Source organism: Pleurodeles waltl, chromosome 8, assembly GCF_031143425.1.
Source record: "Pleurodeles waltl isolate 20211129_DDA chromosome 8, aPleWal1.hap1.20221129, whole genome shotgun sequence".
Classification (NCBI taxonomy): Eukaryota; Metazoa; Chordata; class Amphibia; order Caudata; family Salamandridae; genus Pleurodeles; species Pleurodeles waltl.
Genome location: NC_090447.1, coordinates 1480130945 through 1480707660, shown reverse-complemented (window position 1 = coordinate 1480707660; position 576716 = coordinate 1480130945). Strand labels below are relative to the sequence as shown.

At 46.1% G+C, this 576716-nt stretch overlaps 1 protein-coding gene, 5 non-coding genes and 2 pseudogenes across 8 annotated transcripts; 7 read left to right on the top strand and 1 right to left on the bottom strand.

The window, feature by feature from the left end:
- The first annotated feature begins 40 nt into the window (after positions 1–40).
- LOC138252776 (5S ribosomal RNA) lies at positions 41–163 on the top strand. The gene has a single exon (XR_011195497.1). It is a non-coding gene; the product is annotated as a 5S ribosomal RNA (ribosomal RNA).
- Positions 164–1838: 1675 nt separating this feature from the next.
- LOC138252773 (5S ribosomal RNA) lies at positions 1839–1961 on the top strand. Its single transcript, XR_011195495.1, has one exon. It is a non-coding gene; the product is annotated as a 5S ribosomal RNA (ribosomal RNA).
- Positions 1962–3636: 1675 nt separating this feature from the next.
- On the top strand, positions 3637–3755 carry LOC138250569 (5S ribosomal RNA). Its single transcript, XR_011194989.1, has one exon. It is a non-coding gene; the product is annotated as a 5S ribosomal RNA (ribosomal RNA).
- A 1685-nt stretch (positions 3756–5440) lies between these two features.
- Positions 5441–5549, top strand: LOC138254370 (5S ribosomal RNA; annotated as a pseudogene).
- A 1675-nt stretch (positions 5550–7224) lies between these two features.
- On the top strand, positions 7225–7347 carry LOC138254076 (5S ribosomal RNA). Its single transcript, XR_011196752.1, has one exon. It is a non-coding gene; the product is annotated as a 5S ribosomal RNA (ribosomal RNA).
- A 1675-nt stretch (positions 7348–9022) lies between these two features.
- On the top strand, positions 9023–9145 carry LOC138252772 (5S ribosomal RNA). Its single transcript, XR_011195494.1, has one exon. It is a non-coding gene; the product is annotated as a 5S ribosomal RNA (ribosomal RNA).
- Positions 9146–10820: 1675 nt separating this feature from the next.
- Positions 10821–10929, top strand: LOC138254369 (5S ribosomal RNA; annotated as a pseudogene).
- A 100156-nt stretch (positions 10930–111085) lies between these two features.
- TEX55 (testis expressed 55) lies at positions 111086–515355 on the bottom strand. 3 transcript variants are annotated; one of them, XM_069202663.1, is made up of 16 exons: positions 515172–515355; positions 499123–499755; positions 412719–412781; positions 405143–405202; positions 396034–396096; positions 391021–391083; positions 383348–383410; positions 380923–380979; positions 369049–369105; positions 337844–337906; positions 319403–319462; positions 316310–316372; positions 224122–224172; positions 125962–126096; positions 119935–119997; positions 111086–114437 (listed from the first exon to the last, which is right to left on the bottom strand). In XM_069202663.1, exons 2-16 carry the CDS (start codon positions 499741–499743, stop codon positions 114405–114407), a joined length of 1515 nt encoding a protein of 504 aa, XP_069058764.1. In that variant the 5' UTR covers positions 499744–499755; positions 515172–515355; the 3' UTR covers positions 111086–114404. The 3 variants fall into 3 exon arrangements, with proteins under 3 accessions (XP_069058764.1, XP_069058765.1, XP_069058766.1); XM_069202664.1 differs by lacking the exon at positions 337844–337906; XM_069202665.1 differs by lacking the exons at positions 337844–337906; positions 369049–369105.
- Between the last annotated feature and the right edge of the window lie 61361 nt (positions 515356–576716).

Below are 576716 nucleotides of genomic sequence, written 5' to 3'. Positions count from 1 at the left end.
GCCGGGTGAGCAGAAGAGAGCTGAAAGTGCAGCCTTTCCTGCCTACGGCCATACCACCCTGAATGCGCCCGATCTCTCTCGTCCGATCTCGGAAGCTAAGCAGGGTCGGGCCTAGTTAGTACTTGGATGGGAGACCGCCTGGGAATACCAGGTGCTGTAGGCATTTTGCCTCTCGCACACACTAGGTGGCGCACGTCTAACCTCCATTACACAGCTTCCTCGCTAATTTCATTTTACACTTTTTATTTACTACACTCTTTTTTTACTCTCTTAAAAAAAGAAAGGAAAAAGAACAGCATTAACACGAAAATACACACTTTCCCAAGGAAAACTTACAATTATTATGCACTTTACACTCGGCCCAAAGTCAAGACAGCATTTGCTCCACGACGGACAAAGGCTCCCCTAGCTAAGGCTTTGCTTTCTTGCGGTAAGCATATGTGTCAGGTCTTCAGATCAGATCTCACTTCTTGGCATCTCATTTCCTGGCAGGTCATGGGTTGTGATGCCACTTCCTGTTTTTCCAGGTGCGATTTCACACGGCCTGATGTCATGTGCCGTGATGTCATGTGCCGTGATGTCACTTGCATAGTGTCTAACTTGGTTAGTCCCCCGACTTATTTTCTTTAAGACTTGTACCATGAATAATCCTTAGCCCCCAAGAAATAGTGCTCGAGCCTACAATTGGCAACCAAATGCAAAAAATCAGCTCAGCGTGTGGGAAATCTGATAAAAGGACGATGATCTATTCGGTGTGGAAGAATGAAGTGAGTTGCAGACGCAAGTGTAATAGAGTCCAAAAGCAGAGCATTCCAGAAACAGGGAATAAAAAGAGGAAAGGTGCGTACAATTTGAGCTGTTTTAAAAGCATTCGGCAGCATTTTCCGGCATTTCCTGGCGCTGTAAGAGGTGTCCTTAACTCAACGATCCATTTATCGACCACAGAAAGAATGGGTGAGCAGGGCCTGTGCAGAATAAACCCTCTTCAACATAGGAAAACATCCCAGCAGAGAGCACGTGATCCACTGTTGCGTCCTAAGCATTAAACAACACACCTCTGACCCTTTCACTTTCACTGGGATTGTGAGAAGGGGCGTTATTTTACATCTTGTTTCAGAAAGGAGTCCATGATGACAGATCCGATTTTTCCGACAACTCCTACGTACTTTCAGTGGGACCCTGGTTTGCCAAAAGGAAAGGAAAGACTGGCCACCCTCTGCCTGCAAGGCATGGCGAATGTGTTGCAGATGGCAGAGTCTGAGTGACAGAGCCTCTCCAGTAAGTGAAAAAAGTGCAAGAAGAGGTAAGTGATTGGCGTGCCTTCCCGTTTCTTTCTGGAGTTGTTAAGGTAGTGTAGAAGAGCTATTTCTCCTGGCCAGAGTGAATGGAGGTGTCGCCACCCAGTGGGATGAGGAAAAGAGAACTGCATAGCAGCAACTATTGGTCCTTGGGAGGGGGGAATGAAGGCTGCTGTTGAGAAGCAGCGTCTCCCCTGGTGACTCCTCGGTGTCATGCCCTAAGGAGGGGTCCAAGGAGGCGCAGCACATGCTGTGTGAGGTGAGGGTTGTCCATTGCACTTGAGAGTGTGACAGGCGCCGCCTGCTGGTCGTGCTAGGTTTGGTGGGGGCTGCTGCAGCCTGTGAAGACGAGAGAAGCGGGAGTAGCGGCGAGCATGGTAAATGGAGGAGTAAAAAATGTTGTTCCGTGTGGGTTGGGGCATTGTGCCTGGGGCAGTGTGGGAGTTCCCAGTGGGAGGGTGTTCCGCTGCAATTAAGAGCAGTCGGCTCCAGGCCGGTGGGCCGGGTGAGCAGAAGAGAGCTGAAAGTGCAGCCTTTCCTGCCTACGGCCATACCACCCTGAATGCGCCCGATCTCTCTCGTCCGATCTCGGAAGCTAAGCAGGGTCGGGCCTAGTTAGTACTTGGATGGGAGACCGCCTGGGAATACCAGGTGCTGTAGGCATTTTGCCTCTCGCACACACTAGGTGGCGCACGTCTAACCTCCATTACACAGCTTCCTCGCTAATTTCATTTTACACTTTTTATTTACTACACTCTTTTTTTACTCTCTTAAAAAAAGAAAGGAAAAAGAACAGCATTAACACGAAAATACACACTTTCCCAAGGAAAACTTACAATTATTATGCACTTTACACTCGGCCCAAAGTCAAGACAGCATTTGCTCCACGACGGACAAAGGCTCCCCTAGCTAAGGCTTTGCTTTCTTGCGGTAAGCATATGTGTCAGGTCTTCAGATCAGATCTCACTTCTTGGCATCTCATTTCCTGGCAGGTCATGGGTTGTGATGCCACTTCCTGTTTTTCCAGGTGCGATTTCACACGGCCTGATGTCATGTGCCGTGATGTCATGTGCCGTGATGTCACTTGCATAGTGTCTAACTTGGTTAGTCCCCCGACTTATTTTCTTTAAGACTTGTACCATGAATAATCCTTAGCCCCCAAGAAATAGTGCTCGAGCCTACAATTGGCAACCAAATGCAAAAAATCAGCACAGCGTGTGGGAAATCTGATAAAAGGACGATGATCTATTCGGTGTGGAAGAATGAAGTGAGTTGCAGACGCAAGTGTAATAGAGTCCAAAAGCAGAGCATTCCAGAAACAGGGAATAAAAAGAGGAAAGGTGCGTACAATTTGAGCTGTTTTAAAAGCATTCGGCAGCATTTTCCGGCATTTCCTGGCGCTGTAAGAGGTGTCCTTAACTCAACGATCCATTTATCGACCACAGAAAGAATGGGTGAGCAGGGCCTGTGCAGAATAAACCCTCTTCAACATAGGAAAACATCCCAGCAGAGAGCACGTGATCCACTGTTGCGTCCTAAGCATTAAACAACACACCTCTGACCCTTTCACTTTCACTGGGATTGTGAGAAGGGGCGTTATTTTACATCTTGTTTCAGAAAGGAGTCCATGATGACAGATCCGATTTTTCCGACAACTCCTACGTACTTTCAGTGGGACCCTGGTTTGCCAAAAGGAAAGGAAAGACTGGCCACCCTCTGCCTGCAAGGCATGGCGAATGTGTTGCAGATGGCAGAGTCTGAGTGACAGAGCCTCTCCAGTAAGTGAAAAAAGTGCAAGAAGAGGTAAGTGATTGGCGTGCCTTCCCGTTTCTTTCTGGAGTTGTTAAGGTAGTGTAGAAGAGCTATTTCTCCTGGCCAGAGTGAATGGAGGTGTCGCCACCCAGTGGGATGAGGAAAAGAGAACTGCATAGCAGCAACTATTGGTCCTTGGGAGGGGGGAATGAAGGCTGCTGTTGAGAAGCAGCGTCTCCCCTGGTGACTCCTCGGTGTCATGCCCTAAGGAGGGGTCCAAGGAGGCGCAGCACATGCTGTGTGAGGTGAGGGTTGTCCATTGCACTTGAGAGTGTGACAGGCGCCGCCTGCTGGTCGTGCTAGGTTTGGTGGGGGCTGCTGCAGCCTGTGAAGACGAGAGAAGCGGGAGTAGCGCCGAGCATGGCAAATGGAGGAGTAAAAAATGTTGTTCCGTGTGGGTTGGGGCATTGTGCCTGGGGCAGTGTGGGAGTTCCCAGTGGGAGGGTGTTCCGCTGCAATTAAGAGCAGTCGGCTCCAGGCCGGTGGGCCGGGTGAGCAGAAGAGAGCTGAAAGTGCAGCCTTTCCTGCCTACGGCCATACCACCCTGAATGCGCCCGATCTCGTCCGATCTCGGAAGCTAAGCAGGGTCGGGCCTGGTTAGTACTTGGATGGGAGACCGCCTGGGAATACCAGGTGCTGTAGGCATTTTGCCTCTCGCACACACTAGGTGGCGCACGTCTAACCTCCATTACACAGCTTCCTCGCTAATTTCATTTTACACTTTTTATTTACTACACTCTTTTTTTACTCTCTTAAAAAAAGAAAGGAAAAAGAACAGCATTAACACGAAAATACACACTTTCCCAAGGAAAACTTACAATTATTATGCACTTTACACTCGGCCCAAAGTCAAGACAGCATTTGCTCCACGACGGACAAAGGCTCCCCTAGCTAAGGCTTTGCTTTCTTGCGGTAAGCATATGTGTCAGGTCTTCAGATCTCACTTCTTGGCATCTCATTTCCTGGCAGGTCATGGGTTGTGATGCCACTTCCTGTTTTTCCAGGTGCGATTTCACACGGCCTGATGTCATGTGCCGTGATGTCATGTGCCGTGATGTCATGTGCCGTGATGTCACTTGCATAGTGTCTAACTTGGTTAGTCCCCCGACTTATTTTCTTTAAGACTTGTACCATGATTAATCCTTAGCCCCCAAGAAATAGTGCTCGAGCCTACAATTGGCAACCAAATGCAAAAAATCAGCACAGCGTGTGGGAAATCTGATAAAAGGACGATGATCTATTAGGTGTGGAAGAATGAAGTGAGTTGCAGACGCAAGTGTAATAGAGTCCAAAAGCAGAGCATTCCAGAAACAGGGAATAAAAAGAGGAAAGGTGCGTACAATTTGAGCTGTTTTAAAAGCATTCGGCAGCATTTTCCGGCATTTCCTGGCGCTGTAACAGGTGTCATTAACTCAACGATCCATTTATCGACCACAGAAAGAATGGGTGAGCAGGGCCTGTGCAGAATAAACCCTCTTCAACATAGGAAAACATCCCAGCAGAGAGCACGTGATCCACTGTTGCGTCCTAAGCATTAAACAACACACCTCTGACCCTTTCACTTTCACTGGGGTTGTGAGAAGGGGCGTTATTTTGCATCTTGTTTCAGAAAGGAGTCCATGATGACAGATCCGATTTTTCCGACAACTCCTACGTACTTTCAGTGGGACCCTGGTTTGCCAAAAGGAAAGGAAAGACTGGCCACCCTCTGCCTGCAAGGCATGGCGAATGTGTTGCAGATGGCAGAGTCTGAGTGACAGAGCCTCTCCAGTAAGTGAAAAAAGTGCAAGAAGAGGTAAGTGATTGGCGTGCCTTCCCGTTTCTTTCTGGAGTTGTTAAGGTAGTGTAGAAGAGCTATTTCTCCTGGCCAGAGTGAATGGAGGTGTCGCCACCCAGTGGGATGAGGAAAAGAGAACTGCATAGCAGCAACTATTGGTCCTTGGGAGGGGGGAATGAAGGCTGCTGTTGAGAAGCAGCGTCTCCCCTGGTGACTCCTCGGTGTCATGCCCTAAGGAGGGGTCCAAGGAGGCGCAGCACATGCTGTGTGAGGTGAGGGTTGTCCATTGCACTTGAGAGTGTGACAGGCGCCGCCTGCTGGTCGTGCTAGGTTTGGTGGGGGCTGCTGCAGCCTGTGAAGACGAGAGAAGCGGGAGTAGCGCCGAGCATGGTAAATGGAGGAGTAAAAAATGTTGTTCCGTGTGGGTTGGGGCATTGTGCCTGGGGCAGTGTGGGAGTTCCCAGAGGGAGGGTGTTCCGCTGCAATTAAGAGCAGTCGGCTCCAGGCCGGTGGGCCGGGTGAGCAGAAGAGAGCTGAAAGTGCAGCCTTTCCTGCCTACGGCCATACCACCCTGAATGCGCCCGATCTCGGAAGCTAAGCAGGGTCGGGCCTGGTTAGTACTTGGATGGGAGACCGCCTGGGAATACCAGGTGCTGTAGGCATTTTGCCTCTCGCACACACTAGGTGGCGCACGTCTAACCTCCATTACACAGCTTCCTCGCTAATTTCATTTTACACTTTTTATTTACTACACTCTTTTTTTACTCTCTTAAAAAAAGAAAGGAAAAAGAACAGCATTAACACGAAAATACACACTTTCCCAAGGAAAACTTACAATTATTATGCACTTTACACTCGGCCCAAAGTCAAGACAGCATTTGCTCCACGACGGACAAAGGCTCCCCTAGCTAAGGCTTTGCTTTCTTGCGGTAAGCATATGTGTCAGGTCTTCAGATCAGATCTCACTTCTTGGCATCTCATTTCCTGGCAGGTCATGGGTTGTGATGCCACTTCCTGTTTTTCCAGGTGCGATTTCACACGGCCTGATGTCATGTGCCGTGATGTCATGTGCCGTGATGTCACTTGCATAGTGTCTAACTTGGTTAGTCCCCCGACTTATTTTCTTTAAGACTTGTACCATGAATAATCCTTAGCCCCCAAGAAATAGTGCTCGAGCCTACAATTGGCAACCAAATGCAAAAAATCAGCACAGCGTGTGGGAAATCTGATAAAAGGACGATGATCTATTAGGTGTGGAAGAATGAAGTGAGTTGCAGACGCAAGTGTAATAGAGTCCAAAAGCAGAGCATTCCAGAAACAGGGAATAAAAAGAGGAAAGGTGCGTACAATTTGAGCTGTTTTAAAAGCATTCGGCAGCATTTTCCGGCATTTCCTGGCGCTGTAAGAGGTGTCCTTAACTCAACGATCCATTTATCGACCACAGAAAGAATGGGTGAGCAGGGCCTGTGCAGAATAAACCCTCTTCAACATAGGAAAACATCCCAGCAGAGAGCACGTGATCCACTGTTGCGTCCTAAGCATTAAACAACACACCTCTGACCCTTTCACTTTCACTGGGATTGTGAGAAGGGGCGTTATTTTGCATCTTGTTTCAGAAAGGAGTCCATGATGACAGATCCGATTTTTCCGACAACTCCTACGTACTTTCAGTGGGACCCTGGTTTGCCAAAAGGAAAGGAAAGACTGGCCACCCTCTGCCTGCAAGGCATGGCGAATGTGTTGCAGATGGCAGAGTCTGAGTGACAGAGCCTCTCCAGTAAGTGAAAAAAGTGCAAGAAGAGGTAAGTGATTGGCGTGCCTTCCCGTTTCTTTCTGGAGTTGTTAAGGTAGTGTAGAAGAGCTATTTCTCCTGGCCAGAGTGAATGGAGGTGTCGCCACCCAGTGGGATGAGGAAAAGAGAACTGCATAGCAGCAACTATTGGTCCTTGGGAGGGGGGAATGAAGGCTGCTGTTGAGAAGCAGCGTCTCCCCTGGTGACTCCTCGGTGTCATGCCCTAAGGAGGGGTCCAAGGAGGCGCAGCACATGCTGTGTGAGGTGAGGGTTGTCCATTGCACTTGAGAGTGTGACAGGCGCCGCCTGCTGGTCGTGCTAGGTTTGGTGGGGGCTGCTGCAGCCTGTGAAGACGAGAGAAGCGGGAGTAGCGGCGAGCATGGTAAATGGAGGAGTAAAAAATGTTGTTCCGTGTGGGTTGGGGCATTGTGCCTGGGGCAGTGTGGGAGTTCCCAGTGGGAGGGTGTTCCGCTGCAATTAAGAGCAGTCGGCTCCAGGCCGGTGGGCCGGGTGAGCAGAAGAGAGCTGAAAGTGCAGCCTTTCCTGCCTACGGCCATACCACCCTGAATGCGCCCGATCTCTCTCGTCCGATCTCGGAAGCTAAGCAGGGTCGGGCCTGGTTAGTACTTGGATGGGAGACCGCCTGGGAATACCAGGTGCTGTAGGCATTTTGCCTCTCGCACACACTAGGTGGCGCACGTCTAACCTCCATTACACAGCTTCCTCGCTAATTTCATTTTACACTTTTTATTTACTACACTCTTTTTTTACTCTCTTAAAAAAAGAAAGGAAAAAGAACAGCATTAACACGAAAATACACACTTTCCCAAGGAAAACTTACAATTATTATGCACTTTACACTCGGCCCAAAGTCAAGACAGCATTTGCTCCACGACGGACAAAGGCTCCCCTAGCTAAGGCTTTGCTTTCTTGCGGTAAGCATATGTGTCAGGTCTTCAGATCAGATCTCACTTCTTGGCATCTCATTTCCTGGCAGGTCATGGGTTGTGATGCCACTTCCTGTTTTTCCAGGTGCGATTTCACACGGCCTGATGTCATGTGCCGTGATGTCATGTGCCGTGATGTCACTTGCATAGTGTCTAACTTGGTTAGTCCCCCGACTTATTTTCTTTAAGACTTGTACCATGAATAATCCTTAGCCCCCAAGAAATAGTGCTCGAGCCTACAATTGGCAACCAAATGCAAAAAATCAGCACAGCGTGTGGGAAATCTGATAAAAGGACGATGATCTATTAGGTGTGGAAGAATGAAGTGAGTTGCAGACGCAAGTGTAATAGAGTCCAAAAGCAGAGCATTCCAGAAACAGGGAATAAAAAGAGGAAAGGTGCGTACAATTTGAGCTGTTTTAAAAGCATTCGGCAGCATTTTCCGGCATTTCCTGGCGCTGTAAGAGGTGTCCTTAACTCAACGATCCATTTATCGACCACAGAAAGAATGGGTGAGCAGGGCCTGTGCAGAATAAACCCTCTTCAACATAGGAAAACATCCCAGCAGAGAGCACGTGATCCACTGTTGCGTCCTAAGCATTAAACAACACACCTCTGACCCTTTCACTTTCACTGGGATTGTGAGAAGGGGCGTTATTTTGCATCTTGTTTCAGAAAGGAGTCCATGATGACAGATCCGATTTTTCCGACAACTCCTACGTACTTTCAGTGGGACCCTGGTTTGCCAAAAGGAAAGGAAAGACTGGCCACCCTCTGCCTGCAAGGCATGGCGAATGTGTTGCAGATGGCAGAGTCTGAGTGACAGAGCCTCTCCAGTAAGTGAAAAAAGTGCAAGAAGAGGTAAGTGATTGGCGTGCCTTCCCGTTTCTTTCTGGAGTTGTTAAGGTAGTGTAGAAGAGCTATTTCTCCTGGCCAGAGTGAATGGAGGTGTCGCCACCCAGTGGGATGAGGAAAAGAGAACTGCATAGCAGCAACTATTGGTCCTTGGGAGGGGGGAATGAAGGCTGCTGTTGAGAAGCAGCGTCTCCCCTGGTGACTCCTCGGTGTCATGCCCTAAGGAGGGGTCCAAGGAGGCGCAGCACATGCTGTGTGAGGTGAGGGTTGTCCATTGCACTTGAGAGTGTGACAGGCGCCGCCTGCTGGTCGTGCTAGGTTTGGTGGGGGCTGCTGCAGCCTGTGAAGACGAGAGAAGCGGGAGTAGCGGCGAGCATGGTAAATGGAGGAGTAAAAAATGTTGTTCCGTGTGGGTTGGGGCATTGTGCCTGGGGCAGTGTGGGAGTTCCCAGTGGGAGGGTGTTCCGCTGCAATTAAGAGCAGTCGGCTCCAGGCCGGTGGGCCGGGTGAGCAGAAGAGAGCTGAAAGTGCAGCCTTTCCTGCCTACGGCCATACCACCCTGAATGCGCCCGATCTCTCTCGTCCGATCTCGGAAGCTAAGCAGGGTCGGGCCTAGTTAGTACTTGGATGGGAGACCGCCTGGGAATACCAGGTGCTGTAGGCATTTTGCCTCTCGCACACACTAGGTGGCGCACGTCTAACCTCCATTACACAGCTTCCTCGCTAATTTCATTTTACACTTTTTATTTACTACACTCTTTTTTTACTCTCTTAAAAAAAGAAAGGAAAAAGAACAGCATTAACACGAAAATACACACTTTCCCAAGGAAAACTTACAATTATTATGCACTTTACACTCGGCCCAAAGTCAAGACAGCATTTGCTCCACGACGGACAAAGGCTCCCCTAGCTAAGGCTTTGCTTTCTTGCGGTAAGCATATGTGTCAGGTCTTCAGATCAGATCTCACTTCTTGGCATCTCATTTCCTGGCAGGTCATGGGTTGTGATGCCACTTCCTGTTTTTCCAGGTGCGATTTCACACGGCCTGATGTCATGTGCCGTGATGTCATGTGCCGTGATGTCACTTGCATAGTGTCTAACTTGGTTAGTCCCCCGACTTATTTTCTTTAAGACTTGTACCATGAATAATCCTTAGCCCCCAAGAAATAGTGCTCGAGCCTACAATTGGCAACCAAATGCAAAAAATCAGCACAGCGTGTGGGAAATCTGATAAAAGGACGATGATCTATTCGGTGTGGAAGAATGAAGTGAGTTGCAGACGCAAGTGTAATAGAGTCCAAAAGCAGAGCATTCCAGAAACAGGGAATAAAAAGAGGAAAGGTGCGTACAATTTGAGCTGTTTTAAAAGCATTCGGCAGCATTTTCCGGCATTTCCTGGCGCTGTAAGAGGTGTCCTTAACTCAACGATCCATTTATCGACCACAGAAAGAATGGGTGAGCAGGGCCTGTGCAGAATAAACCCTCTTCAACATAGGAAAACATCCCAGCAGAGAGCACGTGATCCACTGTTGCGTCCTAAGCATTAAACAACACACCTCTGACCCTTTCACTTTCACTGGGATTGTGAGAAGGGGCGTTATTTTACATCTTGTTTCAGAAAGGAGTCCATGATGACAGATCCGATTTTTCCGACAACTCCTACGTACTTTCAGTGGGACCCTGGTTTGCCAAAAGGAAAGGAAAGACTGGCCACCCTCTGCCTGCAAGGCATGGCGAATGTGTTGCAGATGGCAGAGTCTGAGTGACAGAGCCTCTCCAGTAAGTGAAAAAAGTGCAAGAAGAGGTAAGTGATTGGCGTGCCTTCCCGTTTCTTTCTGGAGTTGTTAAGGTAGTGTAGAAGAGCTATTTCTCCTGGCCAGAGTGAATGGAGGTGTCGCCACCCAGTGGGATGAGGAAAAGAGAACTGCATAGCAGCAACTATTGGTCCTTGGGAGGGGGGAATGAAGGCTGCTGTTGAGAAGCAGCGTCTCCCCTGGTGACTCCTCGGTGTCATGCCCTAAGGAGGGGTCCAAGGAGGCGCAGCACATGCTGTGTGAGGTGAGGGTTGTCCATTGCACTTGAGAGTGTGACAGGCGCCGCCTGCTGGTCGTGCTAGGTTTGGTGGGGGCTGCTGCAGCCTGTGAAGACGAGAGAAGCGGGAGTAGCGGCGAGCATGGTAAATGGAGGAGTAAAAAATGTTGTTCCGTGTGGGTTGGGGCATTGTGCCTGGGGCAGTGTGGGAGTTCCCAGTGGGAGGGTGTTCCGCTGCAATTAAGAGCAGTCGGCTCCAGGCCGGTGGGCCGGGTGAGCAGAAGAGAGCTGAAAGTGCAGCCTTTCCTGCCTACGGCCATACCACCCTGAATGCGCCCGATCTCGGAAGCTAAGCAGGGTCGGGCCTGGTTAGTACTTGGATGGGAGACCGCCTGGGAATACCAGGTGCTGTAGGCATTTTGCCTCTCGCACACACTAGGTGGCGCACGTCTAACCTCCATTACACAGCTTCCTCGCTAATTTCATTTTACACTTTTTATTTACTACACTCTTTTTTTACTCTCTTAAAAAAAGAAAGGAAAAAGAACAGCATTAACACGAAAATACACACTTTCCCAAGGAAAACTTACAATTATTATGCACTTTACACTCGGCCCAAAGTCAAGACAGCATTTGCTCCACAACGGACAAAGGCTCCCCTAGCTAAGGCTTTGCTTTCTTGCGGTAAGCATATGTGTCAGGTCTTCAGATCAGATCTCACTTCTTGGCATCTCATTTCCTGGCAGGTCATGGGTTGTGATGCCACTTCCTGTTTTTCCAGGTGCGATTTCACACGGCCTGATGTCATGTGCCGTGATGTCATGTGCCGTGATGTCATGTGCCGTGATGTCACTTGCATAGTGTCTAACTTGGTTAGTCCCCCGACTTATTTTCTTTAAGACTTGTACCATGAATAATCCTTAGCCCCCAAGAAATAGTGCTCGAGCCTACAATTGGCAACCAAATGCAAAAAATCAGCACAGCGTGTGGGAAATCTGATAAAAGGACGATGATCTATTAGGTGTGGAAGAATGAAGTGAGTTGCAGACGCAAGTGTAATAGAGTCCAAAAGCAGAGCATTCCAGAAACAGGGAATAAAAAGAGGAAAGGTGCGTACAATTTGAGCTGTTTTAAAAGCATTCGGCAGCATTTTCCGGCATTTCCTGGCGCTGTAAGAGGTGTCATTAACTCAACGATCCATTTATCGACCACAGAAAGAATGGGTGAGCAGGGCCTGTGCAGAATAAACCCTCTTCAACATAGGAAAACATCCCAGCAGAGAGCACGTGATCCACTGTTGCGTCCTAAGCATTAAACAACACACCTCTGACCCTTTCACTTTCACTGGGGTTGTGAGAAGGGGCGTTATTTTGCATCTTGTTTCAGAAAGGAGTCCATGATGACAGATCCGATTTTTCCGACAACTCCTACGTACTTTCAGTGGGACCCTGGTTTGCCAAAAGGAAAGGAAAGACTGGCCACCCTCTGCCTGCAAGGCATGGCGAATGTGTTGCAGATGGCAGAGTCTGAGTGACAGAGCCTCTCCAGTAAGTGAAAAAAGTGCAAGAAGAGGTAAGTGATTGGCGTGCCTTCCCGTTTCTTTCTGGAGTTGTTAAGGTAGTGTAGAAGAGCTATTTCTCCTGGCCAGAGTGAATGGAGGTGTCGCCACCCAGTGGGATGAGGAAAAGAGAACTGCATAGCAGCAACTATTGGTCCTTGGGAGGGGGGAATGAAGGCTGCTGTTGAGAAGCAGCGTCTCCCCTGGTGACTCCTCGGTGTCATGCCCTAAGGAGGGGTCCAAGGAGGCGCAGCACATGCTGTGTGAGGTGAGGGTTGTCCATTGCACTTGAGAGTGTGACAGGCGCCGCCTGCTGGTCGTGCTAGGTTTGGTGGGGGCTGCTGCAGCCTGTGAAGACGAGAGAAGCGGGAGTAGCGGCGAGCATGGTAAATGGAGGAGTAAAAAATGTTGTTCCGTGTGGGTTGGGGCATTGTGCCTGGGGCAGTGTGGGAGTTCCCAGTGGGAGGGTGTTCCGCTGCAATTAAGAGCAGTCGGCTCCAGGCCGGTGGGCCGGGTGAGCAGAAGAGAGCTGAAAGTGCAGCCTTTCCTGCCTACGGCCATACCACCCTGAATGCGCCCGATCTAGGGTCGGGCCTGGTTAGTACTTGGATGGGAGACCGCCTGGGAATACCAGGTGCTGTAGGCATTTTGCCTCTCGCACACACTAGGTGGCGCACGTCTAACCTCCATTACACAGCTTCCTCGCTAATTTCATTTTACACTTTTTATTTACTACACTCTTTTTTTACTCTCTTAAAAAAAGAAAGGAAAAAGAACAGCATTAACACGAAAATACACACTTTCCCAAGGAAAACTTACAATTATTATGCACTTTACACTCGGCCCAAAGTCAAGACAGCATTTGCTCCACGACGGACAAAGGCTCCCCTAGCTAAGGCTTTGCTTTCTTGCGGTAAGCATATGTGTCAGGTCTTCAGATCAGATCTCACTTCTTGGCATCTCATTTCCTGGCAGGTCATGGGTTGTGATGCCACTTCCTGTTTTTCCAGGTGCGATTTCACACGGCCTGATGTCATGTGCCGTGATGTCATGTGCCGTGATGTCACTTGCATAGTGTCTAACTTGGTTAGTCCCCCGACTTATTTTCTTTAAGACTTGTACCATGAATAATCCTTAGCCCCCAAGAAATAGTGCTCGAGCCTACAATTGGCAACCAAATGCAAAAAATCAGCACAGCGTGTGGGAAATCTGATAAAAGGACGATGATCTATTAGGTGTGGAAGAATGAAGTGAGTTGCAGACGCAAGTGTAATAGAGTCCAAAAGCAGAGCATTCCAGAAACAGGGAATAAAAAGAGGAAAGGTGCGTACAATTTGAGCTGTTTTAAAAGCATTCGGCAGCATTTTCCGGCATTTCCTGGCGCTGTAAGAGGTGTCCTTAACTCAACGATCCATTTATCGACCACAGAAAGAATGGGTGAGCAGGGCCTGTGCAGAATAAACCCTCTTCAACATAGGAAAACATCCCAGCAGAGAGCACGTGATCCACTGTTGCGTCCTAAGCATTAAACAACACACCTCTGACCCTTTCACTTTCACTGGGGTTGTGAGAAGGGGCGTTATTTTGCATCTTGTTTCAGAAAGGAGTCCATGATGACAGATCCGATTTTTCCGACAACTCCTACGTACTTTCAGTGGGACCCTGGTTTGCCAAAAGGAAAGGAAAGACTGGCCACCCTCTGCCTGCAAGGCATGGCGAATGTGTTGCAGATGGCAGAGTCTGAGTGACAGAGCCTCTCCAGTAAGTGAAAAAAGTGCAAGAAGAGGTAAGTGATTGGCGTGCCTTCCCGTTTCTTTCTGGAGTTGTTAAGGTAGTGTAGAAGAGCTATTTCTCCTGGCCAGAGTGAATGGAGGTGTCGCCACCCAGTGGGATGAGGAAAAGAGAACTGCATAGCAGCAACTATTGGTCCTTGGGAGGGGGGAATGAAGGCTGCTGTTGAGAAGCAGCGTCTCCCCTGGTGACTCCTCGGTGTCATGCCCTAAGGAGGGGTCCAAGGAGGCGCAGCACATGCTGTGTGAGGTGAGGGTTGTCCATTGCACTTGAGAGTGTGACAGGCGCCGCCTGCTGGTCGTGCTAGGTTTGGTGGGGGCTGCTGCAGCCTGTGAAGACGAGAGAAGCGGGAGTAGCGCCGAGCATGGTAAATGGAGGAGTAAAAAATGTTGTTCCGTGTGGGTTGGGGCATTGTGCCTGGGGCAGTGTGGGAGTTCCCAGTGGGAGGGTGTTCCGCTGCAATTAAGAGCAGTCGGCTCCAGGCCGGTGGGCCGGGTGAGCAGAAGAGAGCTGAAAGTGCAGCCTTTCCTGCCTACGGCCATACCACCCTGAATGCGCCCGATCTAGGGTCGGGCCTGGTTAGTACTTGGATGGGAGACCGCCTGGGAATACCAGGTGCTGTAGGCATTTTGCCTCTCGCGCACACTAGGTGGCGCACGTCTAACCTCCATTACACAGCTTCCTCGCTAATTTCATTTTACACTTTTTATTTACTACACTCTTTTTTTACTCTCTTAAAAAAAGAAAGGAAAAAGAACAGCATTAACACGAAAATACACACTTTCCCAAGGAAAACTTACAATTATTATGCACTTTACACTCGGCCCAAAGTCAAGACAGCATTTGCTCCACGACGGACAAAGGCTCCCCTAGCTAAGGCTTTGCTTTCTTGCGGTAAGCATATGTGTCAGGTCTTCAGATCAAATCTCACTTCTTGGCATCTCATTTCCTGGCAGGTCATGGGTTGTGATGCCACTTCCTGTTTTTCCAGGTGCGATTTCACACGGCCTGATGTCATGTGCCGTGATGTCATGTGCCGTGATGTCATGTGCCGTGATGTCACTTGCATAGTGTCTAACTTGGTTAGTCCCCCGACTTATTTTCTTTAAGACTTGTACCATGAATAATCCTTAGCCCCCAAGAAATAGTGCTCGAGCATACAATTGGCAACCAAATGCAAAAAATCAGCACAGCGTGTGGGAAATCTGATAAAAGGACGATGATCTATTCGGTGTGGAAGAATGAAGTGAGTTGCAGACGCAAGTGTAATAGAGTCCAAAAGCAGAGCATTCCAGAAACAGGGAATAAAAAGAGGAAAGGTGCGTACAATTTGAGCTGTTTTAAAAGCATTCGGCAGCATTTTCCGGCATTTCCTGGCGCTGTAACAGGTGTCATTAACTCAACGATCCATTTATCGACCACAGAAAGAATGGGTGAGCAGGGCCTGTGCAGAATAAACCCTCTTCAACATAGGAAAACATCCCAGCAGAGAGCACGTGATCCACTGTTGCGTCCTAAGCATTAAACAACACACCTCTGACCCTTTCACTTTCACTGGGGTTGTGAGAAGGGGCGTTATTTTGCATCTTGTTTCAGAAAGGAGTCCATGATGACAGATCCGATTTTTCCGACAACTCCTACGTACTTTCAGTGGGACCCTGGTTTGCCAAAAGGAAAGGAAAGACTGGCCACCCTCTGCCTGCAAGGCATGGCGAATGTGTTGCAGATGGCAGAGTCTGAGTGACAGAGCCTCTCCAGTAAGTGAAAAAAGTGCAAGAAGAGGTAAGTGATTGGCGTGCCTTCCCGTTTCTTTCTGGAGTTGTTAAGGTAGTGTAGAAGAGCTATTTCTCCTGGTCAGAGAGGATGGAGGTGTCGCCACCCAGTGGGATGAGGAAAAGAGAACTCCTGAACAGCAGCAAGGGGGGTGGGGGAGGGGGAGGAAGGAAGGCTGCTGTTGAGAAGCAGCATCTCCCCGGTGACTCCTCGGTGTCATGCCCTAAACCCCTCCAGAAGGCCATTCCCGTGATATATAATTAGTTCATGACTCTGTTTTTGGCTTTGGGTAATATTGGCCGCAGTTTATTAAGGTTGATTACAGCATGTTTGCCCTGCTTTTATGAGGGCCATAAATCATTACGTCATCTCAGATGTACATGCAAATGGGTCATGAGTTGTCATAAATCACTTTATCATCCATGAGGTTGAAGGCCCATGGTTTTACTGTTACCTTGTTGAGCTTTGTTATAAACACTTTGCATCTTAACAATCCCCATAATTTTTTTATATCCGCATGACACCTGTCCATCAATCACTTTGCCATAAATCACTCTCGCGTTTCGTCCCTTGTGTATCTTGCCCCTTGGAGTTGGCGTTATATCTTTTCTATGGAGGATGGTACTCATTTCCATTTAGGCTTATCTCGCTACCTTGTTTAGTCCTTGTGTCCAGCCCTCCGGAGGACCTGGGCTGCGAGTGCCGTGTTTCGTGTACCTCCCCCGATTGCCTTACCCTGCCGTGAGGCATCCCAAGGTAAGTAGCCCTGCCTCCCCGCTGCGTTGAGAGTGGCCTTAGTTGTTCTTTCTCTCTCCTTCTCCGCCACGCCGCCTTTGGGTTACCGTCCAATAGGCGGCTCCCCCGTCAACAAATCGTCTAGTCGCAGCCTGACAGCTGCAATGCTGCCCATAAGTTTTTCCAAAACACTTCCGTTCCTAGGGAAGACAGGTATATCCCATCTTCTGCAAAATATTCTGGTCTCTGCAAGTTGATTAGCCTGTTTCTGATGCTTTCCTAGCCATTTTGTACGCACATTTTGTTCGCTGACAAGTTTAGTTTTTTTTCTTGATTTGTCTAAGGCCCCTGCCAAAACTGCCCCTCTCCACTTCCGTCTGGGGATAATTTCTGACCAGATCAGCATTGTGCTGTGTAGCCACCTTTCACCCATCATGAGGTTTCCCCTGATGCTTTCTAGTAGGCCTCTCCTCCCTAGCTGGGCTAGGTTGTTGCCCCCCAGATGTATTATTACCACATCTGGCCCCTTGTGCTGCGCGGCTATGAGTTCACTTAGTCTGTCCTGGAAGTGCTCCCATTTCATGCCCGGGAAACCAAACCATTCCACCCTTGTCTGCTTCGGGCGATGCTCTTTCGGGGGACCTCTTGAAACCCACCATTCTCAGACTCTCTGCACAAAAGAGTGTCCGATCACCCAGGCCGTTCTGTGTTCTGCACCTGCATGTGGAAGGGCACAGTGAGGTACTCGCTTGGTCGACTGCTATTCCTACTTGTTTGTCTGTTGTCTTCTTATGTAGCCTTTGTAGGCATTTGAGTTCCACCCACCTATTGCTTTTATACCTGCTGCTGACATGCCGTGTTGAGCTGCTGATGTTGCCGCCCCTATCCGGAATGAATGCTTTCCAAATTTGCATGCCGCAAGCCCTGCCCTGGTCAGCGCCCCTTTGAGCACTGCTTTGAACTGGAATGTGCTCAGGCATTCCTCATTCTCATGTTTAAACAGTGCCCGTGCCCTTCTGGCCTCAGCTCTAAGTACCTTTGTACACTGCATACTGGGCATACTTCGTTGTCTTCCAGGCATCTCAGTTCCACATTTGCCCCTTTCCCGAATTGGTCGGTTTTAGACCTCCTTAGTAATATCTGCATGCGCCTTTGGCCTATCTGCACATCTTGTCTTTGTATGAATGTGTTGGCGTTCCCTGTTTTATAAGGGGTGACCAGCTCGCTTATCCTAAATGCCCCAAAAAATGCCAGCATGAAAGCTGCTTTGAAGAGTGTGCTTTCAAAGTTGTTCCTGCAGAGGCTGTTTAGTACCCCCACCAGCTGTTTTAATGCGCCAAATTCGATCAGGCGCCGCCGGTCCTTAGTGGGCCCTTCCAGCCTGCGCCACCCCTTCATTGCTGCCCTTATGTAGTGGGAGTTGGTGGGATCTCTGCCTGTTATTATCTTGCTAAAATGCATGACTGCGGTCAAATGTTCTTGAGCCCATGACTTTGATTTTTTCTGAGTGAATGCCCAATGTATGAATTTTTTCACGGCTATTTGCGCTTCGTAGTGGCTCACGTAGTCCTTCAGACCTGTGACCTCCAGTACTGTTGTCGCTTGCACTGCATACCTTTTTGCTGTCTTTGGCGCAAGGGCGTGGGCTACTAGTATAGACAAGTCCCCTCCACCAGCCCCCACAGGCTTGGGGGGAAAGGAGTAATTTCCCGTTCTGCTCCTGGGGCTATGCTCCTGAATTTCCCCATCTGGAATCGAGAGAGTGCATCTGCTTTAGTATTGCTAGTGCCTTGCATGTGCCTTGCTCTAATGTCTAGGTTGCTTGCCAGTTGCATTTTAACCATGTATCTCAATAATTTTAACACTAGTGTGCGATGTGACGCCCATTTATTGATCACCTGCACGACTGCTTGGTTATCCGACCAGTGTGAGCTTTATGTCTTTCAGCTGTTCTTGCCAGATAGTTAATGCCACTACAATGGGAAATAATTCCAAGAGTGTGATGTTTCTCATGAGCCCCAAAGCTGCCCACGTTTTGGCCATTTTTTGGCGCACCATTTGTCTTTTAATATGGCCCGAAACCTATGCTGCCTGCTGCATCGGTGCATAGTTCAATCTGCTTCGCGGACACCCAGCCCTCTCTCCATATTAACGTGCCATTAAGTTCCACTAAGAACTTCAACCAGGTCAACAGATCTTGCTTCACGCCCCGTTTAGCTGGATGTGGTGGCGTTTTTTCTCTAGCCCCCTGGTAAGGTGTGAAATTCACCTGGCGAAACCCTTTTCTGCTGGGATGACCCTTGCTGCAAAATTTAGCTTCCCAATCAGCTCCTGTAGCTCACCTAGCATTGCCTTCTGTTTGCCCAGTAATCCTGTGATGTCCTTTACCAGATCCTGCACTTTATCTTGGGGGATGCAGGATGTGCCTGCTATTGAGTCCAGCTCTATTCCCAGAAAAACTAACTTGGTTGTGGGGCCTGTGGTTTTGTCCTTGGCCAGTGGAACCCCTAGCTTAGCTGTTAGGGATTGGAAAGCCTCCAGAACGTCCTGACATTCTGATCCGCTAGGCTGCCCTACAAATAAAAAGTCGTCTAAGTAGTGTAGCTTCTCCCTACTTGGGTGTTGTCTGTGCAGGGCCTATTCAAATAGTGTGCTGAATTTTTCAAAGTATGCACAAGATATGGAGCACCCATGGGCAGTGCCTTGTCGAAGTATGTTTTTCCCTCAAACTTGAAACCTAGGAAGTGGTAGCTTTCGGGGTGTAATGGGAGTAGCCTGAAAGCTCACTCTATGTGTGCTTTTGCCATTAAGGCGCTGTGCCCCTTCGAGCGCAATATGTCAACCGCATCCTCAACTGATGCGTACCCCACTCTGCAGTCATCTGGGTCAATGCCATTGTTCACTGATTTGCCCTTGGGGTAGGACAGGTGGTGAATCAGCCTAAATTTACCTTGTTCTTTCTTAGGGACCACCCCCAAAGGTGAGATGACCAAGCCTGGCAGCTGTGGGCCTGGTAGAGGTCCTTCCACCCTCCCCAGTTTTAACTCCTTGTTAATTTTCTCTTTTACTATTGAGGGGTGTTCGTCTGCCGAGCGCAAGTTCCTTGGTTCTGCTTTTTGGCTTCTACACTTCGAGGGGATTCTAAAACCTTGTTCAAAACCTTCACATATTAGGGCTGCGACTTGTTTGTTGTCATATTCGTTGGCTAGCTATCTCAATGTGCCTGTGTTTATGGGGGATATAGCCAATTCTACCATTCTCCCCAGCCAGGCTACCATGTTGCCCTGACTATTTTTCTTTTTCCTTCTTGTAGCTACCTCCTCTCCCTCTTTTGCATTCCACTGCGGGATGTCCCCCACCGCATGTGGAACACACGTGTCTGAATTTGCAAGCTGCCCCCCTTGTGCACTCGTCCTTCTCATGCTTAAAGCATACTGCTGCTGCTCCCTTCCCTGTCTGTGGCCCCCTCCACTGTGTGCACTGTGGCTTTTTGTAGAAAGTCTTAGATTTCTCCTGCCTTCCTTTGTGGTAGCTCCCTCGAAAGGGCTGCTCACCCTTGCTTGCCCAGCTCCTGGCCTCCCTCGCTATCATCATTTTATGCATGTAGCCTGCTACATCCTCTTCATCCCATTCCATGTCTGGGTAGGCCTGCATTTTTAGCCTGAAACCTTTGTCATAGTCTAGCCATGCGTCCCCTGTGAATTGCCTTTGCACCTCATGTATTTTAGACTCATAGAGCCATAAATCTTTTGCACAGTGTGGGAATTTTTCCACTATGATACACACCATGATTCTAAAAGCATCCAGCCAATTATCAAAGCTCTTCTCTTTCCTCACCCTGTTTCTCTCTCTCCTCTCTTTTTCTTTCTCATCCACTGTAGTCAAGCCTAGACCTTCGACCTGAATCTCTAGGAGTGAGAATATGTCAATAAACTCCCTGCGCCAAATACGCTTTTTCACAGCCAGTGGGATCAAGCTTGCCAGGCCTGGTGCTCTTGCCACCATGTATGGTCTCCCTAGGCTCCCCGTTTTGTATGCCTCTGGGGCCAGCCCCCCCACTGATGGGCTGAGCCACCTGTGCCCGTTCTTTTCAGTGTCACTGCCCCATGCTTGGGTTGGGGGTGCCCTGGTGCCTGCGGATGTTGCCTCTTCCTCCCCCCGCTTGGTTGAGGAGCATTGCTCACGTGGCATATCCACTCTAGCTGCTGTGGCCCCCTGTTTTTGATTGTCCCTGGGGCCCATGTCCCTTTTGGGTTCTGTCCCTCCAGACCCTTCTGTGTTGCACGCAACCCCTGGCTTCACAAATAGCAGCAGCGCCATTGATTTTAAACATTCTTGTACAATCGCGCTTATTTGCTCACGATTATTTACTTTTGCTCGCTTGCTTGGACCTGGTGTCCCTGATTCTGTGAGTTTGCCTGCTTCTTTCTTGTCACCTTTTTTGAGCCCTCTGCTTGCGTTCCTCTGCCGCTTCTTTGCCTCGCTCTGTGGCTCCACCTCGTCCCTGGCTGCGCCGCTTGGTCTGTCGCCAGTTTGCCCCTCTTGTGTTGGCACCTCGCTTGCTCCATCTCCCCAAATCTGCTTCACGATCCATTCTTTGCTGTGTGTCGTTGCTGCTTCCCTTGCTGCCTTAATGTTTTCATCTATGTCGATTTCTTGGTTGTCGCCTTGGTTCTCCATGCCGAGCTCTGTTGTTGCCAGTCTGTGGATTGCTGGTGTCAGGGTCGCGTTGCCCCAATTGGGCTGTCCCCTGTCACTGATTTGTTTCTCTACGCGGGTCGTGTCGCCCACTGGGCTGTCCCCGGTTGAGTCTGTGCTTGTGGTTGCAGCCAGGTCGCGTCGCTCTGCTGCCCCCTGTGTTGGTTTTGTGCTTGCGGCTGTGCCCAGTTCGCGTCGCCCTTTTGCACTTTTTATTTACTACACTCTTTTTTTCCTGTCTTAAAAAAAAGAAATACAAAAGAACAGCAATAACACTAAAATACACACTTTCTGAAGGAAAACTTACAATTCTTCTGCACTTTACATTAGGCCCAAACTCAAGACAGCATTTGCTCCACGACGGACAAAGGGACCCCTCGCTAAGGCTTTGCTTTCTTGCGGTAAGCATATGCGTGAGGTCTTCAGATCAGATCTCACTTCTTGTGATGTCATTTCCTGTCAGGTCATGGGTTGTGATGCCACTTCCTGTGATTCCAGGTGCGATTTCACACGACGTGATGTCATGTCCTGTGATGTCACTTGCATAGTTTCTAATAAACAATGCAACAACAAATGGTTTTAAAGTACGCTTTAAACCACTGCTTTTTTCATTGTTTACATCAAAGCCCTAGAAGTAGAACGTGTCTGGCAGATCTCCAGCAACAAAACTCGCCCCATGGCAGTGAAACCGGGTCCCACCTTGCAAGCCAACAGCGTTGGAACCTCGATTTCAGAACTAGTCATACTTTCAAGTGGCTTATGACTGCCTCCCTTGCTCTACTTTCCTCCACAAGAGGTAAAAACAAAGCATTAATATTTGAGGTAAAACAGATATACAAATAGATACCCATTTAGCGGTTGGTTTGTACAAAGTGAATCTAGAAACTCTGGATTATTCGCTGCTTCCCCACTTCACCCAAATGTGTGATCTTAGGCAAATACTTTATTTCACTGGTCCTCCTTTTTCTTCATTATCGCTTGTGAAAGTGCTTTCAAATACATGAGTTCAGAATACCAGCTGTACAAAAACCTATTGTTAGAAATGAGGTCTTTGGTTGGCAGTCAGGTTACCCCCTGTCCAAGCAAAGACCCTCACTCTAGACATTGTAAAGAAAAATAACGCTCAGTTAAACCCCTGCTTACCCCCTTGGTTGCTTGGCACGAGCAGGCAGGCTTATCTTCAGAGATAATGTGTTAAGTATTTGTACAAACACACACAGTAATACAGTGAACCACTCCAAAATGATACAACACAGGTTTAGAAAAATAGTTATTATTTTATCTAATAAACAAGACCAAATAAATAAAAATTCACAATACAAAGTTAAAAATATGAATTTAGCACTTAAAAGCAAAAAAATAGTGCCTAGAGGCACGAATGCTGCAAGTTGGTATTAAGCGTCGTTGTGGCGGAGTCGTTTCCTACAATGCGACGCCAATGGCTCTGTTTACGGAGTCGTTTGACCCGAAGTACAATACCTTTGCAAACAAGTAGAAAACAGGCTGGTGCATGGAGTCGGTGCTACGGGCAGAAGGGCAGAAGCGTCGTGCAGCAGCATCATGTCCTCACTGCAGTGCAGTGGAGGTGAAGCAGAGTCGGCTGTGAAGTCGGTCTTGGTTCCGGCAGGCACGAAGTCCGGCAAAGTCACAATGCTGCGGGGTGACCTCACGGGGACGCAATGATGTCATAGGGCCGCAGGCGCTGCAATGATGTTGGATGTCACGGGCGTTGGACTTGCGACACTCAGAATTCAGCGAAGTCGGGCAGGATGAGAGGCTGCAGCGATGCAAAAGCTACAGGATCGTTGGGGTCATCGCACTTCTACAAGGTCCATGGCCTCAGGGCAGGCAGCGTCACTTTTCCGGGCAGCGATGTCCTTTACGAAGTCGCACTGTGTCATCCGGCATCGTTAGACAGGTTTTCTCCAGAAATTCACTCCAAGGGGCTCGGGAACTGAAATGGCACCCTCTGGGAAGCTAGAGTCCACAACAAGCAGCCTCAGAACTGGATGGTGTAGCCTTTGCTGTCCCTGAGGCTTCAAAACAGGAGGCAAGCTCTACTCCAAGCCCTTGGAGATACCTCTCAAGAAGGAATGCACACCAAAGTCCAGTCTCTGTCCCCTTGCACAGGCAGAAGAAGCAACTGCAGGATAGCCCAACACAGCAGAGTCACAGGCCAGGGCACCACTTCTCCTCCACTCTTCTCCAGGCAGAGGTTCATCTTGAATCATTGAAGTAATCTGATGCAGGGGTTTTGAGTCCAATACTTATACCCCCTTTCCGCCTCTGAAGTTGGTAAACTTCAAAGAAAAGTCTCTCTTGTTTTCAAGATCCTACCTTGCCTGGGCCAGGCCCCAGACACACACCAGGGGGTTGGAGCCGGCATTGTGTAAGGGCAGGCACAACCCTTTCAGGTGTGAGTGTCCACTCCTCCCTCCTCTCCTACCACAGATGGCTCTTAAGGATATGCAGGCTACACCCCAGCTCCCTTTGTGTCACTGTCTAGAGGAGATGTGCAACAGCCCAACTGTCAAACCGACCCAGACAGGGAATCCACAAACAGACAGATTCACAGAATGGTTTAAGCAAGAAAATGCCCACTTATTAAAAAGTGGCATTTTCAACCTCAAAATCCAAAAACAAACTTCACTAAAAGATGTATTTTTAAATTGTGAACTCAGAGACCCCAAACTCCATATTTCTATCTGCTCTCAAAGGAAATCTGCAGTTTAATAGTATTTAAAATCAGACCCTGTGTTAACCTAACAGAGAGATAGGCCTTGCAACATTGAAAAACGAATTTGGCAGTATTTCACTGTTAGGACATGTAAAACACATCAGTACATGTCCCATCTTTAACCCCTTCGCTGCCAGGCCTTTTCCCCCTCCTGTGCCAGGCCTTTTTTTGCCTATTCGGGGCAGTTCGCGCTTAGGCCCTCATAACTTTTTGTCCACATAAGCTAACCAAGCCAAATTTGCGTCCTTTTTTTCCAACATCCTAGGGATTCTAAAGGTACCCAGACTTTGTGGGTTCCCCTGAAGGAGGCCAAGAAATTGGCCAAAATACAGTGAAATTTTCGTTTTTTTCAAAAAAATTGGAAAAAGTGGCTGCAGAAGGAGGCTTGTGGTTTTTCCCCTGAAAATGGCATCAACAAAGGGTTTGTGGTGCTAAACTCAGCAGCTTCCCAGCTTTCAGGAACAGGCAGACTTGAATCAGAAAACCCAATTTTTCAACACAATTGTGGCATTTTACTGGGGCATACCCCATTTGTGCAATTTTTTGTGCTTTCAGCCTCCTTCCAGTCAGTGACAGGAATGGTCATGAAACCAATGCTGGATCCCAGAAACCTAAACATTTCTGAAAAGTAGACAAAATTCTGAATTCAGCAAGGGGTCATTTGTGTAGATCCTACAAGGGTTTCCTACAGAAAATAACAGCTGAAAAAGAAAAATATTGAAATTGAGGTGAAAAAAACATCAATTTTTCTCTACGTTTTACTCTGTAACTTTTCCCTGCAATGTCAGATTATCGAAAGCAATATACCGTTACGTCTGCTGGACTCCTCTGGTTGCGGGGATATATAGGGTTTGTAGGTTCATCAAGAACCCGAGGAACCCAGAGCCAATAAATGAGCTGCACCCTGCAGTGCGTTTTCATTCTATACCGGGTATACAGCAATTCATTTGCTGAAATATAAGGAGTAAAAAATTGCTATCAAGAAAACCTTTGCATTTCCAAAAAGGGCACAAGATAAGGTGTTGAGGAGCAGTGGTTATTTGCACATCTCTGAATTCCGGGGTGACCATAGTAGCACGTGAATTACAGGGAATTTCTCAAATAGATGTCTTTTTTACACACACTCCTATATTTGGAAGGAAAAAATGTAGAGAAAGACAAGGGGCAATAGTACTTGTTTTGCTAATCTATGTTCCCCCAAGTCTCCCGATAAAAATGGTACCTCACTTGTGTGGGTAGGCCTAGCGCCCGCGACAGGATATGCCCCAAAACACAACGTGGACACATCACAGAAAACAGAGCTGTTTTTAGCAAAGTGACTACCTGTAGATTTTGGCCTCTAGCTCAGCCGCCACCTAGGGAAACCTACCAAACCTGTGCATTTCTGAAAACTAGAGACCTAGGGGAATCCAAGGAGGGGTGACTTGTGTAGCTCGGACCAGGTTCTGTTACCCAGAATCCTTTGCAAACCTCAAAATTTAGCTAAAAAAACACATGTTCCACACATTTCTGTGGCAGAAAGTTCTGGAATCTGAGAGGAGCCACAAATTTCCTTCCACCCAGCGTTCCCCCACGTCTCCCGATAAAAACGATACCTCACTTGTGTGGGTAGGCCTAGCGCCCGCGACAGGATATGCCCCAAAACACAACGTGGACATATCACAGAAAACAGAGCTGTTTTTAGCAAAGTGACTACCTGTAGATTTTGGCCTCTAGCTCAGCCGCCACCTAGGGAAACCTACCAAACCTGTACATTTCTGAAAACTAGAGACCTAGGGGAATCCAAGGAGGGGTGACTGGCGGGGCTCGGACCTGGTTCTGTTACCCAGAATCCTTTGCAAACCTAAAAAATTGGCTAAAAAAACACATGTTCCTCACATTTCTGTGGCAGAAAGTTCTGGAATCTGAGAGGAGCCACAAATTTCCTTCCACCCAGCGTTCCCCCACGTCTCCCGATAAAAATGATACCTCACTTGCGTGGGTAGGCCTAGCGCCCGCGACAGGATATGCCCCAAAACACAACGTGGACATATCACAGAAAACAGAGCTGTTTTTAGCAAAGTGACTACCTGTAGATTTTGGCCTCTAGCTCAGCCGCCACCTAGGGAAACCTACCAAACCTGTACATTTCTGAAAACTAGAGACCTAGGGGAATCCAAGGTGGGGTGACTGGCGGGGCTCGGACCTGGTTCTGTTACCCAGAATCCTTTGCAAACCTAAAAAATTGGCTAAAAAAACACATGTTCCTCACATTTCTGTGGCAGAAAGTTCTGGAATCTGAGAGGAGCCACAAATTTCCTTCCACCCAGCGTTCCCCCACGTCTCCCGATAAAAATGATACCTCACTTGCGTGGGTAGGCCTAGCGCCCGCGACAGGATATGCCCCAAAACACAACGTGGACATATCACAGAAAACAGAGCTGTTTTTAGCAAAGTGACTACCTGTAGATTTTGGCCTCTAGCTCAGCCGCCACCTAGGGAAACCTACCAAACCTGTACATTTCTGAAAACTAGAGACCTAGGGGAATCCAAGGTGGGGTGACTGGCGGGGCTCGGACCTGGTTCTGTTACCCAGAATCCTTTGCAAACCTAAAAAATTGGCTAAAAAAACACATGTTCCTCACATTTCTGTTGCAGAAAGTTCTGGAATCTGAGAGGAGCCACAAATTTCCTTCCACCCAGCGTTCCCCCACGTCTCCCGATAAAAATGATACCTCACTTGCGTGGGTAGGCCTAGCGCCCGCGACAAGATATGCCCCAAAACACAACGTGGACATATCACAGAAAACAGAGCTGTTTTTAGCAAAGTGACTACCTGTAGATTTTGGCCTCTAGCTCAGCCGCCACCTAGGGAAACCTACCAAACCTGTACATTTCTGAAAACTAGAGACCTAGGGGAATCCAAGGAGGGGTGACTGGCGGGGCTCGGACCTGGTTCTGTTACCCAGAATCCTTTGCAAACCTAAAAAATTGGCTAAAAAAACACATGTTCCTCACATTTCTGTGGCAGAAAGTTCTGGAATCTGAGAGGAGCCACAAATTTCCTTCCACCCAGCGTTCCCCCACGTCTCCCGATAAAAATGATACCTCACTTGCGTGGGTAGGCCTAGCGCCCGCGACAGGATATGCCCCAAAACACAACGTGGACATATCACAGAAAACAGAGCTGTTTTTAGCAAAGTGACTACCTGTAGATTTTGGCCTCTAGCTCAGCCGCCACCTAGGGAAACCTACCAAACCTGTACATTTCTGAAAACTAGAGACCTAGGGGAATCCAAGGAGGGGTGACTGGCGGGGCTCGGACCTGGTTCTGTTACCCAGAATCCTTTGCAAACCTCAAAAATTGGCTAAAAAAACACATGTTCCTCACATTTCTGTGGCAGAAAGTTCTGGAATCTGAGAGGAGCCACAAATTTCCTTCCACCCAGCGTTCCCCCACGTCTCCCGATAAAAATGATACCTCACTTGCGTGGGTAGGCCTAGCGCCCGCGACAGGATATGCCCCAAAACACAACGTGGACATATCACAGAAAACAGAGCTGTTTTTAGCAAAGTGACTACCTGTAGATTTTGGCCTCTAGCTCAGCCGCCACCTAGGGAAACCTACCAAACCTGTACATTTCTGAAAACTAGAGACCTAGGGGAATCCAAGGAGGGGTGACTGGCGGGGCTCGGACCTGGTTCTGTTACCCAGAATCCTTTGCAAACCTCAAAAATTGGCTAAAAAAACACATGTTCCTCACATTTCTGTGGCAGAAAGTTCTGGAATCTGAGAGGAGCCACAAATTTCCTTCCACCCAGCGTTCCCCCACGTCTCCCGATAAAAATGATACCTCACTTGCGTGGGTAGGCCTAGCGCCCGCGACAGGATATGCCCCAAAACACAACGTGGACATATCACAGAAAACAGAGCTGTTTTTAGCAAAGTGACTACCTGTAGATTTTGGCCTCTAGCTCAGCCGCCACCTAGGGAAACCTACCAAACCTGTACATTTCTGAAAACTAGAGACCTAGGGGAATCCAAGGAGGGGTGACTGGCGGGGCTCGGACCTGGTTCTGTTACCCAGAATCCTTTGCAAACCTAAAAAATTGGCTAAAAAAACACATGTTCCTCACATTTCTGTTGCAGAAAGTTCTGGAATCTGAGAGGAGCCACAAATTTCCTTCCACCCAGCGTTCCCCCACGTCTCCCGATAAAAATGATACCTCACTTGCGTGGGTAGGCCTAGCGCCCGCGACAAGATATGCCCCAAAACACAACGTGGACATATCACAGAAAACAGAGCTGTTTTTAGCAAAGTGACTACCTGTAGATTTTGGCCTCTAGCTCAGCCGCCACCTAGGGAAACCTACCAAACCTGTACATTTCTGAAAACTAGAGACCTAGGGGAATCCAAGGAGGGGTGACTGGCGGGGCTCGGACCTGGTTCTGTTACCCAGAATCCTTTGCAAACCTCAAAAATTGGCTAAAAAAACACATGTTCCTCACATTTCTGTGGCAGAAAGTTCTGGAATCTGAGAGGAGCCACAAATTTCCTTCCACCCAGCGTTCCCCCACGTCTCCCGATAAAAATGATACCTCACTTGCGTGGGTAGGCCTAGCGCCCGCGACAGGATATGCCCCAAAACACAACGTGGACATATCACAGAAAACAGAGCTGTTTTTAGCAAAGTGACTACCTGTAGATTTTGGCCTCTAGCTCAGCCGCCACCTAGGGAAACCTACCAAACCTGTACATTTCTGAAAACTAGAGACCTAGGGGAATCCAAGGAGGGGTGACTGGCGGGGCTCGGACCTGGTTCTGTTACCCAGAATCCTTTGCAAACCTAAAAAATTGGCTAAAAAAACACATGTTCCTCACATTTCTGTTGCAGAAAGTTCTGGAATCTGAGAGGAGCCACAAATTTCCTTCCACCCAGCGTTCCCCCACGTCTCCCGATAAAAATGATACCTCACTTGCGTGGGTAGGCCTAGCGCCCGCGACAAGATATGCCCCAAAACACAACGTGGACATATCACAGAAAACAGAGCTGTTTTTAGCAAAGTGACTACCTGTAGATTTTGGCCTCTAGCTCAGCCGCCACCTAGGGAAACCTACCAAACCTGTACATTTCTGAAAACTAGAGACCTAGGGGAATCCAAGGAGGGGTGACTGGCGGGGCTCGGACCTGGTTCTGTTACCCAGAATCCTTTGCAAACCTAAAAAATTGGCTAAAAAAACACATGTTCCTCACATTTCTGTGGCAGAAAGTTCTGGAATCTGAGAGGAGCCACAAATTTCCTTCCACCCAGCGTTCCCCCACGTCTCCCGATAAAAATGATACCTCACTTGCGTGGGTAGGCCTAGCGCCCGCGACAGGATATGCCCCAAAACACAACGTGGACATATCACAGAAAACAGAGCTGTTTTTAGCAAAGTGACTACCTGTAGATTTTGGCCTCTAGCTCAGCCGCCACCTAGGGAAACCTACCAAACCTGTACATTTCTGAAAACTAGAGACCTAGGGGAATCCATGGAGGGGTGACTGGCGGGGCTCGGACCTGGTTCTGTTACCCAGAATCCTTTGCAAACCTCAAAAATTGGCTAAAAAAACACATGTTCCTCACATTTCTGTGGCAGAAAGTTCTGGAATCTGAGAGGAGCCACAAATTTCCTTCCACCCAGCGTTCCCCCACGTCTCCCGATAAAAATGATACCTCACTTGCGTGGGTAGGCCTAGCGCCCGCGACAGGAAACGCCCCAAAGCGCAACGTGGACACAACCAAAATTTTTGAAGAAAACAGTGCCTACCTGTGGATTTTGGCCTGTAGCTCAGCCGGCACCTAGGGAAACCTACCAAACCTGTGCATTTCTGAAAACTAGAGACCTAGGGGAATCCAAGGAGGGGTGACTTGCGGGGCTCGGACCAGGTTTTGTTACCCAGAATCCTTTGCAAACCTCAAAATTTGGCCAAAAAAACACTTTTTCCTCTCATTTCTGTGGCAGAAAGTTCTGGAATCTGAGAGGAGCCACAAATTTCCTTCCACCCACCATTCCCCCAAGTCTCCCGATAAAAATGATACCTCACTTGTGTGGGTGGGCCAGGTGCCTGCAACAGAATAAGGCCCAAAACCTGAAGAGATAGAAGGGAGAGGTATTTTTGCAATATATCATTTTGATGTGTGCACATACGTCCGTGATGTGCCAAACACTAAAATAGTGAAAAGAAACACACTTAGGTTATGTGAAGAAGACCCCTCACCCACCAACCAAGTTGGTGGCATGCTTCATCATCGGGGTCCCACCCGAGGCACCTAGCGTGTCACAGGTGTGCTGCGACGCCTGATTACAGCGGAGCAGGTTTTGTCATTTTTTACAACACATACTGGTTGGATTTGGCACGAGGGTGAGTGATGGTTCAGTGGATAAAATTTTATTAACAAGAGATTTCACAAAAATGAAATGCACTGCTAATAACTGAAAGGCAAAAAAGTGAACCAATGACTCACAGCTCGTGAGCTGTAAAGCCGCGACAAGGCACCAACCGCTTTACAGTCCATTCACACACCTTTCATACATGACACGCACAAGACCATTCACACCGCCAGCCACGGGCCCAGCACATTACAACACTCACATCGACAGACCGCGCCACTCAAGGGCCCATCACTTACATACGCCCACATGCCTGATACAAGAATCACACCAGCTGATGGGAGAGTGGACTGCCGTTTGGCTGGCACCGCCAGCCAAGCGCCACCCCACGCACACCGCCAGCCAAGCGCCACCCCACGCACACCGCCAGCCAAGCGCCACCCCACGCACACCGCAATCACTTTTTTTAATTTATAAACAACAAATAAACTACTAATTATAAAATAGGCACTAAACTACAAACACAAAACCTCAAACTAAATACACGACAGATGCCAACCGTGAAACATATGAAAATATAAAACAGACAGCTTACGCTCACGGTATTTCCCAAAAGTTTTTCCTTGTGTGGTAACTTCTAAAACAGCTGGGCACACACAGCCCAGGCTTTGAAGGGCATTCGGGGCAGTACATCCGGCTCTCCCTCCGGATTGATCTCCGGGCACATACTCTACATTTCTTTGTGGGCATGTCTTTTTTGGGAGTGGGAGGAATGTGATCTGGAAAGTGCCGATCTTTCAATCTAGCCACATCCTCCACCACTTCTACTCTAGGAACTCTTGCCGGTTCCACCACAATAAGGCTTTCTATCACCGACTCCTGAAATTTAACAAAAGTCATCCTTGACTCAGGTGAACAATCCTTGTATACAATAAAGGCATTAAAAGTTGCCAAATGAAATAAATGTAGGGCCAACTTTTTATACCACACATACGACTTACGAAGAGCAGTGTAAGGTTCCAACCTCTGATCTACTCTATCAACACCACCCATGTGCCTATTGTAGTCCAAAATGCACGCAGGTTTGCGCACTTCCGCAACCTGACCCCAAACAGCCACAGGGGAAGTACTCTCATCGTGGATGGTCGATAGCATGTACACATCCCTCCTGTCTGAAAATTTCATAGCTAACAGCTCATTATTCCGCAAGGCACTGCACTGTCCCCTCTCAAGTTTTTTACAGACAAGCTCCCTTGGATAGCCTTTGCGGTTAGAACGGATTGTGCCACAAGCAACAGTGTCCACCCTAAACAACTCCTTGAACAACTGCACTCCAGTGTAGAAATTATCTACGTACAAATGGTGACCTTTGTTAAACAGCCGTCTAGCAAGTTCCCACACAATTTTTCCGCTAACTCCAAAAGTGGCCGGACAACCAGGAGGGTCAATACTGGAATCCCTACCAGTGTAGACCCGGAAATTATAAACATATCCTGTACTGCTTTCTGACAGCAGATACAATTTAATCCCATACCGTGCCCTCTTACTAGGGATGTACTGCTTAAAAACTAAACGCCCCTTGAAAAGGACCAAAGACTCGTCCACACTTATCTCTTTGCCTGGAACATAGACCTCTGAAAACCGATCCACAAAATGATCAAGGACAGGCCTAATCTTAAAAAGGCGGTCACAATCAGGGTGATCTCGTGGCAAGGCTAAAGCATTGTCTACAAAATGCAGCATACGAAGAAGAAGCAAATACCGATTACGTGTCATAGTTGCAGGAAATATAGCAGTTGCCATCAAGGGACTAGTAGACCAATAAGAAGCCAGTGACGGCTTCCTGATCAACCCCATCAAAAAAGTCAAACCTAAAAACCTTTTCATCTCTTCCAGATATGTGGGAACCCAATGAGTAGCTCTAGACTGAGGCTTAAGTCTGGCAGCGTTGTCCCGCAAATATTGCTCTGCATACACATTTGTCTGCTCCACAATCTCTTCCAAAAATACATCGTCCATAAACAAGTGAAAGAATTGGACAGGCAGAAAGTTTTCCGTATTAACTCTACACCCTGGGAGACCAGTAAATGCAGGTAACTGTGGCTGCTCCATGTTTGGGGCAATCCAGGTGTCAGGTCTTCCAATGGGAAACCCTGCAGCCCCAGGCTGCTGCACTCTTGGCACATCAATGTCCTCCTCTAACACAGGCCCTTCATCTGCACTGAGAGTAGCTTCCTCATCAGAAGAATGCTCTTGGACAGAAAACTCACTTCCAGAATCTCCTGCTTCCTCCTCTGCCTCAGATGCAGAGTCAGTGTCGTAATCATGGTCTGAAGACGACTCAAAGAGCATGCGAACAACCTGCTGAGCGGTCACTTTGCGGCTAGCCATGATCCTAACAACAAATGGATTGCCAACAACAACTAGCACTAAAATAAGTAATGAACAAAGTGTAGCTTTATCACAAAGAGTTATGTACTACAAAAAACTATACCACACAGTTGCCTGAAATAGCTACTCACCAAGCAACTACTCTGCAATCACCAATGATATCCCACTAAAAAGAAAAAAGAAAAAAGCAATTTAGACATATGACAACACAAACACCACTGTGCTCAAATCTAAGGACAATGTCAAACACACAATACTGCATTTAGTACACCACCTACAAACATGTCAACAATACTCCTTTGGAGTAAATTGCGTTCACTTACCTAAAACATGCAACTATGCAAACCACTGGACAACTACTGCCAAAACCTCAAAGATCCACAGCAAAGGAAGCAAAAGCGTTGAACTAGAAGAAAAAGAAGAAATAAATTGTTATAATCACAAATACAAATACTTTGCCAGTTGACAAACACCCCACCACCAAGAACTTAGAAGTTGTCCCTGGTACCTAAGTGGATCCTGCCCCCCTCGGGGTAGATGGGCGTAAAAGAATTGGCCAATCGGACCCCAAGGGGGGCAGAAATGGGCAACACCTCTGTGCCCCCTTTCAGGGGGCGACCCTTCCCCAAGGGGTCGCCCCCAAAAACACACACAAAAAACGATATCCCTGGTGTCTAGTGGTTTTCGCCCCCCCCTGGGGGCAGATCCGCCGAAAAAACGGCCGATCTGCCCCCAGGGGGGGGCGAAATACAAATAAAAATTGCCCCGGGGGGGGGGGGCGACCCTTGCCCAAGGGGTCGCCCCCAAAAACAAACATAAAAAAATATATCCCTGGTGTCTAGTGGTTTTCGCCCCCCCCTGGGGGCAGATCCGCCGAAAAATCGGCGAATCTGCCCCCAGGGGGGGGCGAAATACAAATAAAAATTGCCCCCGGGGGGGGGGGCGACCCTTGCCCAAGGGGTCGCCCCCAAAAACACACACAAAAAACGATATCCCTGGTGTCTAGTGGTTTTCGCCCCCCCCTGGGGGCAGATCCGCCGAAAAAACGGCCGATCTGCCCCCAGGGGGGGGCGAAATACAAATAAAAATTGCCCCCGGGGGGGGCGACCCTTGCCCAAGGGGTCGCCCCCAAAAACAAACATAAAACAATACATCCCTGGTGTCTAGTGGTTTTCGCCCCCCCCCCTGGGAGCAGATCCGCCGAAAAAACGGCCGATCTGCCCCCAGGGGGGGGGGCGAAATCCAAATAAAAATTGCCCCCGGGGGGGGCGACCCTTGCCCAAGGGGTCGCCCCCAAATTTAGTAAAACAGAAAATCCCTGGTGGCTAGTGGAGATTCCTGCTCCACGATCGCGGGCCCTGCCCGCGATCGTGGAGCAGGAATCTTGAGAAAACAGACACAGGGGGAAAGGAAAAACCCTTTCCTTTCCCCCCATGTCTGTTTTCTCAAACCCCCCGCCCCCCAAAAACGGAGAGGACTCACCTTAGAGCTCCTGCTCCGAAGACGCGCTGGAAGCAAATGGCTTCCAGCGCGCCGGCAACACTCGATGACGTCAGCGCGCTGAGCGCGCGCTGACGTCATCGGATTGCCGTGGGGGGGGGCGGGGGTGGAAGGGGAAGGTCTTCCCCTTCCATCCCCGCCTGGGGGGGAAGGGGGGTGCACGGGGGGCGCGCTAGCGCGCCCCCAAGTTCCCCTGTGCCATGGACGAGATGATCTCGTCCAAGGCACAGGGGAACTGTAGCCTTGGACGAGATCATCTCGTCCAAGGCACAGAACAGGTTAACATGCACTCCACATGGGGCTACCTATGGCCTACCTTAAGGGTGCCGTACATGTACACAAAGGGAAGGTTTAGGGCAAATGGGTACACTTGCCAAGACGAATTGGCAGTTTAAAACTGCACACACAGACACTGCAGTGGCAGGTTTGAGCCATGTTTACAGGGCTACTAGTGTGGATGGCACAACCATTGCTACAGGCATACTAGTAGCATTTAAATTACAGGCCCTGGGCACCGCTAGTGCACTCTACTAGGGACTTACTAGTAAATCAAATACGTCAATCATGGATAGCCAATTATACATACATTTTACACAGTGGCACCAGAACTTTAGCACTGGTTAGCAGTGGTAAAGTACCCAGAGTATCAAAAACAGTAAAAACAGAGTCCAGCACACATCAACAACTTGGGAAACAGAGGCAAAAAGTTAGGAGAAAACAAGCCAAAGATGTCAAGTTTAACACCTATTGTGTTTAATTTAATAGACTAAAATGTTGCTCTTTCTATAAATATCTGGGCCACATAAAGGGCTGACATGACAACTATCATGCTTCTTAGTTCACTAATGACTCTGTCACCAAGATTGGGGCAGTGACAACAAAGGTTCGAAGTTCATGTTTAAAAAAATATCACTTTTGATAAGTACTTCTAGTGCAGGGTTGTAATGTGATGTATTAATGTCAAACTTCTACATGTTACAGATATGCGCTTTTCGAATTTTGAAGACCCTGTCATATTTCATGCAATGTTTGTTGTATGATTTCCACGCCAAACGTTTTCAAGGCTTGCTCGCTCATGGGCTCTAAGAGCCAAGAAGGACCCTTTGCTCGGCTCTGGCTTGGCTCTCCCTGTTACTTTCTTGGCTTACCCACCACTAGTGGAAAAGGGTTAGAGAAAGCATTGAGCTGAAATCAATTAGAAGGCTGACATGCATGGAATAATCAAATAAGTACAAAGACAGGGATGTCTGCCTGATAATTTAGAGCTCTCGAGTTTCCCTGGTGCATGCATGAGAAGCTCATTCAGCCCTTAATTTTGCTCTGGTTTCTTGAGATTGTAGTCCTGGTTTTATAGCAGGCTAATCAGGACTACAAGTGCCAGCATGCAATGAAAACATCTGGACTGGAAGAGCTACTCGTTGTGGATGTGAAAAACTGATAATTGCTAGTTAATAGTAGATTACTATCAAATCCATAGGCCCGTAGGAAAGCGCAGATTTCTAGTTAATAGTAGGTTACTAGCAAATGCCTAGGCATGTGAGAAAGTGCAGATTTAGACAGGCCAATATATTCTTAACAATCTTTTTCTGTACTGTGGACTATGTCCCCATAGGACCTTTCCTAGCTGTGAAGTGCAACTAGTAGGGAAGATGTCCATCAGACTCACAGGTTCTAGTGTTCTACTAATGGTCCTCATGGCACGAGGTCACATTCTGTGTGTCCTGGTTTGTGTCCCAGCATGCAGAGCGCTGTAGACTTACAAATAAGTCTTGCAGAAGTCTTAATTAAATGGGCAGCACTTCAAGTTTCCCAGGTCCATGCTAGAGTAGTTCATGCAGTCAAGGTTGTTGTTTGCATTCTGGTATTTGTAGTCCTGATTACTTAATGACATAAACAGGACTACAAATCCCAGAATGCCAAATCACAGGTAAAATAGGGAAACGTGAGAGCTCTTCACGCTGCTTGTCACCAAATATGCAGCATTGCCTCTTCCTTTGTAACATAACCGTGTAGTTGTGGGTGTGATGATTTGAAAAAAGCTTCTCTTATTTTTGCCCAGGTGATTGCTGACCAATGGCTTACCAGTTACAAAGTTCTGTTTTTTGGAGCTTTGTTTATGGTGAATCTGGCCTGGGAGCATTTTACATGAACACAAGAATTTGTTACACATTTTTTTCGGCGCTATGAGTTTAAGGACCTCATCAGCATTAGGGCGGGCGGCCCACCATACCGCTATGGGGACAGAGTATTATATTCCCTACTCATGGTGGAGAGGCCCTCCCCCCGCCTCATTTATAAATAATTGCCAAGCAGGCTGTCATTTATAAAAGCATTGCCTGGAACTGCCGTCACTGCGGTTCCTGTCAATACGCACCCCTGTAGCACAGAGTAACTATTACTATTTGTTTTTTGTTTTTTACAAAAAAGAAGATTCCAAAAAGGGATTTTCTTTTTGTAAAGCAGAAATATAATGCTCCCCTCAACATGGGAGTCTTGTCCCATGGCGGGGTGAGCATTATAATAGTTTTACTGTTCGTTTGGTGGAGGGACCACGATACTGGCGGGAAGGACCTCAGTTTAGGTTGCGACAGAGTGCCCTCTCTGCCAGTATATAAATCAGGCCCCAAGCGATTTTTCCCAGAATCACAGGATGTTGAGCCAAGGCTGGGATTCCGACCTGGTTCCTCAATCCACTGGCCACACCTGCTCCACAGGTTCTTAAAAAAATACATCTTTAATTGACAGTTCCCACGCCTGAAGGAATGTGGTTGGTCACTGTGTTGTAGAAAAGGAACCAGATGAATAATACAGAAAATTGCTCTTTTTAATTGACAGAAACGTGTTTAGCTCTCCAACAATAATCAAATCCAGGTGTGACTGACTCAGTAGTTCATCTTTCAAAACCTACTAACAGGAATACTACTGAGGTTGGTGACAGTATCCTCTACTATTCAAGTGCCCAGAAACAATTCTGTTTGTACTCAGTTATTGTCATAATGCCTCAGTGAGAGCAAGGCCTGGGTCGGAGATGGGACAGGAGAAGAGATCCCAGCCATGGGACGGGGACAGCTTTGTGACTGAAAGCAGCAGGTGGGTTCGGGGTACCATTCTGTGTCCCCTGCTCTGCACTGGTGGCTGACAGGAGTCTCCTCTGTATGTCTTGGGGGAGGACAGAGTGTGATACAGGTGCCCTGCACGTCCTTCCCTCTCAAGGCCCCTGTGAAACATCTGCACCCACAGGCAGAACATGAATGCATTCAAGGGGGCTTGAGGGGAGCGGACTTCGCAGGTGTCCCCCTGCATCCCCCAGCCTGGCTGTTTGGGCCCAGTTGTGCAGTCTAGAGGACTTAGAGGTCCTCTTCGTGCGGAGCCCTAAGGGGAGGAGCAAAGGGGTTAAGATGGACGCCCTAGGAGTGATAGGTGACATTTTAGTTAAGGTTGGGGTGTAGGCAGTTAGTTTTGTCCCAAGTTTCAGGAGTTTAAGCATCGTTGTGTTTGAGAGATTTGTTGGGTTGGTTATTTAACTGTGGACGGAATGAAGTGGTGATATTACAATGTTTAGCGGGGCATGTTTAGTCTGTAAGGCTAACGCCTTGGGTAATGATTTGTAATGTGTACCTGCTTCATGAAATCAACCTTTTCCACACACATAGGAATGGAGTGGTTCGGAAATGCTCCATTTCATCCATATCCGACTCGGTGACTGGGATAAAGTGCTTGTGAGATTTTCTAACAACACATCCAAAGTACTTGGCTAAAATGGAGAAGTGTGGCACAATTGTTAGAGAGGCAGACCCTGATGCAGAGATCTAGCCTGGGACCAGGGTTCAATTCCCGCTTCGGCGGTTCTTGGGCTCAATTTCCCTGGACAGGAGATTTCTCGCCTCGGTGCCTAATCTAATTCATGGGTCTCACTCTGCAACTCTGGGCAATAGCTTGCTTAATCTCCACAACGGCCCCAACAGCGCTGGGATGCCTGGCTTCACCTTGGGGTTGTCCAGGAGTGGGCACCTCACAAGGAAAAGCCAGGAGGGGTTCCACAGCGGTATGCGTTCAGCGCCTCAATACCTCAGGGTCGGAGTGCGCTTTACAAGTACGAATTTACATTTACATTTACATTTACATAGTGGAGCCAGCGGAGAGACGAGGAGGGGAGGCGCAGAGAGAGAGAATGGGTTGGGTTAGGAGTGAGCGGAGATGGCTGAGAGAGCAGTTCTGTTGAGGTGCTTAGAGGGTGCCTAGGAAAGGAGGCACTATGGAATAAAGCCAACACTTTTGGTAACACCAGAGCTCTCACGTTTCCTAAGTCCATGTGTGATTAGCTTATTGAGTCCGTTTTTTTTTCTTTCCATTCCGGGACTTGTAGTCCTTATTAAACAATGGAGTAAACATTACTGCAAGTCCCAGAATGCAAAGCAAAAAACCTGGACCAACTAAGCTAATAACATATGGACCCAGAAAACTTGAGAGCTCTGTAGCATTAAGAAATATAGGACTTATTTTTATATTGTTTAATTTGCAATGTAAAAGTGCAGTGTAATCAGCACCAAAAGTTTTTTTTTTTTTTTTTCACTTTAAAATTGTACCAAGATCTCAAGAGTTCCAGGTGTATGTGTGAGTAACTCATCTAGTCCAGATTTATTTTTCTGTTGCATGCTGGGATTTGTATTCCCGTTTATCCCATTAAGAAATCAGCACCACAAGCCCACAATATTGGAATTTATTTGCTACAATATCTCTGTAGTAAAACTGCGCTAACCCTTACAACTCATTGGCACTGCCACGTGCCACACGGTATCAACACTCAGCACACTGAAACCTAGTGACAACACTCTATCACACTGTCAACACTAAATTGAGATGGATCCCCTCGTGTGTGGTGGAGACCCTGCACAGTCTGAATACATTACAAGTTTTGCAGCCCTCACCTTACACAGGAAGCCTCCTCAGAGGCCTTTGTGCTTTAGGAGAGGACAGGTGTGGCTGCTCAGCTACTCATGCACAGGCATCAAATCAAATCAAATCAAAAACATTTATAAAGCACGCTACTCACCCATGAGGGGAGGGGGTTACTGCTGCACGAAGAGCCAGGTCTTGAGTTGCCTCCGGAATGCGAGGTGGTCCTGGGTGGTCCTGAGGTTGGTGGGGAGGGAATTCCATGTCTTGGCCGCCAGGTAGGAGAAGGATTTCCCACCTGCCGTGGTGCGGCGGATGCGAGGGACGGCGGCGAGTGGGAGGTTGGCGGAGCGAAGTTGACGGGTGGGCGTGTAGAAACTGAGGCGACGGTTGAGGTATTCGGGTCCCTTGTTGTGGAGGGCTTTGTGTGCGTGGGTGAGGAGCCGGAAGGTGATCCTTTTGTTGACGGGAAACCAGTGCAGGTGTCTCAGGTGGGCGGAGATGTGGCTGTTGCGGGGTATGTCGAGGACGAGGCGGGCGGAGGCGTTTTGTATTCGCTGCAGACGTTTCTGTAGTTTAGCGGTGGTTCCTGCGTATATGGTGTTACCGTAGTCCAGGCGGCTCGTGACGAGGGCGTGGGTCACAGTCTTTCTGGTGTTGGCGGGGATCCAACGGAAGATCTTTCGGAGCAGGCGGAGGGTGAGGAAGCAGGAGGATGATACAGCATTGACTTGTTTGGTCATGGTGAGAAATGGGTCCAGGATGAATCCGAGGTTGCATGCGTGGTCTGAGGGAGTTGGTGCGGTGCCAAGGGCCGTGGGCCACCAGGAGTCGTCCCAGGCGGACGGGGTGGTTCCAAGGATGAGGACTTCCGTTTTGTCTGAGTTCAGTTTCAGACTGCTGAGTTTCATCCATTCTGCGACGTCTTTCATTCCGTCTTGCAGGTTGGTCTTGGCGCTGGTGGGGTCCTGGGTGAGGGAAAGTATCAGCTGAGTGTCGTCGGCGTAGGAGGTGATGTTGATGTTGTGTTTGCGTACAATATCGGCGAGGGGGCTCATGTAGACATTGAAGAGAGTCGGGCTGAGCGAGGAGCCTTGTGGGACGCCGCAGATGATCTCGGTGGGGTCTGAGCGGAACGGTGGGAGGTAGACTCTTTGGGAGCAGTTGGAGAGGAAGGAGGTGATCCAGTCCAGGGCCTGTCCTTGGATACCGGTGGAGCGGAGGCGGGATATTAGGGTTCGGTGGCAGACGGTGTCGAAGGTAGCCGAGAGGTCGAGGAGGATGAGGGCGACTGTTTCTCCGTTGTCCATCAGAGTTCTGATGTCGTCTGTGACTGAGATGAGGGCGGTTTCTGTGCTGTGATTGGCTCGGAATCCGGACTGAGAGGGGTCGAGTAGGTTGTTGTCTTCAAGGAAGTTGGTAAGTTGCTTGTTGACGGTCTTCTCTATGACTTTGGCAGGGAAGGGGAGGAGCGAGATGGAGGCGGAAGTTCTTCAGGTCGCTGGGGTCCGCCGTAGGTTTCTTCAGTAGGGCGTTGACTTCTGCGTGTTTCCAGCTCTCGGGGAAGGTGGCAGAAGCAAATGAGCTGTTGATGATGGTCTGGAGATGTGGGGCGATGATGTCGTCGGCTTCGTTGAAGATGAAGTGTGGGCAGGGGTCTGAGGGGGCACCGGAGTGGATGGAGTTCATGGTAGCTTTGGTCTCTTCCGTGCTGATGTGAGTCCAGGCGTTGAGGGTGATGGCTGGGGTTGTAGGCTCTGTGGTGGTTGGCTGGGTCTGGTGTCCAAAGCTGTCGTGTAGGTCGGTGATCTTACGATGGAAGAAGGTGGCGAGGGAGTTGCAGAGGTCTTGTGAGGGCGTGATGGCGTTGGCGTTGGGATTGGAGAGTTCTTTGCTGTTGTGAGTGTTCTTGTCCAGTCTGTCTGTGCAGGAAGTTCTTTTGGTGGCGCGGATCAGTTGGTGGTGTTCGCGGGTGGCGTTTTTGAGGGCAGACATGTTTTCTGCAGTGTGGTCCTTGCGCCAGGCTTTCTCGAGGGTGCAGCAGTTTTTTTTATATTCCTTGAGGGTGTCTGTGAACCAAAGAGGTTTCCTGGTGTTGGTCTGTCTTGGGAGGCGTCTGAGGGGTGCGAGGTTGTCTGCGCAGTTGGTGATCCAATGCGTGAGGCGGAGGGCTGCGTCGAGAAGGTGGGTTGGTTGTCGCTGAGAGTGGAGAGAAGCTGTTCCGCTGGGATTTTGTTCCAATGTCTGCGTGGGATGGATTGTGTGCGGAGGTGGCGAGTCTCATGTCGGAAGGTGAAGTGGACACATCTGTGGTCGGTCCAATGTATTTCGGAGGAGTGGCTGAAGGATACGTGGTTGCTGGCGGAGAAGATGGGGTCGAGCGTGTGTCCGGCAATGTGGGTGGGGGAGTTCACCAGTTGCTTGAGACCGAGGTTGGCGAGGTTGTCGAGCAGGGCGGTGGTGTTGGGGTCGTTGTTCTGTTCCAGGTGGAAGTTGAGGTCACCGAGGAGGATGTAGTCCGGCGAGGCAAGGGCGTGCGGGGAGATGAAGTCAGTGATAGAGTCGCTGAAGAGGGCACATGGTCCAGGGGGTCTGTAGATGAGAGTTCCTCTGAGGGTGGTCCTGGGGTCGGTGTGGATCTGGAAGTGCAGGTGTTCGGCGGCGAGGGGGGTGTCTTCGGTGGAGGTGGTGACGTTGATGGAGTCCTTGAAGACGATGGTGATTCCTCCACCGACTTGGTTGGTGCGGTCTCTCCTGGAGATCTTGTAGCCGTCGGGGATGGCTATGGCGATGTCGGGGGCTGAAGAGGCGTTCATCCAGGTCTCAGTGATGAAGGCGACGTCCGGTGCGGTGGAGTCCAGGAGGTCCAATAGTTCAATGGCGTGCTTGTGGACGGAGCGTGCATTGATCAGGATGCATTTGAGGTGGTTGTTGGCGCGTGGGCTGGCGGTCGGGGTGGTTTCACGGTGGAAGGTGAGTTTGCAGGTGAGGCATGCGAAGGGTCCATGGGTGCGTTTAGGGTTGGCTTGGAGGTACTGGAGCGCCCCAGGTTGAGGGCGTGGAGGGTGTTGGGGTTGTAGCGGTGCTGAGGGGTTTGGGAGTGCTGGAGGCCAGGGGTCGTGGCGCTGGGCGCGGTCCAGGCGCGGACGGGCGCAGACGGGCTTGCCTTTGGTGCGCCTTCGGTGCGCCAGCGGCACAGCCGCGCAGCGGCCGCCATAAGAGGGAGGAGGGGGGGAGGAGGGCTCAGCTGGGGGCGGGAGGGGGGTGACGAATGGGAGCAGGGAGGGCGGGGCCGAGCAGGAGGGGGCGGAGGGTGGGGGGGTCAGGTAGAGTGGAGGGGAGAAAAGATAGGGGAGGGGGGATTACAGAGGAGGAGGGGAGTCAGGAAGAACAGAAGAGAGAAGAGTTAAGAAGAAGAGTAAAGAAGAAGAGGAGAGAAGTGTCAAGAGAGAAGAGAGAAGAGTCAAGAGAGAAGAGAGAAGAGTCAAGAAGAAGAGGAGAAGAGTCAAGAAGAAGAGTAAAGAAGAAGAGGAGAGAAGAGTCAAGAGAGAAGAGTCAAGAAGAAGAGTCAGGCAGAAGAGGAGAGACCTGAGAAGCAGAGGGGAAGCATCCAGAAGATGAGGAGAGGCCACAGAGGAAGAAAATGAACACGCAGAGAAAAGTATAGAAGAGGAGAAGAACACGCAGGTTGGGGTGCAGAGGAGAAAGAAGAACACAGATGAAGAGGAAAAGCAGGAAGAGAACGCGGTGAGGAAGAGGAGATAGAAGAACACAGATGAAGAGCAAAGCAGGAAGAGAACGCGGTGAGGAAGAGGAGAAATGAAGAACACAGAAGAAGAACACAGAAGAAGAAAGAACACGCAGGACGGGGTGCAGAGGAGAAAGAAGAACACAGATGAAGAGAGAAGAAAGAACACGCAGGTCGGGGTGCAGAGGAGAAAGAAGAACACAGATGAAGAAAGAAGAAGGAATACGCAGCAAGTGGGCTGCAGAAGAGGAGCAGAGAGCGAAGGGAAATGGACAGCAGAGGTGCGGAGAGAGGTTGGAGGAGAGAGCAGAAGGCAGAAGACAGAAGTACAGGAAAAGAGAGGTGAGTAGCGTGGGGCTGGGCGAGGGGCTGGGCGGGGGGAGTACTTACTGTTTTAGCAGGTCTTGCTGGGAGGTGTCAGGAGCCTGGGCTGGTGGAGCTGCAGCGGCAGGGGGAGCGACCTACCCTCGGGTCAAGGGTCACTCAGGCATAAAGCCAGAGTTTACCAAAAGGTGTCAGAGATGGCACGTGGCCATTTGGTAGGGTGACCAGATTTTGAAAAGAAAAAACCGGGACAGGTCAGACATAGAAGTAGGACTAAAGTATTTAGTCTCACTTTTATATCTGAGCTTTCCTGTAAATGTACGTCAGACGCGCTTGCGCGTAGGCAGCAGCAGCGGGCAGAAACCTATAAACTACTTCTTCAATTATTTAAGATTCTAGAGCTGCATATGAAAGGAGTGCATACCTTTTACTTCTGAGTCGCAGGTTGACCTGATCTGTGCCCCAAAAACCGGGACATTTCTTTAAAATGGACAAAAGCGTCGGGACACTGGGACAGTCCTCTAAAAACCGGGACTGTCCGGGGAAATCCGGGACGTTTGGTCACCCTATCCCATTGAATAGAATATTACACAGTTTTATATTGACTTCACGTGTGACCTAGAAATGATGTCTATTTCAGGTGTACCATGGAGTGCTTCTATTAACCACTAGACAAACAGAGCTAAAAAAAAAAGAGGCCCGTCAAGCCTTCCTAAGCAGTGAGTATCTCAGTGTTTTGTATAAAACGATACATCAGTGAGTTGGAGACGTGCTACAGAACACACTAATCTACACGTTTACAGTTCTGACCTCCATCATCTCAGAGGGCTGAGCGCCTCCTACCGTGATCTCTGTCTCCACTCTGTGGTTCAGATGCTTCATTACAAGAGAGAGAGTTTATGAGCAGAGGTGCTGCTTGGTCATTAGGAGTGGGAGAGGGGTGTAAACTTCAGATTTTTCAACAGTCACTCTGGGATATCTTGTTAAAATTCATTAGATGAGATGCAGGAAATAAGGGGCAGTGGAGAGAGGAGGGCGGATCTTTGAACATTTTTTAAACTCATCAGTTTTAAAGGCCTTCAAAATAGGGATCAGAAAGAAAGAGTATGTGTGTGTTTGTTTTTGTGTGTGCGTGTAATCCCAGGTGGAATCCGACTGACAGTTCGTCAAATCCGACTGCAAGCCCTTCTACCCAACTATTTCCTACAGAATATTTTTTAGGGGGCTGTAACACACCAAGCACACCGCTAAAGGGGGGAGGAGATATATATATATATTTTTTTTTTTCTAGGTCTCAAATTCTTAAAGGGTGATAATTTGCTTCAGGCTGGTAAAGGGGTCTTTCAGTGAATGGTGTCACCTTGTGACTGCTTTATAAAATCTGGACTACAAGTGAAAGAATACACCGATAATCCTGGACTGGATGAGCTGCTCTTCAGTGGACCCGGCATGAGCTATGGTTTCTGGATCCAAGCAGAGGGGTCAAACAAAAGTTCATTTTATAATCCATAATATTGGTAAGTAGCGTTAGTGCGGCGGTAGCTAAATAGAACTGATGATGGTTCTTTTCACTTGAGGACTCCTTAAACATGTCCACTGTAAAATCAGTTTCCCCCTGCAAGCCAAAAGGCGTAGATCCCCCTAAAATGTCTGGGTGGTTTAGTTTGCTGGAAACATTTGTTGGTACGGTGATGTTGGCAGATTCAAATCCTCGTAGGATAAATTTAACAGATGACTTCATGTCATACCGGGTATCAGCTTTCAGACCCGGCCCTGCCTGATACAAATCCTTGTTTGCAGGCCTTGTAGTGCAGTTGATTCCGTTGAACTGATGCAAGACTACATTACCCAGAGTACAGCAGTTTCTCAAAGGAAGGCCTGGGACTCGCAAATCATCTCTGCGATGACAAAGACTCACCTAGTGGTGTTAGTGCAGGGCCACCTCAACGTTTCATCCTTCTCAAATGACAGATTCCCCTCACCCTCAAACAATAGAAAGAGGCGGCTTCCATCATTACGCAAAATACGTTTTTAAGATGAAAAAACAGGCAATTTATATGTCGGATCTGGAAGTGCCTTCAAAAGAGGTAAGCCAGGATGTATGAACCCTGTAACAGATGTGTGAAATCCAGAGACCGGGACCTGGGGTGTAAACCAGACCACTGCAGACCCCCCCCACCCCCACCACCAACCCTTCAGGGAGGCCCCTGCAGCCCCAGGCCGAGGAGTATTCGAGAGCTATGGAGACTCAGGGGGTCCGCATCACATTCTGCAGGGGGTCACATCATTTTGTGTTCTGCCACAGACTGGGACATTCAACAAACACAGAGGTAGGACCACAACTTTGCAGTGACTGGGGGGGTCATAAAATGTCTTAACTGACAGCACACACCACAAAACATCTAAAACACTGAACATTGGAAACACACGACCTTGAGGCGTTAGGGGAAATTAAGTGTCACTTTCACATGCAAAGTTACCTGTGTTAGTTAAACTGTTAAACGCTTCTAAGTTGTCCTGCACCGGTTACACGAAGACTTCCTGTCATCTGTGTTTGTTTGGCCTTCTCTGAAAATCGGGACACGTACAAAATGTAGACAAAGCTGAAAGCTGGGACAGATGTTAAACAAGCATTTGCAATGTAATGGGTCTCGCATTACATTGAGTTAGAGCTATTAGCGTTGTCAACGCCTAATCGGACTTTTCTTGCCACATTAAATTAAAAACAAAAAAACCGAGAGTGATAGCGCTGTGTAAAACACAGCGCGATCCACTGCGGAGTAAAGAGTAAAAGTAGTCCAGAAACCGTACGGAAAACATAGAGCCTCGTAGGTTTCCTGTAGTTTACCGGTGCTCTCGAGGAGGGCTAAACACTGGAAAAGACATGACATATGCATGCCTTTCACGAATGAAAACAAGCAGATTTTAAAAGGCAAGCCCACGACCCAATGAAATTGACTGACGTAACATGGGTGTGGTTAAAATCCCCCTAAAGGGAGATTAGAAGAGGGACGGAGCGCATTGCGCTTGCCCCTAAAAACAGGATAGCTTCGGCAAATCCGTGACATCTTGGCACCCTATTTTTGGAGGGTTCTAAGCACATCTATTACTAACATCTACAACAAAAAAATAAATTTAAAACATTACATTTCAAAAGCGGTTGATCTGTACATTTGTCATGCTCTCTCTCACTTTACCCTCTCCAAAAACTCGGAAGAGTCACAGAATTCCCTGGAACGGCCAGGGCCACTGGAATTATGGGACCGGGAGCGCAAAATTAAGCACCAGCGTTGACTGAATTATGCGGCAAGAAAATGCAAATTATGCAGCACATTCAGTGATAGTATTTCTTCCTTATTTTCCAATTCTTACTCAGGTTAATACTGTCAGGGAAAAGGTTTCACAACATTAGTACCAGTTTAATACCCAACAACAGGGATAAACCACATAAAGTGGACCAGTCAACGTGTCAAAGTGCCTTCATCTGAGCTGCAAGACGTGTAACCGCGTTTTCAGTAACCTTTGATCCGATGGAGCTAGATTCATGTCTTTGTTAAAATCTGCAGAGTATGCAGCAGGTGATAGATTATGTGGCAAATCCATAATTATATGAGAAATGCAGCAGCTGCAAAATTGCATAATTCCAGTGGTACTGGGAGTACCGCACACCTCCTAATCTCATAAAAACATTTTGCCATTATTGTCTGTCAACCTCTGATCACAGAAGAGTAATCTCATCACAGGGTCATCATTGTGAAGGGTTCACAAGTTAAAAAAAAAAAGAATCTTCGTTACGCCTCTTGGTCATAAGAGGTATCAAATCAATTAGAGCGGCGCAGCCCGCTCGAGGGGCACTATCAACTTTGATTAAACTAGTTTTTCGCACAGTTTAAAAAAAAAACATTTATGTATGTGTTATTGGGCCAGAGGTTTGCGGGTTCAAAATTAAGTAGTCCCTGGATACGCATGTCCGCTTCGGTTGCATATTGCACTTTATTTTGATATATTGGTATCGGACGCAGGATGCTAAGGAGTCGCTGGATATGTATGTCTGTTTTTTTTAATTTATGAACTCTTATGATATACTGATTGTGAGGAATAAATGAGTTATGTGCTTGTTTTAATGTACTTATGTACTTTTATGGTTGCTCCGCAGCCGAATAAAGTTTTTTGATTCTTGAGAAGCATTGGTGCATGTTGGATACTGTGTTCCAAGACCCAGCATCTTGGGACAAGAAAAGGGGCATCAGCCGTATTCATTTCCTGTTCCCAAATTATAATGAAGGAAGCCCGGTGGTAAAACTGGCCCTGCTAGAATCTGGAACCCTACCAAGACTGACTCCTATTTTCAGAAAATTACATACGTGATTCTATTGTATTGTATTTCTACATTTATATAGTGCTTAGTACTCCTAAGTGGGGCACTAAAATGCTTGCCTGCATGGGCAGCAAACTATGCTGTTGTAATTATTTTTTATCTATGTGGGAAGTGTTTCCATGTCATGCGTGATGATCACTGAGGCCTGGTTATCGTGTTCTGTGACGTAGCGCATTGTAGTGTGGTGGATGAAGAGTTGTGAGAGACAGATGCTCAGTTTGATGGTTTCAGTACACTGGTAGCTTTGAACAGCTCCACAGGTCCCTTTCTGGTCCCTCTTAAGAACATGGTCTACATAGCTGGTTACTGCACTGAGTTGTCCAATCTGGCAATATTGTTTAAACGTTTATGGTCCTGAGCAGGCCTGGTTGGAGAGAGAAATGGTAGGAACATCTTCTGGGATGAATCTGGTTACTATCATCCCATATCTGTTTGTGAGAGGTAAAGAAGCATTCATAGTAAGTAGCTAGCTGGGACTTCCAGCGGTGGACTCGATTAGAATACTCAAGTTGTATGTGGCAGATCTCATTAGCTATTCCATGCCTGTTCAGTTGGTGAAAGCTGGTTTATGGGCAGCTACAGTACCGGTACAGTACTGGGTGATGGACCAGACCTGTAGCAGATATATCTTATGTGAGTGTAAGAGGATTAAGCAGAACAAAGAGGCTATTTTGAAGCCACCATGAACTATAATAGGCTGCCGACCACTGAGTGTTATGGTGCAAGTGTGGGCCAGAAGGTACTAGAACTAGACGGTAGGATTAATAATGTATCACGCAACACAGCAAGGCAAGTTGCTGTGCTGCACGAAGGGGAGAGAGCTGAACTGGCCATATTTACAAATATATGGCACTTTTCAGCTCTTTCCCAGTGCTGGTGGATGTACAACTATGTTGGAGTCAGGCACCCTTTCATTACAGTGCACAGGAGCCTGCGCTTTTGGCAGGATTGTATTTATGCAGGACAGAGTACCTTCCTGCACAAAAACACTTCATAGAGGTTTATTCCACTTTGTTAGAAATGGGGTAGTTGGTTGACAGTCAGACTACCCCCACCCTCACTCTAGTCAGGGTAAAAGAGAATCACCTTCAGCTAACCTCTGCTTACCCCCTTGGTATCTTGGCAGAGCAGTAGGCTTAACTTCAGAGTGCTAGGTGTAAAGTATTTGTACCAACACACACAGTAACTTCATGAAAACACTACAAAATGACAACACAGGTTTAGAAAAATAGGAAATATTTATCTAAACAAAACAAGACCAAAACGACAAAACTCCACAATACACGTCAAGTTATCAATAAAAATGCAAAAAGAGTCTTTAAGTAGTTTTAAACACACACTAACGCTGTCAGCGTGTAGAAGTACCTTGGGTGCGTCAAAAATAACCCCGCACGGGCGCGTGCATGTCAAAAAGGGCTTGCGATGCGTTGATTCCACTTACGAGCATGACCATGCGTCGTTTCTCCTTTCACTGGGTCGGGGCACGTCGTTTCTTCTCTCCTCAGGAGAGCGGTGCATCGATCAGGTCAGCGCTCTCGGGACCGGGCGGGCCTTGCGCTGTTTTTCCACGCACAACGGTACTTGAGTCGGAAATCCAGTCGCACGATGATCCGAAAACCCCGCAGCGCGGGTGGTGATCCCTAGCCTCCGTTAGCGATGCTGCGCGTCATTTATCCTGCTCCGTGCATCGATTCTCCGGTCACGTTTCCTGCGAGCGTCGTTTCTCAGCTGCGGAGCCGGCGGGCGTCGTTTCTTCAGCCACAGATCGGAGTCGCGTCGATCTTTTCCCCGCACAGCGCTCTGTGATTGGATTTCCTTGTCTTTAGGCTGCCAGCTTCTCCTTTCAGGGTCCCAGGAACTGGATGGGCACCGCAAGGCAGAGTAGGAGTCTCTCCAGAGACTCCAGGTGCTGGCAGAGAGAAGTCTTTGCTGTCCCTGAGACTTCAAACAACAGGAGTCAAGCTCTAAATCAAGCCCTTGGAGATTTCTTCTCAAGATGGAAGGCACACAAAGTCCAGTCTTTGCCCTCCTACTCTGGCAGAAGCAGCAACTGCAGGATAGCTCCACAAAGCACAGACAGGGCAGCTCTTCTTCCTCAGCTCTTCAGGTCTTCTCCAGGCAGAGGTTCCTCTTGTTCCAAAAGGGTTTCTAAAGTCTGTGGTTTTGGGTGCCCTTCTTATACCCAATTTCTCCTTTGAAGTAGGCCTACTTCAAAGTAAAGTCTCTTTTGAATGTGAAATCCTGCCTTGCCCAGGCCAGGCCCCAGACACTCACAAGGGGGGTTGGAGACTATGTTGTGTGAGGGCAGGCACAGCCCTTTCAGGTGTGAGTGACCACTCCTCCCCTCCCTCCTAGAACAGATGGCTCATCAGGATATGCAGGCTACACCCAGCCCCCTTTGTCTCACTGTCTAGTGTGAGCTGCAACCAGCCCAACTGTCAAACTGACCCAGACAGGGAATCCACAAACAGGCAGAGTCACAGAAATGGTATAAGCAAAAAAATGCCCACGTTCTAAAAGTGGCATTTTCAAACACACAATCTTAAAATCAACTTTACTAAAAGATGTATTTTTAAATTGTGAGCTAAGAGACCCCAAACTCCATATGTCCATCCACTCCCAAAGGGAATCTGCACTGTAATCAGATTTAAAGGTAGCCCCCATGTTAACATATGAGAGGGACAGGCCTTGCAACAGTGAAAAACAAATTTAGCAATATTTCACTGTCCGGACATATAAAACACATTACTATATGTCCTACCTTGACCATACACTGCACCCTGCCCTTGGGGCTACATAGGGCCTACCTTAGGGGTGTCTGACATGTAAGAAAAGGGAAGGTTTAGGCCTGGCAAGTGGGTACACTTTCCAAATCGAATTTACAGTTAAAACTGCACACACAGACACTGCAGTGGCAGGTCTGAGACATGATTACCGAGCTACTTATGTGGGTGGCACAACCAGTGCTGCAGGCCCACCAGTAGCATTTGATTTACAGGCCCTGGCACCTCCAGTGCACTGTACTAGGGGCTTACTAATAAATCAAATATGCCAATCATGGATAAGACAATTACATACACATTTTGTAAAGGAACACTTGCACTTTAGCAGTGGTAAAGTGCCCAGAGTAACAAAAACAGTAAAATCAGAGTCCAGCACACATCAACAACCTGGGGAACAGGGGCAAAAAGTTAAGGGAGACCACGCCAAGGATGAAAAGTCTAACACGTGTCCCCCCCCTCAGCTGAAAGTGGGGAGCAACTACCCAACCTCATGGGAGTTCTCATCACTAAGGCGGAAGAACCTGGACAGACCATCAGCATTGGCGTGCTCTGTACCAGGACGGTGTTCCACCGTAAAGTCCAACCCCTGTAGGGAAATGGACCACCTCAGCAGTTTTGGATTCTCACCCCTCATATGCATTAACCATCTGAGGGGCCTGTGGCCGATCTGAACTCAGAAGTAGGGTCTTAGCTTCTTCAGTGCCCAGACCACAGCAAACGCTTCACATTCTATGGCACTCCACCTACGTTCCCTAGGTAGTAAGCTCCTGCTAATGAAGGCTACAGGTTGATCTAGGCCCTCTTCATTAATATGTGAGAGTACTGCTCCAATACCATGCTCTGAGGTGTCTGTTTGCACAACAAACTCCTTGGAGTAGTCAGGTGCATTCAGCACAGGTGCTGTGCACATGGCAGCCTTCAGGGCATCAAAAGCATTCTGGCAAGCCTCTTTCCAGATCACTTTCCTGGGTTGCTTCTTAGAAGGCAACTCAGTTAAGGGGGTAACAATGGTACCATATCCCTTAACAAACCTCCTGTGATGTCCTGTGAGACCTAAAAGGCTCTCACTTCAGTCTGTGTTTTGGGAGGCTCCCAAGCCAGAATCGTGTCAATCTTAGGCTGTAGGGGTGCCACCTGGCCACTCCCCACCTGGTGTCCTTAGTATACCACAGAACCCTGCCCTATTTGGCACTTGCTCACCTTAATAGTGATGCCTGCCTTCTGCAGGGCCTCTAACACTCTCCAGAGGTGTTGCAGGTGTTCCTCCAATGTGGAACTAAACACAGCAATGTCATCCAGGTAGGCGGCATTGAACTCATCCAGCCCAGCCAATACCTGGTTGACCAACCTCTGAAAGGTGGCAGGGGCATTCTTCATCCCAAATGGCATCACTTTAAATTGAAAGTGGCCATCTGGTGTAGAAAATGCTGACCTCTCCTTTGCCCCCTCGGTTAAGGCAATCTGCCAGTACCCAGATGTTAAATCAAACGTACTGAGGTACTTGGCAGATCTCAACCGGTCAATGAGTTCATCAGCTCGGGGGATGGGGTGTGCGTCAGTCTTGCTGACCGCATTGAGTCCCCGGTAGTCCACACAGAACCTGAGTTCCGGAGTGGCACCAGGTGCAGCAGCCTTTGGGACCAAGACCACTGGGCTGGCCCAAGGACTGCTGGAGTGCTCAATAACCCAGAGGGTAAGCATTTTGGATACCTCATCCTTAATGCATGCCCTGACCCTGTCAATCACCCTGTAAACCTTCTGTTTAATGGGGGTACTGTCCCCAGTGTCCACATCATGTGTGCACAAGTGTGTGACTCCTGGGATCAGGGAAAACAGTGAGAAAAACTGTCCCAACACGTGGCGACAGTCACCTTGCTGCTCCTCAGTCAGGGGGGGGAGAGGATCACTCTCCTCTTCTACCCCATCATCTGTCGCAAGGAGCATGGACAGTTCAGTCCGCTCAAAGTGAGGTTTGAGGCGGTTGACATGCAGGACCCATAAAGGGTTCCTTGGAGACCGCAAGTCCACCAGGTAGGTGACTTCGCTCTTGCGCTCCACCACCTCAAATGGCCCAGTCCACTTATCCTGGAGCACCTTAGGCTCCACTGGTGCCATCACCCACACTTTTTGTCCAGGTTGAAACTCGAACAGAGTGGCATTCTGGTCATACCAGCATTTCATGTCCTCCTTGCTTGCTTCTATGTTCTCCTGAACGAGACTCCTGAAGTGGCCAGTCTGGTTTCTTAGAGCCAGCATGTAACTGAATACGTCCTGGGGGGGTTTACTAGGAGCTTTCTCCAAAGCTTCCTTAACTAGACTCAAAGGTCCCCTCACAGAGTGGCCATAAATCAGCTCAAAGGGACTAAACCCAAGTCCCTTTTGAGGCACCTCCGTGTAGGCGAACAGAAGGCATGGCAAGAGGATGTCCCACTTTCGCCTCAAGAGTTCTGACAGGCCCATGATCATGCCTTTTAAGGTGCGGTTGAATCTCTCAACCAGACCATTACTTTGGGGGTGGTAAGGGGTGGCGAACTTGTAGGTTACCCCACGCTCCTTCCACAGAGACTACATATACGTGGATATGAAGATGGCACCCCTATCAAAATACCACTTCCTTGGGGAACCCCATGCGGGTAAAAACCCCCATCAATGCACGACCCACCACAGGGGAAGTGATTGATCTCAAAGGAATGGCTTCTGGGTACCGGGTGGCGTGGTCCACAAGACCAGGATAAACCTGTTGCCCATGGCTGTCTTGGGATACAGAGGCCCCACAATGTCAATGCCTACTCTCTCAAAGGGAGTACTGACAACAGGCAAAGACTGGAGGGGAGCTTTACATTTCCTCCCACTCTTGCCACTTGCCTGACAAGTCCTACAAGACCTGCAATGTGCATCTGAGTGTCTGCGCATTAGGGGCTCTCAAAGGTCTTGTCCTGCCCCAAATGTCCAGCTAAAGGCACATCATGAGTCAACCCCAGTAGGAAGGCCCTGAAGCACTGGGGTACCACCAGCACACGGGCTGACCCAGACTCAGGAACCTTAGGCTCGCTATACAGGAGGTCATCCTCCCAATATATCAGGTGTGATCCTGGCACCTTGCCAGCTGCCTGGTCTGCAGCCTGCTGCCGCAAACCCTCCAAAGTAGGGCATGACTTCTGTGCTGCACAGAATGCTTCCCTGGTGGGCCCCTCTTCCTGCTGCCACTGCGACAGCTCAGGGACCTCCCCCAGTTCAGCCACCTGTTCCCCTGTAGGGTCCGGGGCGTCACCCTCAGGCTCCACCTCTTCCTGGACCATGGGAACTTCTGGGGCCGGTTTCCCACGCCCCCTGCCCTTCCTCTTCTTGGCGGTCCCCTGGGCCACTGTTTCAGGCTCCAGGGGCTCTTGATTACCCTGACGGGCTGCCATTGACCGGGTGGATGCGCATACCCACCCAGGCAGACCCAACATCTGTGAGACCTGTGTTCCACCTCCTTCCAAGGGGAATCTTCCAGGACATTGCCTAGCAAACAATCAACAGGCATGGTTGGACTCACAGCTACCATCGAGGAACCTGAGACCCCCCCCCCCATTCAAAGGGAACCTGCGCCACTCTGCACAGGTGCTCTGAGTTGTCCACTGCAACTACTTGGTGAAGTACCCGGGGATCTATCTGCTCTTCAGTCACCAGCTGACTCCTCACTGTAGTCACACTGGCTCCTGTGTCTCTCAGAGCCTCCACCCTCTGTCCATTAATGGTCACCCACTGCCTGTACTTCTTAGTGGTTTCAGGCACTAGGGTTCTCTGTACCATCTCACTGTCCCCTAGTGAGACAAGGGTCATCTCAGCTGGTTCCCACCCACCTGAAACCAACTCCTCCCCAAGCGCTACACTGGCCAAACCCTGGGACGGTGCACTTTTGGGGCATTTGGGGTCCCCCCTCACATGACCCACCTGGTCACATGCATAGCACTTACGTGGGGGACCACCTGCCACTGGCTTCCCTTTGGAGAACCATGGCTTCTTTTCACTGGGGGGTTGAGAATCTTTACCCTGGGACCCTTTAGAGAATTCCCCCTGTTTACCCTTACCCCCTCCTTTCTTCTGAGAGGGACCCTGACCACCCTTGGCCTGGTCTCCCCCATACCTCTTCTGGACCCTGGCGCTCTCCCAGCGGTCCGCTTCCTGCGCAAGCTTCCTGGGGTCAGTCAGTTTGCTGTCAATCAGGTGCTGGCGCAGCTCTGGAAAACATAAACTGTACAAGTGTTCCCAAGCAATCAGATTGTAAAGTCCCTCATACATAGTTACCTTACTGCCCTTCACCCAACCATCCAGCGACCTGCAAGAAGAATCAACACATTCCAACCATGTTTGGGATTTCTTCTTCTTGTAGGACCTAAACTTTTCCTTGTACTGCTCAGGGGTAAGACCATACCTTGTAAGAAAGGCATCCTTCATGCTATAGTAGGTGAGATTCTGCACATCCCCTAAGGCTGTCAGTGTATCCCTCCCCTCTACCTCAAAGTGCTTCCACAGACCCGCCCCCCAATGAGCTTCAGGGACCAGGTTCATGTGGAGAGCAGACTCATACCCCTTGAACCACAAGTATACGTCATCATCCCTCTTGTAATCTTTCACAAGATCTTTAGGAATGTGCACCCTCCTCTCAGGCTGCACTGTAGGGTTGCTGCCACCATCTCTACTGGACTGGCTTCATGAGCCATCGCTAACTTCCTCTCCTCAAGGGCTAGCCTTCTTTGCTCCAATTGGTACTCCCTTTCTGCCTGTCTATCCTGTAGCTCTTCGGGTGTCAGACCCCTAGATGAGACACTGCTACCTGCTCTGGAGACCTTCTCCCTGGACATAACAGGCCCACCCACAATACCATTGTGTACTGAACACTCTTACTCCTCCTCCTCATCGCCCTCATCCTCTGTGTGCCCTTCAGTGCTCTTGGCTGTCACACAGGCCCTCAGCGTCTTTTGCAGCTCCTCCTTCCTGGATGAGCTCTTAATGGGACAGTCAAAACTTTTACAGAACTGCTTCAACTGAGCCTTGGTGTAACTCTCCAATTTCTTAAGGTCAAAGTCAACTCCAACTTATGCATCTCCAGCTTGGGACATGATGAAGATTCAAAAACAAGTGCACAGTTCCAAAGGCAGAATTCCCAAATGAAGTTCCAAAGAAAGTAAATCAAGGAATCAGCGAAAAAATGGAAGTAGAACAAAAACAGTCCCAAAGAGAAAAAAACTAAAGATCACCAAACAAGTAGTATGTGGTCACGTAGTGGTCTGAACTCAAACAGTAGTGTACACTTAATCACTGTATGTCAAGTACAAATACAAGTCCAAATCCCACTGCTGCCACCAATGTTAGAAATTGGGTCTTTGGTTGACAGTCAGGTTACCCCCTGTTCAAGCAAGGACCCTCACTCTAGTCAGGGTAAAAGAGAATCACCCTCAGCTAACCCCTGCTTACCCCCTTGGTAGCTTGGCAGAGCAGTAGGCTTAACTTCAGAGTGCTAGATGTAAAGTATTTGTACCAACACACACAGTAACTTAATGAAAACACTACAAAATGACACAACACCAGTTTAGAAAAATAGGAAATATTCATCTGAACAAAACAAGACCAAAACGACAAAAATCCACAATACACAAGTCAAGTTATCAATAAAAATGCAAAAAGAGTCTTTAAGTAATTTTAAACACACACTAACACTGTCAGCATGTAAAAGTACTTTGTGTGCGTCAAAAATAACCCCGCACGGGCGAGTGCGCATCAAAAAGTGCTTGCTATGCGTTGATTCCACTTACGAGTGGGACCGTGCGTCGTTTCTCCTTTCACCGGGTCGGGGTGCGTTGTTTCTTCTCTCTGCAGGAGAACGGTGCGTCGATTCCGGTCAGCGCTCTTGGGTCCGGGCGGGCCTTGCGTTACTTTTCCATCCACAACGGTACCTGAGTCGGAAATCCAGCCGCACGATGATCCGAAAACCCCGCATCGCGGGTGGTGATCCCCAGCCTCCATCAGCGATGCTGCACGTCGTTTCTCCTGCTCCATGCGTCAATTCTCTGGTCGTGTTTCCTGCGAGCGTCGTTTCTCAGCTGCGGAGCCGGCGGCGCATCATTTCTTCAGCCGCAGATCGGAGTCGCATTGATCTTTTCCCCACACAGCGCTCTGTTCGTGGATTTCCTTCTCTTTAGGCTGCCAGCTTCTCCTTTCAGGGTCCCAGGAACTGGATGGGCACCACAGGGCAGAGTAGGAGTCTCTACAGAGACTCCAGGTGCTGGCGGAGAGAAGTCTTTGCTGTCCCTGAGACTTCAAACAACAGGAGTCAAGCTCTAAATCAAGCCCTTCGAGATTTCTCCTCAAGATGGAAGGCACACAAAGTCCAGTCTTTGCCCTCTTACTCTGGCAGAAGCAGCACTGCAGGATAGCTCCACAAAGCACAGTCACAGGCAGGGCAGCTCTTCTTTCTCAGCTCTTCAGCTCTTCTACAGGCAGAGGTTCCTCTTGTTCCAGAAGGGTTTCTAAAGTCTGTGGTTTGGGTGCCCTTCTTATACCCAATTTCTCCTTTGAAGTAGGCCTACTTCAAAGTAAAGTCTCTTTTGAATGTGAAATCCTGCCTTGCCCAGGCCAGTCCCCAGACACTCACAAGGGGGGCTGGAGACTGCATTGTGCAAGGGCAGGCACAGCCCTTTCAGGTGTGAGTGACCACTCCTCCCCTCCCTCCTAGCACAGATGGCTCATCAGGATATGCAGGCTACACCCCAGCTCCCTTTGTGTCACTGTCTAATATGAGGTGCAACCAGCCCTACTGTCAAACTGACCCAGACAGGGAATCCACAAACAGGCAGAGTCACAGAAATGGTTTAAGCAAGAAAATGCCCACTTTCTAAAAATGGCATTTTCAAACACACAATCTTAAAATCAACTTTACTAAAAGATGTATTTTTAAATTGTGAGCTCAGAGACCCCAAACGACACATGTCGATCCACTCAAAAAAGGGAATCTACACTTTAATCAGATTTAAAGGTAGCCCCCATGTTAACCGATGAGAGGGAGAGGCCTTGAAACAGTGAAAAACGAATTTAGCAATATTTCACTGTCAGGACACATAAAACACATAACTATATGCCCTACTTTGACCATACACTGCACCCTGCCCTTGGGGCTACCTAGGACCTACCGAAGGGGTGTCTGACATGTAAGAAAAGGGAAAGTTTAGGCCTGGCAAGTGGGTACACTTGCCAAGTCAAATTTACAGTTAAAACTGCACACACAGACACTTCAGTGGCAGGTCTGAGACATGATTACAGAGCTACTTATGTGGGTGGCACAACCAGTGCTGCAGGCCCACTAGTAGCATTTGATTTACAGACCCTGGCACCTCTAGTGCACTTTACTAGGGACTTACTAGTAAACCAAATATGCCAATCATGGATAAACCAATTACAGACACATTTTGTAAAGGAGCATGTGCACTTTAGCACTGGTTGCAGAATGCAGCACACATGCAAAGATGAAGTAACAAAGGAGAAATATCGATATTTCTCCTCTTTATGCCAGCCTCGGGTAGGCACACCGTTTTGGAGTAAACCCTTATGTAGTGACTGTAGTAAATCTGAGATTGCATCAAAAACCATGAGTGGATGCATGGGTGTGCCCAGGCTCCACCTATAGAATGTGTTCCCGATGCACAGTAATGCAATGCGCTGCATTTTTTTTTTTTTTACCAAGCTACATAAATCAGGCTTCGCATGGCTTGGTAAATCCCAAACTACGTTTTGTGTCACAGCTGCACAACCTTTTTGATGCAGCCGCAACACAAAATTTTGTAAATCTGGCCTTAGTTCGGAAAGAAGTACAGATGTATTATCCTTTTTAAATAGTCCAGCCTTCTTTAGATTTGTGAAAAATGAAGATGGTATCTAGCCAGTGAGGTCCCTGCTCCTTGAACATCCTTTACTGAGGGACCACTAACCAAGTCCTGTGCCATACCAGTCACTGTTGTCATTTAACCCAACCTGTGACAACTACAAAACAGTCAACAACTACACATTTAGCAGAAAAAGGCTGAATACATATAAAGTGCTGGGTGGTCGTGTGATTCTCTTGCTCATCCACAATGCCAAGGAAGCATGTTCCAAATCTGCTGCCCACCTCCACCGCACAGTTACAGAAGAAGTGACCCTATTAAGGCACAATACACTGCAGAGACTTCATAGTCAGAGAGGGGGAGAGTTATTGGAAGAGACATTCCTTGAACCACTTTTCTTTTGTAAATGAGATCAGTTCTCCTGAAGACTTCCCGCATTCGAGGAGTGTTGAGGTGTTTTCATTGTGTCACCTTCCAAGCAAAGAAGACACTCTTGTTGGAGTTCTTTATTTTCCTTAACCCTACAAAAGGGTGGTGGCTCAAAACAGATCAAGTAGTGAAAACTGCTATAAACAACTGGGGAAAGGGCTTGGGAGGTTGCTAAGTCAAGAGAGAATGCAGATCACTTCACTTAAACTCCGCTCTTGACAGACAGGAAACACTGGAGGTGGGTTTCTTCCCACTTGTGCGAACAAAAAGAAGAAACAGAAATAAGTCTCTATGCAGTGGCGGCCACTTGTCAATGGGGGTGGCGAGGCGGCGGGAGGTATTAAAAAAAAAAAAAAAAAAAAAAAAAGAAATGTACCTTTATGTTGGAAGAGACGGTTTGGAAGCACAAGGCTTCCAGACTCCTCTGCATGATAGCAGTGTCGTGATTGGTCTGAGCGCCCTGCTTCGGCACTCAGACAGGGAGTAGGGCCCTGTGCACTTTCTCCTCCAGACTGTTCAATACAGCCGGGTGGAGAAATGCAAAGTGCGCATGACTGTTTGGCCGGCTCAACAGGGCCGGCCAAAGCATCATGCGCACTTATGTGCACATAGCCCTCCTCCAGCCCAGCCCCGCCGCACACCTGCTCCAAAGGAAAAATAAAAAGATAATATCATTATGTTAGTATCATTTTATTTTGCCCTTTCGTCCACTGCATAAAGCAGTGGGGCGACGCTCCTCTGCCTTGGCGGAGGAGCCGCCGCTGTGTCTATGTATACGGCGGTGTCTGTTGTGCTGTGGTTGAAATGTCCCCCTGGATAGGGAAGTGTGCACTGTGCTGTGGTGAACATGTTTCCACCATAGGGCAGTGTCCTCTGTGACGTGGTGCATGTGTCCCTGTGTATAGGACAGTGTCCGCTGCGTTGGATTGAATATGTCCCTGTGTGTAGGGCAGTGTTTGCTGCGTCATGGTGAATATGTCCCTATGTATAGGGCAGTGGTCGCTGTGTTGTGGTGAATATGTCCCTATGTATAGGGCAGTGGTCGCTGCGCCATGGTGAATATGTCCCTATGTATAGGACAGTGTCCGCTGTGCTGTGGTGAATTTGTCCTGAGTATAGGGCAGTGTCCACTGTGTTGTGGTGAATATGTCCCTGTGTGTAGGGCAGTGTCTGCTGTGGCGCAGTGAATATGTCCCTATGTATAGGGCAGTGTTTGCTGCAACATGGTGAATATGTCCCTATGTATAAGCCATGTCACGATGAATATGTCCCTATGTATAGGACAGTGTCTGCTGCGCTGTGGTGAATTTGTCCCTACGTATAGGGCAGTGCCCACTGTGCCATGGTGAATATGTCCTTATGTATAGGACAGTGTCTGCTGCGCTGTGGTGAATTTGTCCCTACGTATAGGGCAGTGCCCACTGTGCCATGGTGAATATGTCCTTATGTATGGGGCAGTGTCCGATGCGTTGTGGTGAATATGCTCCTGTTTATAGGGCAGTGTACACTGTGCTGAACTGGAAACACAACTTCACACTTCACTACAACTAGAAACATACGCAGAGGTCTACACCAGCACCATTTACAGAGAGCGCCCTTGGAACTCAGTGAAAATGAGGATGGTGCAAGTACTGATCAGACACCCGTTGCATCCTAAAATGACCACATTTGCACGGATTCTGCCCCTGCAAACGGCACTATTTGCACTGTCAGATCACTGGCTTTGCATCTTTCCCTCGTACATAGTGGGATCATTGCCCAGTGTACTGAGAGGAGAGGCAATGAGATCACTTAATCACAACACTTCTGTAGCGCTAACTACCAATGGGTGGACAGGCGTGTTTATTAGCTTCCTGTGCCCATTTAGATAAACAGGCATAGGCAACACCAATTGGTCTGGACCTGGCAAGACTGGGTTTATTTGTAACACTATCAATAGGCATTTGTAAGTGTCAAAGCAATTATAAAACTAAAAACGAAGGTGTACATATGTTTGCAAGAAAAAGAAATAATAAAAATGACCTATTACAAAATAAATTAAAAACAATGTGAAATTAAAGCAGAAATTAAAGCAGAATTTTCCCTACAAATCCTTATTAAAAAAGATTACTTTTAGGAGGGATGTGCACTTGTGCACAAGCATAGTGCTGCAACTCACTTGAAGAAAGCCAATGCTGATTTAGATTCACCCGCTGCCCCTTGCTGTGGGGGCGGAAACAAGATGCGAATTGTACCTAAATAAACCAACGGAGGAAGAAGGGTGGATTTTTATTATGACTCTTCTTGAAAACATGAGGCTGGTGATGACTAAAGCCGTTTCTAGCCAGATCTAAAAAGCGGATCTTGAGTGCTTCTCTGAATGATAAGACTTAGCTGATCAGGAAGTATGTTTCATACTGTGCTGTTGTGGTGCGAAAAGCCTTCCCGTCCTGCTCTAGTACTATGAATTTTTCTGATATAAAGGAGGATTGTATCAATTTACAACCTCTCCTTTACCCAGTAGTGTCACTGTTCCCCAAGACTCTGCCCTTCTTTTTAGGTCAAATCCTATCGGACAGCACAGCTGTCTGGTTGTAAAAACAAGTTGAAAGCTTCCCTAGAAATGCATTTCACCCATTGCTTACCATTGGCTTTGTGTTTTGTAACTCACATTTGCTTGCTTTCTGTTTGCTGGCTTTATTTGTTTTAGGCTGTCCAGCATATCATTGTCCCTCCGTAAAGCAAGTACTTTCTTTTTAGGAACTAGTTTTTCTTTTTTGTGAGGCACTCCACGAGAGTACGTGTTTTCAGTTGTGTCCTGTATAGTAGTTCACAGCAGCAAGTGTGCTGTAGGTTTCCTGCCTCCAATCTTTCTGTTTGATTGATTCTACTTATCTCTACCTCTACAAATTCATTTATCTCACACGCCTGTGAGGAGCCGTTTTCTGCTTATGCGCTTGTTTATTTTGGTCAGTGCTATATATAAGTTAAACAATCCTCTTCCTCAGTTTCATGCCCATTCCATGGGTGCTGGAAGTAGAGGGTGCTGAAACAGCCCCAAAATAACCATGCTGGAGTTCAGAAGCGATCGAGCAATACACAAGACTTTAAATTTTGCTTTTATCTTGTCACATTTGCTGTGCATTTAAAGACTGAGGCCAAATGTTAGGCTATGTCTTCTGAGGGAGTTTGGTGTTTACTTTTCTTTCTCTGGCTGCAAAGTGAGAGGAGTTATGTGACAATCTTGTTGTGTACTTAGGGTGTGAAAGGAAAGGCTGTAGGATGTTGTGTTTTTCTAGCACACAACAAAATGTAGATGCCAGTAAATGAACTGTACAAATATTTCAGAAGATATCAGAAGAAGGAAAGCACAAATGAAGCATGTCTAGCAAATCAATAGACTAGGTGATGCCGATTTCCACACATTATACTTTATGCGCTGTATAGTATTATCAGTAAAACTGCATACCTGTACAAATGTAATGTTTATTGTAATTGAAAATGTTTTGACTGTAATGGCAGTACGCTACTACACCGAGCATACTCCACTCAACACCACTTCACTCTTCAACACTCTACTTCACTCCACAACACTCCATTCTACACCACTTCACTCTATGACACTCACCTCCACTCTACACCCCTCCACTACACTTCACTATACGCTGATTCACTATATGTGAATCCACTCTAATCCCCTCACCTCCACACCACTGCACTCTATTCTACCCCACACAACTCAATTCTTCGCTACTCTGTCACTCCACTTTTCACCACTCCATGACCCTCCACTCTATGACCCTCCATTCTATGGCATTCCACTGTACATTACTGTACTTCACTCCATGCAACTCCCCTCTAAGGGACTTTCCTCTCTGACACTCCATTCTATGATACTCTACTCCACTGTACACCACTTTACTCCACTCTACGCCACTACAGTCTACAGTTGTCCACTCTACAACCCTCTACTCCACTCTACTCTACACTACTCCACTCAACACCACTACAATCTACGCCACTACACACCACTCTACTGCACTGTATGCCACTTTATGCTGCTCCACTCTGGTATTCTACTTCCCTACAATGTGACTCTATTCTGCTACCCTCCACTCTACAACACTATACTTCACTCGCCCTATGCCACTCCACCATACAACACTCTACTCCACTCTAATCCACTCAGTGCTACTGTACTCCACAACACTCTATGCCCTCTACCCTACGACACGCTACTCTCCCATACTACTTCTCTCTACACCACTCCATTTCACTCTATACCACTCTACGAGACTCTGCTCCACTCTACGCTTCTCTCCACTTTGGGACACTCCACGCCATTCTACTCTATACCACTCCACCCCACTTAGCGCTATTTTACTCCTCTCTACTCCATGCAACAACACTCTACTATACTCTACTCTATTCCAGTCACCTGACACTCTACTCCACGACCGTCCCCTCCACTACAAGATACTCTACGCCACTCCACTCTACTATAGTCGACTCCACTCTACGCCACTCCACTCTTCTCTGCACCACTCCATGACACTCCACTCTACTTACACTACTCTACTTAATTTGTAAAAAGTTGTTATCTTCTATTTTATATGCTACCAAGACTGATCACCCCATTGGTGTTCTTCTAGTTTGAGTTTCTCATCTAGTTCCAAACAATAACTTATGCTTCTCTCCCCGGAATCTTTGAATCATCTGTTGATGTTCCATTTCCACTTCCACTTTCTGCTCATCTTCTTGCTTGGTTGGCTATCTTTTACCCTTTGTCTTCCGTTTCCAGTTTCTATTATTTTTAGTTTTTAAATGTATTCACTTTGTTCCCATCTTATTCACCTTCACCCATCTCTTTATACACTTCTGCTCAGGTTCATACACTTTTCATGCAAATTGTAAGATTTTAACTGGGGTCAAGGTGAGAGTTAAGCCGGGTGGAATTTCAGTTATGCCAGAGTAATTAGAATGATTTTGGTAATTCTGCGTTACTCTTTGAGGCACAATTATCGATAATAATGAGATTACTCAGGTTCGCAACATTAAGAGCAATTTTGAGGGGAAATTCCTACTGCAAGAGAACATTTAGGAATCATGAGTGCCCACTCAGTCGCACTATTCATGTTCTAATGCATTAAGCATTATTTCTTAGTGCAACATGCATTCTTGCATCCATATTGGATGCCATGGGCCACAAAGGGACTTGTGAGCAAAAGAAAGTTTGTTCCAGACTTGGTATTAGTGTAAGCATGGATCGATGAGGTCAGGTATTCAGGGAGGGTTCCAGACCTCTGCCAGCAGTGTAGTAAGGGGTAGGTGACACCTTAAGCTGGTGTTAGGTGACATTGTTGGGTCATGCAAGGATGGAATAGGATGCCCCAAGCTCACTGCACTGCTGAGTATTGGTGATAAGTATGGTCACTGTCCTTGTTTCACCTGCTGTCGCACCCTGTGTGTAGCTAGACACTGTTTTACTGTGTACACTGTGTGACTCTGAACTTTGCAGACATTAACTGATCGCCTTTCACATGCTGGATTTCTGTAATCAGGAACTAAAAAGGTGGGAATGTCGACTTTATGGTGTTAATATCCTCAGTCGGACACTGGCAGAGATCATGCGCTCCTATGGACTCAACATCATCTCATAGGCCAAGGACATGCAGCTTGTCCTCTCCCTCGCCAAAAGACACACCTCTCCCAGATACTATGCCTTCCCGAGAGAAAACGTTAGCAAAGTCATGAGTCACATAGCCAACTGGTTGAAAAACAACTGCCTCAAACTAAACACAAAAAAAACAGAAGTGATCATCTTTGGGAACCACTCTTCCCCTTGAGACCACTCATGGTGGCTCTCCGCTCTGGACAACCCCTGACAGAACACGCTCGAGATCTTGGCTTCACGATGGACAACATGCTCGTTTTCAGAAGACAAGTAAACACTGTGGCATCATTCTGCTTCCATCAACTCTGCATGCTTAGCAAGATCTTTAAACGGATCCCTGCTGAAACCAGAACGGTAGTAACCCAAGCCACCGTCACCAGTAGGCTTGACTTCGGAAACGCCCTATAACTGGGACTCCCCACGCAACTCCTCTGAAGATTCCAGACCCCCCAGAACGCAACAGGAAGACTCGTCTTGGATCTATCCAGAAGAACCCACATCAGACCCCACCTCAAGGCCTACACTGGCTGCCTGTACACAAGAGATACAAGTTCATTGCCTTCAAAGCTCTCCACAACATCTGACCCAACATCATCAACCACAGGCTCTCCTTCCACCAGCCCACCAGAAAGCTCTGATCAGCTAAACTCGCTCTCACCCAAATCCTGAGAATCCGTTGTGCCTGAAGCAGAGGCCAAGCCTTCTTCTTCATCGCCGCCAAGAACTGAAACGACCTACCCACCACCTACACACCCACCCTCACCGAATTCAGGAGAAAACTCAAGACATGGCTCTTTGAGGAATCTTGCAGCAACGACTCCCAGCATCTGGATACCCCCCGGGGTGATAAGCCGCACTCTATAAATCAATTTTTGGATTGGATTGAAGTGGGAGGTTTAGTGGAGGTGCTTTTGAATACAGTGGAAGCAAACACTCTGCACATTTAAAGGAATCTCAAACAGGGTGGTCAGAGGGCCCTTAGAACCCAACAAGAATTGCATCTTTTGTAATGTCTTCAAGTGCCTCCCAAAGAGACATCTACATAACAACCGGGTAATGTACAAAGGTGTTCTCCATGAGAGTTACTTGAAAATGGACACTTCAAGGCTCTACTGGGTTTGAACGAAGAATAAAACTCATGTAATGCTCCAGGCCATACATTTTATAATATAGCTGAAATGAACAGAATGAAGTATAGTATTTATTATAGGCAGGGCCACTGGAATTGTGCGATTGTGCGGCTGCAGTGATTTTCGCATAATTATACTTTTTCTGCATTTGCCACATAATCTATCAACTGCCGCATAATCTGCAGATTAGAACAAAAACAAATTGTTTCTAACCACAATGGTTCAAAGGTTACTAAAAATGCAGCGACACGTGTTGCTGCGCAGTGGAGGGCCCTTTGGAAAGCTAGACTGGTCACATTTTTTGTTGCTTATTGGTATATTGGGGTGCAAAACTGGTTCTAATTAGGTGCAACCAAGGCCCATACAGTGTTATACAGTTTTAAAATGTCGAAATGATGAAATAATAGTATTACAAAATTTGCCGTATACTTCGCTTTTCCTTGCCGCATAATTTACTCAACCCTGCCACATATTTTGGGGAAACGGCGTGAACGATGACTCCATAACAACGAAGTCGTGGTTAACGAAAGCGGAACAATGCTTTCCTTAACCACGACTTAGTTTTTTTGTGCCTTAACCACGCATGTGCTGAACAACGCACATGCGTGGTTAAGGCACAGAACAAGGGATTCGGCTGAGGAGGAGGACGCAATGAGTCAGGTAAGTGGGGTGGGGGTTTGGGGTTTTATTTTTAGGGGTGGGGGTGGGGGGGTCGGGGTATTTTTAGGGGCGGAGTGGGTCGTTGGGGTTTTAGTTTTAGGGGCAGGGGTGGGGGGTTGGGGTATGTTTAGTTTTAGGGGTGGGGGGCGGGGGTGGGGGTTGGGGTTTTAGTTATAGGGGCGGGTGGGGGGTCGGGGTATTTTTAGTTTTAGGGGCGGGGTGGGGGGTTGGGGTTTTACTTTTAGGGGTAGGGTTCGGGCAGTTTAGGTTTGGGGGAGGGGTATTTTTAGTTTTAGGGGCGGGGTGGGGGGCTGGGTATTTTTAGTATTTGGAGGTGGGGGGTCGGGCTGGTTTAGGTTTTTAGGGGTGGGGTGGGGGATTGGGGTGGTTTAGGTTTTAGGGGTGCGGGTTGGAGTGGTTTTAGGTTTTAGGGGCGGGGTGAGGAGTTGCAGTAATTTTAGGGGTGGGAGTTGGGGTGGTTTTAGGTTTTAGGTGTGGGTTGGGGGTCGGGTAATTGTAGGGGTGGGGTGGGGAGGTTGGAATGGGTTTTAGGTTTTAGGGGTGGGGTGGGGGGCTCGGGGTAGTTTTAGGGGCGGGGGTGTTGGGGTAGTTTTAGGGGTGGGGGTTGGGGTAGTTTAGGTTTTAGGGATGGGTGGGGGTTGGGGTTGTTTTAGGGGTGGGGTTGGGGTGGTTTTAGGTTTTAGGGGTGGGTTGGGGGTCAGGTAATTTTAGGGGCGGGGTGGGGGGTTGGGTGGGTTAGGTTTTAGGGGCGGGTGGGAGGCTCGGGGTAGTTTTAGGGGCGGGGTGGTTTTAGGTTTAAAGGGTGGGGATTGGGGTACTTTAGGAAGTCTTTACGTATAGGTTTTCCGGTCATTGTGCACGTTTTACACAAACTGTTTCACTCTGGGCAGAAGGGAGGACTGTTTCACTCTGGGCAGATGTTAACTTATGTTTGACATAACATTAAAACATCAATAGGAGTCACTATTACCCAATGTCTTCTAGCTCAGCTTTTCGACATCTGGAAGATTAAATGCAGAATAAGTCCTGTTGGGATTCATAGTTTGTATCAATATTTATTTGTGTTCAAATGTTGTGATAACCATAAAATAACACAAGTGTATGTGATATGTGGTATGATGGAATAATACGTCCCATAACTTACTTTTCCTCGCCACATAATGCACTCAGCACTACCACTTACCTGATATTACACTGCTACGGAATAATTTGAGGCCTTGCCTTGGTCGTGGTTTGCAGGTGGCTCAGTGAGTTAAAAGTTCACTGTGTGATGTGCAGGTCACAAGCTTCCAATCCGAGCAAGGCATGCTTAGCATTTAAAGAGTGACAAATTAAGCACTACACAAATACAGTACAATTATAATAAGTGATAATAAGAACGGTTACTTATCCTGTTTAAAAATTAAAGAAGCTAGGTACATACCGTTATATAAAACCACGCAGTGGCAAAGCCAATAGTTCTGGTGTTGGTGTTGCGACCCCTGGCTTGCCCTTTGCTAGCCCTGCCTCAGCCACTGCCTCAGGGGTTGCAAATTCAGTGCCAGGAACACAGGGGCAGCTAGCTCCTCCTTATGGACATTACTTAGCGCACCACTATCTTTCTTTCAATCAGTTTTTTTTTTTTTATTACACTATTAGTGAATACCATATGATTCACTATTAGTGTAATAATATATGAAGTACTGTTAGCTGGAATATAACCTTGCTCGGTAAGTTAAAAACACTTTTAAATGAAGGTTGTGTGCGTGCTTGCGGGTGAGAGTGTGTTTTTGTAAGAGAGTGTGTGTATGCGTGAATGTGCGTTTGTGTAGCATGTGTGTGAGTGAAAGTAAAGCTGAAATGACGCGTGATGTCACTTCCGCTACCCCTGCCATTTTTGAGAATTGACTTCTATGGAATCGTATTCAATTACAATTAAACTTGAAATAGTAATTCAGGTAAAATACTGTTATTTAAAGGTGGGAAGCAACTATTTGTAAATACCATACGTGAAAAAAATGACCCTTCGCCAAATAAATATAAAGATGAAAGCTGAAATAACAACAGAGATTGGACACCAGTCGTGTCACTGAAGCGGATTGATTACCTTTCAGGTGGATGTGCACACGTACACACCTGGTAAAATACACATGTGCACTCAGAGTGAAGAGAAACAATACTTGAGGTGACCCCTCGACCCACTTTGTAAGTTGTGGGTGAGTGGGGGTAGAAAAATGTAATCAGGGCCGGTTTAGGACTGGTGGCGCCCTGTGCGACAGTTTATTGTGGCGCCCTCCCACCCCATGACCTCTTCCTCGGTTTCACTCACTACCACCCGGCAAACGTACCCCTCATCTCTCCATCGCTCCCCTTTCACATATATTCATGTGTTTTAAAGCACTTGTAAAGGCTGGGTTTACTAATCCACTCAGCTAGCCACATAAAATATAGGGGCATATTTAAGAGCCCCTAGCGCCATTCAAACACCACATTAGCGTCATTTTTTTTACACTAATGTGGCGTTAGAAGGCCGAAAATGCTGTGCCATATTTACAAAGTGGCGCAATGCATGCATTGTATCCCTTTGCGCTACATTATGCCTGCGCCAGGCATAATGTATGCAAAGGTGGCATTCCCCCGTTAGGGAGGGCCAGTAAAATGACGCAAAGAAATCTGACTTCTTTGCGCCATCTTGGGCCTCTTCAATCCATTTACAGGCACTCCCTGCCCCTTCAGCTCACTCTTGCAGCTTTTTGCTTTCTTCCTTTGTGACGCTTTTTTGTTTATCTCTTCCTCCGTCTGTCCCATATGAGTCTTTTGCTCGCAGTAAATGCTTGAGGCAGAAAAATAAGTGCCGGCCATCAAAAATAAGGGGTCAGTGCCCTGCACCGGAAACCACCGGCTCAAATTAAGCACTGGCTGCGACCCATCTAAGGTCTCAGAAGAGAGTGGTCATTGTTTAATGAGCTAAGGGACGCTATGATTTGAGCTTGTAGAGCCCAATATCTGAGCAGACACCCCTAGTGACGCATATCAAACAAGTACTTCCACGGTCGGTATATAACAGTTCATTATTATACATCATATACAAAGGCCCAGAGCTCACTGCTGGAAGTAAACTCTGACGTCCCCCAACTATGCTTTAAACAAAAGCAGCAGAAATAGTGCTGCAGAGAATGACGGCAACCCTGCACCACCAAATGTTCTGGGTTGCGTCATTATACCGTATATCTAATACTTAAACTCGCAAAGCTTCATAAGCTGCTGGGCTTCAGTCTGCTTGTGTACTAATCGACATAGTTAATATATATGTTTCACTGAACAGAGGCGCTGCTACCTTTTTTCAGGTTTCATGCCGGCAGCACATTCGGGTGTCTGCTGCCCTCTAGTGGACACGTTTGTTTTTATCTGCAAGAGGACCTATTCGAATGTATTCTGGAGTGCCTAGAATAGTAATAATGCAGTACTCTTCTCTTTCCATACTCTCATATGTATTTGCGGACTGGTCCCAAAACATCTAAAATAGGACTATTCAGGGAATGTTCATACAGGATTAATACAAGTAGGAAGGACTGTACACTCTTCAATTTTACTAATAGGGAGTTGGACTTTTCATGACAATTCACAAATAGGTGTAAAAGTATTTTACTACAAGTACTAGTTCACAGGATCATAAATGTTCTTGTGATTCAGCCCAGAATATTTTTTGAAAGAGGAATTATATTTTGTTTTTCAATAGAGCGAGCACGTTCACTCTGAGGGTCTGATTCTCAGTAGTTTTCTGCACTGAAAAGAGGTGTGCAGAAAATGCTTGAAACACCCACAAGGCATGATATTTGTGGGTACTATAAACATTTTTGTACAGCTGTTCCCATTTATATTTTATGGAGCATGGGGGAGGGGTTCTACAGTACATCTAGAAAATATACTCTGAATAAATTCGAAAACTGTACTGGTGCTAATGGATGGATATAATGGTTAGCCCTGCAGAAAGTCCACCAGAACAATTACAGAATGCACACATTATTGCAAATATAAATCATAATTTTATATCAATTGCCATTCGTAGTCTGGGAAATGTATAATGAACTCCGAAAGTAGAACTATGTGCAAACTATAGGAGGAAACATATGGAGCATCGTTTTTTCACCTTTATCAAATACATGTGACTATATGATTTCAGTCTTCAGTTTTTATTGTATTGCAACATTTATATAGTGCTTACTGCTGCTTTGTGGGGCGCTGAAGTGTTTACCTCCTTCTCCGTCCGTTTCTTTTTCTTTTAAATCCCCTGCCACTGTGTCCCCGTGGCCTCTCCGCCCTCCCCCACCTCCTTCTCCGTCCGTTTTCCTTTCTTTCAAATCCCCTGCCGCTGTTAATCCCTGTGGCCCCACCCTCCCAGCCTTCCCATTCGCCAAGCCCTGCCTCCTCCCAGCTGCCACTCCCTCCCTCCTCCCCATTTATGGCAGCCGCGGCGCGGTAACAAGGAGCAACCCTTGACCCTGCTTCCAGCAGGCAGGTCGCTCCTCGCACCTCCTCCTTCTCCGTCCGTTTCTTTTGCTTTCAAATCCCCTGCTGCTGCGTCCCCAGGCCCCCCCCCACCTCCTTCTCCATCCGTTTTCCTTTCTTCAAATCCCCTGCCGCTGCGTCCCCGCGGTAACAAGAAGCAACCCTTGACCCTGCTTCCAGCAGGCAGGTCGCTCCTTGCGCCGCCGCCCCGCACCGCCTCCTTCTCCGTCTGTTTCTTTTTCTTTTAAATCCCCTGCCGCTGTGTCCCCGTGGCCCCTCTGCCCTCCCCCCACCTCCTTCTCCGTCCGTTTTCCTTTCTTTCAAATCCCCTGCCGTTGCTAATCCCTGTGGTCCCTCCCCCCCAACCTTCCCATTCGCCCAGCCCTGCCTCCTCCCAGCTGCCACTCCCTCCCTCCTCCCCATTTATGGCAGCCGCGGCACGGTAACAAGGAGCAACCCTTGACCTTGCTTCCAGCAGGCAGGTCGCTCCTCGCGCCTCCTCCTTCTCCGTCCGTTTCTTTTGCTTTCAAATCCCCTGCTGCTGCGTCCCCAGGCCCCCCCCCACCTCCTTCTCCATCCGTTTTCCTTTCTTCAAATCCCCTGCCGCTGCGTCCCCGCGGTAACAAGAAGCAACCCTTGACCCTGCTTCCAGCAGGCAGGTCGCTCCTTGCGCCGCCGCCCCCGCACCGCCTCCTTCTCCGTCTGTTTCTTTTTCTTTTAAATCCCCTGCCGCTGTGTCCCCGTGGCCCCTCTGCCCTCCCCCCACCTCCTTCTCCGTCCGTTTTCCTTTCTTTCAAATCCCCTGCCGTTGCTAATCCCTGTGGTCCCTCCCCCCCAACCTTCCCATTCGCCCAGCCCTGCCTCCTCCCAGCTGCCACTCCCTCCCTCCTCCCCATTTATGGCAGCCGCGGCACGGTAACAAGGAGCAACCCTTGACCTTGCTTCCAGCAGGCAGGTCGCTCCTCGCGCCACTGCCCCGCACCGCCTCCCTCTCCGTCTGTTTCTTTTTCTTTCAAATCCCCTGCCGCTGGGTCCCCGCGGCCCCTCCCCCATTCCCCCACCTCCTTCTCCATCCGTTTTCCTTTCTTTCAAATCCCCTGCCGCTGCGTCCCCGTGGCCCCTCCCCCAACTCCTTCTCCATCCGTTTTCCTTTCTTTCAAATCCCCTGCTGCTGCTAATACCTGCGGCCCCACCCCTCCAGCCCTCCCATTTCCCCAGCCCTCCCTCCTCCCAGCTGCCACTCCCTCCCTCCTCCCCAGTTATGGCAGCCGCGGCGCGGTAACAAGGAGCAACCCTTGACCGTGCTTCCAGCAGGTAGGTCTCTCCTCGCGCCGTCACCCCCGCGCCGCCTGCTTCTCCGTCGGTTTCTTTTTCTTTCAAATCCCCTGCCGCTGCGTCCCCGTGGCACCTCCCCCCACCTCCTTCTGCATCCGTTTTCCTTTCTTTCAAATCCCCTGCCGCTGCTAATCCCTGAGGCCCCACCCCCCCAGCCTTCCCATTTGCCCAGCCCTCCCTCCTCCCCATTTATGGCAGCCGCAGTGCGGAAACAAGGAGCAACCCTTGACCCTGCTTGCAGCAGGCAGGTCGCTCCTCGCCCCGCCGCCCCGCGCCGCCTCCTTCTCCGTCCGTCTTTTTCTTTCAAATCCCCTGCCGCTGCGTCCCCACTGTCCCTCCCTCCTTCCCCCCCCACCTCCTTCTCCATCCGTTTTCCTTTCTTTCGAATCCCCTGCCGCTCCACCCCCCAGCCTTCCCATTCGCCCAGCCCTCCCTCCTCCCAGCTGCCACTCCCTCCCTCCTCCCCATTTATGGCAGCCGCGGCACGGTAACAAGGAGCAACCCTTGACCCTGCTTCCAGCAGGCAGGTCGCTCCTCACGCCGCCGCCTCCTTCTCCGTCCATTTCTTTTTCTTTCAAATCCCCTGCGTCCCTGTGGCCCCCCCCCCCCCACTTCCTTCTCCGTCCGTTTCCTTTCTTTCAAATCCCCTGCCGCTGCTAATCCCTGCGGCCCCACACCCCAGCCTTCCCATTCGCTTAGCCCTCCCTCTTCCCGGCTGCCACTCCCTCCCTCCTCCCCATTTATGGCAGCCGCGGCGCGGACACGCCGCGAGCCCGTCTGTGCCCGTCCACACCAAGACCGCGCCCAGTGCCAGTCCTCCTACCCCCTCAGACAAATCTACTCCCCCCTCACCCTCCACTCACTCAACCCGGTCCTCGTCCCACCTGCACCCTTTCCACCCCCACACACACTCATGGCCCCTTCACCTGCTACACCTGTCATTTCTCCTGCTCCTCATCCCTCACACCACACACCAACCATAGCGACCCCCCTGACAACAAACACAACACCCCAACGCAATATTCACCTGCTCTGCCCCCACCCCCACCAACCAGCCCCGCCGCACACCACCCCACAACCAGAACACACCACGCAACAACACCCTCATGCACCACACCAACACCACCCACCACAACCACCTCAACTGCCTGCTCCTCAACACCCGTTCACTTCACAAACATGCCATAGAACTCTGGGACCTCATCACATCACACTCTCCTGACATTGCCTTCCTCACGGAAACGTGGACCAACCCCTCCTCGGAACCCGACATAGCCATCGCCACCCCCAAGGGATACAAACTCCAACGCAAAGACCGCCTCAACAGGCCAGGTGGTGGCATCGCCATCCTACACAGGGACACTATCAAAGTCACCACCAGCTCCCAAGACACTATCGACAACACAGAACACATGCACTTCCTATTCCACATTAACAACAACTCCACCCTCAGTGGTACACTAATCTACAGACCACCAGGACCACGCCCCGCCTTCTGCGACACCATCGCCGACACCATCAGCTCGCACGCCCTCCCCTCCACAGACTACATCCTCCTCGGTGATTTCAACTTTCATTTGGAGAACCTTCAAGACCACATCTCAACCTCCCTCATAGACAACCTCACCAACCTTGGACTCAAACAACTGGTCACTGCACCCACCCACTCAGCAGGACACACGCTCAACGCAATTTTCACCTCAAGCCAACACATAGCCTACACCCACACCACCGAACTCCACTGGACTGACCACCACTGCATCCACTTCTCCTTCACCAAACCCCCCCCCACCCACCACCAACACACCATACCCTACCACATGTGAGACAAGATCCCCACAGAACGCCTGAACTCCCAACTGGCTCACAACCTCCTCCCCCACACCAACGACCCCAACACCGGAGCACACAACCTCTCTAAATGGATCACTACCTGCACAGACACCTTACTAGCCCCCCTCAGAAAACACATTGCCATCCGCAACATCAAGAACGCCCCATGGTTCACCCCCGAACTCCAAGACTCCAAGCGCAAATGCCGCCAAGTGGAGAAAATATGGCGACAAGAACCCTCTACAACCAACTTCTCCACCCTCAAAACCACCATTCGCACCCATCACCAACTCATACGCACCGCCAAAAGAGATCACTACAAGACACGCCTTGACAACAACTCTCAAAACAGCAAAGAACTCTTCACCATCATTAAAGAGCTTGTCAAACCCAAAGCCAGCAACATAGACCCCCCCACACACAGCCCCTATGTGACACCCTCTCCAACCACTTCCACCACAAAATCTCGGACATTCACAACAGCTTCATAGCACACACACCCACCACACACACCGCTAACTCACCCAACTCAACCCCCACTCATGACCCCCCCACCACACTCACCACCTGGGCCCCCACCACACACAAAGAAACCGAAAAAACCATGAACTCTATCCACTCCGGATCCCCCTCCGACCCCTGTCCTCATCGCATCTCCAACAAAGCCAGCCCAACCATCGCCCCCATACTCCGCGACATAATCAACTCCTCTTTCGACACCTCCACCTACCCAGACCCCTGGAAGCACGCAAAAATCACCGCTCTCCTAAAAAAAAACAAAGCCAACCCGGAGGTCCTCTCCAACTATCACCCCATCTCCCTCCTCCCTTTCTCCGCCAAGGTTGACGAGAAACTAGTCCACACCTGCCTATCTCGAAGAAAACAACACTCTTGACCCCTCACAATCCGGTTTCCGCAAGAACCACATCACGGAAGCCGCCCTCATCGCATGCACTGACGACATCAGGACCAAAGTCGACAAAGGCGAGACCGTCGCACTCATCCTCCTAGACCTCTCCGCAGCCTTTGACACTGTCTGCCACCACACACTCCGCACACGCCTCCACAACACAGGAATTTGCTACAAAGCCTTAGACTGGCTCACCTCCTTCCTCACCGACTGGACCCAAAGAGTCCGCCTTCCACCTTTCCACTCCACCGCTACCAAGATCATCTGCGGAGTCCTCCCTCAGCCCCACACTCTTCAACATTTACATGATCCCCCGAGCCAACATCCTCCGACCACACGGAATCACTATCCTCTCCTATGCAGACGACACCCAACTCATCCTTTCCCTCACCCGCAACCCCACCACCGCCAAAACCAGCCTACATGCTGCTCTCCTCGACACCGCCAACTGGATGACAACTAACCACCTCAAGCTTAACTCCAACAAAACTGAGATCATCATCTTCGGCCCCAACAAAACCATATGGGACGATTCCTGGTGGCCCACCGCCCTAGGCCCCGCACCCACCCCCGCAAACCAGGCACGCAACCACAGCATCATCCTAGACCCCTCCCTCTCCATGACACAGCAAATCAATGCACTAACCTCCTCCTGCTTCCACACACTTTGCACTCTAAAAAAAATCCTTCAAATGGAGTGTAGGGAAGTACCATCTTGCCTGACATGTTACCCCCATATTTCACTGTATATATGTTGTTTTAGTCTATGTGTCACTGGGACCCTGCCAAGCAGGGTCCCAGTGCTCATAAGTATGTGCCCTGTATGTGTTCCCTGTGTTATGACTAACTGTCTCACTGAGGCTCTGCTAACCAGAACCTCAGTGGTTATGCTCTCTCTGCTTTCCAAATTGTCACTAACAGGCTAGTGACCAATTTCACCAGTTCACATTGGCATACTGGAACACCCTTATAATTCCCTAGTATATGGTACTGAGGTAACTAGGGTATTGAGGTTCCAGGAGATCCCTATGGGCTGCAGCATTTGTTTTGCCACCCATAGGGAGATCTGACAATTCTTACACAGGCCTGCCAGTGCAGCCTGAGTGAAATAACATCCACGTTATTTCACAGCCATTTACCACTGCACTTAAGTAACTTATAAGTCACCTATATGTCTAACCTTCACCTGGTGAAGTTTGGGTGCAAAGTTACTTAGTGTGAGGGCACCCTGGCACTAGCCAAGGTGCCCCCACATCGTTCAGGGCAAATTCCCCGGACTTTGTGAGTGCGGGGACACCATTACACGCGTGCACTGTACATAGGTCTCTACCTATGTACAGCATCACAATGGTAACTCCGAACATGGCCATGTAATATGTCTAAGATCATGGAATTGTCACCCCAATGCCATCCTGGCATTGGGGGGAAAATTCCATGATCCCCCGGGTCTCTCGCACAGAACCCGGGTACTGCCAAACTGCCTTTCCGGGGTTTTCACTGCAGCTGCTGCTGCCGCCAACCCCTCAGACAGGTTTCTGCCCTCCTGGGGTCTAGCCAGGCCTGGCCCAGGAAGGCAGAACAAAGGACTTCCTCAGAAAGAGGGTGTTACACCCTCTCCCTTTGGAAATAGGTGTCAGGGCTGGGGAGGAGTAGCCTCCCCCAGCCTCTGGAAATGCTTTGATGGGCACAGATGGTGCCCATCTCTGCATAAGCCAGTCTACACTGGTTCAGGGATCCCCCAGCCCTGCTGTGGCGCGAAACTGGACAAAGGAAAGGGGAGTGACCACTCCCCTGACCTGCACCTCCCAGGGGCGGTCCCAGAGCTCCTCCAGCGTGCCCCAGACCTCTGCCATCTTGGATTCAGAGGTGTGCTGGCACACTGGACTGCTCTGAGTGGCCAGGGCCAGCAGGTGACGTCAGAGACTCCTTCTGATAGGCTCTTACCTTTCTTACTAGCCTATCCTCCTTCCTAGGTAGCCAAACCTCCTTTTCTGGCTAATTAGGGTCTCTGCTTTGGGGAATTCTTCAGATACCGAATGCAAGAGCTCACCAGAGTTCCTCTGCATTTCCCTCTTCACCCTCTGCCAAAGGATCGACCGCTGACTGCTCAGGACGCCTGCAAAACCGCAACAAAGTAGCAAAGACGACTACTGCAACCTTGTATCGCTTCATCCTGCCGGCTTTCTCGCCTGTTTCCTGGTGGTGCATGCTCTGGGGGTAGCCTGCCTCCTTCTTGCACCAGGAGCTCTGAAGAAATCTCCTGTGGGTCGACGGAATCTTCGCCCTGCATCCTCAGGCAACAAAAGACTGCATCACCGGTCCTCTGAGTCCCCTCTCAGCACAACGAGCGTGGTCCCTGGAACTCAGCAACTCTGTCCAAGTGACTCCCACAGTCCAGTGACTCTTCAGTCCAAGTTTGGTGGAGGTAAGTCCTGAGTACTGCGTGATTTGCAGCTGCTCCGGCTCCTCTGCACTCTTCCAGGCTTTCCTTCGTGCACAGCCAAGCCTGCGTCCCCGACACTCTAACCTGCAGTGCACAACCTTCTGAGTTGTCCTCCGGCGTCGTGGGACTCCCTTTTCTGACTTCGGGTAGACTCCGGTTCACTCCTCTTCTAAGTGCCTGTTCCGGTACTTCTGTGGGTGCTGCCTGCTTCTGTGAGGGCTCCCTGACTTGCTGGGCGCCCTCTCTGTCTCCTCATCCAAGTGGCGACATCCTGGTCCCTCCTCGGCCACAGCAGCATCCAAAAATCCTAACCGCGACCCTTGCAGCTAGCAAGGCTTGTTTGCGGTCTTTCTGCGTGGGAACACCTCTGCAAGCTTCTTCACAACGTGGGACATCCATCCTCCAAAGGAGAAGTTCCTAGTCCTCTTCGTTCTTGCAGAACACCAAGCTTCTTCCACCCAGTGGCAGCTTCCTTGCATCCTCAGCTGGCATTTCCTGGGCATCTGCCCACTCTCGACACTGTCGCGACTCTTGGACTTGGTCCCCTTGTCTTACAGGTACTCAGGTCCGGAAATCCACTGTTGTTGCATTGCTGGTGTTGGTCTTCCTTGCAGAATCCCCCTATCACGACTTCTGTGCTCTCTGGTGGTTGTAGGTGCACTTTACACCTACCTTACAGGGTCTTGGGGTGGGCTATTTTTCTAACCCTCACTGTTTTCTTACAGTCCCAGCGACCCTCTACAAGCTCACATAGGTTTGGGGTCCATTCGTGGTTCGCATTCCACTTTTGGAGTATATGGTTTGTGTTGCCCCTATACCTATGTGCTCCTATTGCAACCTACTGTAACTTTACATTGCTTGCATTACTTCCTTTAGCTATTACTGCATATTTTTGGTATTGTGTACATATATCTTGTGTATATTTGTCATCCTCATACTGAGGGTACTCACTGAGATACTTTTGGCATATTGCCATAAAAATAAAGTAACTTTATTTTTAGTATATCTGTGTATTGTGTTTTCTTATGATATTGTGCATATGGCACCAGTGGTATAGTAGGAGCTTTGCATGTCTCCTAGTTCAGCCTAAGCTGCTCTGCTATAGCTACCTTCTATCAGCCTAAGCTGCTAGAAACACCTCTTCTACACTAATAAGGGATAACTGGACCTGGCACAAAGTGTAAGAACCCCTTGGTACCCACTACAAGCCAGGCCAGCCTCCTACATGGATTCCCCCAGAGACCAGGAAGACAGTCACCCATGCACTCATCAGCAGCAGACTAGACTACGGTAATGCCCTCTACGCCGGCACTACACTCAAACTCAAACGCAAACTCCAGAGAATCCAGAACACAGCTGCACGCCTCGTCCTTGGCCTCCCCCGCCACGAACGAATCTCACCACACCTCAAATCCCTTCACTGGCTCCCCATAGACAAGAGTATCACTTTCAAGATCCTCATCCACGCACACAAATCCCTCCACAACACCGGCCCGACCTACCTCAACGAAAGAGTGAACTTCCACACTCCCACCCGTAACCTCCGATCAGCCGACCTCGCACTAGCTACAGTCCCCCGCATACAACGAACCACCAAAGGAGGTAGGGCCTTCTCCTACCTCGCCCCCACAACCTGGAACTCCCTCCCCACAAACCTCCGCAAAACCAAAGACCTCTTACTCTTCATAAAAAACCTCAAGACATGGTTGTTCGAACAGTAACCCCCACTTACCCCCCCCCCACAAGCGCCTTGAGACCCTCACGGGCGAGTAGCGCGCTCTATACATTTTTTTGATTGATTGATTGATTGATATATATGGATTTATAGATCCTGAAAGGCTGGGCCCAAAATCACAATTAGGGGGGACAAACGGAGGAATCTACTTATAAAAGTGGACCCACAACTACTGGACCTAAAGACAGAGGGGGTCATTCTGACCCTGGCGGCCACGAATGACGGAAGCACCGCCAACAGGCTGGCGGTGCTTCCAAGCCCATTCTGACCGCGGTCAGAAAACCGGGGCCGGCGTTTTCCCGCCGTTTTTGCCCCAGCTGGGCGAATCCGCCAGGGCAGCGCTGCCCTGGGGATTCTGACCCCCTTACCGCCAGCCTGTTTCTGGCGGTTTTCACCGCCAGGAAGAGGCTGGCGGTAAGGGATGTCCTGGGGCCCCTGGGGGCCCATGCACTGCCCATGCCACTGGCATGGGCAGTGCAGGGGCCCCCTAACAGGGCCCCATGAAGCTTTTCACTGTCTACCTAGCAGACAGTGAAAAGCGCGACGGGTGCAACTGCACCCGTCGCACCGCCGGCTCCATTCGGAGCCGGCTCCTGTGTTGCGGCCCCCATTCCCGCTGGGCCGGCCGGCACTAACTTGGTTAGCGCCCGCCGGCCCAGCGGGAATGTCGGAATGAGGGAAGCGGTATTTTGGCCGCATGGCGGCCAAATGCCGGTTCCCGCCTGGCGGGCGGCTACCGCCAGGGTTGGAATGAGGGCCAGAGTCTGTTGCACAAGGGCTAGCAATAAACTCAGCAAATATGTTAGCACATTCACAGCATTAGACAAAAATCACATTTCCATCTAGACGATGTTGGTACCCAGAGTTTTTGCAAGGTCTGGTGCAGGAGAAGGTGATTGCCTTGCCAGATCTATTTTCAAGGCTTCCAAGCCTTCTGTTTAACTAAAGATGACATGCATCCTGACAGTGTAAGAGGCAGAGTAACACATTCTTTCCAACCAAAAGAAGGTGGCTCTGGAGGAACATTCACAGGTACCCTGGTTGCCACTACGAATGAGTCTCCAGCTCCCCTTACAAAAATGCAAGAGTGAGGAGATAGTTGGTTTTGTTCATCCAAGACCTGAAAAAAGATATAAACAGAAGCATGAGTATGCCAAGGTTTTAGAATTTAGATAGACCTCCGTGGATCCCCAGTGCAGGAATCTATTTTCCACATTGCTTTCACAGGCTGGCATGATGTGGGGTTTGCCACCAACCTGGTCGTGGTCCAGAAGAAGTGGATCTGTCAAGTAGTCTTTTTGGCACACTGGTTTTCCACAAAACTGCCAAAACCAACAGCAGTCACTATGCATGACAGGAGGATAGGAATGATTAATTAATTTTATCGTCTCCTATAGAACTTGGGGTTTGTGATTAATTAGGCCAACTCAGACAAGACTCTGCAAACGAGAATGCACTTCCTGGGGTTCACTATAGGCATAGAGAGGGCTACTCCAGAATCTTGCAGCTAAGACGAGGGAGAACATCATTGAAGTTGAGAGGTCTGTTCTGAAAATAATCCTATTGCTGAAGGGGCTTGCCTCCATAGCCTATCGTCTAGCAGCATTGGTGTAACACCTGGCATCTTTAGGCGTGTTTCCCCTGTCTTTTTGCCTCTGACCTCCTGTTTTTATGGTATGCTGGACTCTGGTTTTGCTGGTTTATTGTCTTTGCACACTTCACCACTGCTGAGCAGTGCTAAAGTGCAAGAGTTCCCTATGAAAATTGTATTAGTGATTGGTTTATCCATGATTGGCATATTTGATTTACTAGGAAGTCCCTAGAAGAGTGCACTATGCGTGCCAAGGGACTGTATATCAAATGCTACTATTGGGCGGGCTGCAGCACTGATTGTGCCACCCACATGAGTAGCCCTGTGAACATATCTCAGACCTGCCACTGCAGTGTCTGTGTGTGCAGTTTTAAACTGCCAATTCGGCCTGACAAGTGTACCCACTTGCCAGGCCCAAACCTTCCCTTTTTGTACACATAAAGCACCACTAAGGTAGGCCCTAGGTAGCCCCATGGGCAGGGTGCTTTGCATGTTAAAGGTAGGACATATACTGATGTGTTTTACATGTTCTGACAGTGAAGTACTGCCAAATTTGGTTTTCACTGTTGCAAGGCCCATCTCTCTCATAAGTTAACATGGGGACTGCCTTTCAATATATTTTAAGTGCAGTTTCACATTGGGAGCAGATGGAGATAAGGAGTTTGGGGTCTCTCAACTCACAATCTAAAAATACATCTTTTGGTAAACTTGGTTTTTAGATTGTCAGTTTGAAAAATCCACTTTTAGAAAGTGGGCATTTTCTTGCTTAACCATTCTGTGCCTCTGCCTGCTTGTGTATTCCATGTCTGGGTCAGACTGACAGTTGGGATGTTGTAAATTCCCTCTAGACAGTGACACAAAGACAGTTGGGGTGTAGCCTGCATATCCTCATGAGTCACCTGGGCTAGAGTGGGGAGGGAGGAGCTGACACTTACACCTGAAAGGGCTGTGCCTGTCCTCTCACAATCCAGTCTCCAACTCACTGGAGTGTGTCTGGGGCCGAACCTGGGCAAGGAAGGATCTTGTGCACAACAGAGAGTTTCCTTTGAAGTTTGCCTACTTCAAAGGCAGAAAGGAGTATAGGTACTGGGCCTAAAACCCCAGACTTTTAGAACACTTCTGGATCAAGAGGAACCTCTGCCAAGGGGAAGAGCTGAAGAGCTGGAGGAGGAGAACTGCCCATTTGCTGTGTGTGCTTTGCTGGGTTGGCCTGCAGTTGCTGCTTCTGCCTTAAAGAAGACAAAGACTGAGCTTTGCTGTGTATCCTGCTTGTGAAGTTTCTCCAAGGGCTTGGAGTAGAGCTTGCCTCCTGTTGGAAGTCTCAGGGATATCAAAGATCTCAGCTTCATCTGCCTACAGCACTGGGGACTGTGTGTTTTGTGCTGCAACAGAAGAAAAACCACTACTACTGGGTCAACAACACTGCTGCCTTCACCGTGACCTGATGACGCCACACTGAGTCGTGCCCCCTGGTCTTACCGATGCTACCACCTGACACTGTCACCGAGCCGCTGCTTGCACCGTGACCTGTGGGCTCCACATCGCCTTGCTCACACCACAGCCTTGGCATCTCCAACAACGCCGCTCCACACTGACACCGATGCCGCTACCTGTACCATGGCCTGGGGACACTACTTGTGAGATACACAGAGCACTGTCCCGTCCCGCACTGTAGCCCCCGTCCACTGTAGCGCCATCAACTCCAGTGTCGTCAAGAGATACCCCTGTCTGCACTGCGACCTGTTGGTGCCGCACGGCGCCCGCCCCATGCCACACTGCCACCTTTGGACTACTGATGACAGCGCTTCAGCAATGATGATGCCAGTGTCTGCATCATGACCTGGAGACACAGTATGTCGCCCTGTTTCACACTGCAGCCCTGGTCTCACTGACGCTGCAGGATGCTGTCACCAAGCCGCTGCCTGCACCGTGACCTGTGGGCACTGCACTTCGCACCGTCCTGCTTCCACCCCAGCCCCGGCGCCACCAACGCCAGCACTCCTGACTTTGTCATCAGCCCAGAGTTCGAACTGCAATGCGTGTGACTTCTAGGGATCGACGACCCCCACATCAGTCTCTAGAACAGACGCATGCGACACCGCACTCCGAATCTCATCGCGAGGATCTCAACGCCATGCCCTGCATTTCCAAGGTACTGTTTTTGGGTCTTCCCGACACTGTAGCTGGCCTGCAACACCACATCCAGCCTGAACTGTTGAATTTGTTGTTCACGATGCTGTGATAGCTCCAGACAGAGCTATCGAATTCAAGGAACTGTATTTTTAAGTTCATTCTTGCAAAATTCATATCTTTATTACTGTATGTTGGGTGTTCCTAGTTTTGGTCTTGTTTTACACAGATAAATATTGGTTACAAAACACATCATCATTAGGACTGTACTAAGTTCAAATAAAAATGTTTACTACAAAATCATAAACCTCAGTTTACCCTAGGTAATTCTTCATTTCTGAAACAATAATTGGAGCTACAATCTTGTTTCTTCAAAAAATGCTTGCACTACTGGATAGTAGGGTCACTTTGAAGGGGAACATAAGCACTTCCCAAGAGATTCATTTTATCATTTTGACTACTAACAGTTCCAGTCCACACACTAACTACTGACCAGCTCCATTGAATATTAAATATGGACTCTGAGGCCACTTGGTGGTGTGCATAAGAAAGGATGGTGTGCTAGAGATTTTGAGGATCCAGATGAGAATCAAGTTCATATCAAAGGCCTTTAGGAACAGGATAAGGAAACAGACGCAATCTTTCCACAATTCCGTAAATATGTACACAGAGTTAAGATGTGGCCACACAGAGAAAAACAAATGGATATTTTTTTTCTGGGTGATGGATGTGTAGTCAAAGGATGTAGATAGGTGCCATATAAAACATATGATTATGCTAGTGTATCATTTGAATTGCCAGATGTAAGATATATTCTATATTAAATTATATGCATTTGATGTGAGTTAGACCTGACAGCCTTAGGGTGGTCTTCCACCAATGTTTTGCCTGCCTCCCTCCATTTTTCTGAACTTGTTTTTACTGGTTTCACTGCACACTTTACCACTGCTGACGAGTGCTAAAGTGCATTACCTCTGCTGACCAGTGCTAAAGTGCTTGTGCTCTCGCCCTTAAACATGGTAATATTGGCTCATACCCAATTTGCCTATTTAATTTAATTATACGTCCCTAATAAAGTGCATTATCGGTGCCCATGGCCTGTAATGCCTGCAGCACAGATTGTGCCACCTACATATACAGCACCCTAACCATGTCTCAGGCGTGCCATTAGAGGGCTTGTGTGTGCATTTTTACTGGCACTTTGACTTGGCATTTAAAACCCCTTGCAAAGCCTTAAATTCCCCTTTTTCTACAAATATGTCATCCGCAAGGTAGGCCCTTGGCAACCTGTAGGGCAGGGTGTAGTGAATTTAAAAGGCGGGGCATGCACTTTTGAGTTTTACATGTCCTGGTAGTGGAAAAACTCCCAAAGTCGTTTTTCACTAATGTGAGGCATACTCCTCTCATAGGCCAGCATTTGTATTTCCTTAATATATTCTTAAGCTGCAATTCCTGATCAGAAAGGAGTAGCTACATCATGTTTCATATCTTTGGAATGGTAATGATAAATCAAGTCCAATTTAAAATTACTATTTTAGAAAAGCCACTTTTGGAAAGTTGGCATTTCTCTGCTCTTACTGCACTATGCACCTTGGAGCCTGTCTCCAATATGCGTCTGGTCTATGCTGGGTGACAGCTACCTTTGTGCATTCCATCACAACACAGGACACTCAAATGCCTCTGCATACTGATGGGTCTTCCTAGGAAAGGAGGATGGGGGGGCACATGTACACCTCAGAGGGTAAGGACCTAACCCCACACAAAGGGCTGATAATCCCCATAGAAAGCCTGGCAGAAAGGGAACTGGTGCACTTCAAAGCCACTCTTTGTCTATAAGTACTGGGTCTCTGACCTCCTCAATTCAGACACTTCGGGATCTGGAACTGAACCTCTGCTCTAAAGACTCAACTGGACTGCTTTTCTGCTTGTTGCCCTGCTGCCCGCTGCTCTTGGACCCTGCTGGAAGGATTTTGCCTTCCCTCCAATAGTGATCTCCAAGAGCTTGCTGGCTTGCCCCCTGTTCACCTGCAGTCTCAGGGACATCAAAGACTGCCTACAACTCTCCTAGTGCTGCTGGACTCTGCCCTCTGTGAGTCTCACCTTTGCCTAAGGTGCCGCCTCCACGCTCTGAGCCTCAGAAGTGGTTTCAGTCATGTCAGAAAGTGTTCACGAGCAGACTGTGCACGCGTGTCACTTCCGTACGTTATACATATTTATTATTATTTAAATGTACGGATTTGGTGCATGAGTTGAGCATCTGTTGATGTTAGACTTGCACATTGATCCACGTAGTATTGAAGTTATACTTGTATTTAAAGAATAACATGGAGTGTGCATCAGAATGTGGGAATGGATATAAGCTGGGGTGGAAGTGTCAACTGTATCATTACGTGCAACTGGACGTGTAAAACATGCATCTATATGCCTGAATAAATGGCTCATTTACTTTTGCTGTTCCTGTGAATTATTACTTACCACTGTTCTCCACTAGTCTCCTTTACAGTTTCTGCGGCTGATTCCTGCAAAAACCGACACATCGCTCCGAGTGCAGATAAAATTTGCTGCATTGCTCCATCGGCGTCTGTTCATCAACAGCAGATTCACAGCCTGCGTGGCCTGATGACTGCTCTGCGCCGCTAAGAGAAGAACGCATCACATTGACTTCAGCGGAGCCTGACAACGTTGCAGTGACCCAACTGCATGGGAGATACCGACTCATTGTGTCAATTAAACTTGATAGGGTTAAAATTCGAACAAAATGATCACCGAGTTTCAGTTGAGGTCCGAAAAGGAAAATAATCAAATTATGATGTAACATAGGCCCATATTTATACTCTGTTTGCGCCGGATTAGCGCCATTTTTTTTACGCAAATCTGGCGCAAACTTAACACCATATTTATATTTTGACGCTAGACCCATCTAGCATCAACATATCTGAGTTTGCATAATTTTCTGGATGCATGAAACTACCTTGCGTCAATGAGATGCAAGGAAGGCGTTCCCGTCCTAGAAATGACTCCAACACCCGTGCGCCATATTTATTCATCCCGGCAAAAATGACGCACGGCTGGGAAGCAGAGCCGAAAAAATGATGTAAAGCCCGATTTGTGTCAAATGTTAACGCCTGGGTCAGGGAAGGCATTAAAATAGGCCAAACACACCACTACTTAAGGAAAACACACACAAGCAACATCATTGCTCAAGAAGGACAACATGGAGGTGCTACTCATGCAGCATGCCAGACGACGCAGAGCACAGGACCAACAGCAGCAGCTACCACCACACCAACGTGGATCCCCAAAGGCAACGCAGAAGGCAGGAGAGGCTCTTCAGGGAACAGGACAATCCACCAGGGCCTCAGGGAACAGGATATCATCCGGAGGTACAGACTCAACTGGCAAGCCATACAGCAGCTGCTGCTGCACCAAACTGAGCCACAGATAACAGCCAGCCTGCAGACACCACACAATATTCCACCAGAGACCAAGCTGCTAGCTGTCCTGCACATGTTGGCAAGTGGCTCATTCCAAACTACGGGTGCCCTGGTTGCTGGGGCATCACAGCCCTCACTCTCCGCCTTCCTTCCGAAGGTCCTTGATGCCATCATCTCCCTCACACCCCACCACATCTGCTTCCCCAACACACAGCAGAAGCAGCAGGAGACCAAGCAGGGGTTTTCCCAAATACATAGCTTCTCGCATGTGCTTGGTGCTATTGACTGCATCCATGTCCGGATTGTACCACCTGCTGCAACCAAGCATCTATACCGCTACAGAAAGCACACCCACTTCATAAATGTGCAGGCCATTGTTGATCACCAGGGATTGTTCACCAACATCTTGGCAAAGTATCCTGGGAGTGTACATGATTCCTTCATCTTTCGCCACAGCACCATCAATCGGCACTTCCAGGATGGACAATATGGCACTGACCTTCTTGTACGTAAGTCCATAAACCTAGTAGTATACACACGGCACAGCAACCCTGTAGGACACACAATACATACACCACTACATTGACTGAGGTGTGACACAGGTAGTTATGTTGGACACCCTGACACAATGGGATACACACCTATGGACAATAAACAGCTGCCAATAACATTAGATGCCACTCTTGAGCTACAAGTTACCAATTTCAAACCACACAGTGATAATGACATGGCCTTCACCGGAAGTACAACTTGGAAGATGAACCATTTACTATTACATAAGGCCACATCGTCAATCTCACAACCTCACAAACAATAAGTACTGTGGAAGGGGTGTGCAGTGTGTGTTGCTGCAGGTCAAACACCATGAGACATATAGCATGATGATGCTGACTCACATGTAGGTGAAATGGAAATACTGAGGCAGTACCAACATCACACATCACTCCTGGGGTGACGTTGCCAATTAGCAATAAGGAAGTGGACTGTGCTATGAACACATATTGATGTGACACTAATGCAAACTGCACACTGCTGTACATACTGAAAGAGCCAATTCTCCATCTAAGTAACAGATGCAGAGGGAGATGGCCCTTCCTGCACAGATACATCTACCTCCACAAGCCAGTTAGCCAGCTTACCTGGAGCAAGTTCGGTACCGTAGGTGCACGGTTGCACATGAGCCACTGGCAGAGAGAACCACAAAGGTCTACATAGAACCAAGCCACACATGGGACAATTGTGCATTGCCAATACTGAACACCTCCGTGCTGCCAACTTAGGGAGATGTGTTGGGCATTGCCACCAAGCCCAATCAAAGGGCCTCACTTCTGGTTTTCATCTGCAATTACATATGTCCAAGTGGATGGGATGTCCAGGCCATGTAGTGCAACCATGTTAGTACTACATTGAAATCTATTGTGTCTGGAAGTATCATGTCCCCTCCAGTGAACACACACTAAAACATGTAGCTCACTACACAAAGCATGGGAGATACAAACTGAACTACAATTTGGAAACTAAACCATAGATATCAGGTCAATGAGCCAAACACAAGTTGTCAAGTCAAACAACCCAATGCAGAAAGAACCTCACAGAAGCCCAAGATCCCACACAATGCCACAAACACATGAGTCACACACGACACAAGATATCAACTGCCATGCTACATGACATTCCTGGTGCAAGCAAAAACAAAATACTTACTCCTATTTTCTTTTTCAGCTGATCAGGAGGGTTCCAGGATCCAGCCATGGTTCATGACTCCATTCCCCAACCCAAGCACAGCAGCAGAGCGTGCCTATAATGAGGCACATTGGAGGGCACGCACTATTGTTGAACAGACCTTCGGCATGCTGAAGTCCAGATTCAGGTGCCTGGACATCACAGGAGGCAGCCTCCTATATGCCCCAGAAATAGTCTGCAAGATCATATTAACTTGTGCCATCCTGCGCTAAATTTGTGTTAGGAGGAACATCCCCCTATATGAACCTGAACGAGAACTGCCCGAGGAGGAGAAGGCGGATGGTGCCAGGGTAAATGAGGGGGAACATCCAAACACAGCTTCAGGAATGCGTTGCAGACAGCAGATAGTTCAAAACTTTCTTCAACTATAGTCCCTATAAACACATTGTTACGATATGGAATTAAACACCTCACTTTATCACTGAATCCTGCTCTGGGTACTTATTTATGCATCACAGGTTCTTTAGGAATGTGAGTATTACCTCAGGGAGCATGTCACAATTGTACTGGCACCTGGTTTCCAGGAGGCTAATCCAGCCCCCATCCTTTGTCTAGTTTTGCATGTATTCATTAGTGCCAAACAGTGACTGTGTACTATGGCTGTATTCCTGGATTTGTTACTGTGTCTCCAGCCCAACAAACAAGGGCTAGTCTTGTGTATGTAAGGACAATCTATGTTTGTGCCCTGAGGGTCCAGACACAGATTCACTTGTGCCTCCACCTTTCGATAGGGCTTGCGTGGTGACTAGCAGTGAGCTGTGGTGACTAGCTGTGACTGACGTTCCCTGTTGCTGTGGAAGGTTCAGAGACCTACCCTGTGTAAAAACATAGTGATGAGTCCATTACTGATCCTTTACATATTGTCCACACTAAGGTTACTCTGTCTTCACTCTTCTCTATTATCTGCCATACCATAGCTGCCCTAACCCCTTGTATGCCTTTAGCTGATCTTCGGCTTTAGGACAAATCTGCCTTGAAGGATACTCTGTGAACTCAAGGGTTGCCCCAACAGACTCCTGACTAGACCTGCACGAAACCGTAACACCATGGAGCCTAGTACTGACACAGGGCACACATGCCCACACACTTGAACTGGACACTTTTGTGCAATGCACCTCTGAAAATATGTGAACACATGCAGCTTGGGCTGCTGGTCCACCACAGCCACAGGAGGAACATGGGTAATTTATATTAGTCAAACTGACGTGTACATGACAATTTTATGATTGGAATTGAGGCTCTGTGTCGCAAACACTGTACCTACCAAACATGTTCAAATGCCTGACTTATGGGTAGTTTACCCACAAGTCACCATGAAGTGGTAGGCAACAATTAATGACATGTGAGGGGTAACAAATCCAACATAGCCCTCATCAGCCAGCCTCGATCTTCCCTGTGTATTGTTTGTTGTGGGAAATGTATTGTCCCCAAAGTCAAACAACTACACACAGCAAATGAGTCGACACATATTACAAACACATATCATGACTGTTGTACCTCATTGATTGCCATCTGATGTTGATACCCATTTGTAACACATTCATACATGAACATCACACCAAACGTATTGCATGCCCTTCCAACAGAAGCACACAAGTAGTTGTAACAGTCAATTCACACACAGGCCATGATCTATATTTTTGTAGCGCAGCCTTGCCGTCATTTATTGACACAAAATCTGCGCAAACTTACAAATTCCATTTAAATTTCCTAACTTTGCGCTGCTTTTGCGTCAGTAAAAAAAAAAAAAGGGGATTCTTGCACAAAGATAGTAGAAATGTGGGCTGCAGTTGCATGGTCTACCACATGTAACCAAACACTAGAACACACACTGCAGGCCATACCATCCTATCTTCGTTTAGATATAGGCGGCATGCATGTTAAATAATGAAAAATCACGTAAAACACAGTTTGAGTCAGAAATGTTGACGCAAATGCGTCGAAAAAAACACGCAAACACACACTAATAATCAATGGGTCCCTAGCGTTAATTCCACCAGCGCATCCCACGCATGCGGATATCCATAAAAATAGTAGTTTCCCGGTAATTTGTGAGATTTGGCGCACATGTAGCTTATGCATCAAAAATATTCACGCAAACTACGTATGCGTAAAAAAATATATATATACGCAAGACAGAAAGCGGGACGCAAAGGGGACAGGAAGTGATGTAACAGGAAATCCTGTTTACAGACATGGTACAGTTGTTGTACTTTCACTTTGCAGTCTGTGATTTTTCTAGACTGTGTGGCTGTGTGTTGGTCTTGCTCTCTTGTGGATTGCGTATATTGTCTCTTGTGTGGTCTATCTTTTGGTGTATCATTATTGTATTTTGTACCTGTGTAAGTGTTTTTGTGTCTTTCATTGTTGTCTGAATTGTATTTGTACTGTTGGGTGTCTATGGGTTAGATTAGTTGGGGTAGTTGGGGTCTGTCATTGGGGTTTGTGTTTCCTTTTTTCTACTTTCTTGTCATTTATTTTTCATTTTATTGTCAAAATACTGGGGCACATGGGTGAGGAGGAGCTTGTGGCATTTGTGTGGCTGGTGTGCCACTTCCTTCCAATGATGCTGGTGTCAGGGAGCCGTATGATACAGGGGTATCACACGGAGGCATGATGGCTGCGTTGGGCGAAGGTGCTCTTCCACCTTAAACGAGTATTCAACACCTCCTGGAACGAGCACCAGCTAAAGCATCGCTAGGCTGACCTGGTGGCTCGAGAACAGGAGCTGCTGGACCACCTGGGTGTGGTGATAGGTGGCCCTGTTTGTGAGTATCACATTGACAAATGTGTACAGTAGAATGCTGAGTGATAGTAGCAGATGTCGTGAAGTGCTGCATGCAATGTTTGTGGCCATGTGGAATGCAAGTTGAACAAACTGTTAGTGTACCAGTAATGAGCTGTATTACACATGTTAATACATGGCAACAATGCAGTCCAGAGTTTTGTTGAGCCATGTCCGACTATTATTCAGGGCCATATGTACCAAGCTATTTATAACTTTCACTAACAGCTAAGTTTACTGAATTTTTTTGTTTACGTCAGGACAAATATTCATTCAAATACACAACCAAAATTTGCCATTCTGCTATCAGATTGCACAATCACAAAACAGGGTTTTAAAGTGGCATTTAGGAATCAGGCGTTCCAATCCTATCATTGAGTCACAGACGGCTATTTGTTTTATTCTTGGGCACAAATGCCAGCACTAAGCTATTACAGTTACTATCCGTTTCACCTTGGTGCTAACCCATTTTCAAAAGGGGAGGGGTCCCCATGGGATCTCATCCTCTTTGTGAATGCATGCTCAAAAACTTTTTATGAGCATGAAGTTGTGCCACAGACCACTGACTGCTTCAAAAAATTTCTTTCAATAATGAAATAGGTTGTTAAAATACTTTCTGTTCACCCTGCTGAAATAATGCTGCATTTCAATTAATATTTACATTCCAATATGAAAGCAGTCACAGACATGGTGGTCTGCTGAGCTCAGCAGGCCAGCAGCCCAGTGAGTGCCGCCATTCCCAAGGGGTTTGCAAAATGAGACCTACCTCATCATTATTCAAGGAGGTAGGTCATTTGCCACCCCATTTTTGAGTTGCAAACACTGTCATTTCGAGTGTTCTACCTCTGATCATCCAACTTGCTAACCGCTAGTTGCTAAGTCTCGCAATGTGTGAATCACAATACCTGATATAGGTACATATGGCCCTGAGTGACACATTTCAGGTGCAATGACTACACCTGTGCCCATGCATTCTGTCAATGATGATTAGCTAAGACACTGTCAAGCATACCATATTTCACAGTTTTGGGACAGCAAAGTAGGCAATTCATGTTTAGCGCTACATTGTAATCCTTACACACACACGATCCCTGCCATCATGTTGTCATAGGGGACATAAATGGCTTAGGGGACACTGCCAATGGGGCATTTGTTACCTACATACAACTGTGCCACATCTGTTATGGACCACTGAAAGCACGATAATTGCTGACTGAAAATTGACCCACATGTCCATCACACAGTTACTCATTCTCCCTTGATGCACAAGCCACAATACCTGAGTCACTTGCCATTGCAATTGTCACCGAATTACAAATAATGAAATGGAGTACCATCTGAATTGGATTTGCCACAAAAGTGTGTAGTCAGGTTTAGCACCACATAATTGTTAGGGCCAGTGCATGTGTGTCTATCACTCACTGGAGTGTCAGTTTCAATGCAGGTTTGCAGTGGTGTGTCTGTTGGAGTGTCCTCATGCCTGATCTGCAGATCAATCATATAAAATGTCACACACTGTGATATGTTGTTCCCACGTTTGTACAGTGATCAGACATTGAGCATACATCTGCTTTCCATGTCTTACAGGTGGACCGGACCCCCTACACCATCAGGGAAGTGGCTCGATTCGAGGACCCAGACGTATCCAGTAAGTGTGAAAATGTCTGTCCTGTGTTGTGATTGCAGCTGTTGTGTGATTGAATCTTGTGTGTTGGACTCATTGCAAGATATGTTGAGCTGGCACGTGATCTGATATATGACTTGACTGGAGGTTGACATAGTGTTCCATGCAAGGGTTAGACATTCACTGGCAGAGAGTCATATCTTGGGAGTCTTGTGCTGCGCAATAGGCAGCAGCCGGTGAACAAGATAAATTTGGTAGCCACATGTATGCCCACAATTGATTTGGAGGTGGGCCAGTGTCAGAATATTGACAGCAAGTCATACCCTGATTTACACAAGACAGTGATGCATCAGTTTTCCACACAAAATTGTACATCCCTGTATTGTAATGTACATGTAGGACTGTCCTCCAGCATCTAGCCCAAATGTTGTACTCCATTTATGTGGCACTTAAGTGGTATGTTATAGGCTTGCATGCAGGTCAAGGCCAGATGTGTGCTTGCATCAATGTGGGTGAATTAGGAAATGGGTCAGTGAGATCTGATGTTGATGGTTGTCCACAAATGGAAACATGAATGTAGATGTGATTGGCCAATGGATAGCTCACTCCTAGTTGGCAGGCCTCCTTACATGTGTTCCACTCACTAAATCCATGTACAGCTGGACAAGGCTTCGTGGTTGTCCTTGACGGTTGTGATGATGTATCGCATGCCGATTCCCCCTGAGGCACAGGGGTAGGGGGAGAAAATATATGTAGGTAGGTGTGATGGTCACAGTGTAGATAACAGACATCTAATTCAAGAATGCATGTGTCCCACACAACACTGACCCCTTATGATTAGCAACTGCATACCATCCTGCCAATTACATATACAAACCACAGGTCTTGTGAGCCTTGATGTTGATCCAGCTCATAGGGACTAGTCGGCCTGCCACATGTTGAGTACTTGCTGCATTTGCATTGTGACACATTGCACTACATAAATGCATAGATCACTTAGGGCCAGATGTATGAAAGCTTTTTGCATTTGCAAACGGTGCAAATGCAAAAAGCCATTTCAGAATGTATCAAAGACATTCTGAATGCAATTTTAAGGAATCGCTAAAATAGCGATTCCTTAAAATTGCGACCCTGTTTAGAGAGTCACAAATTGTGACTCTCTAAATAAGAAATCTCAAATAATTAATCCTTATTTGCGATTTCTAAGCACATGTAAGAAGCAATTCCTAAATGCGATTTGGGCATTTAGGAATCGCTATTTACCACCAAGTTGAACTTGGTGGTAACCATGTGCAAATTTTTAAAATGTACATGTAAACCACACATGTCCTTTTGGCATGTGTGCACCTTACATGTTGCAAAAAAATATTTTGGGGTGCAGCAGAGGGGGCCTTAGGCCCCCAGCACCCTGGGGTTTTGTATTTCCAAAATTGCGATTTCTGGTTAAGAAATCGCAATTTTGGAAATGCAAAAAATTCGCAGAGATGGTGCGAAAGGGCCGGTATCGCAATTTGTGATTCGGTAATAGCATTTGCGATTTTTAAGAAATCGCTATTACCGATTCGCAAATGTGATACATTGCATTTTGCGAATCAGAAATAGCGATTTCTTAAAAATCGCTATTTCCGACTCGCAAAAGGCCTCCTTGATACATCTGGCCATTAATTTGGTACACACCTTGTTGTGCTTTGCTGTGCTGTTAAATACTTGATGGGTAGGCCACGTTGCCATGTCATTCTTCAGGGACAGTCAATCATCTGTACTGTGATTTGGACTGCATGTGTAATTTGAGGGAGAGTGTTAGATTATCATCTGTGCAAGCATCACACAATGATGACACTAATGATGCCTGTCTCTTTTTTACAGCTGCCAACATGAATGCTGCAGAGATTTGAGAGTTCCAGAGGCGGGCAGTGCGATACATTCATATCCTGGATGTGGAGTGTGGCTTTCGAATGATGGCAAGACGCTATTGTCGGGAGAGAGCCACTGGAGCATGGCAGGCTTTTAGCCAAGGGGGCCCGGCGTTGGCCACAACAGGTGTTGCCACCACCACGACTGCAGGCAGTGGCACAGTGGCAACCAGTATATCAGCCACACCTGCTGCACCCTCAACGTTGGGAGCCACAGCCACCACACCTGCGGCACCGGCTCTTCCAGCACCCACAACCACGGCACCTGCAGTTGCTACAACATCAGGGACACAGACCACCACAGCAGCTGCTTTGGACATGGCCGCAATCAGGCAGCTACATAGGGACGTGCGGAAGGTCCTGAAGAAAATGGACAGTCTCCAGCGGGACGTTGATCCGAATAGCCAGAGGCTCAAATCAATTCAGAAAACTCTAAGGAGGGCAAACCTCTAAGTCCTGCATTGCCTCACCCCTAATTCCGTCCCCTCCCTCCTCTTTCCTTATCCTGGTTATTAGTGGGTTTAGTGATAGGTTAGAGTAGGCTATTAGTTTAGATAGGATAAGTAGGTTGGGGGGTGTGAGGAGTTTATATTATTACATGTTAGTTGGTGGGTGGGTGGGGGTTGATGTTGGGGCTTTTGTGTATTCTATCATTAACAAAAAAATATAAAAATATATATATATTTGTTTAGTATTAGTTAGTATCTGTTTAGATTAGTATATGTTGTCCTACATGTGTCCCGTCATATAAGGGAGGTGGGGGGTTAATGTTTAGAGTGTTTAGTTACATGTGGTAAGTAAGTTTAGCATAGGTAGTTAGGGCCAGTTGTGGGAAATGTATCATTAGGATAGGTTAGGTTAGTATAGGTGTGTGACATAGTTTTAAGTTTTCTTTTAGACATAGTTAATAAAGTTTTAGATACTCATTTACAGTATATGCCATATGCTTGGCGATCTGGGCCTTTGCATGAGTGTACAGTGCCAAATTTGTGCTGGACTGTGTATTCCGTCCTGCAGCCACATCCCACTCTTGACATGTTAATTCCCACTTCCAACTGAGCTGTCAAATTGGCAGCTTCAACAAAGCAACATCTCTATGCATTTGCCATCCATTATACCCACCACTCTTGGTGACTATGGTTCTCATGTATTGGACAGGTAGGTGTGATTTTTAAGCTGTCATTGTTTGGGTCCTGTGTTGGAATCTTGGGCACTGTGTGATGTCTTCCTGCAGTCCGATGTTCATGTGAACCCTGATAAACTGAGTGGTGTCAATTTCTTATGAGGTTAAGTATACAAAATTCCCACCTATGGGTTTAAATTGTTTAAATTGTACTCCGATTACATTATTGGCCAAACACTCTAACACCGCCATTCCTGCTGTATGTTATGGTTGTGGCATTTATGTTTAGAGTCATATGTCACATACACAATGATTGCCTTGTAGGGGATGTGACCAGCATTGAGTTTAATCTTGTAGATACCTTGGGCCTGACATATACTATTTCTACACAGCATTGGACTCATTCTTTAACGCAACAGCAGCACAAACGTACAAATTGGAATGATATTTTGTGAGTTAGTGCTGCTTTTACTTCAGAAATGAGCCACAAGCAGCACAGATGATTTTAAAATCCAGACTCTAGTCCATAGATATCTGCCCACATTATTTATGCACTCTTGTATTGACATTCTGTGCCCATTGACATGTTACATGCATGACAAATCTCCAGCACAGTAGATGTGTTGCATTACACAGAGACAAAGTGGATGTGTAGGTGCTGTTTATTTTAAAGTGCTGTAGTGCAGTAGTTAAATAGTGCAGGTTTGTGAGTCCATTAGTGTGAAGCATTCAATTGTGATGCAACACAAGTGCAATGTTGAGGGACATGCTGCGATGGAGTGTCATTCAGTGCAGAGGAACATGAATTGCCAGTTGGGTTGTGAGAGACAATTGCAGTCCATAGTGGTAAGGTTAACAGGGTGTTGGAGAAGAGTGCGTGTCACCAACTGTAGCAAGACTGGCATGTTGTCAAGCACAGGACAAAGGAAAAACAGTGCCCATGTGGCATGGGCTGGTGCTACCTGGTACTCCTACGGGTGTAGGTGACCTGTTCCACGTCTTCATCCTCTGATGTGTGGGTCGTCTCCTCTGTCCTTGATGGTGGTGGGTTTGAGGGGCCAACACACACTTCAGTGGTTGGAGAAGTGGACTCTGAAGTCCCAGTAGCTGCCATCTGTGGAACTATTAAGGGCATAACAGCAGCAAAGAGGAGCTGCTGGTTATTGAGTATGGCAGCAACATCCCTGTGGTAGGCAGCCATGTCTGTCCTGAGGGAGTCCAGCTTGTTGTCATGAATGCAGCTGAACGATTGGGAGGCCAGGTGTTGTGGCAACTCCCTCACTGCAGTGGTGAGGTCCCTCTCACACTGTTGGAGTCCTTGCAGTAGTGATTGTTGGACTTGCATGGCTGCTGACTGTTCTGCGGATGTCATCATGCACATGCGCATCCCCTCAAGGCTGGCTGCCATAGTTTGCATCCTCACCTGCACCTCCTTGGCCAGCTCCTGCTGTACCCCCACAACTGTCCTCTCAAAGGTGGTCCCAGTGTCATCAGAGTCCTCAGCTGTGTTGGAGCTGGCAGGTTGTACTATTGGGGTGGTGGGTGGGCCCTCTGGTATGGCTGCTACATCTGTGTGCTCCTCCTTGCAACTGGAGGTGGTGTCTGGAGGGTTCCCCGGACATCATGGAGGGTTTCCTGGCTGATGGTTGTTAGCTCGTCATCCATGTCATCAGGGTAGTCCAGGACAGGCAGATCCAGAGGAGAGCCATCGTCCTCTGCAATGAGATATTGTACAATTAGTGTGTCTTTGTTGTGGAAGTTGTGATGTGATGTCACTGACTTCCTATTGGTAGAACATTGTAATCTGGGTTCCCGTTCATTGTTCCTGTCATTAATATTTGCATTCTCTCAGGCCTATGCCCCACCTGCATGTCACATGTAGTGTGGGCAGTTTGGGGAATTGTCTGCGTCACATCCCATAGGTGTAGGTTCTGTTCAAATTGTGGCTTGCCACCTTCTGTCCTAATCAACCCTCCCTCTGCTTCCATTAGCATGGTGAGGCCTTGCAATGCTTATTGGTGTGCTGATGCCACATGCACCACACATAACAAAATGGCCCTAACCCAGTCTATCATTTTTTCACATACACCTATACAGTGCTGAGACCTAGCACCATACCACGTATTGCATTGGCATGACACTATACATGTGTCAGCATTGGTAGTTTCTCATGTTGATGTTTGCGTATGCGTGCTACATTGCATTGCACTGATGGGCCTGGCAGAGTTCCATTTCCTCTTATGACTGTGTGGGTGTATTTGCCTAGCTACACACATGCCCTCCCCCTCAATGCTGTTGTCTTAGCACTATGACACTTGAGATGTTGCATGGTGGCATTGCAGCAATTTTGACACAGGCTGGATGGGCAGCATGGGTATGAGATTACTGCTGTGTACTTCATAATGTAAGTGACAGTGCCTGATTTTTATTGAGACAGTTGTCAGGAGTTGCACTTGGATAGGGATTTAAGGGGATTGATCACGTAGTCATACTGAACCCTCATTTTGAGTGTGTTTGTGCCATTTCATAATTGACCAGCACACACAGCACAGGTAGTAGTGCCAAGTGTTGTCAATGGTAAATTCCACTTGAGACAATGGCCTGAGACTGGGCATTGTCCTCTAGTTTACATTCTGACAATACCAGCTTTTCCTGTGACAGCAGCCCAGTTTTACGTTCAACCCTACCCTCCTGCTCTGCTTTCGGATTTCCAGCAGCCTTGGCATGGCGGTGTACCCCCATGCAAAGGTGGTGGTTGTTGTGTTGTGTTTTGCCGTGCCCCTGGAGGCCCCCTGCACAGCACATGCACCCGTGCCGTGCCCTTTGCCTTTTCCACTGCCTGATTTCCAGGGCTGACATGCATTGTGTAGTAGGAATATACCTCCCCCTTCTTGCACGTGCCATTAAGGCATTTTGGTCCCCCATGCAACTTACCCTGCATATGTGTTGTTTCCTCGAAGTCTGAGCTGTCCTGTCCTGCGATTCCTGTGATGATCTCTTCCGGGATGATGGCTGCAACCATCTCATCCAGGGCCTCCTGCGGTGCCGGAGTCCAACCTCCTGTCTGCAGTGCTGCCTTCCTGTTCCTTGCCATTTTCTCTTTTGTCCTGCGCTTGCAGTCATGTCAGTGTTTCTTACACTCGGTGACAGTTCTAATCTTGTCCACAATTTGTTGCCAAATTGCCTCTATCCTCCCAATTGGCAATTTAGAGGTGATGAAGAGTTGATGCTGGTGCTCCGTCACCTCTCTGACCAGTATTTCATGCTCCTCTGTGTTGAAATGACACTTCCTCTTCTTCTTGTCTCTCCCCTGAGTCTTGTCTGTGTCCTCCAGGCTGGTTCCTGGTAGATTGAGGTCTCCCTGGGGTCTCTCCTGGCTTCTGGGATCCATTTTGTGGCTCCTTAGCAGTGTTTGCTGCGTTTGTGTCGCTTTTTGATGCTATTGCGGTGAAAAATGGCGCATATCTGGTTTGCGACATTTTCCGTGTCACAAACCGGATTAGAGTCATTTTGCCTTATGACACGGCGCAATGGTTAGCGTAAAAAAAAAATTACTCTAACCTCTTCTTAGTGCCACTATGTGTCAAAGTATAAATTTGATGCACGGGTGGCGCTAAGAAATTACGTTAGCCTGCATGACATTTTTTTGACCTATACATCTGGCCCTTAATTTATCCAAAAATGGTTCCAGGTTGCCACCTTTTTCAAATTATCATGAGACAGCATTACTCCGATGTTCCTATAATAACATTTATGGACATCATGGATCAACAAAAAGAAAACAATGTTTAGATAGAATGGGTGAGTCTTTTACTAACCCTGTTCATCCATGAATCTCGCAACTGCAATTATTGCTTACACATAAAAGATCCTCCACACCTATGTGGCTGCTCATCTCACTGGGTCTATTGTAGTGGAGCACTGCAGGGATTATCATCCTAAAATCCATGATGAAGCAGGCACTTGGGGTAACTCCTTGGTAACGAGAAATTTGTTTAGCTAAACTAAAATTGAGGCCCAGATTTATACTTTGTGATGCAAAATTGCACTAATGCAGTTTTGCGTCAAAAAGTTTAGCGCTGCCTAGCGCCATTTTTTAATGCCACCCGGGTGTCATATTTATACTATGACGCAGGGTGGCGCTCAAAATAGGTTAGAGTAAAAAATTTTGACGGGAACCATTGCGCCTTGTTGTAAGGCAAAATGAGGTTAACGCAGGAAAAATGACTCTAACCCGTTTTACGACACGTAAACATGTAGGAAAACGGAAATGCACCATTTTTACCCGCATTAGCGTCAAATACAGACGGTAACGGGAAAACAGTGTAAAGGAGAGGCAAAATGGACCCAGAAAGCCAGGATTGACCCCAGAGTGACCCCAGTCAACGAGGAACCAGCCAGGAGAACACAGACAAGACCCAGGGGAGGTAGAAGAAAAAGAAAAAGTGTTGTTTCAGTGCAGAGGAGCATGAAATACTGGTGAGAGAGGTGACTGAGCATCAACATCAACTCTTCGTCACCTCAAAATTGCCAATTGACAGGAGAGAGGCAATTTGGCAGCAGATACTAGACAGGATCAACAGTGTGGCAGAGGTGAGGAGAACCGTAACAGAGTGCAAGAAACGTTGGCATGATTGTTAGCGAAGGACAAAGGAAAAAATGGCAAGGAACAGGAAGGCAGCACTGCAAACTGGAGGTGGTAGGCCAGCACCACAAGAGGACTTGGATGAAATGGAGGAGATGGTTGCAGCGGTCATCCCGGAGGAACTGGTCACTGGAATCACAGGGCAGCGCAGACTACCAGGAAACACCACAATTGCAGGGTAAGTTGCATGGAGAAAATGAATGCTAAATTGTCAAGTGCAATAAGGGGGAGACACATAGGACTCACACAATGCATGTCAAAGGAGCGCAGAGGGACACATTGCACATTAGGCAAGTTGCACCATACTGACGTAAGCTACATATGTACCTACGCCTTGGTAGTGCCATGCACCATAACACGTACACACCTGGACATATGCCAATCACCATGCCTAAATACCAACATGTACATATACAGCACATGGGATGGATGGCATGTATAATGACTGCGCCTCTGGTTGTGTCATCACAACATCCCTTGTACATAGTAATTTTAACCCTACCAACATTACCAAGACTTCAGAGACTAGGTAGTCAGTCAATGCCATACCTGGGGTCACGTCATGGTGGTGTCCCTTGCAGTAACACTGTGCAACTGCCTTGCCTTATTGCCCAAACATATGTGTGCTGCATCTTACATCACACAATTCATTGCAGCTGTCCCAGACGTGCCAGTAGCAGCACCAACCCGCACATTGACAACACATCCACATAAGGAAGCCACCACTCCATCATGCAGTGAGGATGCCCCCTGGGTGCAGGGAGCAATAATCTGAGTAGGAGCTGGGGGAATAGCAGGGTGGTCCTGTATCACTAGAAACATGCCACCACCCAGACCAACTAAACTGGTGTAGTGTGGAACCACACATCTTGATGCAGAACAGAAATGTGCCACTACAGAAAATATGTACCATAGATAGCAAACTGTAGGTCACAACAGTTCCAGGGTGAGCCCACAACTACTCTGTCACAACCATGTGAGACACACAGGAATGGGGAAATAAACACTCACATATAACACAAGGGGTATGTCTGTGAACATAATGGTGTATAATTCTACATTGACGGATGGGGGATGGTGCATGGATAGGTCTGGTGTTGCTAAGACTGCCAGTGCAGTGTACCCTTTGCAGTTGGCATGATGAGTCACACATTGGGATGGTGGGTGGAAGTCTGTCTGCTCATGGTAGCTCTGTGGGGCACTTAGCACCACATTGTTGATGGATCAAATAGAGTCAGTGCCAGTCTTGAGGTGCATTGGGTGTGACAGGACACGCTGTAATTAGCCCTGCAAATCAGGCAGTGGAAAGGGCAAAGGGGCAGGGCATGGGAGCTGTGCAGGGGCACACCACACCACAACCAACCTTTGCATGGGGGTTTCACTGCCATGCAAAGGCTGGTGGAAATGTGGGAGCAGACCTGGAGTGTAGCTCTGGTCTGGTGTCACAAGACAGGTGGCCTTGCCAGTCTGTAAGATGCTGGAAATCTGCCAGTGATAGGCCATTGGCCCATGGGGCATTCCCTTTGACAAATGCAAAAAGAACAAGTGATGGACGGAATAGTGAGGTTGCCCTAAGTGGGAAGCATATGCCCAGACGTGGATCCCTTGCTCACTGTGCCACTGGATTCAAGCTAGCCTGGCTGATGAAGGGTGAAACCCTGAAACCGGTCCCAGGATGCTTGTTTCCAGTCCTAGGAAGACCTGGCTTGGCAGTTCGGGCTGGACTGTTCCCATGAGGGAACAGGGTCAAGACTGATTTGCATATGGCTGGGACCAAACTGGGGTGGCATGGTGAGGAAAAGAACGATGGATTAAACCCAGATCTGTGACTGGGGGTGAGTGTTTGCATTGTTCAGCACTCCGTCCATCATCCTTTTGTGTTGCTAAAGCATTCCCTTTGACAACAGTTGCCACTACCACCTGCGCTGTTAGGGGTGGTCATATAGACAATGGCAGTCAGTTGGCCACAGGACTGCCGCACTTGAAATGAGGGACCAGTAGGACTACCTGCAGAATCACCATCAAACTAGCTTGAGGACTTGACCTAAGTTCAACTCCAGTTAACTGGCTATGTCCATAAAGTCATTCATCATCAGGCACTGTCACATACATAAAGATGTAAACAGCAAAAATATTATACCCATGCTGGCCATCCTTGGGCCTGCCCCTGTGCCTGTGTCAAATTAGCTGCACTGCCACCATGCTGCATCTCATGTATCATAGTGCAAGGATGGCTAGATTGAGGGTGAGATCATAGGTGTGTAGGAAGGCACACCTACCTGCACAGACAGAAGATGAAATTGAACTCCGCCAGGTCCATGTGTGCTGTGCAATGTAGCACACATACACATACATGAACACGAGGAGCTATCAATGGTAGCAAGAGCATAGTGTCCTGGCAGTGCTAACCCTGGGGTGGTGCAAGGTTTCAGTACCGCATGGGTGTAAGTGGAACATGTAAGACTGGGACAGTGGCACATTGACATGGGTGGTGGTGTGGCTTGAGCACTGCAACACCCATTGCAAGGCCTCACCATGCAAAAGGATGCATAGGGAGGACTGACAATGGTGATGGTGTCAAGCCACAGAAAGGATATAAATCACACCTAGTAGTTATGACACAGCCAATTGCCCCACCTGAACTTCCCCTCATGTGACACTCAGGTGGGGCAAAGGGCTGATTGACTGCAACCATGATGTACAGGAACAACGTTTGGGAACTAAGATAACAATGAGCCTTCAATAGCAAGTCAGTGACATGACATATCAACTGCCACAACACAGAAAGATTGATTTTACACAATCTCATTGCAGAGGATGGTGGCTCTCCTGCTGATCTGCCTATCCTGGAGTACCCCGATGACCAGCTGACAACCATCAGCCAAGAGACCCTCCAAGAAGTCATTGTATCCCTCCAGACACCACCTCCAGTCGTAAGAAGGAGTAATAATGTAGCAACCATACCAGATGCCCCACCCAACACCGCAATAGTATGACCTGCCAGCACCGACACGGCTGAGGACTCAGAGGACCCAGGGACCAGCTTTGAGAGGACAGTGGTAGCAGTCTAGCGGGAGCTAGCCAAGGAGGTGCGGGTGGGAATGCAGACTAAGGGAGCCAGCTTAGAGGGTATGAGCATGTGCCTTGTTACGGCCAGTGAACAGACTGCAGCCAAACAAGGCACACACTCCCCAAAGCATGGAGTCCAGCAGTGTCTGAGGGACATAGCTGCTGCCAGGAGGGAGAGGCCACAACTGCCCTCCCAAACTGGCAGCAGCTTGATTAAGAACAAGCTGGACTCCATGCACCAGGAAGTGGCCTCCCTCAGGGCTGTTGCTGCTATTCTAAACAAATCAGCAGTTCCTCCTTGCTGCAGTGATGCCATATGTTGTTCCACAGATGGCAGCTGCTGGAAATTGGGAGTCCACATCTCCAACCACTGACGTGTGTGTGGCCCCCTCTACCTCCCCACTACCACCATTAAGGGCAGAGGAGACACCACACACATCAGAGGATGATGTGGAACAGATAATTTTCACCAGTAACAGTTCCCGGTAGCACCAGCCTATGCCACATGGGCAGTGTTTTCCTTTGTCCTGTGCTTAAAATCATGCCAGTGTTAGCACAGTTGGATATGTGCACTCTTCAAAGACACACTGTTGACCTGTCTGCTATGGAGTGTCATTGTCTCTCACCTACAGATTGGCAAATCATGTTCCTTTGCACTTAACAACACTTCACCCAAGCATGTCCCATGACATGTCCCTCAACCCTGGACTTACACTCTACATCTAATTACACATGCACTCCAACTCACATTCCAGAAAAGACAATGGCCCTGATAAATGCAACGACAATGCTGCCTTAGCATCATTTCTTTGACACCAATGCGATGCACAACAAGATTATGAACCAAACCAAATGAGGTGTGCATTGCTTTTGTGCAATATGTAATAATGCAAAGGCAGCGTAGACTTCACATATTCACATAAAATCAGGCCCAAACATCCTCATCATCCGTGTCAATTTTCGAACATACATCACCAATTCTTGAACAGGTTATTGGGAGGATGGTATGCTGTTGGTAACCACAAGGGGTCAGTGCTGCAAGCCTGATCAATATGACTGTTGCCTACACTGTGAGCATCACATCTGCCTACAAATTTGGTATTCCTCTCCCCCTGTGCCTAAGAGGGGATGGCCATGCAGTATATCATCTCAATTGTCCTGGTCATCCACCAAGGCATGCCCACTCATACATGGAGTCAGGGAATGGACCATATGTAGGAAGGCTGACAACTAGGAAGCTGGTATCCATAGGTCTATCTCGTCAACATTCATGTGTCCAGGTGTAGACACCCATCAATACCTGATCCGCTAATACTATTCCTTACACACCCATTTCCGTGCCAGCACACATTTGGCCTTGACCTGCATGCACGCCAATTACATTCCACATAAGTGTTACGTACATGGAGTGAAAAATACGGAGCGCCATGCTGAGGGACAATTGCCAGCCCAGTCCTCCATATTTATGACAATACAGGGATGTACCAAATTGGGTTCAAAATGCTGCATCCCTGTGTTGTGAGAATGACAGTGCCCCACTGCCAATATTCTCACAGCTTTGCACTTCTTAGTCACATATGGCCCTACATGTGGCTTGTCATCACCTTGTTTACATGATGCTGGCCAGTGAGCACCACAAGTCTCACAAGATGTGACCCTTCGGTGGTACATGGGGAACCGTTCAATGGGACACAATGTCACCATCCAGCCTACTTGGATAACTGATCATTTGACAGCTTAGCACATCTAGCATTGTGTGCAACACATATGACTCACTCACAACAAACCCTGGATTTCTTTACAGGACACACATTATCACACTTACTGGATACATCTGGGTCTTCAAATCGCACCACTTCGCCGATTGTGTAGGGGGCTAGTCCACCTGTAAGATATGAATGGAAAACCATGCTTAATGTCATATCACTGTCACTACTAGTGTACAACACATTTCAGTATGTACTATTTTAGAGGAGTGAGCTAGTTATCCTAGTGTAAAACAGAGCAACAAACACACCACTACAAACACACATTGACAGACACTCAGGCGAGTGAGAGCCACACATCTGCACAATTACACTGGGCCAGAGACTCATGTAGTGCTACTCCCTGCAACAAGGGTAGTGTCACGTATTTGTTACACAACTCCCCCTTATACCATGCAGTCCATCTTCTATAGATTGCCCACATATGGTTGTTGCAGGGTGTAGCACTACACGAGTCTCTTGCCCAGTGTAAGTGTGCAGATGTGTGGCTCACACCCACCTGAGTGTCAGTACCGATTACCATAGATGTACTGCACAGGCCAAACATGATTCAGCATTTATACGGTCAACACATGCACAGTGCAGGCTATGGGGTGATGCTCAGCTTCTTAGCAAATGTGTCCCTTGGCACAGTGCATGTAAGGTCAGTGATGTACTCTATACTCCTACAGGGCCCACTCTGGCATCATACTGATCTGCACTGTCCAACAGTGATTCTGCCCCATGGTGGGCCATTTATTGTTTACGGTACAAACATGATGGTGATGTGGGTCAGTAAGTGGTGCATGTGAGGTGGCCCTATGGGTGTGGTGCCACTTCTCACAAATCTGGCACATGGTATGTGATGGGCATTAACTTTGTATTCCTATGTGTGTGAGCCAATACATCAATCAGATATATATGCACACTAAAGGTAAGTCGGGTATGTGTTGATGAGCTGTAGTTGGTATTGTTACCAGTTGTCTGGCATTTATGTTTGTTCTGGCAGTGACTTTTACGGCATGATTTGAGGGAGCTGTGCCTATGTAAGACTTGCATAACATGAGCATGGTGTATGCTTTTAACATTGCTGTGCTATACTTTGTTTGGTGTACTGTGTGTGAAGAGTACGTAGTAGGCAACCTGTGGGCATGTGTAGTGGTTTGTGTATTTCTTCTGTTGGCAAAGGGTACCTATCTGCACCTGTTCTTCACGTGGTGTGCCTGTCAAGTTGTGGGTGTGTTACGTACATGTGGGTGTATGTGTTTGTGGTGTACACTGATTGTGCTGTACTGCAGCATGGTGCATAAGTGATGTTAGCTGCACATCTGTGTTACCCTGGCCATGTGTTTTTGTAGTGGTATATGTCTTGTGTGTCCTACAGGACTGGTGTGTTGTGTGTATATTGCTAGGTTTTTTGACTTACCCACAATAGGCCATTTCCATATTGTTCATCCTGGAAGTGTTTGTTGATCCTGCTGTGCCGGAATATGTAGGCACTTCAAGGATACTTGGCCAAAATGTTGTGAATAGTCCCCAGTGGTCCACTATGGCCTCCATATTGATGGAATGTGTGTGCTTGTGATTCTGGTATATGTGCTCTGTTGCTGCAGGTGGCACAAGTCAGACATGGGTGCAGTCAATTGCACCAAGCACATGCGGGAAGCCATGAAGTTGGTTGAACCCCTGTTTTGTCTCCTGCTGCTTTTGCTGGGTGTTTGGGAAACTGATGTGGTGGGGTGTCAGGGAGATTATTGCGTCTGATACCTTTGGCAGGAATGCAGAGAATGACAGCTGTGACACACCAACAACCAGGGCACCCGTTGTTTGAAATGAGCCACTTGCCAGCATGTGCAGGACAGCTAGCAGCTTTGTCACAGGTGGTATGTTGTGTGGGTCTGCAGGCTGGCTATGATTTGTGGCTCAATGTGGTGCAGCAGGTGAAGTATGGCTTGCCGATTGAGTCTGTATGTCCTTATGATGTCTTGTTCCCTGAGGCCATGGAGGGTTGTCCTGTTTCTGAATACCCTCTCCTGCCTTCTGCGTTGCCTTTGTGGGCCGTGTTGTGGTGGTTGTGGTTGCTTGTTGTTGTTGCTGTCCTCTGCATCATCTCGGAAGCTGGAGCAGTAGCACTTCCATCTTGTCGTGTGGGTTTGTGATGTTGCTTCTGTGTGTTTTCCTTAATTAGTGATGTGTTTGCCTCATTTTAACGCCAGGTCTTAACCATGTGTTAAAATTTGACGCAAATCGGAGTTAACATCATTTTTTGATTCGACCTCCCACCTGTGTGTCTTTTTTGCCCGGGTTGATAAATATGGCACTGGGGGGGGGGAGGGGGTGGGTGGGGGTGGGTTAGAGTCATTTTTTGGCCGGGAACGCCTACCTTGCATCTCATTGACGCAAGGTGGTTTCACTCATCCAAAAAATGGCGTTAACTCCAATATTTTGCTGCTAGACGGGTCTAGCGTCAGAATATAAATATGGAGTTAAGTTTGCGCTGAATTAGCATAAAAAATGACGCTAATTCAGTGCAAACAGGGTATAAATATGGGCCTAAGAATATTGAAAATTTCCCAGATGTAGAAGGGTGGCATTTCTCATCTCAAAAGAGAAAAGCCATTGGTGTAAATGTGCTTGTAAAATTGCAAAAATTTGAAAAAGAAGGCAATACGATGAAATTGATCATTTCTCCTTGGAGTTCTGAGTTGTGAGCAGTAAAACGGAGGATGTTTCCTTATCAGATGAAGATCCTGTCTACAAATCTTAACCTTATGAGGATCTAACAGAGAAAGCCATTACTTATATACGGGGCAATAGAAGAAAAATGGTGAAGCATGGATATGTGAAATAAATACTTGTTTGAAGGAGTTGGGAAATTTAATATGGTCTTGCTGCAATTTAAGTAATCTATAATTATCCCACATCACATTTCTTGCTTATATCTTCCCTCTTGAGGTGTGATGTGATTAAATAGGAAATGTTTTTTTCTACGTTAGACTGCTTCACACTCTAAATATTCTACAATAATAAGGATTGAACGACAAAGCAGAACTGAAGCAGCTTGATAAAGGTGCAGATGTGGAGGTCTTCCCCTTTGAGAGAGCCTTCTGTTTCTATTTTTTATTTTTGTATAGCGCAACATCACACCCCCAGAGGAGTATTACGGCGCTGAAATTCCAGGCCCTGAGAAAGGCAATCATGATATTTAGAAAATCCAGCTTTTCAGCAGTTTCCTAAACAAGCTGAAATGGTGACAAGAGTGAATTTGAAGTGGTAACTTCTTCCTATAATCGGGGGTGGGGGCTAAGTAAGAAAATGACTGACCGCCATTTTGGGTTGTACGTATGCGCCGTGGGGTCAGTAATGCCTTTTCTGTACACCTCAAGTATTTAGCCAGTTGGTACGGTAGAAGTCTCATACAAAGGTAGGCAGGGCATTTATCAACCAATGCTCTATGTGTGAGACACTTGAGATTAAACACATTGCGCTTCCTTACGGGTAGCCAGTGCAAGGCTCTTAGGCTCGGTTTCAGATGCAGAACCAGGAGAGAGTTTACAAACCAAGCAGGACTTAAGTGTTTTCTACCATGTGAAGTTTAGACAGGGGAGTTTCAATTAATGATTCTAAAGATGCATTCCCATAGACCTGGCGACTTGATATGAGGGCCTGGACCACCAATTTCATAGCATTAATGGGAAGTCATGGGAGGACTCATATGAGCAGCCTTAGAGTAGCAAAACTGGTGCCACAGAGGGGGATGGACATATTCCTTCATAGAGGGTGGCTATCTACCAACAAACCCACATTTTCACTCCTACCTTAGGCTGAGGGGCCATTCCCAGCTCTTTTGTCCACTAGTCCTCTGACCATAGGTCCTGCACCTCGGCTTCCCTCCATTGAGCTGTAAACGGCTCATGTTCATCCAAGGTGCAGGGCTCAGGGATGATCCCTCTGGCACACCCTTATTATTTATTACTGTCCAAGACTTAAAAGGGTAAATCAAACCCATGTTGGTTTACTCTTCCAGAAAGTTCCCGAAGCAATCTGGGGCTTCCACGTGCAGACCTACCTCATATGGTCTCTGAATAAGGATAGGGTGAGAGATAGTGTCAAAGGCAGCCGATAGATCTAATAATACCAACATTGCAGGTCTGCCTTCGTCCAAAGTAGGCCTAATGGAATCAGAGGCTGAAACTAGTGGCGTCTCTGTGCTGTGTGCCTGCCTGAGAAGAATACAAATATGGAAATTCTTTAGGTATTGAGAGAGTTGTTTATTTATTAACCCCTTCAAGACCTCGCCTAAAAAAGGGAGGAGCAAGGCCCAGATTTTAATGTCATCAAAGTCTCTAGCACCTGACCTGGATGATTACTTTGAACCTTCCAAAATGTCTGGGTGCATTTGGAAACAGTACGTTAAAGTTCAGCAACTTGTCATACCTCACTACCCGAGGTGAAAATTCTTCATATATTGTGGTAATCTTGTCCTCAAAATTATTGCCTAGTGACTCAGAGAGGTCTTGAGAGGCAGGTGTTATCAGCCTATAAGCCTCCAGTTTCACAAACTCATTCAGAATTCTAAATAATTCCCTTGGTGAATTGGGTGATTGCTCAATTCTTAAACTGATAAGTTTCGACGTGCCTCTCTTAGATTATGATGGTATTTTGTCAAGTCTGTTTCATACGTTCAGGGGGGATTTAGTCCTACGCCATCTTCTTTCCAGTCTTCTGCAGGGCTTTTTTCATGTCTAATCTCTATAGCATACCAAGACGCTTGTTTTTCTTCCTGATTTTAAGAGGAGCAGATAAATCAAAGGCCTTGGTGAGTGAGTTCTGATAATTTAAAGACTGCTTCATCAATATTATCATACTTTCTGATATCTGGAAGGTGGAGACTAATCTAAAAGTTAACCAAATTCACTTTGCTCCACGGTCTTACCAGCAGCATACGTTCTATCTTGTGACGGCCAGTGGTGTGATTTGTGTGTAACTCAAAGCCAATTTAGTGATCAGTCCATAATAAAGGCTTAGGACTATCAACTTTCAGGTTTGGAGAGTTGGGAAAGGCAAAGTTTAATGTATGGCCTGCAATATGCGTTGGGCCTTCAACCCTCTACTGTATACCTACCATTTCCAGAACTGCCATCAATTCATTCCCCTCGTCTGGAGTATCCTCTATGTGATGGTTAAAACTATCCAACAATAATAAATTATCAGTCTCTAGAATATGCGGGGCCAATTGATCAACCTGTTTAGGACTGAAATCTTTCTTGGGGTTTTGGGGGGAGGGAGGTAAACCAATGCTACTTTCCAGGAGCCACAGGTTGATAATTCAACTTTGAACACACACATCTCTAACTGCTCAGAGAGATGCATGTCAACGATTGAAACCTTGAGACTGTCAGAGAAGAGATAGCCACTCCACCTCCTGCTTTCTTTTCCCTATCCAATCTAACCTGGTGAAAGGCATGTCAGGTCACGGAGCAGCTGTTTTAAACAATGCTTTTCTTTGTTCTGCTCTGCTTTTCTAGCTTACAGTGACTAGCAGAAAGAACATATTTTTGCATTCCTTAGATAATTATAGAAAAGATCGATTATTTTCACATTTCTGCACATTCTGAGTTACCGCAGCTTTTTTTTTTTTTAAACTGACGTGTTGAACTGTTTCTAATATCTTTCTACAACAATATCTAAAAGGTTTTTGATTTGTCTAATTTTGCACTACAAGTTCTATTTTTATTCCTCTTGTTGAAACATGCTGTTTCCGAACGAGCTATGCAGCAATGTTTTTAGTAGTTAGAAGAAACGTTGATGGTGTGACCATGTATTATATGGGATAAAGTACTCCCTGCTGTACATAAGGATATTGCAAGTCAACTCAGAGTTCCATAACCTTATAAAGAAACTCAGCCTCCCGCCTCATTCCTCTAGATGGTTATGGAACTCCTTTGTGACTTGCAACATCCTTATAATGTAAGACGGGGGACTTTATCATAGCTACTCCCCTTCCAATTCTACGTAGCTCCTCGGCTGTGTAGCTTTGTCAGATCCCCTGTTCTGGAATCCAAGATGTGGGGGTTCTGATGAACGGCTATGGTTGGGTGCGGAAGGGTGTAGATGGGCTTGCCTTAGACGCACCTGCTGCATGCGTCCACATTCCTATATGTCTTAAATAGTCCCCACCACCTACTGCCAGCCACTGGAAAGCTAGAGAGCAGACCGATCCAAAAATGGCGGTTGAAAAATCTCTTACTCTCTCATTACAAATGTTAGCGCTGGGGCGGGCCGGAGAGTGAAATAAGAGAAGTAGACCGGGGAAGCAATATTATTCTCCTCTTTCCCATCTCCCATGGAGAATATTATGTACATTTCCAACTGTCCTTAGAAGAAAATAAAATAGAGAAATCCTGTTCAGAATTTAAAAGAAAGTTCTTTAACATAATGTAAAATCACTAGCTAGTTAAACCACTCAAATTAAAAAATACTGCCGCTCCTCTAAGTAAGCGTCACCTTCTCATCAACTGCAGGAGGAAATTTCCACCCTTGCAAAAGTATATTTTCCTATTTGTTTTCCTCCTATACTCAGAATAAATAACCGAAACCTGTATGAGTTTAAAATACCTTTATTTAGACAAAAATGCAATAAAGAAATGACTCATGATTCCACCATTCAAAATGTCCTTCACAAACAGGTCTGGAGTGCCACCAAGTGCAGACAGAGACTGGACCTCATTAAGAGCAAGAGAGCAGCGCTGAAGCAGTCTGCACACCAGCAGCCACTGGTGACAGTCATACACCTTCTGGAATAAAGTACACCTGCCTGGAGACTGCTGAGGTTTAGCAGCAGGTAAAGTGCATTTCATTGCTGTTCTATGCGCTGAGATGGGAAAAGTCGAAGAGCATTGCCACCTCCCCACACCAGGCCACATCTATTGGTTAGGGGTAGTCTATCGCCTCTTCCTCTTCATCCAGGCATGGATGGAAGGAATAGTGCACTGGCATCATCTCTACAGCTGGTAGAATGGAAAAAGAAAAGTCTACAGTCGCTTCTTCTCCCCAGGACATGGCCGAAGAGGTGCTTTCCTTACCAAACTACAGGATGGGACAAGAATTGCATTCTGTCTTCCATTTCACACAGCCATAGGATGGGATAAGTCTACTGTCTCTTCCCCCAACCATGTGGCAAACAGGCTTCTTGGAGATGAAGAAATGCACTGTTGGTTCTCCAGCTAGCAATGGGAAAGTGAGAAGTCCCACTCTCTTTATCTCGCCATGGGAGAAAGAGAAGAGCATTGATATTTCCACTTCGCGAGCTACAGGGCGGGAGAAAGAAAAGGTGTACGGTCAGTTACTTTGCACCTAACCATCATAAGGGAGAAGTAAAACCTACTACCGCGTTCTCTTCACCTGGCCAGGCAGGAATGGAACAGGTCTTCATCTGGCAAGGGGATGGGACAAAGAATGGTGCACTGTGACTTCCATTTCCTACTCACATGATGGGAGGTAAAACTATAATGTCTCATTATCTTTACCTACTGATGAGAAGGCCATGCATACTAAACACACAACAATGCACAGAAGAGAACCCTGAGTACGGCTGGATGAAGAATAGAACCTAGTTCATGCTATCGTAACTCCCAAAACAATACACGAAGATTAGCTAAAACTCCAATCCCACAAGAGGGAAAACTAAGGACTGTAAGAAGGTAAGAGAAGTCAGGTTAGTTATCGTCCAATCAGTTGAGCTCTCCCGGGAAGAAATACAACACTGCACCATATCATGTGTACAGTAGGCAGCAATTAGACCACCCCTTTTTGGGGGACTGATTGTAGGGAGACCATGATTTACAAGAATCCGCTGCCGTTTAAAAAAATGCACCAATGTATGTGGCTAATATAACAGAAGATTCAGATTCTCAGGCACAACATTCCCATCCATTTCAGAAAAGACTGGATCAAGAGTTTTATCATGTCAATTACCAAGAAATACAAGTGATTCTTTGGGAACCCATGAACTCCGCATGTGGCGAGAGTCTGCCTTTGTTCCACCAATGGTCCTCTGACCACAAGCGAAATGTTTGAAGCTCCACCACATCGTTCTGTCCAATAGTCATCAGATGTGGACTGTAGGGAACGACCGAGCTCCTATAGCTGCCTTTCACGGGGAGGAGAACAAAAAAAGAAAAGTACAGCAAGCTCCTCAGGGAGGCAGCTGGAAAGTGATAATGCAGAAGGAGAATTAGCACAAAGGTAGAGAGAACAACATAAAAGACAGCTGCAGAGATGCACAGACCATGAGAAACAGGACATTAAAACAAGGAACAATTAGTTCAATGAGTTATAACAAAAAGGAAAAGACATGCAATGAGCACACAGAACCTATGAATAAACACAAAGGGGAGAACTCATCGCAGTTTATGGAAGACGTTAGACATGATTGACAGACTAAGGTCTTTCTGATAGTCGGTTAGCTTTGACTAAAATGCAAAGCGTTTCTTTCTGGAATCAAGTCAAGTAAGGGGTCTTAGTTTGAGTTCTAAATCAAATGAAGGGTTGTGGGACTATCTTGTCTTTACAAGAATGCACTGAGGCTGATGCTTCACAGGACATCTATTCCACTGAAGACAGAAAAAAGGGATGCAATCGGATCAGTTCAGAAACCTCAAACATTTCTCAAGCACACCCAAGGGTTTCCTAGCACTAGCCAAACAGGAAGCGTAGAGCAGCTACTACCAAAAAATATATGGGAGATTGATAGTCAAGCTTCATTATTAAAGTGCCACGTTTTAGTCTAATTTTAAAAAGAGGCTGATTGGTTTGTCACTTTGATTTTGACTGAGAGCCCGGTCCACATTTAACACACTGTCCACCTACCATGGCCCATGCCAACAAGGGGAGATGAAGATGATGGCAACTGCCAGGAAGCAGCATGTTTTTCCATGATAAATAAAAACTTGAATCCACTATGGAGCATTTTCCTAAGAAGCTTCCTTTCTAGGGGATTCTGTATATATGGGGCAGAAAACATTCACAGGAAGTAATGCCTTCAAACTCAAACAATGGAGGACCCGATCTGGAGTGGAGAAAAAGAAATACTGAGCCAGAGGTGAATGTCAAAGAAACACCAACAGCAAGTAAGGGAAAGTGAGAGAAAAAGACAGGGATAAGGAGTGAGTGAGTGCCATGATGGGTGAAAGAGTGTCGATAAGGGTCCAAGAGAGTGGAAGACTGAAAGCAGCAAATGTTATGTATCTGGAGGAAAATTCTGAGTGGGAAGAGTAGAAAGTGGACATATCCCATCAAAGTATCTCCATGGACACTACGGACCTGATTACCATCTTGGCGGGTGGAATACTTTGTCACAAAAGTGACGGATATCCCGTCTGCTGTATTACGAGTTCCAAAGGATATAATGGAATTATAATTTGATGGACAGGATATCTGTCACGTTTGTGACGGAGTAATCCCGTCCGCCAAGATCATAATCAGGCCTTTAATCTGTGATCAAAAGCAGCATGTTCCATGCTAGGTACAGAGGGTAGAATATTGTAGAGGTTTGCATAAACGTTCCCCGGCAAACAAATCAACTGGTACAATGGTAATGATGGAAGATGACCCACTGAACTGGCTATTTGTTAGCGGTAGAAGGATTAGTAGGTGTTAAACACCAAGGGACCTTGCATTAATACAAGGTAGGGCATGCTTCATAGGACAATCAATGGATAAAGTGGTACTTTGCATAAACACAAGGAAACACTCTAGGCTGGCATTCACAATGGCCATCACTGCCATAGTAGTGGTGTATTGACAGATGACGTCCTTGCAGAAAGAGACAGGCATGTTTGCTTCCTTTGCACACTTCGAGTGGACACGACTGGAAAGCACTGCGGTGACTAAGGCGATTTCTCCTCTCCAACAAACCACTTCTATGACTTTTTGTTCTGGATCATACCTTGCACCTGGGAAGAACAGACAACAATAATGCTTAGGAATTGTGATTCTATTAGGATGACTGCATGTTTTACAAACACTTTGCATCTCTTTTCTGTCCACTTTGCAAGTGGCCCTTGGTACTTCCCGTAAAACACAGGGTTGACATTTCTATTTAAATTGACATAATGGTTTCAGAGAGTTCACTGCTACACATGGTGATTTTTATTCAATATTTGGTAGGGCAAATATTTTTAAGTAAACCGCCAATTTCAAAGTGACTTTGGCTTTATGGACACCAAACATTTGTATTTCACATCTGTCGGACACAGATGCGCAGTCAAAGTTTGTGTATATTTTTACAGTTAAGAAAATCAGGCAGCTAAGATATATCTCATAAGACAATCTCTGCATTTGCTGGTACAACAAATAGACAGACTGACATGAAGTAAGCTGCACGTGTATCAGAACCATGGTCAGCTACTTTGTAAAATGTGCTATTTTCTATCTTTTCATGTTACCAGAATTCGGATTACCACATGTTTTAAATTGATTACCATTCTTCTTTTAGTTTGTCTTTCCATCTATGCCCGTTGCTTCTCTCGAATCAACCTTTTACTCAATTATTCATGTTTCATTTCACTTTCCACTTTAAACTCAGACCTCTCTGCACATCCTATCTCTTTGTTGGTTATCATTTGTCACCTGTTTTCAATTTTAGTTTTCCACTTTTGGTTATAAGTACATGCATATTTCCCCCTCTTATTCCCCCTCGATCATCTCTCTATGCAGGCCCCTCAGGCTCATATGTTTTCTTGAGAATGTGATACTGAACAAATTCAGTAACACAGACCACTGAAGAGAACCTTTGGGTAAATCTACAAAGAAATTACATTGAGGTTTCGTGATCAAGGGAAAAAGATTTGTTCTATGGTATACCAAAGGTGCATAAGAGTACCAACAAGCCTCTGTTGTATCTGGATGCCATTCAGGACTGAAACTCTTAGCCCAAAATGTGGATTTTGTTTTTTTACCCAATTTCTGCCATATACTTTATCCAACTTGACAGATGTTATTACTATGATCACCAACCCTACCAAAGAACACTCATTTACTCGGAATCTCATATTTTGTTGACATTGGACATAGATTTCTTTTCACCATTGTTCATCAGCAAAGTGCACTACAGGTCATCTTTCAGGTACTGGAAAGTAGACCTTATCTCCTAGCAGTGCCAGCTGACTTCATGACAAGATAGAGAGTAATTTCGGTGACTAAAAACTTTGGGGCGTATTTTCAAGGAAGTGGCATAGGGCAGTGCAGCAAGTAATTTTTGTGCCATTTTTTTGCCAATTTAAAAGGGCAAAAATGTTGCATATTTAGAAGATACAGTGCATTTCTATCCTTTCCCCCTTCACTGGTACACAAATTTCTAACTAGCAGCAGTGTAAGCACCCTAGCACCATAATACAGGGTTTCTGTGTTGCTGGCAGGATTGTTTTTGCAGAGGAAGGGGCATCTTCCTACACAAAAACAATCCAGACAAGGCATTTTCCTCTTTCTATGTGTGCTACAAAATGTAGCACGCATAGAAAGAGGAAATCCAAGAGGAGAGATAAAGATATTTTTCCCTTGTTGCACCTGCCCAGAGGAGGCGTACAGTTTTGACGCATTTCCAGGTTTATAGATCTTTGTAAATCTGGGAATGAGTCAAAACCCATGGGTGTTGCATGAGAACACCCACGGCAATGTCCATGGAGAGACTCCCTGACACAGTGTAAGGCAATGCAGCTACTTGTGCTGTGTTGCCTTACACCATATCTACGAGGCCATGAAAAGCTCCTAGAGGAATTGTTTAGAAATAGTTTGTGCACATATGATCCAGTCTTCAGTTAATGAATAAGACAACTCCTTACTGTTCAAATCCAATATATTAATAAATAGGATTCAGGAAGTTCAAAAAAATGTACAACAAATACAAAGAATGTCCATCTCATAAACAACAACACTGTATATAACCCCCTAGATCACAAGATTGAATCCCAACAGAAGACCCAGGAGTTGAACTTTCTAAATCCTATTGATTAATATATTGGATTTTAACAGTACAGAGTTGTCTTATTCATTAATTGAAGATTGGATCGTATGTACACAAATTATAATCAACACAAGAGTGGTTCGCACACATTATACTTGGTTCCGTTCAGATTCAAAATTATACATACGGATTTATACACACTTAGGGGCATATTTATGATGCCCTAGCGCCACATTAATGTAATTATTTTTTACGTCAATGTGGCCGAAATCCCCGCACTGTATTTACAGAGTAGCGCAAAACATGCATTGCACCACTCTGTAACCCTTTGCGCTACATTATGCCTGCCCCAGGCATAATGTATGCAAAGGGGGCGTTCCCCCATTAAGGGAGCTAAAAAAAATGGCATAAGCCCCATTTTTTTACAGCACTTTTAACGTCTGCTCAAGAGCAGGCATTAAAAGGGGCTTCCACTCTTTAGAATGGGTCCCTATGGACCCTGCAAGAGTAGCACCATTATTTGGGTGCTACTCCTGCAGAGGTCATCAATAGCGTCAGGAGAAAAGATGCTTTGCCCCCTACCCTGTGCCAACATTTTAAAAATACGGCGCACACATGGTGGTGGTAGGGGGTGCTAAGGGGCGCAAGGAAACTGGTGCTGCACTCGGTGCAGCGCCACTTTCCATAAATCTGCCCCCTAATATGTCCACTTACAGCAAGACACTGACTCACAGATAAACCCCTATTTATGTAACATGCCACTGGTCCTTAAGAACATCTTCTTCCCATCAAAGTTCTGACTCCTAGGAATACTGTCAACCTATGTCTTCCTTCCACCCCGTAACATAATCTTTCTCTATTAGTTTCCATTTTCCCAGGCCTCTATCTTTCCTACCACCACTTCACTGCTAGTCTCTGTTCCAGCAGACTTCCGTTACCCCTGGTACAGAGAAATATCCTAAATGCAGGAACGTTTCGAAGAGTGGTCAGAGAGCCACTGGACACTGCCCTGCAGAACTGGATGCTGCGCTGCAAAATAAAAGCAACTTTAAACTGTGGGGAAACTATGTGCTGAGGGAGTATCTTCAGTGTGTCAAAGTAGGTCAACATCCTCAAACAGGCCAGAACAAAGGACCTAAAGCAAGATATTAGTCAGTCATAACAAAAATGCAAAAAAAGGGTGGTGTGATATCTACACATTTGAATATCTGTACCAAAATAAACATGTGATAAAGGAAAAGTGCCTCTGCTAACAGGCACGCTACTGCCCCTGCAGGCCACTGAGCAGATTTCCCTCAAACAATACAGAATCCATGCGCATGCGTCGTTGTGCAGCGAGCTGGCAGCCTGTCTGGATAAAAGGCGTTCAATAGAGCCAGCTTATTCTCATTACTGCTGTGCGCGTGGCTTGACTGTAATGAAGGCCATCAGGTGCTGTTAATCCTCTTACGTCCGACACAGCTATCACCGCTTCGCACTCCTACTGAGCACAGTGTTACAGCGAACAGAGAATCACTGGCATTCAATGCTAATGCAGACATCAATACTGCTTGCAGGAGAAATAAAACCTCTTTTAATAGACACCTTCATAGCTCCAACACCGAAATGGTGGCACTCGCTAGCTGCGTGCACAAAATATCCTGGCAGAGACGTCAGTGGTGCCAGAACATTGTCATTAGTAATACAGAATTAAGATGACCAGGGAGCCATTGGCCTGCATTTTATTGTGCAAAAAACACAACTGATGTCCACCATTAGCCACATAACAGATTATTACAATCTTGCTGTAATGCCAAATTACCAGGGTGAGCGCAATGAATGCTTGATATATGTACCTTATTCCAATGACTACCCATAAACTGTACCAGAGGTCTGCGGTCTTATGGCTGGCAGCCCTTTTATAATTGCTCATTTCATTGTGGATTTAGTGCTGCTGAAAGGCACAATGTTGGCCAAGTAATTGGACTTATCTACCGAATGAGTTGGAAAAAGCTGACTCCATTTAGAGCTCTGAGATTTGATGGTGGGGAAGGAGGGTCCAGTGAATTTTCATTATTCTCACAACAAGAACTCCACTTCCCCTTAATCCACTTAACTTTTATTTAAATCTGCTGAGTTTGCCAATGATTTCCTAGGGTGTGTCCATCACAGATTAGACCTCCAGAATGCAGTGTATTCCATGTCGCTAAACAGTCATTATAATACGCTTGCATGTGGCTTACCATACTGATTCACGAATCATGATTGTACATTCCGTCATAACCAACCCTCCTTTCAAGATGAAGTGCAACAAATACTTTTGAGGTGTTACTCCACAAGGCAGAAGAGACATTGGGTCACACAAGGTCTATCAACCCAGACGCACGGTTCCACACTCTCCTTCCGTCTCTTATTCCACCACTAACTGCAGGAAAGTAACAAGCAAAATAAGTTACATAACTAATGTGGAAGCATATTCAGTCTGAGAGGGGAGAGCTAGGACACTTTGATGTCCACCAGCCGTGATCTTGGGAAAATGAAGGACAAATATTACTCTAATTTAAATCCCAATAGGTCAGTAAAAAATGGTTTCTTCTGGATCCATCCATTCCCATGCTGGCATTTTGGACTGAACTGCTAAGGAGTAGATTGCAGTTGTGTTTAGTTTTTACATCTCCCTGGGATCGTGGACGACTAGAAGTTTGCACACCATCCTTATCAGTGATCCGACAGAAAACATGGACTAACAGTACAATACTTGCTTTTTTCCACTTATCACACTGCATTTAAAAGCACCCTGAAGCAGCAAAAATCAAAAACACAGCATGCAGATCCCCACAAAATCCTTAGATGGATAAATAAATGTCCTTTGTCGTTTTTTACCGGGTGCATACAGAGAAATGTACAAAACACGAATAGCCCACAGTTGGATCCAGGATATTTATAAACCATTTGTAACTGGCCAACTGGTATTCCTATCAGAGTCAACCCCATGTCCACCTTAAGGTTGGATATTGCCCCGTTGCGGTACCTTAATAACTGATGCAACCTGGCAACAAGAAATATTTAGCTCAAAGGTGCAATCCGGTGAATGATATCACGATATGTCTCAAAACCCAGACTGACATCTGTAAACCAAAGAACGTCCTAGGACTCTTAATGATGGTGGTTGTTAGTGACTCAGAACTGGCTAAAGAGAACTGCTAACTAGATGGCAATACGTCACCTGCTGATTCCTTCCACGTTTCCATGACAATGTAGTTTTAATAATGTGTGGGTAAAATTACAACTTCGTCTGGAATTTTGCCAAGGTGACAAACTTTCTGATTTTCAGAGAACAACATTCACAATCTTTAACGTTCACAACCTCTCATCCCCACTTTTAATGGGACAGTGGTAGAAGGTATTTGAAGGAGAGCATCTCTTGTAATCTGGAAGAGGAGGATGGTTCCCAGAGGATTTCAAACATTTGAACAAAGAAACCCATATTCCCACTTTATGAGCCATACCTGATCCAGCATAAACTGCAGGGGGTCTTCGGGCTTCTGGTAAACCATGTTCTCGGTGATCTCCTGGGAGGGGAACAGAGAGGGGAATAAAGAGCGGAGAAGAAAAAAAGAAAAAGTACAAGAAATGGAAATGATGAGCGAGGGACAGGATAGCGAGGGATAGGATAGAGGAAGGGAAGAAAAGAGGACGAGATGGGAATAAGAAGCGAGGGATAGGATAGAGGAAGGGAAGAAAAGAGTGCACGGGATGGAAATAAGAAGCGAGGGATAAGATAGAGGAAGGGAAGAAAAGAGTGCACGAGGTGGGAATAAGAAGGGAGGGATAAGGTAGAGGAAGGGAAGAAAAGAGTGCACGAGGTGGGAATAAGAAGCAAGGGATAAGATAGAGGAAGGGAAGAAAAGAGAGCACGAGATGGGAATAAGAAGCGAGGAACAGGATAGAAGAAGGGAAGAAAAGTTGACGAGAGACAGAAATGAAGAGCGAGTGACAGGACACATAGGGAGGGGAAGAAAAGAGTGCACGAGATGGGAATAAGAAGCGAGGGATAAGATAGAGGAAGGGAAGAAAAGAGTGCACGAGGTGGGAATAAGGAGCGAGGGACAGGATAGATGAAGGGAAGAAAAGAGTACACAAGGTGGGAATAAGAAGCGAGGGATAGGATAGAGGAAGGGAAGAAAAAAGTGTGAATTGTTCATCGAGTACAAGTTGCATCAAGTTTTCACAGTTTCAGGTCCTTGTTGAATAAGGAGAGACACGTATTGATATTTTGTGTTGCACTTTGTGGTGTTTTGAATGGGACAGACCACTGAGACAGAACATCATCTGTTGTAGCTAGACAGACAGGCTTGGCAGAATATGTGACATGTTTATGGGGGAGAGACAGAGAGATAGACTAGACAGGATGTAAAGTGTTGTATAGTACATTATGATGTTTTAAAGGGGATAAAGACACACAGTGGATAGAAATTGATATAATGTCCAACAGACCGATGGCATAGAGCGATGACAACCTGCGCACTGACTTTTTCTGACTCGCCTCTGATTTTGCGGTGCGATCTCTGAATCCACGGGTAGCATCTCAAAGTGTCTCACAACTGCCTCGGCCTTATGAATATTGACCAACAGGGGGTAATTTGCAACCCCGTTTGTTTAGATTCCCAAACGGGAAACTTTTTTTTAAAGGAGCCCACGTCTTAAAAAAAACTAAAAAACAAAAAAAAAAAAAAAAAAAAACACCCCTGAATTAAAAACATGTGTCCCGTTTGGTAAAACTAGTGGGTAGGGGGAAGGAGTGAAGGAGGATGGGGCATACAGCAGTCGTCAGAAAACTTTCTGGCTCTTTCCCCTTTGCGAATAAGTTACTACGGCACTGACCAATGGTTTGTGACCACAAATGCGGTTGCAAATAATTGATGCACGCCATACCGAGCTGCAATTAGGAGTGGACTCGGCGTTTAATCCCTGTGTTTACTGCAATTCGGCATGGGGGGCTAAATAGATTTTGTGAGCCGGAAAGTCTATTCCGACTCACAAATGGCTTTAATACACATCTAAAAGCAATTGTGCTCCAGCGAACCCCGTGCTTTTGTGAATTGCAAGGTTGTGCACTTACAAAATGGCTTTGTACATCTGGCCCATAGTAACTGAAGTGTTTTGCAGGTCACAGAGAGAGAGGCAAGGTATACAGAGAACGAAGTGTTGTGTACCAGCCTCATCAAGTAGTGTAAACAGTCTACGAAGTTCAACTCTCAATAGGAGATCCCTTACATAGCATTATAGCCCAGTCCTCCAGGGGGCGACATGTTCACCAAATGCCTTCTCCCTTGTGTTTTACCTCAGGGAGAGCCTTTATTGGATAGGGTGGTCCCCGGCACTGAGCACTCTTGTAAAGGCAGGAATAGGAGTCTACCACTGATGACATCAGCAAAATCAGGCAGCACCATCTACCCCCACCCCAAAAGGCTGACTTAAAAATAGGTTATTTACCAAATGCAAAATGACGTGAAACTTGGCAACACAGATCATCATACAGGCTCGACAACTTCTAAATGGTCTGCCTGTCCTTTTCACGTTTTTTAAAATAATATTCATATTTTCAAATAGCAAAGACTTAAGTAGGTTTAAATAAGGGTGATATTCCATTTTCAGTGATGATTGCACAAGACATATGAATGCTTAGCACAGACTTCTCACAGCCTCAATGAGAGTTCTCCAGGATCAGCTTTTTAAGAGCAGACAAGGTCCAATTCTGTCGGTCACTGACACTGATATTTTGGAGGCAATTCCATGATCGTGAAACACAGAAAAATCTGAATTGTTGCTCTCGGACTGTAATTTTAAGTATATAGTGCTTACTACCCCTGATGAGGCGTTGAAGCGCTTTTTGGCGAGTAGCATGCTACTCCGGAAGCCAAGAGGAATTAGTGGTGGATTAGCATAGGGAAATATGAGTACAGTATTAGTATTATTAGGAGTTAATTTGAGCCGTGGATATGTGAGTTTGCCAGTTGGATTGACTGGAGTAATTGAGGGATAAAGGTGGGAAGAATCCACAAGTGTTAATTGGGAGTTTATAGTAATAGGATGAGGCTTGGGATGAGTAAAGGAGAGATGGAGCAGGGAAGAGTCTGTGGAAAGTGGTTAAGGAGATCATAGTAGCAGAAGGGGGTTTGGATGAGTCAAAGGTGAGATAAATGAGGGAGAATTTAGTAGGGTTGTTTGGGAGATCATAGTAGTAAACTGAGGTTTGGGGTGAGCTAGATGCGGTAGAAGAGGAAAGGCAGGGTTATTTTGGAGATCGAAGTAGTAGAATGGGTTTGGGATGAGTCAGAGCGGGGGTGAAGGATAGATTGATAGAGACATAGGGTGATGGGGAGAGAGTATTTATACATATTTTTGTTATTTAATTATTTTTTTTAAAAAAATTATTTGTAGATTTAATTTTTATTTATTTTTATGTATTTTTCTCTAGCACAGTAGGACTACAGTAATAAATAGATATGTAAATACATAATAAAGGAATATATGTGCAAGGAATATAATAATGGGTATAATAATGAATGAAATGTAATCCTGCAGATAATCAGAATGTCCACAGGAATAAATCTCTGAGGAGGGGCAGGATAAGGGGTTCCTCTGGGCAGATGCCCTGCAAGAGACTGAGCTTTGGAGGCACTGTTTGCTACTTCTTTCCTAAGATTAGAAGCAAATCCTGGTCCAGGACAGTAATGGAGTGGGGACATCAGCACATTTCATGAGGAAGACTAGAAGTTTCTCCTAGAAAAAGAAAAAGTGTGCTTTTCCACAATCTGTACTCCATTTCTTTGTGAACCACGCGAACGTTTGAGAATCTATTATATACTTAGATTCCCATTCAGTAGGATTCTGTGAATCTCTGAGCACATATACATGGAAACAAGTCATTGGCATGTGTACAAATTGCTGGTACCATTCTAAAGAAGAACCAGAGGTCGGTGGCCAGTCACTGCAGCCATTCTACATTACTTTGCTTGGCACATATCATGGTGACAAATATGAAGTTTACAGTGCCAGCCTTATTACCTTTCTGGTGCTCCGAGGGCAGAAATGGGTGCTGACATGTTCACAGTGTGAGCAGAAAGGCTGTTTGCTCTTTCACTTGACCCCAAAGAAGACTGTTAACTCCATCTAAGGCCGATGGTTCCAGAAGCTGGCGATAGGGCGCGGGTCACAGGCCAGCCTAGCTTAAATGCCAACACTGACTGGACAGACCAACCAAACTTATACAACAAAAATCCTTCAATCTTTCGAGCTTGCCTGAACATTTCTTGTTGCTCTTCGTAAGATTAAACAATTCCCTACTATCCTACCTGGTCCCATATTAGTGAAAGGGTGCACTTTCCCTGTTAGCGCTATGGCACACCTTTGAGCAGGTGTGGTGGGTGCAAACAGGGAAAGTGAGCCCTATGATGAAGAATGCGCTGCCCTCAGTGCAGCTGTGAACTTGCGCGGCCCACAGGGTAGCGCTTTCAAGGGAGATATGGAGTGTTTAAAAACTGCTCCATGTTCCTCTGTGCAGGCAGCAACCCAGCTGCACTATCGAAAGGGATTAGCGGACCCCTTGCAGGCGGGTGCAGTGAATGAGTGCACCCACCTGCAGGGGGATGTCTGGGGGTCCATGGGACCCCCCTTCAATCCCCTGAGAGGGCTGCACTCAGGGGGAGCACCGACAGTGCGCCACCTTTTTGTGGCGCAGTTTCATTGCGCCTACTAAGGCCATGTTTGCCTTTGCAGCCCCGTCAATAATACAGCGCTGGCGCAGAGGCCCAGTGGTTCCCTCATTTGCATGGAGTGACACAGCCATGTAAATGAGGGAACGCCCTTGCTTGATAGTACTGGAGCTACATGTAGAATAACCAGGTCAGAGGCATTATTTTTAGGCATGGGCAAAGTAGGAGAATGCCTTTGGACCACCCCTTCCAAATGCCCGAGGAAAATAAACTGTTGTCTATCTCTCTATCTCCACCTATAATGTACAATTCTATACTGTTTGGCATAACGGAGGTTGAATTAGCAGAAAATGAGTAATAAAATTAAAAATGGTTCTTAACTGGACCAAGCCCCCAAAATATCTCTTGCCTCCAAAATCCGTAAACTGACGCTGCACCAGGTGGGATGAATGTTTTTGTGCTACAAGAGAATACCTGCAGTAATAGCATGTATCACCAGGTTGTCAGATGCATTGCCAAATGGTTATTTCTCTTGTGCGCTGAGTTGTCATGGAACAGAAGATGTGCACAAGCAGAAGACAGCAGGAAGTCAAAGACAAGCATTTGCAATGCAATAGGTCTCGCATTTTTCAAACAAGTTAATTGTCATCTGTTGACAACAGAGCCCACGTGCAAAAACCAAAGAAAACATGAGAAGAAACTGAGAAAAGACGACTTGGCAAAATACCAGAAAGTTAGCTTTGAAAAATAAAACTTTGCTATTTTGTCCCTGCTGGGCATGTTTTTGCCAGTCACAAGCCTTCGGTTTTTGGGGCACTTGAACTTAAAACCAACAAACACTACCTCCATCACATCGGGAGCAGCGGACGGGCACTAATTAAGTTGCATCAATTAGTGCTTGATCACTGCTCCACAAAGAGAAACGGAAGTGATGTCAGGCGTGCCTTGACTAATTACGAGGCCGTAAAGAAGAAGTGCCACGCAAATCAACAAATGGTGAACGATAGGCTGGCTCCAAGCCCTTTACGGAACACAGAGTCTCGCAAGTAAGACGCATGCGCGAGCACCTGCACTCGCAGGCTCGATCTTAAAAAAATAAAAATAAAATACAAGGAGGAATAGAAGAGGGCTCTAAAAATACACATTCCTCTAAACTGTGGGCAATACCGTTTCACCTCTGACCCGCTGTGCATGGGAGGACAATTAATTGGCATTAATGCATGCAGCAGTGGCCAGCCACACTGAATTTGACTGTCATATAAAGGAATAACTTCATGGCTTTAGAAGACACAGTCAGCGACAGGATCACAGATCCTTAAATGAAAAGAAGGGGCAAGGTGAGCAGTTAAACAGATATGAATCTGCCACTCTGGGACTGAAGAACCACAATGACTTTGCACTGAGTCTCTAGGGTCCAGGATCAAAACACTACAAAAACACAAGGAAACAATTCCCCATTCCCTACAAACCCTCACACTCACTGTCCTGCCTAGCATTAGGGTTGCGTCTGGTAATTGCATTCATTTTAGGTCATTTTTAGACCCCTCACAAGTGGCCAAGTAATGCACGACTTCTACTTACTTCACAGGAATGAGATGTTGCGTCTCCCAGGTGGGTCCTAGGAAGGGAACGAGTCATGAGCTGGCCCACCATCAGCAAACATTTACTAATTCCTAGCGTGTATCACTGTAAAGGTTTCAGCAGATGGATGGCTCAAGGACCACATATGTTAATTAGAGTGTCTCTACCAATCACAATGGCTAGACCACTAAGGGTTGCCTCAGCAGACTGTGCCCAATGGATGTGTTTGTGGGTCACCTGGAATATTTGCAGGATGTTGTGTTTCTCCATGTACTTCAATGAGACTTCATATGGCTCCTCGTAGGTAGCAGGTAATTGCTCCTTGGACTTTCCAGGCTCCACTTCTGTAATGAGAGTCTTTCTGACAGGACACTAGGGGAAAAAAACACAATTATTTGCTAAGATATGGTACCGTACAGTAAATTTTCAATGTAATGCAGGCCTGGAGCCCTTAAAAGGCAGCAGTTACCCATTCACCATCAGCCCAAAATCAGCTTTATAAGGGTAGCTTAAACTTTAGGAAGTGGTCCCACTCAATTAAGGTGATCACTCGAAGACTTCTGTGTAACAAGGGCATGCAAACCAGAACCTATCAAACCCAACAACCAGACGGGAAAACTCTTCACCGGGAATTGCACAATGACCCTTACAGTTCCTAAATCAAACCCCAATGACGTTTGCATCTGTGCAAAAGAGCATATGCCCTGTCTTGCAGGTAGAGGAGGTCCTCTGATGGACAGTGAATTAGATAGAACCAGCTCTTGTGTACACATGCATTTCTGTACCTTGGATAGTAAACTCAAGCCCAAGGGCCTGTCCAGTAATGTTCAGCCCTAACCATCTACTGATTAACGTATTAACAGTACAGCTGTGGCAAGGAACCTGAGTGGGGTGGATGATGCCCTTTATGTGCTAGCTCGGGGGTCAAGAGACAACAGCCCAGCCTATTATCTTTGGCTATTTCTGACAGCTGTGGGGAATGGGAGAGTACACGGAAGTCATATCTATACAAGTCAGAATTCCAGCATCAATGACTGTACCGCCTTACATGTTCAGGCAGGTACAACATGTGTCTGGGTCTCCCAAAGCCATCACTCTAGTATTTAATATGGAGGTAGAGCTTACAGCAGCTATGAGATCCACCAGTGCTGGCACTGGCCAGTGTACGCCTCAATAGACTTGTGGCTCAGATTGAATCAAACATGAACTCCACGCTTCTACTGCGTAATCTATACTGAGTTAGGCTTAAAGAAAACAGCATTTCAACAATAGGCTCCTCCAAAGTAGGACTCCAACATCGCACCTCTACTACTTTTCACTAAGGTTGGAGCTGATGCCGCCTGCACTGCAACCAGAAGACTTACTTACCTTGAACAATGGATGATTCTCAAATTACCATTTTCTGTAGAACCACAAAGTGCAGATATAACTCATCCATGATGAACAGTGAACACGAAGGACCTGATTCTCAGTTGACTGGTGTTTTTTGACTCACCTCATGCAAATTAATTGCACAGAGGCTGGTATGTCATGCTTTTGTATGTACTGTACCCAGTAGTTAGCAGGTGTCAAATATCTCATCCTTTGATAAATTTCAGCAGGCTATGTACTGTAGCATGTGGATATTGTTGCCTAAAGAACCAAGGTCCGAATATCAAATTGTATCAGGTGTGATAAATACAACATACAACTCTGACCAACTTAAAATTGGAGCCATAGTCTGTTTTACTTGCAAGATATTTCTTATGGAAGAAGCCTGTTCTCACTGGCATAATCAAGTGTTCAAAATCCTAGGCCCTCCACTCTGGTGGCCATCTTACTCTTTGTTCAATATCACTGACAGTAAGGCATGGGTCCTTGTTTCATGGATGGGAGAGTGGAAGGGTAACATATGACATTCATAAAGGATGTCCACACTATAGAATTTCTTTTGAGTGTTAGCAACTTGAATTCCCAAACGATAAAACATTTTCTTAAAGCAACTTGTGGCCCTTAGAGTGACAGGGTATGCTTTAAAGAAACAAAATCAGTTTCTGGTAAGGGCATACACCCAGGGCAGGGTTGGGGGGGCTTCCAATCTTCCCCAGAGCACTGGCTGCTCCCTTTGACACGATTCACAAAAGAGGGTCTGTCCTCCAGGAACAGCTTCCTTTTTTCAAATCAGACACCACCCCATATCGGGTGAGGGCCCGCCCTTTTATAACCCCTCCAAATTGTGATTTCAATTAATCACCAAACCTCTTTTTTGAGTCAGAAATATGTTTTTTTCTGACTAACAAAATAGGGTTTGTACATCATAAAACAGGCCTTGAAAAATCATAAAAATGACACTAGACCTGTAGGTTGAGTAACTTGAATAATCTACCTGACCTAACTGTAATGTACTTCACCCATAAATGGGTCTCAAATTGTGTGATCCTAGGCAAATATTCTATTTTACAGTCACCTTTTTCTTCATTCTCACATATAAGTACACCTTCAAATATGTGAGTTCAGCATTTCTGCTGTACAAAAAACTCTTATTTTATTAAATAGACTAAACGTTTGCTCCATGAATAATAAGAATCTAGCAAACATATAAGGTACACATGATTGATGACTTGCCTCTTAGTTTAGTAATAACATTGTCATCAAGGTAGGAGTGTTTCTCAGTTTATGTTGAAACACTCACTTTCAATACATATATTCATTACTAAGGCATGATGTGGTAGCACACTGTCATTTACAGACAGTAAATTTCCAAGAAATGTCAAAAAAACTCCCCACTACCTTGCAGCTTCACTGATAAAACTATACAGTGTATTAGCAATAATCTGTACAATTTGAGTTTCAGAAAACATTTATTTGCACCACATCACCAAGTAAAGTGTTCTGGTTTGTTTTCATCCTATTAAAATATGTTTGTCATCACAAAGAAGTACAAAAGATGGGCTTTCACAACTACTGACATATTTTGAAATGTTTGTTCAGTTAGCTTAGTCATTTAAATATTGTGTGTTAGGAAACACCTGACACCCTACAGCCTTTCATTTCACACCTTTTACAGCAGGTCACAAAATCTTGGAACTTTCCAGTCAGGAGAGAAAAAGACAAGCTGACTTTTGATCTCTATCTCTGAACAGGAGCAAATGTGACCAGAACAATATTTAAAGGTGTATTTACTGATCTTCACTTTCGGAATGAACAGAATACCTGTTTCTTGTCAACTCGCCAGAAGGGGCGAGTAGGTCCTAAAAATAGCACTAGCTCAACCTGATAAAATATGACTTGCTGTAGCGAGTGGGCGAGTAGATTTTTCAAGGTCTGCAGAAGTATTTTTAGTCGTAAATCCAGTGAATTTGGAAACTATGTCTCCACAAGAAAAATCATTCTGTATATGAGGCCCCAGCAGCCTTACATTTGGACTTCCTGGCATGTTACCAGTAGAGGTCTCCAGCTCTTCAAGGACACATTGTCACCAGGTAACTCCAAACAAACAAAACTTGGGAGCATCCAGATATTGTGGAAGTGTCTCATGCTGCAGTGAGAACAAAGTACAAATGAGCAAAGCAAGGTACAACATGTCATCAGCCTCAGCGGGACTTTTAACGACGACATAAAACTCTGTGGTGCACATGTCAATCTGTCATGAAACTGATGAAATCGCAGCTTCTGTGTGGTAATAACACTGATATCTGTGTAGCATATCATTCCTATGAGCGGAGTAATGTGGGCTGGAATTAAAACTGACTTTGTGGATACTGCTGAATGCCAGCTAGTGAAGGTGCCAGGTGGTCTCACCTGTCTCTTGCAGAACTAGAATATGCAAAGTGCACGATTGCACAGACGCCCAACTGGTATCCACAGATGTCTGCACAAGTGCTGCACTACTACATACTTGATGAAGATGCATTAAAATGATGATCTGATTAAGATTGTGAACTGACTGCGCTCCTCTCTCAACAGGCACATCACAAGGAAATAAGAATCAGGGAGATCTATGGAACACAGACCTTTATCATCCTACAGGGATGCACTGAATATATTCAGAGTCACTATTTTGAATTGCTCCTCTTCACATATCTCAGTTATGCTGACGGCAAGGGCCAACCCAAAGATTCTTGTCTTCCACTGGGGCTTGTGTAAGGAGACCCTCTAGCTTTCTCCCCTGGCATGCACCCTCTCTACAATCTACCTGATACTCCTCACAGCATCACCTGCATAAAATAATCTGTCAGAATTCTATTTAACAAGCACCATGACTATTTTCTCATGTCAAAAAGACTGAGGTAACTTAATGCCTCAAAACAGAGTTTATGATTACAACAAAATAAGTATTGGCACAGCCAAGGGTCTGGCTTTAATGTGGTAATGCATGAATAATCTGATATGAAAATATGCATACATTAGCAGATCAAATCCACATCTATTGGCTTTGCCATGGCTTGTGTTTTTTAAGGTTTTGCTAGTGTTGTTTGGCCTTGTGCAAGGCTGCTGGCGAGGGAGAGGATCCTTGGGCATATCTTACGCTGTTCTTTTAGCACATTAGAGCTGGAGTTGATGGGAACAGGACCCTGTTCCCCCCAGCAGGGGGTGTGTGTTTGACACTTGATTCCAGGGAGGGCAGTACTGTGGGAGGTGGCATTGTTGTGCTTTCAAGGTGCACTGCAAGGATGCTTCTCTACTGCAGCCTCTAGTGGGTGCTGCATTTGATGAGCAAGGGCCAACATTCACAGCACCACTACGGTGATTAGGGCTGGCCATCTTTCCTACGGGGACCTAGTTTACCAACCATCATGTGTGGACCGGTGCTTGGTGATGGGCCACTGATCTGAACTGACAAAGTCAATGGTAATGATGAGCTCTACATTGCCCAGGATAATATATATTTCCAACTGAGACATGGCTTCTATTCTTCTGCCAGAAGAAGTGTGAGGAGAAGGCTGCTAGTGGGGGGGCAAGCAAAAAGTCTGGACAGGTGTGATCCTTTGCAGGTCAGGCCACAAGCTTTCCTTTAAATCCAGAAGGATTACAGTGTGGACCTCCAATTCAGCGAGATGGGAGATATGAGGTGCAAGAGACCAGCAGATGGAGACAGGGTTAAAGTATGGACAGAAATACAAGGACTATTGAGGTATTAAATAAATAATGAGCAGAACAGAATTCCACTCATTTAGTATTGAGTATGTTAACAACTTCTGCTCCTCCCTTAGAATGAATCAGAGCAGCCACTCTGCTGGTTACAAAGTAGCTAAGTAGGCGCTTCAGATGGAGCTCAGAGATGCGGTGTCTCTTGTGAGCAGCGGTGGGTCTTGGGCATGCCGCTGTTGAGAAATGCACCAAGAGGGGCCAGGAGTGCTAGCTGTCATGAGTGCCTCCATGTTTTTGGAAACGTTTGGAGAAGAGAGTGGTATGGAGAGAGAGGCTGATATTTTTTCTAGTAGTCAAACAAAGTGGAAATAAAAAAAAACTTTACGGCTGGAGAACTGGACTGACCTCTGAGGATTCCACGAAAAAAGTGTGGCGATAACCGCAACAGTAGAGCTACCAAATGCTTCAAGCATAGAAGAGCAGCCTGGCTGGGTCATGCCTTTGTGCTATGCGGTCATGTGATGCAGCATTAGAACATCAGCTGTGGAAAGAGGGTGGGGGCTCTAGTGTGCTCTGTGTAGAAAGTAGTGCATAATGACAGCAATATTGGGTGAAGCGGCCAGAGGAGCTTGAAGAGGCCAGCACGTTGCTTCTGGACGCTGATCTGCTTATTCAGATAACCACAAAGCAGTGGAACAACTCTTCCTCGCTATCAGAAGACCCATCCACCACGAGACCCAACTTCAGACTGTGCATGACCAGCTTCGCCCACTGGATGCAAAACAACTTCAAACTAAACAAAGAACACAACAGAAGTACTGATCTTCGGGAACAACACCTCCCCGTGGAACGACTCCCGGTGGCCTGCTGAGCTAGGACTTTCACCCACTCCTAGAGATCAGGCCTGGAACCTCAGCATCATTCTGGACAGCAAACTCACCATGAAAAAACAGATCAATACAATCTCCCCTGCCTGCTTACTCATGCTTCACATGCTCCAAAATATCTTCAAATGGCTCCCCGTCAGCACAAGACGTACCACCACGCAATATCTCATTACTAGCCGCTTGGATTACAGCAGTGTACTCTAGGTAGGAATCACCACTTCTCCTGAAGAGACTACACACCATCCAGAACTCGGCAGCCAGACTCATCTTTGACCTCCCCAGACGGACCCACATCATCCCCCACCTCAAGAAACTCTACTGGCTCCCAATCCCAAAAAGATGTCAATTTGAGATGCTGACCCACGCCTACAAAGCCCGGCACAATCAAGAACCAGCATACATAAACAACTGCCTGAGCTTCCACCAACCAACCAGACGCCTGCATTCTGCCTCCCTCTCCCTCGCTCACACTCCCTGTAACCACCCAAGCAACAGTGGAGGACGCTCCTTCTCATACCTCACCTCAAAGTCCTGGAACAGCCTCCCCCTTAACTGCCGGACCTCACCCTCTCTTCGGGAGTTCAGAAAGGGACCCAAGACCTGGTTGTTCAACTGATTGCACCTGTGCCGACTGGCTCTCAGCACTTAGATACCCTTCCAGGTGATTAGCAGCGCTTTAGAAATCCTGTTTGATTGATACCTCTCAAGACTAATATCTGAGCCTGATTTCCATGGTGATCACAGAACAGAGATGGGGCCATCTTCACTAGGACCCCTTAATCACACCTGTAAGTAGACGTCCACATACCCCGGTGATGAAATGGAGTAAGTAAGGGTAAAATCACCATCTATTAGAACTTACCTTTGCTCCACATTTGTTACTAGTTCAAAAAACTTCTGTTTAAAGAACAGTACTTCTGAGACCATGGAATTGGTGAGAAATCAATTAACACACTTCATTTTCAGATTTGCAAACACTCCACTTAGATAAAAGTGGGTAATTGTATTGATCTTAAAGGTGTGAGTCTCTCTAAAACAAAACCCTTCTGTACCAATCAGAGGATAGCAATGTCTCCTCTAGGGAAATGCATTTACTAGGAATGTGTCCATGACGATTTCAAACAAGGTATAATCAAGGGAAATAAGCTAACAGAGATTCTGATGTACATGAAGTAACGAGTAACTACCTCGTTTTTACTACCTGGGGGCTAACAGACTTAGGAACTGATTTAAGTTTAGGCAGATGGCCCATTGGTCTGCCATGGGGACAGAGTGAATTACTCTATCCCCATGGTGGAGAGGCCGCCTACCTAATTTCTAAATAGCTGCCGAGCAGGCGATCATTTATAAATGCATTGTCAGGAACCGCTGTGATAGTGGTTCCCGCCAGTGCATTTTACTGTTTGCTGCAGGGTGGCGTCGGAAGGATACAGCCATGTAACAAACAGTATTCCTTTTTTCGTTTCAAAAAAGAAAATCCTAAACTGGATTTTTTTTTTTTTAAAGAAAAAAAAGTAATGCTTACCTAGCCATGGGAGTCTTACATGCGGTTCCTTACTGGCAGGTTTTACCTAGCGGTAAGGAACAGTAAAAAATGGCTACATGTCCGCCCATCTAAATTGGGCATGCAGACATATTGCCATTTCTCCGAGGGACCTTATTTCCCTGGGCCATTGAAGAAGTTTGGCCCCAGCAGGGACAGCAGTATCCGCTGTGGTCAAACTTAAGGTCCTCTATAATTAAATTTGGCAGGCTGACCGCTGTACTGGTGAGGAGGGAACTCTGTCACCGTTGCAACAGAGTACCCTCTCCGCCAATGTATAAATCAGGCTCTTCGTTCTCATTAAAAATCTTGGTTTACCTGGTGAGATGATAATCCGACAGGGTCATGCGATGAGTGTACATGTTCTTGTACTTCCTTTTTCCCCACTGCCCATGTGGGAGCCTAGTTCACTCCCCTTTTCACTATTCAGGAGATAGGGCCCACCTATTCTACATCTACCAGAAGGCATTTTCACTCAAGCAAGGCGTCTTGCTTCTATAATCTTCCATAATCGTCCTCCAATGAAGGGCTGCCACTTTAGAGTCGTCCCACCTGTAAATCCCTAATGTTTCTTCATACTCCAGAAATGTCCCTTCCTTGTTCCTTCATCACTTTGCATACCTTTATTGCAGTCATCCTCCACAGTACAGTGCTATGTTATCTTGTAGCCTGGAATGGACTATGGAAGTACCCAAACATATATAGATCTGTGCATACACATACAAGTACCTGATGGTGACCGTATGTTGCAACAGACTAGCAAAGGGGTTCATGTGCGAGAAACAGTACAGGAAGGTTAAAAAGAAAGCTCAAATAAATAATTCAGTGGCGTAGCAAGGGTGTCATGGGTCTACGGGTAAGCAAGAAAAATGGGCCCTTCTGTGTACTGGATGGGTAGTAAAATTACTAAAATACAACTATAAATGGCATCGTTTAGGGCCTGGTGCACTGAACCTGCTGCACTATCGATAGTTACCCCTCGATAATATTTCGGGAATGTGATTCTCAAAACAATATTCAAAAATTGCTTAAAGCACAAACAAGGCACCATCCTATTCTGCTAGAATGTTAGGTGATCCTAGCTGTGTTTAGTACCCAATGTTCACCACAGATTTTTTTTAAAGATGTATTTAGCAGTTTTAATTAACATAATAACTAGCAATAACAACCAATAAGCAGTGGGATCATTTCAATGCAGACAGAACAATGCAGACAAAAATAGTATATGGGAAGTGAAGAGTTAAAAAAAATGCTCCATACAGCGATGAAGACACAAGGTTGAGTTAATAAAAATCAATAAAGTTTAATGTTACAACAGGTATGGCTGTGACATGTCCATGGTTCCACTGTCATTTCCACGATCACGGTGTAAGGCAGTAGAATATCAGGAGGAGGTAGAAGGTTCCACCCCATTCCAGCAGATCATTCCTCACTTGTGTCACGTGAAATTCTTCTATCAAAGACCATTCCTAGACATCCTTACACCGATACCTTAGGTCTACAAGGCAGTACCAATGCATCACAAAATGGCTTTTAGAGAGTAGTAGACACAGCACATTCAATTTGGGTTGGATCTTCCTATTCCTGGGCATCTAAAACAGTCTTCACAGCCAATGCTTCAGGCACCAGTTGAGTGTACAGACCCATTCCTGCCCGCATCTTTAACACCATTTCCTCCCAACATTTTCTAAAGAGATCGATGGAGTGTGGACATTGATCTGCATCCCCCGGCAAGAGCCAGACAATCCCAAAGTACTGCAGAATCAGTGGTCCCCCCGGGGAGCCAGTCTCATGTCATTCGAGCTACCTTCACCAATCTTGCATATATCAAGAGCTGCCCTATGTGTGCTGAAAACCATCATTCATCATCTTCAAACATAAGGAAGCCATTCCCTTCATACAAGAGTCCCATCTACACTCTATTCATGTCACCACCATGGCCTCATCACAGAGCTTCCTACGTTCATCTCAAATGCTCATTATTTCAAAACTGGGCAATTCTCCCAGATTGGGTAGCTAACTGAGGATTGTTGATTTTTCAGATAGAGTAGCTTCTAGTGAAAAGCCACAGGAGGAAGGGCAAGGCCACCGAAGACACATTTCCAACTTTTAATTTCATTTCTATGACAGCATTTCTGCTAACACTGCCCATCATTTCCTTTATTTTCCCTTTAAAAATTTTTTGGGAAAGATGGTTCTAGTCACAGTTTGCTAGTGTAGTGATTAGTTTATTTATTTGGATTTTTTAAAACGAAAAATGCATGATAATTGAAACCTTTAGCACAGAGGTCTCCAAACGTTTTAATGCCGCGCCCCCCCAGTTGAAAAATAAAAACCATTGGGCCCCCCTCAGAATTTTTCCCAATTATTTTATAAACATGGCAATGTTTAAATATTTCTAAACCTATTTCAACATTGCAGTTAAGTACTGTTACATTTTTAAAACTGCAATAACATGCTTCGGCTTAAAACAAAGGCCTGTTATCTGTATAATATTTATTTTGGCCAGAGTCTGGGGCCCCCCCTGGGATCACTGCAGGCCCCCCTAGGGGGGCCCGCCCCCCAGTTTGAAGACCTCTGCTTTAGCCTTTTATTAGATTTCTAAGGCAGTGTGTTCTTTACTTAAACACACTTTTCTACTAAAAAGTCTTGCACATATGTACATTTTCATATATATATTTTGTAAAATGATCCAGGCTCCTGCATATGGATGGGACAAGTTCAGGTTTTATGACTATTGATGAGGGTCATCTGGAAGAGAAACGTTATTCTATTCCATATCTAGTCAAAATACATAATTGTACTTACAAATGTATACTTCACATTTTGAAGGTGGAGCTCACTTCAAATGTAACCTCAATATAAAAATATTTAACTCTTATTCAAACAAATGACCCTTGTCCCATATGTATAACACATTATAAACCAATGATGCGCGATGATCCCTTCATTGGCCTCCTTTGGGGAGACAGATCAAGTGGACTTTGCTTCCGCTATAAAGCTGCTCATGAAAAACTAACCTCACTGACATTGGAAAACTTTCTCCTCTACAGGTTGCACAGGTGGTGGAATCTGGATCAGGTGGTACAGTTTTGATGCTAAAGTTGTGGAATGTCCTACCTAACTCTCTTTGCCAAAAGAGTGCCTTGAGCGTGTTCAGAGAAGACCTTAAACGTAACTGTTCTGTTAAAACAACCAGGTTGTTGGGTTCTGTTATGTTTTTACCACAGTGCTTGCGCCCTATAAAGCCCTTGGGCATACATCTGCGCTATATAAATAGCTCACTCACTCAACTCACTCGCTTCAGTGAACTGCCTCGGTTGTGGAATTAGAAAGAATATGAGGCTAACATGCAGGAAACAACAGTGTTTGTCACACCACATTTCACCACTGTGAAGGGTTCTTGTTTGTGGATTCCCCTACTATTGACACCTACACATAGCAGCAGGTTCTCTGGGTGAAGATGGCGGCTTCCAAACTACCCCGTCCCAGCGGGGAGCCATGCCAAGAGCTTACAGGGAAACACAGGAAGTGGCAGCGAGTGTAGTATTTACATTCTAGAGTCTTACAAGGTCTAATTCATACATTTCAAAGCTTTATTTTCATCCTCCCAACCTAAATTAATAGAGAAAAACTGCAGAACAAATCAAAAATGTCAAATTAACTGTGGCATGCACACTGATCAGAAGTAAACTGGCCTGGAATGATATGTACACCAGTGCCAGGACTCACAGGAGAACATTTGCAGAACGATTGTGGGCTTAGCAGTGAAAATTACTTTGTTCTTCTTTACAATAGTTTAAAACCTCAATATCCTCTCTGAGTGTTTTTCCTCCAATTTTTAGATCTTACCACAGACAGCTTTGGCTATCTCCTTGTGTAATCATTTTTTCAAAAAGTATAACAACAAGTAGAGAGAAAAGTTGAGATTTGGGTCAATACCATCTGCTTTCTATGGTTTTCCATTGGTTTGATGGGGTGTTCATCAAAACCATGGCATTTCGTGGATAGCAATATGGTTCTGTTTGTGTTCCCATTGTATTTTACCAGTGGTACTCAAATAGTAATTTTGGCAACGTATAATGTAACATGAAAAGTAGCTTATAACTCTGAGTCAGTGTTTCTTTTTTGACGTGTTAACGCATCCAATGCCATTTTAATTGCTAGTTTATGCTTTTCCTGTTTAGGAGACATCCACAGTTCTATTCACTAATTGCTCTTGCCCATTCATTTGCCTTACTTTGCTATTGTTATAATAACATGCTGAATTTACAGCTTTTTTAGCTCACAAGTAAAGATGTGCATGCAAATAAAATACTGGCCCTTTGTCAAAAGCAAACACCATGCAGAATTTGGCATTACATGCCATTTAAATTCAGCACTTACAACACAAACTTCATCTTCTTACTTCTTTTCAACACACTCCTCTTTGAGGGTAGAGCTTAGCTCTGCTAAAGCAGTCTTTTCTGCAAAGGGGCCCTACTTACAACTTCCATAATGTGTAGCCTAAGTTGCTTCAGTATTAGATTTTCTTTCTGGGACAGCAGGGAGCTGTAGGAAGCAGGCTCTGTATATACCATATCAAAGCAAGGTATAGTGTGAACAGAGTCCAGTGGATGCGCAGAGGCTTTACAGGGGCTAAAGTAGATAATACTAATGCTCTCTTTTTGTGGTACTGTGGCCGAGCAGTTAGGCATATCAGAGGGTAGTGCTAAGCAATTGTACACACACAGTCAAGCAATGAGGCACAAACTCAATGACTAACCCCAGGCTCATTGTTTTATGTATCAAAAATATACTTTGTTTCTTAATTTCTAGAACCAAAAGAATCTTTGTTGCAGGTAAGTACAGTTTCAAGGATGTATCAATTTCAAGTATCAAATGCACTGTTTAGAATTCACAGATAAAACAGTTTACATGTAAGTAATACTTTTCAGTTTCAAATGTGGACACAGGGCAATTTCTCATAGAAAGCAATGCAGTCCTAGGGGAGGAAAAGTATTAACACAATTTGCAGGGAACTACTCAACTTACGATCCCAGTCTTTAGGGGTTAAGGTGTCCACAGACACCAAGGGTGCACCACCAGCAACAGAGGGCCAGCCGGGTGCAGAGGTCAAAGTAGGTGTCGGGCGACCAATGGAATCCGATGGAGACAGGGGGCACTTAGAAAGAAACAGCTTGCAGGTAAGAACCCGCGACCTCCGGGCACAGACTTGGAGGGTTTAGATCAGCACCAGGGGGCCCACAGGTCAGCACCAAACACACACTCTCAGCGTCACTGGGGCAGCAGGGTGCAAACACAGCATTGGGCGCCCAATGCTTTTCAATGGGGGAACCCTGGGGATCACAAAGGTGCTGCACGCTTGGTCCAGGGAGTTGGCTGAAGAAAACCAGCTGCTGGACAGATAAGTAGAGAGCCCACTGGACGTCTCTGGGCCACTGGTTGAGTTACTTAAGGCCAGGGGGCTGTGAGTGCAGGGGTACCTTTAGGCGCCTGGAAATCTTAACCAGATCCAGTCACGGTCAGGGGGGTCCTCTGGATTTAGAATGCAGGCGTTGTTGTGTTGATCAGGAGGGGTTAACCCAGGGTAAACTTGAGGATGAAATCGCCTGGGGACTGTCTATGGTCCGGTGGGCCACATGGACACGGGCCATGGGCGTTGGGTGCAGAGTGGGCAGGACTCACGGATCAGAGACGGTTCTGGAGTCCTTCTTGGAGGTTTCTTTGTGGACAGGGCCGCTGTCCTCGGGAGATCTTGGTCCTTGGGTTGGCAGAAAGTCCTCTAGGGGTTTGTAGAGGTTGCTGGTCCTGCAGGACGAGTTGTCTTTTTGTAGCAGGAGTCTTGAAGTTGCAGACAGGCCAGTATGGCTGGGGCCAAGTCAGTTGTCGTCTGGGGTCTTCTCTGCTGGGTTGGCTCTTCAGTCCTTCTTTTCAGCTTGCCAGGAAACTGAACAGCAAGGTTCAGGGGTGCCTCTAAGTACTAGATTTAGGGGCGCTACAGGGGTCAGAGGGCAGCAGCCAATGGCTACTCTCCCTGAGGGTGGCTACACCCTTCTTGTGCCAACTCTCTTTTTGGAGGGAAGGCACATTTCTAACCCTATTGGCCATTCTCCTCCAAAACAAGATGGAGGATTCTGCAAGAAGGGGGCCACCTCAGCTCTTGGCACCCTAGGGGTGGTACCAGCTGGGGTGGACACTCCTCCTGGTGTTTACTAATTTTCCTGCCGGACCTGCAGCCAAAAGTGGGGCCTGGTCGGGGAGAGGTTAATTGGCAGTCATCTATACTAGCTGGGGTGCCCTGGAGCAGTGCAACAAAAGGCAGGAGCCTTTGACGCTCACCGCCAAGTGTTGCAGTTCTTACAGGGGGGCGGTGTCAAGCACTTCAAACCCAGAGCAGGCTTTGTTCCTGACCCCAGAGAGCACAGAGTCTCTCAACCCATGGGGCCAGAAACTTGTCTGTTAGTGGCAGGCTGGACCGAACGGTCAGCCTCACACTAGAGGGTTGGGTGAAATACAGGGGACATCTCTAAGATTCCCCCGAGTGCATTTTTCAGTAAATCTAACCTGGCATCAGTGTGGGATTATTGAGCTGAGAAGTTTGATACCAAACTTCCCAGTCTTCAGTGAAGCCATCATGGAGCTGTGGAGTTCTCACGTACTCAATATGGCCACACTGTACTTGCAATGTCTAAGAATGGACTTAGACACTGTACAGACATATTGCTCATGCAGCTAAGACCTCACCTGTGGTATAGTGCACTCTGCCTTAGGGCTGTAAGGCCCGCTACAGGGGAGACTTACCTATGTCACAGGCAATGGTTTGTGGGCATGGCACCCAGAGCGGGGTCCCATGTCGACTTCACCTTTTTCTCCTCACCAGCACACACAAGCTGCAATGGCATTGGGCATTTGTGTTTGGTGAGGGGTCCCTTAGAGTGGTATAATTCATGCTACAGCCCTTAGGGACCTTCCCTGGCCACAGGGCCCTTGGTACCACTGGTACCTTTCACAAGGGACTTAACTGTGTGCCAGAGGTGTGGAAGCAATGGTATAGTTTAGGGAAAGAGCACAGGCGCTCGGGCCTCGTTAGCAGGATTCCAGCACACAATCAAGTCAGCATCAGATATCAGACAAAAGGTGGGGGTGGGGGTACTGAAACAAGGGGCTAATTTACTACAGGAGCAACACACAAAGTCACCCAACTATTACCAAACACTCGTTCTACCAAAAAACCAAACCTATTGGCTTTGCCAAAGCCTGTTGAAATGAAGAGTTAGTTTGCTGATTTGGAGTCCCTTGTTCAGAGTGTTTTCGGGGAGTGTTACGTTATTTGCAGGCACACTTCAGCCTTTCTCATCTGCACAAATCTTGAAGGCGTTTACAGGACTCCAAAGCACTTGGGCCCACATTTATACTTTTTAACGCCGCGTTTGCGTCATTTTTTGATGCAAAAGTGGCGCAAACTTACAAAATACAATTATATTTTGTAAGTTTGCGCCGCTTTTGCGTCAACCAATGACGCAAATGCGGCGCAAAAAAAGTATAAATATGGGCCTTGATTTTTGCTGAAATAGTACTGCATGCATCGGATCTGCAGGTAAACTCTCTATAATGATCACTGAGGTAATCTGTTTGATTAATTTATTAGCCTGTGTTTCCTCAAATTATTTTTGCCATTGGGATTCTTCTTCTCATCGCAGTTTCTGTTGGGATAGTGGTCTGCGGATCAGATAATCATGTTTGGATGCAAGTCATTAAAGATTTCTTGAACTTGTGGATCAATTGCACTGCGATGTAGTGTTGGTGATCTTCACATCAAACATACTCTATGCTATACATCTTGTGCATGGCTAGATGTGTTAATCAGAATTTATACTTGCTATTCTTGAGGCACAAACTTCTACCGCTGACTCACTAAATCCTCCAGTTTTTAGATCAGTATTTTTTCTACGTAACCTTTCAATGTTTGTTTTATCTCCCTCTCTTGTTTCAATTTATTTACGTATTTCCTATTGTGACCATTCCTTCTAGGTCCTCATTGTGAGTCGCCTGCTATTTAGTTACGGCACAACCATCCATTTGAAATACGGATAACATAGTGCAATGTTCCCTAGTGCGCGGTTACCGCCCTATTCGCAGTTTTTCCCTCGTAATTGAGGATAGCCTGCTGTAGTGTAGTTTGCACACCCGATTACATTAGATGTAACTTGCCAATTATTTTTTCCCATACAAATGGAGGGTCGTTTTTCTCAATGTAATCTGCATATGAAAATCCCTTTGGATGAGCAGTACTATATACCTTGTAAATAAGAATGAGATAAAATACCCATCTGTGCCAGATTTGGAACATTGACTCCAGTCAGAGTGAGGGCCAAAATGTAAAATTATATTTTTTGTGTAGAGTTATCTTCAACCCTCTGTACCTCCACGTACTATTGTCCTTGTAGGCCACATTCCTATATGGTACCTTGGTTGTCTCTCCAGTACTACCTTCTAGTTCGGGACAGAGACTGAATTGTAATGGGGACAGTGGGAGGCAAAGCAGAGAGCTAAATACTGCACAAATGCCACAGCCTACAAGGGTAAGGGCTGGACTCCACGCAGCTGCTCATAACCACTCTCCTATGTACAGGACTATTTCCATGATGGACACACCATCACACCATCACTCCTCATTCCAAAGTAAGGCATTTCGGAATAAGGACTAAAAGCATCATCATTAACTTAGAGTTGTCAGGAAAGCTCCAACCAGCCCTTTGGGTGAGAGATAACAGTCATGTTTGCGGCCATTGTTCAGGCCAAATTGGATTACTGAATATCTTTGATCTAGTGCCAACAAAAAGACTCGTTGCTATATCCCTGAAAATTCAAAATAAGGCTAAAGGACAATCAAAAGCAGTTGAGAGTATTATTGTATCACCTCCACCCTTTATCAGCTCTCTAGGGTGCATGTGGCAGTCTTCTTAACAATTAAGATGGTAGTTATAGTGCATGGATTTTTTCCAATCAAAACCTCATTTTACACCAAATACAGCGATTTACGACTTATACCAAGACTAGGAACCTAAGAACAGCAACACAGCACATTCCAACCGCATCCGAATGAAATAAAATGCATAAACCACATAATGTGGAAGAATAGTCCTCCCATAGCTTAGTAATTGACTTCAGAACAAGTGGCCAGTAGTGATAGTAAAGATATACACTCCTCCCTCTAAGAGTCATCGTCCTGGTCCATTGACTGGTTTTACACATAAAATAAAGGTGATATCCCAAAGCCACCAAAAACTGACGGTCAAAAAGATCTAAGCTCCACGCTCAACCCCACCGAAATCTGTAACAATCCTGCATGTGGCTGCCCTGCTTGCAATGGGGATGAGTGCACAGATCACCACCTGGCTTAGCGCTGCAGCAGGTTCCTGGAAGCAGCACTTCCCATCTACTGCTTGCACCACCTTGGATGAGGGTGTGGCGGGACTGGAGTCAGCCTGCCCAAAAGAGCATACAAGGCACTAATGATGGGGGGCCAGTTGCCCACACAAGAAGATGTCCAGGATGGCTACCAATCTCCCCTCGCTTCCAACCTGTGAGTCACAGCGACAACAAGAGGCTGCTCACTGCCCAGGAGGACTCCTGTGTGCTGAAGGGGCCATCACAATCTTCTGGGCCTCCTCGGCCTGAACTGGGTCGATCTGTGCGGTTACATAACGGCCCTTGGACTGGAGCAACCGCTGGAGAGGACATGTGACACAGATCATCCCATTTCTTCCAGAGTCACATTTATGAGAGAGTTCTGGCTGTGGGCCTCCTTTCTCCCCCATTTCGGCCCCATCTAGGCCAGCTGTTGGCTCTAATTTTGGGGGAGAGATTCTCATGTTGTGTGGGGGCTGCTTCTCCTTGTTGCCTCCCCGGTCAGCCCTTGTCCTGGATCGAGCCAAATTCTGAGAAACATGGGCATCTCTTTGGGAGTGTCCTTGCTTGCAACTAAAGTGCCCACACATCCAGTGCCCTCTATGTGGATTAAAGGTTGGCGAGTGCCACCCAGAAATCTTCCTCCTGACCTTCTCACATCACTGGTGGGCCTACAGACCATAAACGCCTAAGGCTGGGCCCACTGAGGAGAGCCAGTGCTGCACAGTAGGAGCCCTGTTCAGGCAAAGAAGAAACAGCCCCCCCCCAACCGCGAAGGGCATCTGAGGGCTCTGACATTTTGATATCGGTCTTTGGGCAGGGCCCTGCACAGAGAAGCCTGAGACTGGCTCTACCACCAGTCATCCCACTCAGCTGTGCACCACCTCGACTGGGCCACACCTGCTGATAGATTCCTCTTTTCACCCACTGCGAGGGAGCTGTCAGAGTACATCGATACTTCATTATGGGCACGGACAATGAATCATTGCATTCAACACAAAAGAGGATCAATAAATTCATCAGGATGACCTCACAAATGACAAAGGAGTCATGGATGTGGCCACTGAGCAGAAGCCATCACAGACAGATCCCACCATCTCCATCCTAGAGGCCATCAAAGACTCTTGAATGGCCCCTGAAGGGAAAGTCAATGAGCTTTGTATAGGCCTTAATCTCCTCCACCAAAATATTTGTCATAATATTGACAGGGTGACAGAAGTGGAGGGCTGCATTTGTATGGCGGAGGACGCCATCCAGAGATACCACTCCAATATTGCAAACCTTCAAGTAGCGATCTTGCAGCTAGATGCCCTTGTTAAGGACACTGTGGGACATAAAAAATGTGGGCATCCCGGAAGGGCAGAGAGGTCATCACCAACTAACTTAATTTCACAATGGCTGAAAACCTGGGTCCCTCCGGAAGATGTTTCCATGTGCTTCCTGGTGGAGCGCGCCCAGAGGTCTCTGGCACAGAGGCCCCCTCCGGGTGCACCCCTGCGCCTTTTATTGCCTGTATCTTCAACTTCTCGGACAGAGATGCCATCTTGTGTGCCTTCAGGAAATTGGGTCTTTGACGTATGGATCATCCAACATTATGGTCTTCCAGGACTACACGACAAAAGTACAACAGCGGCGCTCCTTTGAGGAGGTGAAAAAAAAACTACACACCAATGAAATCAAGTACTTTCCTGCTTGCCTCTAGGTCATCTTCAGTGATAAAACTCTCTTCTTTGATACTTCAGAGAGCTCTTGGGAATTAACTCAGGAGAGCCCCAACTAATGACTGTGCACATTTCTGAAATGTGAGGACATAGGGGCTAGACGGGATCCAGGGTGTTGGACCTCACCACCGCGGAGTTCCAGCAGAAACATGAAACATCGTTCCAAGGAAGTGCAGAGCAACACTCTCAAAATTCAATGCCCGTCATTTGGAGCTGAGCACCCTATTGACACTGGACTCACACCACCCCAACTATTGTGTGGTTATATACATGGCTCTGCCAAGCAGGGTCAGATATAAGGTGGGGTACCTCTCACTAGGTGAGACTACCCCAGTGGGATTTTGTTAAATGTGAGATTTAAGTTATGCGTCTGAGAAGGTAGTTGGTGCACGGGGAAGAGGGTGCTTTGCTGTTGCTTAGTTGGCATGGGTCTCCAGTTTATGCAGCGACAGATACTTCCAGTTCTAGGAGTATAGGCTCCTAGATGGGGATTGAGACGTATGGGGTTCAAAACAAAAGGTTCTTGACTGCAAAACAAAAGGTTCCTGACTACACAGTTTAAGATATGGCGTTCACTATCCATGACCAGTTAAGGCTATTCAACCTATCCTAGCACTAACCCACTCTTCTCTCCCATTAATTGGTCAACACAACAGTGGGGCTAGAAACTCAGTAAGGATCCTATCATGGAACGTGAATAGCCTCCTCAAGAGAATCAAGAGGAAGGCAGTCCTAAAAGGCGTCTGATACCACAAGCCTGACGTCAAGTTTTTTTTACAAGAAACTCATCTGGTGGGTACTAAATATCCCTTTCTGGCAGGGGGATGCGTTCCCACAGGTGTTTCTTGTGGGGTTCACCACAGGTTCCCGTGGGATGGCCATCTTGCTTCACAGGCTCCTCCCCTTCTAAGCCACACAAACATGGCATTAAAAGTTAGACAGATAAATAGCAGTCACCGGGCTCCTATTGGGCAAACCACTCTCACTGATAAGTGTCAATGCCCCCCTCCACTGACCTAGACTTTCTCAAGCTCCTTAGCGATCTCCTTCTGAAACAGTCTACTAGTCCCTGGGTCTTGGGTGGGGACTTCAAAGGCATCCTAGACATGTCACAGGACAGATCCTCCCCTACCTCGAGTGGCCACATTCACCTCACACATCTGGCCACCTTCCTGAGTCAAATGGGAATTACAGACATGTGGTGTTGCCTATGTCCTCTAGAAAAAGTTTTCATGTTTTATTCTGCAGCTTAAAATATTCTCACGAACTGATCACCGAAATCCATGTAGTGCATGAGGCCCATTTGCGTGCACTTGGCTAGATCATTCCCCACCTGACCTTACACTGTGGCTGGGGCCATTGCGGCTAAGCCTCTGAGTGCTTATCAATCCAACCAACAGAGTCCATGTTCCGTCATCTATCAAGGACTACAAGTCCATCAATGGTAGATAGGTTACTTCACTGGAGATCCTCTGGGAGGGATTTAAAGCTACATGGAAAGGGATTAATCAACCACTTGACAGGGTTGAAAAGACAAAGGCTGCAGGAAATCACAGGTATAGATATGCTTATTCTCAAGCAATGGACCGAGTATCACTTGACCCCAGACCCTGCCCTTTGCTTTACTCGCAACCCATCCCAATCCAAATTCTGGTGAACAAGGCCAGCAGTTTGGTTCACCACACAGAGCTGCATATATTCAGCAATCAGCATTTGGTGCAATTCTATTAACTCAACTGTGGCCTTCCTAAAACGCCTTTAAGACCAGCAAAATGACAGGAGATCAAAAATTAGTCTAGTAGCTCTGGTAAGCTTAGAACTCTTCAGCCGAAGGTCTGTCTTGAAACCCGGCAGGAAATGTGTTTCCAGACACCACGACAGGCAGTGTCTAGAATGGAGGCAGAGTTGGGTCATGCCAGCTCATCCATCTCTAGAATCAGCCACCAAGCCTGTAGGCATTGCAGAAATGCTGGAAAGGACGTATGGCCAGTCCAGCTCCGAGTGACAGGAAAGCCTGTATTTAGGCAGGTAAGTTGAATAGAAGAGATCAACAACCTCCTCACAGGCTGGGAAAGCTCATGTGTGCACCTTAACACTAATGATTTGCCAATATTTAAAGCTCAGTCATGTCCCGTTTTACACACTGCTATTCGCTCAACGTTCTTTAAAGTGCACCACCCAGATACTTCCAGAACAGTGTGTTGTAACAAGCCTTGCATTGGAAATGTGGGCCACTCTCTCATTTTTGGCGCCTGAAACTATTTTCATTTGTCAAAGTTTGACCCTACCAATGTTTTAACCTGAATGGATACTGAAGTAGGTTGATATTGACATGTGACTTGCAGACTGGATACTGAAGTATGTGGATGTTGAGTTGTGCCAAGTAGAATTAATGCTGAAGTATGTGGGTATTGATCTGTGACCTAGAGAATAGATACTGATGTGTGCGGGGAGGAGAGGGATTTGATCTGTCACTTAAAGAATAAATATCAAAGTAGGATGGGTGTTGATCTGTGAAACAGAATGGATACCGAAGTATATGGGTATGGAGTTGTGGCAAGTAAAATTAATGCTGAAGTATGTGGGTACTGATATGTTACCCAGCAAATAGATATCGAAGTGGGGGGGGAGGGGTACTGGTCTGTGAGTTAAAGAATCCACATCGAAGTAGGATGGGTGTAATTTTCCTGGCTTTGACTTTCTCAATACCCTGGAATCATTGTATTTTTGAAATGTAGACCGGGGGGTCTAACCCAGACACCACTGTAGTCCAGAAGTGAATGAAGAGCCTTGCCCCACAGCACAACACATTATGGGCCTCATTACGACCCTGGCGGGCAGTGGTAAGCTGGCAGTAACCCCGCCAACAGGCTGGCGGTGTACTGCCAGCGTATTATGACTGCGGCACATTAACCACGGCCATACCGCCGGCCCTTCCAACATACCGTCAGGCTTCCGCCTGGCGGTCATAATCCTAGGGCAGCGGTGCAAGCACCGCTGCCCTGGGGATTATGAGTCCCCAACCGCCAGCCTGTCCATGGCGGTAAACACCACCATGAAAAGGCTGGCGGTAAGGGGGACTCGGGGTGCCCCTGGGGGCCCCTGCACTGCCCATGCACTTGGCATGGGCAGTGCAGGGGCCCCCAGGCACAGCCCCATCGCGTATTTCACTGCCCAAATTTCCTGCACCCGCTGCACATCAACATTGCCGCCGGCTCTATTATGAACCGGCTGCAATGTTGATGTGAAATTTACACTGGCCCAGCGGACAGAAACGCTGTTTCCGTCTGCTGGCCCAACAGAAAAGTCATAATAGGGAGCCACAAATACCGCCAGCACTGGCGGTATAGTGGGGCCTGCGGCTTTGGCGGTCTTTTAGAAAGACCGCTGAAGTTATAATGAGGGCCTATACCCTTTAAATGCAACACTGATGTAGTTGTGCAGTGTCTGCATCATAAACAGCCCAGAAGAGAAGAACTGCATTAATAACATCCTGCAAATGCAGCCTAGTAAAACTGGCATTACAAAGCCATTGTAGAGTGTCATAAGGGAACTCACAGTCGGATTACAGCATTAGACCCGGTAGCAGACACTGCTCGCTTCCCAACAGAACCCTTTAACTCCACAGTATATCCTACGAAAGCAGCACCTTCCATAAATGTATGTGAACCATAGCTGACCAAGAACTTCAGCCTTTTTAGGTAGTGCAATGAAAAAAGGGTGGGGATAAGATGGGCAAATATGTAAATGTACTTTTTTGCACCAATAAAAAAGACTTAGTGATGATTTATTCTCACTGGACTGCCCACAGTAAGGCAGAGGTGGTCCATCCACTAACCCACCCGTGGCCGGCCCATCTACTTTGAGCTTGTTCATACTGCTGAGAGCCCCAAAGCAGGTCCTTGGTCTATTGCAGGAGCCTCTTGGGGGATAAAATGTGACAGCAGGTGTGTACTGCAATGCCACATGCCGGCCCTGCTTTCAATAATAATATTTCGAAAGACAAGACCACAAAGTGAAGATCTGTATTTGGAAATAATATATCTAGTGGTTCATGCTCGCTGGTAGTCATTTTTCAGCTTTTTCTGCCTGGCTTTACCATGGTTGACATAGTGGACCTGAAAGGAACAGGATTGGCGTCGGAGGGCCAGCTCTAAATAGGGCAGCCACTCTCAGACATCCCTCCAGAATTAAGCTTGCTGCTAGGTGTTTCCTCACAACACAAGCAGCATTGGTTACGCTGCCAGGAAAGCTGCGATTCCCCCAATCTGTAAATGAGACGAGCAAACCGAAAGAAATTAGGACAGACAACTGCTGATTTTTAGTGGTTATCACGTAATCATGAGGCACTTTTCTGGTTGCCCTGCACTAATGCACTCACTGACAAAAGCACAAAATGATACCTTAATTTCACAAAAAAACGACATTCTGTTATGTGGCCCATCGTATCTCTGCTTGTTTCATAAACTGGTCGCAGATTGATGCAACACTGCTATTTCTATTGGCAGTCCTGCCAAGTTTCCCAGGTCCATCCGTGATGCACTGCTCAAGTCCAGATTTTTACTTTGAATTGTGGGACCTTTAGTTTTGTTTATTCCATCAAAAAATGGGACTACAAATCCCAGAATTCAAAGGAAAAATCCTGGACTAGAGCAGCAGATCCTACATGGACCTGGGAAGTCAGGATAGCTATAGACTGGCATAGCTTACATCAACAATGGTTAGTAGTTTGATTAACTCATTGATTGGGTGCCTCTTGGTCGATTGTTTAATGGACTTGTTGCTCAAAGTGCCTTCTTTGCTGAACTCATTATTTTGAAGTGCCTCTTCTTCAATTATTTTATTGATAGGTTGTTTAAAGTGTCTCTTGGTAGATTGTTTGATGGACTTTTTTTTCCTGAAGTGCATCTTGGTTGTTTGATGGACTTGTTGGTTTAAGTGCTTCTAGGACAATTATTTGATGGGCTTGTTGCTTGAAGTACTTCATCAACTGTTTGACTTGTTGGTTGAAGTGCCTCTTGGTAAATTGTTTGATGGACGTGTTGTTTGCAGTGCATCTTGGTCAATTGTTTGATGGACTTGTTGATTGATGTGCCTATTGTGTTTAAAACCACTACTTACTTTTAATCTTGTTCATAACAATGGGTATAATTTCACTTGATTGAAAGGCAGGTTAACCTGCTAATGATAACCCAGGTTGCATTCAGCACAGGTCACATGCCTGATGATATCGGGCCAATCTGTGACACTTGCTAGGGGCCTGACTAAAATACTTCTCTTTCATGCCAGTCTTACAGCTGTGGACATGTAGCTTGTTGCCTCCAGTAGCCACTTGGCTGAGGACTTTGACTGCATTATACATTGAATTGAACTTGCAGCCTATGCTATCTGTTAGTGATGCCTTGGTTAACTAGATGATGGAATAATTGATAGACCAAGCTGCTGGCCACATAAGTAAATAAACCATGCGGGGGAAGGAGGAACCCAATAGGTTCACGGCTGGGAAGAGAACTTTGATGAAAGTTTGACTACAAGGTCCACCTGCCTCCTTATCCTCATGGAGCTTTAAAGAGGAAGCTACTATAGAAATGCGAACATAGAGACCAAATAGGTCGGTATGTATGGCATGCATGAGTATGATGAATGGAAGTTTCACAATTGAATGCACACAGATAGGATCTTTACCACAATCCTTCTGAGGTCCTGACAAAGGCCAACTAGCCTGGTGAGGCATTGGTGTGATTGCTGAACATGTTGTCCCAGGGATACACAGGATACTCATTTCCTTAGTGTGTTCCCACCTGTGTTTAACTCCTTCAGGGTGCCCTTTGAAAATAAAGTTAACCCTCAAGATACCCTAGACTATTTTAAATTTAAATCTAGGATCCCGCTGAATAAACAAAGAACTCCATTGGCTACCAAGGTTGAGCCTGTCCAGATACACTATGTGTCTGGAAAATAACTCTATGATGAAGCATGCCACTTGGAAAACCAGTAGGTGAGAGTCCTTTTAATACCATAGGGTGATCCTCTTGGGCTGGAAAGATAGGCTAAGCACGGTAGGTGTTCTCCCTGTTGTTTTTGTATGATAAGATGTTTGGGAAGGTGAGCAAAGCCTTTATCATGTCTCACTCCCTCCCTTTTGGAATATAGCCCTCAAATGTCAACACAGCTCACTGCACCCCAGACTGTGGCATATGCTGCTTCCAAGGCCAATAACATTGTCACTGTTGAAGACTGAAGATGAGAACTAAAGTGGGTCCACTTCAGTTGCCACATTTATAATCATCAAAAGGCCTCTGTGGTCATGAAAGGTAACAAATCATCAGGTCTTGTCTGCCTGCAACCACTGATTTGCAACAATAAAAACAATCAGTGCTGCATTTTTTCTCTTTGGCCCATTTTCCATCAGTTGCTTTGCTGGCGGTTCAGTGAGAATCTCTTCTTTGCCTGAGATTGCCGACAAAATAAATTTTTATGGCAACAGTGGGGGCTCATATTATACTTACTTTTCTTGCTTTAGTTTACCAGCAGCCAAGGCTTAACAAAACCTACAGTTCCCATGAGGCACAGCAACAAAGGCCAATGAGGAACAAACTGTAATAGGTCATTCAAGAAGAATCTCCACGAAGCTCTAGTCTTGCTGTTCGGAGCGAAGATACATATATGCTTGCACTTTTAATTTTTTGAAGTTATATATTTACAGTTCACAATTATAAGATGTTTTGTGCTTTAATAAGAAACTTTGTTTTTCATTTTTGATACACGGTTGTGTTGCACACAAGTTTGCTCAGGGTATTGTTTGCCGGCAGCTGCCACTAAAAAACAGTGATTCAGCTAAGGTGGGGGGCGTAGCTGCCATTGGTGCAGCAGGTGCAGTGCACTGGGGCCCAGAGCCATGGGGGAGGGGAGTGGGTAACCTTTCTGATACTTTGGACAATTTATAAATGACACTTTAGACAGGTGTATTGGGTTAATAACATCATTTTCCAGCGTACCTTCCTTATTTCATGCGTGTGCCCCCGTTTTAGTTCGTTATAATTTATTTTAGAGGCTAGCTGGGAAATATAAAATGTATTTTGAAAAATCGTTAACCTTTTAACTCCGGAGGTGGATGGTCAGGAACTTAGAGATAATCTTTATTCACTCTGTCAAAAGGGCTACGTCATCATCCATGAGAGATAGTCCTAAAAATATAGAGCATTCTGCCAATAACATACTGGATGAAAGATCTGATCTTTACTGTAATTGATCTCAATAATCTTGACAAAGTTTACACAAAGGGCTATTTGCCTATTTGGAAATGCCAACACAATAATGTAACATAACCAGAGAAAGGTCCTTTTTCTAAAAATTGATCATAAATTGGGACCTATGGCTGCTACTGATTCAGGTACGTAGGCTAAAGGACTGTTTGGAGATTCCTTCATCTAGGACCGAACTAAACATGTGACCACCTTCACATTGTTGGATAAAGCCCGCTGTTCTCTGGGAACAGTTTTTGATCAGTGTGTTTTGGGGAATCTAGGCAAAAGAAGGAGTTACTTTTCCACAACTATGTCAGAGTCATAATTAAAAGGCTTTAGATTTTCTAACCAAGACTGTTGTCCTTAGTTCTTCCCCAGGGAACAGATAATATATAGCTATTAGGGTTCCCAAGCACAGAGAGGAGCCCTTCTGGCCCTCCTATTGTGGGGGCTCTGTTGGCAAATGTTTTCACAGCATGGCAACACATTACAGCGGATCTTTTGAGTGTTAAATACAATCCAGGAGTATTTCATTGAACTGTAATCCGTTCCTTTTCAGTCTTATCCCCCAGGGCACTGTTATTGTTCTCAGAAACTCAACTACTTGGTACCGCTAAGTGTGCAACTGCAATTACAACAAGCATTGGCAAAGCCAATAGGTCTCGCCTTTGGGACCTATTGGCTATGCCAATAGTTGTTTGACATACTGCACAGCATGTGCAGCATGGTTAAAGAATTTAAAAAACAGCCTTTGATATAGCCGCATGTTTGTAACTACCGATGCAAGATGGCTTGATAATTGACAAGAAAAAAAAAATATATTATTTTTTTGTTTAAGTGGGTGGGGCGAAAGCAAGATAGGAGGCCTTAGCAAGATGGGGGACTGCAGCAAGATGGGATGTGGGGCCTGGAAGAAACACAGGTTGGGGGATGGAGGGGAAGAATTGCTTGCTCTCGCAGGCTCGAGCCTATAAAGAAGCAATTCAACAGATCCTTCTCCATCCTTCAGGGTTTCTTTTTACCTTATTTCTAGTTCTAAAAAAAAAAAAAAAAAAACAAGAACTGTTTCCTGTGCTAAACCTCAGACAGTTGCTGTTTTGTAGTGTACCATCACTTTAAAATGAAGACAGGAAGATCTGATTGGCTGCTTCATCTAGGTCTCCAGGACGCTTATTTGACAGCTCCTATTCACCACAGTTTCAGTATGTCTCTGCAATTTTAATGGAACAATCAGATGTATCAGTTTACTTACCTCCTTCCTACTTTTCCTCACCTCCCAGGTGTGTTACAAAACTCATGAGACCTTTCGTGAAAGTTATATGAGTTCTCAGTATAAGACTCATAGTGTATCTGAATGACATGCTATTCATGGCCCAAGATCCTCTACTCCTTCATCAACATCTAAATATTACAACTCAGTTGCTGCAGAATAATGGTTTTATCTCAGTCACAAAAAATCCAGACTCACTATTTTAAAGCAGATGGAGTTTTCAGGATGTCTTATGAATTCACAGAAATCCATTTTCCGATGACCACAGTCCAAAGTTTTGCCTGTAAAGAGTGAGCCACAGTTTCCCACCGACCTCCCGGTAGAATGGGGAGCTTGAGGCCATTTCATGATGAGTGCCTGTGGCTCTTTGCAGAACCGAGTGCTTGTTTTATGCATAAAGTGAACTCATTTAATCCGATATTTCTCTGATCTAGTGTTTTTTTAGCTGCAAACGGTTTCTGGTGACCTGGAAAACCCTAAGTATTTCATTAGAAGCTGTGGAATTTATCAGAAAATCCTGGGCCCCAGATACCGCAGAAGCCTACCGTTCAGCATGCTCAACAAGAGTTAGCAGGTATTCGTGAACATCTAATCATGAACTTTCTAGCCTCTTTGTCTAGCCAAGGGAGGACCTACAGAACTGTCAAAATGTATGGTTCAGCAATCTCAACACAATACAGTAAAGCAGATGGGAAACCTGTCAAAGAACATATTCCGATTTGTTGTCTTCTAAAGTGAGTTTTTTAATCCACCTGTGCCTCAGTATAGTTATTTGTGGGATAGTAATTCAGTTTTTACCTTCTTTCTTTGTCTCATAATTATCTTTTATCTTTAAAACTGTTATCTGCAAAATTAACGATGATGCTTTTTATTTTCTATCCAATATCTTCCAGATGTTAAAGCATTACATATTTCTTCCACAAACTATAAACCAACGAGTGTTTGTTTTTAACTTAGAGGAAGCCCTGACACTAACTCAGCAACAGTGTTTTATACTTCCTTCATAAATGAGCCACTACATTTTATGAATAAAAAACTAAGCATCTAAGAACGTCCTACCCTCCCAGTTACTGATTTCTTCTCCTACTTTATTCAACTATCTATTTAGATGGGTTATGTCCCTTGCTCGTATTGACATTGCCTCTTTTGGGTCCCATTCCCACAGCGGTGTGATAGCACCTAAGGTTTTCCATGCTGGATCTAGACCAGAGGACATTCTCAGATCAGCCGGCTGGTCTAATGATAAAATGTTTCGTACCTTTTATAGCTAGTGCCTCATAATTCTTTAATGGTTGGTAATACGCTTTAAATAAACACAATAAGCTTAAAAAGTATTACCATAAATTGCAGATTTTCATAGCGATTAGTAAAGGAAAGTCTTGGTTTTATTAGAGGAATGTATTATTCCACCATGTTGCGAATAATTGTACCATGTCTTCTATATTTCAGTTGCTGCCAATCAAGCTGCCAGTAACACTTAAGAAGATGGTATATCTTTTTCCAGCTGTCATCAGTCACATTGGAGATCTCCAGCTAGTCTTTCATTAAGGACAGTGGGATCATTACATTGTTTGACCTCATCATCTAATTTCTACTAAAGATCTTGTTGAACTTTTTCAAGACACTTTATTCTACTACTGGCTGATTGTATTGTTTTTGCAATTGTCTGAGTATTTCAGAATGTTTACTTGATCCTGCCTGCAATAAGGAGGGCTCATTGCTCGCAGTCATCAGTAATATTGTTGAGGGCTCTCCCCGAGTGTTCTTATACAGTTTGTTCCCCACTGGCCAGTATTGCTGTGCTACTGGGAAGCTGTCGTTTTTTGTTAAGTATTTTAAAGTATAAGAATAAAACTCACCTGTTTCTTTACAAAGCAAAATCAAGATTTCCCTTTTATAACAGTTAGGAAAATCTCCATTCCCCTAATATTTCATCTAGACACTCCAAATTTCTTCAGGCAAAGCTTCAGCCCAGGCAGGAGAAGCGTAATTACTAATTGTACCAACACATTCGCCTTAATGTCTTGAGCACATTTATCACCAATATCAAGGCGCAGCCAAGAGAGACAGTGCCTGGAGGGGAACAACCTTCCACTGAAACCATTCCATCAAACCAGATTCCCCTCAGGAGAAATTAACAGATGGGGAGAAGGAAGGGTGAAGCTACCAATGAGATTCGGGCTCACAAGTGGAGAGGGCTGGACATGTGCTGCCATCAAAAGCTAAAATTAAAATGTTCAACAAACATGCAAAAGAAAAATAGTTTCAGGCCATCAGCAGTTGAAGGTTACAACTCATTCAGTCAAACCGTAGTGAACCCGAAATGGTCCTCTGGGCAGAACAAAGACAAGAATAGTGAGGAAACACATCGAATCTGGAGCAAGGGGCTGAACAAGACAAGAATACCATCCAATCAAGAGCAAGGACAGACCCAAAGCCTACCACAAGTGTATGCTAAAGTACTGGTATCAATGGTGCTGCTACAGACTAAAGCCGTCTGTAGCTAGACTGCAAAAACGTTGTGAGGCTCTTATTATTGCCTTCAGTGAATTAATTTGATAGGTGTATTCAGCGTGATGGGAGTCTATTCCTGTTATAGTTTTGCACAGACTTTGTAAATCTCTTTGGAGACACAGCACCACAATAGCACTTTAACCGGTTATTGTAGAGGTGTCTAAGTCTGACAGTTTATTTACCGATGAAACTGACCTGCCTCACAGTGATGGAATCCTTGGGCCAGATGTAAATTAGTTTGGATTTTCTGTTTCCTAATTGCAATTTTTAGTGATTCACAATTAGGAAATCGCAAAAACCCACATACTAATGTGTCTTTGACACATTTTGCAATTCCCACTGGGTCGCAAATAGACCTACCTCATTAATATTCATGAGGCAAGTCTCACTTTGTATTGGGAATGGCAAAATATCACAGGCATGGTGGCCTGCTGGGGTCAGCAGATCATCATGTCTGTTATTGCTTTTTTAATAAAGCATTTTTTTTGTTGAAATGCAACCTGTTTCACTTCAGGGGAAACGGGACGCGTTTAAAAAAGGAAACTGAAAAGTTTTCTTTTAATTTTTAAAGAGTATTCTTAAAAAACGTTTTCACCTACATTCGAAAAAGGGGAATGAATCACTTAAGGACCCCTTCCCTTTGGGTAAGGGGTTACCATTTCTTTCAAGAAGTTAGTAAAATGCAAAAGTTTTGCGACCGCATTTTGGTCGTAAAACATTCACATATGCCATTGCAAGACACTATTAGGAGGGCCTTAATATGCCCTGTCCTAATGCTGAATAGAAAACCCATTTTGCAATTTGGTTATAGGTTACCGAATCGCAAAATAAAGGCCCTCATTACAACATTTTGTAACCGCCGTGCGGCCACCAATGGGGCCGCACTCCCGCGGTGGCCATTTCGACTTCCCCTCTGGGCCGGCGGGCAGAAACCGAGTTTCCGCCCGCCGGCCCAGCAGGGATGTCGGCCGCAACATGAGAGCCGGCTCCAAATGGAGCCGGCGGTGTTGCGGCGGTGCGACGGGTGCAGTTGCACCCGTCACGCTTTTCACTGTCTGCTATGCAGACAGTGAAAAGCTTTATGGAGCTGTGCCAGGGGGGGCCCTGCACTGCCCATTCCAAAGGCATGTCCCCACGACTCCCCTTTCCATGGCGGTTCCTACCGCCATGAAAAGGCTGGCGGGAGGGGGACTCGTAATCCCCTGGGCAGCGCTGCCCTAGAGGATTACAACCGCCGGGACCAACGTGGCAGAAAACCGCCGGTCCCGGCGGTGCGCCGCGGTCATAATTCCCAAGATTGCACCGCCAGCCTGTTGGCGGTGCAATCGTCAAAACAGCCCTGGCGGTCTTTGACCGCCAGGGTTGTAATGAGGCCCAAAGTTTTTTTACATTCCAAAATGCCTTTTTAGAGGCCTCAAATGGCCTGATTCTGCGAATCGGAATGTTGCGGCTGATAAAAAAAGTTTCGTACATATGGCCCCTTGTCTTCACAGGAGCTTGACACAGCAAGATCGTTGGTTAATGCAATAAATGTTTTTTGGGCACTGGTTGATTGATTAAGCCAGTTGGTCTCAGGGGTTGTGACACATCTAACAAGTCACATGACAGAAGACCTTTTTGATTCTATCCTAAGCTGTAGATGGATGTAGATGGATGATAACATCATTATTGGTGTTGAATGCTGCCCACTGAATTTGTACAAAACATTACGTGATTTCAGACAATCACATGGTTGACATTATAGCTAGTTTCTTAGGCAGGCTTCTGATTTGTTACCTAAATGGTCCATTGCTAGGCAGTACATCTTTTCTCCATTGGCTGTGAGGCTATGTCAGTATTGTTTACTACAAGGCTTGCTGTGCTGTGGATGTCCATGCTTATTTATCAAACTAGCCTCACAGACTGATGCTATTGTCTACTTCCTCCTGCAATCGAGTGTGGTGCCAGCACTCAACATTTCACATACTAGTAACCAGCAGCGTTGGTAAAATTTCTAAAAGTAAACATAATGCATTTTGAACAACGATTCCATTGGAAAGCATGTCTGGTATGCTGGTTATGCGTACGTCTGTTGTCAACTTTCAAGTTGCCTTCGTGTGCTAGTACCAGCAACTCTCCTCAGTACACATCACTAACATGCAATCCCTTTGCAGAAGTCCCACTACTTTCAATAAAAGTAACCTTGAGTTTGGTTGCTTTTCAGCCAGTTTTCTTCCCTCCTGATGCTACCTCGGTACCATTGTCCCAATGTAGATAAGACTCAGACCATGATCTGACATTCCCTGTGGTTATTGCTGTTGTTCGTTTGCAAAGGTAACCCTGAGCGTGGTTGCCATTTTTTGATCTTCAAAGACGCAAACATTAGAAGTGGGAACGGGGGTGAGGTAACAACCAACTATATGTAACCTCTATGAGAAACGTCAACTAAAATAATGTAATCAATGTCCCTAGCACCTGGTTCTCTACTAGTGCCACAAGCCATCACACCCAAGGTCACCAAGGACTTTCCACAAGGAATTAGGCTGCACACGTTTTTAAGGAATTCCATAACGTCCTCAGCCCTTCAAGCGGATGACCACAGAAAATGCTTTGCCTGCTATTTCTTTGCAAACACCTCTACTTCATCACAAATGAGAAGGGGTCTGATTCATGAAAGAACTTCATATTCTCAAAGCGCTGACTTAGTGAATGCAAAATCCTCATTTTCAATGTACAAAAGTTGCATTGCAGTTCATATTGCAATTCATAAGTATCACGAATGGCAGCGAACACATTATTTATTCGTCCTTGGACGTCTCAAAGGATGGGATGGCTATGGGCTAAGTTGCATTCCCCTCTTTGTGACTCACAACAGAATGCACTATTGCTTTACAGCTAGTCTTACTTTCACAAACCACTGATTAGTTACCAACAGCCAGGGGCAATGTTCTTGGAATGAGACCTTTCAGCTGTGGCAGCAGTGATGTATGTTGTACACAAATAGTTACATGGAGCTACACAATTGATATGGGATTCAAAACTAAGTACTTTGGCCAAAACAAGATTTCCCAATTCATAGAATAGTCATTTTGTTTTGGTAACATTGACATAAATCTGTTGGGGCATAGTGAGAGCTGTGGTTGGCAAACCAATGTTAAAGAACAGAGAACAGTATGCAATTGGTTTGACCAAAGAAATTAGGTCTCCTCGATTGAACTGAGGGGCGTCAGAAGGGATTTGACTGAAGAGTACAGAAAGTAAACATGGCTCTTACAGGTGGGGTATGTCCTGTTTCAACTGTTGCCACTATGACTTCTAATGTGTGACAGCCAGTCTCATCAACTGACCATGCGTCTATTAACCCTCACTGAAGCAAAGGGTGTCCCCTTCTTATGCAGGTCCCCCAACCGAGCACTCGAGAGCCAGATGTTTTGATGGCTGTTGAGCATTTACTAAGACCAGATTTTTGACGGTTCTTAGAAGGAACGGTGCCTCACTGTTTACTCAATGATTGTAAGGCTGCCAGAGAAAATAGAACCAATGACAGGCACATACTGAGTCATCACTCCTAAAGTAAGGAGTTTGACTCTAAGAACTGTCGTCAGAGCCACAAGTCACCAATGAACATCAAACACAGTTTTGCCACTGCTTCTCTAGGCATAAACAGGGCCTGCATAGGTGCTCTGATTCTTTTGAACTTGTCTATTTTACTATGTAGGTGCAGTGGTGATCATGCATGTGCATAAGGCAGGGATGTGTGGGAAATTTAGTTTGGTTAATTCTGTTTCAGGAACAAATCTCTCAAATCCCAAATCATTTGGAATGCCCTATGTCAAAAACGTTCTAGCAGAGAATCATGGCCTTTTCTCGCCACTGTACAGTGGCAGAAATGTAAGACTGGCCCCCATCTGAACTTTATTCTGCTAAATCAATGTTGTCACCTAAAACCTTTCAAGATGTTCATTCTAATATAAAATATACCCATGGTTCAGATGGAAGACAGTTTTGCTTAGTGGGTCTATGAGGTGTTGATGTGCATTTCTTTATGGAGGACCCGCTAAATATTTCGACTAGTACATAGGGCCCCAATTGTGTTCACTATGTGCTGTTGCTGCCACTTCATCATCACTTCCGTGGCACATATGGCTGAGTCTACCCACTCCACTGTTGGCCATGTCTAGTCTCCATACCATTCTAAGCATCCTCCACCACTTGTGGGCCTCCATCAATCGGTCAACATCTTTCTTGCATTGATTTCAGAAACTGACGCTCACAGTGGATATCCTGGAGTCCAACAAGGTTACTGATTTTGCTCCGCCAGAGAAAAGTAAAGTGATGAACAAGGCCATGTTGACCTGCCAAACCGACAATACCACTTCAGAATTGTGGTGTCAGAGGGCCCACACGTGGATGGCCTTGCACATACACATAGACCTGCATGTCAGACTCTCAGGACAATAAAGCAGTTAAAATGTTCCCCTCAAAGAGTTGAAAAAGAACAGCCTCAATCAATGGAACTCCAAGTACCCCTAGTTCTTCTCCAATTTCTGTCTTGGAGGGCAAATAAGTGAATCAGTTTCTATAGAGTTCAATCCCAGATTCTAAATCTAGAGACATTTATACCGGCAGAGGCCACCGTATTTAGTGAAGGAGCCACTGTGGACTCTTCTTGACTTTCTAGTCATCAGAGGACAGCACGTTTCACAACAAAGGGCCACAGCTGAAAGCTATAATTCAATCTCAGATCATTTAAGGCAGCTCCTACAATAGACTCCACACTAACAACCCCCCAGCTTTGACCAATTTTAACATGACACTGGGCATCCAATGTTAGCCCAATTCCTGGCTAGCCAAGTAAGAGAGGGAGTGAGCTTCAAGGCACAAAATCACTAGCAGTATACAACAGAGGCAGATAGCCAGCAGGCGAAATCATACCCAATATGAAGGGGGGTGGAACACCATAGCCTCACAGTGAATCTTCAGTGTCTGTCGTCAAGTTACATGTGTACATCAACCTTCCATCACCACATGTAAGTCCAAATGGCAGTGGGATTCCTCCTGGGCAGAGATATCAGGGTTTGTTCGATGATGCATTGGCTCATAGACTGGTAGGGGAATTCAATTAATAATGTATTTCCTCTGATTCCAACAGTTGAGATATCACACAGATATTCTGTTGAACACATAGAAACTGACTTCAAGCGTCCCACATTGGGCACACTGGATGTGGGTCCCAGGTTTCCTGACCCAGACAAGCAATAATATCTAAAAACGTATGCAAGAGCTCAATTTCCTATCTCAAATTCAAGGTAGTTCCCTCTTATTTCACTACCCACAAAGCTAGAAGTTCCATTTATTGAATAATTCACATTTAGATATAGGTTTTCCCCTTTAGATACAAAGGTCTCAGATAGCCTTGCAAAGTGAGTGGTTCAGCTTCTGTAATTTATTTTAATTGCTCTGTTTTATGGGTCGCTCCACACACCACTTGGTTTAATGTACACTCCAAGAGGAACAGCTTGTTAGCCTGTAGCCCCTACGGAAAAAAACTGTTCTAGTCAAAAGACATATTAGGAAACATATCTGCAAATTTCATTCTGTACATTAATGAAATCGCTTTTCGAATCGCTTGTGTTTTTGTGAATTTAAGTAAATTGAGGTTGTTAAGCTAGAACACAACCTTTGTAATCTGAATCTTATTTTTACACCATATGTACTTTTTCTGATGGGGAATTCATTTTTCAGATTACTGTACTATCCTGAAGGTAGTCATGCCTCACCCCTCATGAAGGGCTGAGGTATGGGACAAGACATGCTTTGTAACACATAAAAGCCATACCTATTGGTTAAGAGACTCTTGTTAACCTTTTTGAAAACACGTGTGGCAAGAAACTTTTCCATTCTTCTTTTTCAAAATGTAATGTGCTCTGTATCACGTGTTACTCGGCCATTCAAAACACTACTATCCAGAAAAAGATTTATGTTTGCTAAACATAGCAAAGGTATTGTTGGCTCTGAAGAATATCGGGCCACATGTACAAAACGTTTTAGATGTCGCAAATGATCCGATTCGCATAATCGGGCCGTTTGGGACTGCTAAAAAAACATTTTTGTATGTACCAAGGCCAAATCTCGATTCGGTAACCTCTTAACGAATCACAATTTAGCTTTGCGATTCGGTAATTGGGAAGAGGCGTGTTTAGGGCGCCCCTTCCTAAAACAGAATCGCAGTGGTACACATGACTGTTTTGCAAAATGCAGCTACAAAACATTGGCAGTTTACCACCAATTTCAAATTGGTGGGAATGTTTGTAAAAGCATTTTTAAGAGCAGGCAGTGTTCCCACAGACCTTTAAGGAAAATGGCCTGCATTAAAAAAAATAAAAAAAAACATTGCTTTATTTTAAAGCAATCATATACATGATGGGCTGCTTACCCCAGCAGCCCACCATCCCTGTGCATTTTGCGACTCTCAATGGGTCGCAAAGTCAGACCTACCTCATTTATATTCATGAGATAGGTGTATTTGCGACCCACTGACGATCGTAAATGAAACTCAAGAGAATTTCGTACATCTGAAATAGCAATTTCCTAATTGCAATTTGTAGGGAATTGCAATTAGGAAATCGCTAATTCAAACTTTTGTACATATGGCCATTTGTTCCAATTTCTGAGATTTTTATGAGCCTCATCCTGGGCCATCGCACATGGATTCTGTAAGGGACTCTTTGAAGGCAGCTGGGACAGATAGTTTTACATACTCTACTTCCCTTATGCCTAATCTAAGATAGGATGTCACCTTCCTGATAGTATTTTCTTCTAGGCAACAGATGGAAATGTAACAGAGCTGGTTATAAGAGTAAGGAATAGTTACTCGTTTATAATACCTCCAGTATTCTTAGTCTAGCCGACTTCCTTCTGTTACATAGCTTGCTTAAGACAATCATATTACTTTTGGCCTCTTGACTACATACAGGGTGGAATGGAACGGTATATAGGGAGGGCCTATGGACGAATGAACAGTAGATATGAAACAGAGATGGAATGTGGCTCATTCCCTGCTTCCAATTTTTTCTGGGCAGCAGCAGTTGCTCCCTTAGGGCAGAAAAGTATCGCCCCCCCCCCCCTGCTGCCAGCGCTACCAAAAAGTTTGAAAAATAAAATGGTAATAAAGTAAGTTTATTAATTTTTTATTTTTCCTTTTCCCCAGCCGAGCTGTTGTTGTGGAAGGGCCATTGCTGCTGACTGGCAGCAGGGGAGTGATGCTCATTCCACCAGTCTACACTGCGCATGTCATTTTTGCTGTGAGTCTTGCACCAGCCAGCTTGACGTGTACTCTAAACCTCTCCACTCAGCTGAGTGGAGAGCAGACACAGGCCCACAGTTCATGCTGGAGTGTCGAGGCGGCCTGCTCCAGCCAATCTTGGTGCCGCTCTCATGCTGCTAACATTATCAGCAGAATCTAGATTGGTACGGAAACTTACATTCGTGCACTCAAAGCACCGAGGGACTGCACAAGGACTGGAGGAGGCAAGCCAGCGGAGGTAAGTGCATTTTTATTTTTCATTTTCCCTCCCTCCCACATGCGGCTGGTACCCTAAATATTTGGTTGGTTGTCTCACCAAATCCTTAGGGTACCAGCCGCCACTATTTCTGGGTTACTTTGAAAGACTGCGCAATTTCTGACTAGACTGATAAAAATAAAGAAAATAGAAATTCTTGACTAAACTGCTTAGTCGCAGTCCTCACTCTTCTCACAATGTGGCCCATATTTTCCAAGAGTTGGTAACAGAACATCGACTTTTAATTACAATTACTGGAGTTTCCACAGATAACTGTTCCTATTTTTCACAATTACCTTCAATATATAAATATACAAAGTCACAATTGTATTGGGGCAAGGATCTCCAAATCTGTAACAAAAACCCACTTGAGTTTTTGAGACTAAAGAGCAGCATTAAAAGAGGCACTGGAGGCAGGATTGTTCTAATGCAAGCACGCCTTATTTATTGTGCTTTAGTGGGTCAGGCCCTTGTCCTAGAGTTACATTAAACCAAGAGCGTAAACGGCAACAGCACAAGCAAAAATGGAAATTATAGAGGCTTGTGATGTTGGAGTCAAGAGCGGGGTTTCCATCTGCTCGTCTTCAGTGGTTTCCTGAATGTGAAGAAAACACAGCAAAACACGGGCATTAACAGTATGTCTGGAACAAAGAACCCAGCTCCTATTAAGATCTTATAACCCAATATAAGTTTTGAATGGTCAGGAGACAAAAACGCCTCCTCCCAAGATTCAGCCTACACCGATTTACTGCCCAGTTTCACCCACCTACTGACCAGTTTCACCCACCTACTGCCCAGTTTCACTCTTACTAAATTAAATTGGAGGGTAGTCAGTGGCCTCCCAGACTCCCAATTGTGTTGATGTTTACTCCCTGGGGGCAAGGCCTGTTTTAATTGTTTTTTCTGTTGTCATATTGGCCAGTGGCGTAACAAAGGCCCCCACTGCCCTTGTGGTCGGGGAGGGGGATGGTTGGGGGCTTAGATCCAGAAGGCTCCCTCAGCACAGTACCCTGGCCTGAGAGCTCCTTAGTGAGTCCGGAGGGGGCCTCCATGTACTTTGCAGGGGTGGGCCTTCACGTTTCATTACGCCACTGATATTGACCTGATACTGGGGCATACTGGCGACCTTGAAGGGAAATGGCAACAAATATGTTACTCAAACTTTCAAGGTAGTTGGGGGGGGGGGGGGGGGCAACATGAGCACAGGGTGCAGGTCAAAGCATTGTTCATTTTGTCATTATTTTAGAAGCACAGCATAGTTTTACAAGCACAAGATGTATATTGTTATGGATGCAACTCACTTTATTGACTGATCGCAGGAAATAATTTTAAAAAACAGGAGCTGAAGATTGATAAATGTTCTTCAAGCAAAATAAACCAAGTAGAAAATTAAGATAGCCTGCATGGGTAAGAAACTATGTATACAACTATATGTATGGGACCTCCCACAATTGCAGCTTTCTTGCTGCTACGACAATGGTAAATAGTCTAAGTATTTTTTTCTAAGGTAGGTAGGAAAGACTCACTGGCTTGGTAGTCATATCTTAACGGCTATGCACACACTTTGCTTATTTACACCCAAGATACACAGAGTATCCCTGGGGTACAGCCTGACTCACGGTCTGCTCAAGCTCGAAAGAAGGTGAAAGGCGATAAAGGACAAAGCAGAACAATTCAAAGAAGCTGACCAGATACAGACCCTGCAGATAAGGGATTCTAATAATACTGTAAGTGAGTTACCAGACACTAAACAAAATAAAGCAATAATACAACAAATGTGATCTTATGTGGGCCTAGTTTAAAGTTTATTGCAGGTTGCTTTTAAAGTCAATGGGCACTGAGTATACCTGAGTAACAATTACCCTAGTTTGAAGATGGAAAGCAACTGAAAATCTTCTATTCCTGGAGGGAATTCTAGATACCAACTACAATGTGTGAATGAATTTACTAAACAATACAATACCTTTGCAGAGGAAAGGCAGATGGTAGATTATATTCCATATTTAGAGAATCGTCCAGAAACTGGAGTATTGCACATTACCACTAAACTGTAAAACTGTAAATCGGGACCTAACGGTCAAGGTACTTCATCACAAATGTAGCAGATGCCCTACTCAATATTCCTGGTGTATTACAGTCAACTGCAATCTAAATATAGCAGATGAGACATTGCCGCATTTCGAAGTATGACCCTGTATTCCAAACTCTAAATAAAGATTCTAAGGGGCATATTTACAAGAAAGTGGGTCATCACAGATGATGCACTACTTTTCTTGCCCCTCCACTACTGGCACCTAACAACACCATGGTAGTGCCGTATTTATGATACGGCACACCTTGGCAGTTGTTAGCCTAATAGTATCAGAATTTTTGACGCTATTGTGGTGCTTTGCTGCACTAGCGTCAAAAATGTTGACGCTAGCGCAGTAAAGTGCAAGGAGGCCCATAGGTTACCATGAGTGCGTCATTCATGCTTTAAGCAGGCGTTAAAATGACACCAAAAATGGCACAGTGAAATCCTGTAAATTTCACTGTGACATTTTTATGGGCCTTCTAGCGCCAGCACGCCTCCATCGCATACAATATGCCTGGTGCAGGCATAATGTGGTGCAAGGGGTTACAAAGTGGCGCAATGCATGCATTGCACCACTTTGTAAATGTTGCACGGCAAAAATGCCTTCTTAATGCCACATTAGCATACAAAAATGACGCTAATGTGGCGCAAGGAGGTGCTAGGTAAATATGCCCCTAAGTCTTTATAGCAGGGTAGTAGTTTAGGCCCCTTAAGCCTCACGTGTACACACCTGGATAGTGGCGTAGGTGTGGTCAAAGGTGCAAAGTTATCATCTGAGTTGTTTTCATCTCAGCACGAGCTAAGGGTGTCCAAATAAACTGCAACATCATTGGGTCAGCTTAGTAATTCCTCTCAGTGGTATCTGACCACATTCGTTCCTCCGAGTGCAGTATGGGTCAAAGAGATGCCACATAACTGCTTTGGTTCTGTGATGGGCACTAGTTGAGTTCTAGGTTCAGAACTGAACACAAAAATTGCATTTTCACTGTGGATTCCAAGTCCCAGGTTTTTTACAGTGGTTGTTGCTTAAGATATGCAATGCAGTTTTACTGTGTATTTAGTTTCATTGTGACCGCTGTATTCTGCCTGGGCAATACCCTTTGATTAGTGATGTAGATGGGCTGGACGATTCAACACTGCATTTTATCTATGCATTTAAAACATTTTTTGTAAAGCACTGACTTGTGAAGCAGGCCACTGTCTGTAGTGCTACTGAAGAACAAGAGATAAAATTCTTGAGAAATCCTTCCCTCATCCCTAGGAAAGATGGGTTCATGTCTGCTGTAGGTTGGAATGGTATAACATTTACTCAACCACGTTCAAACTCAAGGCCACTTTGCACTGTTTTGAGCCCTATGCTGAAAGAAGCTGGGACTTCTGGGAACTTGAATTCAGGATGTGAAAGCTGCTTTGAAGAAATGTGTTGTCCATTTTTTTAAATACCAAAATCAAACTAGAACATATCCTGAGGCAGCAGGCAAAGAGTTGCAGAGTTGGGGGACATCTTAAGTAGATCTTAAGTTAGGGTGTGGCACACGAGGTGATGTAGCATCTAAGTATTTGGAGATAAGGCCCTCTGATACTTTAAATTACAAATCTGGTTTGCATTGTCTGTGCCACTAGAAGTCAATGAAGATCTTTAAGAGATGAATAGATGTGATCTTTCAAGTTTATGTTGAAGCAGAGTCTGGCTTCTTAATTTTATACTCCAATTTCTTTCTGCAGGGCTCTGGCACAGGAAATATTGCAATAGTCAAGTCTAGATAACTCCACGGCCCAGGTCTGTTAGACACAATGTGTTAGCTGGAGCAGTGGGAGGATACCTTCTTAGCAACATAAGACTGAAACTGACATATTAAACTACTGTTATGATTTGGCGATCAAAAGAAACATTTTCTTGAACCAGACCCCTCAAGTTCTTGACTATATATGTATGAGATGAGCTGGCTCCTGGTTTGGTGAGCCAGATAAATGGCAGGCAATTAACTGATGAATCCCTGAGGGTTACAGCGGAGTAGATGTAGGCAGTTAGTCATCATCTGGGGTAAGTGTGTTTCATTTTTCTAAGCTGCCCAGTCAGAAATGAAGTTGGATTGCGTCTGTCTAAATTTGATACTGAAGGTGGTGCTGTGATGACATTTGCACCAGTGGTCTCGTCTAAACACTAGGTAACAGTGGTGACAAAGGAGAACAGTGTGGGACCACACACAAGGGCTGTTTCACAGCCAAAGAAGACTAGCCAATTCTAAATTTGCAAGCTTCTGTTTCACAGGACTGCTTGGAGCTGAGGGTGGCCTATATTTGTGATCCAGACACATCATACGATCCTCCAGAACTGTTTCTGGATTCACTAAAACATGTGCTTCCAGTGATTTGAGAAGTGCTGAGATTTCCGATTGTCTTGCATCAAGGGAGGTGATCAAATCTTCTCTTATTTCAGCTACTGCACTCTCTGGTCCACTTGTCTGTGCTAAATCTGATTGTCTATCAATGAGATTATTTTCTTCTACAAAGGATTGCGGTTGGTGCGTAGACTGAAGAGTTTGCTCGTGAAGGGAAGGTTCCAGAAGGATCTGTAATTTCTGGATCCTGGTGGCTAGCAGATGGGTTTTTCAGTTAAGGAGGAATAACTGTGTGGTTTATTTATCTATGGACTGAGGCATTAACCAGTCCCATTATTTCTGAACCCACAGAAGTAATTTGATGTTTTACTGTGGAATCTCAGAAAGGTTCACCAAAGATATCCGCTGCCTTCAATTATATGCTGTTTTGAATGTTTGCTTGAGGCTCACAGGTGTCAAATATAAAAAAAGAATTGTGGACGTTCAGGCTTTCTATTGGGTCATATAATGGAACCTCTAATCTTTTTTGAGGTGTTGATCCATATCATAGGAATCTTGTTTTCATAGAAAGAAATCTGGTTCTGACAGTATTCTAGTTTCTAGTATTTCATAGTGGAGATTTTTCTGAAGAGTATTTGAATTGCTACTTGTTGAGAACAGTGGACACATACTGTTGAATTCTGGAATTCTGTCAGTAAGACATACACGTCAATGTCAGATCTGAGCAGGGACGGCGTTGCATATAGGTTAATGCTTGCATTCAGATAGAGTAGGTGCTGTGATCAGGAAATCATCCTTTCAAGATTAGACTTGGCATTAGCATCAGAGTTGCTCACGACACAAGTTAAAATAAGGCCAAATGTATGGCCTGCTAAATGAGTGAGAATTAGATAATTTGAGTGAAATCTAGAGACTCTAGATTTTCGACAGCTGTAGAAGCCTGTTTATTGTTTGGTATGTCAACCCAGAGATTGAAGCCACACAGAAGCATGGATATGAGTGATAGAGCCCAGCTTGATAAGACAAAGTTAACAATTTCTTCAATGAAGGCCGGGCTTCACGCTTGTTTATGATTTATTAATAAACAGATGAAAGTGTAGTTGAAGCAGATAAATACTGTAAATCAAATTAATCAAGTTGTGGATCAGGGATGAGAGTGTTACAACAAGTTGCATTTGTAAGCCTGATGACAAAGGCATCGCAGCTTTCTGTGTTATGCTTAGTGAGACTAGGCTAAAGTCTAACAAGACCAGCCCAATCTAGAGAAAGTACTTTAATATCATCGAGTGCTGTCAGTGCATTTTAACGGTGTCTCTGGTAAACACTAGATTGGTTCACTTTCTTCCTTTCTCTGCAGTCGCAGGTAAAAGTTTACTCTTTCTCCTCTTATTCAATCTACCTTTCTTCTGGTGTTCCACAAAATTCTCTTTCACCATTTACATGATTCTATTCATTTCATCATCGGAAAAATGTACCTCCAATGTAATATGTATGCCGACACATAGCAGTCCCTGAAGCTGGACAGGGGAGTCCAGAGAGTCCAATCATCCCTGACCCCAAGATATTCATTTCTGGACGAAACTCGGCTTGTCAACATAAAATAGGTATAAAACAGATATCGTCATTGTGAGATCATGGTATGTTCAATGCCTTCACAATGCCCTTTACGCTTGATTCTGTCAAGTCTGTTAGGGTTCTTTGAGATGCTTTCAACCTTAAAATTATCTTCCGTTTCCAAAACAGCCAAAACGCCAAGACTTGCAACTATCACCTCCATCTATCCCAAAACATCACTTGTTTCACCTTCAAAAATCAAAGATCTCACTCACCAGGGCAGTCACCTGGTTTGAGCTATACTTCAGCAATGGTCTCATTGTTCATCAAAAACTGCAGAATCTCCGAAACTGTTCGACACCCTAAATTTCCAAGCTCATGCCTTGGGATAGCCATGATGATGACCTATACCCATCGTCACGTGCTCAAGAAACGAAGGCGATTAAGGTCACCCTTGAAATGCTTTCAAAGACGTCTGTTAACAGCATGCATACAATTCATGAAACTTTGTATCAGGTGCAAGAGGATCTGGAAAGAGGGATCCGATTATCTGTTTTGCTCAAACTCAATACCAATTAAACAGATATTTTGGTAGTAGGCAACAACACTGCATGGTGGCAAAATAACTTAAGGCCTGCAGCCACTGTAAAGAGTATCTTCCTGGCTCTATTCACTGTTCCTAGTTTTAAATGATTTAGGCCTGAGAGCCCGAATTCTTTATCTGCTGAGCCCCCGGCTCTTGAACAATCCTCCTGTGAATCTTAAAAATAAGCACTTTAAATTCAGGAAAGCCCTTAGAACGTCTTAAGCTGCTAGTTCTCCCTTTGCCTCACTATTTAGTTTCAGAGGTATGTTATTCTTATATTGCGTTCTCATTCCATGGAGACAAGGTGCCTTAGTTGATGATCGAGCGCTTTGTAAAATAAAACTAATCAGTCAAATCGAATCAGGAGGTAAGTCTGAGGGACCTCTGAAGAGGTGGGCTTGGTCATTGACGTTTTACAGCAGAGACATGATCAGAGTGATTTCCTGTTTGTGATGGTTGCAGCCCAGAACCACTGGGGGTTGTTGGGCTGAGGCTGGGATTGGAAGAGGAGGATGATTTTGTGACAGAGGTAAATTTCTGGGATCTTCTCCACATTAATCAGCTCTGAGACTGATGTGAACCTTCTGGGTGAGCTGGCAGCAAGGTAGGTATTGGGGAGGGGGGCTTTGGAAAACAAATCAGGACTCCAGACCAGCAGGGACGCACCTCACATTTTGGAGAGACAATTAAAGGACATCCTGTGATGAGACAATTTAGGATCGAGAATTATGACAAATTTCTTGTAAACAAAAGAATGTGAGGTAGACCACAGAGGTGACCACAGGTCCCTATGATTTCACTTGAGGGGCAGCGACAAACATCACAAAACTGAAAGCAGACCGTAGAACGTATCACAATGTATTAAAAAGGATCGATAAAATGGAGGGAAAGGATCATTCATCGTTCAAAGGACGGTTGAAAGTGTGCAGGAGAGGACAATAAGTGGCACACCCCGGCAAGATGGTAGAGATCCCAGAGAAAGAACACTGAAGCACCTCATGGGAAATGTGGTAACACATAAAGTATATACTGGTGCAAAAGTAGTCAAGTCCTTCAGATCACATCTCCCTCTTGCTGGCCATGAATAACACAGTCCCCTTCCACTAAATAAGACATTTAAAGCAAAAATAAAAACAAGTGCAAGCTTGTCATTATATCACAGGGTAAAGAAATGGTACCTGACTTATTTAGATTTAAATGTTTGCATAAAATATACTGCAAATATGTAAAACCTTTAAACAAGTCAACTGCACCAGGCAATAGATGCCCTGAGTAAAAAAAGAATTGTGTTACTTGCCAGCTTCTTAACCCATATCTGTGTGGCACACAGCAAGCCTGGCAGAGAGAAAGCTTAAACCATAAAGCCTCCAAACCAGTACTTTCCTGCTACCTTCCTATAAGGCAGTGGTCTCCAAACTTTTTAATGCCGCGCCCCCCCCAGTTGAAAAATAAAAATAATTGGCCCACCCTCAGAATTTTTCACAATTATTTTATAAAAATAGCAATGTTTAAATGTGTCTAGATATATTTAAACATTGCAGTTAAGTACTGTTGCCTTTTAAAAAATACAATAACCTGTTTCTGCTTAAAACAAAACACTTATCTGTGTAATGCTTTTTTTGGCCAGAGTCCGGCACCCCACCTGGGATCACTTGAGGCCCCCCTGGGGCGGGGGGGCACCCCCCCCCCCCCCCAGTTTGAAGATCCCTTCTATAAGGTAACGGTTAGAAAAGATAAAATGCCTGGTCCGGACAAATCAGGACCAACTATTTCTTGGTCCATAGTTACTCATAGAAAAAGCTCTGTGAACCAGTTCAAGATATGCAGATGTAATCCACTGGAGTTGGGGTGGGAGTAAGACACCATTACTCATATAGGAAAAGCTCGGAATCAGTCCAGGATATGCAGGTGTACGGCACATATGATGCAGGAGTAAAACAGACCAACTCAATAAAAACGTTTGTAACTCGGGATTATAGTACAAATTCGCCGAATGCGTACACTACGTTAGGAGAATCTGGATTACAGTAAAAGTTCGACCCTGTCCGAAGCAGTTTAAGCACCTCACACCCCTGCTGCCTCCTCCTCTTACAGGAGCCTTTGCCCTTCTGTCCTTCCCCAGTCATCTTTCCATCCCTCTTCGTAAATTACAATCTTCGCCAGCGCTTGGCTGATCTGTCTGATGCGGAGTTTTACCATTGGTAATTATTGCCTTTGTATTCCTCTGCGTGGGCAAAAGACTGGTTTAGTATCATAATCGCAGCAGGATCTAAAGTGCATCTTACTTCGATGGACAACGCAGAGAAAAATACGAACTCAACAGCGCCTCGAAGTGCAGGGTAAAGGAGCAGTTGGCAAAACCGCTATATTTCATGTTAAATCTCGGAAAAAGCAATATTACTATACATAGATTTGCTCTGATGCGATGTCACAAATGCGGATGCCAAAAAAAGTTCAACTTTTCTTCTCAGGCCCAGAAAGAATGCTGTAATAAATTCGACTACAATAGCCAGGGATGCTAGACATGGCAACATTTTAGAGAAGGGAAGTGGGAGATTTTGGAAAAATGATCGGGGGAATGTATTTTCTCAACTTATTTCTATAGAAGAAGAGGCAATTTCAGGCGAGAGAGAGATAAAATGAGACAATGAATACTGTCTACTGGCATGTATGGGATGCGTGTCTGAAAAGATGGTTAGGTTTCTAAATTAATTTCAATGTTTGCTAAAAGTCAAAGGATTAGGGGGAAAAAAAACTGCTCACACCGAAGACGCTGACCTTTGCCCTCCAAGGATTCTGTTTATAGTGACAGTCTCAATATAATTTGTATTCATCCCAAATCAAGAACAAGTCATGTCGCGGACCCAAGCCCAATTAAATTCAGTTCCGATTACTGCGAACACAAATGAGGCAAAACTCAAACTTCAGCGTACACAATGGAAGAGCGGCTGTGACGTCGATCAGGTCAGACCGTAGCAAAAAGGCAGAAACTGCAGCAGCAAAGCATCAGGAGGTAGCGCATAGAAATGCTAGCGCAGAGAAGCATACACACCAGGTCGGGTACAAGCTTCATTTCACGGCTGTGGCACCTCCTGCTGCCCCCGCTGATTTTCAGTGGCTCTCGGTGACGGGTGCCGCTCTCTGGGTTTACCACTATTCGCAGGTTGAGCCTCCGGGACACCGGACTAATGAATGAGGCAGGAGGGATGCACACCTCCGGCCTAGAGGCTGTTTACAGATTGTCATAGCGACACTCCTTTAAAAATGCAGCGCTGCCCTGTCCCATGACGTCACATCCGGTGCAGAAAAAAAACTACTGAATTCTCAAAGCCATTGGTAGCTGCTTAAATTCCAGGTTGTTAAGCTCAGCCTCAAGAAATCGTTGTACCACGACGGAGTGCACCCTGGTAGGCCTGAAATACCGGGACCCGGCGTCAGCTCTCGTCCTACCAGTATTCAGAGTTTTGCAGCAGTACTGCCCTAATGAATAGATTTTTTTTGCACATGTTGACGGAATAAATTAATCCCTGGGAAAGTCTTCACTGGGAAAATAAATTGAAAATAGAAAAAAAAAGTGGTAATTGGGCGTACAAACATTCTGAAACACAGAATGGAGCCAGTTTCACCCAGTGGTAATACCACAAGGCATCAATGATACCTGTAACAGAAAGTAAGCTGATGGACAATTATTTTGAGGGACCCAAAGTTATATTTTCTCCACATGCAAGGGGAAGTTGACTTTTCGGTTATTCTAAATTCCTTTACTAAATTCCTTTGCAAGTTCACTCATTCACAATTTCAAAATATTTACAGCGTTGGAATAAAGTCCATACAGTTCGAAAGAAGCATGTAACATATATACACAGTTTCAGTAGTGCCTCTCGACGTCAGTGCATCAGGATTCTTTTCAGCCATACGTTTTTTCTAGGTTGTTTTTTCCATTAAAGCTATAGTGGCAGAGAAGATCGGTACATCTTGAAATAAATTGGCAAAAACAACATTTCGTGCAACTGGTGTGCCACCTACGATTATATGTTTATGTGTCTGAAATTGCACTTTCTGGTTGTATGTGGGAGACACCATCCGAGGGTTGAAATGGATTTTGTGGGGGGGGCGGGGGTCTTGCTGGGTTCCTGAGCATGAGCTGTTCTAGGCAGCTCAAGAGCAGCTTCAGTCTGGGATCTGGTGAGGCATGTGAGGGAGTAAAAGAAACTGAGCTTCAAGCCAAGGGGGCGAAACAGGAGGTATCTCCACGATCCTTCACCTAGTGTCCACCAGGCAGTCGTGGTCGAGGAATCTGGAGGCGAGCCTGGTAGCCCACCCTCACATGCGAACACTTAGCCCACGCTCAGCTGTCTCTGTTAAACCCTGGCAGGGAGGTAGGGATGTGTCTGCGTAAATCTAAACAATATGGGGATGGGACACAGCCAGGGGAGAAACAGTGGGAGGTTGGCAGTGTCCTGGTGCTGCAAGAGATTCATCATCATAATTTCAATGGAGGCGGCAAATGACAGTGCGAGAAAAACCCACTCAGCAGAACCCACAGAGAAGCTCCTCATCACACTCATGGCTATTTGACCTCAGCCATTTTCAGTGAAACTGTTTGGGGTGGTCCTCTGCTGTCTGCCACTGATCTTGATCTATTCAACACTGTTGCATCCAAGACTGAAGGAAACACGCAGAAATGAGTACCATTGAGCTGGGTAACAATAAACATCTGTTATTCAGCACCAAGATGCCTATGGGTGAACGTGCGCTTTACAAATACACATGTTATGTTATGTTATGTTATGTTATGTTTCCAGTTGCACTTTCTTTAATCATGCCACAGAAGTACAGCAATTGGGAGGGACTGGCAACTACAGTGCAATGCATTCCACTTCCTGCCTTGTGGTTGCCAGATCCAGGCTTGGGAGTGTGTGTTCACTGGTCCGCCTCTTCCCTCCTGTGTCCCCACTTCCTGCTCCCATCCTCAGAGAACTGTTGAGTCCACTCTGTGTCTGCCACTTTGGCACTAAAAAACCACAGTACGTTGTGTGGGCCTTTGGTTCTCAGAGCTCAGAAAATATCACAGGAAGTTTGCAGCTGCAGGATGCGACGTTCAGTTCCCTAGGACTGCCTTTTCCCGAGCTTCTGGGTTCGTGGCTGCTGCTCCCTGATCCTCCAACACCAAAATGGCAATCACCTGCCTGAGGCTTTGCGGACGCATTTTAGAGCTGCTCCACAGTCCAGGTTTTCGTTTTCTTTTCCTTTTCCATCATGGCTATTTCTTCCTCGGTTTCTACCTACTTTCCCAAATCCTTTGTATTTCCTGTTGTGGTGTTTGTTGTCAAATCCTTTTCCTGTTCATTTACTATATAAATGCTTCAGTCTGCCGCCCTTCACTTTTTTACTTATTCCCTCCACTTGCTGATCTTGACTCCTTGTGCTTGAAGAATTCCTCGAACTATTGGATTCCTTATTTTCATTTATCCTCTGAAATTTTCATCCAGCAAGGAGGTTTTTTACGCCTTCAGCTAGTTCCTTTTAAGAAGGTGCCAGCTTCTCGAGGGCACTTGCCTACCACATACCAATGTGTGGTGACATAGTGGCTTCCGGATACAGTTGTCCATACATCAGATAGCAGAAGACCCAGAACATATTCCGAGTGCCTAGACATGTACAAGAACTTTCAGACAACAATACTGTGGACTTCATTTCTCTTTGCGTCAGTTTTCTTCAATCAGTTGCCTGGGCTTCTGAGTCGGTCGCAATGAGACCAGGCTGTCTCGTGCTGGGTGCAGATTGCCACCTATCCCTGTTCTCTTCCTTCATTCTGGTGAGATTTTAATTCTTGCTCAACATCACGTCCAACATTCAAGCTTCACTTTCATGCCATTGCTCTTCTTCGGATTTGTGTAATTTGTGAAGTGTAAACGGTTCTGGTTTATGGAGCTGACAGGGAGTCAAATAGCTGCCATGCCTGCCACTCTCAGGCACGGGCAAGGGAGTGGGCAATGCACCTGGGCAGATAATTGGTTCAGTTCTGGAAGCCTTTACTCATGCACCAGCCGCCTTCCATCAGACAGTTTGCACCAACCCCCGGGCTTGGCTTTCTCCCAGGTAATTTCAAGAAAAGAAAACATTCTCAGTCCAATTAGCATGAGTGAGACTCAGGTAGTGAGGTCATCCACTGTAAAAGTTAAAAAAACGGGTAGTCAAATGCAGGGGGATAAAATGGGTGGAAAGTGTTTGCTGCATTTATCAATACTCCCTCGAGTTCAATACAACTGAGGTTCAGAGGTCTCAAATGAGAGGTTAACCTTTCAAACCTCTTTCTGTGATATTCTATCTGCAGCAGGCTTGGTGAGTTTCACTAGACAAGACACAAGTTTCACAACCAATCTTGTTATGATCGTGCCTCAGTCAGTTCAGCTAAAGAATCACTGCTTGTGATTTGATTTAGTCTAAAATTATGAGCCTTCAGGTCAACTTTGTTGAAGCATCCTCATTAAACAAGCATTGGCAAAGCCAATAGGTTTCACCTATGGGCGAGCTACTGGCTTTGTCAGTCTGGTGGGGATGGTGATTGGGAGGGTGGGCAAATTGGTGGAGAGCAGGATAGTTAAAAAAAGAAACAGAAAACTAAGAAACGTCCAGCGCTGGCCCTGTCATAACGTTTTTTTCTTTTATCTGTTGGGAGGGGAAGAAGAAATGAACGGTGTGGGAGTGGGAAGGAGAAGAAACAGTGAAAGGGTGGGTGGAGGTTAGGTGAAACAGGAAGTGGGCGGAAGGTGAGCTTCTATGCCAAACAGCTGTCTGGCAAAAGTTGCTTTCGCCATGGAAAATGGTAATAAGAGCAAGAAAACATGCACTCAGCTGAAATTACAGAAAAGAAAACCATGCTTCTAAACATGTGTTTTACTGGTGCAGCTCAAACCAATGAAAGCACAATAAGCTTATGTAAAATTATGTAGTACCATTCCACAAAAAAAACTACAATAAGTGGTTCTGTGCCAATCTCAGAGTCCTTATTTAGTGAGAAATGCCAGTTTAGCCATGATTTTGCCAAAGAAGTATGGACGGTTGGCATCAAGTTTATGGTAAGACATCATCTACATGTTTGTCACCCAAATTGATACACGTGGTAGTGGGAGTATTTTATACAATTATCATGGTGTGTCTGATTTGGTCTGTTTTTATTTCTAATTTCAAATCTGTTTTGGAGTGCGTGGAATGTAAACCACAAATGAATTGTCAAACTGTGCTTTCAGAGCGGAGTGGAACCATTAATGCTACATCTGGTCCCTGGTATGCTTCCCTGGATTGCAACGACCAATGCCAATGAGAAGGTTGTGGCATTAAGTGCAGTGTAGGCAGACGGGACACCGACTGTTGAATTGAGGAGCCAGGTACGAGTGTCGGTGTTACCTCAACAGTCTGTGATTCTGGGCAAATCACTTCACCTCCCCTGCCTTCAAAAATAAAAGTGAATGAACTTGTGTAGTACTGGTGCTCATGCAGCATGTCCTATACTTTCATGTAGAGTTGAGTCTGTGTTATTTTGAAAAATAAAACAGGCAATAGTACCTGAGTTGCAGCGTGGAGGGAGAATAAGCTAAATTAATCAATCAATCAATCAAAAAATGTATCGAGCGCGCTACTCACCCGTAAGGGTCTCAAAGCGCTGGGGGGGAGGGGAAAGGAAGTAGGAAGGGGGGGCTGCCGGTTACTGTTCGAAAAGCCATGTCTTGAGGTGTTTTCTGAAAGACAGGAGGTCCTGCGTCTTGCGGAGGTTGGTGGGGAGGGAGTTCCAGGTTTTGGGGGCGAGGTAGGAGAAGGATCTGCCTCCGGGGGTGGCGCGTTGGATGCGGGGGAGTGTGGCGAGTGCGAGGTCGGCAGAGCGTAGGTGGCGAGTGGGAGTGTGGAGGTTCACTCTTTCGTTGAGGTAGGCTGGTCTAGTGTTGTGGAGGGATTTGTGTGCGTGGATGAGGACTTTGAAGATTATCCTCTTGTCGATAGGAAGCCAGTGAAGGGATCTGAGGTGGGAGGAGATGTGTTCATGGCATGGGAGGTCCAGGATGAGGCGGGCGGCTGCGTTATGGATCCTATGGAGTTTTCGCTTAAGCTTGACTGTGGTGCCAGCGTAGAGGGCGTTTCCGTAATCTAGCCTGCTGCTGATGAGTGCATGGGTGACTGTCTTTCTGGTCTCTATGGGTATCCATTTGAAGGTTTTTCGCAGCATGCGGAGGGTGTTGAAACAGGAGGAGGTGATGGCGTTGACTTGCTGGGTCATGGAGAAGGAAGAATCTAAGATGATGCGGAGGTTGTGTGCGTGGATGGCGGGTGTTGGGGGTGATCCTAGGGCAGTGGGCCACCAGGAGTCGTCCCATATTGTTTTGTTGGGGCCGAAGATGATGATTTCGGTTTTGTTGGAGTTTAGTTTGAGGTGGCTTGCTGTCATCCATTTGGCGGTGTCAAGGAGTCCAGCGTGGAGGTTGGTTTTGGCAGTGGAAGGGTTTCTGGTGAGGGAGATGATGAGCTGAGTGTCGTCTGTGTAGGATATGATGGTGATTCCGTGTGGCCTGAGGATGTTGGCGAGCGGAGCCATGTAAATGTTGAAAAGGGTGGGGCTGAGGGAGGACCCTTGGGGAACTCCGCAGATGATCTTGGTGGCTGGGGAGTGAAAAGGGGGGAGGTGGACTTTCTGGTTCCTTTCGGCGAGGAAGGAGGTGAGCCAGTCCAGGGCCTTGTGTCGAATTCCTGCGTCGTGGAGGGGTGTGAGGAGTATTTGGTGGCAGACAGTGTCGAAGGCTGCGGAGAGGTCCAGGAGGATGAGTGCGACTGTCTCGCCCTTGTCGACTCTGGTTCTGATGTCATCAGTACAGGCGATGAGGGCGGTCTCAGTGCTGTGGTTCTTGCGGAATCCAGACTGGGAGGCATTGAGGTCCTCTTTGGGCTTTTTCAGGAGTGCGGTTACTTCTGCGTGTTTCCAGGAGTCTGGGAAGGTGGCGGCGTTGAAAGAGCTGTTGATTACGGCGCAAAGCTTGGGAGCGATGGTTGGGCTGGCCTTGTTGAAAATGTGGCGGAGGCAGGTGTCAGAGGGGGAGCCCGAGTGGATGGAATTCATCGTTTTTTCGGTTTCTTCATCATTGGTAGGGGCCCAGGTGTGTAGTAGGTTTTGGGGGGGGGGGTGAGTTGTTGTTGGTCTTGTCGGTGGTGGAGGTGGTGAGCCCTGGTGGCGTGAAGCTGTTGTCTATGTCTAAGATTTTGAGGTGGAAGTGGTTGGAGAGGGAGTCGCAGAGGTTTTGTGTGTGAGTGGGGTCGATGTTGCTGGTTTTGGGTTTGGTGAGCTCTTTGATGATGGTAAAGAGTTCCTTGCTGTTGTGTGAGTTACTGTCTAGGCGTTCCTTGTAGTATGCCCTTTTGGTGGTGCGTATGAGTTGGTGATGTTTGCGTATGGTGGTTTTTAGGGTGGAGAAGTTGGTTGTTGAGGGTTCCTGGCGCCAAGCTTTCTCTGTTTTGCGGCATTCAGGCTTGGAGGCTTGGAGTTCAGTGGTGAACCAGGGGGCGTTCTTGATGTTGTGGGTGGTGATGTTTCTTCTGAGAGGGGCGAGTGAGTCAGCGCAGGTTGTAATCCATTGTGTGAGGTTATGGGCAGAAATGTTGGGGTAGTTGGTGTTGGGGGGGTTATGTGCGAGTTGAGCGTTCAGGTGTTCTGTGGGGATCTTGTCCCACATGCGGTAGGGTGTGGTGTGTTGGTGGTGGTGTGTGGGGGGTTTCGAGAAGGAGAAATGGACGCAGTGGTGGTCGGTCCAGTGGAGTTCGGTGTTGTGAGTGCAGGTTATGTGGTTGCTGGAGGTGAAGATCGCATCTAGTGCGTGTCCTGCTGAGTGGGGTGGGTGATGTGACTAGGTGTTTGAGTCCTAGGTTCGTGAGGTTGTCTAGTAGGGATGTGGAGTTGTGGTCGTGTGTTTTCCCCAGGTGAAAGTTAAAGTCACCAAGGAGGATAAAGTCGGCGGAGGTGAGGGCGTGGGGGCTGATGGTGTCAGCGATGGCGTCACAGAAGGGGGGGCAGGGTCCTGGTGATCTGTAAATGAGGGTTCCTCTGAGGGTGGTGTTGGCGTTTATGTGAATTAGGAAGTGCATGTGTTCTGTTCTGTCTAGGGTGTTGTGTATGTTGGTGGTGATCCTTAAGGTGTTTTTATGTATAATGGCGATGCCACCTCCTGGTTTGTTTAGGCGATCTCTCCGATGGATTTTGTAGCCCTCTGGGATGGCTGTGGCTATGTCGGGCTCAGATGAGGGATTCATCCAAGTTTCCGTGAGGAAGGCAATGTCCGGGGAGTGTGATGTGATAAGGACCCAGAGTTCGATGGCATGCTTGTGTACGGAGCAGGTGTTTAGGAGTATGCAGTTGAGGTGGTTGCGGGGGCTGTTGTTGTTGTGGTGAGTGATGGTGTTGGTGTGGGGGGTGTCAGTGTTGTTGCAGAGCGTGGTAGCGTTGCGGGGCGTGTTGGTGTTGGGGTTGGTGAGGATTGTGTAGGTGTTTTGGGTTGATGTTATGGTGCGTGGTGGTGTTGTTGTGGGGAGTGTTGGTGTTGTTGTGGGTTGTGGTAGTGTTGTTGCAGAGTGAGGTAGCATTGCGAGGCGTGTTGGTGTTGGAGTAGGGTGTGTTGGGATTAGTGAGGATTGTGTGGGTGTTTTTGTGGTGGATGTTGTGGTGCGTGGTGGTGTTGTTGTGGGGCGTGTTGGGGTTGGCGTGGGGCGTGCAGGTGTTTTTGGTGTTTGTGGGGGTGCTGGAGAACCGGCAAGCAAAGCATGTGAAGGGTCCATGTGTGCGCTTGGGGTTGGCTTGGGCGCAGGCGGGAAGCAGCCCTGGGTTGAGGGAGTGGAGCGTGGTGGTTGAGTAGTGTTGCCTAGGGGGGTCAGGGTTGAGAGGGCCAGGGGGACTGGCGCTGGGTGCGGTCCAGACGCGGACGGGCGCAGACGGGCTTGCCTCTGGTGCGCCAGCGGGTCGCCTGCTGCGCGCAGACACCATTAAGAGGGGGAGGTAGGAGGGTGGAGCAGCTGGTAGGCAGGAGGGAGGGTGAGTGTGACCGGCAAGAGCGGGTAGAAACAGGTACAGGGGGGCACGGGGGCAAGAAAAGCAGTGCAAACAGAATGAAAACAATCACAATGGGTCAAAACAAGAAATAGACTTTTTGAAATGGACCCAAAACGGCAAAAACAAACACTTGAAAAACACAAAGGAATACTTAAGCGACAACAGGAACTGCCTACCACTAGGCACCAGGGATGAGGCGCAGGCGGGTGCCTGCAGGTGGTGGAGGGCCTCGAACAGCTGTCCAGGCGGCAGTCGGCAGGATCAGGGGCACAGGGGCAGGCTGGTGGAGCCAAGTGGACTCCTGGCCAGAACCAGGTCAGGGAGTCACACGGGGCTCCGCGCAGCGGCCGCCATTAAGAGGGGGAGGTGGGAGGGTGGAGCAGCTGGGAGGCGGGAGGGAGGGCCAATGGGTGTGCGAGGGGGGCGGGGCCACAGGGGATGCAGGGGGAGTGTGACCCTGTACTTGGTCCATGCGAAGTGACGACATTGCATGGGCGGCCAAACTGGAAGGCAGCAAACAAGAATGATGATGGTGCTGACGAATGGTAAGTGAGGGCAGGCTAAGAGACCCTTTTTAAAGAGTTTTTTTTCTTCAGATACAAAAGATTGTAGCCTTAGCAACAGCGCATGCCTGCAGACTCGACCTAAAATGATCACCATGCTGGGCTTGAGGTGTGGAAAGCTTTTTAAACACTCTGTAGGAAGACAAACCCATAACCAGAGGTAAAACTGCAAACAATAACCAGCAGCAAGGCACATGAATCTTAAGAGGAATATGATTTCGGAGGCAGTAAATGCACCAGAGATGTTTACTTATTAACAGTACTCATCCTCTTTTTGAAACAGTCTCTTAAGTGCACTGCTTTATCGAAAATAGCCAGAAGAGGACACCTCCAAGAGACTGCCTCTGAAAGACATAGGGGGTCATTATGAACATGGTGGTGTTTACCGCCGTGTTCATGCTGGCGGTCATTTCACTGACCGCGAGCCCCCCTGGGACCCCGCCAGCCCCATAATGAACATTCTGCTGGGCCGGCAGGCGGAAACATTGTTTCCGCCCGCCGGCCCAGCAGAATGCATGGCTGGGACATTGCCGGAGCCGATGCTGCTGCGCGGCAGGTGCAGCAGCACTCATCGCGCAGATCACATCCCGTAAATCGGGCAGTGACTTGCGCGATGGGGCACTGCACAGGGGCCCCTGCACTGCCCATGACAAGTGCATGGTCAGTGCAGGGGCCCCACTGGGGCCCCTGAGCACCCCTTTTGCCAGCCTTTCCCTGGAGGGGGAACCCGCCAGGGAAAGGTTGGTGGCAGAAGGGATCATTATCCGAGGGGCAGCGCTGCTTGCAGCACCGCCCTGTCGGAAAATGATTCCCTCCACTGTCAAGCTGCCTGTCGGCGGCAGCCTGGCGGTGACACTGTGTTCATTATATGGCAGTTCAGACCGTCATGCGGGTGGTGGTCTTTGCACCAGCCACCGGCATGGTGGTCTGAACCACCAGGGTTCAAAATGACCCCCATAGCTTTGAAGGGGCACAGCTTCTGAAACAGGGCATAACCTCCAAAGGACACAGCTGAGGAGAGACACAGTCTGAGAAGGGCACCAGTGTGAGGAAGACTTAAGCCCTTATGAGTCTGGCGGTCCTGGGACCGCCAGACTCACGGTGGCGGTCAGACCGCCGATAAAGCAGCAGTCCGGCCTCCACATTATGACCGTGGCAGAGCCGCCACGGTCTGATCACTGGCAACGCCAGGTTGCCACCAGTCAACAGCCTGGTGAGGCCAGCAGTCTTAATCTGCCAGGGCAGTGCTGTAAACAGCGCTGCTCTGGGGATTACGAGTTCCCTCTCCGCCAGCTTTTGTATGGTGGTACCACCGCCATGCAAAGCCTGGCGGAGACGGCGTGCCAGGGCCCTATGGTGGCCCCTGCACTGCCCATGCACTTGGCATGGGCAGTGTGGGGCCCCCATGGACAGCCCCGTCGTGCTATTCACTGCCTGAATTACAGGCAGTGAAAAGCGCGATGGGTGCTGTTGCACCCAACGCACCGCAACATTGCCGCTAGCTCGATTACGGCCGGAGTCAATGTTGTGGCCTTTTTCCCGCTGGGCCAGCGGGAAACTCGTAATAGGGCCAGCGGGTGGAAAACCGGAGTGGTGGTTTTCCGTCCCAAAGAGTTTGGTGGGCGGCCTTTGCCGCCCACCAAACTCAGAATGAGGGCCTTAGTATCCAGTGGACTTACCACTGAAGGAACTCAGAATTTAAGGGGTGTGGTATCCAAGGGAAACAGTATTTCCAGGACACAACATACTAGGGATAGATGTATAACAGGGACGAGGACAAGAGATGGTAATGTATCTAACTGATGTGCACAGTGATGGGTTCATCCGTTTTGTATATGCACATGTCAGGTGCGCATATTTCTCTCTCCTGTGCATGGGTGTGGTGGGTAAATTAATCTTGAGGGCAAGCAAGCCTGGGAAGCACACCCACTGGTTGGATCATAGGGCGTGATGCAAGCACTAAAGAAGCACCAGAAGTCTGAGAGCCACTGACAGCGAATCTTGTATACTAATATAAAGGGGTGTGTCACATTTATGTAATTTGCTTTTGCATAATTACACAAAATTTCAGAGAAACTCTGCAAAATAATGAGTAATTACCCAAAATGGAAAACTGCCTTTCAGCACTATTTTTTTGCCCGAAATTTGTCCTCACCTCAAGGATGTATTTCACGCTAAAATAAGCAAAAAAAAAAAAAAGATTTTCACAAACAACCACCACTCCCATTCTGGTTGTTCTTGTTCTTCTTGCGCTCATGACCTATAATTTTGCTTAACACGAAATTATGCAAACTATGCCAGAGTAATTTAATTTATGTCCAAGCCTACTAGTATGTAGAGAATGATATGCTGTTATTGTGAGAATCTATTGATATCTGCTACATAAATGTTTTCAGAGCTGGCTTCCACTTATAACCTCTAAACTAGCAGGTAAGGGGACGACGCTTGGTAAAATGCTAGACCATCTATAATTTTGTGTAACTCATTTTTTATTTTTCCTAAAATTGCCAAAGTAGTCAATTTTGCATTATACATGTCAAGCATCGGTTCTTTTTAAAATCAACTACAAAAATATTGCTTCATATCATAAAACGTAGGTTACCAATAATAACATAGAAGGAACAAAGATCAAATGGACGAAAGGGTGAACCGGGGTGGGTCTAAAAAAATGAATAGCCTGGCATTAAAGTGTAGAAATGGATGAAAAAGTAATTTTCACCAGGGTATAATCAAGCATCTCTCAGAGATCTATGTACTTTACCATTTCAAGTACTTTCAGACAAAAAGATAGATAATAAAATACCCGACATTCACCAAGAGAACATATAGCCCGTCTGCTAAACTATGTATACAGTATGATATAATGTATTTCACCATTTCACTGAAAGGATACAATTATGTCGTAATTCTCGAACCAAATAGCTTATCAACATGTGTCTTCCTTGGGAGAGGAGCAGTGCCCAAATATTTTCAATTTTTAAGTTATTTTTGCTAATATGTTCTCAAACTTAGTCAGATTATCAACAGTCACAATAGGGGTGCAGCCCCCTCTTACGCAATCCAGGTATCTCAAGGTTTCTTCCTGCTGTTTCTGAAGGGTCTTCTCCTCTAACCTCTGAGATTAGATTGGGTTTTAGTAAATTAATGTTACAGGATGTGTGTGGATGGAGCAGAGGAGAAGATAAAGTGTTCCAACACAAAGCTAGAGACACCAGGAACAGAGAAGCAAAGCATCTCAGAATGAATTCAAATCTGGTGTCATCTAGGCAAGAAGATAACTTGTTGTACAACTCCGGTATTAGACTGTGCGAAGAAATAGAATCTCAGGTCATGGATTTTAAGTCCCTTCTCTCATGGCAAGAAGAGAAATTGAGAAGACTCCAACACTGGATTATGAGGAGAGCAGCATCGCAAGTCTGGGAGTTCAGCTGGTTGTTATAGCTATGATCCATCATGTTTTCTATATAAGAGGTCCCTTTGACATTATCTGATGAAGTATTGTTTAATGTCTACAGAACAAGAAAACCACATGTAAGGAAGAATATCTGCCCACAATCCATTTTGGAAACCTTTATCTTGGACAACCAGAGACTCATTTACAAGCCTCTAGCGCCACTAGAGCGTAATTTGTTTTGACGCTCTGGTGGCTCAGTGTGTTGGCCCATATTTACAAGGCCCCGCAAAGCTGCCTTGCGTGACTTTTCATGGCCCCCTTTCACGCATAAGTCTGCATAAAAGGGGCATTCCATGGGTGTTGCTGTTCCCACACAACACCCATGGAATCTAACGCATTCCCACATTTACAAGGCTGGGAATGCGTCAGATTCCTATGCCAGCTCAGGGGTGGCGTTAAAGTGGCGGAACGGGGAGAATAAAATGATTTCTCCCCGTTTTTTCTCTTTCATAGAAAGAGGAAAACACTATTAATGATTGTGTATGTGCAGGAAGGTGCCGCTTGCTGCACATAAACAATCATCCCTGCAATGCAGACACCCTTGCACCATGGCCTGAGGGTGCCTGTGTTGGCGCTAGGCTGCAGTTTGTGCACCAGCACAGAGGAAAGTGCAGGGATGCGCCGTATTTCTGCTAATACGATGCAGCCTTGCACTTTCAAAATGATGCAGTGTGGCACAGCAAGCTGTCTTGCAGCGCCACACTGCGTAATTTCTCTGTAAATGAGCCCATAAGAGCCTTTAAGAGAAACCTATAATTCAGAAGACATCTAAAGGTATTGCTGTTTCTTAAATATGTGATGCTGCCTAAATATGTAGTCTTGTTATGCTGCCTGTGGGGATTCAGAGATCTGGTATTGAAGATTTTAGACCTAGCATTAGTTTTGCAGAAATACGCAAAGGGCCTTATTACAAGTGCCCTAGAAACGCTGTTAGTAATCCATTCTTCCCACAGTTACCGATACCGGGGGTACTGGTAAGTCCAGATGAAAAGGAAATACTGGCCAATTACCAACAAGTGAGATTCTTAGAGAGCCTGATAAATGAGGTATTGCCAGGGGAATCAGTAACTCTAGGCCTCATTCCTATTTTCCCTACTGGTTTATTTGACCCAGACACTCCCCATTGCTTTTAACAGGTTGAGTCTCCAGGTGAAATATAAGGGACCGCTGAGTTACTGCAAAACTTGTACTTCCAAAGTGGCCAGTAACTCTTAGTACCAGCCCTATTGGAATTATAAAGGTGCTTGTAATGAGGCTGTTAGTATTATAGCATCATGATGTCCCTTGGGAGGTAGGGGGCATAATGGATTATTGAAATTTAACAATAGCATAATATAACAATACAGTCAGAGACAGATTGTAATGGGGCATGTAACACAAGAGCCTATACAGGGATTTCAATCATTGCTGAGAGGCTGTGTTTCTAGTTGTCTCCATCAAAGAAAGCTCCCCCCATCAACCTCCCTAGTGCCACTTGAGCTAAACGGGTGCCTGATGCTGTGCAGCATGCATTTGCCATTGCCACAGTAAAGTCTTGCCTATCTGATTTAGTGTAACAGAGCTCAAAGTCATAATCTTCAACTCCCAGCTACACTAGCCTATCTTTTATATCTTCTCAGAAACATCTGAGATCTTTCTCAAGTAGGGGCTCTTTTTTGGTCCAAACAGAAAACAGTGTATACGAAGAGCAGAAAGTCATGAGGATGGCTGATATAAAATTCTGCAGGTACAATGGTCACAAAAACACTCTGGGCATTTCCTTCAAAGATGGTACAGACTTGTGCCAAAGAGAAGACACATAGGGCCAGATGTAACAACTTCCGCATTTGCGATTCGGATATTGCGAGTCTGTGCGACTCGCAATTTCCGAATCGCAAATGCGGATGCAGAACGGTGTCTCAGACACCGTCTGCGACTCGCTATGGGGTCGCAAAGACCCACCTCATAAATATTAATGAGGTGGGTCGCATTTTGCGACCCCATAGCGAGTCCCTGCACTCACAGGGATGGTGGCCTGCTGAAGTCAGCAGACCTCCATGTCTGTGACTGCTTTTTAAATAAAGCAGTTTTTTTATTTTATTTTGCAGCCCGTGTTCCTTAAAGGAAAACGAGTTGCAAAATAAAAAAAATAACGAAACCATTTGGTCCATTGGACCACTGCCTGCTCTGAAAAAAACTTTTGGGCAACATTCACAAAGGGGACACTGGTGGTAACTGCGAATTGCTTTGCGACCGCATTCGCGGTCACAAAGCAATTCTGCATTGCGATGCGAGACGCAAATAGGAAGGAAACACCCCTTCCTATTTGCGAGTCGCATTCACAATTTGCCAAGCGGTACCGACTCGCAAATTGTGAATGGACATTGTAGAAGGCTGTTTGCATGGCGCAAACTGCGATTTTCACAGTTTGCACCATGCAAACGGCTTACTACATCTGGCCCTTAGCTTCGAATCATGCTTTATTATGAAAGAGCTAATGCTAGGGATCTCATCCAGAAATTCAATGACAGTAAAACATGAAGTTCTTCTTAATTGAAACATTGAAGTGTCTGTAATGCCTTTCCAGTAGAACTAATAAAGGCACAAATCACACCTTGAAACAGCAATGGCACGTGGGAAACATCTGCACATTGTAAGCTGGAAACTAAGTGCATTCCACTGTGTTGCTGCATGCAGTGGAAGAGGAAGGCCAGGTAGGCCTAGTGGCTTTTACCTGAGGTTATTAACCATAATAATTCTGCTCTGGCCCATTCAATAGCATTTCTCAGTTTCTCAGATTCAATACTTTTTGAGGAATAACTTCTCTATGAGGCAGTCAGCAATGCAGGCACTGAAACTAATTGAATGCCTGCTCTAGACAACAATGGTCTTTAAGGTGTGGCTCTACTCCAGTTTCGTCCGTTTGTTGCTGAAGTGTCTCCGCCCACCATCGGCTGGTGATACTCGTTAGTGGCTGAGTGCTCTGTGATGCACAGGTAGGCACTTCCTCCTTTCTACTCAACTCACTCATCTGAGATGTCTTAAATGAAGCCCATCTATCTCCATCTTTGTTCTCCTCTGAAGCTCCTCATCTTTGTCATTCCACTTATGTCACACATATCACTACACACTGTAGCCACTTAAGCTTTCAAAGTTATTAAATATGAATGGTCAGAGGGCCACATTAGACCTGGTCTAACTTCTAAACATATGATATCACCAATAACTCTGTCCACTTCTTCAACCTTCTCAATACCCAAAAATACAAGTCTGCAATCTTCCTCAGCTTTCTTCTCTTCTCAACATCATCAATTCTTCCTTTTAACTAGCTAAAGCTATTGTTTCCCAACACACTCCTATTGCCCAAGAATGGATTAGTCCCTTATCAGTTCAAGCTTCGGATATCTTGTTTGCCTCATGCCCGACTTTACCAAAATCATTGCCAGTGGGCTCAAGAAAGTAAAAAATGCAGCTCTCTGCTTCACCTGCATCTTTAGAAGCATATCTCCTCAACCTGCTCTCTCTTTGTTGGATCTCATTAGCAAACGTATTTACTTTTGAGGCGCTTTATATGTGGTACAGAAATGCCAGGTAAGACTGCCAGGAACATAAACATCAGCATCAACACAGAAAACCACAGACACCTAAAGTACCACTTACAACACCTGGGGAAAGAAGTACTATCGGTGTGACAGGATAGAATCTCTTGTTTTTAAGCAGCCATATTATTTGTATATTTAGGTGTCTTGTAAAGCACTGATTATCATCTTGCAATAACATTGCATTGCTAGGGCATATAAAAATAAGAGCAGAGTGTAATAACAACAATTAGGCCTTTACAACCCAGTCTATATTGAGTTAGAATTCACCTCAGATATTCTTCAACCAAGGAGCTTGGGAAGAGTCCTAGACAAAAGCTTTCTTAAAAATGTTATTTTATAATTTGAGGATGTTGGGAGTCCAGAGCATTTCAACATTTTGAACCCAGGGAACGCTTCTTATGGTTAAAGGGATGTCCTGGGACCAGGTGTGATGATGCTGGCTGGAGGTTCCTAGAAAGCGGCTTGATGATGCAGAGTGATTTGAATATAATGATACCATTATGCGAGAGCAAGTGTTGCACTTTCAGAGCCAGGTTTGTCTAAATTCTGACCCATTTTACTGCTTTGATTTCTGCAATCGATCAATCAAAGTCTTTAATAGTCCTGTTTCAATTACATTTAAACATCATATCAATCCCCAAACAAGCTAACTTCAATATAGGATTGAAGGAAAGGGAGAACTGTGCAAAGTCAGGGTAGATGCTTCACCATGGCGTTGATCTGAGGAGTGAATAAGAGGCTCAAATTAAAGTCGATCCCAAGGTTTCTATCTTTCTGATTAGCTGAGGAATAAGGTCCACTGATCCTACAGACAAGCAGTGTCTTGACCACCTAAAATTAGTATTTTTGTTTTAGATCTCTTAAGGCAAATGAAGCGGATAATGTAGGCAATTTGTTATTTTTTTATGAAACTAAAACTTCTTATCCAAGCAGATGGAGGTTTGAGTGACATCGCCATAGATCTCTAAATGAGTTTTATAACTTGTGTAGTAGCTGAGACAGGGTTAATTGTAGCAATTAAAAAAGGTGCAAGGAGACAGCACAACCTTTGGAGACATTGCATACAGATATGCAGGAGGAGCATTCTGAAAATCCCAGTTGCGCCTTGCAAAGTACTGTCACGGAGAAATAAGCAGATCCGATTTAAAGCAATATTGGAGATCCAGAACTAATTTCTTAATCTGTGAAGTACAATGTAATGATCAACTGTGTCATGGGCTGCAGAGATATTCAAAAGAATCAAGGCTACACCTGGCTTTCATGGAGTAGGGCAAGGCGCTCCCCTTTGATGTCGAGCAGAGTTGATTCTGCTCTACTCAAAGGTCAGAAACCTGACAATATTTCATGAAGCAGCCAGTACTGTTCAGTGTAGCCCTCTAGCTGGTTTCCTACTATTCTTTCAAGGATATTGCTGGAGTATCATAAGTTAGAAAACTGACAATAGAAAGTATTTGAGTGTATGCTTTGCGTTTCTTTATGACTGAGATTATTGCATGTTTCACTTGGATTGGAACTGTGACCATTGACAGCGAGAAGTTCATCAGAATGACTATATCAAAATACAGGATAGTAAATACTTTTTTCAGTCTGCAGACAGGATAAGGTTCTACCTGCATATTAGATGTTTTGGTCATAGAGGCTACTACAATTATTTACCATCTAGAGCCCTATTTTCTAATATTTCTGAAGCATTATGAGGTTTAGTGTGTTCTGCAAGATCAGTCTTCCTTTAGCTGCAGACAATGATCGAGGCAAGTGACAATTCCACCAATATTAGGCTTCTTTTAAATAAACATACTCAGTAAGTAAACACTGCGGGCAAGTCAGTATCAACTTTTCTTTTTCAGTATGTGAACAAAATGACTGTGACACAGGGGCTGATTTATATCCTGGCGATATGTATGCTACATCACAACAGTGACAAAGTATGAATACTGCCAACATAAAGGCCTGCCCACCCGATTTTGATGCAGGCGGCCCTTAAGTTTGGCTACGGCAGTCACTACTCTGTCACCACCATAGCCAAACTTCTCCTGATGGAGTAAGGGCTGTCAGAGAAATTGCCAAATCCACCAACCAATTAGGATAGGTGGACATATTGCAGTGTTTTTTCACTGTCTGTCACCAACACGCAGGCTAGGGAACAGTAAAACAGGAAGAATGGACCCTCTGCATGGTATATGATTCATATGGTGAGGGGGCATTTTAGTTTTTATTTAAAAAAATCCTGTTTTGGGATTTTCTTTTTTGAAAATAAAAAAGGAACCTGTTTGGTGCGGGGCTCCGTCATGCAGGCCGAGGTCTGCACCAAACAGTGAAAAGCATAGACCGGAACAGCTGTGGTGGTGATTTCTGCCAGCTTGGTGGTCCTTTATAAATGTGGTTAGTAGTCCCTCCACCAAAGGGATGGGCTAATTTACTCAGCCCTCAGGTGGAATGAAGGAACATCTGCTCATATATAAAACAACCCCATCATTTCATCTACTAAAAAAATGAAATGAAGATGAAGATGTGCACCTGAAGAATTAAGGCAGTGTTGGTGAGGTTCCAGACAACTGGGCCCTCACATTCCTATTGCCTATGTTTTAGCAAAATCCCTTACCACAGTTTTCCATCTCTAAAGGTATGACTCATACCATATACAACCTAGATGTATTTTCCCGATGGCCATATGACAGACACAAAATAGTTTTCTGATCCTGGCACTTTCTTTAGTAAGAGGGCCAACACTTCTATAAGCATTCAAAATCAGTAATGAATAAGGAGGTAATGTGATTTTAGGATATACAAGAATATAAGCAAATAGAGAAAATTTAGAGCTCAAGCTTAGCAGCAACTGTTAACAATTAAAGAGCTATGCGAAGAATACATTACTTACTTCAAGTATCCTTTTTTTCAGTTGATACCATTTTCCCAGGGATTACTCATAATCAACTATACCCCAGGCCCTGGACTGGATCCTGAAGATATTTCAGCAATTCACATTCCCCGGCACCAGTTAGCAGTGTGCCAGTCCCAGAAACGAATCTGGGTGGCGTCAGGGATACTCAGATACTTAACTAATAAAATAACAGATGGAGTCCATGAAATCAGTTCCACTTACTATGAACTGGTTCCATGCGTCAGACTGCCAGGAGCCATCTGACGCTACAGTGCTCATGTGCGGACGGCACCGTCACTCCAGTCACTGGAAAACCCTCTGGTGCGGGCACCAGAGGAATTCCCTTCTGAAAGAAACAGCCTTGGGAGATGGGAAAAAGCTTCCCCATCTCTCAAAGCTGTTTCTTTTGTTTCAGTGAAATGACTATCAGCGCGCATGGTGCCTTGACTTCATTTCACTGAAACCGAAAGGGAAATGAGCCAACCGGCTTATTTCACTCCCTCGGTGTGTCTCAGCCCCACCGAGCAACGAGGCCGACAGGAGAGGTATAGTTGAAAAGGGGCTGCTCTCCCCTTTCCAATGGTGCCCCTCTCTAGTGGATTCCTGCTTGGGGATCACCGCAGGAGGGCCACTAGAAAACAGGGAGTGGGGAGCGGCCCCTTGGGCAAAGGCTTTTGCTCCCCCCTTAATAATTTGGGCATATTCAGTCTTTCTGTCCCCCATGGGGGGCAGATGGGGGCAGTAGCCCCCAATCTGCCATACATGTAGGGGTGGGGGCTTCCCTGAAAAATCAGCACAGTCTTTCTGCCCCTCCCAGGGGGGCAGATGGGGGTAATAGTCCCACTAAACACCATAGAGTTTTTGTTTATTCATCTAGGGGTGGGGGCTGCCCAGAATGCGCCCCTCACCCCGCCCCAAAAAAATCAGCACAGTCTTTCTGCACCCCTCCCTAATGGGGGAGGGGGCACTAGGCACAAGGTTTTTTTTTTTTTTTTAGTAGGGTAGGGGTAAGGCCTGCCTAGAATGGACATGGCAATACACCCACCCCCAAAATAAATGTGGAGTCTTTCTGTCCCCCGTCCACCAGGGCAGATGGGTATTATTACCTCCAACCTGTCCTCAGATGGGAAGAAAGCCTTCTAGACACCAGGGAAGCATTAAAAAAAAAGATAGAGGGATGGGGGATGCCCCCCCAACCCCAACTGAAGGGAGCAACAGTATTTCTGCCCCCCGCGGACTAAAGCATCTCATCCCAATGGCAAGCAAGAAGACAATTGACTCTTTTGGGTTTTGATTTTATATATGGAACAAGAGATCTTAGCTAACTCCCAATATTGTCCCATTTACAATGGTGAGCGGCTGCACTTATTGGACTTGGGTACACTAGCACCTGAAACAATTTACCAGATCCAGACACTTCTGAAAACTAAACATCTTGGGGCGTATACGGTGGTGTGATTCACAAACACCCCACACCATTTTCTTACCCACAATGCCCTGCAAATCTCCAACTTTGCCTGAAATCACGCATTTCCTCTACATTTCAGTGATGGAAACTTCCGGAATCCGCAGGAATCCACAAAATTCCTACCACCCAGCAATGCCCCATCTGTAATGATAAAAACCCTGCCCTACTTGTGTGGGTGCCCACAGCAGAGTCAGCCTAAAAACATATGAAAATAACTGCCCTTTTGGACCCGCTTTGGTTCCCCCTCAATTTCTACACGTTTTTGGCCCTACTCTGTCTCAGGCACTTGACCCACCTAAACAAGTGAGGTATTATTTTCATCGGGAGACCGAGGGGAACGCTGGGTGATCCCACACAGAAATGTGAGGAAAATGTGATTTTTTTTTTACCTTCATTTGAGGTTTGCAGGCGATTCAGGGTAAGAAAATGTTGGGGGATTCATGCAAGTCACACCTCCCTGGACTCCCACGGGTATCTAGTTTTCAGAAATGGCTGGGGTTAGTAGGTTTCCCTAGATGGCCGCTGAGCCCAGGACAAAAAACGCAGGTGCCCCCTTGCAAAAATAGGTTGTTTTCTGATAGATAATTTTGATGTGTCCACAGTACGCTTTGGGCCCTTCCGTGTCACGGGCACTTGGGAAACCCACACATGTGAGGTAACATTTTTATCAAGAGACCTGGAGGAAGGCTGTGTGGTAGGAAATTCGTAGCTCCCATCAAATTCCAGAACTTTCCATCACAGAAATGTGAGGTAAAGGTGTTTTTTAGACAAATGTTGAGCTTTGCACGAGATTCTGGGTAAAATAACTTGGTGAGAACCACACAAGTCACCCTATCCTGGATTCCCCTAAGTGTCTAGTTTTCAAAAACGGTTTCCCTCGGTGCCAGCTGAGGTAGGCCCCAAAAGCCACAGCTACCCACTTTGCGAAACAACAACAACAACAACAAAAAAACAGGTCAGTTTTGACGTCTAAAGATTTGATGTTTCCATGTTGCGTTTTGGCCCGTTTCCTGTCACAGGCAATAGGCCTACCCAAACAAGTGAGGTACCTTTTTTATCTGGAGACTTAGGGGAACACAGAATAGTAGAACAAGTGTTATTACCAATTGTCTTTCTCTGCATTTGTGCCTTCCAAATGTAAGAAAGAATGTAAGCAAGAAATCATTTTGAGAAATGCTCTTTAATTCACATGCTAGTGTTGATACCCCCAAATTCAGAGATGTGCAAATAACCACTGCTTCTAAACTCCATATCATGTGCCCATTTTGAAAATACATAGGTTTCCTTGATACCTATTTTTCACTCTTTATATTTTACCAAAGTAATTAATGTATACCTGGTACACAATGAAAAAACATCGCAAGGTGCAGCTCAGTTATTGAATCTGGGTGCCTAGGGTTCCAGGTGAATCTATATGCCCTATATATCCCCTCATACAGAAGGCTCCAGCAGACGTAACGGTATATTGCTTTTGAAAATCTGCCATAATTAGAGGTTACAGATGAAAACGTAGGCACAAATGGCTTTTTTTTTCAACTCGATTTCATTTTTTTTAATTTCAACTGTTACTTTCTTAGGGAAAACCTTGAAGGATCTACACAAATGACTCCTTCCTGAATTCAGAACTGTATCTACTTTTCTGAAATGTATAGCTTTCCGGGATCAACCATTTGATTCACACACATTTCTACCACTAACTGGAAGGAGGTTGAAAGCACAAAAAATAAGAAAAATGGGATATGTCCCAGTAAAAAGCCAAAACTGTGTTGATAAATGTGGTTTTCTGATTCAAGTCTGCTTGTTCTGAAAAATGGGAAGATGGTGATCTTAGCCCTGCAAACCCTTCGTTGATGCCATTTGCAAGGAAAAAAACAGACACTTTCTTGTGCAGCCCTTTTTTCCAATTTTTCATTTTTTTCCCTAAAAACCCCAAACTGAGCTGTACTTTTGCTAATTTCTGGGATTGGGGAAGGCCTTGAAGCCAAAGAGTTGACAGATACAAAAAAAGAAACTGAGCCAAAGTAAAAGATAAACATATTAGGAAAAACATTATGGGAAAATACTATGGGGGGTCATTACAACCCTGGCGGACAGTGTTAAAGGGGCGGTAAGACAGCCAACAGGCTGGCGGTCTTTTTTTTAATATTATGACCGCCATGGTCATCTGCCGCTTCTCTGTTCCGCCCGCCAGGGCGGAGACGACCGCTGGGCTGGAGACCTGGGTCTCCAGCCCGATGGGCGTCACAATACCGCCGCTGGTACTTTGACCCGGCTTACCGCCGTGGATTTCCAGCGGTAGGAACCGCCATGAAATCCATGGCGGTAAGTACTATCAGTGCCAGGGAATTCCCTCCCTGGCACTAATAGGGGTCTCCCCCACCCCCCACCCCCACCCCGACTCCCTCCCCTACACCCCCCACCACCCCTGCCACCCCCCAAAGGTGGCAGGGCCCCTCTCCCCACCCTGACCCGACATTACCTTACACATACACACCCGACACGCACACAGGCACCACCAACACACATACATGCACACACACTGACATACATGCCAACATCCACACACACGGTCAGACACGCACACCCACATTCATACATTCACGCACACATCCATACAGTCATACCTAAAGACATACACGCACTCATTCCTAAAACATGCAACACCCCCGCAAGCATACACGCACTCACACACCCCCCTACATACACAGATGCACACCCCCATGCACCCACACAACACACAACGCCCCCCCCACCCACCTCCCCTAACGGACGATCGATTAACCTGTTCCGTCGATCTGCCGGGAGGGGACGGGAGCCAGGGGGGCAGCTTCGCCGACACCACACCACCAAGAGAACACCGCCGCGCAGAATCACAGGACATGATTAGCTGGGCGGTGTTCTGTTGGCGTGGCGGTGGAGGTGGAGCAACCTCCACTTCCCCGCCGCTCACCAGTATGGCTGTTGGCGGCTCTCCATCGGAAAAACGACGGAGAGCAGCCAACGGTCATAATACGCTGAGCGGCAAACTGCCACAACTGGCGGTCTTCTGCACGGCGGTCCCTCGGCGGTCTTGTTAAAAGACCGCCGAGGTTGCAATGACCCCCTATATCTTTAGCAAGAAGTCCACGAGGGATCTGCATAAAGAATCGATCCATTAGGAAAAAATGCACTAGAAATACATAAATTGATCTTGCAATGGATGCTACTTCTTCCAAAGCACCATTACACAGGGAAATCGGGGTGGGGAAATTCATTATTGAGAATACAATTTTGAAGGACTACTGGACAAACTACACCTTCCTTTCAACTGAATTCAGATAGCATTTTAAAAAATTGCGATGTATATGCCTGACAAATATTCTGGACTGGGGCTACTCTATCCAGAACAAAATAATGAGTATTTACCCTCCTGGAGTATACCTTATTGTCATCTGGAGATTTCTTGTTTACCAGGTGGTAACATTCTTTGATAAAGAATATAATTAATTTGCCTACTGATTTCTTGCAAATGACCTTGCATACTTTAAAACCAGAAAAAAACAGTGAAACTATAGCTATCTGCTTGAGAACATTTAGTTCTATCAAGCAGAATTTCCAAACACTCTTGGGGGTCTAAGGAGCTAGTTTATAACTTGGCGGGCAGAGGATAAATCCAGCATCATGGCAGTTCATGTCAAATATATTCTTTTTTTAACTATCAAAATAGATGTCAACCTCTGACGGCCCTAACTCCATCGGGGTGTAACCATTGCAGAGACAGAGTAGTCTCCACAGTGGATACAGCAAAGGTTTGCCCACAGATTAATCAGGCGGACAGACCATTATGTTGGCGGTAAGGATACTCCGTCACCTTTGCACTGAGTATCCTTACCACCACCACATAAATCTGCTTCTAAGAGCTGAAGCAGCTTTCCTGTCTTAAGAGCGACATAGAGGTGGACAAACCCCAGAAGAGGACATCATCTGTGATACACAGCATTTTGAGAAAACCTTTCTTAAAAGTTAGGGCTTTAGTAAAGGTTAATGATTTACTCCCAGCACCACCCAATCCTGGAAAAATGCTATTATGAGCAAGAAAGAAAGTGCCTGCAACTCTCCTAACATTCTGAAATATATATATATCACCAGGATTATTGGTTTCTTTGTCAAGTGACTGAAAGAACACAAGAGTATAGCCTCAAAGGGCAGGCCAATCATGAAGACTAAAAAGAGAACTAGAACCCAGGCCTGAACCACGATGTTTGGTGTTGGAAAGGAATTATGTAGCCTGTTAAGAAAACTACTTGCAGTAGGAAAATAAAAAATAAGCCCTTCTGTTTGGTGCAGATAAAGGCAGAATGACAGCAACGTGTTCATGTATTGTGTCTCTGCTGAGGCCAAACCTTGACAATGAAATGGCAAACTCCCAGACATACCCAATGCTAGCTGACAAAGGAGCAATAATTTGGGAAATGCACCAGGTAATACAAGTTCAACGTCTGCTAGAGTAGAGTGCCTTTGTAGAAGATAGTTTTGTTTCTGGTACAACATCCACCACATCAGGTGGAAGGGAGTAGGTTGTTAACATTTATTACTTACATTTTAAGCATGCAAGTTGCAAACCCAACCTGAAATGTTTCATAAACTAGTGTTTTCCCCATCATTCAGGGCCAAGAAGGCTCTGTGCTGAGCTCTGGGAAGCCACTGATTCACTGTATTCTTGGCCAATCTGGCCTCAAAAATATCAGATGAGTTGCTTGCTCTCGCACCTTCTAAGTTGCTCCAAGAATGAGAGAGGAGGAGTTGATCAAGAATACACCCCCAGAGGCTAATACTTCAGGATTCCTATGAATAGATTTTGTACAAATATAAGAAATAACATTTTTCATCCAACTTTGTAGCTAAAAAGATCCATCCCTGGACACCCTTAACCTGTAAATATATACTAGAGGTTTGAGCTCCTACCGGGCTTACCACCACAATCTGCTGGGAGAGCCTGCTCTCAGTTTCAGGGTCCCAGGGAGGCAAGCTGCTTAGAGACCAGTTTCTCTGTTTCTCACCAAGCACAAGTCAAATGTTTTATGGCACACTCTTTCATCCAATGCTTCCCATTTTGCTTAAGTATAACACAGCAGTGTTGTTGTCTATAAGAATTTAAACTGGCACCTCCTTCAACTACACAGAGTAAAGCCTTCAGCACAAGTTATAAGGTCTTTAAATCCACAAAATGATGTGCCAGTTGATTTCTTCCAGGAACTAGAGATTGCTCAGCTAAAGAATATTGTCAAATTGGCTTGAAGTGCCCTATAAGTGGGCTCCCTCCAAATATGGGTGACTATGGTGAAGACAAGAAGAGAGGCACAGAACTTCCAATTCTTTTCCCCAGTGGAAACAAAGGGAAGTTCTGTGCCTCTCTTTTTGTCTTCACCATAGTCACTCCTGAGTCCTTTTTGAAGCAAGGCAAAGACCTTAAGGATTGTAGAGTATCGATGGTCCAAGAAATGCCCTTTCTGTTGAATGCCCAATTAAAAAGAGTAATTCAGTGGGAACTCAAAGTCTAAGGGGTATGGACCATAACCCCTTTCATAAAGTAATCCAACACAAGTAAAGAGATGAGAACCCACGTTCACCAATTGAGTCAGAACTGTCTTTAATTCGAACTTCATAAAGTACAGGAAGTAAGCCAAGTGACAAAGTTGTAATAAGGTGAATCCAATGAAATCCAGTGTAGAACATATTGCATCAGCCGACACGTGTTTCGCCCCTTACGGTAATTCCACCTGGGGCTTTTTCAAGGCTGAAAACGAATTCAAGGTGGGTACTGTGAGGTCACTCATAGACCCGTAAACTCTTGTTTATTCATTTAATTTGAATCTCAGCATGCAAAATATCATGCAAGTCTGTGACCATTCCAAGATTCCTGTGTGCTCTAATTCAAGGAGAAAGAAAGCAGAAGAAGAAGAAAATTTAAAGAAGAAGAATTTATGGTGATGGAAAAGAGGGTATAAAAGATCCCATTACCCCGATGTATAGAAGAGAAAATTTTGGTTATTTCTGAAGAATACGAGAAAGAAAAAGTATAATAAAGCCAAACCAGTCCAAAGTGATTAAGACTCTTTAGTCCTACTGTTAAAGCGATTATTCAATAAGAACACCGGTGAGAGGAATACAGTTCTCGAGTCCAAGTGATTGTTAGCAGGTTACAAGTGCTGAAAAAATTCAGTAGTTACTGTATTTAGTGAGTTATACGCAAAACTAAATATAAGTGAGAAAATCATAAAGACCACCAAGAAAAAGCATAGATTCATACCAATGTAGTATTCATGGTCATACATCACTTCATCATAATTATTGGTCTGAGTTAGAGCAGAAAACATTTGACTAATTAGGAAAGCTTGAAAAAAAATAGCTTAAGAAAAAATACCTTAAGAAAAGATTCTCCCCAAACTTCGAGATGAAAATTTGTATAGAATCCTGATTAACAATGTAAAAATACAGTATAAATAGGTCATAGAGTTGATGAGAGAAATAGGTAGAAATAATGCCCACCATTTTAAACAAGTCCATGTAGAATTGTATAATAGAAAGTTATTGATTTGTAGTTATCCTTTTACCCAAAAGAAAGAGGCATTTAACAAACAAATAGTAAATAACCCTAATGTTCGACATTTTAGATAAGATGAAACAAAATGGTACAGAGATTACAAGCAGTTTCAGGGAAGAGCTTAAAAACTCCGACTGAAAAGAGTCCAAGTCCGTAAAATTACAGGTGAAACTTTCCGGTAAAATATTAATTATTTAAATTGCAGGCAGACTATTGTCCAAAGGAAAGTTATTTGAGTCAGAATAATAATAAGAGCTTACCCGAATACCAAGCAGAAATGATTTCTAATATTGAACGGCAGAAAAACGCCGAGTGCGCTTCTTATTTAGGTGCCATCTTGGAACAGTGTTCCCCGCGCATGTGCATTTACATGGGGGCCTAACCTGGACTAGTATAGTCCGTTTTCGATATTATGGTCGGTGATCATAATATTGTAAGGGAAGAGAGTCGCCATATTTGAATGTGTTCGAATGCCCGTTATACCGCTAGATAATATATAATATATTAATATGAGCTGAGCGAACGTCCCTGAAACGATTTATAAGCAAGCTCAAGCGTGTTCGCGGTGATCCTGTAACAATACAATGGTTACGAGCGAGCATGCTCGTAATAAAACAATGATTAGGGGAAAAAGATTAAAGAGAATAAAGCATAATACATGGTACCAAATACTGCATAGAGAAAAGAAAAATTGGAAACAGTGATAAGAAAAGAAGAGAAAAGAAAAAAGAAGAAGGAAGAAATGGAAAAATATTATAAGAGAATAAAATAAAAACACAGAGTATACTAGAAAGAGTAAACAAATGAGTAAAATGGAGAACGATTCCTTTACATTACGATAAGACAAGTTCAAGTCTATAGTGCAAAAAACATTTAAGTGTCATTTTACATAAAAAAGAAAAGAAAGATGGATCAAAAAATCAAAAGGACATCAATGATAGTTAAAGCCAATAATGCCATTCCGGATCCTTGTTGAGACCTCTCCGTACGGTGTCATAACGAATTATGACACGACTTTCGTACTGACATAGTTGGAGTTGCAAATTACCCCCTCTGCGATGGGGTTTCAGCTGTTTAAGACCACTAAATGAGAAGTGGCGGTCATTGGGATGATGTTCCAAATAGTGTTCAACCAACGGTTGTTTAGTGTCGTTTTTCTGTATATTGCGAAAGTGTTCCGGAATCCTAATCTTTAATGCTATGATCGTGCTTCCAATGTATGCTTTTTTACAGGGACAAACAATAATGTAGACAATATTATTACTTTCACAATTAATGAAGTCTGTAATCTTTAAAGTTTGATCATTAATCAGAACAGTTTTGGATTTTGAAAGACCAAATTTGCAGATGGAACATTTTGTGCAGCAATAAAAGCCAATGAGTTTTGGTAATGCACTTTGTGTTGGAGGTAAGTTTTGGTAGAATGAGGAGCAAATTTTATCTTTAAGGTTGGAAGCCCTTCTAAAGCCCATTTGAGGATATGGTGAAAGGTGTTGATTGATAGAAGGATTGGTTTGAAGGAGATACGCTCGTACCATTGTATTGTTACAGGATCACCGCGAACACGCTTGATCTTGCTGATAAATCGTTTCAGGGACGTTCGCTCAGCTCATATGAATATATTATATATTATCTAGAGGTATAACGGGCATTCGAACCCATTCAAATATAGCGAATCTCTTCCCTTACAATATTATGATCACCGACCATAATATCGAAAACAGACTATACTAGTCCAGGTTAGGCCCCCCCATGTAAATGCGCACGCGCGGGGGAACACTGTTCCAAGATGGCGCCTAAATGAGAAGCGCACTCGCCGTTTTTCTGCCGTTCAATATTAGAAATAATTTCTGCTTGGTATTCGGGTAAGCTCTTATTATTATTCTGACTCATATAACTTTCCTTTGGACAATAGTCTGCCTGCAATTTAAATTATGAATATTTTACCGGAAAGTTTCACCTGTAATTTTACAGACTTGGACTCTTTTCAGTCAGAGTTTTCAAGCTCTTCCCTGAAACTGCTTGTAATCTCTGTACCATTTTGTTTCATCTTATCTAAAATGTCGAGCATTAGGGTTATTTACTATTTGTTTGTTAAATGCCCCTTTCTTTTGGGTAAAAGGATAACTACAATTCAATAGCTTTCTATTATACAATTCTACATGTACTCGTTTAAAATGGTGTGCATTATTTCTATCTCCCATTAACTCTATGACCTATTTATACTGTATTTTTACATTGTTAATCAGGATTCTATACAAATTTTCATCTCGAAGTTTGGGAAGAATCTTTTCTCAAGCTATTTTTTCTCAAGCTTACCTAATTAGTCAAATATTTTCTCCTCTAACTCCGACCAATAATTATGATGAAGTGATGTATGACCATGAATACTACATTGGTATGAATCTATGCTTTTTCTTGGTGGTCTTTATGATTTGCTCACTTATATTTAGTTTTGCGTATAACTCACTAAATATAGTAACTACTGAATTTTTTCAGCACTTGTAACCTGCTAACAATCACTTGGACTCGAGAACTGTATTCCTCTCACGGGTATTCTTATTGAATAATCGCTTTAACAGTAGGGCTAAAGAGTCTTAATCACTTTGGACTGGTTTGGCTTTATTATACTTTTTCTTTCTCGTATTCTTCAGAAATAACCACAATTTTCTCTTCTATACATCGGTGTAATGGGACCCTTTATACCCTCTTTTCCATCTCCATAAATTCTTCTTCTTTACATTTTCTTCTTCTTCTTCTTCTGCTTTCTTTCCCCTTGAATTAGAGCACACAGAAATCTTGGAATGGTCACAGACTTGCATGATATTTTGCATGCTGAGATTTGAACTATCTGAATAAATTAGAGTTTATGGGTCTATAAGTGACCTCACTGTACCCACTTTGAATATGTTTTCAGCCTTGAAAAAGCCCCAGGTGGAATTACCGTAAGGGGCGAAACACGTGTCGGCTGATGCAATTTGTTCTACACTCTTGGATTTCATTGGATTCACCTTATTACAACTTTGTCACTTGGCTTACTTCCTGCACTTTATGAAGTTCGAATTAAAGATGATTCTGACTCAATTGGTGAACATGGGTTCTCATCTCTTTACTTGAGTTAAAGTCCTAAGGGACGATGGTCAGGTGTGCAACAGGAGCAGTACTTCAGAGTGCATTCCTCTGGGTTGCAGACCAGGGGTCCAGAAAGGCAGTCCTTCTTCTTTTTGCGGTTTCAAGCAGGAGATCTGAGTTGCAATGCAGATCAGCCACTTTTATTGAATCATCTTAGGGGACAAGCAGGGGGCACCCTTGTCCAATGAGCTGCAGGGTGCCACCAGAAAGCTTCCTCCAAAGTGTGGCATTTACCTGTCCCATAAAGCAGTGCTCTTTAAAATTCCAAGGTGAACGATTTGTTTCCAGAGGAGCAAGATCTGGTCAAACCCACCTACTGCTGTGGCTCATTTCCATTAACAACCCCTTTAGACATCTGCAAATGCCTTTCCTGGATCTGTGGGGTACAGGGTTAAATGACAGGCCTGGCGGGCATTCCATTCTGTCCTGTTTCCTTTGAAACCTAGTTTGATCTACCCAGCCCCCTTCCTGGACAGACCTCAGCATCTGCCAACCTCCCCCATCAGATAAATTCTGCTCAGCGTAGACCACTTATCACCTCATCAAAGCAGCCTGGCTAATACTTGTAGGGCTGACCAATCAGGAGAGGCCACTAGCAGGTTGGAATTTAGCGTGGAGAAAAGAAAGTCTTATAACTTCCTTTCAGTATTAGTTATGATAAATTCAACAGTGGTAAGTTGTTGGATTTATCATTACAATTCTTTTGAGTCCTTTCACAATACATTTAGCTCCTTCCTAGCATTACTTGTGCTTATGGAAAATACCCCTATGTTAGCCACTGTAGCTATATATCTACAATGAAAAAAAATGAAATGGGCAGTTTTTCCCTCACCAGGGAATATAAAACATATTTTTTACTGTCCCTGCTTAAAGGTACATGGCGACCCTCCCCTGGGGCATCTAAGGGAGAACTTAGGGATGACTTATATGTAAAAATAAGGTAGATTATCACTTTGGAAGTACCTTAAACTCCAAAGTCGAATTTACACACAATTTACTTTTTAAAGACAGTCTGCAAGGCAGGGCTGCCTTTAAAAAATGAGCAGGCAACACAGCAGTGCACACTCCAGTGTAGGAAATATACTGGGCCTCTAAACGTCCCTGCCCTATTATATACTAGGGACTTGTAGGTCATTTGAATCCCCCTGCCCTATTTTCTATTAGGGACTTCTAGGAGTCTGTCATTGCCAATTGTAATTGTGCCACTTTACCATATACACTCCGTTCATAGCACTGGCCCTGGGCCTGTTTACCAGAGCCCAGGGCACAGTCAGGGTCAGTTACTTTCAGTATCAGTCAGAAACATTGGGGTGAACATGCTAAATGGATGTCTTTCTCACAGGCCCCAGTTAAGATTGGAGAGAAGTAGGAGTCTCTTGGTGGAATAGGTTGACGTCCTGTCCTACGTAAACCAATGTCAGCCCTTTTCATCTTTGAGCTTAGAGACAATTCCTTCCTTGAACTTAAAGCTAGTACATCACATTCCAACCTGGGTCATGGGCCTACTGTGATTACAGCACCATGGTTCCTATTTGCTACGATGTGTGTGCCGAGGTTCAGGAATAGCAAGCAGGACATAATCCACAGAAGTGGCACTAACTGAGAGCCAAAACCAGTGTCAAGACTACGACTGGAAGCGGAATAGTGCGGTAACCATGCTGTATGAGCTTGTCGACATGGGACGACCTGGCCTGGTGAGGTTTCACTATACAGTTTTAGAGGCTTCGACGCTGCTGTCTATAAAATGGGCATTAGTAAAATGGGATTGCTGTTCCAGCAGTCACTACATTCAATCTCCCTCACAGAGCATGAAGCTATGCTCTGTAGATCTGCCAGCAAATACTAGATGTCTTGCTGGACAGAAACGTTGATCGGTGCCTGCCACACTCCTGGGGCAATTAACTAGACTTCTCACTTGATATCTCTTCACATACGTTAACTTGTGTTAGACTTAGAACGGATTATCAGTATAGCTCAATACACTTCAAGGTGAACAAGTTACTTACCCTTGGTAACGATTTATCTGGAGGATATAGGATCTAGTCACAGATTCCTTACTTTAGAATCTTCCTCAGACGCGAGCCTGAATCTGGAAATGTTTTTCTCATAGCATGTCTGCATGTCAGAAGAGGGCGTTGCGTGACTCCGTATCGATGTCGACAACCGGATGTGACATCAGAGGAGTCTATATAACCACCTCACCTATGCACTGTCAGTTTCTTCTGTGACTATTTTCCACGCTCAAAACGTGCGGCCACATGTAAAAACTGCCTATCGAAGCAGTGTGCTAGAACAAAAGACACCCCTGTGTCAAGTAATCACCATTTTTTTTAATTCAAGGTGTAGATTTCCATAATGAATTCTCTGAGACCAAAGAGTTCCCAGAGCGGGGAGAATGGGCAGGTCAGAAAGGATTCTGAAGCTAGATCCTGTATCTACCAGATAATGCATTATCGAAGGTAAGTAACTTGTTCTTCTGATAGAGACACCCAACTGTAGATTCTTTACTTTAGAGTCAGATACCAAAGTCATAGTAACCCAGAGGAGAGATTGCAAGCTGAGACCTTAAAAAAAACCTCTGAGTATCAGAGAACCAGTCTAGCGCAAGAGAAAAAGACTGGCCAATCATAATAATTAAGGTGAGTAATAATATACTCTACAACATCAAAGCCTTTGGAAGGAACCACAGATAAACAAAGCCATAAAAGATGAAAAACATGGGATACGCTCATCCATGATGAGAAGTAGACCGTGCATTCATAAAATTGCCTATGTGAACACACATACTCTTTACTAAAAGCACTGTGTAAAGGACCACTGTAAGAAAACGTCATATAAACATTCATGGAGTTAGCCTTACCCATGATTAAGACCATTCAAATTCTGGTCCTAAAACAAAACCTGTCTAGAACAAGTCAAAAAGACCGGGCATTCATAGTAATGTAGGTGAGCACTACAAATTTCACTATATGCGACTCAGGGAAAGGACCATGTATAAGGGAGTCACAAATATTCAAAAACATGGAATAAAGAAAATCCATGTCAATATGACCAATCTGTGTTAGAGGCCAACTAACAGAATCAATATTAAGCTACTCGCTAACCCTAATGGGATGCAAAACCATGCACAAACACTCCATCAATACTGTGAAAAGGGCCACAGCAATGATATTACACAGATAAAGAAAACAAGAGTAAGAAACACTACTCATGACCCTAGGACATTATTGCCAAATGAGGTAGTGAATATAAATCTGTTTGTTCTTATATGTACACCGAAACTGCACGTAATAGCCACACGCGGTGCCTCTGGAGTTGACTCATCTCAAAAGGGATGCTGCTACTCCGCAGGATGTAGGCGTCATGCACTGAACCAGGGAACATGGCATTCACATGGGAGATGTACTGGTCTGCCAAACATACCATCTGTACATTCATGGAATGATAACTCTTCCGGTTTCTGTACACCTGTTCACTCCTGTGTGGGGGTACCAAAGCCACATGTGTCCCATCAATGGCACCTATGATTTTGGGGATATATCCCAGGGCATAGAAATCACCTTTCACTGTAGGCAAATCCTCCACCTGAGGGAAAACGATGTAGCTCCGCATGTGTTTCAGCAGGGCAGACAACACTCTGGACAACACGTTGGAAAACATAGGCTGGGACATCCCTGATGCTATGGCCACTTTTGTTTGAAACGACCCACTTGCAAGGAAATGGAGCACTGACAGCACCTGCACTTGAGAGGGGATTCATGTGGGATGGCGGATAGCTGACATCAGGTCTGGCTCCAACTGGGTACACAGTTCCTGGATTGTGGCACGGTCAAGCCTGTATGTGATTATCACATGTCTTTCCTCCATTGTCGACAGGTCCACCAACGGTCGGTACACTGAAGGATGCCGCCATCTCCTCACATGTCCCAGCCGACGGTGCCTATGAAGAACAACAGCGAGCACAGAGTCAACCAACTCAGAGGTACGTACCCACATCTTACACAGAACACCATTCATAATCTAAAAAGTGGCCTGTATGTGTGTTGAGTCTAGGCCTAGGTATGTGTGACGCAGTTGAAAAAGAAGCCATGTGGGGCCCTGAAATGGCGGCTGCCTGACCTGTAAAGTAGGACAATGAGATGTGAGGTAACTGCGCTGGCGTTATACACCGTCGCGGTAGGCGGTCGAAGACCGCGGCACAGTGTTGCATTGGTTAACATTGGACCCTATGGGTCCCAGGAGCCAATGACGATGTACTCCGGCGGTGACGGTACGCACCGCCACGGACGTGACCGCCATTTTCTATCTGTTCAATCACTCGATACCTGATCTTGGACAGGAGAGGACCTACACTGCAAGTGCTGCTGTGACCTCGGTCTGGAAGAGACAATGGCTCGAGTGTCTGGGAAAAGGGCCCCTGCCTTCACATCAGAGGAGTTGGAGAAACTCGTGGATGGGGTCCTCCCCAGTACACGCTACTCTGCGGTCCTCCAGACAAACAGGTAAGTACACTGGGAGCATGCTGTATGGGCTATGCCTGTGTGGAGAGGGGTGGATGAAAGAAGGAAGGGGGGAGAGTGCTGAGTGCACGAAACAACGGTGAGTGCAAGTGCCACATGGCAAGGGTAGGGATGGGGGCCAATCACTTTGACGGTGCAGTTGATAATAACTTTCTCTTCCCCCTGTACAAATGATGTAGGTCAGCGCCCACCAGAAAAAATATATTTGGCGTGCCATCGCCAAGGACGTCCAGACCCTGGGGGTCTACCACAGACGGAGCACCCACTGCCGGAAAAGATGGGAGGACATTCGCTGCTGGAGCAAGAAGACGGCGGAGGCTCAGCTGGGGATGGCCTCCCAATGTAGAAGGGGTGCCCGTCGCACCATGACCCCCCTGATGTTCAGGATCCTGGTGGTGGCGTACCCGGAGTTGGATGGGCGCTTGAGGGCATCACAGCAGCCACAAGGGGGTGAGTGCACTCGCATTCTGCTGATTTTGCGCGCAGTGAAGGTGTCTGGGTGGGGAGGTGGGCTGTGGGTTTCCCTAGGCCAGGGCGAGTTCTGTAGGCAAGGTCCCTCCTTAAGGCAGGCCATGTGGCACCCCACCGCACCTCTGTAGAGTGCCAAGTACACCTAGTCATGCCCCTGTGTCATCCATGTGTGAAGATGTCGTCCATAGCCTAGTAGGCCATTTCCCAGGAATTGAACAGTGGAGCCCAAGAGCGCGGCATAGTGCAGGGGGCTTCTGTGTCTGTCGCGTCTGCCAACAGTAGCGGTAATGCATGCACTCAACATGTCTTTCTTCTGTCGCCCCCCCTTTTTGCGGTCTCCCTGTTCTTGTGTGCATTAGCATCATCAGGCGGAGGAGCAGTGGCACCAGAGCACGAGGGGGCTGCATCCCACATGGCCATGGAGGGCCACACTATGGAATCGGACTTCACCAGTGGGACGGAGGGCGAGGGGAGCTCCACGGCGGGGACAGGAGCTGAGACCAGTGACACGGACTCGTCCTCTGATGGGAGCTCCCTTGTGGTGGCAGCAACATCTGTGCCCCCCCCATCTCCGGGTCAGCCGCCAACCCCCCTTCCAGCACTGCCCTCCCAGCAGCCCCTCAGCCTTCGCCCGTGCCCGCTCACCCGGGAGGGTGGGCATCACCTTCACCCCAGGCACCTCAGGCCCTGCGCCAGTCACCCCTGCTGCCCTCAGTGAGGAGGCCATTGACCTCCTCAGGTCCCTCACTGTTGGGCAGTCTACCATTTTGAATGCCATCCAGGGTGTAGAAAGGCAGTTGCAACAAACAAATGCATTCCTGGAGGGCATTCATTCTGGTCAGGCGGCCCTTCAGCGAGCTTTTCAGACTCTGGCCTCAGCACTGATGGCAACCATTGTCCCTGTGTCTAGAATCCCCCCTCCACCTTCCTCAACCCTGACCCAATCCCCTGTACCCCAGCCTATCACAAGCACACCTACAGACCAGCATGCACACACGTCAACACACAAGGGAAGCTCAGGCAAACGTAAGCACCACACATCCCACAGGCACTCCCGCAAGCATCACACACATGCAGACACACCAACATCCACTGCCTCCACTGTGTCCCCCTCCTCCTCGTCTGCCTCCTCCCTCCCAGTCTCGTCTACACTCACACCTACATGCACTACCTCTACAGCCACTACTACCATCACCAGCACACCCACCACCACACTCGGCTCACGTGCAGTCACCACCCTCACTACCATTCACACGTCCCCTGTGTCCTCTCCCAGTGTGTGTGTGACGCCCCCTCCCAAGATACACAAACGCAAGCACACACCCACCCAACAACCATCCACCTCACAACAGCCTCCAGCGCATGCACCTTCACCCAAAGTCAGCAAACGAACACCTCCTACAACCACAACCTCTTCCTCCACTCCCAAACCCCCTCCAGCTACCCGTCCCAGTGTCTCCCAAAAACTTTTCCTGTCCAACCTTGACCTCTTTCCCACACCTCCCCCACCCCGTTCATCTCCTAGGGCCTGAACTAGCACCTCAGCCACAACATCTCCGGGGCCAGTGGTGCCTGTAGTCACCGGAATCTGGAGTGCACCAGCCACCAGGGCAGCCAGTGTGGCACGGAGCCACAGCACAGACAGTCCCCCACCTGTGAAGCATCAGAAGTTGGCCAGTGCCCGGCGGGAGAGGGGGAAGACTCCAGCCACCAAAGCCGCTCCCAGGGGTACAGGTGGGAGTGTGGAGTCAGCTGCGACACCTTCCAAGGTGGGGAAGGGGCACAAGAAAGTCAGCAATTCTGGGAAGAGCAGCACGGCGGAGAAGACCGCCATCATCCCCGCTGCCCAGGAGGCCACCGCCACCAGCCCAGCTGCCCAGGAGGCCACCGCCAGCACCAGCCCAGCTGCCCAGGAGGCCACCGCCAGCACCAGCCCAGCTGCCCAGGTGGCCACTGCCAACACCAGACAAGCTGCCCAGGAGGCCACCGCCAGCACCAGCCCCGCTGGGACAGAGAGGACCGCCAGCACCAGCCCTGCTGGGCCATAAAGGACCGCCAGCAAAAGCCCCGCTGGGCCATGAAGGCCCGCCAGCATAAGCCCCGCTGGGCCATGAAGGACCACCAGCAAAAGCCCCGCTGGGCCATGAAGGACCGCCAGCACAAGCCCCGCTGGGACAGAGAGGACTGCCAGCACAAGCCCCGCTGGGCCATGAAGGACCACCAGCACAAGCCCCGCTGGGCCATGAAGGACCGCCAGCAAAAGCCCCGCTGGGCCATGAAGGACCGCCAGCAGCTGAGTCACTGCAAAGGAGACAGCCGCTCCAAGCACCGCTGAACAGGGCACCGCCGCCTCAAGCACCGCTGAACAGGGCACCGCCGTCTCAAGCACCGCTGAACAGGGCACCGCCGTCTCAAGCAACGCTGGCCCATGAGCGCCAAGGGCACTGACGCTACTGAGTCCATCACGGGCAGAATTAAGCACTCTGGGCACCATGCCCCCTCCAGAACCAGTGGAGAGATCCATCCACTACCTCTGTCCTTAGCAGGATGAAGCACTCTGGGCATCATGCCCCTTCCAGAACCAGTGGAGACTGTTATCCACTTGAGAGGCTGTGGCTTTGCGCTCCCCAGGATGGAATAGTGGGCAACCCACCCACTGTAGAGACTTGAGAGACTGTGGCTTTGCACTCCCCAGGATGGAATAGTGGGCAACCCATCCACTGTAGAGACTTGAGAGACTGTGGCTTTGCACTCCCCAGGATGGAACAGTGGGCATGTGGCCCTCTTGTGGATTTGGCGTCGTGCACTCAAGCGGCTGAGGTGCCCCCCTTTCCCTCCCCCTGAGGTGCCTGTTTTGTTGCTCTCTGATGCCCCTGCAGTGTTCTCTCCGTCATGGTCGGGGATCTTGTGTGGGCCTCGCCCATACCGTGTGGGCCCAGTGTTCCACGGACTTAATTGGAGCACTACCTGGACTACTATGCTTGGTATATATTTTGTACATGGTGTATATATATATTTTTGCCTACTTGATTTTAATATATTACAATGGTTACACTCATTTTCTATTGTCTTTGCATTCTTCCGGGGGTTGGGGGGGTGTAACTGTGATGTATCATGCTGTATTAGTGTGTGTGTTGTAGTGGGTGAGGGTGGGGGTGTTGTGTGTGTGTGTCCCTGTTTTTTCCCTCCCCCCTCCCCTGTGTCGTAGGTGCAGTACTCACTGTGGTCTTCGCCGCCGGCGTTCGTGCTCCTGGTAGAGGGCAGGAAGACAATTGCAGGGAGAATTTGGAGTTCCGTGTCCATGGTATCCTCGTTCCTCGTGGGGTGTGTAGAGGTGAGCGTTTTCCCTTTGAAATCCTGTTTCCACCATGTTTTTATCCGCGGTGAATCCGCCCCGGAAAAGGTGGCGGATTGGCCTGTTGTGATACTGTGGGCGGTACTTTGTCCTCCGCCTGTTGTTTGTACCACTGTGGCGGTCGGAGTGTTAAAGTGGCTGTCTTTGTTGGCGGTTTCTGCCACGGTCGTTATTGCAAAATTTGTACCGCCGGCCTGTTGGCGGTCTTACTGCCACTTTAACACCGACCGCCAGGGTTGTAATGACCCCCATAGTTTTCCCCATGAAAAGGCACTAGAGATGATAAAAATATCTTCTAGATATTCTCAATATACAATATGCAGACCTACTGGCATAGTACTATAATAAACAAATGCCTATGTAGTAACCAATATAATATATATACATTTCTCTTTATTTATTTATTTTATTTTTATATTATACACATATGTAAACACACATATATACATACATATATTATTATTTATTAATTTTGTTTAAAAAAGGGTACCTTGGTAGAGTGTCGGAAACCAAGGTGAATATGTGACTCTTATAATGAATAAGACTCATGTACATCTACAGATTAACTAGAAAAGTTGTCAATGACGCAAAAATTGAAAATTTACAAGACTCTTAATTAAAAGAATCCATCTAATTGTGTACATTTCATCGTATGACAACACTCTCAAATTGTGAACCCAACGTACAAGAAATAGAGTCAGGTCACGATGAAAACAGTATAACCTAAATGAGGCATTAAGACCTAAATGCACAACAGATATAAATATCTTCATAGAGAAGAAAAAGCACCCCTGGAGAGGGTAAAACTCTCCTGAGAAGAAGAAAGTCTTGAATACAAATGCAAAAGCGCAGAGTAACTCCTAAACAGTAAACAATATTAATTATTTTATACAAGAGAGTGAACAGAATCTACAGAGAGATATGTCTCATTGAAGACCCATGATAACCTAACATAAGCCAGGAAAAAGAAAGAATAATGTTCAAAGAACATAACTATACAATTGACAAAACTAAAGTGTAGAATATCCATCAAACTATGATGGCTATCAGATATAAAACATTTAAGACCAAAACAAATGATGCTTTCTGGTTTCTAATGTATCAAATCTACCAAGACTAGAAAACTGATACTACCATATCAGATGTAAAAGTAGAACGTATATAACAAATAGTGTAGTTCAACAGTTACCTTGTTTGATAGTACAAGAAGGACTTAGTAAACAGACACCCCTAGTGCCGTATAATCCTTATAAAGAACCTAAGGTCATCCTGAATAACAAGAGGATTGCCTTAATCTGTGACATAAATTAAATAATATACTGACACTCCCATGGAGTTGTTCATATTACAAGTTCCTTATAAGGGATACTAGACCTTAAATCACAAGTTACAAAAATCACTTTCTGCAGAGGGAGCAACTCTGCACCCCCAAATGAAGATGTATATATCTATATTCTTTACTTTAAAAAACAAAAGTTACAGGCACGGTATAGGTAGGCTCACATTTTAAATGTATGAAACCATAGAAATTCACCAGTTAGGGTTACTACCTCAAGTCTATAACTTGTCCCCTAAGGTAACTATAACTTGCGCAGTGACCCCCCCGCCTTATATTTATTGATGCGGGAGGCAGCAGTCCCCGGGGCAGCGGGAGGAGGCCAGGAGGTCCCCACCCGCATTATTCTGCAAATGCCCATGGGACTTGGCCCATCTGGGACCTTTAAAATGATGAAGCACAGGAGCCCATGTTTTTTTTTTTTTTTTTTTTACATTTTTGCTGCAGATTCGCAACCCTGTCGTGATTCCACAGCAATGTGTTTTTTAAACAAAATGCTTTTTAAGCAGTGGCTGGTCCCTTTGGGACACAGCACCAGTGATAAGGGGTCCCTGGCCCCTTTTTTTATTTTCTAACTTTTTTCTGAGACTCTGGTGAAGCCGAGTCTCAACATTGCTAACAACCCTTCAACCGCTTTCTTGTTGAAGTGTTGTCAGCCAATCAGATCTCAGCACGAGATCGGGAGAGGTCGCGAATCCTTCACATCCCTAGCTATACAAATTTGTTTTCCCCTTAATTTCTCACAAGCTACTGAATGAATTTACACCAAAACAAAAAAGGCCACTTTCTGGACCAGGACCTACCTTTCTGCCAAATTTTGTGTAATTCCGACCAGTAGTTTCGGCGCTATCGCTGTTCAAAATCCTTAAGGAAAAATGAAAACGTGTTTTGGGACCCCCCCCTTTTTCTCAGCTCCCACTGGACAGATCACACAAAACTTTCCAGAAGCAGCTGAAGTGACTGGCAAGTTTTTTTGGAAAGTTTTGTGAAGATTTGTCAAGCGGCACCAAAGATATAGGCAAGTAAAAAAAAGCTTTTTATATAGAAACTATGTACTAACTATAACCACCTAGTGGCAACCTCCACTAGGTGATTTACAGTTACAGTAAGGGAAATGCCATGAAGTTATCAACTTTTAAGCACCGGCTCGCCCTCAGACTAAAGTAAACAACATTACCTTTACATCAGGTATCGTAAAGAATCAAAAAGAGATAAACAGCTAAGAACCTGTCATTGAGAAACTTGAAGTGGAGTTTCACACTTGCTAATGATAATAATAATAAAAGTAGTCTTGAAGCATCAGGCATGAAACCTCCATAGGGTTCCATGGTGATATACACCCCAATACTCTAGCCTTGACAATGTAGGGAAAAATAACACCTGCCAAAATCAGGAACACCCACCGGGTACCACCATTAGGAAGAAAAGGCATAAAACGGAAAAGGCCTCACAGCACTGCCAATGCATGGCTCAACTGTGAAACAAGTAAAGACAAATAACCCCTTCAATCAAGTACAGGAGGCATTAACTAGGCAAAAGTGTAAAGAGGAACCCAGTTAATTTGCTGTTCCACCCCTACTGTCACAAAAACACCTTTAAGCAGAGTGAGCCTGTGCACCAAATAAATAGGCACAATCAAAAGACATCCATGTGGCTTGAACAGCCTCAAAAAATCCAGAGGCGTGTAACCACGCACAGTGACGTAGTGCAACTGAAAAGACCATGGCCCAACCCACAGAGTCAGTAGTATCCGTACTGCAGCGAATGACAGTTTAGCTGCTTGCTGGCCGTCTTGAATCACAGAGGCAAGAGTGCTCCTGATATCATCCAGAAGCGTAGGCAAGATACTTACCAATGAGTCCCATAATGAATGTGAGGAACGTCCAAGAAAAAAACGTATTAACAGAGTGTAAAGCAGAACTTGTTGAGGAAAAATATCTCAGATATGATATGTGGGAGCGACTCAATATCATAGGAGGCTAAAGCAGCCTGTACCACCAAACTACAATGAGTAGGATGTCTTAGGAAACAAGATGGTTCACCAGGGGCAAGTCAGTGCCTGTGAGATATAGCCTGATCAACAGGGGCCCTTGTATCTGGCTTAACCCAAGCCCTCAACAAAACATCGCTGTAAGGAAGCACTGGTTCAACCCCTGTTTGGCTTTGAGGACATCAATTGGAGGATCCAAAATGAATTCCACTGAAGGAAGTGTTAGATCCAAAACTATAGCAACCCTTCCCAGCATGTCGGCAAGAGAAGAGCTTGCCTCTGTAGCCAGTCTGGGGGGGGGGGGTGAAGTAGGCCTGAGGCTGGGGAAGAATCTAAGTCACTAGCCGCAGCCAGATCCACTAGCCAACTGTCCTCTCTATGAGGCTGATGAATATCCAACTCCTCTACAACTTTTCCACTATGTCCCTCAGAAGTATAAGCATAAGGGGACTCTCTAGAATGTGGAGGGAAGTCAGGGATAACTGGCATGACTGGTGCCAAACCCAACATCGGCCAGCATCGAGAAGGCAATTCTTTGACAATGACTTCACACAGAGAGCGGGATTTGACTTCGATAGGCACCGCCATTGGAGTCGCCGGAGTCGGCAGATCGATTACCAGCGCCGAAGATGGAAACCCTGAAGGGCTGTGCACCAGCGCCGTAATGGCTTTGTCAACTGAAGCTGAAGGCCTAACTGAAGCCGAGGGCGAACCCGCCGGCCTAGACACAGTCAAAAACAAGGGGGAAGTAACTTAGACTTCCGCGGTAAATAGATAACTTAAGAACTCTCCGTGCACAGTTAATGTAACATCGAAAGAAATGTATTACATCATTTATTTCTTTGAACTTGTTATTCCAGACATTTGCATGTAATTTCTTTTAAACATGTCATTCTATATATATCAAAATTGCATACATCTAGATAGGTGCTCCTACTACAAACAGTGAAGGTGCTGAGGTGCAGGTGAGTGAAGGTGATATATACAATGAGTGCGAGAAGTGGTCAGAAAAAATTGTGGCATTCACAGTGGCGAGGTTATTCGAAGAATGCTCGGGAGTACACAATGTATTATGTATCACAAAGCAGCCGCACGTCGAGTGTGCGAATCGTATGAATACATTGTGTACACCCCCAGCATTCTTCGAATAACGTCGGAACACAGTTCCGCTTACTCCACTGCCGCCTGCCAGCTGGATGTTCAACCAATAATCAATACTCCTAGCCCATGATTGGTTTGGCGCTCCTGGTTAGGTGACCAACAAGTGATCCTGGGACTAGCGCTACACTTACAATTTGTGCCCTATATAACATTGGCGCTCCATGGTTCTACGACCACACACTTTCCACAGGATAAGTTTAGACCCCCAGACCCTGGGACTTTTACAATTTGTGTAGATGCCCCTGACCACCTGGATGGTTTTTCACACACTGGAATTTAGGTACTACCAGTCGGAATTTCGTTGTCCTGATGATGACCCCTCTTTGATTCACCTCCAATACGGGGTCGAAATGTCGACATATCTCTAAGAGTGGATTATACGAATAAAAAATTATTTGTGAGACTCCAGGGCTTCCTGGACCGCGGGAGCCACTGTGAATTCCACAATTTTTTCTGACCACTTCTCGCACTCATTGTATATATCACCTTCACTCACCTGCACCTCAGCACCTTCACTGTTTGCAGTAGGAGCACCTATCTAGATGTATGCAATTTTGATATATAGAATGACATGTTTAAAAGAAATTTACATGCAAATGTCTGGAATAACAAGTTCAAAGAAATATATGATGTAATAAATTTCTTTCGATGTTACATTAACTGTGCACTGAGATTTCTCAAGTTATCTATTTACAGCGGAAGTCTAGGTTACTTCCCCCTTGTTTTTGACCTTGCAATCAAAACACGTTCATTACCCTGGTCATAAGGGTTAGAGGGTATTTGCCTCATTGTTTCACTTAGACACAGTCAAGGCACTCTGCAACTCCTTGGGACCCACAGGCGCTTCAGAGGGAGGTGGTTCACCAAAGATAGCGTGAAGGGAAATGTAATACTCATGTATCTGGTTTAGAGTCACCCCAGGCCCTGGAAAAGAAAGGAGACTCCGGGTAGACTCTGACCTGGCGTTGTGAAGTCGATGGAGAATGGTGTCCACGAGAATTACTCCTTAAACAGGCCCACAAACGGACGTCAGTACGTGCAGGAGACCTTGGTCGAAGCCGGGATGGCTCCAACATCCACATCGCCAGAAGCTTCATACAATGCTCCATCAGATCTTTCGGTCGAAGATAGCCACAGAAGTCACACTCTTTTGCGCCACGGTGCTTGCCCAGGCACCACATACAAGTCGAGTGGGGGTCCATAGCTGACATTTGTCATCCACAAGACCCACAGGGTTTGAGCTCCGAAGACATGGACAGGAAAAAGCACACTGCTCCATGTACGAAAATGTCGAAGTAGGCCTAAAACAGCCTGCCAACCGATAATAGAGCTGCGTTGCAAGTGTGGAAAAGAAGGATCTGGCATCGGCGCATCGATGAGGGGGTTATATAAACTCCTCTGACATCACATCAGGTGGACGACGTTGATACAGAGTTGTGGGACTTTCCCTTTTGACACGCGGACATGCTATAGGAAAAAAGTGTCCGGATCCAGACTCAAGTCTGGGGAAGATTATAAAGTAAAGAATCTGCAGCTGGGTGTCCAATCAGATTGCAGCCTATTTTACATTGCCTATCGAAGGCTAACAGAGGCAAGATCTTCACATTTACTATATTTAAGCACTTATTATGTATATGTTGGAAAGTTAATTATGAAAAGATCTTTAAAATTTGATACTACAATTTTAAAGCTATGATATCATCACTGAAGCAGAGGAAGCGGACATGTCTATCCACAAGGTTTTAAATCATTTCAACTGCTTGATTCCTGCACTTTGGGCTAATGCTCAGCCCTTTCGACCTAACCAAGTAGTAAGAGAGTTGGTCACATATTTTAGAGAGGAAGCTCCTGCCTTGCTCTATGTTTGATGCTTGAGTCTCATCATGACTCTGAAGGCCTTCAACATCCACAAAGGGTTCCAATGTTAGTTTCTCTTGATTTGTAGAATGCATAATCCCAAGGATTCTTTGGAAATCGAAGCAAAGCTGATTTGATGACACACCAACTGCTTAACTGGCCAGATTGACACAATCCTGAATGAAATGAAATGTAGGATCTCAGCACAGGAACGTAGTCAGAAAATCCAAAAAAGAACTGTTTACTAAATATCGCAAATGTTTCCTTCCATTGACAGCAGGTCTGCTACTCTCCGTCTGACCCACTCTGTCAGCATTGTTCATTTATGATTCTAACTATAAATAAAGAACCTTGTTATGAGCCAAACTTCCTTAATCTGAATGGTTCTAGGGACATACAGAAGGCGAAATCTTGCAATCAATCCCACTTAATAACATCTGTTCATTCCTCCCAAATTAGCACTCGCTCCACCTAAATCTCTCAACCCAGCAAATCCAGGCATGTGATCAATTGGAGACCCCGGTGCAAAACCCATTCAGAGGCTTAATATTATCAACATGTTGCTCAGAGCAATACCCCTGAAAGTGAAGAACCGATCCTCATTCAAACCAAAATACTAATGAGAACATTATCAATTCTTTCTTAGACACCCCCACCCCCAATATAACTGCTACATTCCTCCAGTCTCCCCAGGGCATTAAAACCCAGATGCAAATCACTTACAATTGACATTGTGAATGTTAATACTGCTGCTATACATTCCTTAAAGACCCATGACATGTTAGTAGAGACGGAAAGCTCAATTCTAGGAGTAACTGAAACCTGGTTTATGGCAGAGACCCTGACCCTCCTCAATGCTATCCTTCCAGAGCACTACAAAATTCCAGTGAAAAACAGAATGAGTTACAGGTGGCGGACCAATATGTTTGGAGTTACCATCTTTGATTAACCTTCCTTATAGCTTCTGATTGCACATCAAGCTGCAGACCTGGATATATAGCATTATTTGAAGGAAGAATCACACATATGGTAATGTCCATTCATATTTTGTCACACAAAATCTTACATATTGGAGATTTTAACTTCTGGTTAGAAGTTAGATGTCATTAACTTGGTTCCACTAGGTTAGCGACATTCAATGGGCTTGGTATTCACCTGTGGCCACACAAAGTCAAACCCATACCTTACTCTTATCACTCACTTGTGATAAACCCTAATTCCAACTGCAAACACATCCATATGAATAGTATGACAAAAATAACCCAGCTCAAGGTTATATGTGAAGAAACATTTATTTTAGTAAGTTACAGAAAGCCTTTACCAGTCTTCAGACTCATTTACTTGCCGCATCAGACCCCGAAGGCCTCCTTGAACCACTGTAATTCAAGATCACCAAAGCACTTGGCTCAGTAACTCCAGCATAGCTCAAAACACAGAACAACTCACAAGACTTTCAACAAGTCTTCACACAATCCTTGCCATCCTAAATGGACAAGTTCAGAAACTGGAAGAATGGTGAAGGCAAACCAAATAATTTCCAGACAGACAGGTTTGCAAATCTCACATGAGGGCTTACCACAAAACAGCCCAAAACTACAACCACTAAGGGCATTGATACAGCATGCTTATACCCCACTGGTTCTGTAGGTGCAAAGAAAATTACTATGCATTCTCAATCAAACTCCAAATCACATGAGGACTTGCCAACAATCTTCAGAGAAGATCCACAAATTTTAAAGAACAATATGGTTCCCTCTGATCAATTCTGCAAAATTATTTTCTTTCTTTGAGAATAAGATCCTGTAGTTCAACCTAAAATTCTAAAAAAAACAAAGCTGTGTCCATTTGCCTCAATCAATTCACCCTTTGCACTATTCTCTCAGACTTAAGCATGATGAGCCGAGTTCAAGTGTACAAATAAGCTGGAAAACTACAGCCTAGAACATGACAGCTCAGTAATGCTTGGCAACCACTCTCAAAGATCACCTGCCAAAGCATGGCGTAGAAAATTACAAACACCATAAACACCTGCCTTTAACAAGTCAAAGTCTCCAAGGCACCAAATCAAACTATTATCGCTCATCTGCTAAAGACGGCTACAGCCAATAAAGCTTCTGAACTGCAGACCCTAATCTACTCTTCATTAGCAAAACGAGGTAGAGAAAGGTTGTGCATTAATTCCAAGGCATTATTTAGGCAAATCATATTCTTCACAAAAATAAGTTAGTCTACAACCATAGATGGAAAGAGAAACTGCTACTACCAATATCAGAGAAAAACAGTTTTCCTATTTCCACTCAATAATCTGGAACGCTAAAAATCCTTGTTTCACTCAACTTATCAGTAACTGAAGATTCAGTGGAAGACCAAACTTTCCTATATCTGGAAAACTGGGCTGGACTCTCTTAAACAACCTTTAAAGGTGCTACTTATTCCTCTGCAACCGAAGTCAACAAATCAGTATGGGCCCATGTACTTAATCATACTCCATCAACAGAATCCCTCATAAAAGGGGTCCCGCAGATATCACTAATAACCCCTTTCCTCATTAACTTCAAATTGAGACCGATGGCTAAGGTTAACTCTCTTTACCAAATTCAATTCCAAATATATACAAATAACAATCAACTTCACAAGCATGTCACAATGACTCAAATAAGCAAAACAAATGCCTAAATCTTCTTCTACTCGATGTACACAAACATGCTTCAATTTAAGTGCCTGGAGAACAAAGTGCTTATAACTTGAGAAACCCCAAAAGAGGGTGTAACTTTCAATTCATTCAAATAAGTAGGCACTGTCCAGTCAGTTAGTTGCAAAGGACACTGGTTAAGCTTTTCTCCATTCAGAACTGCAGTGTTTACCAGGGTTCTGATTTGGGCAAGACTGTATTATTGCAATACAGTGTAAAATAGACCACCCGTGGAAGGGATAAAAAAAACTTGACAAAAGACAGAATCAGGAAAGGTTACAAAAAGATGATGGAAGAAATGCTTGAATTAATCTCAGCCACTGATAGTTACTTGAGGCTGCATCTCAATCCATTGTTTTTTCCCCATTATGTCACCTGAGATTAGACCTAGTCATATGCAAATCAGCCTTGGTCCTACTCAAATAGGAACAGAACAGCACAGCCTCAACTGTCAATAAAGGCCCTCTCTGAACCAGAACACAAGCAACTGAAGGTGGATTTCTGCCTATCTGAGCCTTGTCAGTTGGATGCACCTTGATACAGTGAGCACGGAACCCACGTCCGGGCTTACTTGTTGCATTTACTATGAAAAATACAAAAAGTGATGGAAGGAATGCTTGAATTAATCTCAGCCACTGGTAATTACTCAGGTCACATTCCAGTTCAATTTTGTACCCATAATACAACCACAGCTAAATCAGCTAGTTGTTAAAGATCCCATTTAATGGAGTCTAGCTCTCCCCCATTTAAAACTGCACTGAGATTATCAGGGTTTTGGTGTTGACAAGACTACATTATTGAAACACAATGTACAGCAGCCCACCAATGAAAGAGCCCCCAAAGCTCGAAAAAATGTACAGAATCAAGCAGCAAGACTTTGCCTATAGCTGCAGAAATCATTGCACAGCACCCAACACTCAAAAAGATTAATTGATTACAGGCACATACAGATTACAGTTGAAACATCTCTGCAGAGTATTTAGTAATGCACCAAAATATTGACCCACACTACTTTTAAATTAACACTGCATTAGATTTCCAATTGATAATCAGTGTTGAGCAGAGCAAACATTAATATACTATCAAGATTTAGTTGGAAAACTTGATGTAGAACAAATGGGTTCTGGGTGCACAAATCTGAAATAACTCTTCCCACACCCAATTAAACAACGAAACTAGAAGGCCTTCAGATAAAATCTGAAAGCAAGCCTCTTCATGTGTGCCTTCTCATCTTTTTCAACCCCCTACCCAATACAAAGGACAGCGCCCAAGTGTGCAATCCATCCTTTCGGGAGTCTGACATTTCCTTGAAAGTGTTCAGAATTGGCCCAATAGATATGACCCATTGAGATAATGTTTTGGTTTTGAGATGATATAATAGTGTCATAGGTGCAGGGGTCACACATGCCAGTCTGATGTTCTGAACCTTAACACTAAGAGGACCCAAAATCAGGGCAATGCTGTGACATTGGCCTATCAGTATGAGTAGAACTGAAATCCTCACTACTTCAGGAGGGACTGATGAATCCAAATAATGAATCATGAAGAAACAATTGAGCTCCAGATGCTGGTGTGTAAGAAAAGGAGGAACCAATGTCTTCGGCATTGCTGGGTGCATTTATGCACCCAATTAATAACTTATGGCAATGACTTCCTGTTGATCAGTGGCTGACATTGCAACAGACCCAGCACCAGCTGGTGAACAGGAAGTGTTTTGTGCAGTTTTTAACAGCACACATTCACCAATTACTTAGCCTGCTTAGCACTTTTCCTTGCAGAAATGTGTCAGTAGTAGGGTTTTAGCTACAGAAGATTGACTGTGAGACCTAGTATAGCAAGAGTTGTGTTGTGTTTGATGTTGGGTTTTCTCTGTAGAGTTTCTGCTGGGAATTGGTCATGGTAACCTACGAGCCAAAAATATGTGAGGTGTTGCATGTAAGAGGTACATATATACTGTAAAACTAGCTGGAGACAGCAAAGCGTTGAGGAGGGTCCAATGCAACAAGTAGAATGAGGGAATGATTCCAGGGCTGAGGGGAGGGAGCGATAAGTTTGAAGGGGAGATGGGGTTGAGATGTAGTGATTTTTTGGAGGTGTGTCTGCAGCTCTTTTTAGAACTGAAGGAGGGCAAGAACGGTTCTGATGGGTACAGGAATGTTGTTCAAGATCTAGGGTCTGATTACGACCTTGGCAGATGGGATACTCCATCACAAACGTGACAGATATCCTGCTTGCCATACTACAAGTTCCATTATACCCTATGGAACTTGTAAAACAGCGGGCTTGATTTCCATCATGTTTGTGAGTGAGTATCCCATCCACTGAGGTCATATTCAGGCTCCTAGTCTACTCCAAATTACAGACCATCCAGTGCATAAATGGAGAAGGTCTGTGTTCTGTTTCTTTCAATAATGTTTATATTTTTTCACATGCAGTCTAGAGGTGCTCTGGCTGCAGGTGTGTGAGAATCACTGTCATGTACAGTTGTGTATTGTCAGCTTTATTGTTAATTTTAATGCTGTTGACAGATTAGCTGATGGGCTACTTGTACAAGATGAAGATGACCGAGGGGTGGGTGCTGCAGATTTGTCCCAGTGGGAATCCATAGGTTATTGATGTTTTTGATATCCGTATGATTTAAGTGGTTTGGTTGGGCTGGTAGGATAGCAACCAGTGGAGGATTCTCATGAGAGACTTCTGGGTGTGGATGAAGGTGTGATAACCAATAGAGTGAAAGGTGGTTCACATGTTCAGAGGAAGCAGTAAGCAGCTGTCATCTGTATCTGTGGTTAGGATGGTGTCATCTACAATTTGTAAAGTGCCTCTTTCAGTGGTGCAGTGTGATCTGAAGACATATTGGTAGTCAGGTAGGAGACATCCAGTTTTAATGTGATCTTGTATTGTCTTGACTGCCTTTTCAATGATCTTGCCAAAAAAGGGTAGATGTAGAATGAGCTGGTAGATGGTGGGGTCCAAGTGGATTGATCTGAACTTTAGTGAGGGCTTCTAAGAAGATGCCTTCAGTGCCAGAGGTGTTGAAAATGGTGGGTAGGGTTGTAAGGGCTTCTAAAACTGAAGGCTTTGCTGCAGGATGATAGTAAGACCGAGGCCCTGATTACAAGTTTGCAGACGGGAACACCTGTCCACCAAACTCTTGACAGGGTGACCGCCACTGTAGTGGTGACCTTCCCACCGGCGCCATTATGACTTTCCCGTTGGGCTGATGGGTGGAAACCAAGGTTTCCGCTGGTCAACTCGGCAGGAAAGTGGTGGCAGCATTGTTGCCGGCTCATAATCGAGCCAGTGGTAATACGGCCACCCGCAGGGGGACCCCTGCACCTGTTTTCTGCTAGCCTTTTCATGGCGGTGAAACCTCCATGTAAAGGCTGGCGGAGAACCAGGTTGTAATCAGCAAGGTAGGCGCTGCACGCAGCGCGCCCTAGCTGATTTCAACCTGCACCCGCCGTCAGCCCGTCTGGATCACTGATCCTGGCAGAGACATAGGTACCCTGGCAGTCAGACCACCAAGGTCCTAATGTGGCGGACGGACTGCCACAGCAGCAGTGGTCCAGACAACCACCGCAAGTCTGGTGGTCTCATGACTGCCAGACTTGTAATTAGGCCCAGAGTCTTCATAAAAGGTGGTTTTGTGGCACTTTAGGATGGTCTGCAGTTCATGAGGTTGAAGGGTGACCACTAAGAGGGGTTGCGAGGAGGGGTGAGCAGGGGAAGGCATGCTTGGTATTGCCGATGTGAAAGATCTTCTACATTTTGTGACTGACAAGTTGGAATGAGGGATTGGAGGGAGTGGGAGTTAATGCAATGCTTGATTGTCTTGAAGAGTGTTCTGCTCCAGTTGGCTGCTTTTTTGATGGTGTTGGGGTGTGATATGGTTTTATCTGAAGTGACAAGTTGTCTTTGTGGTGCACACAGGGGCTTTTGTAATGTGAGATGATAAGAATCTGATTTCTTCCATTTTCTTTCCTGACGGCGAATGGTGAGCTTATAATTGACGAGAGATGGTAATCACATAAGGGTTTTGTAGCTACACAGATATTTATATGGTTTTGCAGGCTTGAGCTGAAAAAAAGAGATCACTTCTGTTGCATGTGGCATGACATGGTGTGCCACATGCAGCAGAGGTGGTCTCTTTTTCAAGGTTGACTTTGCAGGTGGTACCACAGTGGGAGTGTGGATCATTTGACCCTGTCTAGTTGCTAAAATAACCTCCAAATCTAGCCTCAGAAATAGGATGGAATCTGTGAAAAGGTGAATCTATTTGAAATAAGAAGTACTGGGGATTTGTGATTTGCCAACGAAAAGTCACATGGTTGTGGAGCAGAAAGAGTATGCCACACACATTATATATTTTAGTGTCTTGAATATTTAAGAGATAGGTGCATAAGTGAAGCACTGTGCCCAGATACAGATATCTATTGCACTGATTACATACTGGTTTCAACAATACATGCTTTCATTTTACAATCATTAAGCGTGGACTCACCCTGTCTTGGTGATGCTGAGCCAAAGAGCGACCATCTTCCGCTCCGCCAGCCTAGGATAGGACATAGGATTAAATGGAAGAAGATGAACCAAGTTGCAATAAGGAGGGTCATATTATTGTAATATCCTTTGGACAAAACATTTCTATAAGGTGCTTCACTCGTAGGCTATCTTACAATGAATAGACTAAATTCATTAATAAAGGCCAGTTGGTGAATTAGTAAATTAGTGATTAATAAACTGCTGGTTTACAGGGGAATGAAAACATAAAAAAATAAACACCCACAAAGTAGAAAGCAGCTGGAATAAAAATAGGAATATATTGTAAACGAAGAAATGTAACCACCAAAGGTGCAAAAGGAAATTCAAAACGAAAGCTTCTGCTATATTTCAAATAGAAAATTGTAGTGTTTTTAACCAATGTGCTCCCATCCTTTGGCAATCAATGAAAATCATGGTTATGTAGGTCAGAAATATCCTAAGGGACATGGCATTCTTCTGTTAAGCTGTGCAAGATTGAAGCATTTATTATTGGCCTTCCTCATACATGTATACAACCGTTGTGTTACTCCCACCTATCAATACCAGCCAACCAGACGAGAAGACAAGCCTCAAGGCAGAATGCAGGCAGAAGGGTGAGTGATGGTAATGTGAAGGATTAGCAACTTAAACAGGGAGGAAACACCTCCTTGTTCTTATGATGGACTCTTGACTAATGGACTGAAGATAAAAATGTCCTTGAAATAAAAAAGAAAATGTCTTTGTTTAAAAATCCTCATAGACATAGTGGTCTTCTGTCCCCATTAGGCTACTAACCCTGTGATGGCCTCCAATCGTACTAAGTGACAATTTGCAACCTACCTCATTAATATTCATTGATTTAGGCTGAGGTCTACCCGTCATGATTTGGAATTTCATGATCTGACATATTAGTGCATAGAACGGTTCATAAAATTCTTTACTGGTCACAAAAATACTAGTTGCTATTTGTGACATGTATTATGCAACTAGTTATTTGCACATCTGGTTCCTAAATTATTAACAACCATTATTATTAACAACCATTATTAACAACCAGTCCATTGTTAAGCCCTCTTTCAGGTATGCTTCCTGGTCCATAAATTCATTACTATAAACCATGAAAAATTTGCTCTGGTGATCAGAAGTTTCTTCAGGCTCCAGGTGCTGTGGCACAGGGTCTCTGGGTATGATGGCCTACTGCATCTTAAGAAAGGCTGTCTTTAACTAACAAACTGGGGGACAGGAGGACTCTCTCAATGATGAGGCCTAGCAAAGTGAGGGGTTGCTTGTGTTTCCAATCAGAGGAAACCTAGCCTAGCAGTTCAGGACTCAGGAATGGCTATGACTTGTGCTGCAACTATCTAGGAGGAGAAACATGCCCCCCTCGAGACTCACAGTCCACAGTTAATAGTTTTAATTTATGTATTGCATTTCTACAGTGCCAATCCCTTTTGGAGTTTGTCAGCACCCTTTTAACCCCTTGGATGCCAAGGCCGTAACTGTTACGTCCTCGGCTGCACCGCTTGGGTGCCAAGCACGTAACTGTTACGTACTGGACCCGGCCCTCGGGGTAAGCGCTAGCGCTCCCCCCGAGGGCCTCCCACCCCCCCTCCAATGGGCAGGGATGTAAGGGGAATCGCTTTCCCTTCCACCCCTGCCCCCATCTAATGACGTCAGTGCAGAATCGCGCGCTGACATCATTAGAAGCCGCCATTGTGCTGAAAGCCATTTGCTTCCAGCGCAAGGAAGGAGAAAGAAGGTAAGTTTCTCCTGCGGCCGGGTGAGATTGCAAATAAAGAGGCTTATGGGGAAAAGAAAGGGTTTTCCTTTCCCTCGATGTCTCTTTCAGCATTCCTGCTGCCTGATCGCGATGCAATCGGGCTGCGGGAATGTCCACTAGACACCAAGGATTTTTATTTTTTTATATTTTGGTCAGCATCATTCAGCGAGGAGCGGTCCCTTAGGCAAGAGTTGCTCCTCTAAGGGGGCATAATGTTTATCGCCTTTCTGCTTTATTTTTAGGCCGATCTGCCCCCAAAGGGGGCAGAAGCCACTTGAACTCCAGGGATTGTTTTTGTATGTTTGTTTTGTGTGTGGGGGGCATCCCCTTGGGCAAGGGTCGCCCCCCAAAGGGGGAAAAGCACTGTTGGGTAGTTGGGGGCAGATCTGCCTATTTTTATTTAGGCCGATCGAACCCACAGGAACGCCAGGGATTGTTTATGTTTGTTTTTTTGTGTGGGGGCGGCTCCTTGGAGAAGGGTTGCCCCCAAAGGGGCCACAGCAATGTTGGGCAGTGATGCCCCCCGTGGGGGCAGATCCACCTATTTTTTTTGCCCATCTGCCCCCAAGGGGTGGGAGAAACTACTTAGTGTCAGGGATCTTGTGTGTGTGTGTTTTGTGTTGGGGGGTGGCCCCTTGGTAAGGGTCGCTCCCCAAGGGGGGGGCAATATTATTTACACCATTTGTGCCCGCTTGGGGGCAGATCGGCCTAGTTTTTTTAGGTGCATCTGCCCCTGAGGGGGCCAGAGACCACTAGACACCAGGGAAAATTTCTAAATGTTTGGTGGCAGGTGTTTGTCAACTGGCGAAGTATTTCCATTTGTGATTATAACAGTTTATTTCTCCTTTTTGTTCTAGTTCAAAGCTTTTGCTTCCTTTGCTGTGACTCCTTGCGGTTTTGGCAGTGGTTGACCTGCAGTTTGCGAAGTTGCATGTTTTAGGTAAGAAAAAACAATTGACCTTAAATGAGTATTGTTACCATGCATGAATGACATTTTTGTAAGTGGTGTACTAAATGCAGGATTGCGTGTGAAATTGTCCTTCAATTTGTGCACAATTATATATTATTTGTCTTATGTCTAATTTTCTTTTCTTTTTAGTGGGATTTCATTGGGGATTGCTGTGTCTGTGAGTATTTGCAGGTCAGTCTAGTTTTTTCAGGCAAGTGAGTGGTATAGTTTTTGAGTAAATAACTCTTTGTGATAAAGCAACACTTTGTTTATGACTTATTTTAGACAGTGCTGGTTGTTGTTGGCAATCCATTTGTTGTTTGAAAGGATCATGGCTAGCCACAGGGTGACCGCTCAGCTGGTTGTTAGTATGCTTTTTGAGTCATCTTCTGATCATGATTATGAGACTGACTCTGCATCTGAGGCAGAGGAGGAAGAGAGAGAGATTCTGGCAGTGAATTCTTTGCCCAAGAGGAATCTTCTGATGAGGAAGCCACTCTCAGAGCAGATGAAGGGCCTGTTTTAGAGCACGACACTGATGTGCCAATAGTGCAGCAGCCTGGGGCTGAAAGGTTTCACATTGGAAGACCTGAACTCTGGGTTTCCCAAAACATAGAGCAGCCACAGTAGCCTGCCTTTACTGGTCTCCCAAGGTGTAGAGTGAATACGGAAAACTTTTTGCCTGTCAATTTCTTTTAGTTGTTTATTGACAATGTATTTTTGGAAGAGATTGTTGAGCAGACTAATTTGTATGCGGAGCAGTATTTGCCAGACTTAGGCCACAGTCTAGAGCTACCCAGTGGACTCCCACAAATCTGAAAGAGATGAAAAAGTTCTTGGGTTTGACTTTTTTGATGGGGTAGATAAGGAAGCCATCCCTGGCTTCTTATTGGTCTACTAGTCCCTTGATGGCATGGGCTATATTTCCTGCAACCATAGCCCGTAATCAGTATTTGCTTCTTCTTCAGATGCTGCATTTTGTTGACAATGCTTTAGCTTTCCCACGAGATCACCCTGATTATGACCGTCTTTTTAAGATTAGGCCTATCCTTGATCACTTTGTAGATTGGTTTTCAGAGGTCTATGCTCCAGGCAAAGAAATAAGTGTGGACAAGTCTTTGGTGCTGTTCAAGGGTCATTTGGTTTTTAGGCAGTACATTCCTAACAAGAGGGCACAGTATGGAATTAAATTGTATATGCTGTCTGAAAGTAGTAAAGGATATGTTTATAATTTCCAGTTCTACACTGGTAAGGATTCCAATATTGACCACCCTAGTTGTCCGCCCACTTTTGGAGTTTGTGGGAAAATTGTGTGGGAACTTGGTAGACGACTGTTTAACAAAGGTCACCATTTGTATGTAGATAACTTCTACACTGGAGTGCAGTTGTTCAAGGAACAGTTCAGAGTGGACACTGTTGCCTGTGGCACAATCCGTTCTAACCGGAAAGGCTATCCAAGGGAGCTTCTCTGTAAAAAACTTGAGAGGGGACAGTGCAGTGCCTTGCGGAATGATGAGCTGCTAGCTCTGAAGTTTACAGACAGAAGGGATGTCTACATGCTAACTACCACCCATGATGAGAGTACTTTACCTGTGGCTGTTTGGGGTCAAGTTGCTGAAGTGCACAAACCTTTGTGCATTTTAGACTACAATAAGCACATGGGTGGGGTTGATAGAGTAGAACACTGCTGTTCGTAAGGCCTACGTGTGGTATAAAAAGTTGGCCATCCATTTGTTTAATTTAGCAACTTTTAATGCTTTTATTGTGTTCAAGGATTGTTCACCTGAGTCAAGGATGAAATTTGTTAAATTTCAGGAGTCAGTGATAGAGAGCAAGAGTTCCTAGAGAAGCAGTGGTGGAGGATGTGGCTAGATTAAAAGATCGCCACATTTTTCTGATGAGATTCCTCCCACTCCCAAAAAAGACTTTCCCGCTAAGAAATGTAGGGCCAGATGTATCAAAGGATTTAGCATTCGCAATCGGTGTGAATCGGTAAATTCCACCATTTGCGAATGCAAAATCGCCTTTCAAGATTTATGAAAGAAATTCACAGTGCAATTTTAAGGAATCGCAAAAATAGCGATTCCTTAAAATTGCGACTCCGATTAGGGAATCACAATTTGCGATTCCCCAAATTGGTAATCGCAATTAGGTAATACCTATTTGCAATTACCTATTTACATGTATCATGCATTTCCTAAATGCAAACTTGGCATTTAGGAAATGCAATTACCACAAATTCAAATTTGGTGGTAAGTATGTGCAATTTTTTAAAATGCATTAAAAATGCATTTTTAAAAATGACATGTAGCGCACACATGCCCAAAAGGCATGTGTGCGCTTTACATTTGCACAAATATTTTTTTAGGGGGCATCAAAGGGGCCCTTAGGCCTCCAGCACCCTGGGATTTGCATTACCTAATTTGCGAATTCCTAACAGGAATTTGCAAATTTGGAAATGCAAAACCATTCGCACCTATGGGCCTTCAGGCCCATAGGGATGAATGGAGTCCCATTCCCTAATTGCGATTCACTAATAGCGATTTTTAAGAAATCGCTATTACCTACGCAATTTTCTTACATTCCATTTTGCATTTCTTAAATAGCGATTTCTTAAAATTTGCTATTTAAGAAATGCAAACCGGGAGCTTGATACATCTAGCCGGTAGAGTCTGTGCCCGAAGAGATATCAAGAAGAAGACTCGGATATACTGCCCCGATTGTCCTTCAAAGCCTGGGCGGTGTGTGGCCAGCAGTTTCAGGAGTTACCACACCAAAATGAACTATTCGGAAATACAGTGAGCGTAAACTGCCTGTTTTATGTTTTCATATGTTCAGTTTCACAGTTGGCAATACTGTCATATATTTAGTTATAGCTTTTGTGTTCATAGTTTTGTACTTATTTATAATTAGTTAGTGGTTTCTTTGTTGTTTAAGAAAAAAAAAATGATGGCAGTGTGCGTGGAGTGGCTCTTGGCTGGTGGTGTAAATAGTGTCTTGCTGTTGGCCACTGCAACACACTGCCAGCCAAACGCCAGTCCACACACTCCTATCAGCTGGTGTGATTGCTGTGTCAGGCATGTGGGTGTATGAAAGTGATAGGCCCTTGAGTGGTGCTGTCTGTTGATGCGAGTGTTGTAATGTGCTGGGCTCACGGCTGGCGGCGTGAATGGTCTTGTACATGTCATGTATAAAAGGTGTGTGAATGGACTGTGAAGCGGTTGGTGCCTTGACGCAGCTTTACAGCTCACGAGCTATGAGTCATTGGTTCAGTTTATTGGCCTTTCAGTTACTAATAGTGCATTTCATTTTTGTGAAATCCCTTGTTAATAAAATTTGCTCTACTGAACCATCACTCACTCTTGTGGCAAATCCAACGTATGTTAAAAATTAAAAAAATCTGCTCCGCTGCAATCAAGCGTTGAAGCACACCTGTGACATTCTAGGTGTCTCGGGTGGGACCCCGATGATGAAGCATGCTACCAACTTGGTTGGTTGGTGAGGGGTCTTTTTAACATAACCTAAGTGCATTTATTTTCACAATTTTAGTGTTTGGAGCATCACAGAAGGACGTGGACACATCAAAATGATCTATTACAAAACTACCTGTTTTTCCGGGGGGGGAGAGGGCACCTGCGTTTTTGGTCCCGGGTGCAGCGGTCATCTAGGGAAACCTACCAAACCCAGATTTTTTTTTTAAACTAGACACCCGGAGGAGTCCAGGGAGGTGTGGCTTCCGTGGCTCCCCTAACATTTGTTTACCCATACTCCCTGCAAACCTCAAAATTTGCTTACAAAAAAATATTTTCCTCCGTTTTCTTTGTAGGATCACCACGCCGGCACACATTTCCTACCACCCAGGGTTCCTCTTAGTCTCCCAAGTAAAATGATACCTCACCTGTGTGGGTCCCCAAAGCAGAATCAGCCTAAAAAAGTATTTAAAAAAAATTGTGCTTATCAACTCGCTGTGCTATCCCCTCAATCTCTACATGTTTTTGGCATTTTCCTGTTGCAGGCACCTGGGCCACCCACACAAGTGAGGTATCATTTTTACCGGCAGACTGAGGGGAACATTGGGTGGTAGGAAATTTGTACCGGCACAGTGAACCTACAAAGAAAAGTGTGACAAATGTGATTTTTTTTAGCTATATTTGAGGTTTGCAGAGGAGTTTGGGTGAGAAAATGTTGGGGTTTCCACACAAGCCACACCACCCTAGACTCCTCCGGGTATCTATTTTTTAAAAATGTCTGGGTTTGGTAGATTTCCCTAGATGACCGATGGACCTGGGACCAAAACCGCAGGTGCCCCCCTCCTGCAAAAACAGGTTGTTTTGTCAAAGATAATTTTGATGTGTCCACGTTGTGTTTTGGGGCATTTCCTGTGGCTGGCACTAGGCCTACCCACACAAGTGAGGTACCATTTGTATCGGGAGACCTAGGGGAACGCAGGGTAGAAGGAAGTTTGTGGCTCATCTCAGATTCCAGAACTTTCCATCACCGAAATGTGAGGAAAAAGTGTTTTTTTTAACCACATTTTGAGGTTTGCAAAGGATTCTGGGTAATAGAACCTGGTGAAACCCCCACAAGTCACCCCATTCTGGATTCCCCTAGCTGTCTAATTTCCATAAATGTATAGGTTTGGTAGGTTTCCCTAGGTGTCAGCTGAGCCAGAAACCAAAATCCACAGCTAGGCACTTGCAAAAAACAGGTCAGTTTTCCTTGGGAAAATGTGATCTGTTCACATTGTGTTTTGGGGCATTTCCTGTCGCGGGCACTAGCCCTACCCATACAAATGAGGTACCGTTTTTATCGGGAGACTGGGTGGAAGGAAATTTGTGGCTCCTCCTAGATTCCTGAACTCTCCATCACCGAAATGTGAGGAAAACGTGTTTTGTTTTGTTAAATGTTGAGGTTTGCACAAGGATTCTGGGTAACACAACCTGGTGAGAGCCCCACAAGTCATCCCATTCTGGATTCCCCTAGGTGTCTACTTTCCATAATGTAAAGGTCTGCTAAGTTTCCCTAGGTGCCAGCGGAGCTAGAAGGCAAAATCTGCAGCTAGGCACTTTGCAAAAAACAGGTCAGTTTTCCTTGGGGAAATGTGATGTGTCCATGTTGTGTTTTGGGGCATTTCCTGTCGTGGGCACTAGGCCTACCCACACAAATGAGGTACCATTTTTATCGGGAGACTTAAGGGAATGCTGGGTGGAACGAAATTTGTGGCTCCTCCTAGATTCCAGAACTCTCCATCACCGAAATGTGAAGAAAAAGTGTTTTTTTGGGCCAAATGTTCAAGTTTGCACAAGGATTCTGGGTAATAGAACCTGATGAGAGCCCCACAAGTCACCCCATTGTGGATTCCCCTAGGTGTCTACTTTCCATAAACGTATAGGTTTGCTAAGTTTCCCTAGGTGCCGGCTGAGCTAGAAGCCAAAATCCACAGCTAGGCACTGTGCGAAAAACAGGCCAGTTTTCCTTGGGAAAATGTGATGTGTCCACGTTGTGTTTTAGGGCATTTCCTGTCGCAGGCACTAGGCCTACCCACACAAATGAGGTACTATTTTTATCAGGAGACTTAGGGGAATGCTGGGTGGAAGGAAATTTGTGGCTCCTCTTAGATTCAAGAATTCTCCATCACCGAAATGTGAGGAAAACGTGTTTTCTTTCGTTAAATGTTGAGGTTTGCACAAGGATTCTGGGTAATAGAACCTGGTGAGAGCCCCACAAGTCACCCCATTCTGGATTCCCCTAGGTGTCTATTTTCCATAAATGTATAGGTTTGCTAGGTTTCCCTTGGTGCCAGCTGAGCTAGAAGCCAAAATCTACAGCTAGGCACTTTGCAAAACAAAAACAGGTCAGTTTTCCTTGGGAAAATGTGATGTGTTCACGTTGTGTTTTGGTACATTTCCTGTCGCAGGCACTAGGCCTGCCCACACAAATGAGGTACCATTTTTATCGGTAGACTTGGGGGAATGCTGGGTGGAAGGAAATTTGTGGCTCCTCTTAGATTCCAGAACTTTCCATCACCAAAATGTGAGGAAAAAGTGTTTTTTTTGCCAAATTGTGAGGTTTGCTAAAGATTCTGGGTACTAGAACCTGGTGAGAGCACCACAAGTCACCCCATTCTGGATTACCCTAGGTGTCTAGTTTCCATAAATGTATAGGTTTGCTAGGTTTCCCTAGGTGACGGGCTGAGCTACAGGCCAAAATCCACAGCTAGGCACTTTGCAAAATACAGGTCAGTTTTCTTTGGGAAAATGTAATGTTTTCACATTGTGTTTTGGGGCATTTCCTGTTGCGGGCACTAGGCCTACCCACACAAGTGAGGTACCATTTTTATCGGGAGACTTGGGGGAACGCTGGGTAGAAGGAAGTTTGTGACTCCCCTCGGATTCCAAAACTTTGCAGCACCGAACTGTGAGGAAAAAGTGTTTTTTGGCCAAATTTTGAGATTTGCAAAGGATTCTGGGTAATAAAACCTGTTGACAGCCCCACAGGTCACCCCATCCTGGATTCCCCTAGGTGTCTAGTTTTTTTAAAATGCACAGGTTTGGTAGGTTTCCCTAGGTGCCAGCTGAGCTAGAAACCAAAATCCACAGCTAGGCACTTGCACAAAAACAGGTCAGTTTTCCTTGGGAAAATGTGATGTGTCCACGTTGTGTTTTGGGGCATTTCCTGTCACGAGCACTAGGCCTACCCATACAAATGAGGGACAATTTTTATCGGGAGATTAGGTGGAAGGAAATTTGTAGCTCCTCTTAGATTCCAGAACTCTCCATCACCGAAATGTGAGGAAAAAGTGTTTTATTTTGTAAAATTCTGAGGTTTGCAAAGGATTCTGGGTAATAGAACCTGATGAGAGCCCCATAAATCACCCCATTCTGGATTCCACTAGGTTTGTACTTTCCATAAATGTATTGGCTTGCTAGGTTTCCCTAGGTGCCGGCTGACCTGGAAACCAAAATCCACAGCGAGACACTTTGCAAAAAACAGGTCAGTTTTCCTTGGGAGAATGTGATGTGTCCACGTTGTGTTTTGGGGCATATCCTGTTGCGGGCACTAGGCCTACCCACACAAGTGAGGTACCATTTTTATCGGGAGACTTGGGGGAACGCTGGGTAGAAGGAAATTTGTGGCTCCTCTTAGATTCCAGAACTTTCCATCGCCAAAATGTGAGGAAAAAGTGTTTTTTTTGCCAAATTGTGAGGTTTGCTAAAGATTCTGGGTAATAGAGCCTGGTGAGAGCACCACAAGTCACCCCATTCTGGATTCCCCTAGGTGTCTAGTTTCCATAAATGTATAGGTTTGCTAGGTTTCCCTAGGTGACGGGCTGAGCTACAGGCCAAAATCCACAGCTAGGCACTTTGCAAAATACAGGTCAGTTTTCTTTGGGAAAATGTAATGTTTCCACATTGTGTTTTGGGGCATATACTGTTGCGGGCACTACGCCTACCCACACAAGCGAGGTACCATTTTTATCGGGAGACTTGGGGGAATGCTGGGTAGAAGGAAGTTTGTGGCTCCCCTCAGATTCGAAAACTTTGCAGCACCGAACTGTGAGGAAAAAGTGTTGTTTTGGCCAAATGTTGAGGTTTGCAAAGGATTCTTGGTAATAGAACCTGGTGAGAACAACACAAGTCACCCCACCCTGGATTCCCCTAGGTGTCTAGTTTTTTAAAATGCACAGGCTTGGTAGGTTTGCCTACGAGCCAGCTGAGCTAGAGGCCAAAATCCACAGCTAGGCACTTTGCAAAAAAACAGATCAGTTTTCTTTGGGAAATTGTAATGTTTCCACATTGTGTTTTGGGGCATTTCCTGTTGCGGGCACTAGGCATACCCACACATGTGAGGTACCATTTCTATCGGGAGACTTGGGGGTATGCTGGGTAGAAGGAAGTTTGTGGCTCCCCTCAGATTCCTGAACTTTCCATCACCCAAATGTGAGGAAAAGGCGTTTTTTTTGCCAACGTTTGAGGTTTGCAAAGGATTCTGGGTAATAGAACATAGTCAGAGCCCCACATGTCACCCCATCCTGGATTTCCCTAGGTGTCTAGTTTTTAAAAATGCACAGGTTTGGTAGGTTTCCCCAGGTGCCGGACGAGCTAGAGGCCAAAATCCACAGCTAGGCACTTTGCAAAAAACAGGTCTGTTTTCTTTGGGAAAATGTGATGTGTCCATGTTGTGTTTTGGGGCATTTCCTGTCGCAGGCACTGGGCTACCCACACAAGTGAGGTACCATTTTTATCGGGAGACTTGGGGGAAATGCTGGGTCGAAGGAAGTTTTATCACCGAAATGTGAGGAAAAAGTGTTTTTGTTTGCCAAATTTTGAGGTTTGCACAGGATTCTGGGTAACAGAACCTGATGAGAGCCCCACAAGTCACCCCATCTTGGATTCCCCTAGGTGTCTAGTTTTAAAAAATGCACAGGTTTGGTAGGTTTCCCTAGGTGCCGGTTGAGCTAGAGGCTAAAATCCACAGCTAGGCACTTTCCAAAAAAACACATCCGATTTCAATGTAAAAATGTGATGTGTCCATGTTGCATTTCCTATCGCGGGCATTAGGCCTACCCTCACAAGTGAGGTACCATTTTCATCAGGAGACTTGGGGGAACACAGAATAGCAAAACAAGTGTTGTTGCCCCTTGTCTTTCTCCTCATTTTTTCCTTCCAAATGTAAGACAGTGGATAAAAAAGACGCCTGTTTGAGAAATGCCCTGTAATTCACATGCTAGTATGGGGACCAATGTTCCCTGTAAGGCGTGTGCGTGAGCGCGCGCGCACCTTTCCTTCCCCCATCGCGCAGGCCCCTTTGGCAAGCGCGCACGTTGTTCCACTATTCCTGTACTTTGTGGTAGTTTATATGCGTTATCACTTTCTAAGCCTAAATAAGCCTTTTAGAGCGATATACGTGCTCCCCTAAGGCAGATAATGCTCATATTAAAATCTGGATTGAAGTCAATGAAAACAGCGTTTAAAGGCCGCGGGGAGTGTTTTAAACATCATTTGCCGTACTTTAGCATACAAGCGAGCAAGTGATATTTATGTTGAAAATGAATGGTTAATGAGCTAGGAAATGCTTCAGAACAGTAGAAAATGTGCTGTTATCAACTTTTCCATCATTGTCGTACTTCATAGTTGTTTATATGCATTATCACTTTCTCAGCTCAAATAAGCCTTTTAGAGCGATAGTCGTGCTCTCTTATTGCAGAAAATGCTCATATTTGAATCTGGATTGAAGTCAATGAAAACATTGTTTAAAGGCCGCGGGGTGTGTTTTAAACATCTATTGGCGTACTTTAGCATACAAGCGAGCAAGTGATATTTATGTTGAAAATTAATGGTTAATGAGCTAGGAAATGCATCAGAACAGTAGAAAATGTGCTGTTATCAACTTTTCCATCATTGTCGTACTTCATAGTTGTTTATATGCATTATCACTTTCTCAGCTCAAATAAGCCTTTTAGAGCGATAGCCGTGCTCTCCTATTGCAGAAAATGCTCATACTTGAATCTGGACAGCTAGGCACTTTGCAAAATACAGGTCAGTTTTCTTTGGGAAAATGTCATGTTTTCACATTGTGTTTTGGGGCATTTCCTGTTGCGGGCACTAGGCCCACCCACACAAGTGAGGTACCATTTTTATCGGGAGACTTGGGGGAACGCTGGGTAGAAGGAAGTTTGTGACTCCCCTCGGATTCCAAAACTTTGCAGCACCGAACTGTGAGGAAAAAGTGTTTTTTGGCCAAATTTTGAGATTTGCAAAGGATTCTGGGTAATAAAACCCGTTGACAGCCCCACAGGTCACCCCATCCTGGATTCCCCTAGGTGTCTAGCTTTTTTTAAATGCATAGGTTTGGTAGGTTTCCCTAGGTGCCAGCTGAGCTAGAAACCAAAATCCACAGCTAGGCACTTGCACAAAAATAGGTCAGTTTTCCTTGGGAAAATGTGATGTGTCCACGTTGTGTTTTGGGGCATTTCCTGTCACGAGCACTAGGCCTACCCATACAAATGAGGTACAATTTTTATCGGGAGATTAGGTGGAAGGAAATTTGTAGCTCCTCTTAGATTCCAGAACTCTCCATCACCGAAATGTGAGGAAAAAGTGTTTTATTTTGTAAAATTCTGAGGTTTGCAAAGGATTCTGGGTAATAGAACCTGGTGAGAGCCCCATAAATCACCCCATTCTGGATTCCCCTAGGTTTGTACTTTCCATAAATGTATTGGTTTGCTAGGTTTCCCTAGGTGCCGGCTGACCTGGAAGCCAAAATCCACAGCTAGACACGTTGCAAAAAACAGGTCAGTTTTCCTTGGGAGAATGTGATGTGTCCACGTTGTGTTTTGGGGCATATCCTGTTGCGGGCACTAGGCCTACCCACACAAGTGAAGTACCATTTTTATCGGGAGACTTGGGGGAACGCTGGGTAGAAGGAAATTTGTGGCTCCTCTTAGATTCCAGAACTTTCCATCGCCAAAATGTGAGGAAAAAGTGTTTTTTTTGCCAAATTGTGAGGTTTGCTAAAGATTCTGGGTAATAGAGCCTGGTGAGAGCACCACAAGTCACCCCATTCTGGATTCCCCTAGGTGTCTAGTTTCCATAAATGTATAGGTTTGCTAGGTTTCCCTAGGTGACGGGCTGAGCTACAGGCCAAAATCCACAGCTAGGCACTTTGCAAAATACAGGTCAGTTTTCTTTGGGAAAATGTAATGTTTCCACATTGTGTTTTGGGGCATATCCTGTTGCGGGCACTAGGCCTACCCACACAAGCGAGGTACCATTTTTATCGGGAGACTTGGGGGAATGCTGGGTAGAAGGAAGTTTTGGCTCCCCTCAGATTCGAAAACTTTGCAGCACCGAACTGTGAGGAAAAAGTGTTGTTTTGGCCAAATGTTGAGGTTTGCAAAGGATTCTTGGTAATAGAACCTGGTGAGAACCCCACAAGTCACCCCACCCTGGATTCCCCTAGGTGTCTAGTTTTTTAAAATGCACAGGCTTGGTAGGTTTGCCTACGTGCCAGCTGAGCTAGAGGCCAAAATCCACAGCTAGGCACTTTGCAAAAAAACAGATCAGTTTTCTTTGGGAAATTGTAATGTTTCCACATTGTGTTTTGGGGCATTTCCTGTTGCGGGCACTAGGCATACCCACACATGTGAGGTACCATTTCTATCGGGAGACTTGGGGGTATGCTGGGTAGAAGGAAGTTTGTGGCTCCCCTCAGATTCCTGAACTTTCCATCACCGAAATGTGAGGAAAAGGCGTTTTTTTGCCAACGTTTGAGGTTTGCAAAGGATTCTGGGTAATAGAACATGGTCAGAGCCCCACAAGTCACCCCATCCTGGATTTCCCTAGGTGTCTAGTTTTTAAAAATGCACAGGTTTGGTAGGTTTCCCCAGGTGCCGGCCGAGCTAGAGGCCAAAATCCACAGCTAGGCACTTTGCAAAAAACAGGTCTGTTTTCTTTGGGAAAATGTGATGTGTCCATGTTGTGTTTTGGGGCATTTCCTGTCGCAGGCACTGGGCTACCCACCACAAGTGAGGTACCATTTTTATCGGGAGACTTGGGTGAAATTCTGGGTCGAAGGAAGTTTTATCACCGAAATGTGAGGAAAAAGTGTTTTTGTTTGCCAAATTTTGAGGTTTGCTAAAGATTCTGGGTAATAAAACCTGTTGACAGCCCCACAGGTCACCCCATCCTGGATTCCCCTAGGTGTCTAGTTTTTTTAAAATGCACAGGTTTGGTAGGTTTCCCTAGGTGCCAGCTGAGCTAGAAACCAAAATCCACAGCTAGGCACTTGCACAAAAACAGGTCAGTTTTCCTTGGGAAAATGTGATGTGTCCACGTTGTGTTTTGGGGCATTTCCTGTCACGAGCACTAGGCCTACCCATACAAATGAGGGACAATTTTTATCGGGAGATTAGGTGGAAGGAAATTTGTAGCTCCTCTTAGATTCCAGAACTCTCCATCACCGAAATGTGAGGAAAAAGTGTTTTATTTTGTAAAATTCTGAGGTTTGCAAAGGATTCTGGGTAATAGAACCTGGTGAGAGCCCCATAAATCACCCCATTCTGGATTCCACTAGGTTTGTACTTTCCATAAATGTATTGGCTTGCTAGGTTTCCCTAGGTGCCGGCTGACCTGGAAACCAAAATCCACAGCGAGACACTTTGCAAAAAACAGGTCAGTTTTCCTTGGGAGAATGTGATGTGTCCACGTTGTGTTTTGGGGCATATCCTGTTGCGGGCACTAGGCCTACCCACACAAGTGAGGTACCATTTTTATCGGGAGACTTGGGGGAACGCTGGGTAGAAGGAAATTTGTGGCTCCTCTTAGATTCCAGAACTTTCCATCGCCAAAATGTGAGGAAAAAGTGTTTTTTTTGCCAAATTGTGAGGTTTGCTAAAGATTCTGGGTAATAGAGCCTGGTGAGAGCACCACAAGTCACCCCATTCTGGATTCCCCTAGGTGTCTAGTTTCCATAAATGTATAGGTTTGCTAGGTTTCCCTAGGTGACGGGCTGAGCTACAGGCCAAAATCCACAGCTAGGCACTTTGCAAAATACAGGTCAGTTTTCTTTGGGAAAATGTAATGTTTCCACATTGTGTTTTGGGGCATATACTGTTGCGGGCACTACGCCTACCCACACAAGCGAGGTACCATTTTTATCGGGAGACTTGGGGGAATGCTGGGTAGAAGGAAGTTTGTGGCTCCCCTCAGATTCGAAAACTTTGCAGCACCGAACTGTGAGGAAAAAGTGTTGTTTTGGCCAAATGTTGAGGTTTGCAAAGGATTCTTGGTAATAGAACCTGGTGAGAACAACACAAGTCACCCCACCCTGGATTCCCCTAGGTGTCTAGTTTTTTAAAATGCACAGGCTTGGTAGGTTTGCCTACGAGCCAGCTGAGCTAGAGGCCAAAATCCACAGCTAGGCACTTTGCAAAAAAACAGATCAGTTTTCTTTGGGAAATTGTAATGTTTCCACATTGTGTTTTGGGGCATTTCCTGTTGCGGGCACTAGGCATACCCACACATGTGAGGTACCATTTCTATCGGGAGACTTGGGGGTATGCTGGGTAGAAGGAAGTTTGTGGCTCCCCTCAGATTCCTGAACTTTCCATCACCCAAATGTGAGGAAAAGGCGTTTTTTTTGCCAACGTTTGAGGTTTGCAAAGGATTCTGGGTAATAGAACATAGTCAGAGCCCCACATGTCACCCCATCCTGGATTTCCCTAGGTGTCTAGTTTTTAAAAATGCACAGGTTTGGTAGGTTTCCCCAGGTGCCGGACGAGCTAGAGGCCAAAATCCACAGCTAGGCACTTTGCAAAAAACAGGTCTGTTTTCTTTGGGAAAATGTGATGTGTCCATGTTGTGTTTTGGGGCATTTCCTGTCGCAGGCACTGGGCTACCCACACAAGTGAGGTACCATTTTTATCGGGAGACTTGGGGGAAATGCTGGGTCGAAGGAAGTTTTATCACCGAAATGTGAGGAAAAAGTGTTTTTGTTTGCCAAATTTTGAGGTTTGCACAGGATTCTGGGTAACAGAACCTGATGAGAGCCCCACAAGTCACCCCATCTTGGATTCCCCTAGGTGTCTAGTTTTAAAAAATGCACAGGTTTGGTAGGTTTCCCTAGGTGCCGGTTGAGCTAGAGGCTAAAATCCACAGCTAGGCACTTTCCAAAAAAACACATCCGATTTCAATGTAAAAATGTGATGTGTCCATGTTGCATTTCCTATCGCGGGCATTAGGCCTACCCTCACAAGTGAGGTACCATTTTCATCAGGAGACTTGGGGGAACACAGAATAGCAAAACAAGTGTTGTTGCCCCTTGTCTTTCTCCTCATTTTTTCCTTCCAAATGTAAGACAGTGGATAAAAAAGACGCCTGTTTGAGAAATGCCCTGTAATTCACATGCTAGTATGGGGACCAATGTTCCCTGTAAGGCGTGTGCGTGAGCGCGCGCGCACCTTTCCTTCCCCCATCGCGCAGGCCCCTTTGGCAAGCGCGCACGTTGTTCCACTATTCCTGTACTTTGTGGTAGTTTATATGCGTTATCACTTTCTAAGCCTAAATAAGCCTTTTAGAGCGATATACGTGCTCCCCTAAGGCAGATAATGCTCATATTAAAATCTGGATTGAAGTCAATGAAAACAGCGTTTAAAGGCCGCGGGGAGTGTTTTAAACATCATTTGCCGTACTTTAGCATACAAGCGAGCAAGTGATATTTATGTTGAAAATGAATGGTTAATGAGCTAGGAAATGCTTCAGAACAGTAGAAAATGTGCTGTTATCAACTTTTCCATCATTGTCGTACTTCATAGTTGTTTATATGCATTATCACTTTCTCAGCTCAAATAAGCCTTTTAGAGCGATAGTCGTGCTCTCTTATTGCAGAAAATGCTCATATTTGAATCTGGATTGAAGTCAATGAAAACATTGTTTAAAGGCCGCGGGGTGTGTTTTAAACATCTATTGGCGTACTTTAGCATACAAGCGAGCAAGTGATATTTATGTTGAAAATTAATGGTTAATGAGCTAGGAAATGCATCAGAACAGTAGAAAATGTGCTGTTATCAACTTTTCCATCATTGTCGTACTTCATAGTTGTTTATATGCATTATCACTTTCTCAGCTCAAATAAGCCTTTTAGAGCGATAGCCGTGCTCTCCTATTGCAGAAAATGCTCATACTTGAATCTGGACAGCTAGGCACTTTGCAAAATACAGGTCAGTTTTCTTTGGGAAAATGTCATGTTTTCACATTGTGTTTTGGGGCATTTCCTGTTGCGGGCACTAGGCCCACCCACACAAGTGAGGTACCATTTTTATCGGGAGACTTGGGGGAACGCTGGGTAGAAGGAAGTTTGTGACTCCCCTCGGATTCCAAAACTTTGCAGCACCGAACTGTGAGGAAAAAGTGTTTTTTGGCCAAATTTTGAGATTTGCAAAGGATTCTGGGTAATAAAACCCGTTGACAGCCCCACAGGTCACCCCATCCTGGATTCCCCTAGGTGTCTAGCTTTTTTTAAATGCATAGGTTTGGTAGGTTTCCCTAGGTGCCAGCTGAGCTAGAAACCAAAATCCACAGCTAGGCACTTGCACAAAAATAGGTCAGTTTTCCTTGGGAAAATGTGATGTGTCCACGTTGTGTTTTGGGGCATTTCCTGTCACGAGCACTAGGCCTACCCATACAAATGAGGTACAATTTTTATCGGGAGATTAGGTGGAAGGAAATTTGTAGCTCCTCTTAGATTCCAGAACTCTCCATCACCGAAATGTGAGGAAAAAGTGTTTTATTTTGTAAAATTCTGAGGTTTGCAAAGGATTCTGGGTAATAGAACCTGGTGAGAGCCCCATAAATCACCCCATTCTGGATTCCCCTAGGTTTGTACTTTCCATAAATGTATTGGTTTGCTAGGTTTCCCTAGGTGCCGGCTGACCTGGAAGCCAAAATCCACAGCTAGACACGTTGCAAAAAACAAGTCAGTTTTCCTTGGGAGAATGTGATGTGTCCACGTTGTGTTTTGGGGCATATCCTGTTGCGGGCACTAGGCCTACCCACACAAGTGAAGTACCATTTTTATCGGGAGACTTGGGGGAACGCTGGGTAGAAGGAAATTTGTGGCTCCTCTTAGATTCCAGAACTTTCCATCGCCAAAATGTGAGGAAAAAGTGTTTTTTTTGCCAAATTGTGAGGTTTGCTAAAGATTCTGGGTAATAGAGCCTGGTGAGAGCACCACAAGTCACCCCATTCTGGATTCCCCTAGGTGTCTAGTTTCCATAAATGTATAGGTTTGCTAGGTTTCCCTAGGTGACGGGCTGAGCTACAGGCCAAAATCCACAGCTAGACACTTTGCAAAATACAGGTCAGTTTTCTTTGGGAAAATGTAATGTTTCCACATTGTGTTTTGGGGCATATCCTGTTGCGGGCACTAGGCCTACCCACACAAGCGAGGTACCATTTTTATCGGGAGACTTGGGGGAATGCTGGGTAGAAGGAAGTTTTGGCTCCCCTCAGATTCGAAAACTTTGCAGCACCGAACTGTGAGGAAAAAGTGTTGTTTTGGCCAAATGTTGAGGTTTGCAAAGGATTCTTGGTAATAGAACCTGGTGAGAACCCCACAAGTCACCCCACCCTGGATTCCCCTAGGTGTCTAGTTTTTTAAAATGCACAGGCTTGGTAGGTTTGCCTACGTGCCAGCTGAGCTAGAGGCCAAAATCCACAGCTAGGCACTTTGCAAAAAAACAGATCAGTTTTCTTTGGGAAATTGTAATGTTTCCACATTGTGTTTTGGGGCATTTCCTGTTGCGGGCACTAGGCATACCCACACATGTGAGGTACCATTTCTATCGGGAGACTTGGGGGTATGCTGGGTAGAAGGAAGTTTGTGGCTCCCCTCAGATTCCTGAACTTTCCATCACCGAAATGTGAGGAAAAGGCGTTTTTTTGCCAACGTTTGAGGTTTGCAAAGGATTCTGGGTAATAGAACATGGTCAGAGCCCCACAAGTCACCCCATCCTGGATTTCCCTAGGTGTCTAGTTTTTAAAAATGCACAGGTTTGGTAGGTTTCCCCAGGTGCCGGCCGAGCTAGAGGCCAAAATCCACAGCTAGGCACTTTGCAAAAAACAGGTCTGTTTTCTTTGGGAAAATGTGATGTGTCCATGTTGTGTTTTGGGGCATTTCCTGTCGCAGGCACTGGGCTACCCACCACAAGTGAGGTACCATTTTTATCTGGAGACTTGGGTGAAATTCTGGGTCGAAGGAAGTTTTATCACCGAAATGTGAGGAAAAAGTGTTTTTGTTTGCCAAATTTTGAGGTTTGCACAGGATTCTGGGTAACAGAACCTGATGAGACCCCACAAGTCACCCCATCCTGGATTCCCCTAGGTGTCTAGCTTTTTTTAAATGCATAGGTTTGGTAGGTTTCCCTAGGTGCCAGCTGAGCTAGAAACCAAAATCCACAGCTAGGCACTTGCACAAAAATAGGTCAGTTTTCCTTGGGAAAATGTGATGTGTCCACGTTGTGTTTTGGGGCATTTCCTGTCACGAGCACTAGGCCTACCCATACAAATGAGGTACAATTTTTATCGGGAGATTAGGTGGAAGGAAATTTGTAGCTCCTCTTAGATTCCAGAACTCTCCATCACCGAAATGTGAGGAAAAAGTGTTTTATTTTGTAAAATTCTGAGGTTTGCAAAGGATTCTGGGTAATAGAACCTGGTGAGAGCCCCATAAATCACCCCATTCTGGATTCCCCTAGGTTTGTACTTTCCATAAATGTATTGGTTTGCTAGGTTTCCCTAGGTGCCGGCTGACCTGGAAGCCAAAATCCACAGCTAGACACATTGCAAAAAACAGGTCAGTTTTCCTTGGGAGAATGTGATGTGTCCACGTTGTGTTTTGGGGCATATCCTGTTGCGGGCACTAGGCCTACCCACACAAGTGAAGTACCATTTTTATCGGGAGACTTGGGGGAACGCTGGGTAGAAGGAAATTTGTGGCTCCTCTTAGATTCCAGAACTTTCCATCGCCAAAATGTGAGGAAAAAGTGTTTTTTTTGCCAAATTGTGAGGTTTGCTAAAGATTCTGGGTAATAGAGCCTGGTGAGAGCACCACAAGTCACCCCATTCTGGATTCCCCTAGGTGTCTAGTTTCCATAAATGTATAGGTTTGCTAGGTTTCCCTAGGTGACGGGCTGAGCTACAGGCCAAAATCCACAGCTAGGCACTTTGCAAAATACAGGTCAGTTTTCTTTTGGAAAATGTAATGTTTCCACATTGTGTTTTGGGGCATATCCTGTTGCGGGCACTAGGCCTACCCACACAAGCGAGGTACCATTTTTATCGGGAGACTTGGGGGAATGCTGGGTAGAAGGAAGTTTTGGCTCCCCTCAGATTCGAAAACTTTGCAGCACCGAACTGTGAGGAAAAAGTGTTGTTTTGGCCAAATGTTGAGGTTTGCAAAGGATTCTTGGTAATAGAACCTGGTGAGAACCCCACAAGTCACCCCACCCTGGATTCCCCTAGGTGTCTAGTTTTTTAAAATGCACAGGCTTGGTAGGTTTGCCTACGTGCCAGCTGAGCTAGAGGCCAAAATCCACAGCTAGGCACTTTGCAAAAAAACAGATCAGTTTTCTTTGGGAAATTGTAATGTTTCCACATTGTGTTTTGGGGCATTTCCTGTTGCGGGCACTAGGCATACCCACACATGTGAGGTACCATTTCTATCGGGAGACTTGGGGGTATGCTGGGTAGAAGGAAGTTTGTGGCTCCCCTCAGATTCCTGAACTTTCCATCACCGAAATGTGAGGAAAAGGCGTTTTTTTGCCAACGTTTGAGGTTTGCAAAGGATTCTGGGTAATAGAACATGGTCAGAGCCCCACAAGTCACCCCATCCTGGATTTCCCTAGGTGTCTAGTTTTTAAAAATGCACAGGTTTGGTAGGTTTCCCCAGGTGCCGGCCGAGCTAGAGGCCAAAATCCACAGCTAGGCACTTTGCAAAAAACAGGTCTGTTTTCTTTGGGAAAATGTGATGTGTCCATGTTGTGTTTTGGGGCATTTCCTGTCGCAGGCACTGGGCTACCCACCACAAGTGAGGTACCATTTTTATCTGGAGACTTGGGTGAAATTCTGGGTCGAAGGAAGTTTTATCACCGAAATGTGAGGAAAAAGTGTTTTTGTTTGCCAAATTTTGAGGTTTGCACAGGATTCTGGGTAACAGAACCTGATGAGAGCCCCACAAGTCACCCCATCTTGGATTCCCCTAGGTGTCTAGTTTTAAAAAATGCACAGGTTTGGTAGGTTTCCCTAGGTGCCGGTTGAGCTAGAGGCTAAAATCCACAGCTAGGCACTTTCCAAAAAAACACATCCGATTTCAATGTAAAAATGTGATGTGTCCATGTTGCATTTCCTATTGCGGGCATTAGGCCTACCCTCACAAGTGAGGTACCATTTTCATCAGGAGACTTGGGGGAACACAGAATAGCAAAACAAGTGTTGTTGCCCCTTGTCTTTCTCCTCATTTTTTCCTTCCAAATGTAAGGCAGTGGATAAAAAAGACGCCTGTTTGAGAAATGCCCTGTAATTCACATGCTAGTATGGGGACCAATGTTCCCTGTAAGGCGCGCGCGCACCTTTCCTTCCCCCATCGCGCAGGCCCCTTTGGCAAGCGCGCACTTTGTTCCACTATTCCTGTACTTTGTGGTAGTTTATATGTGTTATCACTTTCTAAGCCTAAATAAGCCTTTTAGAGCGATATACGTGCTCCCCTAAGGCAGATAATGCTCATATTTGAATCTGGATTGAAGTCAATGAAAACAGCGTTTAAAGGCCGCGGGGTGTGTTTTAAACATCATTTGGTGTACTTTAGCATACAAGCGAGCAAGTGATATTTATGTTGAAAATTAATGGTTAATGAGCTAGGAAATGCTTCAGAACAGTAGAAAATGTGCTGTTATCAACTTTTCCATCATTGTCGTACTTCATAGTTGTTTATATGCATTATCACTTTCTCAGCTCAAATAAGCCTTTTAGAGCGATAGCCGTGCTCTCCTATTGCAGAAAATGCTCATACTTGAATCTGGATTGAAGTAAATGAAAACAGCGTTTAAAGGCCGTGGGGAGTGTTTTAAACATCATTTGGCGTACTTTAGCATACAAGCGAGCAAGTGATATTTATGTTGAAAATTAATGGTTAATGAGCTAGGAAATGCTTCAGAACAGTAGAAAATGTGCTGTTATCAACTTTTCCATCATTGTCGTACTTCATAGTTGTTTATATGCATTATCACTTTCTCAGCTCAAATAAGCCTTTTAGGGGGATAGTCTTGCTCTCCTATTGCAGAAAATGCTCATATTTGAATCTGGATTGAAGTCAATGAAAACAGCGTTTAAAGGCCGCGGGCAATGTTCCCTGTAAGGCGCGTGCGCACCTTTCCTTCCCCCGTTGCGCAGTCCCCTTTGGCAAGCGCGCATGTTGCAACATTCTTGCAACGTCGCTCCCTGCATCATGCACAGCAAATGTGACAAGACAACAACAAGACGTAAAGGCACCTTCATTGCTCATTTACCGTCTGAATGGACAGAACACATTTTTTTGTCCGCTTGCCAGAACGAGCCAGTAGGCCTAAAAATGGCTCACCCTTATAAATCCGATTAGTCATAGCGAGTGGCTGAGCAGATAACTTGAGGCCTCTACTTCAAGTTCCGATCTGTAACATCAACAGAGCAGAAAACAGTGTTTGGGGGAATTGTAACTGAGTGCATGCAATGCGGAGGCTATCACTACAGCTGTAAAAGAGTTCTACACTGCCAATAAGCTGGACCTTATGAAAATGGTCATGTTTACATCAGATGGTGCATCAGTGATGCAAGAAAAGAACAATGGTGTTGCTACCCACCTCAAACAATCCATTCCTCATCTAGTTGAGCAGCACTGTGTTGCGCACAGAGAAGATTTGGGAGTTGATGATGCCTGGAAAAAAGTGCCGATGATCAGGGAAATGGAAACATTACTGAGGACTGTCTACACTGTGTTCTCCCGCTCACCTTTAAGAAAGTCCAAGCTGGACGAAATTGCTTTGGTCACTGAATGTGAAGCGGTCTCCTTTCAGCCACTCAATGAGGTGCGGTGGCTTTCAAGGCATTTTGCTGTTGGTGCACTCTTGCGTAATTATGAGGTTGCTCTCAAATACTTTGATCATGAAAGAGTTGAGGAGAATGACCCAATTGCTAAACATTGCTACAAAAAACTATCGGATTCAAACTACCATATTTCCTTTGCAGCACTAAATGACATTCTGGGTGAACTTGCATCTTTGTGCAAGTTGTTTCAGAAAAGCTCTTTGACCACCGTTAAAGCTGTACAGTATGCAAGAGCAAAAATTACCCAAATAAAGGAACAGTACTTGGGCGACACTGTCTTTTGGAGCGACACAGTAAGAGATCTGATGGCTTTGTGCAGAGAGGACCGAGAGTATGATAGTGAGCCGATGTTATCTTTCATTAAACTTCTTTGTGAGCACATGGAAAGAAGGTTCCCAGAAGATGAATTGAAGGAATGGACAAGCTTTGATTTCCATACAGTAACAACACAATCACAGTTTGATTTTGAGACTGAGAATGTACAAAGACTTGTTGAGAAGTATAAGAAGGTCTTGGTCCTGGGTGATTGTGACACCCCTGGTGATGTTGTTCGGCAGTACAGAGATTATAAATATGTGGTGGCAGCGCATATAAAAAACTGATTGTTTAGGACCTTTCAAGACATGGTGAATTTCACTCTGCGGAATGCTGCACAGTATAGTGTTGTATCTCAGCTTGTTGATATCTGTGCAACTTTCCAGGCTTCAAGTGCAGACTGCGAACGAGGATTCAGCCTCATGAACTCAATCAAGTCCAAATTAAGAAACAGACTAGAGGAGAGTCACCTAGATATGCTGATGAGGACAAAGGCTTACCTCTCAAATGGGAAAGTTGATTTAGACCGAGTTTATCAGCACTGGAAAAATGGCAAGGACCGGCGAGAAAAAAAAACATGTCACACATCTAACGTTGGCACCTGACTTGTCTAAACTCTGATGCAGCTTCTCTTACAGTCCGTGTGTGGGTGGGGTAGGAACATTTCTCAGCCTGTATCTTGGCAGGGGCATCATGGCATTCATCAGCAGTGTGTTCATCAAACTGTAAATGTTAACCAATTGTACAACTGGCTGTATTTGATGTGCGGGGTCCTCTGCAGCACTCTGAGAGTATTCATTAAAGTTTCATAATGGTTCAACCTCCTGATTTCTGTTTTCTCTAACTGGGGTGTAGGTGGCACTTAACAGGTCATGTCCTTGGGGTGTGCAACCAGGTCACAAAACTGCCTTGATGCCCTATTGCATGGAGCAATGATATCCCTTTTTTGCTTTAGTGGTATGGAGAGGCTAATGCCAAAGAGCTTCGCTAGTTATGCGCTGCGCCCGCGTGAATGGTAAATTTCTTGGCGCACGTATCCTTGGCTGCAGCGCACAGAGACCGCACACTGCCGCACACAGTGGAAAAAAATTAGAGGGAAAATTTATGGGGACACCAGAATTCAGAGATGTGCAAATAACCACTGCTTCTCAAAACCTTGCATTGTGCCCATTTTGGAAATACAAAGGTTTCTTTGATTCTATTTTTGACTCTTTATATTTTACCAAATAAATTGCTGTATACTCAGTATACAATGAAAACCATTTGCAAGGTGCACCTCATTTATTGGCTCTGGGTACCTAGGGTTCTAGATGAACCTACAAGCCCTATATATCCCCACAACAAGAAGAGTCCAGCAAATGTAACAGTATATTGCTTTTGAAAATCTGACAAGGCAGAAAAAAGTTACAGAGTAAAATGTAAAGAGAAATGGCTGTTTTTGCACCTCAATTTCAATATTGTTTTATTTCAGCTGTTATTTTCTGTAGGAAAACATTGTAAGATCTACACAAATGGCCACTTGCTGAATTCAGAATTTCATCTACTTTTCAGAAATGTTTAGCTGTCTGGGATCCAGCATTGGATTCACACCCATTTCTGTCACTAACTGGAGGGAGGCTAAAAGCACAAAAAATAGTAAAAAGTGGGTATGTACCAGTAAAATGCCAAAATTGTGTTGAAGAATGTGTATTTCTGATTCAAGCCTGTTTGTTCCTGAAAGCTGGGAAGATGGTGATTTTAACACCACAAACTCTTTGTTGATGTAATTGTCAGGAACAAAACCACAAGCTTTCTTCTGCAGCCCTTTTTTCCTTTTTTTTATTATTTTTTTTTAATGAAAATTTAGCTGTATTTTGGCTAATTTCTTGGTCTCCTCCAGGGGAACCCACAAACTCTGGGTACCTGTAGAATCCATAGGCTGTTGGAAAAAGAGGACGCAAATTTGGCATGGGTAGCTTTTGTGAACAAAAAGTGATGAGGGCCTAAGCACGAACTGCCCCAAATAGCCAAAAAAAGGCCTGACACTTGAGGGGGAAAAGGCCTGGCAGCGAAGGGGTAAAAGGATAGAAGTGATGTCTACACAAAAATAATAATAACACAATGTAAATACAACAATATTGTTCACACAGAAGACTCACAAGTACACAAGGGATGAAAATAGAACATCTGGAACAGATGCAACATAGTTCCTGTTTGCCAATGTGGCACCTCTCACACAGACATGTCCGAACCAATTTCATCATTTTCATTGGAAGACTAAATTCCCTGAACACAAACTTATTCAAGAATAAAGCTTGATTACCAAAAGAAGCCTTCACAGACTCGCTCTCTATTTCCGAAGGGGTCCATGATAGTTCACGATGGGTGGTCCTAAAGCCAAAAAGGCAGAAGAGTTTGAGCATCTCTCATCCTTAGTCATTGTAATGACCTGGGCACAATTTTATTCTCTTTATATTTACCAATCCAAGATAGCAGGCACCAATTGGCTTGGTAAATAACAAAAGAAGTTTGCTAACCTTTGGTAATGCTCTTTTCTGGTGGGTACTATATTTAACCACATATTTCTCACCATCACAATATTCCACAAGTACCAGAATGGATTTGAAAAGCTTTCACAGCAGTGTTCCAGTTGCTGCTACGTTGCACCCTGCAGCTTAGCGTTGGCTTCATTCCTCCCTTAAAGTGACAAAGCGGAGCCGCATATATAAGTGCCACCCATGTGCGGTGAAAGTTTCTTGCTTGACTCTTTTCGCACCTTTGAATCCAGAGCAAAAAACAAATGGAGCTACCACTATGAAGGTCTCTAATTTTGTAATTTTTTAGACGGTAAGAAGGGACCACTCCAAAGAACGGGGTGGTCAGTGAGGAAGATAGAGTATCCACCAGAAAAAGCATAACTGAAGGTAAATAATTTGTTCTGATGGATATCTCTAACCGTAGATGCCTCACCTTCAGAATAGACACCAATGCAGACCCTTGAGGGTCTGTAGAGAGAACTCAGGTGAATAAGTCCTGCTGGACCGAAAGGGCGAAATGCCCTTCCCATCGGACCAGGCTGTCAAGGCAGTCATACTTTATGAACATCATGGCCTCGCAGATGTCAAGGACAGGCACTCTTCATACCAATGCAGTGGTGAAAGCCTCAACCCTAGTGCAATGGGCCCTTAGTCATTCCAGGACCTGCTTTTGGCCAATGTGCAACAGGTCTTAATGCATTTTGATAGCATCCTTTTCTGGAAAGCATTACCTTTCTTTTCCCCAGAGAACCCAACAAAACACAGATTGTCCACCCAATGCTCCTTGGTGCACTCAATACAAAAAGTTATTTTGCAGTCCAACAAACGTGTCTCCACCTCCTGGGAGGGTAATAGTTTGCCCAAAGTGAAGAGGAGTCACGACTTTCAGCAAGAAGGCCGCCATGGTACTCAAGACTAGTTTGTCCGGATAAAATGTGGTGTAGGTAGGTTGCAACAAGAGAGCCTGGAGCTCACTCATCGGAGGAGCTGAGGTTATCATGAGGACAACAGACTTTATGGTCATAAGACACAACTAGCAGCTATGTAACAGCTTGAAGGGGGTACACATGAGAAATGCCAGGACCAAATTAAGGTTCCACTGTGTCCTCACAAATAGTTTGCGAGGGAGTGTGTGCAAAACTTTTAAGAAAAAGCAGGTGATTTAAATATGAACGGTTGGTCTGATAAAATGCAGAAATGTAGAAAAGGATAATAACTAACCTTTCACAGTATCAACAGCAAGCCCTTGCTGGGCCAAAGTCAAAACAAAAAAATAAAACATCCGACAGCTAGGCTTGCATAAGGTCTGTCCTACTAAGCTACACCAGGCTACAAATGTGTCTCAACATCCATCGCAAATATGCTTAGTGGAAGGGCGCCTGGCAGCCAGGATGACACCCACAACTCTGGTTGGCAAATCAAATGCATTCAACTGTGGCTGTTCAATCTCCAAGCACTGAGGTGTAGATTGTGCAGATTCAGTGGAGAACCCTGTCCTACTGCTATGGCAGAAACTCATCCAAAAGGGAAGCCTGTTTGGAGGGCAGATGTGCATGCTCAGAAGGTCAGAGTAGCACACTCTCCCGTTGGAATACTCCCTGTACTACCACAGGGTGCAGGTGCGAGTCATGATTGGTCAAGGACCGCCGGCTGAGCTTGTGTGCCCTGGAGTTCAAAGATCCCATCAGGTGGTTCACGATTTACAAGAAGCCTTAATGTTCCATCCACCTACATAGGTGCAAAGCCTCCTGGCACAGGACCCAGGACCTCATGCCACCCTGCTTGTTGCAGTACTACACGACAGTGATGTTGCCTGTAAGCCTCCAGTTGATGGACAGTAGGAAAACTTTAAATGCCATACGAATGGCACATAACTGTAACAGATTGATATGAAGTTGGGTTTCCGCTAGAGATCAAAGTCCTATGATCTCCACCGCTCCCTGTTGACCTCACAGACCAAGCACTGATGCATCCATCACCTCCATCAGCACTGGGTGGGAAAGGTGTCTGCTGCTAGTCAGGCTGCAAGCAAGCAGCTACCACTGCAGATCTTATGCAGTCTTGTCCAAATCCTGGATGACATCTGACTGGTTCCTTTGTGCTGGGCCCATTGAGACTTCAGATCCCTTTGCAGAGCCTTCATTTGACACTCTGTAAAGTGGACAAGCAGGATGCATGATGCTAACTGGCCATGAAGCTTCAGCACTGCTCTCACCAAGATCCAGGACCAAAGCTGAAACATCTGGATTGTAGCCTGAATGTCCTGAACTCATTGCGATGGAGAAAAGGCCATCAACTACACCGTGTTCAAGACAGCTTCTATAACTGAAGACTCTGCGAAGGCGCCAGGTGTGGCCTCAACTCATTGATCGAGAACCCCAAAGATGTCAGGAGATTCACTGTCGTCTTCAGGTAGTCTGCAACTGACAGTGATGAGCCCACCTTCAACAGCCAGTCATCGAGGTAGGGGAAAACTGGAATCTGTAACCACCGAACATGGGTAGTCACCTCCTCCATCACTTTTGTGATCACCTGAGGGGCACTGGTAAGGCCGAGGCATGGAAAAACTGAAAAGGCTCTTGGCCAGCCTTGAAATGCAGGAAACGTCTGTGGCACTGCAGGACTGGCACATGAAATTATGTGTCCTTATTCTCATACCCTGCCACAAACTGGATGGTTTGAATACATTGGTAGTGGGGGGAGTCTGGCTTTGCTTGTATGACAACCCTCTGGTGTAACCTCAAAAGGGCTGAAACAGATTGGGAAACAAACTAACCTGGGTAAGGGGCCCAAAGTATGCGCAGTGGCCTTACTTTACTTCAAGTATTCTAAGGCAGAGTCAGATTTCTTGCTGAAAAGGCAGGATCCATTGAAAGTCATATCTGAAAGGGATGCCTGTACTTCTCCTGAAAACTTGTGGATCGTATGCAGAATGGTGACAAAGCACGACACTCGTGACAACTGCATACCTTGTAGTACCCAAGCAGCACAAATGAAATATTTGGCTGCATCCTAACTATCTTGGATGGTTTGAGGCAGGGAGGCCCTAAACTCCTCAGGGATCACTAGCAAGATCTCACTGGCCATGTCCTAGAGGGCGTGCAGATTAATAGGCAAATCATACTGACTGATTTCAAGGCTACGCAGGCCAAAGAGAACCTTTGTTTTCTGAAAACCTCAATCATTTTCAACTATCTGTCCAGTGGGGATTGTGGGGAAGGAACAAAGATTCACTTTGCTGGTGAAAGCTTGGACCATCAAACTCTCAGGAGTATGATGTTGTATAAGAAAATCAGGGTTGCCAGGTATTGGTCTGTGGCCTCAGGCCACCTGCCTGATACCTGTAGGCAAGAGCACGGTTTAGACCAATTACCTATTAGAGTTTCACTTACAGCTTTGTTGAATGGTTGTAAGGTCTTTGAGGATGCAGGCCCAGGTTGCAGAACTTCTGTAAGGATGTTTGTCTTAACTTTTACAGAAGGGAGTTGACGGTTCAGGACCTCAGCAGCACTTCAAATTACTACAGCAAAGGAAGCACTCCCTTCCGTTGGTGGCTCAAGAGTGGAAAACAGCCCTGAATAAGGGAAGGTTTCAAGCCCATTGGCCTCCTGTAAGTCCATGTATAAACTGTCATCATCATAATGTGGGAGTGAATCACACCCATCATCTCCATTGTTATCTCCAGGCGGAGGTAAACTCTGGTCAGAATCAGAACAAAAAAGAGGATGGACGGCCCCACAGAAGTGGCGGTATACTATATGAATCAGGCAGTATGGGAACAGGGTGTGCTAGAGTGGGTTGGAGCTTGACTTAGGATGGAGTCAAGATAGGTTTGTCTCGGGATGATATCGGAGTTGGCACTTCCTCTATTGCTACCAAGAAGGGTTTCAATGAAAGAGGGACCAGCACAGGTCTTAAAGCCAGAATTGAAGTTGGCACTTCATGAGGCAGAGCATGAGGGAGAGCACACAGGGGTGGAGGGAGAGAACAACGTGGGGGAGAAGCCAATGAAGAATATGAAGCACAGGGAGCAAAGGAAGACAAGAGAGTGAGAGTAAGCAGCACATCAGGGTAACAACACAGGGCTCCAATGTCACTCTCTGCCCCACTCAACATTTTTGGGGCTTTTTTTTCTCCTAAAAGCTACTCTCTTAATATTGTGCACTTCCTTGTACCCCATTTCTCCCACCACTAGACGGCCCCCTTCCTCCACTTCTCCATTGTCCGACAGATACAACTTACTATCAGGACACTCCTTTCTTGATCATGTGCACAACTTTTTTTATTTATTTATTTACTCCTTCAGGTTGGGTGTCTGACATCCTGGGATGGTACATTTAAAAACAAATGGCTGTCTTACTGCATAAATGTGCATGTATTATCACATGGGGGTGTTTATTGTTTGTCCCAAAACTGCACCAGCAACAAGCACTGGCAAAGCCAAAAGGGTAGTTAGCAAAGCAAGACCTTCTGGCTCCACCAGTGCTTGTTTAAAATTAAGCCAAAGCTTGTTTTGAGATAAAAACTTCGATTGAAGCCTTTACCTTAGTAACAGACAATTATTTTTGCCTCATTAATTGTACTAAGATTTGTAGAGTGAAATTTACAAATGATTTACACTTAATTAAAAAACAAAGGGATCAAAAAGGGAATATAGTTACATTTTTACCTAATCTGTTCATATTTCAATTAGAGTTATGTTGTTCGAAAATAACTAATTTAAAGAATATTTTTGCATTTGTTTGAATGGACTTTTTGCCTCAAATTTTGCAACCTTTCTAACTGGGAAAACCTCCCTCAATTCTGCAATTTCCCCTCCTCCTTCATTCTTTCCTTCTTTCTTTCTATCTTTCTTCCTTTCTTTCTTTGTTTTTCAGTCAATTGGCATAAAATAATGAATTCATACCATAGAAAGTTAGTGAAAAGGTAAGCCAAGCCAAAATTCAAGTGTACAGGTTGCAGAGGTCTGCACAGCTCAATATACACATCAGATCTGGAATCACCACCCAGAAAATAATATTCATGAGAAGCCCAAAACAATTCTGTGAAAGATGTTGGTTTATTAAAGGTGTTCGTTCAAGTGTTACAAATGTACTATCCATTTAATATAATACAATACACAGAAAACCTTGTGGGTGAAATGTAATCATACCTTTTAACACCACAGGTTTGAGTGCACTATGAGTGTAAGTGAAATTAAAACTGTACTTTCCACAGTAAATAAGGGTGGCAGTTGAATTACTTTATGAATGACTGAATATCATATCTTAAAGTAAACCGTAAATTCAAAATAAATCGTCACTGTCTGAACTGGAGTCTAGTCCCCTCAAGAATGTTTGTTGAACCAAGATTGAACAGTCAAGCTTCATCAACCTCCCAAAATAATTATTAACAAGGTGGTTCAATTTAAGGCACTATGGGAGTCCAAATTCCTTTAGCTTCATGGAGGTCCCTTAGACGGAGAAACTCCATGAGAAAAGACATGCAGAGGTACATCAACATGTAGCTGTCTTTTCCATGACGTCCGCCAAGTGGTTCTCCCAGTGTCTTCATAAACAAAATAAATAAAATGTGGCTAGCATGTGAGCTTCAGGACCCCTTAATTGGGCTCAACGGGACTGGACACAGCCTGACCGTTAAAACATCAGAAATGTTTCTTGAAGGTGGAAGCAAAACCTGTCCTGTATCATGTCATCAAAGCCAATGAGATTTCTCAAGACTTTCATGAGTGGCCCACGAACAATCTTATCTAAGGACACTATCATCAGAAGCGACAGGAAGGATCCTTGAAATCAGGTATGTGCAGAGATACATTATGCACCATTTCTATCCTGCATCCAAATAAAAATCCAGATTACATCAAATTGTCACCCTTGACTCGTCCTATGAATTGGAAATTAGCATACCCATCTACCTCATTCTCCAAAAATTGTTTTTGAATCTGGCCATATATGGTCAGTATCACAAGTGAAAGGTACCTGCCACAACTCCACTGGGAAAGCAATCAAATAAGCAAAATAATGAAAAAGATAATGAGGATATTCGATGTACATAAGCCAAAGTGGTTGGCAAGAGAAGATACATATCCCAAGTGAACATCTAATCCTTTCCTATGTCATAAAAATGGAACCCAAGAGCGTTCATTCTAGTTATATATGGTCACACTTCTATTTGTAACAAATATTTCACAAAAAGGTGATTTTAAAAAGTCACCTTTAGCCTGCCTGAAGCCCCTAGAAGCCCAATTGCCTGAGCTTCCAAATGTCACAGAGGAGCTAAATAGCTCCTTGATTAGGTGTGAACTGACTCCCAGACAAAGCCTTGAGTATTGGGAGGTGTTCGTCTGACAGGATGACCATCTGGCCAATGCGCAGGAACTTAATTTTCTTCAAAGGGGCCTGCCCTGTCACAGGCAGAAGTAGCTCACATGTGGGCCTGCCCTCCCTTTTGTCCTTCTAGTCAACCAGGCACCAATCCCAGTGGGACAGGAGCTGCTCCTAGAACCTGTTTTAAGTGACCATGCAGAAGGGTTAACTTATTCCATGGCCATATCACTAGGATAGGAACAGGGGCTCTGCACAGGGGCAGATAATTCTGCCATGTAGGATTTAGGTAGAGAGGGGCACTGTGGAATTGTCTGCAGTACGGCACACAGGAAACGCTGCAAATGTGGGTAGGGTTACCCCTGGGAATAGTTTCCCTGTTGGTTAGGGAGGGCCCAGGCATCACACCAAGGAGTGACTGGCCACTCTAGGAATCACCCACAGGCCAGTTATAAATGTGACACCCTCTTCAAATTCAAAACACTACCGGACTTTTGGAAGACAGAAGAAGGACTGCACCTGCTGGTGAGACCTGTGACGAGAACTCTAAGGGCTTGATCTGCTCCCACTTGTACCCAGGACAAACAAGTGGACTTCAAGGTTCAGGTGACTGACCTCTGGTTCAGCTACAAGGGTACAAAAGCTGCAAGAAGCCCACCTTCTTAAAAGCCCCCCGCTGACCTGTTTCAAATGGACCTACCCTGAACCCTGCTGGTGGCTTCTGTTGATCTGAGTCTGGACCCCCAAGTACTATTCCTAAGGTCCTGGACCCTTGGCTGGTGTCAGAATGTACACCTCATGTCTAATCCTAAAAGCTGTGACTTAGAAAGTTTTTCAAGTATTTTAACCTGGAGTACTGTTGTGAGACCGGGACCAACCTGCCAGCCGATCCGCCTAGGGTCCATCACCAGTTGACCTGACTTTGCCACAGCTCTGGCTATGTTCTTCTCTGCAGCACCAAATCAGATTCATCTGGCCCAACACCGATCAGATTCTGGTGACGTCAGACCCTCTTTGGCTACAACCTGCAGCATTGCCCAGCTGAGGAAATCTGACTTACAGAAAATAGATTAAGTTCAAAGGTAGAAATCTTCACTGACCTCAATGCTAACAAGCATCTGATCAATGTAAACAGCTTCTTGCTTATGAACTCTGGCTTTCATGCCTAGGATGCTTGGAGCTTTTCCAATGGCTTCACTGAGACCTTGTCTTTTGTCAACCTGTCGTCAACGAGCCTGTCTTCGGCTACAGCCTGCAGACTTGCCCTCCTGAGAATTTTATGTTCTCTGAAATTTTCTAAGTTCAAAGGTAACTGTTAGGCCTGGTATCCCCCGACTTCTTGCCTTTGCCTCCTGATTTTTACTGAGGTCAGTTTGTTGACATAAGGATTCTGTGGACTTGCCCCCTGCTAAACTGTGGCAAGGTGCTTTACAACCAATTGCCACATTTATTTCAATTATAAGTCCTTAGTAAGCGGTACTACATGTACCCAGGAAAGAAAGTTAAATGCTACTAGTGGGCTGCAGCACCCATTCTGCCACCCACCAAAGTAGCACTGTAAAGCATGCCTATAGGCCTGCAACTACAGCCTGCATGTGCAATTTAAAACTGCCATTTCGACCTGGCAAATGAAACCTTCTTCTTGGCCTAAACCTTCTTTTTTAGTACAAGTCACACCTAAAGTTGGTCCTAAAGGTTCAGAGTGCAATGTGCGTGATATTCAAAAAGAAGAAGATGTGTAATTGTTTTACATATCCTGAAAGTGAAAAACACTTCTGAAGTTGTTTTGCACTGTTGTAAGGCGACCTATCTCATAGACTAACAATGAGTTACACATAATAAATGGTAATCTCAGTATGAAACCAGGTAGAGAAATTCTGTTTCCACTCAAAAGAATCGTAATTCAACATACTCTTTAATGATGAAGTTGGATTTTAATTTACAATTTAATTTTGAAAATGCCACTTTTAGAAATGTGGCATTTTCTCTGCCCAGATCAACTGTATCTTTTTGTGTGGGTCCTGGTTCACATAACTGTGAATAGCTCTCCTATTGTGGGTTGTGTATTGATCCAGACAGTAGAGGCATAAGTGTGGTAAGAGAAGGTCTTCTGACAGGATGGCTGGGAAAGACCTGTGCCCTACTCTGATTATACTTCAAAAGACCCTGCCTGCTGCACACAAAAATAAACCTCACACCACTCTAACCTTCCCTTTGTCACCCTAGACAGATTGGAGCCAGAATGAGAGGAAGGGGAAGAACTGACCAGAACCAGTTTTGGGGTAGGCCAGGAAATTACCCCACACAATGATTGCAACCAGGTATATAAGTGGCACCTTCAGAACCTCTCATCAGAACACTCCTCGACCTGTGGAAGATTCAGGAGAAGGACTGCCCTGCTGTCTGAACAAGGAAGATTCAACCTGCTTGCCTTGAACTGAGGTTCTCCATAGTGACTCTAAGGGTTGTTGGTTGACCTCTTGGTTGATGTATAGGGACACAACAAGCATTCTGAGGCCTCACTGCAACTGCCCAACTGAACAGCACCAACTGGACCTGCCTGAACCTGCCTGAGCCACGACTCTGGCCTCTGTTGGAGTGAGTACTGATTCCCAAGAGGTGCCCTAAGCAGGCCCCTGTGTTCCACAAATCTGCCATCCGCGTCGCCCGCCAACGACCTCCTCTTCGCATTGAAAATCATTACTGGTGACTGCAGCAAAGTGAGTCTCCAGCGACTACTGCACTTCATGTCAGCTACAAACATCTGCATCAGCAGCGACAGCCCGCGCTGACCGCCAATGAGAAGCTCCAGAGATGACCGGCTCTTTGCACTAAAACAACGACCATCCATGATAGTTTCCACCTGCAGCTTCTGAAACTCTCGGACTCCGGAGAAGATAAACTGTCACCAGGACAAGCCTAGTCCCATTACCCGATATGCACTCCACCAAGGTCGGTCTGAACTTGTGACTCTGTACTGGTCAAGCGTGACCAGATATATGCGATTTCTGCTTTTTGGTGATATTTTCAGCCTAAAAATTTTACTATTTTTCTGCATTTGTTTGCGATTTTTCTTGACTTATGTTTTCAACTTATTACTGTTTGAGTGCAACAAAAGTACTTTACACATTGTCTCCAAGTTCAACCGGACTACTTTTATGCCAAGTTACCTGAGCTGAGGGTTAAGCACAGGTTTATTTAGTGACTTTGTGGTTCACACTGACAAGGTTTGTGTTTATTACTTCAGCGGGGCTCTACCCTCCCTCCCCCTTAATTAATAACCCAATTTCTCACAGTGACCCTTTCACTGGGACCAACCTGGTCCTTGTATCCAACCTGCACTCTACTGCGGTTGATTCAAAAATTACATTATGGACCTATTTTCATTTAAACTCTAAAGTTTCATATCTACGGTTCCCTTTGTTGGATTTTTGTTATTTTTGTGGCATTTTATTCATTAAAATTAAGCAATCTTATGCCCGAGTTTTTATAGATTGGATTGGGATTTTTAGGCTAGTGTCTGACTTTCCCAGTGTCTCTTAATAAAAAATGAGAGGACAATCTCTATATTGTCTCTAAATTGAAAAATAGTGAACATTTGTTCTTTGGAAACAATACACTGATTAAATACCATAGAGGTAAAGATCACCTCAGGGTTGTCATTCAAGAAGGAAATGTAACATTAAAGGATGATAAGGATTCAACAGGCCAAGTTAGTAAAGCAACGGCATAGTTTAAAAGCCTTGCATAATCTACCAAACAGTATTTTTAATGTAATGTTTCTTTTTTAATTAACAGTGCTTATACAGTATCATATAAACTGATTTTTGTAGACATGTGGCAACAGTGCTTAAAATAACTATATTTCGATATCTTAAGTATATTTTACATAAAATGTGTTTTCTATTTACCAGAGGTGACTTGATCAAGGACTGAATTAACAAGGAACACACCACGGCTCCAATGACATCATTAAAATGACAACTCAAAGTATATAATGACCTCATCTAGCCTTCTGCATTGCGGTTCTCAAACATTTCCATCAGCAGCCAGACCAGGACATGTATGAGCGTCCCTCAATAAGGGTCTATGATAGTCATGAATAATATGTAGAGGAAATTTGGGTGTTCACTTTGTTCTACTAATCAAGCTAATTTATGTAAGTCACCCATTCATTCAAAATATGTATTAATATCATTTTACAGCACTCTGGCGGTCGGTGTTAAAGTGGCGGCAAAACCGCCAACAGGCTGGAGGTAAAAAAAATTGAATTCCGACCGAGGAGGTAACCGCCAACAGAGACCGCCACTTTAACACACCGACCGCCACGGCGGTACAAACAAACAGCGCGGCGGTCACCGCCAACAGACAGGCGGGAGTCAATGTACCGCCCACAGTATCACAACCTACCAATCCGCCACCTTTTCCGGGGCGGTAGCCCCGCCAATAAAAACACGGCGGAAACAGCCATTTCGAAGGGAAAACGCTCACCTCCATACACCCCACGAGGAATCAGGACAGCATGGAACCCGAACTCCACATACTCCCAGCGATAGTCTTCCTGCTCCTCTACCAGGAGCACGAACGCCGGCGCAGAAGACAACGGTGAGTACTGCACCTACGACACAGGGGAGGGGGAGGCAAAAAATTACGGGGACACACATACGCGACACACCCACCCCCACCCTCACCCACTACAACACACACATCAATGCATAGCAATACATCACAGTTACACCCCCCAAACCCCCCGGAAGAATGCAAAGACAAAAGGAAATGATTGTAAACATTGAAATATATTGCAATACTGCCAAAAAATATATATACACATCAAAAACTCTTATATACAGAAATGTACAAGTTCGAGCCTTGTAGCAGGCATTGTCCGTGGACCACTGGGCCCAAATCACATGGGCAAAGCCCACACAGGATACCTGACTCTAACGGAGAGAACACTGCAGGGGCATCAGATAGCAAAACTACAGGCACCTCAGGGGGAAGGGAAGGGGGGGCACCTCAGCCAGATGAGTGCACAACGTCAGATCCACGAGGGGCCTCCATGCCCACTGTTCAATCCTGGGGAGTGCAAAGCCACAGTCTCACAAGTCCAGACAGTGGGTGGGCTGCCTACTGTTCAATCCTGGGGAGTGCAAAGCCACAGCCTCACAAGTCTAGTCAGTGGGTGGGCTGCCCACTGTTCAATCCTGGGGAGTGCAAAGCCACAGTCTCACAAGTCTATACAGTGGGTGGGCTGCCCACTGCTCAATCCTGGGGAGTGCAAAGCCACAGTCTCACAAGTGAATAACAGTCTCCACTGGTTCTGGAGGGGGCCTGGTGCCCAGAGTGCTTCTACCTGTGCAGGACAGAGGTAGTGGATGCATGTCCCCACTGGTTCTGGAGGGGGCCTGGTGCCCAGAGTGCCTCGTGCAGCCCTGCCCGACACAGATGCGGCCCAGCACCTGCCGCTCATGGGCCAGCGGTGCCTGCGATGGAGTGGCCAGTTCAGCTGTGCTTGAGACGGCGGTGCCCAGTTCAGCGGTGCTTGAGATCAAGGGCCCAGTTCAGCGTTGCTCGAGATGGAGTGCCCAGTTCAGCGGTGCTTGAGATGAAGGGCCCAGTGCAGCGGTGCTTGAGACGGCGGTGCCCAGTTCAGTGGTGCTTGATATGAAGGGCCCAGTGCAGCGGTGCTTGAGATGGAGTGCCCAGTTCAGCGGTGCTTGAGATGAAGGGCCCAGTTCAGCGGTGCTTGAGATGGAGTGCCCAGTTCAGCGGTGCTTGAGATGAAGGGCCCAGTGCAGCGGTGCTTGAGACGGCGGTGCCCAGTTCAGCGGTGCTTGAGATGAAGGGCCCAGTGCAGCGGTGCTTGAGATGGAGTGCCCAGTTCAGCGGTGCTTGAGATGAAGGGGCCAGTGCAGCGGTGCTTGAGACGGCGGTGCCCAGTTCAGCGGTGCTTGAGATGAAGGGCCCATTGCAGCGGTGCTTGAGACGGCGGTGCCCAGTTCAGCGGTGCTTGAGATGAAGGGCCCAGTGGTGCTTGAGATGGAGTGCCCAGTTCAGGGGTGCTTGAGATGAAGGGCCCAGTTCAGCGGTGCTTGAGATGGAGTGCCCAGTTCAGCGGTGCTTGAGATGAAGGGCCCAGTGCAGCAGAGCTTGAGACGGCGGTGCCCAGTTCAGCGGTGCTTGAGATGAAGGGCCCAGTGCAGCGGTGCTTGAGATGGAATGCCCAGTTCAGCGGTGCTTGAGATGAAGGGCCCAGTGCAGCGGTGCTTGAGACGGCGGTGCCCAGTTCAGCGGTGCTTGAGATGAAGGGCCCAGTTCAGCGGTGCTTGAGATGGAGTGCCCAGTTCAGCGGTGCTTGAGATGAAGGGCCCAGTGCAGCGGTGCTTGAGACGGCGGTGCCCAGTTCAGCGGTGCTTGAGATGAAGGGCCCAGTGCAGCGGTGCTTGAGATGGAGTGCCCAGTTCAGCGGTGCTTGAGATGAAGGGCCCAGTTCAGCGGTGCTTGAGATGGAGTGCCCAGTTCAGCGGTGCTTGAGATGAAGGGCCCAGTGCAGCGGTGCTTGAGACGGCGGTGCCCAGTTCAGCGGTGCTTGAGACGAAGGGCCCAGTGCAGCAGTGCTCGAGATGGAGTGCCCAGTTCAGCGGTGCTTGAGATGAAGGGGCCAGTGCAGCGGTGCTTGAGACGGCGGTGCCCAGTTCAGCGGTGCTTGAGATGAAGGGCCCATTGCAGCGGTGCTTGAGACGGCGGTGCCCAGTGCAGCGGTGCTTGAGATGAAGGGCCCAGTGCAGCGGTGCTTGAGATGGAGTGCCCAGTTCAGCGGTGCTTGAGATGAAGGGCCCAGTTCAGCGGTGCTTGAGATGGAGTGTCCAGTTCAGCGGAGCTTGAGATGAAGGGCCCAGTGCAGCAGAGCTTGAGACGGCGGTGCCCAGTTCAGCGGTGCTTGAGATGAAGGGCCCAGTGCAGCGGTGCTTGAGATGGAATGCCCAGTTCAGCGGTGCTTGAGATAAAGGGCCCAGTGCAGCGGTGCTTGAGATGGAGTGCCCAGTTCAGCGGTGCTTGAGATGAAGGTGCCAGTGAAGCGGTGCTTGAGACGGCGGTGCCCAGTTCAGCGGTGCTTGAGATGAAGGGCCCAGTGCAGAGGTGCTTGAGACGGCGGTGCCCAGTTCAGCGGTGCTTGAGATGAAGGGCCCAGTGCAGAGGTGCTTGAGACGGCGGTGCCCAGTTCAGCGGGGCTTGAGATGAAGGGCCCAGTGCAGCGGTGCTTGAGACGGCGGTGCCCAGTTCAGCGGTCCCGGCCATGGCGGGGTGCTCATTTGCCACCTGTCCTGTGGCTGGCGGGGCCCTCCTGGCCAGCTGGGCTGATGGCTGTGTTGTCGGGCTGCTGCCCTTCCCAGCCTTCCCTGATCGCCTGTGGCCCTTCCCCACCTTGGGCGGTGTGCCAGCTGTCTCCACACTCCCTGCCGGAGCCCTGGTAGGGGTTTTAGTCCCTGGTGTTTTCACCCTCTCCCGCCGGCCACTGCCTATCTTGGGATGTTTCTCTGGGGGTGGGCTGCCCGTGCCTTGGCTTCGCACCAAACTGGCTGCCCTGGTGTGTGGAGCACTCCACTGTCCATGGCAGACTGTGATGACAGGGGCCGATTTTGTCGTGGCTGAGGTGCTGACTGTAGTTCTATGACATGGACAGGGTGGGGGAGTTGGTGGAAAGAGGTTGAGTTTTGACAGGAAAAACGTTTTGGGAGCAGTGGGACGGGTAGGTGTAGTGGGTATGGGAGTGTAGGTAGAGGTTGTGGTTGTAGGAGTTGTAAGTCTGGTGGCTTTGGGTGCAGGTGCTTGGGCTGGAGGCTGTCGTGAGCTGCATGGCTGTTGGGTGGGTGGCTGCCTGCGTTTGTGTATCTTGGAAGGGGGGGCACAGACACACTGGGAGAGGACACATGGGACGTGTAAATGGTAGTGGGGGTGGTGACTGCACGTGTGCGGGGTGTTCTGGTGTGTGTGTGCTGCTGAGGGACGTAGTGGATGAAGATGTTGTGCATGCAGGTGTGAACGGAGAGGTGACAGGGAGGGAGGAGGGAGACGTGGAGGAGGGGGACACAGTGGAGGCAGTGGGTGTTGGTATGTCTGTATGTGGATGTTGCTTGTGTGACTGCCTGTGGGATGTGTGGTGCTTATGTCTGGCTGAGCTTCCCTTGGGTGTTGAGGTGTGTGCAGGCTGGTCTGATGGTGTGTCTGGGATAGGCAGAGGTACAGGTGATAGGGTATGGGTGGAGGAAGTTGGAGGGGGAGGCTAGAGACAGGGACAATGGCTGCCATCAGTGCCGAGGCCAGAGTCTGGAACGATCGCTGAAGGGCCGCCTGACCAGAATGAATGCCCTCCAGGTATGCATTACTCTGGTGCACCTCCCTTTCTACACCCTGGATGGCATTCAAAATGGTAGACTGCCCAAGAGTGAGCGTCCTCAGGAGGTCAATGACCTCCTCACTGAGGGCAGCAGGGGTGACTGGGGCAGGGCCTGAGGTGCCTGGGCAAAGGAGATGCCCACCTTCCTGGGTGAGCGGGCACGGGCCAAACGCTGAGGGGCTGCTGGGAGAGTGGTGCTGGTGCGGTGGGTGGCGGCTGTACCTGTTGTTTCGGGGGGCACAGATGTTGCCGCCACCACAAGGGAGCTCCCTTCAGAGGACGAGTCGGTGTCACTGATGTCTGCCCGAGTCCCCGATGTGGAGCTCCCCTCGCCCTCCGTCCCACTGGTGAATTCGGAGTCCATTGTGTGGCCCTCCATGGCCATGTGGGATGCAGCTCCCTCGTGCTCCGATGCCATTTCTCCTCCGCCTGATGATGCTAATGCACACATGAACAGGAAGACCACAAAAAAGGGGGGGGAAACAGAATATAGACATGTTGAGTGCATGCATTGGCGACACCGTTGGCGGACAGGACAGACACAGAAGCCCCCTGCACTACGCCGCGCATTTGGGGTCGACTACTCAATCCCTCGGACATGGCCTACAAGCCTATGGACGACATCTGCACACATAGATGACACAGGGCCATGAATAGCTGTACTTGGCACCCTACAGAGGTGGGGGGTGGGGGCACAGGGCCATGCCTTACGGAGGGGCCTAGCCTACAGAAATAGCCCTGGCCTAGGGATACCCACAGCCCTCCTCCCCCACCCAGACACCTCCACTGCGCGCAAAGTCAGCAGAATGAGAGTGTACTCACCCCCTTGTGTCTGCTGTGATGCCCTCACGCGCCCATCCAAATCGGGGTAGGCCACCGCCAGGATCCGGGACATCAGGGGGGTCAAAGTCCAACTGGCACCCCTCCCACGTTGGGAGGCCATCCCCAGCTGAGCCTCCGCCGTCTTCCTGCTCCAGCGGCGGATGTCCTCCCATCTCTTCCGGCAGTGGGTGCCCCGTCTGTGGTGGAGCCCCAGGGCTGGACGTCCTTGGCGATGGCACGCCAAATATCGATCTTCTGGTGGGCGCTGACCTATATGAAATGTACAGGGGGAGAAGAACAGTCATTACCTTCTGCACCCTCAATGTGAGTGGCCCCCCATCCCTACCCTTGCCATGTGGCACATGCTCTCACCGTCGTTTGATGCATGCCTCAATCGCTCCCCTCCCCCCCATCTTTCATCCACCCCACTCAAAACAGGCATAGCCCATACAGCATGCTCCCAGTGTATTTACCTGTTTGTCTGTTGGACCGTAGAGTAGCGCGTACTGGGGGAGGACCCCATCCACAAGTTTATCCAACTCCTCCGCAGTGAAGGCAGGGGCCCTTTCCCCAGTCGCATGAGCCATTGTCTCTTCCAGACCGAGGTCACAGCAGCACTTGCAGTGTAGGCCCTCTCCTGTCGAAGATCAGGTATCGAGTGATTAAGCAGATAGAAAATGGCGGTCACATCCGCGGCGGTGCGTACCGTGACCGCCGGCGCACATCGTCATTGGCTCCTGAGACCCATAGGGTTCAATGTTAACCAATGCTGCATTGCGCCGCGGTCTTCGACCGCCTACCGCCACGGTGTACAACGCCAGCGCAGTTACCTCATATCCTATTGTCGCACTTTACAGGTCAGGCAGCCGCCATTTCATGGGCCCACATGGCTTACTTTTTACTGCGTCACACATACCTAGGCCTTGCATCAACACTCATACAAGCCATTCTATGGATTAAGAATCGTGTTCTGTGCAAGCTGTGGTTACGTACCTGTGGGCTGATTGACTCTGTGCTCGCTGTTGTCCTTCATAGGCACCGTCCGCTGGGACATGGGAGGAGATGGAGGCATCCTCCGGTGTACAGACCGCTGGTGGACCTGTCGACAATGGAGGAGAGACATGTCATGCTGACATACAGGCTTGACCGTGCCACTATTCAGGAACTGTGTGCCCAGCTGGAGCCAGACCTGATGTCAGCTATCCGCCAACCCACAGGAATCCCCCCTCAAGTGCAGGTGCTGTCAGTGCTCCACTTCCTAGCAAGTGGGTCATTTCAAACAACAGTGGCCATATCATCAGGGATGTCCCAGCCTATGTTTTCCAAGGTGTTGTCCAGAGTGTTGTCTGCCCTGCTGAAACACATGTGGAGCTACATCGTTTTCCCTGAGGTGGAGGATTTGCCTACAGTGAAGGGTGATTTTTATGCCCTTGGACATATCCCCAACATCATAGGTGCCATTGATGGGACCCATGTGGCTTTGGTCCCCCCCCCACAGGAGTGAACAGGTGTACAGAAACTGGAAGAGTTATCATTCCATGAATGTCCAGATGGTATGTTTGGCAGACCAGTACATCTCCAATGTTAATGCCAAGTTCCCTGGCTCAGTGCATGACGCGTACATCATGCGGAATAGCAGTATCCCTTACGTGATGGGGCAACTCCAGAGGCACTGTGTGTGGCTAATTGGTGACTCTGGTTACCCCAACCTGTCATGGCTACTGACCCCAGTGAGGAATCCCAGGACAAGGGCAGAGGAACACTACAATGAGGCCCATGGGCGAACTAGGAGGGTGATCGAGCGGACCTTCGGCCTCCTGAAGGCCAGGTTCAGCTGCCTCCATATGACAGGTGGATCCCTATTCTACTCACCAAAGAAGGTGTGCCAGATCATCGTGGCCTGCTGTATGCTTCACAACCTGGCTTTGCGACGAAAGGTGCCTTTTCTGCAGGAGGATGGTCCAGATGGTGGTGTTGTAGCAGCTGTGGAGCCTGTGGAGAGTGAAGACGAGGAAGCCGAAGAAGACGACATAGACAACAGGAACACAGTAATACAGCAATATTTCCAATGACACACAGGTAAGAATACACACCGGCATACTACATGTACTTAAACACTACTACCTCTCTACTGTCTGTCGTTTTCACCCAGTGTATGGTAACTGAGTTGTGACTTTCCCTTCCGATTTCAGAGATGTGGGCCCCACTGTGTGACATCTGCTTTGTTTCCCCATGGACTACAGCTGTGTGACATTGGTATGTTGGCATCACAATGTAAATAAGCATTTTGGCACGGTAATGTCTAATACATTTGTTCAAAATCACAGCCAGACTCCTGATTGTTTTGTGCAATAACTGTGTTTATTAAAGTGCTCTATATTGGAGGGTGGTTGCAAATTGATGAGGGGAGATGGTGGAGGAATGTCCATGGCAGAGTCCAGACTATTAGTATCACAGGTGCATTGTCCAAATGCCTGTGGAAAGTGGAGCTGGGGCAGTTTAAGGATGGACAGGGTGACAATGTGGGACAGTGGGATGACAATCAGGGTGGTATCCTTTCCTGGCAGGGGTCTTGGCATCTTACTCTGTCTTCTTCCTGGATCTCAGGGACCGCTTGCGGGGTCTTTCTCCTTCTGCAGGGGGTGGGGTGCTGGTGGCCTGTTGGTCCTGTGGCGGGGCATCCTGTCCACTAGCGCCGGCTGAGGTGGTAGGCAGTTCTTGGTCCATGCTAGTGTCAGGGGCCCTTTGTGGTGCCACAGTGTCCCGCAATGTGGTGACTACCAGATTCAGAACCCCTACGATGGTGCCCAGGGCGGAACTGATGGTTCGTAGTTCCTCCCTGAACCCCAAATACTGGTCCTCCTGCAGGCGCTGGGTCTCCTGAAACCTGGCCAGTACCGTCGCCATCGTCTCCTGGGAATGATGGTACGCTCCCATGATGTTGGAGAGGGCCTCATGGAGAGTGGGTTCCCTGGGCCTGCCCCCCCCTGTCGCACAGCAGCCCTCCCAGTTCCCCTGTTTCCCTGGGCCTCTGTCCCCTGGACCGTGTGCCCACTGCCACTGCCCCCAGGTCCCTGTTGTTGTTGGGGTGCTGGCTTAACCTGGGTGCCCTGTAGTGGTGGACACACCGCTGATTGACGTGTCCTGGGGACAGAGGTATGGGCCCGCTGGGTGGGTGCTGTGCTGGTGTTCCCAGAAGGGGGAAGGTCTGCTGTGGCTGTCTGAGGGGAACCGACTGTCCCGAGGTCCCCGATGGGCCGGGCTGGTCATCTAGATCCAGGTCGACAGAGCTGCTGTCATCACTGTGGGCCTCTTCTGGGGGTGGAGTGGACATTTGTGGACCCTCCTGCACGGTGACGTTGCGTTGCGGTCCTGCAGGGGTATAAAACCATGATTATTGCATCTGTGTGTGCCATGGTGTGCAATGGGTGGGTGCCCGTGTACCCCAGTGCTTGCATTCCTGTGTGGGGGCTTTTGTGACGGTGGTTTGGGGGGGGGGGAGATGGGTATGTGCAGTGGGCATGCTTTGGTGATGGGTGTCCATGCTTTGTGGTTGCATGCAGGGCTTGGTGTTGGGATGGGTGGGTTGTGATGGTGAGACATTTGCAAGGAGTAGGAGTGATGGGGGTGAGGGTGAGGGTGGGGGTGGGGGTATGAGTTGGCATGCTGGTGGGGTGGGGGGATGAAGCAGTGAAGATGAGACTTACCAGAGTCCATTCCTCCAGATACTCCGCCGAGGCCCTCAGGATGCAGGATCGCCAGTCCTCTGCACTGCAATGCGGTGTCTGGATACCACGGAACGCACCTTCCCCCGTAGGTCGTTCCACCGCTTCCTGATGTCATCCCGATTTCTTGGGTGCTGTCCCACAGCGTTGACCCTGTCGACTATTCTGCTCCATAGCTCCATCTTCCTGGCAATGGACGTCTGCTGCACCTGTGTTCCGAATAGCTGTGGCTCTACCTGGATGATTTACTCCACCATGACCCTGAGTTCCTCCTCAGAAAACCTGGGGTGTCTTTGCGGTGCCATGGGGTGGTGTAGGTGATGTGTGGGGTGGATTGTGTGGTGCTAAGTGTGGTGATGTGTATTGGTGTGTTGTGTGAAGTGCGTGGTAATAGTGCTGGGTGATGGTAATATGCGCGTCTGGGTGCTCGGTTCTCTATTTCTCTGTGCGTGGTCCCGATTTTTTAGGAGTGGGTGATGTGGGTGTGTGTTTTATATTTAATTGGGTGTGTGGGAGTGGTGTGCGTATGTGTATCAGGTGTGTGTATTTGGAATTGTCCAATGTGGCTGTGTTTTGTAAGTGTGTGTGTATTTTGAGCAAGGCGGTGTGTACCGCCAATGGAATATCGCGTTTGAAAGACCGCCGCGTGGAATCGTGGGTCGTGATAGTGTGGGCGTATTTCTGTTGGCGTGACGGTGTCGGTTTGGTTATCGCCAGTTTCTCGCTGGCCTTTGGTGTGGCGGACTTTTGTGGGTGTCTGTATTTTGGCGGTTTCCGTGTTGTGGGTCAGAATGACCGTGGCGGTTTACCGCGGCCGCGGCGGTATGTTGGCGGTCTTCTGACAGCGGTGTGCACCTTTTACCGCCAATGTTGGAATGACCACCTCTGTGTTCTTTGCCTTTATCAAAATAAATAACTTATTCCTTTTAAAGTGAAACACACCCCACCTATAGTAAAAAAGCAATCCTATGATACAAAGTACCTCTATCAAACGTAGTTTGATATCTGACCAGATAAAAGTGGTGGATCGAAGATATATGTTTTCGAGCATGTGAATACTGAAATAAGATCACATTTTTCTTAAGGGCTTTACTTCAGTGTGGCAGACATTTTGAGGAAATGGTTGCTAGCAATTGTGGATCTCTGACCCACATAAGTTGTGTCATCTGGACACTGTTTTAAAATGATGACATAAAGGCAAATAAAATAAAAAAGAAGTGAATGCCTGGAAAATACAAATGGTGATTGGTATAAGGATGTTTGTGGGAAGACAAGGACAGGACCATTGTGTGTGCTAAAGAAAAGACAAAATTCACATTATGCTTATTTATAATTTAGGACATATATAACAAAGCTATGGTCTTTAACAAGGTACAAGAAACAAAGGCTAGCGATATTGCTTGGTGTCAACTGGATAAGAATATAAACAGGAAGAAAAGACAGAAATGTTGGCAGTGATACTAGAATCCCAAGAAGGTAACTGCGTGTGAAACTTTTAAGACACTCTACTCAGTGGCGGATGCTGGCAATAACGCTTGGTCGGGCAGTGCACAGGGCATTGGAGAGGGTGTGTGTGGGGGGGAATAATAAAAACAATAAAAAGACTTTCCTGCCGCTGCCAGATGCTGCCTGCCACTGCTGCCTTGGTGTTCCTCTGCTTCCACTGCCTCAGTGCTTTTCTGCTCCCCTCCCCACTATTACCCAGTATGAGGGAAGCGCCGGGATTGATCTGAGTGAGCTGAAATGCAGCTCAGTTAGGGACTGGGTGCCTGCGCTGGTTCTCCACCCGGCTGTGCAACACAGCTCGGGTGGAGAGTTCTAAGTGCGCATGTCAGTTTAGTCAGCCTAAGACGGCCGGCTAAACTGAGAAGCGTACTTACAGCGCACCTACCACTCCTCCTCCCTGCTGCTGATGTAGAGGATTGCCCTGCCCCGCACTAGATTCAACAGACTGGCTAAGTGAAAAATACAATTATAATAAAATAGTTTTATTATCATTTTAGTTTTCTGCTTTCTGCTGTTTTTCAGCAGTGGGGCAACGCTCCTCCACCATAACGGAGGGTCCGCCCTTGACTCTACTGCTGAATTGTGTACAAGCTCAGACCACAATTTCTGAGGCAAAAGATGTTTAGAGAAACAAAGCTGTTTGGATATTTGAAGATTTAGAATGAACAGTTAGCGTTCTTCAGCATCCGACCTAAAAATGTTTAAAACCTACTGCTGAAGATAGTTACAGACTAGTCCTCAATGAATATGCATTAATTTACCAACATAATTCCTATGTCATGGAAAGCAATTGTAATAATGTCAAAAACAGGCCTTGGAGGGGCATGGCTGGGCGGCCATGATGGCGCGCACAAGTTAAGAGTGCTCTGAATCATACCCAACACAATCCTCAGTAATCCTGCACCAAACATGAAATGCCTGCTCCACTGGATTAACGTGGCTGCTGTGGGCATTGGCGGTGTAGCCGGGGATCCTGAGAAAGCCAATGGGAGATGTTATTCTGTAGCGTGGTAGTAAGGTTTGTGGTTGATGCGAACAGCTCTGCCTGAGAGGCAAGCTCTCAGGAAGTCCTTGGGGTGGCCTTCTGGCCAACCAGTTTCCTGGTAGTGTTGTTTCTTTGTGGGATCTCTGGCATGGTGACTGGTACCTTGGTGGAGGGGCGTGATCTGGAAGAAGCAGCAACGAGAGCAAGAGGGTCTGCTCCGATCCCCAGTAACACCCAGTGAAGGATGCACTAGAGTGTAATAGGCATTGCCCGCACCCGGGGCAGATGACTGAGCCTTGATCGGATGTTCGGCCCCTCACATCTCCTGTTATGAATGTATGAGGGAGTTGAAATGCTTCAGAGTAGATCACGGCGATGGACCTAGAAGGTGGCGCAAGCAGCTCCCACTACCATGTATCCCATATCTCATCAATACAACAATATGACACCAGGAGCTAAATGAAAGCCTGACCTGTTGTTACGAGATGCTGGATCTCCAATGCTACTGATATAAAAACTCTTGGACCTTGAGTTTGGTGACTGCCCTTACTTCTTCATTGTGATTGGGAGGGTGAAGCTCCTTTGCTCTCATCCTACCTGGAAGGAGGTTCATGAACTTAAGCCTTCTCCTGTACTCTCAGCTTTTCTCTACTACTATATATTCAGCTCTTTGGTGGTGGGGCTGATCATGCCACTCCCCTCATTTAAGAGAAGGCAGGGGAGGAAGGGTTTTCATGTTATATGTTTCATGGTTACAGTTCTGAGGAAGGATTGTTGTGAAGAGGAGGTATTTATGGTTCACTTGTCATGTTGGCTCCATACTACACATCAAGATTGTATTGTATTGTATTTTATTGAGCTATTTGTAGAGCGCATTCCGGCAGGATGCATCGCAGCGCTAATCTGAACAAGTACGGGAAGCAGAGGAGTGCCAACAGGCAGAAAAAAAACACCTATTGGGAGAAGAGCCAAGTTTTCAATTTTTTCCTAAAAATGACGTGAATAGTAATTTGCCGAAGAGCAAGTGGTAAGCCATTCCACAGCCTAGCGGCTTCCATGGCAACGGGGGACCGCGATCACAAATTTAGTAGACGATCTCAAGTTTCTGGTAGGTTGATACAGACACAGAGTGGAGATACAGATACAGATACTCCTTATGTATAGATTGTAGGGTGGCCGTACTTTAAGGAATTGGAGATATTTTTCTAGTTTGTTTATATTCACACTTGGGTCACACAGGGAGGCACTATTGGCTCGAGCTCAGGATATGCCTGGAAAAACAAATCTACATGGCATTGTGATTAATGTCACAGAGGGTCAGTCTAGTACACTAAAGGTGTACCCCCCCCAGGGGCAACTCTGTCCACCAGGACAGCAAGCCACGGTGGCCCCGGCCAACTGTCAGGGATGAGAGCCCGACCTCAGGCCTCTCCAACCACTGTGACTGGGGAGAGTGGGGGGCGGTAGCCCCAGGTGCCTGGCACCCTTTGGCCACTCTCTCTTCCACCAGGTCAGGGATGACAACCTGACCCTGGTCCTCCCCTCTGGGGCTCTGTACCCTCCCTGCAGAAGCGGCACCCCCAGAGTCAAAAACTGTCAGGGTGCTTGTAGAAGCAGTCCTGCACAATTCTTCCACCAGTGCAGGGCTGTTAACCTGCAACTGGTCCGCCAACCTGGGGTCTGTACCTCCAGGTTGGACCAGGGCCAGGGGTGAGGCTTCCCTCCCCCTGCCCTCCCTTCTGGGGTCCTGCCCCCCCCCAACTAGGAGTGGCCCCCTCAGTAGACAACATGGGATGGGCACTGTTAGCAGTAGCCCCTTCCTCCAGGTCAGGGGGGACACCCTGAACCTGATCCTCCAGTCCAGGGTCTGTACCCACAGACTGGACCACCGCCTGGCAACCCAGGACTTTCTGGGGGGCATAACTACCCCCCACCAGGTCAGAGTTTACCCTCTGAACCTGGTCATCCAACCCAGAGTCACCACCCTGCAGTTGAACCACTGCCTGGCGCACCAGGATGTCCTTGGGAGCACACCTACCCTCCATCAGGTCAGAGTTTACCCCCTGAACCTGATCATTCCACCCAGAGTCACCACCCTGCAGTTGAACCATTGCCTGGCACACCAGGACTTCTAGGGTGGCACACTTACCCCCCTTAAGGGACACACCGTCCCCAAGGGCCACACAAGAGTCTGGCTGGTGCAGGTCTCCTGACCTCTGCCCATCTGACAGAGTCTGGATTCCCCCCAACCCAGAAATGGTCTCACCAAGGTCATTCATGTGGGGCTCTGCTCTCAGAGCTGACCCCTGACCCTCCAGGTTCTCCACTGGGGTCCGCAACCCCCTCTCAACCCTCTGTCTGGACTTCTGCACCCCCTCACTAGGAGTGGTACTGCCAGACACCTGAACTGGTGGGACGCTGGCTACAGCCGCCCCCCCAAGTTCTCCTGACTCTGTGGGGTCTCCCTCAACAGATGGCCCTATGGTACAGGCTAGGCTCCCCTCCTGGTGTTCCCTCATGGAACCCTCCAGGACCTGGGACCGGATCTCGGGCACCTTGGGCCTCAACCCATTCCCATTCCCCCTCCTCTGAGACTGGACATGGGGTCCCTCACCCATCCCACTTCACTGGGACCTGCGTGGGACACTACAATCCTTCCCTACCTCACCTGGTTGGGAACTACCTAGACCACTCCTCTCAGGAGCACCCCCAAATGCCTCTTCAGACTCTCTGGTACTCACCCAGAAGTCTGCCTCCATTGTAAGCTCCCTGGGGTCAGAGAACTCACACTCCACCTGGTGTTGGCGTAGCTCTGGAAAATAAGGACTAGACATATGCTCTCCAGCAATTACATCACTCAGCCCCTCACATGAATTAACCAAAGTACCCTTCACCCAACCATCCAGTGACTCTGCTTTGAAAAAGCACCCCACATCACATTCCTGAGACTGGTGAGACAGTACCTGACTATCCCTGACACTCAACCCACACTCTTCTGGGATGTCTTCACACTCCATAACCAGGACGTCTACCTGGGGAGAACCCCTCTCCCTGTTACTCTCACCTAGAGTCAGTAGAGTGTCCCTCCCACTAGTAGGAATATGACTCCCTGTGCCAGTTCCCCAATCCACCTCAGGAACCCTGTGTGCCACTGGAGCTATCTCATACCCCTGAACCTTCTGGCGTGTGTTAACTCCCTCCTTCAAGTAGGGCACCACATCTCTGGGCATGTGCACTTCTTCAGCAGCACTGGATATACAATTGTTGCTGCCACCATTCCAGCTGGACTCAGCCCTCATGACTTCCAGCTCCTTCATTTTGAGCTCATAAGCCCAAATCCTCTTTTTGATCTCTAAGTCCCTCCTCCTATCTTCCAACTCCTTCTCCCTTTGCATCCTCAACTCCTTGAACTTCAACCGGCGAGCCCTCTCTGCCTGTCTGTCTGTCCTGTAACTCTTCAGGAGTCAGACCCTTGGATGACACCCTGCTACCCCTCCTGTGGACCCTCCCCCCAGGCGTAACAGGTACCTCCACTACACCACTGTGTATCCTCTGCACTTCCCCACCCACATCCTCCTCCTCTGTGTGCCCTCTAGCCTCCTTGACTGTCACCCAGGCCCTCTGTGCCTTTTGCAGCTCCCACTCCCTGGTGGAGCTCTCAGTGGGACAGTCAAGATCTTTAAGGAACTGTTTCAATTGAGCAACTGAGTACTCCTTCAGTTTCTCTATTTCAAAGACAGCTCCAGCTGTTGCATCTCCAGATTGAGACATGATGGTCACAAGTGCAAAGTTCCAAAGGCAGAAAATAAGTTCCCAATGAAGTAAAAAGAATCAGTCAAGGGATCAGCAAAATCATGGAAGTAGAACAAAAAGGAGTCCTTAAAAGAAAAAGTAAAAGATCACCAAACAAGTACCGTATTTATCGGCGTATAACACGCACTTTTTCTCCCTGAAAATAGGGGGCAAATGATGTGTGCGTGTTATACGCCGATATAATGTTAAGTTTTTTTTTCCTGAAATGTCCTCTTAAAATGAGGTGCGTGTTATACGCCGGTGCGTGTTATACGCCGATAAATACGGTAGTATGTGGTCACGTAGTGGTCTGCACTCAAAACAGTAGTGTACACTTAATCACTGTATGTCAAGTACAAATACAGGTCCAAATCCCATCCGCTGATCACCAATGTTAGAAATGGGGTCTTTGGTTGACAGTCAGGTTACCCCCTGTTCAAGCAAGGACCCTCACTCTAGTCAGGGTACAAGAGAATCACCCTCAGCTAACCCCTGCTTACCCCCTTGGTAGCTTGGCAGAGCAGTAGGCTTAACCTCAGAGTGCTAGGTGTAAAGTATTTGTACCAACACACACAGTAACTTAATGACAACACTACAAAATGACACAACACCGGTTTAGAAAAATAGGAAATATTTATCTAAACAAAAGAAGCCCAAAATGACAAAAATCCGACATACACAAGTCAAGTTATGAATTTTTAGAGATTAAACTCAAAAATAGCGCTTAGAAACAAAATGCTTCGATGAGATGTTAACACGGCGTCGTGACGGAGTCGTTCCCAACAAGCCGACACCAGCGGCGCCGGACACGGAGTCGTGTAGACCTCCAAGTACAGTACCTTTGGTGAAGAGTGAAAACAAGCCAATGTGCGAAGTCGGGGATCGCGGCGTCTGTGCGAAACGTTGAATCCGTGCACTTCGAGCGGCGTCGGTCACGACGTGGTGCGGCGACTTCCACGGAGTCGCGGACTTCAGCGGGGCTGCTGTAGCGTCAGGCTTGCGAAGAGCGTCGCGTTCCAGCGAAGGTCACGGCGTCGGGTGCAGGCGGCGCTACCGGATTCAGCAGCGGCGTCGGTCCGGAGTCGTTCGAAGTCGATTTCCTTGGATTTCCACCAGCTTTCCTTTCAAGGGCCCAGGGACTGGATAGGGCACCACTTGTCAGAGCAGGAGTCTCTCCAGAGACTCCAGGTGCTGGCAGAGAGAAGTCTTTGCTGTCCCTGAGACTTCAAACAACAGGAGGCAAGCTCTAACTCAAGCCCTTGGAGATTTCTTCACAAGATGCAAGGCACACAAAGTCCAGTCTTTGCACTCTTACTCTGGCAGAAGCGGCACTGCAGGAAAGCTCCACAAAGAACAGTCACAGGCAGGGCAGCACTTCTTCCTCAGCTATCAGCTCTTCCCCAGGCAGATGTTCCTCTTGGTTCCAGAAGTGTTTCTCAAGTCTGTAGATTTGGGTGCTCTTCTATACCCATTTTAGTGTTTGAAGTCACCTTTCTTCAAAGGGGACTCACACCTACTTGTGAAATCCTGCCTTGCCCAGGGAAGGCCTCAGACACACACCAGGGGGTTGGAGTCTGCATTGTCAGAGGCAGGCACAGTCCTTTCAGATGAGAGTGACCACTCCACCCCTCCCTCCTAGCAGAGATGGCTAATCAGGAAATGCAGGTTACCCCCCCAGCTCCCTTTGTGTCACTGTCTAGTGTGGGGTGAAAAACAACCCAACTGTCAAACTGACCCAGACAGGGAATCCACAAACAAGGCAGAGTCACAGAATGGTTTAAGCAAGAAAATGCTCACTTTCTAAAAGTGGCATTTTCAAACGCACAATCTTAAAATCACCTTTACTAAAATATGTATTTTTAAATTGTGAGTTCAGGGACCCCAAACTCCACATGTCCATCTACTCTCTAGGGGAATCTACACTTTAATCATATTTAAAGGTAGCCCCCATGTTATCCTATGAGAGAGACAGGCCTTGCAACAGTGAAAAACGAAGTTGGGAGTATTTCACTGTCAGGACATATAAACCACATTACTATATGTCCTACCTTGTCCATACACTGCACCATGCCCTTGGGGCTACCTAGGGCCTACCTTAGGGGTGCCTTACATGTAAGAAAAGGGAAGGTTTAGGCCTGGCAAGTGGTTACACTTGCCAAGTCGAATTTACAGTGTAAAAATACACACACAGACACTGCAGTGGCAGGTCTGAGACATGATTACAGAGCTACTTATGTGGGTGGCACAATCAGTGCTGTAGGCCCACTAGTAGCATTTGATTTACATGCCCTGGCACCTCTAGTGCACTTTACTAGGGACTTACTAATAAATCAGATATGCCAATCATGGATAAACCAATCAACAATACAATTTACACAGAGAGCATATGCACTTTAGCACTGGTTAGCAGTGGTAAAGTGCTCAGAGTTCAAAAACCAACAGCAACTGGTCAGAAAAAATAGGAGGCAGGAGGCAAAAAGATTGGGGATGACCCTGCATAAGCAAAAAATCCAACAAAAGGTCATTACATGGAATCATGGAATATGAACAGTGATAGAAATGGGGTCTTTGGTTGGCAGTCAGGTTACCCCCTGTCCAAGCAAGGACTCTCACTCTAGTCAGGGTAAGTCACATGCAATCCAAATTATCCTGTGCCCACCCTAAGGTAGCTTGGCACTGAGCAGTCAGGCTTAACTTAGAAGGCAATGTGTAAAGTATTTGTGCAATAAATCATACAATACCACCATATAGCACCACAAGAATACACCACACAGTGTTTAGAAAAAAATATAATATTTATCTGATAAGATGCAGGTCAAAGCAATTAAAATGCAATAAGTAGATGTTGAGATATAACTGTGAAAGTGATCTAAAGTGTCTTAAGTCTTTTAAAAACAAGTAAATATCTCTTGAAAACAATAAAGGTCTCTTGCAAGCACAAAGTACCTGGTCCGCATTCAAAATGTCCGCAAGGGACCGCAGAGGAGGCGTGTGTCGGTTTCACCCCTTCGCACACCGACTTGCATCGTTTTCCAGCGTGCGGACTTGGTTCCTCTTCGGGTTGCGGGGTTTTCTGGTGCCCCGGGGGTCTGTGCGTGGAATTCTAGGCTTGCAGAGTGAAGTCACAAGCGCTGCATCGATCCAGTGGTTGTTGCGTGGTAATTTCTCCGCACATCAGGCGCTGCGTCAATTCCCCTCTGGAAGATGGGCTGCGTTGTCCCGGGTCCGCTGTGCGTCGATCTGGTGGGCCATGCGTCGAAGTTCCGGTTGCAACGCAGGCGCTGTGTCGACCTTCTCCTTGCGAAGTCACGCTGCGTCATTCCGGTTCAGCGTGCGGTGGATTTCTCACCGCGGGGCAGGCTGTGCATCATTTTTAGATGGCTGTGCGTAAAATTTTCGCAACACAAGGAGTCCAGCTGCATGAGAGAAGTCTTTTTGGTCCAGAGACTTCAGGGAACAGGAGGCGAGCTCTACCCAAGCCCTTGGAGAGCACTTCCCAGCACAGCCAGAGAGCAGCAATGCAGCAGGGCAACAGTAAGGCAGCAGTCCTTGTCAGAAAAGCAGTCCCATTGAGTCCTTTAAGCAGCCAGGCAGTTCCTCATGGCAGGTCTGGTTCAGGGATTCTTCACCAGCAGGTTTCTTGTCCAAAAGTGTCTGTGAGGTAGAGTGTCTACCCCAAGAATTGTCTTTGAAGTGGGGGAGACTTCAAAGAGTGGCTTAGAAGTGCACCAGGTCCCCTTTCAGTTCTGTCTGCCAGGGTCCCAGTAAGGGTTGTGGCTTTCCTTTGTGTGAGAGCAGGCCCTCAACCCTCCCAGCCCAGGAAGACCCATTCAAAATGCAGATGTATGCAAGTGAGGCTGAGTATCCTGTGTGTGGGGTGTGTCTGAGTGAATGCATAGGGAGCTGTCAACTAAACCCAGCCAGACGTGGATTGTAAGGCACAGAAAGAGTTAAGTGCAGAGAAATGCCCACTTTGTAAAAGTGGCATTTCTAAAATAGTAATGTTAAATCCAACTTCACCAGTCAGCAGGATTTAATGTCACCATTCTGGCCATACTAAATATGACCTTCCTACTCCTTTCAGATCAGCAGCTACCACTCAAACAATGTATGAGGGCAGCCCCAATGTTAGCCTATGAAGGGAGCAGGCCTCACAGCAGTGCAAAAAACGAATTTAGGAGTTTTACACTACCAGGGGATGTAAACTACCTAGGTACATGTCCTGCCTTTTGCCTACATAGCACCCTGCCCTAAGGGTTACCTAGGGAATACCTTACGGGTGTCTTATATGTAGAAAAAGGGGTGTTTTAGGCTTGGCAAGCACTTTTAAATGCCAAGTCGAATTGGCAGTGAAACTGCACACACAGGCCTTGTAGTGGCAGGCCTGAGACAAGGTTGAGGGGCTACTGAAGTGGGTGGCACAATCAGTGCTGCAGGCCCAGTAGTAGCATTTCATCTACAGGCCTTGGGCACATATAGTGCACTTTACTAAGGACTTAAATAGTCCAACTGGGTATGATCCAATGTTACCATGTTTAAAGGGAGAGAGCATATGCACTTTAGCACTGGTTAGCAGTGGTAAAGTGTGCAGAGTCTTAAAACCAGCAAAAACAGTATCTAAAAAGTGGAGGGAGTCAGGTAAAAAGTTAGGGGTGACCACCATAAGGCTGTCAGGTCTAACATGTGTCCCCCCCAGCTGAAAGTGGGGAGAGCTACCCAACCTCCCGGGAGCTCTCATCGCTAAGGCAGAAGTATCTGGAGAGACCATCAGCGTTGGCGTGGTCAATCCCCGGGCGATGCTGCACCGTAAAGTCCATCCCCTGTAGGGAAATGGACCACCTCAAGAGTTTAGGATTCTCACCCCTCATCTGCATGAGCCATCTGAGGGGCCTGTGGTCTGTCTGAACCCGGAAGTGAGTCCCAAACAGGTATGATCTCAGCTTCTTCAGTGCCCAGACCACAGCAAATGCTTCTCTCTCAATAGCTCTCCACCTCTGTTCCCATGGTAATAGTCTTTTGCTAATAAAGATTACTACACTTGAGGTAGAAATTAAGGAGCTCAATCTTCCTGAGGCTACAGAGAAGAATTACAAAATTTTTGATGCGATTCTTTCTCAATTCCAAGAAGAAATCACTCAGCGTAAGGCAAGAAAGTTAAAAAGAGATGAAAGAGACTATGAGTCAGGGAGGGTGTTTACCTTTGCGACAGAGTATGATCATTTGATACAGTCGAATTTGAGTAGGCAAGAATCACAGTCCTCTATTACCTTTGGTTCCACATCCACAAGTGCTAAGGTGTCTAATGATAGTGACATTGAAGGTGGAGTGGGCAGTACACCACAAAGTTTATCTACCGGCAGGGGTGGTTTTTTACAAGAGCTCATGAGGATCAAGCAGAGTAACCGCGACCAGAGCAAAAAGAGGCAAAACACTGTAGGATCAGAAGCGGCAGGCGGGGGGGAAAACATAACAGCAGAAACAGGCATGAAAACGAGATCTTGGGACAAACGTGTTTGAATCAAAATAAAACTGATTCAATAAACGTTGTTAATTTATCAAATATGAATCTCACAACTGATATGAGAACATTGCTAGAAAAAGGTTTAAACTTTTGTCCCACGGATCAAGGGGACACATGTAAGTTGAAAATAGATCTTTTCAAATTTATTCGCAGACTTAAATTGAAAAAATATTTTTCACCTAATCCAAATGATACACAAAGTAGGGATAATTCGGTACAAGGGTTTAATTTGAATGAGTTTTCAATTAAAGATATTCAAGACACTGCTACATTATTATCCATCTCTGAACATGAGGAATTTCTAATCATTTTTTCGCAGTTGTTGGATGATTTGAACATAATACACAATATCAGCATTAGCAGTGGTCTGAGAAAGAATTCAAGATGGATCCCTAAGTTTATAGGTAATAACAGTTTGGATATGTTTTTTGACTTAGTTTGTAGAGATCTAGATAAGGCTGAGCCACATTACACCTCACTTAATTTGAGTTATGGAGAAAGAAGGGCTCTTAAGGAACTCCGGCAGAATGATCAAATAATGATCAGGCAAGCAGATAAGGGAGGAAATGTGGTGATAATGAATAAATGTGATTATGAAAAAGAAATTGCCACACAATTACAAGATGTACGGCGCTATGAGAAACTCACATATAACCTGATTCCAGGCCTAACCAACATTATTCAGAGAAAATTGAAAAATTGGTATGAGCAACAATTACTCCATAAAGATGAATACAAATATCTTTTGGTGGATCATCCCAGGAATCCATGTCTATACACCCTGCCGAAAATACACAAGGAATTACCATTCCCACCAGGGAGACCCATTATTTCAGGAATCTCTGGGCCTACTGAAAAAATATCAGAGTATTTTGATGTGTTCCTTCAACCCATGGTCAATAAACTTCCATCATACATTAAAAACACTACACACATTTTAAGTATATTAAGTGACTTTGATTGGGACACTAATATGCTGTTAGTTACTTTGGATGTTGTTTCTTTATACACATGTATAAGACACGATTTGGGCTTGAAAGCTGTCGAATTGTTTCTTAATAGGAAATCGGTCACTTTATGGGAACATACAAGGATGATACTAGATATGATAGAACTAATTCTTAACAATAACTTCTTTCTTTTCAAAAGGGACTGGTATAGACAGAAGCAAGGTGTGGCGATGGGCTCAAGATTTTCCCCTTCTTACGCTAACCTGTTTATGGGGTGGTTTGAGGAGAGGTGGGTCTGAGGCCCAGACGCCGCTAAGTGGCACACGGACATACTATTCTGGGGTCGTTATATTGATGATTGCCTCATGATCTGAACAGGAGTGTAGAGCAACTAATTGATTTTTGTAATTTTCTCAATCTGAATGATATGAATGTGAAGTTTACTTACCAATACAGCAACAATTGCATTGATTTTTTGGATATGCAGTTATTCATAGAAAACAATATAATTCACAGTAGGTTATACAGAAAATTTACTGCTTGTAATTCTATCTTACATGCTGCAACTGCCCACCCACATCATCAAATTTCTGCAATATCTTATGGTGAAATGATTCGGGCAAGACGCAATTGTAGTAAAGATGACGAGTTTGAAACATGCATTGAGGATATGGGTCAGCGGTTTAAACAACGTGGATACCAAAGGCACGTTATCAATAAGGCAATAAGTAGAATAAAGTATATCCACAGGGAGGACACACTAAAATCGAAGGAACATGCCACTCGTAGTGAGCAGGATAAAATAAGATTGATAACAGATTATACAGAAAATTCAAGATTTTTGTGTAAGTTTGTTCATAAATATTGGCATATTTTGTTACAAGATGATACTTTGAAAGGTATCATTGGCACCAAACCTGAAATTACGTACCGGAGAGGTAAATCCCTGAAAAGTATTTTAAGTCCGAGCTATCCTCCAAATCATACTAAGGAAGACTGGCTCTCTGCCCACTCAATAGGCTTTCGCAATTGTGGACACTGTGGACTATGTAAATGGACCAGTCGTAAAAGAACGGAATTCAAAGATAACTCGGGCAAGATGTTCAAGATTAGATCAAATATCAATTGTGGTACCTCTTTTGTGGTATATATTGTCTCTTGCAAATGTAATCGTTATTATGTTGGTAGCACAATTCGTCCATTAAGAGCAAGGATTGGAGAACATGCGAGGGCACTTGCACATGAGGATTGCAGATATCCACTGGTAGCACACATAATGTCGTGTGAGTCGCAAGGACCTCGTAAATTGTTTGAATTTTTTGGCATTGACCATATAAGAATGGACCCTAGGGGGGGGTAATGGAGAGTTGCTTTAAGAAGAAAAGAGGCATTATGGATATTACGCTTGAGAGCGGTAGAAGTAGGTCTTAATACGGACAGGGAACTTGAATATTTTCTAGGTGACTAGGATGAGTAGTGCATAATATTAGATGCAGTATGGACAGGAGCACTGTTGGTGTTTTGAATTACTCAACATTTATTATATTGATTGGGTGGGTCTGGGTTGATCTTATTTTGATAATATTTGTTCTTAATGACTCAACATGTATTACATAATTATGGTGGATATGGGTTAACTCATAACTTATGTTTACGAGTACTTGTTCATTATTGATAATTGGCACATGAAATCAAAGTGCAAAGAGCTCATATTTTGAAGTTCTGTATAGAATATTAAACGATATGTTTGCTGTAAATGATGTTTATGGGTGAGTTATTGTTTCTTTCAATTTTGGTATTTTCTATTATTTTATCATTGTTCTAAGTAAATAACCTATTTATCTCTATACAAAGGATGTATATTCCAATTTCCCTGATTCATGATAATCATTGTTTACCACTAATCTTTTGATATTTCAAGATTAACACTTAATATTAACCTGCATTTGGGTTTTTCTCTTTCTGTTAATTTTTTCTTTTCTTAATTTTGTTCTTAATAACCAACACGGTCTGGTGATTCTTTTCTTTCTTGTTACTTGTAATTTGATAATTTTCTTGAGTGGGTTCATTCCCCTTAGTGAGATTGAGTATTTTCCTTCTCAAGATGGCCACCGCAAAAGTAGTCCTTTCTTTATTTTGATGGCAAACATATTCTGGAGTAGCGCGATATTTACATAAGGACCGGACGAGCTCTCAGCCCGTCTTCCATTACGGTCCGTGGAGTTCTTGACGAAGGCGGGAAGACAGCCAGGACAGTCCGACGCGTACTCGCACTCGGGACACTTTACTTTGATTGAAATTTTTGTACTGTTTTTATAATCAGGTGAGTCTTTGGAGCAAATGCTGCAGAGTAACGATAAGCACAGAATTCTTTGAGCGTTGTAGATAACCGGAACGGTGCTGATGGTATAAATTAAACTGAACACCCATATTGGGAGTGAGGGTTTGAGTCAGATATACATACGTATTATTTGTATCCGCAGTGCTTGGTGATAATTATGGGTGTGGTCTCAGGAGTTCAGTGTGGATTGAGTCAGGTGATTTATGATGGCATTGCCACTCAGCTCTTATTGTTTTACTCACTCAACAGATGTCATTAATACCAGGACAGGTGTGCTTATAAAGCAGAGTATATTTGGAACTAGCAACAACGAACATTCATTCACCAACATTTGAATTACTGCAAAAATACGGTAATTGCAATATATAGGTAAAACTTTGGATTTGGGTTTCAAATATTAGGCTATAAGAGGTCTATTATGTTTTGAGGTCACTCTGTGATTTGGAAGATGTGTGGGGACTATACCCCGTATAGATTACAAATTCTTATATCAGATAGGTTTTTATTTCCCACATTTGTGTTTTAACACCACAACTCTTAATTACTTAATGATGCACAGAATCAAGAGTAGCCATTATTTCATGATTTGACACATGGAACTAACATGCTTGAGGATGCATGCGTTCTTTAATATCTTTAATAATCATCTATCCCACCCTTTGGTGAACCGGTGGTGGTCTTTCATCTTGTAAACTTGATGATTGACTCAGATTTACTTAACAGGAATACCTCTGATATACAATTACAGCCCTGACAAAGTCATCGGGGCAATCCCCAGACGAAACACGTGTTGGCTGTGAGGTTGGCTGTGAGGTTAAAATCGGCTGTGAGGATTAAGTCGAACGATACACGTAGAAAACATCGTTGAGTATGGACTGAACAGTTTGGGACTTTGATATTGGGTCATGTAACAGATTGGAGCAACATACATGACGAACTTCATTAATTTTATTGAATTGGACTTGGATATTGACAATCAATCACAGGACATTGAAACACACGTTTGAAGTTTATTTGCATCTTATTTCAATATATGTTTACTATATTCTTCCAGAAATATATGGAATGTTGTTTTGTTTCTATAATGCTGACTTCGTAGTACTATTTGTCACATTGTGTTGAACTTATGTTAATATAACGAGTGCCTTTTGTTGTTTATAATAAAGATTACTGGATGGTCTGAGCCCTCCTCATTTAGCTGTGCTAGAACAGCCCCTATGCCATGCTCTGAAGCGTCTGTCTGAACAATAAATTCCTGGGAGTAGTCAGGGGCCTTGAGCATGGGGGCCGTGCACATGGCTTTGGCTTCCTTGAGAGAATCAAAGGCTTTCTGAAAAGCCTCTGTCCAATTCACCAACCTAGGTTGATTTTTGGAAGTAAGTTCTGTCAAGGGTGACACAATGCCCTTGACAAATCTGCGGTAGTATCCAGTGAGGCCTAAAAAGTCTCACACTTCAGTCTGTGTTCTAGGTGGTTGCCAGGCCCTGATAGTCTCAATCTTGGCCTGGAGTGGCTGCACCTTGCCACCACCTACTAGGTGTCCCAAGTACACCACGGAACCCTGCCCAATCTGGCACTTACTAGCCTTGATGGTCAGGCCTGCCTGTTGCAGAGCCTGAAGCACCTCCTTGAGGTGGAGCAGGTGTTCCTCCCAGCTGGAACTATAGACAGCTATATCGTCTAGGTAGGCTGCGCAGTAGGCATCCTTGCCAGCTAGGACCCCGTTAACCAACCGTTGGAAGGTAGCAGGGGCATTTTTCAACCCAAAGGGCATCACCCGGAACTGGTAATGGCCATCAGGTGTGGAAAATGCAGATCTCTCTTTAGCCCCCTCAGTCAGGGCGCTCTGCCAGTACTCTGATGTAAGATCAAACGTACTCAGGAACTTGGCAGCGCCTAGCCTGTCAGCGAGCTCATCAGCTCGGGGGATGGGGTGAGCATCAGTCCGCGTGACTGAGTTGAGACCCCGGTAGTCCACACAGAACCGGAGTTATGGCTTTGCACCGGGGGCAGCAGCCTTAGGAACCAGCACACCAGGCCATGCGCAGGGGCTACTGGATTTCTCAATACCCCCTAAGGTCAGCATCTTGGAGACCTCCTCCTTCATGCTGGCCTTTACCTTAGCCGACAACCTGTAAATTTTATTCTTCACAGGGGGACTGTCTCCTGTGTCAATATCATGGACACATAGATGGGTAAGTCCAGGAGTTAGGGAAAACAGGGAAGAGAACTGCTCTAACAACTCATAGCAGTCTCCTCTCTGGTCTAGAGTCAGGGAGTCAGAGAGAATGACACCCTCCACTGACCCATCACCTTCTTTGGCAGAGAGGAGGTCGGGGAGAGGTTCACTCTCCTCCTCCATGCCCTCATCTGTGACCAGGAGCATACTGACCTAAGACCTCTCAAAGTGAGGTTTGAGTCTATTGTGATGGAGGACCCATTAGTGGGTGCCTAGGGGTCTTTAGGTCCACTAGGTAGGTGGCCTCTCCCTTACGTTCCTTAATCTCAAATGGGCCAGTCCAGTGGTCCTGGAGAGCCCTAGGCTCTCCTGGCTCCATCACTCAAACCTTGTCTCCAGGTGAGAACTCAACCAGAGTGGCCTTCCGGTCATACCACTCCTTCATCACCTCTTGACTGGCCTCGAGGTTACTCTTGGCCTGCTTCCAGAAGCGTTGGGTTTGGTTCCAGAGGGCCAGCATGTAGCTGACCACATCCTGGGGAGGTGTTTTGGGAGCTTTCTCCCAGCCCTCTTTAACTATGCTCAGTGGTCCACTGCCATGGTGACCATAGAGAAGTTCAAAGGGGCTGAACCCCACCCCTCTCTGGGGCACCTCCCTGTAAGCAAACAACAGACATGGGGGGTCATTCTGACCCCGGCGGTCTCAGACCGCCGGGGCCAGGGTCGGCGGGAGCACGCCGGCAGACCGGCGGTGCCCCGCAGGGCATTCTGACCGCGGCGCTTTGGCCGCGGTCAGTGCAGGAAAACCGGCGGTCTCCCGCCGGTTTTCCGCTGCCCGTCAGAATCCTCCAAGGCGGCGCAGCATGCTGCGCCGCCTTGGGGATTCTGACACCCCCTACCGCCATCCTGTTCCTGGCGGTTCGCCCGCCAGGAACAGGATGGCGGTAGGGGGTGTCGCGGGGCCCCTGGGGGCACCTGCAGTGCCAATGCCAATGGCATGGGCACTGCAGGGGCCCCCGTAAGAGGGCCCCGCTTGTATTTCACTGTCTGCATAGCAGACAGTGAAATACGCGACGGGTGCAGTAGCACCCGTCGCACCTTCCCACTCCGCCGGCTCGATTACGAGCCGGCTTCATGGTGGGAAGGTCGTTTTCCCCTTGGCTGGCGGGCGGCCTTTTGAAGGCCGCCCGCCAGCCCAGGGGAAAACTCAAAATACCCGCCGCGGTCTTCCGACCGCGGTACGGTATTTTGGCGGCTCCCGCCGGGCGCGCGGTGACCGCGCCCGGCGGGAGTCAGAATGACCCCCATGGTAAGAGGATGTCCCATTTATGCCTCATGGCTTCAATCATGCCTTTCAGGGTCTTGTTGAATCTCTCAACAAGCCCATTGGATTGAGGATGATAAGGGGTGGTAAACCGGTAGGTCACCCCACACTCATCCCACATGCACTTCATGTACGCAGACATGAAGTTTGTGCCCCTGTCAGACACAACTTCCTTAGGGAATCCCACACGGGTAAATATTACCAACAGGGCTCTGGTCACCACCGGTGCAGTCACTGTTAGCGGGTGGCATTGTCCACCAAAACCAGGATAAACCTGTTGCCCAAGGCAGTTTTGGGGTCCAAGGGACCAACAATGTCAATGCCCACCCTTTCAATGGGGGGTGCCAATGACGGGGAGTGGGACCAGGGGAGTTTTAAGCTTTTTCCCTGTCTTCCCACTAGCCTGGCAGGTGGGGCAAGCTCTGCAGAAATTATCTGAGGCTAACCTCATTCTGGGCCAATGGAAGTGGGTGTCAAGCCTGTTAAAGGTCTTGTCTTGGCCCAGATGTCCTGCCAGGGGAATGTCGAGAGCCAGACCCAGTAGGAAGGCTCGGTAACACCGGAGGGCCACCAGCACACATGCTGCCCCAGGGCCCGGAACCTTTGGCTCACTGTAAAGGAGATCATTCTCCCATTAAATATGGTGAGTGCCAGAGGCGTCACCTGCTGCTTGGGCTGTGGCCTGTTGCCTCAGACCCTCCAGCGTGGGGCATGCCTTCTGCGCCTTGCAGAATTCTGCCCTGGTTGACCCACCCTCTACTTGCCAGCCAGCAAGTTCAGGTAGGTTGCCCAGTTCAGCTATGTCCTCCCCAGTTGGCTCAGGGGCCCTGTCCACCACCGTGGGAACATCTGAGGCGGGTCTCCCGCGCCTCTTGCCCTTCCTCTTTGCAGCTGTCTGGGCCATTGTTCCAGGCTCCAGATGTCCTTGACTCCCTTCCAGGGCAGCCATGGACCGTGTGGTCATGCAGACCCACTCAGGCAAACCTAAGATCTCCAGGTGGGATCTGAGCTCTACCTCCTTCCAGGCAGTATCCTCAAGATCATTGCCTAACAGACAATCTAGAGGCATGGCAGGACTCACAGCTACTTTCAGAGTACCAGAGACCCCCCTCTACTCAAAGGGAACCAGAGCCACCGGTAGGTGACTCTCACGATTGTCAGAGACTATGACCTGGTGGAACGTATTAGGGACTATCTGCTATGCTGACACCAGCTGACTCTTGACAGTAGTCATACTGGCCCCTGTGTTATGCAGAGCCTCCACCCTTTGCCTATCAATGGTGACCCACTGCCTATACTTTGAAGTATTTTCTGACATGTAGGCTTTAGGCACCATCTCTTTCTCTCCCAGGGACACTAGGGAAACCTCTGCCTGCACCCCAAATCTAACTGGGACTGTCTCCCCCACCGAGCGCTACACTAGTCAACCCAGGTGTCTGTCCAGTAGTGGACTGTGCTCTCTTGGAACACTGGGAGTCGCCCTTATAATGTGTCCATACTGGTAGCACTCCAAGCATTTGGGGATGAATTTCCCTAATATTCTATCAAAATACCCTGGCTTCATCCCAAATCTAGAAGGGGAATGGTTACTACCCCCCCCCCTCGGAATTCTTTTGGGGGCCTTTTGAGAACTCCTTATCTTTAACTTTTTCTCCCCCCTCTTTCTCCTGTTGGGAACCCTGACCACCTTTGTGAGTGTCCCCCCAGATGCCTTCTTGGACACTCTGGTGCTAACCCAGAGGTCCGCCTCCTCAGCAAGCTTCGTGGGATCAGTCAGCTTGCTATCTACTAAGTGCTGGCGCAACTCTGTAAAAGAAATACTGAGCATATGCTCTCTCAGAATCAAGTCATATAACCCTTTGTAATCATCTACTTTGCTGCCCCGCACCCATCCATCCAGTGCCTTATTGGAGAAATCATAACAATCTACTCAAGTTTGTGTTGAGAGTTTGGTGCTGTCCCTGGACCTCTGACGGTATTTCTCAGGGGTCAGCCCAAACTTGGCCAGTAAAACGGCTTTCATGGGTGTATAGACATATCTATCTTGTGGAGCTAGTGTAAGAAGTGTGTCCCTCCCCACTGCTGGTACCTAAAAGAACGAGTTACTTACCTTCGGTAACAACTTTTCTGGTGGATACATTAGCTACCTGTGGATTCCTCACCTATTGAATACTCCCATTGCGCCAGCATCCGACGGAAATCTTCTTCCTAGCTTCTGCACGTCGACGAGGACGTCACAATTGCCCACGCGACGCCGTCTGACATCATACAGGCAATAAGAGGTCCTCGCCGACGTGCCGACATCAGTACTAACATTTTTTTACGTGCCTTAGACTAATAGGCCGTTGAAACAAACAATCAAATAACAATGTTTAATAAAATCGAAGATAAACACATCATTCCAAAATGTCATATAAATAAATAAATATATATACAGTATATGTCCAAGCCCTCACATACCAAGAGGAGCACACCCAAGAACAACTTGGTTAGACCAGACAGGCAACGGGGAGGTGGGTGGTACCGTGAGGAATCCACAGGTAGCTAATGTATCCACCAGAAAAGTCGTTACCGAAGGTAAGTAACTTGTTCTTCTGATGGATACAACTACCTGTGGATTCCTCACCTATTGAATAGAGTCCCAAAGCAGTACCGCACTCAGTGGAGGGTGCCTGAATGGTCAAACCAAGAAATCCTGCAGCACTGACCGTGCAAAATGACCATCCCTCCTAACCTCAGAATCCAAGCAGTAATGCTTCGCAAAAGTGTGGAGGGATGACCAAGTTGCGGCCTTGCAGATGTCGACCACAGGAACACCCCTAGCCAAGGCCGAAGAGGCCGACTTAGCTCTGGTGGAATGAGCTCTTATACCATCAGGGGGTTCCTTCTTTGCTAAAGAGTGACACATTTTAATGCAAAGAATGACCCACCTGGAGAGTGTTCTCTTGTGGACTGCCCTTCCTCTCCTCTTTCCCACGTACCCGATGAAGAGCTGATCCTCCAACCTGAAATCCTTAGTTCTGTCCACATAGAAGCTTAGCACTCTCCTCGGGTCTAAGCGGTGTAGTCTTTCTTCTTCTTTCGAAGGATGAGGCGGAGGGTAAAACGAGGAAAGAGTAATCGTTTGGGCCATATGAAAGGGTGAAACAACCTTCGGTAGGAAAGCAGCCTTGGTCCTCAACACCACCTTGTCCCCATAAAAAGATGTGTAAGGGGGTCTAACACAAAGAGCCTGCAGCTCACTCACTCTTTTTGCGGAAGTAATTGCAACAAGGAAAACAGTCTTTAGGACTAATAACCTTAAAGGGCAAGAATGCATAGGCTCAAACGGTGAACCCATAAGAAATGTTAAGACTAGATTTAAATCCCACTGAGGCATAATGAAAGGAGTGGGAGGAAATTTGTTAATGAGACCTTTTAAAAATCTAAGTACTATAGGGGATTTGAATAGAAAAGGCTGGTCCGGAAGACATAGAAGGGCTGACAGGGCAAATAAATATCCCTTGACTGTAGCCACTGCACAACCCCTCTGTGCCAGAGATAAAGCAAAAGACAAGATATCCGATAAGTGGGAACGTAAGGGGTCAATTTGCCTCTCTCCACACCAATTCACAAATTTAGCCCACCTATTAGCGTAGATAGATTTAGTGGAGTGTCGCCAGGCTGATAGAATAACATCCACTACGTCAAGCGGGAGAGAAAAGGAACTCAGGTTGCCCCGGTGCAGGCTCTGAAGGTGGGGGTGTAAAACATGCCCCTGCGACTGCGAGAGGAGGTCTGCCATGAGAGGAAGACGGAGTGGAGGGCATAGTGAGAGTTGGAGAAGGTCCGTGTACCATACCCTCCTTGGCCAATCCAGAGCTATTAAGATGACTTGAGCCCGGTCTTGGCGAATTTTCCTCAAAACTCGAGGAATCAAGGGTATGGGGGGAAACGCGTAAAGCAACTGGTCGCACCAGGTCATCTGAAACGCGTCCCCCAACGCTCCTAGTACCGGATACTGGAGGCTGCAGAATAACGGGCAGTGCGAGTTCTCCCGGGTGGCAAACAGATCTATCTGAGGAAACCCCACATCTGGAAGATTAGACGAACTTGATCCGGATGGAGACGCCACTTGTGATCGGTCAAGAAATGGCGACTGAGAGTATCCGCATGCACGTTCAAGACTCTGGCCAGATGATTTGCTACCAAACAAATCTGATGGTCCTTTGCCCAGGACCAAAGCCGCAGAGCTTCTCTGCAGAGAAGATACAACCCTACACCTCCCTGTTTGTTTATAGACCACATCGTGGTAGTATTGTCCGTCAGGACCTGAACCGACTGACCGCGAAGGGATGGGAGGAAGGCCTTGAGTGCAAGACGTACACCCCGCAACTCCAACAGATTTATATGAAACATCTGTTCTACTGGAGACCAAAGACCTTTGATCTCCAGGTCCCCCAGATGAGCTCCCCACCCTAGAGTGGAAGCATCCGTTATTACTGTGATCACCGGCGGAGGTTGCGAGAACGGCCTTCCTTGGGAAAGATTGCCGTCCGCAATCCACCATTTTAAATCCATAGCAGCGTCCCCGGAGATCTTTACCGATCCTTCGAGATCCCCTTTGTGTTGAGACCACTGCTTCCGGAGGCACCACTGAAGAGCCCTCATGTGCCAGCGAGCGTGAGTGACCAACAGAATGCAAGAAGCGAACAGACCGAGCAGACGTAGGACCTTGAGGACTGGAACGACCGCTCCACTTCGAAACATTGGAACCTATGCCTGAATGTCCTCCAGTACTGCCCCTATGAACAGGAGGCGCTGAGAGGGCTCTAGGTGAGATTTGGGCACATTCACTGAAAAACCCAGGTCGAACAACAACTGGGTTGTCGACCGTAGGTGACGCAACACGAGCTCCGGAGACTTGGCTTTGATTAACCAGTAGTCTAGATAAGGAAATACTGCTATCCCCTTCCTTCTGAGCTCTGCCGCAACCACCGACATCACCTTTGTGAAGACTCGAGGTGCTGAAGTAAGACCAAACGGGAGGACTGCAAACTGATAGTGCTGCGACCCCACCACAAACCGGAGATACTTCCTGTGCGACTTGAGTATCGGGATATGAAAGTAAGCATCCTGCAAGTCGACAGACACCATCCAATCTCCATCGTTCAGCGCCAAAAGCACCTGAGCTAGGGTCAGCATCCTGAACTTCTCCTGTTTGAGGAACCAATTCAAGATCCTCAGGTCCAGCATTGGTCTCAACCGACCATCCTTCTTGGGGATCAGGAAGTATCTTGAGTAACAACCCTGACCCCTCTCCTGCTCTGGAACCAACTCCACCGCACCCTTTCTAGTAACAGGAGATGCTCTTCTGAACAGTAGGAAGGGCGGGGCGGGATGGGGGCCGGAAACTCCAGAAAGGGAAGGGCATAGCCTTTCCCCACAATGCTGGTGACCCAGTAGTCTGATGTTATAACCTCCCACTTGTGGAGAAAGCTCAATAACCTCCCCCCTACAGGAGTGGAGTGAGAAGGAATTGGTGGAAGTCTAAGGCTGCTTCCCAGGCTGCACCCCTCCAGAGGAAGAGGAAGAGGCAGAGTGCTGCTGGGCAGCTCCTCTGGTCAGGACCCTACCCCTCCCTCTGTAAGATCTATAGGAGAGAGCAGAGGCGGGTTGATGTTGGTATCTCCCTTGAAAGGAGGAGGAGGAACCACGACCAAATCCTCGAAACCTCCTAAAATGTCTGGAGGAAGAAGAAGAAGCTTGCAAGCCTAAAGACTTCGCAGTGGCCCTACTCTCCTTGAACCTCTCTAGAGCTGAGTCAGCCTTAGAGCTGAAAAGTTTATCACCATCGAAAGGAAGGTCCAAGAGGGTCGACTGTACATCAGAAGAGAATCCAGAGCTACGAAGCCAGGCTTGCCTCCTTGTAGCTACAGCAGTACCCATAGCCCTGGCAACAGAGTCAGTCGTATCTAACCCAGATTGAATTACTTGGGTTGCCGCTGCTTGAGCATCAGAAACCAGGCTCATTATTTCTTGGGGTACCTCAGCATGAGACAACTTTATTTCGTCCATCAGGGCGTAAATGTATCTCCCTAAAATACAGGTAGCATTAGTGGATTTCAGAGCCATGCTACATGACGAAAAAGCCTTCTTTGATGAAATGTCCATTTTCTTAGAGTCTCTATCTGAGGGTACAGCTGGAAATGATCCTCGGGCAGACCGGGCTGAGCATGAAGCCTGAACCACCAGGCTTTCAGGAGTTGGGTGCCTGGAGAGGAAGCCTGGGTCAGCAGGAGCCACTCGATATCTTCGAGCCACAGATCTATTCACCGCCGAAGATGACACCGGCTTCTTCCAAATCTCCATAATTGGATCCAACAAGGCCTCATTAAAAGGCAGAAGTGGCTCCGCAGATGTTGAGGCAGGATGCAACACTTCCATTAAAATGTTCGGTTTAGGCTCCGACACCGGCAAAGGGAGGTCTAAAAAGTCAGCTGCTTTCCTGATGACTGAATGAAATGTTGCAGCCTCCTCCGTAAACTCTCCAGGCGATGACAAGTCCCATTCAGGAGAGGTGTCCAGACCACTAGCCGTGTCTAAGCCATGGAGATCTTCTCGAGATTCCTCAATCTCTCCTTCTTCTAATGTCTGTCTCCGATATTCTTGTTCCTCAAGGAGGCGAAGAGCAAGCCTCCTCGAATGTAGTCTTTCCTCTATCCTCGGCGTCGACATGGCTTCAGCAGACGTCGAAGCCTGACGCCGCTCCTCGGATCCATCAGACACCGGATCTAACGGCGCCATGGATTTCTTCGGCGCCGAACGAGGAGAAGGACGGACAGAAGACTGTTCCGGCGCCGTTACCACAGGTCTACTCGGCGTCACTGGCTGAGATGCTGACGCCATAGGCGCCGACGCCGGCGGCGAGCCCACATTTCCCATGGGAAGAAAGGGCATAAAAGGTGCCGGTCGTAACGAAGCCGGAGCACCCATATTGAAGGCCAGAGGGCCCGAAGGACCAGCCGGTCCACCACCCGGAGCCATCTGCTGAAAGATGGAGAACATCGCATTCAAGAATGCGGAACTATCGGCTCCAGGGGCCGGGAAGGCCGGGTACTGAGGAGCCTGGGCTGGAGGCGACATCGACGCTGGTCCCGACGTCTGCAAAGCTGGAGAAAACTCTTGACGCCGAGGAACCTCGAACACAGAAGGAGGATTCACAGGCGACGTCGGCGAAGTCGGGGATGTCGGAGATGCTAACGGCATCTGCGGTTGGGGAGAGATGGTGGGACTCACTTCCCAAGTCTTCCGACGTCGAGTCGAAGGTGACCTCGATCTCTCCCTACTCGACCGGCGTCGAGATTCTCAACGGCGCCGGGAGTCCCGATGACGCCGATGCGACTTCGGTGAAGACGACTTGCGATGATGTCTTTTCTCCTTTTTCTTCGACTTCGCCAAAAAGAGCTTTGCTTCTCGCTCTTTTAAGGCCTTTGGATTCATCCGTTGACAAGAGTCACATTTGTCAACGTCGTGGTCGGAACTAAGACACCACAAACAGTCAGAATGTGGGTCCGTAACCGACATCTTGCCGCTGCACTCGTTGCAGGGCTTGAATCCAGACTTTCTTTGCGACATTGTAAACTGTCTCAAAGCGAAAACAGCAAAAATAACTGTAACTACGTCGAGTAGTAACAGTAGCTCCCTCGAAGAATAACTGTCGTTCGAATGGCACGGGAAAAAGGGGACTGACGTTGGCACGTCGGCGAGGATCTCTTATTGCCTGTATGACGTCAGACGGCGTCGCGTGGGCAATTGTGACGTCCTCGTCGACGTGCAGAAGCTAGGAAGAAGATTTCCATTGGATGCTGGCGCAATGGGAGTATTCAATAGGTGAGGAAGCCACAGGTAGTTGTATCCATCAGAACCACAAAGCCGCCCCCAGTGCTCCTCAGAGGTCCCATGGGCCCTTAGTGCAACTTCATAGGCAGCCAGCCACTTGTCAATGTGATCTCCCACCACAAAACTTGGCACCACATTTTTGGGTATACAAACCTTTTTCTCCCCAACAGGTCCTGCATGTATGCTGCCACCATCACTGCTGGACTCAGACTGTTTTGCCTTGATCTCCAGCTCCTTGAGACTCAGTTCATGAGCCAACAGACGTTTTTTCTCAGCTAAGGCTCTGTCAGCTGCTTTTGCTTCTCACTCTGCTCTCCTTTCCTCCTGTTGAGCCTCAATTTTCAGCCTTGCCATTTGCAATTGAAATTCCCTCTCCTCTCTCCTTTCCTCTAGGGTCAGGCCTTGATCAGAGACACTGCTCCCTGGTTTGGCAGGGGGCACAATTGTAGTGGTAACATCATCCACTGGTGGCAAAAAATCCTCTGGGGAGCCATCATCTGGCTCCTCCTCCTCAGCATCCTCCTCTGAATGGGCTTCTGCCCAGACCCTCAGTGCCATTTGAAATTCCTCCTTTCTGGAGGCACCTTGGGTGGGTACTCCCATATCCCTGCAGAACCCTTTCAGCTGTTTGACAGTATATGTCTCCAACAGGGCCAGGTCAAAATCTCCTGCTTGAGACCCAGCCTGAGACATGTTGAGTGAGGATTTTGGTCAAAAAATTGACAGGAAGAAAAAGAGATAAAAATCAAGTTGACCTTCAACTGTGGGTAGTTAGTGAAATACTTAGCTACTGTATGTCACTGCACATATACCAGTCCTATCTTCACCGTTGATCACCAATGTTAGAAATGGGGTCTTTGGTTGGCAGTCAGGTTACCCCCTGTCCAAGCAAGGACCCTCACTCTAGTCAGGGTAAGTCACACACAATCCAAATTATCCTGTGCTCACCCTCTGGTAGCTTGGCACTGAGCAGTCAGGCTTAACTTAGAAGGTAATGTGTAAAGTATTTGTGCAATAAATCATACAATACCACAATATAGCACCACAAAAATACACCACACAGTGTTTAGAAAAATATATAATATTTATCTGATAAGATGCAGGTCAAAACGATTAAAATGCAATAAGTAGATGTTGAGATATCACTGTAAAAGTGATATAAAGTGTCTTAAGTCTTTTAAAAACAAGTAAATGTCTCTTAAAAACAATAAAGGTCTCATTCAAGCACAAAGTACCTGGTTTGCATTCAAAATCTCCTCGAGGGTCCGCAGAGGAGGCGATGCGTGGAAAACTGGAAGGTGTGCATCAGTTTCGCCCCTTCGCACACCGACTTGCGTCGTTATTTTTCACGCACAGGAAGGCGTTGTGTCGATGGAGGCAGGCAAAAAGTTAGGGGTGACCACCCTAAGGCTGTCAGGTCTAACAAACAACCTTCCCAATGAGGCAGAAAAAAGGGGAGGTCCTCAGACACAAAAAGTGACATAACCCTCATATATTCTTATTAAAAGAGATGCACTTACTGGGACCCAGGGTCCCTTTCTTAAGTTACATGCCTTCAGTAATGCCCTTTCAGTTGGAAACTCTATCTAACCACAGATTCCCCACCTTTAAGATTTCCCCAAACACCTGATTGGATCCGGAAGACTTAAACAGCATTGCTTTCATAGGTAGTAGGCGTCTTGCGGCTCCACACCAACTTTGTTCCAACCTGGAAGTGACGAAAAGCTCCAACCCTGCATGGTAACATCAGTATTTTTCTTGACTTTGCCTGTGCCTTTGGACGCACAGCCCAAACATAAACAGCAGTACCAGTGTGCAGATTCCTAGTTCGGTATCTTTTTTGGTTGCGAGTGAGCCCATTCCACAGAACAGGGAGGCAGGAGGGCAGTGAGGATTCCATAATATCCATAAGAAAAAGTATTACAGAATGTAAGTAGTTTGTTCTTCAAGATACTTCAGGATACTTTTAACCATAGATTCCTCACTGTTAGAAGAGATACGAAAGCAGTACATCCCCAGGTGGAGGGTCTGTGGAACGGCTCACACTAAAAAGTCCAACAGGACCAAATGGCCAACGTGCCCTTCCCATCTGACCTGGCTATGAAGGTATTAGTGCTTTGTGAATGTGCACACCAACACCCACATTGCAACCTGACAGATGTAAAGAATAGGCACTTAGCATGCCAATGCATTCATAGCTTCCTTGACCCATTTGAAATGGGCCATCATGCCCTTCAGGAGGCTGTTTCTTGGCCAGTGCGTTGCAGATCCTAATGAAGAGGACTATCTTCCATGATAGCGTTCTTTTCTGCACTTCCTTGCTTTTCATTGCCTCAGAAAATCCTAGTAAAAAAGCTGATCATCCCACCTGTGGTCCTGAGGTTGTTGTAGAAGCTCAAGGCTCTTCTGGGGTCCAACCGATTGAGTCTCACCTTCGAGGGATGAGGCACAGCAAAGAACATTGGATCAGTGATGATTTGCCCAACATGAAAGATAGTCACGACCTGTGGCCAAAAAAACCTCCCATTTTCTCAACACCACTTTATCTGGAAAAAAGAGGTGTAAGGCAGCTGCAGTTGGAGCACTGGGAGTTCACTGATGTGAATATCTGAAGTGACAGCGACCAGCAACACAGTCTTCAGAGTCAGGGGATGTAGAGTACAGCTGTGCATGATTTCAAATGGCTTGCACGTTAGGAAAGTAAGGACCAAATTAAGATCCTATTATGGTATCAAAAAGGGTTTTGGATGAAATAAATCAGCTTTCAAAAATGTTGTCACAAAGGGAGATCTGCACAGGGAAGATTGGGCCTGTAAATGCAAAAGGCGAAAAAGGCCAACAGATAATCTTTAACAATGCCCAATGCAAGTCCTTGGTGAGTCAGGGATAAAATGAACAAGAGGACATCTGACAGTTCGGCCTGCAAGGGATCAATCTTGCGGGTGCCACACCAGGCTATAAACTTGCCCCAGCACCCAGTGTAGCAGCCTTAGTAGACAGAAACATTGCAGCCAGGATGATACCAACAATTTTGGGAGGAAGATCAAGTGCTGTCAATTGCCGCCACTCAGTCTCAAACCGTGGAGGTGAAGATTGTGCAGGCCCAGGTTCTCCACCTTAACCTGCTGCTGCACCAGGAGATCTTCCTGAAGTAATAGTCTAATCCGCGGACAGATGCTTGTGCCCAGAAGTTCCATTCACTACACACTGCTTGCCCAATCCAGAGCAACTAGGATGACTTGGACTGTGTAGTTTCTAATCTTCTTCTACAGAACTCACTCCACTTTATTGGGAATACGTCTCTGAGAGACAACTTTCTTGGAAACTCTAGCACACAAAAGTTTTGACACTGTTTGTTCTCTGTAGTGGCAAAAAGATCTAGCCAGTGTACTCCCCACTGCTTAAAGATTATCTCTGCCACCTTGCGGTGTAACCGCTGTTCGTGACCCCCCCAGGCACCAATGGCTGAGCTTGCCTGTCCTGGCATTTAAAGATCCTGCCGAATAGTTCATCAGGATGGATATGCAACAGCACTCCAGTCAGATCAAGAGATGAAGTGCCTCCTGGCATAGGACTCAGGACCCCATCCTGCACTGCCTGTTGCAATACCAGATGGCAGTGCTGTTGTCTATGAGAACATGCAGCAACCTCCCTTTGATGGATGGCAGGAAGGCCTTCAGCGCCAACCGAATCACCTGCAACTACAGCAAACTGATTGTAGAGGCAGATCTCAGTCAGAGACTAGACTCTTTTGATCTCCACCTCTCCCAGTTGGCCTCCCATATCCAGTAGTGACTCCTTTGCTACATGCATATTGTAATGGCTGTTCCCAATAACATAAACAAAAAACATGTCACCCTATAGAGATGTCAGCCATGACGATATCAGCACTTTTCATGTCTGCTCTAGGAACTTCACATTTTCTAACAGAGATAAAGAAAAGGCTAACCTCAGTCAAAGAATGAAAACCGCCAAAATGAGAACTGTCACAGTGGTCACAATGGAACCTGGGCCAGTGTGAGCATCTTGAATTTGTCCTTGTGCAGGAAAGAGTTGGGAGAGTGAAAATCCAAAACAGGACGAAGGCCTTCATCCTTCTTTGGCACAAGGAAGTAAGATGATTAACATCCTGGTCTCTACTTCCAATTGCGGTACCTGGCTCCTTTGGTTAATAAAGCCTGCACCTCCAGTCACAAAATGGACAGATGGTCCTCCAAAAGCTACTCTGATGCAAGTGCCCAAAAGCAATGGCAGGGCCTCAAGGATCTCAGCAGCTCTCCTAATAACAGTGGCTGGTCCGAGGGGAAAACAAACCCAGCATCGGGTGAAGTATGCAACCCACTGGCCTCCTGTAAGTCCATGTACCAATTGTCTTCATCATAAAGTGGGGGCAAACTCTTCCCTGTGCACTCCACTGTCATCTCCACATGGCAGGCTCTGGTCGGAGTGGGAGCCAAAAACTTGGTGTGGTGCCTGTGCGCGACTGCACGATAATGCATGAATAGAGTCTGAGTTTGATGGATTGAGGTTGTCCGCAGGATTTTTTGTAAGCCAGCAGTGGCTTCATATTTGTAAACCAAGTGCCAAATGCATCTGGGATGTGTGTTTAGACATTTCACAGTCGCAATGAGGGTGAGAGCGAGACACACTGAAGGATTTTTAAAATACCAAGTCAACCATCTGTAAATATATAGTGAAAATGGAATCAAGCACAATGGAATAAACTTGAAATTATAATTTGAACATAAACATTACAAAAAACAAGGAGTGCAAGCGACTATGACACCTTGAGATTGGTTCAGTGGGAAAATGCCTGGTATAAATTGTGGAAGCCGCCCCCAGAATCATTTTTCTGAGCAGATCCATCTTTAGGGCTGCAGGAGGAGCAGGCAGAGCTTGTACAATACCAACAGAAGGCGCAGGAATGTTGGTGGTAACTGCTGGAGAAGGCCATACCAGCAGAGCAATGGACAGCCAGAAACTGAGGGTACATGCACAGGGGGAACTGGTGCTGGAGGGTGACCACAAGGCATAGCAACACAAGGCACAGGATCAGCTGGAATCCTGTCTTCACAGGGGAGCAGAAACATTGTCCTACTTTATTTAGAGCACTTATTTCTGCACCCACATCTAACTCTGTCAGGATCTGGAGATGGGGCTTGGCCTCTGTCCCCAGGCGAGTCATGGAGGGTGTTTGTCTGACAGTGGCTCCCTTCCTTCTCTGACAGCTGCCTTTTAATAACAGTACCTCCACCACACAGAGGCAAATATCACATTTTAGAGGAAACAAACCACCAGTCCAACAGAGAAGTGAGATTGTCTATCAGTAGAGCGCCCTAGTGTGTAACATATTTTTAGCACTTGTGTCTCTCGTTATCCCACAGGCAGTGACCCTATTTAGGAGCTGGCTGCTAGACCACTGGTGTCTGCTTTCCATTTCACTGGGATAAGAACTACCAGAATGAGATGAATTGGTAAATTGATGAGGTTTCTGCCAGAGCTTCTCTCTTCATTGGTGTGATTGCTGGGTTGACCTGGGGATATGTCCATCTGCAGCACCAGCAATGCAGGGGAAATAGTGCTTGTTTAATTAACACATCTACTAAAGCAAGGAAATCAGTATGCTTCAGGATATTAACTACGGCACCACTCCCCATCTGAATGGACCCTACCTGCGGGTTGTATATCAAAGTATCGACTGCAGAAATCTCGAACTGCACCTACATAATAGACTCGAAAATACCAACTACCACTATAGATCAAGGTAAGACTACATGTGGAACACAGAATTACTGTTCTAACGCTACATCTACTTATCTTGCTGAGATCAATTCAAGTGTGGAGTCAATATATGTGCTGGTCGATATTTAAAACTCAGTAGTTTGGTAAGACACCCATGAGGACAGATGCAACCGTTGAACCTAAGGAGTCAACCTCTACTTCTACACAGTAAAAAACAGGACTATGCATCGATTTATACTTTTGCCCTCCTCATAATGTGGAGGAGTGCGCTAAAATATTTTTGGAAATAATTAAGTTTAAATGGCAACACAGTGTCTGTCACCTGGGGCCACGTGAAATACTAGGTAGGGGAACAAAGTGGTAATGTGTCAATCAACTTGTGCTAACATGGTAGGTGGTTATCTAATGTACACGGTATTAAGGAAATCAGCAATAGAAGCTAAGCGAGAGGTCACCAAGAAAGGGCATGGACATCTTCATGTCTATATAAATGCATCAGCAAAGCCAGTTTCATGGAGTTACATCGGGTATTTCCTCTCACCTACATGGAACAGCTCAACGCTTACCTGTGGTTGCGCGGACACATTTGAAGACGCGGATTCTCCTGTTTCATGCCTGAAATGACTCTGGTTCTCGTAATCTACAGAAAAAGGTTGCAATCCAATTTTGTGGCAGATCCTACAGTGCCTTATAGTGCTTACACTATTTATCCTATGTTGTGTGGAGTTACGGCGAGCGGTTTGCCACCCTAAACTAAAATATGAATAAATATGTTAAAACATTCACAAGCCCCACAATGCTCCACCGTTTAGGAAGCCATACACTGTTGATGAAACATCAGAATGACTGGCTGTTCAATGTGAAAAGCTATGATTTTGTGAAGTATGAAGGATACATGTTAAGCATGTATATATACCCATAAGTTAAAAAGTGCAGACTAACATACAAAACAATTGAGTGGTGAACACGCTAGATGTTTTTCTATGGGTGATGCAGAAAAAGTAGGAGCTTAAGGGGGGAAAGAGGGGATAGGATAGTGAATGTCTATTTGCAGCTCGTATTGCCTATCACCGCGTGAGTTTGGCTCCTTACTGGCTGATCGTGTGAAGGGAGCTGAAATCATGTGACACACGATGGCACTGTGGCCCTCATTCCGCCGCCCGCCAGAATTCAGCCCTCCATAATACCGCTCCGCGGTCAAAAGACAGCGGAGGGTATTATGAGTTTTACCCTGGGCTGGCGGGCGGTCTCCAAAAGACCGCCCGCCAGCCCAGGGAAAAACTCCCTTCCCACGATGAAGCCGGCTCGTAATCGAGCCGGCGGAGTGGGAAGGTGCGACGGGTGCTGTTGCACCCGTCGCGTATTTCACTGTCTGCAAGGCAGACAGTGAAATACATTTTGGGGCCCTCTTACGGGGGCCCCTGCAGTGCCCATGCCGTTGGCATGGGCACTGCAGGAGCCCCCAGGGGCCCCGCGACTCCCCCTCCCGCCATCCGGTTCCCGGCGGGAGAACCGCCAGGAACTGGATGGCGGGAGGGGGAGTCGGAATCCCCAAGCCGGCGCAGCAAGCTGCGCCGGCTTGGAGGATTCCTTGGGGGCAGCGGGAAACCGGCGGGAGACCGCCGGTTTCCCTTCTCTGACCGCGGCTAAGCCGCCGCGGTCAGAATGCCCCGCGGGGCACCGCCGGCCTGTCGGCGGTGCCTCCCCGTCCAGCGGCCCTGGCGGTTCTATACCGCCAGGGTCGTAATGAGGGCCTGTGTGAGCTGGCAGGTCTGCATATGTAAAGAGTGGTCTTTAGATCTGCATCTACCCGTACTCTGACCAAGGATTGTATTTAGCTAAGAAATCCCTTAGTTTAAATCAGGAGTAATCAGAGAACCAAACATTCAGGAATTCAGGCATTCTAGCACAGTCTCTCTCTGATGGGAAACGTCCGGAACAACGACTCCGGAACAACAACTACTTTGACAACGCAAGCGTAACCACACTTGCGCGAACAACGACTCCCTTTTCTTTGCCTTGACCACACATGTGCTGAACAACGCACATGCGTGGTTAAGGCAGAGAAAAAGAGAGTACATCGGGAGAGGACGCGGTCAGGTAAGTGGGGGTAATTTTTTTTAGGGCCGGGAGTGGGGTAGTTTGGTTTTTAGGGGTGGGGGATTTTTTTTTTTTTAGGGGCGGGATGGGGGTGTTTGGGTAATTTTGTTTTTAGAGTGGGTAGAGTAGGCGGTGTTTTGTTTTTAGGGTCGGGTCAGGGTGGGGGTAGTTTTGTCTTTAGGGGCAGGGTGGTGGGGTCAGGGTAGTTTTGTTTTAAAGGGTGGGAGTCGGAGTAGATTTTTTTTTGTGGTGGGGGTAGGGTTGGGGTAGTTTTGATTTTAGGGCAGGTAAGGGGTGGTTGTTTTCAGGGCGGGTTGGGGGCAAGGAAGGTTTTAGGGCTCTGGGTGGGTGGGGGGTTGGAGGGTCAAGGTAGTGCTGTTTTTAGGGAGGGTGGGGGGTTTGGGGTAGTTTTGTTTTTAGGGTGTTCCCACACATGCCTTTACTAGGCATCATTTTGCAACGAAAAATTGTAAAGGCATGCGTGTGAAAGACATTTGTGGTAACAACGCAGTAGCTGTTGCGACCGCGTTGTTCAGGCATACGTGGTTCACAAATTAGTTGTTCCATCATTAATTCCTCTGTGATGAATGCGTTGAGATGAAATACTAGCTTCTTTCACATCTCTCATACCTGAGACTTTATCCTGCTAGCTCTGCAGTTTTAAACTGAAGCATTCAATAAGGTGGCTTCCATCTTAGGTCGGTACTGTAATTCTTGGGTCCCAGCTTGGAGCCTAGAGAAAGCTGATATACAACTGCTTCTCATACAGAAGACATGCCTTGAAAAGCTGTGTCATTTCTATAACATGTTTACAATTCTTGATGCATGCCAAAGTATTTTACTGAGGAAAAAAAATGAACGGTGGACTTTCATAAAATTAACAAATGATTGTATTGTGAAATACAGGTATGAAGCTCTCATTGGGCATGTTTCAAATGTAACACTCCACCAAAGCCATGGCCAAAGAAGAAGCAGCCCATGCATCACTGCAGTTAAATTTCAGCCTGAATAAACACCTCACTGCCTTACCTTGTTTCCACACAAAGCATCTCAGGCACCTAAAAAGCCATAGGATGCCCTCCCACTACTCGCAGAGCCCTAGATACCATAGGGTAGCTATCTCCCTTGAAACGGTAAAGAGCAGCTTAATTGAGCACTCATGCCCAGCTTTGAACCTCAATGCCATCTCTTATCAGCTCTAAATCTTCATCAAGAACATGAGATTGCTATTAAGAGAAATATGAGATTCTGCCCTCCCTGGTGAACTCAATGAATTTCCATCTCCAACCCAATTACCAAGGACAGGGAAAACTGCCTAAAGAATGCGGCTGCAAGGCAATGGCAAACATGCTGCAAGGGGTCAACACCATCCATACACTGGGGGCACACGGAAAAGAGAATGTTTATGGAAGAAAAAATGTGTCCACTTGGACAAACTAACAGAAGGAAACCATTTCTCCTGGGCCTGCCACATAACTGCAGATCAGCATAGCTTGGAGATTGCAAACTTAATCTCAGGAAACAACCTGAATTCTATGTTCCTGATCAAAACATGGTTGAATTATTCCTCTGAACCAGTGGTAGAGTGATTTGCCCCTTTGGAATACACAGTTACCCACTTGCACAGAATAGAGAGGTCAGGAGGCAGAGCAGCTGTGAGTCACATAAACTCCACAAAATATGACAGTCTAAAGTAAAGTTATAAATTTTTCACCATGCAATATCTTGCAATCGAAGTATAAACCTAGTGGCCCTAATCATATTAAGCTCCATGTCAGTTACCTCTCACTTAAACATAATCACATTTTTACGGAACACTTGAATAAACTCATCAGTTAATCTTTAATAAAGTCAAGTTACAACATTTGTAGGTGATTTCAACCTTCACTGGAGGAAAAGGAATAAATCATTGCATCTCTTCTCTCCTCGTTCTTACTCTACCACGGTCTCATTCAAGTTTGTACAATCCTCACACAAAAAGGCTTCGCTCTGTTTCTCTTAATAAAAGAAGGGTGGATCAAGACTGATGACCCAAACCTAGTAGGCTGGTCAGACCACGGCCTCATCCCCTTCTTGGTCCACTTCTCCATTGTTGTAACCACAGAGGAGCGGGGGAGGTCCAATCAATGTGTCAGAGATTGGTGGAACTTTGATACTTCAAAGCACTGAGAGTAAGTAATGTAAAACAATCCACCACCACAATCAGGAAGTCAATGGGTTCACAGCTCAGTACAATGAGCAGGAGATAGGGATAATAGCTTACATTGTCCAAACAATACTTAAAGACAAAACAAAAAAAAGATGAGTATATTGGTTCTCCAAAGAGGTGATCGAGGCTAGGAAAGCTCTGACAGCACCCAGACACATTTGATGTTAAAACCACTGCTTGAAGAACATGGTGCATATTCAAACTGAAAAAATAAAAATAAATGTATCTTCAAAGTCACATCTACCTATGCAAAAAGGCAGATAGAACAAGAAAAAACATACTTCTAAGGATTAGCAAAAATAGTGAAACAATCTACTCTTCCCAACATTTCCAGAAAATAAGGTGAAGAGTACTCCAGTTTTTTCAGGGAGGTGAAGAAGACGGACCTCTCCATTACACACCTCATTAAATTCCAGGTCTACTATACCATCTGACAAAAAATTGCTCATTGAAATTGCCAAAACTAGAAATTCATCTCCTTTCGCTGAACCCTGCGTCACCATAGTTCTCAAGGAAGTTATCACCTGTCACCATAGACTATCAACCTGATTAATGCCACATTATTCTGTGACATGGTTTCAGAATGTAAAAATTAGTCCAGGGCTTGTTTTAGGAAAGAACAAACATAGGGCAGATCCTGACAATCTCAATAACTTTCACCTGGTTTCTTATCTTCCTTTTCTTTTTAAAGTTCTAGAAACCTGCATGGAAGCCCAGCTCAAACACTCAACTGCACAAAGCAACCCACTATGGGGGTTATTCTAACTTTGGAGGAGTGTTAATCCGTCCCAAAAGTGACGTTAAAGTGACGGATATACCACCAGCCGTATTACGAGTTCCATAGGATATAATGGACTCGTAATACGGCTGGTGGTAAATCCGTCACTTTTCCGTCACTTTTGGGACGGATTAACACCTCCTCCGAAGTTAGAATAACCCCCCATATGCCTTAAAAACAGTAATTTCTCTGTATCCTGGATAAAATGACGACAAACCAGGCAAATGTCAAAAACTTCCTCAAAGACACAATGAGGATGAATGACAGAGCCCTCAGCTGGTTCTCATTATATTTGGAAAACCAGTGTTGATTATTAAAATGGCCAATTTCCTATCTAAACCTGAGGCTCCAATAAGTTGTTCTCTTTGGCGGACTGAGGGGATTTGGAATGGGTTCCCCGCTGGACACTTTCCTTGATGAATGTGTGACTACAGGAAGTGTTTGCAGTCCTGACCATGTTGGAAGCACCAGCCTACAGCTGGGCTACCACATCTGCATGGTGAAGGTAAGCAATCCTTCTTTCACCTGCATGTAGATGTGCTTACCAATTGTATAAGCATCTTATATCTTACTCGCCCTGCTGAATGCCTTGGACCTTTCATAGGCCTGTAGTCAGGGGCAGAAACATGCCGGCGATAAATTTGATATATTGGCCATTGCACCCATAAAACATTCCCTTTTTGTTTTTAAAATTGTATGTATACCTAGACTACCCACCAATAAAGGGAATTTCCACAGGTTTATTCTAAGGTATTTTTATATCTGAAACACCGTTCTATTCAGTTGTCTTACTTTACATAAGTACTCCCCACAAAGTGGAGGTCAAGTCCGCCTTGGTAGAATCATTTTTTCCAAGGTGTGGTGGGAAGCTGATGATTAAGAATGCCACATTACGTGGGAGTCTTCTTTATACAGAAAAACTAGATCTGGTTTCATAACCTAGGGTAGCCAACACGAACAAATATTATTGTTCTCTATTGTCACTGTGCCCTGTAACATTTTGTTTGGATATACTAAATACTGAAGGATGTGTGGTGTGCCATCTGTTCTTTATTTTTCAGTGTGTAGCCGCCCTCCTCATCCTCAGAAATTTCATAGCCCTTTTATGCAGATGATATCTAGCTGTATCTGAAAACCTCCTCTCTCAAAGATGCTAAATTCATGACCAATGTGCTTGAGGATATTGTAGCCTGGATGTCACTAGAACGCCAAATTCTAACTCAGAGTTTGCCAAAAATGTTTTAAATACCATCTGAACTCAAATGACATAACAAGGTGGTCCCTCTTGTGCCTCATTTAGTTGCTAAATGGCCTCTCATTTGCTACTAGGTCTAAAAAGAAGGGAAATGAGAGAATTCCACAAGTAGAAAAGAGAGCTCTAAAAGCTCCCCCTACCTTCTGTTCTAGTCATTGCGGTCATGAACCCTGAGACCAGTGGTAGCAAGGGCAGCGCAACTGGGCAAGACACGTGGTTGTAACTGCCGCCTCTAGCTAACTCAAATTTTTGTCCATGTTGGGACAATATGTTATGAGCACAATAATTATAAATACCTATTATTCAGCACCAAGATTCTCCACAGGAGAACATGCACTTTACAAATACAGGCATTCTGTTATGTCGTGTCAATACATTACCCTATCCTGGTATTCATAGTAATGACCTTATTACTAAGTAACTGAATACCCTAGATTTGTACTGATGAAAAGAAAACCATTTAAACCTGAATAAAATCAGCCTCTAAATAACAAGGCCAAATGACACCGAACTACACACTAGCATTTATCAAATGCAATTTTGCCCCAGTTAAGTGCTCAATTTGGTGCATTATGTTAAACCTCACATATAGAAGACACTACTTAACACATGAATATATTGGAGGGCATGCCCTGGCTCAGTGTTACAGTTCCCCAATCCCACTGATGGGCTGGTGCTTAAGAATTCCTGGTGTAGAGGTAGGATCAGTTCTCCCTCATGGTTCACCTTTTTTCAGTTCTAATTTAGAAACCTAGAAGTGTTGAAGTGGTGTCATTATGTCTCAAAGGCGGTTGATATATTTTTTACTAAACACTATTTTGCACCTCAGTGCCGTAGAGAGTCAACTCTGTGTTGACTGAAAGCCTTAATTCCCATTAATTATCCATGAATTCCACACTGTGGAAGATACAGTTGATCTTATTGAGCCCTTGTGGCCTTGCTGGGTGTTTCAGGAGACCCTGTGAACCACATCAATTCTCAATGGCTAAATACAGCTATTACCACTATAAATAAAATGAATGACTCACAATTTGTGGCATGAACAATTTTGGAGTGCGTTGTGTTGTCCAGAGGTCATTGCTTCCTAAACCTGTTGGGATTTGATTCTCCTGCTTCCTTGCGCCCTGGACTAGGAATTAGACTTTTCCTGATTCCCATTGCATACACCTCCAAATGATCCAGCATATGAAAAACAGCCTAGATACTGCATCAGGATTTTCAGAAATTAACCTTTTCATCCAGCTCTGGGTCTGTCTTGGGAGTCTATATTTGTCCCCTGCCTGCAGCTCCGCCTTGGATCCCATTAAGCTTTTCTGTAGAACTCTGAAAACAACCCTATCTTCGAACATCCCCAAGGGCTCTCTCCCTGGGCCTTCACCTGCAGCCCTGTTACTCATTGCACAGCTATGCCTTGGAGTTCAAACCACGGCACTACACTGGATCTTTGAATTAATTCCTGCCCTCCATTTGTGTTCATAGCCCTGTCACAAAGGTAGCTCAACCATCTTTGAGTCAAGCTAAACCAAAGCAATATGATAACTACATTTAGTTCACGCCAATTCAGTGCAATGTGATACACCTATCTCAACCATACTTAGTTCATGCCAACCCAAAGCAAAAGGATAAATCCATTTCAATAACCTGAAATTCAAGCCAAACCCAAACAGTATGATAAGCCTAGTCCAACCACATTAGTTTCCCACCAAATCAAAGCAACTTGATACAACTACCTCAACAATCTTTAGTTCACGCCAAACCTAAGTAATAGGATAAATCTAGCTCAACCACCTGTAGTTTGTGTGAAACACAAGCAATATAATAAACCTAACTCAACTGCTTTAGTTTAGGCCATATCAAAGCACCATGATAAATCTAGTTCAACCATCTGTAGTTCACACCATACCAAAGCAATAGGATAATGTAGTGAATTGTATGTAGAATGCAGGAACACCAGACCAGACGTAATCCTTGAAATTATCTATGGTATTTATTCAAATTCATTTTCATTAAAAGGAACTCTAACCACATAACAGCGTCCTGCCTCCCATCTTCATCTCTCATTCACCTTCCTACATTCCATTCAATAATTTCCCTTTGGTACATTACCATAGTGCCACTGAAGAGGGAGTCTAAGAGCATACCAAACAAAACTACAATACAAAATGAAAGGAACAATAAAGGAAAGGATACACATTACAAATATAACAATTCTACAGATAAATTCAGCTCAACTACCTTCAGTTTATGCCATATCAAAGCAATATGATACACCTAGCTCAATCATCTTTAGTGTATGCCAAATCAAAGCAATATGACAACCCAAACCCAGCCATGGTTAGCTCATACCAACCCACACCATTTGGATAAATCTAGGTCAACAACAAGTATTTTGAGCCAACCCAAGGCAATATGATAACCCTAACTTAACCACTGTTAGTTCACACTAAATCAAAGCAACATGGTACACCTAGCTGAGCCATCACTAGTTCACGTCAAACCAAAGCAATAGGATACATTTAGCACAACCTCCTGTAGTTCGAGTCACACTGAAGCAATATGATAAATCAAGCTCAGCCACCTTTAGGTCGCACCCAATCGAAGCAACATGATAAACCTAGCTTAACCATCTTTAGTTCACACCAAAGCAACAGGGTAAATCTAGCTCAATCATCTGTAGTTTGAGCCAAAATAAAGCAATATGATAAGTCTCGCTCAACCACCATTAGTTTATGTTAAATCAAAGCAACATAGTAAACCTAGCCTTCCCATCTTTTGTTCATACCACACCAGAGCAATAGGATAAATCTAGCTCAATCATCTGATGTTTGAACCATATCAAAGCAATATATGTCTAGCTCAACCACCTTTAGTTCACATCAAATGAAAGCAACATGGTAAAACTAGCCCAACCATCTTTAGTTCACACCAAACTAAAGCAATAGGATAACCCAAGCCTAATCCTCCATAGTTTGAGCCAAACTAAAGCAATATGATACCTTAACCTCTTGTAGTTCCAGGCAAACCAAAGCAATATTTTAAAAGTGTTCCACATCCTAACATACTACAGGTTTCAATTGAACAATTAAGTGACCAGAAATAAATATTTAAGATAGGACTTAACAATGGGTTCTATGGGGCAGGTGTTTTCTCTGATCCGGAGAAACCAACCTAAACCAAAACTAGGACCAGTGTAACTCTTACCTGACTTCACTCTTACAGCCCGAGGATGCTCTTTTTGCCATGCCTGGGCCTTTCCGAACACGATGGCTTTTGTCTCTGGTCCTGCTCTGCTAATTCTAACCTGCTACTGAAGCCTTAGGTTAGATTCTTTATCCTGTTCAGGTTTTGGGCATTCCTATAAAATGTTTTAGATAATTTCCTTGGCAACTCAACTTTAACATTCTAGAACCCTTCCTGTTGCCAAAAGAGGTGGCCAACATTTTTCCATTACAGACTACGCATGTCAATTTGCTTTCTCCTGTGTGTATCCTCTAATAGTACTGTCTTATAGTCTGTAGGCCACTTTCTGAGTCACTGTGGATGACAGGCACAGACTTCTACTGTGCACCTAGGTACGATCTCCTCCCCTGCAAATCATGGTTCCTTTTATTTCCGTTATCTGACATATGTAAGCTTTGATGCTCCAATAAAAGGAAAGTGAGAATAATGTCAGTAGCATCACCAATGAGCCCTTATGCCTTGTAGTAGTAAAGATATGAACCTTGAAAAGAAGCTGCTTCTTGCTACATGGATTCAAAGCTGCAAGAAATTTTTCAAATGCCGCTACACAGAATATTGCACAGGCCGTCTCCTCTCACAATGCAATAGTCAGGATCCCTTAACGGGTGCTTCAACAGATGAGATACTTGTAACATACACGTGGGAGCAGAGCGAGGGAGGGAGAAACAGTGGTTATATGGGAACAATAGTTCTGAGAAGTTTCCTTATTGCTGCAATGGATTCAGCCACTCAAGGGCAACAGCTTTATCGTAGTCGATTTTCTAACAGGATGCTTGGGTTTTATGATTGCAGTGATCTAAGAAAAGAATTTCCAGGAAGCCCCACTTCTGTAATATCCCTGCTGGGGCACCTGGTACCGGAAGTGGCTTGCATGCAGCCTATTAGCATGTCTTCTGGATTAGTGCAGCATTTCATACAAACAAGCACATTATGATTAACAGTGTGCACACCGTTGCTGGCAGTGATGTTATCAAGAGCGGATACTGGAAAATGCTTTACACTATTGTGTAGAAGAAGGAAAGGCATACTACTAATTTCATGGGTTTTATTGCTGCTTAGTGGCTTGCTGGACCACAGTGGTACAAAATGGGGAAAGTATATAAGAATGTTTTTTATCCTGTTTGTAGGAATTTGAGGGGAATGCATCAGTTAATTTCAGATTTTCCGGGAATTCCCTGGTGCCGCGTATAACAACCCTCATGTCTAAGCCTGTCTTTGCCCCTCCAAAAGGGCCAATGCTTCTGGGGTTTCATTACGTCTGGGGCAAAAATTGGTTCTAGCAGTTTGGGCCAGACTACACTATTTGGACTGATCTTAATAAAGTGATCCCCACTCTAAGGGCAAAGTTGCAGCAAAAAGTGATGGGAAATTCCACCCAAAAATAGACCCCCATTCAGGGGGGGTGTAGCATAGGTCAGATCATGTTAGATCTCTAGGAAAACCAGTAATATGTAAATGATTCACATTCAACCTAAATGGATTGGCATTTCACCTATGCTGATTTCAGGAAATCCTGGTATGGATCCAGCCCTTCTGGTCAATGTTAAGCACCCTGCTTAGATGAAAACTTTCTCACCACAGAGTGACTTCTCCGTGAGCTGGGGGAGGTATTCTTGTTGCTGGGAAACAATGGCCTGATGCACCAAAGGGTTTTTAACCATTCTATGTCTGTGGGGAAATGTGTTGATACATTAGGGCCAAAGTTTCTAAACTACTGTAAATATAGAAAATAATAAAGCATCACTAACTGTTTCTAGGTTTTTCGCACATCCACCAGCCATACGGAGAGTCAGTGGAAAAAAGGAACATAATCCTCCGCTAAACTGGTTCAATTAGAGGCTAATGGGTAAAAATGTAAGGTTATAGTCTGGCTGCCGAAGTCAAACATTATACCAAGTCAGAGCTCAGTCTTTATGGAACCCACAGTTTCTCATGTGACTGATTTAGAGTTGGCTGGTATCAGAAAATCCTCCGATTTGAGAAGGGAGCACATAAAACGGTGGAGATTCCATTAGTATAGGTTTCTCATTCATTTTATCAATGTGGTGGAGGAAATGTTACAGGTGGATTTTCTGGTGGACTTAGCACTATTACTACAAATCAGAGTTTTCCTCTAAACCACTAAACTTTAACTCAAGCACTAAAAGAGGAACATAATGAGTACACTTGCTTGGGGGTGGGTGGGATGTGAACTGCCACAAAACATGCTTTGTGGCTCCAACCACAATGTCTCTGAAGAACAGCAATAGGGGTGTGTTGGACATTTGGGTTTCTGGTTGACAGAGGTATGCCTCTGATCAAGCAGGAATCATAATCCGAGCCAGGGTAGGTCACAAACGCACCCTGAATTAACAAGTGCTCACCTTTTGGTAGCTTGGCATAGAGCATTCGGGCTTAACTTAAGAGTCGGTGAGTAAAGTATTTGTGCAACACTTTAAACAGTAAAAAGGTGAAAACACCATACAAAACCACACCTGGTTAGGAATATAGAACTTAATTTAATAAATAAAACAAGACCAAAACGTTAAAAATTGTAGAAGTCGAACTTAAGTTTTGAAGTTTTAAAGATTAAACTGTAAAATAGCGCTTGGAAACAATAAGCGTCAATCAGGGATATCTGGTTGCGCCGGACTGGGATAAAGTCAAAAGTTCAGGCTGACTGCCATGGAGCACAGGCCAGGCACAGGAACCCAGTGAGGCCTGCTGAACAAAAGTACCTTAATCTTGGCTGTGTCGTCATCGAAGATGCAGAGTGCAGCAGAAGCAATGCACAAGTGTCGATCCCAGAAGATGCATCGATTCCGAGAGGCGGTGGGTTCGGAGTCAAAGCGCCAGGTCTGTTTGTGCAATGGCAGTAATTCACTGGTTTTGATCCATGCAACAGGAGTGATGCGCATATTCTGATCCATGCAATAGGAGCGATGTGCCGGTTCCGATCCACAGAATAGCGGTGATGCTTTGGGTTGCATTGGGTCCAGGACTGGGGTGCACCACTTGGCAGGGAAGACTGACAGATGGCAGAGTCCAGGTGTAGAAGTGGGTTGGTTGTAAGTCTTTCATGTCCTTAAGACTTCAGATCACGAAGCTAGCTGACTAGCCCTTGGAGTGACACTGGTTCGGGGTTCGAGAGATGCAGGTTCAGTTCTTCTCACTCCCAGGCAAGAGGGCAGCAGGTATAGGTTAGGAAAGCAGGAGTCTAGTAAAAATCAGTTCAGCAGAGTGGCAGGCCTTCAACAGCAGTCCTTCTTCCTGGCAGAGTATCCACAGGTCAAGAAGTGTACTGAAGTGGTGGGGTCGGAGGCCCAGTACTCACACCCAGTTGGGCCCCTGAGGTGGGGGAGACTTCAAAGACATGCTTTTGAAGAACACAGAGTCTCTGCCCTTCCTGCCCAGGCTCCAGACTCACTACAGGGAGTTATGCACCTCCTTGTGTTTGGACAGGACACAGCCTATTCAGTTGACAGTGAGGCTGTGCCCAGTTCCTTCCTCCCATCCTGCCGAGGATTGCGCATCAAGGCGCATCAAGTCACACCTAAGCTTCCATTGTGTGTGGCTGTTGAAGGGGAATACAAAATTCCCAGCTGTCACCCCACCCTAGACATGTGGTCAGAGGCAGACAGCAGGCACCAAACGGCTTAAGTAAGAAAATGCCAACTTTCCAAAAGAGGCATTTTCAGAATTGCAATTTAAAATTTGACTTCACCATAAATTAAGCTGTGATTCCAGAGACACCAAACTCGAAAATATGCCAACTGAGGGTAATCCAATGTTACCACATTTTAGGGAAAGAGCACACACGCTTTAGCACTGGTTAGCAGTGGTAAAGTGCGCAGAATCCCAAGGCCAGCAAAAATGAAGTCAGCAAAAACAGGACGTCTGAAGGCAAAAAGTTAGGGGAAACCACGACAAGGATGCCAAGTCTAACAGGGTAATTCACAAAAGCATTCATGAGTACATGAAGTAGTACTCCAGTGGTATTAATTCACATACTCATAATTGCCTATGTAATTCAGACGCAGTTTGGAATACAGAAATATGAAAATAGGGTTTATGTGTGCCAAAAGAGTGCTCATTAAAAAAAGGAATCCATCCAACCCGAAACATTAATGAAGGTCAGCTTAAATATTATGGGCCCAGTTCACCAAGGGATTTATAGGCATATAAAGCTAATTAGTAATACAGGAACACCATTTCACCAGCTAATGAACTGGCCTCTGTATTTTTGTCTCCCAAACATTGCCTTCAGTGCTGGCTCCTTTGCTATGGCGAATGAGCGTCACCCCCATGTCTGAGCTAGCAGCAGGAAAATAGGATGATAGTTGACTATAATTTTATTTTTCTGCTGATGGCTCACCCAGCAGTGTAGGTAGGGGCGGGGCTGGGCCATGGGAGGTTGCAGGTGGGAGGAGAGAGGAGTGCACGTCTGAGGCCGGCCAAACACACATGTGCACTTAGGTTTCTCCAGCCTGGCTGTGTTTAACAGCTGGGCTGGGGAGACTGCACAGAACCCAGGGCTGGTTCTGAGCAGCAGTCTGAGATGCTCAGACCAATCCTGGGGCTGCTTTCATGCTAAGTACAGCATAAAAGCAGCCTCGGGATTGCTGGGGAGCCTGTGCAGGTGTCCCAGTGAATGCTGGGACACCACATTGACAAAAGAGAAGCGAGGAACGAGGCTGCGACGTCCGTGAAGGTAAGTTTAATTCATTTTTTTATTTTCTCCCCTCCGTGCACACCCCCCTCCACCGCCCTCCCCTCCCGTTGTGATTTGCGGCGGCCGCTGCCAAATGCCTATAACCAACAATAATTTCTACTTTACATATTTTGCCTACACATGTGCGAATAACCCCCCGACTCTTCATGCCTGCCCTTATAGTGAGATCGATGACTGAGCCTCCACTCACCTCTTGCTCCCTGGGCGGGGTGGTAAAGCTGCCTGTCCAGTCTGAAGGAGGAACATGCACGTGCTAAAATTGGGAAATTGCAAACACAACACATGACAATAAAACAGTGTGATTGGAAAGGGCGAGCAGTACACAATCATGATATAAATATGACAGCAGGGCCTTTTTAAAGGTATGTATGTATTTCATAAAATGGTCACATGACACCAGGCAGAGTTTGTAAATCTCTCAACGAGGAAGATGGGGAAGGCTGCAGGGCACCCCCGAACCACTACTCGGTTTGTGCACCTACTTTCAGCATACTGTAGGTGCACAGGAGCGTAAAAACAAATCTAGGCGTTATGTCCAAAATCCAGACTGACTGACGTGGAATCCGCAGATGTTTATGGCCGGAAATAGAACTTCTGCCTTTAGAATTTCTGGGTGAATGGTAAAGTTTCTGGAGTCGAAATGTTACGTCCACAACCAGAAATGGGACATTTGGGCAAATGTAAGGAGCAACCACAAACTTATCAATTCGGGGGCATTCACATACATGTTGCATGACTTGAAAATACATGAAAAAAAGCAAACCCCCCCAGAACCGAGTTTGTTGCCTGGGAATGAATGGGGTAGGAGACACATGCATAAATCCTCTACATTTATGAGGGGGAGAATGATTAAAGGAAGAACTACGTAAAAGGGAACATCAAAGCAGAAGGGCATAACTTGCATACATTTCCATGCATACTACTGGCGAATTTTTCGACAAAGCCAGAAAGTTACACAATCTGTAGGTGCAGCGTGCACATGCACAATTCGTATATCGCTGACTGCCCCCAAAATGTATATAAGCTGGCATCAGTGATCACTTAACTAAATGACTTTAAGGAGAAAATATTCTGTAATACAGAGAGAGTGAGTGACATTTTATGGCACACTATGGGTCAGATTTATCATTATTTCACGCAGCAAGCCACCTATCTCCTTATGTGGAAGCGAAGGAATGCGCCATATTTAACATGGTAGAGCACACTCCAGTCCTTGCGCTGGCATACAATGAGCTGCCTTCTGCCTATGCAGGCACCCTAGCACCGTGGCAGGATTGGTTTGTGCAGGAAGGGGCACATTCCAGCACAAAACAATCCTCAGAGGCATTTTCCTCTTTCAAACAAAACAGTGAGGAGAAATAAATATGTTTCTCCTCGTTGCACCTCGCCTGGAAAGAAGTAGCATTTTGACCCTTTGCCAGGTTTACCCGTGCTGCAAATCTGGGATCACCCACACTCCACCCACTGAACACCCACCTGGGGCAGAGAAACGCAAAGGCAGAGCAGATAGCTGATTTATCGGGGTGGCCTTGCGTGGCTTGATAAATCTCACTTAAATTATCCATCATCCTTGACACTCCTTGCATGCGGCACGGGCGATGCAAAACCCTTGATAAATATGCCCCGATATGCGAATGGGTCATTAGGTGCTGTTCTAAAATTAAAGCTTATAATGCTAACTTGAGAATTGTATTGTTAGAAGGTTTTGATGGTTGTTTATTAAAGTTCTTGGGGAAAACTAACAATAACTTATTTATACACTGGGAGACGGAGGGCTGCTCTGATTGGTCGATGCCAAAACTGATTATTTGCCTATAGGCAAATGCAGCCATGTGTCAAAGCACTTATGTTATCAAAACACATACACATCCATACATACATACCAATAGTACAGAAGAAGAGAGGGCTTTAGGTCAGTCCCCATTAGCTATTGGCATATATCTAAAGCTGCCCTTAAGAGCATGATTATTGGCAAACCCAATCCATTCCAAAACGTCCGTCATGCATGCACGAACATATATGGCAGCCATCTTGTATTGGAATGTGAAATAAACATAAGAAATTCCATTACACGATGCTTGCAAGGCAGTCATGTTGCAGAAGAGTTCAATTTTTTTAGACTTGAGTACAACTATCTGCGTTTGTCTCAATTCTAGTTACCCTAGCCTCCCCCCTGCCACGCTGGCCACCACAGGCCACCTGTCCTTCACAAGAACCCTGTTCCTCAATCACTACTTAAGGCTGTCAGTGGCCTACATATACATCCACTCCTAATGTTGTGAAGTCCTACTACACTCAAAGGTAGTCAAAGCGTAAGGTGACCAAACCATCTGTTGGGTACGTAGATGGACAGTCTGTGAATTCAGCCTAATGATGTTTTTCTGTTGTTCACCTTTTAAATTATGGCATTAGTCTGTAAAATCAGTACTTCTGTGTCTCATGACAGCTATTCTGGGAGTCGCATGAGTGGGAGTGACTTTTTATGTATACGGTGATCTAGGATGGGAGCTCTGACAGCACTTCAGCCAATATTAGTGTGCTGCAAAGATCTTTGAAGTGTTCATTGGTTGTGGACTTTGCACGTGCCTCTACAATGTACAAACCCCCTCCAGGTTGGTTGACAGGCATCTCGCAGATTGGAGTGGGCTGGGCTGATTCGGTGGGTGACCTACCATGAGTCAGCATTCGACTGGTCAGTAAACGTAACTAGAAGGTTATAGTCACTCCTGGTCCTAGTAGGAACCGCTGCTGCCATTTACCATTCTAGATGAGAGGTGGGCTGAGGGAAGGAGGCAGTGCGCTGGCATGGCAGTTTGGAACAGGGTTGACACCACACGGTGAGTGTGAGTGTTGGGTCCACCTCAGACCAAGGTGTCAGGTAAAACAACTGACAGACAGCTCAAGGTGGCTCGACAGGCCCTGCTATCTCCTGCTCAAGTTTTTACTGCTTTGGCCGGGTTGGCAACTTACATTCATGGCCGCAGCAAACATTGGCAAAGCCGAGACCCATTGGTTTTGCCAATGCCTGTTTGTAAACAGTGCTCTCCACCAAACTTTAACTGTTTCTTAGGCTGAAAATAACAGGGCTTACTATCATCATAATAGATGTTTTCCTTTCCAGAAGATTAATTTGATCCGTGAATGTTATATTTGTTACTAATATATTGACAGAAACATCACTTAGGGCTTTGCAATATCAGTAGAACGCAGAGCATGATGCAGAACACAACATTTTCTTCAGCTAAGACCAACATACTTATGGCACTTCGGAAAAAGTACTTACGTATTCTTCGCAAACAACTTCAACAGCCAGCAGTTCTCCCTTCAGAAAATTGATTTCTTCCTTGAATGTAAAGAAAATGGTATATTATACGAACGAATGGAGTACAAAATGTACCAATGGTCTGTTGCACTATAGCTATCTATTAAAAACTGTGTAATATTTGGACTGTTTGATAAGAGCTCCTGTCTGCAAAATAAATATTTACTTTTCACAGTGAGTCTTCTAAAAGCTTTTGTACCTAAAGAGAGGCCATCAGACACACCTCCCCTCCCCAGACACTGTGAAAGCTGGAAGTCTATCTCTAGCTGATGATACTGACACACAGAGGGCATGCTCGCTTCTTTTGGAGGGTCGAGGCTGCACATCTTTCTGGTGTATCAAGGCCACCACTGCAAGGACTGAGATCAGCAGAAGTGTTGGGGGGGCGCCAAGCTCAGCAGTTACGGCTCATGGCCCCTCCCTGCAGACTTCTGAAGGTCAGTGAGGCGCTGTGCACTTCCTGTTTGCTCGCTTTGACAGGACCTGAAGACACCGTGGAGCCTTCCTAAGGCCAGAGTGTGTGGCTGTCCTGCTTATAAATGGCCGCAGCGCATCACAATCACTTCTGCACACAACTGAAGATGCTTATAGAGCCAAGCAGTCTGTACAGCATATAACAGAGTATACTGTATAGTTTGTCCCTCTGGTGCATATGTACAGTTTTCCTGAGACCCTCTTGCTTCCACTGCAGCTCTCCACTCCAGTTCCCCAAACCCTGCTGTATGTGTTCAGTACCTTTTCCTATGCAGCATCCATACGTTTGTAAAGCCCTTTTACCCCTACAAGCAGATGAGCGCAGTGCAGGTTCATGCAAGATCTGCCTCGGAGTAAAGAGGTGGGGGAGGGGCAGGACAAGATGGGGCTCAGGGGAAGCAGGATGGGGCTCAGGGTGGACAGGGTATGCTAAAGGGATGCATTATGTGGCAAGCTTTGGCAAGATGTGGTTGAGGGTCACATAGTGTCGCTGAAGTCGGCAGGATGTGGCTCAGGGTATATGTGGGTGGCTGCGGAAACCCACAATGTGGCAAGTGTGAGACTGGTGTGGCTGAGAGCGGTGAGAAATTGGCTGAGGGTGTGGATTGTGGGGTTGGAGGTTTCCGGGTGTTGCTGAGAGTGCGCATAATTTTACAGATGGTTCACAAGTTGTGGCTGAGAGTGCACAGTTCGACTAAACGTGGAGAATGGGCATGGCATACCTGAGATGGGCACTGTGTCATTGTTTATTTCTCTTCTTTCTTGTGGTACTTACACCACGTCCCCAATTACATTAACACTTTTAGGCACTAAGGCCACCAAGGGCCCTCCCACCCTAGCCCATCTATTGTCTCAATTAAATTACATTCCTTTTTAAATGATCCCTTTGTTGGCCATTCACCTTGACTTTGACAGAGCCTTATAAGGGGCCATCATTCTAACTGAAGTCAAGTTTTGTACTTTTTTCAAGCCCTTAGAGACGGAGACGAGATTGACAAGATAGAGTGATAGCAGTGTACAACATGGATATAACCTGGAATCTTCTAACTAAAATCTGCAAGACCACTCCTGAGAAGAGGGAGGCATACAGCTTTATGAAGAATTTGTGAGGAGAGAGAGTATCCACTAAAAACATTGTTACCAAAGATAAGTAACTTTTTATCTTTTAAGTTTTATTCACAGATATTCTTTAAAGGAAGCAGTACAAGGACACACGACAACAGTTGGTTTACAGGTGAACATCACATAGGTTGCCTGGTTTCCTTCACATGGATGCACTTAGAGTCTCGGGTGTACCCGTCACATTTTTGTTTTGGGCCCTCATGTCTCGGAGTGGCACAGCTAGGTTGTGCTTTAATCAGTGGACTCTGGCATAACATTGTAATGTATACTTCTCACGCGCGGATCACAATGGGAGTCTTTTACTGCATGTTCTACATTGGTAGCATCGTTTCTAACATGGCCAAGGGAGAGTCTAGTCTCAACTCTACACATTTGTACTTCTCTCTCTTTTCCCTCATGGGGGAGCTGTCTCTCTGTGGCTTCCAAACTGCATTCAAACTGGTTAAGGGTTTCTTTGTTGTCATTTTAACAAACTGTAAAGTGAGCTTTTTATGTATACTAGTATACTAGTCTTGTAGAAGAAACACGTCAGCTGCCATTTCAGAGATGTGTTGTACATGATAGATTTGGAGTAAGCACGTGAAGAATGAAGAGAAACCTTTGTTTGCTTCCATGACTGATACTTCGTGGGAGTGTAATTTACAAATCGTGGGGATTTATTTGAGTGTTTCGGTACTATTCATGTATATGTTCAAAACCCATTACTGAATCGCAAAAGAGGTTTTCGATTACATTTCGAATCCTAAATTGAGAGTGGTGATTTAAGGGCATCCCTTCCAATTTGCGATTTCTTATGATAACTACCAATAGTTTGGGGCCATAATTGCGGTCACAGATCATTATTAGGTTATCAATACCTGAAACGAAGTGGTAACCCATTCACAAACAGGAAGGGGTCTCTTGGAGACCCCTACCTCTTTGTGGATGTTGTAAAGAAACATTTTTTAAGAGTAGGCAGTGGTCCATAGGACCACTGTTTAATCGTAATAAAGGTTTTGGAAGCTTTAAGGAAAGCAGGATGTGCTAAAAAAAAAGATGGCTGTATTTAAAGGCAGTCACAGACATGGTGGTCTGCTGACCCCAGCAGGCCACCATCCCTGTGACTGCAGCAATTTGCAGTGAGTCGCAATTTAAGACCTACTTCATGCATAATAATGAAGTAGGTCAAACTGTGACCTCCCTACAAATTGGAATTTTGCAAACCAACTAGTTTGAATATATCTTGGTTCTCAAAAAACCAATGCATTTGCTAAAAGTCAGTGTTGAAATTGAGACCACTGTTACCAAATGCATTGCATGAACATAAGGCCCTGTGTTCTCAAATTCATATCTCTGCTTATGGTCCTAAAAGTATAGGCTGGAGGGTGATATATCCTCCTCAGAAAGTGGTGAGGAGGATGTGGATTCTATTCAATCTCAATTCTCAGATCAAAGGGGGAAATATTCTGAGACAGATATGATGCTTGATCGGCTATTCAGAATTTGCCTAAATGTGGGTTTTTCAAAGGATCAATTATCTAACAACTCATCTGAGACTGTATTAGGGCAATTTCTGTGGGCCTCTTCTATGAGCTTTCGTTTCCAGAAACATGCATTGGATGGGAGTGGAAAGACCCAGACAAGATTAACATCTCCAGATTTATGTCTAAACTATTCTTTGGAAGAAATAGAAATGTCTATTTCGGATTCAGTCTTAGTAAATTCTCTAGTGGCCAGTCAGGTAAGATAAATCGTTATGGCAGAGGAGAACGTTCTTAAAGATCAGACTAACACGAAAATAGACTCAGGCTTAAAGAGGTATGTGGTAGCTCATATAACTACAAGAGCATGGCCTGTGTGGCCATTTCAAGTCAATGCCCCATACTGCTTTTCAAATAACCTTTTAAATAAGTCAGGAGGGCTGAGAGAGCTCCTATCGTATATTTTTTCCAATGTAGAAGATGCCTTGGCCCTGGCAGAAATGCCACAATAGCAGCCAGGAGGAATGTATTCTTGAAGGACTGGCCCACAGATTCTGCACAGAAGAATGCTGTGCTGTGAATGCTTTTTGAAGAGGCCAATTTGTTTGGATTAGAAACAGAGAGGAAAGGACTTTGTCACTTTAAAGAAAGGAACACAACCTCTTAGTTTTGTCAACCTTCAAGTTCCAGTTCTTCTGTGCAAGAATCCTCTAAAGCCCCATTTTGACAGCCATCTAGTGGATCTTCAGGCCAGCATCAGTTTTCCTTTTCCAAAAACAGGTGTTATAAGTGCTAATTTGAACATAAGGAAAAACTACAATCACCAGTGAAGGCACAGTGTGGGAGGTGGCCTACAGCGGCCAGACGGGAAGCAATACAGCTTTTCAAGACAGCATAGGAAGTATCTACTCCAGACAGTTTAGTATTAAAGATCATTAGACAGAGAACCAGAAGAGACTAGGATCATAACTATGCAATGCCCTCAAAGCTTGGTCAGGAATGAAGCAATGTTATCTGCCTTTCATTCTCTGCTGGTTAAGATGGCAGGGAGAGAGGAGGGAAAGGTACTTATTTAAACATGCCCTTAGTTCCCAAGGCTGTACGATGATTCGGATTAGAGACAGTCTTTTGGAATAGCAGTAAGTAGATCTAGAAAATCCTTGTCACGATGGAACCTTTGCTCTGATCATTTCGCTAGTTCCATGAGGTGCAATTATGATAACACTAGATTTCATGGATGCATACTTCCACATTCCAATATGGCTTGGTCTTCAAAGATTCCTAAGATTTTGTCTCCTGGAAAAGTATTACCAGTTCACACAGATGATGGCTCCACTAGCAGCATCTTTACATCTACAGGGCTGGGGCCTCTTTCCATATGTAGACGATTGGCTTCCCCTTCAAAAGAGGAAGCAGGACAAGGGGGCTGCCCAGAAGTGTCTCTTACAAAATGGCCTGCTCATCCATCTTCAGAGTGCAAAATGGAACCTGGGCAAGACAAACTTTCCACTTCAGGACAGGTATTGCGATAGAGACTGTCTAACAGAAAGAGTGAACAAAAAAAAACTCATGGCAGTGCTTTCGCAGTTACTAGCACAACATGAAGCTCTGGCTCATCTGTGGCTAAGGGTACAAGGGAATATGTCATCTAGTGTGTTCCAAACCACCTCTGGTTGATCTCCTGAAGTATTGGAGTCCTGCATCCAGGACGTTTGTAAAGGAAATTCCAGTTAGTTTTACTTATCAGGTAGACACAGCCAGAGTGATGATGACTCAACAATCTTTAACACTGGTCTGCTGACAGTGGTGATAATGAATACCAATGCAAAGGGGTGGGGTTCAACACTAACAGCTTTGTCAATACAAGACAAGTGGTATTACAAGGATAAGCAGAACTCTTCCAATTGGAAAGAACTGTCTTCAGTTGTATTGAGCTCAAATCTAACTTCAATTTCAATTTCATTTCTGCCAAATCATCATGTTTTGAAACTGAAGGACAATCTGGTTAACTTGTTGTATGTACAAACACCAGATCAACAACCCTCAATGTTGTGGCCATGAAAACAGGAGTGTGGGCAGAGCATCTTCTCCTATCATTGAAAGCTGTTCACATGAGAGGGAAGGGCAATGCGACAGTGGACAATTTCTGATTGTGTCTTTCTAATGTCGCAAGATGTATCTCTGTCTCCTATGCTCTTCAAATCTACATACATGAAATTCAGGAGAACCCTTCTAGACCTCTGCTGCCCTCTGATGAATGCTCAGCTTCCTAGGACCTGTTCTTGGTTTCCAGTTCCAGGAGCTTGGGCAGTGGATGCCCTCTCTACACCTTGGCCTCTTTGTTTCTTTTATGACGTTCCTCCTTTTCCACTTATCACTTGATTTCGTCTAAAGATTATGGAAGAAGCAGCTGAGGTGATAGTAGCTCTTCCATCCTGGCCTTGGAAGATGTAGTTCCCTTCACTTCAGTCCACTGCTCTGTCTCCTTTTTGGAAGATTCCATGTTCTCCTTTCCCGCTTCAAGCATCAAGGTGCCTTCCTCCGTGGTAGCTGTCAATATCTGTGTGGAAGTTGCAATGGTTGGAGTCCAAGCCAGGGTGAATCTCAGTTCATTTAGCTAAGGCTAGCAAGAAATCTAGATGTTTATCCACTTTGAAAGCATACTCTAAGCACTGAAAACACTTTCAGGACTTGTGTACTTTGAAATCCTTGTCACCTACTGGCTGCAACATTTATTCTGTTCTTCGGTTTTTTATGATGGTCTTGAAAATAATTCATCAGTTGCTATTCTTAAAGCTCAATATTCAGCAATTAATACTTTTTGCAGATCTTTGGGTGGTTTTGGCAACAAAGACTACCTTGACTTCTGGTTGTTAATATGGTTTTCTATTGCTTAATCTTTGGGATGGCCTTTTTACCACCTTGAAATCCACTGCTAGATCTTAAATGTCTTCAGCAATGTCCGTCTGCACTTAGTAGAAGAGAAATTAGAGTTTTGGATGGCAGTATTACACTGAAAACGGATTCAGCGTCCATTCCTACGGCAGCTTCTATGGTACACAGATCAGAAAAGTATGCTTCTGGTATTTTTCTTTCTCCCACTTGGATTGATTTAGACCTGGCTTATCCATTGAGTAGCTTGTGAGCTGCTGCTAGCTCCTCGGTTACCTGTAAGTAGCACTCATGTGTGCTGGCCAGCCTACTAAATTAGAATCATAAATGTATATGAGAACGAGTGCTCAGGATGAAAATCTGTGTTTTTGCAGATTTCTAAGATGAAGTTTGAAGAAAAACATATATTATAAAGCTCACATTTGACTTTGGTCATACAGAGGGGAGACTTTATACTCATACTATTACCTTGGTGCCAGTGGCACTGCAGCGATGGCTGTTTTGTCTTACACATGTACAGGCATTACACATTGATACAGCCTTTTTTGCATTAGTGCTGGCAACCGTGCCTGATGCACTAAAGTGATCACCGGTGGTAATCCTGCGTGTGGTGGCCACTAACATAATCTTGCTTGATGTGGCCACTATCACACCACTGATCACATCAGTAGCTCAGGATGATTTTCAATGAATATGTGTAGCTCTCATGAAAGAAAAGGCTGGAGACCCTTGCTCTGGACCTTGTATTAAGTGTGAGTATTTGTTTGTAACATCTGGAGGTTCTGCTCAAGGAGAATAGACTTCAAACACATCGATCAACAGATTGATTCATATGATTATTGCTTTGGCTTATTTTGTATCAGACACTTCTCTTCTAGAAATGATATATGTGGAAGATGAACAAGGGGTGTCGGGCCTCTTGGGCTCAGATTCTGGGGGGCTCTCTCATAGATATTTGCCATGCGGAAACTTTTGTTAGACACTTTGTGTATGATAGAGTTCTTTAGGACACTGTGTTGAGTTCTGTAACACCCTGGGTTTTTAATGTATTGCACTCATTCAATTTTTGTAGAACATTATTTGGTGTCTATGGTACTTAATATTTCTTCTTTTCACAACTGAAGTCTATTATGGCTTTGGTGTTCCTCCAAGGTAATGGCTGGGAAGAGAACTAGTGGGGCTAATGAGACAATGAAGATTACAGTAAGTAACCAGGACAATCTACAGCAATTATGTTCCATGGCCAGCAACATAATTACTACATGAGTGGTATTGCCACAGAGATTGCTGCCCTCTCGGAGGGTCTTTATGTACAGAACATGTTCTAACTCTTGATTAATGTACGGCGCTTTATTGCTCCGCAGCAAAGTATGTGCTCTATAAATGTCACTGTACACATATCTATCTCAAAGCGTCGTAATTGCCACCTCATACAAAGAGCAGAGGCCTTCGCTATCTTTGGAAAGAGCAAAGGCACGTATTCTACAATGCCCTGAGTATGTACGTTTAACTAAATACTCTTTCTTTGCTTATTTTATAAGTTGTTCTCGTGGGACCAGCCAGCCGTATTCAGCGCCAATGAGAAAATAATTAGGGCCATATTTATACTTTTTGACGCAAAACTGCGCTAACGGAGTTTTGCGTCAAAAAAATTTGCGCCGGCTAATGCCATTCTAAAGCGCCATGCGGGCGCCGTATTTAATCAATGACGTTAGCCGGCGTTGCCTGGTGTGCGTGAAAAAAAACGACGTACACCAGGCAGCGCCGGCGTAGGGGGATATGGAGCTTGGGCGCCAAAAAATGGGGCAAGTCAGTCTGAGGCAAATCTTTCGCCTCAACCCGATTTGCGCCATTTTTTTCGACTCCCAACCCCATAGAAATGACTCCTGTCTTAGCAAAGACAGGAGTCATGCCCCCTTGCCCAATGGCCATGCCCAGGGGACTTTTGTCCCCTGGGCATGGCCATTGGGCATAGTGGCATGTAGGGGGGCACAAATCAGGCCCCCCTATGCCACAAAAAAAAAATATATATATACTTACCGGAACTTACCTTAATGTCCCTGGGATGGGTCCCTCCAGCCTTGGGTGTCCTCCTGGGGTGGGCAAGGGTGACAGGGGGTGTCCCTGGGGGCATGGGAGGGCACCTCTGGGCTCCTTCCAAGCCCACAGGTCCCTTAACGCCTGCCTTGTCCAGGCGCTAAAAAACGGCGCAAAAGCGGCCGTATGTCATTTTTTTGGACCCGCCCACTCCCGGGCGTGAATTTTGCCCGGGATTGTAAATACGGCGCACATGCCTCGGAGTCACTTTTTTAGACGGAACGCCTACCTTGCATATCATTAACGCAAAGTAGGTGTCCACGCTAAAAAATGACGCAAACTCCATGGACTTTGGCGCTAGACGCGTCTAACGCCAAAGTATAAATATGGAGTTAGTTTTGCGTCGGAATTGCGTAAAAAAAAACTACGCAATTCCGGCGCAAACAGAGTATAAATATGCCCCTTAATGTCTCCCTCCGTCCGAATCGGGCTTGAAAAACAGACCTGCCTTCTTATATTCGGCCACTAGATGGCAGGTAGTTAATGGAAATCATAGGCCGAAAACCCCTTCATTAGACCAGATGATGCAGCAATACCAGAATTTGAGCTCCCTGCTTCGTGCTGGGCAGTTTTACGCACATTGACAATATAATAAGTCAATTATTAAACAGTTTTGCACATTTATGAACAGTTATCACTGCTGGTACGGGTTAAATATGTATTACATTTTTTGCTGAATACGCTTTTACAGGAGGCTCAGTGGAAAGCGCTGTGCAGAAAGTACATTGTACAGACTATTTCGGCACCAATTCGAACTTCCCCGCGTACAATGTGACGCTGAAACAAAGAACAGCACACATGCCAACCCTCCCGATTCAGGCGGGAGACTACCGATTTCAAAGCTGGCCTCCTGATATGCAGAAACCGGATTCAGAGTTCTGTAAAACTGCAAAAAATAAAATATTGATGCCTGTCAGAACGTTTCAGTCTCCTCATCCAAGAATTACCTCTGACACCAAAGGTTAACACTTTGTTTTACCTCTTGGATGGGGAGATTTAAAGCATGACAGGTCTTATCACTTTATTTTTGGTAGTTCTACATGCAAACAAAAACAGAGTTTAGAGCTCTGTTTTTGCTGCCTATGTTATTAAACTGCCAAAAAGGAAATGCTGATTGTCAGTTACCATACATTCAGGCAGATTGCCTCAGCTTCAATATAAGCTGGTGGAGAAATACATTCACCCACCTATTTTTTTTTAAAAATCTCCCTCTTGCCTGCTCTAAAATGTTGGCATGTATGGGGTAGTACATTTTCAAACAGCATCATCGCCACAGCTGCAGCAGCAATCCGGAGTTTTAGAGGCGTTTGCGAGCCAACAAAATAACAGGGAGAGCCGAGCAGGGGCCGAGCCCGCGTCTGGCTAACCTCGAAGAGCCCGTGCACGAGGCTTGAACAAAGAGGTGGGTGAGCCAACGAACGAGCCAGAGCCGAGCCAAGTCAAGGGTCTGGCTCGGATCTTCGAGCCCGGGCAGGAGCCAAGCCCTGCAAATATGTGCTATGTAATCATACAACAAACATCATGTAAGGACTCTTCAACATTTTAAAACATTGTATTTAACAGGTGGAAGCTTTGACAGTAATATAACAATTTAGTGCAAAATCCTTATTAAAAGTGATAGCTTTGTACCACTGGTAGTCAGGTGAAAGTGCTATTACACTCCATACTGAAGAAAGAACGACTTTTGGTGAAGTAAAATATTTGCCTAAGATCATACAAGTTAAGTGGGAGCTGCGATTTACCCAGGTTTTCTGGTTTCATGTTGTATAAACCAGCCAGTGAACGGGAGGAAGGCAGGCAGGAGCCACATGAAAGCGCGGACTGTTATGGGGTCGAAGTTCCAACAGAACCTCCAGTGGAGCCAGAGGTAGGCTTGAGGCTCCAACCTGGCTCGAGCTTTCAGTGACTCGCCCACCTCTGCCTGAACATATCTGGCATGCAAATAATGCAACAGAGATCATGTAAAAATATGATAAAGTTTCTTCAAAATGTACAAAATGTATTTATTTAACATGTGTAACTTATTACGTCAGATTATATCACCACATTGAGAGGAATTTGTTAAAATGTTTTTAAACTTACTTAGGGCCATATTTATACTTTTTGACGCAAAACTGCGCTAACGCAGTTTTGCGTCAAAAAAATTAGCGCCGGCTAACGCCATTCTGAAGCACCATGCGGGCGCCGTATTTATTCAATGACGTTAGCCGGCGTTAGCCGCCGGCGCTGCCTGGTGTGCGTGAAAAAAAACGACGTACACCAGGCAGCGCCGGCGTAGGGGGATATGGAGCTTGGGCGCCAAAAAATGGGGCAAGTCAGGCTGAGGCAAATTTTTTGCCTCAACCCGATTTGCGCCATTTTTTTCGACTCCCAACCCTCATAGAAATGACTCCTGTCTTAGCAAAGACAGGAGTCATGCCCCCTTGCCCAATGGCCATGCCCAGGGGACTTCTGTCCCCTGGGCATGGCCATTGGGCATAGTGGCATGTAGGGGGGCACAAATCAGGCCCACCTATGCCACAATTTTTGTAAAAAAAAAACACTTACCTGAACTTACCTTAATGTCCCTGGGATGGGTCCCTCCATCCTTAGGCGTCCTCCTGGGGTGGGCAAGGGTGACAGGGGGGGGTCCCTGGGGGCATGGGAGGGCGCCTCTGGGCTCCTTCCGAGCCCACAGGTCCCTTAACGCCTGCCCTGACCAGGCGCTAAAAAACGGCACAAAAGCGGCCGTACGTAATTTTTTTTGACCCGCCCACTCCCGGGCGTGAATTTTGCCGGGAGTGTAAATACGGCGCACATGCCTCGGAGTCACTTTTTTAGATGGGAACGCCTACCTTGCATATCATTAACGCAAAGTAGGTGTCCACGCTAAAAAATGACGCAAACTCCATGGACTTTGGCGCTAGACGCGTCTAACGCCAAAGTATAAATATGGAGTTAGTTTTGCGTCGGAATTGCGTAAAAAAAAACGACGCAATTCCGGCGCAAACAGAGTATAAATATGCCCCTTAGAATCATTCCTGCACCTCCCCCTCTGCCATATCGACAATGCCATTACTGAACTTAGAGGCATGTCAGTTGTCATGTATGCCCTGTGTGCAGTGCTTAATTTGTGCTTGTTGTTTCCAGTGCTGACAACCATCACTTATTTTTGAGGGCCGGCACTTATTCTTCTGTCTCAACCATTTACCTCGAGCAAAAGACACATATGGGGAAGACGGTGGAAGAGAAAAGCGAAAAAGCGTCACAAAGGGAGAAAGTAGAAAGCTGCTAGAATGAGCTGAAGGGGGAGGGAGTGGTTGTAAATGGATTAATGAGGCCCGAGATGGCTTCAGGATTAAGTTGCCTCAGTATTCTTTGCTCGCACATTTAATTGCAGCAGCTGCGTGTTTAAGAGGAAAGCTTTGGGCACCGGCACGTTTTTATTTACAAATTAAGCACTGCCTGTGCGCCTATATTCTTATAATGTGTAGAGTGACCATGTAGTCCATTGAAGCAAAAACAAGACGTTGTTGTACAGCAGACATCCTGAACTTACATACTTGAAGATGCTCCCATGTGGTATAACAAAGAAAAAAGGAAGCTTAGCAAAATGAAATATTTGCCTACGGTCACACAATTTACAAACAGGGTAGCCGAGACTCATCAAAGGTTTTCTTGTTTCAAATTCAGCAGTTCTAGAACTAAATGGGCATCTGTTTCTCTTGTCCATTTTACATCAAAGGTCACTGCTTTGTCTTTATTCTTTGCGCCTTCGGTTAGAGAAGGGGTGGCAGACAAAAGTCTTATGAAAACTGGAATCCATTTGTGCTCAAGGGTCCAAGAATACGTCGAGCTTTCAGTGGCTCAGCCACCTTCCTCTATTTTTAAGTATGTGCAAAATGGGCGTCTGGTGCAAGGGAGCTGTTGAGGGTGACCAGATCTGCTCCTTGCAGCTCAGCTGTGAATGTTTTTTGTATGAAGGCCGTTCCCCTGTGATCTACAGTGAGTGAAAGATTTACCAACGCACACGGGGCCACCATTTGTCAAACAATTTCAAAACTTAAACTCTTTCACACTGTTTCGTGGTGGACAGCCATTATCGCATGGTGAGGACAGGATGAGTAGAAACCCCTGTACACAGCGAGTTTTCAGCTCGTATGTAGATATTCTCAACAGTTAAAGCCTGTTACAAGATTTTCAATCTACCTAGGACATGGGAGGCTGCATTTTAAACCTTCATGTTTCTGTTTTTGGGAGTGACTGCTACTTTTCCCACTGTGCAAGCATGAAGACCCCCACCCCCGCCCTGTGACCCATCCCCTGCAATTACTCAATTTTCTAGGTCTGAAATGGAGTGCCTGCATTGCACTTTTGCACCGTGGAAAAGTGTATGCTCAACACAACAGGGTGACAATCCACTGATAAAGGCCAGTTTATTATGAAAAGGAACAGCAATGCCAGTAGGTCTGACCTATTTATTGAAGAATGCATCTGTAAAACCCGATAGGACTCAAAGGATAGATTGTCATTACACTCTTATAAAACTTGTAAACAGATATTTTATCACAGAGAATCTCACAAATTGCCGTACTAGGCAAGGGTTTCTTGATTACCCCCATGACAACACATCAGGTTAGAAGATCTGGACTTTGCGAATCCTTGTTATGCCCTTTTAGTAAGAGGTTGTAGATTGTTTACACAACTGTAATGCTGTACATATTTGTAGTTTTATGACTAGTGAGAACGGGGCTTTGCCTCCATCCAAATATTGATTCTCTTAAGTACAGATTTTGTTTGGGCAGAATTTATGTGCTTATGCTAAGACAGATTGCTGGTATTGCACATTTTGCTAAGTGGGAAAGCTTATCTTCAACAGAGCATGACTAAATTGGTTATCAAGAAGGTATGACAAAGATCGTAAGCCTGACTTATTATTTGTGAAACGCATATGTTCAAGCCTCTCATTACACTGTATAAAAGCTTGTAAAAAGGTATTTTTTTACTGGGAATCTCGAAGATTACAATAGCGGACAAGGGTTTTGGATTTGGTGATCCCTGTTACAAACCCTTAGGCATAAGGTATACACTTTGAGAATCCTTGTAATGCCATCTTTTGGGCCAGTCCTCACCTGTCTGAGTGTCATTCATACTCAGTTTCTCCCCGTGACAGCAAAATAGCATTTCTGCATAGCTCAATAGACTTCTGAGTAATGGCATTTTTCTGATCACGTGTGCACATTTGTCTGAAAATTAGTGTGTTTCAGTGTCTGGGCTTGTGATCAGTACTTTAGTTTTCCATTTTGTTCGAGGTACTGTTTCATTGCTTTCCTTCTTCTGCTTTTCCTAAAGCTACTCAGGCAGTCCTACTGGGCCACTGGAATACTGCTTATTTCAAATGCAGTGGGCTGTGTACTGTGCATTCACTATTTTTAAAATCTGAGGCCATCCTGGACTGGCATTGTCCATAGTGGATCACTGCTTTACCGTTCCAAGATTGCAATCATGTTTAAAAGCATTGCGATGGCACCTTCAATCAGTACACCAGTGATACACTGTAAACTTTAGCATTCAAAGATAGCTACCCAGTGCAATGTTCACTGAGCAGCCATCTTGGACTGGTGTTGTGCATAGTGTATCACTGTTTTTACTGCTCCAAGATGGCCAACATGTTGCTTCTATTTATGGCAGCTATGTTGGAATTTTAAAAGAACAATACACTACATACAATTCCACACAAAGAGAACCACCTGCTGCTATATTTAATTTCAGTTTTTTATTTCAAGCATATGCCCTGGGTTTACGTGGTAGCATTTTTTTTCTTCTATTTTTAGTCTTTTAACTTATTGTCCAAAAGCTTGTTGGGTTTGTGTGTCTGTTTTCCTGCGGATCAGTAAGTGGGTGAATGCAAGAATGAGTCAAACAATGGACAAATGGATGTAGAAGTGCAAAGATGAATGGCAGAGTCCATGATGACTTATTGATCGCTTAAGCTCATGAGTGACTCGAGAGGCAGAGATTGTGTTGATCATTAAGCCGGGGTGCCCCCCTAGATTGCTACTCTTCTTATCCTCCAGTTCCCTTCTCAATTCCGAGGACAAAATTATTGCGAAGGCTCTGTCAGAGCGCCTGGTAGGGGTGGTGCCCTCATTGGTCCATCTGGAGCAGGCGGAGTTTATGCCACATCGGGCTACCAGACACAACATATGTCATCTGCATAATGCCCCAGGCCTCGGCAAAGGCATTACATCAGCCAGTGGCGGCACTGCTGGTGGATATCAAAAAAGAGTTTGACTCCGTAGGTGGGATCATTTGCTCTTACTACTCATATGTCTTAATTTTGGGCCCAAATTCTTAAACTATGTCTGGCTTCTATACACAGTCCTCTCGGCCAGAGTCTGAGTGGGACGGGCGGTCTCGGAGCCATTCCAGATTTACAGGAGAAATAGACAGGGATGCCCCCTCTCCCCATTTCTCTTTGGTATAGAGCCCCTAGATTAATGGTTCCGCATTGACTCTCATATGAGGGGTTTCGAGTGGATGGAGGGAGTCTTTGATTGGCTCGCCCTACATGCGATGTACTCCTGTTCCTCACAGATCTAGAAGATTCTGGCCCATGAGCCCTCCGGATCCTGCAGATCTTTGGGGAGATGTCTGGTCTTCACAAAAATACATACAAGTACATTCTCTTCCATGCCAACACCTATCCACAAGATCTGCGGTGAGCTTCCTCCTTACAGATGGAGATACAGGGATTCCGATACATGGAAGCCTAATTCACTGAGACGCAGAAGCTGGCTTGGGAGAGGAACATCGTGGAGTTAATGGCCAGGCTCACAACTGACTTACACACCTGGGTAGCATTCCCCATATCGCTCCTCAGAAGGTTGGCCATTTACAAAATGTTTTATATCACTTGCAGAATTATTCTTGCACTGTCCCAACTTCATCCTTCTGCAAAATCAATTCCCTACTACACAGCTTCTTGTGGAATGACGGCCTCCCACGTGCTTCAACTCTACATTCAAATGCGGAGTAGCAGCCACAGTCATAGAGTCATGTTACAGGACCTTACACTTAATAATAGTAAACAAATGGTGGTGTGACGCATTCAAGAGACCCGGCATTGCTTCTGAGAAATGGGCTCTCAGGAGAGTACCAACCTGACACCTACTATACGTAGGGAGAGTACAGTCCATCCTCCCACCAGCAACTAAGGTAGAGCTGACTCTGTGGAGTACCACCCTGAAACAATTAGGATGCTAGAATATTTTGATGGCGCAAACTCCACTGTGGGAGTGCACACTATTCAGGCAGGTGACTATCATATAAGGGTTTAAGAAATGGGACACTAAAATCATCTCAACGCTGGGAGATGTGATGGAAAGGATGACTCCCTAATCCTACCAGACCCTACAAGATGAATTTGGGCTGCATCACAGCCAATGTTATCGGTACCTACAGTTTAGGCATACCCTGTCCCCGCACATCTGAGAAATGGAGGAACCTTCAGTGATTAACCCATTTGAGGCGAAGTTACTCCTGGTGGAATTGGGAGAGCACAGGGTGACAGAGGTTTATTGTAAAATTATTCATAACACAAAACATATATTTTGGATGATTGCGAGCTGAGGGGAGCAAGACCTGGGCTCATTTACTGATGAAGAGTGGACCAAGGTCAAGGTGGCCCCACAGTACTTGGTGATCTCCAGATTGCTCTTAATACAAGTGAAACTTCTCTACAGAGTCTGTCTTTCCAGGCATAGATTATGGAGGATGGGGGTTAGACTCCCTGGCCTGTCTCCAGTGTGCGGAGCCCGAAGGTGACCCCCTGCTCACAACTTGGAGCTGTCTGCGCTTACTACAATACTGGAAGCAGGTGCTCTCATGTCTGGGGTCCATCCAGGGTTTGGCAATACCATATGACCCCAAACTGGTCTTACTACATGTGAATTCTGAGTTAGATGCAAGTAGGCACAAGCTCACACTGCTTTGGCTGGGGCCAACAATGACCCTAGAAGCCATCACATGCAAATGGAGGGAGGTGGGCCCCCGCAGTTGGGGAGTGGAAGAGTGATCTGGATCATTGTATGAACATGGAACGACTGGTTTACGAGGCTAGAGGCTGTCCTCAGAAACACACAAAGATATGGGAGGGTTGGGCGCGATACAGAGGGATTGACCTCCTTCCAGGACTTACCAGGGCAGATGTACTTGAAACCGAAATTAGTAAACATGCAGAATAAAGCTTGGAGGCGTTGCACAGATTTATTCAAACTCTTGTCACATATGCTAATATAAAAGGGGGAAGGGGGAAGGGAGAAGGGGAAAGTGATTGACCATAGGGCTTGCAACCTAGTTTCTTTCTCAATGTTTACAGTTTACTTTCCTTGTTACATTGCAATGTACCCTACAAAATACAATAAAATGTGTCTATAAAAAATCTATTGAGTGACTAAAGAAGCATATTAATATGCCACACCTCTTGGCACTGGCAATACGTATTTTCTCGTGTACGGAGGACCTAGAGTCTGCCCCCTCAAGAGCCCACCACCTTCCACGATGAAAGTTGATTTGAGGTTGGCCGGTCTGCCTACATGCAAAGCGTTGTGTACCAAAAATGTTTAACTTTCTCTCAGTGCACCTCTTCTACAAACTGAGAGCCAAAATCTAATACACCCAGAGGCCGGAAATTCTCAAAGGCAAATGAATGTCCCTGTTATTAACCTTAAGGCCAATGGTGTAAATTGAAGGTTATTCGTTTGAGATGTTGTCCTTACGAAGCCACTGAGTACCATGAAACTATTATCATGTGTGGTAGTTATGCTAGTTGTTAACAGCACTTAAAAAATAAAAACAGTGTAATGTTAAGTGCTTATGAACAATCTATCTACCATTTTTCCAATGTTATTTGTGGGTTTGAGGTATCTGGTCGTCATGTCTATCATACATTTCTGATTTTCATCTGAAGTTTGCCCCATTGGCTAGTAATGACTGCATTGCCTCCGCCCAACACTAGGCAAACTGGGTTCAGTGGTTCCTTCCTTGGCTTGCAAGTGGATAAAGCAAGTGGTAATTCTTCTACTACAAGGCGATCTATGGCATAAGATCGGGCTACAGGCCCTAACCTGGTTCCAAAAAGGTCCTTGTTTTTGAGCAATGCTGGCCACTGCAAGCACATCATTCAGCCTTGCTAGCCTCATCTTCCAGCACAGTGAGAAGAGAATGGCTGGCAGGCCAACCTGAGAGAGCTGGCTCATGAACCAGCTTGTCATCTGTGGTCAGGGAGCTGATAGAGGCGTATATCCCCCACCACATAACGGTGTCACTACACTGAGGTGACGCCACAATGATGTACACATGTATCAATGAACACTACATCCACTAATGGATTTAATACAAATACATTAAAATTAAGGGTTAAACAAAAGTTAGTTACAGTGCAAGGCTTACAGTTAGAGTAAAGGGCAGGTTAAATATATTTATTCAATTTAATTAAATTGCATATAAAGTCATTACACATAGTGTAAGGTTTACGTTAGATATTATAAATACATTAAACTACAAATTCAAAAATATTGTGCTAGGATATGTAAGAGGGCTAGATTAATGATAATAAAAAGGAAAAGGAAAATAATAATGAAATGATTTCTATAGCTTATAGTTAGTATTACAGAGAGGAAAGGGATCCATAATACAATACAATGAATATAATATTAATTAAGTAAGAATTAGCTTGATGGTCAGGATTAGACTGTAAATGAGGACACATAAAAATAAGTTAAGTTGGCGTAGGCAATGCTGGCAACACAAACTCATGTGCTTTTCCCCTGCTGCCTGACCAGCTCCATCGGTGGGCAGAGATGCGATGAAACAACATATCGCAGGGTCTGCATGGGTCAACAGATGCTGGACCGGTGCAAGACCCTTCCAGTCTCACTTAGTGAGCTAAAACCATCCATCTAAAAGGTGGCGGAATATGGGCAGTGCGAGGGAAACATGGGTAGGGCAAGTAGGTGCATCTGGCCTTACTACAGGCCTGTCAAACATTTCCTAATTTCAAGTACATGGCGATGCTACTCCAAAATGTCGGGAATGAAGGGGGATGGATCTAAGAGGAAATCTTTCAAGTTCTGGCCATCTAGGGAGGGTGTTACCATAAACTGACAACAGCACTGAGTGCCCGCTAGCTTCGGCAAACTACAATGCTTGGGCATTGTGCCAAGTGCAATATGCTACCACTATCTAACACACTCACTTGCAGCATGATGCTTTCATTTACAGACATATGCACTGTAGATGTTACCAATTCTTCACTTTCAGGTCTACTTCATTAGTTAGAACATTACACCTAATCTTTCTAAGGCATTGTACTCACCTCATCTGGCTCAGGAAGTGGAGGCAGATCTTCTAGATTGAATGGAAATATAAATTCCTGACTCTAGAAGAAGAAAGACGAACAGAGCAAGAACAAAGGATGAGCAGCCTGGGACAAACTTTTTTCTAGTGGTCAATAAACATTCTATGCTTATCCTCCACATCAGACACTGTAGATTACTATACTCTATTGGGATCACAAGTCAGATGAAGCCGTAAGGTCATTTTCTGCCTTTCTGGCAGAAGATGGCCACAAAGTACTGGTGTGAATGTGTTTGACTTTTGTTTTTCCATACTGGGAAAATAGTATGCATGGATAAATGATTTGACAGGTACAAATGTAATTCTAGTAAACCCCTTACACGTGCAAATCAAACCATCTCCCAGGATAAGGTGAGCTTACATGCACATATGATTTTGTCAATCACATCGTAAAAAACCCTGCCAATTGTAAGGAAGAGGAAAACAGGGAAACAGTAATCACCCTCAACATCTGTCAAACAGTTTATCATGTCAGAACACTCCTGTAAAAAGAAAAAAATGTCACTAGTCACCTGTAATAATGTTTTACAAATGAGTAGTGACAATATGGTGCCAACAGACTGGGCGCCACTCACATGGCAGCATACTCCAATACCACGCCCTGACCGCTCTGCACTTACCAACTTGGAACAGTGGAGCAAGTGTGGCAGGAAGGCGGGCAAAGGCCTGTTGGTAGTGAGAAACAGCCAACACCAGACCACACCCTCCCTCGCCCTGCCCAGCACTAGTAGACATCGGCTCATGCAAGATGCTGGTCAGGTCCTAGAAACACAGCAAAAGGTGCCTCATAAAACGTCACTGACTCAACTCTCTCTACCTGGTGAGATCATACAGCAGAGCGGGCAGGAGCAGCAAGGGACATATTCATTTTGCTCTTTAGCACTTGGTCCATAACACAACAAATGTCTGGGCCTCGTGTAAGCTCTTTAATATATTACAATTCTCTACAATGTCAGATCCAGTTAAATTTGCTTGTCAGCTGTAAAACACTAGGGTAATTTGTCCCATCTACCCATTATGCTCAAGAGAAACACGCACCATCTGTGTGGACACCCGCAACTTAAAAAAGAATAAACCTTAAGGTATTTCTTCTCTGTCTGTGCCTTGTGAATCTTCAAGCTGTATATTCTCTCATTATATTCCAGAACGAGTTGACGACCCTTCTAGTCAAACATCATCCCTCTGGCCACTAATTCTTATTTGTATTAAGCTCAATGTGCTGTGCAGACTTACCACTGAGATATGTGATCTTTACATGCCTTGACCACACACACACACACTCCTGTCTCTCCCCATAAGCAGCTCACTCAAACATGCTCTCGTTGCTACTGTTGAATGCTTAATAGTTTTATCACCAGAATCCAAGGAATGATTCTTTTCTGTCAATCCTGCCTCCAAATTCCTACCTATCCTCTGCCCTTAAGCTCCCTCCTACTCACCATGAGGATCTCCCTCCAACATCTGTCATGTTTTTATCCTCAACCCACCCACATTTATGCTTGCAGAATCCCTTACCATGCCCTCCCACCTCTCACCACATTCATGAACACCTACCTTCAATCACTTCTGTCCTGAGTCTTCTTCCTCAGGTAGTGCTGGAAATTGGGCTATTAGTTGTGTGGCCAGCACAAGTAATAGTTCCTCAGTTGTTCTTAATGGGAACCAAACACCCCATTGTAGCGCTTCACTCTCACAGGGTAGCGAGGCGGAGCAGTCTAAGGCCTACTCCTGGGAGGTGGTGTGGAATAGGAATCCCTAATCACTGGCACGCAATAATAACACTCAGTACTTGTTTTTTTTAAAAGGAGAAGGACCTTTATTACGCACACAACTAAATACTAAACAATAATTTATAAATATATATTGGTAGATGGAACATACCATGGTTGACATTGTGCAACCACTGGTGACCCCCTAGAGGGGTTACCCAAATATCAAATCAAATCATTAACATTTATAAAGCGCGCTACTCACCCGTGCGGGTCTCAAGGCGCTAGGGGAAAAAGGGGGGGGGGGGGGGTTATCGCTGTTCGAACAGCCAGGTCTTTAGGAGTCTCCGGAAAGCGGAGTGGTCCTGGGTGGTCCTGAGGCTGGTGGGGAGGGAGTTCCAGGTCTTGGCCGCCAGGAAGGAGAAAGATCTCCCACCCGCCGTGGAGCGGCGGATGCGAGGGACAGCAGCGAGTGCGAGGCCAGAGGAGCGGAGGAGGCGGGTGGGGACGTAGAAGCTGAGGCGTCTGTTGAGGTATTCCGGTCCCTTGTCGTAGAGGGCTTTGTGTGCGTGGGTGAGAAGTCGGAAGGTGATCCTTTTGCTGACAGGGAGCCAATGCAGGTGTCTCAGGTGTGCGGAGATGTGGCTGCTGCGGGGTATGTCGAGGATGAGGCGGGCCGAGGCGTTTTGAATGCGTTGCAGGCGATTTTGGAGTTTGGCTGTGGTCCCGGCGTAGAGGGTGTTGCCGTAGTCCAGGCGGCTCGTGACGAGGGCGTGGGTCACGGTTTTTCTGGTGTCGGCGGGGATCCAGCGGAAGATCTTGCGGAGCATGCAGAGGGTGAGGAAGCAGGCGGAGGACACGGCGTTGACTTGCTTGGTCATGGTGAGAAGATGGTCCAAGATGAAGCCGAGGTTGCGGGCGTGGTCTGTGGGGGTCTGTGCGGTGCCGAGGGCCGTGGGCCACCAGGAGTCGTCCCAGGCGGACGGGGTGTTGCCGAGGATGAGGACTTCCGTTTTTTCAGAGTTCAGTTTAGGTGGCTGAGCCTCATCCAATCTGCGACGTCCTTCATACCCTCTTGTAGGTTGGTCTTGGCGCTGGCGGGGTCCTTGGTGAGGGAGAGTATAAGTTGGGTGTCGTCGGCGTAGGAGGTGATGATGATGTTGTGCTTGCGTACGATGTTGGCGAGGGGGCTCATGTAGACATTGAAGAGTGTCGGGCTGAGTGATGAGCCTTGGGGTACGCCGCAGATGAACTCGGTGGGTTCTGAGCGAAACGGAGGGAGGTAAACTCTTTGGGAACGGTTTGAGAGGAAGGAGGCGATCCAGTCCAGGGCCTGGCCTTGGATCCCGGTGGAGCGGAGGCGGGTGATTAGGGTGCGGTGACAGACGGTGTCAAAGGCAGCCGAGAGGTCGAGCAGAATGAGGGCGACTGTTTCACCGTTGTCCATCAGGGTTCTGATGTCGTCAGTGACTGAGATGAGGGCGGTTTCAGTGCTGTGGTTGGTTCGGAATCCGGTTTGTGAGGGGTCGAGCAGGTTGTTGTCTTCCAGGAAGGTGGTCAGCTGTTTGTTGACGGTCTTCTCTATTACTTTGGCTGGGAAAGGCAGAAGAGAGATGGGGCGGAAGTTTTTTAGGTCGCTCGGGTCAGCCGTAGGTTTCTTTAGTAGGGCATTGACTTCGGCGTGTTTCCAGCATTCGGGGAAGGTAGCAGAAGAAAAAGAAGAGTTGATGACAGTCTGGAGGTGCGGGGCGATGATGTCGTCGGCTTTGTTAAAGATGAAGTGCGGGCAGGGGTCCGAAGGGGCGCCGGAGTGGATAGAGTTCATGATGGATTTGGTTTCTTCCGTGTTGATGTGGGACCAGTTGTTGAGGGTGATGGCTGTGGATGCCGGTTCGGTGGTGTATGGTTGGGTCTGGTGTCCGAAGCTGTCGTGGAGGTCGCTAATCTTGCGATGGAAGAAAGTGGCGAGGGATTCGCACAGATCCTGTGAGGGCGTGACGGCGTTGGCGTTGGTGCTGGGGTTGGAGAACTCCTTGACGATGCTGAAGAGTTCTGTGTGTCTGTTTTTGTCCAGTCTGTCGGTGAAAAAGTTCCTTTTGGCAGCGCGGATCAGGTGGTGGTGTTCGCGGGTAGCGTTCTTGAGGGCGTTCATGTTGTCAGCGGTGCGGTCCTTGCGCCAGGCTTTCTCAAGGGCGCGACAAGTTTTCTTTGATTCTTTGAGGGTGTCAGAGAACCAGAGAGGTTTTTTGGTGTTGGTCTGTCGATGCGTGCGTTTGAGGGGAGCAAGGATGTCTGCGCAGTTGGAGATCCAGTTTGTGAGGTTGAGGGCTGCGTCGTTGGGGTCGGTGGTGAGGGTGGGTTGGTTGGCGGCGAGTGCGGAGAAGAGTTGCTCTTCGGGGATCTTGTTCCACTGTCGACGAGGGATGGGTTGGGTGCGGAGGTGGCGGGTCTCGCGTCGGAATGTGAAGTGGACGCAGCTGTGGTCGGTCCAGTGTAGGGCGGAGGCGTGGCTGAAGAAGACGTGTTTGCTGGCGGAGAAGATGGGGTCAAGCGTGTGTCCGGCGATGTGGGTGGCGGTGTTCACCAGTTGTTTGAGGCCGAGGTTGTCGCAGGGTGGTGGTGTTGGGGTCGTTGTTTTGTTCCAGATGGAAGTTGAGGTCACCTAGGAGGATGTAGTCCGGCGAGGCGAGGGCGTGCGGGGAGATGAAGTCGGCGATGGCGTCGCTGAAAGGGGCGCGTGGGCCGGGAGGACGGTAGACGAGGGATCCTCTGAGGGTGGTCCTCGGATCGGTGCGAATCTGAAAATGCAGGTGTTCAGCGGCGAGAGGGGTGTCTTCGGTGGAGGTGGTGACGCTGATGGAGTCTTTGAAGACGATGGCGATACCTCCTCCTCCCTGGTTGGTGCGGTCTTTTCTGGAGATCTTGTAGCCTTCGGGGATGGCAGTGGCGATGTCAGGGGCCGAGGAGGCGTTCATCCAGGTCTCCGTGATGAAGGCGACGTCCGGTGCTATGGAGTCCAGGAGGTCCCAGAGTTCAATGGCGTGTTTGTGGACGGAGCGAGCGTTGACTAGGATGCACTTGAGGTGGTTGATGGCGCGTGGGCTTGTGGTCGTGGTTGTTGCGTGGTGGAAGGTGCGTTTGCAGGAGTTGCAGGCGAAGGGTCCATGGGTGCGTTTGGGGTGAGCTTGGAAGCAGGTGTTGGAGCGTCCTGGGTTGAGGGCGTGGAGGGTGGTGGGGTCGTAGCGGGTCAGCTGGGCTTGGGAGAGCTGGGGAACAGGGGTCGTGGCGCTGGGTGCGGGCCAGGCACGGACGGGTGCAGACGGGCTTGCCTCTGGCGCGGTCGCGCAGCGGCCGCCATATGAGGTAGGAGGGGGGGGGAGGGGTCAGGTGGGGGCGAATGGGAGCTGGGGGGCGGGGTGTGCAGGAGGTCGCGGCGGGAAAGCGCGAGGGAGGGGGGGGACAGGTAGAGTGAGAAGAGCTGGGGAGGGGGGTTTAAGGGTGGAGGGGGTGAGTGTTAGGAGGTTTAGGAGATAAGGGAGAAAGATAGGAGTAGGGTTGAGAAGATAGGGGAGGGGGGGTTGTAGAGGTGGGTGAGGGTGAGAGGTAGAGTGAGAGGATAGGAAGATAGGTAATAGAGGGGGTGAGGGAGGGGGGGAGAGATAGAGAAATAGATAGAGAAAATAGATAGGGAAATCGATAGATAGGGAAATAGATAGAGAGATAGGAAGATAGGAGGAGGTTGAGAGTGAGGGAGTTAGATAGTGGGATAGAGAGATAGATAGGTAGATAGGAGGAGTGAGGGAGGTAGATAGTGAACGGGTTAGATAGGAGAGATAGAGAGGGGGAAGCGAGTGGGGGAGGGGGATGAGGCAGGAGGGCAGGCGCGGGGAGAAGAGGACGGAGGAGGCAGAAGAGCCGAAGACAAGAAGAACAGAAGACAAGAAGAACAGAAGAACAGAAGACCGGAAGGAGAGAAGAAAGGAAGACCGGAAGAACACAGAAGAACACAGAAGAAGATACAGAAAAACGAAGAACAGAGGGCAGAAGACCACAGAAGAAGATGAGGAAGAAGAGAAGAAGAGTGAAGACGGGGGAAAGAAGAGTACAGAAGAAGATTACAGACGAGGAGCGAGGAGGAAGAACAGAAGAACAGAAGAAGAAAAGAAGAAAAGAAGCAGGAGCAGGAGAGAGTGTGAGTAGTGCGGGGCAGAGCGAGGGGCTGGGAGGGGGGGGGGGGTACTTACTGTGAGGTGGGTCTCAGGAACTCAGGAACCTGGAGGGGCTGCAGCGGCAGGGGGAGCGACCTACCCTTGGGTCAAGGGTCGCTACCACTGCCGCGCAGCGGCCGCCATATGAGGTAGGAGGGGGGGGAGGGGTCAGGTGGGGGCGAATGGGAGCTGGGGGGCGGGGGCGTGCAGGAGGTCGCGGCGGGAAAGCGCGAGGGAGGGGGGGGACAGGTAGAGTGAGAAGAGCTGGGGGAGGGGGGTTTAAGGGTGGAGGGGGGTGAGTGTTAGGAGGTTTAGGAGATAAGGGAGAAAGATAGGAGTAGGGTTGAGAAGATAGGGGAGGGGGGGTTGTAGAGGTGGATGAGGGTGAGAGGTAGAGTGAGAGGATAGGAAGATAGGTAATAGAGGGGGTGAGGGAGGGGGGAGAGATAGAGAAATAGATAGAGAAAATAGATAGGGAAATCAATAGATAGGGAAATAGATAGAGAGATAGGAAGATAGGAGGAGGTGGAGAGTGAGGGAGTTAGATAGTGGAATAGAGAGATAGAGAGATAGGTAGATAGGAGGAGTGAGGGAGGTAGATAGTGAACGGGTTAGATAGGAAAGATAGGGAGGGGGAAGCGAGTGGGGGAGGGGGATGAGGCAGGAGCAGGAGGGCAGGTGCGGGGAGAAGAGGACGGAGGAGGCAGAAGAGCCGAAGACCAGAAGAACAGAAGACAAGAAGAACAGAAGAACAGAAGACCGGAAGGAGAGAAGAAAGGAAGATCAGAAGACCGGAAGGAGAGAAGAAAGGAAGACCGGAAGAACACAGAAGAACATAGAAGAACACAGAAGAACACAGAAGAAGATACAGAAAAACGAAGAACAGAGGGCAGAAGACCACAGAAGAGGATGAGGAAGAAGAGAAGAAGAGTGAAGACCGGGGAAAGAAGAGTACAGAAGAAGATTACAGACGAGGAGCGAGGAGGAAGAACAGAAGAACAGAAAAGAAGAAAAGAAGCAGGAGCAGGAGAGAGGGTGAGTAGCGCGGGGCAGAGCGAGGGGCTGGGAGAGGGGGGGTACTTACTGTGAGGTGGGTCTCAGGAACTCAGGAACCTGGAGGAGCTGCAGCGGCAGGGGGAGCGACCTACCCTTGGGTCAAGGGTCGCTACCACTGTCGCGCAGCGGCCGCCATATGAGTGTATATCAAGAGTGTCCAAACAGTAATTGTGTAATAAGGATATTGCCTTGGCATGAATCATTGTTATAATTACAATAGTGATAGATCAATAAAACATATACAATACTCATGTAAACCCAATAAAAACATTTGTCAGAGATACAATTTTTCAATTGGACATTCTTTCTAGATTGTAATGGCCCGATTGGCCCTTGGAGGGCACCACAATAAGAAAGAATAGCATTTTAGAATGTAAGTATATAATTAGATCCTAGATGGCGTAACCACATGAAACCCATATGAGGAAAAACATTTTAGTGAACCATTCATTTAGCCCCTAGAGGGCATAACCATATAGAATATCATCACAGTGCCATTATGTTTAAAGGGATTATAATGTAGTTATATATTCAATCCTAAAGGGGCACAATACACACATTCTCAGGCCTTCAAGGCCTTTTATAATGTTTTCTTACACAAGGCCCCTAAAGAACAAACTACTCCCAGCTCCAGCAATGGAATAGCTTGAAAATATAAGTGGAACTAGTGGAGGTGACAACTTTGCCCCCACCCCGCCCCCCCAACCTAGGCAGGGGAGCCAGAAGCTGAACTTGTCAGAAAGAGCACATTGTGCTGAACATTTTGGTGGTGAACCCATCGTCCTTCTATTTAAGATGGGCACCCCAGAGTTTTGCCATCGCTGGAGGGCAGCTCGTGGAGCCCACTCACCACTGCCCTCGCTGGCTCCACTGTTGTGTCTGCCTGCTCCACAAGGAATGGGGAGTGCGGCCATGTGGGGGGGGAGGGGGTGCGGTGGCACTCCCTCCATCCTCAGTAGATGCCAGAGGGCCCAGGGATGGGGTCCTGGGCCCCTTTTGCCTCCTGCATGGGGAGAACGACAGTGCTCCCCCCATCCTGGAATCTCAAGGAAACGCAACAGCACTTCCCCACAACGGAGAGTACTCGGAGGTTGGTGATGGGGTCCTGGACCCCTCCTGTGCAAGTCCACCTGGGAGATAGGGTCCCAGGGCGAGATACGAAGATGGGGAGGGGGCCCCACACACGCCTTCTCGCCCAGCATGATGAGGATATCCTCCTTCAGCTGTCTCCAGGCCCTGGTCCACCCTGGGGGAATTTTACCAGACCGGCAGTGAAGCCCCATGCGCCTTTGAGGAGAATTAGGTCAAAGGTCGCCAAACTTAAAAAAATGCCAAAACTCAGGCCCCGCTAGGCAGATTTGGATCATTCTGGGCTCATTTTACTCCTGGTGGTGAGCTCTATCCACCATGCCACAACCCTCCTCCCCTCAAAAGTGGTGTTGTCCTCAAAACACTGGTCTTTCTGTCTCCCTGCGCAGTTTTCTTTTGGGCTTTGTTGGTGGGCGCAGAAAAGTCTAGGGCTTCCCCCAACTAGTCCTCAAGGGGAATAAGAGGGCCAGCTTCACTGATCTTTGGGAATACCCACCGGTCCTGGGTCCTGAGTGGGGTCAGGGGGTTCCTCCTTCCAGTTCTCCATGGCAGTCCCAGGATCCAGCAGCGAAGCAGGCAGAAAGTTTCCAGGTCAGAGAGAGTCTTCCCCTTGTGCAAGAGTTTATAAAGGGGTGAGGAAGGTTCCAGAAGATAGGCACCCCATCTATTCCCGGGGAGCCACATCACCTCTCCACGGGAAACATCCTTAACCACGCATTGCAAACAACACAGATGTTTACCACTGAAGCGTAACCATGCTTGCCGGAACAACGCATGGCTTTTTCTTTGTTTCTTTGGCTTTCAGGGTCTGGGTGGGGGTTTTGGGATAGTTTTTTTTTTCAGGGCTCAGGGTGGATCGGGGCGGGGTAGTTTAGATATTGGGGTGGGGGTAGTTTTGGGCTTCAGGGCGGGGGGTTGCATGAAAGAACCATGCATTCTGTTTCTACACATGCCTCTACTAGCTATGCTTTTAAAACAAAATGCGTGGTAAAGGCATGCATAGAAACAATGCAGTCATGGTTCTGACCGCATTGTTAAGGCATACGTTGTTCTGCCGTGCGTGGTTCCATCATACAACCCCTTTCCACCCCTGTCCCAAACTTCCTGCACAGTGTGTTAGGACATTCCAAAATGGCATCATCAAAGAGTCACTGGTCACATCAGCTCCTGGGGTCTCAGCATCATCCCTTGCTGACATCACTGTCAGGGACCTGCACACTAGAATTTCAAAGGCGGTCCTGCCAGTGGTTTGTTTTCAGTTATCTGGGCACTCTCCTTTGTTCAGGGGGCTTGGGCAGGCCCATCCCTGGTTCAGTGCTACAGCTGGGTGATTGATACAGAGCATTCCGCCCCATCCCTTTTTCTGCTCAGGAGCAAGCAGAAGTAGTGCTACTTGCTCCATTTGTGTGGGGGTGGCCTTTGTTTCTGCTGCTGGAGAGAATGTAATTATTGGACACAGCAGGGTGACAATAGGCCTGGGCTCTGGTCCTGAGCTGAGCCAGGGGAATATGAAAACTGACCCACATGATGTGCAGTAATCATTTTGGAAGAGGCACATTTGATTTTCCTTCACAGGTTATACTTTAGTTCAAGACAGATGTCAATGGTCTCTCTAGGCCAAGAAGAAGGGAAACTACACTCTAAGGCAGTTCCCTCCCTAGGTGTATAATGGAGTGTCACTATAGTTAAAACAGTGAAACATACTGATCTTCCCTAATAGTGTACAGTATCCCTGTGCGGCCTATTCCAGGTAAATACCTATACCTGCTGAGCCCCCATTGTGCCAAGCTACCTGTTAGCTGTTACCGGCCTGCGCACAACAGTACTCTCCCAAGCGCAGCCCGCACACTTGTGCACGTGTTCATGGGTACCCAGCCAAGTGCCCCTTACCCTTGCTGCAGCCTTATCTTAAGAGGCGGGCACTGGCAGTACACATGTGCAGTCTGTTTACTGGGAGATTACCGTGGGTGAGACACCGATAGTGAGGCTCACCCACAGGAAAGAGTCCACAAACAGGGGGATAAAAGAAAAGAAAAAAATCCAGGCATACCACCCGGGCAGAACCCAGTGCAACAGCAGTCCTGCCGTAATCCTCTCTTACCTCTCCCCCATCTGCTGCACACAGGAGGTAACCACTTTGTAGGTTTTTTGCAGTTCAGTACTGAGATTGACGATGGAGATTGTATCTTGGAAATCACTAAATCTCCAACACAGAGCGCACAGATAGAATCTTCAAAAACATCCTCCTATGTACATGTACTGGATCTGTTGTAAAGAACATACTGAACAGCATTCCCAGATAAAGAAGTTTCCCCTTCAAATTCAGGAACTCCTTCATCAAGACATTCATCAATAAAGGAACTTCAATCAATCAAACTGAATCAACTACAGGAGGATCTCTATTTGCTTACTCCCAGAAAAACGGATTGAAAAACAGGTCTTCAACTTTGTTGAAGACAACAATATACTCCTGGATCAGCATGTTGGGTTCCAACCAGGTAGAAGAGAAGAATCTACCTTGATATCCATTTAGGATGACCTGAAATTAACAGTGAACAATGGGTTGGAAGCACTACTACTCCTGGACCTATAAGCACACTTTGACCCAGTCCACCATCAGACGCTACTTTTCAGACAAAAAATGGCTTATGACGAACAAGGTTCAGGATCTGTTATTAACTCAAAGAACGGCAAAGCTGTTTACATTATCACACTGTGCACCCCAAAAGGCTCAATCATCTCTCCACTCTTGTTCAATATCTACCTCACATCCTTACAAGACCTGATCAGCTCATTCAACATAACATGCTACAACTAGGCAGATGACATACAGCGTATTCTAAAACTGGAAACCCTAAAGAACTAGACTTGCCTAGACTTGATGAATGATTCTGCACCACTGAGAAATGGAGAATCATCAGTCGCCTCAAATTCAATTCCTAATAAAGAGAGATAATGACCCCTGGAAAACAGAGTAAGCCCCAACCTACAACCTGGGACAATTGCAAAACGTATCTTGGTTTTTCAATATTTTATAGCTGTACTTTTACTTGTGCAAATAAAAATAAAAAAAATATTCGAAAACTACAAACATATAACAATCTGACACCACCACCAGTATTATGGAACATAAAAAACTTCAAAATGATTATGGACTACAAACTATCCCTGATCCTGCAGGTAAATGTGGTTGCAAGAATTGCCTTCTACACAATCCAAACATTAAAGGACAAAGAATTTCTAGACCATCCGCGAGCTCACAATGTCGAGGCAGACTATGCAAATGGCCTGTGTTTTGGGGCTTCTAGCTTAATATTTTGCAAATTGCAAAGAAGTCAAAATCCCCTAGGAAGACTGCTACTACACATTCATCTATGCAAATACATCTCATTAGTGCTTAATGGACTCCACTGCCTAGTTTTAACTTGAATATCTGCCTTTAAGACATCCTGAATCATCCACAGATCCAGCCACGCAAAAGATCAGTTGTTCCTACAAGCTAAATTTCAATCATATTCCCAAAGCATAAAACTGTGCGCATGACTAAGACGCAGTTTGACCATTCCATTTTCTAAGAAGAAGACCATTGGTGGGACATCCTTCTCATTACACCCGGCAAAAATGTGGAAGTACTAGCCAAAGTAAGAAGCATACAAGGCCATCTGAAGATTACAAAGTAGAACCATACTGATGTGTTCGTATAACGAAGCTGAACATGAAACTAAACCTATGATTTCAGAACAAAACACCCTGCCGAAGAGTGCTCGAAGACAGACAAAGAAACCAGGTCAGATCTAATAAAAGTCATAGAAAGGACTGAAATAGTCTTCTCTAAACAGTGAAATATCAAACAAAACACAGAAGAGAAAATAGCCCAGTGGGGATTCGACCCAGTGAAATAAACTAACAATCCACTCAAGAGCCTGCCACAAAACTGTGTATGCCCTAATTTATGGAAGGAGCCTCTTAGATAGTATGGAAACCACTCAGTAGTATATGCTAGAGGCCATAAACTATAGCTATGGATAATTCTCCCAGTGGTGTTAAATATATTGCAGGGCACACAAGGCAATATTCAAATACAAGGAGAGAGACCGCACAGGAGCAACTCAGTAAGAGAGCTGAGGTCTGATGTCTCTCAGGCTTCTTATCATCCCCATGGATGGCAGGCCGGACAGAGGTATAAAACTCACTTTTAGCAGCCTCAGTGTGTTGTCTACAGTGGCATAAGAAGCCAACATTTAACTATCTCACCATGTACTATCGCTAATTCTAGAAGTCAGAGAAAATAATCAACCCTTAAAGTGAGTGCCCTCAATTAGTAGTGTCATTAACACAGGGAAATGAAAATATATCAGAGGATGTAACTAGTTAATAGTTAATTGGTTAATAGTTCACCCAGAGCACATATGAAAAACATATGAATATGCTGAGATCATATGTTAATGACACGTCGACATATTTAATTGCCAAGAGAGGTATCTTCAGTGGTTAATGGCACCCGCAGTGACACAAGAAAATGTATGTTTAACGCAACAAAGTACATACGGCAACAGTCAGAAAGTACAGTGAGCTGAAACCAATAACGGGTAAAAACGAAGCAATTCAAAAATACCAAGACCCAAAAGATACAAGGCATACGAGGTCTACCCATCAATGTGGTAGGGGTCCAAAAGTGTAATCAGTACCAAAGGCCTACAAATATAAAAAAGATATAAATGTTAATGGGCAACATTTGGGAGGGGTACTCAGAACCACCCCTTACATCTAGTTCAAATACCAGAAACAATATCCATCTAGACGCATGGATAAAGGATCAATTAATGCGCTTCATGAAAAGTAAGTCTCACAAGCAGAGCATGCGCATCAAATAAGGCCTCTACTGAAGGAGTGTTGTGTGTTATGTGCAGCAGAGCAAGAATTCATAAGGAAAAAACTCAAACATGAGTGAATGCACAGACTTTATCATACCTCATGTAGGGTTCAAGAAGCCCTGAAGGGGGCTTGCCCAGAAGCTGGCAGTATATAAAAAAAATGGAGTATCCACCTCTACACTGAGACAAACACAATTTTGTGCCAGCTCCTGATTGGATTACTTTGTTCGTTGTACTGTAATCAGTGCAAACTATGGACCAGACGCATATGTCTCCAGGTTGTCCCAAAAATAAGTTTATCCCAGCTTGTTGTAACCCGGGCACACCAAGGGTGGGTCACTACCATTAGAGCACGGCTGTAAATTCAACCCTCCTATACCAATTACACTAACTAGCGAGAGGATATGTAACTAATACAAAAAAAGATTTATCCATCACCATGAGAAACCCTCTCTCCAATATTGGTTTGCACCTTTGATGAGTTTAGTAAAGTCCATCCTTGCAGGGAATGTCTCACTCCTGTCCCTCGCCAATGTCTCGAATGGGCACTTTAAAGAAAACTAGGCTCTCTTATTACAGAAATGGCTTGAATCATGGACAGCGGGCATCACGCTTGTACTTCACTAGCCCATTCAAAACATACTGAGCTTCTATCTCGACTCGTGCAACATCACCAACATGTGGGTGAGTGGTGGGTCTGTTGCCACCCAAGAATTCCCCAGGGAACCTGCAGAGCAACTCACAGCAACCAAATACTGTAAACTACACTCTATCTCTCACTCTTCTTCCCACCTCCACACTTTAAGTGCTGAGACCCAAAGCAGAGCAGAGGCACCACTCTGGTCACTCATACATAATCCTTAAGCACATCTTCTATAGGCCTCACTAGGATATAACACCCTTCTAAACAAGTACTCCATAAGGTGAGGGGTATAATAAATCAAGGCTTTTATAAAGCGCGGCTAGTCACCCGTTCGGGTCTCAAGGCACCGGGGGAGGGAGGAGATTCTGTAGCTCAGTCAAAGCGCTGCTGGCTGGTTCAGTCGAAGAGCCAGGTCCTTCCTGGAGTGAGGCAGAGAGGGAGATTACCTGAGATGATCACTGCAGAAATGCAATTACAGTTACAATGAGAGTCTTGCTCACTCGAAGATCATGCTAAGGAGCAATTATAGACCATATTGTATCCAAGTCTTTGAAGCAGAACATTACTGAGAGAGAAGAGAAGCGGCAAAGGATTCTGCCATCTTGGCACCATGTTAGGGGGCTTAAAGCAATGCTACCACGTCTTTCCTGCATTTAATATTGAGAGCTGCTGCTTGGACAATAAGTGAAAGAAATATATCTAAGCTCTGTATAATAGGTATATATGTCTGACTAGGCTGGGGGTGAGAACGAGTACTGTTGTTTGTGTCATAATATTTTTCACGAACGAGGCCTAATCAACAATCCTAATCAAATGTGCGAAATGGACAGCATGGTTTACACCAAACATTTATTCCACATTCCATACAATTTCAAAGCTATGCGATGAAAAGACAAGCTGAAAACAGGATTTTAAACAGGATTCAGCAACAGCAAGGATGTTATTCAGACATAGGTGAAATACAAAAACATGGCAACATAAAAGTAGATCACAAGCTAATAACTGTGCCCTTGACATGTATCAAGGTGAGATATAGTGCATAACTGACAAAGAAGTCACCAGTCCAATGCTCTATTTATTACATTGTAAAAAAACAATATTTGAGAAAGTAAAGTCAAAGATACACTTGCCTTAGCTCAAGAGAAATTGACTTTGTAAGGGGACTTATGCCATAATTTCTAAAGATGCATAAACAAAGCTACAGTTTCTTATGTGTTTTTCAGATGCAGCCTAAGCTCTTTTAACCACAAGGACCTGCACTGGCCCAAGTAAAACTCAAATAGAATCTCTCTAAATCAGATAAATATAGTCCTCCTAAATACCTTTAAACTTGATCTAACGATATATGCTGACCAGGGCTCCTTGTTGACTGTCGAGGACAGGGAGACTCCGTCCAGTAGCAACTGGACCACCCAGCTCTTAATATACATGTGGAACGTGTCAGGTATCTTAAGTGGGTGCCGGTTAGGGAAAAAGCCACAAAGGACAGACAAATGCCTCCTTGGCACTCTTGGTACTTCTTGGTTGAAGATGATGAACAAATGCAGGTGATGAAAAGCAAGGCATCAACACTACCCCGAACCAGGACAGAGAAAGAACCCAGGAAACACAGGAAATATCTTTCTGAACTCATATTCCAGACAAGGATCCAGCAACAAAGTAGAACAAAATCAGGGACATAAACACAAGCAAATGGTCGGTGAATGCAAAAAAAGATAAGGCACCATCTAGTACATAATTACATAAGGCGTCACTAATTCCTCCTTATGTGTGATTGAAAGAAAGGAAAATATGTCACAGGAAATACATTAGTTCCATCTTGAATTGGGAACATCAAGCCACTCTCTTGTGAAGGGGAAGTCTTGCCTACAGCTTCAGAGGTATGGTGTTTCTAAGGTATGAAAAAGTGAAACCTATATTTGGTATCCTTCTTCCCCTGTGAAATTCCATGTCCGACTGCCATACTGCAACACTGGAAGTTTAGCGCAACGCACAATCTTTGGAACAACCTTCAGGGTGACCCCAGAAGTGGAAATACAGACCCTGTGGGAATGGTGTAGACAAAGATGCCTTCCTGTGCGATCAGCACAAAGATCAAAGATGCTCATCTTCACCAGATGCTGAGTGCAGAAACCAGAAACACACTGACTTCTAAAAACTGCTCCCCCCGCCTGCTGCCTCTGGTAAATACTTGACCAAGATGTAACATATAGCTTCAGAGGAAGTGCCTTGCACTTATGTTACACAGATGGTCCAAGTCTCATGAGGCCCTACTAGTGTAATAACTCCTTCACACCTTTTTCAACATAAACTTTATTCAGTCTACACTCAAGCCCAGATCACTCATGCACCATTAATTATTGAATCATAAACATTCCAAACTGCCATCAGAGGTTAAACATACCATGAGGAAAGTTAAAGAAGATGCAGAGGAAGGGAATGAATGTGACAACCATATTACTATATAATTAGGAAGTAGATCCCGGCACAGCAAGGAACTAGTGCGCACAACAGGAGTCGAGTCGTTGCAGCAGACATCCTTGGCAGACTGGGCTTTAGGTCAGCTTTGTTATACTGAGTTAGCACTTGGTAATAAAGTGAAATGGACGACACTATCCACCAAGAATTGGACTATTTTGCTGGGGATACACCTATTTAAAAAGGCCCATAGTTTGCAAATAAATGGTCTAGCTGCCTTAAGATTTTACTATTATGCACACATCCAGGTGGGAATTTCAGAACTCTCTTCATATCAAGAGTGTGAATAGATTTTTCCACTGCAGGTTTTGAAAACGTTCACAGTGAAATCATTTTTTTTATTTTTTAAGACAACCCAGCATTACTTTGGAAAGAAAACTTCTTTAGGCTTAGGTAATTGCTACAAGGACAGCAACCTCCCAAGGCTGAGGCTATAATAATGCATTATATATTGATTCAAAAAGCGGACACTTTAGCTTAGACAGGCTCTGTTAGCTTCCGATGGTGGAGAAGGTTTTTTTGACTGGTGTTAACATCTTACAAATACCACTTTGAAGAAATAAGTTTGCGAACATTTTCTGTATTCAGTAATTGTTGCATGTTGCATCTTAAATGAGGAGAGGTCAATCTTAGAGTGAAGAGAGGAAAGAAATGCCTCTTCCTGGCACATGGAAGGATCACCTTTGCTCTAAGTACAGCAGATTCATGAACTCTTCCACTTAAAGACATATGAAATTCTAATTGATAGGCACACCAGCTTCTTTCAAAACGTGCACACAGCCTTAGACGAGATTCAGATGCCCATATTGTATGGGTTCAGAGGCTAAGTCAATAGATTCAACAATGGAAGTCTGGGATGCCAGGTCTGGGCCCTGAACTAGTGTAGGTAGTCTGCTTGTCTGCACAGCAACCTCCCAAGTGGTCGCTTTAAGAGACGTAGAAGGCCGGTCGACCACTATTTGCTTGACCACTCTAAAGCTACGAGGATAACCCAGGCTTTACAGTAGGTGAACTTGAATATTACTGCTGAAATCAGGGGCATATGGGAAAAAAGCATAAAGAAACATCCCTGGCTAGTCGATCCAAAGGGCATTCCAGGGGCGTGGCCTAGCAGAGCATGGAGTGTGGCACATTTCGTCTCAGCTTCGGACCCCCTCTGGCCTTCCAGTGCCATCCAAGGCACCGGGACCTCATCTGCACAGTAAAAATGTGACAAGATATCAAGGGGGAGCGTTAAGGACCCCGAACAAGGGAACCTGGCAACAGCGGCACAGACCCCCAACAGCAGCCCGCCTTAAGCTGCCATCTTTCCCAAAACTTTCAGCAGCAGGCCTAGAGAGATGAAATCACGGGGAACAGTCTTCCCGGATCCCAGAACACGCTGAGGTCACTGCAGTTTTGATCGGTGCTCCAGACTCTTTCCCACTTCAGCAGGCTCCCAGCAGAGGGGCATCGCCACCAGGGTGCGACCCACACCCAACAAGCTACCGCCCTCTGAGGTGTATGCCAACCACTGATGCGCCGGAGTAGGCCCTACCAGGCCTTTGTCTTCACTGGCCCTGAGCTGGATCACGAATGAAGAGGTGAGCCTTAAGATTCCCCAAATTTCTCCATTGGCTGTCTAAGACATGTCCGCTGACTCGCTATTGCTGGGGGCCCTACACCTGAAAGCACACTCTCCAGTGGCGTGGACGGCCTGGTGATATCTTCGTGCCCGACACCTCTGCTGGTCACCTAAGGTGCTCGAACATGGGGAGCAGACCACCCGGATCCTGGTCCATGCTATGGCTGCCGTAGCCCTAAGCAGAGCTCTTTTCTTTCTCTGACTGCCAGGGTCCCCTAGCTGAAGGGTGACTACTTCAGGGTGTGTCTCTCACCCGACAGGCCAACAGCCGGTGAAGGGCACAGAAAACTCTCCTATGCAGGAGCGGGCCTTGCCGGGCCTATCCATCAACTGCCCCCGGACTGGACTGAGACCATAAGGTGAGACTCTGGGCATAATAACTCAAATCCCCAGCTCTCCAAAAAGAGATCACCAGCCCATCTTAGTAAAGGACTAAAATTCGGAATATATAACTTTCCAAGGCATGGGTGTCCTTGTGACATCTTTGGGCTTCAGGAATAGGTCGCTGTTAGATATCCCTGCTGTGTGGCCCCCACCTCTCCCCAGGCGGACATCCTTCAGCGGTGAGGATCCTTGCCGTGACCTGGCGCTCCTGTCCATCAGGCTGTGCCTTGAGGGTGGTGCATGATGATCACCTTCTCAAGTTGGGAATGCGCACCACAGTCTTTCACTGCTCTCCCCTTGTTTTAGCACTGGGAGGGATTGAGACGGAGCTGGGGGCCCGCTGACCCCATTGAGAGTCATGTTCACCCACCTTTGAGTCACTTGCTTAAGTTAACTCTGGAGTACAGACACACTGCGAAGGGTGCAGAGGCCCCCTCGCCCCTCCATTAGATTGGACCCCTAACTAACAGCAAAACTTTCAATGGCAACTCCGTGACCTCGACCACCTTTCTTGCGCAATGCCACTGGCACGGTGAGCCACTGTGCATCATTAGAAGGCTGAGAGATCCTACATATGCCAGGCCTCTCTGGGAGTTGCTGAGGCCTTGATGGCCAAACATATGCATGGCACCCCCAGCTACAACCTGTGGGTGCACCTTCAGCCCACATCACATTGCATGCCAGGGAATGTCTCACAGAGCATCCTCCCAGATTGACGTACTGTTCATACAGTCTTAAACTGCCTCGCAGGCCGAGCATTGGATGCCACTGCATCCCTGGAAGGACCCTGGCCACCACTTGGTTTGTATCTGCCATTACCAAATCCTTTGAAGGAGGGCCCAAAGGCCTTAGCTTGTGCTCAGCGAAACTATCTACTTGAGGTGCTGTCCTCCAGCCCAGCCCTGGGAGCGCATTGTGGCACCTCTACCTCGGACTTGGCCCTCTCCATTTCATCGAAACCCCGGTCTTTTCCCGACCACAGCCTCCTATAGTATTGAATATTGCCTCGCACTGCTCTTATACTATCCTGGAGATGATCACCAACTGCACAAGTTGTCTGAGTGCCATTGACCCCCCTGGGACTCTCATTGCTGCCTGTCATGCCACGTGGCAAGTCTACAAAAGATGCATCAAGTGGGACACTTAATGGTAACCCAGTTACCTTGTGGTGGCACAAAGCATCCCCAGCAGCCATGGACTTGTCCGATTCCCAACTTGCGAACACAGGTAGAGACATAGCCCCTGGGTCCATTTCCAAGGCCTACATGGACCATTTCCTGCAGGAACTCTGATCCAAATTAAGCTCCCTTAAAACGGACTTCAAGTCCTGCATTCAGGACACTAAGTGCAATGTCAATGAACTGGGGGGTCGAGTAGATGATCTAGAACACACTGTCGACATTCGATCAGGCATAGCATTGGAAGAACAGCAAATCAAACCACAGATGAACCAGGAAGTCTTGAAAACAGAAGTCGGAGGAACAACATCTCAATCAGGGGGGTTACCCAGGGGTGCTGAAGGCACCGACGGGATGGCCTTCACTGCCGAGCTTCTGCATACAATCCGCGAGATGAGGATGCTCCTTCCCCTTTGTTGGACAGAGCTCACAGAGTGGCATCTATACCAGGATGCCCTGATTCAGTTCCAGATATTTTGACACAGGCTCACTTCTTTACTGAAAAGGAAGCTATCTTGAAGGCACTGCAGAGTAAAGTTGATTTGATCTTCTGAGGCCACTCTGTTTAACGTTTCCAAGATCTATCACTCGTTACTCTGCAACAGACTGCAGAAACATAACATCTGATATCAGTGGGGCTACCCCTTCACTATCATTCTCACATGGGAGGGCAAACACCAGGTCCTCCGTTCCCTGATGAAAGCCAAACAGTTCTTAAAAATAATCAATCAATCAATCAATCACTGCATTTGTAAAGCGCGCTACATACCCGCGAGGGTCTCAAGGCGCTGGGGAGGGGGGGTGCTACTGGTCGAAGAGCCAGGTCTTGAGGAGTCTTCTGAAGGCCAGCAGGTCCTGGGTCTGTCGTAGGATGGTGGGGAGAGTGTTCCAGGTCTTGGCGGCGAGGTAGGAGAAGGATCTGCCGCCGGCGTTGGTTTTTCGGATGCGGGGGACTCTGGCTAGGGCGAGGTTGGCTGAGCGGAGGCTTCGGGTGGGGGTGTGGAAGCTGAGTCGGTTGTTGAGGTAGGTGGGTCCGGTGTTGTGCAGTGCTTTGTGTGCGTGGATCAGGAGCTTGAAGGGGATCCTTTTGTTGACGGGGAGCCAGTGCAGGCCTCTCAGGTGGAGTGTGATGTGGCTGCGGCGGGGGACATCGAGGATGAGTCGGGCCGAGGCGTTTTGGATGCGTTGGAGTCGTCTCAGGAGCTTGTTTGTAGTTCCTGAGTAGAGGGTGTTCCCGTAGTCGAGTCTGTTGGTGATGAGGGCCTGGGTAACGTTTTTTCTCGTGACGAGGGGGATCCATTTGAAGATCCTGCGGAGCATACGGAGGGTGTTGAAGCAGGACGCGGAGACGGCGTTGACTTGCCTGGTCATGGAGAGAGTGGAGTCGAGGATGACCCCCAGGTTGCGTGCATGCGTGGTCCGTGGCTGTGCCTAGTGACGTGGGCCACCAAGAGTCGTCCCAGGCTGATGGGGTGGGTCCGAGAATGAGGACCTCCGTCTTGTCTGAGTTCAGCTTCAGTCTGCTGTCCTTCATCCAGTCGGCTATGGCCTTCATTCCTCGGTGGAGGTTAGCTTTGGCGGTGTGGGGATCTTCGGTGAGGGATATGTTCAGCTGGGTGTCGTCGGCGTAGGAGATGATGTTGAGGTTGTGTTGTCGTGCGAGGGGGGCCATGTAGATATTGAACAGTGTCGGGCTGAGGGAGGATCCCTGTGGGATGCCACAGATGATCTCAGTGGTTTTGGAGCGGAAGGGTGGGAGGCGGACGCTCTGGGTTCTGCCGGAGAGGAAGGACGTGGTCCAGGCCAGGGCCTTCTCTTGGATACCGGCGTCATGGAGGCGTGCTGATAGGGTGCGGTGGCAGACCGTGTCAAAGGCTGCTGATAGGTCTAGGAGGATGTGGGCGGCTGTTTCTCCTTTGTTCATCAGGGTCCGGATGTCGTCAGTGGCGGCGATGAGGGCGGTCTCGGTGCTGTGGTTACTGCGAAAACCAGATTGGGACGGGTCCGGGATGTTGTTGACTTCGAGGTAGCGGGTCAGCTGTTTGTTGACAATCTTCTCGGTCACTTTTGCCGGGAAAGGGAGCAGGGAGATGGGACGGAAGTTCTTGAGGTCCTTGGGGTCCGCCTTGGGCTTCTTCAGAAGGGCGTTGATCTCGGCGTGCTTCCAACTTTCTGGGAAGGTTGCTGTCTCGAAGGAACAGTTGATTGTTTTCCGGAGGTGGGGCGCGATGGTTGCGCTGGCTTTGTTGAAGACGTGGTGAGGGCAGGGGTCCGATGGGGATCCGGAGTGGATGGAATTAATGGTTTTGATGGTGTCTTCGTCGCTGACGCTGGACCAGACGGTCAGGCGACTGGTGCGAGTGGTAGTCGCAGGGGTGGTGGACTCGGTGGTGGGTGCGGGGGGGTCAGGGTTGAAGCTGTCGTGGATGTCGGTGATCTTGCGGTGGAAGAAGGTGGCCAGGGAGTCGCACAGGTCTTGAGATGACGGGATGTCGTTGGTGATGGAGCTGGGGTTGGAGAGTTCTTTCACGATGCTGAAGAGCTCTTTGGTGTTGTGTGCGTTGTTGTCTAGGCGGTCCTTGAAGGCGGTCTTCTTGGCGGTCCTGATGAGTTGGTGATGTCTGCGGGTGGCGCTCTTGAGGGCTGTGTGGTTGTCTGGTGTTCGGTCGTGGAGCCATTTCTTCTCCAGCTTCCAACAGGTGTGCTTGTTGATCCAGAGGTCCTCGGTGAACCAGGCGGCTTTCTTGTTGGTGTGGTTGGTTGTAAAGGTCTTGAGAGGGGCGAGGGTGTTGGCGCAGTCGTTGATCCACTGTGTGAGGTTGGTTGCGGCAGTGTCTGGGTCGGTGGGTGGTCTCAGGGCAAGGGCGGTAGTCAGTTGGTCCTCGGTGACCTTGCCCCAGCAGCGGCGTGGTAGCTGTTGGGTGCGGTGGTGTGTGGTGGGTTTTCTGAAGGTGAAGTGGACGCATCTGTGGTCGGTCCAGTGTGGTTCGGTGGTGTGGTTGAAGGAGACGTGGGGGCTTGCGGAGAAGATGGGGTCGAGCGTGTGTCCAGCGGCGTGAGTGGGTGTCGTTACGAGCTGTTTGAGTCCGAGGTTGGCGAGGTTGTCGATCAGGGCGGTGGAGTTGGTGTCGTTGTTGTTCTCGAGGTGGAAGTTCAGGTCCCCGAGGAGGATGTAGTCCGTGGAAGCGAGGGCGTGGGTGCTGATGAGGTCGGCGATGGTGTCACTGAACTGTGGGCAGGGTCCGGGAGGTCTGTAGATGAGAGTTCCTCTGAGGGTGGTGTTGGGGTTGGTGTGGATAACAACAAGCCCACGGGAAGAGAACCCAACTCTACCTCACTCTCTCTTTCGTGAATCACTGCACCTATCTGGAACACAGTGAAATCCCAATGCTCCGACAAACAACGCAAAGCAGCTGCTTCTCGCAAAACCACAAAAGACATCATCAAACACCTCTGAAATATGGAAAAGGGTCCCTCTCCAATTCCCTTAGCTACTGAATCCTTGTAAGTCAGCTTCCTCCTTCTATACCAACCTGATCTAAGGCTAGGAATGCCAATGCCATTACACATTGTGACTTTAGCCCCCTGGGACAGATGCTGCACCTGCAGCACTGGACACCTTCAGAGGGAACGAGAATGTCCCTACTTGTCTTGGTATCTGGCTTGCGTCTACAGACTCCTCCACACCTCATTCTTTCAGCTCTTTAACTGATGGCTTTATGGACCGAAGAAGTCCTGGGCACCTAATTGATCTCCTGGCACCTTCAAACCAACATCAACTTTAACCTTCACCGGCCACAAGAGTCCGGAGTTGTTGGAGAACTAACATTAATGCCAGACACCTCCCCCTCAATTCAAACATTATGGGGGGTGACTTCTCTAGTATGGCTGGCTTATCTGTGCGCTGTCATCCCAGGAAATGAATGGAGTAGTTAGGCCTTGTTGGCTTTTTATTGTTTGTGTTTCTAATCTGTCCTTCGTCTTCCTTAGTTCAACAGCTACCCTAGGGAGACCCCTTTCCCACTCCTTATCATATGCAGCAGAATACTGCTCCACCCCACATTAACACTTGCCACTCCGGCCTTTCCTCTGTTCCTCCATCTCACCTTTTCCTACCCTGGTCCGTGCCCTGGCCCTTATCCTATAACTAGATGATGACAGCCCCTTTGAGATGACATATGGCCTCTGCCTCCCTGATCGCTCCACCAAGTCCCCCGAGTGACACATTAGCTCAGTCTATTTTCTCCTATACATGCCATTACTCACCACATTAAAATACTATCTCTCAATGTTTGGGGCCTGAACTCACCTAACAAACGACGGCAAGTCTGGCGTTATCTCCTCCTGCAAGACCCTGATGTCATGTTTCTTCAAGAAACTCAATTTTTGCGTGAGGATTCCCACCGCGTGTCCCATCCAAAATACCCAACCTGTTACTGGGCATATACCTCAAACAGCCGGGGTCGCCGTCATGTGCAAAGTTGTGTTTTGCACCAAGGTGCTGCAATTGGTAAGGGATGTAAATGGCCGCTACTTAAAACTTGTGCTCAAATGACAAGCCTGACCTCTCATCCACTTGAACACATACGCCCCCAACCAACCACAGGACACTTCCCTCTGGGGCCTCTTACAGGACTTGGTGGATTGCGAGGGGGGAAATCTCATAGTGGGGTCAACTTTAACCTAGTTTGGGACCCCGATCTCGATTCTAGAGCTGCCTATTTTCAGGCAACCGGGGCGATGTCTGCTGCTCTTAAACATGACTTTGCTGATATGGGGTTAGTAGATGCATAGCTCTATAAGCACCCTAACACTCAGGATTACTTTTATTCACACGTCCATACCTCAAATTCCCATATAGATTACCTCTTTCTCATTTACTCACTGCTACCCGATTTAGACATCGCCACTATCTCAGACATATCCATTTCAGATCACGGCCACTTAGAAATAGTATAGACCATGGGTGGAGGCCCAAAACGAGACCACCTGCGCTGGCGCTTCTCCTGCATCTTCTTAAGGACCCTGTTGGTGTCGCTGAGACCCAGAAAGAGATCATGGACTAATTTGACTTAAATGACCAGCCAGAGACCTCAAGACATACATTCAGTGATGGCTTCAAAGCCACCATCAGGGGAATTATATGCTCCATAACCATAGCTCATACGAGGAAATCTCGAATAGTCGAGAAGGGTTAGCTAATGAGATTAAGACTCTTGAGGACCTCAACCAAACCACCCCTTCCAGATGCAACAAGAGACAACTGGCTTTGCAGAGGGGACAAATAAAGGCACACCAGGCTTGCAAGGCTGAACAATCCCTACTCGCCCTGAAACAACGGGACTACGAGGGAGGGAGGTCTCTTTGCCTGCAAATTATGAGAACAACATGCGCAAGCCCACATATCTAAGATTAGAACAGCAGAGACGACCTGGGCCAACAAAGATCAAGCATTGCATGGCTTTTACTAAGCACTCTACAAAAGGGAAGATGCCTCCCCTTGAGCCCCAACATTCGAAACTCTTGGAAGCCCCTATAACTCTTGCTGAACTACAATGAGCCCTGAGGGAGTTGACTCAGGCAAAACACCCAGCCCGGATGGATTTCCTGTTGTTTTCTATTAAACATTTCTCCCCTCCCTTCAAGACCGTATGCTGACACTCTTTAATGCATTTACTATGGACACAGGCCTTAACTCCATTATGGCAGCGGCGGAGATCGCTCTTATCCCCAAACATAACAAAGACCCTTCCCCGTAGCCTCCTACCACTCAACTGCCCTCCTAGACACAGCAGCTAAAACCTACACTAAGATCTTGGCAAATAAATTGGAACCATATCTCCCTGGCATGATTGAACTAGATCAGGTAGGGTTTATTCGCCACTGACAGGAGGCAGATAATGACCGTTGTATCGCTCACCAATCCCATTGCCACCACATTCCTTCTTGCCTCCTCTCGCTTGACGGAGAGAAGGTTTTTGATAGGTTCAGTTGGGCATTCTTCAGGGCCAACCTCCAAAAGACTGGTTTAGGCCCAGGTATGATCTCAAGAATTATGGCCTCCTACGTCTCTCCCATGGCTACAATTTGCATCAACGGCCAACCTACATAGCCAATCCACTTGGAGAAGGTAATAGGCAGGGATGCCTGCTTCTGCCCTTACTCTTTGCCCTGGGAGTGGAACTGGTGGCAATCACCATTTGATAGACTGAAGTCATTGCGGGCATCCCATTTGGTGAATGTTCCCATAAACTTGCTCTATTTGCCTGTGACCTTTTGCTCACTCTCACTCAACCCGCCACCTCACTCCCTGTTGTTGTGCATGCCTTAAAGGCCTTCGAACAGGTCTCTGGTTTGAAGATCAATATGGCCAAATCCCATGCCCTTAATCTCTACATCCCCACCCCGGACCGCCACACTTTGCAATCTCTCGCCCCCTTCCAATGGACCCCACAATCCATAAGATATACCTGGGACTCAATTTAACAGGCTCTTTGACTACCTGAACGCAGGCTAACTGGCCGGAATACCGGATGACTTTTTTGGAAAACCTCCACAAGTGGATGCCTTAACGCAGTTAAAATATCTATCCTCCCAAAGCTCCTTTCCTTATTTAAATCTTTGCCCACCCCCATTCCCAGGATGACATTGTTCACCTTCAACAAGACATATGTACCTTCATTTCTGGAGCCGGGAGCAGAGTCCCTTGATCCCTAACGCAGTGCTGATGCTCCCCAGGGACTGAGGGGGTGGGGAGGGGTTAGCCTGCCCCAACCTCCCCAAATACTACTGGGCAGCACACCTTTGCTACATTTCGTAATGGGTCATCTGGGAGAGTGAACAGCATTGGTGCACATGGGCCGAGCGGTGGCCTGTCGGACTCTATGGGACCTGGCCTGGCTCCCTAAGCAAACAAGGCCAAGAAGTACCTACATAGTTACTCCCACCAGAACTGTCCTGGAGATTTGGGACAGGATTGCTCTTAAACAGGGCCTTACCACCATTCCCTCCTCTAATACTCCACTTGCTTGCAACCCAGACTTCACACCAGCCTTGCAGGCCCACTCATTTCCCAGCTGGGAGGAGGGAGAAAGTTGCACCCTTCGCAACTTATTTGAGGGATACAACATCAAGACACTCGAGCAATGCAAAACAGACTTTCCTATCCTAGAGTCTGTCCAACTTCAATGTTATCAGTTGCGCCATTGGGCGCTACACCCCTAATACGCACAATGAGCGACACACCAATACAGCGCCTTTGATACTCTAGTTAGGGCTTCCGATGGGACAAGAAGCCTGATATTGAGCAGGTCAGGCCAGGTGCTTCAACATGCAATGCAAGTATTACTACACACATCGCAATGGCAGGCAGACTTCAACGAGGGAATCCCCCAGAAACAATGGGAAATATTGTGGTGTGACATCCCCATAGAAGCATATCCCAATGTGAGACGGCATACAAACTGATGGTACAATGGTATTACAATCCAACATGCTTTCTCACTATTTGCTCCACTGCCTCAGCTCTATGTTGGTGCTGTAGTGCAGCACCCAAGATTTCCATCACATGTGTCCCCTCAACACCACATATTGGTAGGAGATCCTTGGCCATATTGAAGGGGTGGTGGGCTTCCCCTTCCTGATTTCTATAACACAGCAGTTTTAGGCATCCGCCCCATAGACATAGAAGCAATGACACACACAGATTGGCGACTAATAAGTCACGTTAGGCGCCACCAAACAGCTCATTGCCCTTTACTGTAGGAAGCTCAATTGCCTATTGCCCAATGGTTTACGTGTCTTTAGCACGTCATTGCTGTGGACTCTTATCCCATAAAATAACACAGACAGATGCCAAGTCTACCCACCTTTGGCAACCTTTGATAGATCTTTTCACTTGCCTGGAATCCTCCTGTTTTACCCCACCTAGGGTTAGAGCGCTCCAACTATCTGACAAGGGTACCTCTTTGCTATAGCATTCACTTCCACAGGGATGACAGTCCCTGCTCACCTCACATCCCTTCCCCTTCCACATCCCCCTCTCTCTTGCCCTCATCCCTCCTCCATGAGACCACGTTTCTCCTCTGTGTTGTGCCAATCCTTAGAGGCATCTACTTTTTGTACAAATGTCTCTGTGTATTCTCTGGTTTATTATTTGCAAATATGCGAGCAGATTCCATACTGGCTGGGCCACTTTGTTGGGCCTTCTATTTAAGCCTCGAATTGTCTGCCACATCTGCACAGTCTGAGACTGCCCAGTCTACTGTGATATTGTGCTGACCTGCAATGTGCTGGATATTTTTGTACACTATCCATACGTTGTGTTCCATGCTATCTTTTTTTGTATAATCTTCAATAAAAAGACTTCTAGCTAAAAATGGGCGTTCCGCTTGAAATCTGGAACTACTTCTGCTTTCCCACCTAGAGGTCTAAGTGAGAAAACCGCAATCACGGAAGATGTCTTGCAGTACTTTGTATGCAACACCCCCAGTTTTCCTTTGCATTCTCCACATATGAGAAAAGTATGGCCATGATCCTAAAGTTTCTTGCTATAATCCATTTCCAAATTGATTGCTATTACATAGAAAAAGGGGTAAAATGTTAATGTACTTGACTGAACAAACAGACAGTTTGTTTTGCAAGTGAGGAGAAACTTATTTAGATCCTAAATCAATATGGGAGGGAGGAGTTTCAGTGGGGCAGGTCACCTCATCTTCTCTAGACAGTCACTTTAGTATCCAGAACAAGATAGCATCTCCCTGCCCCAACAGGGCTAATGTACCCATACGTCCATCTCCAGGCAGGGGATACCATCACATATTCAAAAGAACTCTCATACACATAACTGCGTGGCATCTTTCATCCTCGAGTCCTCACCCACTAGGTCTAATAACTGTAGATGGGCCAAACACACTTGGGGTGGGCATTTTGGTTTCTATCTTTGGGATCCTCTGGTGGGTTAAAATGCCTAAGGGTAACTCCCTTTTCCCCTTTTTTACTCTCAGGGGACTCTTGGCAGGTTAAAAACAGAAACGAATGTGCACAGAGTGTATTTTTTCCCCCACATCCAATAAGGTCCACGTGTTTCTGCTCTCTCTGGTTTGTTCTATGGGTCACCTGACTTTCCTCGGGACCAGCAGATTTCTAGTTATTAGCATCAAACTTGTACATGGTTTTTACTTGTACTCAAACATTCAGTCTCATATGCAATCCATGAAAAAAACCACTTTTACAGAAGTGTTAATTCCTGGTTTCTTCTGGTGATGACGCTCCAGGACTTCCCGGCGTTTAGTTTGTTTATAGGAGTTATATTCGCTCCATTGGTAGTTAGGGGCAGGATGACCCCTTCAGTCAAACTTACACCATACTATTTTGCATTTAGCACATATCCTATCCCGTACCCGGCAGAACTCAGATAAAGGACAGTTGCAACAGCTGTCAACAAGTATTACTCATGAAACTCGAGAAACTCAAGAGGCAAGATTGCTATTACATGCTACGATTAAAAATACAGTGTAGCGCTAAGGAATAATTAGAGGGTGCTAAAATGCTAGGAACTTTCTTTAGCGATGTCCAGTTTATTCTTGCTGCTTTTATCATGCAGAATTGCTTCAATATTTTCATGCTGTGTGTTTGCTATGCACATCTTAAGTACTAGACTAAGACATTTAAAATAAACAAAAAAAATGTCCTATTGTTCCTAGTACTCTGTTTGATTTGTGTTGTTCAAGAATGAAAAATTGTTTGAATGAACCCTGTGTCCCTGAGGCTTCAATGGGACTGATAAGTAACCTGACAACAGTGCCCGCGCAGGACTGCTTAGTGAGTTAGTGACAGGGCTGCTCTCCAAATGGTATTTCTTCCTCAGCATGGTGCATTGGACTAAGTCTTTTCACTCGTGGGTTCGAAACCCATCTCTGCAGATCTGAGAAATCCCAGAATTGGTATCACTGCTGCACATGACTTTGGACACAACAGGATTTGGCAACCAGCTGTGGATCCGGATCTGCACACGCTAGATTCAAAACCAGATTTGCAGACTCCGCTCTTAAGCCAACAAGTGTCCTTAAAGTTTGCCATGGGTTTGTAGTCCCATGAAGCTTAAGTCAGGTTTGCGTTACGCAACCAGGATCTGTGGATCTCGGGGATCAGACTGGCCACAGTGAAACCAGACTTAGGATTTACAAACCATGCAGCAAAATTGCCTTTTAACTTTAATAATGGTGAGGAGGGACCATTTCGGAATGTCCCACATGGGCCTGTGCATCAGTGTGCACCCCCTTATGTGCCCTTTTACCGATTTTATGTTTTTAAGACGCGAGGACCAAGTCCTTGTATCTATGATGGCAGCCACAAAACATTTCCTCAGTGTTGAGCCCAGCCAATCAAATTTTTCCAGTTTGGGGGATCCGTCTTCTAATCTGCGACCTGAAATGGATAAAAATCTGCCTTGCTCAATCAGGCTTGATTACTTTTTTAAACATTTTGGCCGCGGAGGTCTGCAAAACTGGGTTCGCAGAACTCCTCTGATTAAAGGTCCAGATTACAGTTAAGTTAACCTTTGCATGCTCAGTCCAGGCCAATTTTGAAATGCGAATTTCTCTAAACTTCTGAATAGGCTTACACCAGACCAAGTAAAGCCACTTCCTTGAGAAAACTGTTCAACTCTTTTTCTCCGTTTTCAGGAGCAAAGAATGCTATGAAAGTGAAAATGGAAACTATCACTTGAAATCCCCTCTTTTTTGTGGCCACTACTTGACAGATCTGCACAAAAATACTATGAGAAACCCAAAGAGGATGTACTTTTTTGTGCAGATTCGTCAAACGGCATTAAAGTTATTAGCAAAACAGGAAATGCCTTTTCAATGGACAGTCTGACCTAATCATAACTACACTGTGTAAGAGAATATGGCCCTCCTTATGCCCCTGGCGGTCCGAAGACCACCAGGGTCGCTGTGGCGGTCCCGGCACATTATGAGTGGGGCGGTGTGGCCTCTGCCACACCGCCACATCCCCGCTGGTACCGCGAGGACAGTGGGACAGCCGGGCTGGAGGACAGCACCTCCGGGCCGGCTGTCCACTGAAGACCGCCAGCGGTATAATGAGTCGGCTTTCCGCCAGGGTTTCCACGGCAGTAGCACCTCCACGAAAAGAAAAGGCTGCCGGCGACAGGAAATTATTTTCCTGTCGCCGGCAGACAACTCTCTCAACACCCCTGCAACCAGAATATGTCCCGATCCCCCCTTCTATGTCACATGAAAATAGGTTGCTGTATGACCCGAAAGTAAATGAAAGAAGCACATGGCATTCATAAAATAATCTAACACAGAATGGGGAATGGAAGATGTCTAGAGAAGTTTACCATCCATCGCTATCTTATGTACAGGTGAATAGTATGAGTTTGTTACAGGCCTGATTCCAAAATATTTCCACACCTAAGTGACAAGTACGTGCAAAATCACCCTTAGTCATGGCTACATATTCACAGCTGTGATTCACAAAAAAGCTATCGAGCTTCCAAACTGTGCTGAAAACTCTTGTAAACAATTTCGACTGTTTCACATGAACTTAGGAAAGGTTATTCCGTTTTAGTATTTGGTTTTCTTGTCCTTGGCCTGTTTCCTCTCCCATCCTTTTCTACCTTAGACAAACCACTCCTATTTTTTGTATTAGTACCGTTCATAGTAGGACAAACAGTATTATCAAAGTATTTATTAAGTTTATCTTATTGGATGGTTTCTAAGGATAAAATTGCACTCTCTTGCTAATGAACATGTATAACAGGACAACTCTGAACAGTACATCAGCTTTTTACTGACTTTATAGAAACATCCAAAAGAAGTGGGTTATTCTTAGCATCACTTGTGTATACCTCTATAACAGTGAACCCACAGGCATTCTATCTCACTAACTGCACTCACCCCCATAATCTGGGACAGAGAAGTTACACTGCATAGTTCGTCGTCAGCTAGTTCTTCCTGAATATAAACAAGAAATGAGAATATTAAAAATGAAGAAATAACTTAGTACAACATTCTGGCAGCATCCAACTAGGTTCAGTCTTTACAGCTGACTGTTTCAAAATGCCATAAATTTTAGACACTGAGGACCTAATTAAGAGTTTGGCAGACTGAAAAGCCCATCTGGCAAACTCCCAACAGGGTGGCTGTCGTCTTCGTGGCGACCACTCTACCAGAGCTATTAAGAGTTTCCCGCTAGGTCGATGGGCAGAAACTGAGGTTTCCGCCCGCTGGCCTAGCGGGAAACAGGCTACAGCATTGTCTCTGGCTGATAACCAAGCCGGCTGCAATGCTGTAGCCCGCAGTGTGCACCAGCACCCTCGCAATGATCACTGTCTGCAAAGCAGATAGCGAACAATGCGATGTTGGGCAGGTGCATGTGCATGGGCAGAGCAGGGGCCCCCCGTTGCGCCCTGCATCTGTTCTCCGCCAGCCTTTTCATGGCGGTGCAACCACCATGAAATGACTGGCGAAGAACTAGGTTGTAATCTGCAGGACAGCACTGCATGCAGTGCTGCCCTGACAGATTATGATTTCTGATTCATGGATGCTGGTGTAACCCTGGCACTCTGACCACCAGGGTTTTAATGTTGCGGTCGCGGTGTGAAGACCACCAGCCTCGTCCTGAGGCCCTGAGTATGGTGAATCAGTGGCCATGTGAGAAGAGAGGGAGTGATGTTTATGGTTTTATAGACGATAAACTACTGATATGGGGGCTTACAGCTATTTCTGTTGTCTTTATTATTTGAACCCCAGAATGTACACTGCCTTTGTTTACAGCACCTCTGTTGTAGCAAGTTAGCCTTCATTATGTCAATCCCTTTCCCGTGTTGATGTCACACTGGTTCAAATTGTCATTAGCACTAGAAAGTTTGGCAAACTAATCTTGCTAGCTTTAATGTTAGTAGTGAGTAAGCATAGTAACCAGACGGACATAGTCAAAGGTTTGGCTCTGTCGGAAACACTGAATTGTTTTTTAAAATATTTACAGGTAGTCTACCTGAAACAATCCTTCCCCAAACACATCAACTGATACAATTATATTCTAAAGCATACAACTATGTGGCATAGTTTCTCTTTGCAAGGAATATATTTGTTGGCAGTAGTTCAGTTCACTACATAATTAAAATTGACAAAGCAAAGTGCTCATGAGCAGTGTAACAAGTGCTCGTCAAACAGTGAGTGTGTGTGAAAGACTTAAAATACGTAATAATGAATTTGTTCCTATTTGAACTCGTCAGTCCACCCCAACATGTAGTTTCCTTGGTGCTGGATCCTGGTTTCAAAAGTTCATTAGTTTATCCAGCCCCGTAGGGCGTACAGACTTAAATTGCGTTGCAATTTCGACCCCAAAGGTTCAGTGTGATACATTGTATCAACAACATGTCCACAAGCTGCTCGCTCATACTGTATCCATCTGCTTCTTTGTCTGGCAAAAAAGTAGAGGCGAGCTATCCTACAAAGGGAACCTCAAAAAATTTTATAAACGGCTCTAGAAGGGGGGGAGGAACAAATCAATATATATTAAAGAACCCGTTAGCCAAATTAATTACAATGAATTAATCCTTAAATCATTACTAACCCACTATAATTTCAAAAAGATTTTTTTAAATTGTATTACACTGAGTATAACATTTCATACAAAATTCATAACAATGCAATAAATAAATTCCTTCGATGTATACATTCAATTTGACGAAGGGCCCAAAATTACGAGGACGGCGGTCCTTGGACCGCCGTACCTGCGGTGGAGGTCTGACAGCCGCATCCTTGGCAGTCCAACCACCAGATTTGGATGCTGGCAGTCAGATGCCACAAAACCGCCGCACCCGCCAGGATTAGAGCTCCAGCAGTTCCGCCAGTGCGGATAGCCGTGGTCAAGCACAATGGTGCCGACTTGCCTGTCCGCTGGCTTTTTCATGGTGGGGCTGGCTTGCTTTTTCTGTGTGGCCCCTACACCGCCAATGCCCATGTCGTGGGCAGTGCAGAGGCCCCTGTCAGCAGAGTTTGAATGCGCACTGTCTGCAAGGGCAATAGTGCGCATTCCGACTGTACTGGCAGCGCAGACAGTGGCATTGGCCTGGGCACCCCCATAGAGCCGAAGCCAATGCCATCACACTGTCTCCATCGTACAGCCCCAAGGAAGCATTCAAATAAGACAGTCAGGATGCTGCTGGCTTAGCGGCGTCCTCCCAACCGCCTTATTGAGGGTCCAACGGCCAGACCTCCAACTTAATAATCAGGCCCTAAGTATTATGTTACATTAGGAGTGCAATATTCCATAATGACAACTTGATCAATCTCTAGAAAAATTAAAACAAAATCACCAAACCACCAAACATCCGTCCATTCCTAAATATTTACTCACCAGCATATATTCCAAGCTCAAGAGACTGTGAAACAACTGCTAATGAACACGGTCGGGGAAAGAGCTGTGGCTTTCATATTGGAATGTCTAGAGAATGTACTGTTCTATATATATATTTTTTTATTCGAGGAGGATTTATTCCAACAAATTAAGGGGACCAGTATGGGAGCATTTTGTTCTCCCATTCAGACAGTGCCTCAGACTTAGGAGGAATTGCTCAAGGATGGAGGCTTAGTTAAGAAATGAGGAAGAATTGAAAAGAAAATTCTATCGAAGAGGATATCCCAAATGCCTAGTGAACAAACAATTCTTTTAAGAGAGCAAAATATTACAACCGTAAAGCTCTTTTGCAGAATAAAAAGAAGCATTAGGATAATAGATTAGTATGCGTTACTAATCTTTCAAACATCAATCAAATGATAAGGAGAATTTTGGATTCTAATTGGAGGATTCTAAATACCAAAGATGATGATAGCCTCATAGAGAAACCATTGTATTCCTCCAGAAGAAATGCTAGTTGGGACAAACTGGCCCACACCCCCATGAAGCAGCAATCAGGGTGAACCCAAAGAAGTATCGGAGGCGGTACCTCCATCGAAGGGAATGATCGATGTGGAACTTGCAATGTTTGTGGAGCAGCTATTGTAACTGAAAATTAGAGTATCAGGTACGCAAAATAACTCTTAGTTAAATGACTAACTGCAGGAGCCAAAATGCGGTCTACCTTATAGTATGGCCATGTGGATTAGGTTATGTTGGAGAAACGGGTAGGGAATTTTGGAGGAGATTTGGAGAACACAAGTCGGACAGTGCACGCCAAGAAGGCACAGGCACCTCTGCTCGAGCAATGCCTTGAAAAGGGACATCATGAATCCTCTTTAAAAAGGCTGATTCTTAAGAAAGTTAGATCTTATGGCAGTCAGGCAGGAACTACTATGCGTAAAGAAAGGAAAACCTTTTGGATTTTTATCCTGGGGACCTATGAAACAGGCCTTATGAAGAGATTGTTGGGATGGGGGCTTGATTCATTTGGGTTTCAATAATTATTAGTTTTATGTGTCATACATCCATTTAAGATTGTCAGGAGGAGTTACAGATATGTTAGGCTAGGACTAGCCATATTTATCTTTAATTGGAAAGAATGTATATAATGAAGAACCAACACTTTGGAGAACTGCGGTTGGCTAATGGATTATCAATCAGCTTTCCCAAATTATGGTACATACATGTGAGGGTATGCAGTGAGGAAGTCAGTGGGATGTAATAATATACAATTCAAACATAATGAGATTTATGAGTTGAGACAGCACACGCAGTAGCACCACATTATAGAGAAATTGGAGTTAATGATGAGCAAAATGGGGGAAAGTGGGAACTCTTAATTAGATTAGGAGATAAGGGCCCTCATTGAAGAGATGCTCTTGGTGTTTGATAAGGTGTTCCCTTTTAGTGAATGGCACTTCTAAGAATTTATTTGTGGGCTTGCATACTCCATATTAGACCTTTCTCAAGCTGTCCTTCACATTACAGTCTCTGTGCACAATAAATAGGTGCACTAAGGGACAGCATATATTGACAGCAGTAATGTATATGTTTTATTTCAATTTTGCATTTTTAGGTGTAAATTTGTTAACCTGATATATATATATATATATATATATATATATATATATATATATATATGTGTATATATTATATTACCTGGTGCTGTCTGGAAAGTTTTGGGGGTGATCCGTCGAGCGGGGGCTGAGAAAAAGGGGGGGGTCCCAAAACTCTTTTTCCCCCATGCATTTTTCCATAGGGATTTTGAACAGAAATAGCACCTGAATCTCTGGACAGAATTAAACCAAATTTGGCAGAAAGGTAGCTCTTGGTCCAGAAAGTGCCCTTGTTATTTGGTGTAAATCTGTTAAGTCATTTTTGAGAAATTAAAGAAAAATTAAATTTGTATATATAGGGATGCAAAGGCTTCGCAAACCCTCCAAACTTGTGCTGAGATCTGATTGGCTGCCAACACATCACCAAGGAAGTGTTGGCAGCCATCTTGGTAGTCAGCTTCGGCCAGTCCCAGAAAAAACAATTACAAAAACGAAAAGGGGACAGGGTAGGGACACCTTGACCTCTTTGAGCTAGTGCTAGGGTCCCAGAGGGAGCTCCCCACCACCCAGAGCAAAAAGCATTTTTTAAAACAAATTTCAGTGAGTGTCCCGGCAGATACGTGGATCTGCCGAAATATATATTTTTAAAAAACAAGTCGCGCCCTTGCCATGTACTGCTAGTTACCCCAGATATTACAACACTTTGGGTTTTTTAAGTGAATCTCTCTCTCTCTCTCTATATATATATATATGTGTATATATATATATATATATATATATATATACATACATACATATATTTATGGATATACCAAGTCCATCCTTGTGTATATATACACATATATTGATATATATATATGCAGACATATGTGTGTATATATGTGTGTGTGTGTGTGTGTGTGTATATATATATATATTATATATATATATATATATATATATATATATATATATATATATATATATAATATATATATATAATATATATATATATATATATATTCATTCCAACATAAAACATCACACTCCCTTGAGGCTCCACTTTGCGGATTCCATTTATTACACAAACAGCATTGTCAGGAACCACAACGCGTTTTGACTCTCCCTGTTTATCCAGTGGTTTCAGTCTGTAGACACAGGTTATTCCCATTAACATGCCTTTTAGTGGCGCAGACGCGTTCTGGGCATCATAGTTCTATGTATACCTCGCTTTAGAGTCCAGATTGCACTCTGAATTAATTGGTAGCATAAGTCCCAACCAGCACAACTCCTGCTTAGATTGTTATCATCAAAGCTTTTATGAGTGAATTTAATTGGTCTTGTCACTTTGCTCAGAGCAGCGAACCTTCAGTTCTTCCTTTAAAGTTCATCAACGCTCTCATAAAGTTAATGATCAACAGGTCGAGCATTTATAGTTTGCAGCCAGCAGTACTTTTCCAGCGACAAGATTCTGTCAAATGACAGTAAAATGTAATTATTATATATATATATATATATATATATATAATTGAACTGGTGGTTTTGGACTTGAAGATCACATGGGGCGGAGCAGTAATACAGCTTGTTATATCACTATAGTACAAGTTGTGGCTTTTAATTGACTCTTGGAATGGAGATACTAAAAACTTTATTTATTCTGACCTTCCAAAAATGCATGAGTTGGAAATATAAATAGATTAAGTTTATAAAACATCTAACCTCTGATTAACTGGATATCCTCGAGGGTGGTTATTTTCACTATGAGGTGACATACCTAACCTGAGGGAACCAGTAATCAGAGTTAACAGTTTCCTCAAAATTGCAAGGCCTGAGTCAAACCTGCAGACCTGGGGTCCGATTCGCCAAGGTATTTTCACCAATACATGAATGAATGCTTATCAATTAAAATACCTTCATTCATGCCTGCCAGGAACTTACAAGATGATCTTAGCAGTTGTAAATGTCATTACTGCTGCAGGTTTCTCTGCTATGAGTGCAGAGAAATCCGCAGTAGAATATTCTGTGCAAGGAATGGAAAGAGGACCTAACTCAGTGTGAGTTTGTGAATGCCTACAAACATACATTTATGGGTACCCACAAACTCTAATCTAACCCCAGCCCATCCTAAAAATGGTCTGAAAATTGTTCCAGTCAAGGGCAGACGTACTGGGAGTCTAGGAGAAAGACTTTCTTCATGGGAAAAAATGTCTCCCTCGTGGAGGGAAAACGTGTGTTTTCACAGATGGCTCCATACTTCCTTTGCCTAAAACTATGCTGTGCAAATTTTCCCAAAGGGGAATAAGGCAGATGTCACATTGTGTTCCCAGTACAACATCTGGAAACCTGCCCAAAAGTAGTAAACCCGCACCCATTCATAAGCATACCTGTATGGGTCCAAATTTACTACTTTTTTATAAATAGGGCAACTAGTGGCCTTCATCATGGTATTTCAGCCGCCAAGATTTCTTAGTGAAATTCTGGGAAAATCAGGAATTACTGGGGGCAATTAGGCCGGCATTACCAATTCCGCACTGTAAGTCCCCATTTTTAAAGTGAGCCTCAGGGTACTCTGGTAAATATTGGCAAATAATCAGTTTCTTCCACAAACAAAATAGCACACATTCCAGAAGCCTTCAATTTCCCATAATCAAATATCTTGAACACAAATAACAGCAAGTTTTTTCCAACAGCCACAGAATTAATGACATATCAGTTGGAAGTCAAGGTCTACTACGTTCCACAACACAATGCTTAGAGGAAGGAACAGGCAGGTGTTAGGTGTGTTGGTTGATGTTAGATGCCAGTTGCACATACTCCTGGTTTCAGAGAAGCAGCGAACTAAATCAATTTATTGCCGTGGGTATCTTTGGTGGAAGCATCATACGTGCCGCATTACAGCAGCAGCTACTAAGCACAATTCGGACCTCTTCGCTGGATTCAGTCTTAACTTCAGCAGATCTATTGAACCAGTTAGTTCAACTACTAGCATTTGACAACAGATTACCAAAAGTAGCATTGTATTAAAGTTAGGGAATGGAGTTATTGTCCTTTTCACTAAGGTAAAACTAGAATTCAATATGTGACACACTTTAGCTGAAAAGTAATCAACAACAAACCAAAGCATTGTATCTTTAATTTCTTCTTCAAATCTCGACTGTATGTCCTTAGAATGAAATATCAATAGTTGTAAGATTGTGTTTAACAGGGCTAATATCAGGTAATGTACAGTGGATTATCTTGCCTCTTTAGTCCCTTCTGAAGCTATGAACTAAAAGACATAGCTGCTGTAACACATTTAGGCCTCTGCAGGTTTGGAGACGTTACATGATCAGTCAAAAGACCAATCTTTTGGGTCTACAGCATCCATCAAACCCAATCTTTCTGAGAGTTGGTTGATATAGAAAGGTTTGGTTATGTTGACTCCAAAAACTGGCCTCGATCTCAAACTTAGGGCTGCTCAGGGGACCACAGGTTTGGGCAAAATGTTACCCATACGCGATTGTATTAGGTGCAGCTGAGGCATCGATACACCTTACCCCAGTATGTATGAGATAATTATGTGATTGCCAACTAGTTTGAAGACAGCATAGTGAACAAACAGAGTTACATCAAAGGAATGATGGGTTATTTTGGACAACAGCTAAATGAGCATTGCCACTCTGTTCTGTACAGCCTTGTGTGCTTAGATGTTATCACGATACATACCAAACTACTCCTCATGTTTAGTTCTTCATTATGTCCAATGCCCATGTAAGGCAGATACACCTTTATTACATGTTTGCTACTCAACCTTCCTTTTTTACTATGCTACTAGGGCACTCCCACATTGAGGAATCTACTGCTGTTAAAAAAACAGACATAGTTCTCACCATTCTTAAAAGATCATTAAGTAGAACACAAGTTACCCAAGTCTTCTCTCAACTTTGGTCTTGGGCCACAAATGGGCTACCAAGGCTTAATCCAAATTAGCAACATGGGTTCCAAAAGTGAACCTATTCCCTGACCTCCTTAGAGTGGAAAAAAAACTTTGGAAGAATCACCATGCCCTACACATCAATTTCACTTCCCGAAGAGTCCCATAAGTCATAGAAAATACACAGATAATGCTTTTTATCATTTTAAGTCCTCTTGAACAGACTCAAGCTGTGTAATTCAAATGTGTATTAAAAGCAGATATGTCTTACTTAAAACAAACCATATTATATTTGCTAGACCTGGCATCCTTGGTGTGGTTTCCCCTAACTTTTTTGCCTTCAGACCTCCTGTTCTGCTGACCTCATTTGGCTGGCTTTAGGACTCTGGGCACTTTACTGCTGCTAACCGGTGCTAAAGTGCATGGGCTCTCTGCTTAAAATATGGTAAGACTGGCTTATCCACAATTGGCATATTTAATTCACTTATAGGTCACTAGTACAGTGCACTACATATACCCAGGGCCTGTCCATTAAATTCTACTAGTGGGCCTGCACCACTGATTGTGCCACCCAATTCAATAACCCTTTAAACATGTCCCATGCCTGCCATTGCAGAACCAGTGTGTACAGTTTTAGTCTGCATTTTGACCTGCCAAGTTAACCTCCTTGCCAGGCCCAAACCTTCCTTTTTAATACATATTAGTCACCCCTAAGGTAGGCCCTAGACAGCCCAAGGGCATGGTGCAGTGTATTAAAGTAGGGCATGTACATATAGGTTTTACCTGTCGCAGTAGTGAGAAATTCTTAAAATGTATTTGTTTCACTACTGCAAAACCTAACATAGGGATTGCTTTATTACATTTTATAAATGTAACTTCCAATTGGGAAGGTATGAGATCCTAACGTTCGGTGTATCTGGAATTAGAATTTAAAAATCACAACTTATGTTGAAGTCGGATGTTACATTCAAATTCTGAAAATGTCACTTTTAGAAAGTAGGCCTTTTCTTAATTTAACCTTCTTGGTGCCTTCTGCCTGCCTCTGAATACACGTCGGGGAGCGTGACAGATGGGCTCTTGTGCATTCCCTCCAGATAGCCACACAGAAAAGGGAGCTTATGTGTGACTGATAGGCCATCCACAGCCTGATGGACCATCCTGGGCAGGATGGGAGGGAGGAGCTGAGACTTACACTTGAATGTGCTGTGTCCTGATTTCACACACAGGGTTGCATAATCCCCTGTAGTCTGTTGGAGCAAGATCAGAAAGTGCAGGGACCCTGTGTACTTCAAAGATCTCTCTTTGAAGTCTCCTTCACTTCTAAGGCACAACTGGGTATAAGAAATGGACCTCTGTCACCACCACGTTAGTACACTTCCGGACCTGTGGATACTTTCCCACAAAGAAGGACTGCTGTGCTGCTGAAAGGACTGTCACTTTGCTGGACTCTGCTGAACTCCCGCTCTGCTGACCAGCTGCCCTCCTTGCCTAGATGTCAGAAGGACTGGATCTGAACCTCTCTAACCCAGAATCAAAGTGACTCCTAGGGCTTGCTGGCTTGCCCCCTGTTCTTCTGAATTCTCAGGGAAATCAAAGATTTCTCTTCATCCTGCAACAGAACCTGGACTTTGCTTGCTTCAAGTCTTGCCTTGATAAGTGGTGCCATTCCAGTCCGTTCTGGTCCATTCTAGTCCTGGGCCCTTGGAAGTGGGTTTAAAGTACTGCAACTGCCAGAACCTGCACATCAATGCCATTGCACCATAAGGAATTGGAGCATCTCCATCAATGCTAACGCATCGCCGCTGCTGTGAGGATCGAGGACACTGCATCGCTGTTGGCACATCGCTGCTGCTGTGAGGGTAGGGAGTACCACATTGGCAACTGTGCAACGCATCATCTCCATTCCCGACACATCTTCGACTTCGTGTGTCTCAGAACTGCCGCATCGTGTACATCTGTGGGATCGATGGCAAAGCATCGCCTCCTTTGCTCCTTGCATCTTGTTCTAGAGATCGACACATCTCCGAACCAAGGTGTTTTTATAGCGGGCCAAGTCTGGTCCCTGAATCCGAACCACGCTCCATCGTAATTGGCCTGACTTTTCAAATTTGACCCAGTCTAGCGCAACTAGATAGCCCCAGATGCTGCTTTAAAGACTACAACTTATAACTTTACGCTTTGAAAGTTCATATCTCAACTTCTACTTACAGGATTTTTGTCATTTTTCTCATTAAATTAAGATCTATTTTTCTAATCTGGTGTGGTATCTTTTTGTGTGGTGTTTCACTGTTTTACTGTTTGAAGTATTGCACCAAAACTTTACATATTGCCTCTTAGGTTAAGCCTGACTGCTGGGTGCCAAGCTACCAGAGGATGAGCACAGGTTAATTTATGGTGTGTTTCTGACTTGCCCTGACTAGGATTGTAGTTCCTGCTTGGACAGGATGCATACCTCTGCCAATCGAAAACCTTATTCTAACAATTTGCATAATTAGTAAAGTAGCATTAAGATTTGTATTGTGATGTAAATTCTGCCAGAATTAGTGCAAAGTGAGTACAGTAACCTTAGGATATGACACAATATTTTATGTTTTCAGACATTGCTTGTTAAGTAGAAACATTTTCTCTGGGAATGGGCGGATGGAGTAAAGGGTCTCCATTTTTGCAGGATTGTTTTGGGGAGGGGACTATTCGGTCTGAGATCATCAGAATGGATGACTCCATGGGCCTGATTACAACTTTGGAGGAGGGTGTTAATCCGTCCCAAATGAGACGGATATACCACCCGCCGTATTATGAGTCCATTATATCCTATGGAACTCGTAATACAGTGGGCAGGATATCCGTCACATTTGGGACAGATTAACACCCTCCTCCAAAGTTGTAATCAGGCCTCAATTACGGAAATATCTCTACAGTAAATATCTCTGTTTGTGAAGAGGATCTTTGTTGAATGATCCTGAGCTTCAAGATTGTTTCTGATATCAAAGAAACATTAAGATGCACATTTAGTAGAGTTCATTAAGGATGTCAATAACTGTTTAATATGCTTTAGGTTCTGGTTGTTATGTACTGGGCCATGAAGTATACATTTAGTACCAGGGTTCATAGAAATAAACTCGAAATTATCTCCAGTTTACTCACATGAAATATTAAAATGAGACTACAACAGGTTATGGGAGAATAAATGGTGGAGGGCAAAAACAATCATTAAATAATGGCGCATGCCCTTTCATTATTGGCTCCTTAGTATGAGCAGAATAGTACATGATTAGAGCCCACTGATCTTCTCATTTTGATGGTGGTCTAGCCACAATTTCTAGAAACTCAAAAATCTGCAAAAAAATGGTAACAAAGAGCTATTCAGCTTTTTGAATGTGAAAAGTAGCAATCCTAGTACCACCATCCAGTAGAACCTATTTGTATCTGATTAACTGCCCACCAAAACTCGCGTTCAACTTCACAGAACAACTAATGGACTACATAGCTCATAACCAGATGTTATCTCATGCAAACATTCATATCTGTGATTTCAACAGAGACCGGGAAAGGGGTCATCAACATTATTTAGGGGCTTAGATTTGCCACTCAACTACAAAACATCGTAATGCAGGTAGTGGATAAAAGAAGAAGCAGGAAACATTCCAAATAATAATATAGTACTACTGCACATCATGGTATGAATGTGATTATTGATTTGGTTACTAGAATGACTTAGTTTAATCCAATATGCGTTTTGATATATATTGTTCACAAATTAAAACTATTTGGTAACAATGAACAATTGCCCAGCATTGACTTGAAAATAGAGAAGAAACCAATGGTGCTGCTGATGTCTGCCTATAAATGCATCAGGCTTTGTTTCGAATAGGAAACATGCAACTGATAATGTATTCTGTGTCATTGCATGCACTCACCCCTTCCTCATCAGGCAGCGTAGTCAAGCTGTGCACCTTGTCTTCAAGCATCACCTCCTGAATCAAAACAAGAATTGTTTGTGTCAACATTGACAAAGCAAAATGAGAAGTCAAGTACATTTTGCAGCTTTTAATATTGATCTTCTCTGAATGTCACTAATTGTTTGGTCAAATACAGCTCCTCTGCCCACAACCCAGCCAGACAGGCAAGTAGAAACTTTTTTAAACCTTTGATAAAAAGAAATGTTCACCTCCAAAACTACCCATAGCTTATTTCTGACCCCATGCACTAAAGTGCAAGGGAGAGAAGGAAGAGAAGACATCATCAGTTTTTACTTCAACTTTTAATGTCTCAGTAGCATGCAAAGCACTACCCTTAGAAACTGGAATGGAAATTACATACAAAATCCCCCTAGGCTCAAGGGAGTTACCTAGTCGTGCCCAGTAACTTAGAGAACCCAAAAAAAGAGAAATCTCAGTCTTCAGCAATGCACTGCGAGAGTGTTAGGTCTCGGGTAACCCTGCCTGGTCGTGCTGTTTTGTCTCCAGAAAGGCTGTTGCTGCTTCGACTTGTGCGAACACAAACTCAGAGTTTTTATTTCTAACCTTCAGTTATTGCTAGCTGCCAAAGGGATGCCTCAGTTCATCAACGTAACAGGTCTACTTTTATTTGTTGTAACTGGCTCCCTTGGCATTGTTTAGCACAACTATAGTCTGGAAATATCAAAACTGCATCTCCCTGTGGATTTCTGGTTCTCGGTTTAGCCACCACACATATGATTACATCCACTCTGGAGGGCTTCTCAATTCCACGATCATTATCCCCTTGACATCCACATTTGTCCTGAGCCTTTGGTGGGAAGCCTGTGGCTTTTTGGACCATTAATACTGCATGGGTTGTGGGTGCCAAGATATCCTTCTCCAGGGTTGAGGTCAAAAGAAGCCTGTTCTACTCTTAACCATTTGGCACTTTCAGCATTCAAATATTGGCCAATCTCAAAGTTACCAATAGTTTCCTGCTGGGTCTCCATTTAAAGCAGGGGTAGAAACTATTCTGTTTTGGACAATGAACTGTTTTATCTTGCCTGCTTTCAATTCACATACTAAAGACTCCTGTGACACTCGTGTTGTCATCCCCTCAAGTTCTCACTCAGTCTTCAAGATCCTCTTTTGTGTTGAAGTTAATGCAGCAAAATTGAGTTCACCTTTCAATCAATGTTTACAGTCATTTTCTGATGGACCTGCAGTGTCGATAAAATGAGGGATTCAGTGTCCTCTATCTTCAGGTCTCCATTACTCACTTGCTAAACGTTGTCAGTTATGCCAGGCTGGGGTTGTGCGATGTGTGCAAAAAAGTATTTAATTTCCTCCCCGCCTGTATTTTCCTGTCTTTCCACTGTAGGGGCCATTTCACAGAATCAGCAATCTGTCTGTCCCACAACCCTGGTGGTTGTCACTTGAATTTGGCACTCATCTACAGGAGCCAAACAAGACGCAGCAGCCAGGCATTCATTGTGCTGTACTGCTGCTTCCTCTCCTTTGCTCCTCAGTACCACGGCCCCCTGGCGGTCTCAATATGCAACAGGGTCAGTCCTGGGGACAAGTCTTTCACCAGCGTGAAAAGAGTTCCCTCCAGGCAAAGCTTGCCACACTTCTGAAGTCTTCCAGGGCGAAGCTTCACCATGCCAAGCCCACCTCGCATGCTGGTGATAGCATGAACTTAAGCGTTCCAGGAACCACTAACCTTCGCTCCATTGGTGTGGCCACAGCATCACTGACACTCAAAGAAATATTCCCCTAGTACAGCAGGGATGCTGTCTCCTCTCCTCAAATCCAGTTGCCAATCAGGGCCTCCAATGACAGGGCTGTGCCAGAGATCTGGGAGAATAGGTCTGCTTGGAAGCCTGGCTGGGTCAGCTCCGCCACCCATGTCACTAATTTTAGACATCATGGATTTGGACAATCAGAACAGAAGTGAGAGAGATCTTGTTATTTAGTGGCTTTTTGGATGGTAAGGAACCCACCACTTCGTTCATGTGGAGGACTTTATGATTAATTCTTACATCTTTACTTAGGGGTACTTCCTGTGCTTAAGAGGGGCCATTTGTATGCAGTGAGTCTCTATTATGCTAGTTTCTATGTAAAGAGAACATTGCCGCATGTGTTTGTCATTAGCTATACTGATGATACAGCAAACTTCCCAAAAGCCTCAAAGATTATAAGATCCAAAGATCAGTTAGATTCAATCTGGCAAAAAAAGTTCTGATCCCATTCATTAATGTTTTTAGTTGATAAACTTCCATTATTGTTATATGTGAAAAATCAAATGGATCACACAGATCTTTTTCTTTTGGCAGTCTAACTCTATGTTACGATCACTGCACTTGAGATTTGTACAGTGCTCAGTCTAGTTAACTGTATTCACCTCCTCCACCTGTGGTTGTTGAAGTAAGCTAGCTGTCTTGCCTTCAGCTCCGACTTCTTTAGTCTGAAAAATAAAACATAAGTATCAAACTCCACATAGTATGATGAGCTGCCATCGCTTCTAAATTCAGAATCTTAGCAAACTGTTTCTGGCTGCACATTGATGCCAACATGTGCAAGGTAATAGTCACACAATATCCCAGATGCAGCCAAGCCACGGAGGACTACATGGTACCTACACCAAGGGCTCCTATGCACCCAACACTAAAAGGAGCATTGCTTCTGTTGGCGACCCTGTTTGCTAAACCTGAGGATTGATGACATCAGTGTTTATCTGCACATTAGTACGTCTGTCAGCTAAGGTTCTGCTTGTGCTTTTGATGCCAGTGGGTTAGGGCAGACCTGCAAATCAAAACATATTTCTTTGTTTCTTAATCCCCCGCCTGCACACAGATGTTATCTCACAGCAGGAATGTGGCTGGGCATGTATAGACCCTGCCCCTATAGCCTACCAATGATCTTACAAATCAATTACTTCCTTTATCAAACCCGATAACTGGGGGATTATCCACCAAGCTGGGTTCCCCAAGAAAGCAGATTTCTTATGTCACCAGGAAACATATTATAATTCCCTTAGAGGGAGTAAAGAAAACAATAGTCCAAGCAGATAAAGAGGGTCAATAGGTCACAGCGGAGGAAAGGTTAGATGGTGTACCCCTCACCTTAGTATATATGTATGCCCCCAACTTACAGCTAATGGACTTTTTCGGACTACCTGCTGAACAACTGGTGAAGTCAATACCTTCACAGCCATATGAGGAGGCGGCTTCAGTTGTATAGCTGGCTCATCCATCGACAACTAGATGTTGTAATTTGAAGTCTAGCTCATTCACTGTGTATATGTGACGTGAGACCCATCTACTGACTCATCAATATTCTTTATATTTGTCTGTACACGACATACGCAAAAGAATACACAATCTCCTAATAAATACTGGAACAGAGGAGTTAGAAAGAATATTATTGAATACATGGGTAGAATCATTCTTGATCATAAATATTTGCTTCTTACTGGGAAATGGGGGAAGCCATTTACATGTGGTCTTACGAACAAGTTACTTACCTTTGGTAATTCCATATCTGGCATAGACTATGGGCCAGATGTACAAAGCCATTTTATATTTCTTAACGGTCCAAATCGCTATTTCGGGCAATTAAGAAATGTAAAATGGGCTTTTGAGATGTACGCAAAGCCCTTTAGGGAATCGCAAATTTCGACCCAACAGAAATCGCAATTTGCGATCCTCTGAATAGGAAATCACAAATAGGGATTACCTATTTGTGGTTCCTATTCAGATGTACAAAGCATTTCCTAAATGTGAATTGGGCATTTGGGAAATGCAATTACCAAGTCGATGGTAACCATGTGCAATTTAAAAAAGGCACCCCATAATGCTTTTTTTTTAATTGCAATAGTGCAAACATATGCCCTTTGGGCAAATGTGTGCTCTATATGTGCACCACTATTTTTTGGGTGCATTTTGGAGGGCCTTTTGCCCATAGCCATCCTTGGTTTTGCATTTCCCAAATAGGTAATCCTAATAGGAAATTGCTCTTTGGGAAATGAAAAAACGGCCCATTGTCACAAATGACATGGGATTTCTTATTTGCGATTTCTTAATAGTGATTCCTACAATGTAGGAATTGCTATTAGGAAATCGGTATCTTGGTACATAGCATTTTGCATTTCCTAAATAGCAATTTCTGTGAAGTTGCAATTTAGGAAATACAACATTCCATCTACGTACACCTGGCCCTATATCTTGCCGCAGATTCATTACCTTAGAATATCCCCAGGTATCAGACAGGATCCAGAAGATTTCAGAGCACTACACCTATGCTCCAGTAGGTGGCGCTGTACGCTTCTACATTGGTGTCATTCCTGCCAATGATGCCATGAAAGGACGTGTGCGGTACCTATACAGGCGCCACCTCGGTGCACTGATGTCAGTAACTTTTAGGACTTTGCGGAGTGAGGATGGGATGGTCTACTACAAAAGGAGCTCCAGATGCTAAGTAACTCCTTTCTCTGATAGAGATATCTAGCCGCAGGTTTCTTAGCTTAGTTTAGATACCCAAGCAATACCTCCCCGGAAGTGGGTCTGCAAATCCGATTAGAATAAAAAGTCCTGTAGGACCGAGCGGGCAAAGTGCCGGTCATGGCGGACCTGACTGTCAGGCAGTAATGTTTTGTGAATGTATGTCACTGCCTGACCAATGCTCAGGAGAGGAACGCCGCACTAACGATTGCTTGTAGCTTTGGCTCTGGTAGTGTGATCCTGCAGTACCTGATGTTAATGCACAAGATGATCCATTGCAAGGTGGTCCGCTTCAGCGCAGCCTTCTGTTTTTTGGCTTCAACATAGCCGATGAAGAGTTGATCATCCACCCAGAACTCTTTTGTGCAATCAAGGTAGAACGACAATGCTCTTTTTGGGTCCAGGCAGTGGAGGTGGAGCAAAGAACGTAGACAGTGTAATGCTATGGCCTACATGGAAGGAATGACATCTTTCGAAAGGAAGGAGGCATGTGGCCAGAGTATGAGTTTGTCTGGGTAAAAGGAGGTGTAGGGAGGGTGCACAGGCAGCCTGAAATTCACTTATCCTCTTGGCCAATGGAATGGCCACTAAAAAGGCATTTTAATGGTCAGCAGCCGAAGAGGGCAATTGTGCGAAGGTTCGAATGACACACACATCACAAAGTGAGAACAGGGTTGACTTCCCACTGAGGCATGATAAATGGCATGTGGAGAAACATGTGCTACAGACTTTCAAGGAGCCTGGCTGCAACAGGGGATTTAAAAAGAGACGGTCAGTCAGGCAACCACAGAAATGCAGAGACTACAGACAGACACCCTTTAACAGTGCCAATAGCAGAAACCTGATGGGCCAAAGACAGGGCAAACAAAAGAATCTTGGATAAACATGCAGAAAGGGAAACACATCATGACACAAGCATATCCCAAAGGCAGGCAAATACCGACTCGGAGGAGGAATACCTGGCTGTTCGAATAACATCAGACTTCGGGCGGAAGGTTGAAAGCTGTCACCGCTCAATCTCCATAACCCTGCTCTGTTGCTGTGACAGAAAATCATCCTGAAGAGGCAGCCTCACTGGAGGATCAATGATTACGGTCACCAGTTCAGATTACCAAACTATCAGTGCCTAATCCAGAGCCACAAGAATGGCTTGAGCCCAATTGTTCCAGATCGTTTTAAGAACTCTGGGCAAGAGTGGTATTGTCAGAAAGACGAAGAGGAGGCAGCAGCTCCACTCGAGTCGAAAAGCATCTTCGAGCGAGAGACACCTTGAAAAATCCAGCATGCACAATAGCTGAGACTGAGAGTGGTGGAGAACAGTTCTAACCAAGAGTCGCCCCACTGCTGAAAGAGACTTTTCACCACCTCCAAAGGGAGGCACCATTTGTGTTCCGCTAGGTATCTTTGGATGAGTTTGGGCACTGTGGCGTTCAGGGATCCTGCCAGATGTTGAACCACCAGGAAAATGCCCTGACGTTACAGCCATGTCCAGAGGCGCAGGGCCTCTTGACATTAGATCCATAACCCCACCCGTCCTGTTTGTTGCAGTAACACAGTACAGTGGTGTTGTCCTTGAAATCTTGCACTCACCTTCACTCGATCGAAGGGGGAAAGGCTATTAATGCCAACCGAATTGCGTGAAGCTCCAACTGGTTTATGTGGAGCTCAGACTGCGCCAGAGTTCTTATATCTCCTCCTCTACCAGATGACCGCATGAGCCCAGGAGTTATGCATCTGTCATTATCGTTAGATCTGGTTGAGGAAGGGAAAACAGTCTGCCACTGACCCAATCGCAGCTCTTTAGCCACCACTGTAGATATTTTGCAGTTCCCTCCGAGAACTGGACCAGGTCAGATAGATTCCTCTGATGTTGCACCCATTGGGCATACAGGGTCCACTGCAAGGCCCACCTATGCCAGCTGCCATATGTCACCAGCAGGATACAGGAGGCTACGAGGCCCAACAGCCTCAGAGTCAGTCTCACCAATATCCAGGATAGAGGCTGAAACATCAGAATCAGAGCCTGAATTTCGTTGACTCTCCGCTGAAATTCCACTCTCTAGAATAGCTCCAGTGAAAGGGAGCATCTGAGAAGGAGTCAGGTGTGACTTCAGCATGCTTACAGTGAACCCCAGGGAGTGCAGGATGTTTGCCATAGTCTTAATGTGGGTGACAACTACCTGGGGCAAGCCAGACTTCAACAGCCACTCATCGAGGTAGGGGGAAGACTGAATCTCCCGACCTCCGCAGATGAGGTGCGACACTGCCATCATCTTGGTGAACACTTGAGTGGTGCTGGTAAGGCCAAAAGGGAGCACAGCAAAGTGAAAGTGCTCTTGGCCAACCATGAACCGCAGACAGAATCTGTAGGCCAGCAGGATATGGATGTGAAAATATGCGTCCTGTAAGTCCAACATTGCCATCCGGTTTCCCGGGTCTAGGGCAGACAAAACGTGGACGAGTGTGAGCATTTTGAACTTCTCCTTTTTCAGGAAGAGGTTGAGAAGGAGTAGATCCAGGATAGGACAAAGTCCTCCATCATTCTTTGAGACCAAAAACTAGTGGGAATAACAAATACAACCTACTTCTGATGCAGGCACCCTCTCTATGGCTCCCTTGGCCAAGAGAACCCGCACATCTTGATGGAGCAAGGAGAGATGGTCCTCCATCACCCGATAGTAAGTGGGTGGCATAAGTGGTGGGGTTGTCACAAAGGGAAGGGAGTAGCCCTTTTGAACTATCTGAAGTGCCCAACGGACTGACGTTATTGACTGCCAGCTAGGGAGGGGATGATGTATCCTGCCTCCAACTGGATACCCATGATGGTCTGAGGGATGACTAAAGAGGCTTGCAGTCAGCAGCTGCCTGGGGGTGGTGGATTGACCTGACCGCTGGCTGTCTGTCCCACATGGTCTATGGCCATGAAAAGGCTGGGAAGCTTGCTGCCCATGGTGGCTGGGAGAGTATGGGTGCTGCTGGGGACCCCTTCTGTGGCAACGAAAGGGGTGGAAGGTGGACTATGCCCCTTAGACCAGCCCAAAGTCATGGACATAGCCCTGCTGTCCTTGAAGCACTCCAGCCCTAAATCTGCCTTGTCTCCAAAAAAGGTGAGAGCCATCAAAAGGGAAGGCTACACATCCCCTAAAAAGCCAGATGTGCTCTGCCAGGTGTGGCGCCACAGGGCCACTGATGATGAAATCAATCAATCCAGCAAGTCGGTCCTATCAAGTCCACATTGGATGGTGAATTTAGCTGCACCCCTCTCATCAGCAACAGCATGAAAAAGTATGGCCCAGGCCTTCTCTGGGACCATATGCAGCACTTGCACAACTGAAGCCCATAGTTTATGGGAATAACAGCCCAATAGGCATGCTGTGTTCACTGACCGCAGTGCCAGGCTGGTGGAAGAGCACATTCTGTTAACAAAAGTGTATGCCCTATCTGTTGGAGTGGTAGGGAATGCACCACGGTGGAGCATCAAGATCTCTGGAGTGGAGTGCTAGGTAAGGAAACTGGGATCCCCAGAAGTGGGGTGATGGTGGCGGGTAATTGTCCTATTCACAGGAGCCCCTGTGCAGGGCTTGCACAAGGGCCCAAGTAGGATGTCCGTAAAGCTTTATTGAATACGAAGGGTTCTGAGGGTGTGACTCCCGGCTGAAGCACCTCCGTCAAGACATTAGTCTTGACTGTCACTGAGGGTAGTCTAAGGTCCAGGACCTCAGCCACCCTGTGCACTACCATTGCAAGCATCCACAGTAGGAGAGGGAACCAGGCCAGTGTCAGGTGAGGTGTCATACCAGTTGTCCTGTTTCTCAACTGGTTCATCTCCATAAGGATCCATACACCCCTCCCAAACGTCTCCCTCACCAGCCCTATGGAAGAATGTCCTTGGTCAGAGCCTGAAGCAGCATCAGATGATGCCCATCCAGCTCTGTGCCGGAGTCAGGAATGACAATGGGACGGCAATGTTTAGGGGCATCTGCAGCGCTGGGGGCATTGGCCCTGGAGCGGGCTCTGAGGAAGGTCTCAATTTCGGTCTCTCTGTGGCTCCGCTCTGGTTCCAGTGAGGGATTCCTCAAGCCTGACTGATGCTGAGGGGGAACCCATGCCCTTGGAGACCAAAGACGCTCCAGAGGGGCCAGACATCCAAAGATGAAGCGAATGGCCTCTTAAAGTTCTTTTAGTTGTGAGATGGTCACTCCAGCTCTGGAAAAAGTGGGGAAGCGCGGAGAAGACCCGGGATCAGGCTCTGCTGACTAATGGGGCCTGGAGTGGTGATACTCCCTCATCTTGTCAGATGACTTTGATGAACACAGTGACATCAAACAGCATTTGAGCTTCTTCGCGTTCTTGTGTTTGTGAGACTTCCCCAATTACTTTGAATGTGACGATGAATGTCTGAAGGGGCTCAACGAACGGTCTCGGGTTCTCGCAAGCGAACGGGACCTCGAGTGTCATGGAGTCGACAGACATCGGGCAGCAAGGAGCTTGAGGGATCACTTACTCAGTTCCTTACACATGGTCAGATTCACTTTTTTTTAAAGCACAGAGAGATTAAGTGATTTGCCCAAAATCACAGATTGTTGAGCTGACGCCGGGACTCAAACCTGGTTCTCCAGTTCCAAAGTCAGCACCTCTGGACTTAATACCACATTCTCTCCCTGAAGAAAAAGACAGGTTAGAGACGGAATCAGGTAACATGAGCACAGAATGGGAGGTGTTTAGGGTGGTGGTGACAGGGGCATACAGTGAGGAAGTGTCAGTCTCGAACAGGAAAACAAATAAATGGCCACAACATGATGGAAAAAATTAACCAGATTGTGAGGGTGCTTCTTTTTTTGTTTAACAACAACAATATCCAACTTTGGGAGTTTGTGTTTGTAAAATAGAGACCTTTGCTATGCAGGCGCATCTGACATGGCCTTCCACGGAGCAGCTGTAGCGGCGGCTTCTATGAAGGCTCAAAGATGTCCGCTTGGCAGGCGGAAGTCTCTAAATATGAGAGGCTGCGGTCCACGAGGACAGCGGAGTACATCCTTCCATTGCTTTGGGGAATGGAAGACAACCTTCCAGGGTTTAAATACGGGCCAAAATTGCAACATTGTGGGTGCTCTCACAGCTTGCACTCTACTTCCCCGAACACTTTGTGGAACACTCAATCACTCACCCTTTTGTGTATTTTACTATAGCAAATTTATCTTGTAGAACTGCTGTAGTGATAGCGGGTGTTTGGAAAAGGGAAAGTCTACAAATTGTGCCACTGAGGATTTGAATGTTGCATATGCATTTGAAATCTATTTTCAAAATTAATTTGCTGTTCCCTTTGGAAAATGAATGGTGTGCTGACTCTAGAATGCTAGGGTTATGTTATGGTGTGTTTGATTGTTAAATGGGCACAGGATATCAAATGAAGTGGGTTGAAAGTTTCTACCATTTATCTGTATTTCTGCTGTGCAGAAGGTGTCCCGGAAGGAGAATTATCCCGGACACAAACAGAGGGAAAATGTGTTTGTTCTCTTCAAAGATGGATTTTTACTACTTACTGGGAAAGTAGTCAATTGTTAATTGTACTCACTTCATCCTCCGGCGGTAGCTGAGGCAAGCCATCTGCATTTTCTTCAGCTGAAACTTCCTCAGTCTGAAAATAAGAGATTACAATCAAAAGCAAGACCAGAGGAGATGCCTCCAACACTTTTCCTACAGCGGCCAACAAACATCAGTTTCTGAACTGCTTCTCTCGCGACCTGAGCATTGCATGTGACACTGTTGACTAATACATTTTCTGTAGTCTGTGGCCATAATCTTTGTTGAGGGATTAAGGTTCTGGTTCCTGTCAGTAGACAGCCAGCAATGGACCTACACTGGTAAAATTATGGCTTCTTCTGCCATGCTGTCCTGCAGAGTTCCACTTATCACTGCACAGAGACACTGTAGTATAAAACACACTGCGATGATGCAAAGAATCGCTTCATAAAATGTCTTCAAGTTACAAGGGCCACATGTACGTACGCTAGAAAGTGTGATTTCCTAATTGTAATTCCATGCGAATCTTAATTAAGAAATCACAATTTCAAATATATGAAAGTCCACTGAGTTTCTTTTGCGATTCCCGGTGGGTCGCAAATAGACCTACCTCATGAATATTAATGAGGTAGGTCGCAATTTGCGACCCATTGGGAATCGCAAAAATCATAGAGATCGTGGCCTGCTGGGCTCAGCAGACCACCATGTCTATGATTGCTTTTAAATAAAGCAAATTATTATTATTATTTTTTTAAACGGAGCCCCTGTTCCTTAAAGGCAAATGGGATGCAATTAAAGAGAAAAAAAAATAAACGTTTCAGTTTCATTTTTTCTTAAAAAACGTTTTTGCATGCATGCACACCCTTGGGGACCCTTTCCCATTTCCGAATGAGTTACCACAATTTGAGATTGGTGCTAACTGAGATTGTTTTGCAACCACATTCATGGTCACAAAACAATCATATATACCACTGCGAGTCACTATTACGAAGAGACGCCCTTGGCACGCCCCTTCCTAATAGTGAGTTGCAAACCCATTTTGCGATTCGGTAAATAGGTTACCGAATTGCAAATTGAGGTTTGTATATTGAAAATGCTTTTTTTTGGTTGCAAACGGCCCTGTTCTGTGAATCGGGCAGTTTGCGACCATGAAAAAGCTGGAAAGATCTGGCTCTTAATAATAATAACAATCTTCTTAGATAGTTTGCATCATACATGTATTCTGAGTGCTAGATGTTCTGCCTGCACAAGCGGTTTTACCCCACACCACCCCCTTGCATGCAAAAACCCTTGGTTAACGCCAGACCGAGGAGTCTAAAATAATACATTGGAAAACAAGGGTCGTAGAAATGGCACAGCGGCTGGTAGACAAGAAGTGTCCTAAAAAAGGTTCTTTCATTGAAATAAAATTAAGCAAGTCTGGAAGAAATCTTGAAACCTAGGTAGAAATTTAAGACATTCCATTGATTTCCAAACTAATTGTAACCTTAGTCTGCATTACCATTTTATTTTCCTTTAAATAAAGAGGGGCAACTTCGTAGATTAGCTAAGAGTTAACTTCATTGATGCCGGAAACCTTACTTCGTAAAGCCAGGGATCTCTTTATATTTAATTGTATTTAGAATGAGCAGATCTTTGTGGCACCAGTTGCCTTCCTCCAGGGCCTTGTGTGTGACTTCCAACTAATCCAAGGTTACTTTAAAGCCCATAAATATTACATGAAAACTGTACTACAGATTGGAAACCAATCAAACATGAACATGCATTTGTAGAGACGTTTGCCTCACATAAACTCAAATCTGACTTCCACATGCAGGATTTTCAATATTAACTGTAACTGCAGTTGTTTCTCCATAATGTTTTCAATGCAGTCGCGGCTGCTGACTGGAAGTGGCGGGGGTGGGGGCGGTGCACAAATCAGAGGTGTGGTGGGCAGTAAAGAAAAAAAATAATAAACTTACATGCCCCTCCGCTATCCGCCGCTCCTGCTCCAGCCGCCTTGCGTCTTCTTCCCTCCCCACCCAATCACGACGCTTCTCTCATGCTGTTACACAGCATGAAAGAAGTACCGCGATTGGCCTGAAAGGGCAGAAATGCCACTTAGGGAGGGATTGGGGCGCTGGGCTTAGTCTCCACCCAGCTGTAAAATACAGCCGGGTGGAGAGTTTCCCTCTTTCAACAGCAGTGGGCATCAGCTCTTTTATTAAGGGTGAATCCTGTAATACTACTCCCAACATGACTATTTACCCAGCCACTGCTCAAGCCTTCTTTCCCTCCATTTTTTACTGTCCACTTTTATAGTACAATTGTTCAGTCATTGCTCAGATTTAAGCAAAAAAGAGAATCAAAGAGAGAGGGTGCGGGGAAGGCCTAGGAAGTAGGCTGAATTGAAAGAGGCACCCTATTAGTTCATAAACGGCTTATCTATAAAATATAATGCACCAATTTGAAGTTAGATGGACAGTGTTCTGTGATCTTAGGTATCACAATGAATGATGACGGACCATTTGAATATGTTCTACGCATATGTTGTAGCATCATAAACTCTGTTAGAAATGGGGTATATAGTTGCTAGAGGTTTGTATGTATCCCAAGTAGGGAACCTCACTATAGTCAGGGTAGGGAGTCACACACCTAAGATAATCCTTGGTAGCTTGCATGAGCAGGCAGGCTTATCTCAAAGGCACTGTTTAACGTATTTGGACACTCACACACAGTAACACAGTGAAAACACTACAAAGGACTCAACACCTGTTTGGAAAAATAGCCAATATTTATCTGACTGAAACAAGACCACAACTACAAAAATCCAACATACGCAAGTAACAATATCACTTTTTTAGAGGTTTCAAGGAGTCTTAATCCATAGGAATCAATGGTTGTATCTTTTTAGGACAAAGTACCCGAGATGCGTCAAAAGCGAAGGCAATGCGGGCCGCAGGCAAGGTAAGGTGCCGAAAAGTAAAGCGATGCATCAGTTCCTTACTGTGCAGGGCAAAGCGATGCATCAGTTCCTTACTGAGAAGGGGAGGTGATGCGTCCATTCTTTCCTTGCAGGAGAGGTGATGCGTCGGTTCCTTCCTCGCAGGAAAGGGGATGCGTTGATTTCTGGACACACAGCATCGGTTCCTTACTGCGGTGCGGGAGTCAATGAGAAATTGATGCCCCGGTAACGATGGGTATAAAATCCAGACTTACTGTGTTGATGGAGCCACAGGAAACAGGCACTGTGTTGATTCTGCAGCACCGGGAACAGGCGCTGCATCGCTTTTTCTGCCACGGCGCACCATTGCGTGGATTTTCTCCTTCAGGTCACCAGCTTACACTTCCAAGGGCCTATGGACTGGAGTTTGCACCACATGGCAAGTCAGCAATCTGAGCAGAAGTACCCAGTACCCAGGCAGTGGCAGGTGAAATCTTTGATTTTACTGAGACTTCTTAACATGAAGCAAGCACAGATTAAGCCCTTGGAGAACCTTGGAAAGCAGGATGTAGAAAGCAAAGTCTAGTCCATTCACTCCCAGGACAGAAGCAGCAAGCAGCAGGCCAGCACAACAAAGCAACACGCAGTGTGGCAGTCCCTCCTATGGCATCCAGCTCTTCTGCCTGGCAGAATGGCCTCAGTCCAGAAGTGTTCAAATTTTAGGGGTCATTAGTCCAGTACTTATAACCATTTCTGTCTTAGAAGTAGGCAGATTTCAAAGAGAAATCTTTGTAGTGCATAAGACCCTGCCTTTTCTGCCATGCCCCCAGAGACACTCCAGGGGTTGGAGACTGCTTTGTATGAGGACAGGCACAGCCCTATTCAGGTGTAAGTTGCAGCTCCTTCCACCACTCTAGCTCAGGAAGACCTATCAGCCTGGTGATGGGCCATCAGGATATGTAGGGTGCACCTCAACTCCCTTTGTGTAACTGTCTAGAGCGAATACACAAACAGCCCAACTGTCATCCTGACCCTGACGTGTATTCCGCAGACAAGAACAGGCACAGAATGGTTAAGCAAGAAAATACCCACTTTATAAAAGTGGCATTTTCAAACTTACAATTTAAAATCCAGCTTCACCAAAGGATGTATTTTTAAATTGTGAGTTCAGGGACGCCAAACTCCATATCTCTATCTGCTCCCAATGGGACATTACACTTAAAATATATTTCAAGGCAATCCCCATGTTATCCTATGGAAGAGATAGGTCTTGCAATAGTGAAAACGGAATTTAGCAGTATGTCACTATTAGTACACGTAAAACACACCAGAACATGCCATACCTTTTAAATACACTGCACCCTCCTCATGGGGCTGCCTCGGGCATACTTTAGGAGTGACTTACGTGTAGTAGAAGGGAAGGTTTGGGCCTGCAAGTGGGTGCACTTTCCAGGTCGAAATGACAGTTTAAAACTGTGCAAATAGGCACTAAATTGGCAGACCTGAGACACGCTTGCAGGGCTACTCATGTGGGTGGAACAATCAGTGCTGCAGGCCAAAATAGTAGCATTTGATTTGCAGGCCCTGGGCACACCTGGTGCACTATACTAGGGACTTAATGGTAAATAAAATATGCCAATCATGGATAAACCAATCACCAATATCATTTAGATGGAGAGCACTTGCACTTTTGCACTGGTCAGCAGTGGTAAAGTGTCCACAGTCCTAAAGCCAGCAACAAAACAAATTCAGCACAAGATCAAAAACAGGAGGTCAGAAGCCAAAAAGACAGGGGAAACCATGCCAAGAGCTGACAGGTCTAAAAAACGTATTTTACGTTATAGACCAACAGTTAACATCTTTTTAGTGAAGGACAGAAGAAAAGTGTTGACATAGTAATTAAGAAACCTAACAAGCCAGACAATTTTGCAAAGTACTAGGAATATGGCATTCAGAATCGTGCTTATCTTGCAATAATAGAGATAACCACTGCTGATGATTTTTAATTTACACCCGATTTTATAAGTATGACAGATATGTATGTGACCCAAAAATATGCATTTCATTTAGAAAATTCACTCTCAATGCTCAGAGTCACTTGTATTGCATCCACTATGGTAGTTTTGTAAACTTGCAACTTACCTGTTCATGTGCAGTTACTAGAGGTATAAAGCTTTCCTCTGGAATAGGTTCTATGTCTGTGAACTAGGAAAAGGGAGGAGAGAAATATTATTATAGAAAGCATAACATATATGTCACATACCCTCATGTGGTGAAGATTCTTGTGAATGTAGTAGTTGGTCATGGTTGGTTCATAGCACATCACAGTACTCATCCTCAGCTGCTAGTAATACAGTAACCACCCTCAGCTAGTTTCAGCAGCGATCGGAAGGTCATGAAATCTAAAGTATTATTTGATATGCAAGATGTGGCCTCCAAAAGTAGGCTCTGTTGAAGTCTTACCTGCTGTACCTTATGGTGGACATGTAGAAGATAGCCTTTGTATTCGGCAGGTAAAAACAACTCCTGTATTTGGGGTTCCAATAGATCCATATATGTTTAATAAAATTCTGCCAGCAAACTAGCAGATCAGAAGTCTTCCCTTAAGCTATGGCCAGAATAGCTTCTATGATCTCTGCTAGTATAACTAGGGCATCAAAGTCTTGCCTCTGCTCTTGGGTAAGTGTAATCAACCAAGCTGAGAGGACATGATGCCTCCAACGTTCAGCATCAAGTGTATCAACACTGGACTATAACCATCAGTAGTCAACAAACATTAAATATGAGATATGGAAATAAGCTATTGTTCCTTCACCCTGTTCCAAGTTTTACATATTCCTTTAATCAATTAGATGCATTCTCACTCGTAAGGATTCAGGTGACTACTGAAGGAGTTCATGTTTGCAGTTGCTCACAGGGGTGTTGAAAGACAATGCGTTATGTATGGTTTGGACAGCTACCACACAGGATGTGCCCCGGCTAATGAGTGTGGGGCTGGTTATAGGCAGAAAAGAAGAGGCATTGATTTGGCTGTGTTTAGCGACATGCCATAAACCGATGTCCAGACAGAACCATGCTCTAACAATCCCTGATGAAGTGTGAAAGGCTGGAAGCTGCACAGAGCCTGCCTGCCAGGGAAGGTCTGGGGAGCATAAAGCAGTGTATGAGCCACACAGTAAGCTCTTCATGGGATGAATCTCTACAGGGACACTACAAGAAGGAGATACTTCTCTACACTACAATAGCAAGTGTAAGACCTGGCATCCTGGGCGTGGTTTACCCTAACTTTTTGCCCTCTGACCTCCTGTTTTTCTGACCCGTTTCTGCTGACTTTTAGGATTCGGGGCCCTTTACCACTGCTGACCAGTGCTACAGTGCAGGTGCTTTATACTTGCACTTTATAAATATGGTAACATTGCCTTCTCCAAAACTGGAATATTTAATTTACTTGTAAATCCCTAGTAAAGCACACTAAATGTGCCCACAGCCAATAAATTAAAAGCTACTAGTGGGCCTGCAGCACTGATTGTGCCACCCACTACAGTAGCCTTTCAAACATGTCTCAGGCCTGCCATTGCAGTGTCTGTGCGTGCAGTTTTAAACTGCCATTTCGATCTGGCAACTGTACAACTTGCCAGGCCGAAACCTTCCTTTTTATTACATGTAAATTGCTCCTAAGGTAGGCCCTAGTTAGCCCCAAGGGCAGGGTGCAGTGTATTTAAAAAGTTGGACATGTACTTTTAAGTTTAACATGTCCAGATATTGCAAAGCTCTTAAATTCGTTTTTCACTATTGCAATGTTTATCTTCCCCATAGGATAGCATTGGGATTACCTTAAAACATATTTTAAGTGTAATTTCGAATTGATAAGAGGTGAAGTTGGATTTAAAATTGTAAGTTGGAAAACGTCACTTTTAGTAAATTGGCATTTTCTTACTTCCATCATTCTGTGCCTCTGCCTGTCTCTAAATACATGTTTGGCGTAGATAACAGCTGGGCCTTGTGCATTTCCTCTAGACAGTCACACAATGGGAGCCTAGGTGTGACTTAATGGGCCTTAAAGACCCATTAACTGGCTTGATGGGGGGGAGCTTACCACTGCCTCACTTACACCTGAATAGGGCTGTGCTTCTCCTCACACAAAGGGCTGGCTGCATAACCTCCTGTAGAGTGTCTGGAGCAAGGGAGGGCAGGACAGGGACCTTGTGGACTTCAAAGGAAGGCATGGAAGTTTCTCCCACTTTCCAGAACCATGGTACCAAAGTATAAATACTGGACCCCAAACCCTACCAAATCAGATCTCTACTGGAACAAAGGACACTCTGCCAGGAAGAAGGACTGCTGTAGTGCCTGGAGGGACTGCCACTCTGCAACTGTATTTCTGTGTTGGTCTACTATTTGCTGTACTGTAGGAGGGACAGTCACTTTGCTGTTTGCTCTGCTGTGTTGGCCTGCTTCCTGCTGCTTATCTCCTGCAGTGAGAAGGACTGGACTTGCTCTCTACATCCTTGCATCCAAGAGTATCCAAGGGCTTGCTGGCTTTCCACCATTCTTCTTCAGTCTCAGGGACACTGAACACTGTTTGCAAGTCTCCTGGTGCTGCTGGACTGTGCCAACTGTGATCCCTAGCCTTGGGAGAGGTGCTCCTCTCCAGTCTTGGGCCTCAGGGGTAGGTTCAGCAGCTACAAACTTCAAAAAGTGATGCATTGCACCAAGTGCATCAGAAAAATCAACGCATTGTGTCCTCTCCATTGACGCATTGCTCCAAAGGTACTGTATTAGTGGACGCTGCGTGGGTTCTGTAGCCAACCTCCCCTCCATCGGGGTCAGCCTGGATTTTGGATTTGCGCCTGTCCCTCGCGTCCTCAGGGGGTGATCACAGGTTAATTTAGGATGTGTATCTGACTTACCATGACCAGGATTGTGGTCCCTATTTGGACAGGATGTATACCTCTGCCAACTAGAGATCCAATTTCTAACAGGAAGCATAAAACCTGCAGATAAATTTATACCTGTGTATGTGTGCATGCGTAGGTTAGAAATTACGTTCTGCTTTTCCTCGTGTTGTATAAATCAAGATACATCCCAAAATTGTCTCTGTCATGCAGATCGAAAGTCGTTTGTCTAACGATCTGCACATCTGAATATAATAAAGCTATTGAGCAGTCCCATAAATACAGTTGGTAGAATGGGCTCCCTACCTCACTCTATAAATACATCATATGTATTTGTTCCAGTCCTTTAGTAATTCAGTATACCACAAAGACCACTACTGTCCCAGAAATCTGGTGTTACACTATAGGTCCTAAAAAAAAAAGAAAAAAAGAAACCTTAGGTCATGAGCACCGTATTGCCCAATTTCACTGTCAAATGTTGAGCAGAAACTTTATGCAAAGCTGCATGCTAGCCGGATCAACTCCATATTGCCTAATTTTGTTTCAGTGGAACAATATGGCGATGTTCCTGATCAAGGTACCTCTGATCATTCTAACCTGATTGGTACGCTTCTAGACGTTGCCCAAGCGGATATCATTGGCTACTACTTGCTTGCTCTTTAGTGCCCCCAATATTTTCCTTGTTACCACAGTTCTCAGAAGTCATGAAGGCAATTGCAAGATTAGAAAGTGAATGGGATGTTAAGAACCATGTTTACTTTCTGTACCTTTTACTCCTGCCCTTCCTCTAACCACACATTAGCAAATTACTTGGATAAGGACAGGACAAGGGGACAACCTTATGATGACATCAGTGGGCCAAGTATTGCATGATCTCACTTCTGCTACCCTTGACCTTTTGGTAAACTGCCCATGTGTCCAATCTCTCAAGATTTCTTTGGTGCTATTTCACGATTTCCTGCACTTGAACTATGTAGCGTTTCTAATACATTTATTTCAGCATTAAGCAGAGTTGCCACTTTAGGTATTGGTGGACTCTTTTAAGATTGGTGGAATCACAACTATACTTAAAAAGCAGAACCTCAGGGATGGCCAACACCGAGGTGCAGCTGACATGCCATTTCCCACTCTCAGTAACTCAGACCACCATCTTTCATCTCATCTGCAGGCCTCCCGGGTAGAACAAGGGCTTCATTGACGAAGTCTCAGGCTGCCTTACCACCTCGTCCATCCGACATGTCCACACCAACGTCTTGGGTGACTTAAAAAACAAAACAAGGGACACCGTCCTCAATCTCAATGACACTCAGTGTGATACAGCACGTCACACAAACAAAACACTTCAAATGCCACATCGTCAACCTTGTCTTTTCAACATCACCCACAATCCAGTGCAAACAAAATATATTCTTGGATTGCACTGACCACTTTGACATCCCCATCTTTGTGCTCCATATTCTACCAAAAAAGATAACCAATGTGAAGACCAATCCTTCACAGACTTCAGCATAAACAAACTAACCATTGAACTCATCTCTCACCCAATAAATTCCACCTCCAGTCCCAGCACCCTTCAACAACAATTTCAGCAGGTTTTTTGAAAATGTATGTCAACATCCAGGCCCCAATTAAAACATGTAAATGCAAGCCAAAGCCTTCGGCAGGTATCAAACAGGTTCAAGATGATAACAAAAGGAGTTGATCAAGTATACAATAGAAAATTGATCCTGGCTGCTGTTGATGCTTGAACATTGTACCTAAAAATAGGAACACCTTTTTGAACAGGCAAGTAACTTTGTGTTCATGGACCATCAGGGGCATTAATGTGATAAATGCTAAACCTGATGTGATGAAGTGTTTAAAATAATTCAATATCATATGCCTTCAAGAGACACTGACACAAATTTTACTTCCCATGCCAAGGTACAATGAGTTCTTCATTCAGCAAAGATTTTTCAATATGAAGGCCAATGCCTCGGAACGAGTCACAAGTAACCAAAGACCTGCAAAGAAAAAGGAAACAACGCGATCTTTCTGGCTTTGATGCACAATATAATTGCAAATCATCCTAATGTAATATGGTTACTGACAGGCTAACTCAAATCTATTATTCAGAGATGCTGATTCAATATGGCAGGAATACAGTGATTCATACTGGAAAATCCCTCCAAAAGAAATCAAATTCCAGAAAAAAGATGAGAAGGGTGAAGCCTTGGCTAGAACATGAACAACCCTGGGCTTACGCTTACTAAGTTGACAATTCCCTGTACATCAGCTTGCTGCCTATACCCATATTTCCCCCCCCAAAGGTTGACAACTCTGGACTATACGTGGGTTTCTACTGTGGAGTTCTATCAAATTACTGAGTTCAAGGTAATTTCAACCTTGAAAGTGATCACGCCTGGCCGAAAATCACTTTACTCTACTATGGAGGCACTTACAGTAGGCAACACTTTATTGGCAATCAAACCAAAATGGAGCCAATCAAAAAGTTGAAATGGTAAACCTCCAAATTTGAAACCTGGAATAGCGTGTTGAATTCATGCACAGAGGAATAAAGCAGAGTAGGAAACAAATATTTTTGCACCCCACTGACACATGCAAAGTTTTTATCTAAATTGAAGGGGAAATTTAACTTGAATGAGCCATCACGCCTATTGTGATGGCAACATGGAATGCTTCAAGCCCGCCACAAAGAAATTAGCAATTTGAAACAAAACAAGGCCATGATATCCCTGAAGAATGGCAACATTGATAACACATTAAAAGAGAAAATAAAACAAATAAGAACTTTTTATAGGAAAAAACATTAGGAATAAAAAAAATGAAAGGAAGAGAAACAATGAATTAAGCTACATTAAGCTGCAAAGTTAAAAGATTCAAAGAAATTCTGTGTCTTGGTCAATCAGTCAGCATCAAGCAGCTATTTTCAAACTAGCACATTCACAATAGGCAGATATAATATTATTGCTTTACAGAAACAGTCAGACTGTAAATTCAACTCCATACAGCTGAAGGGGATCTGTCCCACTCATAAAAAGGGCCCTCTAACATGCCAGACAATTTCCATATTTAACCTTGCTTGAAGTGGAAGGGAAGTGCTTTGCCAAATTACTTCATAAAGAACTGGAACAATGGGCAACAGAGAAACATCTAATACATATTTTGCCGACAGGCTTCCAGAAAGGCTGCAGGTTTGAAGATAATTTACAAACCTTAGCGATATTCATGGACCAGGCAATGAGGAATGAAAAGGGATGTCTATCATATGTCATCTCTCTAGATCTTTCTAGATATTGCAACAGGTTTTGACAACATTGACACAAGCAAATCATGGGCTAAAATGATTAAACAGGAAATAATTTCTCTCTTATTAAGAGCTATAATGAGTATCTACACCAACACCTGAGTCAAAACCAAACTGCCATCAAAGACATCAAAAATCCACACCAATAAAGGACTGAAATAAGGCAGCATTTTAGCCCCTCTACTATTTAACCTTTTTTTGGTAGGAATCTATAACACCTTTGCCTTAGCAAAAGCTTGTCCCCCGAATATGGCAAGTCAAAAGATGAACATTTTACAAAATGCAGATAACACAATCGTATTAGATCAGACAGCAATTGGATTGCAAAGGGCACTGAATGAACTAGCTACATATAGCAACATCAATAAATAATCTAAAACCATTAGATCATAAATGGCTTACCTATAAAACATAATGCACCAATCTGAAGTTAGATGGACAGTGTTCTGTGATCCTAGGTATCACAATGGATGATGACGGACCATTTGAATAAGTTCTATGCATATGTTGTAGCATCATACACGCCGTTAGAAACAGGGCATATAGTTGCCAGTGGTTTTTATGTATCCCAAGTAGGGAACCTCACTCTAGTCAGGGTAAAGGAGTCACACACCTAAGATAACCCCTGATCAACCCCTTGGTAGTTTGCACGAGCAGGCAGGCTTATCTCAAAGGCACTGTGTAAAGTATTTGTACACTCACACACAGTAACACAGTGAAAACACCACAAAGGACTAAACACCTGTTTGGAAAAATAGGCAATATTTATCTGACTGAAAAAGACCACAATGACAAAAATCCAACATACTCAAGTAACAATAGCACTTTTTAGAGGTTTCAATGAGTCTTTAATCCATATGAATCAATGGTTGTATCTTTTTAGCACAAAGTGCTTGAGATGCGTCAAAAACAAAGACAATGTGGCCGCAGGCAAGGTAAGGTGCCGAAAAGTAAATCGATGCATCAGTTCATTACTGCGCAGGGCAAAGCAATGCATCAGTTCCTTACTGAGCAGGGAAGGAGATGCGACCATTCTTTCCTTGCAGGATAGGTGATGCGTCGGTTCCTTCCTCGCAGGAAAGGTGATGCGTTGATTTCTGGACACACAGCATCGGTTCCTTACTGCGGTGCGGGGGTCAATGAGAAATTTATGCCCCGGGGACGATGGGTAGAAAATCCAGATGTGCTGTGTTGATGGAGCTGCAGGAAACAGGCACTGCGTTGATTCTGCAGCCGCGGGACAGGCGCTGCATCGCTTTTTCGGCCACGGCGCACCAGTGAGTGGATTTTCTCCTTCAGGTCATCAGCTTACACTTCCAAGGGCCCAGGGACTGGAGTTGTCACCACATGGCAAGTCAGGACTCTAAGCAGAAGTACCCAGTACCCAGGCACTGGCAGGTGAGATTTTTGATGTCCCTGAGACTTCTTAACAGGAAGAAAGCACATATTAAGCCCTTGGAGAACCTTGGAAAGCACGACGTAGAAAGCAAAGTCCAGTCCATTCACTCCCAGGACAGAAGCAGCAAGCAGCAGGCCAGCACAACAAAGCAACAAGCAGTGTGGCAGTCCTTCCTATGGCATCCAGCTCTTCTGCCTGGCAGAATGTCCTCAGTCCAGAAGTGTTCAAATTTGAGGGGTCATTAGCCCAGTACTTATAACCATTTCTGTCTTAGAAGTAGGAAAACTTCAAAGAGAAATCTTTGTAGTGCACAATACCCTGCCTTTTCTGCCCTGGTCCCAGACACACTCCTGGGGGTTGGAGACTGCTTTGTGTGAGGACAGGCACAGCCCTATTCAGGTGCAAGTCGCAGCTCCTTCCACCACTCTAGCTCAGGAAGACCCATCAGCCTGGTGATGGGCCATCAGGTTATGTAGGGTGCACCTCAACTCCCTTTCTGTAACTGTCTAGAGTGAATACACAAACAGCCCAACTTTCATTCTGACCCTGACGTGTATTCCACAGACAGGAAGAGGCACAGAATAGTTAAGCAAGAAAATACCCACTTTGTAAAAGTGGCATTTTCAAACTTACAATTTAAAATCCAACTTCACCAAAAGATGTATTTTCAAATTGTGAGTTCAGGGACCCCAAACTCCACATCTCTATCTGCTCCCAATGGGAAATGACACTTAAAATATATTTCAAAGCAATCCCCATGTTATCCTATGGGAGAGAGAGGTATTGCAATAGTGAAAACTGAATTTAGCAGTATTTCACTATCAGTACACGTAAAACACACCAGAACATGCCATACTTTTTAAATACAGTGCGCCCTCCTCATGGGGCTGCCTCGGGCCTACTTTAGGAGTGACTTACTTGTAGTAGAAGGGAAGGTTGGGGCCTGGCAAGTGGATGCACTTGCCAAGTTGAAATGACAGTTTAAAACTGCGCATGTAGGCACTGAAATGGCAGACCTTAGACACGTTTGCAGGGCTACTCATATGGGTGGCACAATCAGTGCTGCAGGCCCAGTAGTAGCATTTGATTTGCAGGCCCTGGGCACACCGGTGCACTATACTAGGGACTTACTGGTAAATCAAATATGCCAATCATAGATAAACCAATCACCAATATAATTTAGACAGAGAGCACTTGCACTTTAGCACTGGTCAGCAGTGGTAAAGTGCCCAGAGTCCTAAAGCCAGAAAATGTTTTTTTGCACAAGATCAAAAACAGGAGGTCAGAAGCCAAAAAGACAGAGGAAACCATGCCAAGAGCTGACAGGTCTAAAAAACATATTATACGTTATAGACCAACAGTTAACATCTTTTTAGTGAAGGACAGAAGAAAAGTGTTGACATAGTAATTAAGAAACCTAACAAGCCAGACAATTACGCAGAGTACTAGGAATACGGCATTCAGAATTGTGCTTATCTTGCAATAATAGAGATAGCCACTGCTGATGATTTTAAATTTACACCCGATTTTATAAGTATAAGAGAAATGTATGTGACCCAAAAAATGCATTTCATTTAGAAAATTCCCTCTCAATGCTCAGAGTCACTTGTATTGCATCCACTATGGTAGTTTTGTAAACTTGCAACTTACCTCATGTGCAGTTACTAGAGGTACAAAGCTTTCCTCTGGAATAGGTTCAATGTCTGTGAACTGAGAAAAGGGAAGAGAGACATATTATTATAGAAACCATAACATATATGTCACATACCCTCATGTGGTGAAGATTCTTGTGAATGTAGTAGTTGGTCATGTTTGGTTAATAGCACATCACAGTACCGATCCTCAGCTGCTAGTAATACAGTAACCACTCTCAGCTAGTTTCAGTAGCTATCTAAAGGTCATGAAATCTAAAGTAACATCTTATATGCAAGATGTTGTCTCCTAAAGTAGGCTCTGTTCAAGTCTTACCTGCTGTACCTTATGGTGCACCTGTAGAAGATAGCCTTTGTATTTGGCAGATAAAAACAACTCCTGTATTTGGGGTTCCAATAGGTCCATATATGTTTAATAACATTCTGCCAGCAAACTAGCAGATCACAAGTCTTCCCTTAAGCTATGGCCATAATAAATTCTATGATCTCTGCTAGTGAAAGCAGGGCATCAAAGTCTTGCCTCTGCTCTTGGGGGCAGTGTAATGAATCAAGCTGAGAGGACATGATGTCTCCGATTTTCAGCATCAAGTTTATCAACACTGGACTACAACCATCAGTAGTCAACAAACATTAAATATGAGATATGGAAATAAGCTATTGTTCCTTCACCCTGTTCCAAGTTTCACATATTTCTTTAATCAATTAGATGCATTCTCACTAGTAAGGATTCAGGTGACTACTGAAGGAGTTCATGTTTGCAGTTGCTCACAGGGGTGTTGAAAGACAATGTGTTATGTATGGTTTGGACAGCTACCACACGGCATGTGCCCCGGCTAATGAGTGAGGGGCTGGTTATAGGCAGAAAAGAAGAGGTATTGATTTGGCTATGTTTAGGGACACGCCATAAACTGATGTCCAGCCAGAACCATGCTCTAACAATCCCTGATGAAGTGTGAATGGCTGGAAGCTGCACAGAGCCTGCCTGCCAGGGAAGGTCTGGGGAGCATAAAGCAGTGTATGGGCCACACAGTAAGCTCTTCATGGGATGAATCTCTACAGGGACACTACAAGAAGGAGATACTTCTCTACACTACAATAGCAAGTGTTAGACCTGGCATCCTGGGCGTGGTTTACCCTAACGTTTTGCCCTCTGAGCTCCTGTTTTTCTGACTCGTTTCTGCTGACTTTTAGGATTCGGGGCACTTTACCACTGCTGACCAGTGCTACAGTGCAAGTGCTTTGTACTTGCACTTTATAAATATGGTAACATTGCCTTCTCCACAATTGGAATATTTCATTTAATTGTAAATCCCTAGTAAAGCACACTAAATGTGCCCAGGGCCCAAAAATAAAAAGCCACTAGTGGGCCTGCAGCACTGATTGTGCCACCCACTACAGTAGCCTTTCAAACATGTCTCAGGCCTGCCATTGCAGTGTCTCTGCGTGCAGTTTTAAACTGCCATTTCGACCTGGCAACTGTACAACTTGCCAGGCCAAAACCTTCCTTTTTATTATATGTAAGTTGCCCTTAAGGTAGGCTCTAGTTAGCTCCAAGGGCAGGGTGCAGTGTATTTAAAAAGTTGGACATGTACTTTTAAGTTTAACATGTCCAGATATTGCAAAGCTCTTAAATTATTTTTTCAGTATTGCAAGGTTTATCTTCCCCATACGTTAGCATTGGGATTACCCTAAAACATATTTTATGTGTAATTTCCAATTCATAAGGGGCAGACCTATGGTGTCCCTGGACTAACAATTTAAAATCACAACTTATAGTGAAGTTGGATTTAAAATTGTAAGTCGATAAATGCCACTTTTAGTGAGTTGGCATTTTCTTACTTTAACCATTCTTTGCCTCTGCCTGTCTCAATACATGTCTGAGGTAGATGACAGCTGGGCCTTGTGCATTTCCTCTAGACAGTCACACAATGGGAGCTTAGGTGTGACTTAATGGGCCTTAAAGACCCATTAACTGCCATGATGGGGGGGAGCTTACCACTGCCTCACTTACACATGAATAGGGTTGTGCTTCTCCTCACACAAAGGGCTGGCTGCATGACCTCCTGTAGAGTGTCTGGAGCAAGGGAGGGCAGGACAGGGACCTTGTGGACTTCAAAGGAAGGCCTGGAACTTTCTCCCACTTTCCAGAACCATGGCACCAAAGCATAAGTACTGGACCCCAAATCCTACCAAATCAGATCTCTACTGATTTGGCAAAGGGCTTCATTGATTAAGTCTCAGGCTGCCTTACCACCTCTTCCATCCGACATGTCCACACTAACATCTTGGGTGACTTAAAAAAAAAATAAGAGACACCGTCCTCAACCTCAATGACACTCAATGTGGTACAGTACGTCACATAAACAAAACACTCCAAAGGCTACATCACCAACCTTGTCTTTTCAACATCACCCACAGTCCAGTGCAAACAAAAGATATTCCTGGATTGCACCGACCACTTTGCCATCCCCATCTTTGTGCTCCATATTCTACCAAAAAAGATAACCAAAGTGAAGACTAATCCTTTACAGACTTCAGCATAGACAAACTAATCATTTAACTCATCTCTCACCCTAAATTCCACCTCCAATCCCAGCACCCATTCAAGAGCAACGTCAGCAGGTTATTTGAAAATGTATGTCAACATCCAGGCCCCATTTAAAACATGCAAATGCACGCCACAGCCTTCTGCAGGTATCAAACTGGTTCAAGATGATAATAAAAGGAGTTGAAGAATCAAATATACAATAGAAAATTTATCCTGGCCACTGTTGGTGCTTGAACATTGTAACTAAAAACAGGAACCTCTTTTTGAACAGGCAAGTAACTTTGTGTTCATGGACCATCAGGAGCATTAATGTAATAAATGCTAAACCTGATGTGATTAAGTGTTTAAAAGAATTCAATATCATATGCCTTCAAGAGACACTGTCACAAATTTCACTTCCCATGCCAAGGTACAATGAGTTCTTTAGTCAGCAAAGACTTTTCAATATGAAGGCCAACGCCTCAGAAAGAGTCACAACTAACCAAAGACCTGAAAAGAAAAAGGAAACAACGCGATCTTGCTGGTATTGATGCGCAATATAATGGCAAATCATCCTAATGTAATATGGTTACTGACAGGCTAACTCAAATCTATTATTCAGAGATGCTGATTCAATATGGCAGGAATACAGTGATTAATACTGGAAAATCCCTCCAAAAGAAATCAAATTCCAGGAAAAAAAGATGAGAAGGGTGAAGCCTTGGCTAGAACATTAACAACCCTGGGCTTACGCTTACAAAATTGACAATTCCCTGTACATCAGCTTGCCGCCAATACCCATATTTCCCTCCCAGAAGGTTGGCAAATCTGGCCTACACATAGTTTTCTACTGTGGAGTTCTATCAAATTACTGAGTTCAAGGTAATTTCAACCTTGAAAGTGATCACGCCTGGCCGAAAATCACTTTACTCTACTATGCAGGCACTTACAGTAGTCAACACTTTATTGGCAATCAAACCAAAATTGTGGCAAGCAAAAAGTTGAAATGGCAAACCTCCAATTTTAAAACCTTGAATAGCGTGTTGAAACCATGCACAGAGGAATAAACCATAGTAGGAAACAATTATTTTTGCACCCCACTGGCACGGGCAAAGTTTTTATCCAAATTGAAGGAGACATTTTACTTGAATGAGCCATCACGCCCATTGGGATGGCAATTTGTAATGCTTTAAACCCGCCACAAAGAAATTGAAAAATTGGCAATTTGAAACTAAACAAGGCCATGATATCCCTGAAGAGTGGCAACAATGATAACAGATTAAAGGAGAAAATAAAACAAATAAGAACTCTTTATAGGAAAAAAACATTAGGAAGAGAAACAATGGATTAAGCTACATGAAGCTGCAAAGTTAAAAGATTCAAAGAAATTCTGGGTCTTGGTCAATCAGTCAGCATCAAACAAAAGCCAAATTGTTTCTGTCAACATTAGTCCAGCTAACTGGTCAATATATAACAAAAATCTATATTTTGATAGTTCAATAATAAGTTCTGAAGGTGAAGCAGATTTTATACATCCAGGCCCAACATTGGCAAAGGGTTCAGGGCTGTCCATAACTCTAAGAGAGATGGAGAACACAATCAAGTCAATGGAGATCTAACAGCTTTCAAGCAGCCATTTTTAAACTAGCACATTCACAATAGGCAGATATAATATTATTGCTTTACAGAAACTGTCAGACTGTAAATTCAACTCCATACAGCTGAAGGGGATCTGTCCAGCTCATAAAAAGGGCCCTCTAACATGCCAGACAATTTCCATATATAACCTTGCTTGAAGTGGAAGGGAAGTGCTTTGCCAAATTACTTCATAAAGAACTGGAACAATGGGCAATAGAGAAACATATTATACCTATTTTGCAAATAGGCTTCCAGAAAGGCTGCAGGTTTGAAGATAATTTACAAACCATAGCGATATTTGTGGACCAGGCAATGAGTAATGAAATGGGATGTCTATCATATGTCATCTCTCTAGATCTTTCTAGATATTGCAACAGGTTTTGACAACATTGACATAAGCAAATCATGGGCTAAAATGATTAAACAGGACATAATTTATCTCTTATTAAGAGCTATAATGAGTATCTACATCAACACCTGGGTCAAAACCAAACTGTCATCAAAGACATCAAAAATCCACACCAATAAAGGACTGAAATAAGGCAGCATTTTAGCCCCTCTGCTATTTAACCTTTATCTGGTAAGAATCTATAAAACATTTGCATTAGCAAAAGCTTGTTCCCCAAATATGGCAGATCAAAAGATGGACATTTTACAAAATGCAGATAACACAATCGTATTAGATCAAACTGCAATTGGATTGCAAAAGGCACTGAATGAACTAGCTACATATAGCAACATCAATTCCACCCTATTAGATCATAAATGGCTTACCTATAAAACATAATGTATCAATTTGAAGTTAGATGGACAGTGTTTTGTGATATTAGGTATCACAATGGATGATGACTGACCATTTGAAAATGTTCTATGCATATGTTGTAGCATCATAAACTCCGTTAGAAATGGAGCATATAGTTGCCAGTGGTTTTTATGTATCCCAAGTAGGGACCCTCACTCTAATCAGGGTAAAGGAGTCACACACCTAAGATAACCCCTTCTCAACCCCTTGGTAGCTTGCACGAGCAGGCAGACTTATCTCAAAGGCACTGTGTAAAGTATTTGTACACTCACACACAGTAGCACAATGAAAACACCACAAAGGACTAAACACCTGTTTGGAAAAATAGCCAATATTTGTCTGACTGAAAAAGACCACAACAACAAAAATCTAACATACACAAGTAACAATAGCACTTTTTAGAGGTTTCAATGAGTCTTAATCCATAGGAATCAATGGTTGTATCGTTTTAGCACAAATTACTTGAGATGCGTCAAAAACAAAGACAATGCGGACTGCAGGCAAGGTCAGGTGCCGAAAAGTAAATCAATGCATCATTCATTACTGCGCAGGGCAAAGCGATGCATCAATTTCTTACTGAGCAGGGGAGGTGATGCGTCCATTCTTTCCTTGCAGGAGAGGTGGTGCGTTGGTTCCTTCCTCGCAGGAAAGGGGATGCATTGATTTCTGGACACACAGCATTGGTTCCTTACTGCGGTGCGGGGGTCAGTGAGAAATTGATGCCCCTGGGAGGATGGGTAGAAAATCCAGATGTGCTGTTTTGATGGAGCCGCAGGAAACAGGCACTGCGTTGATTCTCCAGCCGCGGGACAGGCGCTGCATTGCTTTTTCTGCCACGGCGCACCAGTGCGTGGATTTTCTCCTTCAGGTCACCAGCGTACACTTCCAATGGCCCAGGGACTGGAGTTGGCACCACATGGCAAGTCAGGACTCTGAGCAGAAGTACCCAGTACCCAGGCACTGGCAGGTGAGATCTTTGATGTCCCTGAGACTTCTTAACAGGAAAGAAGCACAGATTAAGCCCTTGGAGAACCTTGGAAAGTAGGGCGTAGAAAGCAAAGTCCAGTCCATTCACTCCCAGGACAGAAGCAGCAAGCAGCAGGCCAGCACAACAACGCAACAAGCAGCATGGCAGTCCCTCCTATGGCATCCAGCTCTTCTGCCTGGCAGAATGTCCTCAGTCCAGAAGTGTTCAAATTTGAGGGGTCATTAGTCCAGTACTTATAACCATTTCTGTCTTAGAAGTAGGAAGACTTCAAAGAGAAATCTTTGTAGTGCACAAGACCCTGCCATTTCTGCCCTGGTCCCAGACACACTCCTGGGGGTTGGAGACTGCTTTGTGTGAGGACAGGCACAGCCCTATTCAGGTGCAAGTCGCAGCTCCTTCCACCACTCTAGCTCAGGAAGACCCATCAGCCTGGTGATGGGCCATCAGGTTATGTAGGGTGCACCTCAACTCCCTTTGTGTAACTGTCTAGAGTGAATACCCAAACAGCCCAACTGTCATCCTGACCCTGACGTGTATTCCACAGACAGGAGGAGGCACAGAATGGTTAAGCACGAAAATACCCACTTTGTAAAAGTGGCATTTTCAAACTTACAATTTAAAATCCAAATTTACTAAAAGATGTATTTTCAAATTGTGAGTTCAGGGAACCCAAACTCCACATCTCCATCTGCTCCCAATGGGAAACTACACTTAAAATATATTTCAAGGCAATCCCCATGTTATCCTATGGGAGAGATAGGTATTGCAATAGTGAAAACTGAATTTAGTAGTATTTCACTATCAGTACACGTAAAACACACCAGAACATGCCATACCTTTTAAATACACTGCGCCCTCCTCATGGGGCTGCCTCGGGCCTACTTTAGGAGTGCCTTACGTGTAGTAGAAGGGAAGGTTGGGGCCTGGCAAGTGGGTGCACTTGCCAGGTAGAAATGACAGTGTACAATTGCGCATGTTGGCACTGAAATGGCAGACCAAAGACACGTTTGCAGGGCTACTCATGTGGGTGGAACAATCAGTGCTGCAGGCCCAATAGTAGAATTTGATTTGCAGGCCCTGGGCACACCTGGTGCACTATTCTAGGGACTTACTGGTAAATCAAATATGCCAATTATAGATAAACCAATCACCAATATCATTTAGACAGAGAGCACTTGCACTTTAGCACTGGTCAGCAGTGGTAAATTGCCCAGAGTCCTAAAGCCAGCAAAAACTTTTTTAGCACAAGATCAAAAACAGATGGTCAGAAGCCAAAAAGACAGGGGAAACCATGCCAAGAGCTGACAGGTCTAAAAAAACATAATATACGTTATACACCAATAGTTAACGGAGAGAAGAAAAGTGTTAACATAGTAATTAGGAAACCTAACAACCCAGACAATTACGCAGAGTACTAGAAATACGGCATTCAGAATTGCGCTTATCTTGCAATAATAGAGATAGCCACTGCTGATGATTTTTAATTTACACCCGATTTTATAAGTATGAGAGAAATGTATGTGACCCAAAAAATGCATTTCATTTAGAAAATTCACTCTCAATGCTCAGAGTTACTTGTATTGCATCCACTATGGTAGTTTTGTAAACTTGCAACTTACCTGTTCATGTGCAGTTACTAGAGGTACAAAGCTTTCCTCTGGAATAGGTTCAATGTCTGTGAACTGAGAAAAGGGAGGAGAGACATATTATTATAAAAACCATAACATATATGTCACATACCCTCATGTGGTGAAGATTCTTGTGAATGTAGTAGTTGGTCATGTTTGGCTAATAGCACATCACAGTACCGATCCTCAGCTGCTAGTAATACAGTAACCACTCTCAGCTAGTTTCAGTAGCTATCTAAAGGTCATGAAATCTAAAGTACCATCTTATATGCAAGATGTTGTCTCCTAAAGTAGGCTCTGTTCAAGTCTTACCTGCTGTACCTTATGGTGCACCTGTAGTAGATAGCCTTTGTATTTGGCAGATAAAAACAACTCCTGTATTTGGGGTTCCAATAGGTCCATATATGTTTAATAAAATTCTGCCAGCAAACTAGCAGATCACAAGTCTTCCCTAAGCTATGGCCAGAATAACTTCCATGATCTCTGCTAGTGAAACCAGGACACCAAAGTCTTGCCTCTGCTCTTGGGTAAGTGTAATCAATCAAGCTGAGAGGACATGATGTCTCCAACGTTCAGCATCAAGTGTATCAACACTGGACTACAACCATCAGTAGTCAACAAACATTGAATATGAGATATGGAAATAAGCTATTGTTTCTTCACCCTGTTCCAAGTTTCACATATTCCTTTAATCAACTAGATGCATTCTTACTAGTAAGGATTCAGGTGACTACTGAAGGAGTTTATGTTTGCAGTTGCTCACAGGGGTGTTGAAAGACAATGTGTTATGTATGGTTTGGACAGCTACCACACGGGATGTGCCCCGGCTAATGAGTGAGGGGCTGGTTATAGGCAGAAAAGAAGAGGCATTGATTTGGCTGTGTTTAGCGACACGCCATAAACCGATGTCCAGCCAGAACCATGCTCTAACAATCCCTGATGAAGTGTGAAAGGCTGGAAGCTGCACAGAGCCTGCCTGCCAGGGAAGGTCTGGGGAGCATAAAGCAGTGTATGGCCCACACAGTAAGCTCTTCATGGGATGAATCTCTACAGGGACACTACAAGAAGGAGATACTTCTCTACACTACAATAGCAAGTGTTAGACCTGGCATCCTGGGTGTGGTTTACCCTAACTTTTTGCCCTCTGACCTCCTGTTTTTCTGACCCGTTTCTGCTGACTTTTAGGATTCTATGCACTTTGCCACTGCTGACCAGTGCTACAGTGCAGGTGCTTTGTACTTGGACTTTATAAATAAATATGGTAAAATTGCCTTCTCCACAATTGGAATAGTTAATTTACTTGTAAATCCCTAGTAAAGCACACTAAATGTGCCCAGGGCCCATAAATTAAAAGCTACTAGTGGGCCTGCAGCACTGATTGTGCCACCCACTACAGTAGCCTTTCAAACAAGTCTCAGGCCTGCCGTTGCAGTGTCTGTGCGTGCAGTTTTAAACTGCCATTTTGACCTGGCAACTGTACAACTTACCAGGCCGAAACCTTCCTAAGGTAGGTCCTAGTTAGCTCCAAGGGCAGGGTGCAGTGTATTTAAAAAGTTGGACATGTACTTTTAAGTTTAACATGTCCAGATATTGCAAATCTCTTAAATTTGTTTTTCACTATTGCAAGGTTTATCTTTCCCATAGGTTAGCATTGGGATTACCTTAAAACATATTTTATGTGTAATTTCCAATTCATAAGGGGCAGACATATGGTGCCCCTGGACTCACAATTTAAATTCACAACTTATAGTGAAGTAGAATTTAAAATTTTAAGTCAGAAAATGCCTATTTTAGTGAGTTGGCAATTTCTTACTTTAACCATTCTGTGCCTCTGCCTGTCTCTAAATACATTTCTGAGGTAGATGACAGCTGGGCCTTGTGTATTTCTTCTAGACAGTCACACAATGGGAGCTTAGGTGTGACTTAATGGACCTTAAAGACCCATTAACTGGCTTGATGAGGGGGAGCTTACCACTGCCTCACTTACACCTGAATAGGGCTGTGCTTCTCCTCACACGAAGGGCTGGCTGCATAACCTCCAGTAGAGTGTCTGGAGCAAGGGAGGGCAGGATAGGGACCTTGTGGACTTTAAAGGAAGGCCTGGAACTTTCTCCCACTTTCCAGAACCATGGCACCAAAGTATAAATACTGGACCCCAACCCTACCAAATAAGATCTCTACTGATTTGGCAAAGGGCTTCATTGATGAAGTCTCAGGCTGCCTTACCACCTCGTCCATTTGACATGTCCACACCAACATCTTGGGTGACTTAAAAAAAATAAGAGACACCGTCCTCAACCTCAACGACACTCAATGTGGTACAGTACGTCACATAAACAAAAAACTTCAAATGCCACATCATCAACCTTGTCTTTTCAATATCACCCACAGTCCAGTACAAACAAAAGATATTCCTGGATTGCACTGACCACTTTGCCATCCCCATCTTTGTGCTCCATATTCTACCAAAAAAGATAACCAAAGTGAAGACCAATCCTTCACAGACTTCAGCATAGACAAACTAATCATTTAACTCATCTCTCACCCTAAATTCCACCTCCAATCCCAGCACCCATTCAAGAGCAACTTCAGCAGGTTTTTTGAAAATGTATGTCGACATCCAGGCCCTATTTAAAACATGCAAATACACGCCACAGCCTTCTGCAGGTATCAAACTGGTTCAAGATGATAACAAAAGGAGTTGAAAAATCAAATATACAATAGAAAATGTATCCTGGCCACTGTTGGTGCTTGAACATTGTAACTAAAAACAGGAACCCCTTTTTGAACAGGCAAGTAACTTTGTGTTCATGGACCATCAGGAGCATTAATGTAATACATGCTAAACCTGATGTGATGAAGTGTTTAAAAGAATTCAATATCATATGCCTTCAAGAGACACTGTCACCAATTTCACTTCCCATGCCAAGGTACAATGAGTTCTTTAGTCAGCAAAGACTTTTCAATATGAAGGCCAACGCCTCAGAAAGAGTCACAACTAACCAAAGACCTGAAAAGAAAAAGGAAACAACGCGATCTTGCTGGTATTGATGCGCAATATAATGGCAAATCATCCTAATGTAATATGGTTACTGACAGGCTAACTCAAATCTATTATTCAGAGATGCTGATTCAATATGGCAGGAATACAGTGATTCATATTGGAAAATCCCTCCAAAAGAAATCAAATTCCAGAAAAAAAGATGAGAAGGGTGAAGCCTTGGCTAGAACATTAACTACCCTGGGGTTACGCTTACTAAATTGACAATTCCCTATACATCAGCTTGCTGCACATACCCATATTTCCCTCCCAGAGGTTGGCAGCTCTGGCCTACACATGGTTTTCTACTGTGGAGTTCTATCAAATTACTGAGTTCAAGGCAATTTCAACCTTAAAAGTGATCGCGCCTGGCCAAAAATCACTTTACTCTACTATGGAGGCACTTACAGTAGTCAACACTTTATTGGCAATCAAACCAAAATTGTGCAAATCAAAAAGTTGAAATGGTAAACCTCCAATTTTGAAACCTTGAATAGCGTTTTGAAACCATGCACAGAGGAATAAACCATAGTAGGAAACAATTATTTTTGTGCCCCACTGGCGCGGGCAAAGTTTTTATCCAAATTGAAGGAGAAACTTAACTTGAATGAGCCATCATGCCCATTGGGATGGCAACTTGTAATGCTTCAAGCCCGCCACAAAGAAATTGGGAAATTAGCAATTTGAAACTAAACAAGGCCATGAGATCCCTGAAGAGTGGCAACAATGATAACACATTAAAAGAGAAAATAAAACAAATAAGAACTCTTTATAGAAAAAAACATTAGGAATAAAAAAGAAATTAAAGGAAGAGAAACAATGGATTAAGCTACATGAAGCTGCAAAGTTAAAAGATTCAAAGAAATTCTGCTTCTTGGTCAATCAGTCAGCATCAAACACAAGCCAAATTGTTTCTGTCAACATTAGTCCAGCTAACTGGTCAATATATAACAGAAATCAATATTTTGATAGCTCAATAATAAGTCCTGAAGGTGAAGCAGATTTTATACATCCAGGCCCAACATTGGCAAAGGGTTCAGGGCTGTCCATAACTCTATGAGAGATGGAGAACACAATCAAGTCAATGGAGATCTAACAGCTTTCAAGCAGCCATTTTTAATTTAGCACATTCACAATAGGCAGATATAATATTATTGCTTTACAGAAACTGTCAGACTGTAAATTCAGCTCCATACAGCTGAAGGGGATCTGTCCAGCTCATAAAAAGGGCCCTCTAACATGCCAGACAATTTCCATATATAACCTTGCTTGAAGTGGAAGGGAAGTGCTTTGCCAAATTACTTTATAAAGAACTGGAACAATTGGCAACAGAGAAACATCTTATACCTATTTTGCAGACAGGCATCCAGAAAGACTGCAGGTTGGAAGATAATTCACAAACCATAACGATATTCATGGACCAGGCAATGAGGAATGAAAAGGGATGTCTATCATATGTCATCTTTCTAGATCTTTCTAGATATTGCCACAGGTTTTGACAACATTGACATAAGCAAATCATGGGCTAAAATGATTAAACAGGACATAATTTCTCTCTTATTAAGAGCTATAATGAGTATCTACACCAACACCTGGGTTAAAACCAAACTGTCATCAAAGACATCAAAAATCCACACCAATAAAGGACTGAAATAAGGCAGCATTTTAGCCCATCTACTATTTAACCTTTATCTGGTAGGAATCTATAAAACCTTTGCCCTAGCAAAAGTTTGTCCCCCGAATATGGCAGGTCAAAAGATGAACATTTTACAAAATGCAGATAACACAATCGTATTAGATCAAATAGCAATTGGATTGCCAAGGGCACTGAATGAACAAGCTACATATAGCAACATCAATTCCATCAATATAAATATAAAAAAACTAAGATCACAATATTTGTCTGCAAAATAAACAAAATGGGAAGATAGCACTTTAACCTCTTCTGTGCCTTGGACGAGATGATCTCGTCCAAGGCTACAGTTCCCCTGTGCCTTGGACGAGATCATCTCGTCCATGGCACAGGGGAACTTGGGGGCGCGCTAGCGCGCCCCCCGTGCACCCCCCTCCCCCCCCCCAAGTCGGGGATGGAAGGGGAACACCTTCCCCTTCCACCCCCGACCTCCCCCCACCCCCCCCTGTGACGTCAGCGTGCGAGCGCGCGCTGATTTGTCACAGGGGCCTCCCTAGTCGCGCTGGAAGCTCTGCTTCCAGCGCGATTGAAAGAGAAATGCTTTTGCATTTCTCTTTCAATCACTGGGGAGGCCCGGAGGGGCATCAAAGGAAAGGAAAAGTATTTCCTTCCCTTTGAAGTCTCTCTGAGGGTTTCAAAAGCCGGATTGCTTGCAATTTATTTTAGGCTATTTCTGCCCCCCCGGGGGCAGATCGGCCTAATATTAGGCTGATCTGCCCCCGGGAGAGGGGGGCAGAAACCTCTAGGCGCCAGGGCAAATTTTTGTTTTGTTTGTTTGTTTGTTTTTTTCGAGATGGGGAGCGACCCATCAGGCAAGGGTCGCTCCCCTTGGGGGGCAAATTGTATTTAGGCCATTTCTGCCCCCCTGGGGGCAGATTGGCCGATTTTAGGTCAATCTGCCCCCAAGGGGGCAGAAACCACTAGGCAGCTGGGATTTGTTTTTTGGCGCCAATGTCACGCAGGGGGAGCGACCCCGTAGGCAAGGGTCGCTCCCGGGGGGGGTGGCAAATTTATTTTAGGCCATTTCTGCCCCCCAGGGGGGCAGATCGGCCTTTATTAGGCCGAACTGCCCCCAGGGGGGGGCACAACCCTCTAGGCGCCAGGGCAATTTTTTTTTGTGTTTTTTTTTTTTTTTTGTTTCTTTTTTTAGAGATGGGGAGCGACCCATCTGGCAAAGGTCGCTCCCCTGGGGGGCAAATTGTATTTAGACCATTTCTGCCCCCCTGGGGGCAGAAACCACTAGGCACCGGGGATTTGTTTTTTGGCGCCAATGTCACGCAGGGGGAGCGACCCCATGGGCAAGGGTCGCTCCCGGGGGGGGGGGGGGGGGGGGGGCTGGGGGGGGCAAATTTATTTTAGGCCATTTCTGCCCCCCCCGGGGGGAAGATCGGCCTATTATTAGGCCGAACTGCCCCCAGGGGGGGGCAGAACTCTCAGGGCACCAGGGCAAATTTTTTTGTTGTGTTTTTTTTTTTGTTTGTTTGTTTTTTTCGAGATGGGGAGCGACCCATCAGGCAAGGGTCGCTCCCCTGGGGGGCAAATTGTATTTAGGCCATTTCTGCCCCACTGGGGGCAGATTGGCCGATTTTAGGTCAATCTGCCCCCAAGGGGGCAGAAACCACTAGGCACCTGGGATTTGTTTTTTGGCGCCAATGTCACGCAGGGGGAGCGACCCCATAGGCAAGGGTCGCTCCCTGGGGGGGGGGAATTTATTTTAGGGCATTTCTGCCCCCCCCCCTCCCGGGGCCGGCTGAGCTAGAGGCTAAACTCCACAGGTAGGCACTTTGCAAAAAACACCTCTGTTTTCTGTGAAAAAATATGTTCTGTCCACGTTGTGTTTTGGGCCATTTCCTTTCGTGGGCGCTAGGCCTACCCACAGAAGTGAGGTACCATTTTTATTGAGAGACTTAGGGGAACGCTGGGTGGAAGGAAATTTGTGGCTCCTCTCAGATTCCAGAACTTTCTGCCACTGAAATGTGAGGAACATGTGTTTTTTTAGCCACATTTTGAGGTTTGCAAAGGATTCTGGGTAGCAGAACCTGGTCCGAGCCCCGCAAGTCACCCCTCCTTGGATTCCCCTAGGTCTCTAGTTTTCAGAAATGCACAGATTTGGTAGGTTTCCCTCGGTGCCGGCTGAGCTACAGGCCAAAATCCACAGGTAGGCACTGTTTTCTTTCAAAAAATGGGATGTGTCCACGTTGCGTTTTGGGGCGTTTCCTGTCGCGGGCGCTAGGCCTACCCACGCAAGTGAGGTATAATTTTTATCGGGAGACTTGGGGGAACGCTGGGTTGAAGGAAATTTGTGGCTCCTCTCAGATTCCAGAACTTTCTGCCACAGAAATGTGAGGAACAAGTGTTTTTTTAGCCACATTGAGGCTTGCAAAGGATTCTGGGTAACAGAACCTGGTCCGAGCCCCACAAGTCACCCCTCCTTGGATTCCCCTAGGTCTCTAGTTTTCAGAAATGCACAGGTTTCGTAGGTTTCCCTAGGTGCCGGCTGAGCTAGAGGCCAAAATCTACAGGTAGGCACTTCGCAGAAAACACCTCTGTTTTCTTCCAAAATTTTGGACGTGTCCACGTTGCGCTTTGGGGTGTTTCCTGTCGCCGGCGCTAGGCCTACCCACGCAAGTGAGGTATCATTTTTATCGGGAGACTTGGGGGAACGCTGGGTGGAAGGAAATTTGTGGCTCCTCTCAGATTCCAGAACTTTCTGCCACAAAAATATGAGGAACATGTGTTTTTTTAGCCACATTTTGAGGTTTGCAAAGGATTCTGGGTAACAGAACCTGGTCCGAGCCCCGCAAGTCACCCCTCCTTGGATTCCCCTAGGTCTCTAGTTTTCAGAAATGTACAGGTTTGGTAGGTTTCCCTAGGTGCCGGCTGAGCTAGAGGCCAAAATCTACAGGTAGGTACTTCGCAAAAAACACCTCTGTTTTCTTCCATAATTTTGGATGTGTCCACGTTGCGCTTTGGGGTGTTTCTTGTCGCCGGCGCTAGGCCTACCCACGCAAGTGAGGTATCATTTTTATCGGGAGACTTGGGGGAACGCTGGGTGGAAGGAAATTTGTGGCTCCTCTCAGATTCCAGAACTTTCTGCCACAGAAATGTGAGGAACATGTGTTTTTTAAGCCAAATTTTGAGGTTTGCAAAGGATTCTGGGTAACAGAACCTGGTCCGAGCCCCGCAAGTCACCCCATCTTGGATTCCCCTAGGTCTCTAGTTTTCAGAAATGCACAGGTTTGGTAGGTTTCCATAGGTGCCGGCTGAGCTAGAGGCCAAAATCTACAGGTAGGCACTTCGCAAAAAACACCTCTGTTTTCTTCCAAAATTTTGGACGTATCCACGTTGCGATTTGGGGTGTTTCCTGTCGCCGGCCCTAGGCCTACCCACGCAAGTGAGGTATCATTTTTATCGGGAGACTTGGGGGAACGCTGGGTGGAAGGAAATTTGTGGCTCCTCTCAGATTCCAGAACTTTCTGCCACAGAAATGTGAGGAACATGTGTTTTTTTAGCCAAATGTTGAGGTTTGCAACGGATTCTGGGTAACAGAACCTGGTCCGACCCCCGCAAGTCACCCCATCTTGGATTCTCCTAGGTCTCTAGTTTTCAGAAATGCACAGGTTTGGTAGGTTTCCCTAGGTGCCGGCTGAGCTAGAGGCCAAAATCTACAGGTAGGCACTTCGCAAAAAACACCTCTGTTTCCTTCCAAAATTTTGGACGTGTCCACGTTGCGCTTTGGGGTGTTTCCTGTCGCGGGCGGTAGGCCTACCCACACAAGTGAGGTATCATTTTTATCGGGAGACTTGGGGGAACGCTGGGTGGAAGGAAATTTGTGGCTCCTCTCAGATTCCAGAACTTTCTGCCACAGAAATGTGAGGAACATGTGTTTTTTTAGCCAAATTTTGAGGTTTGCAAAGGATTCTGGGTAACAGAACCTGGTCCGAGCCCCGCAAGTCACCCCATCTTGGATTCTCCTAGGTCTCTAGTTTTCAGGAATGCACAGGTTTGGTAGGTTTCCCTAGGTGCCGGCTGAGCTAGAGGCCAAAATCTACAGGTAGGCACTTCGCAAAAAACACCTCTGTTTTCTTCCAAAATTTTGGACGTGTCCACGTTGCGCTTTGGGGTGTTTCCTGTCGCCGGCGCTAGGCCTACCCACGCAAGTGAGGTATCATTTTTATCGGGAGACTTCGGGGAACGCTGGGTGGAAGGAAATTTGTGGCTCCTCTCAGATTCCAGAACTTTCTGCCACAGAAATATGAGGAACATGTGTTTTTTTTGCCACATTTTGAGGTTTGCAAAGGATTCTGGGTAACAGAACCTGGTCCGAGCCCCGCAAGTCACCCCTCCTTGGATTCCCCTAGGTCTCTAGTTTTCAGAAATGTACAGGTTTGGTAGGTTTCCCTAGGTGCCGGCTGAGCTAGAGGCCAAAATCTACAGGTAGGTACTTCGCAAAAAACACCTCTGTTTTCTTCCATAATTTTGGATGTGTCCACGTTGCGCTTTGGGGTGTTTCCTGTCGCCGGCGCTAGGCCTACCCACGCAAGTGAGGTATCATTTTTATCGGGAGACTTGGGGGAACGCTGGGTGGAAGGAAATTTGTGGCTCCTCTCAGATTCCAGAACTTTCTGCCACAGAAATGTGAGGAACATGTGTTTTTTTAAGCCAAATTTTGAGGTTTGCAAAGGATTCTGGGTAACAGAACCTGGTCCGAGCCCCGCAAGTCACCCCATCTTGGATTCTCCTAGGTCTCTAGTTTTCAGAAATGCACAGGTTTGGTAGGTTTCCCTAGGTGCCGGCTGAGCTAGAGGCCAAAATCTACAGGTAGGCACTTCGCAAAAAACACCTCTGTTTTCTTCCAAAATTTTGGACGTGTCCACGTTGCGATTTGGGGTGTTTCCTGTCGCCGGCCCTAGGCCTACCCACGCAAGTGAGGTATCATTTTTATCGGGAGACTTGGGGGAACGCTGGGTGGAAGGAAATTTGTGGCTCCTCTCAGATTCCAGAACTTTCTGCCACAGAAATGTGAGGAACATGTGTTTTTTTAGCCAAATGTTGAGGTTTGCAAAGGATTCTGGGTAACAGAACCTGGTCCGAGCCCCGCAAGTCACCCCATCTTGGATTCTCCTAGGTCTCTAGTTTTCAGAAATGCACAGGTTTGGTAGGTTTCCATAGGTGCCGGCTGAGCTAGAGGCCAAAATCTACAGGTAGGCACTTCGCAAAAAACACCTCTGTTTTCTTCCAAAATTTTGGACGTATCCACGTTGCGATTTGGGGTGTTTCCTGTCGCCGGCCCTAGGCCTACCCACGCAAGTGAGGTATCATTTTTATCGGGAGACTTGGGGGAACGCTGGGTGGAAGGAAATTTGTGGCTCCTCTCAGATTCCAGAACTTTCTGCCACAGAAATGTGAGGAACATGTGTTTTTTTAGCCAAATGTTGAGGTTTGCAAAGGATTCTGGGTAACAGAACCTGGTCCGAGCCCCGCAAGTCACCCCATCTTGGATTCTCCTAGGTCTCTAGTTTTCAGAAATGCACAGGTTTGGTAGGTTTCCCTAGGTGCCGGCTGAGCTAGAGGCCAAAATCTACAGGTAGGCACTTCACAAAAAACAACTCTGTTTTCTTCCAAAATTTTGGATGTGTCCTCGTTGCGCTTTGGGGTGTTTCCTGTCGCGGGCGCTAGGCCTACCCACACAAGTGAGGTATAATTTTTATCGGGAGACTTGGGGGAACGCTGGGTGGAAGGAAATTTGTGGCTCCTCTCAGATTCCAGAACTTTCTGCCACAGAAATGTGAGGAACATGTGTTTTTTTAGCCAAATTTTGAGGTTTGCAAAGGATTGTGGGTAACAGAACCTGGTCCGAGCCCCGCAAGTCACCCCTCCTTGGATTCCCCTAGGTCTCTAGTTTTCAGAAATACACAGGTTTGGTAGGTTTCCCTAGGTGCCGGCTGAGGTAGATGCCAAAATCTGCAGGTAGGCACTTCGCAAAAAACACCTCTGTTTTCTTAAAAAAAAATGGGATGTGTCCACGTTGCGTTTTGGGGCGTTTCCTGTCGCGGGCGCTAGGCCTACCCACACAAGTGAGGTATCATTTTTATCGGGAGACTTGGGGGAACATAGATTAGCAAAACAAGTGTTATTGCCCCTTGTCTTTCTCTACATTTTTTCCTTCCAAATATAGGAGAGTGTGTAAAAAAGACATCTATTTGAGAAATGCCCTGTAATTCACATGCTAGTTTGGTCACCCCGGAATTCAGATATGTGCAAATAACCACTGCTCCTCAACACCTTATCTTGTGCCCTTTTTGGAAATACAAAGGTTTTCTTGCTAGCAATTTTTTACTCTTTATATTTCAGCAAATGAATTGCTGTATACCCGGTATAGAATGAAAACGCACGTCAGGGTGCAACTCATTTATTGGCTCTGAGTTCCTTGGGTTCTTGATGAACCTACAAGCCCTATATATCGCCGCAACCAGAGGAGTCCAGCAGACGTAACGGTATATTGCTTTCGATAATCTGACATTGCAGGGAAAAGTTACAGAGTAAAACGTAGAGGAACATTTATGTTTTTTTCACCTCAATTTCAATATTTTTCTTTTTCAGTTGTTATTTTCTGTAGGAAACCCTTGTAGGATCTACACAAATGACCCCTTGCTGAATTCAGAATTTTGTCTACTTTTCAGAAATGTTTAGGTTTCTGGGATCCAGCATTGGTTTCATGCCCATTTCTGTCACTGACTGGAAGGAGGCTGAAAGCACGAAAAATTGCAAAAATGGGGTATGTCCCAGTAAAATGCCAAAATTGTGTTGAAAAATTGGGTTTTCTGATTCAAGTCTGCCTGTTCCTGAAAGCTGGGAAGCTGCTGAGTTTAGCACCGCAAACCCTTTGTTGATGCCATTTTCAGGGGAAAAACCACAAGCCTTCTTCTGCAGCCACTTTTTCAAACTTTTTTGAAAAAAACGAAATTTTCACTGTATTTTGGCCAATTTCTTGGCCTCCTTCAAGGGAACCCACAAAGTCTGGGTACCTCTAGAATTCCTAGGATGTTGGAAAAAAAGGACGCAAATTTGGCTTGGTTAGCTTATGTGGACAAAAAGTTATGAGGGCCTAAGAGCGAACTGCCCCAAATAGGCAAAAAAAGGCCTGGCACAGGAGGGGGAAAAGGCCTGGCAGCGAAGGGGTTAAAAAAGAGAGGGTAACCTCCTAACTTTGTTTAGGAGCTTGATTTGAGGAAAGATGGCCGACATTGGCACGCATTAAAAGCACTCAAGAATACCATTCAATCCTTAAATATAGTGTTCCTCTACCTTTTGAAGAATCTGATAGGACCAGACATGTACATGTTAAGTAAAGTTGTAGGATGCAAATTAAAACCGACACTGTTGTATGGAATGGTAATATTCAGAAACAGCCTTAGCAAATGGCTTGATAAGGTCCAGTACAATCCGTACCGGCTCCTTTTCTTCTTCCCAGATACCAGTGGCCAAGTACAGCCACGTGTGGAAATTAATATAACAAGACAAAACCTAATGCTCAGCAAAAGATATTTAGATTAGTCGGCAAAGCTAAAGGAAGCTGCTCCAAACACCCTGAAAAATCATATAAAGATAGTAGTAACCAAGGGTTCTTCAACATGAACATCTTTTTTCAAATAGTCTTTGCTTGATTTGGAAGCAAGAGAGATATGGGAAACAGGATTTCCAAGTAAGCACACAGCTAAGCTATTAAACAAAACAAGCAAAGCTTCTATCTGCAGCCACAGAAATGGAGGACCCAAGCAAAAAAGCCCAAGCCAATTTAGCACTAATGTTATATGACCCTCCCAACATGCTGTCATTTCTCAAGCAACCTCTTTCACTTCAGCTTAAAAAACAGCAGATGCGGATAAGAATTGGACCAATTCCACTAAAAACATAGTGGTATGGGAGTTTAAGAAGCACTTCAGACCCACTGGGCAGGCCTTGCCAAACTGCACCTGAATCTCTATTGCACATCCTATGTGCTTGCAATAAGCTGTTCAGGCAGAGAACATTGTTGCTCCGTCTAATTTTTAGAACCTTAAACATCTGAACCTGCAATGAAGTGGTGGACTTTGCTGACAATAAACAATTCGTCTGCAGGCAGAAAAAAATAGAAGAAAAACAGAACTTTTGGTGACCTTATGATACTGAAGGCCCTCCGCGCAACCCGCAAACAGCTCATTACTTTAGCCAAAATACTGTACCAACACTGCCACCACCATCCATGAAGCCACCAACAGAAGCAAACCACTTTTCAAGACAATCATGCACAGCATCAATCTCCTGCTGGACCTGCTTATTCTTCACACCACCAAAAAGTACAATGGCATACAACTCCTCTTTAGTGGTGAAAAACAAATTTAATAGCACATCAACAACATCATGACTGCTTTATCTCCTATTGAGTCTGGAATGGGCTTCAGCTGCAATGTCCTTTGCTGGTTCGCCTCCTTCCTTGCTAATAGATACAATTTTCTTCACATTGGCACCTGCAGATCCCAAAAGATTCCCATCAACTGCAGAGTCATCCTGGGCTCCAAAGTGTCCCCAGTCATCTTCAAACTCTACATGCAGCCACTTGGTACTTTACTCATGGGTAACAGTATAAATATTCACCAATATACTGACGATACATAACTCTAATTGAAAGTGTCCTCTGCTTCAGACATCCAGGACCTTAAGCACTACCTGCACATCACTGAGACCTGGATGTGCAGCACCTAAAATTGTGCACTTCAACAAATATTTGGAGAAATTGGTTTAGGAAATGTTGGAAAAGATAGAGTTTATATTTTTCTATAAGAATGGTGGGCTTCTTCCTGATGTCAAAATGTAGAAACATCAGCAGTGATTGCTATCCCAAAGGGCATTTACTTATATTGAAATATGTCCTCTCGAATCACATATGCTATCAAGTGCTGGGATCCTTCCTCCAGTACTACCTGGTGATATGCTCTGCTGAACTCTAGGCTTGAGAAACCGGTGCTTTCTCTAACTTAGAAATCATCTTTTGCATATTGGGATTTGGGTGTTAATCTACCCAAATAACCTTGTTAACGCTCCGCAGCTCACCATACATATGGAGGATACCTGAACTTTAAAGATAAAGAACTACTGGGGTAAGCAAAGGCAAGCACTCTACAGAATTGTACTCCCTTGGACAAATATCCATGAGAAGTAGATTACTTCTCCCGCACAACTAATAAAACCAAATTCTTACTTAATATTTTTCATTCATTTGTTGAAGTATTTATACAGTGCTGGTCAATTTTTAGAATTGCCTATGTGGCTCCCGCATCCATCACAGCTATACATGATGTGACCATTTTCCATTCATATATGACATCGCCTGCCCGTCTGTTTTTACTGACAGCATTTACCTCAGTGTTGGTTCCTTTGGGACTACAGATCTGCTTGACACATTTCTGAGACCATGCTTTCAGGAAACTGTGTGATGTGCCACTGTCTTATTTTTTAAATTCCTGCAAGGCCAGAATCACCCGAACTTTGTGGGTTTGTTCCTTAGCATGGAAAGAAATAGAGAGTAATTCTGTGGAAAATGTGCTTTGTTTTTAACCAAATTACTCAGTTTTACTCAGATATCATAGAAAAATATCTTTAGTGAGTTAAAGATAATTATACACATATAAATAAGGGCCCAAACTTCAACCAAGTCTAAAGTGAATTTTTGAGGAACAAATTGGTACATACACCTTCTTCTACTTTTATCTCTGTAGAGTCCCAAGGATATTTAATGGTAGCCAGGACACAGAAAATTCACAAGCAATATCTAAGCCAACGCCTTCAGTACGCTGATAAAAAAGTGATTAGGGTTTGGAGTTTGGTAGCCCTAAAGTCTATCTGACACATTTGTAGGGCTGGGCATGAGTCTCCTATGCATTTTCTATGCATCTGTGCCGGGCAATTGCCATAAGAAAATATTTGTAAAGTCCATGTTGAGACAGCATACCTTTAACTCTTCAAGGCTGTTCCATCCAGGATTGCACTCATCTTGTCTAATTCTATGTTAGGACACGAGGCAAGAGCTATGCTCTACTTTCTTCATTTTATTGTACTAGCAGCAGAGTAGAACATTGCAAACAAAGCACACTAACTTTCCCAGCAACACCTGGGAAAGGATGAACAAAGTCTCAACCAGTCAGATATCAGTCCATTCCTCTTATGGTTACTTGTTGCCTTCTATGCTCCCTCTTTCTTCGCTGCTCCAGCAGCCCACAAGAAAAGTAATACCAGCTCCTTTAATTAGGCCTAGTATTAATATTTTAGAAGACTGCCATTTTAACTTGCATATTTCTTTCCAATTTCTAGCCTCACTGTGGGACCGCAGTTAGCACTCGTTACACGGCTCTGTCTCTATGTTTACATCACTAGGCCACACTAAAAGGAGCGGTATTCCGACTATTTGAGTGTCCATTTTCTAAGCATTACAAGGACTTCTGATAAGACCCATTCCCTTGTTCTCTGCAGTCAGCACGAGCTCTGAAGCACTTCCTGATAAAGGCCTATGCTCCAGACAATGGCGGTACCAATCTCAATTTGGGGGATTTTTTCCCCTCCAGAGGAATGTTGAGGTATTGAGGATCAAGAGAAAGCTTCAGCGGGAGCAATATTTTCCAAAACTGGTACGCACTGACCACAAATGTGTGAATCATCCAGTCTGTTCAGAGCTTTCAGATCAAATTCAGTAGGTGCCGGTGTCAGAAAAACCAACTCCATCCTCTTACAGTCCTAGAACAGGACGCTTCCCTCATAGATACTGAAGTTTTAAACTTGCTGTCAAAATTAAATATGGGGGCTAAGCTGAGTGCTAAGTCATAAACCTCAAAGAGTTCAATGAATGAGTAGTATTTCTCCATTTCAAGATGGAGGGAAGTCACCTTCTCACAGACATTTTGAGGTCACAAGACTGGATGGTCCAGCTTATTATCCCTATATTTCCCCCATCATAGATTCCGCAGTTCATTTAAAGTGAACAGGCATACGAATCCCCAACATTTCCCTTTGTCCTGTCCTCAACACCATGGTGCTTCACAGAGGTGCTCAGGAAGGTGATGGAATACTCAAATCCATGGGGGTATACCTCATTGTCTATCTGGACAGTATTCTTCAGATAGACTAGTGCCCTGTAAACCTGACATGGCATCTCCAGATGACAGGATGTCAAGAACCATCAAACTTGCCATGTAATAACAGCGAAACGTACAGGAAAAGCTATAAGAGTGCTGGTAAAGAAGTATCCACAGTGGGAAAAGCAATGTCCTTCCTGGCATTTCACGGACTATTCGAGTTAACCACAGATAATATTTAATTGCTTAGAAGCAGAAGCAGTGACAGAAGGTTTTGGCACCTTATGAATGAGTTTCTGGCTGGAAGCACTTCTTGTGAACATCCAAAGAATATACAAATTTTATCAATCAGAGTTTGAAAGGTTTACTGGAGAATATAAACACGACTAGTTGAAGAAGTCTAAGGATTATTCTTAACAGAAAAGATAAACATAAAACAGACAACAGGAAATACAATCTTCACGCATTATCCTATCATACTTGACTTTCATATATATAGATATATATATATTTATATATATATATATTTTTTAATATATTTTTTTTTATATAGCAACTATCCAAAATTATTTAAGAACGTGCAGTCTAACGAACTCAAAATATATATATATCAGTATGAAGGTCAAGAAGTAAGCTAATCTTCTCTTACCAAAAAAACTACCAACAACTTCTAAGAAAACTATATACTATAAATTTCTATTATTCAACATTCAACAGTAATAGAGAAAGAGAGAGGCAAAATCTTCAGGTAGCTCAGGGTAAGAGAGTGAGAAATAATTGTTAAGCAAACCTAATTATTAGCAAATGTAAATGAATGATGTAGTTACACTGGTGTGTACCTAGTAATTATAATTGTAATTTTACAGGTGCTGCTATCCAGTTAAGTTAAAAAGTGAATGGCAGACTGAGTATTAGAAGAAACACCATCTCTGAGGCAGTCTCTCTAAACCCCATTCCCCTTTCCCCCTCCAGGGTGCTCAAAACGGAGATTCTATTTTGTTGCGAGTAGTATGGGTTGGGACTGAGGATTTATCTTCTGCTCCTGAGGAAATCGAACCAAGGTACTCTGACACGGGGACTCTGCTAGAAAACCAAGGGTTTGCCTTCAATGAGACAAATACATTCAAAACCAGCACAAAGAAAGATGTTATTTGGATTTGTCATGAACTCAAAATATACATTGAGCCTTCAACCAAGGAAAGTGACAAAGATTAGAAAGGAACTATGGAAGACCCTACCCAGACCCAGCACATAATTGTGCAGGATTGCTCACCTGATGGACTCCATTCATCATCGATTCACGCCATCTTCCTAAGGCCACTACACTACCTACCTAGCACTGCAGCTATTGAAAGCCCATCACCCCCTGAGGGGACTAACGACTAACGTACTAGGAGATGGTCCCTCTGTCGTACAATGCCAAGGAAGAGATCAGATGGCACCTCTCACACATGGATTAATGGAACGGAAAAGCGTTTTTCTGTTCCAACCCAGATTTGATCATCAAATCAGATGCTAGTGGGAATTGAGGTGTGGGGTCAGTACAAGAACTACAAAGTCACTTCAACTGCCAGAAGCTTCTGCTGTGGTTCTTTGTGGTGAAATGCTTGACAAGCTATCTTCTGCTAAAGACAGACAACATCTCAGCAGTTTGATACATTAACCACCTGGGAGGAACAAAACCCAAGGCTCTTTTGGACCTGGCTAAAAACATCTGGAGCTTCTGGAGCTTCTGTCTGGGCAAACAAATCTCAGTCTAGGTGGAATACCCTCAAGGCACCTTGAACAATGTAGCAAATTAGCACTCCCACCATACTCAAGACATGAGTCTGTGGAAATTGGACTCAAAGGTGTTCAAGGAGATATCAAACAGATGGGATCCCTTCTTGTGGAACTTTTTGCATCAAGATTTTATTACCAGTGCAGACATACTCCAATTGGCAGCCAGATCCAGGAGCTGCAGCGACGGATGCCTTCTTCCAGGTCTGTAGTAAGGAATCTGGATATGCCTTCCCACCATTTTCAATGATCACAAGAATTTCTGCTGAAAAGAAAAGACAATAGGTGGACCTAGTTTCAGAGACCTGACATGGAGATCTCATCTTTGGAACTGAGTTCTGATAGACCATTCTTGGGATTCTCCAGTCCATCTCACCCTGTTTCTGTAACTTCTATTAAATCCAGTAGGGAACCTGCACCACCTGGCAGAGGAAGGCAATTTACATCTCACGGTGTGGAGGATTACAGAGAACTGTGGAACAGTCCACGACTTTCCGAGCAAGCAGAACAGCTTTTCTCCAAGGATTGAGACAGGAGCACGGTCAAATATTACAAATCTGCATGGACAAGATGTATCGGTTGGTGTCTGCAGAAGGACATGGATCCTATGGAGTCTGACATTGTGCATATCTTAATTTTCTTCAAGCACGGCATTAGACGCAATGGCTTCCAGGTCAGTAAACACCTTTCATGCTGCTATCGCAGCAGGCTATGTTCTAATTGATAGGTCTTTGATGGGTGACTACCCATTGGTCAGAAAGTTACTGAGGGGAATACGTCTTTCTCTTTCCATGAAATCCAGATATCCTCCCTCTAGGACATAAATAAGGTCCTTAAATGTTTTATTTCCTCACAAAGTAACATATACCTGTCCAGGAAAGAACTTCCAGGTAAACTGGTCATGCTGTTGATTCTCATATCCTGCAGACATGTTTTGGATGTTAAAGCCTGGATAGTAGAGTGTTTACTCTGTATGGGTGACTTTCAATGTTTCCAGAAGAACTAAGTCTAACTCTTGGGTTGTCTCTTACCCCACTTTTAAGCATACCCCCAAAGTGTGTGGTAAGATGTATTAAGGTATACAAACATATGACTGAGGAGTTTCAACCTCCTGGTGAAAGACAATCAATGACCTCCATTTGTGAGCTACTCAATGCTGTGTACTCGACCGCTATTGCAAGGTGCGTACGATGGGTCATGCAGGGATTATGCATGCATGAAGCAGGGACTGACCCCAATTATTCTGGTGCACACTCAGTTCGAGGGGCTGTGGCATGTGAGGCTTGTTTACTGGGAGGACATTTAGAATTCAGTTGGCTGGTCATCAGATTCCACCTTTAAAAGGTTCCATTTTAAAACGGTCATGGATATGACTGAACTGGTAGTTAGTAAACTTTGAAAGAGAATAATCCTCACCTCTGGTCCTGACACAGGATAGAACATTTCCAGGATATCATAATAGAAAGTTTAAATTCTTTTAAGGAAACAGAGGCAAGGATTATCCCACCCACCTAGCAAAAACCAACAGACACCCAACCTTAAAGGATGGAGAAAATAATATTAAAAGTTTCAACAATTACCTAGGTTCAAGATTGTTACCATATGGAGGGTACGGAAATAATTAAAATGTGAATCCTGTATATTTTTTATTTATTATAACGTACAAGAGATCATATTAAGTAACAGATAACACGTCTTTACAAGAAATGAGACTTTCAAGCAGGAATAAGCTGGAGATATGGTGCCCAATTCAAAAAGATAATCTTAGACTAAAAGTCTAAGTTTAGACCTAAAGTCTAACTTTAGTCACTTAGAGTTTACCTTTGTGAAATGGGCCCATGGATTTGGATCTGTCATACAAAGAAAGGGCACAGAAGAGGCAATAAGGAACTATAGGAGAAATGGACTGATCTCTGATTGGTTGAGACGTTGTTCTTCCTTTCCCTGGTGTTGTTGGGAAAGTTAATTTGCTTTGTTTGCAATTTTCTACTGTGCTGCTGGCACAATAAAGTGAAGACTGTAGAGCATTATCCTCATCTCCATGCCCTTACTAGAAATAAAACTTTCCATTACAATAGTTAGCTAATTTTATATTCACCAACTGTTTTGTATCTATCAGAGTTGGAATGTGGAAGCCGATTAACGGAGCACCCAATAAATTGTTTATTGATGGATATAACCGCCAGTTGAGAATCTTGAATTTTAATTGTAAACGTTTTGAATTGTTGTGTTTTATCCTTTTATACAGTACTGTGCATTACAATAACTTTTTGTTGAATATGCAAATAAAAAACTAGAAATATGAAATACTTTTGCCACCGAAAAAATGAACGTTTTTACCAGTTCTAAACCAATATAAAAATGTAACTTCAACAATTCCTGACTGTGCAGTTGGAATGTGACACCATACAAAACATCTCCTCGTCAGTTCCTTACACGGAAACACTATAATTTCATGAACCTAAAAGACTGGCTATTAACAAAGAGACAAAGTAGATGCAGGATATGGGAATGATCAAGAATTCCTAAAGTGAACGGCTGTCCCAAAAGGTGTTGTTCCAAAGTCTTTATTTCTGAATCAACTTCTAAAGCAACATCATAATTTGGTGTTTATCTGGTTGCAACAGTAGATAAACCAATTGAAACTGTATTACAAACACACATTTTTATCATCCTGTACCTAGTGAGGGAAAACTTCATTAGGATGTGAAAGTTCCCATCAAAAATCAAGACCAGCAAAACACTGCCTTTTCTACTCCCAAAGGGAATTATCACTACACAATACTTACTTTTACCTTTCAGTGTGTCCTTGCAACTTTACAATGACTAATGGATTTTCTGCAGCAGAGGTAGACAGAAGCATAGCAAGCTTTTGAGTAGAACTGTACAACTTTAGCATTGCACCTCTGATAAGTGCCTCACAGAATGTCTCTGATATACTGGGTATGTTATTTGTTCCTGTGTTGAAAGGAGCATTAGTGTTTCTCAATGGTATTTCTAATATGTTTTCTATATCCCCTCAGAATTCCATTGAGAAGGGCTGTGTGGGGGAGAGTGGGGGGTTGGGGCGGCCAAGACTCCAAACATCGTGGCCGCTCTCTTTTGAGCTCCAATGTCACGGCATGCAAATCCATTATTAGATGGATTATTAATGATCCCTGCTACTGGCTATGAGGGCGCTGTGTTGCTGGTGGTGTTCTGGCTGCCAAGTGGGGCAAGAAGGGGCTGAGCGGTCCCTGCGGCCACATGTACTAGTTGAGGCAGAGTTTAGGGTCTGTGGGCAGTGGCTCTCCATAACAGAGGCACGGCCTGTGAGCCGGACACCTGGCACCACTGCCAGCCAGTGGTGACGCTGAAAGCAACAGTGGGTCTTTGAATTTGGGCCTGCCGCAACATAGAGGACAAGTGGACGCTGGGACAGTGTTGAGGTTCCCCCCTGCCTTGTTGAGCATTGGTGAGTGTCAGCCCTGGGCTCCTGTCGGGAGGTCGTGCTCCTGTCGGGAGGCCGTGCTCCAGGGGACAAGATATCCATAAGGAGAGGTGCCCACCTGCTTGTAGCCTTGGGGGCCCGGGAAGTTGGAGCCAGCGGCCGTGGATGGTGGCGGCTTGCCTGGTATTGTTTTCCTCCTTCCACCTACTTAAGAGGACGCCCAGGTTGGGGAGCAGCTAAGTTGCTGTGGTGGCCACGAGGCCTGGCTTGAGCGAAGTGTCCTGTTGGGAGACCATTGCCTACCTGGTGGGTAGTGTGTGCCCAGCACTGCTGTGGGCCTAAGAGGCTGTCGGGAGCAGTGGAGGACTCACAGGCCAGAGCTGGTTCTAACGTGAGGAAGCAGTGTGTTCTGGGGGCTACTGCGAGACTGCCCCAAATCACTGTGCACTGGTGGGTGTCGGCCCAAAGGTGTACTTTACAGGCCACGCCAGAGAGTTGTGGAACTCACGGGCAAAGGGCTCTTTGGCCTGCCACGCTGAGGGACCCATGAGTTTAGGAACTACAATCGTGGATGTGGAGATTTGCCCGGGCTCGTTCCCATTTCCCCCCCACCTGGTGTGAAGGAGAATTCAATGTTGATCTGTGGTGTGGGAATGGTTAGAGGCTAGTCAGCACTTTTCGCTATGGTGGGCACCTGCCCAGGGCCCGAAATGGGAGACCACACCGCAGGGACACCCGGATACTACAGTGAATGTTCTGCATTGGCCCATGGTCCCCTATCTTTGGGGAGAGTCCTGCAGCATTCCTTGGGCTGGGCCTGCTAAGCTGGACTGAAGAACATGGCCTCTTGGCTCCCTGCTTAGGCTGGGGCAGGATCCTTACTGCGGAACACTCCCCAAGAAGTCCTCACCACTTTAGGAGCATACCATAGGGAAAGTCAAAATGCTGGGGACCCAGGCATCCCAGGGCTGGACATAAAAATACATGCAACCAGCAGGGCCTTCCAACAAGGAGCTATCACTCGTGCCTGCTATGGCCCCCCAGGACCTGATGGCCCCTATTCTACAAGCCATGCACAAGTTGCACTCCTCCTCGGAGGGAAAATGGGTGAATTGAAGGTGAATGTTGAAGCAGGATCTACACAACACACCAGCCAAGGTGCGAGATCCAGAGGGCCGAATAATCATGGCAGAAGATACACTCCAGGAAAGGTGGATGACAGTCACCGGTCGACAAAAAACAGTGCAACAGCTTGAGTTGCGAGTGGAGAATGCAGATGCATAACAATATAGGCATTGTGGGGTCCTGGAGGGTGCGGAGAGGTCATCCCCCACTACATTTGTAAATACATGGCTGACTGTCTCGGTCCCGAAGGAAGAGCTGTACCCTTACTTTGCAGTGGAGAGAGCTCATCAATCCTTGATGCAGCGGTCTCCACCGGGGCCCTTTTCCCCCATCACTGCACACATCTTCAGTTCTGCTAACCACAATGTGATCCTACAAGCCTTGTGGCGCCATGAGATGCTGATCTGAGACTATGTGGGTTATTGATCTTCCCAGATTATACCTTTAAGGTTCAACGACAGAGGCGCTCCTTCCTGGCCTTCAAACAGAAGTTGAGAGCCCTACAACTCAAAAACATGTAGCTATTTCCAGCACTCCTCAAAGTCAGTTTGTAATACAAAACTTTCTTTTTTGACACAGTAGTTTGGTTATGTGTGGCAGAGAGATCCCCGGCCCAGGGGGGACTGTCAGGCTCATCCCCCCCCCCAGCACAGCACTGCAGGATCGAGCCAGGGCTGGGAGTGGCTAATGCACCTGTCTCGGCGCACCTCAAGATGGAGGCACCCGGCTACTGATCTAGGGGACCTGCCATGCTCCTTCCACTTGAGGTCTTTGGACCCAGACCGGGTGCACCCTCACAAGCGGAGACCGGGGATGTGGGAGCCCTCTTTGGCCTGCCTGATTCTCTCCCTCATTACCATGCACATACATGGCATATAGCTGATCACCATGACCCCCTCTTTTTGTTGCTTTTAAGTGTCGTCATTGGGACTGAGTTGGGGATGGTACAGAGGAACATGGATAGGCTTTGGTCGCCCTGTTGGCAACAGTTTCTAGTTTACTTTGTGACAGGTACTTCATGCTTTGAGGTAGGGTTGCCCTGATGGCAACAGTTTCTAGTTTATTTTGTGACAGGTACTTCATGCTTTGAGGTAGGTGGTGAGGGAATTGTGTTATTGTTTGTTCTCTTTGTTTTGTTGGTACCCAGGCCAGACACTACAACGTACTGCCATGAATAAATCTGGGCCGGGACTACCCCCTTCCTGACCAACAAGCTTACATTGACCCACCCCCGGGGGATACAAAGTGATCCACTGCACCTGGCTCCATACACATTCTTACATGGAATGTTAATGGCTTCCGAGATCCTATGAAGTGAGGAGTGGTGCTGAAACGAGTGAAAAGATATGGGGCGGACATATTCCTCCTACAAGAAACACACTTGGTAGACGCCTGGGCCCTCATTATGAGGTTGGCGGGAAACACCGCCGAACGCCGTGCTGTCGGCCGCCAAAAGACCAGCAGTGGTGGCGGAATGCATTCCGCTGTATCCTGAGTACAAAAAAAAAAAACAAACGGCCAAAAATTTCCCAAACCTCACACTCTGCCAGGGCTTACAACGGCAGAAAGGCGGGACTCAGCAACCAGTCACTGCCACGCCAACAAAAATCCGCCCACCAAATTATGATCCACAAATCAGCCCCGCGGTCATTCAGTGGCGGTACGGATAGTAATGGCACGCACCAACAACAACCTCATGCATGGGTCATTTGAAAGCCTCTCTCCTGAGACACATATACACACACCACACACACCCACAGCACCATAAAACACACATCCCACAATCCTTTACAATGCCAATTGCACCATAGCTATTGCCACGAACTCCACGCACACACTGTACAAACCTATTACACAAGTCACACACACTAGACAACACAACCACCACACACCACCAACCAGGACCCACACACCACACCACCACCAACTCACCCTCACAACACCATGCACATCACACACCATGGCACCCCATAAGCACCCCCGCTTCACTGACAGGGAGCTAAGGACCATGGTGGACAAAATACTCAGGGTCGAGCCACAGCTGTTTGGGGCACGGGTACACTCCTGTACGTCCATCGCCAGAAAACATGGAACTATGGCAGAGGATTGTCAACAAGATGAACGCAGTGGGAAACCATCCACGCACAAGGGACGACATCAGGAAGAGGTAGAAAGAACTGCAGGGGAAGCTACGATCCATGGCATCACAACATCAAATTACAGTACAGAAGCCTGGCGGTGGCCCCCACCCCCTGAATACACCGACTGGGAGGAGAAGGTCTTGGCTTTCCTGCACCCAGAGGGCCTCACTGGACTCACTGGAGGACTGGACTTGGATAAGTCAGATAATCTACCCTACCATGTATCCTACCTGTAATGTATGTCTCACCCTACCCCTCTCACTACCACTAAACACCCTATCCCATGAACATCCAACATCCCAAATTCAACAATAACCAGAATCCCTGCATGCCCACAACACCCCATCCAACTCTCGACACGTCACTGTGAGCACAATCACCAACCGCTGCATGTAATATATGCTACACTACATCACCCACAATGCACCACCAATGCCTTAACTAAAAATGCATCACACCTATCCCGAAGTGTCCCTGCATGCAAGTGAATGGGAATGGAAGCACAACAAATAGGTGGCTAGTGCTGCAAGGGAAATGTCAATGACAGCATAGGGGGCAGAAAACAGGAGAGAAATACGACAATGACAAAAACTACAAAACAAACACATAGAAAACGACTAAAATACTTAGGGACACTACTGTCAAAGCAAAATCCCCTCCAGCACTGCCACTGCACCGTCACCCAGTAGCCACAATTCATAACACATTGCAGGAAACTAAATACTCATTGATGTGACACACAGGTCCCACAGCCCATACCACCTGGCCTGAGATGGCAAGAAGTGCAAGTCCCCCACCAGAAGAAGAAGGTCCCAATGAGGAGAGTGCAACTTCATGTGTAGACCAAGAGGAATTCCCTGGCCCACTCCACAGCCCTGGGCAGTCAGCCTCCAGAAGCCCCACCCAGGACACCACTGACACCCCCACCAGTAGCCCAACGTCCCCACACCAATGTCTCCAGGCCACGGACTGTCTGCCCACCTGTACAGGGATTGGAATCACCACCCACCACCAGGCAGGACGATGAAGGCCCCAGTGCAAGTGGGACTTGCCCACCTGTGGCGGGGACACAGACACAGGGGGGCTAGGCCCAGTAGGAGGGTGTCAGTGGCCCAGGGAGGTGAGCCAAGGAGGGATGCTGCTGCCCGTGAGGCCATTTTAGAGGTCCTGGGGACATACCACCATTCCCAGGACAGGATGGGCCAGATCCTGGCCATGTTGCAGGACAACCAAAGGCTGCATGTGTCACACCACCAGGAGGCCATGGAGCAATCAAAACAACTAAATTCTACCATTGCCGGGGTGCTGTAGAGGTTGCCTTACATCTTGCCAGAGTCCACCACCCACCAGCAGGCCCCTTCTACTACCCAGGACACCGCCCAGCCATCAACATCTGCAGCAGCCAGTGGAATGATGGCCCTGTCAGAGGACTCACAGGACACCAGCACCACTTCCCCTGTAGTCCAGGAAGTCCCTCACAAACGTGGCCGGAGAGCCAGACAACCGAGTGACTCTGTAGCCAAGACCAAGTCCACCGCCAAGAAGTGACTGTGCCCTGAACTGTCTCCCTTGTGTGCCACTGAGCCATCTTGTTGACTATCCACTGCCATTTGACCATTTCACATTGACCCCATCGATTCTGCCCCTGTGCTACCAACAGATGTGGAAATGTAACAGAGTATTTTGTTCACTATGTGCCAAATCCCTTCCATATTCCCATCCCTATTGTCATGCATAACATCAATAAACAGTACCTGATCACACCAAAATATTGTTATTATTTCATACCAATGTTTCAGTTTGAAATGTAACCGGCATCATCAAAGTAAGTACACACATCTTGAAGAAACACATTGTACAGAGAGGTGTGACACTGTACACTCCAGGAGTGTTAAATACATCCCTTCAACATCCATGATGTAGCCATATGTCAGGGGTAGGACATCATAGCAGCATCTGTCAGCAAGAGAAATGTAACACAATGTTAACTGCACTGTACCAATACAACTGTAGCCACATTTGCTGCCAGACAAACACCCACCCCCATTACAGCATAGGGAACAAGGTTAAAGGTAGCACATATAACTAATGTGGGCTATGCAATACTCAGACATGTGTAAAAACACATTTTTACATGGATATGTATGTAGAATGGCAGATGAAAACAGAACATTACATCACCCACCGTAGTGTCTAGGATTGCCAACCTGCCAGGACAACTGTCAGCCCTTGCACCACCACAAGCGTCACATCCATGAAAATTATCCAGATGAGCTCCAGACAACAGCTCTTTTAGAGGTGTGTGGAGAAAAAAACCATCACAGTGTCTTGCAGGTAATGATGATGTGTAAAACTACTGTGACCACTCTGTTCAACACTCTGCAGATGGCTAAAAGTGGATCCCCAAACATCCACACTTACGCATACTCCAATCCATACAGCACTGTGGAGGTAGTTACCACCTGCCACTGACATCCAGCCCAGTCTAGCTAACATCATAGTGCAACATGTACCTGATAATTGGAAGTAGAGCTATATTAGTTGGGTCCTGGAGTCAACTTCATCCCCCTCATCTTCTCCATCACTGTCATCCATCCCCTGAGATCCCACGGGTGGAAGTGCAGCATCGTTCTCTTCCAGTAGTGGAACATGTTTCCTTAGAGCCAAATTAGGGAGCATGCAGCAGGCCACTACAATCTGACACACCTTGCCAGGAACATAGCACAGTGATCCACCGGACACGTGCACGCAGTGGAATCTGGCCTTTAGGAGCCCAATGGTCCGCTCAATCACCCTTCTTGTGGGACCATGGGCATCATTGTATCGGTTTTCTGCATCTGTCCTGGGATTTCTCCCAGGTGTCAGGAGACACTGCATGTTTGGATATCCTGAATCACCTGGGAAGACGGCTAAAAGTTAGTTCAAAACACACTTTGCTGCAATGCAAACAAGCTGACAGTCATGTATGGTTGCAGATCTGTGTCATACACATGCACCTATTAGCCAGGCTCTCTCCCTGTAGTAGTGTCATCATTTGTGCCACACTGCTGGTCCTCAGTATGTAGGCATCATGAACAGATCCAGGGAATCGTGCAGCCACCTGTGAGATATACTGATCTGCAAGACAGACCAACTGCACATTCACTGAGTGGTAGTTTTTGCGATTCCTGTACACCTGTTCATAGGCTCGGTGGGGGGAATTAGGGGTATGTGGGTACCATCTATGGCACCAATCACATGTGGTATGTTGGCAATGGCATAAAAATTTGATTTGACAGCACTGAGATCAGGGCTTTGGGGAAACTGGATGTAGCTCTGCATGTGTCGTATGAAGCCACGCAGGAATTTAGTAAGGATGTTGCTGAACATTTGCTGTGGCACACCGGATGCCATGACCACTATCACCTGAAATGACCCAGTTGCTAAGAAATGTAGGACTGATAGTACCTGCAATGTTGGAGGGATGGCATATCAGTTTAGTTTTGCAGGCATGAGTTCATGATCCAATTGGGCACACATCTCACGGGTTGTGTTAAGGTTCAGGCGATAAGTGATGATTATGTGGCGCTCCTCCATGGTAGCTAGATAAAGTAGGGGTCTGTAGACAGATGGAGCTCTCCTTCTCCACATGGGTCGGAAGCTGTGGCATGTTTGTCGTGATTGCTGTGGAAGGGACATTTATCAGTGTAGGCATACTTGCAACCATGATATGGGTCAAGGCATTTGTCATGTCACCTCTAGCTCCCTGACAGTAGACAAAATGGTGCCATATACACCACCCCTGTCCTGTTTGGATACACGTTTTGGTAATAAAATGGCAGCCTCCAGTCATACAGGTTGTGGAGAGTAGGAAGTGACATCATACCGCTGGCGTATGTTGTCATGGCGGTAGGCGGTGTTCACAGCCATGTAAATGCTCATTGGTTAACATTGTTGTCTATGGGAAACAGGGGCCAATCAAGATCACCGTCGGTGGTGACAGTGCACACTGCCTCGGTCTACACCGCCATTTTGGTTTGCTATGCCACTTGACTCCTGCACCACAAGACGACCACTACTCCACTGCGTGTGCTGCTGTGTCCTGGCTCTGGTCCTGGAAATGGCATGGGCTACAGGCGAACAGGCCCCGGCCTTCACATCGTTGGAGTTGGAGAAGCTGGTGGACGGGGTCCTACCCCTGTACGCAAAGCTGTATGGGCGACCAGAGGACCAGGTGAGTGGTATACATGTGTCCTAGGAATGTGTGTCAATGCATGAAGGGTTGTGCACGTGACTGGAGAATGTGTGCATGGATAGGTGCAGTGTGCCAGGGCGTATGAGTGTTGGCTCATGGATGACAGTAAGTTTGAATGGTAAATTTGCAGGTGTTAATGTATCCCATGTGTTAATGGTCCACCTCCACTCACAGCTACATTTTCCTCTGTGTGTTACATGTAGGTTAGCACCCATCAGATGAAGGGATACTGGCAAGCCATCGCCAAAGAAGTACGGAACCTGGGGGTATACAACCGGCGGGGCACACACTGCAGGAATCGGTGGGAGGACCTGAGACGCTGGGCACGGAATACCACAAAGGCCCAGCTGGGGACAGCCTCGCAACAAGGAAGGGGTGCCCATCGGACCATGACCACCCTAATGGAGGCATTCTGGCAGTGGCCAATCCTGAGTTGGATGGGCGCTTGAAGGCAACACAGCAGCCACAAGGGCGTGAGTACCACCATTGTTCAGATTACTTATTGTGAAGTATAGTTGGGTGCAAAAGGGTGCTTGGCAAATAGTGGCTGGGTGGTACTCAGGTGCGTCCATGCAGATGTTCCCCTTTCCTTCGGTGGGATTGTGATTTCTGCTTAGAAGGGGTGGGTATTTTGCTATCTAACAGGTCTCATGGGTGGGCTAGTGGGTCTGATGTATGTCCTCTGAGACTTGACACATTGTGGTGGGACAGCATCCCTCTCCCTTGTTCAAACTTGACCTATTTGGAGATGTAGGGAATGGATGGTGATGTATTTGGCCAGTGAAGTGTAGGTAGGTCAGTATATTGTGGGAGCTAGAGCATCAATCAGAAGTACTTACTTTGATGTGGTGGGTTATGTTGAGGGATATTGTCTGGGATGGGTGGGAATGCATTTGTGCCAACATGCCATTCAACCAGGTATTGACAGCCTAAATCCTTCTTTTTTCCAACACCCCCCCTGTGTTGTTGTGTTCATGTGTGCATTAGCATCATCTGGCGAAGGAGCAGAGGCACTGGCGAGTGGGGATGCTGCTGCCTACGCGACCCAAGAGGCTGAGACCATCGACTCTGATGGGACCAGTGGGATAAAGGGTGAGGGGAGCACCAGGGGAGAGGCAACTACCACTGCAGGTAGTGACTCTGACAGCTCTTCCAATGGCAGCTGCTTGATGGTGGCGGACACTTCTGCAACCGCCGGATCTACAACATCTTCCGCCACCCCCCATACCAGCACCGCCCTCCCAGTAGCTACCCCCCGAGTTGCTCGTGCCCACTCACCCAGGAGGGTCTCCTTCGCAGCAGGCACCTCTGTCCCTGCCCCAGTCAGTCCTGCTGCCCTCAATGAGGAGGCTATTGACCACCTGAGAACCATCTCTGTAGGGCAGACAACCATTGTGAATGCCACCCAGGGGCTGGCATCCCAGATGCAGCAATGCAATGCCTACCTGGAAGGAATTCACAGTGCCCTGTCTGGCCTACAGAGATCTTTTCAGGCTCTGACCTCCTCTTTGACGGCAGCCAGTGCTGGTTCTTCCATCCCACCTCCTCTGTCCCTTGCAGCACCCCACTCCCTTCACCCATCCCAAGCACATAAACAGACAAGCATGCGCCCAAGACAACACACAAGAAACTCAAAGAGGAACACAAGCACCACAAGTCCCACCACAAGCAGGCACACACCCAACAGCCAAGTGCACACTTCACAACAGCCACTTCCCCCACTGTGTCGCCCACCCTTTCTCCCTGTCTGTCACCTCACAATGCACACCGACATTCTCTGCACCCTCAGTCACTGCTCCAGCCACCATTCTCACAGTCACCACAACTGCTGACGTCCACACATGCACCCCAGACACCACACACGCACTCACCATGACAACTTTCACAGATACTTGCTGCACACTCACCAGACCTTCAGACACCCACACAACATCCATCTACACTAGCTGCCTGTCTACTCCCACTGTTTCGGCCCCTCCTCCCAGTACACGCAAACGTATCCACACAACAGCCGTCCACCAAACATGAGCAGCCGAAGCACGCACCTGCATCCACTGACAGCACGCCTACAGCACATACTTCCACTCCCTCAACCTCCACTCCCAAACCTGTCTCCAAAACCCCTCCATCTACACCTAAGAAGCTTTTCCTTTCCTGTGTCGACCTTTTCTAACCCACTGGCCCACCCCGTCTTGTTCCTATACGCTCCCTTGACCTCACTAAATCCACTCCTTCCTCGTCAGAATCCTCCCCAGTACTCCCCTCATAGTCCCGTGCCCCTTCCCTAGGAAGGAAAAGAACATGTAGGAGGCCTGATCCCCCTCCCACCCCCAGTCCAAGCCCACTCCTCCTGCCCAGGGAAAGCCCAAAACCCCACCCACTCCAAAACCTAAGCCAGGGAAACCCCCTCCCAAGCCTGAGTCCCCGCCCCTGCCACCCTCTACCCCTGCTCCCTGAGGTGCCTGTCTGCCCCATTGATGCCCCTTCCCTGTGGAGGCCATGTTCGTGGTAGGAGTCGAGTGTGGGCCTTGTGGGCCTAACTGGACTATTTGAGTGGACTGGCCCATGGCCTTGTCTGTACTTATTTTTCTGCCTCTAGTATCTGGATCAACATATCTGGCCAACAGACATGTTGGTGCAATGTTCTTCCGTAGTCCTGTGTTTTAATGTGGGAGGGTTGTGTACACAGGTATGTGCTTCATATTTTCTTTCTGTGCATGTGTCAGGTAAGTGTCTACCTCTACAGACTGTGTACCTAGTTTGGGGGGGGTGTGCATTGGGGTGTTGATGGTGTGTGTGTGTGTGTGTGGGGGATGCATGTGGCGTGTGGGTGTTTAATGTTCCCTTCCCTCCCATGTGCCCTAGGTGGCTGTACTCACCATTGTCCTCTTTGTCGGCGGTTACGGTCCTGGAGGAATGACGGAAGGATTAGCACTTGGAAGATTTCCAGTTCACACTCCATGTCGGCCTCGGCTTCATCTGTGTCCCTACAGTGTGTGTTTCCTTATGAACGGCTCACTTCCACCAGGCTTTGTGTGGTGGTGGTTCCGTCCCAGAAATCTTGGCGGTGTCGTGTTTTGTAATACGGTAGGCGAGAAGGGTCTTTCTGCCAGCCTGAAGATGGTCCTCGCCGTCATCGGTGGCTTTATTTCTGGCGGTAGCAGCAGTGAAGTGGCTGGCCTGCTCACATTTTTCCACCTAACTCATAATACAGCAGTCCGACTGCCACCCTGTTGGCGGTCGCACCTCCACCGCCAGCGGGGCGGTCTAACACCGCCAGACTCATAATGACCACCTGACTGCCCAATGCTTGCCCATATGGGCTTTAACCAAACATTCCACGTGAGCTTCACTAGGGTGTCATGCGGAATGGCCATCCTGATACGTGGTACCCTCCCACTGACGGTTAAAAAGATATGGCATGATAAGTGCGGCAACCACAGGCCATCTCCGGCTTTCTCCATGGCTATCGTATTGCATTGGTTGGCGCACATCTTGACAAATTCATCTATTCCTCTGTCCATTTTGGGCCACCAATAATTATTTCTTATTTGATTTTTTGTAATGATAGCACTCAAATGACCAGTGTGAGCTGTAGATATTATTCTTTGTCAAAAACATGCTGGTGGTACAAGTTTATTTCTCCACACTAGTTTTGCCCTTTCAATAGACAATTCATCTAAAACCTGCCAAAACATTTGTAAGTCCATGGATCATTTTTTCCTTAGGCCAACCTGTTTTAACTAAAGTCATCACTTCACCCAATATTTTATCTTTTTTTTTGCAGAATCTACCCATTCTTTCTCTTCTATGCACATGTTGATGTCATTAACACATGCCAAAAAACACTCTTCAATACCCGTTTCCCAATCTCGTTCTTCATTATCCTTAATAGGTAGCCTAGATAAGCACTCTGCCCTTCAATTCTTACCTCCTGGAATATACTCAATAGTAAATGTAAACTCTAGGAGTCTGGCAGAAAGTCTTGCAATGCGACATGTTGAGCGTTTCACCTTTTACCCAGGAGAGCATGGATAAACTTTTTACTCAGGGCTGCATAGGCTTTTCTCCCAGCTAGATTACTTCCTGCTTCCCGCATGCTTCAAGAGATCCATATACATGCTTGTGGTCTTTCAGACCACTCCCCAGAAGAAATGCAGACGTAGGTAGTCCCTAGGTGATTTGATATGGGCTGCCATATGAATGCATGGTGGTTACAAGACCCTGACACCAGGACTCACATCCACACAGCTATAGAACAATACCTAAACACGAATGAGGGAACGGTGGAGTCCCCAGAGGTTCTCTGAAAAGCAGTGAAGGCCACAATTAGGGGTGAACTCCTCAGTCATAACTCAGGACTGCATGCTAAACACAGGCAAGAAATGATGGATCTAGGAAAACACATTTCAGAATTGAAAGGCAGCAGTGAGCTCCCCTGCTATACTGAGGAGACCTGGTACATCAACAAACAACACTCCGACAGCTACTCATGAATGAGGCATGGTTGGCATGGCTCACCACCCAAAGCATATCACTGGATGACAAGGCTAATAAGACCTTGTGTTGCTCTGCACCACTATGGCTCACTGCACCCCCATTGCATACATAACTGATTAAATTAAGTGGGGATTAGGCACATGGGCAATGCTGCTATTGCCCAAAGGTTCTATACTTACCACACAGAGTTATATGCCCTGCCATCTGCAGTGGATTTCGAGGACCTCTGGAAGTCTGTGAAAAACTTGCCCGCGTGTTCCCTGACAGAACAAGACTGGGATGTCATGGACAAGGATATCATGGGGGAAGAATTGGAGGAAGGCTCTGTCTCAGCTACAATCAGGCAAACCCCTGGCCGCAATGGCCTCCCAGTGGAGTTGCTTAGGCTGTATAGGGGGTTGCTTGTGGACCCTTTTTGGAGGGGCACTCATGAAGGCACAGGAGGGGGCAGGCCCCCCAACCTTCAAAGGGCTGATATTATTGTCATACCCCACATCCACTAGACAACTGCTCCTCCTATCGCTCCATATCCTTTCTAAATGTAGAGATTTAAATATGGGCCAAAGCCCTGGCTAACAGACTAAACACTGTGATCACCTCCCTGGTACATGCAGATCAGTCTGGCTTTATGCCTGGATGGGCTACATGTCCTTAGCATCCGGTGCCTGTACAATGTATTGGCACTAGCAGACCAACTGCAGGGAGTGCACATGCTTCTCTTGGTTGACTTTCACAAGGCGATTGAATCTGTCCGATGGGTCTATCTGTTCTGCCTCTTGTGCAAGATGAACTTTGGACCAAAGCTCCTGTATGTGGACCTTCAGGTCAATTGCGGGAGGGGGGTGGGTGGGGGCCTTTTCTGCCCCATTCTCATTACACCACAGGACAAGACAGGGTTGTCCACTATCCTCCTTGTTATTAACACCTACGATCGAGTCCCTGGCAGGATAGCTCTGAGCTGATGCCCTGGTCAGAGGTTTGGAGTGGGCACCGGAGATTGCGGACAGGATTGCATTATATGCTGATAATGTCCTAATTTTCCTCAATGATCCCTCAGAGCAAGGGCCAAAATCCCTGCAAATCCTGGAGATTTTTGGGCCGTAATCCGGACGAGTTATTAGTAAGCACAAATCATCCATCTATCCAGAACAAAGCCCCCTGTCAGCACTGCATTGGGCGGATGGCTCTCGGCTCCTCCAAGGGGGCTTACAATACTTAGGAGTCTGCATGAAGGATGACCCTGGGTGAGCCTGGCAACAAAACATGTTGTCCCATCTGAAGTGAGGTACTTGAGACGTGGGGTTCTGGATGACATTACTTCTATCAATCCTAGGGCGCTCAGCCATATGCAAAATCATTGTTCTGCCTCGCCTGCTCTATCAACTGCAGAACTACCCTACCTGGTCCCGCACTCCTTATTCAAGAAGTTGGAGGCCTTGCTGAGGGACTTTCTGTTCTAAGTCCACGTATGACAGAGGTATTTGAACCCTTACGCTCGTACTACCTGGCATCACACCTCACTACCATCAATGAATGGTGGTCTGATACCACAACTGACCCTGCTTTCACCACTGAAAAATGGTCCATGTAAGGGACCTCTCTGTTGCATCTGCTATAATGGGGGACCCCCCCAACCCCGTCTGACCCTCCAGGTTTGGAGAGACCCTGAGTGCCCTTGGATGGACTAAACGCTTAAAGCTATAAAATGGGTAATACAGAAGAAGGGCTGTGTGCTCGAATAGTTTTTAACATTTTTCTTTGCCCGTGCTATTGCTACTTGTTCAAAGTTGCCTGCTCCATACGTTAATATTTCTCACATTTTTGACTTTATTTGTTTTGTTCAAATGCCACCCAAATGCTCCAGAAGGGAACAAACTCTTTATGGAGCCACTCACTTAATACAATGTGAGGGCAACTGTGTTACTCAGCTTTTAGGTTTAACAAGGGGTCAGGAGTGTGCTCTAGGATTTGAATCTACTGTCGCAAAATTCCTCCATCCCATCAGTGCATTTCCAAAGAGACAGATGACAGATAAATGGTCCTGGATTACAACACATAACATCAATGTGCCTACACTCCCTCACTTCCATGAAGGGATATGTAAGGGGGCAAAGCTAGTGCACATCGAAACAGATGAAGCTACTGCTAGTGGAGTGGTTGCAGGAACCTAGCAGGCCTCGAAAATTCATTAAAATGTTACCAGACCTGCAGGTCTAGTGACTTAAATAATCTACTCGACCTAACTGTAATGCACTTGACCCATTAACTGGTTTCAAAATATGTAATCACAGGCAAATATTTTAATTCACAGAGCAGCCATTTTCTTCATTATCACATATAATAGCACCTTAAAATATGTTAGTGCATAATGTCTGCTTTACAAAAAAACTTTTGCTTAATAGACTAAGGCCCTCATTCTGACCTTGGCGGTCTTTTCGCGAGACCGCTGAGTTACCGCCGCGTGAAGACCGCCGACCGCGGCGGTATGCCACTGTGCGCATTCCGACCGCTGGGAGCGTTCCGCCGGGAAACCGCCAGCAGCCACACTGGCGGTCGGCGGAAAAGTGGAGACTGGTCAACCTCCACCGCCACGCCAGCAGAACACCGCCCACAGAATTACGACCCACATATCTGTGTGGCGGTCTTCTGTTGGCGGTGTTCTGTTGGCGGTCACCTCCCCATGGCTCCCGTCGCCTCCCGGAGGACCAACACACAAGGTAAGTTGACCGTCCGTGAGGGGAGGGGGAGGGGGGGTGTTGTGTGATGTGGGCATGCATGGGGGTGTGCGTGTGAGTGTGTAGAGGGGGTGTGTGAGTGCGTGTATGCGGGCGGGGGGTGCTGCTGTGTCTATGGGTAATGTGTGCTGTTCGGCAGGTGCGCATGTCTGCATGTATGTGTGCGGGTATGTGTCCCCGTTGTGTATGTGTGTGTAGGGGGTGTGTATATGTGCATGTTGAGGGTGTGTGCATGTCGGGGTGCATGTATGTGCATGTCGGGGTGGGGGTGGGGAGGGGGTTCGTACCACCTCTGGGGGGTGGCAGGGGGGTGGAGGGTGTGGGGGGAGGACTCGGGTGGGTAGTGGGGGGTGGGGGAGACCCCTATCAGTGCCAGGGAAGGAATTCCCTGGCCCCGATAGTGCTTACCGCCATGGTTCGCATGGCGGTTCCCGACCGCCAGAAACCGCGGCGGTAGGCAGGGTCATGATACCGTTGGCGGTCTTGGGACGACCGCCGGGCCGGAGTGCGCAAACTCCAGCCCGGCGGTCATGACCGCCGTGGCGGTCGGAGTGGGGAAGTGGCGGTCGATCGCGGCGGTGACCGCCGCGGTCAGAATGCCATTTTTCTGACCGCCGGTCTGTTCGCGGTCCGACCGCCGCCTCTCCGCCGACCGCCAAGGTCAGAATGAGGGCCTAAATGTTTGCTCCGTATAGAATACAAATCTAACCACATATAGGATACACATGACCCCTGACTTGCCTCTTAGACAGGGCCACTGGAATTATACAATTGTGCGGCGATTTTCGTATAATTATAGATGCGCCGCATTTGCTACATAGTCCATCATCTGCTTCATAATCTGCAGATTTTAATTTTTAAAAAAATGTTTCTAGTTCAAACGGGTCAAAATGTATTAAATATACACAACACATGTTGAAGTGCAGTGAAAGGCCCTTTGCAAAGCTGGACTGGTCACCTTTCTGTTGCTTATTTCTATATTTGGGTGTTTAATTGGTACTAATGAGGTGCACCCAATGCCCAGAGAGAGTTACCAAATGACAAGATAAGGAAGTAATATTATTGCAAAATGTACTGTATTAAGCAGCATAATTTACCTTTTCTTGCTGCATAATTTACCCAACTCTGCCACATAATTTGGACCTCTGCTGCTGCATAATTCCAGTGGCCCTGCTCGTATTTTATTAACAGCATTGTCATTGGGGCAAGGCAGGAATGTTTCTCTAATCATGGTTCTAAACTAGAATTTTTAATGAATATGTAACTAAAGCATGAAGTGGTAGCATACTGTCATTTCAAGTCAGTACATTGTACTTTGAAATAGCCACAAACTTTCCAAGTGACATGTGGTTTTACTGATAAAACTATATAGTGTACAAACAGAATGTTCGGAAATTGAGTTTCTGCAAATGTTCGTTGTTTGGACATCAGCAAGTAAAGGTTCTGATTTGTTTTGCTCTTATTTAAATCTTTGCATCACACTTCTGAATTAAAAAACAGCGCATTTGTAATTCCTGATATATTTTGAAATATGTGTACTATTTATTTAGAAGCTATTTAAATGTTGTATGTTAGAAAAGAAAACTGACATGATATAGCCCTTTGTTTCACAATGATTGTCAGACAGCTCACTGTGCAAATTCATCTAACTGTAGTAAGAGAAAAAAGTAAACATTATGTTTCAGGATAAGATAAGCAGCACTTAGAAAAAAGATAAATTGACATTTGAACTCTGGTCCTTGAACAGACAGCAAATGTGTCAAGATAAAACCATATTTAAAGGCATCTTTATTGCACAATCATTTTCTGAATGAACAGACACCTGTTCCTTTCCAGCTCAAGTTCACTAGCCAGAACCGAGCAGTGGGTCCTAAAAATAGCTTGACCTGATAAAATCTCACTCGCCATAGCGAATGTGCAAGGAGATTTTTCTAAGCCTGCCCAGTCAGCCTGTTGAGGCTGAGTTCCCTTCCTTCAGGAGAATAGCGACAGGATAATTTCAATGTCTGTGGTGCTCAACTTACCCTCAGGCTCAAAGATCCAGGGTTTGACGTGTAATCCATTACCTTTTATACAGCTCAAGAGACACAAATGGGTCATAAGCTAATTAATGCTGGAGGCTGATGTGGAATTTACTAGCACTAACTGTCCCAAAGCATGAAAGATTGAACTTCAAAGTTACTGGTTAAGGACCCAATTACACACCACGCACACCCGAAGAGGGTGTGGTGTAACAGCCTGAGCTGCCATCTTCAGAGCTGGGGAAACCAGGTTTGAGTCTTGGCATCTGCTCAACAACCTGTGATTCTGGGCAAATAGCTTAATCTACCCGTGCCTACAAATCAGCACATTGAGACCCTCACAGGCGATTTGCTATGCTTTACAAATCCTAGATTTGTGTGTGTACATTTCTGTTCTGCATTGAGGGCAGAAACCAGTATTTTTGCCATTGCTCTCACTCACTTTAATTACATTTAATTGAATGGATACAATTATGTAGCCCAGGTCAGCCACATTTGTAACAATGGTGAAGAATAACAGTAGTCAGGCCTTCTGGTCTGTACATGGGCAGTGGTGAAAAGTGTACTATACATGTGGGCTCACAAACATGCCAGGCACTTACTATAGACTGGGGTGGAAATTACCATTGAACACTAATTTTGAATGAAAGAATGTATGTATTGGTTGGTGATTTGTCTCTTTAAGAAAACCATAAGTGATATATTCACAAAGCCCGGAACAGAAACCTCAGACCTCTCCTCCCCCCAGACCTTTTTGACAACCTTGCCACCTCTTTCCAGCAGAAAATCCAGGACATATACAAAGGATCTGAAAACCAAAGTCCGCCCCACCGCCCACCAGCACCACCTCGGACCCCACGTCGCAGCATGACTCTGAGCCTCACTATCAACCGCTCCCATCAAAAACCGCCACCTTCCCATGCAACCAGCGCACGCACAGATCAACCCACTCCTAAAACAAATCCTCTGCCGACCCTAGGGAAAAGAAGAATTACAGACCCATCTCTCTGCTCCCCTTCCCAGCCAAGGTAACAGAAAAGGCCATCACATGCAACTAATGGAAATCCTCGAGGCAAACTGCATCCTAGACCCCATCCCAGTCCATATTCAGGAGCAACCACAGCACTGAAATGGCCCTTCTAGCAGCCACTGATGACATCCGCGCTATACTGGACTACGGATACACAGCCTCTCTCATCCTCCTCGACCTCTCCACCACTTTCGACACAGTCTTCCACTCCACTGCATGCACCAGACTTCATGACGCCGGCATCTGCGGCAAGGCACTAGAATGGATCCGATCCTTCCTCACCAGAAGAACCCAGAGTGTCAGACTCCCACCCTCTTCAGCATCTACATGACTCCGCTCGCTGAAATCGTCAGACACCATGGCCTAAACATCGTCTCCTACAACTCAACTGATCCTCTTCCTGACCGACGATCCATCAACAGCCAAGAGCAATTTCCACAATGGAATGAGAGCAGTCGCCACCTGGATGAAAGCCAGCTGCCTCAAACCCAACTTGGACAAGACAGAGATCCTTATACTGGGCTCCACCCCCTCTGCCTGGGATGACTCCTGGTGTCCAACCGCCCTAGGTAACGCCCCCACCGACCAGGCACGTAACCTGAGCATCATCCTGGACTCCAAGCTTTCCAAGGCTCGTCAAGTCAATGCCGTCTCCTTTGGAAGATCTTCAAGTAGATCCCCACCGAGACAAGAAGGAAAGTCACCCACGCACTTGTCAGCAGCAAACTGGACTACGGCAACGCACTCTACACCAGCATCACAAAGAAGCTACAAGCAAGATTACAGAGAATCCAGAAAGCAGCAGCCAGACTCATCCTCGACATCTCCTGCCACATCTCCACCCACTTTAGAGACCTCCACTGACCCCCTGTCAACAAACGCATCAACTTCAAACTACTGACGCACACCTACAAGGCACTGTACAACATCGGACCGGCCTACCTCAAACACCACCTGACTTTCTATGCCCCTGCCAGACAACTCTGATCCTCCCAACTCTCCCTCGCCGTCATCCCCAGAATGAGGAAGAGCACAGCTGGAGGCAGATCCTTCTCTTACTTTGCAGCTCAGACCTGGAACAAGCTCCCACTCAACCTCAGACATCCCCCTCAATGAGGTAGTTAAGGAAGGATCTCAAGACCTGGCTCTTCGACTGGTCGGCATGCCCAAGGCAGCGCCTTGAGACCCCACAGGTGATTAGCCACGCTATACAAGTATTTGATTGATTGATTGATCTATATAACTGATCTCTTGCTACATTTGGAATGTATTCAATTTTTCTGAGATGTATAACTTTCACAAGGCTTTCACACTTGTTACCACCCCAACCTACAAGTAATTCAAAACCACAAATAATAGGAAAAACCGATGTTAAACGTGCAAAAACGTTGGTTAAACTATGTATTTGTTCTTTAAATCTGCTTGTTCCTGGAAGCTGGTTTGCTTAACACCCCAAATCTTGAGATGTAATTTTCATTAAAAAAATACACTTTCTTGCACATCAGTTTTTTCCCCATTTTTCCAAGAAAACAGAAATATTGCCTTATTTTTGCTAATTTCTCGGTTTCCTCCTGGGAGATCCACAAAATCTGGAGTACCTTTAGAATCCCAAACATACAGGGAAAAGGACACACATTTGGCCTAGATACCTTTTGCGGAAAAATGTTAAAGGCTTAACCCGAAAGTGCCCCAAGCATAAAAAGGGCTCAGCCCTGGGGGTGGAAAAGCGTTGAACACATCAGCTAATGAGCAGTAAAAATGTGCATGTAATGCTGAAAGAATTTTAGAATCAGAAGCGAATGAGCAGTAGGGAACTTCATTCACGACAGAACAGTAGAGTTTGTATTCAATGATCAAAGAATATTGGCCATATGTAAAATAGGATATATGGACTCACTCAGAGTTCCTAGCAAACGTATCAGGTCACTCAACCCTGGACTTTGCATGGAAAGGAGAAGCTCTATTAGGGTTAAAGGGGCAATGGCAACATCGGGAGAAGGAGGCAGGAAGGCTTGATTAAAATGACAGATACAAATATTGAAACTACTTTTAACCCATCACTAATCGCAGTTGCAACTGAACTAAAAAATTTAAACAGTCATGAAATGCTGTGGGCTGATCCAAACTGTGACAGACAGGGCATTGATCCAATACCTGAAACTGGCTCACCCAAACCTACCAACGGCTCACAAGGGCTGACCCAAAGCCCCTTTCTGTATATGTGTAGTGCTGACATGAGGTCTTGAGAACATAAAAAGATCTTTCTAGCCAGATGGAAAAAGGCACACATTTGTTCGTAATAACGCCTAAGAGGAATGTGTTTTCACGTGAAAAGTGAATGTTATGCCTGTTTTCTTTCCTAAGTAGGTAATCATTTCAAGGTATAAGGCTGCAATATCAATGATCCACTCCAGTTTTCAAAAGGGCTATCCCTTACTCATTATGCAAGAAGGAAAACAGACTACTTTCACAATCTCTCTAGGGTGTGATGGGAAACCAATTTTAATGCCAATGATTTTCTTTGCAACTTCTTGGACAGTATGAATGACCGATTCTGACTTCCTTACAACACTGTGTCATGCATTCATAGCCTAAGCCAGATTATCAAAGGAAATAGACATCATAATGACAAGATCTGGTAGTTCAGCCACAAGCACCCGAGCGCATTAAAAGTCATATACTCTGTTTCTGGGTACAGAGGAATCTGGAAATATATTTCCCCTGTCAGCTGTGTTCATGCCCTAGTTTAGCAGCAATATCTGATATTCAATTAAGAGTGAAGTGAAGTTAGTAGGTGTCAGAAAATGTCCCCGGTTTATCCTTCTGTTTTAGTCTTGACAGCAGAATAGCTCAGTCAATTAAAATTTGCTAGTGAAGCAGACGGTGACGTGACGAAGTTAAAGTCCAGGATGACAACTCAGCCTTCCATCATTCTGCAGGTCATTTCATAGAGTCAGTATCATAAAACGGGTAACTGTATCATCTGTTACTTACAGTGCCTAGAACACGACACAGTGTGCTGTGAAGTGCTAGATAAACACATTCTAGTATTAGACAGTCTTTTTTTTCCAGTCAACATCTGTTGAAATGTCTTCATAATTGCTCGGCCAAACCTTTATCTGCTAATATGTCCATTTCTTTCATCTCATGCCTACAGTTACTTCCATATTCTCCTGCTTGAATTACGTTTAAAATAAATATTGGATACTCAATAAATCACCTTACCACCCCTCTCATTAGTGACTCAGAAAGCACCGCTGGCAGCCATGCTCCTGAGGTGGCAGTGCAGATCATGCCCTGGGAGAAACATTCCCAGAACAGTCTTTTAATCTCAGCTGTAATGCTTTCAATCATTCTCTTTGCTCCACAACTCTTCTTCTTTTAAGTTATGCCCAACTGCACGCAAATATTGAACTTAGTCTCTCCTGCAGGCCCGTAAATCAGAGGGACATTGGAGACATGGATATATTCTCCCTGTGCTGGACTAGTTTCATTGTATGGCATATGGGTACATTGATAGTAGCCTCCTGTCCGGAATAATCTATAATTATTTGAGGCTGTTGTGCTAGGACACATATTTATAAATACTATATAGTGTGTGTGTCTACTAACCTCACTAAATGGTTTTACACTTGCTCAGGTTTCTACAACGTTGCCTTTCTAACAGAACCTGGTAAAAAGCATTGTCATTTAAAAGCAAAAGGCTCATTTGTGAACTGATACTATGACATTCTTCGGATAGAGATGAAATTAACTTCTGGATTTCTTTTCCAAAGAAGTCAAACTCCATGCCCTCCATGAAGACTTAAAACCGCTCTAGCTGAACTTCAGGACCAAGACTGAACAGTCGGGATCGCAGCCCGAATGTCCTTGACTTGTTGCAGACAGAAGACCCTGAACTGTTCTTTATCCAGGACAGCTCCAATGAAACGAAGCCTCTGCGTTGGAGTTAGGTGCTACCTTGTCTCATTGATCACCAACCCCAACAATGTCAGGAGGCTCGCCGTCATCTGGACGTAGTCTACAACCAAATATGAAGAGTCCGCCTGCGTCAGCCAGTCATCCAGTTAGGGGAAAACTGGTATTCTCAACCTTGGAAGATGGATGCGAAACCAAAAGGACAATGGCGCCTCTGAGGGCACATCCGCTCTTCTAGGGGTAGTGGATTGGAATCGGGTTATATAGTGATCAGTTGAACTTTGGTAATTTTGTTAGCATGACATTGGTCTGGATTGTTGTGAAGTCAGTTGGGGATCAGACACTGGAAGCAGTATCGGATTCTCCATTGGCATCGGTGGCGTTGGTACAGGCACCGATGGGGCAGAGAGACCAACTCAGGTCACGTTTAAGTGCACAAAAGCATACTTGTTGCATAACTTCAATTCATACACCACAGACACACCTCGTCTGGATCTGTGACCAACATTTGTTTCCTACAGTTACGGCATGGTTTAAAACCTGTAATTTTAGAAGGGGAAATTTTATACTTGAACACTGGGATTTTCTGTTTTAGAAGTCACTAGAAGGCCTACGAAATTGGGGGCATAGCTCTGGATCCACGTTGGAAGGCACAGAAAGAAGAAAATGTATGTCAGCGCACAAGGGTGGCTCTTAAATACAGCTGCGCTCTGTTATTCGGGGTGGTATAGAGCTGCACAGAAACAATGCTGAAAAGTTTCCAGATCCAGTCTGAAGTCTAGGGAACTATGGCCCTCATTACAACCTTGGCAGTCTTTTTAAAAGACCACCGAGGCTGCAGGAGCCAGAATACCGCCAGTGCCGGCGGTATTCCTGGCTCCCTATTATGACTTTTCCACTGGGCCAGTGGACGGTAACAGTGCTATCATCCGCTGGCCCAGCGGAAAAGTCACATCAACATTGCTGCCGGCTCGTAATAGAGCCGGTGGCAATGCTGATGTGCAGCGGGTGCAGTAGCACCCACAGTGAAATGCGCGACGGGGCTATGCCTGGGGGCCCCTGCACTGCCCATACCAAGTGCATGGGCAGTGCAGGGGCCCCGAGGGGCACCCCAAGTCCCCCTTGCCGCCAGCCTTTCCATGGCGGTGTTTACCGCCAGTGCCAAGCTGGCGGTAGGGGACTCATAATCCCCAGGGCAGCGGTGCTTGCACCGCTGCCCTATGGATTATGACTGGCGGTATGTTGGGAGGGGCTGCGGTATGACCGTGGCTATTGCCCCACGGTCATATTAGCTGGCGGAACACTGCCAGTTTACCGCCGGCCACCAGGGTCGTAATGAGGCCCTATGTGTTTATTTGGAAAAGTTGTGTCAGGAGTCACAGGCCTTATTTGTTTATTATGAAAAGTTACTTCTCAGGCATGTCTGGTTTATTAACATTTAAAGCACATCACGCATCACATAGACTTTAAAAGGGTGATTGTTATTACACTGTTTTAAAGCCTGTATTTCGTTCTAAGCCATGATTTTGTTCTAAGCCGTGGGTTGGGTGTTTGTTACCCTCCTCTAACAATCCCTGAGGGTGGAAGATTTGCACTGTTGACCTGTTATGCCTCTTTGGATGGTCTTTATTTTGTTTTGCCAACTGTAATTGTGTTCTTATTTGTACTTCTATCAATGAATGCCTGGTGGATGTCTTGGGAGAAAGCTTATGATCAATAAAGCAGGCCTGAGTTGCTTATAGTGGGAGGTCAATGATAAAGGCTAAAAAAGGTCACAAAATTCACATAATTTCTATTTGCAGCATTCCGAGGAAGAAATTGTGAAACTCAGAAAATAAATCATTTTACTCAAAACAAAACCTCAAGCAAAGAGCACTAAAGCACCCTTTTCCGCCCGCAAGACAGACAATGTATTTGCAGGGCAGGCTACTGTTCTTTGACCTACTCTCAGAAGTCGGGAAATTCCTGGACACCCAAGAAAGTAGCGAAATGAATACTTGACGTGACCTGCACATTTAATTAACAGTACCTATATCAGGCTTGTAAATTCCAAAATGGTAACACTCAATCTAAGGCTTTTTCCTCTAAACCAATTCGTCAGAACTGTTACACAGACACGATACTGAGTAACCATCATATAATATTAAGTCATCACCTGCAAGACGTGGTTCAGGAGGTAACCATAGACCAAGATACCAGCAGCTCAACTGATACAAAAAAACAGTGCACCAGTGGGTAATTTCCCTAGACACACCATATATAATACACATAGCTGTACACACACACTGTCAAATAACAAAAAATATAAACTGGTGCACTTCTAAGTGTACATAACAGCGGACCTTACTTAGATGCATCTCTTGAACTTTAGTTCCAATGTACATAAATATATACATAAACACAAAACATACATAAACACAGCAGATCTTTCTTACATACATCCCTTGAACTTTAATTCCTATATGGCTTCATGCCGACATACTTCTCTTGATGGAAACTTCTACAGAAGTTCTGTTGTGCTGATTACTTTCCTGAACCCATAGATATCATAGTTTGGATTTCAGATCAAATGTTTAGGCAGGAAAACCTAGATTTGAACTCAATTTATCAATTGTTTTTCCTTATTTTCTGCAATATAGCTATTGAATTAGTGGTCTTTTACATGTTAGTTCAGTTTCATATTGTGCGACATTTTGATTCTCCTTTGGTTATTATGTACATTTATACTATGATTTTGAGACTCATATATGTAAGTTTGAGTTGCGCAGCGCAACGGGTAGATTTAAAAATGCGTTGCTCCGCTCCGTGGAGCTGTAGTTAACCAAGACTACGCGTTATCAAACATGATGTTAGTGTTTCTGCCAGTTCAATACAGAGCCATATATTACTTGATATGGGTACTATTTGGTTATTCATTTGAAACCATGCAACATATATAAAGCCCTGATGAAGTCTTTGAGAACAAACTTTCTCATATGACGAAACACGTGTTGGCTGCTGTTGGACTGTAGAAAATTTGAATTCCAAAGGATTTGATATTTGGACATTAAATCGGAACTTTGACTGTTGGTGGATTGCAATCATTATTCTCATCCCGGTCCGAAGTATAAATGACATTTATTAACTCTTTAAGACTTATGGTGGTCTGAATATTATTCATGAGTGCCCTGACGCCTATCAAATTGATTTCTAGTTTCCTTGGGAAACACTGGAGGAAAGAGGAAGATCCTTCTGCTAGGAGCACCTTGCTTTTTGAAGGACATATTAGATTTACTTGATGACAAACTGTTGAGCGCTGTTTCCTATATTTTCTTCCTCGTGCTTAAATTAAGTTTGACTTTGAATCTGAAATAAAGCCCTTTGAACTATAAGTTGGTGTCCTGAATTGAATGTGTGATCATCGTGTTACACTGCAATTAATTTGAAAAATGTGATGCATTGACTCCTCACACTTTGGAACAGAGAAGAAAAAAATCACTGGACCCCAGATTTATAAATAGGGCCCAGTGCCGGATTAATTGACTACTCTGTCTGCCAAACTCATGGTCCGTCCACCCTATTTTCAGCTGGGCGGACCGTCAGTCTAATGCCAACGGAGTAAAATTTATTCCATCTGTGTCTGTAAACCTTCTTCTGATGACCCAAGGAAGTATGGTTGTCAGAAGTAAGCCATCTGACCATCTGTCCTATTTAAAGTAGACAGTAGTTGGCTTTTTATTTTTATTGTCCGTAATCCCCAGGAACATCTAGCCAATGAGGGACAATGAAAACTAAAAATGACCCCCACATCATGGGGCAAAGCTCCCATGGTGTTGCAGCTGTTTGTTTTATTTCTTCTCTATAAATACACTCCAGCTTTTGGAGTTTGTGTTAGAAAGAGAATAACAAACTTTGAAAAATTTGGTGTAAGTGTCCATCACCAAAGATGAACACACACTAAACATTTAAATGGCTTTGTATGAACCACCGTTCAGAGTTCCCCACAGGGCCGGCAGTGAACTCTAAATCTGATAGGAGGAATAAAGGCAGGGTGGCAGGTGTAAAGCCCTCCATCACCCTAACTACTTTTACTCTATCCGTCACGCTCTAAATTGGACCCTAAGGGGGTCATTCTTACTTTGGCGGGCGGCGGAGGCCGCCCGCCAAAGTAACCCCGTCAGAACACCGCACCGCGGTCGAAAGACCGCTGCAGTGATTCTGAGATTTGCCCTGGGCTGGCGGGTGGCCGCCAAAAGGCCGCCCGCCAGCCCAGGGCAAATCAACCTTCCCACGAGGACGCCGGCTCAGAATTGAGCCGGCGTAGTGGGAAGGTGCGACGGGTGCAGTGGCACCCGTCGCGTATTTCAGTGTCTGCATAGCAGACACTGAAATACTTTGCGGGGCCCTCTTACGGGGGCCCCTGCAGTGCCCATGCCATTGGCATGGGCACTGCAGGGGCCCCCAGGGGCCCCGCGGCATCCCCTACCGCCATCCTGTTCATGGCGGGTTTCCCGCCATGAACAGGATGGCGGTAGGGGGTGTCTGAATCCCCATGGCGGCGGAGCGCGCTCCGCCGCCATGGAGGATTCAGAAGGGCAGCGGTAAACCGGCGGGTGACCGCCGGTTTACCCTTTCTGACCGCGGCTGAACCGCCGCGGTCAGAATGCCCTTCGGAGCACCGCCGGTCTGTCGGCGGTGCTCCCGTGGCCGGTGACCCTGGCGGTCACCGGACGCCAGGGTCAGAATCAGGCCCTAAGTCTGTTACCACCTGATATTTTACTAGAACTTTGAGGCAACTTTAAACTACCATTGGATCCAATATTAGATCTAAAATGTCCCATCAATACTATCACCTCAAGGTGTTTATAATTGTACACTCTATGCAATAGACTGAACCCATTTGACCCACGGTGACTTCATCATCAAACTGCTCGAGAATATATCTTTTTACTTTTCCACCATGTATGTACTCCAGAATTGACCAGATATTGGTAGGAAAAAATCCTCTATTATAGGTGTCCATCTCGCTGCTGTTCAATTGGCAATAAAGCTATACATGTCAAGTAAGCGAAAAATTACATCCGTCGCTTAAACAAAGACATATTAGACAGAATCATAATCATTAAATAATTTTGCCAGCATATGTCGTGTTGCCACTGATGTTGACAACTCTTTGGTTAATTTTGGTATATTGATTTGGTATTTGTATTTGCCAATCAGTAAAAAGAAGTTAATATTTTATATAATACTAAAAGCTTGACAACAAATCTGCAGCGCTTTGTGTCTGTGATCAGAATCGTCCGGTGCAATTCAAGTCATCGTGCATCCGATATAGTGCCTCCATCCAGGGAGGTGCAGATTGGTATCTCTTTGTGTGCAACAAGGGCCATCTGGGGCTTCTCAAGTCATCATGCCCCAGATATTGCGCCTCCCCACAGGAGGTGCAGGATTTGGTAACTATTGTGTATTAGAGTGCCTGGGTCGGCCAGGTGCCACTGTGACCAGCGTGTCTCCCCCAACAACGCTCCCCCCATGCTTTGCAGACCTGAGCCAGTGCTGGAAGGCACAGTGCGGAGACCTCTAAATGAACTTCCTGAGTGGTGGCCAAACCTCCATTTGTTGACTAACATCTGTTCAGCTGGTATCTGTTCTTCCTTTACCCCTATATTGTCTCAGAGTGCCTGATTAAGTTGACTCCGGCTGTGAGTGTCTAGCACAGGAAAAAAGGCTGTTTGCATCTTCAGCTAATGGGGGCAGGGTAGTAGGGCCAGTTGAAGTCTGGAGGAAGGTTTTGTGCCCAAGTGGGGGTCCACGAGCGCAGTGACAGCTAACCCGCTGGATATCAGTGCATTGCATTAGTGTGCTGAGAACAAATGTATGTGAGTGCATAATTTACGAGCTGCCTGATATCTGTGGTACCGCTTGGCGGTGTGGAGTGAGTGTGAGGAAGCGATTGGGGGTGATTGTTAAACCATATGACGGTATTGCCAGACACGTTAATACTTGCCAAAGGACTTACACAGTTGACATTAGACTTTACCTGTGCGGCCCAGGCCACAGAGCTGGTTTAAAGTGCTGCTTTGTTCTGTTTGTACATAATGTTGCTATTGTTGTGAACCAGGGTGCTCCCTAGGACTCTGTATAACTGAAGTAGGGTAATCACGGGGGCGTGGCCGTGATCTGGAACATGGCGGCTGCCTAATGTTTCAGCTCCGGAGGGGCCGGCAATAAAACTCCTCGTAAGAGCACCAGCCCGGGCCGCCCGAGCGCGGAGCTCGAGTGCGTGCGGCTAACCGGCGGGCGGCGCGACTGAGCCCCCGCGGCGATCCCGTCAAGTGCCGAGAGCCGCCTGGTGCCGCCCGGACTGAGAGGAGGCCTGCGGCCCCTCCTCTCTCTCAAAGCTGCGGCCTCGCGTGGGAAGGCAGGCCGCGCTGGAACGGGATGAGCGGCATGCGCGGGGCGGCGCCGGCGGCCAAACCCGACGAGTAGGCTGCGGGACCCAGTGTGCCGGTGGGGCACTGGGAGTCCTGCTGGGACCTCTCCCTGGCGGGCGTCGCCATCAATTAAAATTGGAGCATCAGGCGCGGCCCTCTCTTCACAGGGGCCTGCCCGAGGACATCAACTTGGGCTCAGGAGAGCCATCGGAGTACTGCGGCGGTGGAGCGGCCGGCGTGCCCTCCAGAAGGGACCACCTGGGGAGCCATTGGGGGGGGGGCACGGGACCCCCTAGTCCACGCCACAGGAGAGGCGCAGCCACTTCGGAGTCCCTAACAGTGGGACAACGGGGGGAACCACGGACCTCCCGATCATCCTGGGGCACCGCCGGCCATCAAATGTGGACATCGTGCCAGAGCGCAAGAGCGACCACGGGCGCGGAGGAACCCTTGGCATGGAGGTGGGTGCCCCGTGCGGGGGGTGCGGCTGGGCCCCGGCTGAGGCGCGCGCTTGAATCCGGCTGGTGGGGTGAGCACCGTTAGCGGGAGTTGACGGAGGTGCCAGTACGACCGCAGGCGGAGATTGGCAGTGACCAGCCACAGCGGAGCCCCCTCCCCCTGGATCTGAACGCCAGGCGCGGCCGGTAGAGCGCCTGGAGCTTGGCTTGCGGCGTCTGTGAACGGAAGTCAAAGCTGCGGAAAACGAAACGAGGGAGCATTTTCAACGGCGAATTATACGGTACCACACGGTCCGATTGTCTAGCCCCCCGGGGTACGCCCCATTGTTGGACTGATGCCCCCCAAGGGCCGACACAAGAGCAGAGCCATGGACCCCATGACCCTGCCCAGGGATGGCGAAGCGGACTCATTGCACCAATCACACACCAAAGTTCAAGACACTCTAGACAAGATACTGGGGGCCATAGAGGACACAAAATCAACATTGCAACGAGACATCAACCAAGTCGCGATTGAGGTGGGACTCTTGAGAGCTGAACACCATAAACTGGCTGACAGAGTCAAGGAAACGGAAACCACGCTGGCGGACATTGCACCGAGGCAGAAGGACATGGTGGCGGAAGTAACCTCCCTGATGGGCAGAGTTGCAAGACTTGAACAGCGTGACGAAGCCGCGGAGGGGAGAAATAGGAGGAGCAACGTACGCATAGTGGGCCTCCCCGAGGGGACTGAAGGGGCGAACATGGTGGAATTCCTGGAAAAATGGATGAGCACGGTGGTCGCACCTGGATGCCTGACTTCCTACTTCACGCTGGAACGAGCCCACCGCGTACCGTCGAGACCTCTTGCTCCTGGCAGACCTCCCCGTGCTGTAATCGCTAAACTCTTGCACTACAAGGACAGAGATATTCTCCTACAGAAAGCCAGAGAAATGGGCCCGTTTAAAGTAGCAAATGGGGAAGTGACACTATTCCCGGACTTCACCCTGGAGGTCCAGAACAGGCGAGCCTCTTTCCTAGTGGTTAAAAGAGCATTACGAGATGAGGGGATCCAGTACTCACTCCTATACCCTGCAAGGCTGAGAGTGATCGTGGAGGGAAAGACCACATTCTTCCAGTCCCCGGATGAGGCTTGGGATTGGCTCGAGAGGCGCGGAACCCAAACGGTGCGTCCTGTGCAGGGGATCCCCGGAGCGGGTGGGTCCTGCCGCGCCCGAGGGGAAAGGGGCCCAGAGATCGTCCACGGTTGGCACCAACGAAAACGCATTGAGAAACGAGCAGAAGGGCGGCCCTGGAGGCGGCGGCCCGAGTGGGGGGTGAGGTGTCCCCTCGCGGGGACTCTGAAGCTGAATTCGACGACACAATGGTGTCTTCTGCCGGGGACTCAGGGAGCCCGTCTGGTGCACCGAAGGTGACCCCACAAACAGCTGACGAGCTCAGATAGTTCCGCTGTGCGGCGTCGCCCGGAGACTTGGCACGCCGAACGAACAAGAGGCCCCTCCGGACCTGGCCGCTTCCCCCCTGACTGTATCTCTTGCCCGTCTGGCTAGGCTGGCGAGCACTGCAGTCATGTGTTTGGAAAAGTTGCATTATTGCATAGTTTCTTGGGCTTCCTATAGTTCCGGAGGTGCCCTGGGGTTGGGGAGTTGGGGTTTGCAGTTACGAGTTAAATCAGCAGCAGGGGTAGCGAGCACTGATCACAATACAGGAACAAGCACAGGAGGGGGTCAATTAGTGTCCCGGGCACACCAGGCCCCCAATTCTCAGTCTCTAAGAACAGGATGGCGGACTACAATTTCATAACCTGGAATGTCAGGGGGATGGGCGCTCCGGCCAAGAGACACAGAATACTATCATTCCTAAAGAGAAGGGGGGTGCAAATAGCAATGCTACAGGAAACCCACCTGGCTCCAGGGGAAGGAGAGAAACTGTGGCGGAGGTGGAGGGGGCAAGTGTTTGCTACGGAGTATTCAGCTTACGCAAGGGGCGCACTGATATGGATTAGAGCGGGAGTCCCCCTGACTATAGAAACCTCGAGCATAGATAAGGAGGGCAGGTTTGTGATACTTGAAGGGAAACTGCACGGGACTCCATTAGTTCTGAGTTGCATCTATGCCACTAACCAAGACCAGGTTTCATTTATGACGGGCCTATCACGACTCCTTACTCGCCAACACACGGGGGAGGTTCTATTAGGAGGGGATTTTAACGCAGTACTAAATATAGACATGGATAGGTCCACCCCGCCACTACTGGGAGAAATATCAATTAAGATAGCACAGAGCCTGGCTGAGTGGCTGAACGCATGGGGATTAGTGGATGTTTGGCGGGTACAGCACCCGACCGCCAGGGACTACTCGTATTACTCGGGCCTCCACCAGGTACATACCAGAATTGACAGGGTGGCCTGCACCCCGGGTCTGGCTCGGGGTGTCACACACTCCGAATACCTTGCCCGTACAATTTCGGATCACAACCCACTGCTGTTGACCCTGAGGGTGACACAGGACAGACCCCCCCATACCAACGTGGAGGCTGGCCCCCGCAGCGCTTGAGGATCAGGCGTACATAGAGGCGCTGCGTAGCCATCTGTCAGAACACATCGAAATTAACAAGGGGTACACCCCCTCTAGAGCAGTGGAGTGGGAGACATTCAAGGTGGTAACGAGGGGCTTCTGCCTCAGGCAGTCAGCGGGGTGAGGAAAACGCTAGAAAGGGAGCTTACTGCCCTAGAGAAGGTCATACACGAGGGGGAGCTAAGACAGGGCCTTGCAGCACAAGGGGACGAAGAAAATAGCCGTGCCCGCAGGGAACACTCCCAGACAGAAGAAAAGCTCAGATGTCATTATACGCAAAAATACCTGCCATCCCTACAATCAGAGGAGGGGAGATCGGGTAAACTCCTTGCATGGCTGGTGCGCCCGGGTGGGGACAGCGAACCCATTACAAGCGTATTAGACAGAGAGGGAAATTGCAGACATAACCCAGGCCTCATTAATGACGCATTCAGAGATTATTATACGCACCTATATAGGAGACCTAGCAACCTGGATCCGGCGACATTTGACAATTATTTGCGGTCTGGAGGACAGGGACAGCCTAGGGGGCGTGGTGACTGCGGAAGAGATCAATGATGCCATAGCGCAGCTGGCCCCGGGGAAGACCCCTGGTACAGACGGTCTCCCTATGGACTTTTACAAAAAATATAAATCATTGCTGGTTCCCGGCTTGGTGGGGATGTACGCGAAAGCAGTACAGTGTGGATTGCTGACAGGCACGCTGCGAGAGGCACTTGTAGTGCCACTCCCTAAGACAACCAACAAGGAAGTCTCTGTGGCTGACTTCCGCCCACTCTCAATGCTGAACAGCGACTTTAAGATCCTCAGCAGGATCCTAGCCAACCGACTGCTTCCCCATATGCCCACGCTGATACATGCTGACCAAAATGGCTTCATTCCTGGTCGCAGCACCTCCTTGAATCTTAGACGTATCTTCTCCATCTTGCACATGCCCAAAGAGTTGATACCTCCGACGGGGCTCCTGCTGGCGGTGGACTTCGAGAAGGCATTTGATTCGATTAGGTGGGACTACTTGAGGTCGGTGATGTTAAAAATGGGCCTGGGGGAGAACTGGGTTAGATGGGTGGACCTACTATACTCGTCCCCACTGGCTAGAGTGAAGACGGGCAGAACAGTTTCCAGTGCGTACCCAGTGTTCCGCGGAACTAGACAGGAGTGCCCCCTCTCCCCGCTGCTGTTTGCCCTGGCGATTGAGCCCATTGCGGTCCGGTTGCGGGAGGAGAGGGTGGGTAGGGGGGTGGTGTGGGGACCAACTGAGCACATTGTCTCCCTGTACGCTGACGACATACTAATTTACCTTAAAGATGGTACTAGTGGCCTCCCCTGGGCCCTAAAGGTCTTGGAGGACTTCGGTGAAGTCTCTGGACTGCACCTAAACCGTGGCAAAACGTATGTGTTTCCCTTGACCCCTGGCTGCGCGCGCCCAGCGACATGCCCACTAGACGTGAACTGGGCTCCACGGACCTTCAAGTACCTGGGTATTCAGATATTCCACGAGTTGGGAGACCTCAGGGAGGGCAATCTGGGCAGGGCGCTTCGATCCCTGAGGTCCTCGTTTGGGTTCTGGCGCTCTCTGAAGTTATCAGTGATGGCCAGAGTGGCGCTGTCCAAAATGATAATGCTTCCCCGACTCCTCTACTATTTTGTCAACTTACCACTGCTGATCCCCCAGCATGGTTCCGTGGCCTGAACATGCTGCTAAGAGAACTAATTTGGGATGATGGTCGTAGGTGTACTGCACTTGCGACCCTCTGCAGACCAACCCATATGGGAGGACTGGGTGCCCCCGATTTTGAGGCTTATTACTTGGCATCCCAATTGCAGTGGGTGCCCGGCTGGCTGACGGGTAGTGGACTCCTGGACCTTTGTACAGATCAGGGATTAATGGAAGTGGCATGGATTGTGGCACGTATGACAGGCAGGAAGATTGCACTACCTGGAAACAACATAATGATGAGTGTCGCATTAGCATTCTGGAAGAGATGTACGAAAAGAGTAGGAGTGGGCCCCCAATATTCTCCGGCATTACCGCTTTCGGCACTGGCCCTGGAATCTGGGGGGGGGGGGCGGACTGGGGAATCTGGGACTTGGCTCATGGACAAGAGCAGGGATTGAGACGGTGGGTGGGCTGTTTGAAGGGGGAGTACTGAAGGGATTCCCAGACCTCTTGGAAGTGGGTGTTCCTCGGGGTCAGTTCCTGCTATTCGGGAAGCTGGTTCACACTCTGAAGGACCACTGGAGCACAATAAATGCGGAGCCCTCAGTCCACGGGGTACTGCACCTCCTACTGACATTGGGGGAGGAACCTCACCTGATAGCCCAAATTTACCAGGCCCAGGTCCAAGCTGTATTAGACCCTTTGCAATCCTTGAGAGAGCGGTGGGGAGGCACGGTCGGGCGGGAACTGTCAGACTCAGAATGGAACAAGGCACTGACTTACCCCCGGGTGATATCTCGTAACACGCGGTTAAGATACATCGAATATAATTACTTACACAGGACGTACCTCACTCCACACCGACACTTCCGAATATACGTGGGGCCCCCAGGGCATGCCCGAGATGCAGGGGGGGAGATGCGGACTTTGATCATATGGTGTGGGGGTGCCCAGTGCTCCAGGTTGGTTGGAGGGAGGCACAGGCTGCCCTATCTCAGTTACTCGGAGTGGAGTTGCAGCACACCCCTGACCTGTGCTTGTTGGGCCTCAGGCCGCATGTGTTAAAGGGGAAAGTTAGAGGGAGTTTCCTGGACTTAACTCTGGCCCTTTATAAAAGACTGATCTCAAGGGGCTGGAGGGCCTCAGCCCACCCCTCGCTGGCTGACTGGAAAAGGGATGTTACGAAATGGTGTAGGACTGAACTGCAGGTTCTGAAGGCTGAGGAAGCCAGGGGCATCCGACAGGTTCCTATTGCCCCGGCCTGGGAAGACCTAGGGGGTCATTCTGACCCTGGCGGTAAAAGGCAGTTACCGCGGGTCAGAAGACCGCCATAACACCGCCGCGGCCGCGGTAACCCGCCAGGGTCATTCTGACCCACAACTGCCAAACCGCCAAAAATCCGACCTCCACTGAAGGCCGCCACATCAGCGGTCAGCGATAAACTGGAGATGACCAAACCTCCACCGTCACGCCAACAGAAATACGCCCATGCCATTACGACCCACCAATCCACGCGGCGGTCTTTCAACTGCGGTATCCCATTGGCGGTACACCCCGCCGCGGTCAAAATACACACACCTTTACAAAACACAGCCACATTGGATAATTCAAAATACACACACCTGATACACATACAAACACCACTCCCACACAATCAATACGATATAAAACACACACCCACATCACCCACAAACCCCCACAAATCGAAATTCAGAGACAAGGCGCAATACACAGAGAGAGAGCACAGGGAACGCAAACCACAACACACACAGGAACCCAACATCATCCCCCACACTACATCTACGCACAAAACACCACACACCACTACACTCATCACCACAAACACCACCCCACACCTCATCCACACCACCCCATGGCACCCCAAAGACACCCCAGGTTCTCGGACCAAGAACTCAGGGTCATGGTGGAGGAAATAATTAGGGTAGAGCCCCAGCTCTTCGGCACACAGGTGCAGCACACCACAATAGCCAGGAAGGCGGAGCTATGGCAAAGGATCGTCGACAGGGTCAACGCTGTGGGACAGCATCCCAGAAATCGGGAAGACATCCGAAAGCGCTGGAACGACCTACGGGGGAAGGTGCGGGCGATGGTGTCAAGACACAACATCGCTGTGCAGAAGACTGGCGGCGGACCCCCACCCACTCCACCCGAATTCACAGCATGGGAGCAAGAGGTCTTGAACATCCTGCATCCTGAGGGCCTCGCTGGAGTAGGCGGAGGAATGGACTCTGGTAAGTCTAATCTCAACTACTTCCCCCCCCCAACCACCAGCATGCCAACCCCCACCGCCACCCTCACCCCCAACCCCCCAGCACATATCCTCCCTGCTAATGTCTCACCAGCACAACCCACCCAAACCAACACCAACCCCTGAATGCCAACACAAACCATGGACACCCATCACCTAAGCATGACCACTGCACATACCCATCCCCCCCCCAAACCACCCTCACAACTCCTCCCACAATGGAATGCCAGCACTGGGGGACAAGGGCACCCACAATTCGCATGCCATGGCACACACAGAAGCAATAACCATACTCTTTTACCCCTGCAGGGCCCGAACGCCAAGACACCGGCCCGGAGGGTCCAGAAATGTCCCTCCCACCCCCAGAACAGGCCCCCAGTGATGACAGCAGCTCTGTCGACCTAGAACCTGATGACCAGGCCGGACCATCGGGGACCTCTAGACAGTCGGTTCCCCTCAGGCAGCCACAGGCCCCAGCAGACCTACCCCCCTCTGGAAACCCCAGCACAGCACCCACCCAGCGGGCCCATGCCTCTGTCTCCAGGACAGGTCAAGCAGCGGTGTGTCTACCACTACAGGGCACCCAGGGCAACCCACCACCCCAACAACAACAGGGACCTGGGGGCAGTGGTAGTGGGCACACCGTCCAGGGGACAGAGGCCCAGGAACAAAGGGGAACTGGGAGGGCTGCTGTGCGACAGAGGGAGGACAGGCCTAGGGAACCCACTGTCCAAGAGGCCCTCACCACCATCATGGGAGCGTACCACCACTCCCAAGAGACGATGGCGACGGTCCTGGCCAGGTTCCAGGAGATCCAGGCCATGCAGGAGGGCCAGTACATGGGGTTCCGGGAAGAACTGCGCAGCATCAGTTCCGCAATGGGTACAATCGTGGTGGCACTCAACCAGATTGTCACCACATTGCGAGACCATGTGGCCCCCCAAAGGGCCCCTGCCACTAGCATGGAGGAAGAACAGCCCACCACCTCCGCCGGCGCTAGTGGTCAGGAGGCCCCGACACAACAGCAACGGCCCACCCGGACCCCACCCCCTGCAGAACATGAACCACCCCGCAAGAAAGGTCTGAGATCGAGGAAGAAGACAGAGAAGGATGTCAAGACCCCCGCCATGCACGGATCCCCCCGGATGTCATCCCACTGTCCCACTTGTTCACCCTGTCCAACCTTGAACTGCCCCTGCTCCACCTTCCACAGGCATGTGGACAATGCACCTGTGCGAACGTGAGTCTGGACTCTGCCATGGACATGCCTCCACCATCACCCATCACCCTTTTTGAACTATACACCAATTTTTGCACTTCAATAAACACAATTATTGCACAAAAACCATCAGGAGTCTGCTATTTATTTTTTTAAACCAAATGTATTCGATATAACCAACCAAAAATGTCCAAATACATTGTGATGACAACATACCAGTGTCACACAGCGGTAGTCCATGGGGAAATAAACCAGAGGGCACTCCGTGGGGACCAGATCACTGAAATAGGAAGGCAAATTCACAACTAAGTTACCATACATTGGGGTGAAAGGTCAGACAGTAGAGAGCCAGTACTGTTACAGATATAATAAAATGCAGTAGATTCTTACCTGTGTGTTACTGGAAATACTGCAGTATCACTCTGTCCCTGTTATTTGTGTCGTCCTCTTCGTCTTCCTCCTCTTCACTCTCCGCAGGCTCCACAGCGGCCACAACACCACCATCTGGACCATCCTCCTGCAGGAAAGGCACCTGGCGTCGCAAAGCCAGGTTGTGAAGCATGCAGCAGGCCACGATGATATGACACACCTTCTTTGGTGAGTACATTAGGGATCCACCTGTCATATGCAGGCACCTAAACCTGGCCTTCAGGAGGCCGAAGGTCCGCTCGATCACCCTCCTAGTACGCCCATGGGCCTCATTGTACCGTTCCTCTGTCCTTGTCCTGGGATTCCTCACTGGGGTCAATAGCCAAGGCAGGTTGGGGTAACCAGAGTCACCAATTAGCCACACACGCTGTCTCTGTAGCTGTTCCATTACATAAGGGATGCTGCTATTTCGCATGACGTACGCGTCATGCACTGACCCTGGGAACTTGGCATTTACATGGGAGATGTACTGGTCAGTCAAACAGACCACCTGGACATTCATGGAATGATAACTTTTTCGGTTCCTGTACACCTGTTCATTGTCTTTTGGGGGGACCAAAGCCACATGGGTACCATCAATGGCACCAATGATATTGGGAATGTGTCCAAGGGTATAGAAATCACCCTTCACTGTAGGCAAGTCACCCACCTCAGGGAAAATGATGTAGCTCCGCATGTATTTCATCAGGGCAGACAACACTCTGGACAACACCCTTGAAAACATAGGCTGAGACATCCCAGATGAAATGGCCACTGTAGTTTGAAATGATCCACTAGCCAAAAAATGGAGTACTGACAGCACCTGCACTAGAGGCGGAATCCCTGTGGGTTGGCGGATGGGTGACATCAGGTCTGGCTCCAGCTGGGCACACAGTTCCTGTATAGTGGCACTGTTGAGTCTGTAGGTGAGTATGACATGTCGTTCTTCCATTGTCGACAGGTCCACCAGCGGTCTGTACACGGGAACATTCCTCCGTCTCCTTGCAAGTCCCAGCGGACGGTGCCTAGGAAGGACAACATGGAGCACAGAGTCAATCAACCCACAGGTAAGTTCCCACAGCCTGCACAGTACACGAATCTCTCTGGATTGAATAGCTTGTATGAGTGTCGATGCAAGGCCTAGCCATGTGTGACGCAGTAGGAATTAAGCCATGTGGGCCCTTGAAATGGCGGCTGCCTGACCTGTGAAGTGTGACAATGTGAAGTGAGGTCATTGCGCTGGTGTGGCACACCGTGGCGGTAGGCGGTCGAAGACCGCGGCGCAAAGCAGCATTGGTTAACATTGAACCCTATGGTTTTCAGGAGCCAATGACGATGTGCGCCGGCGGTACGCACCGCCGCGGTACGCACCGCCGCGGGCGTGACCGCCATTTTCTCTCTGCTTAATCACACGAGACCTGAGCATCCACAGGAGAGGACCTATACTGCAAGTGCTGCTGTGACCTCGGTCTGGAAGTGACAATGGCTGCTGCGACTGGGGAAAGGGCCCCCGCCTTCAGTTCCGAAGAGTTGGAGAAGCTCGTGGACGGGGTCCTCCCCCAGTATGCGCTACTCTACGGTCCTCCAGACCAACAGGTGAGTACACGGGGGCCAATGCATAGTGGGCAATGCCTGTGATGAGTGGGGTGGATGTACGATGGAGGGGAGAGGAGCGAATGACGAATGCATGGCACGACAAATGAGAGCATGTGCCACCTGGCAAGTTTGGGAAGGGGGGGCCACTCACATCGAGCATGCAGAAAAGTGATGATGTTTCTTTTCCCTCCCTGTACATGTCACATAGGTCAGCGCCCATCAAAAGATCGATATTTGGCGTGCCATCGCCAAGGACGTCCGGGCCCTGGGGGTCCACAACAGACGGGGCACCCACTGCCGCAAGAGGTGGGAGGACATCCGCCGCGGGAGCAGGAAGACCGCCGAGGCTCTGCTGGGGATGGCCTCCCAACCTAGGAGGGGTGCCAGTCGTACCTTGACCCCCCTGATGTCCCGGATCCTGGCGGTGGCCTACCCCGATTTAGATGGGCGCTTGAGGACATCACAGCAGACACAAGGGGGTGAGTACCAGCACATTCAGCAAAATTTGCGCGCAGTGGAGGTGCCTGGGTGGGGGAGGAGGGCTGTGGGTATCCCTAGGCCAGGGCGATTTCTGTAGGCTAGGCCTCTCCGTGAGGTATGGTCCTGTGCCCCCGCCCCCCACCTCTGTAGGGTGCCTAGTAACGCTATTCATGGACCTGTGTATTCTGTGTGGGCAGTTGTCGCCCATAGGCTTGTAGGGCATGTCCCAGGGAATGAGTAGTGTACCCCAAGTGCGCAGCGTAGTGCAGGGGGCTTCTGTGTCTGTCCTCTCCGCCAACGGTGTCCCCAATGCATGCACTCAACTTGTCTTTATTTCTCCATTCCCCCCCCCCCCATTTTCTTTGTTTTTCGGTGAATGTGTGCATTAGCATCATCAGGCGGAGGAGAAGTGGCATCGGCGCAAGAGGGAGCTGCATCTCACATGGCCCCGGAGGGCCATGCAACGGACTCCGACATGACCAGTGAGACTGAGGGCGAAGGGGGCTCCACCACGGGGACCCGTGCAGACGTCAGTGACACCGACACATCCTCGGATGGGAGCTCCCTTGCGGTGGCGGCAACATCCGTGCCCACCGATACTACAGGTACAGCCGCCACCCAGCGCACCAGCTCCGCCCTCCCAGCAGCCCCTCGGCCTTCGGCCCGTGCCCGCACGTCCAGGAAGGCGGCCATCTCCTTCGCCCCAGGCACCTCAGGCCCTGCCCCAGTCACCCCTGCTGCCCTCAGTGAGGAGGTCATTGACCTCCTGAGGACCATCATTGTTGGGCAGTCTACCCTTTTGAATGCCATCCAGGGTGTGGAGAGGGAGGTGCATCAAAGCAATGCATACCTGGAGGGCCTTCATTCGGGTCAGGCTGCCCATCAGCGATCATTCAATGCTCTGGCCTCAGCACTGACGGCAGCGATTGTCCCTGTCTCGAGCCTCCCTCTTCTAACTCCCTCCACCCAGTCCCACTCCCCTGTTCCTCTGCCTATCCCATCCACACCTACAGACCAGCCTGCACACACCTCAACACCCAAGGAAGCTCATCCAGACATAAGCACCACAGAACACACAAGCATTCACACAAGCAACATACAGATGCAGACATGCCAACAGCCACTACCTCCTCTGTGTCCCCCACCTCCTCGTTGCCCTCCTCCCTCCCTGTGACGTCTACACTCACACCTGCATGCACACCACCATCAGCCAGTACACCCATCACCAGCACACCCTCCACACCAGTCCGCACACGTGCAGTCACCACCCCCACTGCCATGTACACGTCCCCTGTGTCCTCTCCCAGTGTGTCTGTCACCCCCGCTTCCAAACCACACAAACGCAGGCAGGCACCCAACCAACAGCCATCCACCTAACGTCAGCCTCCAGCCCAAGCACCTGCACCCAAAGACACCAGACTTGACTCTCCTACAACCACATCCTCTTCCTCCACTCCCATACCCACTCCAGCTACCCTTCCCATGGCTCCTAAAAAACTAATCCTCTATAAATTGGACCTTTTTTCCTCACCTGACCCACCCCCTCCATCTCGTAAGAGTTCCAAAAACACCTCAGCCACCACCAGCCCAGCAACTCCCAAGAACGTCGTGGCTGGTTTTTGGAGTCCGCCCTTTCCTTGTGCAGGGACATCGGCCAGCAGCAAAGGCACAGCCAGACCCCCCCCCCCCCCGGGAAGAGGAGCAAAAAACTGAAGGGCAGGCGCGACAGGCCTGATACGCCTGCCCCCAAGGAGGGTAGCCTTGCACCGTCACCTGCCACATCGGGTAAGGGAGCCAAGGGCCACGGAGAGTCTGCCAAGGAGGGCAAGGGCAGCAAAGCGCAAAAGGCAGGGAGCAGCCGACCTGGCCATGAGGGCCCCACCAGCCCCATTCCGGGGGTATAGGAGGAGACCCAGGGCCCCAGGACTCCATCACAGGAGGGCCCCGCAACGGAAAGGTCCGATGCTGACTGAGCAGGAAGTATTGGCCAGGTGTGGTTCACTCGAAACACAAGACAGGCACCGCTGAACAGGGCCCCGCCAAGACAGGCACCGCTGAACAGGGCCCCGCCAAGACAGGCACCGCTGAACAGGGCCCCGCCAAGACAGGCACCGCTGAACAGGGCCCCGCCAAGACAGGCACTGCTGAACAGGGCCCCGCCGTGAGGAGCACCGCTGAACAGGTCCCCGCCGTGAGGAGCACCGATGAACAGGTCCCCGCCGTGAGAAGCACCGCTGAACAGGGCCCCACCGTGAGAAGCACCGCTGAACAGGGCCCCGCAGTGAGAAGCACCGCTGAACAGGGCCCCGCCAAGACAGGCACCGCTGAACAGGGCCCCGCCGTGAGAAGCACCGCTGAACAGGGCCCCGCCAAGACAGGCACCACTGAACAGGGCCCCGCCGTGAGGAGCACCGCTGAACAGGGCCCCGCCGTGAGGAGAACCGCTGAACAGGTCCCCGCCGTGAGAAGCACCGCTGAACAGGTCCCCGCCGTGAGAAGCACCGCTGAACAGGGCCCCGCCAAGACAGGCACCGCTGAACAGGGCCCCGCTGTGAGGAGCACCGCTGAACAGGTCCCCGCCGTGAGAAGCACCGCTGAAAAGGGCCCCGCCGTGAGAAGCACCGCTGAACAGGGCCCCGCCAAGACAGGCACCGCTGAACAGGGCCCCGCCGTGAGAAGCACCGCTGAACAGGGCCCCGCCGTGAGAAGCACCGCTGAACAGGGCCCCGCCGTGAGGAGCACCGCTGAACAGGGCCCCGCCGTGAGGAGCACCGCTGAACAGGGCCCCGCCAAGACAGGCACCGCTGATCAGGGCCCCGCCGTGAGGAGCACCGCTGAACAGGGCCCCGCCGTGAGGAGCACCGCTGAACAGGGCCCCGCCGTGAGGAGCACCGCTGAACAGGGCCCCGCCGTGAGAAGCACCGCTGAACAGGGCCCTGCCAAGACAGGCACCGCTGAACAGGGCCCTCCTGTCAAGCACCGCTCCGTTGGGCCCTCCTGTCATGCACCGCTCCGCTGGGCCCTCCTGTCAAGCACCGCTCCGCTGGGCCCTCCTGTCAAGCACCGCTCCGCTGGGCCCTCCTGTCAAGCACCGCTCCGCTGGGCCCTCCTGTCATGCACCGCTCCGCTGGGCCCTCCTGTCAAGCACCGCTCCGCTGGGCCCTCCTGTCAAGCACCGCTGGCCCATTGGCAGGCCCGGTTCTGTGTCGGGCAGGGCTTCACAAGGCACTCTGCCCACCATGCCTCCTCCATGACCAGTGGACTCTGTAATCCACCTGATGGACTGTGGCTTTGCACCCCCCAGGATGGCACAGTGGGCAATCCACCCACTGTAGAGACTTGGGAGACTGTGGCTTTGCACTCCCCAGGATGGCACAGTGGGCATGGAGGCCCTTCGTGGATCTGGCGTCGTGGACTCATGTGGCTGAGGTGCCCCCCCTTCCCTTCCCCCTGAGGTGCCAGTATTTTATTTTTGTGATGCCCCAGCAGTGTTCTCTCCAATGGACTCGATCTCGTGTGTGGGCGTTGCCCATGTGTTGCTGCACATTGGCCCACGGACATTTGGACTTTGCAAAACTGTGCCGGACTTTTGCTACTTGTATATATAGTTCTAGATGTGTAATAATTCTTTATATATTGGTAAGTTCGCTATACTTAATTATTGCTATAATATAGTTCTATTTTTACAATCATTGCCTTTTGTCTTTGCATTTTTGTTTTGGGGGTTTGGGGGTGTCATTCTGACTTTTCAATCTGCATTGGTGTGTAGGTATTTCGGGGGGGTGAGGGTGGGGGTGGGTGTGTGGCGTATGTGTGTGCCCGTAACCTTTCCCCCTCCCCCCTCCCCTGTGTCGTAGGTGCAGTACTCACCGTTGTCGTCTGCGGCGACGTTCGTGATCCTGGAAGAAGAGCAGGAAGGCAATGGCTGGGGGGATGTGGAGTTCCGGTTCCATGCTGTCCCGATTCCGCGTGGAGTGTGTCGAGGTGAGCGTTTTCCATTGGAAATGTCTGTTTCCACCGTGTTTTTATTGGCGGGGCTTCCGCCCCGGAAAAGGTGGCGGATTGGTAGGTCGTGATAGGGTGGGCGGTACATTGTCTGCCGCCTGGCTGTTGGCGGTGGCCGCTGCGCTGTTTGTTTGTGCCGCCGTGGCGGTCGGAGTGTTAAAGCGGAGGCCTGTGTTGGCGGTTCCCGCCAGGGTCAGAATTCCATTTTTTGGACCGCCAGCCTGTTGGCGGGTTGGCTGCCGCTTTAACACTGACCGCCAGGGTCAGAATGACCCCCCTAGTGTTGAATTGGGATGGGCTATCCAAGAGAGCAGCAATCAACGTAGTAGGAGTGGGAGAGAGCAGGCACACTCTAGGAGGGGGTCCTGAGGAGGAAGCTCCCCAGCCGGTGCACTAAGCAGTCCGAACTGACACATGGTCTGCATACTGGAACACGACAAAGAGACGTAAGGGTCGCCATCTGTCACAATCCCATAGGAGATGGGGGGCGGAGCGCGTAGACAGCTGCCCCCTCCATGCACTGGTTCTCCCCGGGTACAGCCTTTACATCTATGTTGTTATGACTTAGTTCCTTAAATGTCATCAACCACAAGTCCTACCCACACAATGCTGTAAAGTTGACCTTTTGGTCAGTTTATACACTCTTTCCCCCCTCTTTTTTTTGTTTCTTTTTTCTTTTTTTTCCTTTCCTTCTTTCTCCTACTCCTCCTTTTTTCTCCTTCTGTTCTTCTTTACCTCATGACTTCTCCTCCAAATTATAGCATGGAATGGATGTAAGCTTGTTACTTATAGGAATGACACAAAACAGTACTATGGAACAGTGGTGAACGCTGCACTGGATGTCAATAAGATTAGATTATGTAAGTCAGGATTTAACGAAAGCATAAATATTAATAGGTTCATCAACGAAACATATAATGAAGCACAAATATTGTATACCACAAAAGCGGTTTGTTTAATGACCATGTATAACAGATGCAAGAGTTAACCATGAAGAGACATGCAAATGTAAAATAACAAAATGTTAATAAAAATATAATTTACAAAAAAAAGTAGGGTAATCACTGGGGTGGGTCTAGTGCTGACAATGTTAAGCACCACATGTGGGTGCTGGGAAGGAATGTATTATTTTTCTCACCTGTGCATACTGCAAATGTTGTTTTAGCACAGTTGTGCCTAGCACTGCTTGTGTTGTTTCAAATGGTGATTACTGTCGAGTTACATGTTATTCATGCTGTGTTAACGTGTGTGTTGAATACAAAATGTATTCACATAAACCTTGTGCGAAGCCCCATTTGTGATGCTCAGCGTAATTGTGTGGTATTGCTGTGCCATTGCTTTACACATTGCCCCTGTGATAAGCCTGACTGCTCTATGCCAAGTTACCCACGGGTGATCGCAGGTTATACAGTGAGTGTAATCACTCACCCCTGACGGGAATGGTGAGTTCTACCTGGCTAGGGCCCAGCCTCAGCAAACTAGAACACGCCTCCTCCAAATGGGTCCTAATGTTTTCTCAGGAGTACACAATATGTTCAAATTATCTGACAGGTTTTCAGTGTCTCTCTTGTAGAAAAAAATGTCTAAAGCCATTCTTGCTTGCAAGAATTTCTCATGTATGCTGAATTCCTAGAAAGTAACAGACTTTTAATCCCAAATGATATTAATGTTCATACAGCAAAGTCTATGGTAGATCAACAGACTTAACATGACATGCTTGGCTAGATAAGATTTCAAAAGCACAGACAGGACTATGTATATTATGGGTATCAGCTTTGCAACTAAAATCAAGCCTGGTGAGACCATGCGTGAGAATATTTTTGGTTATGTAAGTTAGATGTTGTGGCTAGTTGCGCCCACAGTTGGGATTTTGAGGTTTTGCCGTCTTCAGATCCACCTGGAGGAAGTAAGTGGCTGCTGTGGAAGAAGAATTACTGCTTGGTGAATGGACCACAAGACACCTCCATGTCTACCTCTACATCTTCTTTTTGTGCAGACAGAAAGAAAAGGAGCTGATGCAGCAGGTGTTTTGAGTAAGCTGACACCAGGTATGGGTGAGTCTGAACATACACCAAGGAATTAAATTAAGTTTTACTTTCCTTGATACAATGTCTTGTTCTTCCCTTACCAGAATAAATGTCAGTCACTCTGGAGCACTGCTGTCACAAGGTAAAACTATTTAGTGATGGTCTTCCTTAACTCAAAGAGGGCTCCTGTCCACATCTTTTATCTACCCTGATGCTCAGTCCCCTGACTTCCTACCACACTAACTGATGCTCAATCCCCTGTTCTTCCCTCCAAGGGCCATCTTCAACGCCCGTCGCTCCCCTGGTACTTGGCCTCTTACATTCACCCAATTGCCACGTACACATGTTGCCCTACCCAATGGTATCCCTCTGTGTGCCACAGCACACCTTTAACTAGGTGCACCGGGCACAAAAGGGGCAGGGCACACTATTCCTGATATTGTGCTGCCCCCAGGGCATCTGGAAACTTGCATCAGACCTGAGCACATTGCATTAGTAAAAGCAAGACTGGATATTTTAAGCAGTCGGTCTATCCTTGTCAGTACAAGTGGCATCCAGCCTGCACTTTCAAGGAGGATAGAGATCCCAATTCTAGTGGTGCAGTGCATGATTGCACTCTCCTGCATGGGGATGTCTGGTGGGGTCCATGGAAGCCAGTCTGCCCCTTTCAGAGGACGACCTCAGAGGGGAAGGGATTGACTGTGTTCCAGATTTTGTGACACACAGTCATTGCGCAACCTCTTTGCTTCTTGCCTCTTTGCTTCTTGCCTCTTTGCTTCTTCACTTGCGTCCAAAATGTGACATGGATGAAGAGTCAAAGTGTTTCCCTTGTTTGCATGAGGCCACACTCCCACACAAATGACGGAATACCCCTTTAGGATAGCACCAACACAACATGTGCACCAATGCTATTTGTATTGCAGAAAGGCCATCACAAGTGTTTGCAGGGCTACTTCTCCGATACCAAAATGCTACTGTGGTGCAGAAAGCATGCACACGGTCCCAATTCAACAGCCTACCTAGGATCATCTAACCCCATGGAGGCGATTGAAGAATGCCAGACTTAAAACGCTCCTTTATATTTGGCTGAATTGTAAACACTTTTATACAGTTTATTCACCTCTCTCAAGTGACCATGATGACATCAGTACTATATAAATACATTAATTATTTGAGATAATAAAGGTGTGTACAATTTATTCAAAAATGGTTGTTTGCCCTGATGGGCATATTCAGCAGAATTCAAGGATGTACTTTAGACTCTCTGTTCGATGAATACATCTGATTCCTGCACTTCTCACCTTCGTGGTATGAGGAAAAATGACACCTTTCCTCACAGAAAATGGCAAGCAGCTAGATGTGGCTGCTATCATATGATGACACCTGGATTGTGTTAAATACTCTCTATTTGTGCCTTCTCATCTATATTCTGCATGGAATCCACGCAATTCAGAAGTTGTCTACCAGAAGAGACATGCTCCTGAAATTCTGCAATGCCAAAGCTTTGTTGTGGCTCACTTCAGTGCCTCCACATAAAGGAATTAATGTTGTTGGGGATGCAATGTATGTACAGAGCTTTTATCTAGAAAAAGATTAATTCCTACAGCCCTTGTAAAGTCCTTCACAGCTCCTTGCCTTCTTCTGGAAACTGTCAGATTTAAAAGTCCACATCTGGATGGTAGGCGCTATTCTGTTTTTGCACCGACCCTCTTGCAACTCTCTCATGCAGTCTTCATTCTATCCTTCAGCTGCCCATGAAGTCCCAGTTTATGGTGGCAGACTACAAACTCTATATTTTGAACTTCTTGTCACCTAATCTTAGGACCATGACATCTTCCCAGATGTAGGTGAGCTATACCAGAACCACACTAACATAACATGGTGTATATGCAAGTCCTTTGAATCAGTGGTTCCCAACAATTTGACATCTGTGGACCGCCACTTTATCATTACTGGAACCCAGGGACCCCCTACTGAGTCATTATTGAAAGCTGGGGACCTCATTTGTTAATATTATTTAATTTTCAAAGCAGTTGAGGACCCCCTGAGGAGGCTTTGAGGACCCTCAGGGGTCCCCGGCCCACAGGCTGAGAACCACTGCTTTAAATGTATAAAGGTGTCTCTTCCGTATGTGTAGAGAATTGTTTTGTTCAATAAATATAAAAATAAAAAAACAGTCTACAGGGCAAGCACTGCACTATGGATTCCTGCAGATAAATCCTTTCCAGTCTCAATCTGGCTACTTTTGTATAATCAATCACTACGTTTTTCCAAACAATAATCCTACTGACCGATATTGCCCTCTACTTAAAATCTGAAAGAGGGAGGAACGTTTCTCCCGTCATTCTCTGGAGTTCTGCAATAGACCTACGTTGGCTTGTGGAATTAGGAAATGTTGAACCTACCACTACTCTTTACCTACCATCCACCTACCTAACCTGCCATACCTAAACCACCATACATAACCTGCATGCTATACGTACCACAATAATCAACCTACATACCTGTTAGACTTGGGATCCTTAGAGTGGTCTCCCCTAACATTTTCCCTCTGCTTCCCAGGTTGTTGATGTGTGCTGGACTCTGTTTTTGATACTCTGGGCACTTTACCATTTCTCTACAGTGCTAAAGTGGAAGTGCTCGCATGTAAAATGTATGTGTAATCGGCTTTCCATGATTGGCATATTTGATTTACTAGTAAGTCCCTAGTACAGTGCACTTGAGGTGCCCAGGGCCTGTAAATTAAGTCCTACTAGTAGGCTCAGGTAGCACCATGGGCAGGGTGCAGTGTATGTTAAAGATAGGACATGTACTTATGTGTGTTTACATGTCCTGACAGTGAAACACTGCCAAATTTGTTTTCACTGGTGCAAGGCCTATCTCTCTCATAGGTTAACATGGGGGCTGCTTTTAAATGTTAATAAAGTGCAGATTCCCTTTGGGAGCAGCTAGAAATATGGATTTTAGGGTCTCTGAGCTCACAATTTAAAAATACATCTTTTAGTGAAGTTGTTTTTTTAGATTGTTTGTTTGAAAATGCCGCTTTTAGAAAGTAGGCCTTTTCTTGCTTAAACCATTCTGTGGCTCTGCCTGACTGTGGATTCCCTGACTGGGTTAGTTTGACAGTTGGACTGTTTACACCTCTCTCTAGACAGTGACACAAAGGGAGCTGGGGTGTAGCCTGCATATCCTGATGAGCCATCTGTGCTGGAAGGGAGGGGAGGAGTGGTCACTCACACCTGAATGGGCTGTGCCTGCCCTCACACAATGCAGTCTTAAACCTCCTGGTGTGTGGTTGGGGCCTGGACAAGGAAGAATCTTACAAACACGTGAGACTTTGCTTTAAAGTTTGCCAACTTCCAAGGCAGAAAGGGGTTTAAGTATTGGACCCAAAACCCCAGACTTTAGATCACTTCTGGATTCAAGAGGAACCGCTCCTAAGGAGAAGAGCTAAAGAGTAGTGCTGCCCTTGCCTTTGACTGTGCTTTTTTGGGCTATCCTGCAGTTGCTGCTTCTGCCCGTGAAAGGGGACAAAGACTGGAATTTGTTGGGCATTCCTGCTTGAGAAGAATCTCCAAGGGTTTGAACTGAGCTTGCCTCCTGTTGTTGAAGTCTCAGGGCCATCAAAGACTTCCCCTGCCAGCACCTGGACTCTCTGCTGAGACTCCTGCCCTGCCAAGTGGTGCACTATCGAGTCCCTGGGCCCTTAAAAGGTGAAGTTGGGAGACAAGAACTGAAACTCCACGCACAGAATGCTGTGCGGGGAAATTTTCAACGCACCTTTCACAACGTGGCTGATAAACGACGCGCCGCCAGCTTTGCAGCTAAAATCAACGCTCCACCTGCATCACAGCTGGAGATCGATGCATTTCGGCCGGAGAAATGATGCGCAACACCCGCTTATGGAGGCTGATAATGACACAAACCCCAGGCAGCGCAGTTTTCTGATACAGGGCGACTGGATTTCCCACGCATCATCCCTGCGCTTCCAAGTCAACACGACTGTGCGGATTCGAGGTGCCCCATCTAGAAATCAACGCATCGCTCTCTTGCATGGGAGAAAAACGAAGCATCGCCGACCCGACCGGAGAAGGAAACGACGCACGGACCCACTTGCGAGTAAGGTTTCGACGCATCGCTACCCTTTTCCAACGCACGCTCGCCCGTGCAGCTTTATTTTTTACACTAACCAGGTACTTTGTGTAACAACAACATTCTCACTGTTTTCTGAGGATTAAGGCGGTCATTCTGACCCTGGCGGTCAAAGACCGCCAGGGCGGAGGACCGCGGGAGCACCGCCGACAGGCCGGCGGTGCTCCAATGGGGATTCCGACCGCGGCGGTAAAGCCGCGGTGGGACCGGCACCACTGGCAGGCTCCCGCCAGTGTACCGCCGCCCCATAGAATCCTCCAAGGCGGCGCAGCTTGCTGCGCCGCCGAGGGGATTCCGACCCCCCCTACCGCCATCCAGATCCCGGCGGTCCGACCGCCGGGATCCGGATGGCGGTAGGGGGGGTCGCGGGGCCCCTGGGGGCCCCTGCAGTGCCCATGCCACTGGCATGGGCATTGCAGGGGCCCCCGTAAGAGGGCCCCTAAATGTATTTCACTGTCTGCTGCGCAGACAGTGAAATACGCGACGGGTGCAACTGCACCCGTCGCACAGCTTCCACTCCGCCGGCTCGATTCCGAGCCGGCTTCATCGTGGAAGCCTCTTTCCCGCTGGGCTGGCGGGCGGCCTGAAGGCGACCGCCCGCCAGCCCAGCGGGAAAGTCAGAATTACCGCTGCGGTCTTTCGACCGCGGAACGGTAACCTGACGGCGGGACTTTGGCGGGCGGCCTCCGCCGCCCGCCAAGGTCAGAATGAGGGCCTAAGACTCTTATTCTTTTGGAAATTCAGATCTTGACTTGTGTATGTTGGATATTTGTTTTGGTCTTGTTTGATTTAGTTAAATATTACCTATTTTTCTAAACTGGTGTGGTGTCCATTTGGTAGTGTTTTCACTGTATTACCTTGTGTGTTGGTACAAATACTTTACACATTGCCTCTGAAGTTAAGCCTGCCTGCTCGTGCCAAGCTACCAATGGGGTGAGCGGGGGTTAACTGAGGGGGATTCTCCTTTACCCTGACTAGAGTGAGGGTACTTGCTTAAACAGGGGGTATCCTGACTGCCAACCAAAGACCCCATTTCTAACAATTCCTATCACTCCTAACTTGCCTACCACACTTAACCTATAAACTACACGTATCACACATACCTAACCTACTATACCTAACCTGCATGCTACCTCCCATGCCTAACTGACTACACATAGGGCCTGATTATCACCTTGGCAGAGGAGATTACTCCATCCCAAATATGATGGATATCCCGCCCGCCGTATTACAAGTTCCATTGTATCCTATGGAACTTGTAACACGGCGGCCGGGATATCCCTCACGATTGGGATGGAGTAATTCCCTCTGCCAAGGTCATAATCAGGCCCATAGTCTATCACAATAATCAACCTACATACCAACCTATCTCTCCTAACCTGCCTTCCACTCCTAAACTATGAACCACACCTACCTACCACACCTACTTAAGTTATGACACATAACTTCCTGTACAGTACTTAACCTACAGTCTCTAAAGTCTTGCAGCAAAGATTGCCTCTGACCAGAAGCTCCTAAATTCAAAATATCACTCACTCAAAGGCACCCACAATCTGGAACTCTTTTCCCAGCCAACTAAGAAGGTCTACTGACACCCTCTCCTTCCTCAAGAATTCCCTGTTAAAAAATAATTTGTCTGTCACTATTTAAGTTGATCTGCCCCTTTCTCGAGCTGTGCCAGTTATCCCTCTTCCCGTATCTACAAGAGTAAACCACTATATTGTCACATCAGTTGCTCACTCATTTGTACCGCTACTAGTAGCTCCAAGCCCTTTCCCCTTACAATATGTTGTTCTGATGTTTAATATTTTATTCGTACATCTATTAATATATTATGTAATATGTATCTATTGCTACTTCATCCAGTGCTCTAATATCACTTGGCGAAGAAGCGGCATGAACAACACCGTAAATAAAATAAAATAAAAAATACTGCATTGCACCAAACCTACCATAGGTACCAGCCCTACCTGACAATACCCACCCTCCATACCTACTTGTCCATATATTTATAATTCCTAGCTACCTGCCATACCATCCTAGCCACCTATCAACCTACCATACCTAACCTAACACACGTATACTTACCTACCACACCTTCCTAACCTACCAAACCCACCGTACCTATCTAATTTACCATACCTAACCTGCCAAACTACCTGCCATTCCTACCTTTCATACCTACCTACAACACCATATCAACCAACTTATCACACCTAATATACAGTGGCCCTCATTCTGACCTTGGCGGTCGGCGGAGAGGCGGCGGTCGGACCGCGAACAGACCGGCGGTATTAAAAATGGCATTCTGACCGCGGCGGTCACCGCCGCGACCGACCGCCACTTCCCCACTCCGACAGCCACGGCGGTCATGACCGACGGGCTGGAGTCTGCGCACTCCGGTCCGGCGGTCGACCCAAGACCGCCAACGGTATCATGACCCTGCTTACCGCCGCGGTTTCTGGCGTTCGGGAACCGCCATGCGAACCATGGCGGTAGGCACTATCGGGGCCAGGGAATTCCTTCCCTGGCACTGATAGGGGTCTCCCCCACCCCCCACTGCCCCCCCGAGTCCTCTCCCCACACCCTCCACCCCCCTGCCACCCCCCAGAGGTGGTACGAACCCCCTCCCCACCCCCACCCCGACATGCACATACACGCACCCCGACATGCACACACCCCCAACATGCACATATACACACCCCCTACACACACACATACACAACGGGGACACATACCCGCACACATACATGCCGACATGCGCACCCGCCGAACTACACACATTGCCCATAGGCACAGCAGCACTCCCCGCCCGCATGCACGCACTCACACACCCCCTCTACACACTCACACGCACACCCCCATGCACGCACACATCACACAACACCCCCCCACCCCCTCCCCTCACGGACGATCAACTTACCTTGTGCGTTGGTCCTCCGGGAGGTGACAGGAGCCATGGGGAGGTGACCGCCAACAGAAGACCGCCAACAGAAGACCGCCACACAGAAATGTGGGTCGTAATTCTGTGGGCGGTGTTCTGCTGGCGTGGCGGTGGAGGTTGACCAGTCTCCACTTTCCCGCCGACCGCCAGTGTGGCTGCTGGCGGTTTTCCGGCGGAACGCTCCCAGCGGTCAGAATGCGCACAGCGGCATACCGCCGCGGTCGGCGGTCTTCACCGCGGCGGTAACTCGGCGGTCTTGCGAAAAGACCGCCAAGGTCAGAATGAGGGCCAGTATGTCTTACCAACCTACTTTATCATATTGGCATATTTGTACAATTAAACTGAACAAATGCATACCTAAATAGAATTTAATTAAAAATACATCTCAATTTGTGTCTCGCCCCTTTTTCAGTTTCTTGGAAATTCAATGTTACTATTTCTATTTTAAGGTTCTAAGTACGCATATTAAAATATGTTGTAAAACTAAATAAAAATATAACACCAGATCCTTCTTTTTCAATAATTGTATCACCAAAATTAACAATTACCACACACAGCGTAAATTCATTCCCAGCTGGAGTGCAGGTCCATAACTAGCATAGGGACAAATTAGTTCCAGCAGCACCTTTTAATGATAACTGATATCTGGAAGCAAAAGTAACACTAAAAAAAACAAAATCACTCCAGTGAGAATATCATATATTCTAGCCCTAATAAAATGACATTTTCTAAAGCTAGATATGGCCTGATGCACCAAAACACACAGGGGTTTGCACTAAAACAGTTTCTGACCTCCTGATATGCTTCCATAAAAAAATGTTGTCCAGAGATTTTTATTTTTTATCTCTGTTTTTGGATCATTAGAGAAGTAATTTAGCTTGGGTAGGTATTGCTGATCCAGGCCGAATTTTCCTAGACAACATTTTTAAAAATGGCGGAAGTGTTGCAGTGATGATGTAATATTTCAGGAACCAGGAGACCTATATACTTCATTTTGGTGTCAAAATGTAGGTTATGGGGGTCAAGTAGTCTTACAGAGACAGAAAATAACTCCTCAGAGCAACCCTTTCACCATCTTCGAAAATGGCAGCTATAATAGAGAAAGAAGGGACATGTATAGAAATGAAACAGATAATAATGGGTTTTAATCCTTTTATGTATACACCAAACAATGTTTATGATTTGAATATGAAAAAAATAAAATAATGTTTATCACTCCTGTTTAGATACATTTTCATAGTTCACTTTATTTGTTTCGGCAATCCTGCATGGTACATTTGCAGAAGGTTGAACATTTGAGAAGAGCATCTTGACAGGGACATCTTTTGTATCACAGGTTTTGCAAGTACATGTACGTGTACGTTCTGTTAGTAGAAGCTTTCGTAGGTTTTAGAACCCATCAATATCTTCCCAACCAAATTCACACAAATCTTTCTCTACGTTTGCATGATCCAAAACATTTATACATCTTCTGATCAAGTAGAACACTCCTTTAATGTGTCCACGCACAGAATATGACTTCGGTGGAAGGTCATTTAGAAGGACATATCTCTTGAACTCACTGTACCGCAGATCATCAAATTTGTCACAGTTAGAACACCTATTCCACACGCACAAGGTATTTTCCTACATCTATAAAATCACATTCTTCTTCTGTCTCAGCAAATCCTTTTAGAAACTTCACAGGTTTAGCAGTTAAATCTCCAAGCTTTGTACCAATTGTGCTCATAGTGTCATCACCCGTAAGAATATGTGCTGTGATGAGAACACTGGGCATCACTGGATAAGGTTTCTTGTACAGAAAATACAGCGGGATTAAGGGTGTTTTCTCACCTGTTCCATGACGTATCCTTAACTCTGACAATCCTTGACTTATTGACTTATGAGCATTGCAAAATATCTAGGTAGCACAATAATAACATCTGTGTCATTTGATAGTACAGTAACTCAATTGGAACCATTTTGAACATCCCACTCAACATGTGGTACATCACGAAGGTCAGCTTCCTCCAATTTGCTGGTAAGTTTTGAACAATACGGCCCATACCTTTTGAATATATCTCTGCAGGCACCAAGTCCTCATTGACAATCATTCTACCTGCAATAAAGGGAAAATCAGTGTTCACTGAAGCATAGGCAATGCTTTGGCAAGCTAATATCTCCAGATTAATTTTGTTCGATGTTGATGACCAGAATTTATCAAGTTGCACAGGTATAGGTGTCAATTTTTTGCTGCAGGCAAGGTCAATTGTTCCACTCATAGAAATTTGTTTGATTCACTCACATTCTTTGAGAACAGTTTGAATGACATCTCTGAAGTTGTGCATGGATGAAATCTTGACCATTCGCAATTGTGACATATAGTCCACAACAACAGCAGTTTTCAATGAGGGTATATTTTCGAATTTAAATTCTTCAGGTGAAAATCTTTTTTTGAGCTCTTGCACATGTTTGTGCTTCACTGGTTTGGCTGCAGCATCTCCCTCAAATAATGTGTTTGTTGGAAAAAGATCATGCAAAAGAATGTCCTTGATAAATTCACCCCTTTCTTTTGCTACATCCATCTCTATGTGCTTGCAAAAGTTGTTTTGTAGTGGCTGGTCAGACCAAACTCTTACTATGGAATTTAAAGCATGGAAGTTTAACTTTAGTGATTATGCCAAACAGCTTTTTTCTCTTTCAATACAAATCTCTCCTGCTTCAGTTCTGATCATATCTTCAATCCATGTTCCAGGACATCTAGTCCACATATTGTGTGGTCATGAAGTTGTGAAGTCACACAATGGGGTTTCCTTGCTTCTGCATGAAATGAAGAAGGCTGTCAACATGTTTATTAAAAACGTTCTCCTCTCTTTCCCACAAGTTTGTGGTGAGGAACAGTTTACAATAGTCCATTAACCCCTTGAGTGCCCTGGATGAGGTAGTCTCGCCCTCTGCCACTGTTACCATGTGCTGACGACGAGACCACCTCGTCCAGGAATAGGCCCCTAGGGGAAGCGCTAGCGCACGCCCTGAAGGCCTCGCACCCCCTCCCATGGGCAGGGATGGAAGGGGAATCGCTTCCCCTTCCACCCCGCCCTTCCCAACGCCCCCCCTAGTGATGTCTGATTACGTCAGCTTGCGATCACGTGCTGACCTCATCAGAGGCCACCCCGTCACACTGTAAGCTCAGCTTCCAGCGGGCTTGGGACAAGACAGGCACCAAAGGAAAGGAAAGGCCTTTCCTTTCCTTTAATGTCTCTCTGGGCATTTCTGCAGCCCGATCTTGAAGCGATCGGGCTGCAGAAATGCCCACTAGACACAAGGGAGGTTTTTTTTTTGTTGTTATTTACATGAGGGGAGCGACCCCTTGGGCAAGGGTCGCTCCCGGGGGGGGGGGGGGAGGAGGATTATTTTATGGCCATTTCTGCTCCCTCCTGGGGGCAGATTGGACTATTGTAACTAGGCCGATCTGCCCCCGGGTGGGCAGAAACTTTTAGAAACCAGGGATCATTTTTTTTTTTTTTTACCTTTTTACACCTGGGGAGCGACCCCTTAGGCAAGTGTCGCTCCCCTGGGGGGCAAATTACCTTTAGGCCATTTTGGGCAGATTAGCCTATTTTTTATTAGGCCAATCTGCCCCCAAGGGGGGCAAAAACCACTAGACACCAGGGATTTTTTTTTAGGTCAGTTTCACCCAAGGGGAGCAACCACTTAGGCAAGGGCTGCTCCCCTGGGGGAGGGGGCAAATTTATGTTAGTCCATTTCTGACCCTCTTAGGCCGATCTGCCCCCAAGGGGGGCAGAAACCAATAGGCACCAGGGATTATTTTTTTTAAAGATGGGGAGCCACCCCTGGGCCTCCTGGGGGGCAATTTAATTGTAGGCCATTTCATTAGGCCGATCTGCCCCCAAGGGGGGCTGAAACCACTAGACACCGGGATTTTTATTTTTTTTGCAACAATTTCACGCAAGGGGAACGACCCCTTTGGCAAGGGCCGCTCCCCTGGGGGTGGGGAATTATTTTAGGCCATTTCTGCCCCACCTGGGGGCAGATCAGCCTATTTTTATTAGGCCAATCTGCCCCCAAGGGGATAACAAACCACTAGGCACCAGAGTTTTTTTTTTTTTGCACCAATTTCACGCAAGGGGATCGACCCCTTAGGCAAGGGTCATTTCCCTGGGGGGCAAATTTATTTTAGGTCATTTCAGCCCCCCTTGGGGGCAGATTGGCCTATTTTTGTAAGGCCCATCAGCCCCCAACGGTGGCAGAAAGACCACCAGAGACTAGGGAAGATTTTGTTTTTCAAAAAAAGAGGGTGGGGGCATTGCCATACCCCACCCCAAATAAATGGGGACAAAGTTGTCCTGCCCACGCTGCCATGTAGAAAAATGTACAAGACCTAGACACATCTGAAAACTAAACTTCTGGGTGAGTCCAGGGTGGTGTACTTCACATGCACCTAGCACCATTTTCTTACCCACAATGCCCTGCAAACCTCCAACTTTGCTGGAAATTGAATTTTTGTGATGGAACCTTCCGGATTCTGCAGGAATCCACAAAATTCCTACCACCCAGCATTGTCGCTTCTATACCGATACAAATTCTGCCCCACTTGTCAGCCTAAAAACATTTTTTTCAAACTGCCCTTTTGGACCCGCTTTGGTTCCCCCTTCATTTTAGACATGTTGTTGGCTCTTCCCTGTCACAGGCACTTGGCCCACCTACACAAGTGGGATACCATTTTTACCGGGAGACTGAGGAGAACGTTGGGTGGTATGAAATTTGTGCCGGTGTGGTGATCCCACAGAGAAATGTGGAAAAATTTGATTTTTTTTTGCTGAATTTGAGGTTTGCTGAGTAGTCTCAGTAAGAAAACACTGGGAGATCCACGCAAGTCACACCTCCCTTGACTCCCTTGGGTGTCTAGTTTTTAGAAATGTTTGGGTTTGGTAGGTTTCCCTAGATGGCTGCTGAGCCCAGGACCAAAAACGCTGGTCCAACCCCCCCAGCAAAAACAGGTAGTTTTGTATTTGATAATTTTGATGTGTCCACATAGTATTTTGGGGTGTTTCCTGTCGTGGGCAATAGGCCTACCCACAGCAAGTGAGGTACCAATTTTAATCAGGAGACCTGGGGGAACGCTGGGTAGATGGAAGTTTTTGGCTCCACTCAGATTCCAGAACTTTGCAGCACCGAAATGTGAGGAAAATTTGTTTTTTGCCAAATTTTGAGGTTTGCTAAGGATTCTGGTTAACAGAACCTGGTGAGAGGACCACAAGTTACCCCATGCTGGGTTTCCCTAGGTGTCTAGTTTTCAGAAATGTCCAGGTTTGCTAGGTTTTCCTTGGTACCGGTTGAGCTAGAGGCCAAAATCCACAGCTAGGCACTTTGCAAAAAACAGGTCAATTTTCTGTGGGAAAAAGTGATGTGTCAACGTTGTGTTTTTGGGGCATTTCCTGTTGCGGGCACTAGGCCTACCCACACAAGTGGGGTACCATTTTTATCGGGAGACTTTGGGGAATGCTGGGTGGAAGGAAATGTGTGGCTCCTCTCAGATTCCAGAACGTTCTGTCACTGAAATGAGGAAAAAATGTTTTTTTCTCCAACTTTCTAGATTTGCAAAGCATTCTAGGTAACAGAACCTGGTGAGAGCCCCACAAGTCACCCCATCTTGGATTCCCCTAGGTGTCTACTTTTCACAAATGTACAGGTTTGGTCATTTTCCCTAGGTGCCGGCTGAGCTAGAGGCCAAAATCCACAGATAGGGACTTTCCAAAAAACATGTTAGATTTCAATGTAAAAATGTGATGTGGCCATGTTGCGTGTCCTGTCACGGGCATTAGGCCTACCTACACAAGTGAGATGCCATTTTTATCGGGAGACTTGGGGAACACACTTGGGGAACACAGAATAGCACAACAAGTGTTATTGCCCCCTATCTGTCTCTACATTTTTCCTTCCACATGTAAGACAGTGTGTAAAAAAGACGTCTATTTGAGAAATGCCCTGTAATTCACATGCTAGTATGGGGACCCTGGAATTCAGAGATGTGCAAATAACCACTATTTTTCACTCTTTATATTTCAGCAAATGAATTGCTGTATACCCAGTACACAATGAAAACCCATTGCAAGGAGATTCCCCTTTATTGGCTCTGGGTACCTAGAGTTCTTGATGAACCTGCAAGCCCTATATATCCCCACAACCAGAAGAGTCCAGCGGAAGTAACGGTTTTAAAAACCTGACATTGCAGGAGAAAGTTATTGAGTAAAAGATGGAGACAAATGGCTGTTTTTTTTATCTCAATTTCAATATTTTTTCATTTTAGCTGTTACTTTCTGTAGAAAAACCTTGAAGGGTCCACACAAATTATCCCTTGCTGAATTCAGAATTCTGTCTTATTTTTCAGAAATGGTTAGCTGTCCAGGATCCAGCATTGGTTCCTCACCCATTTCTATCACTAACTGGAAAGAGGCTGAAAGCACAAAAAATAGTAAAAATGGGGTATGTCTCGGTAAAATGCAAAAATTGGGTTGAAAAATGTGGTTTTCTGAATCAAGCCTCCGTGTTCCTGAAAGCTGGGAAGATGGTGATTTTAGCACTGCAAACCCTTTGTTGATGCCGTTTTCAGGGGGAAAAACACAAACCTTCTTCTACAGCCCTTTTTCCCATTTTATTTTGAAATCAACATTTCTGCTGTATTTTGGCTAATTTCTTGGTCTCCACCAGGGGAACCCACAAATTCTGGGTACCTCTAGAATCCCTAGAATGTTGGAAAAAAAAATACGCAAATTTGGCGTGGTAGCTTATGTGGACAAAAAGTTGCGAGGGCCTAAACACGAACCCAAATAGCCAAAAAGAGGCCTGGCACCTAAGGGGGAAAAGGCCTGGCAGCAAAGGGGTTAATTTTGAACTTGTCATCTCTCTTAAAACATTGCAAATAGAAAGGACTTCATGGTAAACTAGCTGCCATTGAGCAACATATTCACTTTTACTTGTCTGACTAACAATTCCCTTGGAGCTTTTCTGTGATCCCTGGATCATCTATTCCAGTTTCATATCTGGAGCCGCAGCATTGAACCTTCCATCTCTGTCTTTCACCACAAAATGTCTTTGGATGAATTTTCTGTAGAGGTATGGTTTTTCCACCTCTAGCTTCTTTAGTCTTTCCAAATACCAGGACCCATATCTCAGGTAGTTTATACAATCAAATTTGCGAAACATAGTAATCAGTGACTCCAGAGTCTTCACATGCAGCTCCCAGTCACCTTCCCGATCAGAATGTACCAGGTTTTTCACTAGAGCTACCATGTGTAAACATATCTCCAGTACTTGCAAAGTTCTGATTTTTCTTCACACTGTTTGACAAATCTAAGAACTTGTTTTTCAGGTTTTCTGATTTTGAACTGAGTTCACTGAACATTGCCAGGCTTTGCATTATGCATTTTGAATGAAGTGCACCCTGTGCCTTGTTCACTTCTGAGATAAGATGCAAAACCTATTTTGTCATTCTTGTTCCAGAATGCATTCCAGTGCAGTGTTTCTATAGCCTCAGAAATGATGAGCATACTTTGTAACGAACGAACATAATGAGTTTAGCTCAATACTGACTGGATAGTTTGGCTTCCAAAGATTTCCGCCTCAATAAGTGCATTGTCTATGCCACATTGTGAGGAAACAGGGCTGATTGCAGAGGCCCCCTAACTTTTTGCCCCCATTTTCCACTTTTTGATGGTGTTTTCCTGACTCCGATGGTGTCCTGGGTACTGCTAACCAGTCCCAGGGCCTGTGCTCTGTTTAAAATCCATATGCAAATTAGGCTAATTATAATTGGCTAAGTCAACCTACCCATAAGTCCCTAGTATATGGTAGGGCATGTAGGTTTAGGGACCACAGCATAGGTAGTGCACCCATAGGTGCACTGCTGAGGTGCCCAGTGTCATTTTAAAGGCAGGCCTGCCTTGCTGGCTGCTTTTAAATTAAAGTTATATGCAAATTCGACTTTGGAATTAAAAGTAGTTCCAAAGTTTTAAACTACCTTATTTTTACATAAAAGTCAGCCCTATGGTGAGCCCTATGTGCCCCTAGGGCTGGGTGCCATGTAACTATAAGCAGGGACCTTATAAAAGTAGTTTTATAAGCCCTGGTGAGGTAAAAACAGCCAATTTTGTTTTTCCCTCATTGTAGTGAATGGCCTTCATAGGCTAGAATGGGGAGACTTATTTTAATTTTAAAAGTCCCCTTAAGTAATGGATACCAAGAGTTTGGTATCTATTTATTTGTTATAATAAATCCCACAACTTCCAGTTGTGGGATTTAATATAACTTGCTCAGGTAAAGAGTTTTAAACTTTACCTGAAAAGTTGCCAATTTCAGTCCTGCATTGTTTTTGCTGCTGTGCTCTGATTGGCCAGCCTCTGGCAGCCTGGCCAGGCTGCCTTGATGAGGTGTGAAGTGGCCTGGCTTCACAAAAAGAGATGTGCCTGTGGGGGGGAATTTCCCCTCAGCAGATGGTGAGGCAGGAAGGGGGAGGGCTGCCAAACTGGTCTTCAAAGGCAGAGAAGGACATTTGGAGCAACCCAGCAACACCCCCACATCCTGCAACCCCAGACAACCAGGTGCCCCCTTGATTAGATTAGGAGAGGGCAGGAGAGCGGTGTGTTTATGATTTTTAGCCACACCAGTGGGTGGGCTCAGCTAGATGTAACCTCCAAAAATCAGATTCAGCCATGATGGATTTTTGAGGAATGTTGCCTCCTGGGATTGATTTTTGCCACACTTCCCAGGAAGTGGTCATCACAGGGGGAAGGACCCTGCACCTGATTGGAGAACCAGGACCCCCCTGCTTTTCACCCAGGAGCAAGGATAAAACTGGCAGACCTGCACCCACACCTCCGTTCCCCACCACATCCCTACCAGGAAGAACTACAGAAGAAGAAGGACTGCCCTGCTAGACCCCTGGCCTGCACCTGGAACCTTCACTCAGAATGACTGCACCAGCTGCACACTTGGGCTTCACCACAAGAAGGACTTTGCCTGGCTTCAACTGGTTCGAGTAGGGACTCCCTGTTTGCTACAGGTGAAAAATTGCTAACCAGAGTCCCCTGCACCAACTCCTGAAGAAATCAACCAGCTGACCACTGCCGGATGGCCAAAAAGGAGTTTCCGCCAGGTGCATTCTTGGAGTTGTAGTCCGCACCCCCCAAGGTTCATCTCAGAGCTTCTGGACCCTTGGGGTGAGCTGTGGACCCCAAAAGAACCTTAAAAGAACATCTGGGAGAAGCCCCAGAAGTTTGGAGTACTTTTGAAAAAAAGCTCCATAAAGGGACCGACCCGCCACAGCAACTCTAGCTGGCTTGCCACAACCGCGACCCGGCCTGATTTCCAGGTTCGTCCCGGTGAAGAAAATCTCCAAAAAAGAGACTAAGTCCAAAGGTAAAAAGTTGACCGGGACCTCCCAGCCAGCGTATCCGAGGAGGGCTCCAGGGATGTCGGATCAAGATCCAGGTTTGCCCCAGTCGGAGGATTTTCACCTCAAAAAAACAACTAAGTCCGAAGGTAAAAATCTCCACCAAGGGCTCCCGCAACACGTATCCGGAGAAGAGTTCCAGGAGGTTGGAGTGGACTGGCAGGTTCGTCACGCTGAAGAAAATCTTCAGAAAAGAGACTAAGGTGGTCATTCCAACCCTGGCGGTCCATGACCGCCGGGTTGGAGGACCGCGGGAGCACCGCCGACAGGCCGGCGGTGCTCCAATGGGCATTCCGACCGCGGCGGTAAAGCCGCGGTCAGACCGGCAACACTGGCGGTCTCCCGCCAGTGTACCGCCGCCCATTGGAATCCTCCAAGGCGGCGCAGCTAGCTGCGCCGCCGAGGGGATTCCGACCCCCCCTACCGCCATCCAGTTCCCGGCGGTCCGCCCGCCGGGAACCGGATGGCGGTAGGGGGGTCGCGGGGCCCCTGGGGGCCCCTGCAGTGCCCATGCCACTGGCATGGGCACTGCAGGGGCCCCCGTAAGAGGGCCCCTAAATGTATTTCACTGTCTGCTGCGCAGACAGTGAAATACGCGACGGGTGCAACTGCACCCGTCGCACAGCTTCCACTCCGCCGGCTCGATTCCGAGCCGGCTTCATCGTGGAAGCCTCTTTCCCGCTGGGCTGGCGGGCGGCCTGAAGGCGGCCGCCCGCCAGCCCAGCGGGAATGTCAGAATTACCGCTGCGGTCTTTCGACCGCGGAACGGTAACCTGACTGCGGGACTTTGGCGGGCGGCCTCCGCCGCCCGCCAAGGTCAGAATGAGGGCCTAAGTCCGAAGGTAAACTTTTGACCGAGGCCTCCTGCGAGCTGTAGCCGAGCAGGGCTCCATCACGGTCGGCCTTAAACTTTGACTTTGACCCGGTCGAGGTGCAACCAGATGATCCGATTGGCGCTTTTTGTTTCTAGGCACTAAAAAATAATAATTCTTTAAAAATTCTTTTCTCCGGTTCCCCTTATCTGATTTTATTCGTTTTTGGGTCATTTTAAAGATGAAAATATAATCTATTTTTATAAATTGGTTTTGGATTTTTAAACTGTTTCCTGTGTTTTATTGAATTACTGTTTTGTGATATTTGAATGCTTTACACTCTGTCTCCTAAGTTAAGCCTTGTCGCTCGTTGCCAAGCTACCAAGGGTTGAGCTGGGTTTAATTTACTGAGACCTAACTGGACCTAAGTGGAGGTTAGTGGCCTATTGCTAAGTGTAGGTACCTATCTGCCCTTACTAATAACCCATTTTCCAACACACATCCACTGAGATAACGTCCTGCGCACCTCAACACAACTTTTGTCATGCAACAAAATGCCAATCATTGGATAAAGACCATCGAATTTTAATGGATTGCTCATAAAAATGTCAGCTATAATACAGAAAACACTTTCATTGCAGAAATTTGGCAGGATAGGCTAGCCTTCTAGCCGAGCACACACATTTTGGAATTTTCTTAGAGCTGTGTATACTGTTGCATAGTTTGCGACTGGAGATGGTATTACTGGTAAAAACCCAACCTTCCTCAGTGGAATGGTATTCTGGGAGATCCAAGCATGAATTTCAGCCCATGGAGGAACAGGCTTTTCTTCATCCTTCAGTCCCCACCAAATAAGCAATATGATAAATTCAGTTAAATCAGCTTTGTGGACAGCATCAGGTAGAAGAAGAGTCATGTCCTCAGCCACTTTGAAACTTTGTGTAGACTGGGATGTGTTGATGGCTTCTGGTGATTTTACACATGTTGGCAAGGCAGTTGGATTATAAGTTTGCAGCTTAGTTTGTTTATGCCCACAGCTTGCACAGCTTGTTTTCCAGCAGCTACTTCATTGGTACAGTCTTGAAAAAGCACCATGGCAGTATCATGTGTGCTGGATGTTCCAGGCAACAAACAGCGGTCTTCAAAATCAAAACTATCACAAGCAGCAATTGTGAATCTTTTCCTGGTAAAGTGACTTGGAATTGCTGTGCATTGGGATTCACAAGATTTTACAGCATGAGCTGCTAACACGTTCCTGCTCCATACTATGTCATCATAACTTGCTGATTCACCACTTCTATTCATTAAAGTGATTAGCTCTTTACTTTTGCAGTTGTCATAGATTGTGTGGGCAGTATTCATGTGTAGCGGAGTCTTCTTTTTGCCGTGATGTAATTCATAAAGCATGGTTTGGAAAAGACAGTACATTGGCACAGCATAAGCCTGCCTTCCACTTCTTCACTTATATCCTCAAAGCCATCATCAATGTTGTTGGCTTCTGTTCTGAACTCAAGAACTTTAGTTTGTAACTGTTTTGCTTTGCTGATATTAAACAATGATGTAAAAATGTTAAGTCATTCTTGTTGACTCCCATGCTTTGTGGAGCTCTGGGGCATCACAAAATTCATCACTAAGTCCAAAATCTAAATCTTTCAGAATATTTCTTGAAATGGTTCCTGCTAATTTTACTGCATACTATAATCTTATTTTGGCAGCAAGGACTTCAAGAGTTATATCAGCTGATAACAAATTCTGTCATTGTACATCCTCACCAGAAAAATCGTAATTTAATTATTATGGATCAATACAGTTTCATCAATGTTGACCATTATTTCTCTGGTATCACTGAGTGTGAACCTGTAGCCAGCACTCAAGAGTGGCTTTAAAACTTCACTTGCTTCTTCAAAGAGTGCCAACTTAACTGAAGGCTGGCGGTAATGTTGCTGCTGGGAGCTCGTTGTACATTCATATTTTCGATTGTATGCATGCAAGCAATTTGGGTGGGCATAAAAATCCACTTCAAATACATTCACCTTGTTGTTTAGATCAGCTACTCGGCTGAAAACTTCATCTTGGAAGAAACTAGCTGCAGATAAAAACATGTTTGTCCTCTGAGACTCACATAATCTCTACTTTGTTTTTTCGTCAATGCTTTTGCCCTTTGCTCTGGCAAGACCACAAATAACACATTGAAGATCCTCTGCTTTCTAATTAGTTGTTGGAGGTGGATGAGCAATAGCCATCAGACTTCTAAGTGGATGGGCATTGGGTTTGGTTGTCATGGCTTTCTCAGAAGACTCAGATTCTTGTTGTGATTCACTGGTTTCTGCTATTTTTTTAATCATTTTTCCAGGCTTTTCCTCATTATATATAACTTGTAGCAATTGTTGTCACAATGATAAAATGTTTGATGCTCTTCACCTACCAGTTTCATTCTTTTGTGAACTTCGTCTTGCTGTATTTCTACAGCATCTCAAACTCTCTTCTGTCCAGCTGCAGATGATGTTAGCATTTCTTTTGGATTTGTTTGTCATATGACACATATTTCTTTGTTGAAGGAGTCCTCAGATTTTTCAGTTAGCAATACTCTGTTAAGAGGTAAAGATCCTCTGATGCCACCTGCTTTGCTCATGTTTACAAATTTGAACCAACTGAAAACCTGAAACAAAAACAATATTAAAATAAATTAACAATCTGATTGCTAAAACAAATCATTATAGAGCCGCCTTTTTGGAAAATGATGGAGGGGTTGCTCTGAGGAGTTATTTTCTTTCTCTATAAGACATCTTGACCCCCAAAAACTATGTTTTCACACAAGTATGTAGGTCTCATGGTTCCTGAAATATTACATCATCACTGCAACACATCTGCCATTTTTAAAAATGGTGTCCAAAAACAAATCAGCCCAGATTAGCAATGTCAACCACAGCTAAATTATTTCTGTAATGATCCAAAAACACATATCAAAAATGAAAATCTCTGGACAACAGTTTTTTAACGGAGGTATATCAAGTGGCCGGGACTATAGAGCAGAAAAGTCAACATCTTCTCAGATGGTAAGTAAATCACTGCATTTATGAGTCGTGGTCGCAGTTCTGGAAAACTTCACTAAATATTTCAAGATTTTGACTTTTGTTAGCATATTGCTAGTGTTTATATGCCCTTAAATACCTTCTCTTCTTGAAAGAGTGTGGATGATGTCCCTGACTTCTCCTGCTCCTCCTGGCCTGGTGTTTGATCGTCACTGGTTGTCAGCTCCTCCCCCTCAAATGGCTGGTTGCTTGCTCTAAGTTCCTCCTGGGATGCTTGTTGATCGTCACTGTGAGGTATGACCCCTTCCTCCTGGGATGCTGGTTGATTGTCACTGTGAGTTAAAACCCCTTCCTCCTGGGATGCTGGCTGATCGTCACTGCTGGTTATGACCCCTTCCTCTTGGGATGCTGGATGAATGTCACTGTGAGTTATGACCTCTTCCTCCTGGGATGTAGGCTTATCGTCCTGGGGTGGTTGAGTATCCTCATTCTGAGGTTGTGTAAAATCACTGATGTCTGCCTCTCCCTCTTGGGGCTCCTCTTGAGATACTCTTGGTTCACCTTGAGGCATTGGTGGTTCATCACTGCTTCTAACTCCTTCATCTGCTGCTTCATTTCCAGTTTTCAATCCTTCTTCAGTCAGCGCCGGCTCATCACTAGTTTTCACCTCTTCCTCTTGGGATGTTTCAAGATCAATGCTGTGTTTCGAATCGTCAGATTTAGATGGTGATGGATCACCGGTTTGCTCTGGTTTGTCCATATTTCAAACCACCTGTGAAGTGAGGGAAAATTACTAAGAGTGAAAGAGACTTACAGCACAAATTTTACATACACAACGCAAAAATAATATTCACTCTGTACTGAACAGGGCTATGACCAATGTGTATTGATTTATTGAATTGTTATTGTGCACACTAGGAATAAAACACCTTCAAGTCATTTTAGATTGCAACCATAATAATCAACAATCAACAAGGCGTGTTACTGATATAGTGTAATATTCTGATACACTAATGCAGTAGTGGGGTGGATGGGTTGGAATTCCTGCTCACATCTTTCAGGCGACTGCAAAAAGTAGGGGCTGCCAGCAGGTGATGAGAAGCAGCATTTGAGATGGTGTACAGAAGGTGCACAGCAGAACATCAGGGATGGTTAGCCTGATCTAAGTTAAATAGAAAACTGTTAGTCTTCCAGAACAACATTAGCAAAAATCTCTCCCTTAAGTGTTTGGAGTCTATTCAAGTATTCACATGCCTGAGTGGTAAGGTTTCTCTGCTTTTTGTCAACATATTTGAAGCAGGAGGTCTCTAGTATTTGTAGACTGGAGGAGCATAGAAGATGGTTGTTTATGCAGTGGTTTATCTTTTGGAAGTGCTACTCAAGTCAGTGCATATGGGATGCTTTGTATGCAAAGCCGAGGATGCTGAATGTGCTTCTGGACTGACATAGAGAAGCAGCTGAGTATTAATTGTATCATAACTATAAGGTCTTGCTTGCTTAGACATGTCAGTCCTCTGTGTAGGAATGAAAGAAGTGGCCTTACTCATTTCACAACAGCATGCACACAATACAGATGAGGACCCAAGAAAAAGGGGGCCTTGGTGGAGGTCCTATCTAGCATATTGTTAGAAATGGGCCACATTTAACCCACTTGGATAATTTGCTCAGGAATGAGATGACCAAGCCAAGGTCATCTATGATGCTTTGGTAGACCTTAATAGGAGCATGTAGTGGGATTATGTCTCAATCCTCCGAGAGGTTAGGAAGGATGCGAAACATGAAGCAGTGCACATCTTCATTGGTGATGATCATAATCCAGACTGCAACAAAAACAACTATCTTCCATTTACAGACCAAATTCCTGATTACTAAGGACCACTTTGTGATTACCAAGATAAACCAGTTTTGGGAAAGCAAACAGCTGAAGGCCAGATTTTGGAAAATAGTCAAAATAGTGGGGAAAAAAGGGAAAAAAAAGACATTACGGACCCAGAACCAAACAAGAATCGCTTGTCCGAATGGTAATACAAAAATGTCAAACTGGCCAACAATTCTTAAAAGGAAACTGAAGTGATTAAAAAAATAATATAACTAAGGAGATATTTGAATACAAAGTGCAGGATCAAAGTAATGTTTTCACTAATTCTATTGCAACCTTAAGCAGGAATGGCAGGAATGGCAACAAAAGAGGACAGCAGCGCCGGCTTTTGGAAGGGGAACATGGCGGCCAGTTAACAGACTGGACCGCAAGCTCTCGTCGGACGGGAGACGCCGAGGTCACGTGACGCGTCGTGCCTGAGAGTCAGAGTTGTCTGGCTGGCACTTGGGAGGGCTGCTGTTGCTGCTCTGCTTCGGCGGCCGTTGAGTCCCCTGGGAGCGGACGTTGAACGGGAGACGCCGGGGGGAGCCGGAGAACGTTTAATGCGCCGTGCCTGAGAGTTGGAGCTCCCAGGCCGGCGCTTGGAGAGAGCCGCTGTTGCCACAGAGGCTGCTTTACCTCAGCGGCCGATTTTTTGCCCATTGGGAACGGACTTGGTCGTTTCGAAGTTTCTGGTGTTCCGGAAGGGGAGAGAAAAACAACGCGAGAAGGATCGAATTTTGGCAGGTTTTCCCTTTTTTTACTCCCCGGTCTAGCACGGAGTGGTTTCCTTTGGGAGGGGCTTTTTAGCTCTGTGACTTATTAGACTTTGGACTTTCAAAACGTGTATACTGTTTCCGGACGCTACCAATAAGTGTTTTTTTTCTGGATTACACTGGGGAAATATACCCTAACACAGAGTTGGGTTTTCCATTAAACCTGTAGACACAAAAGATTTTAGGAAATAGTCTTTCCTCCCGGCTACAGCCTGTTGGGCTTGAGAACATTATGGTGGGTTGATGATTTAAAAAATTTTAAAAAACACATTTTGCTACTTGGTTACCTTATTTACCTCATTTCTCCCCTGCCGTATTGTCTTCCCGGCCTAGGTCGGGTAATAAAAATAAAAAACGGCGAATAACAAGGGGGACTCATGCGCTTCGGCGAGAGGTGGTAAGGTGGTGGGCTGGAAGCACGTATCGAATTCCAGTATCTGGGCAGAGGCGGTGAGGGGTGTGCGACGTGGGAGATCTTATACCTTTCGCTGTTCTCTTCGTGGGGGCCTACCGGAGACTCCGGGTTTTTCAACTAGGAGAATTAAAACGTGGAGAAAAGATGTTACAGGATAAGCTAGAGTCATTGGAAAACAACATGAGGAGAAACAACATTAGGCTTTTGGGAGTCACCGAGGGAATGGAAGGAGAAGATATTAAGGGCTACGTGATCGCTCTAATTAAGGAGGTTATCCCGAACATAGCAGTGCTTAATTTGGAGGAGGATATTCAAAGAGTCCATCGGGATCCGTTCAAGAAGAATCCCGGAAAGAAAAACCCCAGGAGGATTTTGATAAACTTCAACACATACTCTATTAAGGAAAGAATTTTGTCTGAAGCCCTTAAAGTTGGTGTTTTCTCCAAGGGAGATTGGTCCTTCAGGATAAGATCAGATGTCTCCAAAGCAACGTTAGACAGGCAGTGGGAATTGGGAAATTTTATGCGGGAGCTTCGCTCTCTTGGGGCTACGGTTCAATTAAGGTTCCCGGCTGCTCTTCGCATCATGTGGAAGAATAAAATGTATAATATGAGAGATCCGGGGGAGGTTAGTGCATTCATAGATCAGATTAAGGCGTCCCGGTGAGATCTAGGGGAAAGTCCCGTCCGACGGGGAGTTCGAATTGAGGATAACAGGATGGTTATCCTAGTAGAAACAGGGAGGGTTCCCCTGGGGGGGGGGTTTGGGTTTGGTTGTGTGTTGGTGTTGGTGGAGGGTGTGGGAGGCATTGGGTGTAGGCGTTGGGTTCGGGTTAGGTGGGTTAAAAATGATAAAAGGAAAGTCCTCATAACTTGCTTTAATAGGAGGGGGAGTTGTGTTCATGATTTTTCTTTTCCTTCTTTTCAGGAATGACTAAGTATGGTAATTTAAGATTAAAATTTCTTTCTTGGAATGTTAACGGTTTAAGGGTGTTACATAGGAGGAGGAAGATTTTTGAATATTTAAGATTGGCAGAGGAGGAGATCATTATATTGCAGGAAACCCATCTTCAACAAGATGAGTGGGAGAGTTGGTTTAAACGGTTAAATTGGGTTTCATTCAGTGTATGCTCTTCCCAAACTAGCGTGATTAAAGGTGTGGCAGTCTTGATTAAAAAATCCGTAAGGCTTAAGGTAGGAGAGGTGCAAGTTGACTCTAGGGGGAGATGGGTAGTGGTAGAAGTGTGTTTATGCGGCTACTGGGTCACAGTGCCGACGCCATTTTAAGAATTATTTAACATTTTACTTCTAGCTAGGTACCCAGTGGTGCTAGGTGGGGATTTTAATATACTGTTAGATCCTGCTCATGATAAGTCGACCCCCCGGGGTATGGTTAATTCACCTAAAATGAGGGTACAGGTGAAGCAAGCCATGTAGGATTTAGGATTGATAGATATATGGCACTGGAAAGGGGGTGAAGGAGATAGGTACACATTTTACAATAAAAAATATGGGCATAGATCTAGAATAGATTTTTTCTTAATACATAAAAGTGTATGCTCAGAGGTGAGAAAGGTAGCCCATAACCCAGCACACCTTTCGGATCACTCAGCTGTAAAACTACACTTGGATATCAGGGCCGTAAGTAAGGGTATTAGGAGTACAATTAATCGCGCTTTACTCCTAGATGACTCAATAGTAGAAGTGTTAAAAAAAGATACAAGAGACTTTTTCAACTTAAATTAAGGAACAGCAAGTTTATGGTGTGTTTGGGATGCGTTTAAGGCTTATATTAGAGGAAGGCTTGTGAGCCTGGCAATATACAAGCATCGTGAAGGAAGGGAAAAGCTGGGAGATATGGAGTCATCATTAAAAACTCTGCAAGTTTTAATGCATAATGCACGACTAGAAGGGAAGGATGACCTATTAGAGCAGTTGACACGCCAAGAGGGAAAGGTTCGGATTGACTTAGATGCCTTTTTGGAGAAACGCAATAGGTTAAAGTGGGAAAGTAGTCGATATGCACACTATGAATATGGAGAAGGTTGTAGTAAACTGTTAGCTTGGAAGGTTAAGTCGGACCTTTCTAAAAGGTATATTTTATCGGTTAAATCAGATCTTACGAACCAGATCTGTGTGGAGCAAGAAGAGATTGAGGGGGCATTTGTATCTTTTTTTCAAGAAATATATTCAGAAAGCTTGGTAAATTCAGAGGAGTCGATCAGAGCATTCTTGGAAAAAGCGCATCTCCCAGCGCTAGAGGAATCAGCAAAGCTTTCATTGAATTGTAAGATAAATGAGGCTGAGCTTGTTGAAGGCATAAAAGCCTTGAAAAAAGGAAAGGCAGTTGGCCCAGATAACCTACCTAATGAATTATATAAGGTCTTGGGGGAAGAACTTATTCCATTTCTATTAGAATTATTCAACTCTATGCTGGTAGAGGGGACACAGATACCTAAATCCTGGAGAGAAGCGATAAATTGTTTATTGTTAAAGCCAGGTAAGGATTCAATGTCTTGTTCATCCTATAGACCCATTTCCTTGTTGAATGCGGATTACAAACTGTATACAGGGATTTTATCTAGGAGATTGGGGAAAGTTATAGGTAATCTGATTCACTTGGATCAAAAGGGTTTTATGAAGGGTAGCCAACTCCATGAGGTAACTCACGAGTTATTCGCTGCAGTAGATCTGGCGGAACAAGAAAAGGCTCCATTAGCGATTTTGACTTTTGATGCAGCGAAAGTCTTTGATCGTATTAATTGGTCTTTCTTAAGGGCTGTGTTGGAAAAAGGGGGCTTGGGAATTCCTTTTGTTAGGGCCGTTAGGGAACTGTATAGATGCCCCTCTGCGAGAGTCTTGGTTAATGGCCAACTATCACAGGAATTCAGGATCTGGCGGGGCACGCGACAGGGGTGTCCTTTATCTCCCTTGCTTTTCAATTTATATATTGAACCTTTGGCAATCTTTCTGCGGTCTTGTAAGGACATTCCCCCATTCCGGATCGGGGGCTGGGAAAAGAAAGTATCGTTATACGCGGATGATCTTATGCTATACACTAGCGATGTTAGGTCTACTCTACCCATGGTTAATACACTGATGGAACAATTTGGTAGATTTTCTGGTTACACTATAAATACAGAAAAGACGGAAATTATGTGTTGGAACTTGGCTTATGCTTCTCCCTTAGTTAAACAAGAGATCAGATATTTGGGAATCCGATTAACAACTGATCTTAATGAGGTACCTAAATTAAATTTTGACATAACTTACAGGGAAACCAAAAAACTGCTAAAGGCGTGGGCTGCTCTTCCACTTTCTATAATCGGAAGATCTAATATCTTGAAGATGTGCATTCTTCCAAAATTCACCTTTTTATTTAACACAATTCCACTAGAGTTTAAGGGGAGCTGGTTTAAAAAACTACAGGGAGATCTATCCTCGTTTGTATGGGCCTCCAAGGGAGTAAGGATTTCTTGGAAAAAGATGAGTAGAAAGAAAGAGTGGGGGGGAATTGCGTCCCCTGACTTTTATAGGTATTATTTGGCTTTTCAACTAAAAAATACCAGAATGCTATTGAACAAGAAGTCAGAGTATGATCTGGCCTGGAGAGCTTTGATGGCACATCTTGAGGAAGGAGCAGACCATTTCTTATATAAATTTGGACACCCAAAGTATTTCAAGAAGGTACGTTTGAAGCTCCCCAGACAGGCATGTAATGTTTGGATGTATTTTCGGAAGGTGCTAGAGATACCTTATTATTGTAGTTCTGCTCCCATCTGGGATTCACCCGGTACCCCTGAATGTCTTATCGACAAACTATCAATTCCTCTGAGATCGAGTGGGACGGTAAGATGGGGTCAGATTATAGAAGGATCGGAATTGTCAAGCTGGTCTGCTTTTCAGGAGGGTACTGGAGGGACAGTTTCTAAATTCAAGTATTTCCAGATATCTAGTTGGGTGAAATCTCGACGAACAGGAGAAGTAGGGAGGAGCTCATGGGAAGGGAAATTAAACCAGATAGTCATTAAAAAAGAAGTAGCTTTGTGGTATCATGCTTTGTTGGAAACAGTAGAGGATGGTGCATCCCTTCCCTTGTTGAAGTGGGGGGGGGGATTTTTCCAACCCTAGAAGTTACAGCATTGTGGCAAAGGTCTTGTTCAGAACTGTGGTTTACTATTAAACCTGCAGGGTTGAAGAAAAAACATTTGTTTACACTTCACAGGGCTTATTGGACACCGGCTAGATTAACAGCTATTGGGAAAGTTAAGAAAAACTGTCCGAGGTGTGGGGAAGACAAGGCAGATGACGTTCACATGTTTTGGCAATGTTCAAGGTTGTTGAAATATTGGGAGGATATAGGAAGCATCCTAAAGGTAATCTTTAATGTAAACTTAAAAATAAATCTTTCTATGGTGGTGTTTGGGGTTTGTGAACAGGGTATAAATTACCAGAGAATGTCAGTACATCAGGAGCACTTGTTGTTTGTATTAATGCTTTTAGCTAGACAAGAAATATGTCGTAAATGGGTGGATCCTCAGCCCCCCCTTGTTCAGGATTGGCAAACATCTGTAAATCGACTGTGCAAAATGGAACAACGAGGTCCTTTCTCTAGAAGAGACAACTTTTGGGTGGACTGGGAAAATGTTTATCAGTAGTTCATCAAATTTGTGCTTTGTAGGTTCTTTGTTCGGTCTCCTCTTCTTGAAACTTAAGTCCAATGATTAGAACACCCCTCATCCTATTGGGTGCTGCTTTGGTTACGATCAGGTCTCGAAGAAAATAATAAGACTTGGTTGATGGTAGTCGATTGGGAAAAGAGCAATAAGTAGAACAGGTGGGGCGGCCCAATAGAGGTGTGGATCGCATACCTGGAGACATACTACTATTTGCCGTGGACATTGTCTTTTTCCTCTCAACCAAAGCGTGGGTGACGAAATGAGGACACAAGAAAAAAAAAAAAAAAGAGGACAGCAGCAATGAAAATAAATAAAGGAGGGACTGTAAAGGGAAAAAAAGATGGCTGAAAAGTCAGTGCGAGACAATCTTAGACGACAGATTCAAAGAAAAGTAGTAGGAACAAAATGTATAGGCACAGGTGGAAAGAACGGAGGTCGAAGGTGCTGATCACAGGTGGCGGGAGAGAAAATCAGAAGTGGTCTCAGGATCAAGCATGTAGCTCATCTCAAAATCCATTCCCTGTATTTGAAGCAGATTTTTTTTATTTGAGCTGGACGATGTGGTGCTACACCATCAGAGGGGAGGATCAACCGTTTAGTATAGGTGATGACAATGAAAGAACTGCCTTCTAGGTATAAATGCAAATGTCTGCAGCATACAGAACGTGGATTGCTTCTATATCAAACTAAAAATACTTTTCCACATTCAAAATCACAGCATGATTGATTGTGCCACAGGGAGATCATCGTCATCTGATAACTTTTGTGACAAGAGGGATCCCAGGTCAGAAAGGCTTGCATTGACAGTCATGAGTGCTGGTCTGCACCGGATCAAAATAGACTAAAGTCATTTTTTAAGACATAGCAACCCTGATATTGTGAACACCCTCTTTTGGGTGCTGTTCCACACCTACTCAGATGTCTTTCTAAGTTTTCTAAGTGACTGAACCACAGTCAAAAGGCTGGACAAGAATCTGTACCAGAAAAGAGAAATGTCCAGAAAGCTGTTCTGGGGTTGATGATGGCACTCTTGAGATCCTCAACCTTTTCTGAATTACCTCTGACACCACTGCAATGAAGAATATTCCCAAAAGAAGCACAGAGTGAGCTTCAAAGTGAACTTCATAGACTGATGTTTCTATGTACTGAGGCTGAGGCCACTGCCTTTCGTTTCTGAAACTGGTTTTCAAACATGTCTTACATTCTCACTGGTATATATGAGGATATCATTGATAATGTTAGTGACCTGCAAATGATACAGTACTTTATTGGTAGTGTTCTGAAACTTCCTAGCAGCAAACGTGAGCATCTTATATCCATAAAAATCTAGGTATGTTGAAAATGTTATACATCTGGATCCTAAGTACAGTTCTTGTTGAACACAGCACTGATGTAGTTTGAGTTTTTAAAAGCACAGCTAGGTGACGTCAGCAAAGATGTCAGTGACCCATGTACTTCACATAAGCAGTGCATATTGGATATAGCCCCCAGACTGAAGAAAGGGAAAATTAAAAGTAAATTTACCATGCTTTGTGAAGGAGATCTGCCATTTCTGTGGGTCACCCAAGGTTTTTGGCCTTTTGCTGGATGACATATTTTTGCTGGTTTTTGATCTCTGTGCACTTTACGCCTGCAAACCAGTGGGAATGTTCCTGTGCTTCTCCTTTAAGTATGGTTGAATTGGTATATTTAACTTGGCTATAAGTGCCTGGTATAAGTTACACAAATCACCAAGGGCCTTTAAGTTAAATGTCACCAGTAATGGGGGTGTGGCCTGGTAGGATGACCAAGAGGACGCTTTAGTCCTCATCTCTAGGACCTCATAAATAAATCCAGCATCATTCTGATGTTATTTGGGAAATTTAACCTGCGTGTACCTAGGCCTCACCTTGTACAGCGATACATAAATCTCCCAGAGGAGACTTCGATCCCCTTGCTGCAACACTGTGACCTGGACCGAGGCGGGAGATTGTGGTGCATCCGCAGCATACTGAGCTGGGAGACACAGCCCAGCTGGACTTGTGGTTGGGACTGGGCTGCGGCAGCGCTCTTCCTGCTGGACCATGACGGGCCAGGCAGCATTGGTTTCCCCCTTCCCTTGTATGGTGTTGTGCATTCCATCAAAAAGCGGAGGCAGCTCGCTGACAGCAATCGCATGGAACCTTGTGGAGCCTTGCCAGTGGCTCTAAACTCTGACATGGGGAAAGAGAGACCATTTAAACCATCCCAACAAAGACAGAGCAATACTCTGAGTGGCTGTGGTCCTCAGGCAGGCAGGTGAGACAGATGTGTTGAGATGGTGGGCCTAGCACTGGTTTCTGAACCCACCAATGTTCCGATTTTGCTGGCAATCACACACACATATAACAGGTGTTAGGGACAAAAATTGATATCATCTCCATTGAGGTCAACCTATTTTACTCCATTGGTTACAGCATGCAACAGAGTCATTCCCAACCATTAGCTTGTGCCAAGCATAAATGTGGCATATCTAAGCACCCACTTCAGAACACTACTGACCTGAGGAAGACCAGAAGAGGATTAGACCTGCTGTTTACGACCTGACAGGAGCCCTGAAGAATTGGACCTGCACCCTCTTGTACACAGGGCAAATAAGTGGACTTCAAACATGATACGGAAGACCAGCTGTTTAAACTTCAGGGTTACAAGCTACAAGAGGCCTTTACTGCAACTGCCCAGCTGGCCAGTGGCAACTGGTCCTGGGCTGGACCCTGCTTTTGGTCTCTGCCTAACATCCCATGAACCTCAAAGTATATCTCCTGAGGTCCTGGGGACTTTAAAAGTGTAGTGTACTCCTGTAGTGGATTGGGACTTAAAGTACTAAATCAGAGGGTAAAATGTTAGTGTATCTGACCTGTGTTATATTGTGGTCAGGCTCAAATTGTGCATTGGTCCTAGTCTACTGTGACCACTGATTATCATTAGCACTTCGTGCTTCTTGGAGCTATTAATAATTAAAACTTCATATCTCCAGTTCCCCTTATTAGACTTTTGTCATTTTGTTTATTACATTTTACTAATTTTTCTAATTTGTTTTGATATTTATATTGCTTTGCACCTTGATTTTATAATTGTTTTGGTACTGCATAAAACAATATAAAATCTTCCCTTTTTTTAACAAATATGCAACTCCTAAGGTAGGCCCTGGACAACCCAAACTCAATGCTGGGACGGGCATGAAGGGGACGAGATGCCCACATTTTTATGACTTAGAACTGACTTTGTGGATGCAAAGACTTATCAGCAGAACATTGCGCTCGACCTGAAGTAGTAAATAGAGGGGAGTGGAGAGAGATCTTTACCTTTACATAAACATTTTTTTCAAATACTTTTTCATTAAAAAACAAGGACGACCACCTGACAATTTTTGACTTTTAATTCTATCTGGTTTTATTATACGGGCTAAAACTCAAGCCGTCATTCTGAAATTACCATGGTAAATTACATGTAACTGCCTTATATTGTTGGGCGAGTACCTCTACCATCGAAGCATACATTTTAAGTTTGTAAGGGTTAAAGCCTCTGTGCCTAAAATATGCCTCATTTTACATAACAGTGACATTTTAAAGGTGACCATTAGGTTTACCACAAACACGCTCACTCATTTTATTGGTTTTGTGTATATGTGCATTCCGGGCCTTGTTTAGCTGATGGTAGGATCTTATGTGTAAGGCCTTAATAGTGAGAAAAATTGAAAATGTATCCATTAGACATGTTCTTTCAGTTGTGTACCATTTGGATGCTTTAACCCACCACACAGTCAGAGCGCTGTTCTATAACGGCTGTTGCACATAATTTCTTTTATTTTACTGTCATGATAACATTTTGTTGGATATACAGTTTTTTTTTACTAAGACGCGTGTGTGTATATATATATATATATATATATATATATATACTTTCTTAAAGGTGTCACAAAATAATGCTCCTTTGTCAAATTAATCTACTCTGAAATATTCTGTGATCAAGGGAAAGATGTTGAGCCAGCAAAACAACAATAGTGTTAATATATGGCGCATTGCAAGCTGGCTGGCTCAAATGGCTGATGGCAAGAACTCCTGAGGCGAGTCAGTATCCGGGCACCCCACCATCAAAACCTTGGGTTTTAAGAGACTCACAATAAGTCTCTTCTCACCCAATCACTGATCACTACTTGGGAGACACTTTATGGAGATTTTGTAAGCAGTGCTGCCTGAGTATTAGTTTAAAATAAGTGAGGTATCATGGGCGTAATACATAAAATACATAGAAAGGATGAAGGAGTTTAACTAGGAGAACCACATATATGTTAAAGAATAAAGAGGACAATGCCAAGCTGTTCCAACTCCACATTGGATAGTAAGCAGTGCTGACTGAAAGGGACACACAGTAATAACCTGGAATCAATCATAAACAGAGGATTTAATTCACTTTAATACATTGACTTTCGTTCCCAGCTCACACAGACTGGATGTATGCCTGTATTTCTCTATTTTAATCATTTGTTTGGTAGAAGGTACTTACAGCAAGTGGTATCATGGTGCTAGGACAACACACAGACAGCAAAACACCACAGCACACAGGCCTATCCAAAACACTCAATATAACATTAAGGTATGCAGTCAATATTTGATGGAACTGATATCAGAGAGTATTCCACATTTTAAGGCTGGAACAACTTAAATATCTCCTCACAAGTGTTTTTTTTAAAGTGGGGAAACGTCTGAAGGTATAGAGAGCCCGGGCTGAAGGCTCTTGTCATGACATACCAAGCTACATACAAATTGCATACCTTGAGAATTTTGAATTCCGCATCTCCACAAAAAGAAGTGTTCAAAATGATTCTTGATATCTAGCAATTGGGAGCACTTAATTCACCTATCAATCCTTTCCAATAACTTTGTAATATCTTTGATTCCTCTCTTTACCTAAAAGTAATCTTGCTGGGCATTCATCCACCGCTAACATGTGCAAATGTGTTCTTCTCTTCAACTACTCTGGTGGCCCATAATTTCATACATTTCCTTCTTTACCCATCTTAATTTAAGCATTTGGCAAAATGGGGAAATGGTGAAACTAGCTGTTTGACAACCACACTCTTTAGAAATCTGGTATCCGTGCAGCCAGCATTAATGATATTATGTCAGTGTTCAATATCTCATTCTCAAACATCCGTTCAGAAGAAAATGCTACCTGTAATTCTAGCTCTCTATTATGTGCATCATCACTGGATTGATTGATAGACATTGATAAGGCCCCCAATAGAAAACTAAAATCATAATACTAATTACTATTATGATTTGCTAGGCCTAGACACTGTTGTTGCTTAAACGTTTAAAAGCATGCTCTGAACTTTATGTAACCCCTTGCTGCATGATTTGCAAAACTTGCTAGGCTGGCACATATTTCTATGAAATTATCTTCTATAATCTCTTCTTGACTTGAAAGACGCTACAAACCTGACTTTAAACAATAGAGACAGTATCACGTACACCATTACCCACCTACTAAACTGCTTTGGTGTGCACTGACGTGTATTTAGAAAATAACAACAGCCTGTGTGATTGAAACATTAACATTATATGAATAATGGGAATTGAGTGGGCATTATACTTATGTATGTAAAATTGTTCTTGCAGAGGTTAAGAAATGCATGAGAAAGTATCCAATACCTGCTGCTTGCCAAGAGAAGCATTGTTTAATTCTTCAACATCTCAAAAAATGTATAATTTTGTTAGTAAATGTATGGATCAAAATAAGTATAAAAGGTGTCCTAGGGAAAGAGAAGGCGAGTGTGAGAGGATAGAGAGCGAGAGACGACCACAGTGTCCTTGGCTTTGAGCCACCACTTCTTCTGCAACTGATGCTGTCAGAGCGGAGGGCCACAGGTGAATATAGAGCGTTATACGACAACTGAGCTATAAAAAGATTGAGACGATATTCTAGAGTAGCCGCCCTGAGTTGACTGCATTGGCTAAGGAGAAAAGGTTTGAGTGTATGAATTTCATGAGAACTGTCTGGCTACAGAGCTATAAAATACGACAGAGTTTATTCTTTCCACTGCAGATACTGTATTGAGGCTGAGAGAGAAAAAGAGTCAATACATTGTTTCAGAACAGTGTGATAGCCACAAGCACGAGTAGATAACCGTGAAATCCTAGTTAATGAAACAGACTGAATGTTCTTTTCTAACTTTCCCAGGCTACGAGACAGTATTATTCCAACTTACCACATTTTGAAAGACAGAGTCGAACAGAGTAGGGACAGATTCAGGACACCCTTTATATGTGGTTCTGTAACCTTATGCTTGATTATTAAAATGATATTCATTCATTTAAAATAAATATTTCAAAACTACTAAAACTCTCTTTATTGACTCTAGAAAACTGATTTATTAAATAAGTGTATACAATTTAAAAATTATTGTTTGCAGCTTACTAAATTTCTTACAGGCACTCTCGGATGGTCCAGTGAAAGAGAAAGTATTAGCAAGGAAAAATATAGCTAATTAATCAACTGTGATTGTGTATCTGGTGTGGGAGTGGTGCACCCAGTAACATCCACATTATCTGGCTATCAGTGGGATACCAGAAGTCATTTTTTCCTTTTACAGAAATGCCTTTGTAAAGGCACCATTAACTGGTTTGATTTTTTTTTCTCATTAAAATAATACAATTAACATTCAATCAATCAATAATCTTCATATGATCATTTAGAAAGACGATCATGAAAGATACAATTCATGCATGCAAAAATACAATGGATAACATTGAAAACAAAAATTCACAAGCCGTCTTCAGATTAAAACCATACCATCATCACTATACAAGCCTTTGAATTGTACGATCACAAGGCAAGTTTTCAAGTCAAATCAAGGATGTGCTTAATGCAGTTGGATAAATACAATCATATGATTTACAGCTACATACCAAGGAATAGATAATAACATAATACATTAAAAGTGCTCAGCTGGAATGGGGGAGATATCAAACAGACAATAAATTACGTTTTCGTAAAGGTGATTTAAAAAAACATCCCATATGAAAACAGACCAGAGGATTGCCAGCAGGCAGAGGAATTACATAGCAAGCCTATACGATGAGAAGCTATACAATTTAAGAACACGTTTTAAAAGCTTTTTAGTCTGAGGTTCATAGAATTTACAGAAAAAGACAAAATGATCTAGAGTTTGGACTGAGGACCAGAGCACGGACACACTAAGATGAAGACTTTGTCATACTTGCCCAGAGGGCATAAGAGCAGAGATATAATGGTTGCTAGTCGAAATTTAGCCAAGAGGGCTCTCTCCCAACGGCTTAAAACCCAAGTCAATTATTATTAAAAAGGCTACCTTAGAAAATCAGAGATGATGCGGATTTCTATCACAAAATGGAAAGACATTTAAGGCATGGGAAAAAGATATGCGGCAACCTCTTTAGAGCACAAACTGACTACTGACACTTCTAACGTGTCCATAGTGTGATGTGGTGGAAGACAAAAGACAGTTAATTTCATAGCATAGGAGGAAGTATGAGCTTACCGTGCTATTTTCCATTACTGTTGGATCCTCCAGGGAAGAGATACTCATGATGGAGAAGTAGGATTAAAAGAAAATAACCTATCTTTCTCTATCATGTGATCGTTAAAGATAGTCATAAGTACTGGAAAGAATAGCAAACTCCCCTCTCAAAGACGTTAGTGGAAGGAATCTCATTGGAATAGAAAACACAGTGTACAGAAATAAAAATTTGTAGCCAAATATATTATATGGTGTCCGGCGGAGAACCAGATATCAGGTGTCTAGTAAAGCATGCAATGATCTCTAGGAGGCCATTCCACAATCCTTATTATTAAAAAGTCTTAAATAATTATAGCATCAGCCCATCCTCTAGTGAAATGGGCGTTAGGTCAAGACAGAAGAGGCTCATTATTTTTTTAAGAACATGTTGGAATGCATTAGATTACTGGCACCCATTAACGTATTGCTCATTTTAGCTTGAAATGAACAACTTGGAAAGATGTGAAGAATAAGGACATCAGGAACCACATTTGGTGGAAAGAAGGAATGTATTTAAGAGACCGATAATTTTTTACGAAAAACGCATCTAGTTCAGTAGAACAAAAAAGCCGGGTTGTATCCATAAAAGTTGGTGAAGATTGGATTCCTTCATATGGTCCAATAGAAGATGCATCAATTTACAGACAACATTAAAATTAAATAATTCCATTGGACGAAGATTCGATGGGCATTGGGATAGCTTATTTATAGTTATAAACTGGACAGGAGAGGCTAGGTGCATCGAGAGATGCAGTGGAGTACTGCCTAGGGGATACAACGACTTGTATTGTTGGCGGTAAGAGAGGGCAATAATTGTCAAAGGTCAAACCAACAGATGACCTCCCGCAAGAAAAGCAGAGCCTCTCTTTTCATTATGAGGTAGGGGGCGCTCCCTGCTTTTACCTGGTGGCGGCGGGTGTTCGCAATCCCCCCAGCAGCAGCAAAGCAAAGCTCCCCTGCTCCCTCTGCCGCGTGACTTCTCAGCAATATCCCCTGGAGGCCGCCATAGGACGCTGAGAATGGTCGCCGTGGCAACCGCGTACCATACGACGAAAACAGTACGCTGTCAGGTAGCAGCGCAGCGTGTGTCATATCCACACGCGTCGTTGCCATGGACACAGTGAGCTCCGGCTGGATGGGAATAAAAAGCAGTGTAAACTGCAGAGAATCGAAAGCGGAGGTAACCGGAGGCCATCCAGGCGGAGAAAATAATTTCATATTCATTTAGGCAAGGCAGCATTCGTTTTAAAATATTGACTGATTGCCGGTTTCACCAATAAATATATTGACAAATAACGGACTTTTCTTGAAGTTTGATATTTTTGTCGAATAGTCTTTTGTTACAAAAGTAACAACCAACTATATGAAATCCGAGACTAGTGTTGAAATATTTCGAGTTAAAACAAATTGCTATCATATTTTTACATTTTCTTTTCGATATGCACAAAAATCTCCCTTCCAAGATGGCGTTACAATTGTCTTTTGCATAGTCTTTTTCACGTAAACTTTGGTACAATCTCATTGGCCAGTTGTATTTGTCATGCCGACGAGTTGTTCAAATTCCTAGCTTGCCAAGTGACCCTGAGTAGGTCAGCATACCAGTGGGACACCACTTCCGAGAGGGGCAAGAGGCTCGATGGTAAATGGGAAGAAAGGGTTAGTAGAGGAAGGGGAGAACAAATGTGGGTGAGGATTGAATTAGCGTAAGAAACGTAGGAAACATTTAAAACATTGGTAAAGCCAATAAATCTGTCTCTCCCTTTTTCAGGTCCCAGCTCCAGACAGCGCTCGTGTGTGTAGTGTCCTGCTGGACACGTTCTAGTGTTTTGCCAGCCACGCTGCTGAGGGCTGGCCTTCCATCTACACCCCATACCCACCCAACACAGGCGTCACCGGTCAGGTGACCCTGCCAATAAAAAGGGCCAGGCGCACGTGCCCAGGGCCAGTTCTACCGACCATGCCACTGTGTCTGCGTGAGTTCTTTTAGTTGCATGAGGGCCAAGGGCCCCAACACTACATTGGCGACGAGTGGGCCGGACGCCACGTGTGTGCCGCATTGCGCTTTGCGGTTCCTCGTGGGAGGAAGAATATGCAAAGTATGAGGTCCCCCGCCCGACAGCTTCACGGCGGGCCCCTCAAGGTGAGAGACTACAATTTGCTGGCCCCTGTGTGAGGCGATGGTGGTAGTATACTGCCGACCCAGATAGTGGGTGGCACAGAAGCAAGCCCCCATATCGCGCCTGCAGGGCCACCCCTCACCGACACCCAGTGAGGCACTGCAGCCACCCGCCTGCTGCCACACAACTTGCTTTTGGTGCCGTCCGCCCCAGATGCGAAGAAGCGCGCCTGCTGCCCTGCATGCTGCCATCGGGCCCGGCGGTAAAAGATAGGAGCAGTGCCCCTGAACAAAGCAGCCCGAGTGACGGAGGGCTAGAATCCGCCTGGCGGAGAGGGAGTAAGCGGTACAGAGGTGCGCTAACCCCACCAGCCTGGATTGTGCTCCGAGCAGCACGCGAAGGAAAAAAAGACAAGAAGAAAAAAGAAAGTGCTGCAGTGCGGAGAGGTGCTCGTCTGCACCAAAGCTAAGGGAAGGAATGCCAAGGGCCGCCCCGCCTCCCAACAGTAATGTGACAAACTCCTGAGAAAGCTGTGACACGGGCCGCAGTGAAGCAAAACTGCTGCGGCCACAAAAAAACAGGAAAGTGCGAGGGTGCAGACACGCACCACACTGAAGAAAAGGAAAGTGCCCGGAGCCCCCCCCCCCCCCCATGTGTCAGCTGAAGCGCACCCCCAGCGTGTGAGAAGTCTGCAGGGGCCGCGTACAAGAAAGGAAAATGGTGCCGTCGTGAAGAATGGTGCTGGCATGCACCAAAGCCAAATAAAAAGAAACATGCCCAGGGCCGCCCCCAAAATGCCAGGAAAGCCAAGGCTCGGGCCGCAGCAGGAGGGCTGACTCCTGCGGTCACGTATGAGCAAGAAAGTGCGAGCGGTGCAGACACGCACCTTAAACTGAATAGGATGGTGCAGACACGCACCAAAGCTATAAAATTCCAATCGCAGCTCCCCCCCCCCCCAATAAACAGCAAGAAAATGCGTGAAAGGAAGGGGGCAGGTGCTAACATGCACCCGAGGAGAATTAAAATGCCCGGCACCGCCCCCACCCTCACTGTACTTCGTGCAGTCTAAATGCCTCTTCAAACGAGGCTGTGCATTCTTGTAAAATGGACATTTAAAAAAAAAAAAAAAAAAGAAAGAAAAAGACACTTACCTGCAGCTTCTGCAGCCCCCTCCAGAGCCCCCTCCAGCCTGGTTCCTCTCCGGTGTCTGTCTCCAACAAACGAGGCACAAGAGGAAGAAAGAGTGTCTTTCAAGCATGAAAGAAGTGCACTAGTGGCATCCAGTGGCCAAAGTCGGTACTGCACCCTATTTCTATTTTTAAAGTGGACAAACCAGCTTTTCTTAACGCCTTCGCTGCCAGGCCTTTTCCCCCTCCTGTGCCAGGCCTTTTTTTGCCTATTTGGAATAGTTCTCGCTTAGGCCCTCATAACTTTTTGTCCACATAAGCTACCCACGCCAAATTTGCGTCCTATTTTTCCAACATCCTAGGGATTCTAGAGGTACCCAGACTTTGTGGATTCCCCTGAAGGAGGCCAAGAAATTAGCCAAAATACAGTGAAAATTTATTTTTTTTCAAAAAATGGGAAAAAGGGGCTGCAGAAGAAGGCTTGTGTTTTTTTTCCCTGAAAATGGCATCAACAAAGGGTTTGCGGTGCTAAAATTACCAGCTTCCCAGCTTTCAGGAACAGGCAGACTTGAATCAGAAAACCCAATTTTTCAACACAATTTTGTCATTTTAATGGGACATACCCTATTTTTACGATTTTTTGTGCTTTCAGCCTCCTTCCAGTCAGTGACAGAAATGGGTGTGAAACCAATGCTGGATCCCAGAAACCTAAATATTTCTGAAAAGTAGACAAAATTCTGAATTCAGCAAGGGGTAATTTGTGTAGATCCTACAAGGGTTTCCTACAGAAAATAACAACTGAAAAAAAATATATATTGAAATTGAGGTAAAAAAAACAGCAATTTTTCTCTACGCTGTAACTTTTTCCTGCAATGTCAGATTATTAAAAGAAATGTACCGTTACGTCTGCTGGACTCTTCTGGTTGCGGGGATATATAGGGCTTGTAGGTTCATCAAGAACCCTAGGTACCCAGAGCCAATAAATGAGCTGCACCCCGCAGTGCGTTTTCATTCTATACCGGGTATACAGCAATTCATTTGCTGAAATATAAAGAGTGAAAAATAGCTATCAAGAAAACCTTTGTATTTCCAAAATGGGCACAAGATAAGGTGTTGAGGAGCAGTGGTTATTTTCACATCTCTGAATTCCGGGGTGCCCATACTAGCATGTGAATTACAGGGCATTTCTCAAATAGACGTCTTTTTTACACACTCTCTTATATTTGGAAGGAAAAAATGTAGAGAAAGACAAAGGGCAATAACACTTGTTTTGCTATTCTATGTTCCCCCAAGTCTCCCGATAAAAATGATACCTCACTTGTGTGGGTAGGCCTAGCGCCCGCGACAGGAAATGCCCCAAAACACAACGTGGACACATCCCATTTTTTGACAGAAAACAGAGGTGTTTTTTGCAAAGTGCCTACCTGTAGATTTTGGCCTCTAGCTCAGCCGGCACCTAGGGAAACCTACCAAACCTGTGCATTTTTTTAAACTAGAGACCTAGGGGAATCCAAGATGGGGTGACTTGTGGGGCTCTGACCAGGTTCTGTTACCCAGAATCCTTTGCAAACCTCAAAATTTGGCTAAAAAACAAATTTTCCTCACATTTCGGTGACAGAAAGTTCTGGAATCTGAGAGGAGCCAAAAATGTGGGTAGGCCTAGCGCCCACAAAAGAATATGGCTCAAAATACAACGTGGACACATCAAAATTATCAAATACAAAACGACCTGTTTTTGCAGGGGGGCGCCTGCGTTTTTGGTCCTGGGCTCAGCAGCCTTCTAGGGAAACCTACCAAACCCAGACATTTCTGAAAACTAGACACCCGAGGGAGTCCAGTGAGGTGTGACTTCCGTGGATCCCCAATGTTTTCTTACCCAGAATCCTCAGCAAACCTCAAATTTAGCTAAAAAATCACTTTTTTACCACATTTCTGTGTGGGATCACCGCACTGGGACACATTTCATACCACCCAATGTTCCCCTCTGTCTCCCGGTAAAAATGATACCTCATTTGTGTAGGTAAGCCAAGTGCTTGTGAAAGGGAAGAGCCAAAAACATGTCGATATTGAGGGGGAACAAAAAAGGTCCAAAAGGGCAGTTTGCAAAAAAACATTTTTAGGCTGACAAGTGCAGCAGAATTTTTATCGGTATAGATGAGACAATGCTGGGTGGCAGGAATTTTGTGGATTTGCGGAAGGTTACATCACAAAAACGTGGGAAAAATGTGTGATTTCCAGAAAAGTTGGAGGTTTGCAGGGGATTGTGGGTACAAAAATGGTGCGGGTGCATGTGAAACACACCAGTCTGGAATCACCCAGATGTTTAGTTTTCAGATGTGTCTAGGTCTTGTGGATTTTTCTACATGGCAGCGTCCCAAAGTCCATAAAGTACAGCCCTCACCATTCCAAGTGGGACGATTTTGAGACTAAGCCAAGTTCTCATGGCCCAAATGTAAAACTAAAACCCAAAATAATCAAATGCCTTCTTGCTTGCTGTGGGATAAGATGTTTTAGAGTGTGGGGGAGAGCTGAAAGACTGTTACCCCCTTCAGTTGAGGTGGGGGCGTAACCAGGCCCATACTGGTTGGTAGCCACCACCCCAATATCTATATATATTTTTTTAATTCCCTGGCATCTAGTAGACTTTCTCCCCCCCCCGGGGTGTGGATCAGGGGTAATTGCCCCAATTGCCCACTAGTGGGCAGAACAACTTTGGCCCCATTTATTTGGGGTGGGGGTATGGCCATACCCCCACCCTCTTATTTTTGGGAAAAAAACTTCCCTGGCCTCTGGTGGGCTTTCTGCCTCTCCACCCCCCCTTGGGGCAGATGGGCCTTCCAAAAATAGGCCCATCTGGCCAACAGTAATGTGCTACCATGGGGAGCGACCCTTACCCAAGGGGCTGCCTCCCTAAAGAAAACCCATGCATACACACACACCAATCCCTGGTGCCTAAGTGGTTTCTGCCCCCATGGGGGCAGATTGGCCTAACAAAAATTGGCCGATCTGCCCACAATGGAGGCAGAAATGGTCCAAATACAATTTGCCCCCCAGGGGAGCGACCCTTGCCTAATGGGTCGCTCCTCATCTCTAAAAAAAACAAACAAACAAAAAAAAAAAAAACATTTTTTGCCCTGGCGACTAGAGGTTTCTGCCCCCCCTGGGGGCAGATCGGCCTAATAACAATAGGCCGATCTGCCCCCGGGGGGGCAGAAATGGCTTAAAATAAATTTGCCCCCCCACCCCACAGGGAGCGACCCTTGCCTACGGGGTCGCTCCCCTTGCGTGACGTTGGCGCAAAACAAAAGATCCCTGGTGCCTAGTGGTTTCTGCCCCCAAGGGGTGCAGATTGACCCAAAATCCGCCAATCTGCCCCCAAGGGGGGCAGAAATGGTCTAAATACAATTTCCCCCCCAGGGGAGAGACCCTTGCCTAATGGGTCGCTCCCCATCCCTGAAAAAACAAACAAACAAAAAAAAACACAAACTTTTTTTGTCCTGGCGCCTAGAGGTTTCTGCCCCCCCCGGGGGCAGATCGGCCTAATAACAATAGGCCGATCTGCCCCCGGGGGGGCTGAAATGGGCTAAAATAAATTTGCCACCCTGGAGAGTGACCCTTGCATACGGGGTCGCTCCCCTTGCGCGACATTGGCGCAAAAAAAATCCCTGGTGCCTAGTTGTTTCTGCCCCCCTTGGGGGCAGATTGACCTAAAATCCGCCGATCTCCCCCAAGGGGGGCAGAAATGGTCTAAATATGATTTGCCCCCCAGGGGAGCGACCCTTGCCTAATGGGTCACTCCCCATCTCTAAAAAAACAAACAAACAAAAAAAAAAAATGTTTTTGCCCTGGCGCCTAGAGGTGATCGGCCTATTAACAATAGGCCGATCTGCCCCCAGGGGGGGCAGAAATGGGCTAAAAAAAAATTGCCTCCCCACCCGCCTGGGGAGCGACCCTTGCTTACGGGGTCGCTCCCCTTACGTGACGTTGGCGCAAAAAAAAATGCCTGGTGCCTAGTGGTTTCGCAGATTGACCTAAAATCGGCCGATCTGCCCCCAAGGGGGCCAGAAATGGTCTAAATACAATTTGCCCCCCAGGGGAGCGACCCTTGCCTAATGGGTCGCTCCCCATCCCTGAAAAAACAAAAAAAACAAAAAAAACACAAACATTTTTTTGCCCTGGCGCCTAGAGGTTTCTGCCCCCCCTGGGGGCAGATCGGCCTAATAACAATAGGCTGATCTGCCCCCGGGGGGGCAGAAATGTGCTCAAATAAATTTGCCCCCCTGCCCCCCATACCCCCCTGGTGAGTGACCCTTGCATACAGGGTCGCTCCCCTTGCGTGACATTGGCGCAAAAAAAATCCCTGGTGCCTAGTTGTTTCTGCCCCCCTTGGGGGCAGATTGACCTAAAATCCGCTGATCTGCCCCCAAGGGGGGCAGAAATGGTCTAAATACGATTTGTCCCCCGGGGGAGCGACCCTTGCCTAATGGGTCACTCCCCATCTCTAAAAAAACAAACAAACAAAAAAAAAACACAAAAAGTTTTTTGCCCTGGCGCCTAGAGGTTTCTGCCCCCCCTGGGGGCAGATCGGCCTATTAACAATAGGCAGAAATGGCCTAAATACAATTTGCCCCTCCAGGGGAGCGACCCTTGCCTAAGGGGTCGCTCCCCATCTGTAAAACAACAACAAAAAAACAAATCCCTGGTGCCTAGTGGTTTCTGCCAATTAAAATAGGCTGATCTGCCCCCCAGGGGGCAGAAATGGCCTAAAATAAATTTGCTCCCCAGGGGAACAACCCTTGCCTAAGGGGTCACTCCCCACCTCAAAAATACAAAAACAAAAAAAACAAAAAAAAAAAAACAACAAAAAAAAGGATCCCTGGTGCCTAGAGGTTTCTGCCCCCAGGGGGGCAGAAAAGGCCTTAAAAAAAAATGGCCCCCGGGAGCGACCCTTGCCCAAGGGATCGCTCCCTCATGCCAGTTTCATAACAATAAATAATTTCCTGGTGTCTAGTGGGCGTTTCAAAAGCCGGATTGCTTTACAACGCTCAGAGAGACTTCAATTCATTTCCTTCCCTTTGAAGCCTCTCCGGCCTCCTCCACATGATCGGAAGAGAAATGCTTTGCATTTCTCTTCCCAGCACGCTGGAAGCGAAAGAGGAGGCCTCTGTGACAATCAGCGCGCGATCGCGTGCTGACGTCGCGGGGTGGGGGGGTTCGGGTGGAAGGGAAAGGGATTCCCCTTCCATGCACGACCGGGGTGTGTGGGTGGGGGGCCCATGGGGGGAGCGCTAGCGCTCCCCCCGGTTCCCGGGTGCAGGACGAGGTGATCTCGTCCAAAGCACCCGGGCACCGGTGCCTTGGGCGAGATCACCTCGTCCAAGGCACAGAAGGGGTTAAAAGAAAGTCTACAGCAACACCCCAGAGATTGACTGCACAAGACCAACAGCGTGCCCGCGGAGGAAAATGGCGCAGAAGATGGAAACGGCACAGAAGATGAAAGCGACGCGGACGGCGCTGCATAGGGAAGGAGAAGACTGCAGCTGCTCCAACCAAGCTGCACCCATGAGAAATGGACGTAAGTGCCACATGAGGCACGAGGAGAGCGCGCATAGGCTGCGCAGACCCTGGCGGCCATCCACCGCCATCGCCGAAAGAACGCTACATGTCTCAGCAGTGATGGACATCACCGCAGGACAAGAAAGGGACATGTTAGGCGCTTACAAAGCAAGCCCAGAAAAAGAGACTGTCACATGCGCAGAGAGCTGCGCCAGAGAACGTGACGACACGGGCAGAAACCCACGAAGATGGAGAGAGCACCCGAGAGCGTGACGTAACGCACGGGACAAGAGGCCGTGCCAGACGGCTTTTCTGCAAAACAAGATGGCCACCGTTGGCCCATCACACGGCAGGTCGAGAGAAGCGACCAACCCCTGCAAAGCACACCCAGGTTCAAGCAGGACCCAGTGCCGAGAAGGCACTGCCTTAAGGTGCAAGCACTGTGCCCTCAAGTGAAGAGGAAGCGGAAAAGAAAGTGACCCGCCATCACTGCCCTGCAACGGGCCCGAGACTATTCAAGGAGTGTCCTCCCCCACACTGCCTCAAGACGGAGTCAGCAGCAACTCACAACAGGCAAGAGGAGAGTCGCACACCCTGAGTGGCACGACGCCACCACTGCAACACGGGGAAGAGCCCCGAGTCCTTCGACAGGACAGGACCTTCGAAAGGTCCACAGAAAAGGAAGACAAGTGGCCAGACGCCACAACAAAGGAGAAGAAAGCGTGGCGCAGCACCACGCTATGAAGAAGGAAGAAAGGAGATTGTGTGACATCACCTGTCACATTGCAACACCTGACGACCACAGAAGAATAAGAGCGGAAGATCAACAGGGTGGTGAGATGGAGGACTCCTTCCACAAAGGAAGAGTGCACCCATTGACAAGACAGACACCGGGGTGCGAAGACGTCACTGGAGACAGCTCAGCGGGAGTACCAAATGTAAAACGCCGTGCGCGAACCGCGTACTTGCCCCACTCGTCAAAGTGTGACCATCCAAGCCACCTGTCACCGGCTGCTTAAAGCAGATGGCATCACTGCCAGCATCTGCACATGAGGAAAAGAAAGACTGCACTAGCTATGACTAAGTCCCTCCAATCACCCTCACTCCAGCAACATCACTTGTCATCCAGGTCTCCGAATGGCAAGCACCATCATTGCCATATGCATCACGGTATCCATCAACGGAGCAGTTAAACAACCAGACTGGAGTCCCACATCATTGCTTTGATGCTCTGAAGAACCAGTCAACCAATGATCACCTGCTCACCCTGCCTGTATCCTGCTCTCGGTGGCAAGAGCAAGTCGTGACCTAGACCCATCTACCCCTGTGATTGCACGAGCGACTAGGCAGTGGCTCATAGGAGGTCTTGCAGCTGCCCTATGTGGCACACAAGCAGCCCCAGAGCAGACCACAAGCAGTCCCGTGGCAACCCAGACAAGGGGCCTCCCAAGCTTGAGAGAAGACTGGACATTGCCCTGCCGATGAAGTCAAGGAGACAAGCAAGGCTGTGCAATGGAGACTCCAACAGGTCACAGCACACCAAGACTGTCCTCAGTGAATTGACACAACACCAGCTAGACATCCTCCTGGCAACGTGAGAGACAATTTCCCTAAGACAATCTGAGAGCCCACCTACACCTGGTCCAGGTTGGCAAGCGCCCTGACTACGAAACATCCACCCTTGTGGTTGCACGAGTGATTTGACCGTGGCTCCTGTCAGAGAGCCTGCAGCGGCCTGCAGATGGCCCACACGCAGCCCAGCACAGTCCATGTCAATCCCGTGGCAAACCCATCGAAAAGGCCTCGAGGAAGTTCATGAGTGAAGAAACGAAAGGTGGTCTGGAAGCAGCTCTGCCAACAAATTGTCAGGATGTACAAAGGCTTCAGAGGAGGACTTCACGCCATCACAGATGTCATCCGTCTTCGAGGGATTGGCCTTCATGAAGCCAGGATGTCTCAGCAAGCATATTCACAGCGGACTCCAGCAGCGCTCTTGATGCACCCAATTCGAATGATACACCCAATTCGAACAAATTGAACTGTAAACACCACCAGCCTCGCCACGAGTGCCCACAGGACTGAACCACAGTGCATCAGTGGACACTTAACCAACCATCTGACTGTCAGAGTCCGGACTTCATCCGCACAATGTTCGTGCCCGGCTGTACCTGGTTAAATCATGGACTCATGCGGAAGTATCCGTGTGCTCCCAGCTGCACCTGTCCACTGTAATCCTGCGGCCTGCCTTCTCGAGAGACTGATGGTGGCGGTTTTTGTTTCTGTATTTTCTTTTGCAGGTTGGACTTTGTTTTGTTCCTCAATGTTTTGGAGGAATGTAGTGTCCTGCTGGACACGTTCTAGTGTTTTGCCAGCCACTCTGCTGAGGGCTGGCCTTCCATCTACACCCCACACCCACCCAACACAGGCGTCACCGGTCAGGTGACCCTGCCAATAAAAAGGGCCAGGTGCACGTACCCAGGGCCAGTTCTACCGACCATGCCACTGTGTCTGCGTGAGTTCTTTTAGTAGCATGAGGGCCTAGGGCCCCAACACTACAGTGTGCTGGTGTGGCCCGAGACATGCTGTATCTACTTTGTGGGCTTCATCCCGCCCATCAGCTTCCCATTTGCGGGCTCAGTTCTCGCTCTGCTGCTCTCTCCCCCCATTTGTCCATGGAATGCATTTGTCAAGGTCTCCCTGAGAGCAGGGACTAATTCCGCTATCCCTCCACTCTTATAATTTTATCACCATTTTAGGGACTTTTTTTTTCTTGGTTTATAAGCCCTCCCCAAGAATGCTTAGCTTTCGCTTGCTCCAGCGCTGTTGTAAAGAGCGCTTGTGTTCTCACTTGGTCTGTAAACAATGGTAGCGGATGAATGGAGGCTTTAGCGCTGCAGCTTCTACCGAGGACACACAAAAACCTGTTTGATTTTGGTGTGCTCCTTGCTCCAAGTGCCGTAAACAGCACTTGTGTTTTCACTTCCTCTTTAAGCAACGGGAGCAGAAGAATGGATGCTTTTGCACTGTAGCTACTACCCCTCTTTTAGTGGAAAGAGTAATTATACTTGCCCCACATATGCATGGCATATGGGCACAAGGGACAATCAGGTGCCTCTGGGCACCTGATTGTGCCCTGCGCTTGTACACCAGAGTAAAAGGCCTGGCGTAACCAGAGGAATTTGAAATGCAAACAGCAGCTCATGGCAGCTGAGGCAGAACAGATCAGCTTTTTATCGAATGCAGGTGAAATGGTTATGTTGACAGATATTAATCTTCTGATCACTTTTCATGTAAGTGCCTGCTTGTTTTCGGGTTGGTTAAAGTTGGGATGGGTCAAAACTCTTGATGTAAGCATGCTTTTTTGGTGTATATGTAGACAATGGCATTGGAAGCACTTACATGAAAAGTGATTAGAAGATTAACATCTGTCGACATGACTGTGAGAGTCTGTGATTGTCTGGTGCGGTTCAGGTCATCTCCTACCAGACTAGTGCCTCTTTCCCAGGAGGCAGCTCATTGGGAACTGTCTTTGGAGTGATTGTATGGTCGGGTGCGACCCAGGTCATCGGGACCGTGAAGTTGTGCCTCATTTTTGTGAATTGTGGGATTGTAACTGCCTGGTGCAACTCAAGTCTTCGTGCACCAGACCTGGCACCTCCTCGTATAGGTGGTGCAGATCTAGTAACTCTTTGTGTGCAACCGGAGTTGTCCAGGGTGATTCAGGTCAACCCGAGGCCCCAGTGACCCTCCTTCTGTGTGTTGCAGATCTCTGAGTGAACCTCCTACTGAGAGCTCAAATGTCTTTGGTAATTGTAGCCGGATCGCTTGTTGTCTTTCCTTACCCATCCCCCACCACCACCACCATCACCACCACCTTGCCCCCGGGATCCTGCAAAGTGTGACTTCGGCCATGAGCAGCTTAGTGTCAGGGGGAAGATTGACTCAATCTTTGGTTTGCTGAAGCTAGATGGTGGGTGGAGGGCGGTTTGAGGCCTAGGGTGCCTGCAGACACAGTGGCATCCACTATCCGAATAGCAGGGCACCGTATTAGTGTGTGTGTGTGTGTGCATAAGCTGACTGATAACCGTGGCAGAGCAAGGTGGTGCTGAATGGATGTGCAGAAGTGGGTATGGGTGAATGCAAGGTGTTGCTGGTCACGTTCTTCTGCCAGTGAATCCCTGAGGTTGGCATTTCTAGTGTGAAGTAGGCCACAGTGCTATGTGAAAGTTTTCCAAACCTTGTATGTACTTATTGCTGCTAATGTTGGGAACCAGGGTGCACCCTGAATTTATGTGTTACATTGAAGTTGGTAATCTCTAGGGTGGTTTTTGTGCTGCCAATGTTTGGCACCGCATGAGGGTGCGGGGAAGGAAAGTATCATTTTCTCACTTGGACATACTGTTGTTGGTGTTACACACAGTTTGGCCTAATATGGTGAATTATTTTGCGAAAACTGATCTATGCCCAGGTTTATATGATACTCATGCTGTGTTGACAATGTGTGTGTTGAATATAATTTTGATATACCTACACAGTGAGTGGAGTCTCATTTGTGCCGCTCAGCGTGGTTGTGGCGGGGAAGTGATATCCCATTGCTTTACATGTTGCCTCTGTAATAAGCCTGACTGCTTGGTGCCAAGCTACCCAAGGGTGAGCGCAGGCTATAGAGAGAGTGTAATCACCCACCCCTGATGGGAGTGGCAGGTTCTGCCTGGCTAGGACCTTGCCTCAACCAACCAGAACGTGCCACTTCCAACACAAAGCAAATCGCATAATTCAACTCCACAACACAATTCCACTACACACCACATATATCCAATTCACAACACATAATTCCACATCATGCTACAAACTTCAATACCACACCACATAATTCTACTCCACTACATGCCACTCCACGACACTCACTACCACTCCAAATAATTATACTCCATGACACCCAACCCCAGTCCACATAATTTCAGTACACTCAATACCACATAATTACTATCCACATAATTCCACTGCACACAATGCCACATAATTCCACTACACATAACTCCACTTAACACCATACAATTCCACTCCACACAATTTCACAACAAACAATTCCAATCTAACCCACATAATTCCAATCCTCACCACATACATCCACTCCACTCCATAACACATGGCTAAAAGACACTGACATTGACAATGACGATAGCTCTCAGATTGCAGAGGCCTATTGGTTATACCAATGCTTGTTTTTAATGCAAATATAGCTCACAGCAAACAGTCTCTGTCACACACACATGCATATATCGTCCTTTCTTCCGCACACAGAATATAGTGCCAAACTCACATTGCACTTACACAGACAAATGACAATGTAGTGGTGATGGCGTTAACAGTGGTGTTTGTAGTAGTGACAATGAAAGTATTGGCAATGGAGATGATAATCATACTTAGTAGTGATTGTATTCATGGTAGTGATAGTCACGGTGATGGTGTTGTAGTGGGGATGGAGATACTGGTGATGATGGTAATGGTGGGAGTGGTGGTGGTTGTGCAGGAAAGTAGCATCTTTCTGGCATACTTACACCCACTTTTTGCCTGGTGACAGTATGTTTAGAATGTAGTACACTGAGATCCTACTTATCAAGACCCAGTGTCAGTGCTTTCCCCTTACATTTAGTTGTAAGGTAAGTTTTACACCCCACGATTGGCATGCTGGTGCACCCATGCAAGCCCCTAGTATATGGTACTTAGGTACCCCAGGGCAGGAGTGTGGTCTAACCTACAAATTCACCACTCCTTATCACGCACAAGGAAATGGGTTGGTTGAAAGATTCAACAAAACCCTGAAAGGTATGATCATGGGGCTCCCTGAAAAACTCAGGAGGAGATGGGATGTCCTACTACCTTGCCTTCTTTTTGCCTACAGAGAGGTTCCATAGAAGAGAGTGGGTTACAGCCCAGTGGAGCTTCTGTTTGGGCATACAGTTAGGGGTCCTGTTAGTCGTGTGAAGGAGGGATGGGAGCAACCTCTCAAACCCCCCCAAACAGGGTATTGTGGACCATGTACTAGGCTTACGGTCACGAATGGCTGAGTATATATGAAGAAGGCCACTAAAAACCTTGAGGCCAGCCAAGAGCTGCAAAAGCAATGGCGTGACCAAAATGCTGTGCTGACTGTTTACCAGCCAGGACAGACAGTGTGGGTTTTGGAGCCTTTGGCCCCAAGAGCACTCCAGGACAAGTGGAGTGGCTACCACACCATTGTGGAGAAGCAAGCTGAGGTTGCCTATTTGGTTGACCGGAGCACTCCAAGAAGCCCCCACAGGGTGCTTCATGTGAACTACCCAAAACCTTATTTTGACAGGGATGACATGAACTTGCTTATGGCCACTGATGAAGGGCAGGAAGAAGTGAGTGACCCTCTATCTGACCTTCTCTCCCACGACCCTGTTAATGGTTCAGTGGTTGGGATAGTCTTCGCGGATTGCCTCTCTGAACAACAACAAGCTGCCTGCAGACAAGTTCTCAATCAGTTCTCAGAGCTCTTTTCCCTGATTCCCAGTCAGACAACCTGGTGTGCTCATGATGTAGAGCTGTCTGCCAGTTAAGAGTAAAATCTACAGGCAACCTGACCATGTCAGGGATTGCATCAGGGCAGAAGTCCAAAAGAAGCTTGAGTTAGGAGTTATTGAGCCTTTGGACAGCCCTTGGGCTAGTCCTCTAGTACAGATGCCCAAACCTCATTCCCAGGGCAGAAAGAAAGAGATGAGGTTTGTTGTAGACAACAGAGGCCTCAGTTCAGTCACTACACTAAGACTGATGCCCATCCTATCCCCAGGTCAGATGAGTTGATTGATACTCTGGCTGCAGCCAAGTATCTCAGCACTTTTGATTTGACTGCAGGCCATTGGCAGATCAAATTAACTGATGCTGCTAAACCTAAGACAGCATATTCCACTCCTGTTGGGCATTATGCACCTGCCACATTCATGAGGTTACTGAATCAAGTTCTGGCAGGCCTGGAAGACTTTAGGGCAGCATATCTAGATGTTACTACTGTCTTTAGCTCCACCTGGCAGGATCACCTGGTCCACCTCTGGAGTGTAGTTTAGACTTTCAGAAAGGCAGGCCTCGCTATCAGGGCTACCAAATGCTAGATAGGGAAGAGCAAAGTTGTTTACTTGGGCCACCTTTACAGAGCAAAATCCAAACTATTGTGAATTGGGTGTTCCAACTACTCAGATTCAGGTCAGAGCTTTTCTAGGCCTAAATGGGTTTTACAGGAGATTTGTACACCATATTCTGAGCCAGCCTCCTACAGGTTGTATAGTGGAAATAGTGATAGCACTAATGGTAATGGTGCTATTAGTGGTGTGATTTCATGGTGGTGATAATGGTGGTGGCACTAGTCATAGAAGCTGTGGTGGTTGCGATGGTTGCAGAAGTGATGATGCCATGACTGGGCTTTTGTTTTGCTTATACGAGCAACGTTTGCCATTCACGTTAATGGCCCAAAGGCTTTCCATTGCATTCTAGGAGGGATATTAAAAGAAGTTGAGGAGCGGTGTCAGGGAAGCAACATTTATTACCCGTGCATGACATTGAAATATAAAATTGCAGGTGCTAACTATCCCAGAGTACTTGTTTGCAACTGAGAAGTACCAGTGCTCCCCCAAAGTATTGTACTCCCCCATTAAAAGTATTGCACCCCCGCAGAGAAGTGCAGGGTCCCTTCTCATATTAAAAAAAGTGTAAATACTCAGTACCTGTGAATACCTGCCCATTTAAAGCGCAGCCTGTTTCCCAATACAGTGTGAGGCCTTTGAGCAGTTTGTGCTTCTTTTTCTGTTGCAGTAAAGGAGAGCAAGATGAAAAGCTACCTTATGAGACACTTCTCTCAGAAAGAGAAGCTGAGGTCCTCTGTTAACATTGTATCAGAGGGGTGAGCAACTGATGAGGATTCCCCTTGCATGCTGTTCACCCTGGTAGTGCCAGACCGCACTGCCTTCAGAGCTGTCAAAGCAGTTTGTGATGCTGTATGTTCTTTTTTCATTGTTCCATTTGCTCTGTATTGCCTTACCATACTTATATTTTATCAGTGCTGGGGGGTTAAAGTAAAAACGTACCCCGGGAGAGCACTGGTCGATTTGGCATTATAACAGTTATAATATTAAACACTGGCCCAAAAAAGATGGCATTGAAGTACCCTCTTTTCTACGTGGATGAACACATTCTTCACAAGCAAAATGCAGTCAGTTAGACAGAGGAGAGCCACTGCCTGAAGTGGGCTGACCCATTGCCCCATGCTGTGGTTGGTGGAAGCAAAATAGGATTTATGATTTAACAAACCAATGGATGAAGAAGACTGACCAAAAGCCACTATATGTATGTATACTATTTGTGAACTTTATTGGAGCAAGGAAGCTAAAGTGGTCTTCAAGCCTTCACCTAATATTGGAGCAGAGTTCCAAGAACTTGTATGGTGTATTAGTTTCCCCACCCGGTGACAAAATATTCATTTCTAACGTTGGTGTACTCGTAATTGAGATTTTGAAAGATTCTAGTGCTGACATTTCCTGCATGTCCACCAAGGAGTTGCCTGGAGCTATAGCAAAGCACAAGTGGTATTCTGTGCTTTGCGGTTTCGCTTTCATGTAGTTTGCTGGAGGCTCAAAAGTATTTTGTCTTAAAGTGCTCAACATAACTGTCACATAGGTCCGCTTCACAGCTAGTGGCTGCCCTATTCGGAATTGGGGTGACCTGTCAAGGAGAACATTTCAGACATCTAATATTAATCCTGGGTTTGGATGATGTGCAGTATATGTTCAGGGGTGCTCCTCTCTGATTGTTCCCCTTGATCTCTCAGCAGCCTTTGATACAGTTCCTCACAAGCACTAACAAAACCCTCACGGTATTGCAGTGGCTTCAGTTGCACAGGTAAGTTAAGCACAATATCTACTCTCAACTGGCCCTGGTTAGTTGTTATTGGGACATATTTTCTTTGAGTTTCTGTGTTTTCAGTTTATTTATTTTTATTTATTCATGTTTTCATATAGCGCAAACCACGCCCAGCAGCAAGCACCAGAGTGCTGTACTATAGTCACATGGGTATGTTAGGCCAATGGGATAAAACAAAGCCATCATTTTACCCACTTCTACAACCTGTATCTGGAACTGTTGACCACATCGGTGGAAGGAACAACATATGCTATTCACCAATATGGACAAGACACACAACTCTGACTGAAAATGTTATTGCTCCTGAATATTCTTGCACCCTCTATCTGTCTTTCAAAATTATGATTTGGACCTGAACGAATCTCTTGGTACTGTTAGCGCTTTTCTGCACGACAAATTTGAAGACTATTAAGCACTATCGGATGGACCGTGAAGTCTTAACCCCCTAAAGATTGTGGTTCTCCTTTCTGAGCTTGGTCAACAAATCAGTACGTTCAGTCTTATGTGGAGTACATTAGCCTCCACAAAAAGCCAGAGAATATTTAATATCAAACCATGAAGTTTATTAAACGTTAATGGTCTGCAGAAGGCACAAATCAGGTTTCTAATCAGAATGCATATGCTTCACATGTTAGATAATAAAATTAGATCAATTCTTTTTTTTTTTGTATATGTTTATTGAGAAGTACATGTCATTATACAGACTGTGTTAAATAGAGAAACAATACATCAAATTATGGCCATATATGAAAAATATTATGAAATATTAACTTCTCAGATTTCTAAACACAAAAAAACAACAACAAAAAAACATTATACATATATCAATAAATGCAATATATGAGATTGTTTATAAGGCTTCCAACTGGGCATTAACTCTTAGAAGTAGACCTATAACAGAAAATATGGAAAGAAAGAATTATGCAATATGTATTAAACCATATATTATAGGTTGTTAGAAGACAGTTGAGATAGTAATATCATGCAAATCCACATATATAACATTTCAAATGCAGATATTCCTGCCAATTCAACAGTGTTGAGTTGGTGAACAGTAAGTCCTACTTAAAATAACAGTGTTAATGGGTGAGATATCAATTGTCTTAATAACAGCATGACTCAAAACAATAATAAAAATGTCTTAATAAAGATAGGAGACAAAGAATGAGAAAACGTTTACGTGTGAATATTAATAGAATATGTATTAGCTAGAAAGGGTTTCCAAATTTTGATGAAAATCCCAACATTATCTTGCAATCTGTAAATCAGCTTTTCATATGATGCCATGTTATACATTTCAATAAGCCATTCATCATGTGTAGGACGTTGTGGTGTTCTCCAATGTCGTAATATACAAATTTTTGCTACAGTGAGTGCAATAGCAATCAATCTTCTTGTATGGTTTGTTAGATTTGGGAGATCAGTAACATCATGTAATATAACTCATTTTTCTGTTAAAGAAATGGGCACATGTATAGCTCTGTGTATAGAGGAAGTTATAGAAGACCAGTATTCCGTCAAAACTGGACATCGAAATAAAATGTGTAGGATATCACAGTCCTCATGAGGACACCTCCAACAGGTAGAATGGTGTAGTAAACCTGCTGCCTTGAGTTTTTGTGGTGACCAGTACCAATTATGAAGAATTTTGAAAAGAGTAAATTTCATTCTTGCCTCTCTGATTCCTTTATCCATGTTCATAACAACATCCGTCCAGTCCTCATTGGAATACGCTACATTAAGTAATCCTTGCCATTTGACGTGGAGTTGTGCTAGTAATGGTGATGAATGTAGTTTATGCACAATGAGATTATAAAATCCAGAGACCGCTCCTTTCAATTTCCCCCAAGTTTTTAAGTATTGTACGACTGGGGAATCCTCAGGTATCCACGGAAATGGTCCTAGTCTACCAAGTAGAGCTTGTTTCAATTGTAAGTATTTCCCCTTTTGAGAGCTAGGGAGTTGAAATTCTAGCTGAAGCATCGTAAAGGTTTTAAGCTCGACTTCTAAAGTGAATAAATGATCCAGCATTAGAATACCTGCTCTCTCCCATGTATCCCAGGAAATTGTCTGTTTCCCTATTGTAATATCAGCGTTATGCCATATGGGAGCCTTATTATGTAGCCTCGGATTACTCTTAAGGAGTTTGTGGGAGTGTATCCAAACCTTAAGCATAGACTGAATAATAGGGTTAGAACTTTATAAAGCAGGCGATTTATGAGTATAAAATATTTGCAAACCAGAAGATACCTTTAAAGATTGCTTTTCAATAAGAACCCATAGTGGGGGGTCATCCTGTATTGGCCAAAGATAAACCAATTGAGATAAATGGAGGGCTGTATAGTAATGTTCAATGCATGGTAAACTAAGGCCACCAGATCGCCTGTGAGCAATCAGTTTGGAGATTTTGAGTCTAGGTCTCAGAGATTCCCAAATAAAGGTTTTAATACCTTTGCCAATGTCTCGCAGTATTGATATTTTAACTGTCAAAGGTAACATACCTAAAACATATGTGAAACAAGGCACTATAATCATTTTCACTACCTGGACTCTACCCCAAAAGGACAGGTTAAGATGGGACCATTTTTCATATTCTGACTTCGTTTTAGCAATGAGTGGATCTAAGTTATCTTGAATCATACGTTCTAAACCAGTGTTGATATAAATACCTGGATCCTTCAGGCGATCCGCTTTCCATTGAAAATTGTAGCCTAAGATAGCTGCTTTTGTTGTGCCCCGGGACAATGGGAGAGCTTCACTCTTATTCCAATTGACTTTGTATCCAGAAATGTTTGAGAAGTGAGAAATAGTAGACATGAGTGCTGAGAGTGAAGTAGGTAGATCTGTAAGTGTGAGTAATATGTCATCCGCGTATAGAAGTAGTTTTGAGATGCCTGCTGGTGTAGGAATGCCTGCTATTTGTGAACACTGTCTTATTGCTGCAGCCAGTGGTTCAAGTGCAAGAAGAAATAAGAGGGGCGATAAAGGGCAACCCTGGCGGGTACCTCTTTGCACTAAAAAGGTTTTTGAAAGGAAACCCCCACAATTCACTTGTGCAGATGGTGTCTTGTATAACCATTTAACCTTAGAGATAAAATCATCACCTAATCCCAACCTATGCAATGTACGGAACATATAACTCCATTCAATGCGGTCAAAGGCCTTTTCGGCATCTAAGGATAATGCTACTCTGTCTTCTCCAGCATCCTTAGAAAACCAAAGTATGTGAGCCAAAGTGCGGAGATGGCTACGAGAGTTTCTGCCTGGCATGAATCCAACTTGAGAATTATGTATGAGTTTAGAGATAACTTGTTTGAGTCTTTTGGCAAGAATGGTGGCTAATAGCTTTGAATCTGTATTCAGAAGAGATATCGGACGATAGTTACTGCAATATAATGGATCTTTCTCAGGTTTGGGAAGGACAGTTATGATAGCTTTATTTGAGAGTGAGGAGAGACTACCAGTTTCCTCTGCTTCTTTATAAACCTCATAAAGGGCATCTATTGCTTCTGGTTTTACCCAACGGTAAAATTCCCCAGGAAAACCATCTTCTCCCGGTGCTTTATTGTATGGGAGACTGGAGATTGCTTGTGCAATTTCATCCTTTGTTATTTCGCCAGTCAGTATGAGCCGGTCCTGTTCATTGAGACAGGGTAGTGTTATTTTATCAAAGAATTCCTGTTCTTTGAGGAGTTCATCATCAACGTCTGAACTATATAACTTGGTATATTAATCTGCAAATGTATTAGCTATTGCTTGAGTCTCAGTTATTAGTTTACCCTCAGGTTTATATATAGCTGGAATAGCTGTCATAGCTTCTCGCTGTTTTAATCGTGCCGCTAGTAAACGGCCTGCTTTTTCTCCTTGTTCATAATTGCGAGCCTTAAGTCTATATAGCATATTTTCTGCTTTGGAAGTATATAGTGTATTAAGTTTCATCTTCGCTTTTTCCAATCTGCATCTGGAAGCTTCAGTTGGATTACTAAAATGAGTATGTGTCAGTGTTTTGATATCATTTTCCAAAATGACCTGTTGTTCTATTCTGCGTTTATTTGTTATGGCAGAATCCCTCATAATTTGCCCCCTAATAGTGACTTTTGAGGCTGCCCATAAGATTTGTGGAGAAGAAACTGATCCTTTGTTATCTTTCATATAAGTAGTCAAATGTGATTGTAATTGTGACTTTTCTGCCGGTAGTTTGTAGCGCGATATGTTTAATCGCCATGGTTTCCTACAAGGGCGTTTCAGACCCCAATCAAGCTGGAGACTGATAGGAGCGTGATCCGACAGTGCAATTTCTAAAATATCACAATCTAGTACTTGTGGTGTAATAGAATGTGAAATAAGGAAGTAATCTATTCTAGAATGGGAATCATGTACTGTCGAGTGATATGTAAACCCTTTATCTGATGGATGTAGTAAACGCCAGATATCGATCAAACCATGATCTTCTCTGATGTCTCCCAGTATGGCTCTATCTCTACCATGAGTTGTGTCCAGGGGACCTGTCCTGTCTAAGATCACATCTGGTGCAAGATTCCAATCGCCTCCCAAAACTATTCTGGAAATTCCCATTTCTGTTAGAATTCTATTTAGATGAAGGAAAAAGGGGGCTTTAGTCCCAACAGGGGCATATATGGAACCCACTCCTAATATATTGTTACCAACTTTAAGCTTCGCTAAAACAAATCTACCATCCTCATCTGACCATGACTGAAGTATTTGGCATTGCAGTGTTTTCCGTATTTGAATGGCTACACCACTTTTCCTAGTAGTAGTGTGGGATGTAGCATCTCCTGATATGTGAGAAGGGGATTTGCAGCTGTAAAGTATCTGGCCTACCCAATCTCGTTTTAATTTTTCTGATTCTATATCAGATAGATGAATCTCCTGGATGAGAGCAATGTCAGTATGTTTGGAGGCTAAATAGGAAAGAATGTTCTTCCTTTTAATGTAATTAGTAAAGCCATTGACATTGAGAGAGACAATTTGCATAGGACTTATTGTCATGATGATGACTAAAAATGTTAGAGTATATTTGTACTGTGTGAAACAGAGTCAAAATGCTAAAAAAGGAAGTAGATAAATTATATGGTAATGTGATAATGAGAACTTACTGGAGGGAAAAAACTATCTGGAGTATAGTAAACCTGAAACCAATATGTGGAACTATAATCATAAAATATTGTTAACACTAAACTCTGAATAGTGTAAGTACACCGTTCTAAGTGCTAGAATGTAAAAGAACACTGCAGATCAAATAATATGTATCTTTCGTCGGTGGGTCTAAACCTCAATTCGAAACCCAGACTCTGGAGGGGAGGAAAGGAAAACCACTCATGGTAAATAAATTATACGAAAAAACACTCCATGGAGTTATTAAATCTATCCAAGAGAAAATCTGCAAATACAAACACAGTAGGAAATGTACATGGTTATTGAACAGCAATATATGAGGATAGGAAATAAATCGTATCCATCAGAATTAATAATTGTAGTAAAACACTAATAACATTATATTAATACATAGCATGTATAAATATACTCATCTAGCTGGAAGAAATGATAGTGGAAGGTTAAGCATTAGTTACTTTATTAAAAGACGTGGGTGACTTTAGAGGTGATCTCGATTTGTCTCTGGGATTTTCCTGTGTGAGTGACTTTACGCAGTGGACTGCTTTATCTCTGTCAAACTGTTTCTTAAAGGTACGGACGTGTAATCTATCGGTGCGATGGTTTTGTGGATCTTTCTGTAATTGAAGCGGACTATTCATAGATGTTTTGTCCAGTGGCGTTGAGTTCATATGTTGGTCATCCAAACTGTCCAGGAAGCATACCAGATCCTCAGGCTCCGTGTAATACCTTGAGTTCCCATCCATTGTGATCCACATTGTGGCAGATTCTAAAAGACCATATTTGATATCCCATTTGCGAAGTCTTGGCCTAAGTTGCAGGAACGCTTTTCGTTTGGCATTGGTTTCAGTGGAGAAGTCTGCAGCAATAAATACTTTATGGCCTTCCAAGTCATTCGGACCATGTTTACGAGCAGCTGTTAATATTTGGCGGACCTGTTCATGGCGTAAGAGGCATGCTATAATCGATCGAGGTCTAGATTCAAGAGTTGAAGTTGAAGTTCTTGATCGAATTCTGTGAGCTTTCTACAACTCAAGGGGATGCTCAAAAGATATGTTCAGTAGCCGCAGTATTAACATTAGTAGCAAGTTCTTCACATCATTATTGACTTCCATTTTTTCTGGAATTCCATAAAAACGAATGTTATTTCTTCAGGCCCTGTCTTCCAAATCTATAACTTTTTGTTTTAGGTGCCAGATATCCGGACCCCAATGCTCTGCATTATCTAATTTCTCTTCCAAAAAAGTGGTTCTTTGATCTAAAATTTCCACTTTGGTATGAAAACAGTTTAGATCCATCCGTATTGTCTTCATTTCTGTAGCGAGATCTGAAATTTTTACATCCATAGATCCCAATCTTTGCCCCACGGCAGAGATCTCTTTTAAAATAAGGTCCATAGAAGCAATGTCTTGTGGGACAATAGTAGACGTGCCTGGAGGTACAGTGTTCCCTACTACTTGTGTAAACAAAGGCTTTCTATTAGATTTGCCACTGGCCATACTGTTATATATTAATTTTAGAGAAGACAATAAATAAGTACAGCTTAGTAATCAAATATGATATCTAATTGACTCACAAAGTAGGTAGATATTAACACTGTAAATGGTGACAGACATCTGGGATTTTAAAATTATGGCTATATGTTTTCATGCAGGTGTCGCTGAGAAACAGTGCATCAGAAATGTTGTACAGTTTTCGTCTGCCTACCCAAATTCACTTTACCCCCTCTGCTGATAGGAATTCCGGCGTTTATGTAATTTCGTAGTAGAGTCTGAATTGTCAAATTTAGAAAAATATCTCTGAAGTGAACGTTTATATGCTTCTCATACAGCTGCCTTTCGACATTCAAGGAAAGGAATTTCACATATCTCTTCAGAAGCAGAATTCCTGATAGAATGACTAATTTTCACAAACTCTGTCAGCTGTAGGAATGGTGTACAACACTCACTTGCCAAACTGTATTTACGCCACACACCTGTAGACAAGAAATTCCTGCGCTTGCATAATCACGTAATGGATCCTAAACAGTTAAGTGAAGAGAAATACCTCAGAGTTGAGAGTTGTCAGAGGCTTCTCTTACAGCAGCCTTTTCACTTATCTCACCAGCAGCTGGCTGTGTTTCCTGACAGAATTAGTCTTTGCCACAGACTTCTATAATTTTAAAAAATAATGACTGAATGCTTTCAGACAGGTGTCCCTGAGAATCAGTGCATCAGAAATAGCTCACATGTTTTGCCTGCCTATCCAGATTCGCTTTACGCCCTCTGCTGATAGGAATTCCAGCATTTACTTAATTGCGTAGCAGACTCTAAACTGTCAAATGAAGAGAAATACCTCAGAAGTGAAAGTCCATATGTTTCCCCGAACAGCAGCCTTTCAACTTTCAAGAAAGGGAATTCCACTTATCTGTTAAGAAACTGGCTGTATTTCATGACAGAATGAGTAACTTTCACAGACTCTCTCAGCTGCAGAAATGGTGTACAACACTCACTTTCCGAACTGCATTTGCTCCACACACTCTGCTGACAAGAAAATCCTGTGCTCACATATTTACATAAGAAGTCTGAACAGTTAATCGGGACATACAGGCGTGACACTCTTGTTAGTGTAAAAGGTCATTTATTAGAACAGGTTTTAAACATCATTACTCAAAACTTAACCATATTTCCTTTAACAAACTTTAACTTAAACAATTCCTTTTCCTTTATTTCCTCCTTAAAATATCTCCCTTCAATTTCCCTACCGTATCTACTCCCCTATTCTTCCCATGCCTTCCCTGCCTGTAGCCTACCCCTCCCCACTCTGATCCTTCAAATCCTTGTTTTTCCCCCTGGAAGGGTGGACAAGCCCGCACCTGGCTCTCCACCCTCCCCCATCTCCTGCCATCCCTTCAAATTCACCTGTCCTAAATGACTATTAACCGCCCCTACTTACCCCTTCCTGCCTACCTACGATCTCCTCCTTCTGTCTTCCTAAGCTGGGTGGGTGGGTGGTCCTAAATAACAAAACTCCTTCCTACCCTAAACGTCGGCGCGGTGAAGAGGCCGACCCCACCCTCCACCCCCCCTATATACCCTGCCTAAGACCCACCCCCACCTAACTCTCTACCAATGAGGCGCCTTGCGTGCCACTTCCCTTCCCGAAAATGCCCGCGGAGAGATTAGACTGCGTCTCTTCCTCTCCGCGGGCCCCTCCATCGGGACATACAGGCGTGACACTCTTGTTAGTGTAAAAGGTCATTTATTAGAACAGGTTTTAAACATCATTACTCAAAACTTAACCATATTTCCTTTAACAAACTTTAACTTAAACAATTCCTTTTCCTTTATTTCCTCCTTAAAATATCTCCCTTCAATTTCCCTACCGTATCTACTCCCCTATTCTTCCCATGCCTTCCTTGCCTGTAGCCTACCCCTCCCCGCTCTGATCCTTCAAATCCTTGTTTTTCCCCCTGGAAGGGTGGACAAGCCCGCACCTGGCTCTCCACCCTCCCCCATCTCCTGCCAACCAGGGAAACCTGTGAGGCGTTTCGCTGCCCCACCCTCTCTTATTCCTTGGTACACAAATTTGTACCCCATGCGCTTTCTAACATCAGTCTCAATTCCATAATATAATACACATTGCCCAGTTGTGATAAATGTACCCCATCATCTCAAAACAACTCTTTTTCTTGTTCTTTTATGTCCCCGTGTCTCAGCACTTTGATCCCCTGGGCCCAGCAGAAAACCCTCATAGCTCTGTTCAATTTTTTCCGAGCCTGCTCTATGGCTCTGTGATTGACAGCCCCTCTCCAAGCCCTTCTTGGCACAAATTTCGTCCAGATCAAGCATGTTCCACACAGTTTGTGTTTTAAAAGTTCCAGATCCCTCTGCATCATTTGAATCAAAGTGAGCCCCGATAGCTTCACCAGATCATTCTCCCCCAAATGTATCAATAACAAATCTGGACACCCCCAATGCGGCAAGTTACTCGTGATAAATGGAAGCAGGCTCCCCCACCTCATACCACTCTTGCCCCACCAGCGCACTTCATGGTTTCTGCTGGGCAGTCCCAATGATCTGCCGTACACTTGCTTCTCTGCGAATTTCGCCGCCCAATGTACAAACGAATGGCCGACCAACCATGTCGTCATCTTTCCCTTCTCTGGCCCAGCCACGCAACCTATAAAGAAAAAACATTGTAACAACTGCCTGGATATACAAGAAAAAAAAACCTTCGCTCCCCTATTTTTCTTCTTCTGTCTGTGCCGTATTCTTCACGGCCTAACATATCTTTCACAGCACCTTGACTTCCATCTCCCTATGGCCTTGATCTTAGCCCAATCCCATCCCAAGTGCGCCGCCTCTGTTGCCGCACCAATCCTAAAAGAGTGTGTTCCATAATCACCTGCGCGCCGCCCTATCCTTCCAAGTGTCATTCTCATCACTTGTAAAAGTTGGTAACTCGTTAGTTTCTTTCCTGACGCATGCATGAAAACGCCTGTTTAGCCTGCCCTTGGCCATCTGTCTTTGAACCTGACCCATTCCTCAAACGGGCAAGCTACAACCGCACCCCCTTTCCTCAACCATATCCATTTGCCTTTACCCAGTTGGTCAGTTTTTGACCGTCTTAACCATATCCCCAACCTGTCTCTATGCACGTGTACCTCTTTTCTCCTTACCCCGATTTCTTTTCCCACCCCCAACAACTCTGATATTCTAAAGGCGCCAAAAAACATCCACAACATACATAACCTAAACAAGCTCACCTCATACTCATCCCTACAACAAACTGGTAACACCTGTAACATCTCTACCAACATTTCGAACGTAATGGGCTCCCTGGCTGGCTTGTCTCCGCTCGCTCTAACTTTGCTCCATCCCTTCAGCATCTTACCCAATAAGTCATTTCGCGCTGGGTCATAGCCAAAAAACAATTTGCCATAAAACGACACACCAGCCAATTTCCCCCCAATGGTAGCTGGAGATAAGCCCTCCCCGATCAAAAACTTCACGAAACGTCTAGTTCTTGGCAGGCTTTGTGCCCAGAAATTTCCCCAAAACCGTTCAAAAGATTGAAATTCCAACCATGCCATTCTGTAATTATGCCGCGTAGATACTGCTAATGACATCTCCACCAGCCCCGTGATCATCATGCCCCCCATTCCCAGATGTCTGCCGGGACCACAGTCTTGTTCCGATCTGCTCCAGGTGCCAATTCGCGGAAACGCCGCCACTGTGAACGAGATAGTGAGTCTGCAATCTCGTTGTAAATCCCCGGTATATGTGCAGCTTTAAAAATAACATTCAATGACAGGCATAAAAGCATGAACTGGCGCAACAAGCGCAAAACTCTGAGGTCCCTTGCTCTCTGTCTATTGACTAATTCTACCACTGCCATATTGTCTATCTGAAAAATCACTGTCCTGTTTGCCAATTCTTGACCCCACACTGCCAGTGCAACTAAAAGGGGAAAAAACTCCAAGAACGCAATGCTTCTCCCTTGCTGCATCCAAACTGCCGGCCATTCCTCCGCACATCACCTCCCGTCCCAATACAAACCAAAACCTGACGCTCCTGCTGCGTCTGAAAAAATTTGTATTTGCCATACCGTGTCCGACTCTCCAAAGGACATAGGCACTCCATTGAAATGTCTCAGAAAAATCTCCCACACTCTAATGTCTTCTCGTAACGACAATGATACTCGTATCCTGTGGTGCGGAAGCACCGCACCTGACATGGAGAGTCCCAAACGCCTACAAAATGTTCTACCTCCCCTAACTACCCTGCACGCAAAATTAAGGTATCCTAACAGCCGCTGAGCCGTTCTCAGGTCCATCTTGCGCAAAGTGCGCACCTCCTCAAGGCAATCTAGCATTTCCTGAACCTTTGCCGCTGGTAACCTAGCAACCAAATTTTGTGTATCCAGTTCAATGCCCAAAAAGGTTAGAATCGGCACTGGGCCTTCTGTTTTCTCGGGGGCCAAAGGCACACCCGCCTGGTGTGTCAGTTTTTGGAAGGCGTCCAGAGCCCGCCCACATGCCCCTGATGCCGCTGCCCTACGAATAGGAAATCGTCTAGGTAATGTGTCACCCCCTTATGGCCGCTCGCCCTTACAAATACCCATTGTAAAAAGGTGCTGAAAGTCTCGAACAGGGCACATGATATCAAGCAGCCCATGGGCAGCACCCTGTCCACGTATATGTTGCCATCCAGCTGCATGCCCAAGAGGTCGAAATCTGCCGGGTGAATAGGAAGCAGTCTAAAGGCTGATTGAATGTCGCATTTTGCCAATTCCGCCATCCTGCCACATTTTAAAACTAACTTTATCGCATCGTCAACTGGTGCGTAGATTACTTTAGAGTCCTCCTGGGCAATAAAGTTGTTGACCGACGTCCCTTCCGGCCAAGACAAATGATGAACCAAACGGAATTCTCCTTGTGCTTTCTTGGGTACCACTCCCAAGGGGGATATCATAAGAGTGTCACTTGGCCACCCAGAGAATGGGCCTGCTATTCTGCCTAAAGCTACCTCTTTTGCCAATTTGTCATGCACTATCTGCGGGCGATCTTTGGCTGACCGCAAATTGTCAGCCCATCTACGTTGCCGCGGGCCTTGGTAACCTATTCTAAAACCTTCTCTAAAACCCCATTCGAGTAGACGCGCCTTGTCCCTGTCTGGGTATCTATGCAACCATGGTAACAGAAAATCCAGTCTAACTGGTGTAGGCCCCTTTTGGCGCAGGAGTGCCATGCCCCCCTCTCCCTCTAGCAGCCCTCCACTGTTCGGCTGGGCTGGACAATGAGAAACATTGGGTGACTGGATGACGGCCCCCGCACTTGGAGCAGTCATGCTTGAATCTGCATTGCGCCCTGGAACAAAAGCCTTTGTTAAAGTTCCAACAGGCCCCTGCCGTTGATCCTGTTTTCTTGGTAGTATTGCCCGCCCCTCCCTGGGCGGGGCGAGCTTGAAAGGGCTTATAAGTCACTGGCAGGCCACTCGCAGTGTGAGTGGACGCCGCTGTCTGTGCCGATGCCATCCATTGCATCCACAATTCGGGGTCCACGTCACCCCACGGTTTTTCCGGATTAACACTCACCCGGGCCCTGAATTCCTCATCATAACTGAGCCATGCAAAACCTCCAAAATGCATCTGCGCCTTTCTAATTATATCCATGTATTTGAAAAGTGCAATAGCCCTGTCAGGGTATTTTTCGCAGTATATACTGGCGAATATCAAAAAGGCCGATGTCCAGTTATCCATTGTTATCGGCACCCGAGGTCTACGCGCTAGCTCCCATTCCTCCTCCTTAGACCCTTCCTTTGCCTGTATGTCCCTATGCAACAGTTTAAACACATCCACATATTCGTGTTTCCATATCTTGTTTTTTGTTTTTTCCGCTACATGCGAACCTAGGGGCATGGCTAAACCCATGTACGGCAGTCTCTTACTGAGGCCTCCCCCTTCCTTCTCCTCCACTGTCTTTTCCCCCGTATCCTCCTTCCCCGTTGTAACCGTAGCACCCGTGGCTGTGCCTTCTCTGTCCTTGTTCTCGCCCGTCCTCTGAGTGTCGCTATCAACTGCCTTCTGTAGAACTGACCCGTCACCTACCCCAATGGACCTTCTTGTGTTAGCCTCCTTCGGTAACCCACTCCCTTCGCCCCACACTGACCACCAGTTCTTACCTCCAGTGGTGTCTGCCAGACTCCTTGGGATTCTTTTTAGGCCTCTGCCTCGCGGCGTAGCTTGTCTACCGCCCACGGAGCTTTCCAGCGGAGCTGCCACCTGCAAAACAGACAACGAAGAGGTTGCGCCGCTCTTGCGCCCTCGCCCGCCCCCTTTGGTAACCGTATTCACCTCCCAATCCCGTATTTCGCCATCCTCCCATTCATCCCCCTCCTCCTCATAGTCCAGTTCAAGTTCATCATCTCCTTCGCACTGGCCTTTGCGCTGGCCGAAATCTCTAGTATTGGCCGATGTACTCGTACTTGCTTCCCCACCCGCATGACGCGTGCCATCGGGACGGTGTCCAAGGTCCCTCGGTGTGGAGAAGGCCGCTGCATACCCCTCCAGAGCTTCGTGCCAACGCGTTTGGGCCGTATTGCGCCCAGTTGGCGTAGTCCGTCTCCTGCCAACCTCTGCCGCTGGCATTGATGCCCTTCTGCCCCCGTGACCGTCTGCGTCACCGGGTTTCACCGCGCCCACTGACCCCTCGTCCGCTCGAGCCTCTTGTCTCTGCTCTCCCCTTGCCTGAGGCACCCATACCCATGTTCCCCCTCCCTGTCCCGATTGTTGTGGCCCCGCCTGTCCCTTGGCCTCTCTGAGCTTTGGCGTTGTCTCGTTGCGGGCCTGTGCCTCGTCCCTGTCCTTGCAGAGCTGTGCCCACCTGGCCTCCGTTTCTGCCACCGCCTTGCGCTGTTCCCTTATCCTGGCTTCCAAATCCAATGTCTCTGCCTGGTCCCAGGCCACCTGCGGATGCGGGCTTCTGTCCCCCACGTTCCCTGCTCCCCGTGCTGCCTTGACTTTCCCCCCTTTGGCCTGGCGGGGCGCTGCCTTGGACCTACCTGGCCTGCCCCTGTGCCTTCCGGCATATTTTCCTCTTTTCTTGACGGGCGCCCCAAAGAAACCAGGGCTAAAGGTGTCCCCCCTGTGATAGGACAGATCTAAAGGGGCAAAATCACCACTGGGCCCGGCTATAGCTTGCTCTGCCTCCTTGCTGTAACTGACGTCTGCTGTCTCCCCCACCTCGGGGCCCCCCCTGCCCGCCGGGTCCGCGCCTGCCTGCGCGCTTGCTGTCGCTGCATCCTGCTGGGCCTGGGAGTCCCCTACAAACATCAGCGGGCTCTGCGTCCTGGAGGGGGCCTGCTGCGTGATCGTGGCCTGTCCGGGGGCTAACGCCTCATCGTCTCCTTCCCCTTCAGAGTCCTGCGACTCGCAAGCCGCTATTGCGGCCGCTACCCGCCCCTATGCCGCCCTGCTGGGGCGTGTCATCCCCACCCAGGCCTGATCTAGGACCCCAGGTCTCAGCAAATCCGCCCTGCCTGCCTCGCCTAGCACACGTAGTGCTGCTCTGACCGCCTCTGCGTCGTGGCCGGTGGCCATGCTGCAGCCTGCCCTCCGCGTGTTACAAACTACCCCGGGCTTATTAGCTGCGCATGCGTCCCCAATGGGGGTCTTGGTTTGGGCTATCTAAATGCTGTGAATGTATATCTATTATTATTATTATTATATATATATATATATATATATATATATAAAAAAAATTTACCCCACACTGTCTGGCACACTCTGTTTGTGCCCTGCGCCGCCCCTTGCCAATGGGGGTTGGGCCGCTACCCTGCCTAAACAGATGCCCTGAGACCTGGGAGCCGAACGAGGAACAAGCTGTATATTTATTTATTTATTTATTTATTTTTTGGTGCCCTGGCGCGTGGCCTAACGCTTTTGCTGGCCCCTGGGGCCCCGCGCGCCAGTGACGGCGGCCTGTGCCTGCCGGTTTGCTCTGCCGCTCCTCCTTGTGCTGTAAATTGCGGCCAAAAACCCCCCCGGGAGCCGTCTCCCGTAAGCGCGCGGCTCCGCGCTGTGTTATTTATAAAAAAGGGGGTGGGGCCGCCTTCCCCGATCCCCCCGCTGGTTCTCTGTCGACGGAGCTGCTCACCCCGTCCAGAAAGGCCGCCCGCACCGGCCGCTGATGTCCTGGCAAACAATAAAAGCGGGGAAAAATTACCGGGGACCCCGCAAGGCGGGGGCGCCTGACTCTGAAAAAGAAAAACCTCCCCGGCTGGCCTTGTGGCCTAAATGCCCGTTGTAGGAAGTTGGCTCTGTATGTGCTATTTCAAAGTAAGGAATAGCATGCACAGAGTCCAAGGGTTCCCCTTAGAGGTAAGATAGTGGCAAAAAGAGATAATACTAATGCTCTATTTTGTGGTAGTGTGGTCGAGCAGTAGGCTTATCCAAGGAGTAGTGTTAAGCATTTGTTGCACATACACATAGACAATAAATGAGGTACACACACTCAGAGACAAATCCAGCCAATAGGTTTTTGTATAGAAAAATATCTTTTCTTAGTTTATTTTAAGAACCACAGGTTCAAATTCTACATGTAATATCTCATTCGAAAGGTATTGCAGGTAAGTACTTTAGGAACTTCAAATCATAAAAATTGCATGTATACTTTACAAGTTATTGACAAATAGCTGTTTTAAAAGTGGACACAGTGCAATTTTCACAGTTCCTGGGGGAGGTAAGTTTTTGTTAGTTTTACCAGGTAAGTAAGACACTTACAGGGCTTAGTTCTTGGTCCAAGGTAGCCCACCGTTGGGGGTTCAGAGCAACCCCAAAGTCACCACACCAGCAGCTCAGGGCCGGTCAGGTGCAGAGTTCAACGTGGTGCCCAAAACACATAGGCTAGAATGGAGAGAAGGGGGGTGCCCCGGTTCCGGTCTGCTTGCAGGTAAGTACCCGCGTCTTCGGAGGGCAGACCAGGGGGGTTTTGTAGGGCACCGGGGGGGACACAAGTCCACACAGAAATTTCACCCTCAGCAGCGCGGGGGCGGCCGGGTGCAGTGTAGAAACAGGCGTCGGGTTCGCAATGTTAGTCTATGAGAGATCTCGGGATCTCTTCAGCGCTGCAGGCAGGCAAGGGGGGGATTCCTCGGGGAAACCTCCACTTGGGCGAGGGAGAGGGACTCCTGGGGGTCACTCCTCCAGTGAAAGTCCGGTCCTTCAGGTCCTGGGGGCTGCGGGTGCAGGGTCTCTCCCAGGCGTCGGGACTTTAGGTTCAAAGAGTCGCGGTCAGGGGAAGCCTCGGGATTCCCTCTGCAGGCGGCGCTGTGGGGGCTCAGGGGGGACAGGTTTTGGTACTCACAGTATCAGAGTAGTCCTGGGGTCCCTCCTGAGGTGTCGGATCTCCACCAGCCGAGTCGGGGTCGCCGGGTGCAGTGTGGCAAGTCTCACGCTTCTTGTGGGGTGCTTGCAGGGTTCTTTAAAGCTGCTGGAAACAAAGTTGCAGCTTTTCTTGGAGCAGGTCCGCTGTCCTCGGGAGTTTCTTGTCTTTTCGAAGCAGGGGCAGTCCTCAGAGGATGTCGAGGTCGCTGGTCCCTTTGGAAGGCGTCGCTGGAGCAGGATCTTTGGAAGGCAGGAGACAGGCCGGTGAGTTTCTGGAGCCAAGGCAGTTGTCGTCTTCTGGTCTTCCGCTGCAGGGGTTTTCAGCTAGGCAGTCCTTCTTCTTGTAGTTGCAGGAATCTAGTTTCTAGGTTCAGGGAGAGCCCTTAAATACTAAATTTAAGGGCGTGTTTAGGTCTGGGGGGTTAGTAGCCAATGGCTACTAGCCCTGAGGGTGGGTACACCCTCTTTGTGCCTCCTCCCAAGGGGAGGGGGGTCACATCCCTAATCCTATTGGGGGAATCCTCCATCTGCAAGATGGAGGATTTCTAAAAGTTAGAGTCACCTCAGCTCAGGACACCTTAGGGGCTGTCCTGACTGGCCAGTGACTCCTCCTTGTTTTTCTCATTATTTTCTCCGGCCTTGCCGCCAAAAGTGGGGCCTGGCCGGAGGGGGCGGGCAACTCCACTAGCTGGAGTGTCCTGCTGGGTTGGCACAAAGGAGGTGAGCCTTTGAGGCTCACCGCCAGGTGTGACAATTCCTGCCTGGGGGAGGTGTTAGCATCTCCACCCAGTGCAGGCTTTGTTACTGGCCTCAGAGTGACAAAGGCACTCTCCCCATGGGGCCAGCAACATGTCTCGGTTTGTGGCAGGCTGCTAAAACTAGTCAGCCAACACAGATAGTCGGTTAAGTTTCAGGGGGCACCTCTAAGGTGCCCTCTGTGGTGTATTTTACAATAAAATGTACACTGGCATCAGTGTGCATTTATTGTGCTGAGAAGTTTGATACCAAACTTCCCAGTTTTCAGTGTAGCCATTATGGTGCTGTGGAGTTCGTGTTTGACAGACTCCCAGACCATATACTCTTATGGCTACCCTGCACTTACAATGTCTAAGGTTTTGTTTAGACACTGTAGGGGTACCATGCTCATGCACTGGTACCCTCACCTATGGTATAGTGCACCCTGCCTTAGGGCTGTAAGGCCTGCTAGAGGGGTGTCTTACCTATACTGCATAGGCAGTGAGAGGCTGGCATGGCACCCTGAGGGGAGTGCCATGTCGACTTACTCGTTTTGTTCTCACTAGCACACACAAGCTGGCAAGCAGGGTGTCTGTGCTGAGTGAGAGGTCTCCAGGGTGGCATAAGACATGCTGCAGCCCTTAGAGACCTTCCTTGGCATCAGGGCCCTTGGTACTAGAAGTACCAGTTACAAGGGACTTATCTGGATGCCAGGGTCTGCCAATTGTGGATACAAAAGTACAGGTTAGGGAAAGAACACTGGTGCTGGGGCCTGGTTAGCAGGCCTCAGCACACTTTCAATTGTAAACATAGCATCAGCAAAGGCAAAAAGTCAGGGGGCAACCATGCCAAGGAGGCATTTCCTTACACAACCCCCCCCCAAACGAAAGAGGATGAGATTAACCTTTCCCAAGAGAGTCTTCATTTTCTAAGTGGAAGAACCTGGAAAGGCCATCTGCATTGGCATGGGCAGTCCCAGGTCTGTGTTCCACTATAAAGTCCATTCCCTGTAGGGAGATGGACCACCTCAACAGTTTAGGATTTTCACCTTTCATTTGCATCAGCCATTTGAGAGGTCTGTGGTCAGTTTGAACTAGGAAGTGAGTCCCAAAGAGGTATGGTCTCAGCTTCTTCAGGGACCAAACCACAGCAAAGGCCTCCCTCTCAATGGCACTCCAACGCTGCTCCCTGGGGAGTAACCTCCTGCTAATGAAAGCAACAGGCTGGTCAAGGCCATCATCATTTGTTTGGGACAAAACTGCCCCTATCCCATGTTCAGAGGCATCAGTCTGCACAATGAACTGCTTAGAATAATCTGGAGCTTTTAGAACTGGTGCTGAGCACATTGCTTGTTTCAGGGTGTCAAAGGCCTGTTGGCATTCCACAGTCCAGTTCACTTTCTTGGGCATTTTCTTGGAGGTGAGTTCAGTGAGGGCTGTCACAATGGATCCATATCCCTTCACAAACCTCCTGTAATACCCAGTCAAGCCAAGGAATGCCCTGACTTGAGTCTGGGTTTTTGGAGCTACCCAGTCCAGAATAGTCTGGATCTTGGGTTGGAGTGGCTGAACTTGGCCTCCACCTACAAGGTGGCCCAAGTAAACCACAGTTCCCTGCCCTATCTGGCATTTGGATGCCTTGATAGAGAGGCCTGCAGATTGCAGAGCCTTCAAAACCTTCTTCAGGTTGACCAGGTTATCCTGCCAGGTGGAGCTAAAGACAGCAATATCATCAAGATAAGCTGTGCTAAAGGACTCCAAGCCAGCAAGGACTTGATTCACCAACCTTTGGAAGGTGGCAGGGGCATTCTTTAAACCAAAGGGCATAACAGTAAACTGATAATGCCCATCAGGTGTGGAGAATGCTGTCTTTTCTTTTGCTCCAGGTGCCATTTTTATTTGCCAGTACCCTGCTGTCAAGTCAAAGGTACTTAGAAATTTGGCAGCACCTAATTTATCAATGAGCTCATCAGCTCTTGGAATTGGATGGGCATCTGTCTTGGTGACAGAATTGAGCCCTCTGTAGTCCACACAAAACCTCATCTCTTTCTTTCCATCTTTGGTGTGAGGTTTGGGGACTAAGACCACTGGGCTAGCCCAGGGGCTGTCAGAGCGCTCAATTACTCCCAATTCCAGCATCTTGTGGACTTCCACCTTGATGCTTTCCTTAACATGGTCAGATTGTCTAAAGATTTTGTTCTTGACAGGCATGCTGTCTCCTGTGTCCACATCATGGGTACACAGGTGTGTCTGACCAGGGGTTAAGGAGAAGAGTTCAGGAAACTGTTGTAGGACTCTCCTACAATCAGCTTGCTGTTGGCCAGAGAGGGTGTCTGAGTAGATCACTCCATCTACTGTGCCATCTTTTGGGTCTGATGACAGAAGATCAGGGAGAGGTTCACTCTCTGCCTCCTGATCCTCATCTGTTACCATCAACAGATTGACATCAGCCCTGTCATGGAAGAGCTTAAGGCGGTTCACATGGATCACCCTCTTGGGGCTCCTGCTTGTGCCCAGGTCCACCAGGTAGGTGACCTGACTCTTCCTTTCTAGTACTGGGTAAGGGCCACTCCATTTGTCCTGGAGTGCCCTGGGAGCCACAGGCTCCAGAACCCAGACTTTCTGCCCTGGTTGGAACTCAACCAGTGCAGCCTTTTGGTCATACCAAAACTTCTGGAGTTGTTGGCTAGCCTCAAGGTTTTTGGTTGCCTTTTCCATGTACTCTGCCATTCTAGAGCGAAGGCCAAGTACATAGTCCACTATGTCCTGTTTAGGCTCATGGAGAGGTCTCTCCCAGCCTTCTTTAACAAGGGCAAGTGGTCCCCTTACAGGATGACCAAACAGAAGTTCAAAGGGTGAGAATCCTACTCCCTTCTGTGGCACCTCTCTGTAAGCGAAAAGCAGGCATGGCAAGAGGACATCCCATCTCCTTTTGAGTTTTTCTGGGAGCCCCATGATCATGCCCTTTAATGTCTTGTTGAATCTCTCAACTAAGCCATTAGTTTGTGGATGGTATGGTGTAGTGAATTTATAAGTCACCCCACACTCATTCCACATGTGCTTTAGGTATGCTGACATGAAGTTGGTACCTCTGTCAGACACCACCTCCTTAGGGAAACCCACTCTGGTAAAGATACCAATGATGGCCTTGGCTACTGCAGGGGCAGTAGTCGACCTAAGGGGAATAGCTTCAGGATACCTGGTATACATATATACATATACATATTTCCTGAGGCTGTGGGAGGTTCCAGTGGACCAACTATGTCCACACCCACTCTTTCAAAGGGAACCCCCACCACTGGAAGTGGAATGAGGGGGGCCTTTGGATGTCCACCTGTCTTACCACTGGCTTGACAGGTGGGGCAGGAGAGGCAAAACTCCTTAACCATGTTGGACATATTGGGCCAGTAGAAGTGGTTGACTAACCTCTCCCACGTCTTGGTTTGTCCCAAATGTCCAGCAAGGGGAATGTCATGGGCCAATGTTAGGATGAACTTCCTGAACAGCTGAGGCACTACCACTCTCCTAGTGGCACCAGGTTTGGGGTCTCTGGCCTCAGTGTACAGGAGTCCATCTTCCCAATAGACCCTATGTGTTCCATTTTTCTTGCCTTTGGACTCTTCAGCAGCTTGCTGCCTAAGGCCTTCAAGAGAGGGACAGGTTTCTTGTCCCTTACACAGCTCCTCCCTTGAGGGTCCCCCTGGGCCTAAGAGCTCAACCTGATAAGGTTCAAGCTCCAAAGGCTCAGTTCCCTCAGAGGGCAGAACTTCTTCCTGAGAAGAGAGGTTCCCTTTCTTTTGCTGTGTTGTAGTTGGTTTCCCAACTGACTTTCCTGTTCTCTTGGTAGGCTGGGCCATTCTTCCAGACTCCAGCTCTACTTGTTCACCCTGTGCCTTGCATTGTGCTCTTGTTTTCACACACACCAGTTCAGGGATACCCAGCATTGCTGCATGGGTTTTTAGTTCTACCTCAGCCCATGCTGAGGACTCCAGGTCATTTCCAAGCAGACAGTCCACTGGGATATTTGAGGAGACCACCACCTGTTTCAGGCCATTGACCCCTCCCCATTCTAAAGTAACCATTGCCATGGGATGTACTTTCTTCTGATTGTCAGCGTTGGTGACTGTGTAAGTGTTTCCAGTCAGGTATTGGCCAGGGGAAACCAGTTTCTCTGTCACCATGGTGACACTGGCACCTGTATCCCTCAGGCCTTCTATTCTAGTCCCATTAATTAAGAGTTGCTGTCTGTATTTTTGCATGTTAGGCGGCCAGACAGCTAGTGTGGCTAAATCCACCCCACCCTCAGAAACTAGAGTAGCTTCAGTGTGGACCCTGATTTGCTCTGGGCACACTGTTGATCCCACTTGGAGACTAGCCATACCAGTGTTACCTGGATGGGAGTTTGGAGTGGAACCTTTCTTGGGACAGGCCTTGTCTCCAGTTTGGTGTCCATGCTGTTTACAGCTATGACACCAGGCCTTTTTGGGATCAAAGTTTTTACCCTTGTACCCATTGTTTTGTGAAGAGGCTCTGGGCCCACCCTCCTGTGCAGGTTTTTGGGGGCCTGTAGAAGACTCTTTACTATTTTTAGTTTTGGTTGTCTCATCACTCTTCCCCTGGGGAGTCTTTGTGACCCCTTTCTTTTGGTCACCCCCTGTTGAAGTCTTGGACACCCTTGTCTTGACCCAATGGTCCGCCTTCTTTCCCAATTCTTGGGGAGAAATTGGTCCTAGGTCTACCAGATGCTGATGCAGTTTATCATTGAAACAATTACTTAACAGGTGTTCTTTCACAAATAAATTGTACAGCCCATCATAATTACTTACACCACTGCCTTGAATCCAACCATCTAGTGTTTTCACTGAGTAGTCAACAAAGTCAACCCAGGTCTGGCTCGAGGATTTTTGAGCCCCCCTGAACCTAATCCTGTACTCCTCAGTGGAGAATCCAAAGCCCTCAATCAGGGTACCCTTCATGAGGTCATAAGATTCTGCATCTTTTCCAGAGAGTGTGAGGAGTCTATCCCTACACTTTCCAGTGAACATTTCCCAAAGGAGAGCACCCCAGTGAGATCTGTTCACTTTTCTGGTTACACAAGCCCTCTCAAAAGCTGTGAACCACTTGGTGATGTCATCACCATCTTCAAATTTTGTCACAATCCCTTTGGGGATTTTTAACATGTCAGGAGAATCTCTGACCCTATTTATATTGCTGCCACCATTGATGGGTCCTAGGCCCATCTCTTGTCTTTCCCTTTCTATGGCTAGGAGCTGTCTCTCTAAAGCCAATCTTTTGGCCATCCTGGCTAACAGGAGGTCATCTTCACTGAGAGCATCCTCAGTGATTTCAGAAATGTGGGACCCTCCTGTGAGGGACTCACTATTTCTGACTAACACAGTTGGAGACAGGACTTGAGGGGTCCTGTTCTCCCTATTTAGGACTGGAGGAGGGACATTGGCCTCCAAGTCACTAATTTCTTCCTCTGTGATGTCATCATCAGAGGGGTTGGCTTTTTCAAACTCTGCCAACAGCTCCTGGAGCTGAATTTTGGTAGGTCTGGAGCCAATGGTTATTTTTTTGATATTACAGAGAGACCTTAGCTCCCTCATCTTAAGATGGAGGTAAGGTGTGGTGTCGAGTTCCACCACATTCATCTCTGTATCAGACATTGTTTTGCTAAGAGTTGGAAGTCTTTTTAAAGAATCTAAAGCTGTTTCTAGAATCTAATTTCAAACCTTTAACAAATTTTTAAACTCTAAAAGACAATGCTAAACAGGGACTTAACACACAAGGCCCTAGCAGGACTTTTAAGAATTTAGAAAAATTTCAAATTGCAAAAATGAATTTCTAATGACAATTTTGGAATTTGTCGTGTGATCAGGTATTGGCTGAGTAGTCCAGCAAATGCAAAGTCTTGTACCCCACCGCTGATCCACCAATGTAGGAAGTTGGCTCTGTATGTGCTATTTCAAAGTAAGGAATAGCATGCACAGAGTCCAAGGGTTCCCCTTAGAGGTAAGATAGTGGCAAAAAGAGATAATACTAATGCTCTATTTTGTGGTAGTGTGGTCGAGCAGTAGGCTTATCCAAGGAGTAGTGTTAAGCATTTGTTGCACATACACATAGACAATAAATGAGGTACACACACTCAGAGACAAATCCAGCCAATAGGTTTTTGTATAGAAAAATATCTTTTCTTAGTTTATTTTAAGAACCACAGGTTCAAATTCTACATGTAATATCTCATTCGAAAGGTATTGCAGGTAAGTACTTTAGGAACTTCAAATCATAAAAATTGCATGTATACTTTACAAGTTATTGACAAATAGCTGTTTTAAAAGTGGACACAGTGCAATTTTCACAGTTCCTGGGGGAGGTAAGTTTTTGTTAGTTTTACCAGGTAAGTAAGACACTTACAGGGCTTAGTTCTTGGTCCAAGGTAGCCCACCGTTGGGGGTTCAGAGCAACCCCAAAGTCACCACACCAGCAGCTCAGGGCCGGTCAGGTGCAGAGTTCAACGTGGTGCCCAAAACACATAGGCTAGAATGGAGAGAAGGGGGGTGCCCCGGTTCCGGTCTGCTTGCAGGTAAGTACCCGCGTCTTCGGAGGGCAGACCAGGGGGGTTTTGTAGGGCACCGGGGGGGACACAAGTCCACACAGAAATTTCACCCTCAGCAGCGCGGGGGCGGCCGGGTGCAGTGTAGAAACAGGCGTCGGGTTCGCAATGTTAGTCTATGAGAGATCTCGGGATCTCTTCAGCGCTGCAGGCAGGCAAGGGGGGGATTCCTCGGGGAAACCTCCACTTGGGCGAGGGAGAGGGACTCCTGGGGGTCACTCCTCCAGTGAAAGTCCGGTCCTTCAGGTCCTGGGGGCTGCGGGTGCAGGGTCTCTCCCAGGCGTCGGGACTTTAGGTTCAAAGAGTCGCGGTCAGGGGAAGCCTCGGGATTCCCTCTGCAGGCGGCGCTGTGGGGGCTCAGGGGGGACAGGTTTTGGTACTCACAGTATCAGAGTAGTCCTGGGGTCCCTCCTGAGGTGTCGGATCTCCACCAGCCGAGTCGGGGTCGCCGGGTGCAGTGTGGCAAGTCTCACGCTTCTTGTGGGGTGCTTGCAGGGTTCTTTAAAGCTGCTGGAAACAAAGTTGCAGCTTTTCTTGGAGCAGGTCCGCTGTCCTCGGGAGTTTCTTGTCTTTTCGAAGCAGGGGCAGTCCTCAGAGGATGTCGAGGTCGCTGGTCCCTTTGGAAGGCGTCGCTGGAGCAGGATCTTTGGAAGGCAGGAGACAGGCCGGTGAGTTTCTGGAGCCAAGGCAGTTGTCGTCTTCTGGTCTTCCGCTGCAGGGGTTTTCAGCTAGGCAGTCCTTCTTCTTGTAGTTGCAGGAATCTAGTTTCTAGGTTCAGGGAGAGCCCTTAAATACTAAATTTAAGGGCGTGTTTAGGTCTGGGGGGTTAGTAGCCAATGGCTACTAGCCCTGAGGGTGGGTACACCCTCTTTGTGCCTCCTCCCAAGGGGAGGGGGTCACATCCCTAATCCTATTGGGGGAATCCTCCATCTGCAAGATGGAGGATTTCTAAAAGTTAGAGTCACCTCAGCTCAGGACACCTTAGGGGCTGTCCTGACTGGCCAGTGACTCCTCCTTGTTTTTCTCATTATTTTCTCCGGCCTTGCCGCCAAAAGTGGGGCCTGGCCGGAGGGGGCGGGCAACTCCACTAGCTGGAGTGTCCTGCTGGGTTGGCACAAAGGAGGTGAGCCTTTGAGGCTCACCGCCAGGTGTGACAATTCCTGCCTGGGGAGGTGTTAGCATCTCCACCCAGTGCAGGCTTTGTTACTGGCCTCAGAGTGACAAAGGCACTCTCCCCATGGGGCCAGCAACATGTCTCGGTTTGTGGCAGGCTGCTAAAACTAGTCAGCCTACACAGATAGTCGGTTAAGTTTCAGGGGGCACCTCTAAGGTGCCCTCTGTGGTGTATTTTACAATAAAATGTACACTGGCATCAGTGTGCATTTATTGTGCTGAGAAGTTTGATACCAAACTTCCCAGTTTTCAGTGTAGCCATTATGGTGCTGTGGAGTTCGTGTTTGACAGACTCCCAGACCATATACTCTTATGGCTACCCTGCACTTACAATGTCTAAGGTTTTGTTTAGACACTGTAGGGGTACCATGCTCATGCACTGGTACCCTCACCTATGGTATAGTGCACCCTGCCTTAGGGCTGTAAGGCCTGCTAGAGGGGTGTCTTACCTATACTGCATAGGCAGTGAGAGGCTGGCATGGCACCCTGAGGGGAGTGCCATGTCGACTTACTCGTTTTGTTCTCACTAGCACACACAAGCTGGCAAGCAGGGTGTCTGTGCTGAGTGAGAGGTCTCCAGGGTGGCATAAGACATGCTGCAGCCCTTAGAGACCTTCCTTGGCATCAGGGCCCTTGGTACTAGAAGTACCAGTTACAAGGGACTTATCTGGATGCCAGGGTCTGCCAATTGTGGATACAAAAGTACAGGTTAGGGAAAGAACACTGGTGCTGGGGCCTGGTTAGCAGGCCTCAGCACACTTTCAATTGTAAACATAGCATCAGCAAAGGCAAAAAGTCAGGGGGCAACCATGCCAAGGAGGCATTTCCTTACACCCGTCCCACTCCTTACCTAGGCTTCCTGCCTAAATAACAAAACTCCTTCCTACCCTAAACGTCGGCGCGGTGAAGAGGCCGACCCCACCCTCCACCCCCCCTATATACCCTGCCTAAGACCCACCCCCACCTAACTCTCTACCAATGAGGCGCCTTGCGCGCCACTTCCCTTCCCTAAAATGCCCGCGGAGAGACTAGACTGCGTCTCTTCCTCTCCGCGGGCCCCTCCATTGAAGAGAAAATACCTCAGAGTTGAGACTTGTCAGAGGATTCCCTGTGCTGTGTGGAGAGTTCAACCAAAGGTCAACAGTTATTTAATTCCCTAAACACGGAAAAAGCCCCTTATCTCTTCAGCAGCTGACTCTGTGTCCTGACAGAAAATGTTATTCTTTGCTCAGCTGAGGGGCCGTGTTCAGGTGATTTGTAGCCCGGCTTCAGGGCTTCAATTAAGAACTCCGTTTTAACTGGCATTTCTTACTTCGAAAATAACTTCAGAGTTATGTTGCTGTTATCACATGTATATTTCCTTTCATTCTGACTCCAAGGAGGCTTTTTGACAGCTGTTTGGGTAATCCTTCTCCCCTCGATCCTCGGAGCTCTACGTTGAGGCGGCCATTTCAGACGGCAGCCAGACTCCGCCCCTAGATCAATTCTTAAGCAGAGGACAAACCAGCATGGGGCTTCTCAAAAGGAAAGGCAGAGGAAAACTTAGCCCTCCTTCTATGAGAGAGCACTCTAAAAACCTTCTACTCTGCTTTATTATGCTCTGATCCGTTGTAAAGACACACAAACTCTACCATTTTACACACCTACACTCAGTTTTCAAAGCACTGTCCAATCAGGTTGAAGCAAAATGATACAATTTCATACTCAATAACTTCCCAAGGTTTCTCGCAATACAAGCTTCTCTTTGTATCCTTCAAATTTACACTATCTGTAACAAGATAGGATACATAGACTAATCATCACAATTCAAGTGTCTCTTGAATGAGCTATTCAGTAAATCAACATTTCACAATAATCACAAAGAAAATAAATTACACATGGGAAAGAAGAAAAAAGAACATTGCATTGAACAACTAGAACTCCAGCTTGTCTAGAAATAAAATATTCATGTCACAAAACAAGATGGCAAAGTGCCCTTTTTGTAAGGTCAGCCCCATACTTTTTTCATCAATGCAAATGGTTATAACTCAGAAAGTAAACTGGAGCCTGCTAACCAAGCGCCAGTGCTGGTGCTTTCTCCCTAAAATCCGATGCTTTAACCCCCTAGTAAGTCCCTGGTAAATGGTACCAGTGGTACCCAGGGCATGGTAGTTAAAAGGGTAATCAGGGCTTAAAGCACAGGTTGTGCCAACCTGATTGACCCAAGTAAACAGATGGCAGAAGTCCTGACACTACAGACTGCATTAGCAGTACAAACTTTTCAAACTCGATCTTGCCTTTACCATGAGCGACAAAGTCACAGCACTATTTTTATGTCAGTCATTCCTACTGTAGGCCTCCTGAGCCTAGGAGGCAGGGTGCATTATATTAAAAGTGTGGACATATAAGTGCAGACAGAATTGGCCGCAGGGCAGGCTGGGGAGTCTGTGCCTGCAGCAGAGGAGTGACTGCAGCAGCGGAGGGGGTGGAGTGGTGCAGAAGTGATCTAGGTAAGTGTTTATTTTTTTTATTATTAATTTAATTGTTATCCTCCCTCACATCCCCCGTGCTGCCCGCCCCTTCCATGCGCCACGAGCCGTGACTGCCAGGTCTCTACCTTAGAGGTGGCCCACCTGGTTGCCCCAGCCTTTCCTGTGACCTGGCTGACAGCCTGAAGCTGCTGCCAGCAAAAAAGGAATCTGACCAACTATCAGGAGGTATGAACACTCCTAGGAATCAGAAACAAAGGCCTGTCTGGGCAGGATGTGTCACTTCTCTCCCTGGCAGGATGGCTTGTGAAGTGGCACATCAAAGCTGTAAGTTTCAAAGCCCACACCACCTCTGATATGAAAGTAGGCTACCTCCCAGAGGAGGACAAAGCCACCCAACCCTCTCCAAGCACATTTGCAACACGGGATGGTGGGAAAATTAGGTAGTCAGGAGAGGTACACTCCCAGAAGGCTAGCCACTCCTGTAGGGTGGGCTACCCGGTCTGTACTGCTGAAAATTGATTCTGTCATTTTTAAAAGTGGCAGAATTGAGGTTTCTGGTTAGGAAAGGTGCCACACTTCTCTGGAAGTTGTCACCTCAGGGGCAGATTAGCCGCTGAAACTAGAAACTAGATCCCACACCCCTAGGGCCCCTAAATCTAGGATTTAAGGGGCTGCTGTGACACCAGAACCTCAGATATGATCGACTTGCAACAAAGGACAACAAAGACATCTGAGTTTGCAACCTCAAGACCTGCCCAAAGGAAAAGGCACCAAAGACTGCTCCTGTGGCTACCAACCTGCAACTGCATGACTGTGACTCTTTCTGGACCAGAGACCGGTTCCAAAGTGAAGTGGAACTCCTCTGCATGTCAGAGGGAACTCAAGAACTCCCTTGGACTACGGGTCCTAGCCCTATGCAGCCAGCAGGCAACCTGCACTCCCGGAACTAAAGAATCACTGTCTATCGGGTCCGCTGAGTGATCAGCCAAAAGTAAATGGTGTAGTGCATTATGGGAAACATAGGGGGTCATTCCTAGTTTGGCGGGTGGCGGTCGCCGCCCGCCAAGCGGGAACCACCAGAAGACCGTACCACGGTCAAAAGACAGCGGCGGTCATTCTGGCTTTCCTGCTGGGCTGGCGGGCGACCGCCAAAAGGCCGCCCGCCCGCCCAGCGGGAAAGCACCAGCAACGAGGAAGCCGGCTCCGAATGGAGCCGGCGGAGTTGCTGGTGTGCGACGGGTGCAGTTGCACCCGTCGCGATTTTCAGTGTCTGCTAGGCAGACACTGAAAATCAATGTGGGGCCCTGTTAGGGGGCCCCTGCAGTGCCCATGCCATTGGCATGGGCACTGCAGGGGCCCCCAGGGGCCCCACGACACCCGTTACCGCCATCCTGTTCCTGGCGGTGAAAACTGCCAGGAACAGGATGGCGGTAAGGGGGTCGGAATCCCCATGGCGGCGCTGCAAGCAGCGCCGCCGTGGAGGATTCCCTGGGGCAGCGGGAAACCGGCGGGACACCGCCGGTTTCCCGTTTCTGACCACGGCTGTACCGCCGCAGTCAGAATGCCCACGGAAGCACCGCCAGCCTGTTGGCGGTGCTTCCTCCGTCACCTGCCCTGGCGGTCATAGACCGCCAGGGTAGGAATGACCCCCATAGTCCTGACCTCCAGAAAGTTTCAGGCAGCTACTGTTTTCCCTGGACTCCAGGATGTCGACGTAACCAAAGGCTGAGTTTGCTACTAGTGAGGCTTATTGGTGGCCAGTTGGGCTACCACTACCTTTGTTCGATTCTGTGCCTCGAGGGAATCCTGCAGCATCTTCAACGCGATGCCTCAGTGGTCCCATTGTTGAGATTTTTCATTTCCTTTCTCACCAGCATCATCTCAGCAGCAAAACCAGCACCCGTGAATTCTGCTTTCAGCACCAAGGACAGTCGGGACACCTCTGCACCCGGGCATTAGGAGCCAGGTAAAATTCAACTGACTGTTGGACCGTGATCCTGGACCTTACCATCCAGTGGTTTCCACTGAACTCAACCTGCAAGTGACCGATTGTCACTAGTGTATTTTCTCTTTGACCGCAGTGATATCATTTTGCAAGAGAATGCCCTGATTTATTTTACCTTTAAAAATCCATAACTCCGATTGTACTCATCTAATTACTTTTGTTTTGGTGTCTAAAAATACATAAAAACCTGCTTTATTTTTATAAATTGGCGTCAGATTTATTTTGAGTCGTGTCAATTATTTATTCTCCATGTTGGTACTCTGAGGTGCTTAACATATGTTCTTCTAGTAAAGCCTGACTGCTCTGTGACATACTATCAGCACTGAGATGGGGATTTACAGTATTAGTGTGAATCCAAATGACCTATTGAGGGTAACGTAATCGTATTGCATAGTGAAGTTTAACCAGCCGCACTGCACAATACCCCACTTTCCTACAATTTGAAATTCAAACCTACATTAGTATTAATCAATATCGAGAACAAACATAATTTTGCTCTACAAGTAGCATTAGCATGTCTATGCGGTAATTATGTGTTACTGCAAACATTTAACTTATAAAAATTTCACAACTGCGCAATCCACAAAAGAGGGAATTCTTCCTCTCCACCCCTAAACACAAAAAAATCGCTTAACTCATTGATTATCAAACTCAATGTGCATATGTATTCATCCTCACTCTTCTCCTAGTGGAAGTCGTGTTAACAGTAAAACTTTGCCAATCCATGAAAAGGATCCTATTTTAATTCTGATATAGGACCCTGCCATCACTTTTTAAAAGGACCTTAAACAAGTGGCTCCTTTTCAAGGAACGATTTATGACCTTCCACAAGCCATTAGATGGTGATGTTCAAGAGTGGTACTATTGATAGCACACGAGGCTACATGAAATGGATGGCCGATTTTCAAAGATTTACTGTTAACACGACTAGGATGTGTCTGATTGATATCAAGGAGGGGTGCTTCCTATTTCAATATTCTGTTCTGATGATGACCCGCCTGAATTAATTTTGTTGTTTTGTGATTGAAATGTCGATATTAAATTTGAAACGTCGGTTGATATTTTTTTTAATTCAGGAGGCTCACAACACATAATGTTAGAGGTGTACATCAGAGACCTCAAGATGTTAACCACAGTTTGGTTTGTAGTATTTATGTAAATAGCACTGTAGCACGTATACTAACACATAATTCACTTACACTGCACCTTTATATAGGCAACACCTCGATTACTTTACTTTAAATTGTGGAATTTAAGTTTCCAATAAATGTGATATATTATTTACAAACTTCATTGGTACAGAAAGTTCTGTATGGTACAACCACTGTGGTGGAAGTTAATTCATATTCTTACCCCGGAGGGACCAAAATCTATCTGTTATGTTATAGGATGCTAACAGCGCATTCCTGTGCCCAGTTAGGATCTATGCAGAGCAGCAGGGTCAGGATCCCCAGACTCTGCTGTAAACTGGTCTGTTTTTCCAGCCCTATCACAATCTGGGAAGGGACATATGGTAGGTCTTGATCACCTTCATCATGCTTACTCCTGCTCTTTCTGGCTTCTCGTTTACAGTGAAGGATTACTGCCTTGATGATGCTCTCAAGGAGTCGTCAGCAGAGGAGGTGAGGTTAGAAAAAAAAGAAATTCCACTGTTGCTTTTTGTGTGTGTGTTTGTGTGTGTGTGTGAGTACAAAAAGTTCCCAGTGAATGAGCATGAGTGATTGAGAGTTAGTGAGTAGAGTAAGAGATAGTGTGTGCATGAGAGTAAGTGACAGTTTGTGAGGGTGAATGAATGACTCAGAGAGTAAGCGTGGCTGACTGAAAATAACTGAAAGCGAGTGGCAATGAGTGACAGTGAGTGACTGAAAGTGAATGATTGAGTGTGAGTGACTGGATGAAAATAAATAACTGAGTGTGAATGAGTGAGTAGGAGTGTGTGAATGTCAGGGACTATGAATGTGAGAATGAGTGAGAAGGAGATTGAGAATGAATGAGTGAGTGGCACATAATGTTGCGTGACAGTGTGAATGTGTGTTATGTCTGGGAGTCTCATGCTGGCCCTGGCATACTAGAGTTAACACTTGGCTTAAGAAGACCTCCATAGAAACATGGTGGCAATGGCATTTGACATGTAATTCTTTGCAAAAGGGAGGGTACTTGTGGCAAAATGCAGGCCCTAGAATGTGTGAGATAATTCATGGCATTCAAGGGTTGCTCATAGCAAAATGTCATCACTGGCACATTGGAGGTAATTCTTGGCATAGGACAGAACAAACTTGGTATACGGAGGTTGCTGTCAACAGTGACAAAATTCTATCCCTTAAATACTAGAAGTAATTTTTTAATGCTATCCCTGGCACAACTTAAGGTAACTGTTGTCATACAGGGAACATCCATGGCAAATTCAGAAAAAAAAGAGGTTAACTCCTGGCCGGGGGGGGGGGCTGCACTAGCAAACTAGGGAATAATTTGAACATTTCATGAGTACTCTTTCACAGCCTACAGCTTTTTTTGCAAATTTATGCAAATTTATGTTAAAATCGTACTTTAAAGTGCACTATTTGGGGCGAGGCCGACCAAAGATTAAGGTGTCAGCGTATCCATGGAGCTCTGAGATGGCCCACATTCCTCAGCGTGATTAGCAGCTGTGGAGCACTGAATAACCATTCCCTTGCCAGCAGAGTTAAGGTTGAGATAACAAGCTCCTGTTTGAGAGTCTGGTAATCTGGATCCTGAATGGCCCCACTGTGGCTGAGACTTTCAGTGTGTCCCTGGTCTGCAAACAGAGATGTATTGACAGCAGCCCTATTCTTGCACGTGAGAGCTGCAGAACACATTTACAGCAGCCCTACTCATGCAGTGGCCATAAAGGGGCAGCTGGTAGGCATGGCCCATGAGGGGGAGAAGTGCAGAGGGCCCAGGTCTTTGCAGATGCCTTCCCCTCAGGTGGGAGAGTTGGTCTTGATAGACACCTATGGGGGGACACCCGCCTTGTGGCTTCTTCTCTCAAATCATTGAGATTGTACTACCATCTGATCAGGAACCTATGGGGTCCAAAAAGAAAGGAAAGGAGGAGTTTTTCAACCCAAAGAAGGCAGCTATCAATCGAGCAATCAATCAATCAATCAATCAGTTTTAATAAAGCACAACTACTCACCCATGAGGGTCTCAAGGCGCTGATGGGGGGTCTGGGCCTCATTTGAAGAGCCATGTCTTGAGGTTCTTCCTGAAGATGGTAAGTGGTGGGCTTTGTCTGAGGTGTGTGGGTGGGTTGTTCCATTTCTTGGCTGTGAGGTAGGTGAAAGATCTTCTTTTTCCGGCGGTGGTTTTCCAGATGCGTGGAATAGTGGCTAGTGGCTGCTGGGCGGATTGGAGGGGTCTGGTGGGGTTATGGAAAGAGATGCAATGATTCAGGTAGGCCAGTCCGATGTGAAGGGCCTTGTAGGTGTGGGTGAGTAGTTTGAAGTTGATTCGCTTCTCTACTGGGAGCCAATGGAGGAGTCTCAGGTGTTGAGAGATGTGTTCCTGGTCGTGGAGGTTCAGGACGAGTCTGGCAGCGACGTTTTGGATGAGTTGTAGTTTCCTGATGTTCTTTGTTGTGATGTTCTTTGTTATGGTGCCGGCGTAGAGTGTGTTGCTGTAGTTGAGCTTGCTTGTAACTAGGGCATGGATGACTTTCTTGCTGCAGTCGTCCAGGATCCACTTGAAGATTTTGCGGAGTTGGCGGAGGGTGTGCCCGCAAGAAGAGGTGAATATATTTACCTGTTGGGTCATTGTTAGGGAGGAGTCGTGGATGATTTCCAGGTTGCGGTGTGGTCAGTCGGAGTAGGTGGGATGCTGAGCGATGTGGGCCACCAGGAGTCATCGCAGGCTGAAGTGGAGTGTCCGAAGATGATGAGCTCGGTCTTGTCTGAGTGGAGCTTGAGGCAGCTCTACCGCATCCAGGTGGCGACGGCTTTCATTCCGGTGTGAAAGTTCCTCTTGGCTTTGTCCGGGTCAGTGAGGGATATGATGAGTTGTGTGTCATCGGCGTATGAAACAATGTTCATTCCGTAGCCTGTGACGATGGCTGCAAGCGGGGACATGTAGATGTTGAAGAGCGTTGGGCTCTGGGAGGATCCGTGAGGGACTCCGCAGCTGACTTCTGTTTGTTTGGATATGAAGGTCGGGAGCCTGACTCTGTGTTCTTCCAGTGTTTTTCAACCCAAAGAGGGCGGCTATGAGAACACCCAACGGAGATAGAGTGGAAGAGCATCCATATGGACTGCAGCTATTAGGACAAGAACAAGTGCTTATAAGCTCCATACAGACCCTTCATTGAGATTTAGGCAAAAGATTGCGACTGTGCACAGTTAGAGACTGTAGAAAACAGGCTGGCTGCTGTGGCGTGATCACTGCACTTGATAGAAGACTGGGCCACTTCACCGGAGAACCATAAGTCAATAGTGGAGATTAAGGTCTGGGGAGGTTAGAGAATTCAGAGAGAAGACCACTTCTATGGTGAAGCTCGAGGAGAAACTAGAGGCACTTGGCAATATATGAAGGAATACCCATGTATGCATTCTGGGGGTGCTGGCAGAAATAGCGCCAGACCAGCTTGGATCCTCCTTTGATGAAGCTAATTAGAATTTCCTCTGAGATCACCAAAGTGGTGGGGACTTCCCCACAGCTTAAAGGAACAAAACAGGGGTTCAGGTAGCACAGTGATGATGGTGGTGAAGACGTCAGACTGGAGCGATGGAAAACTCAGAAGCCATCAAGTGCAAAGAAGTTACGATGGAGAGGCATTCGATGCTGTGCTTTCCTGGTCTTCATCCATCCACGCTGGTGAAGAAGAGAGCACTTGTTGACCATTAAACGAGCACTTGAGGTAAAGGGCCTCACCGCTGCAGTGGGCTTCCCATGAAGACTCTGGGGGCGGACTACAGTAGTAAGACAGATGTGTTCTCCGTGGTGGAATAAGAGCAGGATTTTTGACTAACCTTCCTGGTGATACTGTTTAACGAATGAGCGCCTGTTTTATGGGGCTTTGATAGGAGTGACGGTGGCGAGTCTGGCAACTTACACAGTGATGAGAGTGTGGGATCGCCCTCTCTGGGTAAGAGGATCTTGCCTGATACATATTTGGCTTTGTTTTGTTTTCACATACTCTCCTGCCCTAATACAAGTGCTTAGGGCCGTTGAGTTCGATATAGAGTAAACTTGGCTGAATTATGTTTATTACTAATTATAGGCAATGTTGAGCTCGCCATGTCACCCCCAGAGCAGATATAGAAGGTGCTGTTTTTTGCATTTTAACGAATTGAACGTAAAATGCACAATTTCACCCCATTTTATTCAAACGTTTCTCAAGGAGAGAAGCTCTCCGAACCCTCGTAAAATGAGTTGGCTTCACTCATTTTAATTTGGGGCAAGTATCACACCCCACCACGTTCAAAGTTCACTATCCACCAGGGCTTGCCAAGCAGTTCACGAGGGGAAAACAGGAAAAATAATTTGCTATGATTCTAGTCTTCCTCTAGCATATGGACAATTCCAAAGTGGGATTTGTGCTGTTTCAAACCCATTACTTTAGTGCAGTGGGGCACCGTAGACTAGGTTGCCAAAGGTCTATGGGACATTTTTGATTGCAGAAGCCATATTTGTGAGATTCACTTTATTTTTTAAATTTCCAAAGACAGGAATGTCAGCAAAGTGGTTTAGACGCCTGTGGATGCCTCTTATTTTTAATATTTATTGTTGACAAGCGTCTGCAGCGAAAAGTGTATTACGCTAAGGCCCAGATTTAAGAGCCCCCACTGCCATCTATTGACACATTAGCGTCATTTTTTTAACGTTAATGTGGCATTAGACGGCCAAAAAAGCTGCGCCATATTTACAAAATGGCACAATCCATGCATTGCACTACTTTGTCACCCTTGCGCCACATTGTGCCTACGCCAGGCATAATGTATGCAAGGAGGGCGTTTCCCCCTTAAGGTGGCCACAAAAATGTCGCAAAGAAATCTAAGAGATTTCTCTGCCTCATTTTTCCCAGCATTTTTTAATGCATGCTCAGAGCGGGCGTTAAAAGGGGCATGCCATTGTTTGCAATGGGCCCCTATGTACTGTTCAGGGCTAGCACCAAAATTTTAGTGCTAATCCTGAACAGTACGTCAATAGCATCAGAAATTCTGAAGCTATTGCCCCCTACCCTGCGCCATGGTGCTCCATATTTTAAATCAGGCGCACATATGGTGGCGGTAGGGGGGCGCAAGGGGCCACAAGAAAAGGGGGGCGCCCCTTTTCTTAAATTTGGCCCTAAATACATTTTTTAGTGTTCGGGGTTCAGGGTACTTCATCAAAAATGTGCCAGCTGCCCCATCCACCTTATCCCTCGTGCATTATAGTCAATGGTACGCTAAAACAGTGAATGAACATCCGCAATGTTTTGACGGAGTACTCTGCCAACCTCTAAATACGACCCTATGTCATTTGTATCTGAATAGGGCTACATTGGTGGCAAAGAGAGATGATTTCTTGTGCTTTTTGGGATCAAGCCTGGAGAACAATTGAGCTGCTTTCAGGTAGTGAATCACGTCTTGAATGCATGGAGGAAAGTGCCTGTCCCATTGTGTGCACTTATTCGACTGGTGCCTTTCCAGATATTCAGGAATCTATCCTCCTGATTGTGCTCTGGGCAACAGGACTTGTGGCAAAACCTATTGGGCAAGCCCTTCAGTTACTTATTTTTTCTTGAGATTGTTAATTTCTGCTTCAACATGTTTCTGGATATAGAATCGGATGTCCCAAAAACGTTTCCTTGGACTCAAAGAAATACACACCAGACTCTTCCAACATGGCGTGCTGCAATTCATGGCAGCAGCAGAGGAGGCTATCTTTTGTGAGGTTCTGACAGACATGACAGATCCAAAACATCTTCACTAATTCAATGATTTGGCAAAATGCAGTCTTATGTGTTTGTCTTTGAGCTTCCCCAGGCCTAACATGCAGGAGTAATTTCACATATTTAGCACCTCTAAATATATATATACAAATCTTTCGCAGGTGGGTTCCTAAAATTTCAGATTAATACAAGCAAATGGTTGACACAGCAAGGGCCAGTCCAGCATCAAAGTGACATTCATGGCTCTGCTAAAAGTCTGGATTGCAGCTTTGATGCTTCTACTCAGGGGTGTAGCTATCAGTAGTACAGTAGGTGCAGTTGCACCGGGGCCCAGGGGTGCGAGGGGCCCTGTGTACCTCAGTTACGACTGTATTTATCTACCAATCTCTGGCAGGAGAGGGGGGCACCTTCCTTGATTGCACTAGGGTCCGTGGCACCTTTTCTACACCACTACTCCTATGTTAAGCGTGTGTGTTTTGCTGTGTTCGTCTGACTGATTTATGTAGTCACAGAGAGTCACAATGTCACCAGTATATAGCCTGGCGTAATGCTGGAGCCTGGGTGAGCATGACCTGGTGTTGACGCGCATGTTCCAGTCTTTTGGCAGAAAATAGTGTTCTGATATGTGACAAGAATGACGGCATGGGTGATACACTACATCATATCTCAAACACCAAGATTCAGAACATCCCAAACACAAAATCATTCTTTCTCAGGCCCTATTGCTACTAACTGAGGGTCAATGTCTTTGGACCTCCTGATATCATCAACACTCCTGCATTCAAAAGATAGCTAAAACATACTTGTTCCACCTGTTTCTGACTGCTGGAAATCTCTCTTAACTCTAGTCTCTGACATTGTACTATATATGTTCTGACTTCCCTGCTCTGTGGCTGTTACTCTCTAGAGTTTTCTTGTGTGGTTTTGTAATGCTCCTTTACAAAACACCATAATACCCTTCAGTTTCTAGTAAAATTATATAAAACGGTCAAATAAATAACATTAAACAAAATGTAAACAGCTCATCGAGCCCTGTGTTATTCTTTGTAATATGTGCCCAGTAGCCCATTTATCATAAGAAAATTGTAAGAAGATCCAGAATGTTAAGAACAAAATTATAATTAGATAGATATCATGGTATTCTCCGAGAGAGTTCCACATAGGGCTGACAGCACCTACCTAGCTAGAGAACTCCCATCACTCAAGTCCTGTTACCTGAACTCGCAGGCAGACTTCAACCACCCCAGCCAACTTCTTAACTAATCAGTCTCTGGCACCAGGCACATTGCCAGCCAGGCTTTCCCACACTGTGCATTAGACCACTATCATATTACTAGGGAACAACTGGAGATACCACACTACTAGGCCATGTACAGCACTGCCTGGGCCAAGTACACAGTTCGCATTTACACATCTAAGAGTAACATACATATCACTTATCCAGTGTATGCCTTCACTTACACCTTCACTGTGGGGAGGGACCGCTAAAGCACCTGTGCTCTGAACTGGTTCAGTCCCTGGGATGATCATTAGGGCTCAAATCCACTTATCACAACAGCATTAAACACCTTCTGTACTGCCCATGCCAGCCTTGCCTATTTACCCATTTCCAGCCACAGTCACAGGATAGAGGCCGCAGAATTTGATAGAACACGTGCCAGGCGCAACCCTGAATCCTAACAGATTCCCTCCCACAAACCCTAGACACACATCACTCCGACCAGGTAGACTATAAAAAGGGCACACACAAACACAAGCCACCATGCCATCCCCTTAGTCCTTCCACTCACACACCAACGCGGGGGTTGGGGGGGTTGGGGGGGGGGGGGTGACAAGAATGTTATTTTTAGAATATTGTCTGAATAAACATTGTGTCCTAAATATATTATACAAAAATATAACCCATTTTGAGTTAATAACAGAAAATCTACATCCAGTGAGAAGATAAGTATGTAAACTGTATTTAGGACACATTATTTAAGGCAAACAATATTTCTGTGTACAAGTTTCTGACATACAGCCCAGGACATGCTATGCCTCATCAGGGCTGGACTGGCCGTGGCGGGCATCGGGCATATTCCCGGTGGGCTGGAAGGTTGGGGGCCAGTTTTGAAGTGGTTGTTGGCAGGTTTTGTTACTGGGGGGGGGGGGGGGGGGCGGTTTTGCAGCAGTTCTGCAAACTTGGCCCCCAGTAACAGAAGTATCCCCCACACCCTGGGCCGGGAGCTGGTCTGAGAAAATGGGCAGGGCTGCTTTGGGTTCCCAGTCCAGCCTAGTGCCTCATCCATTTGCAACAAGCTAATTTTGAAATCATTGTACCATAATCAGACAAGCAGTCACTCAGTCACAGATGCTCACACAGAAGCAACATTACTACTGGACTGAGGTCAGGGCATCCCACCATCCTTTTCCTCACATCTGCATGAGGTATTCACTCCAACAACCAGAATCCATACTCCCGGTCTAGCCCGATATTGACAGAAAACGATTCCCTGCCAACCCAGAAAATGAACCCTTTACAATCATCTGAAGTCAGACTCGTACACAAGAGATCAAGCCCATGTAACCCATTATCATACCAGAGAATCTCATATATGTGACTGACATTAAGACGGCAAACAAGTGCTGAAGAAAAAGAAAATAAGTTCAGAGCAGCATGTTTTCCTGATTGCTCTGGGGGTCCCTGAAAAGGGGACCAGGCCTCTTTTTTTCTAATGCTGATCAAAGCAAAGGGCATGCCTCTCACAACATTTTTTGCTGGGCCTGGTTTTGGGACAAAAAAGGTTTAATTGTCTTCCAGTAATAACTGTGGGATGGCAAGAAACCCAGATATCAGGAAGGCTGGTGTACAGATGTCAGTAGCTGGTTGCAACAATTGCTCCTTCGTGACCTGCTTTGATTGCTAGAGCAAGGGTGAACATTTCCAGTAGCCCTGATGCCACCCTTCACAGATAAGCAAAATGCAAAGGTGACACGTGTCTCCAGACGGGGGAAGCTGGGCACTGCAATTCCCTTAACTGTCTGGAAAGAGCCGGGCTCAAATAATTCATGAAGAACTGGTCAGGAATTGGAAACAAGCAGGAGGTAAGGCAAAAAGTAGGGACAAAAATGAGTAACATAAGTGGCAAAAAAGAATGCAATCAGACCTTGAATCGCACTGATTAATCTATCTGGAGCAATTGAGAAAGCTAATTAACAAGTTAAAATGTACTTGACATTATTTTTGTGTTGCTAGCTGTAGGCCTTTAAAACATGCATAACAAATACATCTGCACACGTTTCTCTCTCAGTAAAACAGAAACCTAATGGGGAATTTATTTTTAAATGATGGCCATGCTTGTCAGTGTATCTTTTTGTTACCTAATCAGATGTAACTTTTCGAGGCTGAAACTCTGGTGCCGGCTGGTAGAAGTGAGTCTTCATTGTCCACTAGTTGAAGTTTCCTTTTCCTTGTTATGTGGAGAAATAATGTTTTGTACAAAAACATGAATGAATCCAATGTATTTTAAGCTTGATATTTTTCTTCAGTTGAAAATATTACATTAATAATGAATGTTTTTGTAAAAATGCATAGTGTAACAGTACTCAACAAATACATGTGTCCAGACGGAAAGCAGATGGAAACCAAGAGAAATTTGTTCAATTTGAAGTGCCACTTTAGTTTCCTAAATCTGCTGCTAACAAATGTTATGTATTTTAAAATGTCATAATATTCTTCTGTATAACGTTTATTGTTCAGATAAATATAAAAAAGGTTGGAGTTTTTTGGCAAGAGCTTTCTTGCTTCATTTTGCTTTGATCACTTCTAGTCTGCGCTCATGTTTTGATTTTGAGATACGTTTTACTAGAGCATTTACTAAGGGTGCATTTATTGATGTATTTGTACAGTTGTTTCGTTTTTCTTTTCAGATCTAGGGAAGGAAGCTTATTTAACAAGCTTACTTAGGACAAATATTGCACTGTCAATTAATTTGACTTAGTATCAAACATCTCGACAAGTGCACAATTATTTTTTCTCTGAGCCCCAAATGTGGAGGTTATTTGTTACTTTTTCTGAATTATTTCTTTTTAAACTGGACAGCATTTAGTGTCTTTAGACAATTTATGTCACAAGAGCATGCACATTAGTTTATGTATTATATTATTTGTGCTGACTGCATTGCTGATGTAAATTAACCTTATTTATTGAAAATAAAATCTAACGATATAGGAAACAAGTGAGAGACTTTTTGGTAAATTACTTTTAGCATGTTTTATGAACTTACTTTGTCTTTCCCTAGCCTTACAGATTGTTCCTTTCTGATAAGAGGAGAACACGGACACACTGTCACCCTTATAAATGTTGAAAACAGGAAGTGACATCAAAATAAATCATAGTTCATCTTGTATTGAGCTAGTACAGTTCCAAGTTGACTTGGCTATCATGGGTTTAGATGGAATTTAATGCAGGCTACACCTCCTTCCTCAGCTGCCACAGTGTTGAAATTCATTGTGGTTGGTAGAAATTCTTTGATGAGGGTCTTAGATAGGAAAGAATGGTGGAACCTTGGTGGCACTATGACTGGCATTTGCCATGACGCATGGATGAAAGTATGGCTGACCACGTAAGACTCAGTGAACATGGGGAGTGATACTCCAAAACCGTACTGAGTCCATCTCAGGGAAGGAAAGGATGGTGGACCTTGCAGAGTGCTGGAGCTGTCTTAGGTGATTCTTCTCAGGGTGGTGAACACACTATACTATGGTGCCCTGATGACAAACTATTTTTTCTAGCAGGTCTTGAACTCTCACGTAGTTTGGAGGTATGACAGCCATCTTGTATACCCGGGCATAAGAGATTGGAGTGGCTGCCAACACCTCAATCCATTTAAGGCGAGTCTCAAAAAGAAAAGTAAAAAAAGAAAAGAAAACAGGTCATGGTACGTTTACCCTAACCCCCTAGCCTTGGTGTAGGGGTCCCCGTGGGACCCTAAGGCTTAAAAATATTTTTTAAATCACGGCGAAAATCGTGGCAGTTACGTCAAATTTCCTCGTGATTTAAAAAAATGCAGTCTCCTGCGTTTCTCTCTTTTGTTGCATTTTGGGGGAGGTGGGAAGGAGGGAGGATGCACTAGGCCTCCAGGTCTATGATTATCAAATATAAGGGGGCGTGCAGCCCCATGCCACAGCTACCACCACTTCTCCGTGGCAATGTTTTTAGATAAATGAGCAAGGACCACAACATCACTGGGGCTGACACTTAATAGTATGCGGGGGCAGCGCAGACCCCCCGTGTCCCGGGGACTACCACCTACCTGGTGAAAAATACTTTTAGAATAATAGGTGGGAGTTCCCTCCAGGCTCCGGGGCCATCACCTCTCCAGGGCTGAAATACCTTTAAAGGAGGTGGTTTGTTCCCAGGGACCACCACCTCCCTGGGGCAAAATTCAAATGAAGGAGAGGGGCTGCGCAGCCTCCTTTTTGGAGCCATGCATGCCCCTGGGCCTGCTACTTCCCGAGGTGCCCACCCTCGGGAGGTAGCTTGGCTATTTAAAGCAGCTCCCTCATTGCGGGATTGCTATTTAAGGCTGCTCCCTGATTGCAGGAGCAATGCCAGCTTCCACAGGAGACAGAAGCTGGTGGGACTGCGGGGGCTTTGAGTTCCCCCCAGTGGTCCCGATAACTGTTAACTGGGTGCCCTGGGTGGGGCCAGGGCACCAATCGGTGTAGTGTCGGAGATGCACTAAACATTTTCCCAATGAGTAAGCATTTACTAATAAGCCAGTAGAAAATATTCCAGTTGGGGAACATTTTGCACAAAATGGTGTCTCTTACTGGATAAATAGGCATGGCAGGATTCATTCTGGCATGATGCTCATTTCACAGAAATTAAACCTCAACGGGAATCACTTACAGGTGCCCAAGTTCAATGTCCACGTCTGTAAAGTATCAACCATCCTAATTTCTCCGCATGGTCAAGGCGAAACAGGTGTTTTTTCTTTGTATTTTCACCTTGAAAAGTTATCTGTAAACTTGCATGGAGGTGTCTGCATCCTTGCTTTTTTTTAGCACAATATTTCATGTAGTGACTGTGACGAGTGGGTTCTTTCTTGTCAACCTCTTCTGAGAACCAACGACGTGCACGACGAGGGGTTGGGTGGTTTAGGGGGTTGGACGGAGGACCAACCCCCGCCATGCACGGCAGAAGGCTGTGCATGGAGCGAGGTTGGGTGGTTCAGGGGGTTGGCTGCAACCTACCCTGCGCACAGCCAAAAATAGTGCATGGCAGTGGTAGGGTTAATATTTAGTAATTAAAATTACTTTACGTTAAGAAAACCATAGAAATTAACTGAAAAAAACAAAGACTACAAGAATGTTACCTTTAGGAAATAGAATTTTAAAAAAATAGAAATTCACCTAAATAGCCAAAGGTTACGGGAACAATATAGTTAGGCTCACATTTCAAATGTACAAAACCATAGAAATTCAGCAGTTATAGTTAGATTTATTTTAAGTTACTATAACACGTGCCCTAAGGTAACTATAACTCGCGCCCTCGCCATGCACTGCTAATTACCTCACATATTGCAACACTCATGACATCTTTGATAACATCATTGATAATATCAATGTAATATTTGCAGAAATGTTTTGAGGAGAAAACTGTGTCATCAATAATCTCATTTGAGATGTCCAGAGTGATGTTATAAATGATGTCATAGAACATGTCGTGCGTGATGTCAGATGTGAGGTCATAAGCAGTGCATGGCTGGGGAGCAAGTAACTGGTAAATTTCTGTGGGTGTTTTTTAGTTCAAAACGTTAATGTTGACACTGACAAATTCACCTAACTACAGCATTACTTTAACCCTGTTTTTTTTAGCGAATTTCTAAGGTTTTTTTTTAAAACAAAAAAAAGATCGTTTTACCACACCTAGCTATTATATTAATTTAACCTTTGGCTTTTCAGTGAATTTCTAGTTTTTTTTTTTAACCTTAGGTAATACTTAATTACCATATGTAAATCAACCCCCGCTGTGCACGGACTTCAGTCATGCGCAGCAAGGGTTAGCTGCACGGCCTGGCAACTGCAGCTTATACCCCAACCCATGCAGCCAACCCCACCAATGCTGTGCACAGTGTGGGGCTGGCCATAGAGCCTAGCCCTGGGGACCTCATCCCCCAGGGCCATTTAAAAAGAATAAAATGAGGGCACAGGGCCTCCCTCTCCAAGCATTGTTTGGCCCTAGGGACCCCATTCTCCACACCCACCTATTTAAATAAAGGAGAGGGGGCTGTGTGACCCCATCCCCAAGCCTTGTTAGACCCTGACCCACAACCCCCTGGGTCATCCTTTTATAGCCATCCCCAGGGACCCAGCATGCTGGTTTGGAGGAGGTGGGCATGCATCCCTGGGCTGATTTCAGCCCCAGGGGCCTCATCCCCCAGTGTCCAGCATGCTTGTTTTGGGGGGTTGCATGCAGACCACTTCCTGATCTGATTTAAGCCCCCGGTACCCCAGAGGCCCAGTCAATTTATACAGGGAAGGGACACACATCCCTGGACCGATTTGGCCCCTGGGGCCCCATGCTCCTGGGCCTGCCGCAAGAAAAGGTGGGTGCTCTGGTACCTAATAATGCTGCTCCCTGCGGACGGGAGCAATATTTAGATCTGTTTCCCTGCCCACATCACTGCACCCAGGGAAACAGATCTAAAGTCTGCCTCCAGTGGGTGGGAGCATTTTTGAAGTTTCTGCCAGCTGGGAGCAGACTTTGTTTTTGCAACCACTTGGCGGGAGATTTAAAAATGCTGGTGCCAAGTTATAGCAAAGGGGTTTGCTACCACTTGGTGGGAGGTTTAAAAATGCTTGTGCCACAAAATAGCAAACACAGGATTTCCTGCCTGCACTGCTGCGGGCATGGAAATAGCTAGGGTCAGGGTTGGGCACCCTGGGATTTAGCTGCTGAGCTGGCCATCAGGGAGAAAGACCCAGTGGGCCCACTCCCATAAAGGTATCGGACCTGGGGGCGGTCTCTCTGGGGCCTTTTCAGGCTTGGAAAGGGGGGCTGTGCAGCTCCCCTCTCTTTTTTTGTGATTTTTGTGGACCTGGGGGTGGGCTCCTCAAGGCTTCTATTGGTTCGGGCAGGGAGATCGCGCGTCCCTCCTCTCCATTAAAATTGATTCTGGCCCCCAGGCGTGGGCTCCCCGGGGGCATCTGCAGGGGACGATGCAGCCCCCCTAGCCTTTATAAATAGAGCCCCGGGGCAGTATGCCTTTAAATGCAGCTCAGCTGCCATTTAGGTTTTTTTTCCCCGATCCCATAAGAGTCTTGTGGAATCATAGCACTTTTTGCCATTTTTTTTCTTCCTCTGGGTCCCTCCAAGGGACCTTGGAGGTTATGGTATCCCTACTCTGCCACATATACCTTCTTTTTTTTTTTTTTTACAACTTCAGGACAGGGGACTAAGGGCCAGATGTAGAATGCGTTTTGCATGGCGCAAACTGCGAAAATCGCAAAATCGATTTTGCTACATCTGGCCCTAAGTCCCTGAGTCCTGTAATGACTGCCAGACAGTCAGAGTGCTCAGGGGAGTCTAATTCCAGCAGAAGCAAGATGGCCCAAGGGAAATAAAGCTCCGTAGGACAATTAGAACAATCTGTTTTAAAATGGCATTCCCGCAAGAGTCTCGGAGGCACCCACGAGTCCAACTGCCAAAATATACAATTATTTTCTACACCTAACTTGTCAAAAACTACTGAACGTATTTGCACCAAATCACAAATAGCACAATCTGTGGACCAAGATCTAACTTCCTGTCGAGTTAGGTGTAATTCTGTTCAGTAGTTTT

Coding starts and splice junctions, on each gene's coding strand:
- TEX55 (XM_069202663.1), bottom strand. CDS start 499,743: ATGGACAAACCAGAGCAAACCGGTGATCCATCACCATCTAAATCTGAC. Junction 224,173..316,309: donor CCCCGCCCAGGGAGCAAGAG/GTGAGTGGAGGC, acceptor GTCCTATCCTAG/GCTGGCGGAGCGGAAGATGG. Junction 126,097..224,121: donor CTCAGCATCACCAAGACAGG/GTGAGTCCACGC, acceptor TTTTTCCCCTAG/TGTCCTGTCAGAAAGACTCT.